Source organism: Rattus norvegicus, chromosome 8 (assembly GCF_036323735.1).
Source record: "Rattus norvegicus strain BN/NHsdMcwi chromosome 8, GRCr8, whole genome shotgun sequence".
In the NCBI taxonomy this organism is placed as follows: Eukaryota; Metazoa; Chordata; class Mammalia; order Rodentia; family Muridae; genus Rattus; species Rattus norvegicus.
This window is the reverse complement of record NC_086026.1, coordinates 75,592,569-76,169,284: the sequence shown is the minus strand read 5'-3', so window position 1 is coordinate 76,169,284 and position 576,716 is coordinate 75,592,569. Positions and strand designations below refer to the sequence as shown.

At 43.2% G+C, this 576,716-nt stretch overlaps 4 protein-coding genes and 4 long non-coding RNA genes across 34 annotated transcripts; 4 read left to right on the top strand and 4 right to left on the bottom strand.

The window, feature by feature from the left end:
- Positions 1 to 67,251: 67,251 nt before the first annotated feature.
- Positions 67,252 to 79,898, bottom strand: LOC134480068 (uncharacterized). The gene is made up of 2 exons (XR_010054207.1): positions 74,807 to 79,898; positions 67,252 to 67,764 (listed from the first exon to the last, which is right to left on the bottom strand). It is a non-coding gene; the product is annotated as an uncharacterized LOC134480068 (long non-coding RNA).
- Positions 79,899 to 102,937: 23,039 nt separating this feature from the next.
- On the bottom strand, positions 102,938 to 107,679 carry LOC120094375 (uncharacterized). Its single transcript, XR_005488716.2, has 2 exons — positions 107,180 to 107,679; positions 102,938 to 103,260 (listed from the first exon to the last, which is right to left on the bottom strand). It is a non-coding gene; the product is annotated as an uncharacterized LOC120094375 (long non-coding RNA).
- Positions 107,680 to 120,133: 12,454 nt separating this feature from the next.
- On the top strand, positions 120,134 to 196,007 carry Usp3 (ubiquitin specific peptidase 3). Of its 4 annotated transcripts, XM_063265769.1 has the most exons (16): positions 121,047 to 129,108; positions 140,956 to 141,147; positions 143,703 to 143,763; positions 148,911 to 149,042; positions 163,339 to 163,422; positions 164,997 to 165,078; positions 166,656 to 166,738; positions 168,142 to 168,255; positions 170,627 to 170,740; positions 177,571 to 177,717; positions 180,304 to 180,410; positions 180,507 to 180,587; positions 191,404 to 191,522; positions 191,764 to 191,877; positions 191,984 to 192,051; positions 193,607 to 196,007. In XM_063265769.1, exons 2-16 carry the CDS (start codon positions 141,099 to 141,101, stop codon positions 193,770 to 193,772), a joined length of 1,521 nt encoding a protein of 506 aa, XP_063121839.1. In that variant the 5' UTR covers positions 121,047 to 129,108; positions 140,956 to 141,098; the 3' UTR covers positions 193,773 to 196,007. The 4 variants fall into 4 exon arrangements, with proteins under 4 accessions (NP_001020595.2, XP_038937679.1, XP_063121839.1 ...); NM_001025424.2 differs by lacking the exons at positions 121,047 to 129,108; positions 140,956 to 141,147 and adding an exon at positions 120,134 to 120,327 and having other exon boundaries at positions 193,607 to 194,331; XM_039081751.2 differs by lacking the exons at positions 121,047 to 129,108; positions 140,956 to 141,147 and adding an exon at positions 120,334 to 121,028.
- A 1,563-nt stretch (positions 196,008 to 197,570) lies between these two features.
- Fbxl22 (F-box and leucine-rich repeat protein 22) lies at positions 197,571 to 204,258 on the top strand. Its single transcript, NM_001108769.1, has 2 exons — positions 197,571 to 197,963; positions 200,192 to 204,258. Exons 1-2 carry the CDS (start codon positions 197,629 to 197,631, stop codon positions 200,565 to 200,567), a joined length of 711 nt encoding a protein of 236 aa, NP_001102239.1. The 5' UTR covers positions 197,571 to 197,628; the 3' UTR covers positions 200,568 to 204,258.
- On the bottom strand, positions 203,938 to 372,938 carry Herc1 (HECT and RLD domain containing E3 ubiquitin protein ligase family member 1). 14 transcript variants are annotated; one of them, XM_063265523.1, is made up of 79 exons: positions 372,799 to 372,938; positions 348,745 to 349,700; positions 344,790 to 344,885; positions 336,665 to 336,859; positions 334,880 to 335,191; positions 332,244 to 332,340; positions 331,595 to 331,738; positions 329,196 to 329,323; positions 326,339 to 326,483; positions 325,958 to 326,129; positions 324,198 to 324,332; positions 323,738 to 323,903; positions 323,260 to 323,385; positions 321,880 to 322,101; positions 321,446 to 321,598; positions 321,183 to 321,315; positions 320,109 to 320,300; positions 317,856 to 318,077; positions 314,637 to 314,810; positions 310,456 to 310,570; positions 310,246 to 310,366; positions 307,938 to 308,109; positions 304,295 to 304,607; positions 303,518 to 303,638; positions 301,554 to 301,605; positions 297,412 to 297,477; positions 293,299 to 293,567; positions 286,048 to 286,263; positions 285,704 to 285,824; positions 285,251 to 285,488; positions 284,958 to 285,145; positions 279,768 to 279,923; positions 278,110 to 278,216; positions 277,496 to 277,606; positions 275,307 to 275,483; positions 274,202 to 274,441; positions 273,765 to 273,848; positions 271,226 to 271,746; positions 268,224 to 268,999; positions 266,340 to 266,538; positions 263,415 to 263,575; positions 253,725 to 253,841; positions 253,000 to 253,231; positions 250,879 to 251,003; positions 249,046 to 249,266; positions 247,881 to 248,149; positions 247,014 to 247,066; positions 246,187 to 246,387; positions 245,110 to 245,284; positions 243,965 to 244,235; positions 243,658 to 243,871; positions 242,445 to 242,701; positions 241,271 to 241,398; positions 239,727 to 239,854; positions 238,202 to 238,402; positions 236,940 to 237,070; positions 235,743 to 235,942; positions 235,452 to 235,557; positions 232,702 to 232,848; positions 232,267 to 232,368; positions 230,380 to 230,553; positions 229,301 to 229,594; positions 228,010 to 228,075; positions 227,713 to 227,838; positions 226,708 to 226,846; positions 225,242 to 225,423; positions 224,343 to 224,498; positions 223,319 to 223,441; positions 222,080 to 222,182; positions 219,883 to 220,052; positions 218,081 to 218,219; positions 215,228 to 215,397; positions 214,001 to 214,170; positions 213,599 to 213,764; positions 212,511 to 212,587; positions 210,926 to 211,178; positions 210,283 to 210,435; positions 207,850 to 208,155; positions 203,938 to 204,578 (listed from the first exon to the last, which is right to left on the bottom strand). In XM_063265523.1, the coding sequence occupies exons 2-79, from the start codon at positions 349,672 to 349,674 to the stop codon at positions 204,393 to 204,395; spliced, it is 14,697 nt and encodes a 4,898-aa protein (XP_063121593.1). In that variant the 5' UTR covers positions 349,675 to 349,700; positions 372,799 to 372,938; the 3' UTR covers positions 203,938 to 204,392. The 14 variants fall into 14 exon arrangements, with proteins under 14 accessions (XP_063121593.1, XP_063121599.1, XP_063121595.1 ...); XM_063265529.1 differs by having other exon boundaries at positions 242,445 to 242,650; XM_063265525.1 differs by having other exon boundaries at positions 249,067 to 249,266.
- LOC134480197 (uncharacterized) lies at positions 274,695 to 299,410 on the top strand. Its single transcript, XR_010054424.1, has 2 exons — positions 274,695 to 274,906; positions 299,132 to 299,410. It is a non-coding gene; the product is annotated as an uncharacterized LOC134480197 (long non-coding RNA).
- Positions 372,939 to 416,964: 44,026 nt separating the features above from the next.
- Positions 416,965 to 428,096, top strand: LOC108351731 (uncharacterized). 5 transcript variants are annotated; one of them, XR_001839425.3, is made up of 5 exons: positions 416,981 to 417,632; positions 419,233 to 419,333; positions 420,291 to 420,465; positions 420,916 to 421,077; positions 423,328 to 428,096. It is a non-coding gene; the product is annotated as an uncharacterized LOC108351731 (long non-coding RNA). The 5 variants fall into 5 exon arrangements; XR_005488265.2 differs by having other exon boundaries at positions 416,965 to 417,632; positions 420,386 to 420,465; positions 420,916 to 428,096; XR_010054422.1 differs by having other exon boundaries at positions 416,978 to 419,333; positions 420,916 to 421,054.
- Positions 428,097 to 448,665: 20,569 nt separating this feature from the next.
- Positions 448,666 to 567,664, bottom strand: Dapk2 (death-associated protein kinase 2). Of its 7 annotated transcripts, NM_001395735.1 has the most exons (12): positions 567,471 to 567,613; positions 560,285 to 560,382; positions 500,939 to 501,160; positions 489,498 to 489,636; positions 474,422 to 474,551; positions 470,746 to 470,794; positions 470,088 to 470,114; positions 466,159 to 466,311; positions 465,145 to 465,190; positions 452,117 to 452,206; positions 451,936 to 452,019; positions 448,666 to 449,278 (listed from the first exon to the last, which is right to left on the bottom strand). In NM_001395735.1, the coding sequence occupies exons 2-12, from the start codon at positions 560,359 to 560,361 to the stop codon at positions 449,198 to 449,200; spliced, it is 1,098 nt and encodes a 365-aa protein (NP_001382664.1). In that variant the 5' UTR covers positions 560,362 to 560,382; positions 567,471 to 567,613; the 3' UTR covers positions 448,666 to 449,197. The 7 variants fall into 7 exon arrangements, with proteins under 7 accessions (NP_001382664.1, NP_001013127.1, XP_063121234.1 ...); XM_063265164.1 differs by lacking the exons at positions 465,145 to 465,190; positions 466,159 to 466,311 and having other exon boundaries at positions 449,214 to 449,278; positions 567,471 to 567,629; XM_008766241.4 differs by lacking the exons at positions 448,666 to 449,278; positions 451,936 to 452,019; positions 452,117 to 452,206 and adding an exon at positions 457,743 to 463,836 and having other exon boundaries at positions 567,471 to 567,638.
- Between the last annotated feature and the right edge of the window lie 9,052 nt (positions 567,665 to 576,716).

The window sequence follows — 576,716 nt, the reverse complement described above, 5'->3', positions numbered from 1 at the left end:
GGATTGGTCCATCCTCAGTAGGAAGCTGCTGGAGAAGGTGCCTGCCCGCTCGGAAGTAGTGGTGAAAGCAAAGGATTTGTTTCATTACTGAGTGGAAAGCGTCTGAGACCAGGCTAGGTGTTGTGTGGATCAGTGGCCAAGCGGGTTCCAATGCTGGTTTACCCCCTGTGGCTAGTGCCCACTCTTCTCTCACCTCTGCCTGCTTTGTAATATGCATACTTAGGCTCTACACAAGAGCACGTTGTTCTGATCACTTTCGTGTCGAGCCCATGGGGAGCTGAGTCTTATTGGCCTCCTGCTCTGTTGTCCCCCACACTTATTTCCTATATCTTCTGTTTGTTATTCCCACCCCTGAGATGGTTTCTGCTTCCCTGGCCCCTCCATGTGTCTCTATACCACCTCAGGTGTGGGTCTGGGTTTCCTGCTCCTAGTATCCCTGTCCTCCTACTGCCTACACATATGGACAGTACATAACTTCTAAGTTTGTAACCTGGCCCATCATGCCCTCTTCTCTGGGCCAAGGCAACCAGCCCAGCCTTCCCTGTTCCCCTGTCTGTTCTGACACTTAACCTATATAGATTCAAGTTGGCCTTGGTGACCAAAGAAGACATTTGTTCACCTACAACTTGGAGAGACTGGGCAGCCGAGAACCACCAGGAAGCAGGTGCCACCTGTATTTCAAGGAGTGTTACCATTCTGTCCCTAACAGCTCGGCTATTGTATGGGTAATAAAGGGCTTGAAATCTCTTCAAGGAAGTTGTTACAATGACAATTTTGTCACAAGCATTTCCGGACCACAATAAGCTTAAGGGTGACCTTTTCTCTGAGATAAATGGCCTTGAGTGAGCTCTGGGGTATCCTAGCAGCACTATGGTTAAAAGCTGAAGTGAATGGAGAGCAGAGGCCCAGAGAGACGCCTGCATGTCAGAGGTGCAGATTCTGGGGCCAGAGAGTGGAGCCTTGACTGGTTCAAGGCCAACTGGACCATACCCGCCACTGGCCTGTGCCACTCCCACACCAGGTGTTTTTTCAGCATGTCGGAAAGTGCCCGGTTCAGCTTCTCCTCAAATGTTTGCTTTAAAAGGTTCCCTGAAGATGGAGAGAAAAAAGGAGGAAACGATGGAGTTAGTAAAACAGTAAGACCAGATCATAAACTAGGAGTCACAGAGAGAAAGCTTGTGATGTTCCTAACACGTCTCCATCGGACAGCTGGCTAATTGGTAAAGAATGTTTAACAAAAGGGACTCAAGAACATAAGCTGAAACTTGGTGTGGTGGGTTATACCCGAAGTCCCAACACATGGGAAGCCGAGGCAGGGGGATCTCTGAACTACATAGTGAAACCCTGTGTTAACAAGAAAAGGGCAGAATAATATGGGAGGAGATAAGAAAGAGATGGCTCAGAGGGTGAAGCTGCTTGCTGGGAAAACCTAGTTGCCTGAGTTGATCCTTAGATCCCACAGTAGAGTCTAAGGAAGGAGAGAACTGACTCCTTCAAGTTGTCCTCTGAACTCAACATGTATCCTGTATGCCAAAGCATGCTTGCCTCTTAGCCCCACAGTGACAATGGTGGTGGCGGTGGTGGTGGTGGTGGTGGTGGTGGTGATGGTGGTGGTGATGATGATGATGATGATGATGATGATGATGATGATGATATTTTTAAAAAGAAAGGGTCAGGATTAGTGGCACATGCCTTTAATCCTTGCGCTCATGAAGCAGGAGAAGGTGGATCTCTGTGAGTTTAAGACTAGCCTGGTCTACATAGTGAGCTCCAGACCAGCTAAAGCTATATGCTGAGACTCTGTCAAGAGAGAGAGAGAGAGAGAGAGAGAGAGAGAGAGAGAGAGGCTGAGACTGGCAGAGAGAATTGCCATAAAGAGTTAGCGTGAATCTGAGGGGAAACAATACTTGTAAAGCATCAGAAACAAGAGCAGCAAATTGAAATGGGTAGGATGAACAGACTTCACAAGCCACCCCTCACCGGTCTGCAGTCCCAACTCTGCATATCTTTTCCCTGTTTTCTGAAACGAATGTAGCTTTACAAGTGAGGAACAGCTTTGACATCATCAGGCAGGGTTGTTGCCAGCCAAAGAACAGCCCGCTACTCATCGACTTGGGGTGAAGCAATTGTGGCACCTGGCCATCAAACAGGTCCAGGGAACTGCGCTTGGTTAGGATGCTGTATCTAACCAGGCCCGAAGGTCAGGCTAGAGACTGAAGGAGCCGAGGAGAGTGGAGGAGAGGACACCAATTGGCTGTCTAGAGGTCTGGACTGAGGCAGCTATGGCCCCCGCTTCATGCCAATGGTCCTGTGTGTGAGAGGAGTAAGCCTGGGCCCCTGACAGAACCCATATACGGCTAGAAGGAGAGACAAGCCAGTGGAATGGTTTCTGCTCACCCATTCATTCATTCAGTGGAAATATTCTTGTCCATTCGTTCATTCACCTTCTGTGTGGCAGGAACTGTTAGGTAAGCATGTTCTCGGAGGGCACACAGGCAGAAGGCAAAGGCTCACATACATGACATGGACTGTAATTGGAGTGGTGCGATGGAAGGTAGGTGTGTGACCCAGAAGGCCTCATTCTGTCCTGGGTGCTGACAGCAGACATCGTCAGTGTGGAATCAGATCCCATGACTTCATGAACTTTCGGGACTAACAGCAACTGCCAGGGTCCTCTTTGCCAAGGCAGCTGCTGCTGGCATTGGCTGTTCCATGAGTCTTTCAGACAGAATTGCTAGATGTTGAGACTTCATTCCTTCCATTAAACGCGAATGTAGACGTCAGAGAGGAGGATATGAACACGTGTGCAGCCCAACGAAGTCAGAAGAGGGTGATGGAGGCCTTGGAACTGGAGCATCCCATTTGGTTGCTAGGAACGTCCTCCCCGAGAGCAGCACATGATTTTAACCACTCTCCAACCCCAAGAATTCCATTTCCTACGGTAGAGATGAGCTCCACAGGGAGTGTTGCTTAGCGGGGGAATTCACCTTTGTATGGAGCCAAAGGAAGGGCTGTGTGGAGGGAAACTAACGTTTATTGATTGTCTGCCGATTTGTGACAGCTTCGTGTGGCTCTTTAATCGCCTGCAGGGTAGGTAGCATTAGGTTTTAGGAATCTGAGGCTTGAAGATCAATCCTTTCTTAACGCAGATTTACGAGACTTTATTCTTGACCCAGATAATTCTATCTCAAGAGCAAGGCAGGCTTTTCTATGGCTATTCTTCCTTTTGGATTCCTCTGAGATGTGGATTCTCTGATTTTCTAGATGGTGTAGTTCTGTATTTTCTGATTAGAGGCAAGGTGCGTCGATTCCACCAATCCATTCTCAGCAGAGGACGAGGCTGCGTCTCCTCTCCAAGCCCCATAGGCAGAGATGGAGACAGAGTGCCTCTTGAGGAGCAAGCATCTGATGGAGTGTGACAGAAGGAACTTGAGACTCGGGCTCTGACTCCACAGTTCTCCAGCAAAGGAGGAGAACCTGAGCCCTCTGCACAGCTCCTTGTTCTGTTAATGAGCTGTGCTTCAGCCAGAAAAGAAGGGGGGAGGAAGAAGAGGGAGAGGGAGGGGGAGGGGCAGGAGGAAAGAAGAAGGAAAAGAAGACTAAGCTGTCTGTACCTGAGCCGAGGCAACCTCTGTGTGCAAAGCCATGCAGATCATTGATACAGATGTGAAAATGCAATGACTTTTACAGCGTTGTGCACAGCATGCAGCCAGGGCATGGATTCATAGCCTCTGTGTGAACTGCAACTACTCTACTCAGTTTCAGGCAGGATCAGTGAGAGGACAGTGTGACCCGGAGGAAATTGTGCCAAACTCCTGGCTCTGCCAGGAACCTGCCCTGGATCCTTCACACGCCTCTCACCCTGGGTCTGCTCCGGTTTCTGACCTCTTAGCTGGGACAAGAATGTCTAATCCCACACAGGTTTGGGCCCATATGTATGAAAATGCTTTGGAAAATAATCAAATACATTCTCTCTCTCTCTCTCTCTCTCTCTCTCTCTCTCTCTCTCTCTCTCTCTCTCTCTGTGTGTGTGTGTGTGTGTGTGTGTGTGTGTGTGTGTGTGTCTTCTCTCTGGTATTGCTCCTTAAGAGCAAGCATGAAATAAAAGGAAGTTTGTAGAATCTCAGCCTTAATTTTCTAATCTAGGAAAATGAAAACTGGATTCCGGTGTGGAAACTCTCAGCCCATTGCTGCCTCACGTTACCATGGTGAGGCTGGCTCAGTTACTTGTCCATGGACTCCTTCAGCTGCTACTCCTTGTGAATGTGGAATAATGGCTGTTAATCAGTCTTTATAAAAAAACTGCATAATTAATTTAAAAACTATAAAGTTCACAATTCTACATACAAGATGATTTATCATTTTAAGAGAACGAATCTTGATGCAATGCACCTTACCTCATTCTAGGTATGTAGGAAATCATGGTTAGCCAACATGAGGGGGGCTTGGAAGATAGAAGATAGAAGGCGTAGCTTGGATTTCTTGCAGCCACCTCTCCCTGCACACCTGCTGGCTGGATCCACCCTCCTCTAACCACAGGAGTCTCACATCCTGTTCTTGGAATCAGTCCAAAGCATGTCCTCTCTTCACAGTGCAGGGACAGCTCCCACTCATGAAGCTTGTAAGTGAAACATAAATCAAACCCAGCCAGCAGCTTCCACTGAGTCAGACAGACAGAAAGGCACAGGGGAGAAAGAGCTTGGGTCTGCATCTCCACAGCACTCCCTGTCCTACATGGCCTTGGGCAAGCAGCCTCTGTCTGAGGAGTGGGGACAGTACTCCCCGTAATGCCAGCACACAGGAGTCTGCAGCAGGAAGAGCACACGTTCACAGCGAAACACTACTTCAAAACTCAAAATGATAACAATAATTTAAAATATCAAAGATATAAGGGCTATAAAAAGTATACCCCACAGAGCCATAGAGAAGTAATATAATAAACTAGGCATGTTTAAATATGGCACAGGGGCACACTTAACACTGCATAAATGTAGCTCTCTTAAAGGGTCTTGCATGGCTGAAGGAGGAAGAAGCCAGCCCTTTTGTCCCATAATTCCATACTTGATACGGGCAACCTCACCAACTTCCATGGGCCCTCATGGATGAACAGGCAAAAACTTCCAGATACAGTTTTCCCCATGATTCTACACATTGGCTCCTCCAAAACCATATCTGACAGGCTGGAGGGATGGCTCAGCGGTTAAGAGCACTGACTGCTCTTCCAGAGGTTCTGAGTTCAACTCCCAGCAACCACATGGTGGCTCACAACCATCTGTAATGAGATCCAATGCCCTCTTCTGGTGTGTCTGAAGACAATGACAATGTACTCACATTAAATAAATAAATTAAAAAAAACCATATCTGACATCATCCATCACAAACCTAATCTCTCTACTGAAGGAAGAAACCTTCCAAACCACAGGTACTGTACCACAGGGAAAGTCTGATGTAGAGAACTCAGAGCTGCTGCCACATTGGCTCAGAAGAAGCTGGAAATTTCCTCTACACTGTAGTGTACAAGTTTCCTCTTCCTCTCTAGTTGTCTACAGCTTCAGGAGGTCATGATCTGCCCCCTCATTTCAGGCACTTCCAAAGAAAACTGACTGGTACCTGTCAGTTACTTGCACGTCAGCTTAAACCACACCTACTAGTGGGTTGGCTGAGCATGCATACGATTTTTCTTCTTCTCTTTCGACTGGAATTGATACACTAAGCTGGGCCACCTTAGACACTGCGGCCTAATAGTGCTCAGGGCTAAGAGCCTGGGGGCAGAAGTTAATGTGGCTGGCTTTGTGACATGGATAGACAAAGATGTGTAGAGTGAGCTTGTCCCTGGACCATGAAATTGAGTTGCCTCTCTGGCCAGCAGCCAGCCTTGCTGATCTACTTTCCTCCCAAGCCCTGTGTCGGCTAAAGATTTAGCTGGTGGTTGGTAGGGCATCATAGTTCTCTCCTGTGAGATGGCTTGACCAATGAACTATGACACCTCCCAAGGAGACATGCCGTACTGAGACCATTGGAACAGCTAAATGCATCATGAAGGAACTGCTTTACCCCCCTCCACTCGAAGATTTGGGGATTCTGTGGCAGTAATTAAATGACTAGAATGGAATTACTGGCTAAGCATTATGGCTTGGCCCTGTAACCTCAGTACTGAGAGATAAAGGCAGGAGAATTAGGAGTTCAAGGCCAGTATTGGCTACACAGAGAGTTTGAGTCCAACCTGGGCTCCATGGAATCCCGTCAAGACAAACAAGAAGCAGATGTCTGATTACTAATGTCTACACTGTAACAGTGATGTACAAAGTTTGTTTCTGATGTTGTATGTCTCTGCTTACTATCCAGTTTTTTGTGAGTGGCAGAAACAATGGCATGATATAGCCAGAGTTCCCAAAGACTATTAAAAGAATCAGAAATTTTGAGTCCTACCAACTTGGACTCTGAAAATTTTATTTCCTCTGGGGCCTGGGGTGTCTGACCTCAGTCACACTATCTTTATGATAGTGACTCTGCTACTCTATCTAGTGAAAACGTGTAAAAAAATCTTTTCTAATACTTACGGAGGAAGACCACCATAATTCCTAATTACAAAGTTGATTGACACCTGCAACCAGAGATTTGCTAGTGGAGGCATCAGGCATGCTTTGGAAACAAGAGTGCCTGGACCCGCCTCACCTCTGAAAACCAAATTAAACCAAATTAGCACAGCCCCGACTCAGGGAGTAAGTCAGACACAGTGAACGATGGAAATCCCATGCTGTTTTCTCCTTACTGTTTGCACACACACGAGCCTTGGGAGCATCCATTTTCTGCTTCCTGAGTACTAGATTGCAGGCATGCAGCATCGTGCCCTGCTCACAACAGTCTCATGTGACCAGTTGCCCCTCAAAGGGAACTGGTAGAGGAAGAGAGCAGAGAAGCTGTGGAAGGAGCTAGCCTCATTTGTATGTAGCCTTGTCTGAGCAAAAGAGGAGGTGTGGGCAATGGAAGGTAATTCCAGAGCCATCCACTGGAGGGGAGTGGTGAGCAACATGCTATTGGGCAAAGCCTCCTTGGGAGAGACAGGAAACAACTTCGCATGTTGACCTGCAACAATGAAATAACTCAGCCACGTGAGTTATTTACATGTAACGTTTTAAAGACCGAGAAAGTCCAATGATCCATCCTACGTGTCATTCAGTCAGTCTTCATTTTTCTACATCTTGTTCTCTTTCTTGTCCATGTCAATAAAAAAACTCTCCTGATAACTTTGGGGCAAATATGTTGTCTCACATGTAGTACATTGCTACAAGAACTAACATTGAGGAGTGGAGACATGTTTTCAGTAGTTAAGAGCATCAACTGCTCCTGCAAAGTATCCAGCTTGGTTCACCTCACCCACATGACTGTTCACAACTTCCTATAATTCCAGCTACAGGGTATCCAATGCCCTCTTCTGGCCTTCAAGGGCACTGCATGCATATGGTGTATCCATGCAGGCAAACACTCATACACATAAAAATAAAACTCACTTGGGAGGCAGGGGCAGGTAGCCAGGCTGCTCAACATAGCAAATTCCAGGTCACCCAGGGTTACACAGTGAGACCACAAAAAAAAAAAAGTCCCAAAATACATACACACACACACACACACACACACACACACACACACACACACACACTGGATTCCTTAATTTGTCTTAAGTTCATGTTTACTTATGGTGGTACTAGGAGTTAGGGACCAAACATAATTCTTCTATATAGTGAGCCAGTTCCCCTGTACTATCTATGTGGTAGCATCCCTTCCTGTTGATTTGCTACACATCAGTTGTACACACACACACACACACACACACACACACACACACATATAAATTTTTAGCACTTTCTTACCTTTGCTCTATGTAAATGTTTTATTATGTATCTGTGCTGGCTGGCCTTTCATGTCCCTCTTTCTCAACTGTATGTCTGCAGTCATCAGTATCATGGAAAAAGTGAATTCCTTACTCTTTATAGTCAGTGGGAGTGTGTATCATGGACTTACTCATGATAGCACAGACCATGGACATCCACATGGTCTCTGGTGTCAACATGGTCTCCTGTGGCAGTGCATACCATGGACATCAACATGGCCCTCTGCCACTGCACAGGCCACAGATACCATCCTACCCCTTGACAATAGCTTAGGTCAAAGATATCAACATGGCCCTCTGTGGCAGCACAGACCACAGACATCTGGACACCCAGATATCCCTCAGTGGCAATACTGGCCACAGATATCAATACAGATCCCAGCTGCAGTAGGGCTGTGCACCCAGACATGGCCCTTAGCAGTGGCATAGGCTATAGACATCAACATGGGCTATAGATATCAACATGCCTCAGATGGATACCCAAGCCACTCATGGCAGCATGGCCCTCAGCACGGTCCACAAACATCAGCACAGCCTCAGGTGGCAGCCCAGACCAACAGCATCTATATGGCCTTTAGTGGTAACTTGGATAGGGACATCAGCACCGAGCCTTGCTGCTGTAGCACCACTGACACCACATGAACCTCAGGCTTCAACATGGTGGAGGGCATCAAGCCACAGATATCAAGCGGCTTCCAGGACAGCATGGACCATAGAGGTCTTTTGAGGAGATCTGATCCAGAATATGCACCGTCTTCATATTGGACTTCTGTTGTTACTCAGAACCAGGGCAGTTGTGCATGTGGCCGGGCAGCATGTTCCGGGGCTGAGTTGGAGTGCAAGCTCCAAGCTGCTGCTCACCACTGTGTTTACCTAACTCAACAACTCCGTGTCCCCTGTACACAGCAGGCTTCTCTCACACCTAGCACTTCCACCATGTCTCCATCAAATATTCATTTCCTAGGGCACTGGGAAACTGAAATGTGTCACATGATTAGTTTGTTAGGGGTTTTTGTTTTGTTTTGTCCTTTGTCTTTTGTTTTTGTCATTTCACCCACAGTTTTGCATGCTGTGGTGGTTTGAATATGCTTGGCCCAGAAAATGGCACTGTTAGGAGGTGTGGCCTTGTTGAAGTAGGTGTGGTCACTGGAGGAAGTGTGTCACTGTGGGCTTTAAGACCCTCATCCTAGCTGCCTGGAAGCTAGTCTTCTCCTGTTTGCCTTTGGAACAAGATATTGAACTCTCAAGCTCCTCCTGCACCATGCCTGCCTGGATGCTGTCATGCTCCTGCCTTGATGAAAATGTGCTGAACTTCTGAACCTGGAAGCCAGCCTGTAGCCCAACTAAATGCTGTTCTTATAAGAGTTGCCTTGGTCATGGTGTCTGTTCACAGCAGTAAAACCCTAACTGAGACACATGCAGATATTCGAGTCATTAGTCTACTTGAAGGTTCCTGGTCTCTGAAGCACCATGAGTACTGGCCATTGCCGAGACTCATCTCAGATACTCTGCTGTTACCCAGAGTCAGGGTGATCTTGCAGTCAGGCAGGGAGTCCAGAGGAAGGTTCTGTGTGAGCTCCTGATCGTGTCACAGCTCTGCCACCCCAAGGCTTGACAGGTTCGACCCCTGTGTTCTAGGCTGCGGGCAGCTCTGCTACCCCACACTCTCCACTCTCTCTGGCTTCCAGCAGGGCCAGCCACACAGACCAGAGCTGAACTGGTTCCATGCTGGGAGCTGGCTGGTGGGTCAGGGCCAGCCTTATTCAGCAATGACATGGTTCTGCAGGGGCTCCAGGGAACTGCATACCTCCGTGTCACAGGACTCCTCAGGAGGGACTTTGGTGCTTACGGCCTGCTGACTGAGAGAGCAGAGGGCATAGCAGAGGGCTCTCTTCTGCCGTCTTTCCTTCCAGTTTTGTGAGTTCGCATTTTAAAACTATCTTCCCACAAGACTTACTCTTTTTTTCTTTAGTTGTTCCAGAGCTAATGAAAACCATGCAGACTCCTTTTCTGCCACTGTGTCATCCCTCAGAGTCTTCACACACACCCTCACACAGACAACTATAAAAATGTAACCTTCTGGGTCTGTGTTTGTTGTTTGATGGGGTTTCAGGTCTCTCAGATTCCTGCTTTTCTTTTTTCCTAGAATTTATTTATTTTTTGGTTTTTATCAAGACAGGGTTTCTCTGTGTAGCCCTGAACATTCTGCAACAGGCTGGCCTCAAATTCAGAAATCCACCTGCCTCTGCCTCCTGAGGGCTGGGATCAAAGGCATGCAATGCCACTGCCCAGTCTTTCTGGAATTTTTTTTTCTTTTTTTCGGAGCTGGGGACCGAACCCAGGGCCTTGCGCTCACTAGGCAAGTGCTCTACCACTGAGCTAAGTCCCCAACCCCTTCTTTCTGGAATTTTTAATTAAGTTGATTTTAGGTGTGTTATGGTTCTGTTGCTCATGTGAAAATTGTCTTATTTTCTGTTCTGCTTTTCTGTTAAAGATTGCTGGTAAAGAAGAATATGACTGATTTCCCCCTCCCATTTTTAGTTAAAATATAATTACATTGCTCCCATTCTTCCATTTCTCCTTCCAAACCCTCCCATGCTCCATTCTCAAACTGACAGCCTCTTTTTCTTTCATTATTATTGTCACACACACACACACACACACACACACACATGCACACACACACACAAGCACACACACACATATGCGCATACACGCACATGCATACACACACACACCTGCACATGTGCACACACACACACAAGCACACACACACACACGTACACATACACAAGCACACTCACGAAGACAGTTATATAAATAGAACCTGCTGGGTCCCTTCTGTTCTGGGCTGACCAGTTTGTGCTGGAGAACCATCAGGGGCCTCGTGCCTGGGAGAAGGTAATTCCCCTTCTCTCATCACCATCTGTGGCTCCTTCTCTAGGTTGCGGACCCCATGAGATCGTCCCTCCTCCACATAAGCATGTCTATTGATGTTGCCTTTGTCCAGGTCTTTCTTGTGCGGTCTTACAGCAGACTTCCTGCTATTCTGGCTTGTACAGTCTTTCTGCCCCTTCTTCTGTGATGTTCCTGAGCCTTCAATGTAGAAGCTGTACTACAGATGTACCCTTTGGGGCTGGCCTCCCCCAGACTCATGGGTCCTTAAGTGCCTAGTTGTAGCTTTCTGCAGTGGTCCTGCTTGTTGTGGAGAGAAGCTGTTTTGGAGATGGGTAATAGAGCTCTACTGCTTTCTGTGAGCAGAACTGTCCCTGGCACTTGCTGAACATGAATATTCAAAGATTTTCCTGTTTCTTCTGTAGTGTGTATAGTTTCTTCTGTAGTCAGTCTCAAACCCTGGACACGTGGCTAATTGAGGTGCCTCTTAACCTATCAAAGCTGGCATGTTGATAGATTATTACAGTATCCGTAAAATAAGGGCAGTTTGTCATTTCTTTTTAATTCCATATACCCATTGCCTCTTTTTTGTTGTTGTTGTTGTTTTATAACACTGCCCAGGGTCTCCAGCACATGGCTGAGTAAAATCGGTTTCCACCTCTATAGCATTCCCAAAATCACATGACCCAGCCAGTAGACCATTTTGTCCTGAGTCAGCTGTGTACTTGCCCTCTATCTCTACCATCTACATCCCCTAGTGGGGGTTCGGTCTGCTGCTGTGTATTGTAATGCTAAATTCTGTACCAAAAGGTCTGGGCCTACAGTGACGTCTCCTGTTTATAAGCTTTTGTTGTGCAAACCTTGTTCCTTGATTTGAAACTATTAGTTAAATAAAACTGGCTCCAGCCAATTACTGGAGGAATTAGAGGTAGGTGGGTTTGGAGTGACCTGGTTGGAGGAGAGAAAGGAGAAGAGGAGGAAGCCGCTATGAGGGGATTTGGATGGTGAGCACACGGCCAGGAGAAACAGCAAGTATCTGGGGTACACCAATGGGGAGGTAGCCAGGCCAGCAGTTAGAAGAGTAGATGAGGGGTGACCCCCAGTAACTGTCAAAGCCAAATAAAATAACCATAGTCTGAATCTCACTTAGGTGTAAGCTAGTTTGGGATAAACTTAGAGTGGCGTACTTTTCTTTTAAGATTTATTTTATTTTTATGTTTATGATATTTTGCTTGTTTGTATGTATGTTGTTTGTATGTATATATGTATATGTGTATGTATGTTTGTATGTATGTATGTTTGTATGTATGTATGTTTGTATGTATGTATGTTTGTATGTATATATGTATATGTGTATGTATGTTTGTATGTATATATGTATATGTGTATGTATGTTTGTATGTATGTATGTTTGTATGTATGTATGTTTGTATGTATGTATGTTTGTATGTATATATGTATATGTGTATGTATGTTTGTATGTATGTTTACCACAGGTATACCTGGTACTTCCAGAGGTTACACTAAGCATGTTAGATCCCCTGGAGCTGGAGTTTCAGATGGTCGTGAGCCATCATGTGGGTGCTGGGAAACAAACCAAGGCTTTCTGCAAGAGCAACAAAGTGCTCTTAACAGCTGAGCCATCTCCCCAGCCCCAAAGTTTCATTGTTTCAGATTTATTTTATTTTATTTAAGACAGGTTCTCAATATGTAGCCCTGATTGGCCTAGAACACTCCTTGGAAAACAGGCTGGCCTCAAACTTACAGAGATCCACCAGCCTCTGCCTTCCAAGCACTGGGATTAAAAGTGTTTGTCACCAAGCCAGGTCCCTCTATTCACCAACTCATCTTCAAGCTCCGAGCTATGATGCCTCCTCAGACTCATCCCATTAGTAAAAACTGCCTGACAGAGCCCTAATCTGTCAGGCTTCCTTATTGTCTGTTGTTAATTGTTTATCTGACCTGTTACATGGCAACCTCCAGAAGAGCGAAGACTGCTTGATTGGTATCTCTAATCTCTAATTCAGTTAGCATATAATAGTTGCTCAATAAATGTTTGATCATCACAGAAAATATTGGAGCTCACCAATTAAAAAAAAAAAACAAACAAGTTACGAATAAGGATAAATTAATCCCTGGGCTAATCCTGGTTTCAGGATGACTTGGGTGAAATTTATAAAACCGGTGTTCCAGTTAACATTTAGCAATATGCAAGCAAGAATGAGAACACACACTGTACCTCTCTAATCACTCTTATCTGATTAGGTTCTTCAGCTACCATGGCAACAACCACTTAGCCCGGGCAACACGGAGCAATATTTGCAGTAGTGCGTTCGAGGAGTCTGGCACACAGGCGTAGTTATTAGCAGTTAGCTAACAGCCAGACACGCCTGGGCCTCTAGCCTTAAATACCTTTCTTAGCTGCATCCTTAGTGTGCTCATACACAGCCCACAAAATGAACCTAGGGAAAACTGTGAAACAAATGGCCATGTCGTTTGAAATTCTTACCTTTAATTTCTTTCCCCATCTGTGTGTTGTGTGTGGAGAGACCTCGTGTGCATGTGACGACCAGAGGCCCACCCTCAGGGGTTCTTTATCCCCTTCTACTGTGTGAGTCCTGTGTATCGGGGCCTTGGCAAGTGCCTCCATCCACTAATATCCTGCAAGCCCATAAGAAGAAATTTATATATTTTGTATATTAAATCTTGTATGTTAAATCTTGCCCCCTCTTGTTGCTCTTCTGTGCCTTAAGACACCATGGTGAGGCCACTGTGTGAAACCTGCTTGAAGAATGATATGTCCCTGCACAGTTAGACCATCTCAACCAGGTCTCCACAGCCAGCCAGCAGCCAGGGCCCAGGGTCAAGAGTAAGGCCACCATCTAAACAGAGATGTGCCTCTCCAGCCTGGATCCGAATTGTTAATAACCATGCTCGCTGATTGAAGTCCCCGAGCTACAGGCTGGTTTGTTATGCAGTGAGGCCTAACTAGTATTTTCCTGCAGGAAACCTAGTCAAGTCTGACTCTAGGATCCTGGTCCCCAAGTTCTTACAGTTACTGTTACTCACCTCTTCAAAGATCAGATTTAGACATGCAAAATTTAAGGATATTATTCTGGATTTTAGATTTGATCAAGCATCACCTTCAATTTCTCAAGGGCAAAGATGTCAATAGGAATTCCTGGAGAGAAGCCAGGTAGATGAAGACTGACAGGCTGATTAGAACTGCAGGAACGTAGCAGGCTTGGAATGTTACAGATCCGGAGGCCCGTCAACCTTATCTCTGCCTAGATTAGCAGAGAATAGCCATTCCTTCCCTACCTCTGTGCCACAGCTAGTATCCTGTGGCTAATAGATTAAAAGAAAAAAGAAACGCCTTTGGAGTCTTTTAATTTAGCAGACCCCTAGCTTCTACCAACTCAAAAGCTAAGAATGTCATCAGATAGTCTAGGGGCTATAGGAGAGCTTCCCCCGTCTTCCTGTAAGTAGACGTTCCCACCGAAGTATTTTTAAATTGTCTTGATTTATGGCTTTCTTTGTCCTGCTAGTGTAAAACTTCATGAAACTTCTTCCAAGTTGAGAACATAGAACCTGGGGTAACCTGTCTCCGTATTTCCTGGTTCTTGGCCACTTAAATTTAGCTCCAGACTAAACTATCTTTTACTCCCTTGGAGGTGAGAGCTGTGTTTTGTTTTTGTTTGTTTGTTTGTTTTGTTTTTGTGTGTGCGTTGTCCAATGTCATGACTTGATTTTTCTAGCTTTCCAAGTACATTGCTTCATTTTTAGATTTATGCACAGTGGGGGTTATTTTCTGAAAAGGGCTAAAATTTAGTGTTTCTTACAAAAATAGAAGGGGAACCTACACTGTAGTCTCTGAACCTCTCAAAAAGAGAACAGGGCAAAGGTATTTCTAGTCAGAAGGTCTTAGACAAACTTTCCTTAAGAGAGAGAACAGAGCAAGGCAGGAATACAGCTCAATTGGTAGAGGGCCTGCCTAGGATGCCTGAAGCCCTGAGTCCAGCCAGCACCCCTTAAATTTGGCATGCTGGCTCATGTCAGCAATCTCCAGGCAGGGGTACATGTAGGCTAGTACAGGAGTACATAAGGCAAGTGAGCCAAGGGGAGAGGAGGAAGAGAGGAAGAGAAAGATAGAGAGGGTGGGAGGAGGGAGGAAGAGAGCAAGCAGATGGACTGTACTTTAATCTTTGGTCCCCGAGCCCAGAGCCTTGCAGAGTTAATCCGCTGCTGCGCTTGGGGGGACTTGAGCCACACAGAGGTTCATGTGATCAGTGGCCTCCTGCAGTTGTGCAATGTGTAACTCCTGCTCTGTGGGTGTGGCCAGTGCCAGGCACGTGGTAGGTAGTTAATAATGAGTGAGTGAGTGTCTGTCTCTGAACCAGCAGAGTTCCAACTGGGAACAGCATGAAGCAAATTAGACTATCTCCATTGAGTGGTCTCCCAGAGCACAAACCACCTTGTCTTCCATGAGACAAAATGAGAAAAATACCTCAAGTCGTATAGAGAGATGAACACCAACTCAGAGAGATTCTCACCACATTTTGCAAGCTAAAAGCAATTCAATTCAAATAAATAAATAAATACTCATTTTGGTTAATAGTGACACCTAGTGGTATGTAAAACTGTGGGGTTTCCTTGCCATAAATGGTTTTGTTTTACATGTTAGGCACAGGAGTGTTTTGTATCACAGCAGGATTGGCAGTTGAGGCCAGAGACCGTTTAGTCCCAGGTAGATCAGTGCCCCAGCAGGAACCTTCCAGAAGATCCCAGCATAGTACTACAGGTGGAAGACCCTCCCCGCCAGTGAGACCTGGACCAATCAAAATAGATGCTCTTGGCCATCTGCGCCCTTCAACATTGTCTCACCACACACACACACACACACACACACACACACACACACACACACACACACACACACTCCTTTCCTTCTCTTCATGTCCTCCTCCTCAGGATGCTTCCTCAGAAAACGTGGCAAGCACACAACTACAATACCCAACATGGGAATCACTATCCCCCACACAGCTAGGTAGAAGTTATAAATAATTTAAACAAATAAGATGTAAAAGTCCAGTCCCTCTGTCTCACTAGGCAGATCTCCAGTGCACGTGTAATGGCGGCATACCCACTGGAGTGCGGAGAGGATGTCTGGTGTAATGGTGGCATACCCACTGGAGTGCGGAGAGGATGTCTGGTGTAATGGCGGCATTCCCACTGGAGTGCGGAGAGGATGTCTGGCGTGCCCTCACTTTACCATCTCCTCTGGGGAAGCACCCTCTCCTGATCTCGTCCTTCACAACTCCTGTCCTCAAGTGGCCACTCTTGAGTCTGCCTGACCCCTCCACGCCTTCCTCCCTGCCTGCTTTCCCCAGTTCATTGGTTAGTTTTCTGCTTGCTGTATATTATTATGTAAACTCATTAAGGTGACCGTGCCACAGCGAGCACACACTGTATAATCATACTGGACAGTTTATCCAGGACAGTGATTCACAGAATCTTGTTTTCCAAGCATCAGAACACATCAAAATATTTTTAAACTCAACGCATCAACACAGCATTTAAAACAATTACACCACAGATGTTTTTTTCTTTTTTAATCCATAGATTTCTGCCTTTTTATCTGGCCTTGCAATAAAGTAACTTTAAGAGTGAAACAATACTCCTTTTTATTTAAAAAGAACTGAAAGTATATTATTTCACACAAGGAATAACTTTGAAATGTTACACAGAAGAACCATAAGAGATTTGGACTTCACTAGAATAGATAGTTATTTGGGTTTTGTTGAACAACTTTTATTCAGTTTGTACTGAATGTGTGTAGCTTCATTTTTTAAAGGAGATCTATTCATTTATTTATCATGTATACAGTGTTCTGTCTGCATGCATGCCTGCAGAAGAGGGCATCAGATCTCATTACAGATGGTGGTGAGCCATGTGGGTGCTGGGAATTGAACTTACGACCTCCAGAAGAGCAGCAGCCTATGCCCTCAACCTCAGAGCCATCTCTCCAGACCAAACGTGTAGCTTCTTAAATTTAAAAAATGAATTACAAACTAATTTCAAAACTAAGAGGAATACATGAAAATTAAACTCACAACTCTGAGAGGATCAAACAAAAAAATTCTAGGAATTTGGACTCTCAGGGAAAGAAGTATCGTTTTTTAAATTTGTTTTTTGTTTGTTTTGAAAGACAGGATCTCACTTATATTGCCCAGTCTAACATCCAGCTCTGGACTCAGTGAAATATCCCACTCCAACTCCAAGCACCTGTAAGTGCAGAGAAGCCTGACTGTTGTGGGAGGTGATGTATCTAAGATGTACAAGGATGTGCACTTTACCTGTGATCTGATGGCATTTGCCAAGGATGGGAAAGCCAGAAGAACCCACCTGACTCTTCGCAGGAAGTTTATTAGGAAGACAGCCTACTTGTGAGCCCCTCAGGGATGGCCCCCACTTCTGACAGGACCTCAGAAGACACCAAGAGTTCAGTGGACCTTCCCCTTGAAGGACACACAGAGTCCCTTCTCTTTGGACAAGAATTTAAGGAATGAAACTTTTCCTCAGTGCTCCAGTTATGCTTCAAGAATCTTCTGGGATCCAGGCATGAGTGGTACACACCTTTAATCCCAGCACTAGAGAGGCAGAGGTAGATGATCTCTGAGGTCAAGGAGAAAAAAAAAAAAAAGAAGAGAAAAGAAATTCAGGGATGACCAGAAAACAAACTGGAAGCTTTTGGAGTTCATTCCAGTCCAAAGGCATTTGAGCTTTTGATTTATATATTCCTGGAAGTATTTGTTAAGGGTCTGGATAGAATCATCATATAAGGGAAGTATTAGTTGTACTACTGAACTGATGAAAAAAGAAACTGAGTCAGGGAACAATAAATCCCATGTGGTCCAGCACTTACTGACAGTGTTCCTGACTTCCCGTAAGGCTGCATGGCATGAAAACCTTATAATCATATGTCCAGACCAAACTGTAGCATCTCTGTGTGGATTCATCTAAATAAAGTGTTGCCTGGACTGTGCAGGGAGTTGGCTTGTGGTTCTTCCCACCCTGGACTGCAATGGTGCCAGTCTGGCCTTGGGCGGAATCCTGCTTCTCCTCAAAGAACAAGGGTTTACACTCAGTCTCCTTGGACTACATAGGAGTCAGCTCCTAATGAAAGGCTCTTAGGAGCTCTATGTTGGGAAGGCAAACAGTAGTTCATTCCTTGGCAGGGCACCAGCCATTGTTCTTGATCCTAAGAAAGGCTGGCCATGGATGGTGGAGCAGTCAGTACTGTTAGTGTCCTAAGGGTTCTTGAAATATATGTAGCCCACACCTATGTACAGAGATATAAACTGTCAAAGATGTCCACAGGCTCACCATAGTAGATGCTTCCACTGGGAGACTGGATGCACATACTCTTCTAGCCTCAGAAGAATATGAAGAAAGCCTCACAATGTTCACTTACCAATTTGGTAATGGGTTTGCCAATGACTGTGCTGCATGTGGCTTTAAAAGCCCATCTGTGCTAAAATTGTAGCTACTAGTTGCAGGTGGCTATTGAGCTCTTGAAATAGGGCTAATTCAAATTAACCTGTGCTATAACTGTAAAATGTTCATCTAATTTTGAATGTCACCTAAAAATGTAGACTGTCACATAATAACTTTTATCTCAGTTATATATTAAATATACAAGTATATATGGATAACATTATAGACATACTTGGTTAAGAGAAGTGTATTATTAAAATGAATTTCTCTAAAGTTGGGCATGATGACACACATCAACACTCTGGAGGATGAGGCAGGAAGATCTCAAATTTGAGCCTGGATTGGGCTGTAAAGAGAATCCTTTTGTCTGTTTTGTTTTGTTTTTTTAATGTGACTACTACACCATTTGAGATGACCCATGTTGACTAACGAGTAAATCCTGCCTCCGGATTTGAAGTCTACGACATTAATGCTACACCTACTGTGCTAAAGAGAAACATCAATGAAGCCAAATCATGGGTACACGTTAAGGACGAGTTGAGGTATCAGCAGAGGAAGTGAGTTTGTGCCACCCTGGGTAAAGACACAATGGGATATAATGGCTCTGCTGTCCTTTCAGTCATCCTGACAGAGCCAAGGATGATCTGACTTCTGATCCTCCTCCCTATATCTCCTGAGTGCTAGGGTTAAGGCATGTGCCACCATGGCCCAGTTTACACTGTGCTAGGGATAGAACCCAGGGCTCCATTCATGCATGGCAAGCACTCCACCAGCAGGGTTCACTCCCAATCCAGCCCTTCTTTCTTCAGAGAGTTGAGTTCATTGTTCTTCCACCTCCGGTACAAAGAGTAAAACCTCAAAGCTCTCATATTAAATAAAGAAAGCAAATCATCAATACAGGCAATGACGCTCTTCATATCACTGTAAAACTGCACAGCTTGGTAATGAGGAACGATATCTTGGGACAGTGGTTCTCTCGGAGGAGGGAGGGGAGAACATGTGAGGTGGCTGGGGGAGGGGTACCCACAGTCCTCTTTGGCAGGGTGTGCTACTATTTGATATTCATTTGCTCTTTTGTGTACCCTGGATATGTTTCATAAGAAAAGTGATTTAGATGTATTGTGTCATACGCTGATTAGGAACCACAAGAGGCTGCCCACATCTTTGGTGTTGGCATTTTACTTGCAATTCCTAGACTGTGTTCTATTTATTTCTTATAAAAGTGGGGGTGGAAATGAATGAAGAAAGTAAGTACCTTTAAACTCTTTTTTCTTTTACATGTTCATGTGTGGGCACGAGTGACTTATCTATTCTACAAAATAGATTGTTTCACTCATCTAGTCTACAAAACAAGCCCCTTGTCACACTGGGTGTCTTACAGCACATTGATCTGTCATTTCTCCTAAGAGAGTAGCTGCCTGAGAGGTTGTCCTGTTGTTCCCCCATGGATACACCCTCTCCCGTGGGTACACCCTCCCTCCGTTGCTTTCCTCTGGAGCTCAGCTGAGCTGGAAGTTTGTGCAGAGTGTCTGCTGGACCAACTTGATTCCTGTCTTAGCCTCCCATGGGCTTCCTTCTATTTAGTCTGCAGACAGCATTCCACCTGAACAAAGTCAGGAGCAGCCATCTCATAAGGTCTAAGCTCAAGGAAGCTCAGTTCATCCATATATTATTATCATGGGTCAAAGCAAGCTGACTCTAATATAGATTCAAAGGGCAGGAAAATAGATTACACCTTTTGGTGAAATGAACTGTTAAAAACAAAACAAACATAAAACACCCATGGTCATAAAATAGTCATTTAATGTTTTAAAGTATGTACAATACATAGCAAACTCAGAAAAGGTACTCTCACGTTCTACAACTTCCCCCAAACAGGTGGAAAAAGTACTAGGTAGACAAATGGTTCAGTGTATAAAGCATCTGTATCTAGGTCTAAGGACCAGAGTTTGGAGCCGGGACCCAGAAGGTAGAGGAAAAGAACCAGTCCTCTACCACCAAACTGTTCTCTGACCTTTGTACACATATGGTGTGGTATGCTCATGCCCACACACATGTATGCAAATAGGTAAATAAATGTAATTCTTAAGAATAAATGTATCACTAACATTGATCACAAAACTATTCTCCCACCTCAGAATTTTAAATTCTATTTAAGCCTCGATAAAAAAATTTTGTGTGCAAAATAAAAGAGGGAGGAAAAAAATGTGTCAATTAGAAGGAGTGATAAAAACATGGCCTAGAAACTGAGTGTCCCCCCACCCCCACCCCAGGGAGACTCGGACACCTCTTAAAGTGTAAGCTCCAGACAAGAAAGATGTGGGATTTTGTAGTTGAAGCAGCAACTGTTTCCTAAAGGAATTGTGAATGGATGTGGAATTTATGTTTTAGGAAGGCAACTTAAAGGGCACAGAGTAAAGCTAAAAGTGACAGAAATAAGAAGAGAGACACCTACAACAGGGCAGCAGATGACAGTGTAGCTGGATGTTAATTAGATAGTATTGTCATGGAAGAAAGGGAGGGGTGTGGTTTGAATAAGAGTGGCCCCTTATGGGGTTGGGGATTTAGCTCAGTGGTAGAGCGCTTGCCTAGGAAGCGCAAGGCCCTGGGTTCGGTCCCCAGCTCCGGAAAAAAAGAACCAAAAAAAAAAAAAAAAAAAAAAGAGTGGCCCCTTATAGGATCATATATTTGAGGCAGTAGGGAGAGCTAACCCCAGGGTCATGAAAGGGCTAACCTGCCTTTCACTGGTGGTAGCATTCCAGAGAGCAGGCCGTGCAGTGCACCTCACCTGGGCAGCACAGTAGTGTTGGCACTGGTTGAGGGGGAGCTGGTGAGTCAGTTCTGAGGATAGTGCAAGGGAGAGCACTTGTCTGCTGCAAAATAGCATGGGTGAGGGGGTGATGCCCTCCTCACCTCTCTTGCCCCTCACCACCCTGGGATCATGAGAACGGGTGAGCTGGCCCTACCCTTCACTGGTTGCAGAACTTGGGAGAGCAGGCCCTGCACCTCCCCTGGTCTGATGCCAAAGGTGATCCATCCCTCAGGTGTGAGGGCAGGAGGGCTGGCCCAGCCCCTCACAGACGGCAGAATTTGGGAGAGTGGACCTGGTGCCTCGACTGGGCAGCACAGCAGAGCTGGCTCTAGAGGCATGGGTGTGGGCAAGCTCGCCCTGAGGGCTTGAGGGCAGGAAAGCTGACCCTGCCTCCTGCAACTGGTGGCAGTGGGTGACCTGGGCATGAAAACTCGCCCTAGTAGTGTGGATAAGGAAGAACCAGCGGGCTGACCAGCTCAGCTGTCACCCAGGCCCAGATCCAGGGCTCTGAATTGGTCCATCCCAAAATCTATATCATTTGCTAATGGTTGAGATGCATGGTTGAGGCCAGTCAGCCCTGCTGTTCCAAAGCTGCAGGATCTCCATGACACAGGGCAACAGCAGGATAACTGGAAGGATCTGATGAGGACCCAATATTGATGATGTCACAGAAACCAGAGATCTAAAACCAGACCAATGACTCCTTGCATGAACATTTGCAAGTGAAGATGTGTAGACAGGACATAAACTATGGGACACACCACAGCTTCCACGAGATGTTTGTGCTTTTGTTGTTGTTGTTGTTGTTGTTGTTGTTGTTGTTGTTGTTGTTGTGTATGTGTAGGGTTTTTTTGGAGGGGGGAGGCTGCAAGAGTTGAAAAGCAGACGTGAGGGACAGGGAGATGAGTGGGACTAGGGAGCATGATGTGAAACTCACAACAAATCAATAAAAAGTTAAAACAGAAAAAGTGCGGTCTGTGAAAAAGTTTCACTTCCAAGAAAAAAAATTAGCCTAGTTTTAGAAGAAATGTCTCTTTTAGTCCCCAACACAGCAATTCATGGTGCCGTGACTGAGGGAACACCACACTTTGGGCACTGTAATTGTTTTCTTATAGTTCATGAGTCTACAAATCCATGTGGTCTGGTTCACATTACATCCTCGGGGGAGGGGGGGGGAAGAAAGCAGAGCCCTCCTGCAGCAGCAGACGGACAAAGGAATCCCTGGGTCAGGCGCTTTTACACAGGGTCAACAAGAAGGAAGCCACGTCCTCACAGACTAACTGGCTGGCTAGAGCTGCAGTGGTGTGAGGAGGTTGGAATGCTGCAGGTTCAGAAGGTAATTATTTATCTCCGCCTGGTTTGAGCTCCCGATCAGCCACTCCTTGCTATCCCTGCATCTGGTAAAGAAGAAAACCTTTTAGAATTTATTAACTAGGCAGACCACTAGCTCGCACCAACCCAAAAGCTAACGATGTCATCAGAGGCATCTGAGGACTTTGTGGAGTGCTTGCCCCTTCTTGCTATAACTGCCTTTCTGATGTTCCCACCATGGTATTTTTAAATTGCCTTGATTTATGACTTTCTTTGTTCTGTTACTATAAAAACTTTCATGGAACAGCTTCCGCGTTGGAACATGGAATTTGGGACAGCCTAAATCTGTGTTCCTGGGCTAGGTCATTCCAATTTGGCTCTAGAGTAAACTGTCTCTTACTCACTTGAAGGTGAGGACTGTGTTTTCTGTGTTGTGGTGGTGGTAGTGGTGGTGGTTTGTGCGTGCGTGCGTGCATGTGTTTTGCTTTGACAAATCTCCTTCCCTGCTGCTTTGACAAAGGTCCCCTAGCCCTGCTTGCCAGTAACCTTCCTGCCTCAGTCTTTAAAGTCTATATTCGTACTCTCACGTTAGCCGTTGGCAGTGCTTGGAACCTGGAGGGGCCACATACAGACCGCCGAGATCCCAAACCTGATCCCCACAGTCGAGGAGGCCATATTCAGTTACAGAAAACACACCCTAAACTGGATCTGTACTCTGGGGTCTCAGGGATGGCTGCTGGGGAAGGAGAGGGAGTGGACATGGACTTACAGATCGTCGAATAGTCATAATGGTCCAGGCTGAAAACAAGAGGGGGACTCAAGCCAGGCAGGTGAATTTAAAGGGGGATGTTTTGTGCTGAAGAATAAAGGAGAAAAGAAAAGGAAGGACTCAAGACTTCAGCATCCTGGACCAACACCCCTGCAGGCCTCTTGACACTGAGGCCTAAGAACCCAGGGCTGCTTCGCACCCTGACCTGCCCTCACCACTGCTGGACCTTGTGAGTCACAGACTCCCCTCGAACTTTGAGTTCTCCTCTGTAAAGTGGGAGCATGAGTTCGTATGGTAAGGACTCGGTGCTAAAATCAGAGTTTAGCATTGTGTCAGGCTGCGTTATCATGGTTCTTGCCTCCTCAAATCCCTGACACTTGAGCCCATAGAAGTGCAGGCCCTGACAGAGGAAACAGCAGCTCTGGGCTGCCAGCCAGAGTGGTGGCAGCCTTCCTTCCCTCAAAGATCCAATCGGTCTGAGTGACAAACAGTAGCCTGACTTTAATTTTTTTTTAGCATTTAGCTACCTTAGAGGATAAACAAACAAACAAACCCAGGGACCTCAGTCAACTCTAAGCGGCACCTGCAGGGTACATCTGGGTTTCACTTGATGTAAAATGCCAGGTTTTTTAATGTGATTTTTAAGCCTTTATAGATCCTTTAGATATTCCTTTATATGAGTTTCTTTGCCAGGAGATAAGAGAGTGCAGACAATAATCCACTGAGTTTTATTTTTAAGTGCAACGCGATCTCAGCGGTGGCTCACTCACCCGCAGGTGAGCGCCAAATATGTCCCGAGTTCCAGGCGGATCTAAGTGCTGGGTTGAGACAAAGGAAAATAAAACATAGTCCTTGCTCTTGAAGAGGCATGGTCCAAAGGAGGCTCAAACTGATATACAAACGGTTACGAAGGGGTAATGTCACAAGGGCCATAGGCCAGGTGGGGACGAGATGAGTCAGAGAGTCAAAAGAACATACAGACACAAAAAATAAAAATCTAAAAGTAAAACACCCCAGTAAGCCATCCATTTCCTTTCTCTGGGCTTTCTCAAACAACCTGTACATTTATGTGGTTCTACGGTACCGTCACAGTAAAGCATGTGTTCTCTTAAACACTGGGTTTTAAGCAGGTGCTTCAGCTAAGTACCTCACACACTTCCCACCATCATTATTTCCATGTGCTGGTGTCATTTCTCTTAGCCCCCCAACCCCATTGTGAAGCTGCTAAGCTGTTTCTGGTCCCTTCACAGTTATGATGTAAGGGGACCCTTTATGTCTGTAACTTGGTTTGTTTGGTTTTGTTTGTTTGTTTCTTCATTTTGTTTAGCACTGCTCTGCAAAATAGAGTTGTTGAGGTCAAAGAGCACGAACGTTTCTGTTTTAAAAGAAATATATTATTCTACTCCCCACCTCCCCATTATGGTTTGCCCTGGAGTTATCTGTATTTTGATGCTAATTCCACTGTTCCAAGGACAGCTGCCTAGTCAAGTACTCTGGACTCAAGTGACTTCACCAGAACCTTCTCCCCATCGAATTTGTAAAATACAGGTGAGGGGCAGGTACAGGATAGAAGGAGGCCTGTCATTGGAGGAGAAGAAAGGATGGGTGGGAGAGAAGTTTGAAGAAAGAGGAGGAAACTGGAACAGAGAGGAAGAAGAGACAGTAGAGAGAGGGAAAAGCCGTGGCAGGACAATATGGTGGGGGGCGTTAAGGTTGTTATTAATGTTCTTAAGGGATGGATGGTACTGGGTTTGTATGTTTATGTGGGCAATTATATCTTATCAGTTGGGTCAAAGGTTATTTTGTAGTGTGTTCTTTCATGTGTAGATTTAAGTGTAGAGTGTGGGCGGGCCGGTCTGGGCCACCACGGAATTGGAATGTGTGCTTCTGTCAAGATATCCAGCAGATATCTTGGGGCCTTGAAGTGACGGACCTAGCGGGATAAAAGACAACCTTACTTTTTTATATTTTTTATATTTTTACAACAACACTCCCCCAAAAAACTGAGTCTGTGTACTATGCAGTGTTCACCACACAGACCAACAGAACATAGGCAGGTGGATAGGAAAACGCTTATCATGAGGGCCTGAGTATCTGGAGGTTAAGAATTTCTACCACCATTCATCTGCAATCTAGAGGCCCGGGGAAACTGGCTATACTTCCAGTGCAGGCCGTTCATCCGGAGTGTCTGTGGGCAGGTAATGGCCCTGCTCAAGCAGAGGGTGAATCCACCCTTCTGTTTGTCTCATCTGTGTGGGCCCAGGACAGAATGGATCATCCTCGCCTGCAGTGGTAAAGGAGTCTTTCTCACACAGGCTACCGGCTCAAATGTCATTTCTCTGGAGGGCAGAATCACCCCAAAATATAGTATATTCTCTTAGTTATCTAGGAATCTCTTGGCCATGTCAAGGTGATGCATGAAATTACCCATACTGGACCATTTAGAATGTCACCAGCCAGAAACATTCACGATCCACCAGAAGACTGAGCACAGGTTAGTGGGTTTCCTCTTACCTTGCTCTAATGTCACAGTTTGGCCATAATACCCGTTGTTGTTTGGACTCAGGGTTTCTCTACTAAGTTTCCATCCCCTTACCACTTAGGTAACTTTCCTGTTCATGAGAAATGAGTGAGAGTCCCACTGACAGAGAGTTGCCATTTTGGAGCAGCTAACGACCTTTTCTGACATAGAGATGGGTAACCTGTTAAAGGAAACAGAAGGGGATTTGGCTAGGGTGTAGGCAAAACAGCTCAATCAGTAAACTGCTTGCCCGGCAAGCATGAAGACCTGAGTCTGATCCCCAGAACCTATGTATAAACGCCAGGAGGGGTGCGACACACCTGTTATTTGTACTAGAGAGGCAGGGACGGGCTGTTCCTGGGCTCTCTGGACAGACAGCCTAACCTAAATATGGTGGGTTCTAGGCCAAGCGAGAGATCTTGTCACAACAAAGCATGATAGGTGGTAGCTGAGGAATGACTTCTGACCTCTACTCATATAGTTATACATAGGCACATGGGTGCACACACACCTACACACTTGTACACACGCGCTTGAAGAGAACTGACATCACTCATACCAAAAACGGAAATGAATGTCACTGGATGGGGAATGCCTTTTAATCCTATGGGGTGTTTTGTTGATGTTTATTTTGTTGGTTTGTTTGTTTTGCAGTATTATTACGGACAGTTAGGGTAACCTGTCTGTCTCTTTTGACTCTGATGACTTTATGAAATCAGCAATTGGGAAGAGTCAGCTGCATATGTTCTTGTCACATCTAGTCAAAGTCCTGAGCTCTCTGGCTTATTTTTCACCTGGAACCTGAGTCCCGTGGCTCCTACCCTCCTGCTCTGCCTCTTCTACCTGTCGTTGCATATCCCTGAAACCCTATTCTCAGGTGTCAGCTGACACTCGCTTTCTACTCATGTGTATTCTGCCTACCAGGGGACCTCAGGTTCCATAGTCATCAGCATCCTGTCTCTCTTGGGTCTTTATCATGAGACCTGAGAAGGAAGCTTCCGGTCTTCCTCTATCAGGAAAAACAATGAGCAGCATAAAACAGGACACAGAGGAGAGGAAGGCACTCTCTGAGATGTATCCCCCAGCTCGTGGGTCTGCTAGCCAGGTAGTCCCTGACCCACAGTGCTGATAGATTCTTTTGTAGAATCTCTCTTCTAGCTTTTCCCTAGCCAGAGCCCCATGGCTGCTGACACAGCACCTTTCCTTCCCCATGGTGAGGGCACCTGGCTCCAAGCTCTCAAAAGGTACCATGTGCTCTGGGCTGCTCCATCTACGCAGATCTATAGACCAGAGATCCTTTCAGACATCTGTGGCTCAAATGACAAGTCTCCTGCTGCCCACCCGCATGAGCAACTGCTTTTCTATGGCATGCAGAGAACAGGAAACCCCTAATTCATGGAGTGCAAACACACCACAGTCTCCCCATTAGCAGGGTCATGGTGGGAAGGGCCTCACCCAGGGGCTCAGGAGTGGAGGGGTGAGTTGGCCAGATTTAACGGCACTGTGGCTTCCTCCTGGTTAGAGGTCTTGAGTAGGGCAGCATCACTGAATTCTAACAGTCACTGATGAACTACTTCCTGACGACACAGTACTCTGCCCAAGCCACAGAGCCAATGTCGTTCTCTCTAAAGAATAGGAGTTGGGGATATGTGGAAGTGTCTCCAGGGAAGGATGGTGTGAAATCACGTCTGTGGCAGCCCTATATAAAGTGCTACCAAGCGTAAAGGCTGCTGACTGTGATTTCCAACACCAGCCACATCCCTTAGGCCTGACTGGTATGAAGGACCCCGCAGAGAGAGTGTTTTGACACAGGTAGATTGCCTGGCTCATTGAGGTGGTTTTATAACCCTTCCTTACTTTTCAGACAAGGCTTGGTTAAATCACATCCTCACACAACTGGGCCTGACATGGGCTGTGACCATGATGTCATTCAGATTCTGAGCTTGTCCACACACTGAGCTGGTACACACCCTTAAGAGAATTTTGGCAGTACCAAAAAGTGAGAAACAATTGGTTTTGACCCTGGACTATCAAGCTTGCTCTCAAATCATAAGAAAATAATTATTAACTTTGTCTTAACTTGACAGTTGAAAACATCGTAGTGTCTGGTTGCTGTTGAGTTTCTTGAATTAATTATATCACACCAGACAGTTTAGGACAAATGAAGGAAAAAATGCTTTGAAATTTAGGGACAAGCTGGTGAATACAAGGGAAAGACAATCCTGTTAGCATGTATTAAGATCTTACCTCCATTGAAGACCAAGGTTTCACATGCAATCCTCACAGTAACATAGGCGCCATTTTAAAAACAAGTGTTATGGTTATTGAGATAACCAATACATTATCTGAATTTTTAAACAAAAATAAACTAAACTTCATGCCCACGTTCTTCAGTGTGACAGTTTGGGGAACACCTACAGATCGTGTTGTTTCCCGGACTATTTCTCATCAGATTTTCCCATGGCAGATTCAGCCTTAACATCTGCAGGACTGAACTAAGAATTGTTATTTGTGTGTAGGTGTGTTTGGGCAGAGGGATACACATGTGTGTGCCAGTGTGTGTGAAGGCCCAAGGTAAACCTCAGGCATCATTTCTCAGGAGTTGCCTACCTTGTTTTTTGAGGCAAGGTCTCTCATGGTTCTCCTGTCTCTGTCTCCCCATGTTGGGATTGTAAGTGTAAGATCCCATGCCTGCCTTTTTATTACATGGGTGCTGGGGATTGAACTTGGTCCTCACGTTTGCGAGTCAAGCGCTCTCCCAACTGAGATATCTTCCCAGCCTTGTAAAGGGAGTCTTGTAAAGGAAGGCCCTGAGCTTTCCTGGCCTGAGTTGCTATCTTCTTATTTAGTCTTGTTTGCCAATACTAGCTCAGGTAATCTGAGGAGTCAAAGATAGAAAGGCTTGGTTACCTGAAGCCTAGGGAACCAGTCAACACATCCATGGGCCCAATGCAGGGCCTTAGTAGAAACTCAAACAACCTGAGTGCCTTCTCTCCCTCAAAATTCTTCCTTGAATACTGTGAAGACTCCCCATAGACTCATCTGTTTGAATACTTGGTTCCTAGTTGGTGAACCCTAGGGTTTAGGAAGGATTAAGAGGCATGGCCTTGTTGGATGAGGTGTGCCACATGGGGTGGACTTTGAGATATCAAAATCCCATGACATTCCTAGTAGCTCTCAGCTACTTTCCAGGGCAGTGTCTGCCTGCCGGCTGTCATGCTCCCCGCCATGATGGTCGTGGATTCACTGAAACTGTAAGCCCCATTGTTTGGTCCTGGTGTCCCTTCACAGCAATTAAAAAGGAAACAAAGATCACAATCTGATCTGCTCTATATCTGTTTGGGGTGGGGGGAGACTTTCCTAAAATTGAAGTGCCTCCATTTTAAGTTCACAACAATCATCTGGAAATTTTCAAAATCTCGAATTTGGAAAAATTTCACAAAAAGACAAATTGACAAGAAGAAGGATTCTACCAGCTCAGGAGCTGGGGACTCTCCCAGGAAAGTAATGCTGAGCTGGCGCAAGCCTTTAATCCTAGCACGAGGGAGGCAGAGGCAAGGGCATCTCTGTGAGTTCAAGGCCAGACCTACATAGTGATCCCTGTTTTCTAAATAAATAAATAAATAATAAATCTTCACTCAGGTAGAAGGCCCTGGAGCAGTGGTTCTCAACCTGTGTGTCATGGCCCCTTAAGGTTGAAAGACCCTTCCACAGGGGTCACATATCAGATATTTACATTACAATTCATAACCATAGCAAATTTACAGTTATGAAGTAGTAACGAAAATAATTTTATGGTTGGGGGCAGGGAGTCACACGACAGGAGGACCTGTATTAAAGGGTCACAGCATCAGGAAGGTTCAAGACCACTGTGCTAGAGCCTTAACAGTTGCCGCAGGAGACACCCCCACAGGCTTCATTCGGCACAACCAGCAATGAGGGGAAAGTCAACTTACACACGAGACAAGAGAACAAATGAAAATGATGACCACTGGACCCTGGTGCCATCCCCGAGGGTGCCATCCTGAGGTGCCATTCAGAAGGGTGACTCCTTGGAGAAAGGCCTAATCAACGGAGTTAAGGAGTCATGCAGGGTGAGGACTGCAACTTCTTCGTGCTTAAGTTACTTTGCAATTCTGAGGCTCCCTCTCCTCCTCTATAAAAGAAGAACCACAGTGACACCTAAGTATCTACAGGGGTGGGGAGGGATTGGTTCCAGGGCCCGATCCCTATATGCATACTAAAATCTAATTCAAGATATAAAATGGAACAGTATTTGCATAGGACTTTGTCACACACACACACACACACACACACACACACACACACACACACACACACACACCCTGTGTATTCAAATCCCTCCTAGGTTGCTTTAATGCCTAGAACAATGTAAGTAGCTGATAAACTGCATCTTTTGGAGAATTCTGCTAAGAATTCCATACATATTCAGAACAGGTGTTCTCTCAAATATCCTTTGGTCTGCAGGTTGTCGAACCCCCATAAAATCAAGAACAGACCGACTGCATGTGTCCAGTGTGTCCAGTGTGTCCAGTGTGTCCCCGTGAGGATATCCCGAAGCCTGCACAGAGCAGTGAGACTGAAGATGTTCTCTGCCTTAAAACGATTCACAAGGGAGGAAGAGGAGTCACAGATCCTCTTGAGATCTGCTCAAATCATTCTTTTTGTTTGTATTAGACAGGGTCTTTCTAGGTAGCCTTGGCCGACCAGGAACTGGCTGTGTAGACCAGCCTGGCCTCCAACTCACAGAAATCTGCTTGACTCTACAACTGGAACGCTGGGATTAAAGGTGCACATTCACTTTACCGTGATCAAATCTCTTTTTAAAATTAATTTTAAGAGGCTGGAAGCTGGCTCAGTGGGTCACCTGCCATCAAGTCTGATGACCTGAATTTAATCCCCATGACTCACATGGCAAGAGAAACTACAGTCACACAATGGGGAGGGGAAGGGGAGGAGTCGGCGGGAGAGACACACTATGTGACAGTAGAAGCAGTGCACGTCATGATGCCTCAAGAATGGTACCTCCAGAAAAGCAGAAAAAAATAAAGGTCTTCCCCGAGGAGCCTGTAAGGAAGCCTGGCTCCTTGAAGTAGACTTCTGGTTACTTCGTTCACTGTATTAGTTACTTTTTTGTGGCTGGACTAAGCACCAGGACCAAGTTTAAGAAAGAAATTAGCTCACAGTTTCAAAACAGGGAGTCCTTAATGGTGAGATAGCATGTCAACAGGCAGGCATGGTGACCAAAACAGGAAGCTGAGTGGTCACCTCTTAACCATAAACAGGAAACAGAGCAAGCAGAAGGGGTAAGGCTGTAAACCCTCAGAGTCCAGCCCCAGTGATGTCCTTCCTCTAGCAAGTCTGTAGTCCGAAAGGTTTGGTAATCTCCCCATTCAGTGCCAGCAACTGGGGAGCAAGTGTTTAAATACATGAGCCATGGGAGCATTTCTCGTTCAAACCACCACAGTCTTTTCTTCTGTTTTGTTTTCTTTGATTTCGTTTTCCAGCAGCTCTGGAAGTCTAACACTTTCATTTTCTCTGGCTGCAATGGGTCAGCACAATGTGCTATGCCTTAGGTTCTGTGTTTTAAGGCAGCTCAAAGCAATTTACATATAACATAAAGATGCATATGTAAGTTGTACATACATAAGCAAGCCCATAATAAACTTCAACAGTAGATGTTTTTTAAAATTCTAGTAAAAATGGTTGCTTCTGGTGGCTGTGAGACAAAAGACTTTTCTGATTTATTTTTGTACCTTTGTATAATGGATGCTATGAGTTTATCCAAGTTTTTATTTTTTTTTAATCTGAATAGGATTTTACTACTGAGCCTAAAATTTAAGATCTTTTACCTCACCGTCCCAAGTTCTAGGGGATTAGAGGCAATGCCCACCATATCTGACACTTTTATTAGCATTTTTTAAAATGGGAATTTCAGACTTTTTTTTAATTGTTGTTTTGTGGGGGTTTTTGTTTGTTTGGTTGGTTGGTTTTTTGAGACAGGATTCTTCTATGGAGCCCTAGCTGTCCTTGAAATCTCTGTGTAGATCAAGTTGGCTGGCCTCAAACTTCACAGAGATATGCTTTCCTCTGCCTTCTGAGTGTTGGGATTAAAGGTGTTAGCCATTGTACCAGAGGTTTAGTAAGGGATGTGAATATTCTAGACAATGCTAGCCTAGGCAGACCAAAGGCTAGCCCAGGTGAATTAGATTTCAGGAAATAAAAAGGGTCAGGTGTCCCATATGCCGGTGGTTCTTTAACAACCACAGCCCAGAAGAGGGCTCTTTGAGAAGACACTGTCTCAGAGGAGACCAAAATGGAACCGGCAAATGTTTTCAAGTAACTGAATGGTTTGCTTTTTTTTGTTGTTATTTTTTTTTAATCTAACCAGAGTCAAAAAGGCAGCTCAAGATGGTGCATTGAGGGGGTCCCTGCAGGTGTAGGACAGGTAAGCAAAGCTCACCAAGAGATGAGAATGGAAACTGAGTGCAGATTAGCATCACCTGGTCAGGCTTCAGGACGTCTAAAGCCAGGGATTTATTGTCAGCATATTTAAAACCCAGAGCACTCTGGGAAAAGGTTTCCAAGCAACAGTCATTCCAATTCCAGGTGTACAATAAAGTTTACAGGGTGACTACATAGAAACTCTTTTATAAAGTACATGTGACCATGAGGGTGGGTTCTATAGCTAAAAGGCCTCGAATCTAGTGTAGTTTCTGACCAACAGCATAGAGGTCAGCAGGCCATAAAGTATATCTGACATTTTTTTTTTCGGAGCTGGGGACCGAACCCAGGGCCTTGTGCTTGCTAGGCAAGTGCTCTACCACTGAGCTAAATCCCCAACCCCTATCTGACATTTCTAAGGATGGGTAATGTTCTAGGAAGGGAAGAGTCTGGGATAATTATTCTGGGGAATTAGGGTGTGGTCTGCCTCTATAGCAAAAGGTGGGTGAAGTCTCCTTCCACTGATCGCGAAGAGGTCACCAGATCATTAACACAGTCCACCCTCAGCTTTCTGATTGGAATGCAGGCATCTGATATTTATCTCCTCCCTTGGGGAGACACCCCAGTGTGATTGACATTTCTGGTTCTCTTGGTGCTTCTCTGTGAGTAGAAGGACCTCTGTGCCTACAACAGTGTTCAACAAATTATATAAAATCAGATTTTTTCAGAGAATCTCCAAGATTGTAGCCTGAGGACATCTGGTATTTGGTTTAGTCCTTCCAGCCACCCGTACAGAGTTGACATCATTCTGGTGTTGCAGATGAGAAAAACAAATATGGGGGGGGGCGGATTTGGTGATTTACTGTAGACCATATAGCTTCTAAGCATTCGATCTGGGATTAAATATAGGTGTATCTAGCCTCCAACATGTGTTCTCCTAAGGACCGACCCCACATTGCCTTGTGAACCGGTTTACTCCAGCATTTCTACAGTGGTCCACAAATCTGTCAACCAAGAAACTAATAGTTCCTCAAGACCACATCGTGCTCTCAGGCTGGAGACAGAACAGGAGGGAGCAGAACAGGAGAAATGGGAGAAACAGGGGAGAAGTGTGAACTCCCACCCTAACCCAGTTCTGTTTCCTGATTAGAAGGGCTTCTGGTCTACCTAGCTTGTTTACATTCCCTTCCACATAGTTAAATTTGTATGTATCTCCCTCTCTGCCCAAACTCCTGTTCAGAGGCATTGGATAGGACTGCTGTCCAAGCCAAACTGTCACCAGCTTCATGAGTTCAGCTGAGCCTGCTAAGAAATCATCTCAAAGCTGGACTTGTTGGCTTCTTTTTGTTATAGAAGGTGGGAGTCACAAGGCCCACACTTGAGTGAGCAGCCACTCTTCCAACTGGTTGTGTGCAATTCTGCCATAATTGTGAAGGCCTCAGGGAGGGGCTAGAGCATATAGTCCAGACAGGAGTAGGGGAGGGGCATCTGGCAGCCATGAGGAAGTGGTTGTTTCTGCTGGGTGCTGACCTTTCAGCTCGGCTTCTTGATTCAGCCACGCCCCATATGTAACCCTGAAAGGTCACCGCTTCCTCAGGATGAACTTTGATGGAATCAAACTTTGGTTTGTCACTGGGATCTCTTGAGGTATATTTTGCTTAGTTCGTCTCCGCCCTCAGGGTGAACGCTCTCACGACAGAGGTCCCGATCGGAAATGGCTTGAGAAGACAGGGAAGGGGAGAGATAACTGTAGAGAGCACTTGCCATGCCTGTGTGAGATGTGTGAGGCCCTAGATTTAGCCCCAAAAAGCATATCTGTGCACAACAGAAGTGGGAAGAGGGAGAGAAAGGGCTGGGGGATGGGGTCGTTCAGTGAAACATCTATTATTACCAGGGCGTCCAGGCGAATCATGAGAAGGGTCCCTGGATGGAACTGTTCCTGAAGGTAAAGTAGGGCGGGGCCTCAGTTACTCCTCTACTCGTGGGGTGTCAATCATTTCCTTGCAGGTCAGACTTATGCTCAGTCACTCAGCAGATCAAGAACTGGATGGAGCCAGTCTCCTCTCCATTGTAAACTGCTCTCAGCTTGACTGTAAAATCCCAAAGGGTGCTGCTCTGAGTTCTGTGAAACTCAGGAGCAGCAATGCCCTGTGGTAATGTGTGGGTTGTTTATACAAAAATAAAAAGGAGACTGAGTCTGTGGACCTGAAAATCCTTTGATTGAACTATAGTTGGTAATAGGAGAGCTCTGTGTTTACCAAACACTTGGGTTTCCTTCCAGAGTGACTGAGTTCATCTCTGCTTTTGGGCCCATCACCTGCCCCTCCAGGACAGTAAGCTCACTGCCCCTCATCCATTCCTTCTTTTCCACTAAACCTTTTGGTCTGGTTGTCTGTCTTTTTGTTCTGTCAGGTCTTGAGAGGTAGATTTTTAAATTACAAATGATAATTGTTGGGTTTTTTAAAAAAATACTTGGGTCCTCTTGACTTTCACTTCATATATCCTTAAGGCCTGTTATGACATAGAAATGACTAGGGTTATTATGTTATCGTCATGAATGGCTCCCTTGTTATTAACTTCCTCTATTGATTCCTAGAAATATTTTTTGTCCTTTGGTCAATTCCTTCGGTCAATTATTTCTTAAAGATACTTAGTTAAGGGAAACATCCCTATGTAGCTATCATTCCTTTATGTGTGAGTATGCATGTGCAGTGTATGCGCACATGTGTGTCTGTGCATATGGAGGCCAAAAGTTGATAGCTATCTTCCTCTATCACTTTCGAGCTTATGTTTTGAGCCAGTATTTCTTCACTGAACTAAAGCTTACAGGCTGACTAGACTGGTTGGCCGGCTAGCAGGCTTGAGGAACAGGCAGGTCCCCTGTCCCCTTCAGCACAGCCTTACAGATAGACACAACCACACTCAGCTACCACGTGGTTGCCAGGGACCCAAACTCAGGTCTTCATGGTTATGCAGCAGGCATTTAACCAACTCAGCCCCATGCTTCTCATTTCTTATACTTTGAAATCCACTTTTGTTCATCCTTTGAGAATTTCATATGGTATTTTTTGATTATGTTCATCCCCTCCCCCAATTCTTCCCATATCCTTCCTACCACCCTATTTCATGTTCTCTCTCTCTCTATATATATATATATATATATATATGATATATATCATATATAGATAGATAGCTATAGATATATAGATATGTAGATAGAGATAGAGATAGATAGAGATATATAAATATATAGATATCCATATCAATATCAATATAGATAGACATAATAAACCTTAAGTCCAATTTGTGTTGGCCAATTAGTCCAGGGCATGCCCTCTGATTGGTCACTCCTTTGAACTGACTTTCCCTCTTCCAGCTGAAATGCTAATAGCCCCTCAGCTAGGGGTGGGACTTCATCTCTACTCCCCCTCCTTCATCTAGAGGTTTTGTCAGGCTTAGGTGTGTGAGGGTCTTGCATATACTGTGACAGCTCTGTGGGTTTATACGTGCATCTGTCCCATGGACCTGGAAAACACTGTTTCCTTGAGGTCACCCACCACCTCTCACTCTTACAGTCTTCCCAACTCCTCTTCTGCATAGATGCCCAGAGCCTTGAAGAGAAGGGCGTGACATAGATGTCCCACTTAGGGCTGAGCATCTGGAAGTATTCTAGTCTCTACACACTGCCCGGTTGTACCCATTGTGTTAACTGCTATCCGTTGTGAGAAGAAGTTTCTCTGATAAGGGTTGAACAATGCATTGGTCTATGAATATAGCTATGGTGCTTTGAATAGGATTGGCCCCCATAGATTCATGTTGTTTAATGCGTGGCCATAAGAAGTGGCACTATAGGGGTTGGGGATTTAGCTCAGTGGTAGAGTGCTTGCCTAGCAAGCACAAGGCCCTGGGTTTAGTCCCCAGCTCCGAAAAAAAGAAAAGGAAAAAAAAAAAAAAGAAGTGGCACTATTAAGAGGTGTGGCCTTATTGGAGGAGATGAGGCCTTTTAGAGGAAGTGTGTCTCTGTGGAGGTGGGGCTTTTGAGGTCATACATGCTCAAGGCACACCATGGTAGCCCACAGTTTCCTTCTGCTGCCTGCAGATCAAGATGCAGAACTCTCAAACTCCTTCTCCCGCACCATGTCTGTTTGCATGCCACCATGCTTCCACCCATGACGATGATGGACTAAACCTTTGAAACTGTAAGCCAACCCCAATTAATGTTTTCCTTTATAAGTGTTGCCTTTGTCATGGTGTCTCTTCACAGAAGTAAAACCCTAACTAAGACAATAGCAATGGGTCATTAGGAGTCATTTTAATACTATGTCCATTTAGCAGAATAATAGTAATAAGTTTTCCCCTAGAGCCCATGACATGTCTAGTCACAGGCTCTTGTCCTCACTAGCAGGGACTCAGTGGTAAGCCCCTGACTTGCCTGGCATGGATTTGATCCCCTCACCACCCCTAACTACAAAGTAAAGTCATTCAACTGTCTTTTAACATGTTTTGCCTCTGTCCTAGCTAGTTTTTTTTTTTTTTGTCAGCCTGATATAAGCTAGAATCATCTAAAAAGAGGAACGTAAAATTGGCCTGTAGGCAAGTCTATGGAACATTTTCTTGGTTAATGATTGATGTAGAAGTGCCCAGTCATTGTGGGTGGTGTCACCCTGGGCAGATGGTCCTGGGAATATAAGGAAAATTGCTGATGGCTGTGAGTTTCAGGAGCAAGCTAGTAAGCAGCATTCCTCCATAGCTTCTGCTTTGGTTCCTGCCTCTATTTCCTGCCCTGAGTTCCTGCCCTGACTTCTCTTCATGATGGAAGTCCCTTATAAGGTAAAACAAACCCTTCCTCTCCAGGTTGCTTTGGTCATGGTTTTTTTTTTTTTCTTTTCTTTTCTATTTTTCGGAGCTGGGGACCGAACCCATAGCCTTGTGCTTGCTAGGCAAGCGCTCTACCACTGAGCTAAATCCCCAACCCCTGGTCATGGTGTTTTATCCCAGCAATAGAGAGCAAGTGGAGACAACTTCCAGTAAGAAGTCTTCCATCAGCTGGAAGAAAATGGCACACCCATGTAATCTCAGCAATTAGGAAGTTAGGGTAGAAGGATCAGGAGTTCAAGACTAGCTCAGCCACATATCTATTGACTTTGAAGTTGGCCGGGGCTACATACAACCCTGTTGGAAGGAAAGAGGGGAGGGAAGGAGGAAGGGAAGGAGAGAAAAAGAAAAGAAAATAAAAAAGAAAGGAAGAAAATTAGGGAAAGCATGGGAGAAAAGAGGAAGGAGGGAGTCCCCGCCCCCTTGGTCTTTGTTTCTCTGTGCACACCAGGTCTGTTTCCTCAGCTGCTCTTGCTTTGCTCTCTTTGGCTTCACACAGCAGATTGTGCTTGGCCTTGGTGCTGTTCACTTGGTGTTTCCATATTTGAAAGTGTTTTAGATTTTTAAATTCTGTTGGCTTATAGTTTTTGGCAGTTTTAGAGACTTTGGGCCATTATCTTTTCTCTAATATTATTCTTCTCCCAGTGGCTGAGGACCCCAGCCACAAGTTCCTCAAGCCACCGGAAGTTACCTCACCTCATTTCTCCCGTCTTCTTTCCCTTTTGATCACTTCTAACAGCATTGCTCATCCCTCCCGTCATGGAACCTTACGAGGTTCATGTCAGACACTGCAGCCGTCCCCTCTGACAGTCCCTTTAGCTCTACATGCAGTCCCTGCATGTCTACTTATTGTGTTTAGTGTCCTTTGGCTTCTTGACATGTCACATTGCTGCGTTCCTTTACACCATGGTGTCATTTCTGTTATTTCTCAGTGTTCAAGCTTTTTTGCTCACTCAACTATGTTCCCTTTCCTTTTGAGTGTCCAGTCCTTTCTTGTCTGAAACACTGTCAATTGCCCAACACTGTCAACTTTACCTTGTTGGATGTTGAAAACTTTCTTATTCATAGAAATACTCCTTATTCTATTAACTCCCGATACCTGAGAAGCATTTGATCATTTCATGTCTTTTAGATTTTGTTAGGCCAAAGATGCTTTTAACTTAGGGCTAACCTTGACTGCTTCCCCCACAGATCCCAGACAAAAATGTCTCTTGAAACTCTTCTATTCTGCAGTCTCCTGATCTGGCAGTTGGTGTCAGACATCAGTCTAGGCTCTGAACTCTGATACTATTTCCCCAAATGGTTCCTTCCATGCACAGGATGATCAATATGCCCACGAACACCCAGGGCAGACGTCTGCAGACCTTCAGAGTCTTCTCTCTGAACAGCTCTCTCCTCTCTATTACTCTACCCTGTGAACAGCAGCCTCTTGGCATCTCTGTTCACACAACACCCTGTGCCACCAAACATCTGACTGAATATTTTCTCCAGGCAATGGGCCCAGCAACAGAAAGGCTTGCTTCATTTATTTCCCATCTCATCTGTTGTTATTGTTTTCAGAAACTCGGTCCAGATTTTTAGTTGCTTCATGTGGGAAGATAAATTAAATCCTTATTGCTCCACCTTGAGTAGAAAATGGGGGCTGGGGATTTAGCTCAGTGGTAGAGCGCTTACCTAGGAAGCGCAAGGCCCTGGGTTCGGTCCCCAGCTCCGAGAAAAAGAACCTTAAAAAAAAAAAAAAAAAAAAAAAAAGAAAATGAAGTCCTTTAAACTGTTGTGTGTCTCTCTGCACTCCAGAAAATGAGTGGGCTGGACCTACCTATGGACCCATGCACAGATCCTCCAGGCATGGGCACTTTTTAGAGGCAGATGTTAGGGTACCCTCATGTTGATAACCAGACATTGTATTTGGAACAACAACCAGAGTTAAATCTAAGCTGACATTAATAAGATAACTCTGTTCTGTGTCTTTCCCCAAGATGATATGAGGAGAGACTTGGAACTGGCTGTATTCAAAGTTTGCTAATGGTTAACTCCTTGGTTCCTGGAACACAATACCCCCATACCCTCTGTTAGCAAGTAGTCAATGATAATCCTAAAGCCAGGAGTGGTGGCTTACACTTTTAATACAGCACTCAGGAAGCAGAGATAGATGAATTTGTGTGAGTGTGAGGCTAGCCTTGTCTACATAGTGAGTTCCAGGACAGCCAGAGCTACATAATAGAGAAAACCTATCTCAAACACACACATCAAGAAGAAGAAGAAGAAGAAGAAGAAGAAGAAGAAGAAGAAGAAGAAGAAGAAGAAGAAGAAGAAGAAGAAGAGGAGGAGGAGGAGGAGGAGGAGGAGGAGGAGGAGGAGGAAGAGGAGGAGGAAGAAGAGGAAGAGGAGGAAGAGGAAGAGGAAGAGGAGGAAGAGGAGGAAGAGGAAGAGGAAGAAGAGGAAGAGGAGGAAGAGGAAGAGGAAGAGGAGGAAGAGGAGGAAGATGAAGAGGAGGAAGATGAAGAGGAGGAAGATAAAGAAGAGGAAGATGAAGAGGAGGAAGATGAAGAAGAAGAAGAAGAAGAAGAAGAAGAAGAAGAAGAAGAAGAAGAAGAAGAAGAAGAAGAAGAAGAAGAAGAAGAAGAAGAAGAAGTCGTCGTCGTCGTCCTAGGTCTTTTGTCTTGATGTACTCATATTTCCTAACCAGACACCTCCAGAGTTAGAGCAGTTAAGAAACACAGTTAAAAACAAGTTAGGAAACACAGGTTCAAGTTCTACAGGACACCTGTGGGCCCATAAGCTGAAGTCTAGGCAGATCCCTTTTGTACACAATTAAGTGGAAAAGTTCTGCTCTGGAGCCTGGGTTCGGATGGTTGGGCCATGGTGGGCTCTGTCCACCATAAGTTCTCCTCCTCCTAAGGCCGCCTCTCCAGCATATCTGGACACTTGATCATAAGCCCAGTCACAGAGCCTCGTCTCAACCCCTCACTGGGGAAACCAGCCTGTGGTATCAATGGCAGAGAAGACCAGGCAGAGACAGGAAACAGGAGTAGATCTTAGCAAGGCTGGAAGTGTGTGCTGAGCAGTAACTAACCTGGTCGGATGTGGTTCTGTCCCCCAAGCCCTCTGAGGATTCTTTAGTCTGCTTTCTATGGGGCCACTGTCTTGAGACTGAGGAGACAAGGAAGAAACCAATATTTGTCACAATATGACCGAAGTGCCATCAAGCAGAGCTTCCCAGGCTTCACACCCATTCTTCTGCCACAGACCCATGTAAGTCTGGGTAGAAAGGGTTAGGAAGAGAGCTGAGCTGGCAGATGTTTGCCTTACAGGCATGAGGCTCTGAAGATTTTTCTCTCCAGAACTGGAAGGAGGCAAAAAGGGAGAAAGAAAGGAAGTGCAGAAGGACATACCCCGACGCGTGTGTCGGAATAAACTTTCTGCAAGTGAGCTGCCTGTCACATGACGCTTCCTTTGTTGTGGCTACTATGGAGTACAGTTAGCCAACAGGGAACAGTACCTGAGATACTATCTTAGTGCATGACTGCCAAGTGACAGCAGATCTGGAACCTGCCAGTCTCCACCAAAAGATAAGAGACTGGCTAACACCAGTTTCCGGTATGACATTCACACAAAGCGTGTGTATCATTCAGTAAATATTTGTGGTATGTCTATTGCCTCAGCATTAGGAGTAAAAGGCCCAGACACTGCTCTCAAGGAATTCTGTGTGTTGAGATGACAGACAATTACAGAGCGCACACACAAACACACACAGACACATGTGTGTAGTATATGTGTAGTACTGTATGTATGTGTGTGCTGGGGTGATATGTGATATATATATATATATATATAATGTGTGTGTGTATGTATATGTGTGTCTGTGTGTGTCTGTGTGTCTGTGTGTGTGTCTGTGTCTGTGTGTGTCTGTACCTGTGTATGTGAAAGGGAGATTACATGGTGCTGACAGAAGCTCCTTCCAGGGAGAAGTAATTATGGGAAAGGAGGGAGGTAGTTTTTGCCTTTCACTCTGTATTCATATTATATTTTTAAAGATGTATTTTATTATTTGTTAGTGTGTGTGTGTGTGTGTGTAAGATACAGGTACCTGCAGAGGCCACAAGAGGGTGTTAGATTACCCTGGAACTGTAGTTACAGTGATTGGAAGACACCCAATATGGATTCTGGGACCCAAACTCAGGTCCTGTGAAAGAGCAGAAAGTACTTTCAGCCACTGAGCTACCTCTCCAGGCACACACACACACACACACACACACACACACACACACACGCACACACACACGCACACACACACATGCACACACAGTATAGTACTGGCTGTTAGCCTAGAGATACTGAACTGGGCTATCCCTGGTCTGAAGACTACAGTGGGGTGGCTTGTGCTTGGGGTGTTAGTTTCCTATTGCTGCTGTAACAAACCAACACTGACTTGGTGACTTAAAACAACAACACAAATGTATTTGCTCTAAAATCAGAGTGTTTGCAAGGCTGTTCCTCTGGGACCCTGGGGAATAATGTTTCCCTTCCTTTCCTAGAGGCTGACTTGTCTCATGTTCCCAAAATTTCTCCATATTTAAGACCAGTGACATGGAAAACTCTCTCTTCCCTCCCTCCTCCCCCCCTTTGCTTCTGTCTCTCCACATCACCTTCTTTGTTCCTACAAAGACTTTTATGATCCTGTTGGTCCTCCTAGCATAATCGAGGATAACCTCCCATCTCACCTGCTTAACGTAGTCACTCGTGTGGAGTTCCTTGGGCCTTCAGGAGAACCTGTTTGCAAGACATTAAGGCACAGCCCAGCTCTGCAGAGCTGACAGATGACACAGTTGTTAGTTGTTTTCTCTCTTTCTTTTCTGATGGTTCTATTCATAAGGAATTCTTTAGAACAGCGAATGATGCCGACACCCAGAGATGCTCTTCTCCTGGGGTACACAACATCAGGGAGAGATAGCGATTCCTTCCGGCTGTGAACCTTTGAGTGCTTATACATGTCAATCACAGCAGACAGTCACTTTGGAGACTGATTTGACAACATCTGGTAAAACTGGAGACATTTGTACCCTGTAACCCAAGAACTCTGTTGTAAGTATTGGCTTTAAAAACCCCAAGAATGGGCCTAAGGAACTTGGCTTAGTGGGTGAGAATGCTTGCTGTCCAAGCATGAGGACCTGAGTTCCAATCCCTGGCACCCATATAAAGAGCCAGGTGTGGCCTCATATACACCTGTAAATACCAGCACTGTCAGGGTGGAAACAAGAGAGTCATCGGGAGCCTTCAGGCTGCCAGCCTAGCTCCATGTTCAGTGAGAGACCCTGTCTCAGGGGAATTAGGCAGAGAATGATGGATCAGAACACCTGACATCCTTCTCTGGCCTCTAGACACGTATACTTGCCTACACACACACCACAAACACATAAATGCATACAAGCACACACATATAAACACACATGCACACACACATATGCACAGAGAGACTCTACTACACCCACATACATATATGTACATGAGTACACATATATGCACACACACATGTATATATACACACATGTACACACATGCATACACACATATGTACACACAGGGAGACTCTAATACACACACATGTATATATACACACATGTACACACATGCATACACACATATGTACACACAGGGAGACTCTAATACACACACACATACACACACACACACACACACACACACACACGAAACCAGAAACCAGCCACCCATGTACTGGAAATTTCTATAAGAAGTTATACTACAGAATATTTGTAGCACAAAAACTTGGTGAAAGTCTGGGTGTCTGCTGGTGGGTGAGTAGAAAAATAAATTGAGGAAATATTTGTTGTCTTAGTTTGAGTCCCCCACATGGATACTGAGATAAAGCTTTAAATGCGCGTGTCAGCCATGAGTGTTAGGAAACCATGACAGGTGATGAAGAAGCTGAGAGACGATGTGTCCTGTGGTAGACACGCACACCCCCATTGGGCAGCAGTTGTGTGTGTGTGTGTGTGTGTGTGTGTGTGTGTGTGTGTGTGTCAGGGTCTCCAATCCTGGCTGAAGAAAGAAAGGGCAGCCTCACTTTGGGCCAGGACTGAGCTGGAGTGGTTTATTGACTCACTCTTGGGGCTACTCAGTCCTCAGCCCCTGAGGGCTGGCTAAGGCTTCCTAGACCTGGATCAAGGATTCCTAACCCTACGTCGGGAGCTTCCTCAGACCTGCTTTTCTGCTCTGCCTCTCCTTCTACCCAAGCCTTTCTCGTCCTTCCTCTGGCAAGCCATAGTTCCTAATAAATACCTTCTCAGGCAACAAGCTCAGAATCTGCTTCAAGACAAGATGACCGAGATGGTTGTCAAGGGAGTTAGCACTGTGGCGGCTCTCTGTAGGTTCTTGGAGGCAGTGAGGTGCTGTGCCTCAGTCATCCTCCCAGAGAAGGCAGCTGGGAGTTTAGTCTCCAGCTCCCCTCAGCTGCTGAGGGCTATTGAGGCATGGACCTGCCTCGTGTGGCCCTGGAAGTTCTCCAGCTGTCAATATCAACGTCAGTTCCCAGCATCCACTGTCTCATAACTGCCTGTAACTCCAGTTCTGGGGAAGAGGGATCCTTCACCCTCTCTGTCCACTTGGGGCACCTGCACTCACATGTGTATACCTACACACAGACACACGCACATACATATAATTAAAAATAATAAAAATGGCGTGGGGTTTGAGGCCAGCTTGGGCTACAAAGAAAGACTCAATGTAAGAAAAGATTGTCTTCAATCACCAGTTTTCAATCCTCACACATCACTTCTCTGTTGCTTATATCGTTCATGCTTAATACTCTGCTGTGTGTGTGTGTGTGTGTGTGTGTGTGTGTGTGTGTGTGCGTGCGTGCGTGGTGTGTTGTCCAAATGTATGTCTGCACACCATGTTTGTGCAATGCCTACAGAGGTCAAAAGAGGAGCCCCTGGAACTGGAATTACAAACAGTTGTGAGCCTCCGTGCAGGTTCTCAGAAAGGAATCCTGGTCCACTCCCAGCTAGTGCCCTACCCACTGAGCTACCTCTCCCACCCGATACTCTGGGTTTTTCTTTGTTTTTACATGCACTCACACGCATGTCCTTAAATGTTTCTCTGAGTCTCCAGAGTCCCCATAACCATCATTTTTGTGACCACCTAGTCCTCTGCACTGTTGTTCACCAACCATTTCCCTCTTTGGGACATGTATGCTGCTTCTAAACTTTAGATATTCAAATAACTTTACAGTAAATATTCGTGTGGAGGTTTTGTTTATGTTAAACACAGCCCTAGGAGACACTGCAAGGGTACAATTACAAGTTGGAGGGTATGACTATCTCTATAGCCCTCACTGTGTAACACAGAGAACTCTCCCCTTGACTCGGGCTGTTTACTTAAAGCCCCATGTCTCATGAATGCCTAGGAATCTTCATTTTAAAGTAAACCTATTTGCGGCTTGTATTTGTTTTGTTAGGTTGCCCTGAGAGTAAAGAAGACTGCTAAGAGCAGTTTGGAAAATTCCAGTTTTCCCAGTAAGATTTCTTGTCTCCTGTCCCCAAGGCACATAAAGAATTTAGGAGCCGGGCTGACGTGATTTCTGATCCTGACTTGTAGACCAGTGAACTGTGTAGCCTTAGGGACATGGCTAGCTCTCACCGACTGTTTCCCCATTCTCAGTGTGTCTTCCTCCGGGGCCTGCTCCAAGGATAAAATGGGAATATCCAGACCCAGCACCGGGTGGGACGTGCTCAGCAGACAGGAGCTTCCCTAGGTCAGCAGGAAGTTTCACAGTAAGCAGGCAGCACATGCTAGGTGAAACGTAGAGCCTCAGCCCAGGCAGGGGAAGGAAGGAAAACCCAGTGCATGCAGCTTCCAGGAGCAAAGTAGACTCTAAGATGGGAGGGGGGGCAGTAAAAATATTTGAAGAAGCCAGATATGGTGGCAGAGAGAGCTTGGGCAGAGACAAGCAGATCTCTGTGAGTCTAGGGCCATCCTGGTCTACCTAGTGAGCTCCAGGACAGCCAGGGCTATGTAGTAAGATCCTGTCTTAGAAAAACATTAAAAGAAAAGATATGAAGAAAGCAAAGGAGAGAAAGAATCGAAGGATTTCTGCTGTAGTCAGGAAACTGCTGTTCATTGGTGTGTATTAGGTCTCAGGTATGTCCCTGCTCTCACTACCTAGAGAGAATATTGGAGTTAGGATTACAGCAGAGCTACAGGAACCTCAAAGTTCATCTGAATCCCAGACCTGCCACTTACCTAGCTGGGGACCTGCTTGAAGTCTTGATCTGTAAGGTGAACAGTGGTTATCATCCTGGGAGGAATCATTCGTGTGAGTGTGCCTGGCTCAGGGCAGGGACCTCGTGTGGCAGAAGGCGGTCACGTGCATAGAACGTGGCAGAACCACTTACTTCCAAAGTCCTCTGTCCTCCCACCACATTACACTTTACGTCCATCCAAATGACAGCTGTAACACAAGCAGGTGCGAAACACATTGACAATGAACCCAGTAAAGGATTCCCTTGGGCTTTGTGTATTGTGTTCTGGTGTCTAATCATTAAGTTCGTCACTCTGGTGACTTCTGGAAGATTCCCCTTCTATGGAGGAGCAGCCTCAAAATATAGACAAGATTTGCTGCAAAGCATCCAGCTGGTAACAGAAATCCTAAAACCCCTGTCTGGAATTCTCCATTCCTTTAAAAAAATGTTTCCTATTACATTTGTCCATTTATTTATTGTCAAAATGAGAGGCACACACCAGAGCCTCTCATTGTGACATCTGTGTAGAGGTCAGAAAACAGGTTAATGGAGTTTGTTCTCTCCTTGCAGTGTGGGTCCTAGGGATTGAACTCAGGTCATCAAGCTTGGTGGCAGACACCTTTCCCCGCTGAGACATCTCAATGACCCCTGTACTCCTTGTCTGATATCCACCCCCCAACCCCCACCATGGATTGCTAGGCCTCTCTGCACACAAGGAAGTAAATTCGGGGACAAGCAAAAGTTCATTTTGGAGCTGCAGGGATGTTCATACATCATCGAACCTGTTTGGTTAACAGATAAGGAAACTGAGGCTCAGTCAGTCAGGTTGGTCGCAACTGTTCTCGCCGTCATCAATGTCTGAGACAAAATTACCAGGCGCCCTTGTGTTTCTGGTAAACAGTGTTTGAGGTTTCGTGTCAATGTGAGCAGCGTATATGAGAACATCTCTGGCTGTGCAGGTAAATTACCACCTTGCTAGAATGATCGCTGCCCGTGTGTGCTGTGGCTGAGCAGGTCAACTCCCCACCGAAGTGAGATGGCCAAGGCCCTAGAGGCACGCAAAGGTCTGACCTGGGAGAAAGTCATTCCTCTTGCCAACAGGGGAGGAACCTCACACGTCAGCTTCTTTCTGGGCCAGTCATAATAGGGGGCTTGATTCCCGTGTACCTCTTTTTGGCACCTAGAGACGGTGAAGGTCTGCCCTGCCACATTGATGACTTCCAGCCTGGTGAAGAGAGTAGGAACACTGCCAACCAGTGCCCAGCATGCTGTACTGCTCTGTTCCAAGACATTTCTTTAGCTAGACATGGGTGCAGCTGTATTTGCACACCCAATCCTGTGGCTTCTAACAAAATGTAACTCTCCAGCCTCAGTCCCTTCCCAGATTCATACATTCTGCCATCTGTTGAACCTGGCCTCAGTTCTCAGGGTGGCCACTTGCTGTGTGACATGGGGACTAGTTATTGGTTACAGGTATCTATGTCCTGTCAGGGGCTTTACTGCAATGCTTCAATTTCCAGAGCGATAACCATTCCTCACGCTATACCTAACCAATGCCTCCGATCGAACTCCTATCCATGTGCTCGGGTACAGCACTCTTCCTTCCTCCCACTCCACACTTCAGCCATCGGTTACTCCTGACAGCTTAACCTGCAAAATGCAGCTGTGTGTGTGTGTGTGTGTGTGTGTGTGTGAGAGAGAGAGAGAGAGAGAGAGAGAGAGAGAGAGAGAGAGAGAGAGAGAGAGAGAAATCACAATCCCCTACATACATGATTTCCATAGAATTGCTGGCAACTCCAGGGCTGGGGGTCTAGAACCAGTAGGCTCCTTTATCAGAATAGTGTTCTTAAGTGCATAAAATAAAATATGGAGGGACTGATCATACGGAGCCCAAAATAACATAAAAAGCAAATCTGTGGTACACAGATGGCTGTGCTTCACGGCTAGAGCATTAAATGAGATCTGGCCTAAGCTCCTGTAACTCTCAGTGATAGAGCATGTGACCACAATCACAGACACCTGCGGGCACCACATGTGATACATATCATCATACCACCTGCCTAGGCACCGTGCTGCCCGAAGTGGCCTGGGCCCTCTTGTGCTAGTTAATAATGAAGACAGTCCTCAGAGACACGTCCACAGACCAGCCTGATCAAAATGCTGACTGATCTGAGGCTCTTGTTTCAGTTGACTCTAGACTGAGTCAAATTAATGCTAACATTCCACTCACTTCAGTGAAGCATAAAATCCTCCCCACAGCCAACAAGGCCCCATGTGGTCTGAGCCCAGTCTACTGCCTGCCCTCCCTTCCACCAGGCCCTCAGTCATTGCTTCTGTTCTGTGCCACAGGACCTTTACCCAGTACTGTGGCTTTCTTCCTTCCTTGAGGCCTGAGGCCTCCCTCTGTTCAAATGTCATCACCTCAGGAAGTCTCCCCTGAGTCCCCCTCCCCCACCCATCTAACAGCCCTTCCTCAGTCACTCTCTGTCCTCAGGGCCAGCTCTGTGTCCTACCTAAAAAGCCCTCTATGCATCTGTGTCCATCCTGGTGGTGTCTTTGCCACCAGAGCCCAAAGCCTATTCACCACTATTAGACGACAACACAGAGGGGCCTCTGTACCCAGTGGCTGGGCACACCTCTGTGAGGTCTGGCCTGGTGATCCCTGAGAGCTCTGGTGAGGGAGAGGGAAGCCAGGATGGGAGGAACTGGCCTGTCAGCAAGGTCTGCCAACTCGAGTTTGTCTTGTACTATGTCTTACTCCAGAAACTCCGCTCCCCTTATCACTCCCAATCCTGCCCAAAGTCTGCCGTGAGTCCTGAAAAGAACAGGACACCAAGCAAAAGGAATACAGCAGCAGCAGCCCTAGCACCTGGAAGGGGATGTATGAACTCTCCTGTTGCCCATGGCCTGCCCGGGTGGGAAGGCGTGTGTACGGGAGCACACTGTCCTTTGCAGATCAGACCAGCAGCACTCCGCCTTACTCTGCCACGCACTTCGTGGGTTTCACACAGATTCTTGCCTCCAGATGACCACTTTCCTCTCCTGTCCTGTCCCCTGGCTAGTCTCTCTCAGTAGGACTCCAGCTGCCATCCTCTCCCTGTAGGCATTAGGGCTGCCTGGCCTGGAGCTCGTGCAGTCATCTAGTATGGGTCTTCAGCTCGCAGAAGAAACCAGCCCTCTGCTTCCATAGCCTACCACATCTCACACCTCGAGTCAGACAAAAGCAAAGGGTTAGTTTGAACTCTACCCTGATCCTTTGGGTCTGGTTTCCAGTTGGGATCCCACTACCTTCTTGGGAACCAGGACGAAGTGTCAAGACACCAAGTGTTAGCAAAACACCGTGATCTGGAGTGGCAAGTGACCATGGAGACTTCTATTAGAGCTGGGCTGAGAAACAGATACCAGGCCAGAACATCGGCTTGCCCCAGCTCAGACCACCTTAAGTGTAGATGGGGAAAGAGTACAGACAGCCAGGTGGCATCTACTTTAATATTTAAAAGTTACGTCGATGTAGCAGAATGAAAAGAATACGTTCTGTGCTCTCACGTCAGCAAATACACCTTCAGGATGCAGTGCCAGGTCTAGACTGAGAAGTGTCATAACCCCTAAAGTTCCAAGTCTGAATGTGGCAACTAGGGAGAGTCCTCAACTACGGGTGCTCCCTATGGGTGATCCTCTCTCATTTTGTCTTCACTCCCAGCTCTGTCCTGTATGTACACACACACACACACACACACACACACACACACACACACACACAAACACAAGCAGCTACCCTGGGTACCTAGGCCAAACACAGCAGCAAAGGGGTCTGGTCTTGACTAGAGAGATGGTCGGAGAGGCCATCGTAGCCTGCTAGTGAATCAGGGACTCTCTTGGCAGGGAATTGAGGAGTTTCTAGACCCCCAAATCCAGCAGGGGTGCACAACCACTTGGACCAGGAACATCTCAACCAGGGGGTCAAGGTGGGGCCGTGGGAGCAGCACAGGCCCTGGGAGGCAAAAAACCTGACAAGTGCTCCTGTTGCCCAGGTCTATGGGTGGCACCTTCACAGACCAACTTGGAGACATTGAGGAGAACCAAGGAGCTGGCCCACGGTACCAGGAGAGGGAACTGGAGCCCCTTTGAAAGGGAGCTGGAGATAGCTGGTAAGGGATCCCATCCCATTTTATCTCAAAACCTGACTTCAAAGGAAGAAGGTGGTGGTGATGGTGATGATGGTGGAAATCATCACCGACATCATCTTAGTAACTTGTGCATGCAGTGACTCTGGAGGCCAGAAGAGGACATCAGATCCCCTAGAATTGGAATCCTGGATGGTTGTGAGCTGGGATGTGACGCTGGAAACTGAATTCAAATCCTCAGAGAAGAACAGCAAGTGCTCTTAACCTTGAGTCATTTCTCCAGCCCCTCAAAGGAAGACTTTTGTTCTCGCTGAGGATCTGGGAAGAGCACTTTGCAAGTAATTCTGCTGCTTTCTGTGGTAAAAACTCAAGAAGACTGGTCAAAAAAATAAACTTAAAGGTGTCACCATCTACAAAGTATCCAGTTTTAAAACAAGAACGGGTTTACCTTTCAAGAAACAGGTAAAATAGTCAACCTGACCTGCTATTTTAAACATTTTTAAAGTTCTGACCACATTAAGGGAGAGACGTGGTGGATGTGGCTGTGAGAACTATAAGACAAAGCTATTTAGCAGTAAGTGGGTGGAGCAGACATAGAGGAAAGCAGAGAGGTCCACAGGCTGGGCATGATGGTGCACACCTTTGATCCCAGCTCTCGGGAGGCAGAGGCAGGTTGATCTTTCTGAGTTCAAAGCCAGTTTGATCTACAGAGTGAGTTCCAGGACAGCCAGCGTTACACAGAGAGACCCTGTCTCAAAAACAAAACAAAACAAAGAAAGAAAATCCAAAAACAAATATTCTCACAAACACTTTGTGCCTTAAGGATTTTGAGAGTGTGATTTTTACAACCATTGACACGGCATAGATGCCACCCATAGACACCTTCCTTTTAAGCCATGAAAACTTATGTGACACTCTTTCTAGAACCATCTGGGTTCAAACCTCCAGCCCCAGATGATGGTCACATGACAGCACAAGTGATCAGAACGAGGGCTCCGTATCTCCTGGCTGTCTTTGGTTTGACTTGCTTTGGGTTTGTTGTTGTTGTTGTTGTTGGTGGTGGTGGTGGTGGTGGTGGTGGTGGTGGTGGTGGTGGTGGTGGTGGTTTTTTGGTTGTTATTTTTTGTCTCTACATCAATCTATCAACCATAACTAATTTCATTTTCTTTTTCTCTATTTTCTTTCTTTCTTTATTCCTTAGAACTTTTTTGGTTTTGTTCATTTGTTTTTTGGGGTTTTTTTCTCTTCTTCCTCTCTCTCTCTCTCTCTCTCTCTCTCTCTCTCTCTCTCTCTCTCTCTCTCTGTCTCTCTCTCTCAGACTGGCCACTAACTCACATCCTCCTGTGTCCCCCTTTGGGAGTACTGGGATTACAGGCATGTACTACCATACCCAGCTACATAAAAGTCAAGCACTTCTGAGGTATATTATACTACTGTTCCTAGCTGGTCCCAGCCCTGTAGCCCAGGGTGCTGTTCATCCCCATATACAGACAGGGAAATAGAGGAAAAAGGATGGAGTTGCTTTCCTGGGGTCTCAGTGCAAGTCAGTTTCCCCTCACAGCAGAATAAGAACCCGGAAGGCTCGGGTCTGCTCCCTCACCTCAGGTTGCTGTGCAGTCTCTGCCTTGGCTATCCTCCCTGCCTTTGTTGATGTGTGGGGCCAGTTCCTTCTGGTCTCTTGTGCAGTCTCACATTGTACTGTAAACCTCTAATTCGATGACCAAAACTGGGCTTTGCTGCTGGCAATTTTGCCATGTGTAAAATATTCTCTGCAAGGTTCAGCATTCTTGGTGTTCTGATTCAGGCAGCGTAGGCAGCCAACAGGGAGAAGGCTTTCTGAAGGGCTCTACTGATGAGGGAAACTGATCAAGACAAGCTGTGTGCAACAGGGGAGAGACCCAAGAGGCAGCTAGAAGAGAACTTGGTTCTGAAAAACAGAAGAAGCAGGGACCACTGGGCTCTCAGCAGCTAGACACGTAGTCTCCAGGCGGGCTGCATTTGGGGACGGAATAATAACATTATGTTAAGAGACCAACATCCATGCAATGTCTGTCGACAATGGCTCAGGCTGGAAGGGAAGAGGAAACCTAAAGGACCACACAGTCACTGCCAGCCAGGGGCTGCCTGAAAACAGGTGTATTCCTAAGTAGATTAGCACAAGTAGCTCTCATAAGGGTGGCCTGGAGAGTTCAGACAAATCCACCTTGACTGGCTGGGCAGGTGGAAGGTCGGAAGGGCTGGGGCGGATTGAATGAAGGAACCAGCCATGGATCTGTGTGCACAGATAAGTGACATCTGGTTGTACTTGGCTCTCTGTGTCTGGAGCTGAGCTGCAGTTTGGGAGAGTGGAGTCTGACTCTAGCCAGACTTTTGATTATTTTTTAATTTGAAACAGACACTGAATCAGAGCAGCTAAACTCTGACATAGAAACTCACTTATCCAGTTGGTTGGAAGAGATCAAAGAGCTGGGGCATAACCCAGTGGTAGAGCATTTTCCCTGCATGTGCAAGGCCCTGGATCCAAGGTGCCAGTGCTGCAAGGAAGCCAACAGCAGCAGCAACACATCCTACAACCACATCTGAGCCTCTGCTGGCTTGTACCCTGTCCTTGACAAGCATTTAGCCATTGACGTAAGACTTAACTGGGATACGAATCTTAGAAGTGATTTTGGAGGCTGGGGAGATGACCCCAGTGGATAAAGCATTTTTTTTCACAAGTTCAAAGACCAAAATTTAGATCCTCAGATCCCATGTAAAAGCAGAGAGAGGTGTGATGGCCTCTTGAAATTCCAGCACTTGGGGACAGAGACAGGGGGTCCACAGGCAAATTGGTTCTCAGCTAGACTAGATGGAACTCCAGGTTCAGCGAGGAACCTTACCAATAGAGAGGAGTGACCAAGGCAGGTACTAAGATACTCCAGGACAACCTGTGCCCCCACACCCACATTGACACACATGCGTGCACACATGTGAGAGAGACACAGAGACAGAGAGACAGAGGGAGACAGAGAGAACAGAGAAGTACTTTCATCTCTGCAGCAAGGGGAAGGGAAGGGTCACTGGTCTCTGCTTCAGGAGTCCTAGGCTTAGTGTTCAGGTGAGGACAGTCCCTCTGAGGTGCCTTGTGGGTAAAGCTATACAGTTCTCTGCATCCCCAGGCACACTGCAGAAACCAAGTCCATGCCAGGTGGCAGGTCTGGAAAACTCTTTGCAAAGAGAAAGCAATTGGGATACCATTTGTTGGACGCTTGCCTGCTTGAGGCCAAACTCCATTCTAAATGTCTCAGGCATCTTCGTGACGGCACCGTGGATGGCCATTGGCAGTATCGGCATTTCTAGACAAGCAAACTAAATCCAGGACCTTCATCTGGGAAGAGCCTTGGTTACATGGCTCTGAGTCACCTCAGAGCCCATATGGTAAGCCCTGCGCATGCTCTTCCGAGGACAACTGCATCCACATCTTCTGATGGCAACTCAGTCAAGCTTGCCTATGGTGGGGGAGATGCTGCGGGGGTGTGGGCCTTGACCTGTCAATCAATGACACATCTTTACTGCTTGTATTTGCCTGAAACTCTTGAAAAACGTTTTTCCGCAGCTTGATTACTGCCACAGAAAAGCAAAGTGATGCTCAAGGTGACTAGGTGCTATATGAAGCCAGGACCCCTGAAACCCACACATGGATCCTGTCTCCAGGGAATTTTTCCTTACCGGTCGTTCATCTTAGAAACCAAGTTCAGACAGATGGGACAAAGTAGCAAGTGTACCCCACCACTGGGGGTCCTGCACAAAAAGCCACCATTTGGTTTCGTGTGATGGTATATGACTTTAATCCCAATACGCAGGAGGCAAAGGCTGGCAGATTCTGTGAGTCTGAGGCTAACCTGGTCTACATATCAGGCTCCGTGTCAGCCAGGGCTGCATAGTGAAATCCTGTTTTGTTTTTTGTTTGTTTGTTTGGGGTGCTCTGTTTTGTTTTGTGAGACAAGGTTTCTTTGTGTAGCCCTAGCTGTCCTGGAACTGCTCTGTTGAGTGCTGGGATTAAAGCCACTAGGCTTGGTCCTTTCTTTGGTTGGTTGGTTTTGCTTTTGCTTTTGCTTTCTAAAAGCAATCCTACAGAGAGATGGCTGGATTGGGGCAACCAGGTCAGGCCTAGAGCATGCAGCAGTCTTGGAAAGACGTGGGGACAGGGCTCAGTATTGGTGTCTGCAACAGCTGCAGGCTGCACTAGACACCACAGGCATCTGACTCTGCAATGTGTCCCCAGGCCAGCCTGGTGACTTTGAAATGAACGTGTCCCCTCTATCCATAAACCTCCACGAAGCCCTTCCCCCACGGATGCATCCTGGATGCCGGTGGCACTTGTGGTTGTACCAAGGGGACCTTGGTCTCTGGTCAACTTGGTATGATTATATGTCCCACACCTCTGTTCTGGGAAGCTAGAGACACTCGTGTCCTTGAATGGACAAGCCCACCCTTTGCGCGCTATTTAAAAACAAGATGAACAAACTAGCAAGTCACACTGCCGTACACCAGCGCTTTCCATCCCAGACCAAAAAAGGCAGGATGATGACTCCCAAGGCTCCTTTAGTTGTCCCTAAGTGGCATCCACCTCCCTCTATCTAAAGATGTCCCTCAGAATAGCTGCAGACAGAAGCCAGAAGCATTTTTGAGCAACCTGGGGGCTCAACTGAGTCACAGTTGGAGATTTTTTTAGTTCAAGACTCTTCGTCTGAATAAGGCACAAGAGAAGCTGGTGTTTTAAGTCATTACAACAAGACGAAAATAGCTCCCGCACCCCTCCTTTCTACCTGCAACACCTGACTAACAGAAGCCACAGGGCTAGTGGCCAAGTACTCGTAATTCAAACCGTGGCTCACGGAACACTGGCCAACGAGGCTGTTCTGTTAGCTTTGGACCAGCCAGCAAGTCTGGGCTCCTGGCCATGGGGCTTTGGCTTGGCCCTACGTAGCCTATATGTCTGAGATGAGATGCACAGGGGTCCAATCTCCAGCTCTCCAGGCACCAGCTGACCCAGCTAGGCCACATCTGTGGGTCTGGGGAAACTTTGATTTAGGGTCACGGGTAAAAGTTGTGCCATTTCTGGGGTCTGATACTAATAGAGAGTTATACTAGAAATCCACATCTGAGACCAGGCCTGAAAGAACAACCGCCCTGAACAAAGGGGCACATTAGAGACAGGGGTGACTCTCCCCTGGTCATATTCCACTAGACTGTGGGCCCCGTGACAGCAAGCCTGTGTGTGTGCTTCACTGTGCTTCCTAACAGCCATAACAGAGTCCACTGTCTCCCCTGAGGCCTCCAGGAAAAGTGACTGTGCTGTGTGGATTCAGCCTCTCCTTGGTCACTGGAATCAGGCTGGTCAGCTGGAGAGAGCAGATGTGTCGGACCAGTTCTGCTGGGGAGCTTCAGTCCATCATTCTTAAATCTATAAAGTAAGTATTAAGGACCGGGAAGAGGGCTCAGTGGTTAGAGCATTGCTGTCACTGGGCAGCCATACTGATCCGAGTGATCTGCGCTGTCACCTGAGACCATGGTGATGTTCAGGCCGTGCTGTCACTGAAGACCGTGTCTGGGTCAGGAGTCCTACAGCAGCCAGGGTCCATGTCAATGTCCGAGGCCTGTGTTAACTGCTGAAGGCCAGGCAGGTGTTTGTGTTCTATGCTGCAGCCTGAAGCCATGCCCACACGCCGGGGACCATATTGGTATGAGTAGACAAGACTATCAGCCAAGGCCATGTTGGTATCTGTGGTACAGCTGCTAGTGAGGAGGGCCTTGTCTGGGTCTGTGGTCCTACTACAACTGGGGGCCATGTTCATGGTCTATGCCATCACCAGAAAACATGCAGAAGCCCATGATCTGAGAGTTGCAGCTGTGTAAAGTACAAGGAAGCTACTTTGGCAGTGATATTGGTGAAGCAGAATGGAAGTCATGGAAGATATCTGTGACAACTCCTCCCCTCCCAGCACCTCCCCACAAAGTGGCCGCCTATAAAGGAAGCTGTCAAAGAGAACTCTTTTGGGGGGGTTGGGGAGATATCTGATATGATTTTTTCCTTTTTTATTGATAATTTTATTTGTTTACATTTCAAATGTTGTCCCCTTTCCAGTTTCCCCTCCACAGCCCCCCATCTCCTTCCCCTTCCCACGCACCCACACAAGGGAACTCTTAAAAGTTGTGACAAGGGTGCTGAAGTGTAGCTCCACTGTCGTTGGCTCTTGATGGGGATGCAGGTGGAGACCGACTCTGTTTTCTTTAGGCCATGGGAGTTTGACTCAGCTCTGGTGAGTATATGGCCAACACCAAGTGTGCATCTCCTGAGTTTTTTGTTGTTTTGTTGTTGGGGACAGGAGATCACAAAGGTCAGGGGGCAGACACAAAAAAAGACTGGGAAATGAATGATCAGGGTGTATGAGGTGAAATTACCAAGAATCGGTAAAAATATTATTTGGAAAAAACAAAAGAGCGCAAGCTGCTCTTCGTGAGGACCCTGGCTCAATTCCCAGCACCCACATGGGAACTGTCACTCGAATCCCAGGGGATTGGACTCTCCCTTCTGGCCTCTTTGGGCATCATGCACATGCGACGCAGAGACACACACATGCAGGCAAAACATCCACACAGAAAAACATTAAAGGAAAATCTTTGGGGTGGACATAAGCCCTTTTGTCATTTTCCTACTAAGAGCATATTTCTAAAATGGAAAATGGAAGCTGTGTGTGTGTGTGTGTGTGTGTGTGTGTGTGTGTATGAGTGTATGTGAGTGTGAGTGTGTGTGAGTGTGTGTGTATGTGTGTGTCTGTCTCTCTGTGTGTATGAGTGTTTGTGAGTGTGAGTGTGTGTGTGTATGAGTGTTTGTGAGTATGTGTGTATATGAGTGTGTTTGTGAGTGTGTGTGTGTGTGTGTGTGTGTGTGTGTGTGTGTGTTTCAGAGACAGGGTCTCATTATGAAGCTCTGGCTGTCATGGAACCGTCTTTTCTCTCTCCTTTTTGGTATGTGTCCACCACCTTTACATGGAGGCCTGAGGTTGGAACCACTGTCAGTTCCTGTCATACCTTACTCACTGAGGCAGTGTCTCTCAGCCACTCTCAGAACTCACCAACTTGGCTAGTCTCTCCAGAGAGCTTGCTCTGGAACCTCCTGTCTTCTTTTCCTGAGACTGGACTTACAGGTGAGCTGCTCCACCCACCCGGCACTTCCATGGGTTTGGGATGTTTAATCTCCAATCTGAGCTGCTGAGGTATTTTTTTTTAGTTTTATTTTTTTTTTTGGATTAATAATTTTTTTTATTAACTTGAGTATTTCTTATTTACATTTTGAGTGTTATTCCCTTTCCCGATTTATGGGCCAACATCCCCCTAATCCCTCCCTCTCCCCTTCTTTATGGGTGTTCCCCTCCCCATCCTCCCCCCATTGCCGCCCTCCCCCCAACAATCACGTTCACTGGGGGTTCAGTCTTAGCAGGACCCAGGACCCTTCCACTGGTGATCTTACTAGAATATTCAATGCTACCTATGAGGTCAGAGTCCAGGGTCAGTCCATGTATAGTCTTTAGGTAGTGGCTTAGTCCCTGGAAGCTCTGGTTGCTTGGCATTGTTGTTCATATGGAGTCTCGAGCCCCTTCAAGCTTTCCAGTTCTTTCTCTGATTCCTTCAATGGGGGTCCTGTTCTCAGTTCAGTGGTTTGCTGCTGGCATTCACCTTTGTATTTGCTGTATTCTGGCTGTGTCTCTCAGGAGAGATCTACATCCGGCTCCTGTCAGCCTGCACTTCTTTGCTTCATCCATCTTATCTAATTGGGTGGCTGTATATGTATGGGCCACATGTGGGGCAGGCTCTGAATGGGTGTTCCTTCAGTCTCTGTTTTAATCTTTGCCTCTCTATTCCCTGCCAAGGGTATTCTTGTTCCCCTTTTAAAGAAGGAGTGAAGCATTCACATTTTGATCATCCATCTTGAGTTTCATGTGTTCTAGGCATCTAGGGTAATTCAAGCATTTGGGCTAATAGCCACTTATCAATGAGTGCATACCTTGTGTGTTTTTCTGTGATTGGGTCACCTCACTCAGGATGATATTTTCCAGTTCCATCCATTTGCCTACGAATTTCATAAAGTCATCTTTTTTGATAGCTGAGTAATATTCCATTGTGTAGATGTACCACATTTTCTGTATCCATTCCTCTGTTGAAGGGCATCTGGGTTCTTTCCAGCTTCTGGCTATTATAAATAAGGCTGCTATGAACATAGTGGAGCACATGTCTTTTTTATATGTTGGGGCATCTTTTGGGTATATGCCCAAGAGAAGTATAGCTGGATCCTCAGGCAGTTCAATGTCCAATTTTCTGAGGAACCTCCAGACTGATTTCCAGAATGGTTTTACCAGTCTGCAATCCCACCAACAATGGAGGAGTGTTCCTCTTTTTCCATATCCTCGCCAGCATTTGCTGTCACCTGAGTTTTTTATCTTAGCCATTCTCACTGGTGTGAGGTAAAATCTCAGGGTTGTTTTGGTTTGAGGGCATCTGTTCTTAATAGATGGGGTCCTCTCCTCTCATTTCAATTAGAACCAATTTTAAAAGCACTCAGAGCCTAAAACTATATAAATATGGGGGCAAGGGTTGGTCATAATGGATGGTCTGGTTCTCTCTCTCTTTCTCTAGAGAATTAGTGCCAGAGCCCTATTAATACCAGAATCCACACAGTTCCAGTCCTTTGTATAAACGTAGTGTTTATATATAACCCCATGCACCTACCTGTAAGCGTCCTCTCTAGACCATGCACAGTGCCTGATACAATGTAAATGCTATGTAACTATAGTTTATAGTTTATTGTTTAGTGTGGTGTTGAGGGTGTAATGACAGGGGGAGTGGAGAGCCTATATGAGGTTAGGGCAGACACCTCCTTTCCCCATTCATTTATTTTCATGCTCTGGTTGGTTAAATCCAAGGATGCAGACCATGTAGATAGACCATCCTGAAACTGAGCTGATCTCCTTCTGCCACCTTTTTTCCTTTCCAACTTATTTTTATTTCATGTGGAGGCATTGTGTTTTGCCTACATGTATGTCTGTGTGAGGGTATGAGTAGAGACAGTTTTGAGCTGCCATGTGGGTGCTGGGAATTGAACCCAGGTCCTCTGGAAGAGCAGTCAGTGCTCTCAACCATTGAGTCATCTCTTCAGCCCCCTTTTTTTTCTTTTATGAACTGAAATGTGACCACCCTATGAGGGTGATGTTGGACCAGCATCTACTGAAGGTGTGTCTAGTTGGAATCTTTATAGTCATATGTGGGTAGCAAACAGTAAGGGGGTGGGATTTTCTCTTGTGTACATTAAAATAGCATTGCCTGCTTGACAGAGTGCTTGCATAGCATGCACAAAGCCCTGGGTTCAACCCCAGCACTACGTAACTAAGCTGGTGGTGCATGCCTTTCATTCCAGCACTTAGGAAGTGGAGTCAGAAGTAGTTGAGTCAAAACAAAGCAAATGAGACGTCTCAAAAATAAACAAAACCAGGACTGACTGCTACAGAATTCTGTTCAAAGAATCTCCCATCTTATAATTTACATTATAGTAAATGACCTGTTAAGTCAATGAAATACATCAGCAGCTGTCATTTGCAGTGTGCTTCACCCTCAGACAGGTATCAGGACCCAGACAGGTATTAGCAGAGGACAGGTTCTGGGACAGGTGTTTGTGGAGGACAAGTGCTGGAACAGGTGCTGGAACAGATGCTGGAACAGGTGCTGGAACGGGTGTTAGTGGAGGACAATGCTAGGACAGGTGCTGGAACAGGTGTTAGTGGAGGACAATGCTGGGACAGGTGCTGGAACAGATGTTAGTGGAGGACAATGCTGGGACAGGTGCTGGAACAGGTGCTGGGACAGGTGCTGGGACAGGTGCTGGGACAGGTGTTGGAGCTACTTGGTTGTATTAACTCCTTTCTTCAGTGCTCTGCAGCAAGCACCTCATGAGGCTGTGTCTGGTCTCAAGCTAGTCTAGGATCAACTGCCTGTCCTTTCCATCATGCCTACCTGTGGGGCCACAGATCCTGCCCACGTTATCTCTGGGTGAAGGGTCGTAGAAGTAAGGTTCAAAAACAAACAAACAAAACAACAACAACAACAAAAACCCCCAAAACCAAGTCCAAGAGTCAGGTATACTTTCATGTCAGGAAAGAAGTTTATGGTAGCCACCCCTTCCCTCTTTTCTTTTGTTTTTTGGTTTTTTTTTTTTTCATAACAGGGTTTCTCTGTGCAGCCCTGACTGTCCTGAACTTACTCTGTAGACCAGGCTGTACTTGAACTTGTACTTGAGATCCACCTGCCTCAGCAGTTCAGTGAGTACAAGCACATGCCACCAAGTGCCATGTGAGTCCCAGGACTCGCATGGTAGAAGGAAAGAACTGACTTCCACTAGTGGTTCCTCTGACCTCCACACGAGCACAGTGGCAAACACACACACACACACACACACACACACGCACACGCACACGCACACGCACACGCACACACGCACACACACAAAATAAATAAATAAATTTCGTTTTTTAAAAAGTGAGGGAGTCTTGAGGTCCCTTCAAGCTTTTTAATGCTGTGACAGATCTGGCTGAGCGGAAGGTGCACGACTGTAATTTCAGCTACTCAGGGAACGCAAGGTAGATGGATCACAAGTTCCAGATCAGTCTTGCCTATTCTGCAAGCCTGTTTCGAATAAAATATAAATAAATAAAATAAATAAATAAATATGTGAAATTAGACCCTGGTCAGACCCTGAGTACTGAGAGTGGAGTCAGTCAGCCTGCCTGAGGCCCACTGACTTGCTTCATAACTTTGGGCATCCTGTCTGAGTTGACCCAGCAGGCGCGAATGGTGAACATCTTGCAACTGGGGATGGTGGGACATACCTCTCACCTCAGCATTTAGGAAGCTGAGGCAGGAAGGTTATTAGCTCATGGTGAGCTAACTGAATCTGCAGAGAAAGACCTTGACTCAAAAAGCAAGCAAGCAAACAAACAAAAACAGTAACAAGATGTATACAACATTGGACAATGTATACAACATTGCACCTGGCACACAGTAGGCGGCCAGTACCGAGTACCATCTGGTTACTTGAGAATCACCCACATTGCACATGATCTGCCTCATTCCAACAGCAAGAGCAGCCGGGCATTTACCTGCAAGAAAGCAAAGGAAGGAGAGTGTCCTCACAGGTCTGCCTCTGACTTCTCCTGACACTGCAGACAAAACGGGGACACTGTTCTCCTGCTTTGGGGAAAGAGACACTAAATTACAGCCACTCCAAAAACGATCGAGCAAGTACATAACCTAGCATAATTCATGGTCATCACCATGCCCAGATTATTCAAATGCGGCCCTGCCAAGAGCCCAGGTGGACCCGGCTGCCAGAGAGTGTCCACGTGGGCTCCTGGAAGCCTCTCGCTGACAGTGCAGCTGTCCCAGGATGACAAGTCTCTGTCTAACCCCAGGTTAAATGCATAATGTGCTTATTATACATTTAAGTATATTGTGGATGTTTTGAACAGGCAGCTTCAACAACATTTCAGTACATCACTATCATTAAGGAGAGTTTTTAAAACTACGTTCCTTTGTACTTGGGAAGGGGGATGGGGAGGGAGGGAAGACTGACAAGATGCTATAATTTGACCATCTTAGCCTTCACATGATGTCACTTAACAGTTTGGACCTAAACACAATCAAGAAACAGGCAGCTTAGGAGGAATCTGAACATCTGTCTTGAAGTATCTTCCTGGCTTCTTGTTCCCAGATGCCGGAATTAATGTCATCACTAGGTACCTTGTGAGACTGGCCTGGGAGTTTTAAAAACTGTACCTGTGGGGTTGGGGATTTAGCTCAGTGGTAGAGCACTTGCCTAGCAAGCGCAAGGCCCTGGGTTCAGTCCCCAGCTCCGAAAAAAAAGAAAAAAAAACTGTACCTGTTCTCAACAACCAGCCTGCTCCCTCCCCATGCTAATACCATTGGAATGGGGGGAGAGGGGCCAGGCAGTGAGGACATTCTTTAAGTCCTCTAGTAATTCTACTAGGTTTCCAGTGTTGAAATGGCTGCTGTCAGATTCTTCACCCTAGTGTTTAACTCTTACCTCTCCCCTCACCCCTCCAGCCCTGGTTCATCCCAGAAGCCTTAACTCAGCACCTGCAAATATCATCTGTGGGCTTAGGAAGTGGTTCAGTTTCCCTAGCATGCATAAGGCCCTGGGTTCAATACCCGGTACCAGGCATAACAGCTCATGCTGCTAACATAGCACAGCTGGAAGACACAGCCTTGAAGAGTTCATCAAAGTTGCAATCCTCTTACGGCACAACTGATACCACATGCTCATGATGTAAAGGAGCCTTTATTCCTGCAGTTCTCCTGAACATTCCTCAACTAGATGTGAGAGCGGTCTGATCCAAACTAAGCAACGGGATTAAAACAGTGGCTCCGCAAGCTTCTATATGGTCAGTGTCGGTAAAGATAAGGGGAGGCTAAGGGATATTCCAGCTTAACTAAGGAACTGAGAAAAGCAGGGCCCGGGCAGAACTTACAGAACACATGCTGAGCACATATAGGCCCTGAATTAAAGCCTGAAAAATACACCAAGCAAAATGTACATGAAAAGTAAAGGAAGTGCTTTTGAATTGGACCTGTGATTACAAAACAAAGCAATGAAACAGAATATTAAGAATGTTGCTAGAACGTGCTGTGGTTGGGTTCTAACTGAATTATTATATTACTGTCAGATTCACCAGAGTTGATCACCAAATTATGGTCGTGTGAAAAAATATCCTTGGCCTTAAAATTCACATGCTAAAGTATTTCGGACTGAAAAGTCTACTCAAGGTGATTGAGTAGGGAAAAATTCTATGTGTGTGTGTATCTAAACGTGAACATATACAGGTACATTCAGACAGAACAGTATGAGATAGTGGCAGCTCGTGTCACACCAAAGCTATCTCAGCGTCTGTCACTACCTTTGTAACTGTCCTGTACACTTTAGTTAAAAGGCCTTTGTTTATTGGGGGATGGAGGACACGTGCTGCCTACCTACTGCTCCTGTGTGGAGGTCAGAGGCCAACTTGCAGGAGTCTGGTTTTTTCCTTCTACCTTGTAGGTTACAGAGATCAAACTCAGGCTTGGTAGCAAGTACCCTTGCCATTGAGCTATATCACCAGATATGCTGGGTAGTTTATATGTCAACTTGACACAAACTAAGGTCATCTGAAAGGAGGGAGTCTCAGTGGAGAGAATGCCTCCATAAGAACAGACTGTGGGCAAGCCTGTAGGACATTCTCTCTCTCTCTCTCTCTCTCTCTCTCTCTCTCTCTCTCTCTCTCTCTCCTTCCTTCTTTCTTTTTTCTTTTTTTCTTTTTTCTTTTTACTTTCTTTTAATTTGTTTTGTTTTTCAAACATACATAGCCCTAGCCATCCTGAAACTTACTTTGTAGACCAGGCTGGCCTGGAATTCACAGAGATCCATTGCCTTGGGGGATCTCTGCATCCTGAGTTCTAGGATTAAAGATGTGGACCCCACTGCCCCACTATAGAGCAACTGCTTTTCTTTTCTTTTTCTTTTGTTTTTGTTGCTGTTGTTGTTTCTTGTGTGTGTGTGTGTGTGTGTGTGTGTGTGTGTGTGTGTGTGTGTGTGTATTTTCAAGATAGGTTTTTCCCTGGCTGTCCTGGAACTCACTCTGTAGACCAGGCTGGCCACTATCTGGCTTGGAAGTTTTTAAATTTGTAGAGGAATTTTATTGTAGCAACTATTGGCTATTCTGTCAAGGGATCACATCCAATGCCCCAGGTTTGTGTAATCCAGCTGGACTATAGATGTGACCTAAATACACACCTTTAGTCCCTCAGCCTGGAACATGGACACACTCTTAGTACACACATTTAATCCCTAACAATGAAAGGTAAGGTTAGTTCGTAGAAGGACGCAGCCATGTTCGAAAGTGATATCTAACTGGAGGTCAGAGAAAGTGATGAATCAGAGAAAGATTTGACAAATGGGTCAGAGACAGGATACACCCAACTCATGCAAGAACAGCATGGGGAAGAGAAGAAAGAGCAGCAAGAGGAGAAAAGTGTGGAATATGGCCTGAGGGGTGTGTGTGTGTGTGTGTGTGTGTGTCAGTTTTACCAGGACAGTTTTACAGAGACAGCTTGCAGAGAGAACAAGCTAGACATAGATGAAGACAGAACAAGCCAAAGAATGAGAAGGGGCCAGAAGATTAGAACAGATTTTCAAAGTGAGTATGAAGCCAGGCAGAACAATTCAGTCAGAAGCAGAGAAAAGCGGGATTGAATCAGTCAGATTGGAAGATTAGATTGTACAGAGGCTAGAAGCTTCCAGGCCTAGGCCAAGAGATAGTTAGAACAGAGAAGGAAATGCTCTGGGCTCAGCCCAAACTGTGTATTCAAATAGCTCTCGTCACTTCATTTGAGGAAATAAAAGCAGCATTACAAAATTGGTGACTGACAGAGGAGGGCCCAGCCCATTGTGGGTGGTTCTATCCCTGGGCTAGTAGTCTTGGGTTCTATAAGAAAGCAGAATGAACAACCATGATAAGCAAGCCAGTAAGCAGCACCCCTCCATGGCCTCTGCATCAGCCCCTGCCTCCAGGTTCCCACCCTGCTTGAGTTCCAGTCCTGACTTCCTTCAATGATGAGCAGTGATGTGGAAGTGTAAACTGAATAAACCTTTTCCTCACTGAGTTGCTTTTGGTCATGGTGTTGTCCATCATAGCATCATAGCCTTAACTAAGACACCAGGACTAAATTTTTTTAAGTAAAAATTTAAAAGGAAAAGAAGTACAAATAGCTTTTGTTAATATCAAAAAATTCAGGGGCTGGGGATTTAGCTCAGTGGTAGAGCGCTTACCTAGGAAGCGCAAGGCCCTGGGTTCGGTCCCCAGCTCCGAAAAAAAAAAAAATCAAGAAATGTGGTTTGTGTCATGTTGTGACCCTTGAAGCCCCTTTACTTCAATACCCATTTTATTCTGAAACAAGGCCATTGCTCCTAAAAGCACAAAAGAGAAGGGGAAATAAACAGTATGCCCAGGGAATGCAGGTCCATAGCAGTAGTTACCAAAGGGAGCTGTCTAGTGGAAAGTTATTTAAAATTAAAACAAATGAATAAAAATCCAAAATGCAAAGAAATAGGAACTTGGGTTGACATAGTATATTATTCTATGACCTAGTCAATCTGCTTAAACTTTACAATTTAGCAGGATTCATAATTTAATAGAATTGCATATTCTATTCTATAAAATGCATATTCCATACCATATTACTATATTTAAACAGCTACATGCAGAAATGTATCTAGTCTTAATTATTGGTTACATAAAATGTCCCACGGGAATTTTTACTGTAGGATGTTGTCATATACTCTATAATTTCATGCACAAGTGTTAGAAGTGGAAACTTTAGAAATATGAAGTTTTTTGGAATAATCTTTATCATAAAAAGGATTAAAAAATGAGAACATTCTATTGTATTACTCTTCTGAGACTCTCAAAGGCCCAGAAAGTTAATGGAAGAAGCTCTTGCTTGCTTCTTACTGGGAAACTCACAATGGGTTGAATCCTATATCCCAGATTCTCCTCCTTCCTGTAATGTTTGTTTGTTTGTTTGTTTGGGTTTTGTTCTGTTCTGTTTTAGGCAGTGCGTGAACTCAATCCTAAGACCTTCCCCTGCTTTACCCATTGAGCCATCTCTCCAGCTCAAACCAGTTCTTTCTGACCTGCTAAGGTGGGAGGGGAGAGAAAAGCCATGCCAGCCATAATACTTTCAGCTACTAGGAATAGAAAACCAACTCAAAACAGCTTATCCAGTAAAGAGACTTATAACAATACAGACGAGGGAAGAAAGACCAGGGTGGCTGATTGGTTCAGGGCTGTGAAAATCCAATCTCCCTCCAGTCTCTGCATGGATAATTCTCTCTCAGCCCAACAGCAAAAGAGAAGAAAAATACTTCCATAATCAGGAAAACTGTTCCCCCAACAATCCAATGGTTAGATAACACCAGGGACCTAAACTAGTACCCCCCCAAAAAAAGGCCAAGCCTCACACCAGGCTTAGACCAATTACAGCTATTCCTGGAGCAGAGCATAAGAGACACAAATTAGTAGGAACAAATCAGAGCAGAACTGGAAAGACCACTCAGTGGTTGAGAGTCCTTCCTGCTGTTCCAGAGGACCTAGGTTCGAGTTCCAGTGCCCTCATGGAGACTCACAACACTCTGTGACTGGGTTCCAGGGCATCTGTTGTCCTCTTCTATCCTCTTCTGGCTTCCTCGGGCACCAGGTAAGCCAGTGGTGCACAGACACATACATGCACATAAACTAAACATTTAGGGGTGGGGGCTCAAGACAGGGTTTCTATGTAGCCCAGGCTGTCCTGGAACCTCACTCTGTAGACTAGGATGGCCTCAAACTCAAGCGATCCACCTGCCTTTGACTCCTGATTGCTGGGATTAAAGGCATGAGCCACCATGCCTGACAAGATTTTTTTTTCCTCTTAAGAACAAGGTAGAACCTAATGTTTAAAAGGAAAATGTGGAGGATGGGGAGCTGGTGACGTAGCTCAGCCTTAAGCCTTGTTTCACTCCTAGAACCCACTTGGTAGAAGGAGATATCAACTCCCACGAATCTCTTCCCACACTCTCACGTAAGTACATGTGTGGAAAGGAAAGTGGTTCCGAAGAGATGGCTGGAACAGCAGGAGGGTGTGAAGTTAGCCTTCTTCTAGGTCTTGATGCAAAGGTTAAGTAAAGTATTGTGCTGCAAACTATGTGTAAACATTGAACTCCGGATACATGCTGAGTATTGAAAATGCAGAGTATCAAGCAGGCGGAGGAATAGCTTTCGCACAGAGCCTGTTCCTCAGGGCTAACACAGCAGGTCTGCCAAATACAATTTATTTTCCTTAAGTTTGAATTTTCATTTAAAAATACTTGTTTTAAATTTGAACACAGCATGAGGTGTGTTTATATATAAAATAATTTATGTCCACTGCTTGTCTAAAATTCAAATTTAACTGGATATCCTTCAAGTAGGGGGGACGTGGAGGAGAACCAAACTGAAAGAGAACCTGTTTCTTTCCTCTGCCAAGAGCCAGGTCTGAGTGGGTTTGGGAGTGGAGGGGATGGTTGGAATCACACCGACGACTTGTTAAATTCTTCAATATCCCAAGGAATACATGGGAATAGGCAGAATCTGATGTGCAATGAGATCCAGTGGGGCTGGCGGAGTCCAGAGATGGATTCCAGCTCAGTTACTAATCAACATTTATTGGGACCTTGATGTGTGCCAGGCACTGCGCTAAGCACCCAGCTACATTACTTACATCACGCAGACCTTGTGAGGCAAAAGGGATGCCTGGGGTGAGAAGCTGAAGGAGATGCTCATGGTTTGTGTTGTGTACGTGTTCCCTCTTCAACAAGCCACTTAGCGGTGTGTTCGGGATCACTCAGCTGCAGTTCCCTCTATATATTCTAATTTAAAATGACCTCATTTTCCCCCTTCCCTTTTCTCTGTCCAATCCCATGAACCTCCCCTACATCCCTCTATCAAAAATATACCTTTTATAAAACTGTGTGTGGGGGTTGGGGATTTAGCTCAGTGGTAGAGCGCTTACATAGGAAGCGCAAGGCCCTCGGTTCGGTCCCCAGCTCCGAAAAAAAGAACCAAAAAAAAAAACAAAAAAAAACAAAAAAACAAAAAACTTGTGTGTGTGTATCTATATATCTATATATATCTGTATATATCATACAGATATATGCCTAAATACATAAATGCAACTTGTTCATTTCATTTAATGATAATTATACGGATACGATTTCAGGGCTGATGACTTGGTATTGGATAATCAATTAGGGGGCGCATCCTAGGAGAGACTGGTGCTCCCATTCTCAGCATGCACTATTGCCTGTAGTTCTTTGTGTTGGGGTGAGAAGGCATGACATATTTGCCTTCTGCATTAGCATGGCTGTTGGTGTTGTTCTTGTTCAGGTCTTCTTCTGGCAGCCATCTTGATGAGGCAGCATGGGTGTAGTTTCCCTGTCCTTTCTAAGAGACACAAGATCATAGCAGATTTCTTCCAGCTCTTAAAGTCTTTCCACTGCCCTTTTCCAGGATGTTCCCGAGCCTTTGGTGCAGGGGTCGTGTTGTAGGTGTATCACATGGGGCCGGGCACCCTACAATCATTACAATCATTTCTTCTCTGCTTTTTGACCAGATGTACTTTCCTGTAAATATCTCTGTCTCTATCACAAGGAGTTTCTTTGAGGATGGGTAAGAGCCACACTTACCTGTGGGTACAAGGATAAATATTTAGAATGAAGTCAGAAATGACACTGGTACCAATTCTTCTCTACTACCCTCAGGGAGCTGGCAAGATTCACAGTACACGGCGTGCATGCTTTTTCTCCTATTGAGTGGGCCTCAAGTCAAATTAGAGAACCGTTGGCTACCTCTAAGATTTAGTGCCACTATTATATCCGTAGAGTGATCAAGCTATGCTGGCTGTTGTGGTGCAAGGGCATTACAGATTGTTAGGACCACAGTGTAGGTTCCCTATACTGGAAGCCTGCCTAGCACTTTCTGGTACTTCAAGAGCTGACTGTCAGGCAGGAAGCTTTCAAGTCACATTCAGCATGGTCCTCCGGGCCTTCTGTCGGACATGCACGATGTCTCCAGAAATAGGACCTCACCTCCAGTGTCTGGAACTAAGGGCAATGGCAATGGCTTATCCTGTTTCAGCGGTCTCTTGGACTTCCCCCAAGCAACAACTCAAAAGGGGTTTCCTCATGTCTGGTATTGGGGGGACTTTTGCTAGATGTTCTATGGCTCTTATGGGAAGCACTGTCAGCCCACGTGATATAGCTTCATTTAAACTACACGTGCATATGTATATATATATATGTATGTATGTGGAGGTGTATGTGTATGTATATGCATATGATGTATATGTATGTGCTGTATATGTATGTGTATGTATATGTATATGATGTATATGTGCGTGTGTGTATATATATGTGCATGTGTGTATATATATGTGCATGTGTATATATATATGTATATGATATATATGTGCGTGTGTGTATAGATGTCTTTTTTTCAGATGTCCTTAGTGCTATTTTACCGCCCCCTTCTGTATTGACTTCCCTCTTCCCAAGTAAAGCATCCCCCCCCGTTTTACCCCATTTTACCATGTCCTCTTCAGTCTCTTTTACCTACTATTTCCCCATCTAGTGCCTACCCCATGTTCCTCTTTTCACTCTCCTGGTTTCTGCAGTTACTCGGGTTAGGTATCCATATCTGAGATTTGGAGCTAGGAGCCTCAGATGAGAGAGAACATGTAGCCAGTGTCTGGGTTACTCCATGTAGTACTGTCTTTCCTCCATTTACCTGCAAATCTGATAGCTTCACTTTCCTAACTACTTTCACAGTGAACGGTAGGTAGCACAACTCCATTATTCATCAACTGAAGGACACTTAGGTTGTTTTCGTGCTCCGACTGTGGCGAATAGAGCAGCACTGAGCATAACCGAGCTTCTCTGTGAAGGAGGATGGTGCGTCCTGTGGACAAAGGCCAAGGAGTGTAGCTGGTCACGTGGGGGTTTATGTATAGCTGTTTTGAGAGTTCTCCACACTGAATTTCAGAGTACTGGACCAATCTGCAATGCCACTAACATTGAGTGCAAATTCTCTCTTCCCAGGTTCCCACAAGCATCTGCTGCTGCTTATTCTGTTAAAGCACTCTGACTGGCTAAGGTGGCATCCCAGACTCATCTTCAATTGCAGCTCTCGAATTCCTAGGGACAACAATGACTTTTTTTTTTTTGAGCCATCAGCCACTTGTTATTCTCTTGAGAAGTCACTGTTCAGATCTGTTGCCCATTTTTTAAATGAATTATTTGGTGGGGTTTTGGATTCTTTTTTTAAATCCTTGATTTTGAATCGTTTTGTTTTGTTTTGTTTTGTTTTTCTAGACAGGATTTCTCTGTGTAGCCCTGGCTATCTTGTAACTCATACTGTAGACCAGGCTGGCCTTGAACTCTCAGAGATCCTCTTCACCCACCTCTGCCTCTTGAGTGATGGGACTAAAGTCATGTGCCAATGTCACCCCTTTCTTCCTTCTTTCTCTCTTTCTCCCTCTTTTCTTCTTTCTCTCTTCCTTTCTGAGTTCTTTACATATTCTGAGTACTAACTCTGTCAGATGTATACATTTTCTCCCATTCTGTGGGCTCCCTCCTCCATTGTTTCTTCTGAGGCACAAAAGCCTTTTCGTCTTATGAGGTCCCGCTTGTCAGTTGTTGGCCTTAGTCCCTGGGCATCCAGAGTCCTATTCAGAAAATCCTTTCCTACATTCCCTACCTTGTATTTGCTGCCTGTGTTTTTATGTAGCAGTTTCAGGCTTCACATTGGCGGTCCTCGGTCCCCTTGGACTTTGTTTTGAGTGAGGTGATGAGCAGAGATCTAATTTCATTCTGGCAGCCAGCTTTCTAATAACAAGAGGTGGGACCCAGGGGGCAAACTGGCCCTCCAGCCCATGTCTCACACATATGGCTTTGTCTGGGAGAGCTGGCCTTCATATGCTGTTAAATTCAAGGTGAGAATAGCTTCCATACCTGGGCAGAGTGGTTAGAAGGACCTGCCTGTGGAAGCAGGGTAGGAGATGGACTCTAGATCCTTAACCTCGGTCCAGGTTACCTCAATCCTGGCTACCCACCGGAATGCCTGGAAGGTCTTAGAAACTGCCAGCCATGCCACCCCAGTTGAGGCTGAGACCTCCAGTGCTGAAAACCGTGGACGGACAGTAGACTCACATCCAACTGACTCTAACAAGGGTTTCTTTTTCCCTCCTCTTCCCACCAGAGGCCTGAGAGTTGTCAAGGGCCTCAGTCTCATGGGACACAATATGTTGTGTGAAAGGAAGGCTGCCAGGTACTAAAGGCTAATGATCTCCCTGCTTTCTGTTTTCCTATAAATAAGAAGAACAAGAAGATAGCAAACTGCTGTTTCAATCCCAAACATGCTTGCTTGGGGGTCGGCAAGACTGATGTTTCTCAAACCTGAGTGGGGGATGGGAGGGCTGTGAAAGGGTAGAAATAGCCATGGTTTTATGTCTTGTACATCTAAGGGTACCCATTCCTGGAGTTTTCTTCCCCTTATTCAAAATGCTGCCTACAGAGGGCCAGAAGGAGGCTCTGAAGCCGAACCGAATCCTCTGATGCCATAAGGAGGTGAACACAGGCCCAGGATTGGATTCCAAGTGACCAAACATAGATGGCTACACCGTCAACTCCCTAAGTAAATTAAAGAAATATAGGAAACAACCATGCCTCTAATTTAATTTTAATGATTCGAAATAAAGTCTTTCTCTTTCTTTCTTTCTTTCTTTTCTTTTCTTTTCTTTTTTTTTTTTTTTTTTTTTAGGCTTTTCAAGACAAGGTTTCTTTGTGTAGCCCTGGCTGGCCTCGAACTCAGAGATCTGCCTGCCTCTGCTTCTTGGAGTGCTGGGATCAAAAGCATGCACTACCACTGCCTGATAAAATCAAATCTCGTAGATCGAATCATAACCCTCATAGAAGGCCACAAGTAACTTTGAGAATATGTGAAAGGGCTTTTAACATAATCTTTGGGCAGGGAAAATGGCTCATTGTGATTAAGGCAATTGCTACTAAGCCTAAGGATCTAAAGTCAGTCCTGAGACCCCCATGGTGAGTGGAGAGAACTCCCAAACGTCCCCTTCCCATGCATGCTGTGATATGCATGCACACACTATATGTAATAAAAAATCACAGCCGTTATTTCAGACCCTATCTTCACATAGCATCTTAGTTATGAAACCCATATTGTTTTAACACCACAAGCCCTAGAATGCTACCAGAGAGAGGCTTCGTTTCCAACAGCTCGGAGTCATGCCGTTCTGGGATTTCAAGGGCCGGAAGCGGCAGTCTTTCCTCTGCAGCTGTCGAGATGCAGCCTTTCCAGCTCTATCCTAGACCTGTGAATCGGAATTGCATTTCACCCTGGGGTGATGTGGTGCACAGTCTAGATTAACGAGCCTTGGCTGGGAACTGGGGAGATGGTTCAGTCTGTAAAAGAGTTTGCTGCACCAACAGGAGGACCTGAGTTCGGATCACCAGAACCCATATAAAAAGCCAGGCAGAGGTGTGTTCACATCCAGGTAAGCGACCAAGATCACTGCAGATGCACACTTGTAATCCCAGAGGCAGAGATAGGAGGAACTCCCTGGCTGTCAGTCCAGCCTGTTGGTGTGCTCCGGGTTCAGTGAGAGACCCATGCTTGTCATAAACATCAAGTGAACAGACTCTGAGAACGTGGGGAATGAGTCCATCCATGCTGATGCTCCAGGAGCACTTGATTAGGAAAGGCTCCACACCCATGTGTGAGGACACAAGCGCCCCAACATTGAAGGGGTGGCCCCCGAGATTAGGGAAGAAGTGAGACGTGGGTGGCAAAGGCAAGTGGGTGCTTCCCAGTGCCCGTGCCACCATTTGCAAGACCAGCTCTGTTGTGCCATTGTTTGGATGAGGAGACTGAGGTCACTTGACCACGTCATGTACCTGGATAGCTGAGGCTCTAAGAAGACTCTAGGTTGTGCCCAAGTAGCCACTTTGTGAGGCTGACACCTTTCCACCACTCTGCTTCCCTGAGTACAAAGCCTGCTCAGACACGTTCTCTCGGGCCCAGGAACCTTGCTGCCTTCACCCTGCAACCCTCTCGTCATCATAGCCTTCCTCCAGCTTCATCCCCCCACCTTGGGTTTTAATCAGAGACCACCTTCTGAAAAGATATAATTTACACACCTTAAAACTCACCTTTTCAAAGTATACAATTTAGCGTATTTTAGTATAGGTGCAGTTATGCAATGATTACCACTATCTAATTCCAGAACATTTCCATCGCCGAGTGAAGAAACCCTCCATCCATTACCTCCCGTCCCCCAGCCCTGCAAACCACTAATCTACTTCTGCCTTACAAATCTGCCTACTATGGACATTTCAGATAAGCAGATCATGTGATGTGTGGTCTCCGCCATGAGCATCTTGCAGTCGATATAATGTTTCTGAGACTCGTCCACATCCCAGGGCTTCGCTCCTCTCTCCTGCCAGGTGGCTTCCTGCTTGTTCAGATGTTTACCTTCTGACTACTCATTCATGAGCAGATGGGTATTTGGACTGCTCTCACCTTTCCCCGTTCTGGGGAAGGAGAACAATCCTTTACGTGGACATACACGCTCGTTTGAAATATCGATTCTGCTCGGTCGTGCAGTGACCCCACATTAAACTTGCTAGGGGAAATGCCGTGTCGTATGGTTTTTTTTTTTGTTTTTTTTTTTTTTTTTTTTTTTTAGAGAACATGCTCACCAATGTTTTTGATCTCTTCCTGAATTTGAACCAGAACACAATCTAGTCAGAGAGATCTAGGAAGCCATGAGAAAGAAGAGGAAACGGCTTCTTCCTGTGACCTTCAACCCAAACCACAGTGGCTGTCTAGGCCCGGAAAAGCAGCCAAAAGAGGAATCTGACAAGAATGCAGGGAGAGCAGTGTCTGGGGCTTCCAGCAGATGATTGCACAGAACACAGGATTCTAGAGCTGAGTTCAAATCTCTGGTAGTAACTCACTGAGTGACCTTGGGAAGAGGCTTTCTCCTTCTGGGTTCTCTGACTTCCCATCTATGGATCTACTTACACCATTATCCTTCCGCCAGCCACCCTTACTGCTCCCACAGCCCTGGCTTACGCTATTACGGTAACACGATGTGCTTTGGGAATTGCTAGAACTGCCCCAGGGAGCTGCTGGGACTACAGGTACACCTGAAGATGGGTGAGGGCAGCTCCCAGCTCTCTACTCTGTGACTAACAAGAGCCTTGCATCCTAGCAACAGGATGCTCAGCACTGTGCAGTGTCAATCAGGGTGGGGAACCCCGATCTTGGTCCCTACGCAAATGAGGGAGGAACGCTAGACAGCAGTAGCTACCCCGAGACCACAAGCTCCACGTTCAGACCTTTATCCCGAGAAGGACCATTTGCTTTACCACGGGAGGGATGAAGTTCTTCTACTCCACTGTTTCCTTTTCCCAGACAAACCAGAAAACTACCCCCTCAGTGCTTTCCGTTGAGTGGGACTGTTTGAATTCCAAATGAGAAAACAGGCAGCAGCGGTGGGGCCTTTAAAAGATCGTCAGCAAGGATCCAGCTCTGTCTCATCTCCAAGGATGGAGTCCAAGGGGGTACAGGCTGTCTCTACCTCCCGAGTGCTGGAATTACAGGCATCCACCACCGCGCCTGACATGGCTTTGTTAAGTAAACAGAGCGATCTGCACCTGAAGCATGAGTGGCCATGGAAGCCTTACGTACTATCTGGCCCTTTACAGAAGTGTCTTGCTGACCCCTGGACTAACCTATTCTGACTAGTACAGCTTCCCACAGCCCAGGGCAAGACCTAACACTCCAACCTTCAGAACGCAGCACTAATATGTGAAGCATACGTGGCAATATAAAATATTCAAAGTCGTAATCTCCAGGTGTGCTCCAGTCTCCCGGTGCTAAGCATGCTGGGAAGCAACGGTCACATTAGCATCAAGAAGAACGATGCACTAGACAGACTGCCATAAATCCTCCTGGCCCATCTACCCACCTTCCTTGACCCAGACATGGGCCCTGCTTCTTGACAAGAGTCAATCTCAGTGCTCCCAGCTTTGGTCAGGGTGAACTAAAGTAGCATTAGCATGGTTCACAGTGTCTGGAATGTGACAGAGCCAGAGCGATTCCGGAAGAGTCTTCCACTCTTCCCAAGGTCATCGCCACATTTACTGATGTCACTGGCTGCCTTGGCCTCTCCAGGGATGACATGACCCCCATCCCTCTCATTGCAGCAAGAGCCACAGAAGCACAGACACCTGAGCCAACCCTTGGCTTCCTCAGTGGGTCCCACAAGTGTCTGGCAAGAACTCAGGATTCAGAGACTCACTCAATAGGACAAACCTTGACTAAAGGAACCAAGAAGGAAGTTGAACACACGAGGTACAGGGCTCTCCTCTGCCTCAGAGCAGCCTTTCCAGAATATTCTCCATAGGCCCGGAACCTGCCACATCAGCTTAGATGTACCATCCGGGGTCTGATCACTCTTCTTCCTGCCTCTTTCCTGTTATTCTTGCTGAAGCCAGCACTCCCACCCCCGCAAAGCACTGGAGCCAACCTATCCTCAGGGTCCATTTTCTGAGAGCAAGCTAAAGTGGAAAGAAAGCTAATGTTTGCTGGTCCCTGTTATGTGCCAAGCACAGTGGACCTTGATAATGCGTTCTCATCTCATCTTACCCTTAAAAACTGCAAGGTAGTGATGTTAGTCTCACAAGAAAATGGAAGCGAGAAGCGGGGAGGCATCAAGCCGGCTGTCAGTTAACAGAGCTGGAAAGGCAAAACAAGATCAAACATGAAAGTCAACTCAGGCAGGACCTTCCTCGTGTGCCTGTACACCCTCTGTGGGTCCTGTGGCTTTGATCATTTGTGGAGCCTGGAGTCCCATCAGCTGCATGCCACAGAGAGTTGACCCGAGCCTCCAAAAATCAAGAAGGAATTGGGAGGGTTCCAAGAAAGAGACAGATGGGAAAGGGCGATTTGAAAGGGCTGGAAGCTCCATCCTCGTCAGGGGCAGACGAGAGGAGCCCTCACATTAGCCTGGACCTGCCTCTGCAGCTTGCAACGAGGCAAGGGTGCCCCCCACCAGAGCTGGGCATAGAGGAACCTGGGTGCAGAGAGCTCACGTGTGGTACAAAGGCGCCCCCTAGGGGCCAGCTGGCTGTGCAGGACCCAGGATACATGGCCCAAAATTCATTGCGCTCCTGAGACCTTTCTGCGCTGGGAGAAGGCCCGCTGGAATGGAAATAATGTAGGACTTCTAAAACCCAGGAAAGGTATGTAGGAAAGCACAGGAAACTACCGGACAGGGAAATCCTAAGAAAGACATTTGGTATTGTGACGTTTTGGGAAGAGCATCTAGAAGTTTCCTTTGGAACTTCAAAAGTTTAAAAGAAAAACTCCTAAGACGCTAAAAGTGAGAGGAAAGGGACTGAGGTGAGCAGCGCTGAGAACAAGAACTTGTAACCTACAAAACCATTCTACAGCAGACAAGAAGGCAAGCCAGAGGCTAGGCGGCGGCCAACACAGCTGCTACCATTGGTGTCTAGAATCTCCGAGCAGCCACGAATCCACGCGAGAATGGACACACGGCATTTACAATGGAGAAAGGGACGTGTTTCTTCTTAACCCAGTCTCAGTCCTTTGATTTTACCAATGAAGACTCGGAAGCCAGAGGCTGAGGTGAAGTCCTGCTAGCTCAGAGAGGCAGAGAAAACACACAGCTGATGTTCCTCCTCAGCCAGCATCTCACTGGGAATCCTCTCCCACACCGGCTCACAAAACTTCCTTCAAACTCAGTGTCCCTCCCTTCTTCCTGTATGTCATTCGTCCTCCTAACGCCCTCTTTTACTCTCTGTGTTTTTTTCTTAATAATCCTATGTTCACTTCCTGTCAACTGGTGGCTTGCTCTGAGTTCTGTAAAGCTGGACACTGCAGTACCCATGTCTGCAATTCCCAGACTTCTGTGAGACAGTAGGGCAGAGACAAGAGAATCCACAGAGTCTTGAGCAGCTAGGCTGGCCCACACATTGCCGATGAGACCTTGTGTTGAAGTGGAAGGAGGGCGTTGACGGAGGTTATACTCTGGCCTCCACACTCACTCCACAATACAGGTTTGTGCACACTCGAAGCACACCTGTAGTCGCAGCACTGAGGAGGCTGAAAAAGGAAGACTGTGGTAATAGAAGTGCGGGGATGGGGTTGGGGATTTAGCTCCGTGGTAGAGCGCTTGCCTAGGAAGCGCAAGGCCCTGGGTTCGGTCCCCAGCTCTGGAAAAAAAAGAACCAAAAAAAAAAAAAAAAAGAAGTGTGGGGACTGGAGGGAGTTCAGCAGTCAGGGCTGCTTACTGCTCCGGCAGAGAAGTCAGTTTCAGCGCCCACACCCACATGGCAACTCAGAGACCTCTATAACTTCAGTTCCAGGGAATCTGACCCCCTCGTTTGACCTCCTCCAGCACCAGGCACATGCATGTTGCACATACATATATGCATGCAAGGCTCATACACATAAAAGTAAAACTAAATCACTTTAAAATTAGGGAAAGATCAAAACAGGGATTTCAACCATGCAAAAATATAAAAGAAACACAAACCCAAGAAGATGCTCAACCCCCTTAGTAACAAGAAAAATGCAAGTGGAAGCCAAATTGAGATGCAGACCGGTAACCACCCAGTTGGCAGTAGATGGAAACAGGCAACGCCAAGCAAGAGCAGCGATGCAGAACAAGGGACGTTCATGTGCGCTGCTGGGGAGAGTGTAGCTGGTACAGCCTCTGGCAACAGCTTGGCCTTATCTGATAAAATTAAAAACATGCAGGTCGTAGGAGCAGTTTCACATCTAGATAAATACTCTTCCATGCAGCCAAAGACATGAACAACCATTATTTATAACAGCCCCAAACTGGAAGTTACCAAAACCTCCCTTCTCTGTGGGAGGAAGACGTCACAGCACAGCCCCACACTCAAATGCTCTTTTACGTGATGGGCGAACCCAGCAACAGAAGACTGGGAGATGCAAGCAAGCTGTGGGACGATGCTTAAACCCAATCCTTTTTGGTTTTTGTTTTCTGTTTGTTTGCTTAAGACAGGGCTTCTCTGTGTAGCCTTGGTTGTGGTTGTGCTTGTTCTGGAACTCACTCTGTAGACCAGGTTGGCCTGGAACTCTGAGATCCTCCTGCCTCAGCTACAACTCCATCCTCCTGATGAGAGCTCAGGGAGTGAACAACACAGGGCCTGGCAGTATTGCTGTGGTGAAGCCACTTTTAAAGAGCAGGGGGACATGGCTCGGTGGCTAAGACTGCTCACTCTGAAAACGTGAGGACCTGAGGGCCTGAGCTTGAATCCACCACACCAAGGTTAGAAGGCTTGTGTGCCTGTAATCCCAGTACTGGGCAGGCCGGACTGCTGCAGAACGCTAGTAGCTGGACAACTCCGCCAAAAAAAGGGGCAAGCCTCAGCTTCAGGTTCAGTGAGGGACTCTCACCTCTGCAAGTGTACAGGCACACGGATCTGTACAGTTCGGGCATCCAACACACACACACACACACACACACACACACACACACACGCACACACGCACACATTTAAAGAAGAACGAAAAATAGGAAATTACATGAAATCACTAAGGAGAAACAAACAGGCACTTTATAGGCACTAGGAGTATTTTAGGGGAAGGATCCACATAAAAAGTGAAGAATAAAATCATGTGTCTGCCCCCCACCCCCAGCACGGTGGGAGAGAGGAGACAGGAGGGTTGGTGGGGCTTGCCGTGCCAGCCTAATTCAGGTTCAGTAAAACACCCAACTGCAGAGAAACAAGACAGAGAATGAGAGCACAAGACACCCATCCTTCTCTGGCCTCTGAGTGCACATATTTGCACACATGTATGCACAGACCACACACACTCAGAAATTGTTTTTAAGGTTGGGGTGTAGTTGATAGAGTATTTGTCTGAAGGCACAAAGCCCTGGCTTCAATCTCCAGTACTATGTAATCTGGGTGAGGCCACACATGCCTTTAATCTCTGCACTTAGAAGATTGAAGAAGGAGGATCCTGAGTTCAAAGGTCATCTTCAGCGTCGAAGGGAGTTTATGGCCTGCCTGGGATACCTGAGACACCATCCCATCCCAAAACAATTTTTTCTGCCAGGGAGTGGTGGCACATGCTTTGAAATCTCAATGCTCAGGAAGCAAAGGCAAGCAGATCTCTGTGAATTCTAGGCCAGCCTAGTCTGCAGAGTGAGTTCTAGGACAGACAGAGGTATCCAGAGAAACCCAACCTCAAAATTGTTTTTGAAGTTTAGTATGTGGTGTTTTATTAGTATTCTGTATCTATCGGATGCCACATATGTTCTTTACAACTGAACTTCTCACCAAAATCTTTTCTTTAAAGAGCAAGATGCAGGCATTGTAACATACTCTACACTCTTGGCACTCAACAGGCTGAGAAAGGAGGGTAACAAGTCCAAAACCAGTCTAGACCATATAGGTGACCCTGTTTCAAAGAAAAAGTTTAAAAGAGAACTGAGTTTCCAAAGGGTAAGCAGACTGTAATCAGATGGTGTGTGTGTGTGTGTGTGTGTGTGTGTGTGTGTGTGTGTGTGCGCGCGCGTGCGCCTGTCTCTGTGTGTCTCTGTATACCTATCTCCATGTGTCTGTGTATGTATCTTTGTGTGTGTGAGCATCTGTCTATGTGTGCCTATGTGTGTGTCTGTGTGTGTGCCTGTCTCCGTGTCTGTAGTCTGTGTGTGCCTGTCTCTGTGTGTCTCTGTATGCTTGTCTGTGTGTCTGTATGTGTATCTGTGTGTGCACCTGTCTATATGTGCCTGTGTGCGTGCCTGTGTCTGTGTTCACGTGTGTGCAACTGAAACACACATGCGATTATCTGAGGGTAGAAGACCATTAGGAAAAGCCGGTTGGGGTGGAGGCACCAATGGGGAGGGTCTCCACTGTGCCACGTGTTAGTTTGCAGTCTTGAGGGGCAGTAAATGTTGCCTTGTCAATCAGACAGAGCCAAGCACTCACTGAGTGACTGCAATTCTGGATGCCAGTGAATTAGAACTCACTGTTGTATCTAATAACCCCTCTGTGACATTTGCCTGGCATTTCAGTTCGTAAAAACACTTTCAAGTGCCACCTCAGTCACTTCCCATAATCCTACAGAGAGGTAGCCGAAGACGGTTATTTGTGTGCCTGTTTTATCTTATTTTAAAACCAGGGCCTCGTGTATGCAGGCTGGCCTCAAACTTACTAGGTAGCTGAGGATGCCCACGAACTGCCCATCCTCCTCCAGGACCAGAGTGCTGGTATTCAAAGCATGTACCCCACCCCATATCCAGTTTCTGTGGTGCTATGTCTCTAACCCAGGGTTTTGTATATGCTAAGCAAGCGCTCTACCCACCGAGATACGTCCAAGACCCTCTGTGATTCATTTGCTTGCTAAGATTATTATTATTTATCTGATAACGTATTATGTATTCTATTACTTATTAAATTATGAATAAAATATGACATTTTATTATTTATTTAACTGCATGTGTGTATATGTGCGTTTGGGTGCTGTGCCCGTGGAGGCCAGAATAGGGCATATGATAGGATGCCCTAGGAGACCAATTCCCTGATGCTGGACTTACAGGAGCTGTGGGTACTGGGAACTGAAATTGGTCCTCAGCGAGAGTGGTTATTGCTCTTAACTGCTGATCCATCTCTCAGTCTCACCTGTATGACTCTTAAAGGAAAAGAAATCAAGCCACAGAAAGCTAATGATAGTCTCTTATTAGTCCCACCCAGCTAGTCCCTCCCCTTCTTGGAAACAAGTCAGCCTCCCCCTGGTCACACTCCTGGCAGTCCCCAACTGCCTGTTTCTCTCAGCTTGGCTTATATTCTCCTTGTCCTGATAAGCATTGACTTTCTATTTCTTCTTCCTTAAGGAATTTTCCTTGGCTTTCCCACTGTCTGCTGATAGGTGCTTGTTTTTTCTTTATTTGTCCTTTTGTTTTGTTCTGAAAGAGAACTTGCCGTGCTGCCCAGGCTATCTTTAAATTCCTGGACTCAAATCATCTTCCTGCCTCAGTATGCCAAATCAGGACAATGGGTGCATGACACCTTACCCAGCTCTATGTGGTCTTCCATTTCCAATTATGCATTGTCAGTGTCTTGACACTCATCTTGACTAGTGTCTGTGATGTGACAATGGGCTACAGAGCACACCAAAAACTGCAGCTGTTCTCAAGGGCACATAGGCATGACTAGTCTGCAACCTACCCCAGCCCCTCAGAGCCAATGGCAGAATGACATTGTAACTGTGAGAGATAACTGAGTGCTTAACTACTGTCTTTCCACGTAGTTTGGGACATTTTAAATTAGATAGTGTTTACTATATAGCATGTGTTAACTGACAGACCATTCCTCATTTCCTTTCTCATCCAGTGATCCCAGAGAGTAACAGGGAGACATTAAACCAAAGGCCTTGCTGACGTCGGAGCCATTTCACCCTCCCACAGGCTCAGTTTCAACGTTCCCAGTCGATTTCAAGAGAAAGAGTTGAAGGCTAGGAATGTGGCTTGCCTATCATACACAAAGCCATGGGTTCCATTCCAGCTACTGCATAAGCAAGAAATAGTGGTGGACACTTGTAATTCTAGCCCTTGGGCAGTAGCCACAGGAGTATGACAAGTTCAAGGTCATCCTTGGCTGTATCGCAAGTTTGAATCTAACCAGGGAAATCTGAGATTGTCACCTGTGTGCATGTGTCCACATGTGCACGAGAGAGAAAGAGAGAGAGAGAGAGAGAGAGAGAGAGAGAGAGAGAGAGAGACTGAGACTTGCATGCTAGCAAAATATTTTAGCAGTGAAAAGACACTATGTGCTATAGTACTTTGGGCTCCCCAAGAGTAAAGGCCCAGAAGTGTTGTTGCAGGGGACACAGGCAAGGGGAACTTACCCCAAGCTCTGAATTTGGTCTGTATCATCCCGACTTGGAGGAGGGTGGGGTAAGGGAAGGGGGATAGGGAGAAGAGGATGCTGGGAGATGATACCAGATTCCTTCCCATTCACACTGAGACTGATGGAGACTGAAGTTCTAGCCCTCTCCTCACTTGCTGCATGAGCTTCGGCAAACCTCTTCTCTTGGAAGGGAGGGCCTTTCATCTGAGCGGCTCAGAGATGCACTCCCTGTTCTTCACAGAGGCTTGGAAACAAATGAACTCCTCAGTCACATGATCTTCATTTGCATTTTTATAACCTAGGCTGGCATCCAACTCCTGTTCACACACACTGGGAAATCATGTCCTGTCATGTCCCGTCATGTCCTGCCCATTGTTGAGTTGAACAGGCCAAGGGTGGTTCAGGCTAAGTTTTTTCACCTAGTGGTTCTGGACAGATTCTAGATCATCATTCTTGAGAAAATTCCAGAAGGAGGTGTTAACTGAATTGGTAACAACTGCCCTTCTAACACTCTCAGTGGTAGGCAGGAAACAGTTTTCTGTTGCTCTTTTATCTACGAAGGAGATACATGTGACAAGAACTCATTGGCATTTTTAACCACAATATAGGCAGGGATCTCATTCATGAGTAAAATTGTAAACAGGTGCTAAAAAAAGAACCTACCTATGTTGCTAGTCAAAGAAAGATAGATTGAAGCAAAATTGAGAGCTCGAGTTAAGACTTAGAAATGCTTCAAAGCAACAATCTTCCACATATTGCAACAGAACAAATTCACTGATGTAATGTTGGTGGTGTTGTAAATTCTCAATGCTTCTGTTGGGAGGCAATATGACAGCACAGGAGCAGGACCATATTATGATTACTGAGAAGTAGGGCAGTATAAAATCTGCAGTAAAACATTAACATCGGCAGTAGCTATTATAGTGAAAGAAAAAATCCACAATTCCAGGCATGAGAGAATTGCTACATAGACTCCGATGATGGCCCCACATTTGTCTCCCCTGTAGCTGTCAGGGTAACTAGGGAGATTAGCAAGATGTTTGTTATGAGAAAACCATCCCAAGCTTCAGGGTAACACATGTACTCTGATGGCAGCTCTGTGCAAATGTCCATTGCAATGTCCCAGGACCAGAAGGTATTAAAATAAAATCAGCCGTAGTACTCAGAAGGCAAGATGTTCTAAATTATTCTTAATTTCTGTTTAGATGCCACTTTGTCTTCAACTAACTAGAGAAAAGAAAGCACAACAGTTTAAAAAGGAATTAATCTTCCTGTCAAATCCCCCACTAGACAATAAGAAAGGCAGCCATCTTGCTTATCTCACCTAATAATATTTGCTGGTGTGTGGCTGATGGTGTTCTATATGAGTGCCTGTGGAGTCATCACCGGGGGCTGCTAGTCTTTCTAAAGGGTTGGTGAATAACTGAGGAAGGCCTCCTGCTTTTCTAAGATGTCTTTGCCAACTCCCCTCTTGAGAGCCTAACACATTTTCTTTTACAAGCGGCTTCCAGAAAGCCAGCACCTTCCCATCTCCCACAGTTTGATTGGCAGAAGGAATTTGTGATCTCAAAAGTGATCCCCGGGGTCAGCCAGGAAGACAGGAACCTTCTCCCATTTCTCTGGCACAGAGGCCTGACCTTGAGCCAGAATGATCCACAGTCACTTGGAAACTAAGCTTCACACCAGAAGGGGGCAGTCGGTGTCCCTCCTTCCTGTACATGACCAGCACCTTCCAAAATATCTGCGAAACACTTTGATAGTAAACTGTTCAAATCCCGACACCCAGTTCATCTTCTACAGTACTGTAGGTTTGCCCTGATGTAAGAAACACCCACACCCACCCCATAACCAATATTGCAACTGGAAAAACCAATTTCAAATAGGCCAAGAGAATGTCCGTGGCCAGTTCCTCAAAGAGTAGCCCTGTCCACAAGGGCAGCTGCCAGAAGGAGCCCAGCTCACTTTGCTTGGCGCCCTCTGTGATCTTCCCACTGCCTCCAGCCGGCTGAGGTTACAGGAGTCTCTGAAAAAAGCAAGCACGATGTTTTTTTTTCCTAAACACAGAATAAAAATGCTTTTTACATCACCGTGCCAAATTACAAAATTGATCGGGCCTTGTGATCTTTGGATACACTTTAGAGGATGAAAAGCATAAAAATAGGAATTATATCTGTACGCATTTATAAATCCGGGGATGGAGCTCAGTGCTTGCCTAGCATGCATAAAGCTGTGGGTTGGATCCTCAACATACCTGTAATCCCAGTACATTTAGGAGACGGAGGCAGGAAGTCAGGATTTCAAGGTCATCATCAGCTGTCTAGCTAGGTTTAAACCAGCCTAGAATATGTGAGACCCTGAGACCCTGATAAATACAACAGAGAGAGAGAGAGAGAGAGAGAGAGAGAGAGAGAGAGAGAGAGAGAGAGAGAGAGAAAGGTGGGGAGGGGGTGTGTGTCTAAAAACAAAGATACATACAGAGATGCTCAGAGCTTACAACTGTGCTTACGGTTGCAGTTAAAGCGCGAGGCAGTCCAGACGACCTACTATGGGGCAGAAGCTGAGAAAACTGTGCTGTGGTCATACTGACACTGGACATGGTCAGCCCGAAGAACAGAGCTGGTGTCCAGCCTGTCAGATGAATAATGGAATGTTCGATGTTAAGTCAAATATTTCCTGACTTTTGGGCCAGGTTCTCTAGCTGGACAGCAGCCCTCAGGGGAAAGGGTCACTTATCAGGTGACACCACAGGTCAGGCCTACAGCACTGACTCTTTCCCATTACCCCAAGACTCAGAACAGGGTGGAGGTGGGGTAAGGGTTGGGGATGGGGGTGGGGGAGGAATGTAATTTACATAAGCCCCCAGGGAGAAGCTAACTCTTGGAAACTGAAGACAAGTCACGAAAATTTGTTATTTCCACCTGGGACCTCATCCAGGCTCCCGCATCTGTCTGTAGATCCTGCAGGTGACTCCGGAGTCCTTTGGCTAAAGAGAGTGTGACTAAGCTCTTTTTGGTATTTGTCACTAGGAAAAGTATGGAGTGCCAGCATTAAGCTGAATGAGTCCATGCCTTAGTGACAGCTTTGAAAACAAGACCAAGGAGGCTAGGAACACCAGGGACGAGACCAGGTGCACAGAACACCAAGGCACCACCCTGGAATACAACTGTCCCACACTTACATACTCGGGTGACGCTCAGGAAGGACTTCTGTTTCCTCCCATAAAAACTGAAGACAAGAATCCGCTCAACCCTCGGCACTTCAGAAAGCAAATAGGATACTTCCGCCTTGGAAATAACCACATAGTGTATAACTCGGGCATCTCTGCGTTTCTGCAAAAGGTCAAGGCCTACAAGGAACCAGGCCAGGGCCCAAGACTGTAAGCCCAGCTGCTACAAATGCTGAGACAGACAGATCTCCAATTCATGGCCTGCGGGGGCTACAGACTGAGTTCAAGGCCAACTGGGCAATTCAATACGATTTTCTATGTCAAAGTAAAACCCTAAAAGAGCTGGGCTCTGCGGTTAAACACTCACCTGACATGCACAAAGCCCTATGTTCTTTCTTTAGTGAGACACACCCACCCCCCCACCCACATGCACACATGTCTGTGCACATGTGCAACACATATGCCTGCACACAAGCACATACACGTATCTGTAAAGGATTTCTTGAACATTACCATGCCTTTTTACTTTCACCAATCAGCCACCAGAAGGGAAAAGAGTAATTAAGAATTCCTTTTCACTCTTTGCCACCAAAACATCCGTCTCATCTCAAAACCAAGTAAGTAAAAGAAACCCTTCCTGTTGGTGCTTAGGCAGGCCCGGTCCTTCCTCGGCCTCCTTTGCCTTCTCCTCAGTCCTCCAGACCGTTCCTGATCCAGCAAGGACAGCAAGTGCTGGCCGAGCAGTGACTAGAATCCCACCTGGCCGCGTATTAAATATTTTTAAGCCTCGGATTGACGAGATTCTGAAGACACATAAAAGGGGACCACATGTTGGAATGAGGCAAAAGACAAAAGGGTAGAGATTCTATGGTTTAACAGAGAAACAGGGCAGAGCTTGACGTAGTAACTAAAAGGTATGGCAATAGGAAAAGCTTATGTTTGCATAAACAAGGAGTTCCCGAGAATTCAGAGTCTAAATATTTGGTAAATCAGTGGATGGGAAATTCGACTCCATTGCCAGTGGCCCGCTCAGCCGTCATTTCTCCTGTCTCTTAAAGGCAAGCAGCATTTCAGTCACACCCCTGCTTTCGTGATAACTGGATGCTCTGGGGGAAGGTTGAGTCCTGGGTTGTCCGCTGGCCAGGGTGTGAATGCAGAGTCCTAAAACCAGGTGTGGAGTTCCCTTCTTGCCATGCAGTCACAGTATGGTATCGTCGGTGAGGTGGAAGGGGACGTCAGCTGGGAGGACCTAACAATATTCTGCTTGTTCACAGGAAGGAACAATGGTGAGGCTGAAGAGATGGTTCAGAGAGTAAGAGCACTTGCTCTTCCAGGAGACCAGGGTTCAATTCCCAGCACCCATTTGTCACGCCAATTCCAGGAGACCGATCATCTTCTGGTTTTCATGGGTACTGCATGCATATGCTACACAGTCATAGGTAAAGACCAAACATAAGATAAAAATAAAGAAGCAAGGGATAATGGCAGAAATGTCTTTGTTTTCTTTACTTTTTAATTTTTATTTTTTTCTTTGTTTTCTTTAAAGATGTCTGGTTTCAAACTAAAACAGACCCAAAGTGAAGATGGCAAATATCTTTAATTCCAGCACTGGGGAGGCAGACACAGGAAGACCCCTGAATTTGGAGCAGGTGTGGTGTACATAATGGATTACAGGCCAGCAAGAGCTATGTAGTAAGACCCTATCTCAATAAACCAAACAAACAAACAAACAAACAAACAAAAAAAACAAAGCAAACATCTTTTAGACAGAAAAAAAGTTAAGAGAATCTCAAAGAACTCAAACCTTAGTCACGGCCTCTTCAGTCATCAAACTGACCAACCTTGGATGGTGAACCTTGCCACTGGTCAGATCATCACCCCCTTCAGTAAGATCTTCTGGGATCTGCACAGTCCACCAACACAAGCTGCACCCATGGCCATGGTTCTGTAACATTGGCAAATGGCACATAGTGCTTGCAGAAGGGATGGCTGAATGGGAAACAACCTTGATGGTTCTAAGGTTTTGGGTGTTAGCATTTTCTGTAGATTTAAAAAAATAATCCAAGCAATAAATGGTGTTTTAGGTGGTATGGCTCCAGGGCACTAATGACGTGAGAAGTAGCAGTCAGACTCGGGTTTGTTTCTGGCTCTGTTACTGGCCAGGCAAGGCCCCGGAGGCAAATTACACACCTTCACTGAACATACCTGTAAAATGAGCCTATCAACCACTAAATTATAGGGTTGCCATAAAGCTTAAATGAGAAACCACAGAACCTAGCACGGGCAGGGTCCAGTCAGTGTTCAGTCCTTACCTCCTCAAACCCCTCCAGCACTGGAGTTACAGATGGTTGTGAGCTGCCCGAATAAATCTGCTGCTTGAGAGGAGTTTCCTCGGGCTGGGGGAGGACTCAGATATGTCAACAAATCAATCCAGCGTCTCGAGTTAATATCACCAGAGACAAAACATATGGGCATCAAATGCCTCCCAGTGCTGTGATGTACCAGGCGAACATAGCATCATCCTGGGACGCTCCTGCCAAATTGCTACAACATGAACTGGTTGTAAGGAAACATCAAACAAAACCCAGATGAGGCTTCCTATAAAACAACTAGCCCAGACCATTTGAGAAATGTCGGTTGTCAGGAAAAACAAGAAAATAAAGACCAAGGACCTGTTCCACATTAAAGGACATGAAACACACACGGCCGCTAACTGTGATGCATGGCCTAGGCTTTCTTTTGCCATAAAGGACTTTATTAGGACAGTTTACGAAATCTGGTAAGGTCTGTATCTAGGTGGTATCAAAGTTAATTTTCTAGTCTTAGCAGTTATCTGTAATTACATTCGAAAATATTCTTGGAGGGAGAGGAGGCTGTGAACCTAGCTTAGCCAGTAAAATGTCTGCTCTGTAAACATGGGGACTTGGATCCAAGTTTTAGAAACCTACTGCTGAGGGGACAGAGGCAAAGAGATCCCTAAGGCTTGAGAGCCAAGCAGACTAGCCAAACTTGTGAGCCCCAGTCCTCACTGAGAATGCCTGTCTCAAAAAACCAAGGAGCCATGGCTTGTGAGTCAAGAGCTCTGTTGCTCTCTCAGAGGACCTGAGTTCGATTCCTATCACCACCTGTAACTCCAGTTTCAAGAGACCCAACTCCCTCTTTTGACCTCCTCAAGTACCAGGCACACACATGTGGTTCATACACAATATGTGCAAGCACTCATACATGATAAAATAAACCTAAGTAAATCTTAAAAAATTAAGTGAATGGCTCCCGAGAAACCACACTTGAGGCTGACCCTTGTTTTCTGCACACATAAACACACAAGTTCATCTGTACATATACACATAAAGGGGGAAAAAGGAATTGTCCTTGACTTTAGAAAGCAAATACATTCAATGACTAGAGAGGAGAGTCTAGAAATCACCCATAAACAGTTCAGAAAAAAAAAAAAAACAGTTTTATCTTTAGTGATGCAGATAGATGGATACAAGGTTAAGTCAAACAAGGCAAAATGTTAACATTAGCTGGTGGAGTGGCTTGTGTTTGTAATCAAAATACTTGGGAGGCAGAGGCCAGAGGTAAAGAGTCAGAGCCCAGGCTAGACTACCTGGCCACTTACGGGCCAGGGATAGCTGTGCGGGAAGAGAATAGCTCGGAAATAGCAGCATTAATAACAACACGTAAAGAATCTGGGTGAGAGGTATCTTGGGGTTCTTCGTACGATTCTTGCCCTTTTAAATCTGAGATTATTTTAAAAGAGAAAAACTCAAAGGGGGAAGTGAAGCCAAGTCCTAAAGGAGAGCAGGAATCTGGGGTAGAAAGAATGAAGATAGGACATTCACTCCAGACGGAGAGAAGCCTTCAGGAAGCCACGCCATGCTGGCAAGCCTGGCTTTTTTTTTTTTCCTCACAGCGTACCACATTTGAGCGGGTTCTAGGCAGAGGTGTCACCATCCACCAGGCAGACAACAAAGAAGGACCCTTGGGGTGTTTGCTGGGGATGATGAAGGAGCAGGTGAGTGACAGGCAGGAGTCAAAGGAAGCCTCGGCAGGCTGTGGGCAGTAAGGATGGACACGTAGGTGGGGCCCAGTTGCAAAAGACCTTGGATACCTGCCAGGGCTGTGGGACTTTATCCTATAAGCTGAGGGTGGGGAGGATGACTTAATAAGAAATAGGTCACAAAGTGAATGGAGAACAGCTGGATGGGGGCCAGGAAGGCCCACAGGTGCTGACTACCGGCAGAGCCGGACACTGAAAGAAGCCATGAGCTTGAGTTAGTGAGTGCCTTTTGGCCAGAACGATATAGGAAGCACCCCGAGAGGCAAAGGGACAGGCCATTCTTGGTCCTCTGATTCCAATTTGCTCTGCTGGAACTGCAGAGGCCAAGGGAAAACTAGCCAATCTGAAACATAACCATAGAAGGTAGAGAAGTGGGCATGTGTAGCCAGATGCGGCGACATGTGTCTGTAATCTCTGTACTGGGGATGGTTGAGGCCAGCCTGAACTATGTGGTAAGGCCCTGTCCCTTATCGTTACGTTCAGAAAACCTACATGTTAACGATCCTGCCAATTTGGTCTCATACAGCTGCCGCTCTCCAAGCCTGATTTCCCAAATTTTGGACATGTCAGCCACATGGGGCCTATGACCAGGCCTTCAGGACTTCTTCCCCTAGTTGGGGGTGGGGGTTGCCTAAGGCCCACTCATCAGGCTGTTCGGATTACACAACAGTAGGGCATTATAAAGCAAATAGAGCCAATCCATTCATTGGACGCTCAGCAAATATTTGGCTGATGCAACTGTGTGCTTAAGAGACTTGAGTGAAAGGAAAAGAGAAGGGGGAGGGTGGGAAGCAGGGAGCTCACATCATGAGGACAGTGACTTTTCTCACTGGGGGGTGGGTCACACATTGTGCATCCAAATGACAGAGGGATGTACTTCTTGATCAATTTGGTATCTTTATGTCTTCCTAGCCTAATGAGGGCATAGCTATAGCACAGAATATCGTTCTGAGCAGCCTGTGAAATGTCCTTAAAGCAAACGATCCCTACTTGGATGGATGAGTTTCCCTCGAATGTACCCATGGGGTTCTTTCTCTAGGGTCATGGAGGTAACAGTGACAATAATGAGACGCATACCTATTTTATGTCGTCCACCCAGCCAAATGTTCTCCCCATATTCACCTCTCACCTGACCCCAACCCTGCAAGGCAGATTTCTTGTGCTCAGAGAGATTGCTGGATTGTCCATAGCCCTGCAGCCACTGAGGGGGCAGAGTCAGAATCTGAATTCAGATCTTTCTGGCTATGAAAGTTGTAGCCATGCCTGTGTGAGGTCATCTCCCGCATTTAAATCAGGAAGGAAGACCCAGTTAAGTAAGCAAAAAGCATCTGCCGTGCCAGCAAGTTCCAACAGGAAGAGTGAACAGGGCTCTCTCTCTGGAGACCTCCTCAGAACCACAGGCCACAGGCCCAGTTTCTCATTCCTTCATCAGGTGCATTCCTAGCACCCTGGATTTGGAGCTGATGCTGTGGGTCTTGGGACCTCAGGCCACAGTTGCCCATCTCTGCTCTTTCTGTTCAGTTTTGCATCTCTAAATCCCAGTTCTTCACCTCCCTGAAGAAGGAGCCGGAACAGTGGCTGCCCATCCCCAGCTTGCCTTCCTTTGGTTTTGTAGAGCCTGTGGGGAAGACTGCAGACTCCATGCTGACCCACCCCCTTCACAGAGCACTGAGGCTGCCTGGCCATCTCTTCCTGGTTCTTTACAGACTTGCCTCTCTTAGGTACTGCTGTCCCTTAGGCCGTGGGCCATCTCAAGGCTTTGAGCGTCAGTCACTAGGACTTCTGAGCCTTTCACACTTAAGTGTGGCCTGTGGACTCTGGTAGCCTTCAGACTTTGGACAGGGAAGGAAAAAGAAAGCTCTATTCCGGGGAAATGTGTGAGCAGAGATTGTCCCTGTTCCCTAGGGATCCTGGTTCCTCTCAGAAAGATAAGCTTTCTAAAGTTTGTTGACTTTTCCCCAGTTACAGTTTGACAAGGGAGCTTGTGTTTCAAAGACACGTAGGTACTAATACTTAGATGAGGTCAATGCAGAAGAAAAGGACAGGAAAGAAACAATGAGGTCACGCATGTCCACCGTGTGTGAGGCATGCACATAGAGACGTCGTCAAGCTTGTCATTAACAGGTCTTCTCTATAACTCACTGTTGTTGCTCTAGCTTAGATTCAAAGCTCAGTGGTTACAGACATGATCATATAGCTACTTAGAGGCTGAGCCAGGATTCGAACAAGTTCTGCCCATGCTCCATCCATCACAGGCCTGTCAGCTCACAGGGCTGACATTCTAGATATAAATCCAACATGCAGTTTGTTGAACTTTGGACCAAACATTAGGCCTATCCCATGACGTAATAGTACAATCTGTGGGTCATCATATGGTGGCCAGTGATGGGCATGTATAATTAGGTAACCTGGTCATGAGAATCAGGAAGAACAGAAGGAAGGAATTACCATCAAGTACTAGGTGGGCAGCTGAGAGGTGCCAGGAATCTCCTGGATTGGTGATCAGAGTTACTAAAAGCAAACCAAAGTGGAATCACAGGAGTCTCCCAGAAAAAAATACACTGTGAGACCAACGGGTCTTAACTCAGGCAAAGCCAGCCAGGACATAGTCTCAAATGGTAGCTGCTTCAGGCTCAGTCCCCTGCCTCTCATGTCTGTCTGGTGTCCACTTGGTACCCAGCATTGTGCTAGCTGTTGACACTACTCTTTTCAATTAATTAATCAATCAATTAATTAAAGCATCCTTCAGAGAACTCAAAGCTCGGGTACTAAGCAACTAAGCATTTTTTTTTAAACATGGCGCTTTGTAACTCAGAGCGCCAATTCACAGACAAACCTAGCATCCAGTGAGTATATAGACCGCCACAGGGGAGAGAGGAAGGACACAGTACTGAGGAAACCTTCCAACCCTCCACTCCTGACATGTCACAGGCCCTTGGCACAACACAGGGGAGGGGTGGGAGACTTCCTGGAGGCCCAGAGTGGTTTTCACATAGACTGTGAGAAGGGATGGCATTGCAGCTATGGCGGAGACTATCACGTTAGTCTTGTATCTCTTGGATACAAAAAGGCCAGAGTCCTTGAGACCCTTCTTACTCCTGTCTGCCAAGTACTACCTCTTACATCTATCTCCTGTGACAAATCTCTCCAGAAAAGCCAGGCTGCCCAAAGTGCTGGCCCCTTAGGGCCTGATGGGTGATAAGGACTAGATGTGCAAACAGAGATCTCCCTATGCCCTGCATTTTTGTTGTTGTTGTTGTTTTATTTTTTCAATACAGGGTTTTCCTGTGTAGCTTGGCTGTCTTGGAACTTTTCCTGTAGACCAAGCTGGCCTTGAACTCAGAGATCCACCTGCTGTTGCCTCCTGAGTGCTGGGATTTTAAAGCATGTGCCAACACTGCCTAGCTGCCTTCCAGTTTTTTTTAATTTTCTTTTTCTTAATGTGTATGTGCATTTGTGTGATGTGTGTTGGTGGTGGTAGTGGTGTGTGTGTGTGTGTGTGTGTGTCTGTTTATGTGTCTAACTGTTTGTGTGTGTCTGTGTGTATGCCATATGTATGAGGGTAGATGTAGCATCCAGAAGAAGATATTCATTTCCTTCCAGCTGGAATTACAAGTGTTTGTGAACTGCCTGATACGGGTGCTGGAAACCGACCTCAAGTCTTCTGGAAGAGCAGCAACTACTCTTAACTGCATATCTCCAGCTCCCCCCACCACCTAAATGACTATTTCCCTAGAACTTCAGTCACACAACAACCACAAGTGAAGAGGGAGCTATAAAGTACAGAGTGTGTCCTCATTGGATAGCAGAGGTGTGAGTTAGCCTGGCATCGATGAAAACTTGAGCAGGCAGCCGGAAGGAGAGAGCTCAGTGTGACTCTTAACTCCTGGTAAGTGTAGGAAGCGTGTTCTGAATTAGCAAGCAGTACGGTTTTACCCTTAGAGGACTAGGAACAGGACAGACAGGGAAGGATCCTAAAAGAAAACTTGGATGTTAGCTGGGTTATAGTGTGTTGGGGTGAGAACCTTTGGGCTGCCTGCCTGCCCCCCCCCCAACCAAACACACAATACCAACATACCTAGGCCCCTCCTAGCAGGTCCAGGACAACCCCTGCCTGAGGAAACTTGTACAATACCCACAAGGAGTCAGTCCCAACTCCAGCAGTACAGGGATGAGGCCCTGGCCAGGAGAGGGGGATAACACAGGTGGCAGAAGCTGTGAGGAGTGGCTGTGAACAAGAACGCAGCCTTCCTCTACCCTCAGTGTCATTTACGTCCCTGACATTCCTCACCCTGCTCCTGTGTACCTGAGTCACCCAACACAGGCCACTCTCTGTTGAGTAGCCAGGACAATGACATCATGGATTGTACAACAGCTGGGACTGTAGGAAGCAACAGCTCTATTCGCCTGGAAAACCCTAGAAGGAACCATGCTTAAGTTGTTAGCTGAGAGCCTGTGGGGCCAGCCAGGCCAAAAAGAGTTAACGCCACCGGGGAAATGACACTAACTTCACTTTGGCCCACAACAGCTTGATGAGTTAGACAAACCCACTAGACTGGATTAATCCACAAGACAATGTGGTGAAATTCACATAACATGGGGCCATCTGTTTTAAAACCCAGGATTTAGTGGCATTTAGAACATTCACAATTTTAACCACCATCGCTAGCAAGTTCTAGATCATTTTCACCCTCTGCTGCTGCATGCTGAATTTATGAATTTTCAGGAAAGAGAAGTGACTGATTCCAGTGCAGTGTGGTAAAACAGGACTTGAATACAGACCTTCTAATTGTTGTGAGACTGAAGAGGGACATCTGCCATCAAACTTGAGACTGCCCAGTTCTGAGGCTGACGCCTTGCCACCCCCACTCCCACCCTGGCCAGAGTATCGTGCACAGAAACAGGAGGTAGAGTAAGACTGCCAGACTCCTCTCTCTCCTCAGGCTCCAATGGGTTCTCACTGGTGTCCAAGTAAAGCCAGCTCCTGTTACGTAACACAATCAATGGTATCCTCACCGGGCAACTTGTCCTGAGCACGCAGACCACATGAAGTGCTCTTCCAACCGGCAGCAGAACTGCATCTCAGGTCACACTGTCTCTTATTTGCTACCTTACATGTCTGCAAGACATGAGGATCAGAGTTTGGTCTCCGGGCCCCATGTTAAAAAACAAAAACAAAAACAAAAACAAAACGTGGTTGGGGATTTAGCTCAGTGGTAGAGCGCTTGCCTAGGAAACGCAAGGCCCTGGGTTCGGTCCCCAGCTCCAAAAAAAAGAACCAAAAAAAAAAAAAAAACAAAAAACAAAAAAAATCAAATAAACAACAAACAAACAAACAAAAGCCCCTGGATGTGCTGGCATTCACTTGTAACCCCAGAACTGAGGAGCAGAGATAGGCAGATCCTTGAGGCTTAGCCGCTGACCAGCCAGCCAGCCTAGATTATTTGGTTAATTCCAGGCCAAAAAAAGGGGGGGGGGGCAGGGGAGTAGAACCTGAGGAACAATAGTCCAGATTGTCCTCTAGTTCCCACATGCGGGTGCACACACACACACACACACACACACACACACACACACACACACGTCTGAAAAGATACTACAAACTGAACCAGGGATGATGTGTTGATGACGGTGATTCACGGTTATGATTTGCAATGTCATCGTTCATTTTTTCCTTCTGTATGTTTGAATATATGCTAAGCTTCTTTGTATACCAACATGTCCTGTGTAAGAAAGAGAATGGTAAAGAGGGGGAATTCTTGTAGAATTTTGTTTCCCCCCACTCTACCTCAGAGTGCGACTGTGTATCTGCATGTCTGTTCTCCTCTCGCCTTAAGGACCTGTTCATTCTGCCTTCTCCATGACCTCTCCACGATGTACTCAGAAATTAATTACCCAGCAGAGTGGCCTCCGCTTCTCTCATCCTCTTCCTAGTCTAAGTCCCCGATGCCCATCCCCCTCCAACAGTTCTCAAGAGGCCAAACTGGGACTTCCCAGCCTGAGGTCCCGGGCTCTCTCCTGCCAGGCAGTGATATCAATGAGTAACTTGGGCTGGCCCCAGGCTTTCACAGATATCTAATCTGTTTCCTCCACTCACAAGGCCAGTGTCTGGGCTACAGGCCTAGAAACCTTCTTGTGGGTCTCGGCCTATGATTTCATTACTGCTAAGCAGATGTGTAATTACCAGGGCAATCAGGAGCAGAATATTACTCAGCAGCCTCCACTTGGAAGTCGGCTCTATTTTTGTTAACTGCTCGCCAGGCTCTGAGTTCACATCGCATTTGTGGCTGTAGGAATGTAAACATTCTTCAGTTCTTCTGGGTTTTTCCTCGCATCTTATTTTGCCTCTCTCTGGATGGCATGCCCAGTCTCTCCTGCAATTTTCCAGCATGTTTGTCTTATTTCTACCAGTTCACCTTGATCCTTTTCTCTGCCCTACTGTCTTTGGATGGGAATTGCTCACTGAGAATAGATGGTTATCTTTTTTTTTCAGTGTTTTAAAAAACTCACCAGGATGTCAAAATTGGAAATTTCCATTAGAGAGAATGGTTAAGAGGGCAGCTTTAACTATGTTTATTTTCCCTCCTTGATTTGTGCCTCCTCCCCCCTGCTTGATTTCCTGTTCTAGCTCCATGGCTGCACACACACACAAACACACACAACACAGGCACACATACACAGGCACACACAGGCACAAACACACACACAGGCATACACGCACAGAGGAGGGGGCCCTCCCCAACTTCCCTGTTAACAACACCCAGTGGCCCAGCCTGTCTGGTGTGACTTCTCTTTCGCCTATGACTCTCAGAGGTCTCATCATGAGGGCCAGGGCGGTGGTCCCCTCCCTCAGTACTAACCAGCACCACACAGTCCAAAGTGCCTCTCATCTCAGCCGCTGCCTTGTTGATTATTCTTTTAATCTTTCCTCGCCTGAGTACTAAGGACAGCAGCAGGTAGGGGTTTGCACATGCTAGGCAGATAATCTACTGCTGAGCTATGTCCCCAGCCCCTTAAAAATATTATACAGCATTCACTTTATTTATCTTGCATGTGTTTGTACGTCTATGGGCACACTCCTGCCATGGTGCACATGCGGAGGTCAGGGACAATTGGGTGGGTTGCTTCTCTCCTTCTGCTATGTGGGTCTCAGGAATTGAATTCAGGGCTTCAGGCTTGGCAGCAAGAGCCTTAATTCGTTGAGACAGCTCACTGGGCCTCCCTCCCGAACCCCTTTAAAACTCTGTGAGTGTACAAAATGTGCACATGCACATGTGTAAGCATGCATGTGGACCAGAAGCCAACACCGGGTGTCTTCCTCAGTTGTTCTCTGTCTTAGTGTTTGAGACAGGGTCTCTCATTGAACCTGGGACTCACAATCCAGCTATATTAACTGGGAATCAAGCCCGGGGTTCTTCCTGTCTCTGCCTCCCCAGTGCTAGAATTATAGAAGTCTGACTCGGCCCTACCTTTGTACATAGATGCCACGCACTGGGCTCAGGTCTTCATGCTAACAGACAGGCACCTCAATGATTGAACTGCCTCCGGGCTCCTCCAGCGCCTTTTGAGTTTTGATTATGAAACAAGAGTCTCATTAAGTCGTCAAGCTGGTGCTGTACTCGCTCTGTAAACCAAGATGCCCCTGAATTTCTAGTCCTGACTTCTCAGCTTCCTGAGTGCCTGGGATTACAGGCCTGTGCCGCCAGGCCTCAATCTTGCCCCAATTTAAATACCTGTTAATTGGGTTTTATTTTCGGAATTATGTTACTAAGGAAGCTGTTTTCTGGGGAATTGGCCATTAGTAGCTTAGACACACTTGCCTTACCCAGCACCTGACACTTAGATGTTAAATAAATCAAGTCTAATTGAATAGAATCAAGCCCTATCAAACAAAAGAGGGCCAAGCAGCTCTTCCAGTAAGGACCAAGGCTGCTCAATGGCAGCCCACCCAGAGGGTTCTCTGGAGCCTGAGGGGAGGGGCTCACAGTGCAGGGCCTCTGCTGGGAAACTGGGGTTTCTCTTCTTAACTCTTGACTCTTTTTGTTTTGTTTTTGAGACAGGGTTTCTCTTTGTAGCCTTGGCTGTCCTGGAACTCCCTCTGTAGATCAGGCTGGCCTCAAACTCATAGAGATCTGCCTGCCTCTGCCTCCTGAGTGCTGGGATTAAAGGAGGCACCACCACCAACCTTTCGTAACTCTTTGTTCTGGGGGCCTTTGTTGGCCTCTCACAGTCACAGTCTTGTTTATGTGTGTTAAGTACTCAGCAACTGTTCTGTTTTCTAAAAATAGGAAACCGTCTCTGCCCTCAAAATGTTCCCCATCTGCTGAGAGTGGATGATCAGGGCATTCCTCTTGCCTCTGAGCTTGGCCCAAGGAAGAAACTGATCCAGGAACCCCATAAACTTTAATGTCAGTTCATTACTCTCAAAGCCGGGTGCAAGGATGTGGAGTCCAGATGTTCTCTCCCCATTTCCTACCTAACACAGCTGTTTAATGCAAAGTAGGGAGTCCCTGGAGGACTTGCCCAGTGGTAAGCCTAAACTAATGGAGGAGAGGCAAGAGGGAAACTGCTGAAGGACACACACTGCTGAGAGCTGGGACATTCCTTCATGGGGAGTGGAGGAAAAGTCCCCTGAGTGAGGCACACCCAACTTGGCCTGCTGGGATTCAGGAGTCCCAGAACAAGATGGCGGCATACAGCACAGATTGTACTGAAGTGTGAGGGAAGGGACCTCTCCCTTCCATTCATAAATGTCCCTGTGGGTCAATGTGTGTGTGCTTCTCACATGGGTGTGTTACCCAGGTGTGAGTGTTTGGAGAGGCATCACCAGATATCCTGAGTGAGGCATTGAGGCTAAAGCATTTGCAAGGAGTTAGGACTGGCTAGGGGCATGGAGATCACTGTTTTAATGTGTTAAGGGCTGGGGAGTCTATGGTCTCCCCAACGGCAGAATTTCAGGCTACTGATACCTGAGCAGGCTCTGGGTGACTCTGGAAGGCCCTGGGATCCTGGGATCTCACCCGAGAGAACTAGGCTGAGCTGTATGACCTTCCAATGATGCTTGGGTGCTTGATTTAGGGCCAGAAACAGGAAATCACATTCTGCCGACACCTACCTGTTCTATGTATCAGGCACCTGTTCTGTACATGGCTTTCTTTATATTTAATCTTCAGAGTCCTGTGAGGTGGGCATTGTGATGTCCAATTCACACATGAGGAGCTCAATAGTCCGGAGAATAAGTTGTTACTCCAAGCTATGCTAATGTTAGGGGCTGTTGCAGCTGATATCTAGACCTCAAAGTGCTTGTCTAACAGACAGGAAGACGTGGTTTGGTCCCTGGGACTGCATAATACTGTATGTGGTAAGCACACCTGTAATCCTAGCACTCAGGAGGTGGAGCCAGGACACCCGGAAGTACAAAGGTCATCTTTGGCTACATAGTAAGGTCAGCCTAGGATATATGAGACTCCCATCACATACATACATACTCGTATACATACATACATACATACATACATACATACATACAAGATTTCCTTCAAAGTATAGTATTATGCTGACTTCTGGGCCTCAGTTTGCCCTTTTTTGAAACCGGTGTAACATCTGTGCCACAGGTCTTTAATAACTAAGCGTAGTTGACTTTTTTTGCTCCCCTCTCTGTGCCCCTGGGTGCCAATACTCATCTCACTAGGTGAGGCTGCTCTCAGGTTCCTCTCAGGACAGGGACACACACACACACACACACACACACACACACACACACACACACACACACACACAAAGAGAACTGGAGAAAATAGCTAATATAAAAATATATTCGCAATATATCTTATGAAAAGTAATTCTACTTTCTAAGTTAAGAGAAAGGAATGGCTCTGTCTTACATTTCACAAACCTCTATTGTCTGGGGCTGGAGAGGTTGTTTAATGGTTAGAGCACAAACTGCTTTTGCAGAGGACCTGAGTTCTGTTCCTAGCAAACAAGTCAGACAGCTTACAACTGCCAGTAACTCCAGTTCCAGGGAATCTTATGGCTCTGGTTTCCTCAAGCACATGTAGTCACATGTGCACACACACACACACACACACACACACACACCCCACACACACACACCACCTACAGATACAAATAAATCTTTTAATATAATCTCTATTATCTGGCTTGCTACCGTGTGATTTAGCTGGCACGCACAGGGAAGAGCTGGCTTCCCACAGGTCTGTAACTGAGGAGGATTATTTCAATAGCCCCTTCGGTAACTGGGGCTGTGTCATGCGGCCTCCACAGCACACTGACAGAGTGAGGGCGAACTATTATGAAAATAGTCTTAACCTCTCAGACTGCCTGAAAGGGCCTGGGGGACCCTGCTGGTCCCTGGATCACACTTTCAGAACTGCCACCAGGGCAAATGTATTACACATGTAAAGAATGTGCGTGATGGGAAGAGAGGAAAGCAGCCTGACGCTGGTTGTCATCGGAGGTAAGTGAGGCCGTGCACAAAACAGGTGTTAAGAAATGGATGCGCCTGCCTGAGCGCCCCCCAGGAGAGGCAAGAGTCACCCAGCTTCCTGTTGTGACTCGTGTCACATCAAACCTCCCTCCAGCTGGAGCCTTTTCATTTTCTGAAACACTTGACTTCAGCCCAAAGATTAAAAGCCTGCTTCCTGTTTTGAAGTAATGTTTATGCTGCTACAAAATACCCCACAAACGTAGGACTTGAGAAACACGGGCCTCAGAGGATCTGACAAATGGAGCGATCGTCCCCCGAGAGATTTGGAAGCACAAATCTAAAGTGTGTTTTATGTGTAAAGCTGGGCCTTTTTACTGGAATAAAAATCTTTCAGGGCAAAAATAACTAAATAAATAAATAAAATAAAAATAAAATAAAAATTATTGTCCTTCTGATCTCCAGTTACAAACTAAAAACAGTGAAGAACTTTCTAGAAGCCAAATAGGCCACTGAAATTATCCTCATCAACACATAACCCCATGGGCTATAGGGAAGTAGACCAGGAGTCCTGTGGGTGGAACTGTTTCCCTGTGGGCTCCACCCTACACTACCACCAGCCCCCACAAGCCCCCACAAGCCCCCACCAGCCCTCACCAACTCCACCCCACCCCCACATGCACACTCACAAGGCTTCTCATATGGGATCAAGTGGCCAAAGAGATCTGAACTGGAGCCTGGTGAAATGGCTCAGCAGTTAAGAGCACTAGCTACTCCTTTGGAGGTCCCTGACTCAATTCCCAGCCTCTACATGGTGGCTCACAACTGTCTGCAACTCCCATTCCAAGGAATTAGCACCCTCTCTGGCCTCCATGGCACACACACACACACACACACACACACACACACACACACACACACAGTGCATATACATACATGTAGGCAAAACACTCCTACACATAAAATAGAAATAAATAAATTTGAAGCAAAAAGTCTGAACTGAGAAGCCAGTATCAAAGGTCACACACTAGCCCTGGACTTACACACCCATACTAGTAATCAATACAGTGAGGCCTCATGGACCCAGGCTCTTTCCTGGCAAAGCCACTAGCTTCCCATCTAGATTGTTCGTGTGCTAGTTTTAAAAGCATTTTTGAGATGTTAAATAACAGGAATTTCCCTCCAGGTGTTCCTATCGTGTGATGCCCTTGTGTCTCTAGCATCATCCCCCAAACTCTTACTCTCTTCCCTAGTATAGCTTCTAAGGTCTAGGTAAGCAGATATGACCCTCCCAGGTCAGAAGAAACTCACGGAAAGGAAAGGTCTAGGGAGAGAAGGCTTGATTAGCCACCTCATATGCGGCTGAGGGACTTTTGCCCAGTTATTTGGAGCTTTTTTTTTTTTTTGAACTGGGGACCAAACCCAGGGCCTTGCACTTGCTAGGCAAGCGCTCTACCACTGAGCTAAATCCCCAACCCCTATTTGGAGCTTTTTAATCAGTAGCTCTGCATCCATTTGTTCTCCCTCTCTGTCTCTCTGTGATTTTTCCAAACAGTTTAGGGTATGGCCCTCAATCTCTAACACTGGAATATATATATATATATATATATATATATATATATATATATATATATATATATGTAAATGTGTGAATGTAAATTTGCTTGTGTATACACAACCACTCCTAGCTCAAGTATGTACTTTAGTTCTATAATAAAACTTCTGATTTCTTTTAAAGAAACTGATGATTGTTCTAAGTAAACCATAAGGATGAAAGGAAAGAGGAGCATGGGTTATTGAGGAGGTGAGGAGCAAAGTCCTTCAACAATGCCTGACCTAAACATACGTATGCACACACACATAGGTACAATAGCCTCTGAGAGGTTAAGAACAAAGCTAATATTTAGTTTTGCTTTCAGGGTGGAGACCTGGAGAAAGTGGAACATTTTGTTGTGGTAAAACTATACAAATCATAAAACGTATGCTGTTGTAACTGTTGTAAAATACGTAACTCAGTGACTTTTAGTACACTCATAACACAGCGTGACCTCTACTGCAGTCTAACTTCAGGACATTGCCTCACCTCAAAGAAGACCCCACATTCATGAGAGAACATTTCCTGTTCCCTGCTACCCCTAGCTCCTGGCTACCACTAACCTTGCTACACACCTCTATCAATTCGCTTCTTCTCCATATTTCATAGAAAAATGATATAGTGTGGCCTTTTAAGCTGGGCAGTGATGGTGCACACCTTAATCCCAGCACTATGGAGGCAGAGCCAGGAGGATCTCTGAGTTCAAGGTCAGTCTGGTCTACAAAGTGAGTTCCAGGACAGCCAGAGACACGCAGAGAACCCTGTTTTGAAGAACCAAAAACAAACAAACAAACAAACAAACAAACAAACATTTGATCTTTTATGCCTGACTTCTGTGGTGGTTTGAATAGGTATGGTCTCCATAGACTCACGTGTTTGAATGCTTGACCCATATGGAGTGGTACTATTGGGAGGTGTGGTCTTGCTGGAGGAAGTGTGTCACCGTGGGGGTGGACTTTGAGGTCTCCTATGCTCAAGCTATGCCCAGTGTAGCACAGTCTGCTCCTGCTGCCTGTGAATGAAGATGTAGAACTCTCAGCTCCTGCTCCAGCACTGTGTCTACCTGCAGGGCACCATGTTTCCTGCCATGATGATAATGGGCTAAACCTCGGAAACTGTAAGCCAGCCCCAAGTTAAATGTTTTCACATATGAAGTGTTGCCTTAGTCGTGGTGTCTTTTCACAGCAAAAAAAAAAAAAAAAAAAAAAAAAAAATCCCCTAAGACAGCTTCCTTCACTTGGCATGCCCTGAAAGCTTGTTTATATTTTAAACTGCTATCATTTCTTCATTTTTTCCTAGGGCTGAGTAGCACTGCCTTGTGTGATGGAAACAATGTTGTTTGTTATGGTAGGAGGTGGTTCTGGTGTCAGTGTGTGCAGAGGAAAATCCTCAGGAGTCAGGGGTGGGCTTGGGTGGTCAGCAAGCCCTTTTCCCTGCCTAGCCATCTCTCTGATCTGTAGAGCCACGCGTCGGTGATGACGCTTGAGCCATTCCCAACTTCAGTTATTGTGATCAGCCCTAGGAACATTGTGTATAGTCGAAAACCCTTCAGTGACGTTTCAGTCTTGGGTCATGTCGCATGTATTACCTAACAACCCGAAAGATTGTTTTAATAAAACAGCTAGAGACTTTATAACTGAGACTCGTCAGCTCTTTAAGATCATTACTGGATCTACAAATGGGTCTCCTAGGACCTAAGAGAAACCAAGGAGCCGGGAGTTTAAAATAGAATCCAATTTTAAAAATAATCCAGTGGCTTTTCAAGCTGCAACATCATTGTTCCAGAAGCCTTGCCCAGGCAAGCGTGGAGAGGGCTGTGAGAATGTGTACTTGATCCATGTTTTTCAAAAAGGGAAAGCGGTAATTAAAGTTGGCTTTACCATGTGATTATGTTGACTTGGTCTGAGGCACAGATTCTCCCAGGGAGTCGGGCCCCTGCAGCGCCACAGATGTCCTCTAGGGGGCGAGCCCAGGAGACGCCGAGTCCCCTGAGGAGCTCTGTGAGGTAGCCAGGGGTAACTGGGCCAGCGGAGCCTTTGCACAGGGAGGAGGAGAAAACACCGTGACGAAGCACCCAGTGCTGGGAGGACACTTGGGAGACGCGTTTCTCAAGCACTTTATTTTTATAAACAGAGAGATGGAGAGCCAGAATAGTTGCTGCTGTCACAAACACTGGAGGCAAGAAGTCTGGGACTGTCTGTTATGATGCAACAGGCAGCACAGCGACTTTCCATGGAAGAGTGGGGCATTTAAATGTCTCCTCCTTAGTCCTCTACCCTCCTGCTTCCGATCCCACCAGTTACATGCGTGCCCAGGGCGGGTAACTGAGTCCTTTTAGGTCATGTCAGTATCTGCTTACTGGGTGTGCTATCTCCAGACGACAGAGGTTATGACCAGAATTTCGTGTGCATCAGACCTCCTCAATGTTCTGTATGCAGTCTCAACATGTGTGTAGTTGGTGAACTACTTTAGCCCTCTCAAAAGCTATGGTTCTGTTGGATAAACGAATGAGTATTTCTCTCTCTCTCTCTCTCTCTCTCTCTCTCTCTCTCTCTCTCTCTCTCTCTCTCTCTATCTATCTCTATCTCTATCTCTATCTCTATCTCGTCTCAGTATATACCCCAGCTGGCCTGAAACCCATGAACTTCCTGCCTTAGCCTTCTAAGCACTCCACCTACCCCAATAAATCTTGAACTTTTATTTTCTGTATCATCGTCGTCATCAGTGAGGGGGTGGTTGTTCACACTTCACAGTACTGAGCCTGCAGCTATCAGATGACAACTTCAGTCAGGTCTCCTTCCATCATGTGGATTCCAGGAACCTCAGGTGATCAGCTTGTATAACAAGCTCTTTTACCTGCTGTGCTCCCAGGCTCCCAGATAAATCTTGATTGATGACAGCTTCTCATATTTAAAAGGTTTACCCTGGGTGGGGAAGAGAACAAGAGTTTTGAGTGTAAGCACCACGGTGAGGGTCAAAAGTTCCTCTGTGAAGCCCATTCTGGGTAGGCTCTGCTGTCTGCCAACCAGGCTTCCTTAGAAGCTTTCCAAGGCCAAAGGGCCACATCCTCGTGCCTCCCCGTCCCATTTGGACAGAGCTGGGTTTGGGTGTTTCAACTATCACTGATCCTCTTTACCATGGGTATCGCATGCACAGATTCGACCACCCATGTCTGGGACTGTTCTTTTGGATTTTTTATTATATCCAGAATAATTTGGAAAATGTATAACTCTGGGGTCAGAGCACACATCTGTGGTGCTAGGGTAGGAGAGCAGGGGATTCTTTTTGTTGTTGTTGTGTGAGACAAGTTCTCTCTACATAGCCCTGGCTGCCCTGGAACTCACTATGTAGACCAGGCTGGCCTCAAACTCACAGAGACCTGGCTGTCTCTGCCTCTCCATTAAAAGAATGTACCAGACACCAGCTGGGAGGGGATTCCTAAAATGTGTTCTGTCTTGACTGTCATAGCTACCCAAAGTTTGTTGTGTCAAAATTCATAAACATGTGTAAGAAGGGAGTGGAGTTTATTGTATACAGGAGACTATGGCTGGCTGGCTGAATCTTCCCATCCAGTGCAGAGCAAGCAAATGGTTAATGAATTGAAGCTTTTAAAGTTATCTTAACTAACTGTATGCTCTCTCGTATACAGATTTTACCCTCTAATTTTTTAAAAAGAATTTATCTGGGGACTGGAGAGATGGCTCAGCGGTTAAGAGCACTTACAGCTCTTGCAGAGGGTAAAGTGTCGTTCCCAGTACCCATACTGGGGAGGGCAGCTTTCCACCTCGGGTAACTCTAGCTCTGGGGTATTCCATGCTGCCTTCTGGTCTTGGTGGGCCCTTGGGACTCACATAGTACATACCTATGCTCAGGCCTTCACACATTCATGCAGTTTTTAAATTTGTTTTTATCTTACTTTTAATTATGTGTGTGCATGTGTCCAGGTGCCCACAGAAGCCAGAAACATTGGTTTCAGGAGACTGTGAGCCACCCATCATGGGTGCTGGGAATGGAACCCAGGTCCTGAGCAAGAGCACTACATGCTCTTAACTGCTGAGCTGTCTCTCTAGCCCCAGAGGTAGGGGGTTTTGTTTGATTTGGGGGCTTGTTTTAGGTCTTAGGCTTGAACCTAGTGACTCCTGTGTGCTCAGCAAACACCAGGAAGTTTCAGGCCCAGCTAATTTTTTCGGGAGTGTAGTTATGTGGGATTGAATGTGTATAAAGACCATAAAACCAGAAAGGGCCACTTTAAGGAAGAAGGGTGGGGAGGGTATTGGGTCACATGACAGAGAAGTAGAAAGATCAATCTGGGGTCAGAGAAGGCAAGCAGTTGGGGAGCAGGGAGGATTAATCAAAACAAAGTTACTTTGTATGCTGGGTTTTTGTTTGTTTGTTTGTTTGTTTTAATTATGGGGAACTGGGCCTGTTGGCTCACTTCTTAATCCCAGCACTCAGGAGGCAGAGGCAGACATATCTCTGAGAGTTTAGAGGCCATAGTTCTAGGACAGCCAAGGCTACACAGAGAAACCCTGTCCCGGAGTGGTGGGAGGAGAGGGAGACAGGGGCAGCTGTGCGAGTACATGATTTGGTTGGGTCCAGCATTAAGCTCCAGATTAGGGTGGCTTCGTCAGCAGAGCAAGGAGCCTCGTGTCTGAACTGAACGTGTGCAGGTTTTTCTCTAGTTCTGTTATTTATTCTGTAACAGCCTAGAACATAGCATTTATATCGTTTTACACCGTAAATAATTCAAGTGTCCAAGAAAACCACGTAAGTCATATGCAAATATCTCATATGCATATTCTCTGGGAGATTTGAGCCTCTGTGGATTTTTTACTGGAGGGTTTCTGTAACCAATCTCCCTCAGCCTGTGAGGGGTGACTTGCTACCAACCCCAGTGTTTAATGAGAACTGTCATCCGTGCCTAGCTAATCAACAATTATGTAGGGCTGGAGAGATGGCTCAGTGGTTAAGAGCACTGACTGCTCTTCAAGGGGTCCTGAGTTCAAATCCCAGCCACCACATGGTGGCTCACAGCCATCTGTCAGGGGATCCAATGCCCTCTTCTGGTGTGTCTGAAGAGAGTGACAGTGTACTCATAAAATAAACAAATCTTTAAAAACAAACAAACAAAAGAACCCAATTACGAAGCTTGTCAAAATAGCTGCAGAATGTGATAGTAAATTTATTTTATTTCTTTGCATTGTGAAAGTCAAGCTCTCTTCTCTAAGTCTTCATAATATATACCTAATATGTAGCAAGAGTTAAAAATTAGATTAGAAGTCTTAATTTTTGCAGGTCTCTTTTGGAAGCGGTGTTAAACCACACACTTTTTCATTATATAAATCTGTGCAGAGCTAGCAATGTGGCTGGGCAAACATGAGGACCTCAGGTCGGATTCCCCACACCTGTAAAAGCTGGCTGTGGCAATGTGCATTTGTGACTTCAGTGCTCGGGACACAGGGACAGGCAGATTCAGGGAACTCATTGGCCAGCCAATCAGACCAAAATGGTGAGTTGCAGGGATAGTGGCAGACTCTGTTTATAAATAATAAAGTGTGGGAGCCTGGAGCGATGGCTCAGTGGTTTAGAACACTCGCTGCTCTTGCAGAGGACCCAAGTTTTGCTCCCAGCACCCACACATCAGTCAGTTTACAACCACCTGTATCTCTAGTTCCAGGAGATCTAACACCCTCTTCCGGCCTCTAAGGACACCTTCGTACATGTGGTGCACAGACAGACAAGCGTGGCATGAGCATACAAACAAGCAAGTAGGTAGGAAGGAGGAGCGTGATGGAGGAAGACACCTGGGTTTTACCTGAGGCTTCCACGTGTGCCCTGCCTTGCAACTTGTACTACGAACGTACACACAAATAAACAAAACAAACCAATGTGGCTCTTAAAAAAACAAAAAACCAAACCAAACCAAACCAAAACAAAACAAAAAAACTGCTACCAGTCTACAGAATGAGGGGAAAGAAATAGAGAAAAGAATGGGAACTATATCACAATCCCATCACCCAAGGACCATTAGCGGGTTTTGGTTTGGTTTGGTTTGGTTTGGTTTGGTTTGGTTTTGGCAGACTTTAAAATATCTTAAATGTATCTTTATACAAAGTTGAGATCATGACATATCTCTTTAAAAATATGCTTTGCTGCACTATAATATTTGTTTCTCCATCCAACGTGTCTTAAGTGCTTAACACGGGCACGGAGATGAAGCAGACAGCATGTCGTGCCTTTTCACCTTCACAGTGGCTCAACTTCATCAGTGTAGAGGCAGGAGGTTGCCCTGGGCTGGCAGGTAAAGGCTGGAACTGGGCAGACCTGAGAGGAGAAGGAAGAGCAGGGAGCCTGGGGAGGTTGAGGAGTCTGGGCCAACAAGAGGAGTCAGGTAGTGTTTACCAGACAAGTGAATCTTGGCCAGCATTGTGAGCAGATAGTTTGGCCCTTAGAGTGCCTGGGTAGCTCTTGGATTTCATCTCTCCTTAATCCCTTTCTCCAATATTATTTTTAAAATCACTCTATAGATACCTTTTTTTGGTAATAGATGACCAATTTTTGAAGATGTCATTCTTTGAACTTCACTCTCCAGTTCCCTGGGAATATACCTGACTCTGAGCTTTCTTTGTGAGTCACGTGTGGGAATCCTGCACCCTTCCTTGTTTGATTTCCTCGGAGCTATTTCCTGGTACAGTTAAGTGTTCATTTTGAGATCATGTGTCTAAGTGAATGGATTTCCTCCTGGGAATTTCACCACGACCATCCCTTCCCTCCTCCCTCTTCCCTAACCTCAGTTACAGACACACTGGGCTCATGGACTCCCAGGCAGTCCCCGTGAGTTACCTTCAGGTTTCCACTCAGTCTGTTCCTTTGCCTGGCTGAGTGCCACCTCCCAAAGGTGTTTCAGTGCACACCAGGCTCCTTAGTTCTCAAAACGGCCAGTGAGCTCTGGGAAAAGAGGAAGGGGATGTCTGCTTAGCTGGACAGAACCCAAGAAAGCAGGCTGATCAAGTCAGAGCCCTTCACACCTTGGACCTGCCCCAGCTCCACCCAAAGAGACTATCAGTGTGTAAATCTGGAAACTGTTTGTACAAGTCTTCCTTCTGCCTACCCTTTTCCCCAGAAAGAAGCTACAGGCCAGGCAAGATGTGAGGGTAGAACTCCAATCTGACATTAGGGGAGCAGGGCTCACACTTTCCAGTCAAAGCTGGATTTATTTGCATAGCTGCACCTGTATCACACTACAGAAAGTGTCTTTGTGAGACCGTGACAGAGAACAGGATAAAAATCTTGGCATGGATTGAGTATATCTGGGTTGTTGGCCTCTAGACTTGAGCACTTTGGGTCTCAGTTTCCTTACTGGTAACAGAGTAGATTGAACTACATGGTCTCCAAGTGCCTCGAGTGCCAAGGTCCTCGTCCTGGATCCTGTCTCCAGGGAGAAAGCCACTACAGGGCGTTTGACTTTTCCCATGGTGACCACTCTGCCCTCAGAGTCAATCCCATAGTACTGGCCCCTCACAAAGACCTAGATTTAGGGTAGGTTGGCAGAGATGGAGTGTAGAATCAAGTGGGTCATTTTATTCAAAGGAACCGAACTCTTAGAAAAGCCTACATTCTCAATAGACTGAAAGGACTCTAGGGGCCATGTGGCGAGATGCCCTCGAGCCACAGCTACCAATGGGAGTCCATGCTATGATGCCATTGGATTTTTCCACTCCCGTTGTCCTTCCCTACCTCCAAAAATGCTGCTCCTGGAAGCTAAGGTGAGGTTGTTTGGCATGGAGAGTGTCTCACAAGAGTGCTCTCTGACCTTTATAACCCTGATCCCTAAGCCTCTATCCCCCTCATCCCCAAAGCAGAGACATTAGCCAAGTTCCTAGGGGGTGGGAGGATTCATTTCTTTGTGCTTCAAGCTTCAGGCTCTAGGTAGGCTCAGGCTCCTTCTATAGTCTGGCGGTGAGCCTAGGGAGGGCCTCTCTTACAAGTACTAATCTGTAACCTGTCTTCATGGAGATCAGAATGATTTCTTAGGCAGTATCTGACCTTTTTAGTCAGGAAGAAAATCTCCACCACTTCCAGGGCATGAAACTGCCCAACTCTTCAAAATCCTTGTAATCTTTATTATATTATGACTGTGGGGGGGGGGTGAGGGAGAACAAACCCAAGGTCTTGTGTATGCTGAGCTAGCATTCTATCACTAACTAAGCTATGCCTTGGCTACAATTTTATCTTCCGGTTTGGATATACTGGCAATCTTTTCTCCAAATGACCCATCCTAAGGAGGCTAGGTCAAAAGATAAAGTTCCAAAACAAGTGGATAAAGCTGTGGACTCATGTTTATCAGGAACCTACTGTGTGGGTGGCAACTGTTACTCGTTCTACACGAGTGGATACATTCCTTGTGTATGCATGATGGGGGATGATTGTATCCCTCTGCTTTATAGGGTTGAGATCCCAGAGGCTTGGTTAGTAAGGCCCTTATCCGAGGTCACTTTGTTAGTAGGAGGCAAAGGGACACACAGACTCAGCTCTGTCCATCCAGCTGCTATACTCAGATGTCAAACATTTACTAAGAACCTACTCCGGTGATCAATGACCAGGCCAGCATGATGTTATCTGTTGGATTCTGTTGCTGTGAGAAAACACTGACCAAAAGCAACTTAGGTGAGAAAAGGACTTATCTGGCTTCTACTTCCAGGTCACAGTCTATGACTAGGAAAGCCAGGAAAACAAGTTACAACTTGAAACAGAAACCATGGGTGAACACTGCTGCTTGGCTGGCTCCTAGACTCATTCTTAACTCCCAGGACCTCTTACCCAGTGAGTGCTACCACCCAGAGTGGGCTGGGTCCTCCCACATTAATAATCAAAACAATCCCCACAGACATGCCTACAGGCCAGTCCCTCAAGTGAGACTCTAGGAAGTGCTCCCAAAGAGATAGAAACAAGGGCTATCTCAGCCGGACAACCATGTGCTATGGAGACATGTTCTAAGAAATAGTCATTTGATGATTTCATTGCTGTACATACATCAAAGAGAGAGCTTCCACAAACCTAGATGGTACATCCTGGACCACACCTAGCTATATGGTATCGAGCCTGTTGCTCCTGGGACAATTATGAACAAAACAGGAGGTTACATTAAACACAAGAGACAATGATGCAATCCTGAGGTGGAGTAACCTCCAGATGTGTGCAAGGTTGCTGCCAGCACAAAGTATCATTCCACAATAAACATTTTTTATAAGTAGGACTATACTCTAAAACACCAATCAGAAGCCTAATAAAATAAATGCATAAACTAGCAACAGTCATTTACTATCAAGTATTTACTGAACATCGTTACATGTGTCATACTTTGGTACAGCTGTAGGTTTGTTTACATCAGCAGCACCACAAACACAGTGATGTGCTGTATTCCCCCCTTACAGACGCTACATTGTCACAAGGCAGTGGGGAATCTTTTAACTCCATTGCAGTGTTACAGGGAGACTGGGATCTGCCAGGGACTGAAGTGTAGCTAAGAATCACAACCACATAGGCAGGGTGTCATGGGAAAGTAATAAAACTTGGAAGAAGAAGGAGATGGGGGAAAGAGAATCGTGGAAGGAGTAGTAGGAAGAGGAGTAGGAAAGAAGGGAGGAAGAAAGAAAGGGAAGAGGGAGGGAGGAAGATGAAGCAAGATGGATAACAGGGCATTTTTGTGGATGATGGAACCTGTATATATGGGAGAACTTCTTCAGATTGGGGGTGGGAACGAAGAGGAATGACCTGAGCCAGAAACCAGGATGAAGACCTTTAGGGTCTGCTTGGCCATCAGACCCATGGAGGAGTGGGAGCAAGAGAGGCTGGCCTGTCAGTAGAGACCAAGTGCAAGGAAGGCCCTATGTCAGGGAGGGGCCTGAGCTTGCTTCTCAGAACAGTGGGAGCTAATGGGAACCTTTGATAGTTCACAGGCAGAAAGAAGCCATGAGTGGAAGGAGACGGGAAGCCGGGAAGCCATGATGTGCCTCTCTCCTTCTTTGGACAGCCTCAGACACCACATGAAGAGGTTTGGTCCTGGTGTTGGGAACTTCATTCTAAATATGGGCTGAGCATGAGGCCTGAGTGAGGGTCTTTCCAGTGAAGTGAGGCCTGATGGATCTATAGGAAGCACCGAGGGTCCTGTGGCAGCATCAGGGGAGGCAGTGGAGAGACAAAGGAAAGACATTGTTCTGAGTGATGAGCTCAACCAAAGAAGGATGTCCCTGGTCCCCAGGAATTCAGGCTTACTTCTAACGATGAAATTCTTGTGGGGGGAGTGAAGATGGAGGAGTGTTTCAGACAGCCTTTTACTACATAGCCCAGGTTGGCTTTGCCATCCTCCTGTCTCCACCTCCCAAGTGCTGGGATCGTAGTTGTACACAACCATGCCCAGCCCCTCCCCCCCTTTTTTTAAAGGAAATATAGACAAAAATTTTCCCTAATTGCACTAAAAGCTAGATGAACTTGTGAAACAGTTGTCAGAGACATTCAATTCTCTGTAAATTTTCTGATTCCATTATAAGAAAAAGAAACAAATGATCACAGCCAAGTTAATAGCCCCAGACTGTCAAACACCAAAGTGTCTACCATTAATAATATCATAAACATGGATGTAAACATCAGGCACTCGAGTCTGAGGTCCATTGGCAGAGCGTGGGAAATACATGCGTTTTCTCAACCCAATTTATGTTTTTTTTTTTTTTGTTTTTTTTTTTTTTTGGTTCTTTTTTTCGGAGCTGGGGACCGAACCCAGGGCCTTGTGCTTCCTAGGCCAATTTATGTTTTTAGAGGCCCCTGAAGAGCTCATATTATTCCTCAGTATATAATTTTAAAATCCTAAAAATAGTCCCGATTTATCTCTCCCTCTTGTTGCAGGGCAAATAGTGCTGTGTGAGGAATGACATTAAGTTTTAATTTGAAAATTATTTTCTGTGTGTGTGTGTGTGTGTGTGTGTGTGTGTGTGTGTGTGTGTGTGTGTGTGTGTGTGGCGGGGGGGGGGGTCAAAATGTGTGGAGGTCAGAGGGTAACCGTGAAGGTGTTGGATCTCTCCTTCCACCACAGGGATACTAGGAATTGAATTCAGATTCTCAACTTGGCAGGTTTTACCTGCTGAGTCATCTCTCCAAAACTCAAAAGAAATAAACAGGTATCTAGCGAAAAGTAACCTCCCTTCCTCTTCTCTCTCTTCCCACCAAGGCTCCCTCTGCTGAGCCAGCAGCTGTTCCATTTCTTCTGGGTCTTCAGGACCAGCTTTATGGTGAGCTTTTCAACATGGGTACACATTTATTTGCCAGAGTAATGTGATTTCCTGAGGCCCCGATGTGCCAGGCCTTTTATTCTGGGCTACCATTGCCTTCAGAGAGCTCATTGTGTTGAGCCTAGAGGCTGTGTTCTGTTATTTTCTATTAGAATTTAGCTAATAGAAATAAGCATATATTAGGCACCAACTGTATACTCTGCTGCTCATTCCACATGCTGACAGAAACCTAAGCTTTTTTCCCCCTCTTTTAAACACTGGGTATAGTTTTTATTGTTTTTTTTTTTTTTTTTCCTGGTCTAAGCAGCCATCTTGTGCTCCAGTAGAAGCAGTGTGTACATTCTGTACATAGAAAAAAGTCAGGCCAAGTGCACCAAACTCTTTAATGTGGCCCTTTGCAAAACCCAGCAAGCAAAGGCTGAGATAGCATCAGGAGCTACCAGGAGGACTCCACAGTACTGGGCCTCTGTGTGTTCCCAGACTAGTTTCTTTCTCTGAAGCTCTGGAGTCTGTGAGCTCTCTAATGGCTCTGCCCAAAGGGTGCTTAGTCATCTCCCATGAAGCCTTGCTGCTTCTGATCTCTAGCTTGAAAACTCCAATTACTCAACAGGGAACTGAGAATGGCCAAAGGGCTCTAAGGCCCCTTCCTGCTTTTCCAGCGTTGTTCTTTGGAAGGTCTGATGTTAAATAACCACTTCAGATGCTGCCAGAAAACACTGATAACCAGGCCGGTGCTGGACTGTGTTAGTGACGATGTGGTTATAAAATAAGCTTATGACAATATTTTACTTATTACCAGATAAGTAAATTATGGATGTTGACACCTTTAGAAAAAGTTTTGGCCAGAACTGTGATTCCCTGCTCTTTCTTTTCAAACATTAAGAATTTGGGGGAAGGGAGTAGAGCAAGGATGCCTTCATTTAGAAGCAGCTGTTGTTATTCCTGCCTGTAGATGGAGGCTCAAGAGAGGTGGGCCCACAGCCTACCGGACACCACCGTGTTGCTTCTCTCTCGTGCGGCAGTTCTCACTCTGTGGGCCACGATCCCCTTGGGGGTCAAATGACCCTTTTGCAGGAGTTGAGTAAGTCCATCAGAGAAAAGACAGATATTTACACTAAGGTTCCTAACTGTGACAAAATTACAGTTATGAAGTACCAACGAAAATAATTTTATGGTTGGGGGCCACCACAACATGAGGAACTGAATTAAAGGGTCGCAGCATTAGTTAGGTTGAGAATCGCTGCTCTAGTGCGCTGTGGATTGCACTGACTGGTTCAGAACTATAACATCCGTGCTCTGGGTAATTGAGAAATCCGTTTCTGGGTTAGCTGAATATTCTGATGGGTGAACTTTCGAATCAGATCAAGGCTAGGGAAGAAGATGGGGAGACAGAGATAGGGTTCTCTAAACCTAGGATTCTCTTCCTTCTCAGTGGGCTCTGAGCTCTTAGGGGTGCAAACTGCTGTGGGATCTAGCCAGTCGGGGCATGGTGCGGACGGTCCTGACCGCACTCTCAGCTCTGCTTGCTTCTGGCTACAATGCCCAATGCTTTTAACTTGCATTTCCCAGATGATTAATGCACTTGAACATCTTATAGATGCTTAATCATTGCTAGTTTCTTTCATCTTCTTACATCTATGTCCCCTACCCCAACTTACAGGACCCGGGGAAGTACCACCTAGAAAGATACCAGAGTCCCCAGGAATGTAGACTTCTCAGGACCTTCTTTCTCTATCTCCCCTGCCTCTCTGGCCAGTCTCCTAGTTCCACCATGGCGCTATCTGACTCTGGCCAGTTGGATGGACCTCAGCTTCTCTCTTCCACCTCTTGAACTTTTCGCTCTCTGCCCTGGGGTGCTAGATCCTCTCCCTTTCCTCAACTGAGCACATTTTACCTGGGTAGCTGAAGTATCAAACAGTCCAAGAGCACATACTGTTTCCTCCAGGAGGCCTCTGTTGACACGCCCCCCACCCCTCCCCACCAGTCTGGGTGAGTTGTCCCTTGTTTGTGGCTTAGCAACATCTTGCACTTCCCCTCCCAGCACTCTTATTGACTGTTGCAATTGCCTGTTTGCTGGTCTGCTGCTCTTAGGCCTCCCCTCCTGATCACAGATAGGGACTGTGGTCCTCACTTTTATAACACAAAGCTTAGGGCAACGATGATATTTGTTTAATGATCTGGTCCAGATCCCTTTAAGAGAATAATAGTTAAAGAATCTATAAACCTCTCATCCCAGCACTCTGGAGGTAGAGGTGGGAAGATCATGAACTCAAGGTCATTCTCAGCTACAGAGTGAGTTTTCATCTAGCTTGGGATACATAATACCCTGCCTCAAGAAAGGAAAACAGGACGAGACTCTCTCAGAGGCAGGGGAAATGGGGGTGCTGGAGAGGTGGCTCAGAGAGTATAGGCTGCTCTTCCAGAGGACGCAGGTTCAATTCCTAGCACCCATATGGCAGCTGCAGTCCCAGGGACTCCAACTCTTTCTGGCCTGCAAAGGCACTGCATGCATGTGCTGTATAAACATCCATGCAGGCAAAATATCCATACGGTAAAACGAAAGATAAATAAGACAAAGAGCAGAAGTAAACATCTTCTAACCTTCTCTGCTAGTTATTACTACACTAGGGATTTCAGGCCACTGCCCCCGCCTTCCACGTCAGCCCTCCTGACAAGGTCTGCAGGAAACAGACTTCTACACCACACACCGCACACCGCACACCACACAGCACGCCACACAGCACGCCATGGTCCATGTCACATCACCATGACGAGCGTAAAAGTTCTCAGCCTAGCTGGTGCTGTGAAACTCAGGGGCTCCCCTGTGCACTTAGGCAGTTAATATGTGAGTTGGGGACAGGTTGGGGAGATGAGTGACATCATCAGAGCACTTTTCATCTTTACGGTGGTAGAGTGACGTCAGAAGCCCACACAGCACTGCAGTCTGCGTCTCTTTAGTGCATGAAGGACAGCATGTGTCAGACTCATCTGTGGAAGGAGGGAACAGTTTACCTGGGAAGACAGAAAGGGCAGCATGAAAACTTAGAAGACCTAGGGTTCCTTGACCAAGGGTCCCTTTGGTATTTGTTGTCCCCTACTCCCATCTGATAGACCTCACTAGATAATAAAGTATTTGTGTCATGAGCAACTGTCCACAGTACCAGGTACAACTGGTAGCTTCCATTTCCACTTAAATTCCATAGATAAAAAAAAAAAAAAATTGGCCAGACTTCAGCATGGGGGAAAACCGGTCATTTTCTATGTGTGAATAGGGTGATAGTGAACAATTAGCACGGTTAGAGTGGACAGGGATGACCTTGCATCAAAGAGGGCCCTCAGTGGCTGTGCTATCCCAGAAGGGTGGAAGGGCAATGGGGGGTCATTCAGCTTAATTCACTGATTTTGTAAATGAAAAGACTGTCAAGAGCCTGGGTGGGGGGGGTTAATCTTGCCTTTAATCCCAGCACGTAGGGGACAGAGGCAGGTGGATCTCTGAGTTTGAGGCCAGCCTGCTCTACAGATCCTGTTCCAGGACAGCCTGGGCTACATAGAGAAACCCTGTCTCAAAAACAAACAAACAAACAAACAAACAAGAAGAAAACAAAACAAAAAACCAGAGACAAAAACAAAAAGGAAAAGGAAAAGAAAAGGAAAGACAGCTGGGCACTGGAACCCCACTGCTTTGCTTTCTCCCACAGCCCTTTTATCTGCAAAGTAGGGCTTTGATAAGAAATTTTTTTCATCTGCTTAAAAAACGGAGCTCTCAGAGATAAAGAAAAAAAGGGATAATCCAGCTTTTGGGGGGGCAGGGGGGGAAGCTGAGGCCAGAGGATCAAGAGTTCAGGGCCAGTCTTGGTTATATAGTGAGATTCTGTCTAAACAATCAAATAACAACAGAAACGGTGAGGTGGATGGTAGATAAGTATGACACTGACTCTGTGCGTGAATACTTCTCCAGCTACAGAGAAGTCCTCCATGGTGGCTTCTCATCAGAGAGAACATCAGGTTCCCCAAACAGTACTGCAAAAATCACTTAAGCAATCTTGCGTGGGAGGGGTGAGACTGCCTTCTTTGGTAATCGAGCTCTTACTGTGTAAATCCGTGCCATTATTTAACCTTTAAGTTTATCTTGAAGATAGTGGAGATGATAATGGGTACCCCAGAGGTTAAAGGAGAAATGAGAACTCTCCACATAGTCTCTGGCACTTACTTGGGACTCAATAAACGTAGGTTTCTGTTCTTAAGTGGTCCAGGTCCTCTTTCTGAGTACCTACGGGACTATTAGGTATAATTGTTGATGCAATCACTCTCAAAGGGGACACTTGTATCAACATTCCATCAGCAGATATAATCAGTTTTATATCTTGCTATTGCTAACTTGGAGCGGGAGACTCCACAGATGAAAAGAAACATACGTGCTCCCTAGGGAGATTGAAATGTGAACAGAAAATAACAGTACCATGTGACAAGCTGCATGGGGCAGAATAGGGGTGGTGGGAGTGGGGAGCACAGTTGGACATCTGCTTGGATAAGTGACAAAGTGACAGAGGGCAGCCCTGAGAAGGCTCAGGCTTCAGGTTGAGGAGGAGGTAGCAGGTGGGAAAGGATGAGCTGGGGTGGGACACTGGAGTGAAGAAACACATTTTGTATAATGAGGGGCTTTTTTGGAACTGTTGGGACAATTAAAATAAAATAAAGGAGCTTGAGGAAAAGGGAAGAGGCCAGGTGACACTGACAAACGTGAGTTGGGACTTTACTCCCTCAGTCATGGGAGCAAGTGAAGAAATTTGAGCTGAAAAGTGAAAGAGAAGGGATGAGCGGAAAGTGGGGAGAGTGACCCCATTAGTCTTGCCTAGTGGTGAAGTGGGAGTAGGCAAACTAGAGCCTCTTGGTACCCAGCCCACTCTATTTTGGGAAATGGTACACGGGACTGAACACAGGGCCATGCACATGACACAGCTACCTGGTATCAGTCTATTCCCCCACCCCCACCCCCATTCTTCCTTTAGTCAGTCATTTAACAGAGTTATGGAGGGCCTGCTGTGTACGGAGGGAGGGTCAGCTGTATTCCAAGAATTAAGAACCAGGCAACACACAAGGACTGGGCAAAGTCTGCTCTCAAGGAGGGGGAGGATGGTATGAAAGCAAGGCCATACAGATAAAGGGCCAGGAAAATGAGGCTCCATGTTTGAAGAATCCTCAGGGGCTGCCCTCCCTCAACTTAACAATGCCTACTAGTCTCCATTGGTCTAACTTTGGTTTTTCTTAAAAAAGGCTTTGGCTTCTGGAAACATTACTATGGTAAATAATTAAACCAGTATGTTGTGTATTTCCAGGGTGTCTTGCCTGAGCAGGAACAGTTAAACTTTCCCCAGGACCTAATCAATCTTGGTAATTGAGGGCCACAGAACCAACATGTTACAAATCGAATGTCTTAGAAGGGTTGCTATGACCTCAAGATGTTCTCCACACCATAGTTGCCCTGTAATGAGACCCCCCACCCACTTCCCTCCTTTCCTCCCTTCCCAATGCACAGAAAGATCATACTGGCAAAACTGTGCATGGCTCCCCTGTATAATGTGCACACTTTAAAAACAGGTCCACCTCTTCTGGTGGGGTTTAAGCTGAAACTCTGTTTCTAATGCACCTTTTCAGGCAGCTGGGCAGTATACATCCCCCTTCTCCCCGCAGCTGCCAAGCATAGCAGAGTGGGGGTGGGGTGCTGGAGGCTAGCACATCACCTTCAGGGGTGCTGGTATATAAGCCTTTGGTGTTCTTTGGTGCCAAAGGGAAGCTGGCCAAGAAGAAGAAGCGAGCATTGTATTAAAAGCAGCTGCAGAAGCCAGGGGCTTGAAAAGGCAGATTTCCCAGTGTACCCTGTGGTCTTCCCACTTTTGACACATTTACTCACTGTGGTTTTATTTTAGTTTTCTGTGATAACTTTCAAAGACATAGGAAAATTCAGTTTTAGGGTTACAAGTGAAAGCCTCTCTGACCCAGTTTCTTTGGATTACCTGTTAGAATTTGTTCTCTGAGAGACAACTGTCATCAGGGGTGACTAAATTAGGGCTCCAGCTCCAATTTCTTTTTTAAACTCTGAGAGAAAACACTAATAAAAATTGTAACATTGTTTCTTTAGCAGTTTACACCTTACAAGGTCCTTTTCACTTTCCTTTTAAAATTATCAACTCAGAACTGAATGCTAATTTACTTATCATTTCTGAGATTCTGGATATGTGCTCTACATTGATTGACCCTACTTCTTAAGCCTCTCTCTTCCTGAGTCTTGAGACCCACTCCTTACTCATTCATCCATGGAACAGATGTCTTCCAGGTTCTACATTTTTTTTTTTTTTTTTTTTTTTTTTTTTTTTTTTTTTTAGAAATAAAGCAGGAAATCAGGCAGACTTGTTTGCTACCTTATGGCCGACAGATATTAAACAAATAATTACATACATACAAAAAGAGTGTTTTTAAAAGGCCCTGTAGGGGCAATCAATGGCATGACACCCTGGGAGGTAATCTGGGGCTGGAACAGTGTCAGGAAAGACCTCTGGTAGGAGATAGAAGTGGTGTTTAAACTGAGGTCTAGGGGATTAGAAAAAGTTTCTCAGAGGTTGAAAAGAACATGGCATTACATGTTAGTATGAAAGACAGGGTGGGCCGGGGTAAGCTCCACACTGAATGAGCAGCTGTGGACAAACTGATCAGGGCCGTGTCCAGAACGACACTGAGACGGTTGCTTGAGCAAGACTTGTAAAATAAATAGGTGGACGAGACTGAATAGGGTTCAGATATTTATCTCCTCTCTCTTAGAAAGGAAGCGGTCTTCACCTACTGTTTTTTAAAAAGAGGAAAAACAAACTATCTGTTAATTACTACAGGGTAGGAATTCACACAGATAAGTATTGTTTTTCCAGTGGATAGGCGAGGAAAAAGACTCCGGGAGGACTATCTAAGGTTTGCCATTAAGTAGCTGGCAGAGCTAATCTGAATACACATTAGGCAGCTAACTTTCCACAATTTCTCACCGTCAAAACCTGTCCAAACCTTGTTTTGACAGCAATCATTTACAACTTGGGGAGGTGGCAGAACTGCTCGGAATGAGGAATCTGAAATGCCACCGTGAGCAGGGAAGCCCTAGATGGGTGGACACTATCAGGCAGAAGGCTACCAGGTGGAGCAGTGGGGTGTACGGAAGTGGCTTAAGGGGTGCTAGAGGCGTGCACTTCTGGGAGGAGTCCTGTGCTAACTAACCACTATCCGGCCCAGCCGGTTAATCATTTCCTGACCTTTCCTTTCCTGCCCCAAGGATTGCCACATCGTTCTTTCCTCTCCCCTTGCTTGCCAGGAGATGAAGGGAAGAAGCTCCTTCACCAAGTTAAACAAAACAAAGCCAAATTTTGGAGGTCAGATTTGTGGGACCTCTAGATATCCTCAAGGCGGAGACTGTAAGGTTTCAGGCTTTCTAGCTCTAGATGCTTGTCCGCTATTCTTCACCTTTTCTAGACATAGATTTGAAGCGGTGCTCCAATTTTCACAAAGCAAATTATACTCTCGGTTTCACTAGCTATAAAATAGGGGACCGTAGCAACAGCTTGAGAGGGTGTTTTGAGGATTAAACAAGGTGTGGTATGCAAAGTGCCTGGCTGGGAGCCATGTGGGCTTCTAACAAATGTTACACTGCCTCTTTTTATTACCTCGCACCCCGGACCTTACACAGCAAACTGGATGGTTATTTCATTCAACTTCAAGAGGTATAGGTATAAAAATGCCCATAATGGACAGGAGATAACAGTGAGTCATAATGGCATGGCGTGGATCGTGGATCGGGGAGAACGGGCAGTCTGGCAGTACCCTGCAGTACCCAGGTGACGCGCTCAGGCCAGAGTTTGGAACTCAGAACGGTTCCGGACCGCGCCTGCTACTGGGAGAACACGAAAGTCAGGACTGTTCTGGGCTATTTGCAGCGGGCTGGGCCATCGAGGGCCACGCCCCCAAAGTCTGTTTCTTCCTGTGCAAAATGGGGCTTCAAAGCGTGAACCTGCGAGTGGTTTTCATTTTCATCACACTTTCTGGTGTAGCTACATTTTCTACCTCGCAGTTGTAGTCAACTCATTTCAGTAGACGCAGCGGTCCTGACCGGTCTGCCCCGATGAGTATCCACACTTGTCAGGTCCCAAGAGTCGCCTGCCGCGGCCCGGGGCAGTCAGAGTTGGGAAAGTCAGTTCACATCCCCTTAGGGACCCTACGCGAGCAGCCAGCCGAGCGTGAGCGCCAAGGCCCCGCCCACCGGCTAGCGTGGGGGCGGGGCGGGGCCGGGCCTGGGGGCGTGACCAGCAAGGTGGGCGGGGCAACCCGAGAAGGCGGAAGCCTACTGTTTCTGGACCGTGGCAGAACCAGGAGTCCGGATTTCCACGTTCTCTGGAGCGGGGCGCCGGGAGGCGGCCGGTGGCAAAACCCGGCGCCCGGAAGCCCTTGCTTTCTTTGACGCAAAGGCTCGGGACCCAGCAGCCACCTTCTGCCCAGCGCCGGGTCAGAAGCGACCCCAGACGGAGCCTCCGAAGTCCCTCCGCCCCAGAGCCTCGGCCGTCCCCGCCGCCGTCCTCGTGGCCATGGAGTGTCCGCACCTCAGCTCTAGCGTCTGCATCGCCCCGGACTCAGCCAAGTTCCCCAACGGCTCCCCGTCGTCCTGGTGCTGCAGCGGTGAGTGCGGCTCTGGTGCTGGCCGGCCGCGCACCCGAGGTCCGGGCTCTGGCCCGGGCCTTGCCGTCGAAGGGCCGCGGGTGCGAGGGGCGGCGCGCGGCCTCGGGGAAGGCTGAGGGGAGCGGGCCCGGCGCGCGGGGCGAGGGGACGCGGCGCGGCGCGGCGGGCGCGGCGGCGGCTCCTTTGTTTCGCGCGGCCCGACCGTCGGGCCGGCTGAGGAGAGGCCCGCGGGGGCCTGAGGCGAGCGCGCAGCGGCGGAATGACGCGGCGGCCCGCACCCCAAGGCTCCACAAACATAAGGGCCGGCCCCGCGTGCGACCGCACGTGTGGCGGAGCCGGGCTCGCGGTCCCCCGTGGGCCGGACAGGCAAAGCGCCGCTCTGCGGACGCAGCTTTGTCTGGACTGCCGGCGCGCGAGCCCCTTTAGACTGCGTTTCCTCCAGTTCCCACAGGCTCTTGCCCCCCGCAGCCCCTAAGCGGAGTGCGCTGGGGGCGGCTCATGTCGGAGTCTTGCCTCAGCCTGTGAGGGTGAAGTTTGAAAACAGGCTGTGGGCTCCAAAAGCTCGGGAGAAGGCAACCAACAGCTGCTTTGGAGGGGTGGCTCGAGTTTTTTTTCTTTCTTTTTCTTTTTTTTCCCCCCCTTTCGAAGATTGTTTCGAGACAGTCTTTTGGGTTGGCCGGGATTTCGTTGGGAATTCCCGAGTACGTTTTAAGTCACTTTGTAGGTTTATGCTATGCTTTTGAGTCGCTTACGCGTTAACTCCTTCGGACCCCTTGGAAGTCCCGGTGCCCTCTCATTGTCTGGCCCGACTTAAGGTCGGACCGGCCACCCGGCTTTGATTACTTCCTGGTAGGGCCTGGTGCCGACGCTGGTCTTTGTTTATGAGCTTTAAGAATATCACTGGCAGGTTGGACTGTAGTGTAAAATGTGAATCGTAGTCATCAGAAATCAAGTTCATTTGCAAAGCTGGAAGACGGCGGTACGATTCTGCAGAGTGGTTTTTCATCCTCGGTTGGATTGGAGCTAGGAAGGTAGTTTAGGGACTGCTTTAATACTTTTGACATATTACTTCTTCAAAGGTGATTATATTTTTGAAGCAAAATATATGGGGTGACACAAAGAGAACTGTCCTCCGGGATAAGGAATAGAAGTAACTGCAGTTTTCTGGAGCACCAAGACTTGGTGTCTTACTTACCTTTGTAAAGTCAGGTGTCTTTTTCTGTTCTGCATGAAGCCTTTAAAAATTAATAGTTAATTGGTCTCACAGGACAGTGTTGCAGTTCCTTTGGTTTGTGAGACTGGGTCTCTATTATAGTCCAGGGTGACCTAGAATTCATAATTTTCCTGTCTCAGCCCTTGGAGTGCTGGGATTATAGGCATGTGCTACCCTGCTGGGCCAGTATTGCAGTTCTTTGTGGGAGTGCAGAACTTGTGTGTGAATGAGCCTTACCTGCAAATGCATCTTCAACAGTGAGTCTCGAGCTTGGAACATAACTACTACCAGACCAGTTCAAGTGGTCTGTTAGTTAATTAACTATAGCTGTTGGGCTATAGTTGAAATTTTTCGAGTCTCTCTCTCTCTCTCTCTCTCTCTCTCTCTCTCTCTCTCTCTCTCTCTCTCTCTCTCACACACACACACACACACACACACACACACACACACCCTCCTTCCCTCCCTCCCACTAGGAAAAGCTTACACCTCACAAGGAATGAGGGCCCTTCTTGCCCATCTGTAGTCAACTACAGGAATCAGAGGTGGGCACATCAACACAAGCCTAATTTTTTTTTCCTATGTAAAATCACATCAAACTTAGAAATGGCTTCATTGTGCACATGCATCTAAAAAAAAAGGCAGGCAAGAATTATGCAAGTGGCAGATATCCTGTTGTGAGTCAGTCTTGCCTCCATCAGTTAAGGAGTCCACTTTGACTGGGGAAGAGAGATGCAGCAAATGAAGCCTCTCTGGAGGAATTCAGCACATTAAAATGGAGCATAACTGGGAGACTTGTGCTGAAAACAAGAACAAATTAGTAATGGAAGGGCGATTTCTTTACCACGTGTAGCAAATGGTTGCCTCTGACCCTGATGGGTCTAATCACTTGCATTTGTAGGACCAATAAAGCTAGTTTCACAACTCTGTGGATGTTTTTTTCTGTCTCAGTCTCGTTTCATAATGGCCTCCCATTTAAACCTGTTGGCATCCCTTCTATGGTACAATCAAATATTGTATTAAGCTTGATCTTGTTCTTGCCTGTCTGTAGTATCAGTAATTAAATGATCGGTAAATCTGTGATCCCTAAATCTGTGATCCCTTAACTAACTCATCATCTTGGAGTGTGTTATGTATTCTGTTTTTTTTTTTCTTTTTCTTCAACACTCCAGTATTTATTTATTTATTTATTTATTAATTATTTTTTGTAAGAGATTAGAAGGGTAGCCAGTGAGTTGAAATAATGCTCTCATTGGTATTGAGTCTCATACTTCTTACTGAGGAGGGAGAAAATCCCAGTTTTGGCACCTGGACAATAAAAAGTAATGCCCCTGCCTTATTTTTCATTGGGAGTATGCAACTATACCCCAGTGAGACAGCGAGGCAGATTACAAAAAACCAACAGCACAGACTGTAGCAGGCCCCACCTCATTGGACCAGCACTCCTGTTTCCTTGAGTGTGAGTTTCATTTTGTCATCTGAAAAAAGAACAGTGCTTTGCATTTACTCCACAAGTCTCTGTTAGGATGAGCAAGATTGTGTGTGTGTGTGTAAGTTTGCTTTCTGGTGTCTTAAGTAATTTATGGTATCACAGATTAGTACATTTTTATAAATAGGACTCTGAAAATTAAATGTCTGAGCCCATTAAATGGAGCCCAAACATGTTGGCTTTATGACGAATTGTTTTACAAGGAGAGAGTAATGATATTTCAGAACTAACTAGAGCTACTTAGCCATGGAGGGTACAGTGCATTAGGTTATGTAATTGTATGCTACAGACTTCATACGACTTTTGTTTGTAAGGCCTCTTTATAATCTGAACATTTTTCAGAATCCTGGGTATTTGTGTGACTTAGGTCTATTAATACTATATTAGAAATTAAAACTAAATATTTACTTATTATGAGTAACAATAAATCTGATACTTATAAACAGAAATGATCATTTATGTGAAAAATTTTCAAAATTGAATGGGGAGAGTAGCTTTTTAAGTTTATATGGTTTTGTAACTTTTTTTTCCCAAGCCAGTGTGGCCTTGGCTGTCCTGGAACTCACTGTGTAGTCCAGGCTGGTCTTAAACTCAGAGATTCACCTGCCTCTACTTCCTGAGTTCTGGAATTAAAGGTGTTTGCCACTACCACCACCCAGGCATGTTTTTGTAAACACATTTGGATTGTCACATCTGCTTCTCATTGCAGTCTCTTCAGATATCAAACTTCACATATTATATAGAAAACCTACTTTGTGCTCTTGAGAGATCTAAAGGAAACATTCAAATAACATAGAGCTGGTGGTAGTGGCAGATGCCTTTAGTTCCCAGCACTTGGGAGGCAGAGGCAGGTAAATCTCTCTGCAATTGGAAGCTGGTCTACAGAGCAAGTTCCAGGACAGCCAGGACTACACAGTGAAACCCTTTCTTGAAAAACAGCAAAACAGAGCAACAAGCACAGAACCCAAAGTAATATAGTAATATCTTTTTCTTTCTCTCTACCTTCATATCATTCATGGACCTTCTGGATCTACTGAAAAGGGACTCCTGAAGTCTTAGGGTTAAAGATCCTACTTTGAGATCTCATAGGCAGAATGGTTAGGGGCACCTGCTCTTATCAAACTCACATTATAAAATTAGAGAAATTCATGAAGCTGGCAACAGGTAGTCATATTTGTAAGTACTTGAAGTTTGAAACACTTTAGCTGAGAAATAGATCATGGGGTCTAGTGGATCCTTACTCTCAAAAAGTAGGTCTATTCTAGTTGGAGAGCCAGGAAACTCCTGTTTAGAAGATAAATCCATATAGTAGTTTAAGGTAAATGTTGAAAATAGGGATCTCCTAATGAGGTAAAAATTTATGGCTGCCTAATTGTAGCTAAGAACATTCTAGTTTTAAGTTACAAAAGTTTAAATTAAAAAAGTTTGAAAAGTTAAATGGGCCAATCTCTCGATCCTTGTGTTCTATGCACACACCACATGTTATTTTCAGGAACTGGAGGCTTGGGCATTCCATATTTATTTTTGTGGTGGAAAGTTTAACTAGTGACAAAAGACAGGGATAAAACATGAAATGCTTAAGAACGATATACTAATCAGCTCTGTTTTTAAACTAAGGAAAGCCAGGAGTTTAGGGCTATAGTGTTGTTTGTTTGGAGCTATGCTATAGTTGGAGTCCTGAGACTTTCTCCTGATTAATTCTTCAGAAAGTTGAGGGAGCCTCTAAATTTCCAGGACACTCACGCCTAAATCACTCAGTTCAAGAAAAAGGAATGATTCGATTGATCTGCAGTTTGTGTTTGGAGGGGTTGTTGGAGGTAAACCTGTCTGTCTTACTTTTTAAAAAAATCCTTTTAGTAGGATGAGGTGCTGGCTGGTTCTTTTGTCCATGGTAATAAATTTATAATGTACTGATCAGTTTGTGATAAAGGTAAGAGGTCACCTTGATGGAGTGATGAGTTATTTTGTATCCTATTTCTCTCAGCCTACATTTAAAGACGACTAGTTTGTCCCTTGGAAGCAGTTTTTTTTTTTTTTTTTTTTTTGTTCTTTTTTTTCGGAGCTGGGGACCGAACCCAGGGCCTTGCGCTTCCTAGGCAAGCGCTCTACGACTGAGCTAAATCCCCAACCCCTAGTTTGTCCCTTGGACTAAATTTTCTAGATAGGATCAATACTTTACTGTGGTTGAATATATTAATTACTTTTCAGTAGCATTCTGTCCTGTGTTTACTAAATATCCACTGAAGTGCTGTACTCAGTGAATGCCTGCTTAATGAAGTTTTTTCACATAGATTATAAAATGATCTCTGACTTCATTTTGGGAATAAATGCAGATGAAGTGAGTTTATTCCCCCAGAATGCTTTCCCTAGCCTCCACTTCCCAGTGGGTTAGCCAGAAAGCTGGATTGTAAGAAGGTGACCATTCATGACCTTGTTAGTACAGAATATGTAGTCTTTAGGCAGTGTAGACATAGATGGGCAGATGGAAAATTAGTTGTCTAATGAGTAGGGTCATTTAAGTCAATGGTTAGATGATATTCATACTGATTTGAAGATTAGTATTTGAACTTTGTATTATGCTTGTGTACTTTCTGAAGAATTTGAACTATCTCAGAAATATTAATAAAGCCTAAGTCAGTGGAGTTGTCTTTCTAGTCATGCTGGCAGTGTTCTTCCCCAGCCCAACCCTAGTACTTTAAGCCTTAGCCTGTTCCTACAACCTCTAAGTGATTGATTGTGGATTTGAAAGCCCTGGAACTGTCCACGTGCTCTGTTTGACAAGGCACAGGGCTGAACCTGAAGGGGTGAGCCAGGGCTGTTTCTTTTGTGATCAGATGTTATTTTCCAAGCAATATACCAAGTATATAAAGAATATCCTGCATGACCTAAGCAGAAGGAAAGGTTGGGCTGAGGGAGAAATTAGGACTCTTTGTTTTCCTGGAACTCATTTACTCTCAAGAAATTTTTACATTGATACCATGAACAGTAAGATTTTATAACATTCTACTTCCCCTCATTGAAATTTATTTAATATTTTAAAGTGTGTGTGTGTGTGTGTGTGTGTGTGTGTGTGTGTATGTATGTAAGTATGTATGTGTGCCGTGTGTGTTTGAAGCACTATCAATTAGAAGATAACTTACTGTAACCGACCCCTTCCTTTTTCAGTGATCTACCACATCAGGCTTGGTGGTATGTGTCTTCGCATGCTGAACCAATTGCAGGCCTCCTTATTGGAATTTATCCAGTTTTCTTCTGAAAGATTTGCTTGTGCTCTTTTAAACTAGATGTAGAGATGCTAACAACTTTATAGTATTTTGTAGGCAGTAAGCAAAATAAAGAGTAGTTAGTACCTGAGTAATTTAAATTCCTGTCTTAAATTTTGAGTCCTCTTCTGTTGGAATAATTTACATGTGAATTTTTTCTTCATTTTTTTCTTTTTGAGCCCTTCTTGTCTAACATTATCTCTGTTGGGGGGAAAACAGTCTTTGATTAAGCTGCTTCAAACTTACTTCTATAAATGTTTTGTGTTCAGGCCAGGCTTGAGAAGGGATTTAGTAGGAAGCACTGCAGTAGAGCATGTGTGCTGTGCAGTCTGTCAGTGTTTGGTTTATTCATATCCTTTTAGCTAGAAGAGCAAATGCTCTAGGTGTTTTCATAGCGCTTTCCTGGACAGATGGCTGAGGAGGAAGTACTTTGATAGATTCTCAGTGGGGGTTGGTACTTGGAGGGTATGCTTGTGATGATTGACAGTTGAGAATGCTGAGAATAGTATCAACCTCAGTAACAGCTTGTTCATCTTACCTGGATTTGTCTTGTGCCAAGACCTCTCAAGATGCTCTGAGATTTTTATATAACAGTCTGTTTTGGGAATGTAGGTAAGAATAGATATCATTGAGGCTCAAAAGGTATTCACCAAAAAACTGTTCATTGCAGTCATATCTTGAAATCAGTGGTAACTGTTGAATGAACTTTGGCTTAGAAATTTGTAAACATAAGCCATATTTTATAACTACTATGAGTCTGCAGATGTTATTATCTGTAGTAATTCCAGATGTTTTCTCATCTGTTGTTTTACTGAGTAGGAGGAAAGCTGAGAACAATATAAAGTAACTTCAAAGCAGTTCGCTAGCATTTAATCCTAACTAATTTAATTAACCACCTATCCTTGTAGTTTCTCTTGATTTATAGATTGTGAAACTGAGATAGAGGTTAGGAGTTGCTTAAGATGTTCCGGGATATTAAAAGATAGCCCAAAGCTTAAATTCAACCACTGAGACTTTTTTAACTTGTCTTTTGAGAGTAAGGTCTTTCTTTTGTCATTTAGAAACTTAACGCTTAGTGATTTAAGGGGCTTAAAGGGCTTGGAAACATGCTTGAAATGAGTTCCTTGGAAGATTTTTGCTATGAGAATGTTTTTTAAATTCCACATCTTAAAAATCACTCATTTTAAAACTTGGTGTTTGACTTCCATCATCCAATTTATTGATTAAAGTGCTAGCACATGGGCACAAAGCATTGTCTATGTAACTGGGAAGAAAATAGCCTTGGAAGTCAGCTTCACTATGCTCAGCTCCACTTTATTTTTTGTAGACTGAAATTCACCATGCAGATGTAATGTAACAACCCGTCAGTATAGGTATAGAAACACGCAGTAGGCTTCTGGTTGTTGAAAAACATGTCCTTCAATTGAGTTCTTGTCCCCCTGCTTGCTTCATTTTGTTTCTAGTATTGGAGATTTTTGGTGGTGGGGTTTGTGTTCTGTAGAAGAGGGAGAGATTTCTGAAGCTATGGAATTTTGCTTTTGCCTCTGATAATTCAGAGGTAACCTGAAATCCACTTTTAGGTAGCATGTTTATTATATTTAGTTATATTCTAAGATTTTCCAGGTGTATTTCCTATAAAAGTGAAGTACAGTTACAGTTTTTAGATTGCAGGTCTTTTTTTCTTGGTTCTTTTTTTCGGAGCTGGGGACCGAACCCAGGGCCTTGCGCTTCCTAGGTAAGCGCTCTACTACCACTGAGCTAAATCCCCAGCCCCAGATTGCAGGTCTTAAGATATATTCCTCCCTTGTAAGTGTGTGTGTGTGTGTGTGTGTGTGTGTGTGTGTGTGTGTGTGTGTGTGTTGCTTTGAGTTCCGGGCCAGCCTGGTCTATATAGGGAGTTACAGGACAGCCAGGGCTACCTAAAGAAATTCTGTCTTAAAAAAAGAAAGGAAAAAAAGGCGGGGGGGGGGGGAGGAAATTAAACTTGGACATTACAAAATAAATTTGCACTTGCCTTTAGTTGTGTTAGTTGAATATGTCCACAATAAATTGTAACTAACTTAATTTCACAATTCTGAGAAGGCGATTAATTGGGTATTTCTTTTAAAAGATAGTATTTCAAACTGGATTTTATCTGCTTTAGGACAGAGTAGCTATATCAGTGATGTGTTTTCCATTCTTGAGTAGAAACTGGATCTTGTTTTTTTCTTTATTTTAGCTGGATTGAAGATAATCTTCCTTGTAGAAATCTGCTTGTCTTTTTTATCTTTGACCTGCTCTCAAGACTAGCTTTTAGGGACTGTTCTATTCTTCTTCTCATCTTTGAGAAGAGACTACTATATTTTTGTAGATTTAATAGAACTAGTTGTAAGGTAGTACACTGTTAGCTTCTTTAAGTCTTTGTTTGACCTTGCTGATTAACCTGAGGTTTCATTTTTGACTTACTAGGCTTTGACCTGTGGCAGTTCTCCTGCCTCAGCCTCCCAAGTAGCTAGGAATACAGGTGTGAGCCATCACACCTGGCTTGGATGTTAATGCTTTGATAAGTTTTGGAGGAGAAAAATTAATTTTTTTATGAAACAAATTTCTATGATGAATTGTTTCTCTATGGTTATACATATGCTGCAGAAATCTTCTTGTATACTAGGGAGCTGCAGAAATGGCTCAGCTGAGAACATTGGCTATTTTAAAGGATTCTGGTTTGACTCCAGCATCCACATGGCAGCTCTCAATGTCCCTTACTCTTTCAGGGAATCTGACGCCCTCTTCAGAACTACCCAGGCACCAGGCATACATATGATGCACAGATAAACAGGCAGGTAAAAACACCTATACACATGAAATAGAGATTTTAAAAAATATATTACGTGGAGACCATAGAGCAACGTTATTATTGATAAAAGAATTATAAATTTTACTTTCATGTAGTAAAGTTTGGATTTAGTTGAAATTTGATTTAATTCAAGTTAAGTCTTCATGCGGGTTATGCTAGCTGCTAACAATGAGCTACATCAGCTTTGTTGTTGATGTCTTTAGTTTTTAGTTTTTCTGTTTTTTTGAGACAGGGTTTCTTTGTGTGGCCCTTGTCCTAGAGCCTGCTCTGTAAACCAGGTTTGCTTCGAACTCAGAAATCTGCCTGCCTCTGCTTCCCAGAGGCCTGGGATTAAAGGCATGCAATAATACTGCCACTGGGCCCTATATCAGCATTTCAAAGAGAATTGTAATATATCTAACAGATCAAGCCTCACTTGTGTGCGCCATAACTACTCAAGGTCAACATTCATTATGTGAAATTAGTCCTACAGCCTAATTAATTGTTTTGATTTATTGATTTTTAGTATTTTTGTTTGATGTTTTAGAACCTCATTAAAAATCTTTTTTCAGATCTAAAAATATTCATGGTATATGTTTTGGAAGATTGTTATATTTGAAATTGTATCTTTTAAATTTAAGTTAAATTTAAAAAATAAAAAAAGTCCAACCTTTTTTTAAAAGTAATAATAGCTATTTAAAAGAAATGAAGTAGTTAATACTTGTGGAGTTTGTAGGTGACTGTTTAATAGAATTTGGGAGACTGGAGAAATTGCTTTGAGGACCCACATTTTCTTAGCCCACATCACAGGACTTAACAGCAGCCAGAATCTCCAGCTCCAGGGGATCTGATGCCCTCTTCTGGGCTCTGAAGATACCTGAATTCTCAAGAGCACAAATTCATGCAAATAATTAAAAATACAAATCTTTACCAAAAAATGGAATGTTGTCTCATATTTAAATACATGCCCAATGTGTATTTTTTCTGTTTTTTCATTGACAGTCTCATTAGTTTTAAAAGAATAAAATTTCCCATCCCAGCTAGCAGTTAGTATGGGATTTTTTTTTTCCACTCTGCTTTAGCACTAACCTTTATTACAAAAATCAAAAGAAACTAGAAAGAAATGTAAAATGTGGGTGTCAACCTAGTTGTTCTCTGAAGAAAGTTTTACACTAAGAGGTCTGTAGATCTCAGGGTCTAGATAGATGGGTCAGAGGTTAAGAGCACTTGTTCTTCTTGAGGAACTGTGTTTACTGAACCTATGTGTGACTCAACCATCCTAATTCTAGTTCCATGGGATCCAATGCGTTCTGACCTCTGGAGACACTGCATGCACATGTTGCAGAGACATATATGCAGGCAAAAATCACCTACGTACAAAATCCAAATATTTTTAAAAAGGGACTGAAAATGTAATCATTTTTTGTATACTTATAGGAGGAAGTATTTCCTTAATACATATAAATTTTTCTTAAAAATTTGAGTACTTGCTGTTGTTTTGAAAAAAATAATGCATATGCTTATATTGACTTATTTTCTTTTAAGATATCAGTACTTTTTTTTTTTTTTTTTTTTTGGTTCTTGTTTTCGGAGCTGGGGACCGAACCCAGGGCCTTGCGCTTCCTAGGTAAGCGCTCTACCATTGAGCTAAATCCCCAGCCCCAGTACTTTTTAACTGTATATTTGCTTGCTTAGATTGTTGGCAGAGGCATAGAATTTTTGCATCAGATCTTGCTATAAATACATGGAAATATGTATTCACACTAGATTTTCTTAAATGATTCATGACTTTTGTTTTCATTCTCTATATAATTGGCTTTTAAGGGAAGTTATTTTTGAAACAATATTAAATTCTTAGTAATTTGTTGCTATTTGTGTCTGGTTTCCCAGACAGGAAAGTGTCCTATTCTGATTGTGATTTAATGATCTGTTGTAGCTTGATCTTAGCCAAAAGGTCAAAAAGTGATCCTGTTGTGGCTTTAATGGTTATTGGCTTCCATGGGTAGAGACACAGTGTAGGATTTAAGTTGAAGACTGCAAAGTAGAAACAACCGAGAGATTTTTGTTTCCCAGAATAGGTCTGAACAAATCTGAGTTTGAAATAGAAGGAATAATTACAGGAATGTTTAGCATGTTACAGTTTTGAGAATGTGGTTTCATACAGTATTTTATATGATGTTGAAACTGATTTTAGATGTCCTCTTAAAACTAGAGTAAAATACTTGAACCATTTGGGCAATGAGCCTTATGTATAAGTTTGCTTTGATGTGTGGGAGTCACCAGGACCAAATGCCCTCTTTTCCAGCTCTGTAGGTATCTGGATCTGGTAACATATAGATGATAAGTTTCGTCCAGCTTTGAAATTGCATTTATTGTAGGAGAGAAGGACAAATTAGTGTAAAAGTAATAGGAATTGAGCAGGTGGCCTGGTCCAAAATGATGAACTGCTATTTAAATTTTATGCTTTGTAATAGAATTTAGTGCCCTGCCCCCATCCTCTCCCTACAGTGGTTGGGATTTGATTCAGGCTCTTGTACACACTAGAGTCCTGACAAGTTTTTTGAATTAAAATATGATTTGGGCAAGTTTGTAAGTTGATATGACTGTTTTACCCCTTAAAAATTAATTCATGGGGCTGGAGAGATGGCTCAGTGGCTAAGAGCACTGGCTGTTCTTCCAGAGGTCCTGATTTCAATTCCCAGCACCCACATGGTGGCTTATGATCATCTATCTACAAAGGGATCTGATGCCCCTTTCTGGCATGTAGGTGAACATGAAACAGAGCACTCATACATAAAGTTAAAAAAAAATCATGTTTTCAGAAAAGTAATGTGTATATACATAGTTGTTGATTAGTAAACCAAAGATCTTTGACTAGAAAAGCAATTTATTTTTCTACTGTCAGGCCTACAGTCATTTTCTAGCTCTGCTTAGTGCAGATGCTCTCATAATTACTTGAGTACTTGTCAGAACACAGTTATAAGTTTACCAATTTGAGGCTTTATTCCTTACCCACTTTCTATGCTAAATGACCATTATTTATCCTGCTGTTGCCTATCTTTACTTCCTAACATAATTAGATAATAAATTTTGATTAATGTAGTGACTAATTTTTCTTTCTTTTTAACATTTATTTTCCTTATTGTCTTAGAATTGTTTAACTTTAGACATTTTCCCCAAGTGTTCTTATAAATCAGTCAAGGGTGGTGAATGATACTGTGTTCCTGCCTCTGTAGTAGGTTAGATAATCTCCCTTTTCCTGGAGACCTTTCCAGAACTCTGTGCTCCCACTGGGGATAATTGGTTCTAGGCTCACAGGGTAGGCAGCTTTCCTGTAGTTACCTTTGTTCTCTTATGTTAGCTCTTCCACATTCTGGATCCCATACCTGCTTCTTTCTTAGTTTATTCTATTCTTTTGTGCAGTATATTACTTAGGTCCCTTCCCATGGAATGTCAGTTTTTGACTATTTACAAGTCTGGCATTTTGATTATATCTTTAAAGTGAAGGCTTGGCCGAATATGGATTATTAGAGAAGTTTCCTAGTTGAAAGACTGTTCCTTTATTTTTAGGTTCATTGTGTTGCGGTTAGGACCCTGATGCCTTCCTAGTTACCTCTTTCATGCACATGCTTTTATTTTTTGCAGTGGTATTCTTGAAAATTCAAAATGTTATCTTGGTGTGCATTTTTTTTTACATTTAAAGAGACTTAAAATTTTTTTATTATTACTGTGTGTGTGTGTGTATGATGTGGGGGAGGTGCCTGTGTGTGGAGGTCAGAGGACACTTGTGGACTCAGTTTTTTTTCTTCTACCTTTATGTAGGTTTCAGGTGTAGAACTCAGTTTTCAGGCTTGTGTAGTGAGTGCTTTCCCCTTCTGAACCATCTTAGTTCACTCTACAGGCTTTAATCTCATACCCATAAGTTAGTATATCTTTATAACATACATTCTTAAATAGGTATACGTTACCATATCATCCTTATTTAGATTTGTTAATTGTTAGGATTTTATCTCATTTCTATTTTATCACTTTTCCATAGGTACCCTCTGTTGATATAATCTACCTACCCCTGAATAATTTGTGTACATAATGTCCATTATCATAAAATAAGTACATAAAAATAAGTACAAGGACTCTCTTTGCAGTAAGCATAGGATATTGGTCAAAATTAAGACATGTAATAGTAGTATAATATACATTTCATATCCAGATTTCTTCAGTTGTCCATATGTGTGCTTCGTATCTGCCTTCCCCTTACCCTAGGTAAAATCCAGGATCATGTGTTACTTGTAGGTGTTGTAACTGTTTCTCTTTCATATGGAATAGTTCTTTTATCCATTTTTTGAAGAACTCCAGTTTACCTGTCTATAAAATACTACTAATTTTGACACTCTATCATAGATAGATATAGTAGAGATACTTGCTACTGTATCTAGCAAGTACTATGTGCTCACACTAGGCAAGTAGTATACTACTGGGATTCACCAATCTGTTTTGAAATATATATATATATATATATATATATATATATATATATATATTCACAGGTATGAGTGCATGCAAAGGACCTGTACAAGATCAAGCCTACCAAAATCCCAAAATCCCAGCATGGTAGGTGAGGGGCTCATAAAGACCAACCACTAGCAGAGGAGTTGTTCTTGGCAACTAAAGGTTGCTGGATGAGGGAACTCAATTTTCTTAAGGGATGCATCCCTGTGCTCCTATAGATAGCCTGATATCCATGGACATACTGGTAACACTAACACATGTGCACACATATGCACACATGTGTGCACACACACATTCCATTAAACATCAGAAGATTAAACCTCTTTACCCACTTGCTGGCCCTACCCCTAGTTAAATAAGTAAGTAAGTAAGTAAGTAAGTAAGTAAGTAAGTAAATAAACACAGAAAGGAAGGAAGGAAGGGAGGGACAAATGAATGAATGGTCAGGATTTTAGTCACCTAGACTGCATTTGAATTCACTCTATATGATCAGTCCTTGGTATTATGTGTGCCACATGTCTGGCTCATTAATCGTTCTTGATTTTACTTTTTATCACTAGGTATCTCAAGATGGTGGTGCTCTTTTTCTTTTTTAAATCTTTTTCTTTTTTTTTTAAAGATTTATTTATTTAATCTATGTGAGTACACTGTAGCTGTCTTCAGATACACTAGAAGAGGACATCGGATCTCATCACAGATGGTTGTGAGCCACCATGTGGTTGCTGGGAATTGAACTCAGGACCTCTGGAAGAGCAGCCAGTGCTCTTAACTGTTGAGTCATCTCTACAGCCCAAGATGGTGGTTTTCTAGCTAACGCTTCTTCCACATATGTTGGTTGGTATTCTGTAAGGAAGAGTTTTCCTTTTTCCCTTACTTGATTATGCATTTGCTTACACATTATAGCACAGGCACAGATTTTCATTTATTTGGTGATACTGTTATCATTATTTTAAAACTCAACTTGTCTTAGATTTGGCCATTGGGAGCCTTCTTAATCTGTAATTTTTTTTTTTTTTTTTTTTTTTTTTTTTTTTTTTTTTTGGAGCTGGGGACCGAACCCAGGGCCTTGAGCTTCCTGGGAAAGTGCTCTACCACTGAGCTAAATCCCCAACCCTTTAATCTGTAATTTTGATATGTTCTTTTGGGCCTTTTCTTTCTGCTACCACAAGAAGTTCCATGCATGCTTTGTACCCAGCTTACCACAACCTTGGTGTCAGTCATTTTCTAAAAGAAGCTCTCATTTGTTTTGGTTGGAAGTAATGTTTTATAAACTAAGATCTCTCAGCAGAAAGATCTAAGTAAGAAGTATGAATAGGTATGTCTACTTGGTATATATGTTTATATTTGTATGACCACGAGTTCCCATTGGCATCCATGATTCCTTTCAGCACCTTAGGTTGACCCCCATCCCTTCATATTTGCTGCATATGTTCAATACTAAGAATCTGGTTCTCTTTGCTTATAGTATGTATACTCACTCACTTAATTCTATAGTCAGAGAAGGTAGTTCTGGAATTGTTAACCCATACCATTGCAAAAGGTATTCTGGTAATTAGAGTTCGGCAGTTACTCATGATTGATTTTGTCTGTAAATGAGCAATAAATAAAGCAGTATGTTCAAAGTTGGAATTAGTCATCCCTCCCCTTCAATACACTTAATTGAAATATAGCTTGGCTCATTTGTATGTATTTGATTTTTGTTTTAGATCTTCCACCTGATCTTTGCTGCTTTTATTTCATATTTTGAATACCTAGACTATTAACATTGTTTTAAAGGTTAAAATTTTACAAAAAGCTATTCTAAATAAGAATCATCAGCGGGTGAGCCAGCAAACTATATATACTTTCTGTGTATTTTTGTTTTTAATCATTTAACATAGTATCTTATATTTCAGTCCATGTTTGTAGAAGTATTTTTTCCTTTTTCGTGTGTGTGTGTGTGTGTGTGTGTATGTATGTATGTATGTATGTATGTATATATGTATCTGTGCTTTTTTGTGTGTGGAGGCTAGAGGTCAATGTTACATGTTTTCCTCTAATACTTCCCACCTTATATTTTAATTACATTACTTATTATTTTTTCTGTAGGTGACAGAATAACTTTTGGGGGTCATTTTTCTGCTCCCCCTGTGGTTTCCAGTTGAATTTGGATAATCAGGTTAAACCCCAACAGTTTGGCAGCCTACCACCCTGATTTTTCTCAGTGAGCTCAATGATTCAGCTGGACTGGCTGGGCAGTGAGTTCCAGAGACCTCCTATTTCTGCCTCCACCTCCCCAGTGCCAAGATTTTAAGCCAACTCCATCATGCCCTGTTGCTGCTGCTTTTGTTGTTGTTGTTGTTGTTTGTTTGTTTTATCGGGACAGGTTTCTTTTTGTAGCCCTGGCTGTCCTGGAAGTAGCTCTGTAGACCAGCTGGCCTCAGACCAGAGATCACCTACCTCTGCCTCCCTGGATTTGGGATTAAAGGTGTGCACCACTACCTGGCCTTGCCTAGCTTTTTAAAATGTGGGTTCTGGTGCTAAAATTCAGATCCTCATGCTTTAGAAGAAAACATTTTTCTGGCTGAGCCATTTCCTGTGCCTCATTGTGTACCATCTTTGTCTGTTCCTCTATCATTCATCTGCTTGTCTGTCTGTCTGTTCATCTGTTTATCTGTCTATTGATCTATCACTTTCTAGTGTATTCCATTTGTGTGTATGTCACAGTAAATTGCAGCTGGTCTTCCATGTGTAAAATGTAGGTTTAGAGTATTTTTCAGCTAATAATAATAATAATAATAATAATAAACTAATAGCTTTGTATGCACAGTTGTTGTTGTTATTATTATTATTATTATTATTATTATTATTATGCACCTTAAGGGATGAATAAACGTTTAACTCTTTGTGTAAGTAGTAATGTATAAAAGATTTTATAACTATAATAATATAAAGGTTTGCATATCCTGTTTTCATTTCCTGTGGTTTTACTGAAATAAAATAGTCAAGGGTATTGAAATGAAATGCTTTGTTGAAATTATTTTTCTGACTGGAAAGCCTTGAAATCAGTTGGAAGTTGCCTTGGGAACATTCTTAGTTAAGAAATAACTACGCATATGGTTTGGGTCAAGGTTCATGTTAAGCAGTGGTCTGTTCCTAATACATATTCTTTATCAGTGCTGTTTCACCCCACTAGACCGCTAAATGTCTGCTGTTTAGTGAGACTTTTAATTTATATTAGGTTCCTCTGTTTTGCCTATTACCTGGTGCTTCTTAAGGATTACAGAGTGGCTGTAGTACAAGACAATTTGCATTGTCTAGAAATAAGGATTTCAGCTTCTAGAAATAATGCTGATCCTCAAGGGCATGGTGTCTTAGATTTTGAGAAATGCCCCAGTCCTCTGAGGTGATTGATGACTTCAGGTCTCCTGACTCAATGCAGTGAAATAGGAGGGAAACCTGCTGCATTGCTAGTTACCCATGCAAAAGATTGGTAGCATAACTTCTTACTGGAACTGACATGAGTGGGCTACATATATATGCTGAGGTAGATGATCTTGGCTAAGGGTGACTGGAGCTCCCAAAGCAGATCACCTTTGCCTCTGAGAAGTCTTCAGTTTCCATGTATGAACCACACAGTCTTAGTTTCTGTGTATGCCCTAACATGGGAATGGCTTGAAGGTGGGTCAGAACACAGTGTCAAGAATATAATGCCTCTAAGGAAGTTGCTTTTTAAAGGAGACTCAGGTGATATGGTGGATAAGGAAAAACTGGACTATCTAGGGTAGAAGTTAAAACTGCTGGGCCAGAAAAGTTGGTAACCATATCTTAAATCTGTGTGACTTGAAGTCATTCCTATTCACTTCTTTGCTAAAATTAGTTAGAAATTAAAAACATTTTGAAATGACTTATAACCCCTAATAGATGTTGAAATATAGTACAGATCACATTAAGAAGCTGGGTGTGGTAGCTCCTGCTTCCAGCTTCAGCCTGTAGGAAGGCTAATGCAGGAGGTCTGAATTAAGAGGCCTGCCGGAAGACCCTGTCTCAAACAAGAAGAAAAAATAGACTTTATCATATGTTTTAGTCTGAACTTTTGACATTTCCATTTGTTAGCATACTGATAATGGTTATTAACAGTTGCATTAAGAAGAATGGTTACCAGGCTGGAGAGATGGCTCAGAAGTTAAGGTGCCTGTCACACAATCATGAAGCTCTGAGTTCAGCACCCACATAAAAGTTGTGTGTGGCTGTGCTAATCTGAAGTTCCAGTATTGAGCTGGGGTGGGCCTGAGGCAAAGTAAGTCCATGGTGCTCGCCAGCTAACTACCTTAACCAAATTGGTTAGCTGTAGGTTCAGTGGAGACCCTGTATTAAAAAATGAGGTGAAAGGACTGGAGACATGGCTCAATGATTAAGAAAGAGTGCTTGCTGCTCTTCCAGAGAACTGGGATTTGGTTTCCAGCATTAATGTTATAGAACACTACTTACTGCCTATAACTCCAGCTTTAGGCTATTGGGTACCCTCTTCTGACCACTGTGGGTTTCCTCACACACGTGGGGTGTGTATGCTTGATGCACACATATACATTCCCACACACATCTTTAAAAAAATCATAGAGACCTACATACACAAGTGAACATGGTATACAGCCCCCTACACACACCTCACATCAAAAGCAGCATAGATACCAAGGTGTGTTTCGGTGGATTAGGTTGGTGAACCAAGATCTAGTGTCTCTTCTGCAAACCTCTAGAGTTTGCTGTATTTCAGTGTTCTGGTACTTGAGTTCCTTCAGCCCTTATGTGTTCATAGTATGAATGGTTGGTTGCCTTTATGAATGTTGTGTGCCGCATGCATGCCTGGTGCCAGAAGAAGGTGTTGGATCCCTGGTACTAGAGTTAGGGATGGTTATGAACTGCCATGTGGGTGCTGAGAACAAAACTCTGTTCTCTGCGAGAGCAGTAGCAAGTGCTCTTACCAGCTGAGCCATCTCTCCAGTCTTAGTACTTAAATGTTTTATCTGATTAGCATCTTATCAATGTGTTTAAACCTCTTTATATTATTTCTCAAAATGTGCTTCTAGATGTATTTTATTTTCCTAAAGTATTATGCTAGACATATCTGATTTTAAATATAACACTAAGGAAGTTTTAACAATTGTGCCAAATCTGGAATAAAGTATTTCATTTAATGTGGCTTTGAATATAATTTAGTTTAGGTCAGGCATAGGGAGTCTTTTGTTGGCTAGTACTTTCTATGTGTTAGAAATTTTTCTGTGAAAATATGTCTTCAGCTCCAATTTTTAAAAATTTTGTTTTCAAGACAGGGTTTCTCTCTGTGTATGTAGCCTTGGCTGTCCTGGAACTCATTTGTAGACCAGACTAGCTTCAAACTCAGAGACCCATCTGCCTCTGCCTTCTGAGTGCTGGTACTAAAGATGTGTACCTGACTACAGCTGCAATTCTTTTAAAGAGTGTAAGCTAAAGGAAAAACTTTTTCCACCCCCTATCCATGTGAGCATCTTCAGTGCAGTGCATGTAGTAGCCTCTGGCATTAACTCCTGGCAGTTGTTTTATTCTTTTTAATATATTTTTCAGGTAGAAGAAGCTGAGGCTTAAAAAAAGTTCTTTGCTGTATGATTCATGTTTCTTCTGAAGTTCTTAACAAACTCATATGAGGTAGCTGTGTCCCATCTAGTGGTGAAGAAGCAGGCTCTGGTATAACCAACTGTTGTAGGTTAAAGCACAAAGAATTAAAAGAATGGTGGATTGTGGACTCAGAAGTCCAAGTTAAATAGAAGACTCTAGCATGTTTACTTGGAGTCTACAAAGTAATAATTAAATTTCTGAGAAGGCAACCTATTTTATTCCATATACTTTATATAAAAAGGAAGGGTTCTTTTGGTAGGGTTGGGGGGTCATTAATCAAGGCTTTTCCCTTGTTCAAACAATACAAGCAGAAGTTCAGATCACTGTTTCTCCTGGTAAGGATTTTAAGAGAAAATCTAATACTTCCTTCAGAAATCTTGGGGTTCTGATTAAGATGTGGGCTCCTAATAATGGGGAAGCCTAGTATTAGGCTTTGCTGGGTGTGGTGGGAATCAAATTACAATATCAGAACTCTTGGGGTGAAGTCAGAATTAGAAACAGATGGTGTAGGTATCTTCAACTCTTAAAATTATTCAGAAGTTTCCAAGAACCTTTAGTTCAATCTGAGGTTTTTCAGAATGGTTATTACATAACATAACCTAGAGGCAAGAAGATTGAAGTATAGGCTCTGTAGCTTTCATGAGGAGAAAAGGGAGTCCTGTAAATTGCCTAAGGTGCTTTTTAAGAATCTTCACACATGGTCTGGAGAGATGGCTCAGTGGTTAAGAACACTGACTGCGGGGTTGGGGATTTAGCTCAGTGGTAGAGCGCTTGCCTAACAAGCACAAGGCCCTGGGTTCGGTCCCCAGCTCTGAAAAAAAAAAAATAGAAAAAGAAGAACACTGACTGCTCTTCCAGAGTTTCTGAGTTCAAATCCCAGCAACCACACGGTGGCTCACAACCTGTAATGAGATCTGATGCCCTCTTCTGATGTGTCTGAAGACAGCAACAGTGTACTCACATATAATAAATAAATCTTAAAAAAAACTTCACACATGACAGGGAGGGTATTCTAGAGAAGCAGTGCTTTGGAACTTTTGAAGATTTGACCTATTTGTTACTGAAGCTTTTTTGATTTTGTCTTGTTTTTTTTTTTTTTAATGTAATACAGGGAGACAATAGAAGTGATGTTTATTCTCATGAAAGAATTACTCAGACTTAAGACTGGGAGCATATAATACTCCCCAGTACAGAAAGATCCCCAGTGTAAAGCAGCCTAGTTCAAGATAGATTGCCATGACTTTGCCTTCACTGTCTTTTCTGTAGAAATGGTTGTTGAGCCATTGGACAGCTTCAATTCCTGTTAGGTGGAACCCTTATTCATTTAACTAAGAGCGCCAGTAGTGCTGGCGAGCTGCTTGGCAGATGGGAAAATGTTTCATTCTGGGTGGCTCTCTCGTCACTATATCCTAGTAGTTCAAAATAAGTGCTTTGTTTGAATTTACAATTTTGTGGGTCAGAAAGAACTTGACTAGGATTTCGTCAGGTAGCATATCTGTACCTAGAGCATCTTAACTCAGGTCTTTGTATAAATGATTCTTTTCCTGTGCTTCTATGACCTCCTATGATCCTGTGATTTCTTCAGTTTAAGCTTACAGTATGTTTCAGAGTAGTCAGACTTCTCACATGGTGGCCAAGCAAGCCTTCCGAACAGTAGGGACATGTTGAGTTTCCTAAGGCTTGAATTAGCATGTAATCACTTTTGTCATATCAGCTACCCAGGGCAGTCACAGAGTCAGAGAATGAGAAGAGGAGACTCTTAGTGGGAACAACCACAGAACAATTAAGCAGAAAGGAAAAACTGTTATGATGAATGCTTAACTGACTTCATCAACGGATAATTTACTCATCTAATGGATGATTCAAGAGAGGCTGATTGCCAGCCTGGAAAAAGAAAAGGACAGAGGTAAGAAGAGTGGAAAGGGTTTTCAAGGAGAAAACTGAGTTGTGCTTCATAACTCTCTTCCTTGCCTCCGCCTTAAACTCTTGGTTTCCTTGAGGCTTTGTCTAGCACATCTACACACTTGGACTTAGGTATTCACACGTGTGCTTCTCCGTGATTTGATCTCTGCTTAGTCCTTACAGTCTTCCCCGGCTCACCCTTCCTAAATGCTGGACATGGTGTGTGCCTAATGTTCTTCGAAGCCAGAATAGTGTGTTGTATCTCCTAGAACTGGAGTTATATGTGGTTATGAATTTCCATGTGGTTGTTGGAAACCTAATTCATATCCTCTGCAGGAGCAGCAGGTGCTCTTACCTGCTGATCCATCTCTCCAGTCCTTGTTAAAGCTTTTTAAGAACATTAGGTAGAAAGAACTGGAATTTTTTTTATATGAGGGAGGATGATGCAAGTGCTTTCCCCCCTAGTTATACCCACTCTTAGAATTTTATGATTTTAGAGGGTATGTTATTCATTACCTACTTTCCATTTTACAGTGAAGATAGGAAAGAATCATGATGACCTCACTCTGTCTCTGGTAATGATGGAGAGAGAGCCAGTGCTGGAATCTGGGCATCTAGTTCTCACTTTTTTTTTTTTTTTGAGTTTTTCAAGACAGGGTTTTGCTGTGTAGCCTTGACTGTCCTGCAACGAACTCTGTAGACTCAGAGATCTGCCTGCCTTTGCCTCAGGAATGCAGGGATTAAAGGCATGTGCTACTCACTGCCACCCAGCACCTTTCCGAATTCTAAGGAAGAAAGTTTTCTTCTAGTTTGGAAGGGCTGGGTCTGATTGATGGTACAGGCTGGAGCCCTCGTGTGCATTTGCCTTTCCTGATGTGTGTTACTGCATATAACCTCTTGAGCCTGGCTACCTCAGGAGAACAGCAAGATTCTTCATTTCAGGACACATGAGCTGTCTTACTTGAGCTCGACAGGGACAGAAAAAGGGTCTGTGGCTAAAGAGGCAGATAGTGAAAGGGGCTTCCCAGTGCTGTCCTCCCATTCAAAGTGTTGTCTAAGGGCTGGGGGAACAGCCTGTGACTCCTCCTAGGAGAAGACAAGGAAAATGGAGTGTTTTGTTGAGGTGATGGGTGGATCACTGTGATACAGTGTGATGAAGCTTTATAATCTGAGTGATACATAGGAATCTGATTTTCAGATGTCACAGGAGCCTGCTGTGTGTGAGGTGTGAGCATATAAGAAATACACTACATGGCTCTTTTGCGTTGACACCACCCCCTTGAAGTATATTATAGGAGTATTAAAGAGTTCTTGTAAGTTCTCAGCTTTAACTTTTAGAATGTTCACAACACTCTAGTTGGATATTGCTTAAAAATCCCTTTGGTCTAATATTTTTATGTTTTTCTGAATAGACTCTGATTATGTGGTGTGTGCATATGCCCCAGCTTCTTCTCATAGAAAAGTCTGGAAAAAGTTCTGGTCCTTTAAGAAATGTGTTCACCTATGGTTACACTTCTGAAACTCACCTGTCTGTAAATTGAAGCTTCCTTTCATAATAAGGTCTTGTATGAAGTAAAATTTCAGGTTATAACATGTTCTATTCTTAAAATGATTGAGAGTTAAATTTATATCATATTAGACTTTTGGGTGATTGAATGAGGAAATGACTTTATTTTTTTTAAATAAGTTGCTGAACACAGGGACTCCTAATATTTTATGTGCAAATGTCCTATCACTGACTTATAACAGCCCAACACCAAAAAGTGTAATCAACAGTTTTTAAAAGTTTCCATATCTACTCTTGCCTGGCTCAGCTGTAATCCCCCCCCCCCCCTTCGGAGCTGAGGACCGAACCCAGGGCCTTGCACTTGCTAGGCAAGCGCTCCACCACTGAGCTAAATCCCCAACCCCTTAGCTGTAATTCTTAAAATAATTGGCCTACTGACACCATCATTTAAAATTTTGTGCATTTCACATATTGTATTAGAAAAATAGGATTTGTCTTAACTGTGATTTAGGATATACCTCTAACTAAATAAAGAAAGATTTGCTATTTATAGTTGTAATTAATACCTGAATGGAAAAATTATGTAATTAAAAGATACTTGAGAAAAAACCCACCAAATGTTTTTTAATGGGAAACTAGCTTATTAACTTGTTGACTTCAAAAGAGAGTAATAGAGGGAACACTTGTACATATGTTTAATTTATGGCTAGGCTATTTGAATTAGTCAAGACATACAACACCATGGGCATGCATTTAAGTTCTTTTTGATATAGCTTTGGGTAGACAGTCATCTGTGTTAGTATTCATGTAAGCACCTGTGTAGCTGTGGAATTTATAATGGAATCACAAGCTATGATTAGAAATTGGCGGGGGGGCTGGGGATTTAGCTCAGTGATAGAGCGCTTACCTAGGAAGCTCAAGGCCCTGGGTTCGGTCCCCAGCTCCGAAAAAAAGAACCAAAAAAAAAAATAAATAAATAAATTGGCGGGGTTGGAGGCAGGGATGGGAAATAACACGATCCAAATGCTATGTTGTATTTTTCTTTTTATTAGTGTGCAGGTCCAACAAAAGCCCCTGGGTCTGTTTGACTTGTTCAAGTGTCCACTGTGGAAGGTATGTGACATATCTATTATTCATTACCTACTTGCTTTAAAAATTTGCTAGAAAATTTTATATTAAAGTATAACTAACACTTTTCCTTAATCATAGAATGTCATACTTTTGTTAATCTTCTGTTAATCATAGCATGCCTTTCTTTGTAGTGCTCTCAGGTTGAATACTTGTCTGACACAACAAGGGAAACTCTAGGGGAAATCCTTTTATGCTGCTGTGTAGAATTAACATTTGGTGTTTAAGACAACTTACTAGTAATATTTGGCTGGGAAAATGAAACAAGGAAACATTTAAATTTTGAAACAAAAGTTGAGCAACTGGCTGTTTTTAAAAATAATTTTAGAAGTGGATTTAAGTGCACTTGAGTAGAATAGTTGAATCTTGTGTTTTCATTACTTCAGCAGTATCAGTGTGAAGCGATCTTGTCTCACTTGCTATCTGCCGTATCTACTTCCTTTACTTGAATAAAAAAATGTAACTATTTATAGATAATGGAATTAACTTTGTACATTACTTCTCTGTGGAGTTATTTATTCCTGCCTGAGATATACCAAACATTTCATTATTCAATTAAAATATTGTGCCTTCTGAGTCTGGGGATGTGTTTCAGTTGGCAGAATACTTCCCTGGCATGCTTAAAACCCTGGGTTCTGTTCTCAGCACTGCACAAAACTTAGTGTGGTAGTTATGTGTGTGTTTCCAGCTCTTAGGAGGTAGAGGCAGGGCGACTGAAAGTTTAAGATCATCCTTGGTTATGATCAGCCTGGTAAGTTTTAGGCCAGCCTGGCTTATATGAGACCTTGCCTCAAATCCAAACCAAACCGAAGCAGCATATGTTTTGCTTTTCATGTAGATTTAGCAGCTCCTGTTTCAGTCCTCAGCAGTTCTTTCCAATTTTTGGCTTCAAAATGCCAATACTTAGATACATCAATAACTAATTCTAACACCAACTCAAGGACAGTTAGAAATCATCTATTGTGAGAGCTGGGCATGGTGTTTTCACACCCTTAACTCTAACATGTAACATGCAGGAGGAGGATTGCTGTGAGTTCTAGGATAGCCTGGACTAGAGAATGGTATCTCTCAAAACTATAGCAAACAAAACCCAATCAAAAAGAGGGAGAGATGATCTACTTTGAATTTCTTTTTTCTTTTTTTCAGAGCTGAGGACCAAACCCAGGGCCTTGCGCTTGCTAAGCAAGCGCTCTACCACTGAGCTAAATCCCCAACCTCTTGAATTTCTTTAAGTAGTCACACATTGGCTAAATTTAAGGGATTTAAGTTTATATTATATTTATTTAGAATATTTTCCCATTGTTACTTTAAATCCTCATTACATGAAAGAAGCATATTTGTTTTGATATTGCACATTGAGTATTGGAATTGAATATCTGTCCCATGCACACTTAAAGTACTTTTGGAAAATGCTATGTATCTTAATTATGGCTATTAGGGTTTCAAACTCTCTAGGATCTAGGGAGCTTGAGAATACTTTGCGCAGATAATTTTTGAAAAAAGACAAGTAGATGTACTTAAATTTTGCACTGAGGAGTTAGGTGCCTCTCCTAGCTTTGAGGGTGAGACTGATAATGCAGTAAGGGTTCTTTGGCTCCTCCAGATGTTACAGAGCAGTTCAGATCTAAATGTTGGAGGTCATGTGCCAGTGGAAAGCCCAGGACATTTTTGAGGAGAAGGGAAAAAAACAAAAAACAAAACCAAACTGGGGGAGAGGAATGTTTTTGACAAATAGGAAGCAACAAGAAATTCTCTGGGCTTTGGGAAAGTAAGTTGAAATTTTTTAGACTCTGAAGGTGGATTCTTTCTAATCAAGGGTAAATTCAAGTTTAGGAATTTAACAGGCTTTCAGAAAACTATGATTAGGTAGATTAAACAGATAATGGAGAGCAGCCTGATTTGATTTTGGTATTTCTTATGTAATTCTAATGGCTGTTGCCAAAAATACTGGTTTTTCAGTAACTTGAGACTATTTGTCTACAGGGAACTCTTAAATGAATATTTTTTCAATTTAGCATTTCAAAAAATGGTGTATAAGCAGATCTGAGATAAACATTCTACTGTGTTTTATAACACCATCCTACTTAGTTTTAAATTTTTGAGATTGTTATTGGGATCTCTGGCATACATGGTAGACTAGCTTGTGTAATAGTTAAAATTAGTTAAAATAGTTAAAATTGTGCAAAGTTAAAACTGAGAGATACTTATTTTTTTTTGATGTAAGCTAGCTTTATATTGTTAATTTCTGACTAGTATGTTTGGGTATTAGCAAAACATTGCTAATGTTAATGTTATTCATCAATAATTATACTTTTATCACTGACCTTTATAGGGACTTAATTTGGTTTTATCAGAATTTCAAGTTAACATATTGGGTTTTACCATGACATCTCCATACACAAGTGTCATTATCCTTTGTTCTTAGCCACACAGGAACAATCTAAATATAGAGGACATTTGGAAACTACAGTATTATAGTTGAAGATCTTCTTTGTGTTTACTGTATAAAGGTGATCAGTTTCCAAAACCCTGACGTGGTTACTCTGTTCATTATTGCTGTTGTAAAGGCATTCTTCATGCTGTGACATGGAGCTAAAAAGACAGAAGGTGAAGGCAGTTCCTGAGCGCATGTAGGTTAGTTTACCTTTTCGGTTAAACAGCAAGGATACCTAACAGCATGTTGTATAAGTGGTGCTCCAGCTGCCCACTCTCTAAGCAATTGGTTTGTTATGTGGACTTTGAATAAAATAGTAGTTAAATATACGGGGAAGATGCCAATGAAATAGCCATACACACTCGTTTTGGATTATTTAGTTTAATTGCCCAACAGTGTGGTACATGTATTGTAACCTCAATTTTCAGATGAGAAAACAGGTACAGAAATGTTAGTAACTCACTGTGCTCATACAAGGAGTTTATGAGAGGCCTGACCTTGAAAGGCTAGTTTTAAGCACATACCCTTGTTATTTTAAAACTTGGTCTACTTTGGGAGACCAAGGATCCTTGGTTTTAAAATTCATGGGAAAAAGGTAGAAGGAAAAAATGATTGAATTCTGAATTAAGGTTAAGGGTGTAAGTTTTTCTGGGATGTGGAGGCTGGACTTGAGCTAACAACATACTGCCATTCTTCCTTCCCCCAAGGTAGCTGCTGCTGCTGCTGCTGCTGCTGCTGCTGCTGCTGCTGCTGCTGCTGCTTCTTCTTCTTCTTCTTCTTCTTCTTCTTCTTCTTCTTCTTCTTCTTCTTCTTCTTCTTCTTCTTCTTCTTCTTCTTCTTCTTCTTCTTCTTCTTCTTCTTCCCCTTCTCCCCTTCTCCCCTTCTCCCCTTCTCCCCTTCTCCCCTTCTCCCCTTCTCCCCTTCTCCCCTTCTCCCCTTCTCCCCTTCTCCCCTTTCTCCCCTTTCTCCCCTTCTCCCCTTCTCCCCTTCTCCCCTTCTCCCCTTCTCCCCTTCTCCCCTTCTCCCCTTCTTCTCCCCTTCTCCCCTTCTCCCCTTCTTTCTCCCCTTCTCCCCTTCTTTCTCCCCTTCTCCCCTTCTCCCCTTCTCCCCTTCTCCCCTTCTCCCCTTCTCTTCTCCCCTTCTCTTCTCCCCTTCTCTTCTCCCCTTCTCTTCTCCCCTTCTCCCCTTCTCCCCTTCTCCCCTTCTCCCCTTCTCCCCTTCTCCTCCCCTTCTCCCCTTCTCCCCTTCTCCTCCCCTTCTCCCCTTCTCCTCCCCTTCTCCCCTTCTCCCCTTCTCCTCCCCTTCTCCCCTTCTCCCCTTCTCCTCCCCTTCTCCCCTTCTCCCCTTCTCCCCTTCTCTCCTTCTCTCCTTCTCTCCTCCTCTCCTTCTCTCCTCCTCCTCCTCCTCCTCCTCCTCCTCCTCCTCCTCCTCCTCCTCCTCCTCCTCCTCCTCTTCCTCCTCCTCCTCCTCCTCCTTTTTTTTCCTTCTGGAGCTGAGGACTGAACCCAGGGCCTTGTGCTTATTAGGCAAGAGCTCTACCACTGAATTAAATCCCCAACCCCAAAGTGCAGCTTCTTGATTAACTACTGCACCTCGAGATGAAACTTCCTGTTCTCTACGTCTGCTATTTTGATGCCAGTGAGCCAACATTTGTTTTTTTTTTTTTTTTTAACCAGTTGAGTTTTTAAGTAATTCCCACCTTTTGCACACTGGTTGTTGTAAAGGAACTGGAATGTTTTGTGTCCCAAGGGCTTTCTTAAAGAGGCCAGGGACAACATTCCATAGTCTTTAGGAAAAGTGTAGCTAAATGAGGGTACATAGATACTTACTTTGGCTTCAGTTTTCCTGCTGTAATAAAATGACTTATTAAGGCTTGCAAGATGGCTCAGCAGATAAAGGCACTTGTCACCAAGTCCGATCCTTCTGGATAGACCTATTAGGGAGGAAGGGAACTCACCCCCATGGATCATCTCCTGGCTTCTGCTTGTATTCTGTGTCATGGACAGCCTCTCACTCCCAAGCAAATAAATGTAATAAAGCATGGTTTATTAAACTCGATTGGAAAGTTATGAAATTGGTAGGAATATAGCCAGTCATTGGCTATGTTTGTTCACATGGACAAATTACAGTTTTTCTAAACTCAAGTTGATTTGTGTTTTGTTTGGATTGTTCTACACAAATGCATTTTCATGTGTGTTGGTGATGAGGCATTCAGAGGAAAAATCTGAACCCATAGCCAGGAAAACACAGATTGCCCTATTTATTGTCTGACTTTCATATCGTAGGTGCAACTTCAGCATATGGCACTGTGGAAGGAGGTTGATTAATTTATGTGCAGGGTTTTTATTTACTTATTTTTAAATAACAACTCAAGCTGGGAATTAGCAATTTGAGAAAACCCTTAAAAGAAAGAAAACATAGGAAAACATCAGCATAGAAGATAGTATAAATAACACTGAAACCAATTTGGGTAAGTAATGCCTTTCCTTGCTTGGCCCTACTCTAGGTGTAACTAAATTTGACTGTAGTATTGAGTTGCAGATGTGAGTATACTTTAAGTATTTAGCTTAATATATTGCCAGATGATTAACTTTCTTTTTTAAGAGTTCTCTTTAATTTGATTAACAATTTCACCATCTTTGACTACTTTCCAAAGCAATATTTAAATTAAAGTAATAATTTCACTTGGCTTTGTAAGGTATGTGAATGGCCATGCAAAAAAACATTATGAAGATGCACAGATACCCTTACTCAACCATAAGAGATCAGAAAAACAGGAGAAAGCTCAGCATACAGTGTGTATGGATTGCAGTAGCTACAGCACATACTGGTAAGTTAATATTTTCTGGAAATGGAATTGTTTTCACAAATGTGATGTTACAAGTTAAGCCTCTTTGTTGGAAAGATTGTTTTGATAATCTTTCTTATCTCTTTTCTACTTCCTGAGAGGTAAATGACAAGAATTTAGTATTTCCAACTCAGCATTTCAGGTTTTCCCCCTCATAAAGTATATTACGCTTTCAGAGGAGGTTGGAGATAGCCATGGCAGGTGGTATATGCTGGTATTCCTTGTATTATGCGGGCTAAGCAAGAGTCTGAGTTAGAGGTCATCCTGGGCTGCAAAGCTATATTCTATGTCCAAAAAAGTATAGGTTGTAAACTTTGTGACTCCTTGTAATATAATGTATGTATCCATCTCATATAAATGGCGGTAAAGTCCTATTTTGTGACTGTTCAGGAGAAAATTATTTAGGCTGCAAGCAGTTCGACAATTTGTTACCCATGTGGTATATGCAGAAATATTTATAGTTTTAACTTTTGTTGAAGCAAATTTCTTTCCCTGATCATAAATTATGATGAGTAATTTTTTAGTTTTACTTTCAATTCTAAGGGTTGCTGACATTGGGGGAGGGGCATTTAGAAGACCCTTTAGAATTATGTATTTTGCTAAACAATCCTTGAATTTTACATGAAGGCAGTACTGAGGAGGAATGGGCATTTAAAGTCCAAATATCCCTGCTTGTTGATTTGCTTTTGGTGTAAGGAGTTTGAGACAGGGTTTTGCTATTTGGCCCAGGCTGGCTCCTACCTCAGCCTCCTGAATGCTGGGCATGTGTTGCCATGCCTGTTTTCAGGTATCCCTGAGAACCACACTTTCTGTTGAAGGGTGTGCTATTCCTTTTTCACAGTCTGTAGGAAGATCTCCAGCAAAGGGAAGAAAATTAGACCAGTGCTTTTTCAGGTCTTTTACTGTTTTATAACATTTAACTATTGAATAAGTCAGTAAAGGGTTTAAGTCATTCAAACAAGTACTCTTTTAGTGGAAAAGATAGAAGGGAGAGAAGCTTAGAGGTAGGTGAAGATTTTAGTAAAAATCAGTGTTTTCTAAGATTTTCACACATAGGGCAGTGCTCATTTATTGTTGCTTGCTATTGTGGAGTGCTTCTTATAACAGCTAAACATTAGCTCAGTTGCTGCTGTTGCTTTAACCCTTAAATAAGCCTCTACCCCCACTTTAGCCCTCCATTAATTCCTGACCCATTAAACCAAGAATGGTACAGCTTCTTGGTTTATAGAAGCATGTGTTCTGTGTTTATAACTAGTTTTGCTCTAGAGACAGCAGAAATTCAGGTCATTCTTGACTGTCTTTTTTTCATCACTCTATCAAAGTCATAGGTCATGTCATTCTATGTGGTACAGGTGATGACAGCATTCATTCTTGATTTCTGTTAGCAGCATGCAGAGGATGTTCAAAAGGAAGCTTTTTAAATACAGTTAAGTCTGTATGCTATAACAAATTATTGTTGGTTTTCTTGTTATTGGTAAAATTCTAAGGGAATGGTAAGCCTTGGAGGAAATTTTAAGGATCAGCTTAATGGAATGAAATTATTTTCATACGTTGCTATGAGAACATCTGTTATATATTTTAGCAGCTTTGCATTTTTGTTAACTAGACATTGGAATTTAATTACATTGCTATAGTATACTAAGGTAGTAGTCATCATTTCATGGACAAGTTGATACAGGAAATCTTTTACTATACCCGGGAGTGGCAGAAGCTTCTTGGCCAATTGCCAGTCTTTTGTGTGCGGTTAAACAGAGCTGCAAGTGTGTGGACACCCAGAGCTTCTGAAATGCAGGAAGGAAGCTGCAGCTGCAGGGGTCACATTAGTGCTGCATTTGTGGGTTTGAGAATAGAATGCCAGGGAACCACCCTGCAAAATCACACTGCCATCTAAATACCCCAAAGGAATTTATGATTGTTGTGAGGTCATGAAACTTAGGTTAAAATTAGTATTTCTATTCTATCTTAACTACTACAGAGAAACAGATTTCTCTGAGTATGGGTATTGTATCATTTCCCAGTGTAGTTTAAGAATTTCTTTTTGCATCAGTTTCTGATGGCTAGACTGATTAATAGGGTTCAAAGGTAAAAAATGTTTGTATATTTGATAATGAAGCATTTTTACTTCAGCTCTTCCTCCACTTCCTCTCTCTAGTAGTAGGAATCAAACCCAATGTCTTGGACATGCTCAGCAAACACTGCTAAATTATATCCCAGACCTTTTTTACTTTTAATTTTTTAATTTGAGACAAAGTTTTGCTAAAATTTCAGGCTGGCCTTGATTTGACTCTATAGGAGCCTAGGATATAGCCTCCCAAATGCTGAAGTTACAGCTGTGAGCTGCCACACTCAACTGTGAAGCCCTCCTCACCCCTTTATGGTTTGTGCTATAAGATATTCTGAGGCTTACATTTGTTTTTGCCTCTGTGTGTTTCATGTGTGTACACATGTGTATGGAGTTCATAATTGTTTGGATATCATTGCTTAGGTACCTTGTTTTTTGAGACAGGATCTCTTGCTAGGACTTGGAATTTAGGTTAGACAAGTCTGGCTATCTAGAGAGCTCGAAGGATCCCCTACCTCCCCTGGTCTAGCTAGGGCTACACACCCGCCCCCCCTAGCTTTTTACATGGGCATTGAGGCTCACACTCAGGTCCTCAGAGTATGTAATAGGTACTTACTTTACCCAGTGCACCATCTCTCCTGCTTTGCTTACAGTTTTTGTCTTTATTTTCATTTACCAAGAGTCTTGCCCTGCCCTTTCCTTTCTTATGACTTGTCACTGGAAATTCTCTTCTCTAACTCCAGTTATGGGGAGTAATCTATGCACTTCTAGCTTCTGGGGCGTTCAGCATTTCTTGCTACACGTTAGTAATTTGTAAATCTCCTTGACAATTACAGAACCTACCCCTTAGATCTTTGTATTTTCTTCCTTGTTTTATACAGACTAGGCAGTGTACTGGCCCCTAACTAAAGTGCTTGCCAAGTATGTGGCTGTTCCTGGGTCAATCTCCAGTACTGGGGTGGAAAAGATTTTGTTAGCTATCTTTAAAAAAGGAGAAAGGTTGCACCAAGTCTGTAATATTGTGTCCTTTGATCATCATCGAGGACTGAAGCCACATGACAGAAGGCTAAATTCCTTTTCCTTTGAAGATAGGCATCCTTGTATGCAGCTCTTCTTAATTCTGAAATAAGCAGAGCCTCCAAAGAGAAAGCATATACTGTGAAAGTTGTGGGTTGGCACAGGCTCTCCCCCTGAGAAAATTCAATTAGCATGAAATAGAGATAAATAAAGTTTTCAATAAAAGTGAAAATATTCCCAGGATTTTCCTATAGAAGCTAAGTTTCTGTGTTAAGAAGTTATTGTTTGTTAAGTACTATTTCTCCCTTCCCATTCTGTTCCCTTTCCTATCAAATGGAATTACATGTGCTACATTATTGCAGTGGAAAAGAAGCACCAATTAAAATTAGGAGTTTTGTATAAGTAGACATACGAAGGTAATAGTTAAAAATACTAAACAAGTAATTCACTGATATCTGACTTAGTCAACTCTAATCTTTGTACACAGTAGCTAAATGTAGAAATGAAGAATTAGGAAAAGAATATTACTAGAATTCCTTGTTCCCAAAGCATCTTTTCAAACTATTGTGAAATATGAACTAATTCATGTCTAAAAACTGCTTATATGTCAGGTTATTTTTATTTTTATTTTATCACCCCTGGCCTGCTTTATCATTTTAAGTTATGATCAAAAATTTAAAAAATAAAAAAAAATTATCATCATATAAACTCTTTAAATATAGATTTTATCCCCACCCTCCACCCCCTTTATTTTTGTGTTTTCAATAGGGTTTCTCTGTGCAGGCTTGGCTGTCCTGGAACTCACTCTGTAGACCAGACTGGCCTCAAATTCAGAGATCCCCTTGCCTCTGCTTCGTGAGTGCTGGGAGTAAAGGGATATGCCACCACTGCCCAGCTTGCTCCTTTTTAAGATGGAATCTTGCTCTAGCCCAGGCTGGTCTCAAACTCGTGCTTTGGTCTTGAGTGTTGGTATTGATTACTTCTCCCTTCCTGCTCCTGTTTCCTTCCTTTCCCATGTTCTTTTATCATGTAATGGACAGGAGTGGAGTGGTAGGAGTCCTCACGATGTTGCCTAAGCTGTCCTGGGCTCCTACAGTCCTCGTGAGTAGCTGGGATCACAGGCATAAACACAAACTGTCTGTTTGAAAGAATGGAAAGCAGAGAGAGATTTACTTAAAAATTGTGTTTAAAAAGAAGCGTCGTAATAGAGGCAACTTCAGATCATGAAAGGCTTCTTGAATAAGCCAGTGCTTATCTGCTTTTAACAGAGGAAGGTTATTTTATCTGACTATACTCTTTTTGTATCCATAATTAGATATTTGAGGCTAAGACATCAGAATTTAATAAAAGCATTTAAATATACACTTAATTTCTAAAGATTTCAAAGGTTTTAACTGTAGTAAGTTTGAAACATAAAATCAGAATGTCAATTTGCTTTTTCTTCAGCATCTATGGTTTATAGTAAAGTGGTCAGTTATATTTACAAATACAGACATGTTAGACATTTGAATAAAGAGGAATTTAGAACTTAAGGAATCTTTCTCTTCTTTGTGAAGGTGCTTTCTGCGTCCTAGATGCTTTGGTGGTATTCTATATGCTTACTGTATGAGGAGCCTGCTCCTCCACCATTAGTTAGAGCCATTTCATTTATATGATGGTTCCTTTTTGTTTCAGATGAGTGAGGAATAGTTTCATTAGGTACATTTTCTTAGTTCATCAGTAATTTAATGTGGAGGCTGGAGCGATGGCTCAGTGGTTAAGAACACTGACTGCCCTTCCAGAGGTCCTGAGTTCAAATCCCAGCAACCACATGGTGGCTCACAACCATCTGTAATGGGATCTGAGGCCCTCTTCTGGTGTGTCTAAAGACAGCTACAGTGTACTCATATACATAAAGTAAAAATAAATCTTTTTAAAAAAGCAAAAGTAAATTTTATAAGTATTGAAAACAAACCCTCATTTTAATAAAACTAACAATGAAATACAAGAAATTGTTAGAAACAGTGCTTTACTAAACCACAGAAAGAAGTTTTATACTGTAGATGCAGAAATGCTGAGACTTCCATTAGGACAGAAGCACTTTCTGCCACCATGTGCAGCTTTGTTACTGCTATTAAACATTACCTGTCAGCTCCAGCTGTGGTGGTAAGATAATAAGTGAAATAATTAGTCATATTTTTATAATTGTGAGTTTTATAAACAAACCTTTTTATATTTTCAAGTTATAAAATGTCCAGAAAATCCTGGAGGCTCTAATAGAAAAAGCAGCTACATTAATTGAAAATTTAGGAAAGCAGATTAATGAAAACAAATAGCTTTCTTGTTATTAGCAGTAGTTATTTGAAAATTGAGTGATCAAATGAATGAAAAGATACTCAACAGGATTAACAAGCCATTAACTGTAGAAATGAAATGTGTTTAAGGAATTACACCCCAGAATGTGTGCTTAGCATGTATGTTGCTTTTATTCCAATTCTCAATGAGAATTTATTGTGTGCTGGAGATCTTGTTTTGTGGCTGGGTCTCCAAAATCATGAATGTATTTGGCAGTATGGGAGAAAAGAGAACCTTTATTAAAACATGTTTTGTGGGGCGGAAAAGTCTGTCACTTATTGAAGGCCCGTGGTCTGTAAGTTTGATGGTATATGTGGGAGCTATAGGGTTTCTGAAGCAGCTTCACATGTGGTGTACTGTCCTTATTTTTCTCCAAGGCTTTTTGCAGTGTATACCTAGTTTTATGGATTTACTGTTCCCAAATGGACTCACATTATTAAGATTTTGTAAAAACAGAAACTCTGCAAGACAATAATGCATACATTTGAATAAGAAAAAGACAAATAATCAGAGGTCACTGAACACATGATGATCATGTCAAATAAAGCAACAGGAATGAATGCAGTGAAAAAAAGATGTATGTTTTTTTTTTTTTTTTTTTTTACTAGAGCAAGCAGAATGTGGAATAGTAAGCTTCAACATTACATATTTCCTAACTCGGCTGTATAGTGGTATAAATAATTTGTACCATTTATGAAAGTTCTACTTTCCACTTGATACTTGTTTTCTCAGTATATGACAGTAAAGTCATTCAGGTATATTTTTTCTTTATGGTAATATGCATGTAATAGTATAATGTATCAGTTTTTGTTTTTTCTCTGTGTAACCCTGACTGTCCTGGAACTTGCTCTGTCCTGGAACTTGGTCTTGTTCAAGACCAGGCTGGCCTTGAACTCAGAGGTCCACTTGCCTCTGCCTCCCAATATATTATATGTCTAACTAGGATTTATTAACCGTTGACTAGGTGAAGTTTAAAACTGCTGAGGTTTTTTGTTTTCTGTTTTTCTTCGTTGCTAAGGATTGAACTTCAAATGCTGAAGCACTTTACCACAGAGCCTTAAACTAATTAAGTCTAGCTCAAGGATACATGCTCTCTTCTCTGCTTGTTTCATGGATTAGAAACGCAGATACCAGTGCTGCCCTCCATTTCCTTATCCAGTGACTTCAAATGTTACTATGCTTTCTAATTTTTAAAAAAGTTTTATTATATATATATATATATATATATATATATATATATATGAATGAATGTATGCATGCATGCCACATCTGTGTAGGTGCCTGTGGAGGCCAGAAGAGGGCTTTAAATTCCCCTGGAGCTGGAGTTATAGGTGGTTTCTGAGCCTGCCCATTGTGGATGCTAGGATTGAACTTGGGTCCTCTGAAGAGCTGTCTCTTCAGCTTCCCAAATATACTTTGTAAATTTTTTTTAATGCTCAATTTACCTAGTTTTTCTGTTTTGATTTTTTGTTTTGTTTTGTTTTTCCCCTTTTCTACAAAATAAATGAGGCTTTCTCCTTACTTAGAAAATAGTCTAAGTGGAGCTCATATTTACTTGAAAGTCACTAAAAATCACTAAATAAAAGCTCACATAAGTATAAATGTAATTGCTTAACAGTTAGTCCAGTGATGTAGTCTGTGTGAAAAGATCACGAATTCTGAATTTGCTTGCACAACAAAGACTTATCTGAATCTTGCCCAGTTTCTCCTTTCACAGTTTCTCAGTACAAGTTGCAAAGAAGCTAAGAGAGCTTTCTTCGTTTGTTTCATTTTTTTTACTTTAAAACTTTTTATTGACTGTCCTAAATTGTTTATTGGATATGAATTTTACAAATATCACGTGTATTAGGGGTAATGGTGGAGCTGAAGAAGTATTGTGCTTTCTCCAGGCTGCACAGGGAGATCCACCAATAGTGTGGTGGAACTTGTTGCCCTTTCCAAGGCCACGGCTCCTGCAGCCAGCAGTTGTCAGCTCATGCATCTCCCTGTGCTTGTGGTGATTCACTGGGTGTCAGGATTTCTTCTGATAGCTTTATGGGATGGATCAATGAGGATAACCTCAAAAAATTTCTATGTGGAATCTTCACCAACCCAGTAGGAATTCAGGACTTTCAAAGCCCCACAATGGCCCCCAGCTCTCTCCTCAGGAACGGACTGAAGGCTTTGGGTGTTACCGCTGGTTAACACCATGGTGGACAGGCTTGCCATAAGTTGTACTCTTAGGAAATGGTCATTTGGGACCACCACGGAGGACAAGAATCCTGTAAATAACATAACCTTGCTTAGCCTTGTATCCCAGCCTCCGAGCTTTATCAGGCCAGGTGGGATAGGGAGCCCTGTGCAGCGCAGAGAGCTGGTGATATTGCCAGCAGCGGACCCTCAGAAGAAAGCGCATCACATCGGACTGCTTCTTGCTCCACAGCTCCTGGGTGTACTTGTATGCACCCATCTTGGCTCACCTGATGGCTGCCACTAGGGGAAAGGAAGAAGCCTTTTTCCACTTTAAAACGTTGATTGGATTTGTTTTTTTTTTTTTTTTTTTTTGAGCTGGGGACTGAACCCAGGGCCTTGCGCATGCTAGGCAAGCGCTCTACCACTGAGCTAAATCCCCAACCCTGATTGGATTTTTTAATTTACATTTGAAATGCTGTGAGAGCTTTCTAATGTACCTTTCAGCTGGACTTTGTGGAGCACTTATTTTCATGTGCTAGGGCTTGCTTGTAGCTGTTAAGTCAATGATAACCACAGAGTTGAGGCACAGAGTGAGAGACTAGGGTGGACAGCTAGATCTCCCCTAAAAAAGGGAAATAGAATAGATAGTTATGAATGGATGGGGGTGGGGCCTAGAATAGGAGGTCAAGTGGAGAGTGGGAGGAAAGAGCAGATGAGGGAGACTATGTGGAGAGACTTCTATGATAAGAGCCATTAAAGGGGTAATATGGAACTCTAATACAGTAGACTTCATAAAATGTACACATATATGAAGGGAATCTAAATGAAATTGCCAAATAGTGTGGGAAATACAACAGACCATATTTTATCATCAAATCGAGCTTTCAGTACCAGGATTGGCTTACATCTAATTAAGTTGTCAAAATGGAAGAGTTCCATGGGAACTCCCAAATAACCCAGGCTGTTGCCAAGACTACAGGTTGTTCTTCAGAAACTGATTCAAAGCCCCATTGCTGAAGAACAATACCTACAGAACACATGGAACATGTGGAAGTCAAGCTTGTATAGCCATACATAGTCTTCACCCCATACATGCTAGTAGTGTCTTTAGTACAGGAAAGTACTCTGCACACCGCCAAAGGAGAAATGTAAACATCAACCCAGCCACAGACTCTCTGAGCTGCAATGTGTCCTGTCTGTAAGACATGCTAGCGCAATGGTGGCACAAAGCATGGAGAGGGAATCCATACCTGACATCATTTGGGTGACTAAGAATGTGAGAGTAGATAGCCCAGGGACTTAGGATAAGACCAAATAATAAATACTACTGCTAAATACATGAAAAAGTGGCAATGAAATGACTCCCAATGACATCCCACTACACTTGTAGATCGGTGCCTTGCTCAGCCATCAGAAAAGTTTCCTCCTGAAACAGATGAGAACAGATACAGAGACCACAGGCAGACCTTATATAGAGAGTAAGAGACCTTGAAATACTCAACCCTGAAAGGGACATTTCCATCAAATCCCTCCCCCAGGGCTCAGAATCCTTCAGAAGATGAGGCAAAAAAATGTCAGAGCCAGGAGGGGTGGAAGGTACCAAGCCCTCTAAATCAGCAGGATCTACACACAAGTCACACAGACTGAAGCAGCATGCACAGGACCACACAGGTCTACATCAGATGGGCCTTAGAACTAAAAGGAGAAGTGGACACATGCCCTGGTCCCTAACGCAGAAGCAATCTTCCAAATGAAAATTTAGTTTTTTTGCCAAGGGAGCCTCACTGGGGAAACCAAATACTCTTACGAGTGCATGCCCACAGTAGGTAGCCAACAGAACACTAACCCAGTGGCATCTTCGGAGGATCCTTCCTTGTCTCACCACAGTGTCATGTCAGATCTTTTTGTCTTCCATATATATATGGAATCTTTCATTTAGCCCTCTCCTCTCCTCCATATGTCCTTTGCCTATATATCATAACTTCCAGTTTAGTGTTTTTGTGGGATTCCTGAGTATATGAGAGATGGGTCTCTGTTTTTTGTGCATGCTCGTGGGCTCGTTTCCTTCTGTTTGTTTTGCTCAATTCTGATGTTTTTATTTTATTATTTTCCTGCAGAAGCCTGAACAAGTTGTGTTTATATAATAATGAATACACATGTGCATATATATATATATATATATATATAAACAATTAAAGTAAGAAGGTCATGAGTTTGAGAGAGCAAAGGGGCTGCATGGGAGGGGTTGGAGGGAGGGAAGGAAAGTGGAAATGAGAAGAGTATAGTTTCAAAAAATTTATTATTAAATAAAAATGGTAGGAGATAAATGAGTTTAATGACCAGATATTTATTTATATTCTGATTATGTTTCCCCTCTCTCTACTCCCAGTTCTTCCCTACCTCCTGTCTTATCAGATTCACTCCTTTTCTGTCTCTCATTAGAAAACAAGCAGGTTTCTGAGATCCCAGAGGCATTTCTTTGTAGAATTGCACATCATTTGAGACACAGCATATCTGAATTATCATTGGGCAATGTCTCTTACCTTTTTAATATTTATTTATTTATTTATGAAATTTTTTATTTACATTTCAAATATTCCCTTTCTCTATTTTCCCATCCATAAACCCCCTATGCCATCCCTCCTCCCCCTGCTTCTATGAGGGTGTTCCCCCACCCACTAACCCATTTTAGTATTTATTTGTTTTTTATTTTTGACTATAAAGTTCTGGCTGACCTGAAACTCAATATATAGGCCAGACTGGGATCCAATCTGCCTGCTTCTGTCTCCCAGATGATGGGGTTAAAGATATATACCACCACACCCAGTCTTAGTATCTCTTACCACTTTTTAATAGCAGCTTTAATTTTTAAAATTATACTCCTATAATTTCCCCTATTTCTGTTTCTTCCCTCCAACCCCTCCCGTGCATCACCTTCATTCTCTTTCAAATTCATGGCCGTTTTCTTTGTTATTGTGTGTGTGTGCGTGCACACACACACACACACACACACACACACACACACGTATATATATTCCTAAATACATAAATACAACTTGCTTAGTGTGTATAGGATCTCAGGGCTTATCACTTGGTATTGGATTCATGCTCTAGGCCCTCTGAAAATCTGCTACTTTCTGATGTTTCCGTTTGTGCCCAATTCAGTTATTTTTTTATTGAAAAGGGAACTTTTTATGTTAAAATACATTTTTGAAATATTCTCTTTATGTGCTTTATTATCTAAAAAAGTTTTTTACACAGTCTTTTAAATTTTCCATGTCAACTTGTAATTACTATTTTTAAAAATTTTTATTTACATACCAATATCAGTCCCACTTCTCCTCCTAATATCCCCTTATGCAGATCCTTCCCCTATTTCACCCTCCTCACCCCCTACTACCCACCCCTACCCACCCACCCGCACTTACCCCATCCCTTACCCCACCCTGGCACATCAAGTCACTGCCTTACTAGGTGCATCCTTTCCCACTGAGGCCAGACAAGGCAGCCCAGTTAGGGGAACAGGATCCACAGGCAGGTAACAGATTCAGGGACAGCCCCCCAACCCCGCTGTAGTTGTTGGGGGACCTGCATGAAGATGAAGCTGTGCTTCTGCTAGAAATGTGCAGGGGCTCTAGGTCTAGCCCTTGCTTGCTTTTTGGTTGGTGGTTCACTCTCTGGGAGCACCTGAGGGTCCTTGTTAGTTGATTCTGTTGGTCTTACTGTGGAGTCCAACATTTGTGATAAACCTCCTTTAAAGTTATTTATTTTTCTTCTAATCTATACTTTATTTCTGTCTCAATAGTATATTTTTTTTGTTGTGTTTTGTTTTGTTTTTTTTTTTTGTTTTTTTTTTTTTTTTTTTTTTGAGCTGGGGACTGAACCCAGCCAGGGCCTTGTGCTTGCTAGGCAAGCGCTCTACCACTGAGCTAAATCCCCAACCCCTCAATAGTATATGTTTATCTGAATATTAGAATTTCTCCCCATTCTGGAAAAAAAAAAGGCCAGGCATGGTGGCACATATCTTTAAATCAGTACTTGGGAGGCAGAGGCAGACAGATATCTGAATTCAAAGTCATATTGGTCTACAGAGCCAATACCAGGACAGCCAGAGCTATACACAGAAACCCTTTTTCCAAAAAATAATTTTCTCTCTATTCTTGTATGTATGATATATACATGCATGTAGATAGATAGATAGATAGATAGATAGATAGATAGATAGATAGCATTGAACTTGCCCGTGTATGCATCTAGAGGACAGAGGTAAGTATTAGGAGTCTTCCTCTATTATTCTATATTTTCTTCTTTTGAACCTGGAGCTTGCTGTACCTAGGTTGGCAACTAGCAAGCCCTCAGTATTTCTTGTCTCTGTCTACCCCTCCCACTCCCCAGTATTAGGTTATGCTTATGTGCTGTTTTTACACGATCATACTGCCATGCCATTTTTTTGTGGATGCTAGGTTTGTACTTAGGGTTTCATACTTGTACAGCAAATCTCCACAGCACCTCCATTCTTAATTTTCATCTTGAAAATGGTTATAATTAAGTAATAATATTTCAGTTTGCTTATCAGTCAGTTTATTTACTTAGGTCTTCCTGTAACTGGTGCTGTTTGCATAAGCTGATATAAACATACTACATCTCTCCATTGTTTCGTAGGAATGCCATTAGACTCTGTTGATATATGATTGGTGATGTTCTGTGTAAGGCTAGAAATGATGCAAGCACCTGGCTTGTACATCACCACATCTTACATCAGAAAGATGAAAATACAGGCTGAAATTGTGGCTAATAGAGGAAGGTTTGACATTACATTAGTTGTAGGGTAAGCACATTAATGAAACTTTCTACAAGTTCAGTTGTGTTTGTGTTTAGCCATCTCGGCACATTTCTACAATTTAGTAATGAAGACAAAGTGACTCATTTGGAGAGAGGAAATGACTTGCTTGAGCCAGGCTCAGTACAGGACAAGGTTACACATAAATCTACATATTTCAATATATAAAAATATTACTTTAGCCAATGTTATTTTATATCCTAGGCTGAATCCATGGCATACCAAAAGCTATACTTTAAGAAGGAAATCAGTTACTTATTTTGAAATCTTTTTTTCTTTAAACAAAAGAACCATCTTCGGGGAGCAGCTAGAGGTTTACTCCTCGTGTGTGGTGGCACCTTACAATCTGAAGTTGCTTACATTGCATCTCCTAGTGTGGCAATTGGAGTGGTTCTGGTTTGAACACCTGGGTACTATTTTATCAAAATGATGTACATTGATTTATGGAAACAGAATAAAAAGGTAATTTGTTCTTTAAGGAATGCTTAATGTTCTTTGAGGTACCACGTACCTGAAACCCAGATTTTCAAAGATAAAGTAGCCTTACCCCTTATTATTTATGCTGAGAGGGGAAATAATTAAACCTATGTTCTTATAGGCATCTTGATTCTAGAAAGAATAGTAGTTCTGGGGTGTGAAGGTTTGCCCTGGATGTTTGTGGGAAAGCTTGGAGTTAATCATGGGAGCTTGAAGACTGTCCTAGAGAAGTCCTGATTGACGTGTATGTTCACTAACCATACAGGTGACATTCTAAAGCCTCCAAACACATCATTTGTTTAAATTTTCACTGCCATAATTTTGTGTGTAATTGTTTTCTTAAATTACTTTCTCCTGTCAAGCAATTTCATATACGAGACACCTTTTTGAATTGTGCTCCAGGTGACCAACCAACTTATTACTAATTGCTATGCTTTCAAAGTTTTGTTTTCTCAGAATGTTATTTTTATTTTTGGGTGCTTAATAAACAATGGTTTTATACAAAGCTGCATATTAAAAACCAAACCAAACCTTTAAGTAGTTTTTGTTAAAACTGACCTTCCAGGAAAAAAATTGAATGCTAATGCAAAAAATCGAAGTTTGGGGCTGGGTAAGATTTAGCTCAGTGGTAGAGCGCTTGCCTAACAAGCACAAGGCCCTGGGTTCGGTCCCCAGCTCCGAAAAAAAGAAAAGAAAAAAAAATCAAAGTTTATTTTGTGCAAGTCCTTGTATTATTTATTTACTTACTGACTTAATACCACATAAACTACCGATTTTTTTAAAACCACTGTGAACATTTTTTTTCTCAAATTTTCATCATTGTACTGAAAAGATACAGCCTAGGCCTGGAAGATATTCCCTACTCATCAGAATTCTTTTTTATTAATTAAATGTTTACTGTACATTTTTTTAGTTTTTTTATGGGTTTTCCTACAGGTTAATTACATTTTCTCTACTTTTCACTTTAGGTTTTCCTCCTCCAAACTTCCTACTAATTTCGGTTGAGAATTATCACTGTAAGGTGTGAGGCTTACTGCTTCTGGGAAAGAACGGGCGCCTTTGTTTCCTTTTCTGTATATTATGTTCCACTAAAAAAAATGTAGCTCATGGAGCAGCTTATTTCATTTTCAAAAGAAGAACTGAAGAGCTTTTATATAAAAATGTGAAAAGACTAGTGTTCATTGCCTACGTGGCTTTAAGAAAAGGTTGTTAAAAACATTCCATTGTGGAATCCAAATCCTCCTGAAGCTCAGCCCAGCACAGTGGCTGTAGAGCCAGCCCTGTGAGTCTGTCGCAGCAGCCCGGCTCTCAGTGCTGCACTGATGATGCATTTTTCCCAGGCTCTTTATACACACTGATTAGGATTTTCTTTGCAGTTACCGCTGTGATGATTTTGTGGTCAATGACACCAAGCTGGGCCTGGTACAGAAAGTGAGAGAACACTTACAGAACTTGGAAAAGTGAGTAGTGGAGTCACCAGGTGGTGTTTTCTGTTTGTTTGTTTGTTTGTTTGTTTGTTATTTTGGTTTTTGTTTTTTGGAGAGCTTTATAACCAGCAAGATACGAATGCAGTTGAAATGTAGATAAAAAAGCCTTGGAGTTAGATAGCTAAACTCTGCCCATATTTCATTCAGTATTTATTGTAAACTATATCCAAGGCCCAAGAGCTTGTTTTTAAATTACTACTACCCACAAAGTTACGAGCTAATTTCAGTTCACTCACAAGGAAGAATTTGGTGGTTGCAAGGAAGCATCATAACAGAACATTAAGATAATTATAGAAGTATTTGGCATTAGAAATTTTCTGCTGAATTGAAGATCTGCTTTGGAAGACAATTTCTGTATTATTTTAAGAGAAGTTAGTTTCAAGTGTCTTGGTGTGTACTTTGCAAATAAACCACAACATAGGACCTCAGTCTATTCTTCTCTTTGGTAAAGAAGTCCATAGAACTTGAAATTACAAGGAGTTGGGGATGATTTGTGACCAGAAAGAAATTGAAGAATTGATGTGAAGACTTGTTTTAATATAGTTAAATTGCTTGTTCAGATAAAACTCCCTAGCTGAAATGGTAAATAGAAACCCACATAGCCTTTGAAGCTGCGTGGCCCCATAATGCAAGTTGCCTCAAGTGAAGTTTGTTGAGTTCATTACAGATCACCTACAATTTATTTTGGCAATTGGTTTGGTGTATTGAAAGTATTGTGAAAACATGCCATCTAGAGTGTCTTTTGATGTCTTCAGTGTAAATTAGTAGAATATTCCAAAATAATAGAGAGGAAATATATCTTCATTTCAACACTGTATGATGTCTGTTGAACTAAAGGTTTTTATGCACTTCCCACTGCCTGAATAGATTATAACACTGAAAGGGAAGAGCCATGAGTCTAGGTACTTGTGTCATCCTTTGGCTACTTACTTTTTCAAAGTGCTTTTAGTTCCTTCATGTCTGGTGGGAGGCAGAGGTACTGAAGAGCCTCTAAGTCACTGAGAAACTGCTGTTCAGTTTTAATTAAGTCTACGTGTAGACAGCTGCTACACATAACGAGGATGCTGCCACCTTTCATATAGCTAGGAAGAAGCTCAGGGATGCTGTTGAAAAAGTACAAAGGTACAGATCTTTCTGGATGTCCACAAGCTTGGAAACTAGTACACACATTAGCACAAGCTAGAAAAACAAACAGTAATTTTTTGCAGCTTTAAAAAAAATAGCAATGCTGCAAATAACTCCAATACGTACTTACATACCATTAAGAAATAAGCAGAGGTAGCATGGGCATATTGGTGTCATGACCCCAACTATAAAATCATTTTTGTTGATACCTCATACTGTAAATTTGCTCCTGTTATGAATCATAATATCTGTTATGAGACTCCTGTGAAAGGGTTGTTCAACCCCCACAAAAGGTCACAACCCATAGGTTGAGGACCATTGGTCTAGAGGATTCCACTATTTTGAGAATAACTGAGAATAAAATATGACTTCTATTTTAAAAAAACAAACATCTTTTAAACTGTCTCCTTATGTTTTAATAGCTCAGCTTTTACAGCTGACAGGCACAGAAAAAGAAAATTATTGGAAAACTCATCACTGAATAGCAAGTTATTAAAAGTAAATGTAAGTATTTAAAATTTATTCTTATGTCTAATTACTCTTTGTCACAGCTCTAACAAGTGCCCTTACCTATTACAAACTTTTATTAAGTGTGCCTTGATTTGAAGTGTTTCGCCCTCCCAACTCCTTTTTGGAGACAATTTATGTAGCTCCTGGCTATCTTAGAATTCTTTATGTAGACAGGGCTGGCCTCAAACTCAGAGATCTGCCTGCCTCTGCCCTCTGCCCTCTGCCCTCTGCCCTTTGCCCTCTGCCCCCTGCCCCCAGCCCCCCCCCCTGCGGGCTGGGACTGAAGGTCTGGCCCACCACACCCTGCACACTCAGTCAAGCACATGGCTCTGAGTGCTACTTAGGCACTTCTGTGGCCCTCTGAGAGAGCCTTCACTCTTGTTAGGATTGTTACTGCTTTCATGAAGTGCTGTGACCAAAGAAACTTGCAGAGGAAAGTTTTTGTTTGGCTTACACCTCTACAATACAATTCATCATTAAAGGCAGTCAGGACAGGAACTGAAACAGGGCAGGAACCAGGAGGCAGGAGCTGATGTCTGTAGAGGCCAAGGAGTGGTGCTGCTTACAGGTTTGCTTACATGGCTTGCTCAGCTTGCTCACAGAACCCAGGATCAGGGGCCTCATCCACAGTGGGCAAGGCCCTCCCTCATCAACCACTAATTAGGGATATTCCCTACATGATTGCCTACAGCCTGGTTGTAAGGAAGTCATTTTCTTAATTAAGGTTCCCTAGTCTCAGATAACTATAGCTTGTGTCAAGCTGACATAAAACTGTCCCACACAGTTCCCCAGATTCAATTGGTCTGAGCTTTTGGTTTTTTGTTTTTTGTTTTTTTGTTGTTGTTTTGTTTTGCCTCAGGGCTTCATTAGTGTAATTTCACCATGAAGTATTCATCCTCATTTTGGAAACCACTCATAAATTAACAGAATTTTAAAGTCACTACATATTTTTAAATGACTCGGCAGTATTTTTGCCTTGTGTTTAACTCTTTGCTGTCACTATGTGGATAAAGTCAAGGATTTTTTAGAAGAAATAGCTAAGGTGCTGTCTTAGCCATCTGAATTATAGACAGTGAACTTTTGGGTTGGACTGCAGAATTTGCCTCTTGGTGTATTATTCAGATGTCTTGGGGCATTTGTTGAACTAATCAGAAAACCAAGCCTCTTGTATTTAAGAAGTTCAGGTAGTGTTTTACGGTTCATGCCTCACTTTTAGGAAAATATCTTTCACTTGAGTATGCTTTTCAGTTAAAAGTTGAGGTTTACATGTTTTGATTTTTCAATTTATATTTTTAGTAGAATCTTGAAACTGTATTACCTTAAAATGTATTTCTCTTTTGTTTTGCATCCATGGTACTTATTGATGCTTATTTTCTGAGACAGATGCTAAAATATTTGTGCCCTCATATAGCCTAGAAAATTTGTCTGAAATAGTCACTAGGCAGAAAAGGGAAAAGGAATACTTCCAGATAGGCATGGTGCTGGAGTTTCAAACAGAGTGGCTTAACTTAGATGTTTGAGGTAGCTAGCCGTCCTTGCCGGCACTGATGGCCTCTTCCTCCGTGTTACAGGGAAGTACGGCTGCCATTTGTGCCACAGGCCTTCGGAATTTGGGCAACACGTGCTTCATGAATGCTATCCTTCAGTCACTCAGGTAACAAATGCTGTAGTCTGGAGCTTGGGACACACAGCCCATTGTTCAGAGCCTGTTCTGTCTCTGACTCTAGTTTCTGTGCTTTTTTCTCATCAGTAAAATTGAGAGAATAACTCCTACTTCATAGAGGAGGGAGAATAAATAATGCAGTTTGTCTAAACTCCTTCAGGCATCTTTTGTTAGAAAATTACAGCTAGCTCTTGTTTCTCATTGCTTCTTGAATGGCCACAGGACGGTCAGGACACCTTCTCTGTGATGGTGAGATAGTAAACATTTTAGGCCAAGTACATGTTTCTCTCCTATTTTATCCAGATCTCAGCTACTCAGGAAGCTAGGGCAGGAAGATGGGCAGCTTAAACCCAGCTTGGGCAACATAGCCAAACTCAGTTAGAAGGAAAAGATACTTTTTTTTGAAAAAAACCAAACATACAGCCCTTCATAGAAAACATGAAAGTTCCCTGGTTGGGGGACGTGTCTAGCCCATGGCTTTGGTCTGTAGACCCCTGGGCTACTGGGTTTAGAACTGATTTCAGCCACTGTTGTGAGAGCCTTAGATGTCACAGAGTGTTGAAAAAAGAGTGGCCAATAGGGCTGACCTCAATAGAAGAAACTATTTTGAAAGTTTTATACTTTCAGACTTTAATGAGGCATCAAAAGCTGGAGTTAGTTATCTTCCTGAGCCACACTCCGGATAGAGCTGAGCCACACTGAATCTGCCATAAAGGTTTTGCCTTTTTGCTCACCTGTTCTTCCTCAGAGAAATTCTAGTTCATTTGTCCCTGTGATCTTATATAGCATGTCTGAAAAATATGGTTGGTTTCATGGTTTGTTTTATTTGAGGAAATTATTTTATTGAATACCTGGGAGCAAGTACCCTAAAAGAGGGAAGTAAAAGCAGGTGTGTAGCTCAGTTGTTGGGGAGCACTTCAAGTACACATCAGACCCTAGTGTGTGATCCTCAGCACACATAAGCTAGGAACTGTCTACATAGGTAGACCAGGCTAGCCTTGATGCCTGATTATGTGTGCTGATGCATGCCTGTAACATCAGTATTTGGGAAGTAGGGTAGTAGAGTAGAAGTCTAAGGTACCACACAGGAAGTTCAAGGCAAGAGGGGGCGGCTGGGAAGAAGGTAAGGAGGTAAGGAGTGAAGAGAAAGGGGAGGGAAGGACGAAGAGACAGGATAACCTGTGATGGAAGGAAATCCCCTCAAAATTGTATTTCTGTGCTATTTCTAGAGTGAAGGAATAGCAGTGAAACACAACTGTAATGTGTACTGTGTGAGGAAGCAAGTGACATGTCACATTTTGAAAATTCTTGTGTAGATTTTGTAGAGCCTTTTTTACTGTTCTTTAAATTCTTTTCTTTAAAAAAATAATTTTCTTCACTTCCTTTTAAAATAGTAACATCGAGCAGTTTTGCTGTTATTTCAAAGAGCTGCCTGCTGTGGAGTTAAGGAATGGGAAAACAGCAGGGAGGCGGACATACCACACCAGGAGCCAAGGGGACAGCAACGTGTGAGTTATCAGAAATGTCCTTGCTGGCTTTGAGCTGCAAAATAAATGAACCTCTCTGCTGACTTTTGTATTCGAGCTAATAAGTAGATTTTATAAAGCTCTTCTTAAATTATGTTTATCTAGCTTCTAATCTTAATAATTGTTTTTTTTAAATTCCTGCTAATATAATGGGAAGGCTATTTTAGCACTGCACCTGAGTCTTTGCAGGCATCTGCATATATGCACAGACTTTCAGGTGTGGACATCTATAAGTATCACTAGTTTATTTAGTCTATTGGTCTGATAGTGTTAGGGAAAGCCCATTTGGATAATAACATTAATAGTCCATTTTAGTTAATATGGAGTGGTTACAAACAGAGGTGGTTGTTATTGAGGATCAGTTTATATTCAGACTCTGCAGCTTTGCCCTTCTGGGGTTCAGAAGGTCTGCTTTGTTACAATAGAAGCTTAGTGCATCTTTCCCTTTACCCTCAGGAAGCACAGCTATGGCTTACCCGTCTGTTATATATGTAATGTTTTTTCTGCCTGCCTGCTTCACTCCCCCACACAGTCCTTTCTCACTAATTATGAAAAGCCGATTTGTAAGATACTGCCCTGCCTCAGTGACTAAGAGAGGGAGAAGAGGGAGAGGGAGTAGGAAAGAACGTGTTTGAATATTGGCTAATGCAGCTAGAGCCCCAATAGGAGAAGGGGTCATTTGGTGTGTAAAGGGAGTTTTGTTTTGTGGGAGCCTATAGAATGAATGGGAAAGTACCTGTGTTTAATGGAGCTTCCATTATGTCAGAGTCAGCAGTGAAATAAAGAGGAGAAAATACATATGTGCGATAGATAAGAATAGCATTTGGTGTTTTGGTGATACTTGAAATTTAGTTATAGCCTACAGAAATTACTTCTGGCTGATTTGGCCAAAATTAATTTACTGAAAAACAGTTGGTGAGTCTGCATTACTGGATGTGTTGAAAGCGAAACAGAACCAACACCATAGCTACAGGCATGCAGGACTGTCTTCCAGGGACACTGCCACCTCTGCTGTGGTGCTTGTTATCTCATCTACCTCCAAAGAGCATTTGGTGCTGTGTCTGCCTTCTTTTTAGTGTTAGTTAACCTCTGCTGCCTCAGACATGCACATTGCTTCAGCTGCAAGGAAAGCTAAGCAAGCCCCTTGTGGCCACTCCAGCATCTGCTGGGAGGCACCTACTAGATGACAGGGTTGAGAAAGAAGCTTCGGCTGTCTAAAGTAACCTGCAGTCAGGTATCCAAGAGTGGTTGCTTGTACTGATAGATGTAGGGACTGAATTCAAAGTATCGGTTTAGCTACGTGCACAGAAAATCATAATTAACTAAAATATCCATGGTTTTATTTTCTCATGTAAAATTAGAGGTGATCTGTTCAGGACTATTTTGCAAAGTCATTAGGTTCCTTGTTGCTCATCTTTTATTTACTTAGTCCTAGATAGTGGGTTGCCACTATTAGTAATGTGCCCTACTTCTGGGAAAAAGAAGGGATTGATAAGGATTACTTTTTTCCTGAGGAAATTCCCCCAGAAGGTGGCACACTCCCAGGTTTTTATTCTAGGAGTTTATGTGATTGATGAAAGAGGTAAAGTATAGCTGGGGGTGGGGCAGGGAGAGCATGGAATAGTAGAAACTGGAGAAGCTTTGCACATAATGAATTTGACGTGACCAAGAAGATGTGCAGTAGGAAGTTACCGTCAAAAGTAGAACAAAACCAAGTAAAAGCAGTCCTGAAGGCCTGACATGGTGGACACACCTTTAATTCCAGTAGAAACAGAGGAGTTTGAGTCTGAGGCAGCCTGATCTGTTTAGCAAGTTCCAAGATAGCTAGGTGTACTGTCACAAAACACTAAAAATCATCAAGAGAAAGTTTCTTCTAGGTTTTGGTTTAAGGATCACCATGTAGTGTTAAGCCTAGAAGCAGCCTTGTGAGCCTTACACTGAGGCAGAGATGAACAGATAAGGCTGGAAGTGCCTTATGGGGCAAAGAAAGAAACATGCGGGAGAAGGGGGAGGGATGTTCTATTGTTTATTGACATTTTTTAAATGAACATGCTTAAGTGCTTTGCCTGTACATGATCTACTGCTTTACTGCTTTATGTGTTTTCTTTAAATTCTGTAAACAAAATGATACTACCTTGACGCACTCAAAGATAACTATATAGGTAAAAATTAGTTTTGCCAGTAGTGCTGCTGTTTATATGGGTATTTGAAATGCTCTTACATAGCTATCAGACACAGAGCAGAAGACAAAGCCTTTTCATTTTCTATTGTGTATTTTAGACAGTTGAGCTGTATGTATTGAACTGGTGGCCTTTTGAAGATGTTAAGGCTGCCATCTTTTCCTCTATTCCAGGTCTTTGGTAGAAGAGTTTAGAAAGACACTGTGCGCTTTGTGGCAAGGCAGCCAGACTGCATTTAGTCCTGAGTCCTTGTTTTATGTTGTTTGGAAGATCATGCCTAACTTTAGGTGAGTATTGAAGAAAGGCACTGAAGAAGTCTGTGTTTTTCTACTGCTTCTCAGTGCTTACAAAGCTGGTAGTCCTACGGGTGTTCTAAGTAGAGCTTTTGTTAGATGAGCAGAGGGACTGAGTAAACACTGGCCTATTTAAAATCCCCTAGGAATATGTAACGGACAATTCAAGTTTCTTGATTATTTCTAGTCTTTTTAACTTTATTTTATGTGCATTAGTTCTTTGCCTACATGCATGCATCTCTGTGTGAGGATTTCATTAGCCCTGGAACTAAAGTCTCACATGGTCTGAGCTGACACATGAGTGCTGGGAATTGAACTGGGGTCCTCTGAAAGAGTAGCCAGTGTTCTGCTATGGCTGAGCCATTTTTCCAACCCTGATTCGTCCAAGTCTTACAGAGAAATAATTGTCACCGTGTACTATCTTATTATTCCAACCTTAAGAGTGAAGTGAGAGCTAGGCTCAGTGGTAGAGTATTGGCCTGCTATGTATGAGCTCACAGGTTCAATCCATAATAACCACACACAAAGAAGTGAAATAAAACCAACAGAAATCTACAGTGTCAGGCACTGTGCTGTCCAGCTCTACAGCTCTAGAATGATGAATCCATGTTCACTAGAATCATGGGAGGGTCAGTCCTGTTTAGTTACCTGTCCTTTCTCTGTGGTAGCTTTTTCTACCTCTCTTGGATGCCATCCCTGTGAGAATTCAGGTCATTACAAATGTATGGTACTGCCAGTGTTTGCCATATTTGGCTGATTCTGTTCTTTCATTGAGGCAAGTTATAGCTCTTAAGAGTCATGATTTGTCACCTTGCATTTATCCTTCCTTTATTTAAAAAACACATTATAGCGTAACTTAACAATATATTTTGTACTTTTTAACATAAAAAATATGTTTAAAAGGTTAAAAAAAGGGGTTGGGGATTTAGCTCAGTGGTAGAGCGCTTACCTAGCAAGCGTAAGGCCCTGGGTTCGGTCCTCAGCTCTGAAAAAAAAAAAAAAAAAAAAAAAAAAAAAAGGTAAAAAAAAAAGTCAGTCTTAAAATTTCCAACCTTTGACTTAACCATTGCTAACCCTGTTTTCAAGGAAGCTTAAATATCATTCTCTTTAAATCTCCTCTCAGAAGAGACTCCTAAGAATTTTAGAATGTCCTGATTCTAAGTAGGAAAAGCAGAAGTGAGGGTTCAGATGTACTCACTAGGCTTGAACTTGACATATAATAATAGTTTCCATTCATTGACTGTCTACCATGTGGCAAGCCCTACGTACTTTATCCTTTCTGAAAACCAAGCAACAAAGCATTTTGGCCAAGGCTAACTCCTAAGCTTAGAGAAGTCAAAACAGAAACTTCTTGTTCAGTCTACACATCTCCTTGGAGACTACCAAGGTCAGATCAGACCAAAATTAGAAGTGTTTAGGAGTTGTTCACAGCAGATGTGCCTTGAGTGAAGCCATAGTGCAGCTTCCTTGGTGCCCAGGGTGATCATAGTCCTTTCATCTTGAATGTCTGACACATCCCCATACTTTTGTTTTATTATTTTATTCACTTTACATTCCTATATCATCCTATCCTCCCAGTACCCCTTCACACAGATCTTAGCCCCCATTTCCCTCTCCCATTCTCCCACTTCGATAGTTCGTGCCCCCTATGGTACATCAAGTCACTGCAGAAGTAGGCGCATCCTCTCTCACTGAAGCCAGGCAAGGTGGCCTAGTTAGGGGTACTGGATCCATAGGTAGGCAACATTCAGGGATGGCCCCTGCTCCAGTTGTTGAGGCACCTGCATGAAGATCAAGCTGCACATCTATACCTATGCAGGAGCTCTAGGTCCAGCCTGCACTTGCTCTTTGGTTGGTGGTAGTTCAGTCTCTGGGAGCCCCCAGGGTCTGGGTTAGTTGACCCTGTTGGTCTTCCTGTGGTGTTTCTGTCCTCTTTGGGTCTGCCGACCTTTCCCCCAACTCTTCCACAAGATTCCCTGAGCTCCATCTAATATTTGGCTGTGGGTCTCTGTTTCTGTTTCTATTAGCTGCTGTGTAGAGCCTCTTGGAGGAACTCCTGTCTGCAAGCAAAGCAGAGGATCATTAATAGTGTCAGGGATTAGTTCTTGCCCATGGAATGTGTCTCTATTTAGGCCAGTCATTGGTTGGCCATTTACTCCATCTCTGTTCTACCTTTGTCCCTGCACATCTTATAGGCAGGACAACAAGCTCCCATAATCTCTTCAGAAAGACCTATCAATAGCAGCTAAATTGCTGATGGAAATCACCAAGCAGGAGTCACCAAAACCCTAAAGGCTCCTTCCTGGGGTCCTAGTTGGCTGGGAAAATCAACCTTCTACTCAAGAATTAGCAAGTAAACCTCTTTCTGTGGGTGACATACTCCAAAGGCTTTTGGGTACCACTGGTCAAGCATTGAGCAGGCTCAGCCAGTTGTAGCACACTCCCCTATTTTAATATAGTACAATCTGCCTTTCTCCAAACTCACCATGTCACTGCCCTTCCTGTAGCCTGTCTGCGAACATGATTTAGTTAATGGCTGAATTTACTAATTTTATTATTTCCACTGATAAATGAAAGAACTTAGAAGAGATAGCCATATTGAGAAGTTGGGTGATTTCTGATCCGTATGAGTTTTGATGTCTCCTTAATTACTGCTGAGCATCAGCCAAACTTTCTTCTTGTTTTGCAGTAATTGATATTGTTCTCCATTTTCATGTAATCAAAGAATTTTCCTTTGTTGAAAAATGCAGGTCTTATGACTATCACCACACAGCACCCAGGTGTAAGCTGGGAGGTAGGGCTTTCACGACGGTTCTGTGAGGATGCTGATGGTAGTGCCACTGAGCTCTGGTGGGGCTTTCCTATCATAGCCCTCACCTATAAGTGTGATTCTTAAACCATGGTCGTGTGGAAGCACAGTTAGTCTTGGATTATGCTCCTATAGTATTTATTTATAACCTCAAACCATTTTCATGTTTTAAAGCCTGCTTTTCTTGTTTAATGCAAGACAAGGCCTGGGAAACTAACTTTCTGGGGTGAACATTTGATGGTTCAGAAACACAGACATGCACCTTTTACCTCTGAAGTGAGCATGGCCAAAAAACCGTGAATGTAACCAGCAGCTTTTTTGTACACATCAAGGCTAGTAGCATGGAAATTTCTTCATGTTTTGACCTTTTCCAGTGTGCATACACTTACTGACTGTATGTATACTTTCCTTGAATTCCCTGCCTCGTCTCCTGTCTGTCTTTTTTTTTTTTTTTTTTTTTAAAGAAAATACATTTTAGTTTATTTTGGTAGACAAAATAGACACAGTTCAAATTTAAAAGATTAAGATTAGGATAGGCAGTGAATGTTTTCTTTCACTCTAGTTCCTCACTATCCTTCTGTTTTCTGGAAACAACAAGTTACTAGATCTCCATGTATGCATTCGGTGATAATCTTTTACATGTTCAGGTGTTGCTGTTCCTAACAGTGCTGAGATGAACAGCCTTATGTACACATACATGTATGGTTTCCTGAAAGTGGATCAAAGTGTTTGTGCTAGCCTCTATTACTCTCGCTTGCTTCCATCAACATGAGTAGCCTTGTGGTCTTGGTGTCTGTGCCAACTGCTTCTGTCCACTGTATTTGCCTTGTGATCCTGAACTCTTTCTTTAGGATCCAGCTTTACATGTTTACTTCAGAGAAGCCGCTTTAGAAATCAAAATGGGGGAGGGGGACGCTGTAGGCTGGAGAGATGGCTCAGTGGTTGCTTTTCCAAAGAACAGTATGGGTTCAATTCCCAGCACCCACATGATAGCTCACAATTGTCTGTTCCCCTGTTCCAGAGGATCTCATACCCTCACACAGACATACATGTAGGCAAAACATCAATGCACTTAAAATAAAAATGAATAAATCATAGAATCAAATCAGGTTATGGTATTTACTTGCATTCTGTATCTACTTGCCATTTTTGCTTCCATGTACAACCTGATATGCCTTGAGTTCCTAAAACGTGTAACTTTCTGAGTTAAAAGCTATTTTAAATGTGAATAGAACTTAAAATTCTACCAGGCATGCAAACAGTATAATAATAAGTCATTTAGTCAAGAGCCATTAATGGGCCAGGAGTGATGACACACATCCTAGCCCTCAGGACTGAGTCAGGAGGATTGCAGGTTTGAGGTGGGTAGCACACACAGTAAGACCTTGTTCTACCCCCCATACTCAAAAGAAAAAGAAAACTCTAATATATTTTAAATATCTATGTTCTCGCACATATTAGGCACATGATCTACCACTGAGCTATCCTCAGTCCTTTTTAGTTTGAGACAGAGTCTTGTTAGGTTGCCCAGGTTGGCCTTGAACTTTTGATTCTCCCACCTCTGTCTTCAAAGTAGCTCAGTGGAACACTTGTGTGAAATAATTTTGATTTTTTTTTTTTATTTTATTTTCCCTTTGAGATGAGGTCATACTCAGTTGTGTAGGCAGGTCTGGAACTTAGTGCTCTTCTTGCCTCTGCCTGATGAGTGCTAGGATTAACAGGCATCCACACCACACCCAACAGTGCTTGTAGTGTAACTCTACATTGGTCTTAGCCATCTTGTTTAGGCAGTACCAGTACATAGTATCATACAGGTATGCCAATCATGATGTTCATTATTCAGAATGTGTGCTTTCACACCTGGCCAGGTGGCAATCGATAACCACTGTTGGGTTATTCTTTATCAAAGCAGGGACTGTCATTGAGATGTGCACCACAAGTTATAAAGAGACCCTTGTTCTACTGTACTGTGCTCCATCAGTATGTTTCTTTCCTGGCCTTCCATTTAGGAAGGACACTTCCAGGTCCTTTAGGTGTTATGTATTTGCAGTGTGGTTTCTCATATCATCATTTTGACAGATTTTCAGTTAGTCTTTCTGTAGGCATCAAAGAAGAGGATAATCTTAGGTCTAACAATTAATTGTAAAGAACCCTGTTACCATTGAGAACGCTGTTATTTCTTTTTTCTGGTCTGTAACAGACTGCATTTGGGTTTTCATAACCTATTTCCTCATTAGTTGACAGTAATCACTACAATACCTTTAAAACCTACAGTGTCGTTTATGCCGATTACAAAGGGAGAGAAACCCAGGCAGCTGTAGAGGATTCTGAAGCCTGGATTATATAACTGGGAAACAATTGAAACTACAAAATACTGAGTAATACTTCTGAAAGTCTTTAGAATGAATTAGTTATAGGGTGCTGGAGAGATGGCGCATCGATTGAGGTAGCTTTTAGTTCTTATAGAGGAGCTGGGTTTGATTCCCAGCATCCACATGGTGGCACACATAGTTGGTAAGTTCAGTTCCAGGGGATCCATCAACTAATGCCTTCCAATAGGCATCAGGCATTTACATGGTATACAGATATGCATGTGAATATTGATATACACAAGATAAAGTCTTTTTACTTATTTTTACTTCTTTGAGATGGGTCTTTCTGTGTAGCCCTGGCTGACCAGAACTTGAAATGTAGACCAGGCTGGCCTTGAACTCACATAGTTTTGCCTGCCTCTGTCTCCCTAGTGATTAGATTAAAGATGGGCATCACTACACCTAGCCAAAATGAAATCTTTAAAAAAATTATAAGGAATACATTATATTTTATTGAAGTGCAGTTAATTCTAAAATTAAAAAGTCAAATAAGATGAATCAATCTATATATCTATATAAACCACCCCCCTTTCTTTTTAGGTTTGAGACAGGGTATCACTATGTGGCCATGGCTTAGAACTCACTATGTAGAAAGACTGTCTTTCTGAACCCCCAGTGAACATGATTGTTGGGGGGAGGGTGGTAACGGAGGGGAGGCTGGGGAGGGGAACACCCATAGAGAGGGGAGGGGGAAAGGTTAGGGGGATGTTGGCCCAGAAACTGGGAAGGGAAATAACAATCGAAATGTAAATAAGAAATACTCAAGTTAATAAAGATGGGAAAAAAAAAAGAAAGACTGTCTTTGAACTCAAAAGAGATCTTCCTGCCTCTGCCTCCCAATTGCTGGGATGTTTAAGACTATGCATTTTGACAGGTTTCTGTTTGTTTGTTTGTTTGGTTTTTTTTTTTTTTTACTGTTTTTTTTAAGACAGGGTTTCTCTGTGCAGCCCTGGCTGCCCTAGAACTTACTGTGTATATCAAACATCTTTGAATTCAGAGAGATTTGCCTGTCTTCCGAGTGCTGGGATCAGAGGCATGCACCATCACCTCCCAGCTGTACTCGATAGCTATGTTCTTACTAACTTTAGAAATATTTGAACATATGTTGATAGTTGCTAATTCTATATTTTATATTTAAGACAACCTAGACTGAATAAAGCGATTTCTGCATTTTTAACTAAAATATTATTTATTATTGCGATTTTTTATATATAGTGCTCTAAATTTATTTTAGTATAGGCTTAGACATAGTTTTCAGGTTAGGGTAAGTTGTAAAATTTAAAGTTTTAGGTCTTTTCTAGAGAGGAGCTATGGAGAGTGGGAAATTTCAGGGTCTGTTTAAAAGGTGCAGATTTGTATCCTACTCCATGACTCTTTTATGATTTTAGGTAAATCACATGCTACCACCTCATTTGTTCCTCAGTTTATCTCTAAAGTGGAGAGATCAGTGAAAGTTACAACACATCCAATTAGCTCTAATATTCCATGGTTTTTGAAGTTAGGAGAAATAGGTATCACATATGGAAGTTGTGAGGCAGAGGCCGGGGTGCTGGAGGTGTGCTTGTGAGCATGGGGCTGCAGTCCTTCATGATGATTAGTGAGCAGGCAGAACATCCTCTCACACTGTGTCTGTTGACTTGAAGGGGTTATCAGCAGCAGGATGCCCATGAATTCATGCGTTACCTTTTGGATCATCTGCACTTGGAACTTCAGGGTGGCTTCAACGGTGTTTCCCGCTCAGCAATTCTACAGGAGAATTCTACACTGTCTGCAAATAACAAATGCTGCATGTAAGACTTAGCTTATGTTTACTTTTAGAACCCTCAGAAATGACTGCTGGTATTGCCATGTGTAATTTTTTTTTCTTGTCCCTTACTATGACACGTACTCTGATATATGAGTATTTGTTTTGCTGAGAAAGAAATTATTATTTCAGTCTGGATTCTAGTCATTTACTTTTTTTTTTTTTAATGACAGCTTTATTGTCCAGCCCTTGGCTAGCCTGGAACTCACAGAGTATGCCTGCCATGTTAGCTTGTGCATGCTCAGCCTTTTTCTGTTGCCAGTATTATCTATGTAGGATTCTTTAACTAGGATTTATAAGACACATTCCCCAAAGAAAGAAAGGAGTGACTAGTACTTTCTGGTAGTTGGCACTCACCTTCAAATCCTGCAGCATCACAGAAACGTAACTGGGTTGAATTGCCAGCTTCCTCAGGAACATAAGTTCCAGTCAGAGTTTAGTATAGAAAGGGAAGACTTAAGATCCAGTTGAGCTGTTTTTCCTTCTAGCATCAATTTAAAACTAGTGTTAAATAAAAATGTAAGTTTATATATTATCATGGCATATTCATATATAAAAAATACTATCAAAGTTAGCCTGTCTGAAATGAGGAGTATCATTATTTTATGATGCCATGGGCCTTCCAGTGAACTGCACTGTGTAGTCTTCACAGGATATGCTTTAGCACCAGCTTCAGTATTCTTTATTTAAAGCCTGGTACTTTCAGCCAGGCGGTGTTGGTGCATGCCTTCAATCCCAGCACTCACAAGGCAGAGGCAGGCAAGTCTCTGAGCTCGAGGCCAGCCTGGTCTACAGAGTGAGTTCCAGGACAGCCAGCGAAAAAAATTGAAATACTAAAACCAAGCTTTCCTTTTATTTCCTTCATTTCACGGGAGGAGGTATTTGTTAAAAGCATTTCTTACAGGAAGGAATTGGTGGTAATGAGATAGAAACGCTAATACAACAGAACAGCAAGCACTTTGGAAATTATTTATGAATTTTTTTTTTTGGTTCTTTTTTTCGGAGCTGGGGACCGTTATTTATGAATCTTAATGCCATACCCATCATGTGGCTGCAACTTGATTTCTTCCAGGAAGGGACTGTGGGATGAGTTTAATGTGCTGCTTTAATGAAGCAGTTTCCATCTCAGTTCAAGGCAAGCGTGCATCTGCACACTGGCACAAAAGGGTCAGTTGTTGCCCTTCATGTTCAGTGCATTTCATGTGTTCTTGTTATGACATGGATATAAAGGAAACCCTGAGATGGTTATGTCCTGTAATTCCTGATGTCCTTTTATCCTTTTAAATCCATTTCTTTTGTATGCAGTGGAGAAGTTGCTTGCATAGGTTTTTGTCTGCATCATCAAAGGAGCTTTAACTTCATGTGGTGCAGAAGGTGCTGTTCAATCTAAGAGAACCTAGTTGTTACAGGCAAAATATGGCTTATTTTCTGGTTCAATTAATTGCTTATAGTCTCACAGGGCTCATGTACAAGCATTTGTTATATTATCATTACTATTATTATTAGAGACAGGGTCACACTGTGCACTCACTGTACTCGCTATGTAAATCAGGCTGCTCTTAAACTCTGCTTTAAGATCTGCCTGCCACAGCCTCCTGAGTGCAAGTATTAAAAATATATCAGGCCTGACACTTGGCCATCATAGCACTATTAATGAGAGCAGACACCGAGCCACCAACCTCACTATCCATTGATAATGTCTTGGTTAAATAAAGGGCTGAGTGTGAAGAATAGCTACATGACCTGCGTTCTGACTCTCCACTGACAAGCAGGAATAGCAGAATATACACAGTTAGGAGTGCTCACTTCACAAGCAGCGTGGACGCTCAGACTGACACTCCTATTCTGGGACATTCACTATTCCAGGTGCTCTGTCCTGATCCTGAGCCTCCTGTGGGTAAGATTCCAGCAAGAGGAGATGTTGCCTGACTTTTTTTTTCTTTTTGTAGAATTATTTATTTTATGTATATTGAGTACACTGTAGTGTCTTCAGAAAGAGGGCATTGGATCCTATCACAGATGGTTGTGAGCCACCATGTGGTTGCTGGGAATTGAACTCAGTACCTCTGGAAGAACAATTGGTTCTTTTAACCTCTGAGCCATCTCTCCAGCCCCAGTTACCTTACTTTTTACAGATAAAATAATGGTGAGCACTCGAACTGCTGCTGGGTATGAGCATTTCCTCTCTAGCAAGCTTTGCGTCAGGTGTTCTTCCTTCTGCTTTCCTCGTTCTGTTAGTGGAGCTGGAGCAGAGACGTAACTATTATTGGAGCATTAGGGTGGTTAAGTTTTTCTTTGTTTCATAAGGAACTGTTTTACTTAATCTGCATTAAATGTCTTTACTTCTTTAAGTAAATAGTTTGTAGCATTCTGTATCCTCAGCAAGGCCTTGCATAAGTGAAAGATTAACATGTAAGGCAGTTGCTTCTTTTTTGAGGGGTATATTAGGGATGATGAAGCTGTCATCTGGTTCCGTATTCAGTCATATTGGAGATCTGTTTGCCCAGTGTTAATGTTTTAAGGATCAAAAGAGCATTTTACCAAGCTGTTTTCCATGTGGTGTTGTCTTTAGAAATGGAGCATCAACTGTTGTCACAACAATATTTGGAGGAATTCTCCAGAATGAGGTCAACTGCCTCATATGTGGGACAGAGTCGAGGAAGTTTGATCCATTCCTAGGTAAGACCTACTGGCCAGGGTATCTGCTGCTGTGTTCTTTGGTGAACCTGTGGTAAAGTCACATGCCTTTAACAACTCTGGTTATCTCCTTCTAAGATCTCTCCTTAGATATTCCAAGTCAGTTCAGAAGCAAGCGCTCTAAGAATCAGGAAAATGGGCCTGTTTGCTCCTTACGAGGTAAGTGTATTTAATGTTGGGTGTTCCTGTCAGAGCTCATAGTTTGTTCAGCATTTTTTTCTGCGTGTGGTTCACATCTGTGCTGCTCTTACTCCCCAGACCCCATTTCATAAGGGTAAAATATTTAGATCTATCTTTTTAATATTGGCTTTTTTTTCTAGCCAAATGAAACAGGATTTAGTTTATCCCACAAATATCTTCAAACAAAGGAAAGAATATTTACTGGAGTTTCATCAGTTACAACAATAATTTCAGAAATAAGTGACATAATGTCTAGGTAGGTCCCAAGACTGGCTTTTAATGGCAAGACCCTTAAAATTCTCCTATACTGTGAGAAATTTTGAATTCATTTTTTCCTTAATGAGTATTAGGTAATCAAAGAAAAAGACCTGATTGAAAATTTATGGGGAAAGATTCCAGATGGCTGTATGGAAGTGCTTTGTATGCCATTAGGCACAGAAGAAAACTGCAGCTCCAGATGCCCTGAAACTGTCTGTGTAGACCAGACTGCACCTTCAACTCAACACCCACAAGACATATGTCCCCACACTCACTGAAGAAATGTGTATCTTGAGAAGTGATGCTTTAAAAAAAAAACAAACCTTTTTTTAAAATACACACACACACACACACACACACACACACACACACACACACACACACACACACACTGTAGCTGTCTTCAGACACACCAGAAGAGGGCATCAGATCCCATTGTAGATGGTTGTGAGCCACCATGTGGTTGCTGGGAATTGAACTCAAGGACCTTTAGAAGAGCAGCCATAGCTTTTAACCGCTGAGCCATCTCTCCAGCCCAGGAAGTGATGGTTTGAGGGAATAGGGGAACTTTATAAATCAGTATGGGGAGTCAAAAAGGCATCAGAAACTAGGACAAAGCAAATTGCAGGACTCTAACAGTCCTAGCCAGTGGCTCCTCCACGGCAACGAACAGGGTAGGCAATAAAACGCCAGCAGTTCCACCTGCAGCAGACACAGGGCCTAACCACAGGCCTCCACAGCCCACTAGCCTGAGATTCTTTGTGGGAGGAGCTGCTTCAAGAGCAATTCACTGTGCTACCCTAGAGCCCAAGCTGCTTAGCAACCACTGATAGACCACATCCCACCTTAGGGGATACAGTGTACCAGAAAGGAGGAGGAAGTTCTTCTGAGTCCCACTCATACCTGCTTGTGCCAAAACACCAGTGTTATTACTGCTGTCCCCTTGCTGAGGGAGTTGGAACTACTTATCCAGAAACACAGCTAAGATGGCTACGCTTGGCATCAGTTGGATTTAGCACGTAGGAACTAGAGACCTTCTCACCTACAGTTAGCACCACAGATACAGAAAAGCTCTAGTGTTAGCCAGAATTGCCCTTGAGATAGTCGGATGGAACAATAGTTGTCCATGTCCGTAAGTTCCAGAACTGCAGGCAAAGCCACATGCTCTGGTACTAACCATGTTTGAACTGCTACAGTATGGGCGAATATAGAACAAAAACTGTGAGAGTTATAGGGCACATGAAGTGAGTAAAGGACTTCCTCCACATAGTAAAGGCAAGGTGAAGGACACTGAAAACTTTTCAAATCTTCAGAGAAACTGGATGCCCACACATACTAGAAGCTCAGAGCACCACATTCAACAGAAAATAGACTGTCACCAAAGATGTGTTATAGTGAACATGTCAGAAGTACAAAATAATTCTGAAGACAGCAAGAGAAAAGCAACTTGGAGAATAGTCATTGTATTTATAGTAGTTCTTACAGCAGAAACCTAATAGGCCAAAATGGGGTTAAATTATGTATTCAGTCAACAGCCTGGGAGCTGTTATCATGAAAAATACATGAATGTACTGTACTCAGGAAGAGTGAAGCATTTGCATGACAGGAAACTACCAAATTAAAAAAAGGGAGATAAAACAAAAAATACACAAAACCACCAGATAAATGAAGAAAACACTATCAGTAGTAATCTTAAATGTAAGCAGTTTAAGTTAGCCAGCCCAGAGACAACATGCAAAGTAGTTTAAAACAACTCACAAAGCTGTCACACAGCTATTTTAAGCAAGCCACTCAAACACTTGCTCAGTTTCCAATCCTCTCCATTTCAGTAAACTTCTGTATAGTTAGAACGTCCACTCTGAACCCATGGAGCTTCCCTGAGAGGTTTAAACTGCCACTGTCAATTACATTACTTACTTATTTTTTAGTGGTTTTGACATCCAGGAATTTAAAGTCGTATATCTACTATGAATAAGAAATAAAAACAAACCTACAAACTATGACACAGTTGAAATGTGTGTGGGGGCTTTGTAGCCTCCTTATGACTAATAAGTCGTCTTGTCTACTACTTTGCAATGCAGAATTTTTAAAGTTCTACCCTTGCTGCGTACAAGTTGTACATTTCACTGGTAAAGATGCGCCTAGATCCAAAGTCTAAAGGATTGGAAAGAGATACAAGTCCATTATGTATTAAGAAATGGCTCAAGTCAGAAGATTTAACACTATACCTCACATGGAACCATCCAAATACAAAGCAAACATTATTTCTGTACACTAGACAATCATCCTCTACAACTAGGTGTGTTGGATTGTATTGTGTAGAGATGGAAATGCATGATTAATCTGTAACCTTGTACATGCTTCAAATCTGCTGCAGAGCTGGACCTGGACATTGTCCTAGGACGTCCCTTTGAGTCTTTACTAGAGCCTTGAATCTTGTGCTCTATTCAAGCCCTCTCCTTTCAAATGAATTTGTATGTTTATGCCCTGGAGACCTCACTGGGTGAAGTCTTGCTCTCAGGTTACCAATTCTGTTGTCTCAACAGAATACATTTAAATGGTATTACAGTTGTGTAGGTAGAGATCTGAGGACAGCTTGGAAGAGTCTGTTCTCCTTCTACCTCATGGGTCCTAGGGATCAGATTTGGCTGCAGATGCCTTTACCCACTAAGCCATCTGTCTCAATGGCTCTAGATTGTAAGATACACCTTTTAACAATACTAATCATTTTAACCACATAGCTTCGTTCAAGCCACTTCATCCAGTTTCAACTGCTCACACCTCCCTCCAAAACTACACATGTTCTTAATGTTTTCTCTACTTCTGTGTAAATATGGAAAAGTAGTGAGCTGTAACCATGATACAATCTGTATATTATACTGTCTTAAAATTTTCTCCACCAAATAAACTAGTCCATGACATAATTCAGCTTCACTCAGGGTAGCAGGACACAGACAGATATTGCAGACTGTAGCCTGTATGCCAATTCCCAGTAGAGTCCTTCAACCTCAGGAGATCACTCTACTGTCTGCATTTCTATTGGGGTTCTGATCTTTTTACACTCCTTCCAGAAAAGCTTTTAAGCTCTGCTGACATAATTCTAGGGCATCTCTACCTTGTTGCTCTAAACTTTTATATATTCTTTCTACAAGCCCACAGAGATCTTAAAGTCAAATTTATGACAACACAGATTCCATTTCTTGATACCACTTCTCTGTGTTACTTTTCTAACACAAGAGAACACAGAGATAGCAACATCGAGGAGAAAGGGTTTATTTTGGCTCATGGTGTAAGAGGTCAATAGTCCACCATGATGGGAAGGGCATGAAGACAGGGTTCTCTCTGTGGCTATGGCAGTGGGAGCTTGTGGTATAACTTAGCATGTTATAGACTGGAAAGCACAGAGCTCACTCACAGCAGATCCAAATCTCTGGTATCACTGCAAGGGTTATTCCTTAGTGGCCTACCTCCTTTAGCCAGGCTCCACTTCTTAAGATTACACAGCCTGCCCAGACAACACATGGTTCAAATACATGTACTTATGGCAGGGAATTCCACCTTTAAACCATGACAAGCTGGGAGCCCTGCTACTGAGTGTGTTCACTTCACCCTCTTCTGGAGGAAGAGGCCAATAGGCAAAATGAATAAACGACAGAAGAGGAAGGAGCAAACTGTCAGCATTTGCAGATGGATTGATTACATACCTAAAACATTTTATCAGTCTGTCTCCCTCCCTCCCCTTCCTCTCATACAGAACCAAGTGCCTTACACATGCTAAGTGTGCACTTGACCACTGAGCTACATCCTGAGCTCACTCAGCTTCACTGAACCCAGGGCCTCAGGCATGCATGTTAGGCAAGCTCTCTCCCACTGAACTATATACATCCTCAGCCCCACTCATTCTTCACTTTATAAAAAATCAAGGTACACAAGTAGTACTTTAATTAACTAATTCTAAACACAGAAAAGCTGAGTGAGTGGGTCGCACAGGAAATAGAAAAAGGCTCTGATAGAGATGGTCCAGAATTAAAAGCACTGTCTGCTCTTCCAGAGGACCTGGGTTCAATCCCAGGAACACACATGTAGCTCACAGCTATAAGCCATTCAATGCCTTCTTCTGGCTTCTTGGGGTATTGTAAAGACATGATGTAGGAACATACATGTAGACAAACAGCTACATACACAAAATACAATAAAAATTAAAAACAAGAAAATAGAGGAAAAACAATTCATTTTGGACACAGCAAAAGACTATCCTAGTAGCAGCAAAAACTCACAAGTATTCAATAATATACTTTAAAATATGCAAGACCACTGAGCATGGTAGAGAACTCCTGATAATCCCAGCACTTGTAGCCAGAACAGGAGGATTTTGAGTTTGAGGGTAGCCTGGGCTACATAGGGCTACATAAAAGAAACAAATAACCTAGAAGAAGAAAGTAATAAATAAAAACCTCAACCATGATGTGTGTGTGAAGACTCAGCATGGTAGCCCCACACTTTGCTTCAAAATTCCTCCCTAAATTTGTTCAGCAGTTTCTCTGTAGGCAGATGTTGTTTACCAGACACTAAAGAAGCCAAGTGGAGATGGGATGGAAACTGGGTAGGGATGTTCTAAAAGGCTGAAACAGTAGTTGTTGATACAAAAACATGTGCATATTACAAAGAAAAATTTCAAACCTGGAGCAAGGCCAAATCAAACCACAGTGGACATATTTCTAGTAGCATCATTGACCTAGAGCACAGCCCTGGTTTTGGCCTGGGAGTTGCTGGGCTCTAGAGTTGCTAGAGCAGTTCCTTCACATCCAGGGCTGTGATTTCCAATCAGGTGACAATTCTAACCTCACGCACAGGTGGGAGGTAGTTCTTGAGAAGGCCTGCCCAGTTTGCCTTGGTAGGTGTTCTGCCAGTATTTTTCTGTGAGAGCACCGCTTACTGCCAGAGACTGGAATCAAAACTGGCATAGATTCAACCCTCCAGTGACCTCCAGTGACCTCCAGTGACCTCCAGTGACCTCCAGTGACCTCCAGTGACCTCCAGTAGGTCAGGGTGGAATAGATTTTGTTTTGTGATTAGAAAGATAACATGAATAGCTGCACCAAAGGAACAGTCACAAAATATTGTAAAGTCGCTTGTGAGTGAGTGAATATATAAATACAATACATTAACATATAGAAGTATGTAAGAGACTAATGATGAAATTTAGGCAAGATAAAAAATGGGTGCCTTTGTTTTTCATGAGTGGACTCTGTTGAACCCAGGCTCACCTAGAAGCTTGCACACAGGTCGGCAGGCACACTGCTGAGCTGTGTGCAAAGCCTTCGACATCTTTTATTTGGGGACAGGGTCTTTTAAGTACCCACTTCGTCTGTAAGCTCACTCCGTAGCCCAAGAAGACCTAAGCTTGTAACCCTCCTGCCTTAGTCTCCTAAGCAGCTAGGGTAAAGCCTGCACCATTAGGCACAGTTCATGTGCATTGCAATTCTTTTTTTTTTTTTTTTTTTTTGTTAAGGTTAGGGAGGGTAATTCTCCCAGAATTTCTTTTATTTTTGAGTATAATTTTTTTAATCTTTATTAACTTGAGTATTTCTTATTTACATTTCGATTGTTATTCCCCTTCCCGGTTTCTGGGCCAACATCCCCCTGACCCCTCCTCCTCCCCTTCTATATGGGCTTCCCCTCCCCATCCTCCCCCCATTACCACCCTCCCCCCAACAATCACCCTCAGTAGGTGTTCAGTCTTGGCAGGACCAAGGGCTTCCCCTTCCACTGGTGCTCTTACTAGGCTATTCATTGTTACCTATGAGGTTGGAGCTCAGGGTCAGTCCATGTATAGTCTTTGGGTAGTGGCTTAGTCCCTGGAAGCTCTGGTTGGTTGGCACTGTTGTTCATATGGGGTCTCGAGCCCCTTCAAGCTCTTCCAGTCCTTTCTGATAACTTCAACGGGGGTCCCGTCCTCAGTTCAGTGGTTTGCGTGCATTGCAACTCTTAAGAACACTTCTGATGAAGGTGTGATCCAGGAGAACTGTACCTAATGTTTTTCTGACTTTTTTTATAAATGGAACATTTATAATTATATAGTTTTAAAGGCAATAAAGTATGTATCCTGTATACTTTCCAACTATGGGTTCACAAAGTTATTCTTTGCAGAGTTCAAAAGATGATCTAATGACTAAAACAAACTGGTTTTACCTCTTTCTTTCCATGGAGATGCTATTTGGACAGTTTCTTTCATGTGGAAAACTGCCAGTTGTGAAACAGAGGCCCTCAAATGTGAGAATCTTGAGTTTCAAAAAGTGGTGTCATTTCTCCCTAGAAATGGAATAATGTACTGTCAGCACCCCTTACCCATACCCTCAACAATAGATGAGCAGAGATCAATGAAGCTTTGGCAAGGTGAGGGTGCTCATAGTGGACTTCATAAGCCATGCAGTTTGCTTTCAGATATGGGCATCAACAGAACAACACACCGGTGCATTCTGGGCCCACTCTGACAGTGCTCACTTCTGTGGACATTAAAGATACGCTGTCTCTGGGTAGGCATTCTTAAAAAAAAAAAAAAAAAAAAAAGCAGTGTCTGCGTGTGCGTATATATGTTTACAAATGGCCTTCCTTAGAGTAGAAAAGCATTTTCTAGTTGGCAAAGGACAAGGCTATGGAGTACTTGTTTCAGAGGTAGAAATGCCAGGCAGGCTGTGGTCTCTACAATGGGGAGGAAGACAGAGGAGGGTCTCTTGAACTTGGTGGCCGGTCAGTCTAGTTATCGAGCTCCAGGGCAAAGAGTAAACTTTCTCCAGGGAGGCGAGTGACATGCCTGAGAATGACACACGTGTACACACACACACACACACACACACACACACACACACACACACCCCTTTTTGTTTTTTGCAAGAAACCTGGTAAGTCTAGAATTTGGGGAAAACTGGCCAAGTAACAAAACCCAGAAGAGCACAGCATCTTTTAGCATGTTGCCAGATTATACCATGGCTCTTTAACATTGTGACTTGAAAGTTGTTTATAGATTAGGTGTGGTAAGTATACAGCTGGACCCTGACATTTAAAAAGTGGAGGCAGGAGAATCCTCCTGAATTCTGGCCCAGCCTAGGCTACACAGTGAGACCCTGTCTTAAGAAGGCAAAGCAGAGCAACTCAAAACATCAAAGTTTGCAGTTTTTAAATGGAACAGGCACACTGGGCTTGTTTTCTGTTTTGCCATGAGATAAAGTACTAGGGTTCCTGGAGCACTAAGAGAAGAGAGCTTTTGGAAATCCCAGAGTGGAGGCTGCTTCAGTGGGCAGATCCCTGTAAACCCAGCCAGGTTCCACTGTTGTCCCTTTACTCAGTTTCCTGGGAGGCTCCCTTGGAGCATTCTGACCTAATGCAGCTTCGGTGATATTACGGTTACATCTGTCCTGGCAGGTGTAGAGCTCCAGAGCCAGCTGAAGAGGAGGGAGATGGAGAAGCACTGAATGGAGTTCTTAAAGCAGTTAGAGCTACCCAATTTAAAACCAATCTAGCATCTGCCACTCACGGTCATCACTGTACCTACTCTGTTTATACCTTCTGGTGCATTTTGGTTTTTCCTATGACCTCATCTTGATCTTCTTGCCTGTAATTTAGGTGAGGAAAAATACTGGGGAGTCACTGAAAGCATCTCAAGAGGGCAGGAAGGGTGAGGAGACACTGGGACACGGTGCAGAGAACAGACGAGCACTGAGGAGCACTTACACTAGGCTTTCCCGAGGGAGGAGGTTACGGCAGGGTGCTGGTGTGCAGTGTATAGACCAGCCATGCCATTGCCTGTGTGAAGTGTGCTGGAGCCCCATCCTGCCCACATGGCTGACGAGGTGTAGTAGGCATGGACATGGTGGATGGCAGACCAGCTAGTATCCTCTGCATTTTGTTTTGGTTTCAAGAGTTGCAGATGAGTTGCTCTGAATGGTCAGATATCCACTCGTTAAATGTCAGTGCCTACTTCTACAGCAGTTCTCACCCTGTGGGTTGAGACCCCCGTGGGCCTTGGGATCACCTAAGACCTTTGGAAAACACACACACACACACATACACACACACACTCTCTCTCTCTCTCTCTCTCTCTCTCTCTCTCTCTCAACATGAGCAAATTCACAGTTCTGAGGTAGTAAAGAAAATAATTTTACTGTTGGGGGTCACCACAACATGAGGAACCATATGAAAGTGTCACAGCAGTAGGGAGGTTGAGAACCATTGGTCTAAGACATGAACTTCTTGAAAGCAACAATTTCCATTACCAAAAGAGACTGGCAGAGCCGTCTAGTGACTCCTCAGTCACCCTCTAAGTAACAGTGCTTTCCATCCTGAAACCATCCACACCCAGGGGGAGTATTCTCATGTTTGTTTTCAATCAGTACTTCACAGTTTTCATCTGCAAGTCTTTTGCTGCTTTAACATGTTCCTGAGTGTTTTATATTTTTATGCTACTCCAGATAGAATTGTCTCATGTCCTTTATGGCTGGTGCATTGGTTTTTGTTTTTTTTTTTTGTTTTTTTGTTTTTTGGTGCATTGTTAATGTATGGAAGTGCACTCGTGTTTGTGAGTGACTTGGCATCTTGTCTTTTCAATTCTAACAGTATCTTTTGCATACTGTCTACTTTGTAAGTGCTTTCCTGGGCCCTGCTTTGGTATTGCAGCCACTGCCGTATAAGTAGCTATCTAAACTGTTTACTGCCGTCTTTGAAGAGTTCATCTTTTACTATTCGAGTTGTTTTGTGAGAGGTGCAATGCCATCGAGGTGATGACTTTGGCACATGGCTATCTGCATGTGTCAGTACTGCTTCCCCCAGAGCTTCCCTGTCTGTGCTCTTTGTCAAGTGTCAACTACTTATGGGGGCTGTTCCTGGTCTTTGACTGATTCCTCACCATATGTTGACTCGTTTCATAGGGCAGTTGGGTGGGGTCAGCTTTCCTCTTGCTGATGCGCTGGATGCTGTGAGCCGTCATTGAAGCTTCTCAAAGGCCCCTTGCTGGGAACTCAGTTGGAACTGCATTGACTCTTAAGTTTTAGATTTTTCCTCATTTCATGGCCCCTTCCTTTAAACCCTGAAACAATTAGCTTTTTACATGATGCAGCTATACTGGCTGGTGAAAACACCCATGGTTAGTTTCAGAACTTGAGAGTACCATAGTGACTGTCTAAAGGGAGTCATAGTGCCAGCCAGTGTGCATTGTAGCCAGTGGTCTCTGTGGTTACAGACATGTGGATACAGTGTCCTATATATTACTTACAAAATTGGGTTTAGTAGCTGAGGCTTGCTCTAGGAAGGGTAAGGCTGAAGCACTATGTCTGGAGGACACTAGGATAAATAGGATCCATCCAGACCAAGCTGAGGAAAACAGGGAAAGCTGAGAAAGGTTTAAGGGAGGAAGTGAAGGGAGCTGAGAGGGAGCCTGTATGTGGCCCAAAGGTATTGGTATCATGGAGCAATAGCACAGTGACAAATGCATGGGCCTCATGATCCATGGTGGCCCATCCACATACCAGGGTGCACCTAAGCTTTGCTAGACCTTGCCCTGATTCTCCCTAAGGGGCTTGTTCTGGCACTAGAGCAGGGAGGCCAAGGCTGACTGACCTGAAACTTCTGAGAACAGTGGCATCATTGCTTTTCCTTGCCCTGCCAGGTTCTGCTTGCTGCCCAACTTACCAAGCAAATCCACTGTTTTAAGAATACACAATTTATAAAAATAAGCAAAGAGATTAACACAACATCCAGAGGCCACAATCAGGGAGAAGCTGAGGAAGTGAATAACCTGGATCTGACAAACATCTGCACAGGGTTTCACTCTGCGGCTCTCTCAGACATGGTGTGCTCTCAGGCCTCTCAAGTATTAGAGCCTGTTTCTTGTTCGAGAGTTGGGTACAGAGACATTTGTATTTTTCCATACAGGATACATGTCTTTCACAGACAAATTCTAAGTTACTAACTGTGGCAGGAGTTCAGAAACATTTCCTGTACAGGCCCAGTGAGCAGAGGCCTTTCGTTTTCTCTTGCGGTGTAAAGGCAGCCAGACCATCCATTTATGAACAGAGCCTCATCTACAGAGCCGGCAGCTGGCCAGTTTACAAACTCCAGATCAGTTAAAATCTCTAAAAGAATACAGCAGCTCTGCCTTCTCTGGGGGATTGAACTAGGACAGAGGGTTTAGATTAGCTCTTCACTCTGTGTTCATTTTAAATAAGACTGAAATGTTTGATCTAAATTTTACCTTTTTAAATGTGCTTGGGTCACACATTGAGAGTAAATAGCTATTGAGATGTTGATTTAATTGGGAATCCATCTTTACTTGCATTTATTTAAAAAACATAAAAGCTAGGTGTTTTAAACACGTGCTTTCTTCCCTGCAAACATTGCTGGTCTTCAGCGTGCTCTGAGGGTGGCTGACTTTTAAAGTTACAAAGCTGAAAACACAAGCTAGGAACTTGGTCATTTGACCACAGGGTGCTCCCCTATAAAAGCCACCTCATTATAACGCTATCAAACGCCAATCTTTTCACAGATTGTCTTCGCAGCTTCACTGACCTAGAGGAACTTGATGAGACGGAGTTGTATATGTGCCATAAGTGCAAAAAGAAACAAAAGTCCACAAAAAAGTTTTGGATTCAAAAACTTCCCAAGGTCAGTGACGCGGTTCCTTCGGTTAGGGTCTGTCTTCATGTGAGCAGTCAGTTCTGATTGGTCTGTAAGGTCTGCAGCCAACGCTGAAACCTTTGATAATGTATAAGGCACACAGGAAGAGAGCAGTGTCAGCATCAAGAAAAACTGGGGCACCCAATATACTGAGCCTGTAGTCTCGTAGATACTGAAAGGTGAGTTAAGTTGGAGTTGGTTCTCAGTCTCCACCCTGCTTTGTTACCAGGCGCTGTGCTTGCACCTGAAAAGGTTTCACTGGACAGCATATTTACGAAACAAAGTAGATACATACGTTCAGTTCCCACTGAGAGGCCTGGACATGAAGTGCTACCTACTAGAGGTAAGGCAGCGGGGGGAGGAAGTCTTCACAGAGAAGTAGGTACTGGGCTGCCCTTGATAACTGCTCCTAACCAAGCCCTTGGGGTACCCTCTCTTTTTTTCTGTAGCCAGAGAACAGTGGCCCCGACAGTTGCCTGTATGACCTCGCTGCCGTGGTTGTTCACCATGGCTCTGGGTGAGTCGTCAGCTTGTCAGAGTTGGAAGTACTTGGTAGCTACACAAAATGGCATGCAGTTTCCAGTTACTCACCAGTTGTCCCAGTACTCCCTAAACATGAATGTGGAGTCATGATAGGGTACAGGATGTTCCTCTGTGGAGCACTGCTGAGGAGGATGTGAAGCATGAGGAGCGTTCCATCTATTACTCTGCACCACTACATCCTGCTTCCTTATGCCAGTTCAAATTTAGAAATGGTAATATTTGAAATAATGTACCATGTCATCTACTTTTAAAAATTAATTTTTAGTTTTGTTGAATAACATCCATTATTTTTTCATCCTGGAAGTTTGGGTTGTACTTTGGGTGTATCTTTTTCATTTCTAGTCTGATAAAGAAGTTATTTTACTTCCAAACTTGGACCAGTATACTTGGGCCAGCCATCACCCATATCAGCGTTCTTCTCTCACTGCAGACATGGTTCGATCAGCTTGTTATAGCTGTGAGTAGGGCAGGACGCTGAGCCCTGCTGATTTATAAGCATCCTGCTTCTAAGTTTGTAGGATTTTCATAGACATAAGAAAAATCAGGTGTATTTCACATTAGTAGTTAACAGGGACACTCTGAGTGTCTTTACTGATGGAAATATTTTTATATTCTATCTTGATTTTTATTCCTGGAATCCTTACTAAAGATAATTTGCTGAGTTGTCTCCCAATTTGTCTGATCCTTCCTGCCAGTCTACTGGCAACTTTGTATTTGGCAATAATTATCCTTTTTCCCCCTAACATCCTACTTGTTTTATGGTTGGGGTGTTGCCCTGTCTTCCTATCAGTGTTGGCACTGGACAGTTTTGTGTCCTCTCTGAATTTCTGCATGGATTCTATGGTGACTGCCTTTACCCCCCACATATCTCTAATGCTGTTTTCTTTCCTCAGTAAGAGGGAGGCGGAGACTGGGCTAAGGATCTTTGTAGCAGTTATAGAGGTCTCCACCTGCTGCTGTCTGACCAGGCAGTGCTGACAGGCAGTCCTTCGTGACCAAGCCACTGAGCAGTTTTCTTGAGGGCAGACAGATTCTCTGGCATCAGCTTTCCTTGGGTCTAGAGGCTTCCGCTTATGCATACAAGGCTGTTACAGCTCTCTAGCTTCTGGGCTGGCTCCGTGCCATCTCTTTTGTTCTAGAAATTCATTTTTGTGGTCAGTGTATTATTTGTTTCCCAGTTTCAATACAATCCTTGTCTGTGGATTTAGAGGAAGGTAAACATAAGAGCTCTCAAACGAGATCTCTGGGATTTATTCTCTAATTACTGTGCTTATTAAGATCAGTGACCTTTCACACCACTCAGCTCCAAAGATCCTTTTGTGACTTCTGTAGCCTTTCTCATCATTTGAGACAGGGTCTCACTATGTAGCCCTAGAACTTACTATATAAACTCAGAGATACCCATCTGTCTCTGTCTCCCAAGTGCTGGGGTTAAAGGTGTGCAAGACCCAGCCCTTTTTATATTTACTATTTTACTTCTATAGTCTTTTCTTTTTTTTTTTTTTAAACTTTTTGCCTTTTCTTTACAGGGTTGGTTCTGGGCATTACACAGCATATGCAGTTCACGAAGGCCGCTGGTTCCATTTCAATGACAGCACTGTGACAGTGACTGATGAGGAGACCGTTGGGAAGGCGAAGGCCTACATTCTGTTTTATGTAGAGCGTCAGGCCAGAGCTGGAGCAGATAAACTGTGATACCTCCTGACCATGATTCATCTACTATACCGGACAACATTTCCATTCTCCATAAATACTTGATCCAAGATTTAATTTCAGTATGCACTTTTCAATTTCCAGTTTGGGGTTTTAGTTTGGTCAGTGGTAGTAACTTACCCAATATGGGCACCAACTAATTTTTGTTGTTCTACCAGAAAACCTCAGCAGGCATTTTGATTGGCTGCTTTAGTTGTAATAATTCAATTTTTATAAGTAGTTTCCAGAACTTAGTTCTGTTTGACTTTTTATATTAATGTTTTCAGTTCTCACGGAGGCACATTTTATTGCTCTGTACTCACATGCTGAGAGCCACCCTGCCTGCTGTCTGCATAGCAGGCAGGTCAGCGACTCCGTTGTGAGGGTCGTGTGTGCAGGTCTGTGACCCGCCGGTTTCACAGTGACTGCTCAGGAATCCCTTCTGACTGTAGGCCGTAGTAGCTGAAGGTCAGGAGACCAGGCCATCACCACTGCCTGTGCCTCAGGGTTGCTGTTTCTCAGCATTAAATAAATTTGTCAGTTCCGTTGCGTCTGTGCTCAAGTTCCAGAATCGCTCTATTTCTTGTTTCTGTTCTTCTGTTAATATTTTCTTGGGGGCAGGCAGACAGGCAGGCTAGGAACTCTGACAAGTGCAAATATGTGTTTAAAAGCCCTGTGATTCAGCTGCATGACAGAGGTGTGTCCTGTGTGTGGATTCTGTCTGACCATCAGAGGTCAGGTCTCCTCCAGACTTGACTTCCAGGCAGAAGTGGATCATTGACACTCTGGGTCTTAACCCACTCCCTGCCTAAAGCAGAACCAGGTATTAAGTATTTGTCTCTGAACAAGAATAGTTTCTATTAAACCCAGTAGCTTAAAAAATACTGTTCACAAAAATAGGGTAGAAGCACTATTTGGATTCAACCCAAATTAAAATTGGTTCATTTAAAGAAGGCAGCAGCTAGTAGCAAGTGTGGAGGCCAGTGATCGAGTTTGCAGGTATTTGTAACCTGCAAGTCAGAGTGTAGAACTCCAGCATGGCCTGTACCATAGTCACTTCCTTGAGGGACAAAAATGTACTTCATGCAGACTTTTTAGTAATCTCATTTTTTTCTATTAAAAGTTAGTGTAGTAGTTTTCTTAGGTCACTGTGAGGTTGATGAGGACACATGACCTAATTCCATTTTAATATTAACTAGAGAAATCTTGCATTCCCTCAGAGCAGAAATTACACACTGCATCAGCACCTTATTAAAACACTAACTTGAATCCATACAATGACTACATGTGGTTAAGTTGAAAACTCATTCATTCCTCAGTCACACTAGTTAGGTCAGGGATGGACACAGGAAGGTCTAGTACATTTCCATAGGGCATGAGGTCTCTCACACAACACTGGTCTAAGCACTACAGCTTAGATTTAGTGCAGGGAGAAATTGAGGAACTGTGCTACGTTACATGAGGTAGAGGCTTATGCACTTCTATTAGTCTACTGGTTTGACCCACAGATCGAGGGTCGCATGATTTGCTCTAATATGTCAGGACCTTGATACCATCACAGCTAAGCCTGAATGTAAGTCTCATCTAACTTTGCACACAGCTCCTGCTAATCCAGGCTCCTCTGGCATTTGTGTCTTGGCCTCTGAATAGGCACTTGTAATGACTTACACAATACTCAGACAGAGCTGACACTGTCACACCAGGTGGGACAGCAGCAGCAGACTGGGCTGCCATGTTGGGGAGATTGGTCATTAGACAGGCAACACTGTTGACACAAAAGGGAATGAATGTCTCTGGGAATTTTTGTAGCAGCTTTATTGCTTGATTTTGCTTAAGCAACAATGGCCGAGTGGCACCATGAAGACTCTGAGGAAGTGACTGCCCATTGGCTGTGCCCACGAACACCCATGATGTCCATGTGCCTATTTGTTTGTAATCTGTGTAGCCTTACTGCACCTGTTACAAGCGTATCTCTGTACTGTCTAGGGCTGGCTTTCCCCATGTGTGCTAACCGGCATGCAACTTCTTGCTCAGAGCTTATGCTGAGGCAGGGCCTCATGCATGCCCTGTCCCATCAGCCCCTGGCAACAGGAAACTCCAAGTCTTCCCACACAGGTGGGGATAGAAACTGTGGCAACATAAGTCTCTCTCCATGGTGGAGAATCCTATGCTTATCCACTGTATTCTACTCAGTGTGTAGTGACAGATGATGTAATTAAACCAGTCACATGTGCTGGCGCTGGGTGAGTGTCATGTCTCACATCTGTGGTACCTGCTCAGAAGTATTTCACTTTGGTTTATTGTACATGTTTAACCCACTGTAACCTCCCCAGTCCCTTAAACTCTCATGTTAATCTGACTGCTGGAGTCACCTCTTGCCCAGGCTTTGGAAAGGCTCAGGTAAGAACTGTTTCCAGAGCATGGGTCCTCTGTGGCTGGGGACAGCCCTGAGAAGATGCCACAGCACAGGAAAGAGGAGGCACGTGTTTGTGACTGTTAGCACTGGGCAGTAGCCGTCAAGTGAGGGGTGGCTGTGCCAAGATCACTGGCCACTAGAACTTAGTTGTCCATATGATGCCAAGAGGACGTCATTGTGAACGTGACTCACTCATTCGTGCTGCAATCACATCCTAGTCCTGCCTCACCAGCTGGGCTTTTCTGTGGAAAGTGGCATTAAAGGTCTGTCTGCTTTCCCATGTTACTCCTGGGTTGTTTCCAGTGGAGTTAGACATGGCAGAGCTACAGGCAGCAGGGGGTGGTCCTGTAGCTTACATGAGCAGGAGGAAAGGGGAGTGGTCATTAAGGGATTCTGTGGAGTCCTTTCAGGGGAAGCTGTAGTTGTCTTATGTTTCTATCATGTCATATGTACTAAGAGCAGCTTCATACTTCCAGGTCCGCAGCACAGCAGTGCCTACCCTCAACTGTGCTGGAACACTTCTCACCACAGGTACACATACTGCTCCTAAAAAGCAGGGCAGCGGAGGGCAGCCTGTGAGCATCTAAACCCATCAGACTTCCAATTCACTTCCCGTCATTTACAGTCAGTTAAGTGTTCAAAAATAGAAACTGAAAAAGGGCTGCCTCTGCCCAACCTCACATTTTGGGAAATACTATCTAGGACAGATAATGAAACTATGCAAATTACCCCCAAGAACACTTGCACATGTCAGCTTCTCTCTCTCTCTCTCTCTCTCACACACACACACACACACACACACACACACTTTTAAAACATTTCAGATGAATCTTATGACAGTTCAGGGTAAAAATGGAGCCATTGGGGTTTGAAGATAGCTCATCCTTGCCTGGTAGCCATCGATGTCCTGAGCTAAAGTAACAGGCATGATCCTCACATTCCACTCACAGTTTAGGGCATGTCACCTCCCTTAGCTCAGCAGATAGGACTCCCCCCGCCCCCAGCAAGGGTGAGCAGGGGAGCCCCACTGACACACGCTATAACAGCGAATACTGTCATCCTGCTAGGGAGAAAGGCTGCGACCAGGAAGAGCTGTTGTAGCTAATTATCTCCAATGAAAACACCTTGGGAAGAGCCAAGAGCCCTGTGCTCAACACTATCAGCTCAGAGGAAAAGAAATCCCTTTTAAGGAGAACTTGTAACTTCAATGGGCTGCTCTTTTGCCAGGACTTTCAGACCCTCTGAACATAAGCCTAACCACAGATGGCTTCGAGTAAGTCTGGATCCTGACACCCGCCCTCCCCTCCCTGGGCTTCAGCACCAGTTGTTGGCCAAAAATAAACACCATTCCTCAACCATATATGTCCACCAGTCCTGATCTGGGGAGGAAGCAGGAGGCAGGTCAGACCCTTGCTGGGCACTCACGTGAGGCCACCACTCACCATGCACATAACCCAGCTCAATCGGGAGTGTCTGCTGCGCCTCTTCTCCTTCCTGGACAAGGACAGTCGGAAGAGTCTCTCCAGGACTTGCTCCCAGCTCCGAGATGTGTTTGAGGACCCCACCCTCTGGTCCCTGCTGCACTTCCATTCCCTCACAGAGCTCAAGAAAGACAACTTCCGGCTGAGCCCTGCACTGCGCAGCCTGTCCATCTGTTGGCATTCCAGCCGTGTGCAAGTGTGTAGCATCGAGGACTGGCTCAAGAGCGCCTTCCAGAGGAGCATCTGCAGCCAGCACGAGAACCTGGTTAATGATTTCCTCCTGCAGGTGTGCAACAGGTAGGCCACCTTGCCCCTGAGCAGTGTGGCTTTGCTGGCCTTGGCTCCAGGGGGACTGGGAAGCACACATTCCAAGAGCAAAATGGCTCTAATTGAGACCAAGGCAGACAACCAGTTCTAAGAGTTGGGTTAAATCGGCTTGCTCTCAGCTCCTGAAGATGCTTCTGTGGCAAAGGAAGTTCTGAGTTCAGCTAGCCCTGTCCTTGGAGCAGCTGTCTTCACTGGCAGCCATTAAGGCCTGGTTAGGTTCAGCTGAGCCTGAATTTTCAAGGTCAGGCCCCAGGAAAAGGCTCCCAGAGGCATCAGGTGGTGCAGGCCTCTAATTTGGCCAAAAATATACACCATTTCTCAACTAGGCCTGAGAGCTGCCGATGAGGAAGGAGAGCCAGGGTGCTCAGGTGAGCTGAACCAAAGCCTATTGCAGAGTAGCAGTGAGCATCTCCTCTGAGGGACACACTCATCTGGCATATTACCCATGGAGTATTTCAATAATACCCATGGAGTATTTCAATTGTCGGGGGCAAAAGGGATGCTCTGAGACATAGTGTGGTGCGCCCAGTTTAGGACTTCCAGATTTTAGCAGGTAAGACACACACCACCCAGTTAAATTTGAATTCGAGATAAAAAATTTTTAACTTAAGAATGCCCTGAAAACATCCCCTATTTGACCTTTTGGCCACCATCCTCATCCCCCTATCCCTTGCACAGGCTGAGCCACAAAATTGGTTGGTCTACCTTCCTGGGCAGGGCAGCTATAGCCAACATGGCTGTGCCAGGTGCTGAGGAGAAAGAGCTCTCTGCTAGCTAAGATGCTTGGGTGGTTGCCAGCTACTGCCATCTAGGGTTAGTAGTTAGGGTTGGCTGACCTCACCACAGGAAGAGGAGGTAATTACAGTGGCCTGCCTTTCACTTGTTCTCTTCTCAAGGTGGATTTGGGCTTGGCTCTGACTACACCAGGCCAGGCCATTTTGATGGGTTTCACTAGGCTCAAAATAATCAGACTGCAAGGTGATGGGTGGAGGAGAGGGAGCATCACAATCCCATATTGGTTGTAACCAATTCTTGATGGGAGGTAACCAGGTTTAATCCCTGAAACCAGCAAGATTTGATTTAAGATTACATCTGCTAAGCACCAGTCCCCAGCATCAGAGAAGGTGCAAAGGGCATTGGGTTTTCAGTTCTGATATTGTACAACTCACCCCAGACCAAATGCTTCAACACCCACCTCATACCTTTCTCTGGAAAATGAGAAAATGTATATCACAAAGTGAGATGAAGTGACAGTAATTTGAGAAAGGTAAAGTGAGCTGGGGAATGTAAGCGAGTCAGCTGTTCTGGATTCTTCTGCCTTAGTCGTTTTCAGGCCAGATCAGGCAATACGCTGAGGGCTTAAAAGCACCTTCATATTCATCTGAGTAACTGTACATGGCCCACAAAGTATCTTCTTGCCAAGTCACTTGAGCCACTGTGTGCCAGTCTCCTCATTTACAAAACCGGGACAGTAGGTGTAGTGTGTATGAGGGAGGCATGGGCTCGGCGTGTGAAATGGTACCAAGCACAGCACATTTTAATTACTTTTATTTTCCCAGGCAAAAGGGAGATGAGCTGCCCCAGCTAGGTGTAGGCAAGACACTAAGGGGAGGGTGCTGTGGAAAGGAACCTGACTCTCCAATCCAGATTCAGTTACTTGACCACAGGGTCCAGGCCCACTGGAGGCTCCTCCCAGGGAGGAAGCCACGTGGCCATTCTGGGCTCTAGGCTGTCTGTAGTTGGCTCTGTTCACCCAAACCTCAATCCTCACAAGTGCATGGCTACACACTGCCCCACTCTTCTACCACACAGAAGTAAACTTTGGTTCAGTGATAGTCGGGTCACATTGCAAATAAGTCTTAGACTGTACCAACTTCAGGGCATGGCTCTAGGGGCCCTGGGTTTCAGGCTGCTGACCCAAAAGCTGAAGAAACCGAGATGAAAGTATGACCCAACACTGGTTTTCAGTCACTAGCCATTACTCCTAGAGAACTTTCCGCCCAAAGTTTGTCACTAACGGACCCCAGCCTCGGGGAGGATCAAAGCCACACAGTTGTCCCTTTCAGAGACCAATAATGGATCCCAGAAGAAGGGACCGGGGCCCTGGCTGCAACCCTAGCCTCGGTCTCGCTGCAGTCTCCTGTAAAGGAGTTCTGTCTGCTGCGCCTCGGCCCCGTGTCAACGCGCTCTCCTCGCAGGTGCCCCAACCTGGCGTCCGTCACGCTTTCGGGCTGCGGCCACGTCACGGATGACTGCTTAGCGCGACTGCTGCTCGGCTGCCCGCGCCTGCGCGCGCTGCGCCTCGAGAACTGCGCGCGCGTTACCAACCGCACGCTGGCGGCGGTGGCCGCGCACGGGCGCGCGCTGCAGACATTTCACGTGGACTTCTGCCGCAACGTGAGCGCCGCCGGCCTGCTCCGCCTACGCGCCGCCTGTCCGAACCTGATCCTGAGCGCGGAACACAGCGCGGCCATGATACCGGATCAGCCGCCGCGTGCGCGCGCAAGCCCTGCCTCGGTTTTCTCGCCTGCACCGGGGAGACAAAGCGCACCTCATCCCACGGGTTTCTATTGAGAATGTGCGCACTATTAAACGAGCGGATGCCAGTAAAGCGTTCTGTGGTTCTCTTTAAACGTCTGTCCCACCCCCGCGGCTCCTGTAGGGCGCGTTCTTACTCGCCCTAGCGGCAGGGCTGTGTACTAGGTTGGCGAGGAGCCTCCGAATGGCCGGAGGAAGAACTCAAAATGAGGGCTTCCCTCGCTGCTCTTTGCCAGACCCTGCAAGATGCACAAGCCATTCTAGCAAACTCACTCCCGTCCCTGCATGGCTGATAGTTACCAATATTTCTCCTGTTTCTCACAGGGGGGGAAAATGCATCACTTTTTAAAAAGACAGCATTTAAAGATAAAAGTAGTAGCCCTAGTTAAAAGTACTTAGATATGAAACTATTATTAGTTGATGCAAAATTTCTGGACTTCTAGGTCAACTTCACTTTAGTCGTCGAGTCCCCGTGGCCAGGACCCTCTCAGTTCACACAGCGTCCCTCTCTAGGCAATGGACGGGCAAGCAGGCTAAATGAACGCAACCAGGGGGTGCTTCTCTGGCTGCCAGCAATAATCAAGACTCCTTCATTTATCTGCAATCAGGCCTTTTCAGTTTTCTGAGAAGTGGTTTTCCAATCTCTATCCACAGGTTTCTTAACATATTGCCCAAATGGAAAACAAGAAAAATTCTGTTCTGTTCGCACGGAGCCTCTGTTCTTGTGGAGACAGTAATTAGTACAAAAGGAGGCTCTTGGGGTGGATGGAGATGACTCCGAGATTGATGGCAACCCTGGGGGTGGGGAGGCACTCAGAAGGGGTTAACCAAACTAAATCTCATGGAGAAGGTGACATTTGAGCCATGAAACAAGACAGGAAGCCGAGCAAGCCATATGGAAAGTGTTACAGTCCAAGAAACTGTAGGGCACCAAGACTAGGAGCATGCCATACCAGGGCTGTGCAACAGACATGAGATCAGCATGGCCGAAGCAGGGAGAGGAGTGGAGAACAGGATGGAAGGAACTGTGAAGGACAGATTATGTGGAGGATAAAATGAGCCCTTGGAGGTAACCTCATGCCAGCAGGAGCCAGACCACCAAGCACAAGGAAAGCCTGTGAAGTTCCACTGAACAACATCCGGGCACAGCCTCCAAGGGCTTCCCCGGGGACTGCAGAGAGGCTTTCCTGCCGCTGCCAGGCTCTGAGTTGCAGCGGCGCCTAGCAGGTCCTGGTCTAGTATAATGTCTTCTAATCTTTGGGAAGGCCAGTGGATCGCCCAGTGGAGTGTTCCAACTGTGATGCCTACATTCCCATTGGCAGGCAGAGCTCAGCAAACCCATGACACCCTCAGGGAAGGTGGGTAAGCCACTAAGCCTGTACTGACAGCAAAACCAGAAAACTGGGCTCTAATTTCCCATCTGTCTCTGAATGAATGAACCCTTCAATGTAGTTCCCTGCTTGCTCATACCAGGAAACTTGAGTGCACAGCCTCTGCACAAGTCAGGCCTCTTTCTTGGCTGGAAACTGCCCTAAGATTACCATATCAAGCTGGAGGCTGGAGTCGACAGAGACCAGGGCCAGGAGTGCTTAGATGGTGGGCTCCAGAGTCCCTGGGAAAGTCTGAGGTGGGACACAGGGGGCATGCACCAGTGTCTGCACTAGCTGAGCCTCCTGGATTCTACTATGGTAGTGCTGACCTGACATGTAGCACTTTTCCCAGATCTGTAAAGGGAAGACCAGATGGCCCCTAAAACCCCTCTTGCCTGCTGCTCTCCCAATCAATGTCTAACTCATGCTTTTTGCTAAATACTGAGCTTCCAGACACAGACAGCTTCCTCTGGCAAAGGTCACACTCTGAGAGAACTGGAACTAACTCACTTGTTCATGGACATCTGGGAAAAGCTTGAGTTTTTGAAGGTAGAGGGGCTTATGTTTTCTTGAGGTTGATTAAGGGCATAAATCTGCAAGTCTTTGTTAACTGAAAGAGGCCAGCAATCACAGAAACACACAAGTCACTACAGGAGGGAATGTTAACCCGGCAAACCAAATCCCTGCCCTGAGGCCCAATGGTTGCTCTACAGATAAGGGACTTCAAGAATCAAGAGGAGGAAAACAAACACAAACAAAAAAACCAGAAAGCAAACAGGCAGGTTTCTAGCCAAGAGGCAGCATGGTGTAAAAGTCCATCTGCATCTCTGCAGACCTGAGACAGAGGTTAGGTTCATCTTGCACCATCCTGCTAGAGGCTCCCACACTCTCCAGGCAGAACAAATTTGGTGTCAAAGGCCGGAATCCATAGGTTTAAGGCATTATTTTCAGTTATAATAAACTGAGACCCACAGAAGCTACACTCTCAGCTCAGTAAGAGGGAAAGCAGAGCCTAGAGGAGTCAAAGGGACCACAACCTCATTCACATGGAGCCTTATTCTCTGAGTGAAACTCCCTGGCCCAGAGGCCCAAGAAGGGCCTTTCTATTTCAAGCCCAGACTTGAAAGCATGTCTTTATCTCGAAGCCCCGGCATCCCCCAGGAACTTGAATCTTTCTTTAGTGTCCAATTCCATACAAAAACTTCAATAAAATGATGCCTGAATTCGTTATCAGGGATTTTCACTCAGATTCCAAAAGACAAACACCTGCCTTTCCACTGATAAATTCTAGCACTTGCCTTCCTGTTTCTCTGCCTGCTACCTTATTTGAGCATGCTGTCAGCAATAGCCTTTCCCTTGAGTCCACAGGAAGCATCCTGTGACACAGATTAGGTGGGAGGGAAAGACAAGCTGCCCACTAATCTCCAACTTTCTGGTACCCTGCAGCAGGAGCCTCACATCCAGTGGGCTCCTCTCCCCGCAGCATCCTCTGCTGACGTTCTTGCACAGATGAGCAACTCCCAATGACCACAAGGGCTGGGTTTCCAAATGGGGCTCTTTCTCAGGCCCTCATCCACACACTAACCCTTACATGAATGTACATAGTCAGCCCCTCATCCACAGCCACTTACTGATGTGTGCTGAATCCCTGCACAGCAGTCCCTCTGGACCACTGTCCCTTTCGCTGCTCTTTGGTGCCATCATGGCTCACTGTCTTCTTTACCACATGGCACTGGCACAGAGGTGCTGCCTCACACTAGGTGCGCTGAGGCTTTGCAGGAGGAGGGGGGACGGCCAAAAGGCTCTGCTCTAGGGCGAGAGAACAAATTGAGAGAATCAGGATGCCAGAACAAAGGGAAGGAGGCACAGGAGCCCTGGCTTCTCCACATGGTCCTGTGGTCCTTGGTAGGTTTCTTTTAGATGAACTATGTCCCCAGTTCTTGAATGGCCCAAAGAGCAAAGGGACACTGGCAGACAGGGCACATGTCTGCTTCAGCTCCCAGCCTGAGGCTCGCCTGGATCAACAGCAGCCCCCATTCTGATTCCTGAATCTGCTTTATTTCTCTGCATAAGGAACCCTGCACAGGCGAATCAAACTAAAACAAAATAAATATATGAATATCCATGTAAAACTGTCCTTTCTAATGAACAATTATACACAATGTACAATTTCATTTTCACTGGGTGGGCTTACAAAAATGTATCATTCTCAACTAAAAATGCACCAAAATGGCTCCATGCAAACTTACCCAAAGTGACCAAAAATACAGAGGAAAACCTGACTGAGCAGTTTGTTTCTGCTTTTTGTTTTGTACAATCACAGAAAAATAAAACCATCTAATTTCTTTGTTTCATTTGAAGTAACTAAACGTGGCCACTGCTTATGTCAGCTTATGTTCCTAAAGCATCTATGGAGTTACCACAAAAGTATATCAACATCAAATCAGAGGTGAGCATTATTGAGGAAGGTGGGTGGCAGCACCCTCATCAGTCAGTAGTCGGTGTCAGAGCCCTCCGCATTGTCCACGTTTCTTGAGAGCATGTAGTTGTCCATGTCAATGGAACGGCAGTTGTTAATGGCGTATCGCAGGCGCTCAGCCATGACCAGCTGGCTGGAATAGGGGGGCAGCCGCAGCTGGAAGAAGCAGGTCTGTGAGGTAGGCAGACTGTCATAAGGCTGTGGAGAGATAGACCGTGACCATTACCAAGTGCACTGCCATCCCAGGGGGTATAGGGCTACTCACTGCCCGCACCCCCCACGCCCCCAGACACTGAGAGTCTCCTTCTGTCTTCTGGCTGACTTGCAAGGAAGCAGAGTGGGTCTTGGCAGAAAGTACACAGGGCCCACTGCCCTGGCCCCAGATACTTTTAGTGGGGTTCCATTCTCCTTCCCACTCCCTTCAATGGCCTATAATGGAAGGTGGCTAGCCCTGACCACTTGGGAGAACACTGCACAGACCTGGTGGAGAGTAAGAGTATGGTGAGAGCTCCCTCTTGTCCACCAAGGGGGCAAACCTGAAGTCATGCTGGAAATCCTGGCAATGAAAAGGAAAGGGGCTAGGGTGCTGTCCCCTCTCTATTGCAGTGTGGTCTGAAGCCCCTCACTGTTGCTTACAGCTGGTGAGGAAAAGCAGTGAAACCCAGGGTGTGCACGTAACCAGTCATCACTAGGAATGTGTTTAGAAAGCTGAGTTTTCGGGGTTTTTTGTTTTTGGGGTCCCCCCCTTTGTTTTTTATCCAGACAGAGTTTCTCTGAATAGCTCTGGCTGTCCTGGAATTTGCTCTGTAGACCAGAATGGCCTCAAACTCACAGAGATCCACCTTCCTCTGGTCTCCTGAGTGCTGAGATTAAAGGTGTATCCCAGAACTGCTTGGCTTGGAAAGATGGTTTTTAAAAATTTAATTCTAAAAAAGCCCCACCCCCTTTAAACACAGGGTCTCACTATATAACTCTGGAAGGCTTGGTATGCAGAACTATAAAGATGTATCTGCATCTGCCTCCTAAGTACTGAGAATATGCTACCATGCTTGGCTTTAAAGAAGAATTTTAAAAGTACACAATTGAAAATGGCTTCTGTTAGAGGGCAGTTATGTATATTTTCTCTGATCCTTCCTGCTGACAACCATTTTACAAATTGTGTGCAAGGACAGTAACGATATTATGCTTAATTTTTTAGACAGTGTGGTGGTTTCAAGATGCTTGGCCCAGGGAGAGGGGTGTGGCCTTGTTGGAGTGGGTGTGTCACTGTGGGTGTGAGTAGTGGGGTACGGCCTTGTTGGAGTGGGTGTGTCACTGCGGGTGTGAGTAGTGAGAGTCTTCTAACCACGTGGGAGCCAGCATTCTGCAAGCAGCCTTCAGATGAAGATGTAGAACTCCCAGCTCCTCCTGTACCATGTCCGCCTGGATGCTGCCATGTTCCTGCCTTGATGATGATGGACTGAGCCTCTGAACCTGTGAGCCAGCCCCTATTAAATGTCATCCTTAGAAGAGTTGCCTTGGTTGTGGTGTCTGTTCACAGCAGCAACACCCCAACTAAGACAGATGGGGTCTGTTATGTAGCTCAGGCTGGCCCTAACTTGAACTCTTCTTAGGTATTAGGATCACAGTGTGTACCACAGCTGGCTACATAGCATTTAATAGTAAAGGTCTCTCTTTGCAGTGTTGGGCTGCGAGTGTCAGGGAAGCATTCCTTACTGGTACATTCTAAGTCCCACCTTCCCCACCTAGCTTGGCTTTCTTTGAAGCAGAGCTCTTCCTCAGCTTCCTGAAAACCGCGCTGCATTTCAGTGGTGGCACCTGTATCAGGCTCCATGTGTGAAAGAGATGATGACAGATGGGCAGCAAAGCTGAGGACATCAGATTGCTCAGATGACCTAAATGTGCACCCTAAAGAAGTGATCTAAGAGCCATAAAGGAAGACACCCACAGTGGTCAGTTTACTGAGGCAGGAGATTAGTAGGAGATTAACTCCTGGGGTGACTGGGCAGCTTGGGGCACATTCAAGGCAAGGGTCATTTCCAGGACTAAACAGAAGGGAACTATCACCCCCTTCCCACCTCACTGTGCAACAATAAAGCAGACTGACAGCTTATAGTCTCTGGCTAGTCATGCAGCAAATGTATGGAAAGGCTCTATTCATAGCGTCCCAGAGCACAACAGTCCCAGTGAATCAAGGCCCTAGCCAGCCAAGAGCAGGGCTTCAGCTGGGGGCTGCAGGAGGCAAAGCTCTGCCTACAGGAGCAGTTCTCACCCTGTGAGTCTCCACCCCTTCTGGATCAAATGACCTTTTCACAGGGTTAGCATATCAAATATCCAGCATATAGATATTTACATTAGGATTCATAATGGTAGCAAAATCACAGTTATAAGGTAGTGACGAAATAATTTTATGGTCTGTGGTCACCATGAAGAGCTGTGTTAAAGGGTGGCAGCGTTAGGAGAGTTGAGAAGCACTGGTTTACAGCAACTTCCAGGGGCAGCAAGAGACGGAAGAACACAGGGCAGACATTGAAACCGAGGAAAGTGCTGGCTGCAGTATCTCACTTTCCTTACCATTTCCTCATCAAGCACCATGCACCTGCTAGGAGGAGCGCCCACACGAGGAAGGGGAGGGGCTGTGGCTGAGTAAAGAGGACAGGGATACTCCAAAGTGTTGTGTCAGAGTGCAGAGGCCCAGAGGAAATCAGGCAGAAAGCATAGGAAAGAACCCCAGAGGACTTCCTGTAAGAGACAACACTGGCGCTGTTCTTCAAGGGCGATGCTTGCGAGGCACAGATGGAAAGAGCATGAAGGAGACTCACTGTGGCTCCAAAGCAAAACAACAGGTAGGTAGCTGGAGAGACAGGCAGAAGCCCATTATGACCAGAGCACAGAGGTGGGGGTGAAGCCTGACTGTGGAGAGGGCTAGCAGCTGTCCAGGATCCCTGAAAGGTCTGTAAGGATAGAGGCACAGCTAGAAAGATGGCTCTGACTGCAATGTGTGCTTCAGATTCTAAGCGTGTTTATTCCTGGGGCTCTGCAGCTAAGGCCTCTACCCGGTGCACTCCTCCTATGGCGGCAGACGCCTGCTCCCCACATCTCCAGGTTCCTGTACACCACGTGTGCACCAAACAAGATTGGACCGTGGCACACAAGTACACATGGAAAAGGCACAGGGCCTGAGAGGGAGGGGAAGCATGAGGCTCCCTTGCACTCAGACCTAACACCAGGCGAGGGGAGGGAAGGGTGCTGGTGGCAACACGCTTTCCACATCCACTCAGGCTCTTTTCTCTCCACAGCTAAGGGAAATTCAAGTTTTATGCTTTTTAGATTTGGACAATCTAAAAGCTAAGATCCGAATGGGCAGACCTTCTGGAGGTCTAAATTTTGGTTTCCCTAGCAGGCAAGCAACAGAGAAGGAAAAAAAAAAAAGTAAATTTTAACTAAGGAAGAAAAAGTGCCTACTTACCCTATCAACCTTCATGATTTGAAACCTCTGGGAAATGTCGGCGGTGTTGGCTGGCAGTCGGGAGCGCCCAGACACGAAGCGCATGAAGAGCACCCTCTCCTCGTTGGAGAACTCTTCCAGCGTGCGCCAGAGCCACTGCACCAGCTGGTGCTGCTCGTCCACCTCCCGGTAGCGCACCACCTTCTTCAGGACATCCACACAGATCTCGGGCATCCCACACACCATCTGCTCCAGCTGTTTGGCCGTGAGGAGGGACAGCAATGGCACAGGGACAATCCAGGACATCCCTTCTCGAACTGCAGCCACCTGTGCCCATTAAAGATTGTTTGCTTTAACACATATGTGGTGTAGTAGACAGACACTCAACATGACCACAGGTTGTCCATTCTAGGCCTGAGGTCACATCCAGGGCCACCCTTGTCTGAGTCCTACCCTGCTCTGGGACTCTTACACTCCTAGTCTCAATTCAAAGTCAATATAGGAACCTTTCTTCTCTCCGCACAGAGTTTTTGTGCCTGGGCCTCTTCAGTGGCCGCCCCCTCACGTTTCTAGCACATATAGCTGTGTGCTGTTAGAAGTGTGCCGTGTGGTTGGTCCATTTCCTCATCCACACTAGCAGCTCTTGAGGACTGGTATGGTATGGATGGCTATTCTTGTCAAAACTGTACCTATTGCAAAACAATTTTTGAAAAGCACAAAGAATGTACAATAGAAAGTCAATAAAGGTAAAAAAAAATTAGTCAGAACATCTAGGACTCACCACTTACAATCAATTTAATTTTCTTGCATGAAAAATGAGGTAACTATTGTTCACCATGAGTAACGACAAGATGATCTGGGTGAGCCATATCACCCTGCTTCTCTTCCAAAGCACAGCAGAGGTGGGTAGCTGCAGAATGGAGGAAGCAGCTCCAGCCTCTGCCTCTGTGGTACAGGAGGGCAAGCCTATTTCAAACACTTCTCTCTAGGCCGACTTAAACCATCCCTGATAAGGAAAACTACAAGTCAGAGAACAGAAGCAGCACCCTAGGAAGGGCCCTAGTGCCCTGCTCTGATAAATGAGTGTAACTGGTGCTCTGGTACTATGGCTGGGCCGAGGGACTGCCCATAGCATCCCTAAGGTGCTAAGGGGCATGTCCATGCCTCAGAGTGTCAAAACCAACCCGCCAAAGCCAGGAAAATAGAAAACAAAAGCTGTTTGGAAGCAGTATGATGGGCTGCCTTGAAGTAGCAAGAGGTGACTGGGGACAGTCACAGGAAGAACACTCAATTCTGTAAGATGAGGTGGAAGTGACAGCAAAGGGACAATTCACCCAGAGAGGGACAAGGACAGTGGACAGTCAGAGCTCAGAGGAATGGTCAGCAGAACCAGCCTGCAGTGAAGCTGGCTCTGGATCTTGGCCCTTTGGTAGGTACATTCGTATTTCTCTACGTCCTGTGCTTCTGTGAGTGGCTGACAATAACCCTTATTTGCCAGAGCACCCGAGGGAAAAAACTGCACAGAGTGAGGCCCAGCTCTTAGCAGAACCACCACACTTTGAAGATTATCGACACTCATCAGAGTGAGGATGGGTAGCTCAGCGGTATGACGCGTCTTGCAGGGCACAACCTTAATCTTCGGCATCTTTCTCCTCTCTCCTCCTTCCATTGTGAACTGGAGACAAACAAACCCTGAACCTTGGCCCTGGAAACACTGTCACTGACTGAACCTACCTTTGCCAAACTAAAGAAAACAATTTAATAACTGAACTTAGATATCCTCAAAGCCTGGATTCAAGTTAAAAAGGACCCAATGTGATCTAAAAATAAAACACTGAAACTATTATTGATTTTATGGAAAGAACCAACTTTGGACTCATCAGTCCCTAGGGTCACGTACTCTCCCCCATCATTAATTCATGCTTATTCGTGCTTCAGCACAGACCAAGGAGAACACAAATGAAAATGAAGATTCTCCTTAAGTGGATCCGAAGACACTGACCTAAATGTCCCTAGGCCACCACATCCACAATTATGAGACAAGGGAGTGACTTCAGAGTGCAGCGGGAGGGAAGGAGGGATGTACACTCCTGGCTGTGCCTGCGGGTCCACATCAGGAGCAGGAAAGGATCCTGGGAGGCTGTAAGACCGTGTTTAGGGCTCAGTGACCCAGCTGCTGTGGGCACTGTGTGGGGAAGCAGTTAGGAGATGTGGGCCAGTCAGATATGTGAGGAGTGAGGAGACAGCCCCATACAACAACAGTCACTTGGAGCTGACTTAAGGATGTGGGTGGTAGGCGTGGCCTAAGAAGTCTCTAACAAGGTCTGAAACAGAGATGCAAGTGAATCTATGCATGGACGGCAAACAATGCCCAGACCTGGAAGTGATGCATGTGTTCTTATCTGGACAGATTAAAGCATCTAGGCCACCAGGCACCATGGTATTTTGTCTTACCTGCCGGTCCATCTCATGAAGTCGATACTCAATGGCCCTCTCCACATACTCCTTCCTATTGGAAAATGTGAGTGGGATACTATTTCCTCCAGGGATTATGGGAACCATTTTACCATCGGCACTCTGGCCAACAAAAGAATCAAGAGGAATCATCTAAGTAAAGAAAAAGAAGAAATTTTATTACACGGTAAAGAGGATAACCAAAGGCACGCATGTCTCATATACAAAACAATGAAGTCAAGGCTTTAGTTCTATAAACAAGGCAGGCCAGGCAGGTCTGACTGCTCAAGACCACGCTGACCCATTTGCTACAGGTAAAAAGAGGCATATTTTTGTCCCAAACCAGGTCTGCTGTGTTCTGGCTTCCTAGGCTTCCCTGTCCACTTGGTGCCCTGGTTGTCCACTGATGGGCAGAGAAGTTGTTCAAGTATAGGAAGCGGAAGTGGGGGCTGGGCTGGAGCTAGTGCTACACATCAGCAGCTTCCTGGGTCCCTAAGACTGAGGTGCCAGGGCAGCCTGGCCAGGCATGCCAGGGTCAGGCCAACAGAAAGAGGGAGACAACATCTGGCTCTACACAGAAAACTTCTGATCGGAGAACACAGGAAGTCAGCAGTTACAGAAGCCTCCATGTGCCAGGGTTTACCTCATGGAAACTCTCTTCAGTAATGCCACTGTCTTCAATGTGAAGGATGCTGTTGAGGGTCTGCACATAAAGCAGATCCACTTCCTCCAGGTCCTCCAGGGTAAGTGGGACACAGCACAGCTGTTTCCACACCAGAGGGGCCAGGTGAAGGTCCAGAGGCTTCTTTGTACGAATGGCAACCCCCATTAAAATTCCTAAGAACTTAAACTGCATTAAATGTTCATCAAGACAGGCAGAGGGACTGAAGAGGAATCTGTGAAAGAGAAGCACATCTTTCAGCTAAAGGCTCCTCCATTAGAAACAATCCCCACAGCTAGAGCATCAGAGCAGATCTGCCCCTCTTTGGTTCATGGGCTGGAACTGTAAGCTGTACTGGCAGAACAAGCTCAAGTTCAGCCCATTAGTTACTCTAATCACACTTGAGAGTTCCCCAAACTACACATGACTATCCTTTTGAACAGCACAGGGACAGCATTCTGAATCAACACGCCCCCCATATGTCTGTGTTTATACGAGTAAGATGGAGATCAAGAGCATGTGCATAGGTGTGCGTGAGAGAGAAAACACGTGTGTGTGTGTGTGTGTGTGTGTGTGTGCGCGCGTGCGCGTGTTTACTATGTGGTAGTTGATGAGTATGTAAAGGCCAGAGGAGGACGGTGAGTATCCTCCTCTACTGCTCTCCACCTTATATTCCTGAGACAAGTCTCACTATTATTGCTGGTTGAGCTGAAACTATGTAAGCAAACCTGACTTCAGACTCACAGAGGTCAGCCTGCCTCTGCCTCCTGAGTGCTATGATTGAAGGTATGAGGCACAACACCTGTCTTCTCCCTTATTTTTTGAGACTAAATCATTAAATATGAAGCTTGCCTGGTTTGGGCTAGGTTAGCCAGTGAGCTCTCAGAATCTGCCTATCTCAGTTCCAGGCACAAACAGCCATACCCAGGTTTTCTGTGCTGGGGATTAGAACTCAGGTCCTCTTGTTTTCAGGTGCTCTTACTGAGTCATCTCTGCAGCTTGTATTTTGTTCCTGTTTGTTAAGATAGAGCCTACAAAGCCACGCTAACATCAGATTCATGATCCTCTTATCTCTACTTCTCAGATGCTGGGGTTATGGGCATGTGCTCACACACCCAGCTATACTTTGAAAACAGTAAGAGCAAGTAAATGGCTGACTGGCCTCCTGCTCAAGAATGCCCCACATTCTGAAATCATTTCACTTATAATTTCTAAGTCTTTAGAGCAAGATGAAAAAAAATTTAATTGCAAATACAAGGGCATGGGTGGATGGTGAACAACTAGTTTCCTGACATGGCATTCAGCGCAGCACCCTAATGAATCATGGTACAAGGAAGATCCAAAGTCTGGAGAAACATAAGGCAGCCAAGGCTCATTAGCAACTCTGGGTTTCCTCTCCACTCGGGATTATCATCAATCTGTCCCTCAGTACTGAGTGAGGATGGCAATGGCCGTCTCTCCATGACAGGGCTGGTGGGCTGGTTAAAGTAATTTAGTAGGGACCAAGGTATGAAGCACTGAGAACAGGAGACACTCATAAGGCGTTAGAGAAACATGCCTGTCTTACCTGTCTCTATTGTAACCGACTTCTGCAGTAGCATTGGGGGAGGGTATGAGAAGGTCAACTATACCAGTCTCAAGTTCCTGCAGAAAAAGTGTTTTGTTGAGAGGTGACAATCAAATGCATCAAGAGAACAAACTACATTAAAAATAATACTGGGAAGGGGATATCTTTAAGAATTTAGAATGCGGGGTTGGGGATTTAGCTCAGTGGTAGAGCGCTTGTCGGTCCCCAGCTCTGAAAAAAAGAAAAGAAAAAAAAAAAAAGAATTTAGAACGCTATACTTCAGTGACTTCTACGTGTAGTTATTTTTGTGATTTCAGGTTAAAGTGAAGTATGAAGTCCTGCGTCCGTGTATGAAACCTGAAGCATGAAGAGCCAGAGGCGAGGACACTAGTGAGCGGCTGGGCAGCTCTGTACAGGGTGGAGGCTATGTACAGGGTGTGCTCAAACTCCACACTGACTCAGCAGTGTTTATCAGACAAAGCAGAAGGAACAAAACCAATCTCCAAGCATCTGCCAGTGTGGCTTCTAAAATCAGAAACAGTCCAAACTTTTTAAAAAAAGCTTTAATTTCAAAAAATTTATTGACTTGTATGGGTATTCTGTCTGCAGTTTGTCTGTGCACTGCATATGAGCAGTATACTTGAAAACCAGATGAGGGCATAGAATCCTCTGAGCTGAGAGTAGGTGCTGAGAAGCTAATCTGGGTACTCTGGGAGAGCACCAAGTGCTTCTAATCAGTGCGGTATCTCTCCAGCCCAGTTCAAACTCTTCAACACTCATTTTTCTATTCTTCTGGAGCCTGGTGGATCCACTGTGCTCTAGAGTACACAGTGGTCCTTCATCTATCTCCTCTATGAGTGTGTTCATGTTTCTTCTAGTGCAGCATAATTAACAACAATCAGTGCCACCTAAGTCGCCGATCTTGATGTGCTAAGCTACCTCCACAGAACACTTCCCACACTCACTGCGATTCACTCCATACACTAGTAGAGTAACTGCAAGACTCAGAGATGTCCCATGCTATACAGACAAGGACTGGCAGCAGTCAACACCATTCAGAGCTCAGCAGGGACCCCACATGCAGGTACCTGGCACATCTCTGTGATAGTGTCATCAAACACTCCTCCAGCATCATCAGCTCCTTCTCCAACCAGTTTAACCTTCCATGCTCGCGAGGGTAGACGGAGGTCTGATGCATTTAGCTTTACCACTTGTCTTGCTATTTGAACAAAGATGGGTTTACACTTCCGTCCTCTAAAAAAAGGAAAAAGGAAAACTACCACCACCAACAAAAAACATGAGGAGTAGTATAACACAGCTCTTCATCTCCACAGATCACCATAAAGATCCTTGGTGACATTTTCCTATCAGTGAACAGACATGGGGACCAGTGTGAGTGCTGTCACTACCATTTATAAGGGTTCACAGAAATGGGGTAGCAGTAATATTCTAAACAATCCTAGCTAGTTAGTGAAACACACATGACCTACCTGGTTGATATTCTCTTCACGGTAATCTGAGGTCCATAATTTTTGCCTTGAACCATGGTTTTCCCTATGGAGCGCACCATGGGGAGTGTGTAGACTCTTGGAGCTAACAGAGGCCGAAGCTGTCCCTGTACAATGCCCCATGTTCCAGCATTGTAATGAGATGTGCTGTTCTGTAGACAACATAAGGGGATCAAAGATGGCATAATACAAGATTTAAAAGAAATAGGATTTTAAGATATAATTTCTTTCTGAATCATCCTTTAAAAGCATAGAACTGAATATCAGTTGCAATTAGTTAACTTAAAAATACTGATAAAATGTGGTTACCATTTTTTTAAGTCCTAGAAAATATAGAAAAAGGAGAAATACAGACATGGCATCCCACCAACCATAATCCACCCACACAGAGATAGTCCCTCCAATAGCATTCGTGCTTTTCAGTTTGGTTGTGCACACACAAATTCTCAACACTGGGAAAATGAACTATTTAGATACTTCTCAGCTACTTTTCTCACATGGCTTTGTATCAGACATTTCTCAATTAATTAGAGCCAGCTTACTGACAGTCTAGCACAACAGAGCATTCCCCTGCCTGTCTGATACCCGCTTCTAAAAGAGATGTCAAATCTATTTCTACCTGTCATAAATGGTGATCCAAAGGTTCTGACAGAGAGTTTTATAAACGGGTACACATTTTGGCAGCCATGCTTACTTATCCAATAACCACTTTCTTCTTAAATGTGGGACTGTTCTATAAAAGCAGACAAAACAGCTCGATTTCCTTCATCTCCCAGGCTTCCCTTTACTAGATTGAGAATGCTGCTTTGTGGGGAGAAAGATGTCTCTTAAATGTCTCAGCTGACTTGATTCTTTAGCACCCTATGACATCACTGGCACTGTGAACTTAGTTTCCCCCTTCCTTTTTCCAGGACTAGGGATGGGCTCCAGGTGCCTTGTGTAGGCTGGGAAACTCCTTTCCATCTGGCCACATGCCATCCACTTAACATCATGTATCACACTGGGCAGGAGCTAGGACATGCTTCCTCCAGTTCTGAACAAAGCAAAACGCTTTCTGTTCACATGTTCCCAAATCAGCAATAAAATGGAATTACAACTGGTGGCCTCTCCTTAACACAAAGAGCATAACACATTAGCCGTGAGAGAATGTTTTAAAAGCTCTGGGACCTGGCAGGTACGTCACGGGTACACTGAAGGCCAGCACTGTACCTGGTTGTTGGGGCTGAGATTCAGCAGCCGCCACGATGAGTACATGAGGTCAGAGAAGTGGTAAAGCAGCCGGAGCCTGGCTCGCACAGTGTGAATGCTCACTTCTCTCAGTGCCCCATATTGTGGGGGCACGGCGTCAGGCAGGCCCAACTGGAGAGGCACTGACACACCTGCCCAAAGCACAGAAGCACTTGTCAAGGGAAATGCAATGCTTCAATTCTGAGTATTTGAAAACTTTAACAGAGAACTTTAAGATAGCAATCAATGGATACCCAATCCAACTACTTACAGTTCATACCTTTTTTAAAGTTAATTTATTTTATATATGTGAATACACTGTCAGATACGTCAGAAGAGGGCATTGAATCCCATTACAGATGGTTGTGAGCCACCATGTGGTTGCTGGGAATTGAACTCAGGACCTTTGGAAGAGCAGTCAGTGCTCTTAAATGCTGAGCCATCACTCTAGTCCCTACGGTTTATACTTAATATTTTGCTATACACACTATTCTATATAGATACATATCTCTCTACCCATTAATTCATCTTTTTGTTTTTATTTTTTGGATGATTTAGTACTTGTGATAGTTTGAATGAGAAAGACCCCAAAAGGCTCACAGATTTGAATATTTGGTCACCAGGGAGTGGCACTATTTGAAAGGGTTAGTAGGTATGGTCTTGTTGGCTTTGAGGTTTTACAAAGCCCATTCCAAGCACAGAGTTTCTCTCTCTGCTGCCTGTGGATCCAGATGTAGAACTCTCATCTACTCCCTCCAATACCATGTCTGCCTGTGTGCTACTACTATAATGAATTAAACCTCTGAAATTATAAGTCAGCCACAATTAAATGTTCTCTTTTATAAAAGGTGCCATGATCATGGTATCTCTTCATATCAATAAAATACCAACTAGTTTCTACATAGAGTACTACTCTTTAAAAGAGTGAATATCATAAGCCTAGCAATGGTACTGTAGGCCTGTAATTCCTGCAGAAGTTCAAGACCATCCTCAGCTACATGTTAAGTTAACGGCTAGCCTGGATTACATGTTAAGTTAATGGCTAGCCTGGATTACATGAGACCATCCTAAAAATCCAAAACAATGAAACAAAACAAATACAGACAAAATTAAAACAAAACAGCACCCCCAAACAAACAAACAAACACAACCCCCCAGGAAACCTGGTCTTTCCTCCTTTAATATTTCTGTTTGAATAAAGAGACAAAAACAGTTAGGGCAGGGGCCAGATTCTTCCTTTCCTATCTAATAATTGTCAATCCATATTAATGCATGATGTAGATGAGACCAGGTATTCATCTCCTTCATGACAATCAGTCCTTAAGAAAAAATATCTCTGAGGAGTCTTCTTCAAGGACTTGCTGTGAAGTAGGGAGGTAAGAAAAATGGAAGGGACCTCTAAGCACTCGGTCACACATGGCTTCAGAAATTCTAGGACCTTAGACCCCAAAGGCTAGCAAGTAGAAGAGGGCTTGGACAAGCAGTAACACAAACACGGGAATGCTACGACTAAGGGAAACGAAAGACAGAGCCAATCACAGGACCTCACTAAAGGAGACAATTATGCACACGTGTATGTATGCATGTATGTGTGAGAGGTCAGGCCTCAGGATGACCATCCACCTTGTTTGTGGAGACAAGGTCTTCTTCCATTGGCCTGGAGCTTGTTCATCAGGCCAGGCTGGCTGGCCAGTGAGCCCAGGGTTTGCCTGTCTGCTTCCTCAGCACTGGGATTACAAATGTGTGCAACACTATTGGCTTTTTTGTGGATGTTTGGACTCAAATACTGGTCCTTATGCTTGTGTGGTAAGTATTTTGCTGGCTAAGCTCTCTTGTCAGCCCTGCCTTATATTTTCAAGTCTTTTTTTTTTTTTTAATGACTTTAATGATTTTGTAATATTTAAAAAAATTTAAAACTAGAAAGGGCTGGAGAGATGGCTCAGCGGTTAAGAGCACCCGACTGCTCTTCCAAAGGTCATGAGTTCAATTCCCAGCAACCACATGGTGGCTCAAAACTAGAAGCAGCCACTATTTATATTCTATAATGGAATAAAATGGCAGTAACTAGACTTGTACTGAGTCACTGAATAAACATTTGTTTTAAATGGCTACTGGAGTGAGGAATATGACACCTCAGAGCTTTTATTTTATTTCATTAGTTTTTCAACATAGGGTTTTCCTGTGTAGCCATGGCTGAACTGGAACTTGCTCTGTAGACCTTGGCTCTGCCTCCTGAGTGCTGGGATTACAGATGTGAAGCACCTCACCCAGCACTCCTCAGTATCTCTACAGTAGTAAGCCTTATAAAGCAACTGTCACCTTTTTGTTGGTGGTTTTTGAGACAGGGTTTTCCTACCAGCACCAGCTGTCTTGGAACTTTCTATGTAGATGAGGCTGGGCTGGAATTCAGATAGATACCTTTGCCTCTGCCTCCTAAGTGCTGGGATTAAAGGTGGCCCACCATGGCCAGTTTGATTTGTTACCTTTTTATCTATACAAGTATATTTATACTTATCTATATAAGTATATGTACACTTAGTAGATGATCTAACTTTTAATTTTTAATTTTAATTTTTGTTTGTCTAAAAAACATGCTGATTTCTTTGGGGACTGGAGAGAGAGAAAGAGAGCGGGCATGAAGCTTGGCTACACACTGAGTACTGCAGAAGAAATGTCTGATATGAAATATTTATGGTGCTTGTAGCAGAAAGAGTATTCCAGAAGTCTTGACGGTTTTTAGACATTCTGGATACAGTCAGAACCGCAGGCAGACAGTGCATCACGGTACTGAAGGCAGAAGAGCATCTGGAAGAGTACAAATGGTCTGTCCCCCACCTGGTGCTCTTGGTGGGACAGGTGGGGCTGTCCACGCAGCACTGTGGCAACGGCCAGCTGAAATCTGACGGATGTTCTTCCCCTGTAGAACTGTTACCAGGGTTGGTTCTCGAACGTGGTTGGTGTGGCCTAGGCCAAGCTAAGAATAAAAAAGAAAATGCACAGAGATTGAAGAAGCAGAAGGCAAGCCAATAAAATCTATTAACATTTGTGTCATGCACCAACATCAATAATGAATAAATTCTGATTTCTCTATCACAGTAGTCCTTGTAAGTTTATACTGTCTCCTGAAAGAAAAGGGCAACAGGATTAATCTTAACTACTGGTCAAACTCTTATATTTTTGGTTGTGAGCCTAACCTTTAACAGCTGAGCCATCTCTCCCCAAAAGCTCAAATTACCCAAGATACAATCCTCAGATCACATGAAGCTCAAGAAGAAGGACAACCAAAGTGCAGATGCTTCAGTCTTTCTTAGAAGAGGGAACAAAAATATTCATAGGAGGAAATATGGAGACAAAGTTTGGAGCAGAAACTAAAGGAAAGGCCATTCAGAGACTGCCTACCTGGGGATCAGCCCATATACAGCTACCAAACTCAGACAATATTGCTGATGCCAAGAAGTGCATGCTGACAGGATCCTGATATAGCTGTCTCCTGAGAGGCTCTGCCAGAGCATGACAAATACAGAGGCAGATGCTCCCAAACAACCATTGGATTGAGAACAGGTCCTTATTGGAGGAGTTAGAGAAAGGACTGAAGGAGTTGAGGGGTTTGCAACCCTGTAAGAACAACAATACCAACCAACCAGAGTTCCCAGGGACTAAACCACCGTCCAAAGAGTACACATGGACAGACCCGTGGCTCCAGCTGCATATGTAGCAGAGGATGGCCTTGTTGGGTACCAATGGGAGGAGAAGCCCTTGGTCCTGCCAAGGCTCAATGCCCCAGTGTAGGGGAATGTCAGGGTGGGGAGGCAGGAAGGGGTGCGTGAATAGGTGGGGGAACACCCTTATAGAAGCAGGGGGAGGGGGATTGGGTAGGGGGTTTATGGACAGGAAACTGGTAAAGGGGATAACATTTGAAATGTAAATAAAAAAATCCAATAAAAAAAAACTGGTCACACTCTTGGATTCTTGGAAGGAGTATTTTGGGAAGGGTAGGAGTTCTTATTAAGTGGGAAAAAAATAAAAGGGCTCTCCAGAGCTCTTACTTAAAACACACTGGTTTCTGATAACAACAGACAGATATAAAATATACATGGACTCCAATTCTCTGTTCTTAGCAGCAGCAGCAAGGTGTTCAACATCAAGGAAGATCTTGTTAAAACCTAACCTGGAATTCCCCAAGCTTCTTCGCCATTAATTCTCCTTTCATCAAAATTACTGCAACCACAACTTCCTGGTCTGCTAATGCAGTTATGAGGAGACTGTAAGTGCTCACTAAGGCTACTGTGAATAATAGGCCTTGAGCAACAGGATCTCTGATTCTATGGGCAATCAGATTAGAGATTATGGGAGGAGGCGAGGATGGCTCTGCTTGTGGTTGAAAACCACTGTAGAAGCATCAATCTCAGGCATCTCCTACCAAAGTCTCTCTTCACACACAGATAGACAGAAGGACTAAGTGCATCAACCTGATGTCTTTTCACATTCTCTTTCCCTTCATTCCTGCCCTTACTTCTGTGACTCCAGGAGATGACAATATTTCTTGCACAAGCAAAGGAATTATAAAATACAAAGATATTCTTACAAATAAACGTCAGATTTCTAGAGTATGCAAAAGCAGCAAATATGACATTTACCTGCCCTTCTGAATTGCTACCCCAGGCATAAACATCTCCAGTTGATGCCAAAGCAAGTGTGTGTTCAGCTCCAACTGCCACATCTTCAATGACCACGCCAGCCAGGACAGGGATTTGCTGGGGTCGATTGTGATTACGAGCACGACCCTCAGGCAAGCCTATCAACCGGTCTGAAGGACAGCAAGGGGAAGTGTTATGAAGTTTGTGTTTTGTAAGAGACCATTAACTTTTTGCATTAGAATGACAATCATGTATATAGCGTGGTGCAAAAACTGCTATCCCAGCAAAATACACCAAGTTTTAGGTAACAAGTCTGAGGCTATTCCTGTATGAAATGTTAATCTTTTTATTTATAGAGAAAATTAAAACTAAAGTCTGTAAGCCAAGCCACGAGGCTTTTCAATATGCTCATACTGAAAGGACTGATACACGTTCAACAAGGCCTTCAAAGTTTCTTGTGTTCTTAAAAAAATGGCATTCAACCTATCAGCCTCAAATTTCTACCCCACCTCTCTCTTTATCCCTGCTGCTCAATAACCTCCAGGCCCATTAGGCACGGCATCTGCCACCTGGCTTCCACTTTTACAGCTGCCCTAAAGCTTCTCCTTAAAACCGTGAGTTGACTCCTGCCTGGTTGCTGCGGTGGTCTTTCAGATTCTGGCCACTGGGAATGACACATAATCATCTGGTAATATGACCTGAGCTTCCCCAGTTCCCTGGAGACTCTTCACTATTCTTGCCAATATTCTATTCAAAATCTTCTGCCCCAACAGTCCCTAGAATTCTACTCTATTTTTCACTCTACAGGTTCTTTGGGATTCTTAAATCAATGAGTAAGTTCATCTGTTACCACCAGGTAAGTCACCGAATCCCCTCTGGAGTCCCAGATACAAACCCCAATAGCCTGCTGGATATCTCCATACAGAGAAGTCTAGAACAGAAGTCCCTATATGGCGGCTATGATTTGGACATAAAGCTTATGTGTTAACGCTATAGACCCAAACTGACAGTGCTACTGAGAGGATGCTACCTTCATCAATAGATCCTTCCGCAGCTCAGTGGTTACTAAGAGGTGGGACCTGGTCAGAAGAAGTAGCAATTGGGAGGCATATCGTTCTTTTCTAATATTTGTTTATTCATTTAAAATATTAATTTTCATTTTATGTACATGTTTGAGTGCCTGCACCCAATATGCCTAGTGCCCATGGAGACTAGAGGCATGTGTTGAATCCCCTGGAATCAGAGTTAGAGATGGTGGTGAACCACATGGTGTGCATGCTTGGAACCAAAGCCAAGCCATCTGTAAAAGCACCACGTGCTAGTAACCACTGAATCATCTTTCCAGCCCTTTATTTATTTGTTGCTGCCTCGTCTTCTCCCCCTTCTCTTCTTATGTGTGCACACATATAAGCCATACTACATATGTTTAAGGTTAGAATTTTTCCTTTTTCAACATGTGAATTCTGCAATGGAACTCACAGGTCTCATGCTTGGCAGCAAGTGTCTTTATACATGAAGCCATCTTGCCAGCCTGGAGGCATGTGTTTGAAGGTTCTACCTTGTCTCCAACCCTTTCCCCTTTCTTTACTTCATATCTACCACGAGGTGACTAGCTTTGTTCAGACATTCTCTTCTCACAAGAGAATCTGTTTCTTCATAAACCCAGGAGCAATGGACCATAAAACTACACATTGCCCCTTCTGCATCCATGAAACAACTACACACACAGATCTTTCTGCATCCATGGAACAGAACCTTTCTTCCATTATGCCAGCAATTTTTCTTTGCTAAAGAAAAAGCAAACTCACACAATGATTACACCAAGCTCCTTCTCTCGTGAGCCAGCTCATTTCTTACTGGGAGGACTTAGTGCTCTCCCAAGGTAGAAACTCTAGTCACCGTTTACTTCATCTCTCACACCACCCTCACACAACTCTCAGTCTCTACAGCCTGACAGCAGCAGAAAGGAGGAGGCAGAGTTCTTGTGATTGTTTCTTTGAGCAAGTGTGAAGGCTCTCACTTGGGATTTAATGGAGGGGAGCTTGTCCTTGAAAACAAACTCATCAAATAGGAGCAGAGAGTAGCAATGAACAAGGGAACACTGTTGACACCACTCAGAACTCTCTATGAACCTAGAAGGCAAACAGTTTCATAATACACATGTATAAAAAGTAATATAGGCTAGAAGATATCTTACCTTGACCAAAAGTATACACATGGCCATCTTTAGTCAAAGCCACAGAAAACTGAGTTCCACAAGCCACTTTTTTAATTCCAATTCCACAAAGGACATCAACTTTCTGTGAAATAAAAGTATAAAGTATGTGTTTGGAAGGAAAAAACAAATAAACATGCAAAAACCTCTTAAAGTTTCCTACTGACATTTATAACATCAAATCCTGTCTTCAATAAAAAGGCCAACTGTTACCCAATATGACTTGTTTTACCCAAATCACATTCCTAGAGATTATTCTCTCCTACTGCTCTGGGCGGTTGTGTTCCAGAGACTGCAGAGGCTCAGGACCTCTGGCTCACGTCCTCGGGAATTTGTGAAGTGGAAGCATTCTACTGAGCAACAGAAACCAAAGAAAACCATAACCTTTAAAACAATATTTCGCGTTCTTGTGAGACCCCAGGCAGCTTCCTGTCAGCTTGCTTTCCTTTCAGCTTTCCCAGGCGGTAACAGCTACCTGCCTTCTACACTCCCCACAAATGAAGTTGTCTGCTTTTCTGCATCCCTACTGAATATTCATCAAAGCAACTGTTAACATGTCACTAACTATACATGATAGCAAACTGAAGTGGAAACAAAGTTATAAATCATGTCACGCTATTTAAATATGGAAGGAAAGCCGATGTAGCAAAGCTGCACAGGCGGTCTACCGACCCAAGAAACCTAAAATGTGAGTAACAGGGCCCCGTTAATTTTATAAGCACTCATTTCTTTTCTTTGTTTTTGAAAGATGCACAATTCAATGGTAATATGCTGAAACAGCAGCTGTAGGCAGAGTTGTAAAACTCTGTCCTCCATAAGGACAGGGAGGTGCCTCTTTACATGGGATATAGTCGTACAGCACTTAGCTCATCTGCAGAGACGGAAGCTTATTCTTGTGGGATGTTTACATCCACTTCACCTTTCTAAAAGTCAAGATCTAGAATGCTGGATATTTGAGAGTAAGCAACTGAAGGCCTTAAACCTTCATTATGAATTATAAAAATGTTTTAGCCAAAGTACTTCCAATGTAAAAGAGGTACTTTTATAAGCAAAACCTAATTTCTGTTGTATAAAAACTAAGAGTAGGGGCTGGGGATTTAGCTCAGTGGTAGAGCGCTTACCTAGGAAACGCAAAGCCCTGGTTCGGTCCCCAGCTCTGAAAAAAAGAACCCCCCCCCCAAAAAAAAAAAAACAAAAAAAACAAAACTAAGAGTAACTGACCTGAGGAGAAGACTTTGCAGTTGAGTTTCCTAGGCCCAGTTTACCATAGTCTCCGTCTCCAAATGCCCACACCATGGAGCCATCTGCTGACACTGCCAAGGTGTGGTTCAGCCCACAGGCCACCTGTAGAAACACGGGTACTTAGTGAGCAGATCATCTGACCTGAGCACAAATTCTGTTTCCAGAACTCTTCCTTCTTCTCGACTGAAAAATTTCATGTGTTGTTTCCCAAGATCCTTATTGGTTTTGGTAACTGCTTCAAAAGTTAACCCAAACACATCAACTAGAATTCCCAAGACCCCTAAATAATTCTTTTCTTCAAAGTAAAATTCTTCAAGCATCTGTAGCTAAAAAAAGTAGAAAAGGCAGGAATATTCATTTACTACAGAGGCTGTCTCAGCGATGACATAGGGAAAGTCAAGAGATCTTACCCATTATTGAGAAACACTTTCAGTGTCTTTATGCAGATGGAAAAATCCAGCTATCCAACTTAACACTGACACACAGGAGCAACAAAAAGTTGCTGTGTAAAGGCAGTCCTGTGCTGCTGTGCTGTGTAAAGGCAGTCCTGTGCTGCTGTGCTGTGTAAAGGCAGTTTTGTGCTGCTGCTGCTACTGCTGCTGCTGCTGCTGCTGGCTTGCTTGCTTGAGATGCGGTGCTGATAAATCACCTGGGCTAAGCCTGAACTCTAGATCTGCCTGCTTTGGCCTTTCAAATGCTGGGATTACAGGTGTGTGCTACCACACCCAGATTTTATAAAGACTTTATATAGCAAGTTGTTGGTAGTACTTTACGGGTGGTATTTTTTAAATAGTCACATGTAAAAAATTAGGGGCCAAAAATGTGAATTTTTTTTCACATTGGGAAAAAGTCACGAAATTGTAAAGTATGCCAAACAAAAGATACAGAGGTTACATGCAACTAGCAATCCTGGTCTTTCTGATTGATAGAAGAATATCTAAGTGGAAACAGAAAAGGTAAGAAATTACTATCAACTCAAACATTATATTGACTTATGCCATGCCTGTCCAATCTGATATCCCTCCAGTGCAGTCACTCTCTCTGGAAGTTTTTTGTTAGAGGTGTTTCCAAGACCCAGACGACCATAGTCACCATTCCCAAAGGTAAAGAGTTTGCCATCTGATGTTACCACTGCTGAATGCTTGAAGCCACAAGACATCTAGGGCAGAATCAAGGAGAAAAAAAGTTTATAAGAAGACAGACTAGGAAAGAAGTCACTCACTTTTGATTATGAATCAGCTGACAAGGGAAGAGCAGCCAGTCCCCCTGCTCACACAGCCTCCTAACCTGCCTAGCAGGCTCAGAAAAGCCAAGTAGACACTGGAATAACTGCCATCACTCTTTTGGCTGTGTCCACTGATGCAGACTGAAGGAAATAAATGAGTGGAAAATTTATAGTGAACTCTGCAGTGCTATGTGATTTTACAATATGACCTTAGATCACTAGCTGATCTAACAGACATGCACATCCCTTTGCAACAGAAAGGAAAAGGTTAAATGAAAACTTCCCCATTACCTACCAAGAACCTAGTCCTATGGAGTTTTTCCCAAGAATATGCAGCATCCTATCCTGGACCAAGTCTGCTGGCTTGGAAAAGTTAAGTCCATTCTATGTTTTTTTTTTTTTTTTTTTTTTGGAGATGAGGACCGAACCCAGGGCTTTGCGCTTGCTAGGCAAGCGCTCTACCACTGAGCTAAATCCTCAACCCCAAGTCCATTCTAGTATTAAAATCTATTTAATTTCTGAAAAGCTCAGTAATGAGCCTACATAACCAAAAGTCGCGGATCTCTTATTCTGCCCATGCGGTCTGTCTTTATACTACTCCTTCTGGCTAAACTTCAGAGTGCTACTAATGACACTGTATGTAGATCAAAGGCAAACTTAGGAACGCTGCGTCTGACCTGCACCACTTCTTCTCCTTGTAAGGCCTCAATCTGCCTTGGCCGCCGCTGTCTGTCACTGTTGCCATGGCCAAGTTTGCCATAGTCCCCATCTCCCCAGCTAAAGACTTCACCACTTTCTGTCAGGGCCATTGAGTGTCCATCTGAGCCACAGGAAGTCACTAGCTGGGTCACCACAAAACCTAGAAGATAGCAGAAACACAAGGTCTCAAATGGTAAACTCTCATTCTTGCAGCTGCTAGAGTATGGCCTAAAATTTGAAAAAACATCAAAATGATACTGTAGAATATCAAACTTTTTAAAATTTTAAATAAAATTTATAGTCATAAACTTGCATATTTGAGAACAATCATGCAAAATGATGAAGACAAGGGAGGACATGAACAGCCATCACAGCTACCAAGACTGATATTCTAGCCACTCCTATAAATGCTTACTTAGGATGTCTCATTTTTCCTTTCACAGAGGTCTACTGGCAGACATTCCCATTTTCTACAGCAGCAGAGACTAAGTTGGAAAGTGGTGTAGTGGTCGTGCAAGGTTCCAGAGCTGGGACTGAGAGAACAGGAGACCTCGTCTGAGTTCCCCCTTACACTGCAGCATGCTCCGACCCAGTTCTGCACCGATCTCCTGGGAACTTACTGGTAAGCCTTAGTAGAAGCATTTTCCTTCTATATTCTTCATGAACAAGCATGCTCGCCTTACAGCCTGTAGGCCAAATACATCTGGATATGTATGATAGAGAGCTATGGATAATGCCATTCCACAGTGTTCAAAAGTGGGATATCCCTTATTGTGAGTTTTGGGATCCAAGAGATCCCATAGCAGTTTTTATTGCTTTCTCAAGTGACACAGAATTCTGTCAGATGCCCTTTAAACTCATTAGCACAGCTGGAGATTTTCATGTGAACTATTTTTTTAAAGATATTTGTTTATTTATTTTATGTCTAAGTACACTATAGCTGTCTTCTGACACTCATTACAGATGGTTGTGAGCCACCATGTGGTTGCTGGGATTTGAACTCAGGACCTCAGGAAGAGCAGTCAGTGCTCTTAACCTCAGAGCCATCTCTCCAGCCTCGTGAACTATTTTTTATGTTAGTGAAATGCCATTCACTAATATACACACACATGCGCGCACACACACACACACACACACACACACACACACACACACACACACACCCTACTACCTAATTAGAGTTTAACAATTTTTTAAAAATATGTTTATAATTTTAAAACATTTGGTTTTCATTCGATCTCAAATACATATATGCTGCTGGATTCTAGCCTCCTACTTGTGAAATAGCTTAAAATGTGAAAATTAAGGATATATACATTATGTAACTAGAACCCTTGCATAAGCAAACTCCATGGATTCTCTGAGTTGGGAAATGTTCCAGTGAATGCACACATTCCTACAGTCAGGTCAGTTTCTAACCTTTCTAAATTCAGGGCAGTCTCACCTTGTAGGGCTGAAATAACAGTCAGCACATGAAGGTCATCTGAATTTCCTTGCCCTAATCTGCCATAACTTCCTTCCCCACAGGCCAACACCGTGCCATTGGCCTGGATGACAAAGGTACAGTTCTGACCACATATAACCTAGTAGAAAACACAAAATTAAAAACATTATCCTTATTTGAGTCAGACATAATCAAGATATACTATGTTTATGTGTAAAATTATTTAAGACTAAACAAAAACATTACCACCTCATTACTCTTACTGTGTATCTCTAACATACAGACATTTTAGGTGATCCCATGCACCCGAGGATATCTCTACTCATTCTTTTTTTCCTTTGTACCAAAGCAGAAAAACTGGCCTACCTGAGGCTTCCCTATAACCTTTGATTACTATATTCTGATTACAATTAAGGAACATGAGTCCCATCTGACTGAAATAATTCAGAACCACAAGATTTCAGCTACCTGTGCACAGTTAAACAACAACATAGATAAGAGAAGAAAGGAAAGGATACAGAAACTAGTAAAGTCTGGTGGAGAAAGAGGCAGATGTCGGAGGGGACACACACAGGGAAGAACAGTGAACTCTGGGACAACTTTAGGTAGAAGAGAACACAAGTGAAATGAGTGGTTTCAAGGACAGTTTGGGAATTCAATACCACAACTATTGGACAAAGGGAGGGTATTAATAAAGTCTGGCTCGAGATCATGGTTCCCCAAGAGCACAGAGATTAAGATTAGCTCAGCTTCCATAAATATACACTCATTGCCCTAATATACTGTGACAATACTTAGAAACAAGAAAATTTTAGAAACTTATTAATAAAATGTCAAGTACAATAAAACCTTAGTAAGGTCTTATTTGGAGGCCACATCTAAAATGAAGTTCTTTAATGACTGACCACAATAGACTACTAAACTGACAAGACTCAACTCCAAATAAGTTACTGACAGCAATCTGAATTCTCACACTTCTTCTCTGCTCTTCACTCTGCTAGTTACCTGTTGGGCTTGTGAGAATGAAGGCGCTGTCGCTGGTACCATTACATTTCTCCCAGCTTCTGCCAGCTGTCCGTGCCTGCCAGCACCCCATAAGTAGACATCACATTTACCTCCCAGGTGCCAGTCCTGAAAAACCCACAGCACCTCAAGTTAGGTTCGTCTAGTAGCTCAAACAAATACACACTGAGTACAAGTGTGTGACAACCTCTACAGAAGACAGAAGGACACAGAAACACACACATTTACAATCAAAAGACTGACTGAAACCTACCACAGAGTAAACTTATCCTTACTGACCTCAGGTCTGGAAGTTGCCCAGGACATAATTTGTTCATCCATGCCATTGATCCACTTGCTGTTATCCTGTAAGACAGAGCACACATCAGAAACAATGATGCTTTGTCAGAACTTGTCTGCTCTTTGGTGATTACATTTCCTTTCTAAAGAATATGGTGATATTATGACAAGTCAGGAGGAGTTGCTCTTACTTTCTTTTTTGTTTTAAAAAGACAGGGTCTTGCTATGATGTTTACATCAGCCGCCTTCAAATTCTTGGGGTCAAAATTCTCTTGCCTTTTCCTTCTAGGAAGGTGGAGTTAGAGGCATGTGCCACCCCACCCAGCAAGTTCAGTATGATCATAATTTCAAACTTGCTTTTTGCATTCTAATATTTACTTTTTATACACACTTTCATTATTACTGTAGTCTAAGTTCAAAGCTAACTGTTCCTGTTTACTGAGCAACAATATTAAGCACCAAGGAGTTCAAGGCAAGGTACAAATTCTTTGTCTAGTTTAGTGGGAAGGTTTTGTCATTGTTTTGAGCTTCAATTTCCATATCTATAAGATGATATTAAATCCAAGTGGGGTTCAAAAAGAGCTGATATACTCTGTTCTATTTATGTTACCGATCTCCTCTCTATTCCATTATCCGTCTATGGTGCTGGTGCTGGGGACCAAACTCAGGGCCCTATGCATGTCAAGCAGGTATGCTGAATATAACATTCACAATACTATGGAAGACATTTCTTGATTAAAAATTACGTATTCAGATGATTTTCTTTAATTCATTTATCTGTTTTATGTTGTACTTACATTTTTATGTTGAAATATATAAACCTGAACTAAAGTTAGGTCAGGTACTGGCTCATGCTCCTTACTTTGGCATTTTATGGTCAACACCATTTCTATAGCTAAACACTATTAGCTACAGTGAAAAAGAAGCGACACACCGAATGCTCTTCTGTACTCTCACCTGACGCTGATTACTAATGTTTTAAGTGGCATCATTTGTTTCTATGTGGCATCAATCTCACAAAATGATCAGAGGAAAACTAAAAATGTGTATGATTAAGTACTTAACAAGCACTTACAGATGAAGAAAACAGAAAAATATGGAACTATATATGGAGTCAGCACATTCAGAAAGGCTCTGTCACCAGAGCCTTGAACAGCCATCCGACAGAAACATATATTCAGTTTACCTAAGGGCATGTCACTAGTTAGTCGAGCCAGCAAAGATCTGTGGCACACCAAGCAGCCATGATGCAATCTCCACCACGAACGGCAGCAGCTCACGCTGCACTTACCATGAGCAGCACTAGCTCGTCCTCCGGAACGGGCTCTAGATCTGGGACAGTAAATGACTCTGGGAACTGTGCTCCATTGGTCAGGGCTTCTGCAGCCTTGATGGTGGTTGAGAAGCATTCTAACCAGGCCCACTCATTGGGATTCCAGGATGCAGGGTCAGGGGGGCAGTTCTGATGGTGGGGTGGCACTGGAGGGCTACACAACAGCTGATCCAGATGAAGTCCCACAGCAAGGGAAGCCAGACATTGCATGTAGGGGCTGTGAACAAGCTGGTCACCACAAACTACATGAGGCTAAGATAAAAAAACAAAAGAATGCCACGTTGAGGAGGAGCTTGTGTCAGATATTCTGAATAAACTTACGTTGTGAAAGCTTATGGGACTAGTAAAGAGAATTGAGCATATTCTTTACACATTTTCTCTAACATCATATATATATATACTATAATATATATGTACACATATATATAGAATATATATATAATCTTATATAATCATATTGCACTGATAAGAACTAAGAAACGTATTCTTAGCTAAACTAGCCAAGAAACATTAGCTAACTAGAGCTTTATTTGGTCTTACCGCTGTTATCCTTTTTCGTTCCAGGATCCAATATGGGATCATATTAGACTGTGTCATGTGCATTTTTTTCTTGACTATAAACAAGGTAACTAACAGCTAAATCACAAAGACCTTACTCCTTTCACATTTCTTCTTTACCAAGAAAACCTTGGTAGTCATCAAAGGTAAATCCCTTTTATAGCAGTCTTTCATCATGGCAAAGCAAATCTATCACAGACCATGGACATTAAATCCAGGCATATTGTCCAGTTAAATTAACTGGATATAGAGTGAATAAATCATATGAAAAGGAATGTATCAACACTAAAAATTCTGGAGTTACAGTGTCATTTTACTCGAGTGAAAATAAGGAATGGACTTAAGACTACTGAACGACCACTTAGATATACTGGCTTCATTTCTGTACAGATAGCTGCACTTCATGTCCTTGGGTGGTTTGTGCAGGAGATCCAAATTCCAAACCACTAAGCACTATGGGAGATAGGGCCAGGAGTTACCTTTTCATAGGCATATTGTTCTTGAAGCATCATGGGTAGTCGTTCCAGAAACGCTCTCATGCAGGGAGCCATGTTCAAGCCCAGAACGCCCTGTTGTTTCAGGGCTGTCCTACAGGTTGCTAAAATGTGATTGGCAGAAGCCCATTCTGCTGTGCAGTTCACAACCAAAACATCCTAGTGGAAAATAAATCATGCCAAATAATTAATTTGTTTATTATATAAAAGATTAAAAACCATGCCATCACCACTGAACTAGAGACATTCCCTCCAGTAATTGGATTAAATACTTTGCTTTTTTTAAAAATTTTATTTTTTATCTTTATTAACTTGAGTATTTCTTATATACATTTCGAATGTTATTCCCTTTCCCAGTTTCCGGGCCAACATCCCCCTAACCCCTCCCCTGCCTTCTATATGGGTATTCCCCTCCCCATCCTTCCCCCATTACCACCCTCCCCCTAACAATCACATTCACTGGGGGGTTCAGTCTTGGCAGGACCAAGGGCTTCCCCTTCCACTGGTGCTCTTACTAGGCTATTCATTGCTACCTATGAGGTTGGAGCCCAGGGTCAGTCCATGTATAGTCTTTGGGTAGTGGCTTAGTCCCTGGAAGCTCTGGTTGGTTGGCATTGTTGTTCATATGGGGTCTCGAGCCCCTTCAAGCTCTTCCAGTCCTTTCTCTGATTCCTTCAACGGGGGTCCTGTTCTCAGTTCCGTGGTTTGCTGCTGGCATTCGCCTATATATTTGCTGTATTCTGGCTGTGTCTCTCAGGAGAGATCTACATCCGGTTCCTGTCAGCTAGCACTTCTTTCCATGCCTACATTTAATTTTTTTTCTTTTTTTCTTTATTAACTTGAGTATCTCTTATTTACATTTCGATTGTTATTCCCTTTCCTGGTTTCCGGGCCAACATCCCCCTAATCCCTCCCCCCCTTCTATATGGGTGTTCCCCACCCCATCCTCCCCCCATTACCGCCCTCCTCCCAACAACCACGTTCACTGGGGGTTCAGGACCAAGGGCTTCCCCTTCCACTGGTACTTGCCTTTTTACATATTAAAAAATGTCTACAGAAATTTTAAAACATTCTAATTTCTATCTAGGTAAAATGAGTGAATAAAAAATAATTTAAAAAGTGTGAACTACCTTAATGAATTTTCTTTAAAAACAGTATCAATTATCTGTTAGTTCATAGAACTTATAAGACGAGGCATGAAACATACCTCACAAGTCTGACACAAATGTAAGGATACTAGCAGAAACAAAAATAGTTGTTTCCTAAGAAACAATGCAAAGGTTTCAGAACTGCCCTGCTCTATGCAATAGGCTTGATGGCTATTTGTACTGCTTAGGGTGCTACACACTAGGTACACTGCCAATCTTAAAGAGAACCTAGGATTGGTTAGTTTTTATTTTTACTTTTAGGACTATTCACATATGATTATAGCTTCTTTTAACACTATGTAAGTATATAAAATATAAATCAAATAGCACACTGATCTTGATATTTAAATATCACAGCAAGCTGGCTAGTATTTTAAAGCCAGACATATTTTGGATGTCTTAATGTCTTTGAATTTTTCCCCATAGAATATCCTTTTGAGATAGTTTAATGCTATCAAAAATCATGTGAGAAAATCAGAATCTACTTGTGTCTTCCAAGGGAAATAAAAAATCAAGCACTTTCAGCAAAGCCCAGGTATAGCAAAAAGTAAGAAATGAGCATCCCTGGTTTCTAACTCCCTTCTATTATTAAATAGTTGCATTATCTTGAACAAATACTAATCTTTCAGATAGAAGTCATTCCTCTGTAAGGGGGGGAGGTGGACTGCAATTTCTAAACTTCTCTAGGCTCACATTCTACAGTTTGGTGTGTTTGTAATGGTACCTTTGATCTATTTGAGCAGGCAGCTACCCCAACTTCTGGAATCCATACTGTGGTCTGAATAGCTCCAGAGCCTATCACAACAGTTTGCAAGACAGAGCCATCCTAAAATGAAAAATATTTATTAAAACTCATTTCTTGACTTTAGGCATTGTTGCCGCAATATCTGTTACCTTATATCCACAAAATATACATTAAAAATTATAACTGAGCTGGATTCAACAGCATTCAATTGATAACCTGCTCCCTGCTTTTCACTTTAAATATACTCATCAGAAAGAAATCCAGCGGAGAGAAGACTGGTTCGTTTGTAGTGGACTACTCTACATAAGCATCTTTATTATCCAATGACATTCTTAGGGTTGGTTAACTTTTATTATATATGATCCAAACTAATGTAAAAATATATTTTAAATAAAAAACAACCTGTGTCCTTACCCTTAAAGACCAAATGTTCATAAGCCCTCCGAGTCCACCAGACACCAAGGCCAAGCCATCGGAACTGAAGGCCACAGTCCGAACCGGTGTGATGTGTCCCCGAAGCTGATAGACACACTTGGCTCCTGCCGATTTCTTAAAGCCATCCTGTAAGTCATTGTTTTGATATGTATTAGTTTAAAAATAATTTACAGGCTCAAGATTCACAGCTCACTCTTGGAAATTTTACATTTGAATAGTATGAAACTGGAGATCTAGGTAGAGACACCTTCTCCCATAAAGTTCCCTAACTTAATAAGTAACAATAAACAGCAACCTGGCTCTGTTTTGATACTTTTTAAAACTAACTTTCTGTTCTTTAAATAAGCAGAAATTACTGTATTTCAAAGTTCCAATATCTAAAACCAAAAAAAAAAAAAAAAACAAAACTGAAAAAACCCAAAAAAAATCCATGACTTTTGCTTGTGAACAATAGCTTTTATTTACAAAATTTAACTCCATGTAAATTTTATTTTCTTACCTAACACTTATGAACTGCATGTGTTTACTCTATACAAATAGGTTTCCCTATTGTGGGCTGACAGTTCTGTCTGGTAACACCATGCCTGTTGGTCCAAGAATGGAGTTGTGAAAAGGAAATTCTGAGTGCTTGTAAGAAAACTCCACAAAAACAAGACAGAGTCTTGTTACCTCAGTTTCTTCTAAAAACAAAATTGTTCTTGGATTGTGTTTTCATGTTCCCTCCCAGGTGTAGCAGATGGGAGTGAGTTTACTTCAAATTATTCATTACAACTGGCTATTGTTATTTATATGCTTCAGTGGGAAAACATTTCTGCCATGTGTGGCTTACACAAATATACTCGGGTGATTCTTCTTAACCTCTGGAGCACACGCTATCTGGTTCTCTGAATAAAACTAGCTATTGCATAAGCCTTTAGTCTGTCTCATTTAGGCTCCATCCTTCCAGGTCCCACCACCATTAGAGCAGTTAAACAATGTCCAGTCAACCTATTTGCTCTGCCAGGTTTTGAAGTGAGGAAGCTAAAGCCAGTCAGTGCACAGGGCAACTCACTTGGACAAGGAGTAAGCCATGTTTATCTTTACTGATCTCATTTCTATGTCTGTGGTACCTTCCTATCACAGCTGACTACTCCTTCCCTTAAGACACTCATCTCCCCAAAGGCCACTAAAGAGAACTTCTTCAAGGGGCATTTGTATCAAAGACAAATGGGACCTGCAAACTGGTTCAGATATTCAGTTTAATCAGATACTCAGTTTGTTTTTTAAGAACTGTAAAATGTTAATATTAGTATCTAATTATTTGGAGGTTTTACTTAAAATAGTATGTGGTTTGGCTTGTATTAAAAACAATTAGCTACTTTGTTACGAATAGGCTTAATTCTAGGGAGGTGACAATCAGCCTTGGCAGCAGCTGAGCACTTTATATCAACACTTAGTAAATGGGGTTAGTAACTGAACTCTGAGGCTCTGAAATATCTGGCAACATGAAGCACATAGTGATGCAAGGTGTCTCTGGTGACAATTGCATTTGCATCTCATGACCTTACTACAGCCTTGGTTCTGACCTGATACTGTGCATGTTGTCACACTGTGCAACACTTTTGAGGGTTTTATGAAACATTTTGGTTAAAATTTGAAATTACATATTATGAATTGTAGCGATTATTACACACAAAGTGTTCTATACTTACAGAAATGCAATGGTTTAAGTATGAAAAAAAGTCTTTTTGTATTTTCCTATTGCTGTTCCTGGCAAATATCAAACTAGTATATCTTTGGGTTGTAACCTGTTTGAATATGTGGTTTTAAAATTTTCTGTTTAAGCCACTGAGAAAATTTTCATTAAAAAAATCTTTTGGCTAAGAATTAGGACATAATTTCCAAAAATTTTAAAATGGTTTTAAATAGTTGTAAATATATTTATGCAAAAGTATTCTTAGTATTGACAATTATAAAGTTGGAAACTGATCACCTCTAAAAATCCACTGAAGATGCTCTGTGTCCCTATCAAACACTCAGCTGAGACCTAATTCTTTAATGTAAAAAGTACACGTATCCATAAGTATGTAAATTTGCTTTCCTCTTTAATAGATGAAAGTATCAAATGTATATCAAAGAATCTTTCTAAAATAAATTTCATTATGATTTTTTAATCAATGAATGGTTGCTATTCTCGCCTACTTTATGGACCCACACCAGGCTATGTAACAGTTCCTTAGAGGAAGAGGTTGAGAGTGGGAAGTTGGAGAAGTCTGGCTTGAGATGGTATGTGTGCTTCATGGCTGGTTTCTGTCTACGTTTTTTCTACTCCATACTTCCTGACTCCCAGATTCATGAGTTTATATATCTTGTCTAGATGCTTTTGTAAGTATCAAGCTTGTGATTTTTCACTCAAAATAACCTTCTATGCAGGTAACAGAGACAAACATAACATAGTGGTCTAACACTGATAGCAGACACTCTGGATGGGATTCCCAGTGTCACACCACTGTACCAGACTCACTCAGGATCAGTAAGCACATCCACAACATCCATTTTATTCATCGTCAACATGATCACCACTTAAACACCTCACTGTAACCAAAATTACATGAACTTAGAAAGCATACAATTACAACAATTATTTACATTTCCCTGATGGATCATGACCTTCAGGTATAGGACAAATGCTTCAGTGAGGAGTTCGTGTACTATGGTTTCAGGTAAAGTCTTCAACAGCCACATATTACCTGACAATTTGATTCCTGGTCCCACCATCCTTCTGAGCTGGTCATACTGGTCTGTGTGGTATCTTGAGGAATACACCAGACACACACTAAGCCATTTTGACAGCCACTTAAAAGAAAAATCACAAAAAAAGAACATACCAAATGAAAATCTAAAAATCCTTTATTTCCCTTAAGTAATTTTATGGCATTATACATTATAAAACTAGTAATAGACACTAAATCGAGATTACTGGAAAGTCATACAATCTACACTACCATAAAGATCAACACACACACAAATTTATAACATACGTGGCCATCAGTAACTGCATCTTGGATCCTTTCCCTGGAAGGCTGCACCAGGCGATGCCGTTTACAGTGGATGGATGGCAGAGTGAGTGCAGACAGCGCCAGCATCCTGAAACAGGCCCCCAGAGTTTCACATTTTCTTCTTTGGCACATGTCATAAGAATATGGCCTGTTGGGTCCCATTTCATACTAACAAGAGTTTCCTTAAAATTATAGGGAAAAAATCAGAGTGATACTCGCTTCACAGTGCGTACTTTATATTCATTAGTTTGTGGATGGTGCTTCTATAACTCAACTGCATTAAAATTAAGATTTTTAGATGAGTAAGATCGTTTCATATCATTCCTGATCTTAATCAAATCGACCTTAAATACAGTCTACATTACAATAAAGCTAAATAAATGTTAAGTTATATAAATTATGAAAATATAGCTCTGAAAAGATATAGTACCTTTCTTTTGTATGTGTACGTATGGAATCATTTTATTGACTACATCACAATGTGAAAAGATGGAAACCAAACAGGGGGAAAAGGGTCCCTCACCCCAAATTGGTGAAAATGCTTAGGAGGATCTAGGGCATGTTTATGTCTACATGTTTTAATAGCTGTACTTTTCCGCTTTTAATTTCTTATAATTTTAATTTATGTGTATGAGTGTTTTGCCTGCACTCACGTCTGTGCACTATGGGCATGCCTGGTGCCTGTAGAGGCCACAAAAGGGCACAAGAACCCTTGGAACTGTAGTTACAGATGGCTGTGAACTTCCATATTAAATACTGGGAATTGAACCTGCAGCCTAACGGAGCCTAGCCAGTGCTCTTAAACTATAAACCATCTGTCTAAACCTCTGTGGGTTTTTTATAGTCCTCCTCCTACATCTTCCCAAGTCCTGGTTATGTGCATTTGTGTCACTGGCCTGGATGGCCCTGTAAAAACCTATGAGGAAGCATGAAATCAGTGGAAGTTCTGGCATTAATGGGGACACAGGGCACTCCTATCTCACTCTTTTGGTTTCAGTTCTAAGGTAGCTTTGTTTGTTTTTTTCTCATATGAAAACATGGCCAAAATATTTTGTGTAGTGATAGAATACTAAATCATAAGCAATGCAAAATATTGTTGAAGATACTACTTCCAAACCACAATTTAAAAAAACACAAAAAACAAACAAGAAAAGCAATCATAGAGAAGATGGCCTTTACCTTATGCGCATCAATAAGAACAATGCCTCCTTTCTCAAGTGGTTCTTTTGTTCCCATTAACAATTTTCCATCAAAATATCCTACTGCAAATGGTCTGTCTTCACTGAACCAAGCAATGCAGGTGACAGATACTACCATGATAAAAACACAAGAAAAAATGGATTTGTCACTATCTAGACATCTAAATAGATGCTTTGAAGAAAAAAAATCTGTGCTTTGACCACCGCGGCAAGAAAACTTTTACACAGCTAACCAATTTGAGCCTGTAGCATAGAACCGGTGTAACCCACTTTGAGAATGTTAGTTATGAGTGAAAGAAATTACCTCACTTCTGACATTTCATTCTTTCCCAGGAAGTTATTAAAAAAAAAAAAAGAAAGACAGTAACAATTTGGTTGGCATTAAGACACAACACTATGTTCTTCTTTTGAGACAGAATCTATGATGAAACTGAGAAGTGAAGTAGCATAAGGCATAGAAAATCATCTTGTTGTATCCTTCTGATACAACAGTCAGAGTTCCTAGGCTCTCAAGATGTCTAATCCTAGTATCTAATCACCACTGCTTTTCTGTATACTGAAAAGCTGAGCAGGAGAAAATGGTACCTTAAGGGCAGGATGGGGGGAGGGTGAGCAGATGGGAAGATTTTCCTTCCAAGTCTTTTAAAATTTTCTAACCTTTGAACCCTCTGAAGTTACCAGATTTCTAAAAGTGGATTGTAAAAAACCCAAACCCAAAACATGGCAAACAATTCTCCTGTCAAATAGAGTACCATACAAATCAGCACCGTGACCTCGAAATTACTTGATTCCCCCAAATAACTAATAAAAACTTGCTAATAAGACATGCATTGACTCAAACGTACTCAGTAAGAAAAACCAGAGGCAAACTTTGTGTCATCTGCTGGTCCAGGGACCTTCCTTCTCTACCCTCCCCCCATTTCCTTAATTTACTCAGGTGTTAACTTGTTTCTACCAATGATTCTTCCTATTCCATAGCTCTAACTTTTAAGGGATATTTACATTCGGTTATAAAGGTTCAATCATTCACACAAAGGATGAATGACTAATATGATATAACAAAGTGAAATTTCTCTTTGGCAGAGAGACAAAGGGAGAGAAACAAGTTTCAATAACTAATTAAAATCAAATATCTAGTGGAAATATTAGAAAGCAAACCCAAAGTAACACTCACTCAGTGTTAATATTCAACCAAAACCCTTTTGTCTACTGGTCTACTCTCTTGACTAGTAAATGTCTCACCATCCTTTCGATAGCAGTGTTCCAGTTCTCGGCGGTGCATAGTGGACACATCAACAACTTCAATCAGTCCTAGAGATCCATCCATCCGTCCCACCAGCAATAATTCTGGAGACTCTCCTGACCAGGCTGTAGCTGGACCTTCTTCTGGCCAAGCCAGGGCAGACACCCAGTGAGGCTGAATATCTACTAATCCTTTTCCTCCTACAGAGGGAGAAATGTTAATGAATTTTACTCTTAAAAAAGGAACACATGCCAGGCATAGTGGCACACATTTTTAATTCCAGCAATCAAAAACCAGAGGCAGGTGGATCTTTGTAAGTTCAAAGCCACTCTAGTCTATATATGACAAATAGATAAAGATGACAGATCACAATCCCTAGTTGGCATGGGATAGATAAATCTCTTCAAAATTAAGAATAGAAATTTCAAAAAAGAACAAGAAAAATATTATTAGCTAGTAGTTAATGCACTCTGCAATTCACAATAGCCTATGAATTTAAAGGTCTGTGAAAACAAGATCTTATTCATGTCTTGCATATCATTTAAGCCAACAGTCTATAACTACTTACAGAACAAAGAACTTCCAAGGATGTCAGAATAAAGGAATAAACTTAGTAGCAAATGGCGAACACTTAAGTGCTTTCCTATTGCTGGCAAATCGGCATGTATCTTTCCCAGGACACTGGGAAAAGGCTGACGGCACCATCACTAAGGCACTTCTGCTTTTAGTTTACTTGTTTTTGACACAAGCAACATAATGTAGTCCAGGCTGACCTCCAACTTCCAGCAATCCTCCTGCCTCCACTCTCCAAGTACTGAAATTCCATGGGCCTTTATGCTCAATGACTCATAATAACTATTGAAAACCCACTTGATAAGAATAATTTACCTACAACTAAGACTAGCTAGCTACTCCTCTACTATTGTGAATGGCAACAGTCATTTCTTAAATATATAAAAATAAACAAATACTAGTAAGTCTACAATTACAACAGTATTTTTTATGCCCTAGAGAGATACAATAAAAATTAAAAAAGGGAGACTGAGGTGGCTTTGTGGGTAAAGGCACTTGCAGCTAAGTCTAATGATCTAAGTTCAATCCCTAGGATCCACATGGTGGAAGGAGAAAACAAATGTCAAGCTGTTCTCCAACTTCCATACATGCACCCTGGCAGATGTATACAGATGGATGGATGGATGGATGGATGGATGGATGGATGGATGGATGGATAAATAGAAAGAATAAAGTGTGAAACCTAATAAAAAATTTTATCTCTGAAAGAAACATAAGTGATAGAGCTACTTCAAATGACTGAAAATTACATAGCTTTAAAAAAGCTGACTTAATGCTGCATGAAAAGAACTTTTGGTTTACACAAGTAGGAATGAAGCTTCCAGGAGGTACATCATATGCAGTGTTTTCACAGAATCATCCATGGACTTCTAGGTAAGGAGAAGCTGGTGCTTCCGAGACGTAAGCGACAGGGAGGCTAAGCGGCACTCACTGCAGCTGCAGGACTCTTACCATTAACTTGCCAGATGTTCACCATCTTCTCCAAAGCCCCAGCAAGGTATTTGCCACTGATACTCCAGGAAACAGGTGAGAAGCTTGGGTCGCTGGGTGACCCAAGGCTTTCCTCAGCGTCCCCTTCCCTAAAATGAAACATATGAGTATGCAACTTCCATCCCCACTTCTAAATTTAGTAAGCTATATTTCAAACCTTGAAGCAAGGGGTGCATACAGACTATTGTCATAGAGTATTCTTAGTCAACAGTATTTGCCACTATAGAAAATATCAACTGAGAAAGAATGATGCTTTGACTATTTCTCATAATTAGGACAGAATCTGTCAGCAAAAACCATTGGAATTGATATGGGTTGTAAACAGAGTTACTACTCAGAGTATTTCTGTATGCCAAATTTATTTCTCCGCTCCTTAGAAAAGGAGGTGGTGATGTAAATTAATCTCCCTCTGTGGAAATTACTTTGGAGAATTCTCAAAAATTAAAAGATATCTATTATATGGCCCATACACTGAGCATATACACTGAGAACTCCATACTATACTACTAGGATATCTATACTCACATATTTACAGCTTTCTTTCTTTTTTTTTTTTTTTTTTACTGTAACAAAGAATTGGAAACAACCGAGTTATTATCAACAAATGAACGGGTAATAAAAAATCTGGTATATATATATATAGAATGGAATAATATTCCGTTCCAAATAAAAATATATAATAAAATTTGTAAGAAAATGGATGGACTTAGAATGTATAATATCAAGTGAGGTCAAACAATCTCATAAAGGAAAAAACACATGATTTTCCTCATATGTAGAATCTAGTCAATAATATATGCAAACAAATGTGTGTGTGGGTATAGTGTAATCTGCAGAAAAGCGAACAAAAGGATTAGGTATTATGAGATGAGGAAGGACTAAATGTGGGTAACGACATAAGTTATACAGGAAGATACAAAGCCAATTATGATTTAGTTCTAACTCTGCTATGGAGTTTCCATCTTTTTGGGTTGATAAGCACATAAAAATATATTCAGTAGTATTAGTGTAAAATCTAGTGTGAAACATCACAGCTGCTGTTCTATGTGGCTGTCTGATTGTACAGAAGTTCAATGAGATGCACAGGCTTTAGGCTTGGCTAATTGCAATGTGTGATTTTTTTATTTGAAAGTTTTTATAATAAAATTTATTAAATCATTTTTTAAAAAAAAATACCTACAGCTAGCTACAGTACTATAAAGATGCAACATGTTGACACAGAAGCAACTACTCTAATTCCCAAATAACCACTGAAGACCAATGGAAATGAGTATACTAATTGATATGACTAAACATGTATTTACTAGTAAGCTCTGTTCTAAATAGAATTTTAAGTTTTATTTCCTGAATTACTACCATGGAAAGTTAAATATACATTCTGGAGATTTAGAAATATTATTCTAAAAGAAAAACCTTTAAAGTTTTAATGAGAATGGACTACATTAACATAACCCAGTGAGGCATGCTAAAGATTGCCCCAGTGTTAACCGAGAACCAGCACTCACAGCCTATTGAACACGCAGGTCTGCTGTAGGGAGTATTGCTTCTTGGTAACATTCCACACCCGAATAGTGCCATCATTGCCACTGGTAGCCAAGAGGCCTTTTTTATTACACCAAACACATGTCATTACCTAGAAAAATTAAGAGAAATAAGCCAAGCCAATTTTTGATTTAAAGAACTTCATCATTTGAAGTTCTATAACAAAATAAAATCCATGTTACTCTATATATGTGGTTTCATTTCAATGCCTTGTAAAATACTCGTTTGAAGTACAGTGTTAGAGTACTATGCTCAATCTCTCTCAAATTACTTAAGACATACTAAAGTCTTTTTTATAAACTTTTATTTTCATCTCTATAGGGGAGAACACACATGCCACAGTGAGCATGTAGTCACAATTGAGTGGGTCGGCTCTCTCCTTTATTAGGGGCTCCCCTTGGGTCATATCAGGCTTGGTGGTAAGCACTTTTACCCCATGAACCACCTTATCTGGCTCCCTAGTAAAATTCTGTCTAAATATTTAATTCAGTAAAGATAAACATTCAAACATACTGAGAACAAATGACTCCAAGAGGCAGAGTCCAGCTGCCACACACATTCTCACACCCTTCCAGATGACACACAGTCAGTGTGTGGATTTCCTAAGGGGCTGAAGATGGCTCAGTGGCCACATGCAGGCCCATTATTGCCTTGCAGAGGACCCAAGTTTGGTTCCCAGCACCCACACTGGACAATTCACAATCTCCTGAACTCCAGCTCTGGGGCATCTGGTAACTCTAGCCTCCATGGGCTCTGCACTTATAGTCACAAACCCTTTCTCCTACACACATTAAATTTCTTTTTAAAAAAATTTAAATAACTATTCTAAAAGTAATATAGCTTATGTAAGTGACTTTAAATTGATTAATTCATTTACTTGCTTCCTAAAAATTCAGGGCCTACTAGATTAATCAGCTACAATTTATCAGGTACTTGTTGCATAGATAAGTCTTTATCTTTTAGGAACTGATTTCTTTCTGTTAACCCACACACAAAGAAACTAGAATTAGCAACTACTAGGCAAATCTTGGCAATCCTGTATATGTGTGTGAGAAAAAGACACACAGAGAGATATGGAGACCTACACTCTGAACAGTCAGACAGGTTAATTAACACACTTGATTTCAAATTACATACTCTGTTCTGATGAGCCTCCAACTTGATGAAAGAGCATTTTCTGAGGTCTCCTCCCATATCAGCGAGTGTTTGTGGAGCCGTTTGGTTGTCACGGTCATGTGCAGCAAGAGTACGCACAAGTTGTTGAGCAGCCCATTGCCTATGCTGTGAGGACAGCCTAGAGGAGAGGCAGCAGGCTGCCAGGGCATTAGCCAGCTCCAGAGGGCCTACAGCAGAAGGATCATAGGAAGGATGGGCATACAATTGGGCAATAAAACCTGCTTAAACAAAACAATGAAATGATGCCCAGGTGAGAGTTGGTGGTGATAACAAACAAAAATGGGTTAACCCATTTCTTTTATAAATTAGTTCTTTTGTAAGCAATCATTTTACTAAGATATGAATATAAGATATAAAATATTTCACATCAAACTCTATAATAGATCTGATTCATTGCAAACTAATATTTTATTATACATCAATAAACAGTCCTTGCTCTAAGGACTTAGACTGGAAATATATCAGACATAATCTTCTGGCCCATGCAAAGGCAATGGGCCCTTAAGAATAAACAACCTAGTGTCTGCTGCTTAAAAAACAGCTTACCAGGGACATTACCAGGGTTACAACTCAGTGACAGAGCACATGCTCAGAACGTGCTAGACCCTGGGTTCCAATACTTAGCCAATACCAAAGACATAAATAAATAGTTTTAAAAACTGAATTTTAACAGCTAGTAAAGGAATTAGATCAATCAATCCCAAAGCCCACCAATCTCACTTAAAATGTGCTTCACTGGAGTAAAGGTTAAATTACTATCTAAGTAGTCCTTTCAAAGTGTTATCTTCAAAATAGTACCCTTATTATTTTAACTAGGGTTAAAGAACCCTACCATGTATGTTGATTCAAGTCATTATCTGGAACTCCATTAATTGGTACATTTTCTAATATTTATTTCAATGTATGTGCAAGCTTGTAATCCCAGCACACAAGAGGCACAGGACGACTGCTGGCGTGAGGCTAACCTGGGACTACACAATTATACCCTGTCTCAAAAACAAACAAACAAACAAACAAACACAACAAACACAAAAACCCCAAAGCTATCTCTCTAAGTTTTTTATATTCCAAACTTAAAAAATGTCCTTTATTACACACAACAATGCAAAAGTCACACCTCTGAAGACATGGTTTAAATCTATGGAAGACTGTACTTGAACAGTGTGAAGCCTACCTTTCTTTTCTATTTCTGTCTTATCATAGTTAGGTCTCAGTTTGGCCCCTTTGTCTGCCAATAGTGCCACAAGGGCTTGAGTTACAACAAAGTTTGGGGAGGTTACAAGCTTATTTTCTTCAGCAATTCCACGGAGAAAGCTGGGTAGAAATTTCCGTTGAATTGGATCATCGACTGTGGTGAGATTGACACCTGTTGCAGCAGAAATCAAGTTCTGAAGAGGCAAGTAGGATAAATGGTTTAATTTTTATATGTTTTTGGAACAAAAGATTTAATTTCAAAGCAGGAATTCCCACAGCTTTCTTACCTGTGTACACAGCTGCACCAGCAGCTTTGCAGCACTTGGAGTGTTTGAGGCCAGGCACCCCACTGCTGTGCTCAGGTAGGCCAGGCAAGAAATGGGCTTGCTGGCCTTGCTGTGTCCACCTCGTGAACGTTCTGAGGTACTGGCTATGGCAGAAGGGCTAGTAGAAAGGCCAGCTCGCCCTGCTGCAGCTAAGCACATTAACCGAACCAGTGTACGGATATCTGTTAACCCCAGAGACTCAAGACCAGCAGCCAGGCTACAACTGGAACCACTGTCAGGAAAAGACAGCACTTCAGATAGACAAAACAGGTTTCTTTTCTTTTTTTCCAAAACAGGTTTGTTTCTTTTCTTTTCTTTTTTTTTCTTTTCTATTTTTCGGAGCTGGGGACCGAACCCAGGGCTTGTGCTTGCTAGGCAAGCGCTCTACCACTGAGCTAAATCCCCAACCCCACAAAACAGGTTTCTTAAGGGGCAGTTTTGAATCCCACATACATAACCATCCTCATCATCAAAAACCCAAATCAAACAAAGGCTATACCAGTATATATGTCCTGAAAGCAAAACATGATGCAAAACTGAAATGATCGTCTACCCTTTTTTCCTTCATGACTCTTGTATGCACTAGGAGTTATCACTAAGTCACTGGAATATGGTATTAGCAATGTTTATAGAACATAAAACCTTCATCCTGGAAATCCCCAAATAGCCACCTTCTGTCAAGAAACAGAACTCTAGCAGCACCTCAGAAGCTTGCTAAGGGCTCTTCACAGCCACTGTGACTTCAGAAGTAACCACTGTCTATTGTCTAAAGCTGAAAATGAGTTTTATCTATTTTTATTCTTTATATCAGTTCTGCAGAAACACTAGATAACTCTTTAATTTCTACCTCGTACCTACAGAAACGGCTTAATTTCCAGTTTCTGGAACAACAAAAAAATATATGCAGCTGACTTACTAAATTGGCACTATTTCAACTCTAAAAAAAGCCAAATATTAACTAAATACCAATAATGACTAAGACCAACCTAAATTTATTCAACAATATATTTTCAAGGTTTAAAAACTCTCTCATATCCCCTATCAGACTCCTGTGTATTGAGAAGTGATGAGAAGTCAACTGCATCACTTGACACAATGATACTTACCTGACTGAGAGCAGAGACAGTGCTCGCATGACCATGGTTCTGGCCAGAAGGACTTGAGCTGCAGCAGTCACCCTCCTTAAAGCCACCACTCGATCATGAGGATTTGCAAGGGCTGCTGCCTGTTCTCCTAATGTTACTCTGCCAGAGGAACTCTTTTCCACAGACCCATGGCAACCTGAAAGCAGAATTTGTTTCAGTTTTCAAAAAAGTAAGCTAAAGCATCTGGACTACTGAATTTTTCTCCCTTGTTTTATGTAGATCTAGTCTGCAAAGAAATACAGCAAAACAATGTTTGCTCACGTAGAACTAGTAGAAAATTCCTTAAGGTATTAAACTTAAGAGATTTCTGAGTTAATAGAAGAGATCTTCTATTAAATACATGTTTGTTTTTCTTCATTCTTTTTATGTGTCACCTCTGAATTAAGAGATATAGGCATAGTTTTTAAAAATATTATATACATACATATACATATATATACATATATATATATCCTACACGTATATATGTGCACTATATGTGAACAGTGCCAAAGAAAGACAGAAGAGGACAACAAATCCCTTAGAACTGGAGTTACAGACATTATAAGCAACGCTGTAGTGTAGAAGCTGGGAACAGAAACCAGGATTTTCTTACAAGAGCAGCAATGCTCTTAGCCATTGATCGAGCTCTCCAGCACCAGGAAAGATAGAAATAAAATATGCCTTGAATACAAATAAAGAACTAAGTCACTGATAGTGCCAATTTTTAAATTTTGGTGTGTGTGTGTGTGTGTGTGTGTGTGTGTGTTGCACATGTGAACTTGGTCAGTCTAACTAAATCAATATGCTCCAATTGGGTTCAGTGAAAGACCCTGTCTCAAAAAATAAGGTGGAAAAGAATAGAGTTTAAAAAAAAAAAAGAAAGAAAAAGAAAAACCTCATGTCAAACCTCTGACATATATTCAGTATTCCTCCCCAACCAAATGGTCAAAGAGACTTGCTGGTATGAGGTGGGACTAAATCATTACTTTTACTATTTACGTAAGAAAAGTATTAAAACAAACAATAAAATTAATGATAATCAGCCTTTCAGCTTACCAATTTGCATCAGAGTCTCTTCCATACTGTTGGTAGCTGTGACCATTGCTACTGATGCTCCCAGTGGGTCACTGTCAGGGAACTGAACTGGTTCTGGCACGATTCGCCGGTCATTTAAACCAAGTGGTCCAGCAAGCAATTCAAATTCTTCTTCACCTGTTAGTTTTTCATCTTCATCAACATCTAACATGTCCCAGTCTTCTGGAATTTAAATAAATATATGGCATGTGAATATAAACATGGCATAGTTCTGGTAAGAGCGATTATGTTAAGATAAATCTAAAATCATCTTAAATATTCAAGGATGCCCAAAAAATGAACACAATGCCATCTCCTGGAGACCTGAGCAAGCTGCATTCCTGAGGTATGTGAGATTGACTACTAGAGAGGGGAGTGGAATAAAGTCCACTCGAAGAAACAGCAAATGTTACAATTATTCAAAAAGGGCTCAGATAATATATATTCAAGCAAATGAATGCTCTAGAAAACAAATTGTACTCATCTTAATTTTTTTTTTTGCACAATTAGGATAGAAAAACTTTAAAATGTTAGTTTTTTTCCTATTCTGGAAAAAAAAAAAAACACCTCCAAACAAATCAGCACTTTGTAGTAAAGCTGACGTTTGAGCTTGGGTTCTTTCTTCCTCCTATTCCTCTCAGGTGTGGAATGCTGTTATCAAGCAACCTCAGACCCACTTAGGAAGAGCTCTAGTTAATATGTACATAAACACAAATGCACATGAGGGTAAAATTTAGTAGCAGATGTTAAGCAGGAAGTATTCACAAAAATACGTATGAAATAAGGAAGCTCTGGAAACAAACAACTACCTTCATACACACTGTCCTGCTTGCCAATTAGATCTGGAGCTTGTCCCTTGTACCTGCACCAAACATGAAGAATATCGTGTTTTATATAACAGTTAGTACCCAAATGCAAATTAAGTCATTAGAATATTATAAGAGTTCATTAATAAAGCAGCAAAAAATAAAATTGTCTCGTGTTATAGGACAAATGCAGTAAAAACTATCGTTTGTACACATGTTTACAGATAATGGCTGTTTTATCAAAAAAAAAAAAAAAAAAAAAGAAAAAGAAAAAAGGAAAAAGAGAAAAAACCCTAGGGACATTTCTGGTCACCTTCAATAACTCTTTTAACCAAACTCTGTCCTATGAAGCACCAAAGACTTAACAGTTGTACACTAGAGGTTAAGTATATAAAGAAAGCCTCTACCCTCCACCCCCAACAGAAGCTCATTTGAACAAAACTATTTTTCTTTTGTGAAGAAAAACATCCTAGTAAGGTAATAGAAATATGGTGAAAAATATTCATTTGAAAATTTGATTTTATACCTCTGAGAATTAAAATGGGGACTCTGATCACAACCTGTCAAGACACTAATGGTTAACAGAGTCAAACTGTCGTGAAGGACCTGCTGCCATGCCACTATGCCTAGGGAACCAAAACAAAAATGGCTTCCAAATCTCCTGGGAATGAAATTCTTTGACCTTCACATGCTCTGCCCCCAATTCAGCCAAAATTAATTCCTTACATGAGAGACAGAGAGACAGAGAGACAGAGAGACAGAGAGAGGGGGGGGGGGAGAGAGAGCACGAGCGCAGTCAGTTTTTATGTTTTAACAGAGTGGAATGTTCTCATGCAAGGAAGCTGATATATATAACACTATTTCAAGTACCTTTCAGAATTTGTAGTCTTGGTCTTGGTCTTGAGGGCTAAGTACTTCTCCCTGCAGCTGCCACACAGCAGGTAGTATGGATTTCCACTCCCACATTCACCACCAAACCAGCCATCCACATAGGAGCCATTGCTGCGATACCCCTGGCGGTTTGCACTGCGCCCACAGCCAGGGTGATTTCTCTTCATGTGCTGGTTGAAACTGACAACGTTGCATTCACAAAGTTCACAAACGACCACTTCTTCCCTGTCTTCAGACTCACAAACATGCTGTACGAAATGATTTTATACCAAATTATAGTCATTTAGGGTAAGAGGGAGATTATTTGTGATTAAAACTAGCTACTTTTAATATCCTATAGTATTTCAACAATGGTCATTAGTGTTACATAATTTTCTTTCAAATCAGAATTCAGACCACATAATCTGAAGGTGCTCTTGCTGTTTTCTATTTGCTTAAGTTATAAATTAAGATTATACTGCTGAAAAAAATTAAATTCAGTAATTTAAATCTATCTCAAACCATTAAAAAACTTCTCTAGTGAAAACACTTTTTACCTGGCCATAAAATAAGACCTATTTTCTGAATTTCTAAGATGTCATTTTGATTCATTTATGTTATTAATCTAACCAAGTAGATAAAAAGTTCACATCGATGAGCTTTAAAGTTCCACTATAAAAATGTAATGCTGGATAGTATATACACATAAAGCTACATGAACTCTGTCCCTGGATGAGGGGTATTATAAAACCTGGGTAGGCATTGGTTTCCACATGAGCCTTACACTAACTAAATAGAAACTATGAAGGACAAGAGCATGCACTCAGACAGGAATGTGATTAAAGCAATCATGCTATACAGCCCAGCACTGTACTAGGGCCTAATGTCAAGTTTTGGCATTTTTCTTCAACATCACAATGAAGCACGCCACAGTATGGCTCTAGTCATTGGTGGTGGGAGAGAAGACATAAACCACAGAGAAAGCAACAATAGAGACATTCTTATCAGTTTGTAAGTATTAACACAATGCTCAAGCATCAAATCCCCAAACCTCAGGATGAGATGTAAGGCTCTTTCAACTCTAGGCAAGGTTGCTGTTAGCAAGCTGTATGAACAGGAGGGCAGGAAAATAAGTCAGAGCAGCCCCCGCTGCAGTCACACACACCCAGGTAGGCCAATCCAGTACCTCTGGGATCCACATTCCCAGAATATCATTGTCACTGGTCAGGTCTTGTCCAAACATAGCTTCCATTGCTTCATCATCAAGATCAATTTCCAATTCCTCATCTAAATTAAAGTCATACAACGCCCCTGGGTCTTGCTGCAAAGATATTCCTTCTCTCCGACTTTGATTCCTGTGAGCCTGCACAGAGCGGTATAACCCCGCTCAGAACAAAACAAAAAAGGCATTTTATTTGCATGAATAAAATAATTCTATTTTATCAGTTCTTAATTGCCACACATGTAGAAGAGAACCTACCTAAGCTACTTCTTTGGATTCCAAACCATAAATCTCAAATTACAACTATCATATAAGGTATACTATCTCTCAGACTACTGATAAGTTTAAATAAGTTACTACATACAAAAAATTTAAGATGTTATCTTTTTATTTAAGTTATAAATATTATTTGTTATAAACATTACTTATTATTACTCTTCCAGATTCAATTTTTTAAATTCACCTCTCTTCATTTTATGGTAATGTCTGGCCTATATTTTTTAAGCAAGTCTCAAATTTCTTTCTCATGGTTCCCATAAATGACTGTATCATCACTTATGTTTGATATTTTAATAATTAAATTCTTTTTAACAATGAATGGGCAATATAGTTTCCAGTCTGGGAAATATATTTCCTTGTGGCTAGGATATAGCTTAGTGTAGAATACTTGCCTAGTATGCATAAGGCCCTGGGTGTAGTCCCTAGCATGATGGTGGTGGTGGTGGTGGTGATGGTGGTAATGGTGATGGTGGTGGTGATGGTGGTGGTGGTGATGATGGTGGCAGTGGTGGTGGTGGTGATGATGTGATGGTGATGATGGTGGTGGTGGTGGTGATGATGGTGGTGGTGGTGATGATGGTGGCAGTGGTGGTGGTGGTGATGATGGTGGTAATGGTGGTGGTGGTGGTGGTGATGATGGTGGTGGTGGTGATGGTGGCAGTGGTGGTGGTGGTGATGATGTGATGGTGATGATGTGATGGTGATGATGGTGGTGATGGTGGTGGTGGTGATGATGATGATGGTGATGGTGGTGGTGATGATGTGATGGTGATGATGGTGGTGGTGGTGGTGATGGTGGTGGTGGTAAAATAATAGAATACAGATACACCTCTGTGAAGTGTTTACTTAGAATGTGCAAGGCTCTGGTTCCAATTGCCAGGATAATAAAAACCACCAAACAAAAAGAAAATATATTCCCATGTTCTCAAGTCAATCCTGAAATTTACTAATGTATTAAGAGAATTTATTCTTGCTTCCCTAGGGCCTAGTGGTAAGGATCTAAATCTAGAGTACAGCAGAAAAAACAGTGCCTACTTTTGTGTGGTATAGTGTCCCTCCTAGAACCTTCTGATCACTGAAGCTAAACATTAAAAGTCACTTCTCAAATTATGACTATAAAGGCAGCTACAAAATCTTTCAAAATCTGCAAGTGGCTACCATAGCCTCTGATGCCTAGAGGTAATCCTATGAATGCATGCTGCGATTAGTGAAATTATACAGAGTACAAAATTATATGCAAACTGCTGTTCCACTAAATAACAGCATCACTAGTTCACTTAATTCTTTACTTTGTATCTTCTTCTGTACTTTGTATCTTTGTCCTGCTTCTGGACAAAGTTTTTAAAAGAGATCTTTCGGGTTGGGGATTTAGCTCAGTGGTAGAGCGCTTGCCTAGGAAGTGCAAGGCCCTGGGTTCGGTCCCCAGCTCCGAAAAAAAGAACCAAAAAAAAAAAAAAAGAGAGATCTTTCACCGAGAGGCATGTGAAAAATAATTACCTGCTCTTGCAAGCAGTGTGCGAGCTGCTAAGTCAAATTTGTGCCTTCTTGTTACTGTTGAGCGACCTCTAGTTGGTGGTCCACTTCCAGAAGCTGCATTCTCTGTATGATCCAGATTATCAGGGCTACAAAAGCAAGTGTGACGGCAACAAAAAAAATGTTAAAGCTCTCATGAAAGGAAAGCAGAAGTACAAGCTTGTTTGTGGTATAACCCTTTTCTCCAAATTTCACTGAGAATAAAATAGTTTGTGTATGCTCCTGCATGTGTCTCTGTGTGTTGTGTGAATGCTCATGTATGTGTGAGTGCAGGAGAATGTGTATGGAGGCTGGCAGGATAATCTGGTGTTGTTCCATAGCTACTGTTTTTGGCTTTTCTCCCCCTGAGATGGGGTCTCTTACTGCCTTGGAACTAACAAAGGAGGCTAGATGGCTGGCTGCCTGGAAATTCACTCATCTCTACCTATCCAGGTGGTGGTGGTGGCGTGTGTGTATTTGTGTATGTGTTTTGGAACAGGGCCTACCTATGTAGTTAGCTCTGGCTAGCCTAGAAATCATGATACGTAGATCAGGCTAGCCTTAAACTCATAGCGATCCACCTCCATCTTTGGGGATTAAAGGTGTGTACCACTACACCCAGCCATGCCTAGGTTTTGAAAAAAGGATTCTGGGAATTAAACTCAGGCTGCAAGTACTTTACAAACTGAGCTATTACGCCTTAAACAGGTTTTTAAGACTTAAAACTTTTTTAAATAAAAATTAAGACATTTTATAGAATACCATGATAACATATTTAGAACTGTTTTTCTTGTTTGTTTGCTTTGACATTCTCAGTGTCTTTAGCTATAAAATCATCTCTTTTCTAAAAAAAATGAGGAAAGAGGAAATGGACATGATTTGCATAAAGCATTTTTGGTGAAGAAGAGTTGCTGACGATTAAACCCAGGGTCTCGCTAGCATACCAGAAGCATCTACCACTGAGCTATCTATCCCCTTAGATCATGACAAAACTTTCATTTTCCATCCCTTGTGAAACTCTCTATTTTAGGTATGCCGAATGCTGCATCTTGGGTGCTAATTTTATCTGATTTTCAATTCTTTCAACAGTAAAATGATGACTATTTCATCTCCAAAATCAAACAGGATCAGAAGTGATTAAGTGGCTTGTAGAGAGCTTTGCCTAGAGAGAAAAGCCTGGAGTATCATCCAAATCCCACAGCAAAAAAAAAAAAAACAAAAAAACAAAAACTTCAAACTAAACCCTAGATAATTAAATACTTAATACCTGAAATGATAGAGAATCTGTGCTGAGGAGAAACAGATATTTCAAATTAAATTTCATGGAACTTTTAAAAAGTTTTCATGTTGCATAAAACTTAAGCCTTGATAACCTACCCAGTTCTGGTTTCTACAGGCAACAGCCAAGAAGGTGGTGCATAAACACACATGAAGGCCATGAAGGCAAAATACTTATACATGTAAAAAATTAAAAGAAAATAGTCATAAAAATTGTAAAATGAAAGTGATCTTAAGAGAAATTTTAGGATATTTTATTATATCTCATTATAGGGTACATATACTCCAGAACTCTTTTCACAACTTAAAAAAAAAAAAAAAGGAACATGTAATACTAGATAGTAAAAACAACAGGATTTGGAAATATATCTCTATATCTCAGTGTTATACTTGCCTAGCATGTATAACTTGGTAGTTGATACCCAACACTGAAGAAAACTTTAAAATAAATGGACATATGAATTTAAAATGGGACAGAAAAAAATCTATTCTTATCAAATTCACTAATTATATCAGTTCGGTTTTTGTGGGTTTTTTTAGCAGTGCTAAGGACTGAACTCAAGACCTTAGACAGGGTTTCTTTGTGTAGCTTTGGCTGTCCTGGAACTTGTTCTGTTGACCAGGCTGGCCTCAAACTCTCAGAGATCCACCTGTCTCTGTCTCCAAAGTGCTGGGACTAAAGGTTTGCACCGCCAGCACCTGGCTCACTCTTTTCTTATTTTTATTAAATTTATAAAGCAGTAGAAGCATTTATGATGGGAAAGAAATGGAGTTTTAGCGGCAATAGTTAGGACACAAGTGACAGAAATAAAGAAACTAGAATTTTACCTTTCACTAAAACCTTCCTCCATTTCAGCAGCATCAGCTGACGGTATGTCTCCAGGTGACTGCAAATAACAAGGGTCATTTGATTTCCCACCACTTCCCAGAACTGCTGTTCCATGTCTGGAGTCTGCTGTGCTGCTTGACTGGGGCTCCTCCTCATCCTCATGCCCAGGGTGCTCTATCATCCACATAGCAAGAACAGTGATATTCTGGGCATCAGCCTCTCCTCGAGCACCTACACAAGTAGAAATGTTGTCTGACACTGAATTTGGATAAAATAATCAATGTCTTATGTTATTAGTTTATGAGTGTTTGTTCTGATGATTTTATAATAGATCTGCTGTTTGAAATCTTGAGAGGCTCAGAAATGACTCAGCAGTTAAGAGCACTTGCTGCTATTCTAGAGATACAAGTTCCATTACCAGTACCCTGCCATTCCAAATACCCATGTCAGGCATCTCACAGCCAACTCTAACCCCAGGTCCAGGGTGACCTAATGTCTTCTTCTGGCCTCCACAGGCATCTGCACTCTCTCTCTCTCTCTCTCTCTCTCTTTCTCTCACACACACACACCACTCTCTCTCTCTCTCTCTCTCTCTCTCTCTCTCAAATAAAAATGTCTTTTAAAAGATCTTAACAAGATTTATGACCTCTTTAAAGAATTCTTCCTTCAATAACATTTAGGACTTCTTGAATCTATAAATACTGCAGTATAAAACATATCTTACCTGTAGCTTCCATGGCTTTGGCAATCTGTCGGAGAGAGAAGCCCATTTCCAGTAAGGGAACTGCAATTGCTGGGGGAGGTGGGGACGTCGAAAGTCTGCTGCTTGGGTCTGACAAGGCTGAAGCAGAAGGAAGAACAAAATAGGTTTAAATACTAGACACCACAAGCAAAGAATAGACATGGCAACTATGATACTTCAATTTCCTAAAATTATTCAAACTCAATACAAATTTACTGTTAAAATGTGATTAACAAAACTGGGTATGGAGTTAACATGTCAGGAATCCTAGAACTCAGGGGCCTGAGGAAGAAAGATGATTCTGAGGCAAGTCCAATCGAGAGGATTGACTATTTGAATTGATTGCTTGTTTGTTTAAAACCATAAATGAAGCCAAACTTCTCATAGCAATATAGGGCTGTTGTACAGTTAAGTAAATCTGTTCATTATAAAAATTACAATATACAAAAATTTGCAAGATGAGCACAAAGAAAAGTTTTTCTTCTGAACTACTGTAGAGGTAAAAGCAAACCAGGTACTTTACTTCTCTGAATGTCAATAGGCAATTTATAAAAATACAGCCAGAATTTGGAGATTAACAATATCATCATTTAACCCAGTTCTCAGTCTAGTTTCGCCACATATACTGGTAAATGCTTTTTATAGCAAGGGACCTAGGATCATCTGTGAATTTTACCTGGTTACTAAGTATCTTTGGTCTCCTTAAGCTCCTTGGTTTGACTCTGCTAGTACTAGAGATTGAACTCAGGGGCTTAAACATACTAGGCAAGCACTCTCCCAGTTTATTTGTTACTTCTTATTTTGAGGCAAGGCCTCATTAAGTTTTTCAGGATGATCTAGAACTTGTGATCCTTCTGCCTCACATTCCTGAGTTGCTGGCCAACCACTGTGATATGTGACGAATCACGGTCTAGTTATTTTGTATAAAGCCCCTCGATTTGGGTTTCCACTGATGTTTCCTTTTGATGCAATTGTGTCGGTTATGACTAAAACTACACTTAGAAAAGACATTTTTAGCACTGAACATTGGCTTATTAAGAAAGGGAGGGCATGTGATTGATAGACATGTTACTCCTCTCCAAATGGGTATAATTTAATCTACAATTCAAAACACAGAAAGGGCTCAGTTTAAAAATATAGTTCTCATGGTCCACAGCTTCCTGCTCCCAAACCCCATGGGAGAGAGCTCATCGTACAGACGTGGGGGCATGCCTGAGAGTGCAGGGCAGGAGAAACCACCACTTCTGCCCACCTTTGCCCCTCATCCTTGGCCAGAGGAAACTGTATAGGGCCTCTGGGAACAGAAAGATAGGGGCACGCAAGCTGCAGGAGCCCTGTGGTCCAGATTGCGCCCAGATCTGAAGGGACCCAGTCAAACAGCTCCCTGCACCCAAATACCTTCGGAGGGAGAGCTAGACCTTCAGAGGGGCAGACACGTCTGAGAAACCAAAGGAGATTACTCTCTGCCCACATTTCTGACTCTAGAGGAAAACACCTAGCACCATCAGGGTCCCCTGCGCATAAGGACCCCGAAGTAGGGACAGGCCCTTCTGGTTGCTGCCCTCACAGAGAGCTGAAACCCAGCCCCAAGGAGCGACTTCAGGCCTGAGACGAGAGGTAAGACCAACTTTTCTGCTCCAAGTGACCTGCCTGGTGGACTCAGGGACACACGCCCACAGGAAAAGCTGAAAGCCAGTAGACAGGAATGACTACACGTCTCAAAGCAGAACACTCTGTTCCCATAACTGGCTGAAAAAAACAGGAAAACAGGTCTACAGCACTCCTGACACACAGGCCTATAGGACGGTCAAGCCACTGCCAGAAATAGCAGAACAAGGTAACACCAGAGACAACCTGATGGCGAGAGGCAAATGCAGGAACCCAAGCAACAGACTACATGGCATCATCAGAGGCCAATTTTCCCACCAAAGCAAACACTGAATATCCAAACACACCAGAAAAGCAAGATCTAGATGTAAAATCACATTTCATCATGATGATAGAGGACTTTAAGAAAGATGTAAAGAACTCCCTTAGAGAAGTGAAGGAAAACACAAGTAAACAAGTAGAAGACTACAAAGAAAAAAGACAAAAATCCCTGAAAGAATAAGAGGAAAACACAATCAAACAGGTGAAGGAATTGAAAACGGAAATAGAAACAATAAAGAAATCACAAAGGGAGACAATCCTGGATATAGAAAACCAAAGTAAGAGACAAGGAGCAATAGATACAAGCATCACCAACAGAATACAAGAGATAGAAGAGAGAATCTCAGGAGCAGAAGATTCCATAGAAATCATCGACACAACTGTCAAAGATAATGTAAAACAGAAAAAGCTACTGGCCCAAAACACACAGGAAATTCAGGACACAATGAGAAGATCAAACCTAAGGATAATAGGTATGGAAGAGAGTGAAGACTCCCAACAAAATCATAGAAGAAAACTTCCCTAACCTAAAGAAAGAGATGCCCATAAACATACAAGAAGCCTACAGAACTCGAAATAGATTGAACCAGAAAAGAAACTCCTCCCGTCACATAATACTCAAAACATCAAATGCACAAAACAAAGAAAGGATATTAAAAGCAGTAAGGGGAAAAGGCCAAATAACATACAAAGGCAGACCTATCAGAATCACACCAGACTTCTCACCAGAGACTATGAAAGCCAGAACATCCTGGACAGATGTCATACAGACCCTAAGAGAACACAAATACCAGCCCAGGTTACTGTATCCAGCAAAACTCTCAATTAACATAGATGGAGAAACCAAGATATTCCATGACAAAAACAAGTTTACAAAATACCTTTCTACAAATCCAGCCCTACAAAGGATAATAAATGGTAAAGCCCTACACAAGGAGGCAAGCTACACCCTAGCAAAAGCAAGAAACTAATCGTCTTGGCAACAAAACAAAAAGACAAGCACACAAACACAATCTCACATCCAAATACGAATATAACAGGAAGCAACCATCACTATTCCTTAATAACTCTCAACATCAATGGATTCAATTCCCCAATAAAAAAAGAGATTAACAAACTGGATACATAACGAGGACCCAGCATTTTGCTGCCTACAGGAAACACACCTCAGAGACAAAGACAGACACTACCACAGAGTAAAAGGCTGGAAAACAACATTCCAAGCAAATGGTCTGAAGAAGCAAGTTGGAGTAGCCATTCTAATATAGAATAAAATCGATTTTGAACCAAAAGTCATCAAAAAAGATAAGGAAGGACACTTCATATTCATCAAAGGAAAAATCCACCAAGATGAACTCTCAATCCTAAACATCTATGCTCCAAATTCAAGGGCACCTACATACATAAAAGAAACCTTACTAAAGCTCAAAGCACACATTGCACCTCATACAATAAGAGTAGGAGATTTCAACACCCACTCTCATCAATGGACAGATCACGGAAACAGAAATTAAACAGAGACATAGACAGACTAACGGATGTCATGAACCAAATGGACTTAACAGATACTTATAGAACATTCTATCCTAAAACAAAAGGATATGCCCTCTTCTCACCACCTCATGGTACTTTCTCCAAAATTGACCATATAATCGGTCACAAAACAGGCCTAAACAGATACAGAAAGACAGAAATAATCCCATGCGTCCTATCAGACCACCACAGGCTAAAGCTGGTCTTCAATAACAATAAGGGAAGAATGCCCACATATACGTGGAAATTGAACAATGCTCTACTCAATGATAACCTGGTCAAGGAAGAAATGAAGAAAGAAATTAAAGACTTCTTAGAATTTAATGAAAATGAAGATACAACATACCCAAACTTATGGGACACAATGAAAGCTGTGCTAAGAGGAAAACTCATAGCGCTGAATGCCTGCAGAAAGAAACAGGAAAGAGCATATGTCAGCAGCTTGACAGCACACCTAAAAGCTCTAGAACAAAAAGAAGCAAATACACCTGGGAGGAGTAGAAGGCAGGAAATAATCAAACTCAGAGCTGAAATCAACCAAGTAGAAACAAAAAAGACCATACAAAGAATCAACAGAACCAAAAGTTGGTTCTTTGAGAAAATCAACAAGATAGATAAACCCTTAGCCAGACTAACCAGAGGACACAGTGTGTCCAAATTAACAAAATCAGAAATGAAAAGGAAGACATAACAACAGAATCACAGGAAGTTCAAAAAATCATCAGATCCTACTACAAAAGCCTATATTCAACAAAACTTGAAAATCTGGAGGAAACGAACAATTTCCTAGACAGATACGAGGTACAGAAGTTAAATCAGGAAGAGATAAACCATTTAAACAACCCCATAACTCCTAAAGAAACAGAAGCAGTCATTAAAAGTCTCCCAATCAAAAAGAGCCCAGGTCCAGATGGGTTCAGTACAGAATTCTATCAGACCTTCATAGAAGACCTCATACCAATACTATCCTAACTATTCCACAAAGCTGAAACAGACGGAGTGCTACCGAATTCCTTCTATGAAGCCACAATTACTCTTACACCTAAACCACACAAAGATCCAACAAAGAAAGAGAACTTCAGACCAGTTTCCCTTATGAATATCTACACAAAAATACTCAATAAAATTCTTCCAAACCGAATCCAAAAACACATCAAAACAATCATCCATTATGATCAAGTAGGCTTCATCCCAGGTATGCAGGGATGGTTTAATATTCAGAAAACCATCAACGTGATCCACTATATAAACAAACTGAAAGATAAAAACCACACGATCATTTCATTAGATGCTGAGAAAGCATTTGACAAAATTCAACACCCCTTCATGATAAAAGTCCTGGAAAGAACAGGAATTCAAGGCCCACACCTAAACATAGTAAAAGCCACATACAGCAAACCAGTAGCTAACATTAAAAAACTAAATGGAGAGAAACTTGAAGCAATCCTACTAAAATCAGGGACTAGACAAGGCTGCCTATTTACTCAATATAGTTCTCGAAGTCCTAGCCAGAGCAATCAGACAACAAAAAGAGATCCAAGGGATACAGATTGGAAAGGAAGAAGTCAAAATACCACTATTTGCAGATGATATGATAGTGTATTTAGCTGATCCCAAAAGTTCCACCAGAGAACTACTAAACCTGATAAACACCTTCAGCAAAGTGGCTGGCTACAAAATTAACTCAAATAAATCAGTAGCCTACCTCTATACAAAGGAGAAACAAGCTAAGAAAGAAATTAGGGAAATGACACCCTTCATAATAGTCCCAAATAATATAAAATACCTTGGTGTGACTTTAACCAAGCAAGTGAAAGATCTGTACAATAAGAACTTCAAGCCTCTGAAGAAAGAAATTGAAGAAGATCTCAGAAGATGGAAAGATCTCCCATGCTCATGGATTGGCAGGATTAATATAGTAAAAATGGCAATTTTACCAAAAGCGATCTACAGATTCAATGCAATCCCCATTAAAATTCCAATCCAATTCTTCATAGAGTTATACAGAAAAATTTGCAAATTCATCTGGAATAACAAAAAACCCAGGATAGCTAAAACTATCCTCAACAATAAAAGGACTTCCGGGGGAATCACTCTCCCTGAACTCAAGCAGTATTACAGAGCAATAGTGATAAAAACTGCAGGGTATTGGTACAGAGACAGACAGATAGACCAATGGAATAGAATTGAAGACCAAGAAATGAACCCACATACCTATGGTCACTTGATCTTTGACAAAGGAACCAAAACCATCCAATGGAAAAAAGATAGCATTTTCAGCGAATGGTGTTGGTTCAACTGGAGGTCAGGATGTAAAAGAATGCAGATCGATCCATTCTTATCACCCTGTACAAAGCTTAAGTCCAAGTGGATCAAGGAACTCCACATCAAACCAGATACACTCAAACTAATAGAAGAAAAAGTGTGAAGAATCTTGAACCCACAGGCACTGGAGAAAATTTCCTGAACAAAAAACAATAGCTTATGCTCTAAGATCAACAATAGACAAATGGGATCTCATAAAACTGCAAAGCTTCTGTAAGGCAAAGGACACTGTTCTTAGGACAAAACAGCAACCAAAAGATTGGGAAAAGATCTTTACCAATCCTACAACTGATAGAGGGCTTATATCCAAAATATACAAAGTACTTGTGAAGTGAGACTGCAGGGAGACAAATAACACTATTAAAAAATGGGGTTCAGAGCTAAACAAAGAATTCACAGCTAAGGAATGTCGAATGGCTGAGAAACACCTAAAGAAATGTTCAAATCTTTAGTCATAAGGGAAATGCAAATCAAAACAACCCTGAGATTTCACCTCACACCTGTCAGAATGGCTAAGATCAAAAACTCAGGTGATAGCAAATGCTGGCGAGGATGTGGAGGAAGAGGAACACTCCTCCATTGTTGGTGGGACTGCAGACTGGTACAACCATTCTGGAAATCAGTCTGGAGGTTCCTCAGAAAATTGGACATTGAACTACCTGAGGACCCAGCTATATCTCTCTTGGGCATATTCCCAAAAGATGCCCCAACATATAACAAAGACACATGCTCCACTATGTTCATAGCAGCCTTATTTAGAATAGCCAGAAGCTGGAAAGAACCCAGTTACCCTTCAACAGAGGAATGGATACAGAAAATGTGGTACATCTACACAATGGAATATTACTCAGCTATCAAAAACAATGACTTTGTGAAATTGGTAGGCAAATGGAGGGAACTGGAAAATATCATCCTGAGTGAGGTAACCCAATCACAGAAAAACACACATGGTATGCACTCATTGATAAGTGTACATTAGCCCAAATGCTTGAATTATCCTAGATGCACAGAACACATGAAACTCAAGACGGATGATCAAAATGCGAATGCTTCACTCCTTCTTTAAAAGGGGAACAGGAATACCCTTGGCAGGGAAAGGGAGGCAAAGATTAAAACAGAGGCAGAAGGAACACCCATTCAGAGCCTGCCCCACATGTGGCCCATACATATATAACCACCCAATTAGACAAGATGGATGAAGCAAAGAAGTGCAGGCCGACAGGAACCGGATGTAGATCTCTCCTGAGAGACACAGCCAGAATACAGCAAATACATAGACGAATGCCAGCAGCAAACCACTGAACTGAGAACGGGACCCCTGTTGAAGGAATCAGAGAAAGGACTGGAAGAGGTTGAAGGGACTTGAGACCCCATATGAACAACAATGCCAACCAACCAGAGCTTCCAGGGGCTAAGTCACTACCCAAAGACTATACATGGACTGACCCTGGACTCTAACCTCATAGGTAGCAATGAATATCCTAGTAAGAGCACCAGTGGAAGGGGAAGCCCTTGGTCCTGCTAAGACTGAACCCCCAGTGAACGTGATTGTTGGGGGGAGGGCTGTAATAGGGGGAGGATGGGGAGGGGAACATCCATATAGAAGGGGAGGGGGAGGGGCTAGGGGGATGTTGGCCTGGAAACTGGGAAAGGGAATAACAATTGAAATGTAAGTAAGAAATACTCAAGTTAATAAAGAAAAAAAGGAAAAAAAGGAACAGTTATATATACCTAATAATTTCTATTACTAAATAAATTGTAGAGAAATGGTTCTGAAATTGTCATATAAAGTAAAACATTGGAGTGTTCACACTGTCCTTGACCATGCCAAAATTTGTGTTAGCTTTTCCTATAACTTTGGATTTTGTGAGAGTAAAATTAAAATTGCACCAACATAAAATGTCTTTACGTTTCAGTGGACAATACTCACAGTTTGTATGGACAATAGATGTTAGGTATTTTACTAGCTATTGGTTGTATCATATAATTCTGAATTTCTATAAAAACAGGAGTAAGGAATCCATCATGGGTTATAACAGTTTTTATGTTATATATTTTTATATATATTTTTAGAGATCTGAATATATTTAATATCTTTGGCATTTATGAAATCAGAAATGTAAATGTTACATGTTTAAAATAACAGTCAAATGTGTAATATAAACACATTTACATATTAAAATTCACAAGATTTTTATAAATATGTCATTAAACAATCTAACAGGGAGATATTATTATAGTCAAAGGACTAGTTATCAGAGCCACTTGGTCATTAGTACTTGGCTGACATGAATTTACCTTACTTATAATGGTCTACAAGCTAGTTACATGTAATATTTATATTTTATATATGGTGAAATAAAGCTTAAGACAGTTAAAAAAAAAAAAGAATTCACAGCTGAGGAATAGCGAATGGCTGAGAAGCACCTAAAGAAATGTTCAACATCTTTAGTCATAAGGGAAATGCAAATCAAAACAACCCTGAGATTCTACCTCACACCAGTCAGAATGGCTAAGATCAAAAACTCAGGCGACAGCAGATGCTGGCGAGGATGTGGAGAAAGAGGAACACTCCTCCATTGTTAGTGGGACTGCAGACTGGTACAACCATTCTGGAAATCAGTCTGGAGGTTCCTCAGAAAGTTGGACATTGCACTACCTGAGGACCCAGCTATACCTCTCTTGGGCATATACCCAAAAGATGCTCCAACAAATAACAAAGACACATGCTCCACTATGTTCATAGCAGCCTTATTTATAATAGCCAGAAGCTGGAAAGATCCCAGATGCCCTTCAACAGAGGAATGGATACAGAAAATGTGGTACATCTACACAATGGAATATTACTCAGCTATCAAAAACAATGACTTTATGAAATTCATAGGCAAATGGAGGGAACTGGAAAATACCATCCTGAGTGAGGTAACCCAATCACAGAAAAACACACATGGTTTGCATTCACTAATAAGTGTACGTTAGCCCAAATGCTTGAATTACCCTAGATGCACAGAACATATGAAACTCAAGAAGGATGACCAAAATGCGGATGCTTCACTCCTTCTTTAAAAGGGGAACAAGAATACCCTTGGCAGGGAATAGGGAGGCAAAGTGTAGAACAGAGGCTGAAAGAACGCCCATTCAGAGACTGTCCCACATGTGGCCCATACATATAAAGCCACAAACTAGATAAGATGGATGAAGCAAAGAAGTGCAGGCTGACAGCAACCGGATGTAGATCTTTCCTGAGAGACACAGCCAGAATACAGCAAATACATAAGCCAACGCCAGCAGCAAACCACAGAACTGAGAATGGGACCCCCGTTGAAGGAATCAGAGAAAGGACTGAAAGAGCTGAAGGGGCTTAAGACCCCATATGAACAACAATGCCAACCAAGCACAGCTTCCAGGGACTATGCCACTACCCAAAGACTATACATGGATTTACCCTGGGCTCCAACCTCATAGGTAGCAATGAATATCCTAGTAAGAGCACCAGTGGAAGGGGAAGCCTTTGGTCCTGCCAAGGTTGGACTCACAGCGAATGGAATTCTTGGGGAGAGGGCAGTAATGGGGGGAGGATAAGGAGGGGAACACCCATATAGAATGGGAGGGGGAGAGGTTAGAGGGATGCTGGCATGGAAACTGGGAAAGGGAATAACATTTGAAACGTACATAGGAAATACCCAATTTTATAACGATAGGGGAAAAAACGAAAAAGAAGAAAATATAGTTTTCTTTCATTAAGTACCTCTTTAATTTTCAATTAAGACACAATGATTAAAAAACAATAAACCATGCCAGTGTCTTAAAAAAAAAAAAACAAAGTCCATATATCTAGAATGCAAAAAGAGCTTTGGGCACTAGACTTCATGAGAGCAAGTTTACCTGTACGGTTAGCTGGCCTTGTAGACTGGGAATCAGGAGAGGTCAAACTCTGCCTCCTTCCTACTTCATCAGAAGGAGAGGCTGGTAATGATGATATTGGAGGAGTCTGTGCACGACGTGTCGGAAGTACAGTGGTAGTTGGATAGCTAGAAAACATTTGCCTTTAAGAAAATAAAAATGATTAGAAAAAATCCCAACTGGGAAAGAACAGACATTAGAAATATTTCTTTGTTTGTTTGTTTGTTTGTTTGTTTGTTTGTTTAATGCATGTGAGTGCATTGTCGCTCTCTTCAGACACCCCAGAAGAAGGCATTGGATCCCATTACAGATGGTTGTGAGCCACCATGTGGTTGCTGGCAACTGAACTCAGGACCTCTGGAAGAGCAGTGTTCTTAACTGCTGAGCCATCTCTCCAGCCCCCATTACAAATCTTCTTACCTAACAAATTAAAACCTGGAAGTCAGCACAAGTTAGCTATAATTTAATACAAAGTGATGAGAGATCCTTGGGTATTAAAACTAATTATATCAAAGGTTATTCTTAACTATAAAAGTTTAATTTCAAAAATATAGCAGCAACATATTGGGGAGTAATACAGAAATTACAAAAACACATGAACAACCTTTGCCTTTATGGAGTTTTTCTTCTAGTATAATATCAAGGTGACAAGGGTATTTTGCTATAAATATAGTAGTCAAGAAACTAAAGAAGAATTTTAAGTACAAGAAACTTGGACTGGAGATGTGGCTTAGATGGTAGCAGTATTTGCTTAGCAAGCACAAAATCCTGGGTTCAATCTCCAGTTTGTATACAACTTAGGGTGGTAGCATATACTATAATCCCAGCAATTGGGAGGTAGGGGCAGGAGCTCAAGGTCATCTCTGGCCTTTTATGGAGTTCAAGGATAGCCTAGGACACATGAGACCCTGTCTCAAAAACATAAACAAATAGGAAACTTTATTTTAAATATGAAATCCATCAGCTATAAAATTAACATTGATGTCAAGTATTAACTTATAGGAAAATTAAAGAAAAAAATAAGTGTATAGTTACTCAGCACAATTCAAAAATAGTATGCTATGTATGATATATCAGAGGGAGTTAACATGTACTTGCTTTGGTGGGGTGAACAGTACATGAACGAGAGGCACAGAGAGGAGAGGCACTCCCTCTCACACTAAGGAGGACACTGATGCAAAAGCAAGTCTAGATCTGTCCCCTCACACTAGGAGCCTTTTCTTTTCTGTAAGGCTGGGGATTGAACATAGAGCCACTTGCATATGCTAGGCAAGTGTTCTACTATGACCAAGCTTTAGTCTTAGCAATCAAAGAGGTTTCTAGCTTCAGAAGAGCACTTTACCCAATAAACCATGGCACACAGAGGGAGCAATAGGCTCACCTCCAATCAATTCCAAGCCAGTAGTAGAGAAACAAAGTTTAAGAAGAAAGAAAGAAGTCTAGGGGAGTATGATTCAGTTTCTACTACTAAAGAAAGAAACAGAAGAAGCATTTATGTGCACCTATGGCAACAAAGGGGCATGATTCTATCCTTGAATCCTACGCCCACTCTAGTCAGAGATTCAAAGGAGACAAGAGGTCATAGATTCTCTGTGAACATTTTAAATTCTCAAACTGCAGGAGGCATTAAAAAGTAAAATGTTCTATTAGCATCTCCAAGAATTATGACTCAAATGAGAGAGCTAATAAACAAGTAAGCATCAGTCCATCTCCACCCAAGCAGACACTGGTCATGTTTAAAATGTGAGTTGAAAACCAGTATTTAAAAAAATCACTAGGACAACTGAAATGCAAACAATGGGCTCTATTGGTCCCCTAAATCTAACTTATTGGGGCATGTGGGCCCTATACACCTTCTAAAATCTAACTTACTGCGGCATGCACTCACAGAACTTTCAAACAGCTCCTATGCTGTGCTGGGAAGACTGTGCACACCAAAACTTGAGATTACTAAGGGCAGACATGAGCTCCCCTTCTACTGTCTAGTTCAGTAAGGATGATCTATCTAAGAGAAAACAGAGAAAGAGGGGAAAGGAAGCCAGTTTGATTCCCTCCCTTCGCTTAAGCCACAGTGAAGAGAGCTCAACAGTCTTTCCATGAAGATCTCCTTAAAGCCTCACCAGTGTGTATGTAAGTTGCAAACTAAGCAAAACAGAACTTAAATAAGTAAACATTGTATAGAATTCACAAACTTACTACACACAGATGGCAGAAGAAGCACCTTAAACACATTCTTCTCATTTGAAAAGTAGATCATAGCGTAAAAATGAAAGTACAGAGCTATCGAGATGGCTCACAAGTGAGCGAGCTTACCACAAAAGCATGAAACGGAGTTCAATCCCTACAACCTATGCAAGGTGGAAAGAACCAACTCCCCAAGCTGTCCTCTGACCCCCACAAGTGTACTGTAACGTGTACTCTCATTGTTCATAAATCTTTAAAGGAAAATGTTCAAAAGAACCTGAGAAAAAAATTATTTCATGCAGATAATTTTTTTCTCTTTAGATTGCAGTACTTAAAACTCAAGTACTAGGCTAGGGATATGGCTAAGCAGTGGAACATCGTCTAGCAGATTTGATCTTCAGTAAAAGCACTAACCCTACCCTCCTGCACCCACCATGGTTACCCTCCCCCTCCCCCCAAAAAACCCTCAGCAATTTGCTTTCTGAAAAGAACAAGTCTTTAAAAGCTTAGCCAAACCAAGTATGGTGGAGCACACTCACACTCTCCCTACTCAGAAGCCAAGTATGCTGTTGCATATTTACACTCTCACTAAGACAGGTTTTTACTAAGGTAGGTTCTTTCCAGCTCTAGAAAACCTGGGTTTAACTTGGCACACTCTGTGTTATGTGCTTTAAGAAGCACAGGCATCAGTGTATGACAGACACTAAAGGCCAACTTGTCTACCTGAGAAGACTAAGTGGCATCACTCCTGGGGACTCAGACGCAGGTACTGTTTCTGTGTCAGTGACAGGAGTGGTGGCAGTTGTGGTGTCCTCAAGGGAGCTGCTCATAAAGGAAGTCGTGCTCGATGCTGACGGGCTCGTGGTGACTGGTGTCTGTGCTTGCTGTGCTTGGTCACTTTCTTCAGCCTGTTGATCAATCTCTGTAAATTAAAGGTTTAAAAAATAGTAAGGATGGGCCTTTCTTAAAAAGCATCAATAAAAAAATGGAAAAGTTTAATTTTAAGTTTCTAAAGGTAGGTTTGGCTATATATACTTGTAATCCCAGCACTTGGGAGGGCTGAAGTAAGATTCTTTTGAAAGCAAAGATACTCTGGGCTACATAGCAAGGCCAGTCAAGACTGCATAGTAAAACCTTCCTCCAAAAAAAAAAAAAAAAAACAAAAACAAAAACAAAAAAAACAAGTTTCTAAACATATTTTCTAAAGGAATTCAAAAAACATTCTTACACTTACACGCGTGTGCACACACACACACACACACACAACATTCTACTTTCAATATCTTATTATTCTAGATTCTATAGATCCTTGCAATTAGTTCTGATTTTAGAGAATTCTCTTTTGTTTTGTTTTATTACTACAAAAACAGCTAACTCCAGAGCTGAGCATGAGATGGCTCAGTAGTTAAGAGAACTGTCTTCCAGACTCTTGAATTCACAGCACTCACATGGCTGTTCATAACCATCTGTAACTCTAGTTACAATGCTGCCTTCTGGCCTCTGCAGGGACCAAGCACACAAGTAATGTGCAGACACACATGCAAGGCAAAACACCCATACACATAATATAAAAATAAAAGCATAGATGATACTATTATAGGTTTATGAAATGGCCACTGACTTAATAACTTAAACATGCCTACTTACAGGTACCATGTACCTCTCTTCCCTATATACTATCTAAACTAAGATCGAAGAAGCATGAAGGCAAAGGAGAAGCAGAAGTTACAAAGACCCAGCCCTCTTTTTCCTTTCTCTTCCCTTTCTTTATTTTCTTCCTCTTTCTCGTCTAGGAGTCCCTTTAGGTAAGGTCTCATGTAGCTAAGCCAGGCCTCAAAACTGAATGATTTGTAGCCAAAAATGACCTTGAACTACTGATTCTCTTGTCTCTCCTTTCGAAATGCTGGGGTTCCAGACCTATGCCATCTCTCCCAGTATAGCACAAGCTTCCTGGGGCAAGGGACACTATTTCTAGGTTCTAGGGAACTTTTCTAGGTTCTAGAGAGGTAGCATTAGGCATTTAACAAATATCTTCTGAATGAACCTCACTTTTATTCAAAAACTCATACTGTCCCCCAAAGTGAGAATAAAGATAAACAGTCAGGGTCTTTTTACATACAACACATTGTCTATGAAACAGCACATAGTAAAACATCTCAGAAGTTTTAAGAAAATATTTCAAATCAGATCAGTAAGCAGTTGGATACCTTTTGAAGAATGAATTAAATGTCAACTGTTTTTGTCTGTTTCTTTTCTTTTTTTCTAAGACAGTCTCAGTATTTAACTTTAGTAGTCTTAGAATTCACTATGTAGCTCAGGCTGACCTGGAACCCTCTATCTTCTTAGTGCTGAAATTAAAAGTGTGCACTACCAGACCTGTTTTAATTCAGCTTCCCATTATCAAATTCTAATGTTTATGTAGATTTAAAGTAGAAAACTACAGGCAGACAATGATTACCAAGATCTAAGTAATAAAAAAATTCCATTCATCTTACAAAGAAAAAACACTGTGCAAATTTCTTTGACCAAAAAAAAACATACTTTCACAAATCACTAGACTTATATTACTTTTGACAGTTATGAGTATAATTTTATCAGATAACATACCTTGCTTAATTTTGCCCCCAAACTGGTCTTCCAAAAGCCCATGGACCACCAGTTTGTAAATCATAGCTTGAGCCCGTTCCAGATCAGCTAACCCCAATGCTCGCTTTATGGGTGATCGCATGACTGCTCGCTTCACCATATGCCGCATCAGGAACTGTAGAGCAGCACGCATCTCCACATCCTCGTGAACAACTGGGGAACTTGCACAGTCTGAGTTGTGGCCATTTTCAGCGAGAACTTTTGGAATCAGCAAGAGCTCAGCATATTTACTACAGCCAAGAAGAGCACTAAGTGACTTCATAGCACCGAGGTAGAGATATGAAAGCTGGACTGCTCTGATTTCTGACTGGGCTATGTCATGGGTTTTAGATATGTGTTCGTGATTTTTTCTCTTTCCTTCTGTTATTTGATGTTGGGATTCCACACCTGGCAGTGTTGATTCTAAAGAAAATGAAGCTATTTCATTTTCTGATTTGGAGCTTGTGGTACCCTGACTTTTAACATCATCAGATATTAACCCTGTTCGCACATCTAAAATGGATTCACTCTCAGGTTTCTGCTCAATGTCCCCCTTTTCCTCAGACTCATGACGGTGTTTCTTTTCATGTCGCTTGATGCTCTGTTTCCCAATATCTTCATGAATGCCTGTCAGATATGTTAGGTCCAGCAGCACAGAAGCTGTCAGGCCTCGGAATCGCGCCACATCAAACAGCAGTGGTTCACAGGGTTCCAGGTTATACAATGGAGTATCACTAGGCGACCAAAAAGTTGGGAAGCTTTAATAAAGATCAGAATGACACAGGAAAAAGCAAGTGAGGGAAAGACGGGAGGAAGGTACAGAAAAATAATGTAGACAAAACAAGACACATCATGAACACAATGTTGAGAATAATTTATACGAACTGACATCATTACAGAATGAAAAAATGGTATTATGAGGAACTAGAGATATGATGCTAAATACAACAATAATGAAATGCACCTAAGTGTTCAAATGAGAATATTTACCACTATGCACTGCAAAGTAGAGTGAGCAAATGTCCCATAAGACTTAGGTCTGAATCTGAACATCTTAGAATTGTGGGGACATGAAGGCTCTGTTGCTATCACTCAACGCTTCCAGTTACTACCAAAGCAACCACTGACACACTAAGCAAGGAATATGATTATGTGACTTCACTTACAATAGAGGAGGTAAGGCAGATGTAGTTTCATATAAGTTAGCTGGGAAATTTAGATTATAATCTAGTTTACTGAATATGTAGTAATCATTGTAACCTCCTTCATAGAAAACTTTGCCTCACTAAAAATTTTACTTTGCAGTCTTCAACTGATACTCATAACTTTATAAGCAACAATATGACTACATATCGCTGACATATGGCATAAAATTCCTTAAGTTTAAGAGTCACATTAATTAAAAAATATGATAAAAAGCCCCTCAAGTATCTAACATTTTACTGTAATCACCCATTTCTTGGTTCTGTCTATCTTCCTAGTCTTATTTTCCCTTTGCCACGTTTTTCTTTTTCATGTATTAATTTGCATATTTTACTATACTGCATACATGTTAGCAGATACTGAACATTCTCTGAAGCAAAGAAAGAATAAAAGTAAATGTGGACACATTTATATGACTTTGTAAAGCCATCACTGAAGAGGAGTGTATACAATAAAGTTCATTAATACCTGCAATTATCTATAAATGCTACATATATGTGCTTTCAACTAAGAAAGTCAATCACATTTGTTTAGTTCTAAAATAGTACTGCTTTCATTAACACTATGGATCATTCTTTTTTAGATGTCATATAAATATATGAGAATTGCATGAGGTAATATAGTCAATAGTTACATTATTATCAATAAATTCTTATTTCCAAATGATAAAATTATATACCCAGATAGGTGAGGTCCTTTAAGAATGGAAATATTTAATATTATTTTGAATATATGAAATTTATGAAGTTTATATATATATATATATACTTAAATGCTTTCAAACATCTTGCTTGTGTCAAATAAATGTAATTCTCATAACTACTCAAAATGATGTGCATTGAGAGACTAGAATATTTGTGTTTTAAAAGGTAAGGCTGGGGGTGATGGCATACATCTGTGCTTCCAGCACTTGGGAGGCTAATACAAGGTGAGCATGAATTTACTTGGGCTACATAGTGTGTTCCAGGCCAGTTTAAGCTACAACATTTGGTCATAAAAAAGGGTGGGGGAAGCCCATCACGGAACTAAAGGATGACTCAGTCAGTGGTTAAGAGCACTAGATGTTCTTGCAGGGGTTCAGGGTTCAGTTTCCAGCCCACACATGTTGGCTCACAGCTGTCTGTAACTCCAGTTCCAGGGTCTGCAATATCCTCTTCTGACCTCTACAGGCATAAGGCACGCAGAAGGTGCACAGATACATATGCAGGCAAAACACCCACACACATAAAAAATAAAATTTTAATTAAAAAAAAAAGAGGCAAATCTTGTATACTCATTAGTCACTTAGATGTTCCTACCACAGGCTTTCTGAACTTTAAATCTGATCAATAGATTAGCCAGTTGGCTTTTAAATATTTAAGTATATAAGGGATATTATCAATAGGCAGGAAACAGGTGGGGCATAGTTCAGTGATAGATCATTTTTCTAGCATGCAGAAGTCCAAGTGTGATCTCTGATCTCTGGTACATATACCACCCTGCACCAAGAAGCAGGAACTAGTGAACTTATCAATTCATTATCAAACAAATTAAAAACTTATCACTAGCTTATCAATTAAGCTAGTGAACTTATCAATTCATTATCAAACAAATTAAAAACTTGTTTTACAAATCACTTGCATTTAGTAGATCAAAAATAGTAATATCTAGCCACATAAAAATCATTTTAAAAAGTTAAGCAGCAGTTCACCTACAATACATTATTACTCACTGTCCCTGGGCAATCACCCATTTCACCATCAAATACTTATCTGCTAAAAGCATAACTCAATACATCATACCTGATGGTAATTTCTGCTTCATCCCACTGGACCTTGGCAGATGTGCTGCCTTCTTTGACCACTCCCAGCAGCGTGGCATGGCGCCCAGTTTGCTTGTGAACACACCGACCTCCAACTCTAAGACCAGCATCAACTCCTCCTATCACTGCTAGCACGGGCCACACCTCTATGCAAAGAGTCCTCAGCTGCGGTTCTGAGAGGTCAGCAAGACCATGCCTATTATGTTTACCTTTTTCTTCTTCTTTGTTCTCTTTCTCCTCTCTCATTTCATTTTCCTCTCGGCTCTGAACCGAGCGGCTTTTCTTTAGCTTCTGACCTGACTCTCTAATACATATCTTAATTTTATGTAGCCTTTCCATCATCTTTTTATTAATACAGTAAGTCCAACGGTCTGTTCGGTGAAGGATACGGATAAGTTGAATAGTGGCCTCAGCTAGTACTGCTGCTACTGGACTACAAATAGGGTCTCCTGGAAGTAAATCCCGTGGTGTGCCACGCATCTGCATATCACAAATTTTCACCTGTATAAAAGAAAAGAAAGTAGGCTATGTATGATATTAGGTCTCCTTAACAACTTGTCAATATATGTTCTAGCAAATGGAATTATACTGAACTAGTACCAGTATATTATATCAAGTGACACCCCAGTAGGCAAGAAATGTTAAGAGACCCACTAAAGTGATTAGCAATATGGCCCTTTAAAATGTGCTGACATTTGAATATCTTATATCCTACAAGTTCCAAAGCAGTTACAACTGCTCAAAGGAAGGATATGAGCAAGGTATGTGTGGCTAACTCAATTTAGTTCTGATAAATGTCTGAAAGAAAGAGTAAGTATCATCCTCAAATCTTGAATATTGGATTTGAGGATAATACTGAATCTTGAAATTATGTAATGTTGTTCCACTATTTTATGTTGTTCCAAGGGCATGAATGTAAAACTGTAAAACTGTACAACTGGGATAACCCCACTATGACCATACACTACAAGAAGTGGGATACAGAGTGAAGAAAGGAAGCTAGTGTGGTAGCACATGCCTGTGGTCCTAGCATCTAGAAGACCTTGAGTTCAAAGCCATTCTTTCCCTGATGGTATACTTGGACCTTGGCAATATCTTGTAGTATAAAGTAGGTTCTGATGTAATCTGCTCCAAATCATGGTTTGGCACTTTCCAACATCTGTAGACCTCGGAGAATTTACCCAGCCTTAGGATTCTAACCATAAATATGCTTACTCTGTCTGTGAGACTTATGATAAACTTCAGAATCCCTGTGAGTTCGAGATAAATCTGGGCTATATAAAAAACCCTGTCTCCTCTCCCCTATCCCTTAAAGATGTTAACAAAACAAAACAAGGAGTGAAACCTGGGTTTAAATCTTAATTGTATATGATATTAGGAAGTAATATAAGTAAGTCTTGGCTTTTTCATCTAAAAAAATAAAAGACACTAATGTGAGCACTCATCTCCTACAGGTATTTTAAAAATAAATAAGTGATTAAACAAAGTAGACAAAGTGCTTAATTGTATATATAATTAATATAATTAATTTATATATTATACATATATAACTGATTTATAAAAATTATATATAAAGCTTATATAAATTCATTAATTATATGTAAATACATATTTTATTTACCTTCAGAATTAGTATCTACTAAGTCTAACATGTACATTATAAGAAAACTATATTATGACTTAACTTAAAATTTTTCAATATAAAATTCCACTAGAAATTCTTGACAACAGACCTAATTACATTATACCCTCCAGTGAAAAGCTAGGAAAGAAGAAAAAAAAAGCAAACCACCACTAGCCACTAACACAGAGAGATAAAGAGAAGCTTATTTCTGCGTTTTTTTTAGATAAAGAGAACAAAAAGGGTTTCAGTGAAAGTGTATGCCCTTAATATATTTAAATCTGTAGCATCTACAAAGTCTGAGACCTCTCACACATGAGCAAAAGGTAGTGTCCCCACCATAACTTTCACTATTCAGCTAATAGTATTTTACTCTACTTGAGTATTTCTAGATTTCTTCCTCTATCTGTAACTACGAATGAACCATATTACTGCTAATATAGTTCCTGTTAACTCTGACAGTGCCACTGTTTGCAAGTTGGCTTGCTATAGTGCCTTAATATGGAGTAAAAAAAAAAATTCCTAAAACTATCTACCCTTCTAGAAGAATAACTTCCATGGGTCAAGTATATTTTTTATTAAATTTTTTTATTTACATTTCAAATGTTATCCCCTTTCCCGGTTTCCTGTCCATAAACCTCTTCTCCCATCCCCCTCCCACTTCTTCTATGAGGGTGCCCCCCCCAACCACACCCCCCTTCCTACCTCCCCACCCTGACATTCCCCTACACTGTGGGGTCAAGTCTTGGCAGGACCAAGGGTTTCTCCTCCCATTGGGAGCCAAGTACTTTTAATGGTAGAGCTATCTGACTATTTTACGACCTCTGTATCACACTAACATAAGGCTAATTTAAATAAACAGTATCCCTTATGCCTAAGTACAGGTTGGGATTGTTACCTTCTCACCCGGGTTGCTGCTATAGAACATCACACATGGGTACAACTCTGCTGCATCCACATCTTCAAAGGCTAATTTGGGTTCCTAGAGGGTGACAGAGAAGAAGCAAAGGAAACTAAAGTTGCTTTTAAAATTGATACTATGTAGCCACATTGAAATTAACAGGTTCTGAGATAGAACAAAAGATACTAGGGCCATACATACATCAACTGCCTTCTATCCAAGGCACCGGTACATAGAATATACAATCCTAAACTGTTTGCTTGGTATAAAAATATTACTTGATCTTACCACTTTTCTATAAGGTTGGCACTGATAAAGAATTTTAAGAGGAAAATAAATAATATATACACTAAATAACCAATACTTGATAATTTGAGTGGAATTTAAATTTGGGGAAGAAAAAAATTATAATGTTTGCGAACAGTTTTCAGTACCTCTCCATTTTTCCCAAAGGAAATGGTCCTGGCTTCCATGTCTAACACACAGGTAATGAAATCTCCTTGAGTAAAGCTGGACAGCGTCAGAGTCTGTTCTCCATTGTGATAGAGGTTACCACTGTAAGCTCTATAGAGCCACATGTCTGAGGTAGTGCGGTGATTAAAATCATGTACTGGCCAGCGTGAGACTCCAACACATGTACCCTCATTACCTCTATTTTCCTTCACAATATAAAACTAAAAACAGAAAAAGAAAAACATAATTCATAATGTTCATTAGTACTGAAATAAACTGTGCTATTACTACTTGAGACTTGGAAATATGTTTATAAATAACATTTACACATTTATGGAAACATATTAACTTTCTTTTCAAAGAAGAACAAAAATGAAATAATTTCATCAGTTTGTAAATATTTTATAAGGCAAATTTATTCTTCTTATAAATATAAATAATAACCCTTGGTACCTATAACATTTAAAGTAAACAATTTTAGCTTACAATTTAATTATGGTGCTGTGGTAATATTTTAGAAAATTACTCAGTCTTTTAATACATAGACTTTGTGACTACTCTTTTTGTACACTTTATTCAAAAGGGATGGAAACTACAGGGGCTATCACCTTCCCTCCACTCTCTAAAGGACTGACTCAACCTCCTACCTAGGATGCTTGCCTCTGACCTGTGTTCATTCACTTTAGGTATGATCAGCTTAATTCTATAACCCTGGCCTTTCTCCTGATACATAAGACATTTCCAAAAAATTGGTATTTCCAAGGCTCTCTGTGTGTGTGTGTGTGTGTTGTGTGTGTGTGTGTGTGTGTGTGTGTGTACCTAAATATAAATATACCCTATTTAGTCTGTATAATGTTACTTCTATGCAAGTTGTCAGGGCTGACTGTTTGGTATTATTGGTCATAATCAATAACTAATTGGTGTGCTCTCCCCTGGAGAAGACTACTTCTCTTTTATTCAGCATTTCTTAGTTGATTCACCATTTCTGTAGTTGTTTGTCTAGGGTTAAGGCCTTGTGAGCTTTCCCCATTAACAACCTTCTTTAAAAACTAAAAGTACAAAACAATTACTAAGAACTCTCCTTACCTTCCACTGATAGCACCCAGAAGTTACTCCAGTTGATGCTAATCCATATCCTTTTCCTCCACTGCCATGAGTTAAAATCTGTCCATTTTCCACAATGCAACACTGAGCCTTCTCTGGATCAAAAGAGACTTCTTGTATGGGGAGATTTTCATCCTCTTCCTCCAACTCTCCTTGCTTCTACCAGAAAGGCAAGTGGGTGAATATTTGAGAGTAAACAGATCTCTAATACATTCCTTGCTGTTACTTCACAACTATCACATATCTACTGGTTTTTAGTTTCTGTGCAAGACAGTAGGAAACAGTGCCTACAAAAAGCTTATTATTCATTTAGGGTACCTGGAGACTAATCAAGTCAGTTACATAGTGAGACAGAAATCCAGGGTCGTAATTCCAAGGTTTTTGTCTTCAGTAACAACTAAGGTGGGGAAGGAACAGAGTGTGATGGCACTAAGGATGTTATGTTTAACATTCTAAGTATAAGCTGTCTATTAGGATATCATTCAAGTGGTAAATTAATGGAAGATAGCATTTAAAATTTAAGTATCAATGGCACAGAGAATAAGGTTTCTTTAAATATGGAAAAGGGAAAAGGTGTGATAGTTGGGGAATGAGAATGGGGATTATGACTACTAGGTCACACAATAACCCAACACTTAAATAGAGAAAGAAAAACATAGAAGAATTAAAGATCATTTTCTAAGGTAGAAGGAAAATTAGAAAAACTGTGAAATCAGAAAAAAAAAAGCTAGAGGTGTATATGTATGAAGTAGAATCCACTTTGGAAGATAATTCAGTGGAGCCTCATGGCCACAAGGATGGGTACACAAGAGAACAAGAATAAGAGATGGACAAAAATGCAAGCAGTGGATCCTCTATATCCCAGGTTCTACATCAATTCAACAAACCACAGATTGGAAATAATTTTTTTTTTAAAAACCAGCTGAATTGGTACTATACATGCGTGGACTCTTCTCATTAAATAGAAAATAAGGTATCTATTTTCTCTTTACAAGAATTTGCACTGTAGGATGTATTGAAAAACCTAGAAATGATTCAAAGTTTACAGAAGAATTGCATGAGTCATATATAAACAACATACCATTTTATATATGAGACTTGAACATAACTGATCTGGGCAAGCATCGATAGTCCTAGAACCAATTCCCATCGATACTGAAGACCTACAAATGCACTGCCATTACTTTATGGGTTCTGGCATCTTGCTGGATGATAAGCAACTGGACTGAAGAGATGGAAAGAAGTAGCTGAGGAGCAGGTTACTGTAGGGTGTGTAGGACCACTACTGCACAGGCATAAGAACTGCTAAGGCTGAGTGCGCTCAAACCCCAAGAATCTTAAAATCGAGAACAGCAGAAGTGAAACCATTTCCTACCTGCTTCTGTACCTAATCTGGAACATGTAACCATGACACATGACTAAAGACCATGGGCATTCAGTCAAGAAGCATAACATGTGGAGTTCTTCTCCAAGCTAGTGAAGTATATAAAAAGGCTTGAGGCTTCAGCCAATGACCTTCCCTTTCTGCAAGAGGTATATAATCTCTGGTTCACCCTGATAAAGTGTATGCATTCACATCCACCATCAAATAAAGCAATAGGAACAAGTAAGGATCCTCTCAGAAAGCTGCTTCATTAAGGACTATCATGGGAAAAGCCTTCGCCTTAAAGAGCAGAGTGTAAAACTCCAGAGAAAGGCTTTCTCTCTTGCAGCCCCTCTAATAGCCTCAGCCCTAACTCCCACTCAGACCCAAATACTGCTCTTCCTGGACTCTACCTCCCCTTCTCTGCCTGGTATACAGCTGCTAAGGGGAAAGGTGGACCTCAGACCTCCAGTTCTTGACTCTCTCTGGCAGTACATCTGCTGTGCCTGGGTACCCAGAAAGTCTGTTCCAGACTTTGCCCAGAAGAGAGGCAGAATGTTATACAACAATTTACTCCTTTGAGAAGTGCAGTAGCAAGGACAAGAGGGACAATCAAGAAGGCTTCATAGAAAAAATATGATTTGAGAGACGAGGATGAGAAAAGAGCAAAAAAGGACACAAAGAGAATGTGGAGCAACTTCTACAGCAAGGCCCCTCATAGTAGGACCTTACAACCAGAGACAGAGACAGGCACTATGGTATCTACTTCTAAGGCCTAAAAACACCTTTTGAGGGAAGAATCAATTACCTGCAATTTTATTTCTTGTTCTTTTTCCTTTATTTGAATAGCATGTTTGGCCTGAGCAATGGGAGTCTCCCACATACAATCCGACAGAAGGGAAAATAAGCGTTCAACAACCTGGTGTTTTAAAGGGAAAGAATGATAAAATTTATAAAGAGAAATGTTATACATGTTTGAGATATCACATACTGTAATATTCAATGGGACAAGAAGATTGATTGTACTAATATACAAAAGCTATGTCTGGTAGTTTTATGTGAAATACTTGTAAAAAATCGTCAGCTCATTACAAAATGACTTGGTTTTCTATCTCCTTTCTAGATACAGACATTTTTCAGTTTTACTGTCTCACACATTTCTCTCTCTAAAGGCCCAATCTAAGAAACTGTAGACTCTCCTTTTGACTTTAATGTATACTCTACTCCTCTACTTCTTACACCTAACAACTTATTTTCTTCCCCTTCCTTAAAAATGAAGGATAAAGAAAACAACCTGAGAAGTAGAGACTATGCTATTGAAAACAGACACAATTACAACTCGAGACTTTAGTAACTGTCACTTTTGGGTGAATCATACTACAGATGTAAAAAGTATTTTCCAGCAACTTAAAAACTACAAACCTGGGCCATTTGGTCATCCTCTACACCAGATTCACAAGCAGGTAGCACAGCCTCAAGGACATGAAGAGCAAGGAGCCTCGTTCTTAAGTTACCAACCAGAGGAATGCCTGGGGACACAGCAGATATGTCTTTCTGGTATCAATGTGACAGGCATCCAGAGTTAAGATTAACTTCAGATAAAATTCTTCTAAGATTACAAAGCAGTTTATAAAAGAAACAGATCTGTATTTTAAACCTATTGTCACAGTCTGGACCCAGTCTATGCCTATTAATATATATATATATATATATATATATATATATATATATATATATATATATATATATACACTTCATGGACAGATTCAATGCACTACAACACTGAGTCAAAAGTACAGTATACATTTCATATATATCAATCCTAAATTCAGAGTCTGAATTATAACTGAGTTTAATGAGCCAAGAGAGGCTCAAATAATTTAATAATTTGACCAAAACTCCATACATCAGTAGAAGTCAAATTTTTAAAATGTCTGTGAGACTCTAAAGCCCAAGCATATGTTTTCATTCCCTTGCTCTAGTTCACCTGCCATTTTACAGCTTAGTAGGTGTCTGGGTTTTTTAAGTGTGTGTGTGTGTGCCTGTGTGTGTCTGTGTGTATCTGTGTGTGTCTTTGTGTGTGTGTGTCCGTCTGTGTCTGTATGTTTGTGTGTCTGTGTCTGTATGTGTGTGTGTGTGTGTGTGTGTGTGTGTGTGTGTGTGTGTGTGATAGTACCCTTTACAATGTGCAGGAAGCAGTTTGTATTTTTCTTATGTTAGAAAAGGTAGTGTGTAAGTATGTATTCTTCTTATAGACATACCTTATAGATTAGGTGAAAATAAATGTCTTTTATGCTTTAAAAACATGATATAAAGTTCATGTCATTAAAGAAAGCTGTAAGTTATACTAGTTAATAAACATTGATAGAGTATATTAATAACATTAACATATAATAACCCTAACATGGAATACTATGTTATAATTCTACAAGTTTTAAACACATTAGATAGGGATAATGAAAACATTCTGGAAATGGATGGAAAGGATACAACACTATGACTATGCTTAATGCACTGAATTGTATACTTAAATGGTCACATTTTAGTTTTTGTTATCTACATTTTTAATCAAAACTATGTGTAGCAAAATACTATCAGTAACCTTTAGAAGAATACCAGACTTTTAGGCTGGAAAAAGGATTGAGATTATTATGCAGAGCTGCCATAGCCACCACACAGATACAAGTCACAATCAAGGCAGCTGGAATCATGTCATGCTAGAGGAAACATACAAATTCAGATCTGACTTGACGACAATCTAAAATGTGAGGTCAGGCTCAGTAAATTATATACTATGCACATCTTTTCTAACTTTTAGTACATGTATATAAATCTGAACGAACAGGGCAAAATTCTCTAGATGAAATCATAATTTCTCCAGCACAACTTGGCATTATTACTTCTTTACCAATTGCTATCTCAAAAACTGGCATTTTAAAATTGGCACCAAATAAATATATAATCAAAAATCAAAGAAGAAAAATTCTTGAAATCAAGATCAAGCATCCAGTGTTCTTAAAATTACCTTAATAAATGCATGCAATACACAAAAATACTCTAAACAAAAGCAGCAGACATACCTGAAGAACACTTCTGAGATGCTATATTTAGAAGCACTTCTGTCCATTTGGGGGAAGCCATCTTTGATTGAATTGCTTTTGAAGACACAACTCTGCGAAGAAAAACTAAAAAATCCCCTAGATGGAGTTCAGCTGCATGTTGTTTCCTAAGAGCAGCTGAAAAGTGAAGAGATAAGTTTACATTTTAATTGGAAGGCATCAGGCTAAGGTTTATCTTACCCAGCTCACACTTTCATTACATTAAGTACAAATCTAATTCCCAATCTAGGTTTTCAATAGGTTACCAACTTTTGAAAACCAGAAAATGGGAACAAGTCAAAATTTAAATGAACCTGGAATGAAACATCTTTATATGTATGGATGAGAAGCATAAGCATGCTAGATAGAAAAAACACAAACACACATCCTTTGCTATAAATCCCTTTCACATTTACTTCTCCCAGGACAGTCCCAAGGAGAGGAGAACTAGAAGCATGCTAGTGAGGCAACTAGATAGAACAGAATGCCAGTCCTGAGGAAGAACATATGAGCATCTACAATAATCTGGAGACAAGTATCTACAGTGCTACTTACAGAGAGATTCTGGAATCTCCACTAAGGAATACAGTGAAAACTCTGTGAAAGGGAAGAGTCCTCTGGAAAGGGACATGCTACACTGACAATAGACGGCCAGTAATCAAGCCTCACAGGAAGCTGCATCCAGCAGAGCAGATTTCTGTCTGCTGTGATGTGTGAACAAGACTATGACAGAACTAAACTGCTGGGGAGAACTAGAGAGGAAATAAGAACTACTTTACATCTCCTCCAAACAGTACCTTGTCTCCTTATTTAATACAAAGCTTTTTTTATAATATTAATCTGAAGAACATACAGAATTATCAGCCTCTCCTATATATCTCTGTCTCTCACTCCAACTTGTCCCTGTACATTTTTTCAAGAATCCAATTTTCTGAGGAACCTCCAGACTGATTTCCAGAATGGTTGTACCAGTCTGCAATCCCACCAACAATGGAGGAGTGTTCCTCTTTCTCCACATCCTCGCCAGCATCTGCTGTCACCTGAGTTTTTGATCTTAGCCATTCTCACTGGTGTGAGGTGAAATCTCAGGGTTGTTTTAATTTGCATTTCCCTGATGACTAAAGATGTTGAACATTTCTTTAGGTGCTTCTCAGCCATTCGATATTCCTCAGCTGTGAATGAATGCTTTGTTTAGCTCTGTACCCCATTTCTTAATAGGGTTATTTGGCTGTCTGGAGTCTAACTTCTTGAGTTCTTTGTATATCTTGGATATCAGTTGTAGGATTGGTAAAGATCTTTTCCCAATCTGTTGGTTGCCGTTTTGTCCTGATGACAGTGTCTTTTACTTTACAAAAGCTTTGCAGTTTTATGAGGTCCCATTTATCGATTCTTGATCTGAGAGCATGAGCCATTGGTGTTTTGTTCAGGAAATTTTCGCCAGTGCCCATGTGTTCAAGACTTTTCCTCACTTTTTCTTCTATTAGTTTGAGTGTATCTGGTTTGATGTGGTGGTCCTTGATCCACTAGGACTTAAGCTTTGTACATGGTGATAAGAATGGATCGATCTGCATTCTTCTACATGCTGACCTCCAGTTGAACCAGCACCATTTGCTGAAAATGCTATCTTTCTTCCATTGGATGGTTTTAGCTCCTTTGTCAAATATCAAAAAGTGACCATAGTGGGTTGGGGATTTAGCTCAGTGGTAGAGCGCTTGCCTAGGAAGCACAAGGCCCTGGGTTCGGTCCCCAGCTCCGAAAAAAAGAACCAAAAAAAAAAAAAAAAAAAAAAAAGAAGTGACTATAGGTGTGTGGGTTCATTTCTGGGTCTTCAATTCTGTTCCACTGATCTATCTGCCTGTCTCTGTACCAATACCATACAGTTTTTATGACTATTGCTCTGTAATACTGCTTGAAGTCAGGGATGGTGATTCCCCAGAAGTTCTTTTATTGTTGAGTATAGTTTTCGCTATCCTGGGTTTTTTGTTATTCCAAATGAATTTGCAAATTGCTCTTTCTATCTCTATAAAGAATTGAGTAGGAATTTTGATGGGGATTACATTGAATCTGTAGATTGCTTTTGGCAAAATGGCCATCTTTACTATATTAATCCTGTCAATCCATGAGCATGGAAGATCCTTCCATCTTCTGAGATCTTCCTCAATTTCTTTCTTCAGAGAATTGTAGTTCTTGTCATACAGATCTTTCACTTGCTCGGTTAAAGTCACACCAAAATATTTTATATTATTTGGGACTATTGTGAAGGGTGTCATCTTCTTAATTTCTTTCTCAGCCTGTTTATCCTTTGAGAAGAGGAAGGCTACTGACTTGTTTGAGTTCATTTTATACCCCGACACTTTGCTGAAGTTGTTTATCAGGTTAAATAGTTCTCTGGTGGAACTTTTGGGGTCCCTTAACTACACTATCATATCATCTACAAATAGTGATATTTTTATTTCTTCCCTTCCAATTTGTATCCCCTTGACCTCCTTTTGTTGTCTGATTGCTCTGGCTAGGACTTCAAGTACTATATTGAATAAGAAGGGAGAGAGTGGGCAGTCTTGTCTAGTCCCTGATTTTAGTGGGATTGCTTCAAGTTTCTCTCCATTTAGTTTGCTGTTAGCTACTGGTTTGCTGTATATTGCTTTTACTGTGTTTAGATATGGGCCTTGAATTCCTGATCTTTCCAGAACTTTTGTCATGAAGGGGTGTTGAATTTTGTCAAATGCTTTCTCAGCATCTAATGAAATGATCGTGTGGTTTTTATCTTTCAGTTTGTTTATAAAGTGGATTACAGTTCCTCTTCTAGGAAGCCTTCTTTTCTCCCTTGCATAATATCTACATCAAGTAGTTCTAGAATAAATTAGAGCCATATGGAGGTGCATATCTGTACTCCTGGCATTCAGGAGAAAAAGAGTGAAGGATGATCATAAATTCAAGGACACTTTGGGCCTGGAGACCCCTAATATAAAGCAGGTTGATACAATCCTTTGAAATAAAGATTACACCTTCTTTTTAATTATGTATTTTAGAAGGATCAGAGGTTCTTTATATGTAAACAGCCTGATTCTGAATGACTAGCCATTGATGATTTTAGTCTCCTTCCTAGTCATTTTCCAAACTGGGACCTCTCCCTAGGACAACTAGAAGGGAACAGACATGTGCTTGATCTGTTGTCATACATGCTAAGACCTAGTCATGGAAAAACTGTGCCTTTTTTTAGTAAATATTGAAGGATCCCAACTTTTGTTGTTTTCTTAAATAGGGTACTGTTGGCCTGTAATTCATGTTTTTCTCTGACCTAACCTCTCTGGTGGGAATTCTAGGTATGGGCCAGCACATCCAGCTAAGGATACAATTATCTTGGGGCTTTGTAGGCTAAAAAGTAACTTTATAACTTGTTATATAGAATAGCCAATGAAATGTTGACTTTGATTTGGCATAGTCTCATAGGAAGAGAGATAAAACCAACTTATATTAAGTAGCTGTTTTTCTGTCTGATACATTTAAATCTAATTGTCACTGGAATATCATTGACAAAAACAATTTAGAGTATTTTATTAGGAAAATTAAAAGGAAGATAATTTTCCCCCAAATGTCCATAAATCTTGGAATGCATAAGAGTTAATAATTAGTTGTTTTTTTTATGTGATTTTTTTTCTTTAAAAAAATACTTCTAAAACAGTATTATAGAATTCCAGAAACACTGTTCTCTGTATGTGTAGAAGCACAGACTGGCAAGAACCTGGTACTTTAATAGCTTTTTATACCCCAGTGGATCTCAGAAAAGGAAGAGACAGAGACACTTTGCTTTTATTAACCATTTCGTGAGTCTGCCTAAGCTCTCTGAGTAAAGATAATTCCATACACAACTAAGGGAGGAAAAAAATCATACCACTAGCTTAGGCTAGGAAACTAAAACGCTAGTTCTTAATCAGTACCATACTCCTACATTCTGACATTCAGATAATTCTTCTGAGTCTCTTGTACTGTACCATATCTGCTCACACGTTTGCCTCTACCATGACCCTATGTCAATAACAACAAAGACAATGCTTTATCATTTTGCATCTGTTCAGTATATTCTATTTCCCCCACATAAGTCAGAAATATTAATAATGGTCTAAATACCAGTTAATTATGAAAATATTAAATATTAACAATCACCAAATTTTCACTAAATTATGTGCCAGATAATGTTCTGGGCTTACATGTATCAAGTTATTTAGTCCTCAAAACAATCTTCACAAAGTTGGCTCTGATTTTATAAATGACAGAACTGGGGCAAAGAAAATGAAGTAGCTTAGTCTTTTCCATCTGTCCATCTAACCAGAAGGGACTTTTAAAGGGCATTGTGAGAATGACACATGGTAACTCACAATCCTTTTGAAATAATGACCAATTTTAGACCATCATCCTCATAATTACATAGAAGACACAGGCAGTAGTTCTACTGCTTCATACAGAAATTCTACTGGAAACAACTGCCTTAGTTGTATTTCTTAGGGCTGTGATAAGACCCTGACAAAAGTGGAAGCCAGTGCTCTCTGTTCTTGAAGTTCTTGTTGCTGTGACTTCTTGGATCTCATGGACTCGACCTGGAATAGTGAGCCAAATAAAACCTTTCTCCTCTAGGTTGCTTTTGTCAAGATATTTTACTGCAACTGGAAATGCGGCTAAAAAGCCATGTTTACTATACAACAAACAAGGTACACAGTAACCAAACATTATATTGGCCACGGGTAAGGAAGAATTCTGTTAGTTCAGTTCTCCTGATTATAATCCAGTTCCCAATTCCCAAAGCCCTACTCTCAAGGAACCAGTCAGGTCAGGATTATGGTTAGAGGTTTGTTAGAATTAAATAACTCAAAGGACATCTTAGTCTTTCCCTAGATGGCCTGGAGAAACTGGTCACTCAAAATCTAGGTCCTTATAGTCAAGGCAGCAAAGAGGCTGAACCTTGTAAGGAGCAGGAATAACCCTAAGCAGCATCAGAATGAGTAGAGCACAGGAGGCTCAGTCAGATGCTCATATGTATATATAGAGAAAGGAGGTTGCAAACAATCAAGAATCCTTTCATATCACAACAGAAAGAAGCCAATATTCTTACCATATGCACACGATGGAGACACAAGTATCTACACATAATGAAAAAACAAAAAGAGCTCATACTACCTCTGAAATCTCTCTTCTCAGCTTCTCCACTGGAGTCAACTTTTTTGTCTTCTTCTTCACCCTCTTCCCCTTCTCCAAAAGAGGCCATAAATAGTACACCAGTTTGGGACAATAAATTCTTCAGCTGACTACAGAGTAGATCCAACAAGGACTGAACTACTTTGGGGCTCAGTTTATCAGCATAAGTTCTATGTGAAATAAAAGGAAAAATTAAGAATAAGAATATAAAAAAGGATAAATACTGTAGAAAAACAGGCCCCACCTCATTCTCTCAAGACCTTTCTAATATTTACCCAGTGGTGATGGCTAGAATCTGGAGCAATCTTGTACTGGCCACTTTCAAAGCTGTGCTAAGCTGGGAAACTCCGGTCTTTGGCAACAACTGCAGGGGCTGACCTAACATGGTGTCTGTCCCACATAACTGTGACAATACATTCAGCAGACCAGTGGAAATTGCCAAAGAAACATCGACTGGCTGATAATGAACGCTGAGGGCAAAAACTGTAACCAAAAGAAGACGTTGCTGGGCTTCTAAAAAAAAAGAAAAGAAAGACAGTTGAGATTTCTTCTAAACTAAATATTACTAAAATAAGCTTCTCCAAACTATAAATAGTAAAAAGTCATATTCAATTTTCAAGTATTATATTGGTCTATTACTATTAAACATAAAATAAAGACGATTCTCTACCATACCGTCAGTCCAAAATGTACACTCTTCATCTTTATTTGCAGAAATATTTACTCACCAATGTGATGCTTATTTGCTTGAAGGGCTCTCTCCAAAGTAGCAGACAATTGCTGATAAATCTTATGAACAGCCACCTGGATTTCAACCTGAATATTTCTTTTTGCTGCTCTGATCCCATCCTAAATTACAGAGTTACTTTTAAAATCAGCACAATGATACAATCAATCACTCATCTAATCCCAACTGTATGATTCACAAACTTGAACAATGATAGATCTTTTCAAGTAATTTAAAAACTTTCAGAATTTTAACCTCAGTCATATATATCACCAAGCTCCAGACCGTCCACCCAGCTCTGTAAAAAGATAAAGAACTGCATACAATGTCACTCATACCACTTACTTGATAGTGATGCAATCGGCCACTCTCTCCTTTGGCTCCTGTGTATCCAACAGTGCCTAAACCGAAACACCCTGCCAGAAACTGCAGTCTCACAGACGTGAGCAGGGTGGATGACTGGAAGCCTGAACTTGACCTGCTTCCTGTCAGCAAGATGTTACCCTTTTCCTCCATGCCAGACAATAGAGTGAGGATCTGGTGAAGTGCCTCCAAACGAAGCTTGAAGGAAAAACATTTGAGACTCTGTCACTAAACTCAAAACATAAAGAATTCTGTATGCCACAGCTAATATGTTATCTAGAACAAAGAAACAAAGAACAAAGAAAGTCTAACATTTTCTAAGAATGAAGCATTTTATTATTACTGTTTATTAAAACAAAATGCATCTAAAGCCTCCTTGAGGATATTTTAATATAAAAGAAGCCACATATACATTGGGAAGAGTAGATTTGGGTTGGTTGGTACTGAGGGCTGAACTCAGGATTTAAAGTGCTCTACTGCTAAATAATATACCCCAAGTTCCTAAAGAAGTAACTGTAGGGCTTGGGAATTTAGCTCAGTGGTAGAGCGCTTGCCTAGCAAGCGCAAGGTCCTGGGTTCGGTCCTCAGCTCCGGGTGGGGGGGGGGGGGTGAGTAACTGTATTTATTCTAGATGAATCTGAGAATTCACTTTCTATCTCTGTGAAAAATTGAGTTGGAATTTTGATGGTGATTGGATTGAATCTGTAGATTTTGGTAGGATGGCCATTTTTACTATGTTAATCCTGCCAATCCATGAGCATGGAAGACCTTTCCATCTTCCAAGGTCTTTGATTTCTTCAGAAACTTGAAGTTCTTGTCATACAAATCTTTCTCTTGCTTGGCTAGAGAGTCACATCAAGATATTTTATATTATTTGTGCCTATTGTGAAGGGTCTTGTACCCCTAATTTCTTGCTCAGCCCATTTATCCTTTGTGTAGAGAAAGGCTACAAATTTGTTTGAGTAAACGTAATATCCAGTCACTTTGTAGAAGTTGTTTATGAGCTACAGGAGCTCTCTGGTAGACTGTTGGGCATCACTTATGTATACTATCATATCATCCACAAATAGTGACATCTGGACTTCTTCCTTTCCTATTTATACCCCTTTGACCTCCTTTTGTTGTCTAGTTGCTCTGGCTATATTGAATAAGTAGGAAGAGAGTGAGCAGCCTTTCTTGTCCCCGATACTAGTGGGATTGTTTCAAGATTCGCTCCATTTAACTTGATGTTGGCTACTGGTTTGCACTATGTTGCTTTTAATATGTTTAGGTATGGGCCTTGAATTCCTGATCTTTCCAAGACTTTTAACATGAAGGGGTGTTGTATTTTGCCAAAGGCATTTTCAGCATCTAAATGAGATGATCATGTGGTTTTTTTTACTTTGAATTTGTTCATATAGTGGATTACGTTGATGGATTTCCATATATTGAATCATTCCTACATTCCTGGGTTGAAGCCTACTTGATCATGGTGAATGATTGTTTTGATGTGTTCTTGGATTTGGTTTGCGAGAATTTTATTAAGTGTTTATTAAGGGAAATTGGTCTGAAGTTCCCAAATTCATCTGGAATAACAAAAAACTGAGGAGAGTGAAAAAAAGTCTCAACAATAAAGGAACTTCTGGGAGAATCACCATCCCTGACCTCAAGCTCTAATACTGAGCATTAGTGGAAAAAAAACAGCATGGTATTAATACAGAGACAGACAGGTAGATCAATGGAATAGATTTGAAGACCCATACACCTATGGTCACTTTATCTTTGACAAAGAAGCCAAATCCATCCAGTGGAAAAAATAAAGCATTTTCAACAAATGGTGCTGGTCTAACTGGCCGTCTGCATGTAGAAGAATGCAAACCGATCCACTTTTATCTCATTGTACAAAGCTCAAGTCAAGTGGATCAAGGGCCTCCACATAAAACCAGATACAAACTAATAGAAGAGAAAGAGGGGAAGAGCTCCGAACACATCAGCACAGGAGAAAATTTCCTGAACCATTGGCTCAGGCCCTTAGATTAACAATTGACAAATGGGACCACATAAAATTGCAAAGCTTCTGTAAGGCAAAGGACACTGTCATTAGGACAAAATGGCAACCAACAGATTGGGAAAAGATCTTTACCAATCCTACATCCAATAGAGGGCTAATATCCAAAATACACAAAGAACTCAAGAAGTTAGACTCTAGAGAACCAAATGACCTTATTAAAAAAATGAGGTACAGAGCTAAACGAAGAATTCTCAACTCAGGAATCTTGAATAGCACCCTAAAGAAATGTTCAACATCCTTAGTCACTAGGGAAATGCAAATCAAAATGACCCTGAGAGTCTACCTCACACCAGTCAGACTGGCTAAGATAAAAAAAACTCAGGCAACAGCAGATGCTGGCAAGGATGTGGAGAAAGAAGAACACTCCTCCATTGCTGGTGAGATTGAAAGCTGGTAAAACCACTTTGGAAAACAATTGGACACTTCCTCAGAAAGTTGGACACAGCACTACCTGAGGACCCAGCTATACCACTCTTGGGCATATACCCAAAAGACATTCCAATATGTAATAAGGACACATGCTCCACTATGTTCATAGCAGCCATATTTATAATAGCCAGAAGCTAGACCAACCTAGATGTACCTCAATGGAAGGATAGAGACAGAAAATGTGGTACATCTACACAATGGAGTACTACTCAGCTATTTAAAACGATGACTTCATGAAACTTGCAGGCAAATGGATGGAACTAGAAAATACCATTCTGAATGAGGTAACCCAGGCACAAAAGGACATGCATGGCATGTACTCACTGATAAGTGGATATTAGCCTGCAGTAGATAGGCACAGCCCTCAGTTAAGGGATGGGGTCACCCACCCACCTCAAAAATTTTAACCCAGAATTGTTCCTGCCTAAAGGAAACACAGGAACAAAAAATAGAACAGAGACTGAAGGAAAAGCCATCCAGAGACTACCCCACCTTGGAAATCATCCCATCTGCAGGCACCAAATCCAGACACTATGGCTGATGCCAAGAAGTGCTTGCTGACAGGACCTCTGAGAGGCTCTGCCAGCACCTGACTTATACAGATGCAGTTACTCACAGCCAACCATTAGCCTGAGCCTGGGACCCTAATGGAAGAGTTAGGGAAGGACTGAAGGAGCTGAAGGGGATCACAACCCCATAGGAAGAACAACAATATCAACTAACTAGAGCCCCTAGAGCTCCCAGGGACTAAACCACCAATCAAATAGTATAAAGGATGGGTCCATGGCTCCAGCTACATAGGTAGCAGAGGATTGACTGCCTTATCTGACATCAGTGGGAGGGGAGGTCCTTGGTCCTATGGAAGCTTGATGCCCCAGCATAGGGGGATGCGAGAAGGGTGAGGCAGGAGTGGGTATGTGGGTGGGGGAGCACCCTCTTAGAGGTAAATGGGAGGTGACTGGGAAGGGGGACAACATTTGAAATATAAATAAATAAAATAACCAATAAAAATGTAAAGTTTGGAGATTAGATGTCAAGGTCACACTCTTCTGCATGTTGGGCATTCTTAGGAAAGTTAATGAACTTATGAGTCCCAGTTTCCTCAAATGTGAATGAGACTAATAGTTCTGCATCTAACCTACTCAAAGAGCTACTATGAAGCATTCAAGATTCATGTGAAGAGTTCAAATCTACATAGCTTTATAAGTACAAGTAGTAAGATTACGTAGAATAAATATTTTTTAGCTCCAGAACCAGAAATACTTCTCCATGGTCTGTCCAAGGCTCACTTGTGTTACTGCCTCTATCTTCTTTACCCACTATTGGACTACCCATCACTACAGTGGCTCAGCCTACCCTTCTTTGAAAAATAAAAAAAAAAAAAAAAAAAAAAATGAGCTGCCGCTGCAGAGAGCCCCTGGGCAGCACCCCACGAGCGAACTTGAGCCTCGGGACCACAGGTAAGACCAAATTTTCTGCTGCAAGAAAGCTGCCTGGTGAGCTTGGGACACGGAAGCAGAATTTCTCTAGAACCGGGCACGTTCTGTGTTTACCGGAAGTCCCACACCCGCGGATCCCGGCCCGCAGCAGCTCTCTGCTCCCAGACCCGGTGAGAGAGAGACCCAACCGCCTGGTCAGGTGGGCACTCCTGAGGCTGCAGAGCGGAAGAGACCACCAACACTGCTCACCCCTGCCCACATCCCTGGCCCAAGAGGAAACTGTATAAGGCCTCTGGGCTCCCGTGGGGGAGGGCCCAGGAGCGGCAGGAACCCTGCCGGAGACACCGCCGGACCCTGAAGGAAACAGACCGGATAAACAGTTCTCTGCACCCAAATCCCGTGGGAGGGAGAGCTAAACCTTCAGAGAGGCAGACAGGCCTGGGAAACCAGAAGAGACTGCTCCCTGCACACTGATCTCGGACGCCAGAGGAAAAAGCCAAAGACCATCTGGAACCCTGGTGCACTGAAGCTCCCGGAAGGGGCGGCACAGGTCTTCCTGGTTGCTGCCGCTGCAGAGAGCCCCTGGACAGCACCCCACGAGCAAAAAAAAAAATGAATTTCTACTTTAAAAGTTTAGATTTACAGAAAGTTGTAAATCATTTTTATGTGAAGCAGTGATCTCAACAGTAATGACCATGATCACAAAATCGCAGCACTGATCATTAGCTCTGAAAAACACGTAGAGGATGCTCTACATGCAGCAATACCAACTACTCAGTCAAGATTCCATGTTTAACTGAGTTTTAAGACTTACTTTGCTTTACATATATGTGTGTATGCCTGAGTGTATGTATGTGGACCTTGTACACGCAGGTACCCATACAGTCCACAAGAGGGCATCTGATTCCTTGAATTGGAGTTATAGGAACCACCTAAGGAGGGCACTGGCAACAGAACATGGGTCCTCTACAGTATACACCCTTAATCACTAAGTCATCTCTCATCTCTCTAGCTCCAAATTAGATCAGGCCAGCCTGAGCTATATAGGGAGACTCTTTCTCAAGAGAAAATAGGGAGGAGTGAAAATGGAGAGAAAAAACAACAGATTAGATCTCAATTTAGATTCGATTCCCACAGTAATTATTACTACAATAAAGATGAGCAAAATTTAGACTAAAAAAATCAACCTCAGGATTAGGAAAATGGTCTGGGGGGCAAGAGTGTTTGCTCTGCAAGCATGATGGGATGAGCTTTAATCCCCAGCACTCATGTAAAAAGCAGGCCTTGCTGTGTGAATCTGTAACCCTAACATTGGGAAGTCAGGAACAGGTGAATCCGAAGAGCTCACTGTCCAGCTAGCCTAGGCAGCTCAATGGGCAATAAAGCAGAGAGCAACAGACAACAACACCTGACATCTTTCTCTGGTCTCTACATATGCACGACTGGGCTCACATACACACAGACCCATCTCACTAGTATACATATTTTCTTCCTTCTTTAACAAGTGATACAAAAAAAAAACTGTTCTAAAAGAAATCTCTTTAGCATTTCTCAGTAAATGATTTGTATATCTATTTTTATATAGCTATATAACTGAGGATTGAATAAAAGTTTTCCAGGCTAAAAGGTATCATGAATGGAAATTGCTCAAGAAGCCCTGAGATAGGACTGCATTAGTCTGTAATAGCACATAGTCTTCATTTTTCATGACCATGACATGTTGGAAGTAGTCTTTGTTCCTTACAAGGAAGTAACTTATAGGAAGTTCCTAAATTTGAATTTGCTCCTCCATCCCCTTCTCATAAATCGTAGAGTAGAGCTAGAGATTTGGAGATGACGGCTCCAGAGTTCAGTATTGTTGTATGTCAAGAATACATCATCTCCACATGACTTATTAATAGTAATATTCATCATGATTGCTTAAAGTTCTATCTGCCAGATTTCTAACATCATTCTGTTTTTCTCCTTCTCATATCCTATTAAAAGCAAGTTACTTGTTCAACCCACTAACAAGGGTGAAAGATTTCTACTAGAGGAAGGAATATCAAAGGATCTGTGGACAGGTTAAAACAGTCACTAATATTAGGGGCTTATTCTGTGACTATGCAAACCTCCTGGGTACCCTACATTTCTCATGGACATCTCTTCATCACTGGGTCTTTACTGCAGCAATCATTATTATGGGTATTTAATCACAAGTAGTTCCTGCCTTTTTCTCTTTTCCTTGCTTTTGTGATAGGGTTTTTCTCCTATGCAGCTCTAGCTGTCCTGGCATTGATTATATACCCTAGACTAACCTCAAACTCACTGCAATCCCTGTGGCGTCCTTCTAATGCAGAGATAAACGGTACAGAATGGAGGTTATGAGGGAAACCAATTTCAACCTTGCTTCTAGCAGAGGGAGGAATGTTATTTTGTTCTAAGAGACAAAAACTTTAAAACGTATTTTTATCTGGTTCAAATACGGCTGTGCTGCTTTCATTAAGAAAAGGATGTCAAGGTGGGTGCACACCTTCAGTTCCAGCACTCGGGGAGGCAGAGGCAGGTAAATCTCTGAGTTTAAGGCTCAGAGTCTACAGAGTGAGTTCCAGGACAGCCAGGGCTACACAAAGAAGACCCCCATCTCTAAAAAACAAAACCAACCAACCAAACATAAACCCAAAGAAATAAAGAAAAGAATGTTAGAAGCTCAAGTAGGGGCTAAAGAGACAGCCCAGCAAGCAAAATACTTATAGCATAAGCACAAAGACCTGAGTTTGGATTCCCAGTACCCATATAAAAGCTACACCTAGCAGCATATCTGTAACCCCAGTGCTAGGGTGGAAGTGAGGTACTGAGTCTACCCAGAACCCCAACTCAGAAGGTATCTTGCCTCAAAAAAACAAAAACAAAAACAAAAACAAAAACCAACAGCAAAGTTGGACCAACAAGATGGTTCAGTAGTTAAAGGTATTTGCTGCTGAGACTGAAAGCCAGAGTTCAGTCACTAAAACCCATTTGGTAGAAGGTGGGAACTGACTCCTACAAGTTGTCCTCAGAACTCTGTGGCAGATGTACTGTAAAGGACACCCAATTTAACCTCTAGACTCCACACATCTACACGCATTGTATAGCATCATTGTCTCTCTCTCTCTCTCTCTCTCTCTCTCTCTCTCTCTCTCTGACACACACACACACACACACACACACACAGAGAGACAGAGACATAGAGAGGGGGTATCAAAGAGAAGGGCAAAGCTTTTTATAGAATTATACATTCAGTGGTCACTTTTGGTCTCCAGAGTTGCTTATGAAGAGTAAATACCCACAGCTTACCTCTGCCCTTAGCTGTTGCTGCTCCATTGCAATGATGGAGGCCTGGGGACTTGTAGACATACTTTCTTCAGGCTCCTTGAAACCTGGAGCATTCCCTACATCTCCACTCACAAAACTTACAACATTTTCAATCAATGTGTGAACTCCCAAAGACTTGGTAAGGTCAAAATCAGACTCAAAGGAGTAAGAAGAATTGTAGAACCAATCTCTGGTATGTTTCAGGCGAGTCCAAGAGTCACTCAGAGATTCTAATTGACTATGCATAGGACCTACATGAAAATAGGGGTAAAAAAAATTGTACATCAACAGCAATCAAGCAGAGAAGAGAACACATTCTCAGACTTCATGGAGGCTAAGCCAACTGGTGAGAAATGGGTATTCATGTTTGAACACATGCATGCATTAAGTGAATCTGGGCAAAATGCTTCAGTAAAAAAAACAAAACAAAACAAATGAACAAAAATAAACAAAGGTTAAAAGCAATGTAAGAAACTAAAGAGTAAGCCTTGTTGATGTATCAGTGTCCATGTAAGTGCTTTAGCAACACACTGCCACAAGAAAAAAAAAAAAAAAGGCAGAAGCTGCTCTCTAAACGCTTAATCAAAAATTCTCTCAAGTATCACAACACATCATTGCTCACAAGCAACAACAAATTGGCACTATTGGTAAAACTCAATCAAAAAGGAATTTCACCTGACTTAACATTATCACTGCAAAGGGAAGCCACAACTGCACAAAATGTCTATACATCTTCAATGAAACATTAGCAAAAATGAATATACAAGGGCAAGCAGACTTACAAAAAGGAAACATAAATACCACTTTTGGGTTTCACTAACATAAGGAACTCTCTCACTACTTATCATGTGCATATTTACCTCAGGTTGTTAAGCTCCTACATAAAGGAAGGAAAGTTTTGCAAACAAGTAGTGTCTATTGTAAAATAGTAATGGTGTTATCTGCAGTTTGTACTAGCAGCTGTAATAGCTAAGATTATTTGCTTACTGATGAGTATTTTTTAGGTTAAACCTTCAAACACCAAATGTTACCATGTTAGAATACTAAAATAGCTTTCTAAGTTACATGCCAAGTTTAGCTTTAAATAAGACATATCCATATCCAATTCATATACTTTGTCTTTAAACATCCTTAAGTTTGCTTTATTATACTTTTGGTTCATAATAAACCCTCTCATCATTGTTCTATGTTTGGCCTGCTTTTGTATTTATATATTTATATTATTATTGAATATAAATATAAAACTGACAAAAACTTGTATCAATTTGTTTTCTACCTAAATTTTTACTAATCTGAAGCTTAGGCTTATTATTCTCTTCCTTTTACTGCTATTGAATTTTGTCTTACACTTACTCTAAAGACAGATAATGTTTAACTGTGGCTATTATTTTGCATAGGCATGTATTGTGCATTTTTGTGGGGATATAAATACCTGTTTGTTTCTAGATGCTCATAAATGTTTATGCACCTGAATAAAGCTTGACGTAGGGTGTCTTCCTGGATTATTCTCTATTAACATGTTGCTGAAGGGTCTTGCAATGAGCCTACCACTCACTGTTTTGGCTAGGTAGCTATCTAGCTTGCTCTGAGGATTCCCCTATCTCTGCCTCCCTTGTGATGGGGTTATAGGTGAGCTACTAAGCCCAGCTGGTCTTCAGGTAGTTCTGGAGTTCTAAACTCCAGTCCTTACACTTGCATAGCAAGAACTCTGATTCAACCACACAGCCCCAGTTTTAGCTATTTTTTTTTTACATTCTAAAGAAAGTATTATTTATATAATCACTTTAGACATATTCTTTTTATATAATATAATACTGCCAACATAAATCAAAATTACTATGTGTAGCCAGGATTCATTTCTTTGGTTGCTATATGATATCCTATTACAAAAACATACCAACTTTTGTATGAGGAATTAATTTTAAGGTATTCAACAAAAATACTTATGAAAAGAACTGTACTTGTTAAGTTATATCGGACAGAAAAGTTTGGAAAGATTACTACTTATATACTAGTGGATGCAGAGGAAGAAACTCTACTACAATATTGAGCATATAGTCTTCCTTTTTTTACTACTACACTGGTGCCAGTTAAATCTCAGGGCTTTAAAATCAGACATGGAAATTCTTAATATGGAACTAATATTATAAACTAATCCTAATCCTTATCCTTATCATGGTAAAAATCCTTATTAACATGGAAAAAATAATTCATATACCAAAGAATATATGATTTAAGTACCTTTTATATTTTAATGAAATATTCTCTTCTCAAAAGCTTCTGAGGGTAGTGGTGTGTGTGTGTGTGTGTGTGTGTGTGTGTGTGTGTGTATGTGTCTGGCTGGCTGGCTGTGTTGGGGGGATAGTAATGGATATGTGGTGTATATGGAGGAATGAGTGCAGGCTAGGACCATCTTGAATGTCTATCCCTTGCCTTCAACTTTGTTTGAGATAGAGCATCTTGGTTTTTGCTGCTGTGTATACCAGACTAGCTGGCACATAAGCTTCGAGCTATTCCCATCTTCCCTTCCTTCTTGCCATAAAGTGCTGGGAATATAAGCATACAGATACTTCAGCTTTATGTGGGTTCTCAGGACCTGACCACAGATCTTCATAAGTACATTATCCACTGAGTCATTTCCAAAGCCACAAGAATTCTTTTTAATAGAAGCTCCAGGACTGGAGATAAAGTTCCACATTAGAAAGCTTGCCTAGTATGCACATAAAATTCTGAACTCCATCTCTAATACAGAAGAGAACAATCTTTAGTTTTCAGCTTTATGGAGACGAAAGATATGAAAAAATTCCAACTTGTATGTATAGCTTTCATATAATATAGAAAAAAAGTAGTATCTATGGGTATATATTATATTAAAATATTTTTTAAATAAGGAAAAAATTTAAACAAAGACACCCATTTCTCATTTTCTTAAGCTGTCCAAGTTGAAGGGCTGTACATGACTTAACCACTGCACTAAGCTTATTTTAGTTAATACAACATTTCAGAATACAGCAGTTTGTTCTTTTAACACATACAAGCTACTTTTCAGAATAAGTCCCTAATATCCACTGTCCAATGTTAGAACCACAGAAATGAAAGAAACCTGAAGGACTATCTATGTCAGTTTCCTCAACTAAGACAGATGAATTTCCCAAGTAGCAACATTGGTTGGTTCCTTAATTCTAAGTGAAATAGGTTCATAGATTCCTGTGATTTAATAACTCAAAGCTCACAAATCCATGGAAATTCCAATTGCTTGGTTACTTATATAAAGGCTCAGTCACTAATCTACCCATAGTGAACCGCCTTTATATACAGAGAAATATTCCATGGAATTATTGGACATGCCCAAACTGAATCCCTTCTGAAAGCAGGAGTCAGCAAACTTTTCTGTCATATGTCACATAGTAAACAGTCCAATGGTCCATAAGGTCTCAGCCACAATTGTTCAATGCTGCTATTGTAATAAGAAACAGATAAACAAATGAGCACAGCTTTATTTCAATTTACCAAAATAGTGAGAGGTCAGACCTAGCCTACTAGATGTGATTTGAAAAACCTTAAAGGATAAAATTATTGGGTACATGATTCAAATAAACTCCTTATGAATAAAACATAAAATCAGGAAAAAAGAAAAGGCATGATGCACACCTTTAATCCCAGCAATCAGGAAGCAGAGAAAAGAAGATCTCTGTCAGTTCATGGTCTGCCTGGTCTACATGTATCCCAGGCTAGCCACATGGTAAGAGTACTCTCAAACACAACACAACAAAACAATGGAGGCCAAAAACTTAAAGATAGGGAAATGAGACACAGAATTTTACTTAAGACAAAAACTATTAACTTTAGATTGTTCTGTGTTGTTTAATCTCAAAATAAGTAAGCAAGCTAAAAGGGGAAGGCTTCTACACCTCAGCTGAGATGAAGGTCAATGCTGACTACTTATTAACTCAGAGGTGACTTTGAGACTGTTTACTTGTCCTTACAAACTTGGCTCTTAAATGGAATCTTCAAAATGAACATGGCTGAGCTGCAATACATACTTTATAAACCATAAAATATGTAGGCAAGCTAAAGGGAAAAAGTTAAACATGCCATCATGTACTTGCTTGAAGCTCTTCTTTTTTCTGGGGCTCAACTGGCCAAAAAGGAGTAAATACCCTACCACATGAGAATCAGAGACAAAGGGAGAAATTTGATACAGAAGATAACATTTACATTCTTTATGCAACTTGAAATGCACAGATAAAATAGCATTTCTCCTAATTTGCTACACCATGAAACACACATAGATAAATGTATCCAGCATTACTTCAGCAATAAAATGCTAACAACACTGACAAAGGCCTGAGGGATGGGACTCAGCTACACTTAACCAGAAGGTTTGCCTAGTGAGGCCTCTGCGACTGCTTCTTAAGTTGTTGAGAGTCTACCCCTTTCACCATAACAGCTCATCTTACAAAGGAAGCAGCAAGCACTGGGAAAAGGTATTATCTTTCTGTAAATAATTAGTTCAATCTGCACAATCACAGCAAATCTTTTAAGTATGTGTCAAATACCAAAATATCAACAGTTTTTGCTTTGTTGAGAATTTGATAAACTTATGAATAAATGAGTTCATATCTGTGAAGTACTTATAAATAATGCTTAGTAACGATGAGCAGTTTATAAACTTCTGAATATAAATTTCACTTTGTCCCTAAGGAACTTGCTTCATCTATTTCTTTTTAATAAAATGTACAGGTTGTTTTTAATTCTAGAATTTTTTTGTTTGGTCTTGCTATGTTGTCTGTAACTCTTGGAGTCAATTGACCCTTTTCTGCACCACCACCACCCCTCCAGTCCCCACCATACAGCTGTTACAATAGAAACTTCTAGCATAGAATTTAACATTAACATCTCTGAAGATGAACACGGTGATCTGGCAAAAGGTTATATGCTCCCATTGCTTTGCACTTTCCACATTTGCTTAGATGACAGTGAAATATTAGCCAGAATTAAGGGTTTTCAAAAGAACAATCATGTTTAATTAGCATAAATTTTAATGTCCCTATTGTCAAATAATGAGTGAAGTACAGGTGATAAACCTTTCAAGATTTAAAAAAAAAAAAAAATTGAAGGGGTTGGGGATTTAGCTCAGTGGTAGAGCGCTTGCCTAGGAAGCGCAAGGCCCTGGGTTCGGTCCCCAGCTCCAAAAAAAAGAACCAGAAAAAAAAAAATTGAATATACACTGATCATTAATTATCATTTATTCACACATCCAATTTTAATAAACAAAGTATAATTAAAGCTATTGTTTCTCTTGTTCCTCTTAACTGACTTTCAGAAAGTGAGGATCACTAAGACCAACAAATAGAAAAGCTATTTAAGAAAAAAAATCTTGTATTTCCTCCTCAACTACTTGAAATGAGTAAATATGCATGTAAAAGAATCCTCTTTGGCTAGATATTTATTTGTTCTCCAAAGTACAGGTCACAGTTGCACAACAGTTTGGTGAAAACAGTTCTCATACTTAACTGTCCTAGACAAGATATGCATTTTAAAGCTTATGGAATCTGATTTAGTTTGACAAGTGAATAAGAATAAAAAATACTAAGCTACCATTTAAAAGCAAAACAAAATACACACTTCCTCTAGTGTGTGGTCCAAGGCTAATCATTAAATATTTAAGATTTGTAAAAATTTAGAACATGTATCAATGTTTTTAAATTTTTTAATTAAAGATTTATTTCAAAGTGTTTATGGGGTTGGGGGGAATCTGTGCACATGAATACCAGTGATTTTTCTGTTGTTGTTGTTGTCTGTTTTGAAACAGAGTCTGTCTACACAGCTTCACTCCTGAAACCAGTGACCTATGAGGGCATGCGATCCTGTGGACCTTGAGTTAGAGGTTGTGAGCAACCTGATAGGATGACAGGAACCAAACGGTAGTCTTCTCCAAGAGCGGTATATGCCTAAACCATGGAGTGATCTCTCCAGACCCTCCTACACTGTACTTTCAGTGTTTTTGAAGAAAGGTTTCTATTATAGTGAGTAAAATCTATAAAGTATGTATTTTTATTATTATTAAAGTCTAGGATTCTGAGACAAAAAAGTAACTTTTTTGGATTACATTCCTAAAATAGTAACTCTTTAACTTTCTAGTTACTTTATTGTCATCCCTAGGAATAAAATAAAGGGTAAACTTACTCCCTGGGAACATTAAAACAGAAAAATTGACATGATAAATTGGTACCACATTAAGTGATTTGATAAAATTTCAAATAATCACTTTGCCTCCATATTATAATTTCCCAAATGAGTAGCTATTTAAAAAATTCCATAAGGGTCTTCTTTATATGCTTTTCTGATTTAAAAACAACAACAAAAAAGATAAATTCCAACAAGAAAATAGTGAGGTGCTAGTACTATCTTGAGATTTTTAAGGAAGATTGTTTGTCCATACATCAAGTTAAGATTAATGACTTGAATAATTTATATCTATTTAGAGCTAATGTTATAGGTGAATTACACATAGCTTTAGGATAAAAGCTTTGAAAAACTGTCAATAGGCAACAATTCTAGGTTATAATTTTAATACATTGTTTCACAATTAAAGTATGAGCTACTCCATACCATTCAAAGATAAACTCCTTTCCTTTATTTAAAAGATACTTCTTTCACACTGGCATAATTAGGGATTAAATATCAAATGTATACTTCAAGAGCAATATAAAAGTTCTAAAAGAAAAAGTAATAACTACAGCCAATGGACCACCACTAACAAACACAGCTATAATAGAATATTTCATTAGCAAGGTCTCAAAGTATAGGTTAGCTCCCTTCTGCTCCTCAGTAAGTCTACAGCTGTTCATTCCCTGGAATCAATAATCCTGCAATGCTCTAGCACTCTTACTACCACTCCTGAGTCCCAGGACAACAGGCAAGTACCATCATGCTCAGATTCAACATGGAACATCTAACAATATTCACCTTACCTAAACCAGCTAGAAAAGTAAGTTATGTTCCAAAAAATTGATTGAATTTTCAATTTCCGAAGTATTTTAAATAGAATGTATACTGTACATTACATTAATATTTTAATAATTTTATCTTATAACAATTTTATAATAAACATAAATCATAAATATAAACTTAGAATATTATAACAAATACTTTTATAATAATAAATTTTCTTTTATATCATAAATAACTTGGTTTTATTTTTGTTTTGTTTTTAAGAAACCCAGAACCTTCGATACATAATAATTTCAGGATCTTTCAATAAAGAAAGTATCAGTTCTAGGCTTTAATAGTCCCAATATTGCAGTAAATTTTATTCTACAGAAGTAGAAATGTTTCTTCTTCTAAGTGTGTGTGTGTGTGGGGGGGGTGTATTTATTTTAAGTATATACTTAGAAAGTATATATATTAGAAAAATTATATATATAATTTTTTAAAATCAAATAGCCTATGATGATTCTTTCCCACATTCCTAATCTTCTCTACTTTGTAGGGTTTTGTTTGACTTTGGTTCTTTTTACATATGGGGAGAAGCTTAAAAACACTGAGAAAGGGTTTCATGTTGAAGAATAGAAGTTTGATATCACAGAAACAAATTTTCTTCACAAACTTTTAGAAAACAGCCACTAGTGACAATTCTTAACATTTTATATTTTTAAAAAACTATTATACACATGGTTTTAAATCAAAGTATTAGTTAATAAGAGACTATTAATATTTAAGTGTTTTCAGTTACCCTTGGATTTCTATTATCTAAAGTCACTGCTCTTTTCCCCTTTGTCAAGTGTTAATTGATACCCATTAAGACAGAGCTACTAAGAAAAGACTCCAGGTAATCCTATAAAACTGCATGCTATATAGTAAAAGAACAAACAGGGAAGGCAATGTAGAAACTTTTACTTGAAGGTGTAGGTATGTGTGTATTAGGCAACTTCATTAGTGAGCCAGAGAGTGGAAAACTACACACATAAACTTTCAAAAAGGGCAGGCAACATTTCTGGAATTCTATATTTAAAGGTGCCTTTTAAATAAAACACATAAAAAAAAAACAGAACTAATCATTAACTCATATGCATTCCTAGATTTTAAATATATGTGCATTTTAGAGAAAATTACCTTCCTTTTAATTTTTCTAATAAAATACTCTCAATTGCTTTTGGCAACAATATTCCAGTGACGATTAGATTCAAATGTATCAGACAGTAAAACAGCTACTTAATTTAAGCTTATTTTACCTCTCTTCCTATGAGATGATACCAAATCCAAGTCAACATTTCGTCGGCCACTCTATAAACAAGTTAAAAAAATTTTTTAGGTGTTAAGAGATTTTTTATTAACACTTAAAAAAGCATTAAAATAACCCATGTAGTTATAGTAATGTCCTATTTTTTCAGCAATAAAGTCAGGCCAACAAAACACACACACTGAAAACAACTATAAAAGTGCACACGCACACAACCTCACAGATCCTAACTCAAGCAAAAACATGCACTAATTACCACAATGAAAGAGCAGTTGGTTGTATTTGCTGCTGCTAATTTTCTCTTGTCTTTATATTAATCTTCCAGTTAGAGCATGACTATAATATTTTAAATACCTAAAACCACTATAATAATGTCCTAGTTCCAAAAATTACTTCTTTTTCTGTCTTTATTTTCTTCTTTTCAAACTTTGCACTAGCCTTGACTTGGAATTTAGAGATTATCTGACAAATATTCTAACAAAGAAGGTTGCACAGTTCTAAGACTCTACTGACATTCCAAAATACTTTTTATTAAATCTGTTAAAAGTTTTTATTAAAGCTGCTAAAATAGAGAAAGCCCAACTGCTGAGACTGCAGATAGCTCAATAGAGTAAATGCTTTCCTGGAAAAAGAGAAGTTTATTCTCTCTGTTCCAGGTGGAGGGTATAAACTGTCTACTCTCAACTGTCCATATGAACTACCCATTGTACATAGACCATACTAAGTTAACTTAAGTTCATGTATTTAACATGATGACCATTTCTATTGTACTTTGACAGTGTTTCACACAAACAAAAGGTATGTGACAAATAAGACTATGGAAGAGGATCGTTTGATAAATACTGTAGAAAGCCTTCACCTATTTGCACATATAAAATATACAAATGTGCCCGTGTGTAGGTAAATATATGTGGTCTTATCTGTCTACACAGACACAGCAACCGAAAGTGCTAAGTCTCAGGCCGTTTTATGCTGACTGAACAAAACCATCCAACTAATCTCCTAAAGACTGTGTTGTGAGATGTCTTCGTCACATGTACCTTTGCATAAAAAGAAATTAATCCCCCCTCAAACCTAGAAATAGCTATTTCTCTTTAACTGAGTTTTCTTTATCTTTTAGACACTCTGAATTGTATAAGACATTTTTCTGTGTGGTGGCTCCAGTCTACTTAGAAAATTCTTAGTAATGCATAAATCTTACTTGGGGCTTTATCTTTTTGTCTAGTCTTTTTTCTGTATTCATTCATTCATTCATTCATTCATGTAGATTATCCTTTTGTAAAGTATTTGCTATATGCTAATAATAGTTCTGAAGATGTTAGGTAATAGCATTAAGAGTATACCACAAAATGTTGATAAGACTGACAGTCGGAATTCAAATGATTCAATGAATGTCAATCAAATAGGGTTCAGTATTTTTGGTTCACTAAGACAGAGTAGATAATAATTCATTATAAAATACATGTTACAAAAGAAGGCTCAAACAAAGATTTATCATTGAACTAGGTACCTTTGTTTATTTGAAAAAATCTTATATTTCATTCACTTAACCACCTAGTGACACTACTAGACATATAAGAATAATAGGTTACTACCTAATAAAACAGAGTACAAGAGAAAAAGGTTATGAGAAAGAAGAAACCACTATTGTACAATCTAAGATTGGGGCAGACTAACTCATCCAGTAGTCTAGGCAAGAGTCAAATCTATGAATCAGGACCTCAAGAATAAATCAGGACTAAACATCAAAACCACTGACAAGTATAATATAGCTATATTATTTCTATTATAAATCTTTCAAGTTTGTATATACCTAAAACAAGTATAAACAAATCTACCCAAAAGCTTTTTTATATATGTAAACATATATATATATATATATATATATATATATATATATATATATATATATATATATAGCTTGAAAGCAAAGAGTCCTTCTTTAGATATACCTACCAGTGCATAACCCTCTTCATCTGATTCAGGCTGAGACAAATCAGATTCACTCCTTGATTTGATCAGTCTGTAACTTGGACTTGCATGAACTAGGCGGTTCTCAGCAGTGAGACTTTCACTCCTGTCTCACATACACAAAGAAAAGGTTTTGATTGGGGACTGTTAGTGAACATAAAACTGAATGGAACTAGCAACACAAAGATAAAGCACAGTGAAATCATTATGTCTGCCCATAGAAAGCTTGGCTCAGGTAATAAGTAAAATAAAACGCTTTGGAATTACATCAAATATTCTTATACTGTTACATTACAGAAAGATATGAGTAACTTTGGATGTTTGTTATCTGTGACTGTTTATATGCATGGAAAACTTCCTCCTCATGGAACCAGAAATTCACATTCCAGGTTGAGCCTGCACTACTGTTCATTGTCAATTCATCCTAGTCGACTTGTATTTCTTCTTCTGTCTTTGACGCTGCTGAACAGAAACTCACTGTAAGGAGTACCACAGAGAAGTACCACAGAGAAGAGAAGTATCACAGAGAAGAGAAGTATCACAGAGAAGAGAAGTACCACAGAGAAGAGAAGTACCACAGAGAAGAGAAGTACCACAGAGAAGAGAAGTACCACAGAGAAGAGAAGTATCACAGAGAAGAGAAGTACCACAGAGAAGAGAAGTATCACAGAGAAGAGAAGTACCACAGAGAAGAGAAGTATCACAGAGAAGAGAAGTACCACAGAGAAGAGAAGCGCATTTTCAGTTCCTAGTCAGGCCCACCTGGTCATGAGTCCAGTGCCTTCAGAGGCACTCACAGACGGCTGCTGCAACTGCCCTTCTTCCCTTCGCTTCTGAAGCTCATCAATCACAGGACTCACTCCTAGTATTAGGAGTGCACAACGGTGGATCACAGAGTTGCAGGCAGCAGTGTACACGTCCTGCCCCTCGGGAAGGTCTGTGCTGACCCGTCGCTCTTGCTGAGGCTGTGGAGGAGGGTCATCAGCTCGGACCCCAGGCCCTGCCCCACTGCTCATTCTATCTCGGTCTCGGCTACGAGCTACTTCTCGGGCTGAGAGGAAACACTGAAAGATTTCTGTAACATGCAACACAAAAACAAGGTCTTAACACATGGGGAGAGAAAAGCAAAGAAAGTAAAATAGTCAAAAAAGTTGAACTAAAACTTATTGAAACCGGGAAAAATCAGTTTTTAGACAAGAAATACAGCATAGTAAGAAAGTTACAGCAAATGTCATACTTTTTATAAAAACTGCAACAGGAAACACGTATGTGCATCAGAGAATTTGGATTTGGATAGTTCCACTTTGAAAGAGTTAAAGCTGTGCCATCTTAAGACATGTCAAATTAGAAAACTGACTGCTTAGGTGTAATCACATGAGATCTGTGACTTTGGAAAGGGCCTGCCTTCATCCATGAAGGAAGTCATGTGGACTCTTTTGAGAGGAGACATCCTTTGAAGATCAAGGCTAGAAAGCACCCTCAATCACCAAAGACTGCTAATAGGACTGTCAAGTCAGTCTAAGCAAACTCTCCAACGTGACCACCTACCCTGCTTCCCAAATTTCCTTATTAACATCCTTGGAATTTTCCCCTATTCTAGGTCCTGTCCTGTCATTTCTTAAATTAATTGTTCATTATTGACAAATTATAAAAACATCAAGTTTTAGTTGTTTCTTTTCAAAGATTCACAAAAAATCATTTTGTGAGGATCTCCATGTACATACGCATGTGCATATGAAAACTATGTGCAATTTGTTAATCAGCTTTTGTATTAGTGTGATTCCTTTATCTAGTAAAAAAGGTCACATAAGAATTAAAGAATGACAGAGTGGGTCCCCTTCTCCAGGATTTCAAATCTTCCTAGTGAGTTAGGCCAGTTTTCCAAAGTGTAGTCTCAGACCAGCAGCAGCTACAGTATTTGTGCAACTGTGCAAATGCAAATATTAGGCCACCCAAACTTTCTAAATCAGAAGCTCTACTAATAGAGCCCAGCAATGTTTTAACAAATCCTGCAACTGGTTCTAAAGACCAATATAAAGCTCGAGGTCAGTGGTTCTCACCCTCCTGATGCTGTGACACAACAGGTCCTCATGCTGTGGAGACCCCAACCACAAAATTATTTTCATTGCCACTCTATAGCTTTCATTGCTACTGTAATTTTGCTACTGTCACAAATCATAATGTAAATACCTAATGTGTAGGATGGTTTTAGAAGACCCCCTTGGAAAGCCGTTTGATACGCCCCAAAAGGAACTACAATACATAGGCTGAGAACCGCTGTTCTCTAGGTTACATTTCAAAAACAAAAAACTTGCTTATTTCTGAAATGTTAATACTTTTGTATGGAAAAAATGTCAGGTTACAAGGAAAACAGACAAATTTTAGTTTATGAATATTGAAAAGCTTCTTCCTACCTATCAGAGTTTATATAATTTCTAACAACTGAACTTGACTGTATCTTAAACACATTAAAAAAAAGTAACCACCTTAGCGTTTGCTAAAACTGAAACTGTTTATGATGGGCAAGATTGCCTCCACAGGTAAGACCTCATCATCACGAAGGTCCATTTGACACAGCCCATGTTGCTCACAAGTATACAATGCTACAGAGTCAGCAAGGTTTTGAGGCTGCTATTATAATAGTGAATATTTTACAATAGCTAAAGGATTTTTACTCAAATTTGGAGGACAAGTGGTATTCTTAATTGGAAATTCTGGCAAAAAGTTGGCAAAACATTAGATTCATCCATTAATATGGAAATTACTATTTAAAAGTGTACGACTTTGTTTCTTTACAATTATTTTATTTATGTATTGGGGGAGGCAGACATATATGGAGATCAGAAACCACTGGCAGGAGTTGGTTCTCTCCTTCCATCATGTGGATTTTAGGGATCAAACTCAGGTTGCCAGGCTTGGCAGAATGACCTTTTACCCACTGAGCCATTCTGTCCTTTAAATTCACATTGGACCTTTACATTTAGAGAATACAATTTTTCATTATGCTGTAAAACGTTCCTCACTTCTGGAACATTAAAGCAACAAACCCTCAAGAATCCAGAGGCAGAAGGCAGTAAAAGTTATCTACCCACCAGATACTACAATTTCCAGAACTGGTTTTCATTCAAGCTGTTACTAACTGTGGCTTTAGATACATAATTCTGTCTCTTTTTTTTTTTTTTTCTTTTCTTTTTTTTTTTTTTTTTTTTTTTTCGGAGCTGGGGACCGAACCCATGGCCTTGCGCTTGCTAGGCAAGCGCTCTACCACTGAGCTAAATCCCCAACCCTATAATTCTGTCTCTTTAAGCCTCAATTTACCCATCTTTACAATCAAACATTATTAGAATTTGAAGACGACTATAAGAACTATGAATCACTCTATTTGAAACCATGGACACCATGCTCAATGCATCACAGATGCTCACATGTCATAGCAAATTTATACATTACTATTCCCCAAATGTCTATTATGTTTTGTTTTATTGAAAAAGAAAGTCAATACTGTGTTACTATGTTGTCCTCTCTGACCTCTTTTTCAGCTTTTGAAAGATTTTTTTATTTAGCTATGAAAATTCTCAGTTTAGCTTGCAAATTTCTACTAATCAACCTCCCTATCTGAGAATTCCTTTATTCCACCTTATCTTTTTATGGTTGTGTAAATTCTTTTTAGTTTTCTTTGAGACACTCAAAATAATTTTTAGAAATACAAAGAAAGCAGTTAAATGTATAATAAAACTATGGCACATATATCAATGGTACGGTGCTTGCCTTATTTTTAAGGCCTAAATTTAATCCCAGTGCCACCTTCTTGTAAGTTGAAAATATACACAAATAATGTCAAAACCAAATGCATAGCTGGCAATGAGGCTGTAGGCTACAAATTAAGTGCGCATGTCAATGTAAAATACCCAAACCACTTAAGAAACTGATAAAGACTTCAAAAGCTTTGATAATGCTCTTTAAACATATAAATAACTATTTTTGAAAAATTATCCCGAGGTTTAGAATATAGAGTATAAAAAGTGTCAACTACCCACCCAAAGTTATTCTCATATCATTGTTCTACCATTGCTTTTATCTCTTATACATACTGAAATAATGTGTAGTTTCAAAATTTACAATTTTGAAAGTTCTACATATAAAACATAATTTGGGGTTCTTTTCCCACAAAGAGGTCTCCAGCTTGATGAAAACTGACATGCTTTGAGGGCTTTTCAAACCAGAACATGCAATACAAAAGCATCAGAGTGACACTACCTGGTTTCGAAAGCCCCCCATAATGTTGGCTAAGGCAAACTTCCATCTCTGGTACAGTGTCAGGTGCTTTTAGAAACACTACATAGACACTCTTTCCCCGTTTCCCTGCAGGTGACCTTCACAGCTCAAGTAAGAAGAATGTACTCACTGCCAGCAGTCAGTACTTCATGCTCCCGTTCCTCTTCCTCATCTTCTGCCTCTGGGTGGCCATCCTCCCTGTCTCTCTCTGCCAGCTCTTCCATTTCAGCTTCTTCATCAATGGTCCGGGTAAAGGAATGCTCTTGAGGATCAACATCTGCAGAGTCTTGGTTGTCTGAGATCTTAAAGAAATGATAAGGAAACTACACTGACTAAATCTGTGACACCATATGCAAAGGCAAAACTTGCTTCCCATAATTCACCACCATACTGTCACCATAAGAACAGGGGATCATCACAGTGGCATAACTAAAATCCAAGTGTGTGCCTATTTGAAGTTCCGCACAATCTCTGCTTTGTGCACATCACATAAAGCAATGCTAGCATTTAATTTCACATAATAAGCTGGGTAGAAAAGTACATATGCATTCTACCATCCTGAAAGTGGCTATCCCCCTTTCCTGTCATTTATATATTTAAAATAAACTTCTGGTGTTGAGAATGGGGAAAAAAGTTTTCAAGAAACCTAAATTTTTATGTTAATAAAATATAATGTGTTTATATTAATATCAGAAAATACTTCTGATATTAATAATAACTCATAAGCTTTACAAATGATACACTGGTTATTTGCAAAGATTACACAGACTATATGCACATATATACAAACAGACATATGTTCTTTCTTGCCTGGTATTTCCATTGAAATGTCATGCTATAGAATGATTGATATTTACTTTGTGTTTGGCTATAAACTACAAAGCTACAATGTAAGTTACAACATTATACAAACACAAAAGGTGATTTTTGTTATTTGGTTTTGGGTTTTTTGTTATCATTTGTTAAGTTAGTTGGTTTGAGATAGGGTCTCTCTGTTCAGCCCCAGCTATGCTGGAACTCACTATGTATGCCAGGGTAGTCGTTAACTCAGAGAACCACTTGTTTCTGCCTCCGAGTGTTAGAATTAAAGGCGTGTGCCATTATGGCCAGCAAAAGGTGATTATTTGACCCTATTGTTCCTTTAAAGTTCTCTATGTTATTACTCTATACAAATAAATGCTTGTGGGAACAGTACGAGGGTTCAAACTCAAAGCCTTACGCATGCTTAATAAGTACTCTACCATGTAACTTTAAGTCCAGATCATCAATAATTCTAAATTTAAGATAGCACTTTTTAAAATTTAACTTTGCCCTCCTTCCTACCCATAAAAATCCTAAAGTTCAAGATCTAGTAAGAACAGTTAATGTAGTTTCCCATGGTGGCCATGCTACCCAACAATTATCTAGACTTAGAAAAGTCTACAATATAACTAAATAATTCATCTCATAAATTTCAATACAAAGAACAAATGAAAGCTTTCAATTACAATCATAATAAAGGATGTCTGTGATTCATGACCAGTAAATTTAGAGGTGTTACAATATACAAACACTTAGAAATTTCACAATATACAAATATTTAACAGTGAGGTCCATATGTCACACATATTCACTTTCATATACATGAGTTTCAAATTGGAGCTTTGAAAATTAATAAATTAATATTTCTTCTGAACATTTAAGGTCACTCTCAAATATCCATACTCATAAAATACTAAGCCTTGCTGAATACTAGTACATAAATACTAAGACATGCTGAAGTCTTGTCTGTTGTTTATGCTTAGGAACTAAATCACAAAGAGCAAAGGCTCTGATGCTTCCCAGTTTTAAAGGAAGCACTGGGAAGAGGATGTTCTTGGGTTTGTTTCTATTATTACAGGGTTGTGCTATCAGAATCACCAAGCCCTTTCAAAATCATCTATTTGTTCCCATATTTATTCCTTGATCATCCTCCATCTTCACTTTCAGAATGTTCAACTATAACTATAGGACTGCTACATTGTTTATAACCTTGATCTTTTTTTACCTTTCTCTACACAGAATATGTAATCATTTTCAGTTCTTGTATGACTGTTGCATTTTTTAATCAATCTGAGGTATATGGTAATATCTCTGATAATTTCTGGCATCACAAGTTAAACAGGGTAATTCCAATGTAACTCAATCAATAAAAAAAGGAGACTATTTATTACCCACGATATGACTAAGCCAGTTTGTAATGATCATCTATGCAGGCTATTACCTAGCAGCCCTATTGGGTTTGATAAAAATGAGGTATATAAACCCCAACACTTTTATTCTTCCAATACGTTTCACTAGAAAACATGCTAGCATGTTTTGAACATTCGCACCAATCAAGGCATGTTTTTCATAAATTGTGGGGCCACCTCCGACAAGCTTGCAGGAAAACATAGAAATTAATTGATTTCCAACTTTACCCATCTGTCTCGTGATGATGACCTGGTTTGAATAAGTTCAAGGTTCTTGCAAGCAAGTAAACGACTTCGAACTTTGTATACACAACGATACACTTCTGATAAGCTTTTACCAGGTTGGTATCTAAATAAAGAACCAAAATAGAAAAGTTACCTAATTTCTAACATCATGAGAGCAAATATTTGTCTGAGGATAGTTTTTAAGTTACTTGCCGGCTTTCTCCACATGCTTGACTAAGTAAGTTTGTATGTTTGAGGAGGGCTGCAAGAACAAATCTAGACACAGTATCCAAGAGTGACTCATTACTTAAAGTTGCGCTGTCCCAATCTGAAAATAAATGACATTTAAAAGGACTCAGCATACAGTTCTGAGGTAATATTAATAGCTTTTGTTCCCCAACACCTCAATTTCACTGACATTTTGTGCAACTACTTGACAAATGCACAAATACTGATTCAGGTGCTGTAGATACAGTTTTGAACTATGACTCTGATCTCACAGAATGTGAATCTTGGTATGGGGTATGGAGATGCAAAAGACAGTAAATGAATACAACAGGCAAGGGCTAAGGAGAGAAAAAAAAGAAAGAGCCTGGGAACTGTGCTGTATAATTTCTATTTCATTCAGGTGCTCTGATCAGCTTTCTGATTTGAAAAGAGATCTAAGTGAAGCAAGGAAAGAAACCTCATGGGTACAGAACATCACTAGGATAACCATGTGATAAGAACATAGTTTGAGGATTCAAGAGGTCAGAATTGCTGGAGCAAAGGTCCATGTATAAGAGTGGTAGTAGACGACATTAGAGAGCTGGTAGTGAATTTGATTATAACTTATCTTGCAAACCAGTGCAAAGCCTTTACATATGACTTTGAAAATGGGAAACAGTATACAGATCTTTGAACACAGAAATGGCATGATCTGGCTCATATTTTAAAAGGCTCTACCTCTTGGATGGAGAACTTACTATTATTATACATGTAGTAAAAGCAGGATTCATAAATGCAATAAGCAATAATGGTGATCAAACCAGGGTAGAAACAATTCAAGTAGTGAGAAGTTGTCAGAGTTCACATAAATTCTGAAAGTATTGTCAAAATTTGAAGTCAAAAAAATTTAAATGTATCAGAATATAGAGGGAATGGAAAAGCACACATGTTTTGTGGGAACGGAACTGGAATCAAAGTCTAGATCTGAACACATTAAGCAGTCTAAAAACTGAATGCACTATTGAATTAGGCATACATATATAAAATTATGTATATATGTATATGGTATGTATATATTATTTTAAGCCATAAAAGTAGATCCTGCAAGAGTATAAGAACATCTGGGCAATTAAAAATATCTGGACAGAAATGAATATATATAATTGAAAACTCAAACCACAGCATTAGATAAAGAAAATTAGTCAGATGGTCCCCCGCCCCCATTCTTTAATTCTATGTTGGCAGACCATGGAGCACATTATACTAGATAGAGCATATATTCTTAAAATAAAGAAAATTCAGCAGATTCAATTGGGGGGGAGGGTCCTCCCTATTCCCAGAGTGATGTCTACTCATCTGACAGATTACCAAATAATAATTGTACTTCAAAGCAAAACCAAACAAAAAGTATCCTTGGAAAATATTAAGCCCCAATTTAGTTTTACTTGTTCTTAACTCCTTTCCCAAAAGATAAAATGCTATACATTAATTTTTCACTTTATTTCCATGTGTAGGTTAAAAATATAAATCCAGACTTAACTACTCTATAGGTGAAAAAACTGACAATGCAAATATGCCTAACTTTATATAAAACTTAATAGTCCACAGAGACTTTTGTAACAACCATGTGTACTGTATACGTGCATTCAGAATTTATCCACATCAGATTCTCAAGGAGTTACCTGTTCCAGAGACCTGGTTACCATCCGAAAACTGTTATGACATAATTAAACAGAACTCTAGTTTAAGGATGCTAATTTTCAACTTACAGAACAAAATACAGTAATACTCTGTGCTGTTTCAAATCTAGCATGCATTATCCTGCTTTTAAGTTTTTAAAGTAATGAGTTCATAAATAAGTCATTGAAGCTATATTAATTAATATCAAACATCACAGAATGTTTATTAATTTTTACAATTAAACATGAAGTCCACACTAAACTATCAAGAATATAGCATATTGTATTTACCTTAAGTGTTTATGTTGGTTTTAAAAGTTCTCATTCCAATATAACAAATGATATTATGATATAAAGTTAATTATGGGCTGGTAAAATGGTTCAGCAGGAAAAGTACTTGCTGTCTAAGGTTAATAACTTGAGTTCAACCTTCCAAACCCAAGGAGGGAGGAGAGAACTGACTCCCCGAAAGTTACTTTCTCAACTCCAAGCGTGCACCATGGCACAGCAGACCTGCACCCACTAATACACACACAATAAACTTTTCAAAAAGAAATTTAAACCTAACTAGATAATGACACAGAATATTTGAATATCAAAAATGATATTAGATGAGTAAAATTTTTCTTATTACTTTACCTTTCATCTCTGGATAGGAATCAACATAACAGAATAAATGGTCAAAAATAATCAAAATGAATGATCTACAGCTACTTTATTTGTGTGCTTTTTTAAGAACCCTTTTCATCACATTTATTTATCTATCTGTGTGGACAGGGGCCAATGCTATAGTATACATGTGTGTGGACCAGAGAACAATTTGCATCATATAGGTCTTTAAGATTAAAATCAAGTTGTCAGGCTTAGTAGCAAGTCTCACTGTCTCTGTTTGCTTGTTTTTAAGATGGAGGTCTCCCTATGTTGCCCAGGCTGGTCCTGAACTCATGGACTAAAACAGTCACTCTGTCTTATTCTTCCAAGTAGTTGGAAATAGAGGTGTTACTACCATGCCTGGATGAGACAAAATTTTCAATGGTACTATTTCTTTCTTTTAAAATTACATTGCTTGAGAGAAAGGGAAGAGGGGAGATGAGAGGGGAAAGGGGAGAGGAAAGGGGAGAAGGAAAGGTTAAAGAGAGAAGGGAGAGGGGAGAGGGGAGAGGGGAGAGGGGAGAGGGGGGAGGGGAGAGGGGAGAGGGGAGAGGGGAGAGGGGAGAGGGGAGAGGGGAGAGGGGAGAGGGGAGAGGGGAGAGGGGAGAGGGGAGAGGGGAGAGGGGAGAGGGGAGAGGGGAGAGGGGAGAGGGGAGAGGGGAGGGGATGGGAAAGGGGAGGATAGAGTATACTCTGGAGTATGAGTGCCATGATAGGTATAAAGGGCAAACAGTAGACTGCAGTGCTCATGTGGGTCCCTGGGACTGAACTCAGGACATCAGGTTTTGCACAACTGACCATGAGCCATATCACTAGCTATCAAGCTATCTTTCCACTTGTGTTTAAATGTCTAAATAACTGATCTAGGAATGATAGCACATTTGGTAATTTCAGTACTCAGGAAGCTAAGGCAAGAAGACTAAGAGATTTGATGGCAGACTTGAGCTTAAGATTCTGTCTTTAAAAGAAAGAGATGTACATAATATACCTCAGTTCATTCTATTTATAAAAGATTAAAGCCAAAGAAAAGTGAAGACATATTTACTCTAACCATCTTTTAAACCTGAGAATTCCAAGATACAGAAGAAAACTAAGGATAGAATAAGAAAAAAAAAAACATGGAAAAAAATAGAGACTATATATGTGACTCTCAACAATATGGGTGACCGAGTTTGTCTGGTTGGGGTACTTATTTTGAGAGAGGGTTTCATGTAACCCAGATTAGCTTCAAACTCACTATGTATAGTAGAAGCTGATCTGAAACTGGCCTTCCTGCTTCCCATCCAAAGTGCTGGAATTACAGGTATGCGCTACTATGTCCAGCTTTAATATGGAGTCACTGTCAAACAGGGGAGCTAAGAATTAAACAAGGACATTGTCTGAAATTTACACATAAAATTAATTCTACTGAATAAAAAATATTGAAATGGAAATATTACCATATACTTGTATACTATTTCACTATTACATTTAATAGCATATATTATCTCAAATGGGTATTAACACTCTGAATAGGCAAAAATTTTTATATAAAGAAATATTCAGTAGGCTTACAGCCTAGCCATCTAAATATACATCCACTAACATAATGCCTCATTGAATACTTTCATAAAATGGTTTTTTACAGAGTCCAACTTTAACACAATCTACTTTCTTCAAATGGGATATATGTAAATGTGACAAATAACCCAACCCACTTTCCACAAGCAGAAAATAACTATTTCAAACTGTTACTTATATGAAATCATTTTCCTCAGAAAAAGCAACTGGCGGGCTATTATATTTTATCTCTACAAACACCGGAACTAGTGAGGTAAGTTAGCTATATATCTATCCACTTCCTCCTCTTTATCTTACCTTTACTGACAGCATAGTCCTGCATGCTGATCCAAAGGCTTCTGGCAGGCTCTTTAGAGCAACCCAATGCCAAGTCTACGTAGACAGCAATTTCAGGCCGCAATTTGTAATCAAAAGGCTTCTGTTCTTCATTTCCTGAAAGAGCTACTTCTAACAGGCAGCTCATACATTTATCTATTAAAAAAAATTTTAATTAATAATTCTATTTACTTATTTCTCTTTCCCCATCATCCCTGTGCATGCACGCATGCATGTTTGTGTGTGTGTGTGTGTGTGTGTGTGTGTGTGTGTGTGTGTGTGTACTACAGCATTTGTGGTGGTCAGAAGACAACTTGTTGGAGTCACTTTTCTCCTTCCACCAAGTAGGTCCTAGTGATCAAGCTCAGTTATCAGTCCTAGCAGCAAACACTTTATATCTTGACCCATCAGTCCTCAAGTTCTCTTTGGTGTTAATGATTTGAGACAGGGTTTCTCCATGTAGCCCTGCCAGTCCTGGAACTCACTCTGTAGACTAGCCTGACCTCAAATTCAAGAGATCTTCCTGCCTTTGCCTCCCAGCTGCTGGGATTAAAGGTGTGTGCCACTTCCAATTTTAAACTTCATAAATTTTGTAACTGCAAATAAGATCTTATATACTCAAAACATGAAATTATGTACTTGGGGCTAAGGTAGACACTACTAAAATGAAGACCTTTGATTTTTTTTTTAGTTGGAAGCAGTATCACCTCTCTAACTCCCTTTAAAAAAGAAAGAAAGGGACATTTTGGCAAGAGAGCCAGGGATGCAAAATGTCCTACACATGAAGCACAACTTGAAAACCATTGTAGTAAAATTACATGGTATCTTTTTGAAAAAAGTAGAATCACAGGAAAAGATGATAAAATGTTTTTTTCTTTAATAGACTTAAAGGAAAACAATCAGTTAAGGAAAAGATGATAAAATGTTTTTTTCTTTAATAGACTTAAAGGAAAACAATCAGTTAAGATTGATACAAAAAGGATCAGAGATGCCATGAACAAAACCCCCATTTTTACAGGATCTTTAGCATTCAGAATTATTATTATATTTTTGGAAACATATTTTTGGGTGTTGCTCTACTGTCTGGGCTGATCCTCTTTCTCCCAAGTACTACAATGTTAAGTATGTGCACACCTACAGCTAAATCACTTCACTTTTTTTCTTCCACTATTCTAAAATGATTGTCAGAGTTTTGACAAGTACCAAAAGGCAATTCAACCCATAATATAATAAAAATATTATACATTCAGTTTTACAGAGGCAAATATCTCTTTTTTTTTTCTTTTTTCGGGGCTGGGGACTGCAAATATCTTTTCTTAAGTTACACAATTTTATTTCTTAAAAACTAAAAAAATATTAAAATTGAAGTTTATTTTATTCATACTTAAGTCCAGTTAAAAGGTATTTATGGATCAACAGACACCTTTCTTACTCCAGGGATTACTAGGACTACTACAGGCATGAGTGCTGAAAATGCTGGGATCTTACCCTGCTAATTGTTGCCTGAATATCCCACAAATTAACTTCCTCTGCTTCACAAGGATCAATCAGTCTAGCACTCATTAGTCACAGTCAAAATCAATTTCTAGTCAAAAGTGAAGCAATGGGTACTTGCTCTATTTGAATGGGAACTGTTCTCCTTGCTCTTAGTCACCATATGTGCCTGCCCAAAGCAAAGCTTTTCTTTTTCTTTCTACCCTCCCTTTCTCCCTGTCCACCCCAGCCCTTTCTACCCTGTGGGCTCCCTCTTACTTCCTCTCTTCCCCCACTCTCTCTTGACTTTGTGTATGTCTGAGTATTTTTCTTACTAGAAAAAATATCAAAAATTAGGCTTAATATAGGTTAGCTAATCCTATTCAGTACTTCAAAGAATCAAATTTAGAGACCAAGAGATATTGAGACACCAATCCTAGATAAAACTACTAGATCATACTGGGACACTGAATAAATCTGGTGTTCAGTCTAAGAGCCAACAAAGAAGAGATGGGAGATATGGAAGGAAAGGTAATTCCCAAAGGAAACTACAAAGGGAGGAATAAAACCTGCCATTCAAACCTATGGGTAGTGGCTGTGCTGGCTAGTTTTATGTCAACTTGACACAAGCTAAAGTCATCTAAGAAGAGAGAACCTCAACTGAGAAACTGCCTTCAAAAGACTGGACTACAGGCAAGCCTGTAGTGTATTTTCTTAGCGATTAATATGGTGGGACCCAGTCCATCGTGGGAGGGTTTGCCCCAGGGCTGATTGCCTGATTTCTATGAGAAAGCAGGCTGAGTAAGTCATGGGGAGTAAGCCGTCAAGTAAGCAGCACTCCTCCTGGCTCCAAAGTCCTGTCATCCTCTGACTTCTTGGGTGATGAACAATGGTTTAGAAGTATATGCCAAGTAAGCCCTTTCCTCTCCAGAGTGCTTTGGGTCATGCTGCTCCATCGCAGCAATTGTGACCCTGTCTAAGACAACATTGCTCAGTCCTGATAGGTACTCTTCCAGTGCATTCTAGTCCGGGAAGTGGTTTCCAACTCCAAGCTTTAGAACACAAATATCTTTTCCTATGACTTGATCAAAATGAGTGAAAAGTATAACAGAATAGGACCAGACCTGTATTTCTGGCTTTTTTGAATGAGGGTCTCTCATTGTAGCCCAACTGAGCCTGGAACTTATATAGCTTGGACCAGATCTTGTAGCATTTCCCCTGACTCAGCCTCTCACGTACTGGGATTACAGGGCTAAGCTACCAAAGTTGGCTGGAGACCAGTGGTTTGCAACCTATAGGTCACAACCCCCTTGGGGATGACATATCAAATATCCTGAATATCAGATATTTACATTATGGTTCATAACAGTAGAAAAAATTACATTTATGAAGTAGAAATGAAATAATTTTATGGCTGGGTCACTACATCATGAAAAACTCTATTAAAAGGGTTGCAGCATTCCAAAGGTTGAGAACTAGTGCTCAACATTTTTCTAGATCCACATATACACTACACTAGTAGTTCACAACCTTCACAAGTTGAGACCCAATTCCCTACACCATGCTGCAGAACTTAACTATTGTTCTGTGAACTGTGTATTACAATTTGAGATCCTCTTTTAAACTAATGTGGAAAATGCATGAGTTCTGTATTCAACACTCAGGTAAGAGATCTCCAAGAAGAAACAAAGAAGTACGTGTTTCACGTGCTTCAGAGAAGCATATTACCCAACTGAGGGGTGTCCATTTCCACACCATCACTGAAAAGTGGTGTTTTCATCCAATATGCAGTATCCTGTTCCTCTGGAGACACAGGGGAGCCTTGAAGCATGCCACCAAGACATCGCCCAATGAGGAGAGCAATTGTTCTTTCCAGATCCACAAGCCATACCCAAGATTGAGCTGGCTGAGGTAATGGCACCCCAGCTGGGTCAATTACTTCTGGCCCCCCTAAAGAGAAAATCAGTGGTAATTGTGTCTTTATCTGTTATTTTTATACTTTAAAAGCTTTCTCATTGTCTCTAACCTATGAAACTATAACATATTGAAGAAAATATTTTCTTAAGGAAAACACAGTATTTTCTATATACAAATTACCTGATCTATTAGACTAATTTAAAATGTACACAGACATGTAAAGCTATCAAATAATTTTTCCTTTGTAAAGTTACTAATTTTAAGAAAAATACTAAATCAGCGCATGCAAACTTATCTTAATGGATTCTATTATACTACCTAGAGTAAATTTTATCATTTTTAGTCAGTCTTTGGGACTGTTTCTCCAAAACCAAACAAGAATTCATTAATAAAAGTGACACTATTGGCTAATGCTCTTCTGGTTTGAACTCAGAACTGTCTCATACAAATCCAGACCCAAGTTTTCTTACTGGATGTTTGTTTCTAAAAGTTCTTCACATGCACAAGACACTATAACTGTGAAGGTAACAGAAATCAAAAATCACTGGTGCGAAAAAAAGCATTCCAAAAGGTGGATATTTGAAAAAAATTAATAAATAAGTCTAGTAAAACTAATAAAGAAAAACAGACTCCATATATTTTAAAAATAGATATAAAAAGAAATATAACAATGCTTACATAGGAAATTTCTTAAACCACAAATGAATGCAATCACTTTTACACCGATGAACTTGAAAGCCAACAAAATAACATATTCTGGAAAAATTACAATTTCTAAAATGGATTAGAAAGAAAAGAATCCCACAATCCATGCACATACACAGTAAAAAAACCACAAAAGCCACATAATTTCATAGAAAAATTCCTCTAGCACTTCAATAAAAGATAATCTTTACCTTACAAAAATTATTTCAGAAAATAGGAAAAAAAGAATTAAGATTCCAAATTCATACTATATAAATATAGTACTAATTTGGCAAACTAGGCAAGAACAGCTTCAAAAAGAAAAACTTTAAAAAAGTTCATGAACCAACCCAAAGAAATTCAGAATAGGATAGTTAGCTCATCCAACACAAGAAAGTTCTAAGACACTTTAAAGCAAAAATAACCCTGAAACTATCCACATCAAGCCAAATCACTACACTAATATCAGCAGTCATGAATTTGATATTTTGACCATTTCAATGCAATGGTCAACAGAACTGACCACTATTCCAGCAAGAGAGCTTCAACGTTATCCTGTCAGAGTCCAATGCTTTCCAGTTAAAAAAAAGAAAGAAAGAAAGGAAGGAAGGAAGGAAGGAAGAAAGGAGAAAAGAAAGAAAGAAAAGAAAACAAACACTCTATGCACTGAACAAGTGGCTTTCTTACAGTTACACAAGAAGTTACTAGCAGAGATTTAAAAGAAAAGACAATTCACTAGTTTTGAAAGATGTAATGTTCTAATGTTGACTGCCTTAACACAAATACTCCAATAGGTAACAATAATATTTTGCAAATCTAAGTATTGTCAACTGTTTAGAACAACAGCATTATATAAATCAAGAATGAATTAAAATGCCATGTTTAAAATCAAATGCACTAAAAAGATACTTTCTCAATCTCCATTTTAAAATTCAACCAGTTATTTATATATCCAACAAAAATAAGAAATGTTACTGTCAAATATATATTTAAATTTATAATTTTTTATATTTACGACATAAAATGCTTAAATCAAATATAATGATCCACTGATTATAAATGAATTATTTTCAATACATCAAAGGAAAAAAGTAATGCTGACTACAGTATGACACAATTCTGCTACTGTTGTACGACACATCTTATTTTCAGTCATTCATACTCTGAAGAACAAAAGCCTTAGAACCACTGACCATAAAGATGCTTGCTGTGATGTCTATAACCAGCTTTCTTAGCTACTGCATGTCAATGGCCCACTTTAGACTGTTTACTCTTAGAAGATATCGTATCTTTTTGATCACAGTATTGTTTTACTTGAGAAATGAAAGAAGGACAACCTTTCTCAAGAACACTATTTAACTTTTTATTGCCTCTACTTACCATGAAGAGGCCACTGTAATTCTTGGTCTTCTAAAAGAGCAGCAGCTGGCAGGAGTCTGTTAAGGCAATCAAGAGGTGGCAAGAGGTCGAGGAGGTAACTCAATAAAGGACGAGCCACTGACACGGGGAGCAACAGTAGGGAGTTGATAATCTGACAGAGCATACTGCCTGCAGCTGACACATAGATCACATCTATGAACAACAAGAATGCAACGTAAATCAATTACCTCAAACAATCTTAAAAAAAAAAACTAAATACTTCTTCAGTTTAGAAAGAGAGTAGACAAATTCATTAACTCTTTGTTCAAATCATAAGGCAAGCTTTTTATATTTTTTTAAATTAAAATAATTTTAAAATTAAGATCATAAAATATCTGTCCTTTCACTATGGGAATCACTTTTCAATCGGATTTGTTCCATTACTGCACTGTACTCAGGGAAAGGAAGAACATTTAGAAGTGAGCGCAGTCTGAATGAACAATAAATTTATATTGCATACATAACAGTCAAACCAGACTAGTAAATAATAGTCTTGGTTTCTCAGCTGATTTCTTTCTTTTCTTCTTCTTCTATTTTTTTTGGGGGGGGTAGGGGTGGGAAAAGAAAAACTTCAGAGATCAACAACCAAGAAAATATTCAGTAGGCAACAAGAGAGGCTCTGGTGCCAAGGAAAGTCCTCAGCTATGTGGAAGTCAGAAGAATTGCTTTGAAATTAAGAACAGCATATTACTACAGCAGAAGACCCTGTCTTGAAAAAAAGGAAGGGAGGTAGAATACTGCCCAAATATGCAATAGATAAAAATGTTACTTTATATCATAAATTAACTGTTTGAGTTTATATCACTTAATGCCTTTAAATTTTTATCTATTGAGATAAATAGAATCCTTTAAGATCAATCACTGTTAAGTCACCCCTGAACCAAGATGAAAACAAACAATGAATAAATGCGAACCAAACTCAGGATCATTTCTCCTCTACACAGAGATTATCAGGCCCTCTTGAAGGTTTGGGAAAGTTCAATCACTCTTACTTTATAACCACTGGTTAAATGTGAAATCCAACACCAAACTCACCTCTTAATTTTTCTCCAACACTGCCATTCCAAGGACTTTCTTTAAGCAAATTCGCAGAACGTGAGTAGATGTCTGTGGCATGAGGCAGCAGGAGCTGAAGATGTTTATGAAGCAATGCCACACTGCTTGAGTTCTGCAAACAAACAAACAAAATGCCTAAATCACCACTCTGGAAGAGCCAAAGTACAAAAACATTATGACATCCCCAACTATCTGAGTTGTATGTTCCTAGTAGAGCATCATGTAAAGCACAGAATCCATACCTCAGTAATGTTATTAATGTGGCAAAAAGCAAGCAGTTGTTTCTGTAATGAACACAGTAGCTCATGAAGATGAGCAGGCTGACTGTTCTCTGAAGATGATGTTCCAAGAAGATATTTATCACTATTCTTTTCTAGCTCTCCAAATGCTTGATCCTAAAATAACATATAATAAAGATTATATTTTAAGTATGTTTGGAAAACTATTTTTATGTTTATTCTTTTTTATTGCATGAGAAACACTTGATAAAACTTTAACATGTCATTTTATAATTTTAGGTTAGATATTACTTGGACACCACAGTATTTCAGATCTGACATCTTTGGAGAAGGGAATCTAAAATTTTAATTTATATTGTTTAAGTGTTATAATACTTTGGCCCAAAAAGATCCTTACCCCTTTATTCTTTTCTTAATATATTGAAAAAGCAAGGTACCGTATAAAACCCTAAATTTCTTAAGAGAGTCTTCATTAAAATTTCGGCCAGATGAGTGTCTGGATGGCAGGTCTGAGGACCATATGGCTGATCTGACAGGTTTCCATATCCCATGCACACAGTCGAAAGGTCAGCAGCATCAGAAGGTGAGCTATAGCCAAGAAGGGAGGCTACGTGTGTATGATCCTGTAAACTTGTCAGAATTATATCCAGTTGCATTCTCTAAACAATAAAAAAGAAACATATAACTCAGATAACATGTACTAGAAGAGAAAAAAAATTTTAGAAATTAGAATTTTTATACTAGCAAAGCTAATTTATCTACTTGCTTGATAAACAATGTTCAAGAAGTATATAATTATAGGAAAAATTATTCAGTTAATACCATTTTGGAAAATGTAACAGGTTTTTAATCTCATCTTTTAGGATGAACAGCTAAAATTCTAGCTAAAATAATGTACATAATAATTTAAGCACTATACGTAGACATCAATAGAAAACTCCAATAGATAAATTTTACTTACGTTATTCTACAAAAATTACTGATGAGAATTGCTTATTCTAATGTTTGAAAGAATCACTTGTAATCTAAACTATGCAAAATATTTACTGGGAAGCATCTGTGGACATTATATTGCCAGTAAATACCATGTTTCCCTTCAAATCTATAGCTTTACAATTAACTCTTCTACTTAACTCAGCAAAGCATTTCTTTTTTTTTTTTTAAGATTTATTCATTTATTATATATAAGTACACTATAGTTGTCTTCAGATACACCAGAAGTGGGCATGAGATTCCATTACAGATGGTTGTGAGCCACCATGTGGTTGCTGGGAATTGAACTCAGGACCTCTAGAAGAGCAGTCAGTGCTCTTAACCTCTGAGCCATCTCTCCAGCCCAGCATTTATCTTCAAGTTGTTTCATTAAACATTAAACAATAATATTAATTAAACAATAATAATTAAGCATTATTGTTTCATTAAAACAATAAAAATTAAAAATAAGCATACTCACACCTCAAATGCTTTTGCTAATGACCTTTTCTTTTTCAGATAAGCACCTCTAGGCATGGGACTAACAGCAGTAACCTAAGACAGATTTCAACTCCGCATTTAAAATAAAATAAGGGGATCTGGCTTGACACCATCAACACTAGAAAAATGAATCATAACTCTAAGAACAGACTCCAAGTAACTTAGTAAATCGTTGTGTGCATCATTTGTGTCCAACAACAGATGTCCAACAATTCCACTAACATACAACATCAAATAACTAGGATGCACCACAACTATCAAGCCTTTGGCACTTGATTTGCTTTATTTTCTTCTCAGTCCTATTTCCTGTGCTGTAAATGGTTTATTTACATGCAAAGGCTTACCTGTCCTTTGGATAAGCTTTCCCATCTATCAGGTCCTTGGGGTAAAAGAGAATGAAGTAATTCCATCCGTTCTCGTAATGGAGGTAACAGCATGGTTGCTCCCACAGAGAGTGTTTCAATTACCACCTAATATCCAAAAGCAAAACAAAAACAAAAAAACAGACAAAAGGGAAAAGATCAGCCCAGATCTTCTCTTTCTAATAGCAATATATGAAAAGTCTAAAAGTACCATGTGAGAACTGAAAGCATGTAACTCTACTTTTACTTCAGAGGGTTTGAGAACATGATGACTCACACCTTTAATCCAGCACTTAGTAGGCAGAAGCAGCTGGGTCTTGAGTTCAAGGTCAGCCTAGTCTACAGAGTTCCAGGACAGACAAGAGCTACACAGGGAAAGCCTACAATTGCTAGTATACAGTGCACTGCTGAATATATCTATCATCTAGCTATGGCTTCAGGCCACAGACTCTCTTCTCACCTCTTGGATTTCATCTGGGACAGTTGAGTCCATCAGCCTGAAGAGCAAATTTCGAAGTGGTCCTGCCTGTCTCCCAAGAATACTGGTAGCTACCCCTCCCGCAAGGGCCAGAGCAAGGTGATTTGAAAGCAACTTCAGGCACAGCTTAAGAAAATTATGGTGTTCCCTGAAAGAAAAAACAAGCTGGTATGAATTTTTGAAGCATAAAAGTAAATATATATACAGTTTAAGGAACATGTTTTTCTCTTTAAAAATTGTCAAGTGATGACCAATGATAAATTTTAAGACATCATTTAAGAAATTATATATAACCTTTAAAAACTACAAAGTTATTAATAAGCTTGGTTCTTTTCTAGCTTTCAAAGAAGACTCATGTAATTTGGAGAAAAACAAAAAAGAATAAATAAAAGTTTGAAAAGAGTAATTAATATATATGCATGCATAGGTATCTACAACTTACCTAGATGATGGGAAAGGAAGTGGGGGGATTTCACTGTTTATTTTATCACAGTATCTCTCAAGAAAAGACCGCAGATGTGAGAAGGTACTCTCTTCAAGATCTACACAATAAGGTCTGTGCCATGCAACAACTTGTCTAGAAGGAAGCATAAGAAAAGCATCCAACAGCCTTATAATGAAATTTCTATACATAATCAAAAACAAAAAACAAGACCTAGTTGGGAAGAACAAAACAAAACAGCTTCCTTGATTTAAAAGTATAGCAACTGGGTTTCCAGGGTCTTTTGTTTTGTTTTGTTTTTCACGTTGTTTTGTTATTTGTGAGTAATTTGCTTTATTTTAGAAAGAAATCCAACCAAACGAAGAGCAATGAAGCTAAACAAATGTTTTAATTCAATAAAGTCTAGTTCTGAGTTTAGTTCATTTCCTCTTGATATGAAGACATTAAACTGTGTATTTGATATTATTCATGTGTTCATGTGTGTGCATGTGGGGGTGTGGGTCTACGTGTGTGTGGAAAGCAGAGGTTGATGACCAGGGTCTTCCTCAGTTGCTTTCTTTTTTTTTTTTTTTTTTTTTTTTTTTTGGAGACAAGGTCCTTCACTGAATCTAGAGTTCACTAATTTGGCAAAATAGGCCAATGAACTCCCGAGATCCATTGATGCCCCCTACCGCAACCTCAACACCAAGATTAAAGACATGTACTGCAGCACCTGGCTTTTACATGGGACTAGAGATCTGATCTCAGGGCCTCATACTTGCCAGGTAAACAATTTACTGATTCAGCCATATCCTCAGCTTGGTACTTAACTTTTAAATCATTCTCTAAAGATAGAGAATTCAAAATGAGAAGATGATTAAGAAAAGTATCTTAAATACAGCTAATTCATTTTGAAATATATGTAATCTCAATGTACATAAAAAGACATCTAAATGTTATTTCTATGATAACAGAGTCAATACTAGAAATTATATATACTTTAAATAGCATATATATTAATCTTAAAAATCACATTAAATTTTATTCTAAATTTAGTAATACTACTGTTATGTTCTTGGAGGGTAGCATATGAACTGTTCTGCACAAAGACTCTTGCGTTGAAGGCTTGGTCTAAGCTAGTAAATACAATATTGAAATGAGGTGGGCTGTTTCTGCTGTGCCACAATGTTTTGACTGACCAGGCCAAGGCAATGGAGCCAGAAAATGATGGACTGATACACGTAAACCAAAGTAAATCCTTTTCCCTTTTACAGTATTTAATTTGTTATAGTAGGCAAAGATATTAACATAATTACCTATATAAAATATTGTTTTTGATACAACTCTAAATGACTTTAAATTGACTCGAGTATGTACAAATGACAACTCGGCCTGTGAGAGCCACTGTTCACTTTTCACATGTACAATTTTACAAAAGAAAGAAACCTTAAGCTAAAACCAATATCCACTCCCAAACACCATGACACAGACATGGTGTTATCATGAACATCAGTAGAGTAGTATGTACCTTACTCTTATTGTAGAGATTGGAATGTGCTATTATTCTGTTAAACATGAGACCAATATACTTATCAAAATCTGTACGATTTAGAAATTAATTTTAATATAGTATTATTATTACTACTAGCATTAAGTTTAATTATTTACCTTCTGAAGTACATTGTGTAATACTGACCCGATTTTATGACATTCATAGTTCTAAAATAAATGTAGGAAAATTAAAAAAAAATCACAAGCATGTTTAAGTATATAGCACTTACCTGTCCCTAGGGAGAGCAGTCCATGCCAAACTATGTGATGTTCCAGCTGAGATCTGCTGAATAGCTATGCCATCCAAGCCACTCACTTTCTTTGGTTTAGTAATAGGACCTGTTGAATTTCCCTGGCCACACTGTCCCATGGAGTTATTGCCCCAGGCATAAACTTCATTATCTAAAAATAAGACATAAAGTATAAAAATTAAATTTAAATGTAACACATTTTTTTAAAAAGAGTAATTGATAATATTTTTTTAAAACTAATGACTTAGAACACTTATAATCCCTGCACTAAGGAGGTAAGACAGGAGGATTTAAAGTTTGTGCTTAGGCTATAAAGATGCTACTTAAAATACTAAAACAAACAAATAAACATGACTTTACCATGAGAGAGAGACAAACAATGACTATCTCCAATAGAAATATCAACTATTCTTGTGGCAGCCAATTCTTCAATGAGCTTGGGTCTCAAAGCAGTAGCTTCTGAAGAGCCACAACCTAGACAAGCCCCACAGCCCCAAGCATAAACCTGAAAAGACAGAAATACAGAACACATAAATTCCTAAAATAAATAGACTATTAACTAAAATTATCAAGTTGAAGTTCCTTTCTGATATTAAAATAAAGTTTAGTGTTTTAATCATTTTAAAGATGGTCATTGTACCCTCAGGAGACTGGTCAACAAGATAGCTGAAAAGCAAACATAGCAGCCTTTAGTTGCCTCATGTGATTATCCCTGCCCCTTCTTTCCAATTATCTCTAAAATACACAGGCATAAAAAATAGAAATATAAAGGCATTAGCACACCCAAGGAAATTAACAGTAATTACTTCTTAGCAAATTATCTGCACCATGTTTCATTTAAAAAAAAATTAGGTAGGCTATGGTTGTACACATCTTTAATGCCAGTACAGAGAAGGCAGAGGAAAGCAGTTCTCTGTAAATTTAGGCCAGTCTGGTCTACAGAGTTCCAAACCATGTCTGGAACATTCCCCCCAGCTCCCCCAAAAAGGAACAAGGTCACTATCATTTATTGTACTGTTTTTAAACACCCAGTGAGTGTATAAACAGATGAGCAGCTGGGATGAAAATAAACTGGTCACAGTTAGAAGGAAAGAAAGACAGGGGAGCCTCTGCTTAAGTTACCACTAACTGGTTTGCATTTGACAAAAACTGTCCAATCTAAGCAATTATGGAAATATTACCTAAAACTTCTAGTTAATTGCCAGATGGTGGTGGCACAGGCCTTCAATCCCAGTACTCGGGAGGCATAAGAAGGCAGATCTCTGAGTCTGAGGCCAGCACGGTCAACAGAGTGAGTTCTAGGATACCCAGGACTACACAGAGAAACCTTATCTCAAAAGAAACAAAAACAAACAACAAAACTTCCATTTACATGTTTCTTACATGGTAGACTAGAGCAAGTAATGATAAATTAAAATTGATAACATGAATCACAAAACTGATCTTAATTATCACATACAAGAATATATGAATCAGAAGTCAAGACAGCTCCCCTGAACATCTTTATTTGTTACTAATAACAAAGTGACTAGTGGTTGACTTAGCTGTCCAGGATGCATGCAGAAGTGAGGGAGATGAAAGGAGGAATCAGGCAACCAGCTGAACAAACAGCAAACCAAACAACTTCTTTCCATTGGCTTTGAAAAAATCATATTCGCTCTTTTCTTTATGCCATAAAGGCTTCTTATGGCTATTATTTTATCTCCAAATTGTTTTAGGTAAGACTAGGTTAAACGTTTTCATCAAAAGAGAAAACCATATATTTATACCAATTATCAGAAAACAAACAAGTAAAGTGTGGAACAGTCTCCTCCTGCTGCCTTTGGACCAAGATGTAGAACCTTCAGCTTCTTCTCTAGCACCATATCTGCCTAGAGCTACTATGCTTCTCCCACCATGATGATAATGGACTAAATAAACCTCTGAAACTGTAAGTCAGTCCCAATTAAATGTTTTCTTTTATATGAGTTTCCTTGGTCATGGTGTCTCTTCACAGCACTGGAAATCCAAACTAAGACAGACTCAAAGTCCAATACAGTACTAGTGTTCAGGAGGGCCCTCTGGGTTTTCTTTCAAATGTTCTTTTAGCTGAGCACCTAGATTAAGAACATTGGTAGCTCAGTTGGTGCAGAACCTGCTTAGCAGAGACAACATCCCAGATTTGATCCCCAGAAACTATAACATACACAAAAAAATTACTCATCTTGCATTTTAGGTATTATATCATGCTATATAAGAATACATTACCTTCATTTAAACCTAAGAGTTACATTTAGAAGAAAATTAGCACTCAGTAGGTCTGAAGGAAGCTACTGAAGGACAAACAGAAAGTTCCACAGGTATAATAGTAAGCAGAATGGCTCATCAAAGTATTTCTTCTACTTTATTTCTGTCAACATACACACTGGACTTCACATAACATAATATGGTCATGATACACAATTTCCTTTGGAATATAACAGATTTACTGTTTATTATCTACCAACACTTAAACATAAAAACTTTAAATTTAAATAATTATCTTATACAACCATCTGGTACGCAAAGCAAAAATTATTTCCTTTCATAAAATGAGAGCATATGACACTGAAGGGAGGTCTGAGATTTGCTTGTGGATATAAATCAAGTGAGCACTTGGATTTCAATCCATGGATTCTTACTCCATAACCTACTAGGAGGAACACATGAAAAATCATGTATTTATACCAGAGTACTATAGTATGCAACTGAGTCTACAATAAAATAAAATGAATAGTTTGTTTTAAATGTTTCAGCATATGGAATACTCGAGTCTTTCAAAAAATAACTAAATTAAATGTGAATTTCAGCTTTGCTGGTTGTCTGTCTACGTTGGCCTAGCATACAGTGGGCTCCTACATTCAAGCCATTTTATCAACTTACTTCAAAGAGCAGAGTACTAAAAGAAAATGTATCCAGATCACATGTTCAGGTAAGAAAACCTGGCTCGTTTTCATCTATTATATTTGAAACAAAATTAAGCAGTTTTTCTCAATATGTGTTTTAAAATCTTGTTCTTAGCTAGGCAGTAGTGGCACACACTTTTATAACAGACCCTAGGAAGCAAAGGCAGTAGATCTCCGTGAGTTCCAGGCCAGACTGGTCTATAGAGTGGGTTCCGAGACAGTCAAGACTAAAACGTTTTATTTTTACCTAGTCCATTGAAATACTCTTATGTATGTTTATTCCTTAGTCTTACCTGCCCTGTTGATGTCAAAGCAAGTGAAGACTGGCTCCCAGCACAAACTTTGCGAATAAACATTCCTTGTAAAGCTTCAATAACTTTAGGTTTATATACTCTGTTGGTATCACCATGGCCAAGTTTACCTACAAACGTTAAAAAAAAAAAATTTCAAGTAAGGCAACTTAAGTCCATTCTTAATAAAGTACCTTAATTTTTATAGCAATGACCTGACAGACTTAGAAACCTGTAAGTTCCTGATAGAAGAAGACATTAACAAATGAACATGTCTGTTTCAAGAAAGTTAACAATCAATAACTAATAGCCTTTTGTGTTTTATTCTCATTCAATAAAAGCTATTTTAAAGAGACACAAAACAATTTTCTTTGTCCCCCTTTAAGCCATATTTCTAACTTTTTCCTTTTTTAGAATTAAAAAACATTTTAAAGATTGTATGTGTGCGTGCGTGCATGCGTGCGTGCGTGTGTGCGTGTGTGTGTGTGAATTTCCAGAGAGTACAGATGAGGGTGAGGGTGTGGGATCCATGACAGGTGGTTGTGAGTTGCCTGATGTGAGTGCTAGGAACCAAACGTCAATTCACTAAAAGAGCAGCAAATGCTCTAATACATTGAGCCATCTCACCAGTGTCTGTATTTCTACCTTTAAACGGTTTGACAAAATAACCAGGAATTGTAACACGGGCTTATAATTCTACTGCTGAAAAGCAGAGTCAGAAGAAGAGCTCAAGTCTAATGTCACACAGCTAGACCCTATCCTGGAAGGAAAGAAGGAAGGAAGAAAGAAAGGGAGGGAGGGAGGGAGGGAGGGAGGGAGGGAGGGAGGGAGGGAGGGAGGGAGGGAGGGAGGGAGGGAAGCAAGCCAGCCAGCCAGCCAGCCAGCCAGCCAGCCAGCCAGCCAGCCAGCCAGCCAGCCACTATAATCCCAGAATTTTGTGGGGGTAAAAGAGTTTGAAGCCAAGCCAGTAGTGGTACATGCCTTTAATCCCAGCATCTGGGAAGTAGAGGCAGGCAGATCTCTGTGAGTTCTAGGCCAGCCTGGTCTGCACACAGAGTCCTTGTCTATAGACAGACAGACTGACAGGTAGGTAGGTAGATAGATAGATAATCAATAGATAGAGATATGCAAAAGTTTAAGGACAGCAAGGTCTACATAGAAAGGGATACATAATAAGACCTTGATTTGAAAAAGGAAACGGGGCTGACAGTTCACATAATTTTTAAGAAGTTAAAGATTCAATAGTTCACAAAACAAAAAAATGTGGAAAATTATTGAAAGAGAAGGAAAATGGATAAAATATCAATGTAACCCCACTAAAATCATTAAAATGTAATTTAAATTATATTACTTTCATTACATGAATTATTTCTTGAGTTATCATTTTTTGTTTGGTTTAGTGTTTCTTTTTTGAGACAAGTCCCTGATACCCTGTAACTTTCAAACCCTCTAGCCTCAGCCTTGGAAATCTAGGAAGAGCAAGAGAGCACTATCACACCTGGCTAAAATTATTTTATTTTTAATACCTAGCATTGTTTTTTTTAAGAATTATTTTGGGGCTGGGGATTTAGCTCAGTGGTAGAGCGCTTGCCTAGCAAGCACAAGGCCCTGGGTTCAGTCCCCAGCTCCGAAAAAAAAAAAAAAAAAAAAAGAATTATTTTATTTATATGAGTACACTGTCACTGTCTTCAGACACACCAGAAGAAAGCATCAGATCCCATCACAGATAGTTGTGAGCCATGTGGTTGCTGGGATTTGAACTCAGGACCTCTGGAACAGAGTCAGTGCCCCTACCCTCTGAGCCATCTCTCCAGACCAATACCTAGTATTGCTGCTCTCTATGCACAAGTAAACATTCACAATGCTGACAGAGTAACAATTAAATTGGGCAAAAATCTGCTCATTCATGGGGTGTTTCTTTTGCTTCATCTTCCTTACTGACAGCCTTATTGTTTTCCCACATGGTTGGGGGAGAAAAAACTGATTTTAACATTGGGAAAAAACAAAAACTAGGGGGCATCTTGTTACTCAACAATGAGAAACTTATTACTTTATAAATTATCCTACAGATGAATATAATAGTACTCTAGGCCTTTTTAAAGCAATATAGTGACGTGTTTACTGATATTCATAAAATATTGCTATATTATAGCCAACAAACTATAAAAATAATACATATGAGCTATTCAGGCCTACTTTGGTTTTTAAAAAAGACATGCATAAAGTGATCTGTCTACCAATGTGTTAACAATGGTTAAAACAATTTATTTGTTTTTATGTCTGTTTCTCTATATTTGAGTTTTTCTATACTAAGTATACATACTTGAAAAAGATTTTTTTCTTCAATCTTTAAGAAAAAAAGAGCAAAGCTACCCATAGGTTTTGTTTGTTCGTGTACATACCGTTGTCTCCTCCTCCAAAAGACCACACAGTTCTTCCATCTTTGGACAAAGCGATCGTATGTGAACTTCCACAGGAAACCTCTCCGACATTGCTAATGTCTTTTACTAACGTTGGAATGTTACGGCTGTTACTGTCACCATGACCTTAGACAGATCACAGAAATAATGTTAACTCCTTTTCTCTAGGTCATAATTTCACAAAAGTAATATGCTACCAGTTATTTTTAAATGCAATTAAATACAAAAAAGTGAATCATCTCTACCTGCTATACCAGTCTCCTAGGCTGCTCCCAACCTGGGAGCAAATTACAGGCAAATTAACGACTTAGAACATTCTAGGTTCCTATCATAACAGCACTTACCTTAATGTGTCTAATACCCCATCCAGGTCAACTTGTTTTCACTGATCAATACATTCAAGTTCATAATGCTATGTTTCTTATCTCTGAAACTCTACAGAGCCTGGTTATAATTCTTGGTTACATCTTAGATAATGCAACAAAATCTAGACAAAATTATCTATAGAAATACATCTGACTTTGAGTTTAAAACTAATAAAAATAAATCACCTATGAACTTCATGCTCACTGGGTCTTAGTAACAGATCATTTTTGCTCTGTGGGGTAATTCCAAATTTTAAAACTCTTACCTAATCTTCCAAAATCTCCTTCACCCCATGTATATAATTCACCATCCTCTGTGACAGCAGCACTATGTCTGTATCCAGCTGATACGCAGACAACTACCTGAAATGCACACAAGTAAATCCGACAAGCATGCCAATGCTAAAACACATGCACACTGGAACTTCAGAGGCATTACTACTCATAACTCAGAGAGGCTGTCGAGAGGACCAAGGGTACTGACTAAGCAATCACTTAAGTCCATGTTCTGCTTCCTGAGCCCTGAACCCTGGCTTTGACACAAAGAAGAGAACAAGTTTTCTCAATCCAAAAAGAGATATTGTAATTTCTAGCAAAGACAACAGTTTGATCAGAATGCTACAGCATCAATCAAATCTTTACTGAACGAGTTGGAGAGAGTATAACAAGGACAATGGCAACTTTTTAAAATCTAAGATTAACATAAAAATCTCTGGTCTTTACTGACCAAGGAAAGCTCATTTCCCTAGTAAGTAACTCAAAAAATACTGGCTATTACTAATATAAGTGGAATATAAACTCACATTAAACTTTTCACAGACATTTTGTCATCAAGAAATTATCTTTGATTAGTACAGTGTTTCTCAACCTTCCTAATGCTTGAACTCTTTAATACAATTTCTCATGTTGTGGTGACCTCAACCATAAAATTACTTTCATTGCTATTTCATAACTAATTTTGCTACTGTTATGAATCATAATGTAAATGCATGTGTTTTTCCAATGGTCTTAGGCAACCCCTATGAAAGGATCATGATAACCCAACAAAGGGGTTGCTACCCACAGTTGAGAATCACTGGGTTAGCAGAATCAAAGCAGTAAGGACATATTACGGTACCTTAGGGACCACTTATACCTTCTAATACTGATCAATAGTATCAGCTACTTTTACAAAAGCATACAGAAAAAGTCAGCACTAATAACTCCCTCTCTTTTGAACCTCCAGAAATGAGAATTCAGAGAAATTTAAATGTAAGACTCCATTTTTAAAATCTGAACACCTAATATATTCTAAACACTGAAAAATTCTATGATTTTCATTTGTAAATTAATTTAAAATATTCTGTTATTTTTCCACTGTGATATTTACATTATATTGTTATAGAAAGGGGATATTAAGAAGAATATAAGTAAAGCAGTGGAATTAGAGTTCCATATTCAATATCTTTTCAGTTACTGAGGCATGGCCTTCATCTATGCTCATTGCCCTCTAACTAGCAATCCTAACTATCTTTACCTGGAATTACAGATGTGTGCTACTATACCCAACACACTCTGTACCTTATCAAATATTTGCTGGTGTTTATGAAGTGGCATGTTACAAAACCCATTGCTTTGGGTACTATAACTTTAATGAGTAAGTTAGATTCTACAAGTCAACGCTGTATGGGATTTGTTTGATAGCCATTTGGAAAAATGTCTCATGGTAGAAAAATTATTTATTAGGTATTCCGTTATAAATTGTTCAATCTTAAAACATAGAAACTCATATAAAAGTCTTACTTCTGTAAAGAAAAATCAAACAAAAATAAAAAAACAAGTTCTGTTCCTAATGGCACCAATTGTTTAAATAAGACCCTTGACAATCACTTAACCACTCTAAATTCCTCATCATTCAAGGACTAGAGAGATGACTCAGTCTATAAAGTGTGTGTATGCACACATGAGAACCAAAGTTCAGTCACCAAAACTTCATGTAAAAAGCCAGAAGTGCAGATGTTTATAATGTTATGACTAGAACTGCAGAGACAAGATGATCCTGAGGCTCAATGGGCAGCCAACTTAGCTTAATAAGTGAGATCCTGTCTCAACAACAACAACAAAAAAAAAGTAGAAGGACTGGAGAGAGGGCTGGGATGTAGTTTTCTGCTCTTGCAGAGGGCGTGGTTTGTTTTCTAACACCTGCATGGTTCCAAGAGATCTGACCTCTTCTAGCCTCCTCGGGCATCAGGCGTGCATGCACATGCACACACATGAATGCACACTCACACACAGTACACAAACATGCATGCAGACATAACACTCGCATGCATAAAATAAATCTTTTTTTTTTTTTTTTAAGACAAGGTATCTCAGTGGCCCTGGCTGTCCTGGAACCCACTGTATAGACCAGGCTGGCCTCGAACTAAGAGACATGCCTGCCTCTGCCTCCGAAGTTTTAGGATTAAAGGCGAGCACTACGTCACCCAACAAAATAATAAAAATAGATTTTCCTTTATTTAATGGGGTGTGTGTGTGCGTGTAGGTGCCTATGGAGGCCAGAGACACTGACCCCCTTGGAGCTGGTGTTACAGGGCAGTTGCTGAGAACGAACATGGGTCTTCTAAAGAACAGTATGCATGTTTAGTACTGTGCTATCTCTCGATTCCCCCAAAAAATTTATCTTAAAAAGTGGAATACTGTCCTAGAAACAACACAGAAGGCTGACCTCACATGTCCCCACACATTTAGGCCGAAATAAAAAGAACTAAAATTAAATAATGCATGTAAAAATAAAATATACACAAAAAGGTAAGATAAAGAGTAGCAGGCAAGAGGTAATTCAGAAAAGACTATATCAAAACCTGACAGATATTGCCTATTACTACACCACTGTAATTATTTTTAAACCCAAAATACATACCTTTCCCTGTAGTGGGCCCTGGATAAGCTTGGGGTATTTCTGGGTTGAACTATTCCCATGTCCTAGTTTCCCATAGTCGCCATCTCCCCAGCTGAAGACTTCACCTTCTGTGGTAAAAGCTAAAGTGTGACCATCAGAGCCTTTAGATGATGAAACTTTCTTAATGGACCGGTGAGGCTCAAAAGTCAACTTTTTTAAGGTAGACTGATTATTGGAATCTCCGAGGCCCAGTCTCCCATAGCTGCCTTTACCACAAGCTCTGACCGAGCCATCTGTAGAAATGACAAAAGTGCAATACTGTCCAGCTTCAATCTATAAAAGAACACCAGAATCTTAAGTTAGAAAATGCTTTGAGAGAGTCAAAAAATAAAACTTAAGGTCAGGTTCATCAAAAAGGCAGGAAGGAAATCATTAGGAGCAGAAAATGGCATGATCCTCTCTAGGGAGCAGTAAGCTGAAAACATCAATGACATTTCCTTTGGTTTTTTATTGGATATTTTATTTATTTACATTTCAAATGTAATCGCCTTTCCTGGTTTCCCCTCTGGAAACCTCCTATCCCATACTCCCTCTGCCTGTTTCTGTGAGGGTGCTTCTCCACCCACCCACCCACCCACTCCTGCCTCCCAGCCCTGGCATTCCCCTGCACTGGGGCATCAAGCCATCCCAGGATCAAAGGTCTCTCCTCCCATCATCAATGGCATTTTCATAGTAACCCTATGCCCAGTGTAAATTCATGCATCCTTTAAGGTTATCTACCAAAGCATGACAAAAATGAAACAATGGAGCTGGAGAGATGGCTCAGGGGTTAAGAGCCCTGGCTGCTCTTCCAGAGGACCTGGGTTTGATTCCCAACACCCACATAGGCGCTCACAATGGTCTTTAACCTCAGCTCCAAGGAATCCAACATCCTCTTTTGACTTCCACAGGCACTGTACTTACATGATACACAAACACTTGTATATGCAGGTAAAACATCCCATACACATAAAATTAAATAAATAAAATCTCAAAAAAAAATCTAAAAAAAAATAAAACAAGTGTCCTCATAATTGGAGAAGGAAAACCATTCCTATAAATTCCTTAGGTCCATTAAAGCAGGAATCATTCAGATAAATATATATATATATATGTATACATATATACATATACATACACACACACATATATATATACACACACACATTTCATACTCATGAGAAAAAAAATGCAATTTAATGAAAATAAAATATAAAGCTTTACTGTGAACTACAAATATAAAAATAGGGGGAAAAAAACTTGATCATAAGAAAATGAAATGCCACTCTGAAAAAAGGGAAAAGTCCCTTTTATTAAGTATTACTTGTGTGGAATACAAAAATAAAAACTGCTACCATTCATTAGGATTTTTACATTTTTATCTATATATTTTCAGTTTTTGGTATTTTGAAACAGGGTCTCATTTTGTAGTGCTGGTTGGCCTAGAACTCGTTATAGAGATCAGGCCTCTGCCTCCTGAGTACTGGCATTAAAGATGTTTACCATTATACGCTGCTTCATTAGGCTTTTTAAAAATCTAGATCCCAATTTAATATTTTGAATATAGAAATGGTATCGAAGTTATGACAGATCAAAAATGCATTTTCTGTTAAAATGAAGAACTGATGTGATATAAAAATATCATAGATAAGAAATGCTCAATCAAGAATTTTTACTCTTTGAAAAATATACTCAACATAACTTATGACACAAAAGTATATATATACCTCATTATCTACCAGTTCACAAAGAATATAGAGAACTTACGGTCTGAGCATCAGAAAAACTAGGAGCCAGTTTGGGTTGTAGTATTTTCTCCTGTGTGCCTTCTACCAACTGATGGCTGCTGTTGCTGCCCCAAACATAGACCTCACAGGTTTCAGAAACAATGGGAGCATCACCAGTCTGGATGCTATCTGGGCTAGCACATGTTCTTGAGTAGTCAGAAGCCATTCTACAAACCTATTAAAAATGTAAATACACACACACAATAATCATTTAGTCTAGCTTTATATATTCTCTGATATTACTGTCTTAACTTCTTTTTTTTTTTTTTTTTTTTTTTTTTTTTTTTGGTTCTTTTTTTCGGAGCTGGGGACCGAACCCAGGGCCTTGCGCTTCCTAGGCAAGCGCTCTACCACTGAGCTAAATCCCCAGCCCCTGTCTTAACTTCTAACATGCTAAGCTACACACATCGAACTTTAAAAACAGATAGCTGAAATATTTATTCACTCAGAATAAATAACTAAAATGGGAAGGACATACATAATCAAGCCTCTTTAAATAAAAATGTTTTCACATATGAACTTTACAGAAAATCCAAGTTCATAAAGACAGAGTAGAAAGAAAACATCACTAATCATCTTGTCACTTTTACATAAGTGCTACCTTCTTCATATGCACATTCTTTAACACAGCCATTAAGAATGACAAATGACACAAGGCAATAATGCAAAATTGTCTGCCTACTCTTCATGCTTAAATAGACAGTATTCCATGTAATGTTAAAATCACAATTAACTACTTTTTTTCTAATGGACATTTAAATCCTATGTATTTGTTATATAGACCATTTACTGACCAGGCATGGTGGTGTAGCCCTTTAATCCCAGCACTTGGGAGTCAGAAGTCAGCGGTCTACATAATGAGTTCCAGGACAGCCAGGGTTACACATTGAGATCTTGTCTCAAAAAAAAGATGTGTGTGTGTGTGTGTGTGTGTGTGTGTGTGTGTGTGTGTGTATGTATGTATGTATGTATGTATGTATGTAACTATATTTTGTCCCAAAGCATAGGAACCAAGGTAACTCTCTGACTGCTTGAACCAAGGAATGGGTCTATATCAGAGTATCAGTGTCACGGCAAACACACTAACACTGAATATTAAGGTTTAAAGTATTCAAATCGATGTCCTAGGAAAGAAGAATGCTATTTTACCTTCACATCTTCTATCAGTAGAGCTAAAATTAATTTGCTTTCCATATTTTCTGATATCAACTTACTTTTGCCCTTTTTTATTAACGCACATAAACTCAACACAATCAACCTTTAAAAACTATGACTGTAATTTTGTCAATTTGTTGTTCAAAGTTTTTTAAATAAGTAAAACAGAAAAATCCTACAGAGCTAATTTGTTTTTATCAGCACATTAAATGGGAAGGATTAGAAGAGTTTTACTCAGAACCTTTAGCTATAATGCAAAGTAACAGAGTATGCATGTCTGACAAGGCTTTCCTAGTGAACATACATACAATACATACATAATACCTTGGAAGAGTTCTGTCCTTTCCCACAACAGACAAGACCAAGGGCTCCAGGACAATAAATGTTTTAAATGTAGTGGGTTATCTAATTCCTTTAATTTAAAAAAAAAAACCAAAACCAAACAAACAAACAAAAAACAGCCAGGATTTCCTCCCAGGAAGGAGCTCAATGCAGAGAACAAACTACTAGAGTAGATACAAAAATACATGGGATAGGAACAGTGGAGAGAAAAGACAGAAAAGATAAAAGTGAGAAGAAAAAAGTCTGGGGAACCACCATTGTTTCAAATATCAGACAAGAATAGTAGAAAAGAAATCTAAAAGGAAAAAATAAAAAAGAACCATACAACATGCCACCTTGAAACCTAATCCATTCTGAAGTTCGGAAAAACTAATTTCATAGAAAAGTTAGTAAGAAAGTACTGGTTATCTTAAATACTTGGTCATAATGATGCCTGACTAATTCCAATGCTCAAGACGCAGAGGCAGGAAGATAATGAGGGTAAAGTCAGCCTAAGCGATAGACCATTAAAAAAAAAAAAAAAGAAAAGAAAAGAAAGAAACAAGGGGTGAGAAGAGTGGGAGAAGAAAGAGGAGAGAACATGGGGAAAAGGTGGAGGGGAGACAGGAAGAAATGGGGATGGGGAGAACAAAGATGGGACAAAGGAGGAAAGAAGGAATACTATCTCTATAATAAAAAAATGATGGAAAAATCCACCCCCCATGACAAATTGTGATCTACTTCAAGCCAAAAAGGGTTAAGAAAAATCAAACAATATGTGAAAGAAAAGCACAAATTTGTATCAAAAACGTTAGTTAGCTCTAAATGGAGCTAACATATCACACCTCTCCAGTCACTGGGTTTTCTCACTGCAGAGGAGAAAGGAAGAATGTAAGGACCAGAGGTGCTGGATAACTTCAAGGAAAAGTGTTTTATGGGCAAGAGAGGGCACTTACACATATGAACTCACAGGGATTATGACAACATGCATAAGACCTGCCCAACACAAGCCAGACAAAGATTCCAGCGTGGAAGGTAGGCATGAAATTCCACCTCTAGCTGAGGAGCTAATGGCATCTGCTAACTACTGAAAGAGGAAGTCAGTTTTCTTTAATGGTGTCAACTGTTAAATAGGTCAATCAAACTCCAAAGCAAGCCCCACTTCCAACAGTAGTCCGGCAACACAAACTAGACATTGTGGACTAAAATAAAGAGAAAACTCAAAAGGTTGGTCAGGGAAATGAGAGTGAAGAGGGAGGAGTTAGGATGGAGGGAAATATCAAAAGACACTGAGTGATACTCTCAAGGAATTAAAATGTTTTAATTTTTTTAAAGGAATAAAGTAGAAATTTTAAACATGAAATGTTTAAATGAAGACCAAAGTAAAAGAAATACAAGAGTAGATAAAATAGTATGGGACTAGAGGAATGCTTGGTAGTTCAGAGTACTTTCTGACCTTCTAGAGCACCAAAGTTTAGTTTAGTTTCCAGTGTGCACATTGGACCACCTATAACTGTAGCTCCAGGGGATCAGATGCACTCCTCTGGCCTCTACAGGTACCACATATATGGCATATGTTCACACAACACATACATACATAAATGAATAAAAATAGGTCTTTTTAAAGTTAACAAACAATGCCCTATGAGTAACAAAAAATACATTGTAGAAATGAAAAACTAAACTAAAAATATTGTTTAATTTCAATAAAAGATGATAATGCAAGGCAAAAAGCTAACATAAAATAAGAGTTCCTCCCCCAAAGAACCAAATACATGGGCAGTGGTGGCACGTGCCTTTGATCCCAGCACTTGAGAGGCAGAGGCAGGTAGATCTCTCTGAGTTCCAGTCCAGCCTAGTGTACAGAGCTAGTTTTAGGACAGCCAAAACTACACAAAGAAACCCTGTCTCAAAAAAACAAATAGAAAGGAAGAAAGAGAGGGAAGGAGAAAGAGAGGGAGGGAAGGATGGAATAAAGATAGTATAAAAATCTATAATTTAGGAGTATTTTTCTGAAATAAAAAAGATATCTAAAACCACATGTTGAATTCTAAGATTATTATCCCAGAAAAAAATGACATCATAATGTATTCTAGTAAAATTACTGATCCTTAAAGGGAAAAACTCTTTCATTTGCTTCTCATCAAAACAAGCATGTGACTCATACCTTAAAAAGTGATTTCAGACTTTGGCAATGTTTATGCCAAAAGACAACCCGAGTAGCAGATTTAAGATTCACAAGAAAAAAATGTGAACCAATGATTGGATCAAAATCAGTTTTAAAGAATAAAAAGCACAGTAATTATCAGCATGCAAGAACTCAAGAAGAGAATCATCTTATTCCTCTGTGTTGTCATTGAGAATCTAGACAATAGGCTTCAAAGTCAAAAAGAATAGCGGCTCATGAAACTATTAGTAAATGAGGGTTAAAAGGCAGAGACTTAGGAATGGCTCAACTACAAAAGTGAGTTAAATTAAAGAGTGATTTTTAATAACCACATAGTAGCTGTTTTAGTTTAAACTTGTTCTGTGTGTGCTCACACATATGTGTGTGACATGTGTAACATGGTTAAGACAAAAAAAGAATATTCTACTTCTCTGATCTCTATAATCTTGAGAATGAGCAGACTACAACTGAAGGGAAAAAAAGACATAACGTAATGTAGGAGAGATTAGGTAAACAGTCAGTAGCTCAGAAGGCATGTGACTTTAAATCAATGTGTCAATCACCCTCTCTCATACGTACATATGCACCCACTCTACTCTCTGTAGCTATATCCACTACAAAGTGCCTAGAAAGATCAAATTCCTAGTGGGTAAGCATCTCCAACACCCGAATTGTGGCTGTGAAATCAACTTTTTCAATAAAAGAAACCAGCGAATTTGGGGAGAGACAGTTAGTTAATTGTCTAGTGCAAGAAGTCTATGAACATAAGCCAGAAACAACAAATCAGACAGTAAGAAAGCTACCAAAGATTAGCAGCCTCATGTCAGAAGAATCCTGACCAACCCTAAAGAGTCTACCGCTTTGAAGCAATATGGCATAGAAGAACTTCACAGACTGAAATCAAACAAGTTCAAACCTAAATTTTTAAATGAAGTTAATTGGTCAAATTTGGAGGATTTTAAAGTAGTAATTCATTCAACTAAAAACTAGTCAATAAACAGTAAATGGGGAGCCTGGCATGGTGGCACATGCCTTTAATCCCAGTGCTTGGAGGTAGAGGCAGGTGGATCTCTGAGTTCCAGGCATCCTGTGCTACAAAGTGAGCTCCAGGACATCCAGAGCTGTTACACAGAGAAACCCTGCCTGGAAACCCCCTCCACCACCACCTCCTCCCCCCCGCCAAAAAAACATGAACAGGGAGAATGAAGCAGTTATTTGACCTTTCCCATATAAACTAGCAGAATAATCAGCTCATAAAAGAAACAATTCTCTAAAAAGTATTCCAACTAATAAATGGAGAAAAATAACAGAATTAGAATATTATAAAACTACCACCAACCCAAAGAAGGGAATATGAACACATAGATTAAGAGATTTTTGTTGTATGTTGGAGCATCTTTTGAGTATATACCCAGGAGTGAGACAGTTGGGTCCTCAGGTAGAACTATTTCCAATTTACTGAGGAACAGTCAGACTGATTTCCAAAGTAGTTGTACCAACTTGCAATGCCAACAGCATTGGAGGAATGTTCCTCTTTCTTCACATCCTTGCCAGCATCTGCCTTAACCTGAGTGTTTGATCTTAGCCATTCTGACTAATGTGAGGTAGAATCCTAGGGTCATTTTGATCTGCATTCCCCTGATGACTAAGGATGTTGAACATTTCTTTAAGTGCTTCTCAGCCATTTGAGATTCCTAGGTTGAAGTTTAGCTCTGTACCCCATTTTTTAATTGGGTGATTTGGTTCTCTGAAGTCTCCACTATGTTCATAGCAGCCTTATTTATAATAGTCAGAAGCTGAAAATAACCCAGCTGTCCCTCAACAGAGGAATGGATACAGAAAATGTGGTACAATGGAGTACTACTCAGCTATTAAAAACAACGACTTCATGAAATTCACAGACAAATGGATGGAACTATAAAGTATCATCCCAAATGAGGTAACCCAGTTACAAAGGAACACGCCTGGTATGTACTCACTGATGAGTGGATATTAGGTCTCCAAAAACAGCTCAGAATACCACAATACAACCCACAGACTATATGAAACCCAAGGAGAAGGAAGACCAAAGTGTGGATACTTCAGTGCTACTCAGAAGGGGAAAGAATATAATCACAGGAGGTAGAGGGAAGGAGGGCTGTGGGAGGGAGAGAGGAGGGGGAAGGAAAAGGCGGGCAGGATCAGGTAGGTGTGGGAGGAAACGGGAGAAGTATGGAGGGTCAGGAATTTGAACAGAGGTATGTAGCAGTGAGGTAGAGGGAACTGAGGGAAAACACTAAAAAGTCCCAGATGCCAGGGACCCAAGAGTCTCCCAAGACCCAACAGAGATGACATTAGCCAAAATACCCAACAAAGGGAAGAGAGAATCTATAGAGACCATATCCAGTTGTGGATGGAGCTATGCATCGAGAACTGCTCCTGTCAAAAGGAAATGGAGGGACAAAAGAGTGGAACAGAGACCGAAGGAAAAGCCATCCAGAGATGTCCCACCTTGGGAACCATCCCATCTGCAGACACCAAAACCAGACACTACTGCTGATGCTAATTAAGAAGGGCTTGCTGACAGGAGCCTGGTATAGCTGTCCTCTGAGAGGCTAGGCTGTGCCAGAGCCTGTAAAATACATATATGATGCACACAGTCAACAATCGGGACTGAGCCCAGGGACCCCAATGGAGGAGTTAGGGGAAGGACTGAGGAGCTGAAGGATTTGTAACCTCACAGGAAGAACAACAATAGCAACCAACCAGACCCCTCCCATCACCCAAGTAAACCACCAACCAGAGTACACATGGAGTAACCCATGGCTCCAGCTGCATATGTAGCAGAGCATTGCCTTATCTAGCATCAGTGGGATGGGGATCCCTAGGTGTTGTGGTTTGCCCTGAAGTTATCTGTATTTTGATACTAATTCCACTGCCCCTAGGACAGCTGCCTAGTCACATACTCAGGAATCAGGTGACTTGATCAGAACCTTTTCCCCATTGAATTTGTAAAGTACAGATGAGGGCAGGTACAGGATAGAAGGAGGCCTGTCATTGGAGGAGAAGGAAGGATGGGCGGGAGAGAAGTTTGAAGGAAGAGAAGAGAGGAGAGAGGAGAGGGAGAGAGGGGCTGAGAAGCCATGGCAGGACAAGATGGCAGGTGATGTTAAGATTCTGCTCTGTGTATTTACAGGTTGTTATTAATGTTCTCAAGGGATGGAGAGTACCGGGCTTTGTATGTTTAAGTGGGCAATTATATCTTACCAATTGGATCTAAGATTATTGTGTTGTGTGTTCTTTTATGTGAGGGTTTGAGTGCAGGAAATTGTGGGGCTGGGCTGTGTTTCCACCAAGATATCTAGCAGATATCTTGGGGCACCGAGGTGTAGACCCAGCAGGGTAAAAGACAACTATACTTTTTTTAATTTTTATATTTTTACAACAACACCTTGATTCTGTGGAAGCTCAATGACCCAGCATAGGGGAATGCCAGGGCACTGAGGCATAAGTGGGTGGGTAGGTGGGTGGGGGAGAACCCTCATAGAAGCAGGGTGGACAGAGAGGGGAAACTGGGAAGGGGGATATATGAAATATTTGAAATATTTTAAAACATTTTGAAATAAAATAACCAATAAAAAGATTTTAAAAACATTTTTTAAGTGGGGAAAAAACTGAACTAGAGTCCAGCCACACTCATGTGAGCGACACAACTAAAAATGGCAAGGAAGTTAGTTTAAAAGTCAAGACAGTGGTTCTGTTGTAGGGGAGAAAAAAAGTAATGGCCAGAATGTGAAAGGATGGCAAATTCGTTTGTGTGTGTGTGAGAGTATACGTGTGTGTGAGTGAGTGAGTGAGTGAGTGAGTGTGTGTGTGTGTGTGTGTGTGTGTGTGTGTGTGAGAGAGAGAGAGAGAGAGAGAGAGAGAGAGAGAGAGAGAGAGAGAATGTGTGCAAGCATGCGCTCATCCCAGGTGTGGTAACTACTAACCTAGGGGACTGCACAGAGAGGGTGGCTAAAGGGAGACAGCTGGGAGAGGGCAACTTGCAGACAGCATGGTAGAGTAGCAGTCGGAGTGAGTGGATTCAGCTTGCAGGAACTGATAGAAAACTTTTTTTTTTTTTTAATTTAATCATACTACAACAGTACCTGGCAATTATAATCAAGTTTTCAGGTTTGATGGCAATCTTTTTTTTAACAACAATTTGTTAAGGTATACAACTATCTATACATCTTTCTGAGTTTGTTTTACTCAGTAACTTTTTCAACAAAAGTTGCCAATACATGATCCAAAAGTTAAAATAACTGAAAAGAGATACACTGAAAAGTATTTCTTTCTAACCCCTGGCAACTAAACACTGAGTTCCAATCTCCAGAGGCAACCATTGCTACCATTTTCTTTTCGAGACTTTCTATAGATAAATATATGCTATAACATTTTACAGCAAAGTCATTTTTAATGCAAAGCTATGAAGATTACATACCTCTTCAAAAAGACATAAAGCTGCCTCGTAGAGTGAACATAAGCCTTCAGATGTTCTAGTTGGTTCTCTCCACTGACTCCGATCAGCAGATGAACCCTGTAATTAAATATTGTGGAGTACAATATGAAAAAGACATATAAGTTTAAAATAATCTACTTTAAAAACTGTTTATAAGATTAGGTGTACTACCAAATCCTATTATTAGGACATGAAACCAACTAAAAGTGTTAGAAAATCTATTGAGTGAAATGACCAATTAAGCACCAATTTCTTTATAACTGCCTCATTAAATAGTGAGAGAGCCATACTAAATAAATACAAGACTTCCTCGAAGCAAACAGAATCTTGAAGACAGCAGTCTATGTTTCAGTGTATCTTTGACTCACTAGGAAGGACCTATGACAGGGTATATGGCTTTGGATGGAGGAAGAGTGATTTCTGACTAGGTACACCTGGTATTTGTCCAGGAATGACAGGACAAATAGATAGAAACTAGAAAGCCAGCAATAAAATTATTCTGTTACATTTTACAGCTACTATAAGAAAGTCATTTGTGGAAAAATTAACCAATTTAACAGAAGTAAACTGTATATAATGTAATCAGAAAAATATGGATTTCAAATGTAAACTCAAGGTTATAAGAATTACTTTACACAGTATGTGACCCAGGAGTCTGTGTTATATTATGATACTCAATAGATGTATAAATTCAGATTTAACACAGTTGCTTCACACTTTTAAGATCAACATAAATATTATCTTACCTCACAAATTATGAAATTACCTCACATGATAATTGAAAAACTATGCAAAGCACCTGATAGAAAACAGGCACTAAAATTAGTTTATTTTTTTCCTCACTCCAAATAGTGAGGAGCAGTGAATCAAAGAAGCTGAAAAGGCAGGGGGGTAGAATATTATTAAATAAAGAATAAAACACATTATATACAAAGTTTCATATACTATAAGGATCTCTTGAGCTTAAATATCAAGTCAATTTGTGACTATAAAAGCAAACTTATGCTAGAAGATGATAAAATGCTATAAGATAGATGGGGATGTAGAGTGCTTGCCCAGCACATTAGATCCTAGAGTAATCCTAAGCACAGGGTGTGGAGGAGGAAGGATAAGGCAATCAAAAGCAACAGTGTCATTAGATTATAAATCCTCTAGCTGCTTCTCTCTTCCCCATAACAAGCAAGCTCTCCTGAAGCCTCTTTCCAGGGCCTGGTAGTTCTATGCCTCCCATTTGCAGCTTTAAGCAAGATTAATCCCCTCTACACATACACACACACCTAAATATGCAAGAAAACATATGGTCCCACATAGTATCTGACTCCTTGGCTTACAGACTAAGCCAGACTAAATCATGTGGTGTGGAACTTCCCCCTTGCCTACTAGAAATTTACAAGTTAGAAATCCATGTTATGCAATCTCAAGGCATTCTCATATATATTCTCTCTCTCCTACTCTCATCAGCTTCTTTCCTGAGCCTGCTGTATCTGACATGCATTTCTGTGGAAATCATTCAAGGAAAGGGTACTCCTTTCCTTCTAAGGGAAAGGTGAAGAAGCCTCTTACTAATTTTGTTCTAGAAGGAAATAGCCATGGTAAACATATAGTCATGGTGTCTCTTTCCTCTCTTTGGTAACAAAAGCAATATAAAATGCATAGCTAATAGAAGGAATTGACTGACTTTTACAGGAATATTAGCTTGAGTAGATACACACAGCATTTCAAATTTGACAGGAGCAAAATCTGAAAGTATGAAAGAAGCAAAAAAATATGAGAAAAAAAAAGATGTTCAAGTAACATTACTTTTTAAATAAAATTCTAAAAAAGAAAATTAGCCAGGCAGTTGTGGTATACACCTTTAGTGCAAGCACTCAGAGTTTGGAGGATCTCTATGAGTTCAAGGCCAGCCTGGTCTACAGAGCTAGTTCCAGGATAACTGGGACTACATGGAGAAAAACACACATAGAAAGAAAGAAAAGAAAGGAAAGAAAGGAAGGAAGGAGAGAACGTTAATGATAAAGTGACCAAATATTTATAGTTCAGTTAACAAATACAAAACATATACCAGATAAAAAGTTAAATGCTTCTGCTCTGAAAGTGAATGTTTAAATGAAATATTTTTATTAATCAAAAGTGTTGCATTTTACTTGGTGATAGAGGGAGAGTTTAAAATATGTAAATGTAACAAGTGGCATTTCGGTGATTTTAAAATACATTTGTGGGTTGGGAATTTAGCTCAGTGGTAGAGCGCTTGCCTAGCAAGCTCAAGGCCCTGGGTTCAGTCCTCAGCTCCGAAAAAAAAAATTATTAGGTTATATTGAGCAATAAAAGGTACATGAACTCACTCTCCCCCCTTCTCCCACAGACACACACACACACACACACACACACACACACACACACACACACACCTGGAAATACATGATGGTGGCACATACCTTTAATCTCAGAGGCAGAGGCAAGTGGATCTCTGTGAATTCAAGGCCAGCCTGGCCAATACAGGGAGTTCCAAGATAGCCAGGAATACACAGTGAGACCATTTAAAACACACACACACACACACACACACACACACACACACACACACACACACACACAGCAAAAACAAACAACAAAAACCTGATCAATTTAACTTAACTGAACTTAAACCTAAGTCAGTATAAGTATTTGAGCCTTAATATTTTAAAATTCAAATTTTTATTCTGGGATTTCAAAGTTATTACAGTTCAGTCTTGCAAATTCTTAAAATTTATCATATATGTTTATCCTTTAATATAATATTCAAGGTTATGATGGTGAAAAGATTCACTTCAACCAACAACAAACTCTTTACAGACTTCTGCTTAACTCACTACTTCTGTTTATTCAAGTCTCTGTTCAAATGCCACAACTCAGAGTTCCAACCTGACCACATTAACTAAAACAACATTCCTTTAAACTCTCAAACTATCATTCTCTCCTTACCTCTTAAAAAGTCTCACCTGAAATTATGATTTTTTATGACTTATTTCTATGTGTACAGGTATTTTGCCTACATGTTTATTGGTGCACCATGTGCATGTTGTAACCACAGAGACCAAAAGAGGGTGTCAGATCTCATAGAACTAAACTTACATATGGTTGTAAGCCACCATGTGAATTCTAGGACCTAAACCTGGGTCTTCTCCAAGAGCAACAAGCTCTTAACTGCTGAGCCATTTCTTTAGTCCCCTAAATTTATGAATTTCTTTCCTGGTCATACTAGCGAGATGTGAACTTTGTAAGAGCAAAAACTGTATCTCTAGAGATGCATCCTCAGGTCCTAAAATAATACCTGAAACACAGTACATAATTTTTAAAAACTAGAAAAAAGCCTGCTATGCTGATGCACACCTGTAATTGCAGCACTTGGGAGGTGGAAGCAGAAGGATCAGAAATGCAAGGCCAGTCACAGCTACATAGCAAGTTTTAGGTCAGACTGCAAAAAAATGGGAAGGATGAAATTGGAGATACTTTTAAAAAAAAAAATGCCGGGGCTGGGGATTTAGCTCAGTGGTAGAGTGCTTACCTAGGAAGCACAAGGCCCTGGGTTCGGTCCCCAGCTCCGAAAAAAAGAACCAAAAAAAAAAAAAAAAAAAAAGCCATACTCACTAGCGAAGGCCTCTCATTTTACACATGAATTTACAAAAAGGTTAGGTTAATTCTCCAAATCCACTAAAATAAATTAACACTTAACCTAAAAACTCAGCTTCTTATCTAGGGGCTTTCACTGTAATGACTGTCCTATCCTTATAGAGATCAGTATGTGTAAGTTTCTCCCCATAGAGCACAAAAAATATTTAACCAATTTAACATACCAGAAGAACTCCCAAATCTCTTACAGGAGCCACAACATTATTAAAAGCAGGGTTGACTAGCTAGCACTTTTTCAAAGTTGACGCTTGGGGTACATGGTACATACCAAAGAACGCCTCATCTGCATTAATATAGCCATAAAGCAGTCAAAGCTGATCATTCCTTCCTGGCTTGATAGTAGTTTGTTTTTCTCCATAGTATATACAACTGCTGAAGCCCCCAAAGCCATTTCTATCCATTCAAGAAGATATCTCAAAGAGCCTCTCTGAGCTGCTAAGCCAAGCAGCAACTCAGAAGCTAATCGACGACCTAAAGTGTCTGCCCCAGAATTGGGAATAGTTACTCCTTTAAGAAATGTTGTGACTTGTGATAAGCAGTCCAAGCCCATAGGAGGAATCTTGCTTTCGTTTGCTAAAGACAATGGAGGCAAAGAGCTCACGACTTCAATTGCAGTATGAATAACGTCGTTGCAGAGACTGAGACCAGGTCCCGAAACAGGCATCATCCAACTCTGTCTCAGAAGTGCAAATAATAAACTTAGACCAGTTCGGACACCCATCTCTATAAGTGCATCAGTGCTTGATCGGGGACGTTCACTGACAGAATGGACATCTGCTGAACCAGAGCTGCTCTCTGGAGAATGCTGCTGCTGCTTCACTTTGCCTTTGTCATGGTACTTATTAGAAAGTGCATAAAAGACACGCTGGAGTACAAGCAGTCGTTTTCGTAGTGCCCCCGCAAACGGAGAATCTGAACATACCATCTTTGCTAGTGCTAGCTGGCTGCTAAGAAGGGCATCCAAATAATGGTCCTGTTCATCACTTGAAAGAGACTCACGTTCAAAGTCAGGCAACTGTGGTCCTTTGAGGCATAAAACCTGTTGAGGCAAAGGTACTACTTCCTTATTGCTGACCAGTTTAGAATACAAAACAGTAACTCCCTCTCTTGTAGCAATAGATTCGCTGTCCTCTGTGATCCAGGAGCTATTCAGGTGTTCGAGCCATTTCAGTTTCACTGGTGGAACCATAGTCGCCATGTTGATTTACTCTTCAGCCATTAGTTCTACAGAGAAAGAAGAGGAGACAGTGAAAAAACTAAAACAGATGACTCCTAAAATGTTTCTGAACTTCCATCTAATACTACATTCAGTGATTTCAAAACTAGTAAAATGTAAATGAAGCCTAAGGTTTAGCTCATGGTATATGCCATGGTTATATTTCAGGTTTGATAAAAGTATCATGGTAATATAAGACAGAAATGGGTAAAGAGTCTATGGAACTAAAACTTGCAAAATTTTAAAAAGTTAGTTTAGAAAATGGTATTCGTTCTTTCATTTTAAAAACAGAACTGAAGGATATGTTCAATGGCAGAGTAGTTACCTACTGTAATATGAAGTCTGGAAGGAAAAAGCCTGTACAAACAAAATTTGACATTTGTTAAATGATGATTAAAAGAAAAGAAATGTAAGAAGTTTTCTAATGTTCTATATCTCTCATCATCCTTACATTTGTTTCAAGAAAATGAAAAGTACTTTCAAAAATTAAGTGCAAACTGTTGGGTGTAGTAGAAAATCCTTTAATCTCAGGCAGAAATAGGTGGATCTACTGTGACTTTGGGCACAGTCTGGTCTACATAGCAAGTTCAGACCAGTCAAGGCTACAAGTGGGACCCTGTCTCAAAAGAAAAAAGAAAAAAAGAAGTAAGCAGATTTTAATATATCTCCAAGTTCAGAAACCAGTACTATTTCATTGTCTCATATCATTCCCTGGGAAAAAAATGAATTCTAAATGCTGTCTATATGAGGAAGGATCAAGTGATAGAGCTTACCAAAATATAAATGCCCACACTCCACCGAAGCACTTCTTTGAAAGTGTGCCAGTTCCTGCCTCTGATTCCTCTCCCTACAACTCTTTCTTTAAGGTGACGATCCATCTTTACTGCCTAGTATAGCTTATATATTAAATTCCTAGACCACAGAGTTTCCTCATCTCCAACTCATTCTCCAACTCAGTACAAATACAATCTGGAGTTTATATGTTCAAAGCCTCAATTGGCTGATCTGAAGTTCAACAACTAACTTCTTACAATCAGAAATCAAAGATCCCCCACTTGTCTTCCTCCCTCCCTTCCTCATTTACTCTATTCATATCTGAAAGTTTTTAATAATGGTCCTTTCAAAAAGACCTTAAGAAAACTGCTTCTAATATCTTTTTTTATTAGATATATTTCTTTACTTACATTTCAAATGTTATTCTCTTCCCTGTTTCCTGTCCATAAGCCCCTCCATCCCTTCACCTCCCTCTCCCCCATACAGGTGTTTCCCCCCTCAATCCCCCTTAACTCTCCCCTCCCCACATTCTCCTGCACACTGGGGGTCCAACCTTGGCAGGACCAAGGGCTTCCCCTTCCACTGGTGCCCCAACAAGGCTATTCTCTGCTACATATGCAGTTGGAGCCCTGGGTCAGTCCATGTATAGTCTTTGGGTAGTTGTTCAGTCCCTGGAAGCTCTGGTTGGTTGGCATTGTTGTTCTTATGGGATGGCAAGCTCCTTCAGCAATTTCAATCCATCCTCTAATTCCTGTTCTCAGTTCAGTGGTTTGCTGCTAGCATTGACATGCTAGTATTGGACATGCTCTGAATGTGTCTCTCAGGAGAGATCTATATCCAGTCCCTTTCAGCATGCACTTTTTAGCTTCATCAATCTTATCTAGTTTTGGTGGCTGTATATATATGGGCCACATGTGGGGCAGGCTCTGAACGGCAGTTCCTTCAGTCGCTGCTCTAAACATTGCTTCCATATCTCCTCCTATAGATATTTTTTCCCCTTTTAAGAAGGAGTAGGAGCATCTACATTTTGGTCATCCTTCTTCTTGAGCTTCCTGTGGTCTGTGGATTGCATCTTGGGTAATTCAAGCTTTTGGGCTACTATCCACTTATCAAGGAGTGCATACCAAGTGTGTTTTTCTGTGACTGGGTCACCTCACTCAGGATGATATTTTCTAGTTCATTCCATTTGCCTATGAATAAAATCCTTTCTATTCTTTCTTCAATTTTTACTTCAAAAATTGTATAGGGCCTTTCAGAATTAGTGCATTCTTATTTTCTTTTTTTTTTTTTTTCCTTTCTTTCTTTTTTTCAGAGCTGGGGACAGATCCCAGGGCCTTGCGCTTGCTAGGCAAGTGCTCTACCACTGAGCTAAATCCCCAACCCCCGCATTCTTACTTTCTAACAAAATGCCTCAACATATACTTTAAACTATAGTTATGAAGGATTTTTAAATCACCTAATAGGTAACATAGACCTCAACATCAAAACCCTGTTTCACTCAATTTTAACTCCCTAGCATGCAACCTAAATCATCACCACAAGGTTTGCTAAATTACTAATTAATTGCAATTACTTTCCTTAATTAAATCATTCGGGTAACCAAAGGGGTACATGATAGGGTTATTACAGTCAGTTTCTCTAAACCTTAACTAACCATTTAGTGGTTAGGTACTATTTCTTATTTCATTAAAAAGTATAAATAAAACATTTTGCCACCAGACTTTGGGAGGGAAGTCCAATTCCAAATTTAAGGAAGGGGTCACAAATAGCTGAGCATAGTGACATGGAGCTGTAATCTCAGAAGCAGGAGAACCATATGTTTGAGGCTACCTTGGACTATATACAACCTTCCAGACCAGTCTAAACTAGATAGGGAGAACTTGTCTCAAAAAAAGTTATCTGATCCAAGTAGAGATGGTATACACTTATAGTCCTGGCACTCGGGAGGCAGAGGCAGGTGGATCTCTGCGAGTTTGAGAGTAGTCCGGTCTACAGAATGAGTTCCTACACAGAAAAATCTTGTCCCATTAAAAGAAGATGAGACGAGATGAGAAGAGGGTATCTGAATGAACTGGCTGGTAAAATCTATGTGACATGGAATAACAATTTTTAAAAACTTAGAATCTGGACTCTCTCAAGAACTCAAGAAGCCTGCACCCATGTCTTGCCTGTATGCTAGCCTTTCTTTGGCATCTTTCTCTCCCTTAGTGCCTGTGTTTCTTAACAAATTCTAAGTTTGTTTCATGAAGAATAAAATAGAAGTTTTTAACAATTTACTACAGAAAACAAATTCTATGGTGAAAGCGGCCAAGAACTGATCTCTCCCCTGGCTCTCTCTTCCATGGCTACACCTGAGATACTTTGATCCCTTTCTATTTCATTTGCATATGCTGTTCCTTCTACTTGCCTTCACCCAGTCAACATCTAGTGCAAGATCTCAGTTTAAATAGCTCAACACCGAGAACTTAGTACTCTGGACTCAGTAAGTCAACTTAATCATAAATTAATTATCGTTTCCTCAGGGAAATCTATCCTTAACTGTACCCATATGAGAGTATGTCCATCTTTTAAAATACACAGCAACCACTACTTTAAATCCCTAACACCTTTCACAGTTTGTAATTATACACTATTTCTGTAGTTATCTGTTTAATGTGTATTTTTAACAAAGTGAAAAGCATACTGTTTAGTTTTTGTCCCTGGTTCCTGATTGTTTCTAAGACTCTAGCAATATCTTAAGTGATGGGGGAATTTTTTTGATATTCACAAGCAAGCTCCATTCTAATATATCTGAATGTATGCTCAGGTGAATGGTCGGTGAGTTCCATTCTGAAGGAAATGGGTATCAAAGTAACCAAACAAGTGAGTAAAGGATTAGAGCTTCCATGCCTACCTCCAGACTTTCAGAGAGTAAAAGGAGGGCTGCTACTGAGTAGACCTTTATCAAAGCTATTCACTTCTCCAAGCTCAGGAAGAGAGCCCATTTCCAAAGTTCTGCAGTTTTATTTCCAACATGTGCTGCAGTGCAGTTGACTGCACTCACAACCCCAGGCACCTGCTGATTTGTTTGGGTACTTTTACTCAAATAAATTGTTAAACAAAACTGTAGAAGAGGAGACAGACTCGGACTGAGCACCTGCATAAAGTTTTACAGACCAAACCATATGAGAGTACCCATCAATAAGTTATCATTAAGCCATTATCTCATCTACCAAAAGAGCAGGGAGACAGTCACATCCCAAAAGAGCCGGTCTTAGGCATATGACAAAAACCTTTTGCTTTATCCTACACAAGCAAAGCAGATTTAAAGGACCAGTCTAATCTGTTCCTTATTTCTGCTTACTTCAGCCCTTTCCTGTCTATAAAGCTCATCTTCTCTGCTCAGTTCACTGGATCACTTATTCGAGTTACAGAATGAGGACCAGATTTAGAATTCAAAAAAAAAAAAAAAATCTGTAACTCGATTTCTTCTCATTTTGTCTTTTGATAAAAGTCATCAATGTTTAATTGCACAAAATCAGCACTTAATGTTTGTGATTACCAGTATTTAAAAGGAAATACCCACAAAGGGAAAAGACTCACTGCATTTGCTACAAATTGTTTTTGCTACATCAGTAAGAACTAGTCAACAAAGCAAAAAGCCAATGTGCTTATTCAGCACATAAAAACTGTAGACGACTATAGACAAAAGGGACAAACTAATTCTATTCTAGAACCACTAATTCGAAATACTGATGAAACGGCTAACTCGTGGCAAACTGCTGTTATTTTGTTTTTAAATCTATAATGATGATTTATCCACTAAAAGTTCATTTGTCTTTGTCTTTCTTCCTGATACAATGCACAAATCCAAAATTATCAAATCCAACTAGTGGTTAAAAATAGTAACACTATCAATATTTTCCTGAAACCACCAAAAAAAAAAAAAAAAAAAAAAAAAAAAAGACTAAAAGACTCGTGCAAAGGGCTCCTACAAGGAAGTCATTAAAATAGTTCCTCCAAGTGAATTTGCCAAATTCTAAAGCTTTTACGCACTCTCCACATGAACAGAGCAATGACAGCTGTTAACATCTATTGAACACTTTCTACAAGGCAGGAACTATTACTGGATGGTAAAGATAGCTCTATGGAGCAGGTGCTCAGATTACCCCCACTCACCAGCAAAGGAAACAGAAGCACAGAGAGGTTAAACAGTTTGCCAAGGGCACAGTGCATTCTTACTACAGCTGAATAAGAATTCAAAGACAGGAGCCGGATGTAGATCGCTCCTGAGAGACACAGCCAGAATACAGCAAATACAGAGGCGAATGCCAGCAGCAAACCACTGAACTGAGAATAGGTCCCCCGTTGAAGGAATCAGAGAAAGAACTGGAAGAGCTTGAAGGGGCTCGAGACCCCAAAAGTACAACAATGTCAAGCAATCAGAGCTTCCAGGGACTAAGCCACTACCTAAAGACTATACATGGACTGACCCTGGACTCTGACCCCATAGGTAGCAATGAATATCCTAGTAAGAGCACCAGTGGAAGGGGAAGCCCTGGGTCCTGCTAAGACTGAACCCCCAGTGAACTAGACTATGGGGGGAGGGCGGCAATGGGGGGAGGATTGGGAGGGGAACACCCATAAGGAAGGGGAGGGGGGAGGGGGATGTTTGCCCGGAAACCGGGAAAGGGAATAACACTTGAAATGTATATAAGAAATACTCAAGTTAATAAAAAAAAAAAAAAGAATTCAAAGACAGCAGCTTGACACATGACCTTTCAAGGAGTAAGTCACACTGCTTCTGAACATCAATCATATCAGAGGTAATTTAACAGGTTCTATATCACTCTAAATTTTTTAATTAAAAACCTCAAAATGTTTCAAAGAATCAAATGTCAATTCAGCTCATTCTAAAAGGTCTATTGTTATGATTTAAAATATGTTCTTCCTAATAACAAACTCAAGATTATTAAGAGATTTCAGGGCTAAAAGAGAGGTGGGGCAGTATCAAATCAGACCATAACCAAAGACTTTTTCCAGTCCTATTCTGAATTTTGCAGGAGAGACATGCAAAGACTTGGGAGGCCAAGACAAGAAGATCCTTGAGCTCAGGAGTATAAGGCCAAGGGCTTGGATAACAGCAAGATCACATTTCCCAAAAAATGAAGATGACAAAGTAAAAGAGAAGAGAAGGAAGAGAAAGAGGGGTAGAAAAAGGAAGAAAGAGAAGAGAATAGAAATGAGGGGTCAGAACAAAGTTGGGAGGGGGAGATAGCTCAGTCAGTACAGTGCTTGAGTGCTTGCTACACACACATAAGGACCTGAGTTCAGAGGCCCAACACCCAAGTAAAAATAGGAACCCATGTCGTACCTCTGTAACGTCAGTACTGGGAAGACAGAGAAAGGAAGCCCCATAGAGGCTTGCTGTCTAGCCAATCTAGTCAATCAGTAAGCTTCAGTCAGTCCAAAAAGAAAGTAGAAAGCCACCAAGGAAGACCTCTGACTTTTTTTTTTTTTTTTTTTTTTTTTGGTTCTTTTTTTTCGGAGCTGGGGACCGAACCCAGGGCCTTGCGCTTCCTAGGTAAGCGCTCTACCACTGAGCTAAATCCCCAGCCCCGACCTCTGACTTCTACACAAGCATAGACACACACACATACATATAGAGGTGTATAAATTTACCCCCCAACGCACATGTGCACACACACACACACACACACACACACACACACACTAAACAAAACTAAAAAAATCAAATTTATTGAATTAGAGATTATAAAGCTAATATAAACAAGGCTTGTGATACTGGCATCAAGTTAAATCAACAGAACTTAACTGAGAATACATAAGGAGACCCAAGTAACTATATAGCCAACTGTTTTTTAACTAACATACTAAGGCAGTTTCCTTTCTTTTTTAACAAAAGGTGCTTGAACAACTGATTTATACATATAGAGGTAAAATGAAGTTTATCTTAACTTCACGCCATACACAAAGTCAACTCAAATTTGTTTAATGAACCAAAATGTTAGAGCTAAACCTAAAAATCTGTAAAAGAAAAATAAAGGCTAGACATAGTGATTGTATACTTCAATCCCAGCACTTAAGAGTTTAGTCAAGAAGATGCCAGATGTGAGACTAGTTTCGGCTTGGGCCATGTAATAAGAAAGGGAAAAAAAAAAAAAAAAGACAAACTTAGCAGAGTTGGTTAAGATAAGAAAAATCATAACTTGGGACAATCCAAACTTAAAACTTTCCAATGTAATTATTAAAACAATATATAGGTTGCAAAGATGGCTCGGCAGTTAAGAGCATTCACTACTCTTGCAAAAGACCTAGGTTCTGTTCATCACACCCACATAGAGGCTTACAACTATAACCCCAGTTCTAAGAAATCCAATACCCTCTTCTGTCCACCACAGGCACCAAGCAAGCATGTACTACACAGACATACGCATATGCAAAACACTCATATACATAAACTAAAATAAAACTATCTTTTTAAGACAAAGGAAAACAAACAAAAAAAAAGAAAATTAAGAGTCAGGTCAGCAGGAGAGCTAGGCAGGTAAAACCAAAGCATTTGCTGGGCAAGTCTGACAAACCAAGTTCCAATTCCCAAATCACATGGTGAAAGGAAAGAACCAACTTTTTAAAATTGTCCTCTGACTTCTACACACATCAAGTGGCATGCACACACCCACATTCACACATGCATACACACACACAGACAGACAGACAGACAGACACACAGACACACAGACACACACACACACACGGAAACACACACACAATATCAATAAATTTTTGAAATCAGAAAATTGTCAAGCCAAACTGAAAAAAAAAACTATTTGCAAACCATGTATCCAATAAAGGATTTATAACAAGAATATATTTTGCCAGGTGTGGTGGCACACATCTTTAATCCCAGCACTCAAATGGTGAGTTCCATCCAGGACAGCCTGATCTACAAAGCAAGTTCCATGCCTGCCTAAACTATTACACAGAGATACCCTGTCTCAAAATATGTGAAAAAAAAAAAAAAAAAAGAATCGAGAAGACAGACAGGATGGCACACAGCTATAGTCATAAGTACTCAGGAGGCTAGGGAAAGAGGATCATTGAATTCAAGAGTTGAAGATTAATGTGGGCAACATAGTAAGACCCCCCATCTCAAAAACAAATACAGCAAATACAGAGGCGGATGCCAGCAGCAAACCACTGAACTGAGAACGGGACCCCCGTTGAAGGAATCAGAGAAAGGACTGGAAGAGCTTGAAGGGGCTCGAGACCCCATATGAACAACAATGCCAACCAACCAGAGCTTCCAGGGACTAAGCCACTACCCAAAGACTATACATGGACTGACCCTGGACTCTGACCTCATAGGTAGCAATGAGCATCAGTGGAAGGGGAAGCCCTTGGTCCTGCTAAGACTGAACCCCCAGTGAACGTGACTGTTGGGGGGAGGGCTGTAATGGGGGGAGAATGGGGAGGGGAACATCCATATAGAAAGGGAGGGGAGGGGTTAGGGGGATGTTGGCCCAGAAACCGGGAAAGGGAATAACATTCGAAATGTAAATAAGAAATACTCAAGTTAATAAAAAAAAAAAATATTCTGCATGCTCACTAAAACATGAAAACATTTATTTTTCATCCTATATTTATTTTATCTTATGTAAATATATATTTATTTTATATATTTTATTTATACTATTTACTTTATTATATGCTTATTTTATATATAAATATATACAAATATATTTATAATAAACATAATAATGCATATTTTATATAATTTTACTTACATAAATATAAAAGTATATATTTTCATATATATAATTATACATTTATGTTTCAAATACTAATTAAAATATACATTTATATATTCAGCAAAAAAAAGAAATGGAAGATGGAAAAACTATTTGACAATTAAGTATAAAGTTCATTAAAAACATACACTGTACTTTCATGATTCACAAAAATCTATTCCTTAGGTATTTACTATATATTTACACATGACCTCACAGCAGCATCATTCATGACAGCTAAAATCTGGAAGCTCGAAAGTCCATCTGTAGAAGAATGTGCATTGAAGAGAAGGCATAGTAGCTAAGAAAATGCACTGCTCTTCCTTTAGCTCTAAGTTCAATTCCCAGCACCCACATCAGGTAATCACAACTGCCTGTACCTTCAACTCCAAGAAATCTGATCTTTAACCTCTGAAAACACTAGTGAGCACATACCCACATGTATGCACATAATTATAAATTATAAGAATAAATCTTTTAAAAATAAATAAAACCTTTTAAAGAGATGGATGTAAGTTACAGTCTATATACAATAGCATACTACTCGGTAACTGTTTAAAAAGTAAACTTATAAAAACAACCTGAATGAATCTAACAGCATTATGTTGAATAAAATAAGCAAGGCATCAAAGACTAACTTTAGGAAGCAGTGTTAGAAACATCACAAAGTTGAGGCCAACCTGAGCTACATAACAAAATCTGTCTCATAAAAGAAAAACACAGCATAACTAACTTCCCATATGTATGTATGTATGTATTATGTATGTATGTATGTATTTATGTATGTATATATTATGTATGTATGTATTTATGTATTAAATTCTAGACAATATAAAACCAATGTGATAAAAAAGTAGACCACTGCTTACCAATGTGATAAAAAAGTAGACCACTGCTTACCACTGCCTAGGAAACAGATAAAGAACAGTTAACAGCAAATGGTACAAGGAAACTTTTGAGGGATGAAATGGGCAGAGTGTGACAGTTAAATCATTTTAAATATTTGTCAAATCTTGTCAAATAGTTAAAATAATAAATTTTCCTGTACCTTAAGTTTGCCTCAAAAGTAACCAAAAATAAAGGAACCAATTGCCTCATTGTCCATTTGAGGCTGCTAGTTCCAAAATTCCTTCCCTGATCAGCATCTCTGCAGAACAGCAGTCTTATATTTCAAAATGTCACTGTTTCTTATCCCCATTTCACTATATCTAAAATTAGTCCCAGCATCTCTTCCAGCTTCTCCACCTCCCTATACTCTCTTATAAAAACAGACCCTTTGGTCATATCACCCTTATGGTAACCCAGGGTCAAAACCACAGAGCCTTTAACTTCTCTTTTTTTATATAGCATGGCAACCTCTCAGATAATCCCACTGGCCCAGCCCTACAATACCTTTCATAACCTGCTCTGGAAAGTGCCTGAAGTGTCCTAATATATTCTATCCTACTTCTGCCAAATTAATCTGAAGTTCTTTTGTTTGTTTGTTTGTATTTCCAGACAGCGTTTCTATGTAGCTGTGACTGTCCTTGCACTCCCTTTGTAGACCAAGCTGGCCTCAGACAACTCAGAGGCTGCCTGCCTCTGTCTCCCAAGTGCTGGGATTAAAGGCATGTACCACCATCCCAGCTCTAAAGCTCATTTCTAACATTTAACTCTATCACTGCCCAGATATTAAAGACAAAGCGAAAGCAGCTCTGTTTCCTACTAAGCCATTATTGTGGAGTTAAGTCTATTCAGAAGCAGGCTGGTTCATTCCTACAAGTCCAGTGCAATTAACTGTACCCCTAATCTATTATTTTATTTATTTAATTTTGAACGTCTGAATGTTTTCTCTGCATGGTACCATGTGCCTTCCTGGTGCCTGGAAGCCAGAACAGAATGTCAGATCCCCTGGAATTAAGAGTTAGGGGGATTCTAAGATATCATGTGGGTTCTGGGAACCAAACCCAGGTCTCTACAAGACCAAGTGTTTTTAACTACTAAGCCCTTTGCCTTAACCTTTAACAAACCAAATGCTCCATTCTTGTGCCTTTGCGCACATTACTCTGTATGATTAAGGGTCCCCCTCACTTACCTATCAAAATTCATACTTCAAAGGCCTATTGAGAAAGATCTCTCTTCAAAAGCCTCTGCACTGTAATTACCCCATGTTCACTGATAGAGACTGGTTCAGATCTTCCTTCTCATGTTATTTTCGTTCAGACAGATGAGATTTATCCTATTCTACCTGTCTTTTTGCTCTTATGTGCTTGTTTTTATTACTCTGGCCCTCTTTATTCCACAACTAGACATGATTTTCAAGACTGGTACTCTCCTAATTTTTTTTGTCCTGCCAGCCACTGGCATCCAATTCCCTAAGGAACTCTGTAGAGGATGTGAAATAATTCTGGTCTCATAATTAATCTAAAATGAAATAATAAAACTAGCCACATTGAGACTATTAAAAATAAATCAGGTAATAGACTGCCTTCATCCTTTGTGTTGTAAGTTAGAATAGTGTACCAGATGTTGTGTTGCATTTTTCTATGAAGATGCAAAATATTTTAAAGCAAGTCTTTCCCTCAAGCATTTTCGTTATAACACTCCCCTATCTTTTACTGTTGTGGTTATTTTGGTTTTTGTTTTTCAAGAGGTTTCTCTTGTGTAGCTTTGGCTGTCCTAGAGTCCACTCTGTAGAACAGGCAGGTCTCAAACTCAGAGATCGCCTACCTCTAGCTCTAAAGTGGTAGAATTTAAAGGGAAGAGCCACCATCATCCAGCAATCTCCTACCTTTTTAACTTCTTGTTACATTAGAACAAAGAAGGGCACTGGTAAGGTGGGAGAATGAGATGAAAATGAAATTACAACCTTTATTTCTCAAGTCCTTCCCACCTCACTGAACTTTTTCCTCTAAAGCCACCAGTCTTAACCAATACACTGGCATCCATTTGTCCAGTTCTGGTTCCAAGGTCTTCATGCTTTCTCAAGTTTACAGGTTTGATAGGTTCTCAACAGTGCTGTCTTAGGAATGTCACAATCCTGTTCCTTTTCTTTAGCCAAAATATCAACGACTTATCCTTTTGTTTCCTGCCAGGACTGCAACTGATGAAGTTTCATACCAAAATCGCTCACTATACAACCTTCCACAGTCTACCAAATATTAACCATGCCATGTACTTGTGCCATCTCTGCTCTAGTTAGGCAGTCATTCCCGTCAATCATTATTATCACTCAGTTGAGATGCATTCGCTGCCGCCGCTTGGCCTATTGAAGTATCTAACCCTTTGACCTAACTCCTATACTTCCTTCAGGTCTAATAAATTCAGAGCCCACCACCCACCCACCCACCCATGTATCTTTTACATAGAACCATGAAAATTAACATTAAGTGTTGCTTTCTATGTTCCCTACTTGTTAGACATATAGCTAATAAAGAGAGTAACAAAAGCTATTTTAAGTTCCCTGTGTATTCTTTCATATAACATGTGAAATTTAGGAAACAAGTGGCCCTCTTGGTGAAGTAGGCAGCCAGCAGTTTCATAATCTGAGATATAGTATTTTTTTATACTTTAACAATAAATCATATATTTATTTTTAACTGTCTTTTGCTATACATAATAACCTCATCACTTATTAAAGACAAAAGCAACTTTACACAGTAAAAAGGTGGCTATTCTTGTTTTTAAATAATGAATTAAATCTTGGCTGAATATTTGATACAGCAGGAAATAAAGCATGCTCAATATTTCTCAGATTCGATCAGTGTGGAGTTTTTTCCAACATTTTTTTAAAACTCTGTATTTATATCAGTATCTGTGTAGGTGTCTGAGTGCACATATATGCAACATATGTGAACCTGATGTCCATGGAGGTCAGAAGAGGGCATGAGATTCCCTTGAACTGCTGTTACACAGACAGCTGTAAGCTGTCATATGGATGCTGGCAACTGAACTCAAGTTCTCTCAAAGAGCAGCAGTAAGTGCTAGTAACTGTTTAGAATTGCTTCTAATTTAACCATGGCAAAGAAGCAAGCAGAAGTAGAAAGCACTAAATTAAATATGATTCAAACCAAAGAGAGAAAATAAATTTAATTCTTGTTGACAAAAGGTCAAAGCAAAAATATAGTGACAGGGTTGGGGATTTGGCTCAGTGGTAGAGCGCTTGCCTAGGAAGCAAAAGGCCCTGGGTTCGGTCCCCAGCTCCGAAAAAAAAAAAAAAGAACCAAAAACAAAAAATATAGTGACAACGTTTTAGGACTAAGTTATGGCATACATCTATTTTTAATCCTACTGTTTTGGGACAGCAGGGTGGCTCAGTGGTTTAAGGAACTGGCTACCAACCCTGATGATCTGAGTTCAATTCCCAAGATCCATGATATGGCAGAAAGAGAACTGACTCCTACAAATTGTCCTCTGACCTCATACACACCTTGGTACAAGGACATATATCACACATATATGCATAATAAAGATAATTTAAATTTTTCAAATAAATAATAAAATATTTCTATTTTTAACAATTTTTTAGTGTAATGATTCCAAACAATGGCTGCAATCAGAAATGTAAATTTTCTAGACTATCAACACACGTTGAGGTTTTTGTTGGGCTATTTTGTTTTGCCTTGCCTTGTGAAAGACATCATTTTATTAATTTTTAGTTGAATGAACAGATTCTGGAAGCCAGCCACATTTGCTGGGCTATAGAATAACTGTCAGTACACTTTTAATGAAAGAATCTAAATTACGCATGTCAAGTTAAACAATCTGTTACTCTAACAGGTGCAATTAATCCAAAATGCAAACAAACTGTCAACACGTGCAGTTCACCTTAATTTGAAGTTGAGCTTTGGCCAGAACCCACAGGCTAGACTACAACAAAAGTAGATTGCCTAAAACTGTGACTCTGGACCCCATGAATTCGCATAATTGAATAAGCAGGTTTCTGGCTTCCAACATTTATTTCAAAATCAAACACATAATGGATCCAAGGTGTCTACGGCAGTACTCACTCATGCTGTATCACATGACCTCACTGCAGCCTTGGTTGTGAACACACAATGTGTGTGCTTTACAATGTGCACAGTCATGACACACAACATCAACCAAAGCTGCCTGAAATGCCTGCTCAGATTCCAGACTGTTACAATTGCAATGCTATTTATTGAACATATAAAGTTTTCTGCTCTGTAAAAACATAATAGTTTAATTACAGGGGGAAAAAAGGATTTTATGAGTCCCCTAAATGTAGCATATAAGTATAAAAGTAGTGGGATTATATTATACTAGAATTATTTCATTTTAAAAATTGTTTAAGTTTCTGACTTGAGTTTCACAAATAATGAATTAATTTTAGTTTGAGATTAGGATAGAATTTCGCACAATTTCTGAAAGAGCCTTAAAAATATTTCTGCCATTTTGAACATGTTAATGTGAAGATAAATGTTGAAGATATTCTATACCTTCAATACTATTCAGCCAAGTTTTATATCTACCTTATAGCACACAAACTTATTTTCGTTTTTAATAGTATACCAAAGAACTGTTTTATAACATTTATGACCTTTTTTATCAGTAAATGATCTGTATGTTTTATATAGCCATATATCTGGGATCATGTAAAAATTTCTCAGGAGGGCTAGTAAGATGACTTAATAGGTAAAGGCCTGACCACTTTTATTTTTATTTACTTACTGAAACAACATTCACAGAAAAGACAATATAGATTTGCAAACAATATTGCAATAATTGTTACTTTCTAGTAGTATGGGCTTCTGGAATTTATCAGCAGCAGGTTTATAAGTAAGCACTCTAGTACATTTAGCTCCTAAGCAGGATTAATTTTATCTTGTGTACCAAAAAACAAAAAACAAAAACAAAAAAACAAAACAAACAAACAAAAAAAAACCAAGTTCTGCCTAATCACTCTGAAATAAGGAACCAAAAGATGGCAAAGAAAAGGGAGATGGTGATTAGAACGTAGCAAAAAATAAATAAATAACTTTGAAAGAAGAGAAAGACATCTTAAATAATAGTTTAAGAATGCAAAATACTCAGTTAAAATTTTGGAAAACAAAGTAACAACTTGTTGGTAACCAAATACTTTAAAGCTAAGTGATTCTGTGCAATTCCCAGCTCACTTTATTTCTCTATTTTGCATACCTTCTTACTATCTCAGAACAATCTTAATGTAGCCAAAACAATTGAAATTGTTTTCAAAATGATCAAGGGAAACAGAGTACACCAACATTTATGACATGTCACTACTGCTGTACCTTACATCTGACCACTCAGAAGCTACTAGACTGTCTTTTCCAAACTTCCAAACAGGCAGGAAAGTAAGGTATCAGAGAGGGGAAAAGGAAAGGAAAAAAGAATGCAGTAAAGAAAGCAAATTTGGACAGATGGCTTACTCCTATAACCAAGCATTCAGGAGCCTGAGACAGATTTTTTTGGCTTGCCCAAGTTACAGTGAAACTGTCTCAAAAAGATGAACCAAGGAGATACCTCAACCAGTGCAAGTGCTTGTAACACATACTTGACAACATGAAGTTACATGTGTAACCATGTAAAAAGCCCAATGCCATAGCACACATCTCTAAGACCAGAACTACTAAGAGAGATGGAGACAGGAGAATTGCCAGAAAGTTCCCAGACCACTTAGCCTGAGGTATACTGTGCCACTGTAGAATTAAGAGACAATGCCTCAAAGGAAAGCAAATGGCAAGAAACAACTCCTGAAAGTTGTCATCTAGCCTATGTACACATACACACAACACACCCGGGCGCATACACACACACACACACACACACACACACACACACACACACACACACACACACTTTAAGGTAACTATGTGAGATAGGTGTTTTAAAATTGTTTATCTAATATCATTTCACTTAAAGAATACAGTATACCTTAAATTTATACAATAAACCTGAAATGAGAGAGTGAGAATGAGAACTGAGGATGTAGTTCCAAGGTATTTACATAGCCTGCACAAGGCCTTGGATTCAATCCATGTACAGCAAATTGATTAATTAACTGATTAAGAGACCACAAATTGGTAACCATGTTCAATCACCAGAAATCAAGTGTTACCTGAGGTCTGTATCAGCATCAAAGACATTTTAAGACTGCACACACCTCTACTGGTTCTATTCACAATCAAGCACCTAGCAGGTTTTCCTTGGAAACATTAATTATTCATACAGCCACTAAAATGTAATCTCCTTAAATGCAGGAATATATCAGCTTGTTTGTCAGTACTGGGGATCACATCCAGTACCTAGCATATGCTAGACAAGGATTGAATTATATCCTTGACCCTGAGTTTTAATTAGTGTGTTCCTAGAACCTGTGGAGGTGATATACCATATACTTCTAATAATAAAAAATAGATATACACATGGTCACTTACAGAAACATCGTTTATAACTGCAAAATACAAAAAACAATCTAAATGCCATACACAGATGTAGCTATATCTATGCAACTGTTTTTTAAAAAAAAATGAAGAAAAAAATGAAGGCAGAAGTAGGCAGATTTCTGTGATTTAAGGCCAGGCTGATCAACACAGTGAGTTCCAGGCCACCACAGCCTAAAAAGTAAGACCCTGTTTAAAAAAAAAATTGAAGATGCATGCACGTGTAAATACATACACATACACATACACACACACAGACACACACACACACACACACACACAGGGGGGGGGCACATGCGCACCAAGAGGTAATAGGAAAGCAGGTAGAAGTTCCTCAAAACAGTAAACATAAGATGGCAAACTCCAGTACCAACACCAAAAAGAAAAAAAAGTTTTACCTGGAATAATCGTATGACCCAGGAATTGCCTTCTAGGCGTAAACTTTAGATAGAAAAAAAAAAAAAAACCCACACACACACACACACATATATGCCCATACAAACAAACACATACATGGTACATGGATGTTCATAGTAACATTATTCTCAGTAGCTAAGAGGTTAAAAAAAAAAAACAATGTCCGTCAATGGATACATAGATGAATAAAATATGTTATATAGATATCAGGCAGGCAGGCAAGGATAAAAAATCTGGAGTACTCATACATGCTGCAGCATAAATGAACTCTGAACAAATTACATTAGCCTAAAGAAATCAGGAACAAAAGACCACATATTATACAATTCCATCTACACAAAATACTTAGAATAGAATAAGCAAACCCACATAGAAAGTAGAACACAGACAAGGGAAATGACTGCTAATGATCACAAGGTTTCTTTGGAGAGTAATGTTCTAGAATTAGACAGAGGTGAGAAGTGGTACAACATTGTGAATATACTTTTAAATTTAAATATACATATATATCATATCATATATATATATATATATCATATCATATATATATATATATATCAGCAAAGTTCTGTAATCCTGAACTTAGAAGGAGCCAAAAGAACCTCAAGTTTGAGGTAGAGGGGAAAATAAAGAAAGCAAACCATCAAACCTGGCTTGTACACTTTAAAGGGAGAGTTTTGATAGGTCAAGGTGGCACATGCCTGTAGTCCCAACTACTCAGGAGGATAGAGGTAGTTGAGTCACTTGAGGCCAGGAATCTGATAAGCAACATATTAAGATTCTGTCTCAAAAATTAAGTAAAGAAATAAAAGGTGAGTTTTATGTTATGTGGTTTGTGTGTCAATTAAAAATTTATATGAGAAAAAATAATAGAAAATGTAGGGGCTGGTGAGATGGCTCACCAGGTAAAGGTGCTTATCACTAAGCCTGATGACACAAATCATGTAAGCAAAAAACCAACTCCAAGTTGTCCTCTGACCTCCATATTTGTTCCAATGGATGCAAACACGGGTTTAATGTTTTTAAATGCATATACTCTGTTCATTTTGGTGAAATAATTGAGGAAGAGATAAATCTGAAACTAAATTTAAACTCCTGATTCCTTAACAAACATAGGAGAGAGGTAGCAACAGAGGAAAGCAACAGCAGGATAGACGGACACTTCTGAATCATCATTTTAAATAGTAAAGACGAAAGCAGGGGCATTGAGTAACTGTACAGTTTCACAAACCAAAACTAACAATAATGCCACACACAATGATATAAGTTTATAGTCCCAACACTTAGGTTGAAGCAGGAGAATACCAAGTTTGAGCCCAGTGTGAGATACTTGGGAGATCTTACCTGAAGCCACCATCATCATCATCTATAACAATAATCAGTTAACATCAACCCGGACTGAGAGCAATCAAAAGAGAAAACAAAGAAGCAACAAAGGAACTGAACTACCCTGCACAAAAGTAACACAGTCACACTAAAGAGAACAGAGAATAAAACAGCTAACCTAAATAGCTAAAGATAAAGATTAAAAAGTGCACACATATAATCTTGTGAATACTTTTCATAACTTAGCAAGTAACTATCTAATAGATACTCCAAAGGTTAACAAATATATGTTACCATACTGAGATCCAGGCTTCTGTCAAAGAAAGAAAATACAAATAAGGAATGACAGAAGGTCAGAATCCCCTTGTAGTGTTGGAGGAAAAGGTAGTGATATAAACTCATGGTCATTAACACATAGAGGAATAAATACAGTTGTCCTTCAGTACCTTCAGGGGATAGGTTCCAGAGTCCCCACCCCTAGCAGGTAACAAAATCTATTGTTCTCTGGGGCCCTTATAGTCCAATTCTTAAACTGTGGGCAGTGATCATATCATGTAACTAAATTCAAGGGTGGCCAAAAATTTAGCTACAGCAAAAGGTTTCCGAACACAAGAACGAATCCAAGGTGTCTCTGGCACACTCATCCATGCTGCACCTGTGATAAAGCTAAAGTGTGTATGCTTTGTACTGTGCATGCCATGGCACTGTGCAATGCCAAGAAGCAATGCTGGAAATACCATGGCTCAGACTGAGACTACTGTAAATTATGGATTGCAGTATTTTTACCATACAAACAAAGTGTTGTGCTTTTATAGAAATACAATAGTTTAATTACAAAAAAAAGCTTCTAATATTTTTATTATCAATCCTCATCACACAAGCATCAAAATTAATATATCTCTGAATTATTTTATGTTCGAACATTTGATTTTTAAAGTTGGCTTGACTTTCACATAAAAATCATTAAATATCTTTGATTCGGAATTAGGACAAACTTTCCCACAATTTCTGAAATATACTCCTGCTATTTTGTACTATGAATTTATGAGAAGCAGCAATCTCAATGCCAGTGATTAGAAAACCATACAAAACCAAAATATCAATCAACTCTAAAAATGCTGCAAGATGCTCTATGTCCTGTAGGAGCAAACATTCAGTCGAGATTTAATTTCTTTTATAAAAGAAATAAACAGACCCATTTTCAGTATTCAAATTTGTTTTCATATTTAGTAAATCCATATACACATAAAAACAGCTATTTTAAAATAAGTTTATCAGTAATTATCTCATTTGTATACTTATTTTATATAACTACTTATTCAGGGTCACATTAAAAACTTTGCAAAAGGAAATCATGAGTAGAAAAGCATTAAAAAAAATCCTGCATTGTATTTGCTTATAACCTACCCATAACATAACAGCTTATGTCTAATATTTAATATACCATAAACAATTATTCTATTGGAGTAGGTGGGATGGTCAGTAGCTAAGGATGCTTGTCATCAAGACTTTCAATCTGAGTTGGGTCCTCAAGATCAATCCACATGGTGGAAGAAGAGAATCAACTCCTACAAGTTGTCCTTTAATCACCACACACACACACACACACACACACACACACACACACACACACACACACCACACCACACCACACCATACACACACACACACACACACACACACACACACACACACACACACAGTGGCCAAAGCTGAAACAATGTGAACAGCATAATATCATCATATCAGACAACAGTCTGTAGAATCAACTGAATACCCACACTACCATAGTGATATAAATAACTGAATTAACAAATGTCCTTTGAGAGATGAAGTCCAATTCCTATAAGAATAAAGGAATTACAACCGTGCATGCTAACATACAAACAAGGGGAGAAAGTTTGAGGGAAAAATCTATAGTTTTTAAGAACCTCCTACAAGATATATATTAATATATCAAAGAGAATACAAAAGGAAAAAATAGCACCCTTACCCAGAACAAATGATCAAGGTTAAAATATCATTAGTATTCAATGATATAATAGTATACATAATGACCCCAAAAATTCTACCTGAGAACCGTTATAGATGATAAATACCTTCAGTAACATGGCTGGAAATAAAACTAAAAGAAAATTCAGTAGTCCTCCTTTATATAAACAATAAACAGGCTAAGATATAAGTTAGGGAAATATGCTTCACAGTAGCCAAAATTATATAAAATATCTTGGTGCAACTCTAACCAAGCAAATAAAAGACCTGTATGAGAAGAAATTCTAGTCTCTAGAGAAAAAAAAAAGAAGAAGAAGAAGAAATGTCTTGCTTCTGGATTGGTAGAGGTAATATAGTGAAAACAGCCATCCTATCAAAAGCAATCTACAGATTTTCCCATCAAAATTCCAACACAATTCTTTAGAGACCTTTTCATATGGAACAATTCTCAGTTTCATATGGAAAAACAAAACAAAGAAAAAATATATCATTAGTAACCAAACACATCAAAACCATGGGCCAATCTTATAATCAAAACATGCAAAATTTCAATCATGAGAAAAATATCAAATGAGCCAAAAACCAGAGTATTTCTACAAAAAATAAAAACAAACAAACAAACAATACTCAAAAAGTCATGAGAAACTTAGAAATTGGCCAGGAGTAATGACTCCCAGCTCTCTGACCCAGAGACAGATCTCTACGAGTTCAAGACAAGTCTGAACAACAAAGTAAGGCACCATCTCCAAAACTGGAACAGAACAAGCCAGTGTGGCATTTGAGTGCCTGTATTCTCAGGATTCTCAGGACTTAGAGAGAAGCGCAGGAGGATCGGGAGCTCATGACCAGTCTCAGCTACAGTCAGAATCAACCTAAGCTGCACAAACTCCTGTATCAAAAAGAAAAACATAAAACTAAACCTCACCATCATCTGATTCAGGCATCATATTTTTTTGCTGGTAGATCTCCTCTGGAATTTAATATTCCCATTCATTTATAAGAGCCAGTAGAAAAAAAAAATAAAATAATCAGAAGGGCATCTATTAAGTATCTATTTTGTGCTCCTTTAGTTTAAAAAAAATAGTTTTAGTGACTTTGCTGACTTTACAATCTCCTTTTTAGATGACTCAGCCAATATTTTCTGTTCAAAATCTTGATAATATTTAGAAGGTATCCCTAACAACCTGTTTTGTGGGTACATTAAGGCAAAGTTTTATATACGATAAAGAATAATTCTGTTCAATTACTTGTTTCTTTTATGGTTGTTTACCTACAAAATTTTCAAGGGCTGTTCACTGTTTTTTGAGACAGTATCTCCCACATAGTCAAGACTGCCCTGAAAATCTTGATCATTCTGCCTCTACCTAAAACTCAAATTTTGTTTCACAAGTATGCTAACACAATTTTCTACCTTATCCCAAATACAGTATCAACATTATCACTTACATTCTAAAAGTCCACTTTAAAATCAGCTGCCCACTGAAGCCAGGCATTTTGTTCCCACCACTAAGACTTTTCACTATTTATTACATGCATCTTCTACTAACCAGTCCGACTCAAAAATCAGCACATTCTCTTTAAATGTGCTGTCCATTTAAATAAAATGGTATATTCACATATATTTACATTGAGAAGACTAAGTGATACATTTGCATTTGCCTTCTCCCAGCACAACTGCACAGAGAAAATACATGACCAGCAAATCAATGGATCCGTGGCAAGACCAGAAATTTAAGAAGCAAAGTGATAAGAACATTAGGGGAAGCAAAATTCATAAAAGTTGCTGATTCCAAGAGGCCTTAAAAGGCCATCCATTTCAATGACTACTGATAATTTATCCTACTCTTCAAAGATGCCAAGTTTCCAACCTTCCTAGATATCTTCCGGGAAAAATATTATACTTAACTGTTTTTTGTCCTACCTTATGCTGTTTTTTCTCAAATAACATGACAAAATACTTTAGCTTATTTCTAAAATATGCAGGTGCAGAGGACAAATATGCATCACATAAGTGCATTTATGCACAATACAGACACGCAGTACTTTCACTTTTGCTTGTATAAACACACAGGTAGGTAAACATATAATCAAAGGTACATCGCCATCAATTTTTTTAAAACTTGAAGCTTATTTTTTCTCATCGTAATTAGCTTTGCTTTATATAAAAACACTGGCCCAATTTAGAGGTTCATCACAAACAGACCTATAAAAATATTCGGTTATTATGTTCAAAAAAAAACAATGTTAAAGTTTGATTTTTAAAGCTATTTGAGCAACAATTATTTTGGAAGAAGGAGCAATGAAATACAGTGATGGCGGGGAACAGCCAGTGATAATGAACATATAACCGGGTTTAAACAAGTGGGCCAAAGGAATGACTCAAATAAAACAAATCATTTTGGGAACATCCATAAGGAGGTACCATTCAAGCACAAGCCAAGTACTACTAAAAAACAAAGGGTCTGTTAGAAATATACCAAAATATTATCAGTGAAATGCTACCTCTGGAGACAGGTTATTAATTCGTTGGAATTTCATCACTCTTATTTTATTACCTATATACACCTTCAAAGTATTACACGCGTTTTTAAAACTAACGCAAATAGAGATTCTGTCCCTGTGCTCCACAGCTAACATACGCATTCATGCATGCATGCATGCATGCATTCATATATGCATACATACATGCATACATATATACATTCATGCATACATACATACATCGCATCTTTATATAACCTCCTGAGAGAGGTAAGTACTAAGCTCCTGTCCTCGTGTCTCCCGGGAACCTGCCACCCATCACGGTTCCCAGGGTTAGCTCCTGTCATCATCACCATCCACCTCTTACCCTGGAGACAACACAACTGTCGCCTCGTCTCCGCTCCAGGTAGCAAGGGCTTTAGAAATTGTTATTTTATCCGATGGGAGATTTAGAGGAAGGTTTACAGAAAGGATGAGCTGCCCCCACCCAAAAACACAGACAACGAGAAAAGACACATGGTCTTAACCTCCACACCTCCGAAGTCGGCCGGCGACTGGAAGCACCGGAGTCGCGACTCTCCCCAAGATAAAGAGCGCGGAGAGCCGCTCCCAGCCCCAGTCCCAGCTGAGGGAGCAGCGCTCGTTAGCGGATAAAGGGGAGAAGGTCACAGACGCGACCCCTGAGGAGCGGAGGGGCGCAGACTGCAAGCTTATTCAGGGGCGGGCCCCTCGGCCCTCAGACGGGTGGCACGGCTTCTAAAAGGCTTCCCAGGGACCAGGGGTTCCTCAGGCCTCCGCCTGCCATCCACTGGGAGCCGGCAGCCCCACTCGGCAGGCGGCCCCGGAACGGCCCCGAGCGGCTCGGTCGGGTCAGCCAAGCACACTCGGGAGGTGGAGATGGCGAAAGAGGAAGTGTTACCTACCGTGAGCAGATCGGGAGCTGGCGGCGGTGGGGTGCGGCTCCAGCACCCGGCACCCGGCTGGCCAGCGGCTGCGCTAGCCGCGTCCTTTATATTTTTGCTGCAGCGGCGGCGACTTGTCAAAGGGAAAGACGTAAGAGGCGGCGGCGGCAGCGGCAGGCGAGTCTCGCGGGACTTGTGGGGAACTCTCGCGAGATCAGGAGCGCTGGTCCTGCCTACTCCAGGCCTCGCGCAGGTGGGGGGAGGCAACCTGCGAGGAAAAGGGAGAGAAGATGACAGCTTAGGCACTAATGGGAAAGCGATGAGAACTTTGGGGGCTGGGAAACCTCCCCGTGAGGATTCTAGGGACACTCTACCGCCCCATCTATCTTACCTCTGAGTCCTCGCGGAGTCACGTGTGCCCTAGAGGACTAACAACTAGGGACATTTCACAAAGGGCGCTGAAGGATCCAGCAAGAATGGATGTACCCAGGATGAGCACGGGACAGTCCGCATGAGGATCCGAGGACCGAGGGCTGCCGAGGCCTCGGGGCTGCCGAAGACCGTGAGGAAAAGGTGGGGCCCGGCCACACCCCTTTATCTCGGCTGTGCGACGGTAGCTCTACTCCCTTTATCTCCCATTACCGTCTGCCCTTAACCTTCTGACTGGTTAAGTTTACACCCAAGCAAGTGTTTAACTTGACCAACTTCTGCCCTGTCTGAGGAACACCGAAGGATTGACCTTAAGTATAAATCATGACCCTGACCTATACAGTGTTGCACTTTGAAGACACGGACTAGCTTGGTCATCTATCTATCCCAACGTCTGACATAGATGTAGGTGCTCAAATTGTTTAATGCCTCTGTACTTAGGATTCCCAATCTCACCGTTGTAGCTACCTTCAGCAAAAGGTTTTCCTGGAGAGAGATCTCACTTCTCAGCACCCAAGGCAGAATGTCCACAACCACTTGTGAATTCACTTCTGAACTCTGCAGGAACCTGCACTCGTGCATTTACCTACACATAAATTAGTGGAACTCTCTGAAGACCAGGCTGGCCTTGAACTCCGAGGTTTTGCCTGATTCTGCTCCAGTGTGCTGGGACTAAAGACATTGGGGGTTGGAGGGTGTCTAAATAAAATTTTTTTAAAAAAAAAAATGTTTTGCTGAACCCATACACATATACGTGGTATAAGCAGCTGGGTGAGGTGGCAATCTCTGTGAATTTATGGCAGTTTGGTCCACATACTGAGTGCAGACCAGCCAGGACTGCATAGTGATACCCTGTCTCAAAAAGAAAAAGAAAAATACATATCTATATGGCATAGGCAGGAGACAACATACACTCCTTTGGTTCAATTGGAGATGTGTATCATACAAATTTAGCCCAAGACAAAAGCTTGGACTCTAAACTTTATATGTGGCTTTGAATGACTTACTTGGTTTCCCCCCACCTCAGTTCCTAATCTGTTCATTTAGAATATTAATTATTACAAGGTTCCTCTAGGGAGTAAAAAAAAAAAAATGCAACGTTTCAGATAGATATGAGATAACCCATAAGTGGAACATCTAATGGTGCATAATCTGTGTATAAGATGTGTATTCTAGTCAAGATATGAGAAGCAGATTAGCATGAAGTGAGGTCATTGTTGCTAGTTCTTTTTATGGTTCCAGATATTTGGTTTTGGACCTGGGGACAAGGGACTGAGGTGCATGTTTTTCATATCAAAGCAAACCTGGCCTCCAGGTTCTCCAGCATCCCTCAGTTCCTACCTGTCATCCCCTGCCCCCAAACATGAACTTTCCAGCCCAAGGGCTGGGTTGCCCTTCCTCCAGAGGCTACTCCCTATATAATCCAGACATCTTATGCTCTCATTCTCTCTATATGTCTCCCCCTCTCTCCCCCTCTCCCTCTCCCCCTCTCCTTTCTCTCCTTCTCTCTACCCCCTCCCCCCCTTACCTACCCTCTCCTTTCCCTCCCTCTCTCCCACTCACTGACTTGCAGACCTGAGTTCTGTTCCCAGCACCTATATCAGGAGGCTCCCAACTGTCCAGCTCCAGAGAGATCTGACACCTCCGGCCTTAGCAAGCAGCTGCATTTACATGTGCATACCCACATACAGATATGCACACATATACATAGGTATAATTAAAAACAAATAATAAAATTTTTAAAGGAATTTCTTCCTTTGCCCTTCATTTAGCTTCCTCCCTAGGAGACATATGCAAAGAACTAAATATGACTGAGTCTAACGGCAAACAATTACTTCTTAAAATTCTCACTTATTTTTATTTTTTGTGTATGTGTTTTGCCTGTATACATGTCTGCATGTCACCTGCATGCAGTGTCCACAATGACTAAAAGATGGCACTAGATCCCCTGGGGACTGGTATTACCCACCACTGTGTGGGCTACAAGGTAGGTGCTGGGAATCAAACCTGGGTCCTGTAAAAGAACAGCCTGTGCTCTAACAGCTGAGCCATTTCTCCATCCCACATACAATTAGGAATTAATGTCGGCAAGGAAACTCTACTTTTCACCATTACTTTGGCCATGACACTTTTTCCAAACACAAGTGCTCAACTCACTTGTGAAAGCCTGATCAACATCAGCCTCCCTCCTCTACCACCTCATTTCACATAGATCTTCCCTAGAAAAATGGAAATGTGTCCTCAGGGCCAAGGCCTCACTATCATAATGGATCCTTGTCCTGTTAGCACTCTGAGCCATACACAATGGCCCCACCAGAGAGGCAACTCACCCCCCGACCCCGATGCCCACCCCCACCCCCACCCGCACATGGCATCATTGCCATCTCATGGCACATTCTGTACTTCATCAGTCAGGAACTGGAAAGTCAGAAGAATATGCCGTTTCATCTTGCATCTGCCTATAGGATATGCTTAGCTCTTAAACGAAAACTATAGCTAAGTTGGAAGCAAAATGAGAAGAATAAAAATGGGGGAAAGGGAAAAGCTAAAAGGATTCTAAGAATGTGTTGGACCATGACTCTGAAAACAGAAACATACCAATGCAGGAGTCCACAGACAGGAGTCCTCAAGAAATGCAACCTACCCTCCCCTCTCCACAGCCTGTGAGTAAATGGGCTTTCTCCTTACTCAAGAGTATGAGAGTCAAAAAGCCAGGTGTGCTGGTACACAGAACTCAAGAAGCAGAGGCAGGCATGTTTCTGTGAGTTCAAGGCCAGCCTGGTCTATAGAGAGAACCCCAGGCCAGCAAAAGGGACAGCAAGACTCTGTGTCAAAAAAAAAAAGTCAAAGAATATAAGAAATCATCTGAGACATCTTTCTTCGTTCACTTAGCACATCTCCACTGAGGGAGTATGATTGGGCAGACACTGTGTGAGGCTCTAAACAGACGGCTGACTACCCTCAAGGAGGTTCTGGTCTAAGGGGGAACTGGAAGAAGAGATCATAACAACACCCAGCAGGGGTGGTACAAAGAAGAAAGGGACAGGGGAAGAGCTGGGGAGAGAAAAGGCTGACAAAGGATGATCTGTAAGTCAGCTCCAGAATGGCTTCAGCAAATCGCTCTGTTGTGGGTTGTGAATTCTGCTTTGTCCTAATAAAATGCATAGCCTCTAAACCATTAGAAAAGGGTCTTTGATGTGAGCTATTATATACACTTATTAGTTTTGAAGGAAGATAGGATTAATGGAGGAGAAAATCATAATTAAAAACATTTTGTTTTTACAGCTTGTATTTAAACACATAAAGAGAGAACACATGCCACTACCCATGCTTGGTCCCTTAGGCCAGTCTTCCTAATCCAGGTAATACTGCAACAGAGAGCCCAAGAGACATTTTTTAGTTTCTGGCTTATTTATACTTACTTATAGATGCCTTTGGTTCTTGTTTTGTTTTTTGTTTGTGTTTTGTTTGGTTTTGGACAGAATTTGGTTGTGTGTCTTAGACTGGCCTCAAACTTGGAATCCTGCCTCAGATCGCCAGGTGCTGGGATTACAGGTGAGTGCCACCATATCCAGCTGTTTTGTTGTGTTGTTTGTGGTGTCTGTGCTCTAACTCAGAGTTCTTGCCTCTACTCAGCAAGGTGATGAATAGGAGGAGGAACTGAATAGGTTTGCCTTACTGTGTTGGCTGACTTACTTTTACAGTGTTCGGGATGGTTCCAAGGCCTCATGGACAGAGAGCAAGCACTCTGCAACTGAGCTGCTTCCCCAACTCAAGACCACTGTTAGCACCTGGTTTGGAATGATAGCTCCACAAAATAGGAAAAACCTCTAAGAATAATTATTCATTGCACCTATCAAGCATTTATTATTAGTCATGTGTTATGCTAGAACAGTAGGGGTTCAAATCATATACATGAAAAAAGTAAACAAACAGTCAAGAATTGTGTTTCCTATCCCCATAATGGAGTCTATCTCTCTATGTGCATTATAAGTTGTCACTACAGAGACAGAGGCAGGAGGATCTGCTGCAGGTTTGAGGCCAGGCTGGTCTGCATCATTTCTGGCTAATCAGGGCTACAGCAAGATCCTATATTTAAAAAAAGAAAAAGAAAAAGGAAGGAAGGAAGGAAGGGGAAGGGGAGGGAAGGGAAAGGAAAAGAAAGGGAAGGAAAGGAAAGACGAAAGAAAAGAAAAGAAAAAAAGCTGAACTGTGGAGCAGAGACTGAAGGAAAGGCCATCCAGTATCTGTCCCACTTGGGGATCCACACCATATACAGCCACCAAACCCAGACAATATTGCTGATGCCAAGAAGTGCATGCTGACAGGAGCCTGATATAGTTGTCTCCTGAGAGGCTCTGCCAGAGCATGACAAATACAGAGGTGGATGCTCACAGCCAACCATTGACCTGAGAACGGGGTTCCCAATGGAGGAGTTAGAGAAAGGATTGAAAGAGTAGAAGGGGTTTGCAATCCCATAGGAAGACCAACAATATCAACCAACCAGACCACCCAGAGCTCCCAGGGACTAAATCACCATCCTAAGAGTACACAGGGATGGACCTATGGCCCAGCTGCATATGTAGCAGAGGATGACTTTGTTGGGCATCAATGGGAGGAGAGGCCCTTGATCCTGTCAAGGCTCAATGCCGCAGTGTTAGGGCATGTCAGGGCAGGAAGGTGGGAGGAATTGAGTGGGTGGGTGGGGGAACACCCTCACAGAAGCAGGGGGAGATACCGTGTTTCTGGAGAGGAAAAGAAAAGAAAAGCTGAACTGCAAGGGTAGGTGCCTAACTGAAACTTGTTGACACTACAGTATTGCCTCTCCAGGGAAAAAGGATGTCTGCAAGGGCAGGGTGTTTATTGGACCTTGATATGTATAGATATTTAATAGCTAACTTAATAGGTTCTTTCCAATGTGCCCATCACTATGTTCTCTTGGGATAAGTAAAATTTGGAATTGACTAATTCTACAGGCCACTTAAAACTAATTTTAAAAAGGCAGAGTGTAGCAGAACACGCCCCTGATCTCAGCACTTGCAACGTGAAAGTAGAGAGGGATGAGGGTTGTCCTCAGCTGTAATATCAAGGTCAAGACCATATCAATTTAGTATGTATTTTTAGGAGCCCAAGACCTGCATGGAGAATAGTCATCATGACAAAGCAACACAATACAACCTGGAAGACAGTGAGGGGTGAGCAACACTCTCAGAACATAGAAAGGAGATGTGCTGAGCACAGAGAACTTTGTCTGGGTGCTAGAGCTAGAGAAGAGATCTCTCAGCTAAATATAAAAGTTACACATTCTCATAATAACTTATTCTCAAAAAAAATCTCCAAACCAAAAAGTTTCCTAGAATTTTTTGTTAAATACGTCTCCATATGAGAACACACTCATTACCTGTGTTTTTCACTAACAGGTAGTTGATCTACCAAAGAAGTTTAAAAGGAAGTGGAGATACAAAAATAGGATCCAAGATTGGCAAGTACTTCTCTTAGAAATAAAATTCCTTCTGCTGCGTGCAAAACATACAGAGTTCCTGCTTGAACTCTGTATCCTCAGCACAATATCACTTGTGTCAGGACTTAAACAGTATTAGAAACTTCCTTTACAAGACATTACCTAAGTCTGGAATACAACAGTCATTCCTATATTTCGATTTATAAAAAACAATTTTGTTGTTTCTTTTGGCTTTGGGAGAAGGGCAAGGTTTCCTAGCCCAGACTAGCTTTGAACTTGCTACATAACTGAGGCTGGCCTTGAACTCCTGATCTCTTTGTCCCTACTTCCAAAGTACTTGGATTATAGATGAGTGCTACCACTTTTGCTTAAGGATATTACTGTTTTTAAGATAGGATCCTCTTAGCCATTCTAGCTGGCCTAAATTCACACTAACTTCAAACTTTTTATCTTTCTACCCCAGCCTCCTGCGAGGTAGGATTATAAATATGACCATCATACTCGATAATAATAATTTTATGATTTTTTAATTAAGTGTATGTATGTGTCTGCACATGTACATAAGTGCAGGGAGTGAAGTCCTACATAAATGTGTATTGTTGAAACACGTCATGGAACCCAAGGTCTCAGCCCCATGGGAGTGGCAATGTCTTCGCCAGGTGATGCTAAGAAGGATAGATAGCAAAGCCTTCCTTGGGTCTGAGTGTGAATGTTAATACTGTGTATGGAAATGTCCACAGTAACTTCTCCATTATCTGAAGATCACTCCCCTACAGAGACTGCTCCTACAGAGACCAAGATAAGCTAAACGTGTCCCAGTTCAGCTGTATGACGTAACCCTACTTCCCTGTTCAGCTGTGTGCTAATAACCCTGCCTCCCTGTTCAAATAGATTTTTAAAACACCAAGCTTCCAAGACTGTGTTTCTCCAGTTGAGAGCCCACACCATACAATCCCAGCTTCTCTACGTGTGTCTTTGTCCTTTCTTCATTCCCCTATCATCTGAATCAGGGTCCAGGACAAACTGTTCAAGGATTCTGCATATGCTCATATGAATGCAGGTGTCCGTGAGGGCCAGAGACCTCTAGAGCTAGAGTTACAGTTTCAAGCCACCTGTTGTGGATCCTAGGAATTGAACTCAGTTCCTCTAGAAGAACAACAAATGCTCTTAACTGCTGAACCATCTCTGAACCCAAGAGTTGGAGATTTAGCTCAGTGGTAGAATATGTGCCTTATAAGTACTAATCCCCAGCACCAGAAGGAAGGAAGGAAGGAAGGAAGGAAGGAAGGAAGGAAGGAAGGAAGGAAGGAAGGAGAGAGAGAGAGAGAGAGAGAGAGAACAACTGGGTGAGGGTGGCAAGCAGCACAGGTGATCAATTCCTCAATCCACAGCAGGGAATGGAAAATTGATGCTAAGGAAGGAAAATAAGAAAGCGCAGAGGGAAATTTGGTGACTCAGGGGCATGGGGAGAAGGATTTATAGAATTTATAGACACTGGGACAGTACACTAAGTGGATAAACAAGGCAAGCCTTTGCTCTAGAGGCTATCTACACAGAGCCATAGCACACGGGAGAAATACCTGGCCACACAAAGAAAGCCACTCCTTTTCTACTCTTTAAGAGGACTAGAAGGCTTAAGAGGGATGGCTGAATCCTAGCAGGTAGGATCAGGGCCTTTAATGAGAAGTGGAGACTTGAAGACTAAGCAGTTAGTCTGCACCTGTGAGAACAGGGAACATTCCAGATACAAGAAACAACACAAGCCAAGTCTGCTCAGGATCCACAGTCGGATTTAGTTGTAGCTCTCTGGTGCCAACATTATCCAGGCCTAGGCTTCTAAGTAGCAAGCGACAGAAACTCAAACAGAGCTTGCCTTTGCTAACAGTGGAGGATAGTTAGTACGAGGGATCCTGACAGCTGGGGCTTGAACCTGTGGTCTCTTGTATGTCTGAGCCTCTCTAGACATTTTCCAAACATTTCATTTAAAAATCAAAATAAGCATATACAACTCCATAAATCTGAGATAATCCCTGCTTACAGGGTTATTGTAAAGATTAAAGAATCCACGTCTGATTCATAGCCTCATTGCTTGGCCCACAGCCAACACTCAGTAGGTCATTATTTTTAATTATCTGTTGCATGAAGAAGGAAAGGCCTTTCATTTCATGATTGCCTGTGGCACCAGATACTTTGAGAAAGCAAAACAACAACAAAAGGAAGGGACCTTTATATCTGATGACACCATGACCCATATCTCTGACATAGAAGCGATAATTGGGGTACAGTTTAGAAGTTACTAAAATAAGTCGAGAGAAGAAGTGAGTGGTGTGATTGAAGAATGTAAAAGGAAAGGCAAGTCTCATGGCTCTGATGTGAAATGTCCTCCTAAAGGGCTCATGTGCAGAAGGTTTGGTCCCCTGCTGGAGGAGTCAATGATTGGTTCCTGAACTCTGATTTAATTGATGGCTGGATCTCTTGATGAATTCACAATACAGTATTATTAAGAGTTGGGACCTAGTTGGAGAAAATGGGTAACCAGGGGTCTGAAAGATTTAACCTTCTCCCTGGCGTCATCATCTTTTTTTTGCTTCTTGGAGAGGCTCTGCTCCCAACCCTGCCATGGCCCAGGAACATCGGGGAGAGTTAATATGGATGGAGAGCTCTGAACTGTGAGCTAGAATCGATCTTTCCTCTCTGCAGTTGATTGTCTGGCCCTTCTTTGAGTATCATATAATGTAAATAAAAGTTTCCCCTGTTAATCTGTCTTAATCCAACTTAATTTTGAGCCTAACTAAAGAACCTAGAAAGTATTGTGAAATGAAATTCTAAAAACAAACCAACAACCACGCCTCCAGTGAACATTTTATAAGGCTGCTTGACAGATGAGAACTTCATTCTAGAGAGCTGGAAGGCCACGGATTGGAGCCTAACTGTCTTGTACTAGCTTTACTCTGTTTAGGGACAATTTACTTCCACTCTGCGTATATTACCTGATATCCTTATAACGAGCAGATAAACCGTGATGTGCCCCTTATCCTCTGCAAACCTTAAAGGCCGGGATGCCATAGGGAGCATCAGAGGACTGGGCTATGCCCCAGTGTGTACGGTGTTTGTTTGTCTTTTTAAGACCCTAGCTTGAAACTTCAGCACTGTTGAAACGGGAAGCTTGTAGTTAAGGTTTCCTAGATCTGCTGTAGGTAGGTAACCTAATGCCTGCATCAGTACCTTGGGTAAACATGTTGATTTATGATCTTCTTTAGGAAATAAGAAAATAGTTTATTCTGAGCCAGATACAAATAATCATGGGCCAAGAACAAGCCCGATTTTTAGATTCCTGAAAGCTGAGACTAAGCCAGTCCTACTCATTCAGAACTCAAGAAATGTGTGAGGAAGGAGGAATGACATATGAAACTCACAGCTGTCCCATTCATTCTTCCTGAGCCCTAGACAAACCCACCAAATAAGATTTTTATCTGTCTCTATCAAAATGCAAAACACACCTGCTATTCCCAAGCTTAATGAACGCTGCAGAATTCCTACAATAAGATCAGAAAGAGACAAGCTCAGTGAACAACACTAAACATACATTCTCTCTCCCTCCTTCTCTCCCTTTCCTTCTTCCTCCTCCCCCCTCCTCCCTTTCTCCCTTCCTTTTTCTCCCCTCTCCCTCTTCTCCCTCTTCTCTCTCTTCTCCCTCCTCTGTTTTAGGAATAAAACTTTCAAGGCCACTACAAAAACAAAGTTGAACAGGTTTGCTCGTGTGGCGTAGTGATGCACTAATTACAGACAGTGAAGGATGACCAAACTTTGAGCAGAGCCAGCAGTCCACTGAGAACTACTCACCTGCCTCTTGACCTCCAGATATGGGAACAGGCTCTTTGATTTACAAACCAAAGCCATTAAGAAACTTTAATGCTTCATGTAACTAAATATTCCATGTCTGTATCAAGCTTCAGAGATAGACAGAGAGAGTCTCATACTGTAAGGAGGTGTCTTCCTCTAAGAAGGCTTCATGCCCAAGCAGCTCTCTACATATAGAAGGAGTCCTCCCATGAAGAAGCCCCAAGCATACATGGTTCTTTTGTGTTTATCTATTTAAAAACAATGTCCCACTCTGAACTCCAGGCTCACCTTAAACTCCCAATCCTTAAATATCAGTTTTCTGAATATGATTACTGGTGGGTACCACCATGCTCAGCTTAAAATGTGTTGGGAATCAAACTCAGAACTTGGATCTTGTCAGACAAGTGTTCCATCAATGAGCTATTGCCTCCAAACCCTTTTTACTTTTTGAAATACAGGCTCAAAGGCTTGTCCAAGTTGGCCTTCATTTCCCCCTGTTGCCCAAGCAGGCCTTGAATTTTTTTGATCCTCTTTCCTCTATCTCCCAAGTAGAGGGATTGCAGGCCTCTGCCATTTTACCTGGCTTAAAACTTTTTTTTAATATTGCAAAGTAACAAATTGGGCAGAGAGGCGCACACTTGTAATCCCAGAATCCAGGAGCGAGGCAGACTGATTGCCTTGAGCTCAAGGCTACCATAGGAAGACTTCATCTCAAGAAACAAACAAAAAACCTAGTAACTAAAAACTTACAAGACAAAACACAACTATTTTAAACACCACACACCCAAATACATATCTCAACTTAAGGTGGACAAAAAGGCATTGAACTAACATAGTCTTTAATCCCAGCACTCAGGAAGCATTGACAAGTACTGCGAGTCATGAGGAGGGTATTGTTTTGTGTTATCTTTATTTTAGAAAAGATCGCATTATATAGCAGCCCTTGAACTTGTGGCCCTCCTCCGTAGTCTTCTAAGTGCTGGGATTGCAGACATGCCCACACCAAGCCTGGGTATTACTGCTTTTGTTTTGTTTTGTTTTTTGTTTTGTTTTTTATTAACCTGAAGGGTGGAAGGGGCTATATTGCTGTTCTAGCATACATTTTTCTTCCCAGAAGTGTTTGCATTTAAACTGTGCACATGTGTATTGTTTCTTCTTTGGGTTTATTTTTGATGAGGGTGTCATGTTTTGAGGCAGGGTCTCACTGTACAAAGTTGGGAGAGTTCTATTTCTTGATTGCTGGATTTCATGGTGTGCCTTACCAGTTTTCTATATTTTTTATTTGTGCTTTGGTGGTGGCTAAGGGACATGCCCATTTGTAGTAACCTTCAGCTGGTGTCATTTTGCAAGTCCTGACAATGCAGTTCCTTCTTCCCTCGGCGACTGCACTGTGCCCAGTGTACTAACAGAGCCCTTCTAAAAACAATTTGCAGAATGAGTCACCGTTCTCACCTTTAGCCCAGTAAACCCTCTTCTGGAATCCACCTTACAGAAAGAATCTAAACTATAGAAGGGTTGGAAATCCATTTTACAGAAATAATCTACAGAGATTAGAAGTCCACCTTATAGGAAGAATCTAAACTATAGAGAAAACTGTACACAAAGGGGCAAAGTAAAATTTCCTCTTTTCTCCCAAAGATTTATTGGAATGAACATTTCAATTGTTTTTTTAATTAGTTTATTTCATCTATTTGTTAAGATAGGGTCTCATGTGTTTCAATCCAGCCTTGAATTTACTGTGTAGCCCAATCCTCCTGCCCCCACTCCCTATGTACTGAGATTACAAGAGAATACCACCATATCCTGCTTTACTATGTTTAACAAGGTTTAGTCAAGTCATTTATGATGCAGTCCTGAAGCCGTTAAAATTGTAGTTATGAGGAGTAAAGAGAAATACAGGTTACTCACATATAACCTCGATATATGAGGTAATGTGGTGGGGCTCAGCTCCATGGGGATTAGGTCCCAAAGAGGATGTGTGGAGTCAGCAAGGGAAGGAGACTGGCATGCTCTGAGGGTGAATCAGGATAGCTGTGTGGATTGAAGAAAAGGCCACAGCCTCTATACTGTATGTTTGCATAGTGGCTTAATCATAGGCAATGCAGAAAGCAGACTTAATGATTCCAAGATTGTGTGATCATTTCACAGATAGTTTGTATCCTATTTAGCCCTAAACAATATCCAGATGAGAGAAGTAATCAACTTTATTAAAGTATTTTTCTTTGAAGCAAAAGCAGTAAGTTCAGTGAGCATCGAACTCCTTACTGTTTTCTAAGTTTAAGCAGCCACACCAGGTGCCCCTTACCATTCCCTTCTGCATGCTCGAAGCCTTGTGGTCAGCCTTCGTGGTCAGCCTTGTGGTCAGGAAGTGCCAGGCATTGAGTCCTGAGAAATAAATCCATAAGGGCAGTTTTCATTCCTCAAGGGACAGAAGCGTTTGCACCAGGTAGCATGATAAGCTTTGATCTGCTTCCTAACTGCATTCTTATGTGCTAAGTCTTAAATTATGGGCCTGCTCTCCTCATATGCTTCTCAAAGGAAGGTCCTGATATCTTACTCTTTTCCCAGTATGCCATACCATCCTAGTTCCCTCAGTGCCTACTCCTGTATATGACATAAGGGGATTAGCCAGTATAACTTCATAACTGAATCTGCTTTTTGTCGGGCATACCACCGAAACCTATTCATCCTGTAAGTCGTGTACCCAAGGGAATCAGTGTACCCAGGGAATCAATCCCGGGCACTATTCTAAACTTATTAACTGAACTCTTGCCCTCAACTGCCAAGGACAAGTATGCTAACCCAGCTCTAGGTCTGGGTCCACTGTCACTCTCGACTGTGGGCTTTCATCCTTGCAACCATGTGTGTCTAAGAGTCCCTGGAACCATTAACAAATCTTTAACTTCTCTATTCTTGGTGCAAACAGGGGCGTAATGAGGATTCTTGAGTAGGAGTAGACAGAGTTATCATGTTATATGGTTTCACAATGGAGGAGACTTTTTCCAAAGAACTATTTTGTTTAGAGACTGACATTGTAATATTCACTTAATCTACCAAAGCCCACACAAAGTTCCCCAAAGGGAAAAAAAAAACATAAGGAAACTCCCATAATGCATAGTGAAATTCATCAAAGATGAAAGCAAAAGGGTCCTGGAGAACTGTGGTCTGAGTGGTCGATATGCTGGAATTCTGTCAAGCAGCAGTGAGTGGTCAGTCGCCTTGAGGTCCAGGCCAGTAATGCATATGCTAATTTAGCTATTCAATAACACATTTCAAAATATCATACTGTACAGAATAAATACATATTATTTTCATATCATCTTTCTAGATTCCATTGTGTCAAAATAATGGTTTCATTGTGACATTCTCATACATGCATATAATTTTATATCTAAAATATCATTTTTGAAAAAATATGGATAGGTGCTGGTTTCTATTTTTGCCTGATCTACACCCACTTTAAAGGCACAGCAACTTCTCTGGCTGTCATTAGTCATACTGTCCCATCCAATGCTTGCCTGTGCATGACACAGGACTGGGCAATAATGCTACCTTTATCTACGATTCAATACTTGTTTATCTCACAGTGGACATGTGACTCATAGATGGCCGAGGACAAAGTATACATAATATTCGACATCAGTTGCTTTGCCTCTGGCATTGGGTGTTATAAGAGGCACAGGAGTCCCACCAAACCATTGTCCATTCATCCTCCCACATGGACAAACCAAATAATGAAGCCATATAGAGGGAAGGAGAGCCAAGACATGGAGAGACGTATGGCCTTAGCAATATTTTACATATATCATTTGAATCCAGTCACTCTAAAAGCTAGTGTATTTTACTAGTTATTAAACTAGCCCTTTTTTTTTTTTTTTGGTGTCTTCAGATTTTTTTTCCTTTTTTTCTTTATTAACTTGAGTATTTCTTATTTACCTTTTGAATGTTACTCCCTTTCCCGGTTTCCAGGCCAACATCCCCCTAACCTCTCCTCCTCCCCTTCTATATGGGTGTTTCCCTCCCCATCCTCCCCCCATTGCCGCCCTCCCCCCAACAATCACGTTCACTGGGGGTTCAGTCTTAGCAGGACCCAGGGCTTCCCCTTCCACTGGTGCTCTTACTAGGCAATTCATTGCTACCTATGAGGTTGGAGCCCAGGGTCAGTCCATGTCTAGTCTTTGGGTAGTGGCTTAGTCCCTGGAAGCTATGGTTGGTTGGCATTGTTGTTCATATGGGGTCTCGAGCCCCTTCAAGCTCTTCCAGTCCTTTCTCTGATTCCTTCAACGGGGATCCTATTCTCAGTTCAGTGGTTTGCTGCTGAAACTAGCCCATTTTTAAGTTATGCTACTTTGAAGTCAGATTTTGGCTATTTACAATGAAAAGTCCTAATCAACAAAAAATTTATTTTAAAAAAACTCACAGTGCGTAATAGTGAATGTCTGTGACTCCAGAGCACGGAAGGCTATGATCATGGGAGTTTGAGGCCAGCCTGGGCTACATAGCAAGACTGTCTCAAAAAGAAAAAAAGACAGAGAGACAGAGACAGAGACAGAAGACAGTCAGAGACAGAGACAGAGACAGAAAGGAGATCAGAAAGGTAAAAGATGGGAAGGGAAGGGAAGGGCAGGGCTCAGGTATGGTGATATACACATGTAATCCCAACACTTGGGAGGCAGAGGACAAGAGGATCAATTTCCATTCAGTAAGGGCATCCTCAACAGCACAGCAAGTTCAAGACCAACCTGGGCTACATAAGAACTTGTTTTAAAATCTCAAAACACGGGGTTGGGGATTTAGCTCAGTGGTAGAGCACTTGCCTAGCAAGCGCAAGGCCCTGGGTTCAGTCCCCAGCTCTGAAAAAAAGAAAAAAAAATCTCAAAACACAGCAGACAAACAAAAAATGGAAAGCAGTGTAGAAAAGAACTGCTATGTAGAGGTAAAGAAATTGTGGAAATTTCTCTCTCTTTTTTAAAATTCTGCTTATAATGTCAGCTTTATGGTTTCAGAAAAATTGACTTAAAGAAGAAAAATGGTCCATACCAAAACCCAAATGACTCCATTTCAGGGCTTATATGTATGTAGATCTGGAGATTGGAGATTTTATAGATAGCAAACAACTATGGGACTGAATTACAAATTCAGATCTGCCTCCTCTAAACTCAGTGATACAAAGCTTCCTCATTAAAGGAAAAATGCCTTGATTTTAAGTGTAAATTTCTTATGTGTTGTCACTTAATGTTAATCCTATTTGGTTTGAGAATTACTTTGAACTTTTTATTTCTGTTTTCATTTCTTTGAAGACTTTAAAATTATATTTATTAAAAAGTAACATTTTTTATTAAAAAATGTATAATCAACCTGTGTGTTTTAGTTTTAACCCATAGGAACAGCCTCTAGGGATCAGGCTGGGGGATCTTTGGGGGTTATTAGTCTACTAAACTACAAAGTTCACAGCTCAGAACAAAACCAAGGAGGCGTCTCAACAAGAGGCTTTCGGCCAAGCCTAGTGACCTAAACTCCATCCCTGGGACCCACATAATGGAAAAGGACTGACTCCTGCATACTGTCCCCTGACCTCACACATACATGGTAGACCATGTATAGATATACACATTTACACACATATATATATATATAAGTAAACAAATGTAATAAAACTCAAAACATGTACCAAAACGTTACCCACAATTCCTGTCACTCCAATACACTCACTAACATGTCTTAACTTTAGCTCTTCATGTAACTATTAAATATCAATATTTCCTAGTTTTTTTCTCCTCACAGTTTGTCATATATCTAAAATTACGCCATTTTGTATCTAACTGTTTACTCTTTATATTCAGAACACCTTCCTCGAGCTGCCACACAGCTGTGGCACACAGTGTGTGACTGTGTAATATTCCACTAGTAGGTTTGTTATTGTTGATTTAATTAGCTTCCTGTTGGCAGGCCTTTGGGTTGTCATTGGGAAAGTTTCACATTTATACATTTAGGTAATCAATGAGCATATGCCAACAGTGCTTTCTAAATTGAAATTATTTCCTCAGGGATAGATTCTCAGAGGTGGGATTACAGAGCTGAAAGAGATACTTTGGTTTGGACAAGCAAACAATGACTTGAGTATCACATGTGGTGACAGAGAGTGCGGAGTGCCCTACAGCCACCAATTATTGTCCCTCCGGGTGGGGAGCACTCGAAGACTTCGCCAAATGTCATCTGACTCATTCTCCACATCTTGTTTCTGTCTGCAGAATCTTTTTGGCTTTTTAATAATATGCCTTAACCCAAGAGCCCTTTGCATCCTAAGCATGTGTCCACCATCAAATTTCACCTAGCACTCCTACTCCATACTCTGGGAAATCTTACATTTAGTTGCCATGTTTGAAATAACCCTGAACTGTCATGATTTCTCAGATGTATGCTGATCAGTCATAACTGAGTTGGCCAATTGACAAATTCAATGTTTTTGCTCAAAGTTATATAAAGTTAGAAATCAACTTTCTAGAGATGACTTTTCTTTTTCCTTATATTTAAGGGTTAATTATTTAATTAATTTGTGTGTGTGTGTGTGTGTGTGTGTGTGTGTGTGTGTGCCAGCATGATTTTATGTGCACCACAAGGCATGCAAATACCCATAGAGGCTAAAAGAGGTTGCCTGATCCCTGGAACTGAAGTTACAAGTGGTTCTGAGCTACCTAATGTCTATGCTGGGAACTAAACTTGTGTCCTCTGCAAAAGCAGTAAGGACTGTTAACTTCTATGGCATCTTTCCAACTCCTTCTTTCCTTCTTATCAGACAGGGTCCGATGAAACCCAGGCTTCCACCTTACTAAGTGACTGAAGATGGCCTTGAACACCTGATCTGACTCGAAAGTGCTGGGAATGAGGGTGTGTGCCTCTATACCTGGTTTAATTTTGAATGTTATTATTTGTACAGTTTTGTGGGACAGAGAGCCCCAACACTGTAACAACTACCGTGGAATACTTCTGAAACATCTAAGTACGTCTTCCTTGTTAATTGCAGCCATGGTTAACTGAACCTACCAAGAAGATGCTAAAACTGTCCACTGCCATGATCTCTGGAGAAAAAGGGACTGACTTTTTCTCCAGAAAAGGCCTTATCAACTAAGCAATCTGTGGCTGCTGTGACTACAAAGAGAGGCAAAGCCAAGCTGTTATCTCGAGACTTGTGACTGTGTCTGGTCCTAAGCGAAATCTAGTTCTAAAAAAAAAAATAAATAAATAAAAGCTGACATCACAATGATGCCACACTAGTTACCTTTGCGTCTCTGTGCTGTAATAGCTGTGATATAACAGCTTAAGGATATATTTGTCTTGGCTCATGGTCTCAGTAGCATTCTTTCATCAGGGTGGGAAGAGGTGGGCAAAGAACGGAAGTTCTTATGGCATCCAGAAGCAGAGTTAAAAGGAATATAGGAAGAGACCAGGGCAAGATCCATCCTTGGGACACATCCCTGTGATCCTCCACCTTCTTTCAGTCACAGCCCATCTCCCAACTTTCTAGAAATTCCCTCAAAGAGCACCATCAGCTGGAGTCCCAGACTTAAACACTTGAGCTCATTAAGGGGTGTTTCATATTCAAACCATAAGAGAACCAGGGACGATAGTAACTAACACCAAGTAACTGCTCAGGTTCAGGCAGTGAGCTGTGGGCTACTACAGATCATCTCATTCTCCTCAGAGGGACCCTAAGAAGTATCTGTGTGTGTGTGTGTGTGTGTGTGTGTGTGTGTGTGTGTGTGTGTGTGTGCGGTGAAGGTCAGAGGACACCTTGTGGAAATCCATTCATTCCACCACTGAGATCCTGGGGATTAAAATCAGATCCTTAGTCTTGGCAGCAGGCATACTCATCTGTGCTTAGCCGCCTCTCTGACCCTAAAACCATTTTTAAAGTAAAGAAATGGAGCCAGCTACAGTGGTGCATGTCTTTAATTCTAGCACATGAGAGGCAGAAGCAAAGCATGTCTCTGTGAGTACAAGACCAGCCTTGTTTATACAGCAAGTTCCAGAACTTCAAGGGTCATGTAGTGAGATCATGCTTTTTTTGTTGTTGTTGGTTTGTTAGTTTCTATTTTTGTTTTTTGAGTTAGGGTTTCTCTGTATATCCCTGGCCATCTTCCAACTTTCTCTGTAGACCAGACTGGGCTCCAACTCACTGGGATCCCCCTGCCTCTGCCTCCCAAATACTGGGATTAAAGACATGTGCCACTATGCCTAGCAAAACCATATCTTTTTTTCTTTTCTATTTTCTCTTTTTCGGAGCTGGGGACTGAACCCAGGGCCTTGTGCTTGCTAGGCAGGTGCTCTACCACTGAGCTAAATCCCCAACCCGCAAGACCATATCTTAAAAATAGATATATAAGTAAATAGAAATGGATTGAGATTCTTAACCACCTTGTCCAAGGCCATGCAACTAAAAGAAGCAAACCCAGACTGGGTACCCAGTGTGATGACAAATGCCTCTAATACCTGTACTTGAAGGGCTGAGATGGGAATGCTAGAGTACAGCTACATAAGTGAGCTATACCGCAAAGTAAGACCCTGTCTGAAATAAACTCAGATGGAATGCTAGAATCTGACTCCAGATGAGGATTCTGTTGGGGATTCCCCATCCCCCAGTGCTGAGAATTAAACCCATGACCTCCGGGGGGAGCAATGAAATGGCTCAACAGGTAAAGGCCACTAACACTAACCTAAGCAAGAAAATCTTAGTTCCATGCCAGGCCCCACATGGTAAAGAGAACTGACTCTGGCAAATTACAGATGGCACCATGCAGATGCCTATGTGTATCCTCCCACACCTGTTGGGGGATGGTTTTGTGTACCGTATGGTCAGATACTGATTTCTATGCTCAGATATCTGGTTGCATTTGGACAATCTCTCCAGTTTCTGTGTTATGTAAAAAAGTATTTTCCATGACCTCTGATTGGTTGTTAAAGAGTTGATCAGCCAATCATCTGGGTAGGAGAGAATAGGGCAGGACTTCCGATCCCAGTCAAGGGGTCCCGAGAGATGAGAGTAGAGAAGAAGAGGGAGAAGAGGTGAAGAGACTATGTAGAGAGACCAGAAGGATTCACCATGAGATCTCATGGGAAAAGAGACATGAACCAGAGCAAGCCAAGGCAGCTTGTTAATAAAAATAATAGGTCTCTGTGTCTTAATTCGGGAGCTAAAATGGGTGTTGAAATGCCCAGCAGTTATTTGGGAGCAAAGGGAGCATAGAAACCCTAAAGGATTAGATTTACACACATACTCCCACACACATGTAAATGTATGTGGACATATACTCACCCTCCTACCCATCACCCATAGAGGATAAAAATAACCTTGTGAATGTGAGGAAGAATTCTACTATTGAGCTATATCACCATATCTACAGCAATCTTGTTGTTATTTCTTTCTTTTAATCTTGAGACATGATCTGACTAAACTGCCCAGCCTGGCCTTGAACTTGTGATCCTCCTGCTTCATTATCCTAGTAGCTGAGATGACAAGCTGGTACCACCAGGCCTGGCTCAGAGGATGACTCATAACCACCATATTAAGTGGTAGTTCATGCTAAAAATACCTAAAACATATTGTCTTGGTGTGTTACTCATCGAAGCTCAGTGTTTTAGGGAAAAGCAATCTGGTGCCTTTTTATACATTTGAAGAAAAGGAGGCTCCTGAACAATAATGGGGCCTTGGGAGAGAATAAGAGAAAGGAGGTGTTTGTACCTTGCCCACACATTCTTCTGCTGTGCAGTTTGCTTTCTCAACTGGAAAATGCCACGAGAAAATGGCTGTAATTAGACTCTGGGTCCAGGTCTATGCCCCAGAGTACAGGACCAGCACCTTGAATTCTGGGCTCTTGCCATGTCTCTACATTTGCTTAGTAATGCCCTAGCTGGAATCCAGGTCTGGCCCAGTGGAACAGAAGAAGCACAGATGGAGCCCTTGGCTGAGGATTTGGCATTAACCTGTCATCCAGGAGGCTACAGTACCAGCCACAGGCACTCTAGTAGAGATGCGGGCAGGTAAATGCAGAAGCTAGTTTTCTCTACCTCTGGGGTTTTCAGGTTGAGAGGTAATAGCTGGTAGGTGTTGTAACTTCCACTTTTGCCCCTTTCTGATGCTGTCTTCCCTCATTGCCAGGGCTGTTTCTGTGGATCCTTCCCAGGCTATGCACTCAGCCTATGATGCTGTGGTGTAGCGGTGAGAGCAGCAGTAGCCATAGTAGGAATAAGAGTGGGAGGGGCAGTGAGAGTGATAGCAATAAAAATAACTATGTGATGATCTGTAGAGCCCTTCCTATTTTTCAGGTGCTGTATCTAGGTTCTAGACTGCTGGATTTGCTTTTCTTTCCTTACTGTGGTGCTGGGACTCAAACCATAGATGTGTACCACAGAGCTAAACCCTCGACCCTTCCCTGAATTGCCTTAATCTTCACAATCTCCTGGGGCAAGGTAGGTATTACACTTCCATACCTCCAGAGATCAGGGAATGAAGTTCAGATGGGATTTGGATCAGGTCTGTTTATCTTCAAGGCCCATGATGGTTTTGTTTTTTAATTACATTTACTTATGTTTTTATTATTTATTTATTTCACGAATAGTTGGGGGTCAAACAACTTATATGTCTCAGTTCTTTCTCCATTGTGCGGGTCCCTGGGGTCAAACTCAGGCCATAAGTTTCAGCAGCGAGAGCCTTTAGCTGCAGAGCCATCCCATCAGCCCAGGGCGCATGCGCTGAACTGCTCTCTTCACTTGCTCCACAGGAGACTTTTTTCTTCTTTCCAATTACCAGGTTGTTGGTTGTCTTAGGAACTGATTGTAAGTCTCCCTATTTGTTCTTTATTTTGATGACAAATTACCATGACTTGAATTGGCTTAAAATAACACAAATTTGTCATGAATCTTGGAATCAGAATCATGATTTTTGTTACCTTGTGGGGTTTTTGTTTCCCACCCTTTATCTCCCTGTCCCCGTTTCAACCTCGCCCCTCCCCACCCAATAACTAGCTAGGAAAGAAAGAAGGATAGAGGGGAGAGAGATAGCCCTGCATCTAAAGTCTTTCCTTTTGTTTCTTCTTTGAACATGACTATTAATAAACTGCAAACCTCCCTGAACAACCAACAACCAAGAACCAAACCAGGGCTCTAGCATTTATACATCCATTGTAAACTTTCCAGAATTCCAAACATCATATAATCCCAGAAGCTATCTGCAGCTGGCAAAACCATGCCTCTGCTAGACAGAGCATGAGTCAAATCATAGCTACTGCAAAGCAGACTCATATCCCCACACACTCTTAAAATATTTCCGTGGTTGTTTTTTAAGTAGACAAAGATTTCAGAATTCTCACCACATATACACACACAAACAAATACAGACATACTCACGTGTCTCCTTAATGCACCTCTTCTAATAATGTCACACCTTCTAATCCTTCCCAAACAGTTGCACCACTGGAATTCAGATGTTCGAATATATGAGCCTATGGGAGCCAATTTCATTCAAACAACCACAGTTTCCATCACAACCAAAGGCATCTTAAAGGCAGTGCCCTGGAGGAGCGGCAAGTAGCAAAACTGGTTCAACCTTAAAACAGGAGGACAGAAAAGATTTGGGATCCTAGCCAGAAGCCCCAAGTTCCTCTATGTATAATAGCTGTTAGAATTCAGAGATTAAAACCAGTGATTTTAAAAATGTATCTTGGAATCAGGTGGTGGTGGCACATGCCTTTAATTCCAGCACTCAGGCAGGTAGTCTGAATTCCAGGATAGCCTGGTCTACAGAGTGAGTTCCAGAACAGCCACAGCTACATGAAGACACACTGTCTTGAAAAAACAAAATGACATCCCTTCCAGCCGGCAACGTCTGCCAGGGCAGACTGCCAGCTACTCTGCTTCCCTGAAGACACTACAGCTTAAAGTCCCAGGAGTTCCTCTGCACACAAGGCAAATGCGCAACCAACACCACAGTCTGAAAACCTCCCAGGGACTCCACAACATGTAGGGCAACTGACCCAACAGACTGAAATCCTCCCTGGATTTCTGCTGCACACAAGGAAACAGAAACCACAGTCCATGACCCCCTACCCCACTCCTCCACCCTCCACCCCGCCCCACTCCCCACACCTGGAGAACAGCTACCAGAGAACAACAGCTTGACTGCTCCTCTGAAGACCCTACAGTCTGAAGCCTCCCAGGAGACCTGCTGCAACCACAGAAACAGATCAGCAGCTTCTCTACCCAGATGAAGACTCTCCAGTTTGAAGGCCCCAGAGGAGGTCTGCTACAGCTAGGGCTGCAGGCCTACCAGGAGACCTGAAGCAACCCAGGGACAAAAGAGGCAGACTCCAGACAGAGTCACCCAGATCAGCAAACACTAGGGATAAACAGGTGGTGAGAGGCAAGTATGAGACCATAAATAATAGAAACCAATATATGTGGGCATCATCAGAACCCAGTGTTCCCACCACAGCAAGCCCTGAATACACCAGCACACCTGAAAATCAGGAAACTGACCTAAAATCCTATCTCATGAAGATAGTAGAATCCTTTAAGGAGGATATAAATAACTCACTGAAAGAAATATAGGAAAATACAGGTGAACAAGTAGAAGCTCTTAAAGAGGAAACAAAAAAATCCCTTAAAGAAATATAAGAAAGCACAAACAGGTGAAGGAATTGAATAAGGTGATTTAGGACCTAAAATTGGAAGTAAAAGCAATAAAGAAAACTCAAATGGAGGCAAACTTGGAGATGGAAAACCTAGGAAAGAGGTCAGGAATTACAGATGTAAACATCACCAACAGAATACAAGAGATAGAAGACAGAATCTCGGGTATAGAAGATACCTTAGAAGAGATTGATACAACTGTCAAAGAAAATTCAAACCATAAGGAATCCCTGACCCAAGGTTGGGGATTTAGCTCAGTGGTAGAGTGCTTGCCTAGCAAGCACAAGGCCCTGGGTTCGGTCCCCAGCTCCGAAAAAAAAAAAAAAAAAAAAAAAGGAATCCCTAACCCAAAACATCCAGAAAATCCAAGACACAATAAAAAAGACCAAACCTAAGGATAATTGGAATAGAGAACAAAGTTTCCCAGTTCAAAGGACCTGAAAACGTCTTCAACAAAATCATAGAAGAAAACTTCTCCAACCTAAAGAAAGAGATGACAATAAATGTACAAGAAGCCTATAGAACACCAAATAAATGGGACCAAAAAAGAAAATCCTCTCGTCACATAATAGTCAAAACACTAAACACACAGAACAAAGAAAGAATGTTAAAAGCTGCAAGGGAAAAGGGTCAAGTAACGTATGAAGGCAGACCTATCAGACACCAGACTTCTCAACAGAGACACTAAAAGCCAGAAGAGCCTGGTCAGAGGTCATGTAGACTCTAAGAGAACACAAATGCCAGCCTAGGCTACTATACCCAGCAAAACTCTCAATCAACATAGGTGGAGAAACCAACATATTCCAGGATAAAACCAAATTCAAACAGTATCTATCTACCAATCCAGCCCTACAGAAGGTTCTAGAAGGAAAACTCCAACACAAGGAGGGTACCTACACCAAAAAAAGACAAGGTATTAATCATATCACAACAAAGCCCAAAGGAGAGAACCACATACACATAATGCCACCTTAAAAAGACCAACTACAACAGGAATCAACAGTCATCTGTCTTTAATATTTCTCAATATTAATGGACTCAACTCACCTATAGAAAGACATAAGCCAACAGACTGGATCCAAGAACAGGATCCAGGATTTTGCTGCATACAAGAAACACACCTCAGTAACAAAGACAGAAACTAACTCAGAGTAAAAGGCTGGAAAACAATTTTCCAAGCAAATGGTCCCAAGAAACAAGCTGGAGTTGCCATCCTAATATCTAACAAAATAGACTTTGAACCAAAAGTTATCAAAAAGGATAAGGAAGGGTTGGGGATTTAGCGCAGTGGTAGAGCGCTTGCCTAGCAAGCACAGGCCCTGGGTTCGGTCCCCAGCTCCGGAAAAAAAGAAAAGAAAAAAAAAGATAAGGAAGTACACTTCATATTTGTCATAGGAAAACTCCACCAAGAGAAATATCAATTTTGAACATGTATGCCCCAAATGCGAGGGCACTACATTCATAAAAGAAACTTTACTAAAGCTCAAAACATACATTGAACCCCACACAATAATAGTGGGAAACTTCAACATCCCACTCTCACTAATGGGTAGATCAGGGAAACAAAAACTAAACAGAGGCACAGTGAAACTAATAGAAGTTATGAACCAAATAGATTTAACATTTATGTACAGAACATTTCACCCTAAAACAAAAGAGTACACGTTCTCCGCACCTTATGCTACCTTCTCCAAAATTGAACATATAATTGGCTACCAAACAAGCCTCAACAGATACAAGAAGATTGAAATAATCCCACGCATCCCATCAGGTCACCATGGCCTAAGGCTGGTCTTCAACAACAACAAAAAAAACAACAGAAAGCCCACATACAGGTGGAAACTGAGCAACTCTCTACTCAATGATAACTTGGTCAGGGAAGAAATAAAGAAAGAAATTAAAGACTTCCCGAAATTCAAAGAAAATTATGACACAACATACCCAAACTTAGTGGACACAATGAAAACAGTGCTAAGGGGAAAATTCATAGCACTAAGTGCCCTGGTAAAGCAATTGGAGAGCTCTTACACTGGCAACTTAACAGCACACCTGAGAGCTCTAGAACAAAAAGAAGCAAACACTCTCAAGAGGAGTAGAAGGCAGGAAATAGTCAAACTCAGGGATGAAATCAGCCAAATAGAAACAAAGAGAATGATACAAAAAAAATCAATAAAACCAAAAGCTGGTTCTTTGAGAAAACCAACAAGATAAACCCCATAGGCAAACTAACTAAAGGGCTCAGAGGCAGTATCCAAATTAACAAATCAGAAATGAAAAGGGAGACATAACAACAAAACGGAGGAAATTAAAAAAAATCATCATATCCTACTACAGAAGCCTATGCTCAAAAACACTGGAAAGTCTAGATGAAATGGATGGTTTTCTAGAGATACCACATACCAAAGTTAAGTCAAGACCAGGTAAACTATCTAAACATGCCCATATCCCCTAAGGAAATAGAACAAGTCATTAAAAACTTCCCACCCAAAAAGAAGCCCAGAGCCAGATAGCTTTAGTGCAGAATTCTACCAGACCTACAAAGAAGACCTAATAACAATATTCCTCAAACTATTCCATAAAATAAAAATAGAAGGGACACTACCTAATTTATTTTATGAAGCCACAATTACTCTGATACCTAAAGCACACAAAAATGCAACAAAAAAGAGAACTTCAGACCAGTTTTGCTTATGAATATTGATGCAAAAATACTCAATCAAATTCTTGCAAATGGACCCTAAGAACACATCAAAATCATCATTCACCACAATCAAGTAGGCTTCATCCCAGGGATGCAAGTTTGATTTAATATATGAAAATCCACTAACATAATTTAGTATATAAACAAACTCAAAGAAAAAAAACGCATGGTCATCTCCTTAGATGCAGGAAAAAAAAACATTTGACAAAATACAACACCCCTTCATGTTAAAAGTATTGGAAAGATAAGGAATTCAAGCAATTTACTGCAAACCAACAGCCAATATCAAATTAAATGGAGAGATACTTGAAGCAATCCCACTAAAATCAGGGACAAGACAAGGATGCCCAATCTCCCCATATCTGTTCAATACAGTACTCAAAGAGCTAGCTAGAACAATAAGACAACAAAAGGAGTTCAAGGGGATACAAATTGGCAAAGAAGAATTAAAGGTATCTTTATTTGCAGATGATTTGATAGGATACATAAGGGACCCCAAAAATTCTACCAGAGAACTTCTACAGGTGATAAACTACTTCAGCAAAGTGGCTGGATATAAAATTAACTCAAATAAATCAATAGCCTTCCTTTATACAAATGATAAACAGGCTGACAAAGAAACTAAGGAAACAACTCCCTTCACAATACCCACAAATAATATAAAATATCTTGAGGTAACTCTAACCAAACAAATGAAAGATCTGTGTGACAATAACTTCAAGTCTCTCAAGGAAGAAACTGAAGATCTCAGAAAATGGAGAGATCTCCCCTGCTCATGGTTTGGCAGAATTAACACAGTAAAAATGGCCATCCCACCAAAGGCAATCTACAAATTTAATGCAATCCCCATCAAAATCCCAACACAATTCTTCAAAGACATGGAAAGAGCAATACTCAAATTCATCTGGAAAAGCCAAAAAAAAAAGCAAAAAACAAACAAACAAACAAACAAACAAAAAAACCCAGAAGAGCAAAAACATTCTTAACAATAAAAGAACTTCTGAAAGACTCACCATCCTTGACCTCAAGCTATACTACAGAGCAATACTGATAAAAACTGCATGGTATTAGTACAGAGACAGACACATTGATCAATGGAATAGAATTGTAAACCCAGAAATAAAACCACACACTTGCGGACACTTGATCTTAGACAAAGAAGCCAAAAATATGCAATAGAAAAAAGAAAGCATCTTCAATAAATGGTGCTGGTCTGTCTGTCTATATGTAGAAAAATGAAATTAGATCCATATTTGTCACCTTGCACAAAGCTCAAGTCCAAGTGGATCAAGGACCTCAACATAAAACCAGGTACACTGAATCTAATAGAAGAGAAAGTGGGAAAGAGCCTTGAACTCATTGGCACAGGAGGAAATTTCCTAAACAGAACTCAAATGGCTCACACTCTAAGATCAAGAATTGATAAATGGGACCTCATGAAACTAGAAATCTTCTGTACGGTAAAGGACATAGTCAATAGGACAAAGAAGCAATCTGCAGATTGGTTAAAAAAAAAATTCACTAACCCCACACATTCAATGGAGGGTTAATATCCAAAATATATAAAGAATTCGAGAAGCTAACCACCAAAAAAACTAAACAATCCAACCCCAAAAATGGGGTATAGAACAGAGAATTCACAACAGAGGAATCTCGTATGGCTGAGAAGCACTTGGCTCAGCAGTTAAGAGCACTGACTGCTCTTCCCGAGGTCCTGAGTTCAGTTCCCAGCAACCACATGGTGGCTCACAACCATCCATAATGGGATCTGATACCCTCTTCTGGTGTGTCTGAAGACAGCTACAGTGTACTCACATATATAACATAAATAAAAATCTTTTTTTAAAAAAAGTTCGAAGTCCTTAGTCATCAGGGAAATTCAAATTAAAATGACCCTGAGATTCTACCTTACACCAATCAGAATGACTAAGATCAAAACCTCAGTTGACAGCACATGTTGGTGAGGATGTGAAGAAGAACACTCCTCCATTGCTGGTGGGTTTGCAAACTGGTAACCACTCTGGAAATCAACCTGGAGATTCCTCAGAAAATTGGAAATAGATCTACCTGAAGATCCAGCTACACCACTCTTGGGCATATACCCAAAAGATGCCCCACCATGCCACAGGGGCACATGTTCCACTATCTTCATAGCAGCCTTGCTTGTGATAGCCAGAAGCTGGAAACAACCCAGATGTTCCACAACAGAAAAATGGGTACAGAAAATGTAGTCCATTTACACGATGGAATACTACTCAGCTATTAAGAATGAGGACATCATGAGTTTTGGAACTAGAAAATATCCTCCTAAGTGAGGTAACTCAGACCCCAAAGGACATGCATGGTATGTACTCACTAATAAGTGGGTATTAGTCCAAAAAGTACAGAATACCCAGGATACAGTCCTCAGAACTCAAAAAGGTCAACAAGCCGAAGGGTCTAAGTGAAGATGCCTCAATCAAACTTGGGAGGGAGAAGAAAGCAATCACAGGAGGGGGGAGGGAAGGACTTGGGTGGGAAAGGAGACAGAGAGGGGAAGAGGGGAATATGATCAGCTATTGGGTGGAGGGAAAGGACTGAAACCCTGAGAGCCAGCAAAAAGAATGGAAACAGGCAACTTTAGCAGGTAGGAGGTGGGGGAACCCTCCAGAATGTACCAGAGACCTGGGAGGTGAGAGACTCAGGGCTGAAAGGGAGGGACTTTAGATGAAATGCCCTACAGTGGGGAGAGGGAACTTATAGAACTCAGCTCCAGCAGAACAACAGGGCATCAAGTGAGGGATGGGCTTGCTCCCACAGTCAAAAACTCTGACCCATAATTGTTCCTGTCTGAAAGAACTGCAGGGACAAAAATGGAGAACAGCCTGAGGAAAGGAGGTCCAGGGTCAGGCCCAAAGTCGGATCAAGCTCAAGGGGAGGACCTAAGGCCTGGCACTATTCCTGAGGCTATGGAGTAATCACAAAAAAAGGGGCCTATCATGACTGCCCTCTGAAAGACCGAACAAACAGCTGAAAGAATCAAGTGCAGATATTTACACCCAACCAATGGACAGAAGCTGCTGACCTCTGTGGTTGAATTAGGAAAAAACTGGAAGAAGCTGAGGAGGAGGGCGACCCTGTAGGAGGACCAGCAGTCTTAACTAACCTGGACCCCCGAGATCTCTCAGACACTGGATCACCAACCAGGCAGCATACGCCAGCTGATATGACGCCCCCAACAAATATACAGCAAAGAACTGCCAGATCTGGGATCAGTCAGAGACTATGCACCTAACCCTCAAGAGACGAGAGGCTCTGGAGAGTGGTGAGGTGTGGTGGGGTGGGAGAACTGGGGGTAGGGACATCCTCATGGAGACAGAGCAGGGAGGGAGGAGGTATGGGATGTGGAACAGTCAGAGAGGGTGGACCAGGAGAGGGGATAAAATCTGGCCAGTAAAAAAAATTAAACAATTTTTTTTAAAAATCGAAAAACAAAATGACAACAACAAAAGAGTACCTTGGAGCTGAAAGTAATGATGTATAATTTTAATTCCTAGCACTTAGGAAGCAGGAGGAGTTCAAGACCTCCCTTGTATGTACAAAGGACTTCCAGGACAACCAAGGCTTCATAGTAAGACCCTGTCCTTACTATGAGGCTGGTAAGGTGGATCAATCAGATAAAAGTACTTAGCACATAGCGCTTAGAACTCACATAAAAAAGGCAGGTTCAGGGATGGAAGGATGAGTCAGTGGTTAAAAGCATTGGTTGGACCCAGAACCCACATGGTGGAAAGAGAACTGGTCCCAACCAGGTGTCTGACTTCCACTTGGACACTGTGGCACAATAGCAAATCAAAAATCAATTTTAAAAAAATGCACAACTTACCAGGCAGTGGTGATGCACACCTTTAATCCCAGCACTCAAGAGGCAGAGGCAGGCAGATCTCTTTAAGCCAACCTGGACTACAGAGTGAGTTTCAGGACAGCCAAGGCTACACAGAGAACCCTTGTCTCAAAAAACAAAACAAACAACAAACAAACAAGTGCACCTTAGTGCCCGTGCCCTAGTAACCTTCCCTCAGACACTCTAAAGACGGAAATGTCCCTACTTCTATAGCAAGTCTCTGAGTTGCCTCACACTTCCCAGTGGTGGTTGTCCACCTCTCTGCTTTAAATACTCAAAGTGATATTTGCTTTTAGCACAGACATCACCTATTGTTTGTTAGCTGTCATGTTAGTCCCATAGTGCTGTTCAAGAAGCCCTGTTCTTCATTAGACTCAGCCTCCATTTTCTCCATCTAGAATCCTTAGTAACTCATTTACAACATCCCCTTCCTTCCTCCCTCCCTCTCTTCCTTCCTTCCTTCCTTCCTTCCTTCCTTCCTTCCTCCCTTCCTTCCTTCCTTCCCTCCTTCCTTCCCTCCTTCCTTCCCTCCTTCTTTTCCTCTTTCTCTTTTTTCTAGTCCTAAGTCCTCCTCTGCTTAGAACCTTCAAAGATATATAGCTTTCTGTGATCCACAAAGGTTAAGAATCAGGTCCATGGTTGACAAGATGGTTCAGGGGGTAAAGGTGGTTGCACCAAACCTGATGACTCCATGTGGTAGAAAGAGAGACCTAATTCACCTGACCTACAGAGAGAGAGCGAGAGAGCGAGAGAGCAAGAGAGCGAGAGAGCGAGAGAGAGAGCGAGAGAGAAAGCGAGAGAGAGAGCGAGAGAGAGAGAGAGAGAGAGAGAGAGAGAGAGAGAGAGAGAGAGAGAGGTAGAAACTACTGGCTGACTGAGCACTGCTCTTTTCCAGGTGTTGATGTAGGAGCAGGGGATACAGCATGAACAAGACAGAGCCTTTGCCTTCCCGGAGTTTGTGATCTGGGTAAACACACAAACAATGAACCCATAAGAAACACATACTTCTATAGTATATCAGGTCCTGGTGAGAGCTGCAAAGAAAGTGCAGAGCAGGGAAAGACAGTAATGCTCATGAAGTCGTCGATTGTTTATATTATACAAAGACAGTCCCTAAGGTGGGGCAATGTAAGAGCAGGGACCTCTGACACGTGGACAGCTGGGAGGAATGATTCCAGAGAGGGAATAGGAAATACAGATTGGGTCCTGAGGTGAAGTAATTGTAATATATTTGAAACAGCAAGAAGAGAGGGGTGGCTAGAGAGAACATGGGACTGAGTGCGGTAGGATTAGGAAAGACATAGGAGAGTGGAAAGAAGTGACATGGGACACTGTAGGTTAATGTCAAAGACTCTCAAGTATGACTGTTGGGTTTTGAATAAATGAACCTGAACTGGCTCACAGATATAAAAGACCATACTGGCTACTGGGTTATCAGTAGAGGGGTTGAAGGCTTTGCCTGAGCCACAGAGCACAGCACTGGTAAAACTGAAGCAAAGTTGCTCACACAAACAATCCACAAGGCTAGAGAACTAGCCCAAGGATACCTCAGGATGCCTTGGACCAGACTGGACATGGTAGAGTGGTCATCAGAGATTGGATACCAAACATCTTTCAGGAAGAATTAGCAGACCTGCTGATAAGAAAGAAGATGGTGTGTGCTATTAAATTTGGGGACCTAGAAGAATGTAATTGCTTTATTTCTCTGGAAAAGACTGTAGAGAGGGACTTAGAGGGAGAAGGACACAACTCTGGTTTGGGGAACTGTGGGAATGAACATGCTTGTCAACCAATTATATGGTTGTATCAAATAGACAGACAGGAGTTTTCTGGAACAGGAGGAGAGATCTGAGCTAAAGATGTAAGTAAAGATGAGAGTTTTCAGAGAACAGACAATATTAAAGTCATGAGACTGAATGAGGTCATCTAGGTAACAGGTAGAAAAAAAAAGAGAAAATATCTAAGGGCTTGTATCCTTGTATTAAAGATCCAGAAAAAAGGAGCTGGAGGGGTGGCTCAGGGGTTAAAAGCACTGGCTGCTCTTCCAGAGATCCTGAGTTCAATTCCCAGCAACCACATGTTGACTCACAACCATCTGTAATGGGATCTGATCCCCTCTTCTGGTGTGTCTGAAGACAGACAGCTACAGTGTACTTATAATAAATAAATAAATGAGTTTTTTAAAAGATCCTGGAAAAAAGCGCTCGCTCTCTCTCTCTCTCTCTCTCTCTCTCTCTCTGTGTGTGTGTGTGTGTGTGTGTGTGTGTGTGTGTGTGTATGTGTGTGTGTGTGTGTACATGCAGAAAGTGGGGAGAAAATGTGAGCGACCTTGTTTGTGAATGACTGCAGTCTGTGTTCTCCATCTTTCTGTATGTCCTATAACTGTGAGTGTAGCCAAAGGAAGCCACATGGGCTTGAATGTACAATCAAAGTTCTAGGTGTGTGTGGTAGTTTAAATATGGTTGGGCCAGGGATTTGCACTATTAGGAGTTGTGGCCTTGCTGGAGTGGGTGTGGCCTTGTTGGAGGACTTTAAGACCCTCATCCTAACTGCTTAGACTCTAGTCTTGTAGCTACCTTCAGAACAAGAGGTGAAATTCAAAGCTCTTCCAGCCCCATGTCTGCCTGAACATTCCTATGCTCCTGCCTTGATCACAATAGACTGAACCCCTGAATCTGCAAGCCAGCCCCAATTAAATGTTGTTCTTTATAAGAGTTGCCCTGGTCATGGTGTCTGTTCATATCAGTAAAACACACACACACACACACACACACACACACACACACACACACACACACACACAAAGACAGCATGCAATAACAGTTCAGTGACACCCCCAAGAAGTGTCCCTAAATTGAGTTCATTGTTTCTGTGAGAAGCCCTGGTGACTTGAGTTCAGTGTTATCTCCACAAATATCCAGTTGGGTCTAAGTTTAGCAGCCTCACTGGACATTCCCACAATCAGTAAAAACATCTCCCAAAAAGTCCCTTTGCCTGAATTCAGTGAATCCTGTAGGAGCCTTTATAGCCTAAATTTAGCCCATTTCCCCAAAGGATCCCTTGGTTTCAGTTCAGCAACATTATTGAACTCAACTTCACAGTTCAAGATGTCACTGAAGCTGGCTTCTGAACATTTCTCAAGGGCCCTGCAACCTGAGTTCAAAGTCTTCCAGGAAGAACCTCTGCCTGCATTCCCTTTACGCTGTCCTTAGGAGACCTCTGTGCCCCATTTTCATCACTCCAGGCTCTAGATTTTCAAGCCCACTGAGACAGTGGAAGCTAAGTCTTCTCCCTCTCCCTCTTTGAAATCAGGTAGCTGAGTCTCTTGCCCTTGTACCCGGAAGAAGTGCTCTGTCCCTTGCTGGAAGCCTAGAGCATTCCATTAGAAGACGGTCAGTAGTGGCCACAGGCAGAGCATGGTGGGGACTCAGGACGCTAGGAAAGAGGGATACCAAGGAAAAGGCCTTAAGTTCCTTGGCAGTTTCGTCTCCCTCCTACTCTTTTCTCCACAAGCTCTGTAGAACATCTGGGAGCTACACCCAGTCCTTGCTCCCTGATGAGCTCCAGAGTGAGTGGGAGGAACAAGCAGAGAAGGAACAGGAGGCCAGGACAGCACTAACCAGCCAGCATCCTTGAAGAGAGTTGGCAGAACATCTGAGGTTAGAGAATTCCACATCATCTCCTAAGTAGTCTCTGGGTTACAGTGGCCCCCAATACCATTCTCCAGGAGAAAATTCTGGGCCTGGGTGGGCCAAGCAGTCTGGTCTTCAGTTGCCTTCAGTGGTCAGAGAAGCATTTATTAAAAATGAAGCCAGGTGTGCTGGCACACAACTACAAGCCCAGCACTCTGGAGGCCAAGTCAGCTTACTCTATGCTCTGGGCCAAATCTAGGCTGAATAGCAAGACCCTGTCAGGGATGGGGGTGGGGATGAGAATAGGGGGTGGAACCTACACTAATAATAATGGTAGTGAAGAAAAGAAAAACCTACACTAGGCTGAGGATGTATCTCATTGGTAGAATGCTTGCCTAGCATACTCAAGGTCCTGGGGTTAATCCCCAGCACTGAAACACAATAAACACAAACAAACAACAAACCTGTATCCTCTATTTCCCTCGATACCAGGAAGTATTTCCTGATAGCACCAGGGACTCTTTGAGGGGTGTCTTAGTCAGTTAAAGGAGAGGCCATATGGAGGTTTTAAAACAGAATCTCTGGCTAGTGTTCTAGAGAAGAAGAGACAAGAGGCAGAGAGAGCAGGAAGGGGGAGGTTGCCCTTGTCCAGGCAGAAGATGAGTCAGACGAAGGAAGCAGTGAGCTCATGGAGGTGGGATGCATGCGAGGGAATGTCTTAAGAGAAGAATGGAGAGGTCTTAGAGTTGGTTTTAGTACATAGGGAAAGAGCAGGGACTCATCAGATTCTCATTACAGTGGTACCTTCTTATAGGATCAGTCAGTGTTGTGGATGCCTGGGATAGACAAACACAAACAAATGAGTCTAGGAGGGTGACACCCAAGACCCGACCTTAGTCACTGAGATAGGGAAGAAAATCTGGTTTGAAAAGGGAGACACTGAATCCTACTAGCTAGGTTTGAAGTACCTGTGTGATGACCAGGAAGGGTAGCCAGGTGGATTGAGGTGGAACTAAAATGAGAGTCTGGCCTGACAGGAGGGAGAGAGCTGGGCTTTGTGTGTTTTGACTCCAAGGGTGGTAGAGAGGCTATCGTGGGCAAGGGAGCCCAACACAAAGACAGCCTGAACTCTGAAGAAACCAAGTCCATAATGGCAGTGAGAGGGTTTCCGTGTGGTCAGGATTAAGAGGAGGAAGTCTGTTGATGATTTCAAGGGAGAACAGGTAACAGAGAGAGGGAAGCACAAAGAGCTGTGGAGGCCCAAAGAGGGTGTTAGGCAGTTGTGAGTGATGGCAACTGAACCCTGGTTCTCTGCAAGAGTAAAACGTGCTTCTGACCACTGAGCCATCCCTCCACACCCCCACTGCACCACCGTGTGTGGGTGTGTGGGGGGGGAGTGTATGTATTTTAAAGTCAAAAGAAGTGGGAAAGCAAGAACCCCCAACACATAAACAAAATAAGCATATTGCTTAAAACAGCCATTGTTAGTGAAATGTTGTTTAAAAGTTATACCAACTTACTTCCAAAGTTGTGGATATGGGACTGGGATTAAGCCAGGGCCTTGCTGTGCTAGATAAGTACTCTTCCAAAAGCTCTCTCTGTTTGTGTGTTGTTTTGAGATGGACTCACTGTTGCCCAGGCTGGTTGTGAACTTCAGATATTCCTCTCAGCCTCTGAAAAAAAAAAATCATGCCTGATCAGATTTATTTATTATTTTATTTACTTACTTACTTACTTGTTTATTTGAGACACACCTCATTATATACCCTAGGTTAGCCTCAGACTCATGAAAGTCCTCCTCTGCCTCAGTTTCCCAAGTGTTTAAATTCCTAGTATGTGCTGCCAAATACCTAGCTGCTGCCAAATTATGTGCGGGTACGTGCTAACTTTTGTTCACGAGGTTCATACTTCAGTTCTCACTATTAAGCATTGTGAATTTTTCGGGGCTGGATATTGAGCTGGGCCTTGTGGGTGCTAGGCAAGCACCTACCACTGAACTCCACAGCCAGCCCTGAGCGTTTGTGAGCACAGTGAGTGGAACCAAGATCTCTAGGCTCTTTCAGGCAGAGCTCCAAACAGCGCCTTGCTGGAGTTTCTTAGATCCCTGAGTTCAGTCCTCATCTTCACAATTGCAAATCCATCTGCGAAGCTTGCTGTGGTTAGCTGAGTTCTGGGAAGCCAGGCCCCAGTGCAGACTCTTAGGAGACTCCTAAGAGATAAACAGGAAGCTCAGCTGATTCCTTTACCAAAAGGGACACACTAGGCAATCCTGGGGCAGGGCCCTCCCTGTCCCTGGGCACCTGGCAAGCAGAGTGGAAGAACACAGGGTGCTCAGTGCTCTTCGACTGCCTCTTCCTGACAAAACAATGACTTTGCCTTTCATTGGCCTCAACCAGTTTTATTATGAAATAAAATTCAATACCTCAGAATAGAACATAAATGAGGAACATTAAAAAAATAATAAATCAGGCATGTTGGATCATAGATCTTTTTTTTCTTCCAGAGTTCAATTATCCTAAAAGCTGCTAGGAAAAACAAGGCAGAGCCGCCAACCACTTTAAGTTCCTCTCTCCCTCTCCCTCTCCCTCTCCCTCTCCCTCTCCCTCTCCCTCTCCCTCTCCCTCTCCCTCTCCCTCTCCCTCTCCCTCTCCCTCTCCCTCTCCCTCTCCCTCTCCCTCTCCTTCTCCCTCTCCCTCCCCCTCCCTTTCCCCCTTCCCCTCTCCCTTCCCCTCTCCCCCTCCCTTTCCCACTTCCCCTCTCCCTTCCCCTCTCCCTCTCTCTTTCCCTCCCTCTCTCTTTCTCTTCCTCCTTCCCTCCCTCTCCCTTTTTGGTTAGAAAACAAATTATTAAAATCCTTCCTGAGATTCCCCCAACTCCAGGCTGCTCTAGTTAAAAACATAAGCCCTGTATTTACTCCTATAACCTGCATATTATTTGTGTTTTTATCATGCACAGATTACAAAACCCACCCATCTACTTTATACTTCTCTCTCTTTTAAAACTCTTTTAAATCCTGTTTTTATTTTTAGTCAGAGTCCCATTGTATCCCGAAATAGTCCCAAATTAGATACATAGCCAAGGCTGATCTTGAACTCCTGCATTTTCCTATCTCCTGCTCCCAAATGCTGGGATGCCGGATGTGCAGCACACGCCCAGTTTTTAGCATTATTTTAAAACTAAAAACAAAAGACTATTTCTTACTGGGGTAGCAACATTTAGTACTTGGGCATTTTCTGAACATCAAGTTCAGTGGCACCTTTGCACTGATGTACCCCAGGCCCCAGCTTTGACCTTCTTCAACATCTCCACTGAAATTGCCCTCATTAACTGTTAACACTTCATTGTTCTCCTCCGGCTTTCTCTGTGACTTTGATTATTCTAGATGCTTCATGTGAGTGGAGTCAAACGACATCTGTCCATCTGCATCTGGCTTATTCCCTTTACATAGTTGGAGTTATCCATGTTGCAGCATGCCCTGGGAACTTAACCCTCTATTTCATGACATGAAGATACATTGTATATATCCACTCAGCCTGGGCTGCACACAATTGTTTTCACCTTTTGGTGCCTGTGAACGGCACTACTATGAACATAGGTGTGCAGATGTCCATTTGAGCCTCTCCTTACAATTCCTTCGGGGATATATCTAGAAATGGACTTCTGGCTTATTATTTAGGATTTGTTGCTTTTTATCCCTAATCATAATGAAAGAGATAAGGCATGTGTTAGGGTAACTGTTTACATAAATGAGATAGGATTCTTTGTAGATTGCTTAAAGCTTGTTTGGAGGTTGGAGCAAGGATCTGAACCTGGGTCATCTGGCTCTAAGCAACTTCTTTTTCACCAACTCCCTTTTTGCACTGGCCTTTTTGGCCCACAGCACCTGATTAAGGCTATTAAAGAGATATTCATTTTCCTCCAGAGCATGTAGAGGAATCTTCATTTGTACAGGTCACCAATGTCTGTTTGCACTCATCATTGGCATTTGTAATTGTCACATGACTGACCTATTACAATTCTCAAATCAGACCTCATAACACTTCCATTTAACTAACTTCACGATGCAATGTGAAGTCTCACTTCTTCCCATCTGTCTTTCTTAGGCATTCTCCTACAAGACCAGTTACCTTCTACCAAGACCCTACATCTTCATATTATTATTATCATTATCATTATTAATTTTTGTGACTATGTGTACACTACAAGCATGCAGGGGGCCAAAATAAAAGGCATCATATCCCCTGGACCTGGAGTTACACGCGGGTGTGAGCCGTCATGTGGGTGCTAGGAACCAAGCCCTGGTCCTCTCCAACGATGCTATTAACTGTGAGCCATCTTGCCGGCACCTGGTTCCCAGTTTTGGTGGCTGACTTTGGTTTTGTTTTGAGACAAGAAAGATACTTACACCGCCCAGGTTTCCTGGGACTTGCCATCTAGCTGAGTATGATCTCGAAATCTGGCCCTCCTACCTCCATCTTCCAAGTGCTAGGAATATAAGCTTACGCCACCAAATCCTGTTTATGTGGCCTTGGGGATTAAATCCATGCTTTGTGCATGCTAGGCAAGCACTGTCAGATGAGCTACACCCCAGACCCCCGGGCCCTGGATATTTCTACTTAAACAAATTCCTTCTTCAGTGTAGGAGTGGTGAGGTATTGGGTGCCCATAGATCTTGATATAAAAGGTGACCATGATCTGTATGTCTCTGAGGTAAAATCAAGCAAATAACTCTGTTTAGCCAGTTCTCATCATTTTATGTTACACTAATGAATGAAAAATAACTGAACATTCTACCTGGACAGATGAATCTCCCCTTCCGAATCACATCACTGCAGTGTTCTGTGCTTCAGAACAGTAGGAATAAGTCTGATATGGTGGCCCATGCTTGGAATTCTGGCAGAGGCAGGAGGATCACAGCAACTTCAATGCCTATTTAGTTTACACTGGGTTTCAGGTCATCCAGGAAAACATAGTGAGACCGTGTGACAAACAAACCAAAACCAGCATGGAGACAAAAGCCAGCGATGAGAAGGCCTATGGGGCAGCTAGAGAGGTGACAGTAATCCAGTCTGATGTTGCCAAAAACTTAATGTTGCCTTGTAATTCAAGATCAGAGTAACATGCTCCTGGCTGTGGGTACAATGAGACTAGCTGCCTGTATTCCTATCACAACTTCCCAGAAATGATAGACAGAGACTTGGAATTGTAGGGCGAATAAAGTCCTTTCTCCTCTATGTTGCTTTTTGTCAGGGTTTTTTTTTTTTATCACAGTCACAGAAATGAAGCTAGAAAATACCGAATAAAAAGAAGGTTAAGGCACCAAACAGAAACCCTACATTAATCACTTTCTTTGAGACCTTGGGAATGACGCTTAACCTCTCTAAGTCATATTTTTATCATCTTTGAAAAGGGAATTATAATCCCTGCCTCACGGAGGGCGGTTAGGGGGTTTCGTGGTATGAAGTCCAAGTACAGAGTTCATTTCACCAGAGACACTGAACACTGACGGACGAGCAAATGAAACAATAACCCATCAAAATCTGCAGCTTAGAATCTGTTTAGAGAAATAAAATTTTACCATTTCCGTGCATTTTCTGTTATCTTTTACAGACATACGTGGTGCCAGGAATAGGAAACAAAGTATGTCAATGAACAAGTCTGAGTCATGGTGGAAATGTCTAAGAATCGGTTCTCACTGGTTCTAACAGCAAAGAAACAGTGAAAGATGTAAAAATATCCCACAGCCTAGGACGTGCTGGGCGGGATCGAATTCTTAACTGATAATGAGATTCTGAACATTCACAGTAGAAACGAAGCAAAATAAAACAGAAGAACTTCCCATAGGATCAAGGGACGCCAGGCATAACGTCCTACATCCGGAATCCCAGACCTCGGGAGGTAGAGGCAGGAGGATAACGCAAGGTCATCTCTGGCTATATAGTGAGTTTGAAGCCAGCCTTGACTACGCAAGACCCTGAATCAACACAAAGAGCAAAACTGAGCGACAAATAAAGCATCAGGAGAGAAGCCTGCTACATCCTACATCCAGATTAGGTATGATCTAAGTGATTAGATCAGGGCCCTAAGCGTTGGAGGCTGACACCAAAAGCGCTCATGCTAAGGTACCAGAGCCTAACTAGATGTTCCCCTGACATTTGGAGGTTCTCGATGCCGTTGAGGCCAACCTCTGCAGGTAGGTGCTTGTCTTGCTCCACCATCTTGGAGCTTGCAGGTCAAGCCCACTAGTCTGCCAGTCCTCTGCCGCCTCTGCCTGGGGTGCTGTCCAGATGCTGAGAGTCGGTAGCCTGCAGGCTGTTGAACCTGAGTAGGAGCTGTCCAGCCTCGGAAGCCTGCCACCGGAGTGGAGAGTGAGGACCTGGAAAGCTCAGCTGATGCTGCAAAGAGTCTAAGACTCAGAGCCTCTGAGTCAAGCCAGCTTAGCCAGCAGGGCCCTCAGAGGCCATGCCCTACTGTACAAAGGAAACAGTGGAAGCACAGATAGGACAAGGATTGGGTGAGAACATGTCGGATCTATGGTTTCTCACATGTCTGTGTAACTGTGGACTCCTACTACATAGAATTAAACACTTGTTCGATTGGAGCTGCAGGGATACCAAGATCATGACACCTCTCATATAGTCCTTTTATCACGATATTGCCTAATTTTAATCACTACGTGGTGATTAACTACAGTAGCACTATTATCAGTATGGACCCTCTTTTTTCCAGATATAAGACACAGGGACACATGATATGACAAGCCTAAGGGACTGGAACTGGGAGTGAGAGGAAGGTCCCTAGGGAGGGTATATCTAAGATGAACAGGGGAAAAGGCATTCACTAGGAGGGAGAGTTGGGGAGAGGAGCCAGAGGACTCAGCATAGCAGGTACCTGTGGCTCATGGACAGCAGCAGAAGGTTGGATGGAAACAGTGAGTAAAGTAGGGTGGTCCAACTCAGCCCAAGAATGTAGAAACAGAGCTTGAATGAGAGTCCTCCCTAAGAAGACTCCCAAGGGGCATGGCCCAGCTCTCCAACTGTGCTGTAGTTTCTTTCCAAGTGAGAGTGCTGGCCATCTCTTCCCATCTCAGCACCCCACGGCTTTATATAAGAGACTATCACAAAGACTCACTCACCGGTTGCCAAGACATAAAATTTCCAGGCATGACCACTGGAGTGCTCTTACCTGCCTCCTTATATATTTGGTTGAGGGTTGGGAGGAAGTATAGGTTAGAGAGGGCTGAGGTGAGAGTCAGCCTGTGCAGAACTTGCCTCAGGATGGAGCTGACAAGGATGTAAACAGAATTTGCATTCAACATCTTGCTGAGTAAACAGACTCTATTTTGTATGTGGTATTGTCTGGTTTTAAAGATAAGAATCTCAAAGCAATCCTCCTGTCTCAGATTGCTAAGGGCTAGGATGACAGGAGTGAGTCACCACCCTGGACGATACATGTGCTAGCTTATCCAATCTTCCTAACAACCTTCAAGTTACAGTTGTGGAAACTGAGGCTCAGATGAATGAAATAAACTGACATTCTTCCACAGGTTGTTCCTAGCGGGGACACTAGAGCGGACAGGAACTCGGGGAAATCAGGAACTTTTCCTTCCTCCCATGGCCTTGCCTGCCTTTCTCAGAATAGCATAAGAAACTACCGTCTAACCTTCCTTCCCTCTGTCTCTTAGGCGGGGGCAGACCTACAAGGAGGTCTGAGATCTTCCTAGCTCTCCCTGCAACACACACACTTTTGCTTGCAGGCATTTGCCTAATAGCCCTCTCCTTCTGGTTCAGTGGAAGACCTGGGCTGGCACAGCCTCACAGCCGGGGGTGGCTGGCACAGACCACCCACTACTCGCTCCTCCAAGTGGCTCGCCATCCTCCATGGCACAGTTGGACGTTCCTGGAGATCATCCTGGAGCGCCTGCCTGGATTTTCTTCAGCTTACACTTGACAAGCTCTTAGCTTTCTTCCCTTCGGCAGCTCACGCCTCCTTGCAGAAGGAGTAGCTGGCTGGCTCTGGAACTGCAAAGAACTCCCTGTACCTATCGGTTCTCGCTTCTCCCCTGGACTTCAGATGGAGGAAGGCAATCTGCGTGGGTGTGTTTCCCCTTTAGAATGGGTCTTCACGCCTGTTTTACATCTGCCTTTCAGTTTCGGTTTTTTATTGTGCCTCGGGGGCTGAACAATTCCCTCTACAGTGATAATGTTCAAAATCTGCTGAGCTCCCACAGTCCCTATAACCTGAAAACAAATAGAACAGGAAGTAATCCTACAGATGGTGCAGACGCCCCCAGATGGGGAGGAGGGCTTTGTTCCTAAAAGGCTGCATAAACAGACTCTCTCTGCAAATGACAGCAAGCTTAGAAATACAACTCTGAACACACAGCTTAATGTTCCTTTTGTTTGCTAGACACAGTACCAGACAAATATTTTCAGTGTGAGAAAATGATTATCTTCAATGGAGTCATTTTGTGAGTTCAGAGTTCCTCATGATTGGTTTCTGGGAAGCCAAATATATTATTAGCCATAAAATTGGTATTTAAAAAAAATGATGTTACTCCCCTCACTTTCTCAAGTCACTGAGTTCATACCTTGAAAGTAATGACTTCCAAATAGCCATGGCTGTTCCAGGCAGAGGGGCTGACTGTGACCATTTTAAGATTCACGAGGGAGATGGGAAGTCACCTGAGTTTAAAATGTGCTGTTCAGCTCTGAAGAGGTAGCCATATTAGTAGAACATATGCAGTGCATGCTTGAAGACCCAGCTGCTTCTGAAATCTTAGCACACACACAAAAATACAGGTGTGGTAGCACACTACTGTAACCTCAGGGCTGTGTAGGGTGGAAATGGGTGGACCTCTGGAGCTCACTGTTCCACCAGTCTGGCTAAGTCCATGGGCTCAAGGCTCAGTAAAAGGTTCTGTCTCAAAAAACTAAGGAGGAGAGTGTCGAAGACAGACACCTGACATGCACACACATGAATATACATATACATGCACACACATACTACCTTAGTACATCCTGATACCAACCACCACAGTTTATATGTCCTGGTCTAGCCAGTGATCACAAGCACTTCTCCACAGGGCTGTCCACAATGGCCTCAGCCAGACTGAGTCAGGCCCAGATAGGCAAACAATGAGCTGTCAAGAAAGCCAGCCGTACCTCAAAAGAAGCAGGCATCATGGAGCAACTGGCTATAACAAGAATGGCCAGAAAGAAAGGATACTAGAGGCACAAATGTCCCCCAACTCCAGAAAGCAAGGCTCTTGAAAAGATGTATAAAGTCACCGCACATTGAACCAGACATCATAAAAAGAAGGCTAAACCTATGATTTATCCCCAATTTATCCCTAGACCCAGATAATATACACCGAGGACTGGGTAAATGTCTTTCCTGTGAAAGACTGACTAATGGGGTCATAAGCTCAGATTTTATATGGCTGGTTTCTGAGGAGCAGAAAACACTTTGGAAACAGCCTAAGTGATACAGACTTGGACAAGAGACTGGAACGCTATCACAAACACCTAAGGCCCAGGCCATGGTCTCTCCTCCCAAATGTTCTTTTTGCTTACTTTTTCCTAACCAGGGTCCACTAGCAACCCGCTACCTATTGTTTTCTTAAATTAGTATTTGTAGTTTTATTGACAGTAAACGATAAAATCTCTTCTGTAATCCAACTACTCCTGCACCAAAGAAAGCAGTCACAGACTACAGCAGCAACCATCCTTGTCCCTGGAACCTACCTCCTTCCTTAAACAATGCAGCCAACCTCAGATACGACCAAACCAGTATATTCCAGCTTGAACCTCAGGGAGTCAGTCCTTTCCTTCTACCAGGTGGATCCTGATAACACACTTGGGTCACTGGACTTGGTGGCAATCACTTTTGCACACCGAGCCATCTCACAGATAAAGGCATATCAAAGGAGGGTTGAAGAGGTGACTCAGTGGTTAAGATCAATAGCTGCTCTTCTAGAAGACCCAGTTCAATTCCCAGATTCTCAATTCCTACATAGTGGCTCATACTCATCTGTGACTCTATTTCCAAGGGTTCCAATACCCTCTTCTAGCCTCTGTAAGTATCAGACATGCATGTGGTACACCAATACACATAAAATAAATCATGCTTTAAAAACTTATCAAGGCTAAGTGAGGTAGATAAGTTGGTAAGGTGCTTGCTGTGCAGGCATGAAGACTGGAGTGGAATTCTCAGAATCCAATTAAAATTCTTGTCTAATCCCTGAGTACACAACACGTCTGCTGAAACAGAAACCATAGCAAGCAACTCCAGAAGATCAGTGTATGCCTGGAGAGATGAGCGCATATCAGAAACCAGGTAAGTCTTACAAATGCTCAGCTCACCACCAGGAAGGAGCAGGATTAGCCAAAGTGCTAATTCTATAATTAATCTTCTTAAGGACATCATGTGAAACACATACCTCTACAAGATCAAGTTCCCTTACTGAATTTTTAAATAGTTGAGAGGCTATACACCATATCATATGTGAACAGGACTGAGATATGTGAAGTCCGCCTGACCTAGAGAGCTCATTGTTATTAAGATTTCAGTCATCTGGTGGCAATTTCTAAACCAGCAAGTTTGAATGAGATGAAGTTTTAAATTTCATACTTCTGCCTTAAGATAGTTATCCTCGTCCACATGTAGCTTGTTAAAGAACAGATAAGAAACATCCTTGGGGTAATATACTTGTCCCAGGGTCTTATAAAGTATTTAAGGGAAGGATGTATACTATCAGCTAATGATGAGTCCCAGAAGATTCAAATGATCAAAGACTGAGTTGATAGTTAACCAAGAAGCATGCAGACGAAATACACCCTCTTGTATCTCATGTCGAATTTTTAGTCAGCCAGTATTAAACTGACGGAACCACCACCCTCCATGGCAGATTAAAATGAACCAGGACTCCAGGTGCTTAGGAGTTCTGACTTCTGGTATGATGTAACCAACTGAACCCATGTGTGTTTGCTGGTCACCATATTAACAGCTGAGCCATTTATGACAGAGACTAGTTCAGCTGATTATATGGTATTCAACAAGAGAGTCTCACTTCATTGTCTTGGGAGGTCAACTACTTCCCCAGTAAAACCCAGTCACTGGATCTTAGGGGACCATCAGTAAACAGCCGCTAGAAATGAATAGCATCGCCTCTGTGTTTCTGGAGTGTAATGTTTAGTGGTTACTTGTAACCCTTTTCCCTGTACTGATTGGATTACAAAACCTAGTCAATCTTTGATTGTCTTGTCTCCCTGGGAAGGTGGTTGAGGAGAAAGTGTATCTCTTCTGATACAGGGTCTTGCAAATGAAGTATCACATGAAGGAGAGTCTAAAGTAGTATTACCAGATGAGTATCACTATTCTTCCTAACCCAATATCCCCAGGACCAGAGTGTCTACAACCGTGCCAGCTTCCCTGACCTCATAAGTTCTGCTATTCACCTCTTGAAAGACAAAAGAGCTTCCCATCCACCAAGGTGTTAACCAACCTGGAAACATTCCTGTTGAGTCTACTATGATGTAACTGTTTACCAAAGAGTTCTAATGTCCACAACCATTTATCTTCTTTGGTGGTTGTTGGGGCTTCAGTGAGAAATTTCTTCCATAGGCTCACATAGTTGATCATTTGGTCCTGGCTGCTGAGGGCGTTGTTTGGGGAGACTACAGAACCTTTAGGAAGTAGGAAGATGTATGTCACAGTGGGTGGACTTTGAGAGTTTATAACCTTGCCCTGCTTCCTGCTCACTCACTCATGTCCCACACCCACCCTGTGTGCTAACAAAACCAATCAACCAGCTTCCTGTTCCTACTAACAAGCCTTTCCTACCATTATGGACTTCAGCCTTCTGGTAGTATAAGGCAAAATCAACTATTTCCTCCTTAGATTGTTTTTGGTTGTGGTGTTTTATCACAGCCACAGAAAAGTAACAACAATCTGCTAGGAAAGGCATTGTTGAGGTCACAATAGCTTCTCCAGGCACATGTCACTGAAGTCATCATAGGACGAGTGCTGGGCTAAACCCAACATTTCAGGACGTTCATGGTAACTATATGAACCAGACAACCAGAGTTGATGAGGACTGCTGGCCCTTATCCAGGTTTTGATGGGTGTCCCTTGATGAATTCAAATTGGACTAAGAAGACATTGAGAAGTTTTTCCATGAGTTTCAAGTGCTGGTGGTGATTTGACATCAGTCTGCATCTTGTGAGACATTTCTGTCCTTCTGACTAGTGTCTATTTGAGAGAAGCACTGTGAAGTTTGTACCACAATTGGTCTTGGTGCAGGGTGCCTCACTGGCCTGGAACATCACCAAGTAGGCTAAGCTAGGTGACCAGCAAGCCTCCAGGGACCCAGCTGTCTCCACCTCCCATCTCACTGCTGCTGGGATTTGAACTGCATCGCCACACCTGGCTTTTTACATAGGTTCTGGAGACTCCAAGGCCTTGTCAACTGAACCATTTCTTCAGCCATACTTGTTTTTGTTTTTTCGTTTTGTTTTGTTTTGTTTTGTTTTGGTTTGGTTTTTTGGGGTTTTTTTCCTTTTCTTTTTTTCGGAGCTGGGGACCAAACCCAGGGCCTTGCACTTGCTAGGCAAGCGCTCTACCACTGAGCTAAATCTCCAACCCCTCGTTTTGTTTTGTTTGGAGATGGGGTCTAGCTATGTCGCCTAGGCTGGTCTCAAAGCCACAACCTTCTGTCCCCCAAGTGCTTGCTTGTTCCACTAATGGCTAGTTTTACTGAGTTATCACTGGTGTGTGTGTGTGTGTGTGTGTGTGTGTGTGTGTGTGTGTAGTGTGTGTATATGTGTGTGTGATATACTCATATATATGAGTATATATGTGTGTGAATGTGTGTGAGTGTGTGAGTGTATATGTGTGTGTGATATACTCATATATATGAGTATATATGTGTGTGAATGTGTGTGAGTGTGTGAGTGTATATATGTGTGTGATATACTCATATATATGAGTATATATGTGTGTGAATGTGTGTGAGTGTGTGAGTGTATATATGTGTGTCTACGTGTGTGAGTATGAGTATATTTGTATGTGTGTATGTGTGTGTGAGTGTGTATGTGGTATGTATGTGTGTGTAGTATGTATGTGTGTGAGGTATGTGTGTGTAGTATGTATTTATGTGTGTATATGTGTGTATGTATGTGTATGTGGTATGTATGTGCATATATGTATGTGTGTGTATGTGTGTATAGTGTGTGTAGTATGTGTGTATATGTGTGTGTGAGTATACGTATGTGAATGTGTGAGTGTGTGAATGTACATGTGTGTATCTACGTGTGTGAGTGTGTGAGTATGTGTGTATGTGAGTGTGTTTGTGGTATGTCTGTGTGTGAGTGTGTGTGTGGTATGTATGTGTGTGGGAGTGTGTGTGGTATGTGTGTGGTATGTGTGTATGGTATGTATGTGTGTGGGAGTGTGTGTGTGGTATGTGTGTGTGTAGTATGTATGTGTGTATAGTATGTATTTATATGTGTGTATGTGTGTATGTGTTTGTATGTGTATGTGGTACGTATGTGTGTGGGTATATGTTGGTATGTGTGTTTGTGTGTATATGTGTGTATGTGTGTGCATGTGTGTGTAGTATGTATGTGTATATATGTGTGTATATGCATGTATGTATATATGTGTGTATATGTGTGGGTATGTATGTGTGCATGTGTTTGTATGTGTGTGTGTATGTATGAGCTTGTTGTATTCATATACAGGCGCACTAGCCTATTCATGCCCATGGTAGAGACTAAAAGGTGTCTTCCTCTACCCCTTTCCACCTTATCTTTTTCACAAGGTCTTTTGCTAAACTAGAGCTCACAGTGTTAGACACACTGACCAGTCTCTCTCCAGAGCCCACTGTGCTTCGATGAATGTGCTGCCATCTCCAGCTTTCATGTAAGTGCTGGGATCTGAACTTGGGTCCTCACGCTTGCTCTGTACTCATTGGCCATCTCCCTAGCCACTCTGTTGAGTCTTTGAGATGGTTAGTTATACAGTTATATGTTAATAATTAATAATAATGGGATATACGCTTAGCAGTAGACAAAATAAAAACTACAGGTGTTGTGTTTTATAAAAAGAGGCCAGGATATGTTTTGTAAAGCATGGTATGGTGGATGGGAGGGGAGCCTCCTCAGGCCCATTCTAAGCTCCCCCCACCCCCTCCCCTGCCCAATGCCCTGTTATGGTATAGAATAGAGTTTATTTATGGCATGGGAAGGGGAGTTGAGAAAGGAGGAGAGAGAGAGAGAGAGAGAGAGAGAGAGAGAGAGAGAGAGGAGGAGAGGAGAGGAGAGGAGAGGAGAGGAGAGGAGAGGAGAGGAGAGGAGAGGAGAGGAGAGAGAAGAGAGAAAGGCTGGCCAGGAACAAAGGAGAAGGAGAAAAGGGTCCAAGAGAGAAGAGGCAAAGAGAACAAAAAAGTAAGAGTAAGAGAGAGAGAGGAGGGGCCAAGCAGCCCCTTTTATAGGAAGCCAGGCCTACTTGGCTGTTGCCAGGTAGCTGTTGGGGGAAGCCTAACAGGAGTGCTCACAACAGGTTTTCAAAAGAGAAAAAATATAAAACAAATGAACACCCATCACCCAGAATAAGCACTGTGGTATACGACTCCAGGCTGTTTTTATATCCATGGTAAAGGGGTCTATTATTACATAGACCTTCTAGAATTTTATTTTCATACCAACACACTGTAAAAGCACCTTTCTAAGCCTGTGAGTATTTTCAGCATTGCCTTCTCACCCCTCCTGACAACCCCACAAAGCAGGTTCAGAGAGGCAGCCTGATTAGATCAAGGTCACACCTCTGGGGACCCACAGAGTCCTGTGTGACTCTGAGCTTAGCACTCTTTCCACACAGCCGGTTCTCTCCAGGGCCTCATTAGCATTCTCGTCATCTGCCAAAGTCGGCTCTTCCTTGGCAAGAACAAAGCAGAACCTTCATCTTATCTGCAGGAGAACACCAGGGTTCAGTTTCCTCTGTTCACTTGATGCTGAGAAGAGCCTCAGTCCAGGGCACTGTGCCAGCTTGTGCTGTAAGTGACAGGCGATCTGGCTTCTGGCTGGAGTGGAGGGAGTTAGGAGATAAACAGCTTCCCAACACTCTGTCTCTCTGTCTGTCTCTCTGTCTCTGTGTTCTCTTTGTCTCTGTATCTCTCCTGCCTTCTCTTTCCCCTCCCCTCCCACTTCTCTCTGGTTTCTCTGTATGTGCTTCTTTCTTCCCTCAGTCTTTCTCCAAGTCTATGTATCTTTCTCTCCTCCCTCCTTAACCTTCTTCCTCTCTCTCTCTTCTGGTCCTCCTCTTTCTCCTCCTCTTCCTCCCCTGTCTTTGCCTCCTCTCCCCATCACCCCTGATGTGGACTGCTTGTTAGGCAAGTGCTCTACTCCAGCCCGAGATGTATTTTCTGAATCCAGATGTTCCCAGAGCTGTCAGTGCACATCCTTGTCATCAGGAATGGATCACAGAGTAATTTCCATTCCTGCAGAAAAACCAGCCTAGGAGCTTCGAGCAGCAACCTGAGCGGCCTGTGGAGCCAGGCTGCATTCCCAGCTGCAAACAGCCCTGCAAAATGACTCCGAGGAGGAGGTTGGAGAAAGGAGTGCACCGTGACCAGATTAGCAACTGTGGGTATTCACCTGAGCAAAAGGTCAGGATTCAAAGATGGAGGACCTCTGCCTTCTAGTAGTCAGAACACTGTGTTTTTCTCATCTGTAGGGTGGGAAGCCCATTAAGCTCTCTCTTTTCTCACAACACAGGGCTGTTGTGAGGATGGTGATGAAGTAAACAGGTAAGGCCTGCAGAGTGAGGAAAGGTTGATGTGTTTTATAGCAGCATGATACAGCAAGATGGCGTGCCTCAGTGGACCCATTCTGAGGCACACACCCCCTCCCCACCACCGCCCTGAGGTGTCAGCCATGTGATGGGTCTGGTATAAAATATAAAATGAAGTTTATCTGGTACCTGGAAAGGGGATCAGAGAAAGAAAGGGGTCAGAAAAAGACAGAGAGAAGAGAGAGAACAAGGAAAGAGGCTGACCAGGAACATGTTGGGAGAGAGAGATGATGGAGGGAGAGTGAGAAAGTGAGAGAGATAACATGGAGGGTCCTTTTACATGTCAATCAGGCTCAATGTGGCTGTTGCTAGGTAACTGTTGGGCAGAACCTAGAGGAAATGCTAACACAAGTGACTCCCACAATCCCTGCAAGCTGTATCTTCTTAGACAAGCTGAGGAGCCAGGACATGCTAGTCCTCATTTGACAAGCCAAAAGGTAGCAATGAAGTGAAGTAGCCCGGCAGTGGAAAGCACACGATGGGGAAAAACTGACTCTGGAGGGTGCCTGAAAGTCTGCAGAGACTAGCTCCAGACACAGAGGAGCTCAAGAAGTTCCCTAGGCCATCCAAGGTCAAACAAATGGAATGCAGTATGGGCCTCTTTTGCTTCAAAGGTACTCTCTCTGCCTTCCACAGCCTCTGTTTCTGGATTGCCTTCCTCTTCCTCTGCCTGTAGAGAGGCTGGACATGATACAAGAATGAGTTAGGAAGGCAACCCTTCTTCTAGACAAGCCAAACTGCATCCTAACACATACAAGACTTATTGTCTCCACCTTCAGTGCCTAAGAGGCCTATACTGAATGTCCAGTTGCATGATCTTGGGGAGTTTAAGACTTCTCTGGTTCTTCATTGTTTTCTCAGTGAGAAGGGTACTTTTCAAAAAGCTTGTGGGGACTGGGGAGATAGCGCAACATGAGGACTTGAGATCAAAACCCAGAACCCACATAAAAAGCCAGGTGTGATAACACATGCTTGTCATCCCAGCAGTGGGGAGGCAGGGAAGTTTGCTAGCCAGCTAAGGTAGTCAAGTCAGCAAGCTTCAAGGCTATGAAAGTCCTGTCTCATAAAACAAGGTAAATAGCACTAAGAAAGGAAATCTCAGGTTGACCTCTGATTTCTGACACCCCCCACACACACACACACACTCATAAAAGTGAAGATGTTTGCAGACAGTAGAGAACAAGTATCACCAAGTTGGCCCCAGAATTAGTGACCCATTTCTCCGGATTCTACAACCAGCCCCACACTTCTAATGTTCTCATTGGAACCATGAAGTGGTTGGTGACTTAACTCACTGAGGACAGCCACAGGTTGAATCTATGGGGATCTTCCAGGCACAGCCTCCTTCCCTTAGGGTTCCAGTTGCCAAGGCTGCTTCTCACTGACACCAGAAGAGAGTAGGTCTGTTCTTCCCCTGGGCTGGAAGCAGTGTTCTGCTGACAAGAATGGCCCTTGGAGCTAACACTCCCACCAGGCACACAGGAGAGCCATGGGGAATATACCACTCAAAGCCTGGCCTAGAAACTGCTCCCCAACCCTAGGGACCTAGAGCTCTCCAGTTCCACCCCTGGAGTCAGCAGAGAAGAAGGGTCTTCAGCGAGCTTCCCAGAGAGGCTGAGCCCTTCACAGCTAACCAGGGAACTCCAAGCATCAACAGAATTTGAGAGGACATTGAAGGACCCAAGTCAGAGCCTGGGAGGATCTACCCTACAGTGAAAGCTCATCTTAGCTTTTATCTACCTGCACATAAAGCCTTTATCTCCAAACACCATGCACAGAGATACGACCATTTCCTATTTCATCTCCCAGCTCAATCATGATCTCTTCAACACAGTCACCAGTACCTGGCAGAGAGCCAGGCATTTAGTAAACATGCTTTGAGTTCAGAGAGAAGGAGCTCAGCTGGATTCTCTGGGTGTTGTCAACTGTACTTGAGAGTTCTGTGTCAGACTTTTCAATGCTGTTACAAATACCCAATCAACATATTGTAAAAGGAGCAAACATTTGTTTCGTTTCACAGTTTCCCAGGTTTCCACTCATGGTCTGCTTGGTCCATTGCTTTCAGGGCTGTGGTAAGCAGAGCATCCTGAAGTAGAGACATGTATGCCTCACCTTGAGCCAGCTGAGAAGCAGAGAAGGGAAAACAGGAAGGGACCAGGCCAAGATGTAAGGCCACGCCCCCACGGGCCTGCTTCCTCTTATCAGCCCTCACTTCCTGCCTTTTGCGGTCACCGAATACTGCTGCCACATTGTGACTCCATAAGGAGTGAAATAGCGTCTCGTCTCGGCCTTTTAGCTAAGATCATGTGTAACATCAGGAGTGAATCCATTGATTGGGTCAGGATCCCCAGGATCCGGTCACTTCCCCAAAGTCCCTAGTCATTTTTCTATTGCTGTAATAAAACGCCCTAACCAAAGAAGACGTTTAATTTTTCTTAGTTCCAGAGAATGAGAGAGGCTACAGTGAGGGAGCAGAAGAGCTGAGAATTCAAATCTCGATCCACAAGCAGGAGGCAGAAAGTGCACTGGAGCGTCAAAGCCCTCGGCAGCAGCACTTTCCCAACAAACCCGTACCTCTTTTTTTTTTTTTTTTTTTTTTGGTTCTTTTTTTCGGAGTTGGGGATCGAACCCAGGGCCTTGCGCTTCCTAGGCAAGCGCTCTACCACTGAGCTAAATCCCCAACCCCCAAACCCGTACCTCTTGATCCTTCCCAAACTGCTCCACCAGGGAAGGATTCCAAGGATTCAAACATGTGTCCATGATGGCCATTCTCATTCAAGCCACCACAGCCCCTCATCTTGAAGCTAGGTTCTAGAACATAAACCTGGGGGAGACATTTTACATTGAAACGGTAACAAGTTCACAGGAGCAACACAAGCAAGGGAAGGTTAGGAGATATTTGAACCGTTGTCCTGTGATCCACCTGCCAATACAAGGTATAGTACTTTAAACACAGTCTGTGCTGGCATTGTAGCTCACTTGGTAAAATGCCCGCTCAGCATGCGTGAGGCCTGGGTTCTATTCCCAGCCCCACATTAACAGGGCATTGGGGTGCATAAGCCTTAGTTGTCTTTACTGGCTGAGCCATCTCACCGGCCAGACCTCCAGTGTTTTAGATAAGGAATATTCTGTCTGCATATATGTATTATGTGTTTTCTATTGAATCATAACACATGTCATGTAATCATTTGTAAAATATAAACTATTACATAGAATCTAAATTATATAATATAAACTGTATAAGTTACACACACACACACACACACACACACACACACACACACGAAATCAGTGCTGGATATTGAACCAAGGTCCCTATACCATGTCATACCTCATGCCATGGGCTATACCCTCAGTTGGAAATGACATCTCTCAGGCATCCTAGCACTTTTATTAACATCATGGCTACTAAACACCATGGTATTTGAGATCCAAGACCTTTAGGATGCAAACCTTAGAGGCTAGATAGGCTTGTGGATTGGATTAGAGCTCAGTGAGTGTTAACTTACAAAAGTGGGAGAAAGGGCATTCCGAGCTAGTTAGCATCTGTTCTGCACTCGTCATTAGCTCTCTCTCTCTCTCTCTCTCTCTCTCTCTCTCTCTGTGTGTGTGTGTGTGTGTGTGTGTGTGTGTGTGTGTGTGTGTGTGTGTGTGTGTGTGTCGTCTTCTCAGCCCAAACTCCTGGCACTGAACTCTCTCTGCACACTGTGCTCTGAGAAGACACTGGCAACTCTTGAAGTTGCCACCCCTTCCAGTTGATTGGCTCTTTCAGTACTCAGAACTGGTCTGGTTTTTAAGGCCATGTACCTATTTTACAATTTAGAAGCCCGGACTCAGAGAGATGAAGTTATGTCCCTCGAAGCACTGGACGAAAAAGCCAGGATTCATTCCCAGTCTATCAGAATCCAAAACCTAAATTTCTTCTCTCTCCTTAAGCCTGGAGCCCATGAAAGAGATTCTGAGTCTATTGCGAGAGTCCTAGAAGCTCCCTAGTACTTCATTTATTTTACTCTATTGAGACAAGGCTCCATGTAATTCCAGACTGGCTGTGTCCCAGAGTCAACATGTAGGAGAAGACAGCTTACCTTTACTAGGTTATGGGTGTGTGCACGTAGTGCTAGGGATCCAGCACAAGGCCCTAGCACACTAGATAAGCACTGTTTGAGTTGGGCATGTGAGGGAGGGAGGACATCTAAGTCCCAATACTGTGCTGCCCTGGCGTTGACCTCTAGCTGGGCCTAGAGCCAACCAGGAGGGAGCATAGGGAAGTAGGCTCCTAGGAATTTTCCAGTGGCTTAAAGGGAAGAGCCTAACCTTTAGGAGAAATTTCCAAAAAAAATAGTTCAATAATAATTTTTCCTATGGCATGGGTCACCCCAGGACATCCCAGGTCAACTCAGGCTGTGTGTGAAACAGGAAGAAGTCAGACTTGAACCCACATCTTGGAGAATTTTAACTTCTATCATTTAATTTGAACTCGTGTGAAAGAGTTACCCTGTGCATTTTTTTAAAAAAGTTCTTAAAAGTCATTTTATTTATGTGTGTGGGAGTTTTTCCTGCATGTATATCTGTGAGCCACTTGCCCACCTGGTGCCTACGGAGGCCAGAAGAGGACACTGGATCCCCTGGGACTTATGAGCCACCACGTGCTATGTGTTATTACTCATGTACTATAAATCAAACCTTAGTCCTCTAGAATACCAGCCAATACTCATAACCTCTGAGACATCTCTCCAAGATCCCCTCTGTGCAGTTTTTCTAGAAGCTAAAATAGGATTTTAAAGGTCTAAGAACTTGGGCCAACAAGTAGGTGTGAATCTGGGAGGCTGAGACATCAGGGAGATTCAAGGCCAGATTTTCTTACAAGTGAGCTGAGTGACTGACTGAACCTTAGTTTCATTATCCCCAAGGTGGGGAACAATAAATCCAAGTCAGTAAGACGATGGGTAGAGATGCTCAGTATGGATTGAATGCCTTGTCACTGACTGAGGGGACACACTAGGTACCACCCCTATAGCAGAACAGAAAAGCAAAGCACTGTGAACTCATTGCAAGTTTCATGTGACACCAGAGTCATCGTAAAAGAAGACTCAAAGACCTGGAAGAACGCTCCATTTTTCTCCTTAGGCTCAATGGAGAATGGGCTAGCGTGTAGAAATGGAATTGAACAGAACTGCCAAACCTTAATGGTAACAAACAAGATATCCATCAAAGCCTGCTTGTTTAAATTGTTTACTTTATATTTTATGTGAGTGCGCTGCAGCTGTCTTTAGACACCAGAAGAGCGCATCGGAATCCATAACAGATGGTTGTTGAGAATTGAACTCAGAACCTCTGGAAAAGCAGTCCAAGCTCTTAACCACTTTACCATCTCTCCAGCCCATGTGCTCAGACTGTTGCCTTCCCTCTGCACCATTCCCTCCCATTCATGTAGGTCAGACACTTGCCATCTCCTCATTTCTTCTTTGGGGAAGAAAGGTAAATGTGGCCTTTCTAGGTTTCTCTCTCTCTCTCTCTCTCTCTCTCTCTCTCTCTCTCTCTCTCTCTCTCTTCCTTCCTTTTTTCTTTTCTTTCTTCCTTCCTTTTCCCCCTTTTCTCCTTTTTCCTTTCTTTTTTCAGTTTTCCTTTATTTATTTGTTTTTCAAGACAGTTTCTCTGTATAGCCCTGGCTGTCCTAGAACTTGCTCTATAGACCAGGCTGGTCTCAAGCTCACAGAGATCTACCTGCCTCAGTGTCCCAAATACTGAGATTAAAAGTGTGTGCCACCACCACCCAGTGGTCTTTCTACATTTTACAGCTTGCTTATTTCAAAGATTTTCTGGGGATAAATGAAGAAAAGAGAAAGATGGGGAACACTTCCAATATCTCTCACTTACAGTACTTAGCATGTCAAAGCGGAGTACCAGGGGTGTTGTATTCCACTACCCATGCTTCACTTGCCTCCACCATGGTGGTCGGCTGTCTAGGGACAGGGCATGGCTTAAATGATCAGCAGCTATGATTATCATAGGAGACTTATGCAAGACTGGATTCATTAATTCTCTATCACTGGGAGAAGGTACCATGGGCCTGGCCTTATCCCAAGGATTATAGACAGTTAACAGTTACCAGGGAGAGAAATGATTTTTTCTTCAATGGTGTGTTTGTCCATATTCTCATAAGTAAGCCCAATTAAACTCACTGGCTCACCAAGCTACACAGGGATAAAAATCATGTCTTGTTTGTGTCATCGAAGCCCTATCTGCATTGAGTAGATGTTTGGTTACTATGTAGATGATGACTCCCCCACCCCCTTCCTTCTGTGAGGGAACAACAATGGCCTGATCTTCAGAGTCTCTTGAGGTGTCACAATGGCTTGGGTTCTATGGCAATGACCATTATGCATTCTGCATTGTGACCAAAAGCTTACACAGAACTCTTCCTGGCTCTCTCTCTCTCCCTTAGCCCTTTTATCATGGCGGGTGCTGTTCTTGTCAGAGCTGGCCCACTGCAAGGCCTGAGCAGCAGCCTCAGGGTACCTAGAGACCTAGGCAGCATTCTGGGTGCCTCAACCAAGACCAGAGCTGGAGCCTGGGTCAGAGTAGCCACTGGCTTTTCTGGAACTGACTTGAGCAAATGATGGCATCGTTTTAACCATCTTTGCCAAATGAAGCCTGAACTTGAGGTCAGTGACCTGAAATAGATGGATAGAGGTCTTCACTTGGCAGCTAGCACTCTGCTCTGGGCCCTGCTTTGTAGCTCAAGCAATATTCCTTCTTCAGGAAGGTAGAGAGATCAATAGTGGGAAAGCCCACGAGGCTCAGTGCGTATAAATGCAACCTTGTCGAGCACCATGGTGTTGCTTTAACTTTTTTAAAAATAGATTTCTTAAATTTAGTTTCAGTTGTGTGTATGAGGAAGAGAGTGTGTGTATTCTGCATGTGTGTGCCAGTGCCTGGTCAGAAGAGGGGGATGGATCCCTCGGAGTTGGAATTATAAGCATTTGTGAGCTCCTGGCCTAGGTGTTAGGATTTGAACTCTGAGCTTCATGATTAAATACTAAGTGTTCTTAACTTCTTAGCTGTCTCTCTAACCCTGTTGGGGCTATGTGAATGAATATATGCTCCTTCCAGATAGGATACAAGTGACAGACCAAAGTGACCATTCTAGCAAGGTTGAGCCTGGTGAACCTGAGTTTGTCGGGCTTCCTTTTGGGAGCATGGGTGAGGAGTTACAGAAGTGTAAGTGATCTCAAAGCCACCAGCCACAGCACTGAAAAGACTCAGTCCATCATGGATGGTGATTCCCACAGCTGGAGAGATGGAGTCCCTGCTTCACATAGCCTTCCACATTTTATAAACTCAAGCATTTCCAGGAACCATGAGACCATGTGCTTTTGGGAAGAGTTGAATACAGCTGGCAGGGAGGTGTGTGTGGCTGAAGTGATCCTGTGGTGACATTCCCCTTCCCTTCCACTTCCCTTCCTTCTGTGAGGGAAAAGCAACAGTCTTGATCTTGAGAGTCTCTTTAGTCTCTTGAGTGTCACAACTCTTCAGATCACACAGCAATGGCCATTACGTATTCTACGAAGCAGGGCTGGGAAGGCAGGACTGTGTGTCATCATCGTCCAGTTCCCCTGTCCACTTGTTGTCCCCTATGGGGCAAGTGGAACCATGTGTCACCAGACAGAAGAGCTGGTACGGTTGAGCAGATTGAGGAACCATAGCAATTCTCATAATTGAGAACGGTAGGCATTTGAATCTACTCCTGACCAGGTTCATGTCCTGGAGCACATGTCCACAACACTCCACTAATGGGACCATGACAACTGGTCACGTAGCATAGAAACCCAGAGTTCTCCATAATAATGATGTATCTAGATAGGCCATGAGGGTTTAGCCAATAAGCTTCTCTTCCCAGGAATTCCTTCCTGAAGAAAGTATTTAATCACTGGTTCATTCTGAGTAAGTGATATGTATCCTTTTCCTCCATGAATAAACAGTTTGGACATGCAAGGACTGTCTCATTAAGGACCACTGTTGGGGAGCCCTTCTTCCTATAGAGCCTCCCCTAAGTCTCCTGCAGAAGGCCTTTCTGCACTCCTGGCACTCACGCTGAGCTAAGCTGAATTCGTCTTTCCCCAGGCTCTTCTCAGGCCTCATTCTCAACTCTTCAAGGTTCCCAGCAGCATCTGCATGCCCAGGAGTTTGAGAACCACAGTCTCTGTCCCAGCCCTCACCATTCCTCACCTGGAGAAACATAGGCTGCGACCCCTGTCTTAGGCTGTGTTTCATCTCCCTTGAGTGTCTTGTTGGCATCCCACTAGCCAGCACCCTGGTGGCAGCAAGGAAGGAACTTAGCCTAGCACCTCTATGTTTCACCTCCCCAGTGACCCCCAGTGGTGAGGCGAAACACAGAACCACAGTCCCCCTTCCCCTGACTCCCGTTCCCCCATTACTGGTCAATAGAGGCAACTACTTATGCTGGGGACTGGAATGTAGTAGACAGCACTAAAAAGAAATGAGAAATGGGGGAGTGGGAGGGGTGTGAGATAGATCGTCAATAAGAAACTACTAACATCTCTTTTACTCAGAGCTTTCCCAGCCAGGTGGAACGGTGACTATCCAAATGCATAAAGGGGCAAAGTATAAATGAGCAACTCCGAAAAGAACTTTTACATTCCACCAAACATCTAAACACACCCTCAGTCTCGCTAAAAAATCACATTAGTGAAAATTATAGCGAGGTTTGCCATTATACATTAGGCTCATTTTGTAGACACTAATGTATTTTTGTACTTTAAAATATATAAACTCTAAACTTTTTTAAACAGTTAAGTGTGAGTAGTGAGATTATGAGAACTTGGAAGATGTATTTATTTTTCTCCTTTTCCCCATATTTTCTTTACCAAATGACGTTGACTCTCCCCGATCCATGGCCAATCAACTTTTGACCAAAACTTGGCAAGCACACAGTGATAATGCTCACCTGGTACACACCAAGCCCTGAGCTCAATCCTAAATCTCTTTGAAGCCACATACAGTGGCCCATGCCTGGACTTCCGGTACTTGGAAGGCTAAGGTCGGAAGACAACATGAACCCGAGAACTTGAGACCAATCTAGGCAACACAGTGATAACCTGTCCATCTAAAAGATTGAAAACGTAAAGTCCATCTTCAGTGAACCTGTGTGGATTCTGTGTGCATGTGTATGTGCATGTACATGTGTATTTGTGTGAGTGCACATATGTGGGTACAGGCCAGAGGTCACCCTCAAGTACTATTCCTCAGGAGCCATCCACTGTGTCTCTTAAGGTAGGGTCTGTCAGTGACTTGAAGCTCACCAAGTAGACCAGGCTGGCCAGCCAGCCAGCCCTAGGAGTCCCTTTCCCCACTGCCTTAGCCCTTGGGTTTGTAATGTGCTATCATACCTGGATTTTTTTCATAAAATCTGGGGATTAGACTCATATCCTCAGCAAGCACTTCACCTCTTCCGCCCCACATTTTTTTTAAATCGTATCATTATTCTCTTTAAACAAATGATGTAATGACTGCATAACCTTTGCATCATATTAGGCATTATAAGTAATCTAGAGTCGCTGGGAGTACCCAGAAGGATGTGCACAGGCTACATGCAAATGTTGCACCATGAAGAGCCTTGCATATCTGAGAAGCTTAGAAAGCCCTTTCTGTGTCTTATGTCCCATCCTAGCTCCTCTGGGTGCTTCATGGGTACATGTTCTTCCCCTTGTGCTACCGAGGCTTGTTCTTGGGAACGGGTCATCCTAAATGTATTCCCATCTTACTCCCTGAAACTGAGACGATTTTTCTTAGCATTTAAAGAACTATCAAAGAGGATCATTGCTAATTCAGAGTACAGATGTCACCCAACAGGAGCAAAGCTGCTTAGGACGGGTGGCACTATGCCTGTGAAGCATTGCACACTTCACGGTGTCAAGGCAAGAGGCCTAAGCAGAAGAGTAAATCATGCACTGTAAGGAGACCCTTTATCAACAACACACACACACACACACACACACACACACACACACACACACACACACACACACATACACACTCCCACAAGTAATTTGGCTTTGAACAAACGGTGCCAACATGCCAGCTTTAAATCCAGCTGTTCAAATTTGAGCCAGAAAAACTTTGGCCAGCACTCTAGAGACAGGTAGACAGACAACCCACAGAAGTGACAGGATTGGCTTGCCCTCCCTCATGGTCCAGCACTTATGCCTGTGTCTCTGCCTGCATTATAGTTTCCTCTGAATGAAGCTGCTGTGATCTCCCTGTGTCTGATGTAGTTAAGAAGGGCCCTGCATGACTGCCGTCCCTCCCCTCTTCACACTTTGCATGCCACCTAGCCGCATTCCCTACTCAGAACAAGTCACCTCAATCCTGGCAGAACAGACATCTATTGTCTTTGGACTTCTTTATTTTAATTAACTAACTAATTGTTGAGACAGTCTAACCTAGCCCAGGCTGGCTTTAAATCGTACAACTGAGACTAGCACATCGAGGACCGAGAGACGGCAGGCATGTACCAGCATGGCTGACTTATGCGGTGCTGAGGATGAAACTGGGGGTTTTGTGTCTGCTAAGCAAACACCCTCTGACTGAGCTACATCCCCAGACATCCCTTCATCCCTTCTCTCCCATCTCACTGCCCTCCCCAACTCCATGCTGTACTGGGTTTGAACCCAGGACCTCATGCATGCTATGTGCTCAACCACTGACCTACAACCTCCAGTTCTAAAGTCTGTTTTTAAAAAGACTTTTTCCTTTTAAAATAAAAACTAAAATCTTGGGGTTGGGGATTTGGCTCAGTGGTAGAGCCCTTACCTAGGAAGCGCAAGGTCCTGGGTTCGGTCCCCAGCCCCGGGAAAAAAAAAGAAAAAAAAAAAAAAAAACTAAAATCTTCATTGGAAAGCAAACAGTCACTTCTGTAGTAAGACAACCGCAGGGGATGGTTTGTAACTCACGGACAATTCCATGCGGTTGGTTCATGCCATGCTTGGTTCTCCCTCGCCTGCTAGAGTAAACTTCTCAAGGGCCAGGAGTGAGGCCAGCTTGACACCGATCTTTCCTAGGGCTTGCTCCCAACAGTGGCCAAGTAATGTTTGTTGAATTGAAATAGAAATGAAGTTCTAGAAGGCTGCTAAGGAGCCCCATCACATGCTACAAAAGGAAAGTGTCTTAGGCTCCAATAAAATGAAAGGTGTGCCAATTTACATGAGAGTGTTGATGGCAAGCTCAGTACGTAAAACTCATTGAGAGAGCGATTTGGCAATACCTAGGAGAGCTGAAGACATTTTTACTTCAGCCTTAAACTCTACTTCTTGAGGAACTTTCACACTTGGGCAGGATGGTGATGTTTATAACAAAAAAGTATCCATCAGCAGGGAGGGGAACAGACTGTAGTTCAGTTATCAGAACACAGACACACAGAGACACACACAGACACACACACACACAGACACACACATGCACACACACACATATATACACACACACACATAGACACACACAGAGACACACACATTCACATATGCACACAAAAATCAACAAACTAGAGCCATGTGTATCAATAGTATTTTGGTTCAAGATTATAGGGGCTGGAGAGATGGCTCAGTGGTTAAGAGCACTGGCTGCTCTTCTAGACATCCTGAGTTCAAATCCCAGCAACCACATGGTGGCTCACGACCATCTGTAATGGGATGCCCTCTTCTGGTGTGTTCGAAGATAGCTACAGTGTACTTATATATAATAAATAAAAAAATCTTTTAAAAAAGATTATAATATTAGTGAAAAATTACATATCATGAAGCACAAATAAAGGTTAAAAACAAAGGTTGCAAAAGGACGCCATGTCATCTTCATGGATATAAAAGCATGTAAGCAATGGTGCAAACTATCTATGGTAAACACTAAGCTCATAGAATTGGTTCCTGTTAAGAGGGTGGGAGAGTGAGGAATGAGCTGTTGTTGGAGCCATAAAAGGTCTTAACTAAACCTGAGCTTTTCCTTTTGCTGTGTTTATTTATTAAAATTAACATTTTTATTTATTTTACTTCATGTATTTGGGTTTTTTGCTTGTATGTATGTATGTATGTATGTATGTATGTATGTATGTATGCATGCATGTATACTGAGAACATGATTAGTACCTGAGGAGGCCAGAAAAAGGCATCAGATCCTTTAGAAGTGAAGTTGCAAGTGGCCTTGAGCCATTGTATGTGTGCAGAGAATTGAACCTGGGTCTTCTAGAAAAGCAGCAAGTACTCAACCACTGAGCTATCTCTCTAGCCCCTGATTTTTTTAAAAAAAGGAATTATGCATTAGTATGTCTATTGCTGTATAATCAAGCATGTGGGTACGGGTGCCTGCTGAAGTTACCAGCAGTTGTGAACCACTCGGCAAGGGTTTGGGGAACTGAATTAGGGTCTTTTACAAGGCAATACTCAGGCCTCTGTGAATCTGGAGGAAGTATGATATCCAAGGTGGGGAGGCTGGCTCAGTCTGTAACATGGTTCATACATGAGTCTTACTCTAGATTCCCAGCACCCACTTAAAAGACCGATTAGGGGTAAGTACTCTTGTACTCCTGTGGCCAGGAAATCTGAGATCGGAGGGTGTTAGGAGCTTGCTGGCTAGCCTGTTCAGCCACACTGGTCAGCTTCAGATGCAGTGAGCTACTACATCTCAAAACAATGAAGGACAATAGATGTCACCTGACACTGACCTCTGACCTGCACACACACACACACACACACACACACACACACACACACACACACACACACAGAGAGAGAGAGAGAGAGAGAGAGAGAGAGAGAGAGAGAGAGAGAGAGAGTCAGGTGTACTGTTACCTCTAATTCCAGAACTCTGGAGGTTAAGGCAAGTGGACTATGAGTCTCAGGCCAACCTAGGAAAGACCCTGTCTCAAAACACAAACAAGCAAACCCCAAAACACTATATCTCTGTAATAGAACAACATATGGTATGATGAAGAATGAGGTTGAAGTCATGGTCTTGGAGGAGAATCAACAATGACCACTCCACAGTTTGTTCTCAACTCTCATAAGGAAATTTCTCTCTACAACAGACAGAGACCATTACAGAAAACCACAACCAATCTAAATGCAGAGTTGTGGAGCCCGGGCCCAACTGATAGACCTACAGCACAGCTCCTGCACTTATAGCTCAGAGACCATTGTGGAAGAGAGAGCGGAAAGACTGTAAGAACCAGAAAAAAAAACAAGTTTGCTGTGGGATGTGACTCCTAGAAAAGTCAGAAGCTTCACCCATGAAGTTTCCTCAACATGGCTACCCAAACATGACTTGAGCAAGGGCGAACTAAGGGTCATGCTAACGTGGACGGCGACATCCTGCAAGGCCTCAGCTCTGGACAAAGAACTACAGGCTGCTAAGGGATGCCGAGAGGATGGATAAGAGTCTTCCATAGAGAAGAGCATGGAAATTCGTTATTCAGTACCAAGTAGTCAGCCTTAAAAATATACCCAAATGCCTGACAGTGGTGGTGCATGCCTTTAATCCCAGATTTCCTGAAACAGAGGCACACAGGTCTTTGTGAGTTCAAGGCTAGACTGGTCTACAGAGTGAGTTCCAAAACAACCAGGGCTACACAGAGAAATCCTGTCTCAGAAAAAACAAACAAACAAACAAATGATAAAAACATCTACACGCAAGTAATCTTATATGAACTGAAATGACCGGGTTGTATTTATGTATTTAGGAATATTTGAACACACACACACACACACACACACACACACACACACTTTTCAAAATTATGACCTCTTTTTCTTTGTTATTGGCATTGGTTGTGTGTGTGTGTGTGTGTGTGTGTGTGTGAGAGAGAGAGAGAGAGAGAGAGAGAGAGAGAGAAAGAGAGAGAAAGGAGAAATGAAGGTGAAGAGGAAAATAATATAATTGTGTTATAATCCCCAAAAGAATGAGGCTTTTACAAACTGACAAAAATGTCTATATTGTTCAGTGAAAAAACAAGTTGTGACCCAGTATGTATACTATGTAACAGGATTATCCTACCCCATGGCAAATAGGCCTTTGAGTTAAGGCCTGCAGGTCACCATGGCTGGGGAACAGTAGCTGTTACGCCTGCCTCCCCAGGGGATTAGAAAATGTGCAGCTGCAGTTGGGCATCATCAGATAACAGGAGGCTGTGGCTCTGTTCCCAAAGTCCACTAAAGGCCAAAGTGCTGAGAAACCTCTGGAAAGAATCCACAGTAATTATCACAAACATCGTGCAATTGTAATTTCTGAAAAGTCACATGGGCAGCGCCACTTGAAAGCTGATCGGGGACAGCATAATGACTGAAGGTTTCCGACACTCTGTGCAAACAAGAATCAAGAATACCAATCTGAAAGCTTACCGAAAACACTGACAGATGACAAGCTCAGAGAGCCAATGACACAGAGTATAAAACATCTCCAAAGCCACAATCTGAGATTAGCCAATTAAAAAAATCAAGCAGCTGCTCAGCAGGTGCACATCTGATGTCCTGAGTTCAGGTTCCAGAGCCAGCAGTAGGAGAAAAGAGCTGACTCCCAAAAGGTGTCCTTTGATACCCATTGTCCCCCACCCTGCATTACACACACACACACACACACACACACACACACACACACTAATAATAATAATAATAATAATAATAATAATATAATTCAAAACTATAAGGCAAGCAAGCTGGAAATTAAGCCCAGTTGGTAGAGTGCTTGCCCAGCATACACAGAGCCCTGGATTTGATCCCCAGCGCCCTGTAACCTGGATGCAGTGGCACCACCTTTTACACTCAACACGTGAGAGCTGGAGACAGGAAGATCCAAGATCAGCCTTGGTACATATGAGTTCAAAGCCAGCCTGCACTACGTGAAACCCTGTCTTAAAAAACAAAAACAAATCAATTGAATTATAAAAGGATTACAGCTGAGGGTACAGTTCTACATAAAACCAGCCTCTGTTGCCTGTTAACACTTTTACTTGTTTCACCTTGGTTTTTGCTGGAAAACAAAGATGTATGAATTGGGCCTGTTTTACTTTAAAATATGTTTGCTTTCTGTCTTTTTTAATGTCTACATCTCTCATCCTGCTTGCAAATTACCAAAGTATGGCTACCGTCACTAACTTTTCTTCTTTAAATGGTAGGGAGTCTTGAATAGAAGACTATGGTGGATCTTCTTCTCCCTAAAAGGAAAGGACACACACATGCACACTCATATGTCATAGTTGCTATTTCAGTCTGTTGCTGTTTTTGAGTCAGGGTCTCACTATGTGGCCTTGGTTGGCCTGTAACGCACTCTCCTGAGTGATAGAATTAAAGGCAGGCACCGTCATGCCTGGCTGGCGTCCCTGCATCATTTGGATCTGGAGATGGAACTTGGGTCATCAGACTTGGAAGCAAGTATCTTTTTCCTATGAGCCATTTTAATAGTCTCCCAAAAAGCAAGTTTTTTTAAGCAACCATCTGTTTTAAAAGAAGGAATATATATATATATATATATATATATGAATTTATATATACACATTGCTATGTAAAATATATATTCATATGTAATCTTATACAGAGATGAGTTTATATTATGTTTACATGTGTAATATTTAGAAGGATTCACAAATAACTAATAGCAGTAAATATTTTGAAGAGTTGATTTTTCCCACATACTTTTTATACAGTGTGTGTGTGTGTGTGTGTGTGTGTGTGTGTGTGTGTGTGTGTGTGTACTGGAGACTGAACCCAGAGCTGTGTGCATACAAAGAAGGTACTCTAGCACTAAGCTACAACCCCAGCTCCTGTTTTATACTCGAAAATTCCTGAATTACATAGATGACATTTAACTGACTCTGAAAATTAAAGCATTAAGAAAAAAAATCTTGGCAGATTTCCGCAAAGTCTATGTAAAACATTAAACCAGATTCTGAAGGGTTTGGCCTGTGGTTGGTTGGTTTGCTCGTTTCCTTTGAACCTCTGTTTTAGGAACCCGGTATATCTTGCTGGCTCTCAGATCTAGGAATAAAAGATGTCAGCCCTTGCAGTGCCACCTGGTGGCCATGGTCTTGTAAGGTTCCAAGCTTTTCTCTGAATAATCTTTGGGCGTGCCTATGAGCTCGACAATGGGCAACATGGCACCGTGCCCATAAACTGGCTGAGGTTGGTCTCGGTAGACACTAATGAATGCCCAGGACTGTCTTGTGTGGGTAGGATGCCACACAACTCCTGAAGTTTCATGAACTCTGTCACCAAGGAGCCCCTCAAAGGCAGCCTACAGTAACAGCGCATGGACTTCCAAGTCCAGAGCCAAACCCTGGTCCACTATCTACTAGCCATGTCTGATACAGCATAACTTCCAAGGCCTTCCACTTCCTCCTCTGCAAAGGTGGTAGGAACAAGTCAGGGAACGTACATATAAAGTTAGAACAATGCCTTTGTATAACAGGGTCTTGCTAAACATGAGTTCTCTTCCTAGAATTACCAACTGATCACTTAGCTCTCCCCTGACACTAGAGAAGGCAGCTTGGTTGCTATGCAGGTTCAAGCCTTGGAAATGTTGAGGAAGAAGAAATTTATTTAGTGTGTGTGTATGTGTGCACTCGTGTGTCCATGTGTGCACGTGTGCATGTTACAGCAGATGTGTGGAGGTCCGAGGGCAATTTGCAAAAGTTATTTCTGTCCTTCCACCATTTGGATCCTGGGGATGAGACTAAGTACATCCAGGTTGGCCGCAGGCGCTTTTGCCCAGTAACGCCCTCACTGCCCTCTCCCCGTGTATTTTCTTCAGCTGCCAAGGAATAAAAGAAAAACCTGGCAATGGAGAAGAAGGAGCTCCAAAGCAGCTGCAGCCCCACAAGGAGGGTCAGGTATCCCTAGTGCTGCCCAGGGGTGCTCCATCAAGCAAGACTGCCCCTGGAAAGCAGACTTCAGTCCCTGTTCTTCCCATCCCCCACTCCCTGAATGAGAACCAAATAGATAAGAAATTACAGGGATAGGCCAGAAGTTGGGGGCACTCAGAAAAACAAATGATCAAGTTGGCCATATGCCCTTGAAAGAGGATGACTGGGAGCCTATTGGTCTCTCACCCCTAGCATCAGAGTCATCTCTTCCCTTTTAAATCTTCTCAAGGGTGCAGAACCTGGGTTGGAAAGATGGCTCAGTGGTTAATGGAACTGACTGTCCTTCCAGAGGACAAGGGTTCTTCCAGCATCCTTGGAGTATGCACTACTGTCAGTAAGTCCAGGTGATCTGATGCCCTCTTCTGGCTTCTGTGGGAACTGCATGCACATGGTGCACACTTATTTGCAGGCAAAACACCCATATACATTGGAGACAGGGGGGTGGAGATGCAGATGTGTTAGTTTTCTTTTGTTTTAAAACAGAGTAATATAGCTCAGGCTAGCCTAAACTCACTATGTAGCAAAAGATAACCTTGAATTCCTGGTCCTCTTGCTTCTGGCTGCAGAGTGCCAGGATTGCAAGCATGTATCAGCATGTATGGTTTATGCAGTGCTGGAGCCTACAAAAGTCCTCAGACTACCAACTTCTCATTGCTGTGACAGAAGCCTAAGATAATCAACAGAAAAGGAAGAAGGGGTCATTTGGGCTCACAGTTTGGGAAGTTTAGGTCCATAGTTTCCTGCCTCTGATGTCTTGGGGTCTTTGTGAGACCTCACATCATGACAGAAGCTGCTCACTATATGACATCTAGGAAGCAAAAAAGACAGAAGTGTGTGGGCATGGTACACACCTAGGATCCCAGCTCAGGGGAGGCCAAGGCAGGAGGGTTGCAAGTTCAAGGCCAGCCTAGGCTATGGTAGTGAGCACTTGTCTCGGAATGCAAACAAAACAAATGCTTTCCCCCCTCGAAGCCTTAGTTTCCTGAACCATAAGATAAAGCTTTCTCGGGATTGCTGTGAGAACTAAAGGCAATAAAGACCTGGTGCGAGGCTAGAACACAATCTGTGGGGTGGGGTTTGGGGAGGCACAGGCAGGCAGGTGAGAAGACAGCAGTCGCTGCTGCTCTCTAGCAAAACTCCTTTGCATCGGGCCGTAGGCAGCTGAAGGGGCCAGACAGGTGGAAAGCGAAGGCGTTTTGCAACTGGGCAGTGAGGTTTCCTAATCAACCACGGCTCACAGAATGTTCAGGATGTGGGCCAGCCAGCCCCCAGCATGCACTGGGGAAAACCAAAGGACATAAGCAAGAGGTATGTCACGCCAAGGGTCTTGCTCATCATACATTAGCAGTCACCAGAGTGGTTGGCAGAGGCAGCAACACTATGGGAACCCCACCCCCTTCTTCCATTTGCACCAGTTTACTCACTAATAAAATTATGTCTTATGGCCATCCTTAAAGCACAGTTGTTAGGACAGAAGCCACTTTCTGAGTGCAATACACTAAGTCCCGGCATGCATTAGCTAATACAATTGAATAGAGTCATAGAAGCCCTGTGAGGAAGACATTGTCATGCCCCCATCATATAAGTGGAAAAACTGAGGCCCAATGCCTTGGTTTAAGAAAAAAATAACCCAACCAAGAAGATGCCATACCTGTCATTCAAACTCTGAGACCTAGCCTGACTCTCAGGCCAGGGTTTCAGATCAATACTGCAAGCCTAGACTAGAAGACTGTTTTTTTTCTTTTCTTGAAAACAGGTGTCTCTATGTAACCCTTTCCAGAACATACTATATAGACCAGGTTGATCTTGAACTCACAGAGATGCACCTGCCTCTGCCCCCTAAGTGTTGACATTAAAGACACAGTAAGCACAATCTGCCAGAAGACACTTCCTAGAGAACAGAGGTAGGTACCTACAGGCTTTGCAGGAGCAGAAAAGCCCACCTCTTGGGCATGTGTCCAGTGAGGAAGGAGAAGAGACATTGCCTACCATCACCTATAGCAAGCATGGAGGGAGGTGCCACACACCTCTGTCAACATCCTTTCTCTCAGCAAAGACCTCAGCTTCCTCCTAGCAGTTTTGGGGAAAACCAATTGTGCCTTAGGCACTAAGGCGCCAGGCCTTAGGTCTAAATAATCACAATTTATCCTGGCCCGTCTGTTCTTGATCTAGGGATGTGCATGTAGAGCAAGAAAGGCTTTGCCATGGTTTCATTGTCTGTGCTCACTTCCTGTAAAGGCATATGCAAATTACTTTTCTCATGGTTGTGACCTAGCACCTGACCAGAAGCAACTTAAAGCAAGGCATGGTGGCTCGCACCTGGAAACAGGCAGATCTCTGTGAGTTTGGGGTCAGCTTGGTCTACATTGTGAACTAATTCCAGACCTGCCTGCCAAGGCTACCTAGTGAGACCCTGTCTCAAAAGAATAAAGGAGGAGGAGGAAAAGGAAGAGGAGGAGGAGGGGGAGAGGGAAGAGGAGGAAGAGGAAGAGGAGGGGGAGGAGGGGGAAGAAGAGGGGGAAAGGGAGGAGGGGGAGGGGGAGGGGGAGGAGGAGGAATGTTTATTTTGACTTACAGTTGGAAGGGATACAGTCCATCATAGCAAAGGCATACAAGCAGGTGTGTGAAGTGTCTGGTCACATTGTGTCTGCTGTGTGGAAGCAGAGACAGACAGATACTGGGGTTCGACTAGATCTCTGTTTGCTATGTAGTCCACAACCCTAGCCCCATGAATAGCATCCACAGCTTCGGTGGGATTTTCTACCTTAGCTAACTTATACTCGGATCTCCCTCACGGACACGCCTGGAGGTGATTCTGGATCCTGTCAACCTGGCAACTTTAACTATCCCAGTATCTATGGGTCACCTTTCTGTCTGACGCTCTCAGTTGAGTAAACAATAAAGTCTTTTGCTGCACACCCCTCCCGCTCCCCGGGCATGTATTGGGATAAAGAACAAAAAGCCTGTTTAATATACTGGTCTGTTTAATATACTCAGCCTGTTGGGGAGGTGAGAGGTGCGGGCCCTGCCATTCCCCCAAAGAAGCCTGGGATGAAATACCGAGAGCCCTGTGGAGACATCACAGCTACTCCTGGCCCAGAGGAGCCACCCAGGCGTCAGGCCAGTGCCCTGGGTATTTTCAGCTTCCAGCAGCATCAGCAAGGTCTGAGAGCCATGAGCCTTATTGTATTTCTGGTGACCTAGGCACCCGGCCAGCAGCATGGCCAGGGAGGGGGTGCTGTCTTTATGCCCTTGTCTGTCCCTTTCTTCTCTCTGCCAATCTGCATAACCAGGCCATGAGAAGGGTTGTATAAAAAGCATCTGCTAAGCTCGAAATGGATGGTAAGACAGACAGGCAACTAAAATGCTTGAGAAGCAACTTGGGACCCCTCAAGAACTCCATCTTTCACCCGGTCCTCCATAAACACCCTACCAAATACTTCTTTCTGAACAGCACGTCACGGGGTAAGGTGACCAGATGTCCAGTCATATACTGGACATTCCTAGATTTGCCACTCTCGAAAGCAATTCTCCTCTAGGGAATGTAAACATTCCTTCCCTCTTCATCAGGCGCAAGGCAGGCCATGCCACAGTGCCATCCGTGTTCACCCTGGTGAGTTTATTGGGCTTCCTTACAGAGCACAGCTGAGGGTTGCTGGAAGAACAGAGGGTGATCTTGAAGCACATACACTGCAAAGTCTTCACCAAGCTTAGATGATGGCTTCCCATAGTCACCTCAACGGAACATTGTTCCATCAATCTTCCTTGGCTTATATGCTATGGAGAATTTCAGGCCTTGTGCAGTTAGGTAGAGTTGCAGACAACTGACTGGGAGGTGTGGCTGGTATTCAGATGAAGGTCCAATGAGCCTGCCTATCTTCTCCTATGAGGTAACATCAACAATCAACAAGCCTGGTCTTGGGCGACAGGAGATACTGGTCTTCCTCCAAGTGCAGCTGATCCAATGAAGTTGACCATGGTTTTGCTTGGAGGGCCATCTTCTACAACAGCTCTGTCCCATGAAACCTGTCAGGTTCAGGCAAATGTGGACAGCTGGGCACTCTACTTGAGAGCACTGCTGGTGACATCTCCAACTGGTCCTTACATCCATCCTCCAGCCCTGATTCTTTTTTTTTTTTTTTTTTTTGACTAGAGCCAAAAAGACTGGCAATTGCAACCCAGCTGTCTCATCCATGTCTGTGTAGCTAATAGTTGAAGTAACAGAGGAAACCAAACCTGTCTGGTTCCTCCTGCTCCCTCTCTAGGTCAGGTTTTTGCTCATCCCATTTAGATTATCCCAGTAGTCTGAATTTGTCTTCTCCACAAGCTGCCCTGCCCAATCCAATGTGTGTAGGTACGTCTTTGTCTGGAGATCAACCTTCAGGGTTGTTCCTCGAAAGCCTTTTTCTGTGTTTTTTGAGACGGGGTCTCTCACTAGACCTGGGGCTTACCACTTAGGCTAAGCTGGTTGGCCAGTGAGCCCCAGGGATCCTCGTGTTTCTGCCTTCCCAGTGCTGGGATTAATGCATACATATTGCCTCATCTGTCTCTTTGCATGGACTCTAGAGGTTGAACTTGGGCTCTCATACTCCTATGGCAAGCACTTTGCAAACTGAGCCGTCGTCCCCCTAGCCCCTCAGGGTGGTTTTTCTAAAGCATCATTGAAGAATATTCTAAGCAACTTGTTTAGCACCCCACCCCCCAGAGCTTCTAATACAGGAAAGGTGGAGTCGGGTAGAGAATGTGTGCTTCTGATGAGTTTCCGGTTGCTGGCCAGAGACCACACTAAGAGATGCTAATCTAAACCACAGCCCTAAAGAATATTCACCTCTCCCCATCACCCAGGAGGCTCAAGCCTACATTCAAAGCCATTTTCTTGCCCAGTGCCATCAGCTCCACCATTCTTTCTTCCTGAGTGTACGCTACCAGGCACCCACATCCTCAAGACATGTAAGTTCTTCCCACCTCCAGGTCTCTGCTCAGGTGAGCCCTGTACTGCAGACTCTGTAGACCCATTGCAAACACAAGGCTTTCTGTCCTTAAGGCACATCTCAGAAGCTCACTGGGGCCTTATCTGTCAGAAAGAAGGCTCCTTCCTCAGCTCCTGGCTTAGCTCCTATTTCACCCTGCCGTTAAACTGTAGGTTCTGCAGGACCTGTCATGTTCTCTCTCTCTCTCTCTCTCTCTCTCTCTCTCTCTCTCTCTCTCTCTCTCTCGTCTACACATTTGTTAAATGCATGTGACTGTAGAAGACAGAACAGGAGCGATGGGTGGATCTTCTAGGAAATAGCTTTGGGCCCAACCAGAGAAAGAGCCTGTCAAACATGAATAATTTTTTATTATAGCTTTTTTTTTTCAAGTCAGAGTTTTTCTCAGTAAAAGTCCTGACTGTCCTGGAACCATCTCTGTAGACCAGGCTGGCCTCGAACTTTCAGAGATCCACTTGCCTCTGCCCTCTGGGATTAAAGACATCACACCATCACACCCGGCTTGATACCAGCTATTGAGGGAGGTCTTGTCACTTGCAGGACCTTTAGTAGCACATCACAAATCAGACAAGCTTGCAAGACTCGCTTGATTACATTGTGGCTAAGCAGACCCTGTGCAATGTTATTTGTTGCCTGACTGAGGAGAGGAGGGAGAATTTTCCAGAATATGATCTCTTACAGCTTGGTGGGGCTTTCCAGGGTTAACACTGAGTGAAGGCGTTTGATGAGGTCTGCAGTTTATACCGTTCAGCAAAGTCTGCCCTGTTTCCTCCCCAACTAGGAAATGCACACCCCCCCCCAGGTCCAAAGCCCACAGTTTGGCTATTGAAAAGGTCTGAGAAAGTCATGCTCCAGGACCCAGCTGGGGAGCTCCAGGGTCTCAGTTTAACCTCTGTCAGCCTGTAGGTCTCAGGAGCTTTCCTGTTTCCGCTCCTTCCCTGGTTAACTAAGGTCACAACCTTCTGGAAGAATGCAGGATCAGCCAGCCCTTCTGCATTTCCTCTCCCTGTGTGTGAAAGGAGATATGTCCAACTGTGACTGCAGAGAGCCCTCATCCTTGTGACTCAGCAGACTGGACTGTCCTCAGTCCCATCCCCTGGAATGACACACAGACAGACAACTGCAGGAGTTGGATGTGGTTGCCACAGATGCTGAGCAGAGCCTGGACTCAGGTATCTTTCCCTGAGTCTCTCGAGTCCATCATACCTGCAACTATCTCTACCAGGACTGGGAACCGAACCCAGGGCTTTGCACATGTGAAAAGAGCACTGTGCCACTGAGTTATGTCCCTAACCCAAGTTGAAGGAATTTTATGGACTGAATTAATTGTTTACTTCCTCCTAAACCCACTTATGGAACTTTACAAGTTATATTTATACAAGTTATATTTTACAAGTTATATTTAAAGACAGGGCCTTTTATAGGGATAAATAGATAAGAGGAAGATATATTATGGGCACTAATCCAGCATGACTAGAGACCTTGGTGTTTGTTTGTTTGTTTTAAAGACATCTAAAGAGAGAAGACCAGGACATGACAAACTAAGGAAAGATGCCTCAGACTGAGACAATGCTACAGACACCTTGCAGTCTCTAAAGCTGAAAAAGTAAATTTCTAGTACATAAGTCACCCAGACCCGACATTTTGTTATGAGATTTTTCACTAATGCAATACTACCAGTAAAAACAAGGAGACAGAGTAGAGGAATTCACCAAGCCTGGCTGCAGGGCTAGGGCTGTGGCTCAGTGGCTGGATGCCTGTCTGGCACATTCAAGGGCCTGGGTTTAATCTTCAGTACCACAAAACCAAAACCAAAGAAGCAGAACCCTGAATGCCAGCCACTGCCCACCCTGCCTCCCTGGTGTAGCTGCCCTGGAGTGAGCTGGGATTTCTACTGAAGTCCTCTCTGCTTCTAAAACACGATGTTATTATGTACAGATTTTTCGTTTTGAAATAGAAAGAATTGTACTTCATGCGATTCTCCAAGATTCTCTTTTTTCTTTTCCTTTTTTTTCTTCTTCTTTTTTATTATTATTATTTTTTTTTTTTTACTTTTTTCCCCCTAGGAAACGTAGAATGTGAATCCAGGGCAGGCAAATCTGGGCTGGAATCCAGATCCCAAGAGCTCCAGCTGGGAGAAGGCAGGCACAGTTCTTTGTTGAGGCTGGCTTCATCATCGTTAAAAATGGAACTCATTTCCCTTACAAGGTTGTGCACAGGGCTGCAGAGAATGCCTCACTGACACACAGGTCCCTCCAAATCACCGCCTCCCTCATTTCTGTTGTTATTTTCTTTAACTTGAGGGCTGATGGAAGAGCTTACAATATCGTGTTGTCCCTAGATAACATAATCGACTGTTTTCTAGACTAAGAGCTAGGGCTGTGGATTCTACTCAGTGAGGAAAGGAAAATCTGTGTTTAGTTACCCTTTATGAATTGCTGCTGATGGAGGGCACCCGTGGGAGGGAGGGACAATCAAGCAGAGGAAAACTTGAAGGAAGTTCACCAACTGGGCTGGTTGCCTTTGAGACAGCAATTAGCCACCGTTGGAAGCTTTTCTTCTGTGAGAGTCCCTAGGCCTGTGAAGGTTTGCTGAGAAAGGGACCTTCTCAGCAGACGCCAAGAGCGATATTTTGGGGGTTGCAGCAACTGTGAATAGAACAGTATGGGGCTGACATCAAACTGGGAGCGGAGGGGGTGGGGCCCGATGGAAAGAAAGTTCTCTAAGCCTGTGATGGTTGCTGGTCCTTTCAACAGCCCGGTTTTCACATGTGATTACCCATGGAGCCCAGGGCTTGGAGTTTCTTTCTAGAGAGCTCATGGTTCATTTGCTTATTTAAATGTGACCTTCTTCTGCTTTCAAACTATGCTGGGAGTTTTTGTTTGCTTTGTTTTATTGGCAAATAAATGTATGAATGGAAAAGACAAGTGGATTCCAAGGTCTGGAATCAAGATTGTGAGTTGAAGATTGCAACACAGTGTGTGCTAAAATATTTATATGTGTGTTTATGGAATATTAATGTGGCATCCAGCAAGCACACAGGTAGACACTTGGGACAGCAGCTACCTCAGAGCTCTTCAAAGAACTTCTCTCACAGAATGTGGTTTTCATCTCTGGTCTTTCACTTTCTTCAAAGACTGCTGTGACCTCTCTCAGCCTTGAGGTGTCAGCTTGTCAACACCTCCTCCTCAGAGCCAACAGAACACACCTGTCTCCGCTGGGCTTGTTATTCTACTCCTGCATCCATCTGCCAGTAGGGAGAGGCCACAGGGACTCGGCGGTGTGTGGGAGTAGTGTGGCCTCCACTTGCTGTGAGCTTTTCTGGAACCAGAGCCTTTCAGTTCTTTGGGGACTGTTCTGCTCTAGATCCATCTATAGCACAAAGGAAGCTTGGCTGACTCACACAGTGTGACTGAGACTTACTGTTCACCTCGACTATGACGGTGCACACTTGTACTGCCAGCATTCGGGAGATAGGGATAGGAGGATCAAGAGTTCAAGGGCAGCCTGGGCTTTATGAGATCCTGTTTCAAAACAAAACAAGGACTGGCTAGAGGGCTCAGCAGATAAGGGTGCCCGCTGCCAAGCCTGCCGGACAACTTGAGATCACCTGAAATCAATCCCCAGGATTCATATAGTAGAAGAGAATTGATTTTTGCAAGTTGTCCTCTGAGCTCCTCATGCATTCCATAGAGCATGTGTGCCCCCATACACACAATCATCAATCATTCGGTGTAAAAAAAATTATACAAACAACAAAAGCCCTGTTAACTAAAAGGAATTAATGCCATACTCACTCACCTCTGTGCTTTCCTTCTCTCTCTCTCTCTCTCTCTCTCTCTCTCTCTCTCTCTCTCTATCTCTCTCTTTCTCTCTCTCTCTCTCCCTCTCTCTCTTTCAGAGTACCTGGTATTTTAGAAACAGACTAGCTAAGGAGTCCTATTCCTGTGATATAGTCAGGAAACAAAAACAAAGTGTTCTATACATGTATATATCACTACATTACACACACACACACACACACACACACACACACACACACACACACACACACACACACCCTTGCCCTTAGCGTGGGTTTGTACGCAGTAGAAATTTCCTTACTGGCCTCACTGATCGTTCTCTTCCTATTTCTCCCTGTGGGTGCTTCTTTGCCCTCCTCCATCTAGATTGTTAAGAATTCCCGTTTGCTAGCACTGCCACAGACTAAAGAGCTTAAACAACAGAAATTTAATTTCTCACAATGGAGACCCGCCATCTGAGATTCAGCATGGGTTGATTACTGGACCCCCAACCCCACTCACCCTTTGGCTTTCTGAGATAGGGTCTTGCTACATAGCCCTGGCTAGCCTGGAACTCAATGTGTAAACCAGGGTGGCCTCAGATTTGTAGCATGATCCTCCTGTCTCTGCCTCCCAAGTGTTGGGATTACAGGCACCCAGCACAGCACCTAGCACAGCACCTAGCACAGCACCTAGCACAGCACTCAGCATAGCACCCAGCACAGGACCTAGCACAGCACCCAGCACAGAACCTAGCACAGCACTCAGCAGCTGGCTTTTTTTTTTTTGAGGTCTTTCTCCCTAGTTTATAGAGGCCAATAGAGATGCAGTGTCCTCGTGTGCTTTTTTTTTTAATCTTAATTTCCTCCTCCTGTTCCTCTTCCTGTTCCTCCTGCTTCTCCTCTTCCTCTTCTCTTTCTCAGTTTCTTCCTCCTCCTGTTCCTCCTGCTTCTCCTTGTTGCCCAGGCTGTTCTTAACTCCTGGGCTCAAGTTATCCTTCTACCTCAATGTCCTAAGGAGTTAGGACTTAGAGGTGTAAAGCTCCACAGGTGGTAAATCTCCCCCATATACCAGTCTGGACTTGAACTCATGGCAATCCCCCTGCCTTAGCCTTCTGAGTGCTAGGATTACAGAGATGAGCTACCATACCCAGAGGAAATCTCCTTTTGTTATTATTTGTAATTTTATGTATACACATGTGTCTGCATACATGTACAAGCACCATGTGCCTGGTGCCCCTTGTGGGTGCTGACACTGAAAACCGGGTCCTCTGAAAAAGCAGAAATTGCTCTTAACCAATAAACCATCTCTCCAGCCCCAATTCTTCCCCTTTTTATAAGGATATTAATCATATCATAGTAGGGTTTACCTTGATGGCCCCACTTTAATGAGCCACTTATCACTTTATCTCTAGTGATAGACACTGAGGACTAGGACTTCAACTTATGAAGTTGGGGAGTTACAAGTCATCCCCTAACAGGAGGGCTGACAGCAGCGGTGGTGGGTGGATCACAGCCTTCTGTGATGGGGCAGTGGAGGGGGACACTTTCAAGGGAGGATGCAGCAGGACCACATCTTATCGCCTTCTCAGAAGACTGCTCAGATCACCTCTTGAGGTTCTGTCCACTTAGCAGCCAATCCTAGTGTTCCCCATGCTGCAGGTCTTAGGCTACAGGGAATCAGATGGAGAAAGCTCCTCAAACAGCCAAGCATTAGATAAACAAGAAGTTTAATAATAAAAATGAGAAAAAAAACAACACAGTGAGCTGGCAAGAGGCTGGCAGACACAGTCTGACATGAGACAGCCTGACTCCTTATGGATTCTTGTAAAGTCACAGGATTGGTCCCTCACTCTAGAGAGTCTTTACTCTGATAGGGTAGGCTTGTCTTCCTGGTATGGCTGCTACACCAGTTGGTTCTGTACTCTGTCACCTTGTGAGGAAAGCTGCCTAAATCTGACCTTTAACCTGTGGTAAAAACAACAACAACAACAACAACCACGATATTCCTTGAGATCCATTTCCTCAGTCCACACCCATTCCCAGCTTCTGAGGTTAGCAGACAGATGAAAGCCAGTTTTCTGGAGAACTAAGAGCTTGAGGAATGCTGGAGGCTCCCCACCAGGAGATAGCCACAACTCCCAGGGTCTCCTGAAAGTTCTGAGTCCTGCAGACTCCTCTCTCTTGCAAAGTGCTCAGGAACACAAAATGTCTGGATCCTGGTGACAAGCAGGTGCCGGATCAGTTAGGAGGTACTGCTCCTCCTCCGGGGGTGAAGGGCTTTCCTCCTGGCAATGTTCTCCTCCGTGTCACTCTCGCAGTTCCTCTGGGGAGGAGAAAGAGAGGCCCAGGGCAGGGCATTAACAACCACACTGAGCAGCCCAAGTTCATATACGTCAAGCAAGGAGCCTATAAGCTGAGGAAGTGGGGTGATGTCAAAGGAAGCCCTTAGCTCCATCCAGAGACCTCTGTCATACAGGAATAGGAAGGGGACTTGAAATGGGGCCAAACTAGCTGCCTTGAGGCCTCCTTCTTGGAGCATCCCTGTGGAAACAGAGGCAGGGGGGCACAGTTATAACAGTGAAAATGCTATCTGGTACCATTTGTGTCTGTCAATAGTCAAGGCCTCTTGGAAAGGTAGTCCATGGGACTCTGGGTCCCCTGAGCTCAGTCTATGGGGAAGAGGTTAATTTTTCCATAAGGTCGGCTGGCCATCATCTCAGGCTCTTGGCCTCAGCTGGTCTCCACCAAGCCTTCAGCAAGCTTCACCTCAGAGCCGTCTGAAGGAAAAGACTTCTGATTTCCACCTTCACGAAAGTGTTAAACGAGGTGTTAAAATCGCTATTATTATTGGAAGGTGTTTTGTTCTTATAAGGTTTTGTTTTATTTTGTCTGCCTAAGCGAATGTATGTGTATATACACATATACATATATACATGTATACACATGTATGCACATATAAGCACATATAACATATATACATACAGTATGCATGCAGATGCCCAGGGAGGCCAGAAGAGGGAGTCAGATTCCCTGGGACTGGAGTTACAGGTGGCTGCCAGTCACCATGTAGGTGCTGGGAACCAAACCTGGGTCCTCGGCAAGAGGAGGAAGCACTCTTAACTACTGAGCCATTCCCTAGCCGCAGTTAATCCAAACTATCAAAAGAATAATTTGGATTTAAGTAAGTCTAAAAATGTTTAATTTCTATGCTTTTCTAAACAGAAGGTCCGGTCATCTTTCTAAAAAAATTAAAGAAGTTTCAATAGGAAAAAAATCATACAACATGTGACTGAGTAAAACAATGAAAAACAAAAACAAAAAAAAACTGTTTTATACCAGGAAAAAGTTAGAAATTTAAATTCTTTTCCATCCCTTTCTGCAACTATATCACATCAAGGCAAAAGGTCCAAGACTTGGTCCATGCCTGCTGCCTGTCATACACCCCCTCCAAGCAGGCCTGGGCCAGTAGGAAATCTGAGGTCAAGATCAACTTAGCCAACACATCCTGGACCAACTCTGACTAGGACAACGAAAATAACTCAAGCTTTGCTGAACAGCAACTTTTTAGTGTGAGTCAGAGGCAAACAATGAAAGAGTGAGGCGGGTAAACGCAACGGTGACAAACAGGGATTCTCAGAGCCAGCCAAGTCAGTTCCCTTCACAGTGCATGAGGCTGGTGGCCAGAAGAGGGACTCAGCCACAAAGGCCTCTAGAGCTACCAAAGTCCTGGCAAGAGCAGGAATAAACAAGAGCTCAGTCTATGGAAAAAGACCCCTGAGGACGTGTTGGGGCCACAGGGAGTGCAGGGATAGGCAGGGAGCTGGGGTGCAGGCCCAGTGTTAAGCATCTTCAGTTTCCACAGGGCAACTGCCAGGCGGCTACTTTACAGCCCGTTACTGAGCAAGGAATATATGAACTAATTTATACCTCTGGACACTCCTGCTCTTTCCACTCAATCAGGAGGGAGAGTCTATCCCAGGGAACCCCCACCAACTGAAATGTTAACACCAACAGGAGAATTTTAAGCAGGATTAATGAATCCTAATACACACTGAGCCCATACCCACCAGGCATTAGGAACAGGTCTTCATTTACATTTAACCACTACCCAGCAAGGTAACAAGTATTATTACTCCCGTTTTACAAATAATGACACTTTGGAACAGAGAAATCAAGTAACCTTGTCATGGTCACACAGCAGGGAAATAGCTGATTTGAATTCTGGAAGACTGGCTCTAGAGGCCACCCTCTTATATTTTTGGTTGTGAACCTAGCCTTTAATGGTTGAGGCATCTCTCCAGCCCGAGGCCACCACCCTCTTGATGAGTACATTCCATTACAAGTCTCTTGTTTTAAGCATACACTAAAGGGCCAGGGTGTAGCTCAATGGTGTAGCATTTGCCTAGCATAATAAAGGCCCTGGGTTCAACCCTTAGTATTATAAATATTAAATAAACAAACAAAAACTATAACAAGTATACCATCTCAAATGTTATTGATACAGGCAGTCTAAAACAAAGCAGGGACAGTTGGAAAGAGTGTAGCCAAGCACCCATTGTACAGAGGAGCTGGGATTGTCAGAAAAGGACTTTTTGAGGTAGAGTGGTTTGCAATAGGGTCTCATGAACTTGCCTGTACCCTCTGCCTTCACCTCCTAAGTCCTGGGATTATAGGTGTACCCTATTATACTTGGCCAGAGTAAATTTTGGATGGTCTATGGGGCCCATTTCCACAGTTCTCAGGGGACTGCTGGTTCTCAGGTAGGGGTGGGAAGGGTAGGGTGGAGTTGCAGCTGTTAGGGACCCCGTACGGAAGGGTTCCTAATGGTCCCTCAAACATATCCCTCTGCTGGTCACACTTCAGCCTTCAGGGCAGAAGAGGACAGGGCCTGCAGAACAGGCAAGAAATAGTTAATATCCTCCCCCTCCACGCCTACAGTCCAGGAGCTGTGCCCAAGCAAAGGGCTCTACATGGACTTACCAGGTCCTCACTTGTCCTCAAGTGCACCTTCTTCATCAGGGAGCGAGTGAGGTGGTTGCACAGGGAGACGATGCTGAAGGACAGCTGAGGAAATCAAAAAGAGGACGGCTGGCTGAAAGGGAGATCTGGAGAAGCAGGGAACCCCACCGGCCCCTGCCCCTCACCCCAGGCCCTGGCGCACCTTCCACCGCCTGCGGACATACTGCTTCTTAAAGTTCTCCAGGTTGACCACAGACTCTCTGCGCACCATGGCTTGCTGGTTGTCCACTGGCTGAGAGATACGACAGCATGACGGTGTCAACTGGGATTCAATGGCAGCTTCCCACCTCCCCACAGAATCCTGGACTACACATTGTCCTCAGCCTGCCGCTGACCTTCTCCAGCAAGGCTTGCAGTGGGGATGTCTCACTGCCCAGAAGGTATCCTGAGTGTCCCTGAGCTATTATACATATAACAGTTACTATAATGTAGTACATGCATACACAGAGAGAGAGAGGGAGGGAGGGAGGGAAGGAGGGAGGGTAGGTGAGAAGGAGGGGGAGAGAGGGGACGAAAGAGGGAGGGAGGGAGGGACAAACATGCAGACATTCACGTACACACAGAGACTTACAGAGAGAGAGAGGGAGAGAGAGAGGAGGGGAGGGAGGGAGGGGGAGAGGGAGAGGAAGGGGAAGGGGGAGAGGGAGAGAGAGAAACACTAGCATGACTACCATCTCTAACTGAGAAAAGCAGTAGTCATCAGTATCGCTTTGGGGAGGGGGTCATTTTATGGCACTGGGCTGACTGGCTTTGGTGAAATGCATGCCTATTGGCAGGTGTGGCGCTGATACTCCTCTGGTATTAGAAATGGAAGAAAATAGGGGTCTCGATGGGGCAGGGGTTGGGTGGAAGACAGAGACACAGTTGACATTCACTGCCTGGCAGTCTTGGACTGCAAAAAGCCTACCATGACTTCTCTGTGCCTTGGCTGTCTCACCTATAATATCGAGACAGCGCTGGTGAGACTGAATGAACCCACGGATACGGACATACCTAATCCAGGATCACCAAGCAAACAGCAATAAAATGATTGTTATCAGCCCTCTCTGTTTCCCTTTAACTGTCCCCTTTTTTTTTTTGTAAAATAGTAAAATAGGGTTTCCTAAATGAAGAGACAGGTTTAGGGGATTCTGTGGATATCCTAAAATGGTGTATATTTGAGTGCAACTTGTATGTGAATGGTCAGAGTAGCCCCGCTCTTTCATTCCATGGCATTATTTGTTTATCAGTGGGAGAAGGGCAGATGTGTACGGAGGTCAGAGGGTAACTTATAGGAGCTGGTTCTTCCCTTCCACCATGTAGGTCTGAGGAAGTGAACTCAGGTAGTCAGCTTGGCACCTGCTGAGCCATCTCTCCAGCTCCAGCTCCAGCTCCAGTACCATCCCTGAATGTCTTGGAAAGTTCTAGCAGAGGAGCAGAAATGCTCATATACCTTTGACAGGAGAACCCGTTCTCCCTTCAGGGAAAGCCATCTTTAACCAAGCCTTTGGGAGACATGCACCTAGAGTACTGAGGGAGGAGAGGGGTCCCTGCCCAATCAGCCAGACCAGCCTCAATGGAGTGACAGACATCGCAGATCGCCCTATGCCCAGGGTAGCCTTATTCTTACAATCCAAAAAAAGTGGAAACAACCCAAAAGCATATCTGTCGATGTGTAGAGAAACGAAACGTGGCATATTCATGCAATGGGGTGCTAACTAGCAATGGTAAATACAGAAACAAGTGAAGTGCTGGTACATTACACAACATGAATAAAGCCTGGGAGTGTGGTAAGAGGAAGAGGCCAGACACAAAGGGCCAACTGTGTGTGATTCCAGTGATATGATGTGGCCAGAAGAGATAAAAATACGGAGACAGGAAGCAGATTAGGTAGGTTTCGAGCTGGGCCCAGGAGAGAATGTGGAGTGCCTAAGAAAGAATGTCTCCTGGGGCTGGGGAGATGGCTTAGCAGTTACGAGTGAATATGGTTCTGGCAAATCTCTGACTTCAGTTCCCAGCACCCAGGGTCAGCAGCTCACAAGCACCTGTAACTCCAGCCACAACACTTCTGGCCACCTTGGGTACCTGATTCACATGTGCCTTCCCTCCCCCACATACACATAATTAAGAATAAAATAAAGAGCAAGGAGGAATGACTAGGTAGTTAAGAGTACCTACTGCTCTTCCAAAGGACCTGCGTTTGGTTCTCAGCACCCATTGCTTGTAACTGGAGCTTCGGGGGGAGCCAGTGACCTAGGTGGGTTCTTGGACTAGGACTCAGGAAGAGCTGCAAGTACTATTAACTGTCGAGTTCCTCTCCAGCCCCGAGAATGTTTCCCTTCTGGGTTAATGAAAATGTTCCTGGATTAGAAAGTGACAGTGACCATACTATTTTGTAAAAATACTAAGGACCACTGAATTGAACAGTTTCTGATATAGTAATTATGGAAGTAAAATTGTGTGTGTGTGTGTGTGTGTGTGTGTGTGTGTGTGTGTGTGTGTATGTGTGTTCAGGCAAGCGATGGTTCCAAGGACAGTTGATAGCTTCTGTGGATTCTCAAAGGACCCTGTGACCCAAGAACAACTATCCAGGATGATCCCTCAGGTCTCTGCAGCCTTTCTGCTCTGTTTTACAGCCTGTGATGCTGTCATAGGTAAGAAGCTAAGGGAGGCAACCCATAGGCTCTTCAGAGCTGGTTCTACCTAACCACACCCAGAGCCCAGCTCACTCTCGTTTCCCTCATGGTACCGGGCACCAGAAGGAGGCCATGTATACCACCATCCACACTGCCAGGAGGCCCATGCCAGGGATACCTCACCCATGCTCCCAAATATCCTAATTTATATATCATTCTAGAAATATTGCTGATTCTGATATCACTAGAGCCTCGAATGTTCCTTTGCTGTGTGTGGAGACTGGATGTCAGCTTGGCCTCCCGCAGCTGGGAAAAACCTGTGGACACTGGAACTTGTCCTTTTCTATACCAGCAGGCCATTCTTCCCTCCTCCCACAGCCAATAATGCTCCTGTTTACTCATGGTAGGGTTGAAGTGAGTCCCTGAACTACCGACAAGACCAACTAAAATGGAATCCCAAGACCTGGGCCAACAGAATGGCTCAGTGGGTAAAGGTGCTTGCTGCCAAGTCTGATGACCAGAGTTCAGTCCTAGGTTCCACATGACAAAAACCACCGTCTGATCTCTACACATGTGGCACTTGTATGCACATGTACACACACACACACACACACACACACACACACACACACACACACACACACACACACTGTAAACCTGGACCTGCTCACACCCATCAATAAGAGGCCCAGGGTACTTTGATCAGCAATCACAATACCATTTGGAGGTGCAATTCACTCAGCCATAAATGACCTTTGAACCTAGTTCTGGCATAATGTAATTGTTTTTCATAAGGAAATCTGAAGCAGTAGACTAAGGGAGAGGAAGGACTTATTCTTAAGCACTTACTGATGGGTAAGATTCCCAACCCCCCTAGCTGGAGAGACCACATGTAGAAAAAGGAAATCCTATTAAGGAAAACACCACTTCCTTCTGGTTTAACAGTGTCATTCACATTGCAGAGAGGCCCCAATGAAATGTCACATGGAGCTGTGCCCAGGGACATGAACACGAGGTGACAATTACTTCTAGTGTCTCTCTATATGCTACACATATCCACATGAGTCCAAGGAAAAGGCCACCGAACCTATGAACCTGTCAAGCTGGCCTTTCCTCATTAATGGGCTCCTTGGTTGCTAAGAGTCTCTCAAAAGACTGATGCAGTCATCTCAGCCTGGAAAGCCAGAAGGAGAGAGATTCTGCCGTGAGACCTATGCCCAGAAGGAATGTGGCATTGTTTTGGTTGAACGGACTGTGTCGGCTTCCTGCCCTTCCCTCTTCAGAAAGACAGTGAGTGTCCATCTTCCAGTCTATGGTCTATCTCTGATATCAGGGAGCCCAGGTAGCTCTGATGGGGCTCCCAGGGATGATTGGCATCTTGAAAAAAATGTCGAAAAGGGAGGTAAGAAAACAGAAAGCTGTGGCTGCAGTCAGATTTTTTTCTACACGGATGCGAATGTCTCTGAAACTGCCCAGGGGGGTGTGAAGTGGCGCCACAGAGCAAGGAGAGGAAGCAGCTGTAGCAGCCACCCTCAAGATTCGAGAAGAGAACCGTGGGCTTCAGAGGCGCCACCCCCTCCAGTGATTTTCTCTCTATACCAGGCTTTCCACAGGAGCTGCAAATAGACTGTAGCTTTCAAGCCTCCATCCGGGCCACCCCACAGCCTCATACTCCACAGAATGCCAGGAACACCCGCTTCTCTCCCCTGCCACTCTGGGCCTGGTAGACGTCCCTTCTCTCAGTTAAGTCTTCCTCCAAGAGGTACCTCTTCCCTTCCTTTTGCTGGCTGGGCCTCGGCCCCTGTTGGCAAACACCTATTTTCCCAGGAAGATGCAGGTGAAAATTTTGTGAGTTCATCTGTCTCCTCCAGCCTGGGTGCTCAGGAGCTGACCCTGCAGCCACTGGGAGAAGGTGAAAATGTTCCTCTCCGTGCTTGGCTTAGTCTCATTTTTCTGGTAGGTTTTGGGACAGATCATCGATATTGTTTTAATCCTCTTTACCAGGTCTTTGTGTTTTCTAAGCAATTTTTGTCTCTAAGGAAAACTTCCCAAAACTCTCCCTCCTGTACCCTTAAGAGTATGTAAAGGTTTCAACTAAATACCACGTGGGAACTGTGGTTGGGTCCTGATATGAACAAACCACATGGATGTAACAACACCCTTGCCACATGAGGGTGGATTAGGTTCATGAAGGAGACAAAGGAATCGCTGATTTCCTTAGGCATAATGATGTCACAATGCTTACACAACAAAAGACGACTCAGTTGGTGAAGTGCTTGCCTCACAAGCATGAGGATTGGAGTTTAACCCAGAGCCCATGGAAAATTATGGGCACAGTGTACGCATTTGTAATTATAGTCACAGAGACAAGGGAGGAAGAGGCAGGTGGATCCCTGGGAAACTCAACGGGCTAGCCTGGCTTTCTTGATGAGTATCCAGGAGAAGGGAGACTATCTCAAACAAAAAAGCAGAAGGCACCAGAGAAAGATCCTGCAGGCTTGGGGGGCACACACCCACAATCACAGCACTTGGTGGCTACAGCAGGAGAATTGGGAAGCTGAGGTCAGGCTGGACCATATAGCAAGGTGTCTCGAAAGTGCGGGGGCTGGGGTATGAGCTGAATACACTTAAAGCTTGCCTTGAAGTATATTCAATACTTCAGAAGAAGCTAGAGCAGGAGATAAAGGAGGTGACAGCCATGGACTGGATCCCTGCTGAAGCAGGGGGTGACACATGGAACTCACCATTCCATACCTCTACATACGTCTTGAGAATTTTCCCTTTAAAAAGTTACAGACTAATTTTAATCTCTGTAACCTTCCTTTTCCACCTATCACTCAGTTCCAAGCTTTTGGCCCAATCTGGGCACAGACCTCCAGATTCTACCCAGTGTCTTCCGTAAGGACACAGGAGGAGGCAGCTGCCTCAGATCTCCACAGACTCTGCTGTCCTTCATGCACTGCCTCAACCAGGAAACACCTCTACTGTGTTATTACTCTCACTCAACCGTTCTTCACCTGTGGGTCGGGATCCCTTTGGGGGTCAAATGACCTTTCCTCGGAGCTGCTTAAGACCATTGGAAAATACAGATACTTATGATTCATAACAGTCACAAAGTTACAGTTTTTAAGTAGCAACAAAAATAATTTTACAGCTGGGGGGTTACAACATGAGGAACTGGATTAAAGAGCTACAGCATTAGGAAGGTTGAGAACCACTGGTCTAACTGATAACTTACCAAGCCTCTCCTACCTCCTGCTTGATTGGATCCCATTGGCCTGATACTGAATCTTTTTTCCACTCTGAGGTAAATTTTTAAATATTTTTATTAGCATACATTATTTGTAGTAAAGGATTTCATTATGACATTTTCAGACATGAACATAATGTATTTCCAATCACATTCACACACACATACACACCCCATTAATCCTTCTCCACTCTTTTACTAATCCCCTTCCACTTTCTAACTAGAGCCCCTCGTGTGTGTGTGTGTGTGTGTGTGTGTGTGTGTGTGTGTGTGTGAGTGTGTGAGCGTGAGTGTGTGTGTGTCCCAGTGAGACGCATGAGGCTGTTCACATGAGCCTGGATAGGTTTACCAGTGACTACATCATTAAAGAAAATATCTCTCCCTATCAACCTCTCATTCAGGGTTTTCATGACCTCATCTGTCACCTCCCCCTAGAACCAGAACACAATGGGTGTTTGTTCAACTGAACCGGCCCCTTTGCAACTCCAACATGCCCACCACTAGTTTTAGTCTCCAGGGCAAGAACCGTCCCCACAGGCCAAGAAGTTCACAAAGGAGAAAAGCCATTCAGCTCCACAGACATTTCTAGAAGATTTGACAGTGATGAAACGGTTATATCCGGGCACACAGCAACCTCTGACTGGGCTGTGAGAAGGGAAGCTACCCCTGTCATCGTCGCCTCAGGAGGAGAAGCAGAGGAGGAGTCTCTGCTCTTCACACTGTGATCATTCCCTCTGCTCTGCTCCAACTCTTTCTCATGAGTCTTCAGAATCTGCACAACCATCCACTGCCGAGTGTGGCTGCCCTTCCCGACACACACAGGGCAGCCATAGTTGTATCTGCTTCAGGCTAGGACAGCTTCCTGCCCAAGGACCTGCCTCCCAACTTCCTTAGGAACTGATTTTCGGGGATATGTTATACACTTTCCCTGCCCTCCTGACAGCCTAAATGATGTTTGAACTGAGCACGAAGCCAAGCTTTAATTTAAAGTCTGGTAAATTAAAAATCTTTCGTGAGGGTCTGGGGGATATCTTAGCCAGCAAAGCGCTGATTGCACTAACATGAGGACCTGCGATTGATCCCCAGGTAAAAGGCCAGGCTCAGTGGTGTGCACTTGTATCCCCAGTGCCTTGGAGGTCAAATGAAGCAGATCCCTAGGGCTCAGTGGCCAGCCAGCCTGGTCTATGTGGTCCCTATGAGGTCTCAAAAAGCAAGGTGGCTAAGCTGGGAGTGGTGGCACATGACTTGGATCCTAACACAGAGGGGTAGATCTCTACTGGAGGCCAACCTGGTCTGCATCATGAGTCTCAGGTCTGCCAGGGCTACACAGCCAGAGACTCTCTCTTGAAAATAAGCCACGGAAGATAGCTCCAGAGAAATGACAATCAAGGTTGACCACTGGCTTCCACAGGCATATACATATGTATAAAATGTACCTATACACATATTTGTACCCCCGTATGTAAGTATCCCAGGGTGACAGAGACTCAAATCAGTGAGCTGCTCCCTGTTCCCAGCTCCCTTCCTCTAGGTCCTGGTGAAGCACTCCACTCCCTATCCCCCATCCTGCCGTGACAGCCCTGTGCTCTAGGTGGCTATTAAAATGCCATCCGTGTGCCCATAAGGAGCAAGCAGGTTCACTGACTGCACTCCTTTCCCGGGTCTCCTCAGTTACCCCGGCGCATCAGGTTGTGATACCTTAGGAGAAAGGAGTTTGTGTGTCGTGACATAGGAAGGTCACAGTCTCCTCTAAGTTCCCTGAAAGTCTCTGGGCTCTTTTCGTAGTTAACTTTGTCTTTGTCCAGTTAAGACTCCGGTTATGAAACAGGTAAGGAGGGTTGGGGATTTAGCTCAGTGGTAGAGCGCTTGCCTAGCAAACGCAAGGCCCTGGGTTCGGTCCCCAGCTCCGAAAAAAAGAAAAAAAAAAAAAAAAAAAGAAACAGGTAAGGAGGCACTGTACTTATGACCAGCCCTGAACACAGAGGAAAATTTCACTGCAAGGAAGGAAACCACTATGGCTCTGAGCCAGGCCAGAGGCTGACCAGCTGTGTGACCTTGGATAAGTGCCATCCCACAAACTGCTGTACAGGGAGAGTTCTGGGGAGCTCCCCTCCGAGGACCCTTTCAGCATGAACAGAGTAGTAGATTCCACAAACCCAAGAAAACCAGCTCTCTCTCTCCCTTCCCATCCTCCCTAATCAAATCATGGCCATCACTTAAATCTTCTTGCATTTACTTTGGCCTTCAGAGAAGGTTCATCCAGCATCTTGCACCCATGGCCGTTCTCTTTTTAGGAAACCCAATGTAAATGTCAGGGTCTGTTGATACACCCAAAAGGACCTTTAATATCCATGGTGTCTTGTACCAAACACGTATGTGAACAGGGCACATGGGACTTGGAAGCATCTGTGGAGTCATTTGTCTTTAGCGTCAGGCACAGGGTTCTGCAGCCTTTCCTTCATCCCTGGATGTGCAACGTCAAACCACAGCCATCATCGTCAAACTCCCAGTCAACACGGCATCTCAGCACTGTGGGCCTGAAGTGAGGCAGGTCATTGGGAGAGTGGACTGCACAGCCTCAGTGAGTCAGGTGGGGTCACCCAGCCTTCGACTGTGGGCCACAGCAGTCCATGCTTGAAGTTCTTCTGGTTCACACCAATGTGGCCCAAACCCAGAGAGCAATGTTGCAAATGTAGCCAGGCCTCCTCCTCCACGTTTTACTGTCTCTACCTAGGGTCAAAGTTGAGCCGGGTGTGTTTGCACCCTCTTCTGCGTGGTGGTGCTGTCTCTTGTTTGCCCTCTCCCTGTGCATCTCCTACAAGACTGCCCATGATAGGATGCTTTTCTTCCTTAATTGTCCGTGAAATAACCATGCATCTTAAAATTGTGGTTTCTTATACTTGATTAAAATAGTTTCTATTTCAGTTATTATATGTGATACCTTAAATGATCCAGCTTGCTAATTTTAAAAAAGGATTCTAGAGAATGAGTTTATTAGATCAAAATCTAGTCTGTGCTGCCTGCTGAGAATTTCTACTTCAACACTAGCCCAGGACCTGTTAATGGCTTCTGGTGACCCTGGGAGCAAAGGTAGAACTCAACAGGCCTTGCTGGTTCTGCTCTTCCTCAGCTCGCTCTACAGTATATATACCTGCTCTCTACAGTGTACACACCTGCCCTCTACAGTGTACACACCTGCTCTCTACAGTGTACACACCTGCTCTGTACAGTGTACACACCTGCTCTCTACAGTGTACACACCTGCTCTCTACAGTGTACACACCTGCTCTCTACAGTGTACATACCTGCTCTCTACAGTGTACACACCTGCTCTCTACAGTGTACATACCTGCTCTCTACAGTGTACACACCTGCTCTCTACAGTGTACACACCTGCTCTCTACAGTGTACATACCTGCTCTCTACAGTGTACATACCTGCTCTCTACAGTGTACACACCTGCTCTCTACAGTGTACACACCTGGTCTCTACAGTGTACATACCATTCTCTCTATTTTGATTTTCCTTTCATTCCCTTCTCATCATCACAGTCTACATGGCATGACAGTCTACAGGGGACAGCTCTCTCCCAGGTTTGCTTAGTTGGCCACAGCCCATGTCCTCCATACATAGTTGCCTAAGCAGATCAACCCAATTATCTAGCTATCATGTATCTATCTCTACACCCCTCCCTTCCTCCCTCCATCTCTCTCTCCAGGCCTTACAATGTTGCCCCCTTCTCTTTCACAGCATAGGAACCAGCTGGAGTTCTTCATTTGTATAATTCTTGAGTAATGCTAGAATCTATCATTTAACTGAGAACTCCAAGGAAAACTGACTTGATGTTACATAACATCACATCCCCAGACTCGAGTCAACTTTTTTGAAACTGGCAGGTGCCTGCTAACTATGTCTGAATGGATGGATGAGCTTGGGTCCCATCCACTTCCTCAAGCACAGAATCAATTCCTAAAGTCCACGTAGTTAAGGAAATCAGGAAGAGTGACAGACTCACCAGAAGGCTCCCATTGTTATCACTAATGTGACACAGGACAAGTCACATTCTTTCTTGGTTTCCTCCCTAACCTGGGGATAATATCTCTGGGTATTTTGTGAGGCTATGGAGGTACTTGAAGTGATGCAGTTGGCCCCTAGTCCCAAGCTTTTAGTTCCATGTGGGGTCCAAGGTCCATAGTCTATGTGCTGTCTGCATGGATGCATTGGCCTTCCTCCTAGGAAGGGGAGATGACATCACGCTATGAAGTTTGGGAGCTAGAAGAGACCAATGAGCCCCGTGCTTCTCAAAGCTCTCTGGGGTTTGCCAGGCTTCAAGGCCCACTGGCCTACTATACAGGAATAAATACATCCTTGTTGTATGTCTCTTGTCTTCATCCTCAATATAAAGTCAGACCCTTAGCCTCTGGGATCTGAACTCTAATATCAAGATGGATATTTACAGCTAAACCTCACTAAACTTCTTCCTCCATATCGCACCTCAAAGATGAACACCCTGGGAAGGCAACTGGCTGTGAACGCTCCTATGCCAATTCTCCATCTCTGTGTCAACTTCTTCATCAGTTATGGGAAATGAACAGTAATAATACTGTCCTTATTCTCCGCTCACAGAGCCCTGACCCACCCCAAGACAGGGTGTCATATAGCCTAGGCTGGCCTTTAACTCAAACTCAATATATAGTCAGAGATGACTCTGAACTCTCGATCCTTCTGACTCCTCTTAAATCCCAGGAATAGAAGTATGTATCACCGAGCCTACTTCATGCTATGCAGGGCATCAAACCCAGGGCTCTGTGGATGCTGGGCAAGCACTCTAGAAACTGACCTATATCCCAGCCCCTTAGAGTTCCTTAAGCATCCAGTAAGGTCACAGTCATAAAACCCAATGAGTGAGAAGACAACTCAAAAGGAACTTAACATTTTCTGTGTACTATAAGGCCCTGACTCTGTAACAGGAAGGTACTGCTGAGCAAGTTATGCTAGCTATGTCCATCCAAGATCTTCGCTCAGACACCATGCATGTGGAATGTGAGAGATGAGCCAATCCGTCATCATTACCCAGTTATACAGCATTTCCTGGGGCCCGGAAGATACCCCCAGAGAAGGGCATGCTGAGGGGATAGGTTTTCTCATCGTTTCCACAGCTCAGCTGCTTTGCCAGCACTCTCTCAGAAAACTAGGCTGGTGAGGGAGGTGCGGAGTAGGTCCACTAACTAACTAAGACCCCAGTGGCTGGGGAACTCTAGAGGCAGTGAAGGCTGCAAACACACACCCTGCACGACACTTCCAGCTAGATGCACCAGCAGAGGGGAAGACAGCATGCTTCTACAAAACCCTGGGAATGCACTACTGACTAGATCCTGGTGCTCAGAGATTCAAGCCGGCCAGGATCCCCTCCGTGTGTGATCTGTTGAGCAGCTCTGGTAGGGACTCACTGGTGTCCCGGTGGAACACGGAGCCCAAGGCGTGGCCGTCAGTGTTCCCACTCTCCAGCTGGAGTATGCCCGCCATTTCCTGCATCCACTGAATGTCTGCTGACAGCTGCTGCCTCAGAGTCTCAAACTGCACCTGCAGATGGTCTAGCTTCCTGGCCACACCTCCAAGGCTGGCCCCTGCGGCCTGGATGTCTTCTCTCAGAAGCTTCTTCAGGGACTCCACCTTGCGGAACTCATACTTGAGCTGGGACAGGTTATGACGGGCATTCTCGTTCTCCTCTCGGTACCAAGCCTCCTTCTCATTGTAGATGGAGACCAAAGACTCCACATCATCCTGCAGGGTATCATGGGCTCCTGCGAGGGCATGGCATCCCTCGTCTACCCGAGCCACATCCTCTACTACGTGAGCAAAACGTTCAAAGTTGACATAAGTGTTGTTGGGGGGCATGCTGGAGTGGCATTTGAGGGTATACTCTCTTAGGCGTTTGGTCTTCAGCTGGGCAGGTTGTGTCTTCCACTGCTCAGGGACGCTGGCTTCTCCTTTTGACTAGTAGGTGTTCAGACAGAAGAACCAGAATATTAACATACTATGTGTTCCACAGGGCAGTCCGAGTTGCAGGCAGAAGGCACACACACGGCCTCTTTGGCATTCACTGCTCGTTTCAAGACATGGTAGGAAGAGCCAGGGTGAGGCTAGCACTGCCTCCCACACACAGCAAGAGACACTGAGGGACGTAGGAGTACTGCCTGCATGCTCACTTCAGGTCAGAGAGCTCTATGACCATTAGAGAGGGTCTACGCACATAGAATTTAATAGCAGCTCACATAGACAAGCAGAGGCTCTGCAAACATCCACTCAAGGGCTGAAACATGCAGGCTATGGTGGGCAGAGGAAGGCTGAGGATATCAGCATGCTCAGTAGAAAAGAGCCCAAGGGGCTCTCTAGCTTTGGGCCATAAGCACATCCCAACCTGGAAGATTATTGCCCTTCCCTATCCTCCAAGGAGTAAATGAACTTGAACTATTATCTATAGGCCTCTACCCTTCTCATCCACACTGAGATCATTCCAATGGGCCTTCCCAGTGAATAATATTAATGGAGTCCAGAGAGTGTTCAGCTTATCAGCCCACAGAACCAGGGCTGGGCCTTGCTCCAGTACCCGCCATTTCCAGTACCCTCTTCACACCAACGTCAAGACTGAAAACCAGTGGGCCCCCACTACAAGCAGAGTTAGACAGGAATTCACTTTCTGCCCTGACCCTCCAACAGGGGACAGAATTGTCCTAACAGAGTTTCGGGTTCCCTTCCATATCAGATCTCTGTCTCAGGACCAAATTCCCGAAGCCACACAGCACCTATAAAAGTGATTGGCTTTCATTTCATCCTGTAGTGAGAGCCTGGTAGTCAGAAAAAGAAATCCACCTGATTACAAAGTTCTAGTGGCCTGAGATCTGTCTACAACCGGACTTCTGTGTAAAAAGGGACAGCGAGATGACTCCCAGTAAACTACATTTGATTTAAAAAAAAGCATCTCAAGTGACATCTGCGGTGCTGCACTGGCTCTCTGAACCCACAAAATGCAAGCTTCAGATGGCATAACCCTAATTTACTCACTTTTGTCTGTTTTTGTGGTGCTCTTGATGGACTGCACAGCCTCATGCGTGTGAGGCAAGCGCTCTAGTACGGAGCCAGCATAACGCCATTTGAACAAGCCCAGGCCCTCTGAGGACCCTTGACGAGTACCCGAGATCAAGCAAAGGCCTCCTAACAGCTGTTTGTATCTGCCTGCCACAGCCAGCCCTGGTGGCAGAAGAGGGACCTCCTGCTCACTGGAGCTCAATACCATGCCCTTACCATGATCCAGGGATGCCTGAGAGCCTCTTGGATGGTAAGCCGTTTCCTGCAATGAGAACGAGGAAACAGAAATGACCCCTGAGGACACTTCCAGGAGCAGCACTCAGTGTCCCACCTCTTTGACATCCTTTGGCTGCACCATCAAAGCAGGACAGGCACAGAGGTGGCTGAAAACAGACTGCATTTCCAATACTCTTGGGGAAAGGATCCAGACAGAACCCTTACTACCCAGGCCCTCAACTTCAGTTTCCACACTGGAGGATCTAATCGCCACCCTCTACTGAGCTTCCAGACCCCCCTGAAAGCCAGCTCTCCAGGGCCAAGTCTCTGGTGTCCATTGTGATGTTTTCCTCCCAGCTCTCTCCTCTGTCCTCTACTGCTCAACATTCAGGTAGGTTGAGCCCCAACCCTTCTGCATGCCACAGGACCCCGCTCTGATTCTCTCTGAAGTCTGTGAAAGTCAGAGGACATAGCCCTGGCCTGAGGACCTGTCCCCTGTCCATCCAGGCCCCTTCTCTGATGCTCACACAGATAATCATAGCTCACCGATTCTTGCCCATCCCCCTTCTTTGGCCTTACAGCTTCCTGGCTCAACAGGGCCGCTGAAGGAGAGGTAGGATTTGTATGTCTCATCTCTCCCACTATTCTGACCTCTCTGGGCCTGCTCTGCCTCCACTCTCAGCTTGAATACGCTTCAAAATGTTCATAGTCTACCTTTCAAATCAGAATCCTGCATATGTTTAGGGAAGACGCTACACTGATATCCAAATACACACGCGTGCAAGCATATAAGCGTGCGTGCTCGTGCAGACAGGGTCATCTGCACTCTGGCAGAAGATGAAGGCACAAAACCAAGATGTCAGGATGCGCACCTAGTCACGGCCAGGGACACATCTCGGCACCTGACCAGACTGGACTACATGACCCAGACGGCAGAGCGAGGGCGGGCTGGCACGCCTTTGAAAGGCCACGGGAAAGAATGTGCACCTGAGAAACCAGACTGTATCCGCTTACCGGGTCTCCTTCACAAGAAGCTTCCGAATGAAGTCCTTGGCCAGCTCACTGGTCTGGCTGAAGAATTCCTCGTCAAAGTCGTAACTCACAGCAGTGATGTTTGCCAGGGTTTCTTGCTTTGTGTCTCCCAGGAAGGGGGATGCTCCACTTAGACTGAGGACAACAGAGAAGGAACCGTGGAACTGAGGGAAAGGCCCAGCCCGTTCTCTCCAGGCAACCAAACAGTTGATTTCTCAGTGCTGTCTAAGCCAACTCACTTTCTGAACCTCCCACTGAGTACCTGACTCAGGGAGACTGTGTTTAAGGGACTCTCAAGCTAAAAGAAGAGAAACAGCCCTTGGTAGAACAAAGTAAAGTGCAGTAAGGAGCCAAACAAAGAACCCGGGGAGCTCAGGGAGGTAGGGGCGTTGCAGCTTTCACGGGGTGGCTGATCTTAAAGAATGAATAGGCTGTCAGCAGTTAGAATGGCTCCAGGAAGAACTTTCAGACTGAGGGAACAAAGCTTGAGAAGGCGTGAAAACATTTCGTCCCCATGGGGCTGGATGAGGCCATGCCATACAATGACCTCCTGAAGCACCAACTCTTGATTCGAATTCCCCTTGAGCACTGGGTACCTCTACGCAGATACGCCCTTAAGATGCACGCACCCCATCCATGCACCACCCACCTTGATTAACCACGTCATCTTACCAATTAGCTGTGCTGGGAGTCACTTCGGATTTCATTTCTGCTCCCTTAACACATTCTCTCACTCGGCTGAAAGTCTGTTTCTATCTAGCAGACAGCTCGTGGTAGTCATTCCCGTCCCTGTCACTGCTTTCTTAGCACTGGGGAACAGCAAGGTGCACTGGGAAACTCTGACGCTCTGAGTTTAAATCCACTTCTGCCACTCATTAACTGTAAACTGAGCAAAGTCCTCTACCTTTCCAAGACGCTGGCTCCTCATTTAAAATGAAGACAGAAACAGCCCCCACCCATGCTGCACATGATTGACTTGAAGAACTAATGTGTGCAAAACACACCGGGCAGGGAGCTGTGGCAGTGAATGCCTGTTATCCCAGCGCTTGGCAGACAGAGGCAGGAGGAAGAGACTTTAAGGCCAGCCTGAGCTACTTAGAGTCTATATCTTAAAAGATCAAAGGAAGACTGGGCGGAATGGTGCACACTCTTAATCCCAGCACTCACTTAGAAAGCAGAGGCAGGGGAAGAATCTGTATGAATTTAAAGCTAGTGTGGTATACATAGAGAGTTCTAGGCTAGCCAGAACTGCATAGTGAGACCCCATCTCAAGAACGAACAAACAAACAGTCCGTGAATATGGATGTATTTCATGGGTAGAGCACTTGCCTAGCATGTATAAAGTCTTTGGGACCAGTCCAGAGCACCATAAGAAATAGATAAGATGCTTTGTATAACTCTGATCCATACTAGTGGTTCTAGATAGAAATAAATCATTATTTATGGCATGGATAAAACATAATAACCCTCTATGAGTCCTAAGTCTCCCGTTTCCATAAGGCCAGAAATTGGTCTATGCCACATGTGCTGTGTCCTCCCTCATCTCTTCTCTCCTACCTGGGGGAATCCAGTCCATTCTATAGCTACTGATGTGTTTATAAAAAGATAAAGAGGGGGGATTATGTTCTATGGAGGTGTGGTAAAGTATGAGGAAAGGGGGTGCCTCCGCGGGTCCATGATGAGACATCCCTTCCCCCTGAAGGTCCAGCCACATGACAGTATAGTATAGAATAGAGTTTATTCAGTGCATGGGGAGGGGAGTTAAGAGGGTAGTAAGGCAAAGAAAGGCAGAGAGAGAGAGAGAGAGAGAGAGAGAGAGAGAGAGAGAGAGAGAGAGAGAGAAATAGAGGAGTAGAGGCCGGCCATGAGCTTGTGGAGAGAAGGGGGGGAAGGGAATGGGGAGAGAAGGGACAAAGAGGGAAGAGAGCAAGAGCAAGAGAGAGAGGACGGGCAAGCAGCCCCTTTTATAGTGTCAGGCATACCTGGCTGTTGCCAGGTAACTGTGGGAGTGGAGCTTAGAATGCTAACAGCTACTAGTTCAAATACATCTACCTAGACAGGTAGATCTGTTCATCTCCTTCTCTGTTCCACAGAAATGTGTTCAAAACTCCAGTGTAACCATGCTCCCACAGGGTCATATCTCCCACAGACACAGAGCCCAGGACAAGCAAATCCAACTCTCATCCATGTCAGTATCCTGAGTGCTTGCACAGAGTACTTCTGACAGAACAAGTTTCCTTTCTTTTTGTTTTGTTTTTGTTTTGTTTTTAGAGACAGGGCTTCTCTGCATAGCCCTGGCTGTCCTGGAACTCACTCTGTAGACCAGGCTGGCCTTGAACTCACAGAGATCTACCTGCCTCTGCCTCCTGAGTACTGGGAATAAAGGCGTGTGCCACCACTGTCTAGGCAATAGACACGAGGTCTATAATCCCAGCTTGTGGGGAAAACTGAGGCAGGAATATCACAAGCCCAAGGCTAGCCTGTGCAATCGAGTGTGTCTCTGTCACAGAACATAATAACCCTCTATGAGTCCCAAGTCTCTAAAAAAAAAAGAAAAGAAAAGAAAAGGAAAAGGAAGAGTAAGAATAAGATTAAAGAATAAGAATAAGAAGAGAAGAAGGGGAAGGGGAAGGAGAGAAGGGGAAGGGGAAGAAGAAGAAATAATTAAGGAATTCCAGGGATATAATTCAGCAGTAGTACATTTGCCTGGCTTACGTCCAATTACTCTAGTTTCAAACTCCTCGTACCACAAAAATAAATAATCAAAGGGCTACACAGTAAAACAAAACAAAGAAAAGTAACACAAAATAAAATAAGTCTCATCAAGGTCAAGGAGTCATAAGAACACTGTGTGTGCCGTAGAATTCCTTAATAGTTCAATATGAAAACTAGAATTCTAAAGAAACCCAAGATTTAAGAAAAAAAAAATAGGCAACAAGCTCCCTGGCTCTGTGAGTACAGAGAAATGGCTGTTCACTTTGCGTCCGATCCAGCTAGGTGGTTAAAAAGGCACTGAGGCCATGGCCCTACCCTAGTGATTCTGACTTAATGGATGTGGGTGGGGTCTGGGCCAGGGTAGGTATTAAAAGGCTTGCAGAGTTGAGGGCCTCAGCTGTACTGCAGGAGTCACGGTGTAGTTCCCAGCCTACACTGCTGGGAACAATCCCTGGCGGTGGAACACTGGCCCTGGCCAAGGGCTGACTTTCACCTCCCCAAAAATGCCATGAAAATGGCATTCTCCATGTGAGCTACCAAGGGCAACCTCTTGGAAGCACTGGGGACTGAGTATCTACCAGCTTGCCCTGTGTGCCAAAACCGAACCTAGGAAATGTGTCCACGGTGGCTGTTCCCACCCTACTTCCTATGGCAGAGAGTCTGTAGTTCCTATTTTTTCTGATAAGAAAAACAGGTCCAAAGGTTAAATACCTGTCCACGGCCACAGAGACAGAAAGAGACAGCACTGGTATCCTGCCCCACGTGACGTCCACAAAACAAACAAAACCCTACACAGGAAATCTTGGCTTAAGCCACTGGATACAAGGGGGCAAGAAAGGGGGAAAAAGGGGGGGAGGAAAGTGTGAGAGGGAGGGAAAGTGACCTAGAGATGAGAAGAGAGGAGAGAGGGCACATGCAGGCATCCTCGGGGCTGTCACAAGGCTTCTGGTGAAGTAAAGATCTCAGCCAAAGGCTGAGCAGAGCGGCCAGAGCTTACCGCCAAGAAATTTAGACGTGACCTGTGTAGGAGGGTGGGCAGCTCTCTCACACTAACCCTGCTCAAGTGCAGGAAGTGGAGCTCAGAGCGCTTGGCCTCAGAAGCTGTGTGGATGTAACACATCTATCGATGCCCCCCTGCCCCCTCTCCCTCTTCCTAAAGCTGAGCAGGGCTTCAGCCCTAAGCTGGAAATACTCACAGGATGTAGGTGATGACTCCGATGCTCCTGTAAAGAAGAGTGGCTGGGTCAGGCCCTCCAGGGGGTCACTCGCTTCCCCCAGGTGGCCTCTGAATGCCATCTCAAGTCCTGCCCCTCCCTACCCCACTCTGCAACAGACAGAACGCATTTAGGATCCTCACTCTCTGCACACTGAGTCAAGGACCCAAAGTCAGGGTCTGACTTCTGAATTTGCAGACGCAGTCCTCGAGGCGTGTCCCTTAACCACTGAGCCCCCTTTCCTTATATACTGAGGACACTCAAGAATAAGAAACAACCTCACAGGACCGAGGGCGGGGTCAGGAGCCGCACCAACTGTAAAGCAGTGGTCAAACAAAACAAGTAAAGAATTTATCACAGCAGAATTACTAGGCCAGCACAGGCCTAGGACATAGAATGCTCTCGTGGAACGGCTGATGGATGGACCAATGGAGCTAACTTAACTGCTTTTGAGACCCCAGTTGAGGCTGACCCAGGATAAGCCTGCATTTGCCCCAGCCCCTCTCCCGCTGACACTGCCTTCGGGCTGGCTGCACAGCTACTGCTCCCGGAGACTAAGGGTTTAAACACTGAAGGGCATGCCATCTAAAACAGGGGCTGGGGCCTTCTGCCCCTGGAAGGATCCCGGGCCACCACTTACCACATGTCTGCCTCCAGTCCCAGTGGCTCATAGTTCACGATTTCTGGAGCTGAAAGAAGTCATGTTTAAGCGTCAAGAGGGAATAGAGATGAGAGGAGATGGTTCTAGGGAATTCTACAGTGTTTGGTGCCTATCGTCTCCATCCTGAGTCTCCAATAGTGAGAAAGGAATATTAGAACAGTGGGTGGGAATAATCTGGATGTAAGAATGCTGAGGAAACAGGTTGCTAAGGACTGTGGGAGTTTCTACAGGAAGTCTATGTTGAAATCTAACTCTTGGGCAATGAAAAAAAGAAAACCAACAATAACAACAGGGCCTTACAGTAGATTAGTTCAGGATAGTAAACCTTCCAGAATAAAGTGAGGCCTTCATAAAGGCTCCAGAGAGCATGTTCCCACATGAGAATAGAGGAAGACAATGGTATCTGTGACAAGGTCCCTCACCAGACACCAGGCCCACTGGCACCATCATGTGGGACTCACTACCACCGGATCTTTGGTCAATAGGTTTTAGATGTTTGGTTGCAGTAGCCCAGACAGGGTAAGACATGAGTTTCTTGCTAAGCTGGGAGAACCTCTCATGAACAAGCCATGATGAGGAAGGAAAAGGAAGGTACAAAGGAAGAGGAAGTAGGAAAACGTGGCAGTAGGAACTGAGCCAAAGATACAGTGAGCGACCAAGAGACAGTATAGAGTGTGAGAGAAGATTCCGCCAAAGAGACAAGAGGACCGTGAGATGCCCCGAGAGCACAGAGGCCCCAGAAAGCCAACCTTCGGTTTCATGCTCACTCTGACTGTGACTTGTAAGCACGTGGTAATGGAGACATTATAAAGGCGGTACCTCATGAGAGAAGAAGGGAGCCTTGATAACTGCTAAGGCAAGAAGGGGAGCACGGGATAGATGAGCTCTACACCCAGAATAATGTCTAAATCACAGCATCTACAGGCTGTCTGCTGTCCTCTCCCCTACATCTCCTTCAACACGCAGACGCCCCATACTGGCTTTGACTTTTTTCCCTGGCTATTTTTAAATGGTGCCAGGATGTACTGTATCTCTTGATTGCTTCTGCTTGCTTCCTGCATGGACTTCTGTTTTCTCCACTGTGTATTAGCCCATGTGCTGAGCTGTTGTATGTCTGCACCCAGTCCCTCTCAGAGAGGCTTGAATGGTTTCTGCTTCTTACCACTGCTACTTTCTTTTCTTTTCCATTTTTTCCGATAAGACACATGAAAGTGTGTTCTTTTTTTTTTAAATGATATTCAAATTAGGTGTGGACCTCAAGTAATCTATGGACTAGTCCAATAAGAGAGGTGCAGAATTTGAATATATATTTAAAGAATGTTTTGGGGTGTGTGTGTAGCGGGGGGGGGTGTTGAGATAGGGTTTCTCTGTGTAGCCTCAGCTGTCCTCCTGAAACTCGATCTGTAGAACAGGCTGGCCTTGAACCCAGAATGCCTGCCTCTGCCTCCTAAGTGCTGAGATTAAAGGTGTGAGCCACCACCATCCAGCCAAGAATCTTTTTTTTTTTTCAAGTTGGAGAGCCAAGATCTGACTATGCAGCCCATGCTGGCCTCCGTCTCAAATTCCTGAGTTAGAGACGTCTCTTTGTTTTTCAGACAAGATTTATGCAGTACAGGCTGAACTCAAATTCCCAGTGTAGCTTATCATAGCCTTGAACTCCAGATCCTCCTGCCTCTACCTCCCGATTACTGGGATTACAAGGTGTAGACCAGCATGCCCAGCTCCAAGTCATTCTCACATGGCAACCTGACACCACTCTGACAACCAAACTATGATCATTTCTCTAGGAATTCATCTCTCTCTCTCCCCTCCCTCTCCTTCACCCCCACCCCGTCTCTCTCTCTGTCTCTCTGTCTCTCTCTCTGTCTCTCTGTCTCTCTCTCTCTGTCTCTCTCTGTCTCTCTGTCCCCCCTCTCTCTCTCTGTCTGCACCTCTCTCTCTCTCTCTCTCTCTCTGTCTCTTTCTGTCTCTCTCTGTCTCTCTGCCTCTCTCTGTCTGCACTTCTCTCCCTCCCTCTCTCTCTCTCTCTCTCTCTCTCTCTCTCTCTCTCTCTCTCTCTCTCTCTCTCTGTGCATCTCATGTTCACCCTATGTATACCAGGCTTGGCCCATTACATCCTGAGGACTCTCCTGTCTGCTTTTTATCTTGCTGTAAACTCTGAGATTGCAGACACACAGTACCACACCTGGCTCTCATGGGTTCTGGGGATTCAAACTGAGATCACACAGGCATGGCAAGTACTTTACTCAATGCTGTCTCCTCAGCCCTAGGAAATTAATTTCATTGCGTCTTACTAAAATGATGACTGCCATACATGACTACACACTGATTTTTTTTAATAGTTTCAAAACAGATGTGTGCGTCTATGTGTGGGTAAGTGTGCACGTGTGAGCACAGGTGCCCACAAAAGGCAGAAGAGGGTTTTGGACACTCTGGAGCTGGAGTTACAGATGATCATGAGTCATCTACCATGGGTGCTAGGATCTGAATTGGGGTCTTCTGAAAGAGTATGGACTTTTAGCCACTGAGCCACATCTACAGCCCTAAAGTTCTCATATTTTGTCTGTTGTTGGGGGTGGATGTTGGGTTTTTTTTTTTTTTTTGACACAGGGTCTGGCCTAGAACAAGGTACTTGGTGGAGAAAATAACTCAAGCTGCCTTTTGAGGAGACCACACCCTCCATTTCTGAAACACTCCAAGTCCCATACAAGATAAATGATGGTTTGATTCTCAACTCTTGTTCCTTTCTTCTCTGCAGAGGTATTTTCTAATGAGCCCCAAACCTCTGGACCAGTTCCCTGGGGAGTATCTAGTGTGTAGGACAGGAAAGGTTAGGGCAAAGGGTGGGAGGAAGAGGAAAGGAATCAAGGCCAGAGCTCAGCCGGAGCTGACTGCTGCAGTGTGTGAGTGAAGGCCAGGCTCTCCCTCGGGAGAGGCAGGTGGGGATCTAGCACCTGGCAGATGACCCCCTCTTTCCTTTTCAAGAAATCAAAAGCTGCTCCAGACAGAGGAGTCATGTGAGGAACCAAGACCCAGGAAGTGTTTTTTAAATCTGCACAAGGAACTCTTCCAAGAGTAAAAGGTGAAGCCAGGTCTGGGAATGTTTAACTCTACAAAGGCTTCTAGCCCCACCTGGCTACTCTCTGTCCCACTGGGCAGTCAAAGCCAAGCCCACGCCTTTCTCTTCACCCAGGGCCTACCAAGAGGATTCCTTCTCAACTCCAGTTTCTTGCAAGTGTCCCAAAGCACATTCCTCAGCCCAGGATTGTTCCTAAGATTTCTGTCCCTCCTTCTCTCTGTCTCTCTGTCTTTCTCTACCCCCCCCCTCTGTGTGTGTGTGTGTGTGTGTGTGTGTGTGTGTGTGTGTGTGTGTGTGTGCCTGCAGGCCACAGGACAACCTTGGCTATTGCTCCTTCAATACAATCCGCCTTAGTTTTTGAGACAGTGCCTTTCATCGGCCTGGAACCTGTCAAGTAGGCAGGCTCAGCTGGCTGGCCACTGAGACCAGTCTCTACCTGTCTGTGCCTCTCTAGCTCTGGGATTACAACTACCCTTGGCTTCCTTACACAGATTCTGGGCCTTGAACTCAGGTCTGAACTCCCTCCCCAGTTTCAATTGGCATTCAGAAGGAGAGAAAAACAATCCCCAAACTCACCAACAAATTCAGGTGTCCCAAAAATGTTTTTAAATTCAACTCCATCTTCTATTTCGTGAGCCAAGCCAAAGTCAATCAGCTTGATGTGTGGAATGGGGATATTCTTGTCTAACAACATAATGTTTTCTGGCTGCAGAACAAAACAGAAAGAAGGCAAGATAGTAATTAAAGTGTTATTTTGTGTTTTCCTGTGGGGTTAGGGTGGGGTTCCTGCTCTCTTAGCAAGGGGCCAGAGAGGGAATAAAACAGTAGAGTTCTTGTTTTTGTGTCCTAAGTCTTCTGTGAGCTTTGACCGAGGGTCAAAGACCAGTTTCCACTAACCCTGTACTGACAGCAAAACTAGAGAATGGGGCTCCAATTTCCCATCTGTCTCTGAATGGAAGAATCCTTCAGTGAGGTTCCCTGCTTGCTCATCTGTCAGATGAGACCAATCCTGCATGTAGCCTTTCCTATAAGCAAAGCCACCTCCCTGTGATGTGAGAGGGCACACAGCTTCCCCTGAGTTTATACAGGACTCGTTAGCCTTGACTGACTCTCTGACCTCCCTCTTGTCCTCTGGCCAGTCAGCTTCCTGTTGACTTTCTCTGAGACTGACCAACTTCTCTCTGTGTGTTTAACTAATTTTGGCTTTTGGCAGGACACAGGAAAAATGCACCTGATTTCCAGGGAAAATACCAGCTGCCCAACCTATTTCCGGCCCTGAAACAGCTGCTGGCCTGACCCAACAATGGCAGGCTTGGCGGAAAGGAGACTGACTAGACCCTCACAGTCCACCCTGCCATCCCTCTCCCAGCTTCCAGGGTATCTGGACAGGATCATGAGGTCTGCCTTCTTCATTCCCATCCAAGCTCTGAGAAGAGACAGGGAACGGACAGATCTATCCGCTTAGCCATCTTTCCATCACCCCACAAGGACTGTCTTATATTCCATTTAAGTTGGATTGTCCTGAAAACTTCAACCATACAAAAATCTTTATGTAACATTCCTAGCAGTATCACAAGAGCCAGAAAGCAGAAAATGCCCATAAACTGATAAAAAGATACACAAAGTGATTCATATACATACCGTATATGATATTCACATAGGAAAGCCTACTTTTTTCCAGGCTGGGAACTGAACCAAGGATTTTACTTGTGTGAAATAGTACCCTTATTGGCACTAAGAATACTATTTGATGATAAAGAGGAATGAAACAAATGAAAAGGTAAAAGGGAATTAACTATTGATCTCTGTTACAATGTAGATAAGCCTTGAAAATGTTACACTAAGCAGGTGTCAGGTTGCTTGCCTGAAACTCTAGTGCCTGGGATGATAAAGAGGAAGAGTGAAGTGCATTTGAGGTCAGCTCCGGCTACTCTTAAGTCTCTTCCAACAGAAGGAGGAAGACTAGGAGGACGAGGATGAGGAGGAAGAAAGGAAGAGGAGAAAGAGGAAGAAACATACACAAAAGCGTACATAATACAGGATTCTGTTTGTAAGAAACACACACAGAGTCTAGGCAAATACATATGGACAGAAAGAAGATTAATAGTTGAGTAAGACTTGGGGAATAGGGCCAGTGAGGTGGCCCAGCATGGAAAACAGTGGTTCTCGACCTTCCTAATGCTGCAACCCTTTAATTCAGCTCCTCCTGCTGTAGTGACACCAACCATAAAATTATTTCATTGTTACTTTATAACTGCAAATTTTGCTACTGTTGCAAATCGTAAAGTAAACATCTGATATACAGGATATCTGATATGTGACACCCCCCCAAGGGGTTGAGACCCACAGATTGAGAATCACTGATGTAATTTGCTGCCAAGCCTGATGGTATGAGTTCAATCCTTGGGACCCGCATGGTAGAAAGGAGAGGTGTAACTGCAGCAAGCTCATCCCTGACCTCCAGATGTGCACTGTTGCATGTTCATGTGAGCAAACACACACATGAAAATGTAATAAATTAAAAAAAATATTGGGGAGCCAAGCAGTGGTGCCAAATGTCTTTTAATCGCAGCACTCAGGAGGCAGAGGCAGGCGGATCTCTGTGAATTCCAGGGCAGCCTGGTCTACAGATCGACTTCTAGGACAGCCAGGGCTGCATAGAGAAACCCTGTCTTACAACACCAAGACTGGGGAATATATAGGGACTGCTAATAAATGTGTGGCTCCTTTAGGAGCCGATAAAAAATATCCTAAAATTAATTCTAAAACTGCCCTGGGAATGGTTGTACTTTTGGTTATAAAATCTATCATTTACACACAGCAAGTGGTGGATTGTGTCATATGTGGAGTAAAGTCTAGGAAGGCTGTTAACCAAGCAAACACATTTGAGAGGATCAGAAGCCACCATTCTCAAAGAACTGAGGAAGAATTCCCACCTTATGCCTTTGCTTACACCCCTGTTGGCACCCAGAAGACTTCCGGTCCACCTACTCCCACCATACTCCTGGTTGGGTTTACAAGGCTTGCTCAAACTCTCTCTCCCTAGAAGACATTTCCAATAGCCCTAGCCAGGCCCTACCTGGTTGTAAGGAGACCTTGGTCACCCCTAGGCCTCTGCTTGTTCAGATCTTTTTGTTAGGACATCTGGCCGCTATCTCCAGTCCAGCAGCCTCTGTTATCCTTCCGGACTCTCTGGCATGAAGCTATTCTGGACCAGAGGGAGAACTGGGGCCTTGCAATGCCCTCCTACCCCATGCGCTGTGTGGGTCCTTCATTGTGACACACTGAACTGGACCCTAACTTGTAGCTAAACTCACACTTAATCTGGTCTGGTTACCACCCAACAAATACACCAGGTGTTTCTGTTTCCATGAAATCTCTAAGACCTCCGGTTGATGCAGCCAGAGACTTTTACTCCGGGGAACTGAGGCCCTCCCTCAGATTTTTTCCTTTTTCTTTATTGGTTTGTTTAAACAACACGTTTTCTTTTGCATTTTTAAGGCTTGTTTATTTTTCTTGCCCCCTGGAGATTACTCTCAGCTTTATTTTGAAAATGTGTCAAAGTCCTTTCCCAAGGCAGATCAGATTTTTTAGCCTCTGCTGAAGGGAGTGCGAGGGCAGAGGAGGTCAGGAGACAAGATCTGGGCAGGCGGCCCCATTCCAGTGTCCCTGGCCCAGCACTCTGGTGGCTGCCACAGGAATACTGTTGCTATTCCCTGCACCGAGATACATCCTCCCCACTTTTCACTACTTCCCTGCCAGGCCACGTCTCTTCTTCTCTACCCACATCATTGGCCACCTTGTTAGGAACTTCTCTAGGAACGAGGCCCTGAGACCAGGCCCTACCCTATCTTGACCACCTCGGCTCAGAACCCAACTCAAAACAATGAATGCAATGGAAGCCACGAGCCACAGAGACGGACACCCCCACCCCTGGATGGTCAGGATTACAGAGCAGCAGAGACCCAACATCAAAGAACTGAGGCTGACATCTCCAGGGAAGCGACACCCTGAGAGAAGAGACAGCCTTTTATCTACTCACGTCTGTAGCTCACAGGTGGAAATGGCCTCTCCACTGGCTTGGAGGGATGGCAGACTACATTTTCTTACCAGAGACCCATTTTCCAGCTGCTTAGAGCATTTCCCCTACCCTGCCCCCTCCCCAAAGCTGGTGCTGCCCATTCACATTTCAGCCAAGATAGCCAATCTCCTCCAAAAGGTCTTTCCTGATGGCCCCTCCCTTCCCAGCTCCAAACACCCTGCCCTTCCTCATTATAGCACTTCCTCTGGTCCAGAGCTCAAGTTCCTCTGCTTACTTATCAATCTCCCTCCAATGGGCTTCAAGCTCCCTAAGTGATTTGTTCTATCCTCTCCCCAGAGCTTAAGATAGAGCCTGACAGCCACCAAGCTCAGTAGGTGTTCCCCGAGAGAAGTCAAGTATCATTTATTAAGCCAATGAAATATGCAGGACCTGGCACCAACCAAATTCGTGGTCTAAGTTTACACCTCACTCAACTGCCTGAACAGAGGGTGTTATCATTCCTTTCTTGCTGACAAAGAAGCCAAGACATCAGCCAAGGAACCCAGAGATTTAAGCATCTATCTGTCATACCCAAAGCTCTTGTCCCCACCCTCTAAATTAATGATCCCTATCCCTGAGCTGGGGAACCTATGCAGCTTAGTGTCTGGAGCAGGCAGCATCTGCCTGCCGCCACAGGATGGCTTCTCTTCTGTGGATGCTTTCATGTAAATGAGCATACTCCAAACCATGCCCCTAGCCTAGCGTTCAGGCCTTGTCGAACTCTTAAGCTAGCTGCTCTTATCTCAGACAAGAAAACTGAACAGTGGGGAAGAGTGCTCAGACAGCTTAAGAGCATCCGGAGGACTGGAGTTGAAATCTGAGAGTCCACATCAAGGTGGTCACAATACCCTGTGACTACAGCTCCCAGGGATCAGACGCCCTCCTCAGGCTTCCAAAGACACTTGCATATATGTGCCATTATACACATGGGCATATACATAAATAAAAATAGAAAATGAGGTTATGGGGGCTGGAGAGGAGGCTCAGTGGTTAAGAGCACTGACTGCTCTTCCAGAGGTCCTGAGTTCAAATCCCAGCAACCACATGGTGGCTCACAACCATTCGTAACGAGATCTGATGCCCTCTTCTGGTGTATCTGAAGGTAGCTACAGTACTTATAAATAATAAATGAATCTTAAAAACAAAAACAGAAAATGGGGAGTTTTAGGAGGGGAGGACCCAAGTTGGTTATATCTAAAGAAGTGTGGCCCAAGGCACTCAGCCGGGGAGATGGCCTTGTGGCCGCAGGAATACTCTGCCAAGGATGAGGACTGGGCTACTTGTCCCCACCATCACCAGTAGGCTACTTGAATTTTTAGTTGGCCCTCTATACTCTGACTGGGTGCAGACAGGCCATGGGCTCCCTGCCACCAAATGATATTGCTACTTCCAGGTCACTAAGGGGATTCTAGGCTAGCCAGAGAACATGGTTCCCCTTATCTGCAGTTTTCATAAGGCTTCCTTCTACCATTCCAGCCTCCAGTAACAGCCTGACCATCTCCAGGGACCAGAGATTCATTCCCATGCTCCATGCGATCCTGGCAGCCTCCCTGAGAGGTAGGTGCTCCCACTGTTACCATTTCACAGATGCAGGAAACTGAGGCCCAGGGAACGAAAAGACTTGCTCCGGGCCCACCAGCTCATGATGGGAGGAGAGTTTCCCTGGCAGTCCAGCACCTAATCTTACCCCCTCAAGCAGTCTTGTTAAATATCCCAGAAGTCCCAGTGACCATCAAAAAGCTCATTCTGAGGACTGAGGCACTCAGATCCCTGGACCAGCTCCAGCCACAACCCCAGTTACCTTCCCAGCCTTGCAGTGGGTCTCACATCTGGACCTGCTTTTCATTCCCCACCATCTCAGACACCTCGGATCACCCTGGATAAAGCTCTATACTTTTTCACTATTTTATTTCGTATTGATACATGCATATATTGTTTTAGTCAAATTCTTCCCCCACCCCCACCTGTCTCTATTGAATCCATTTAGTGCTCGTGCACGGGGTGGACCATCTACTGGAGCACGAGCAGTCTCCCCAGGTCTACATCCCTAGAGTAAACACTGTCCCCAGCTGTAGCTTCTCTTCTCGCCTGAAAACCTCTGCTATTCTTCTCCACGTATTTCCAAGCCATGCCTCATGACCATGTTCCTGCCACTCCCTTATTTTCAAGGCTCCAGTCCTCCAGAGCCAACCGTGCTTACTGATAGTCCCAACTGTAGGCTGTCTCTCATCCGTAATGATGCTTGCCTAGGTGGATGGCCTTTTCCCCAGGTAATTCAGTTCCAGTCAAGGTTCCTGGTGTCGCCTCTGCTATCTTGCCTGCTACACATTAACATTCATGTAAATGCAGTGAAAGATCTCCAGCGAGGGTTTCCTCCTTCTCTGCCTGGTTGGTTATACGCCACCACCAGGAGTGTCAGAGATCCCTCCTGACCCGAGAGCCGTTCATAGGGCTGAAAGGTAGCCGAGACCCAGCAAGCTGGCAGTTCCCCAGGTTGTGGTCTCTCATTCCACCCTCCTGAAGAGATAAAGAGCCAAAGCTCTTATCTGTGGCCGGGAAAAAGTTTCAGGTCTGTGCGCAAAGGTGTAGAGCTAATAAACAGACCACTTCCTTTCTCTGGCTCCGGTTCACCACTCAGCAGATGTCATCCAAAGTTCCTTTAGCAGTTTTGATGTGACACATAATTCTGGCTGGACAAACGTCTGCCTCTCTGAGCCCCAAGGCTAGACATGGAAAGGATCCTGTGCCTCTGCCTCAGGTCGGAAGGAAGACTAGGTAGCCACAAGAGGCTGGGCCCCAGCCAGACTGCCCTCTGGGAGCACAATCCTATCCATCCTCCTTGCCCGTCGGCCTCGTCCAGTGGTACTCACTGCAGCCAGGTACTTAGCCCACGCAGCTGACATCACCTGCAAAGCATGGCTGGGGGAGGCACTGCATTCTTTAACCCAGGACAGAAAGCTGCCACCGGGGGATGGGGTGGGGTGGAATTGCCCCACCTGTCAAAACAAACATGCCTCACTTGGCCTGCCAGTCAGGCAGGCACTCTGAGAAAAGCCAACATGTTTGTTAGAGGTGCCTGCTGTGGTACCAACTGGTTCCATGGGACCAGCACAGCATGTCCAAGAGTTGGAATATGAGGAACGCAACCTCAGGACAATGTGCTCAAGGGCAAAAGACAAGGGCTTGGCAGCAGGAAGGTCTGAGTTTGCCTCTCAGCTCTGCCACTGAAAATATGAGATGGGCAAAGTCATTGGGCTTCTTGGGGCCTCTCCCTCCTACCTATAAAGTGGGGACATGCCTGGTAGGTTGTACACTGTTCTGAGGAATCAGAGAGATGGTTCATGCATGAAAGGGAGTATGGACCCCAAGAGAGGCTGTAGCACACTGGCTAAGCTGTCCATAGTAGCTCAGAGTCCTCTCTGGGAGTGGTCCTTGACACCTGAGATCATGGAGAACATGCCCTTGCACGAATCATCTTTCCCACGCTCCCACTTCCTGTTTCCCTTCCCCATACTGTTTTATTCTTCAGTCTCACAGTGCTGGGGCCACGAGGGATCTCAGAGGTCAGTCAGTCATGTTTTAGGGGAAGCCTAGAGAAGTCGAGAAACTGCAGAAGAGGCAGAGCTCAAGTGTACTGAGCCACAAGTGTCTCATGTGGCCTGCCTGCTGCTAGGTGAGTCCAAGGCCCAGATGGGCTTGTGCTATGAGGACAAGAAAACTTCATGGGCAATCCAAGCCCTAACCCAGATTGGTCAGGTACCTCTGGGCAACCTGAGAGAGCAAAACAGATTGATCATAAACAACCCTGACCCACAAGCCTCCAGTGTAGCCAGTGCCCAGTGCCCCACTATGTCTGCCATTCACAGACGTCCTGGCCCCTCGGCAGCCCCTACTGCCAGCTCAGTACCTACTTCCCCTCCACTACCTCCACCACCACCGCCCCAACCAGCAGTTTATTCTGCCAGATAACCCCATCCTCACAGTTCCTCTCCTGCCTCACTGCACAAACTCAACACCCACACAGGAATGTCTGTGGCCCATCCCTCCAACACACTAATGCTTCCTACCTCAGGGCCTCTGTCATCACTACACAGCCTCCAGCAGAACACCACCAGTGTGATAATCACTCCCTTATGTGCCCTGCCCACATCACCCCAGGAGGAAGTCAGGGTCCCTGCCTCTTACTGTTATCTCTAAGCACCCCAGAGCATCCAGCCTTGTGCTGACTGTTCAACGACTGGTTACAAGCAAGCAAAGGAGCAAACCAACACAGTCCCACACGTGCTTCTCACACATCCTGTTTTCACGGGGAAACCTGGTATGCATAATGGTTAACAGCACAGGCCCTGGACCCTGGGCTCATCCTCCATGCTGCTATGAATAGCCGTCTGACAGTGGGCAAGCTCCTAACTTCTCCCGCCTGCAAATAAGGGATAACAATAAAAGCTCCCCCTAGAGCAATGGCCCTCAAGCTTCCTAATGCTGCAGCCCTTTAAGGCAGTTCCTCGTGTTGTGGTGACACCCCCCCCCAGCCATGGAATGGTTTTTGTTGCTAGTTCATAATTGCAATGTTGCTACCATTGTGAATCGTAATGTAAATATCTGTGTTTTCTGATGGTCTTAGGTGACCCCTGTGAAAGGGTCAAGGAGTCATGACCAACTGCCCTAGATGCTTACCAGGAAGATCAAACATAGCATACGAAAAGGATCACACACATCAGCCTCAACACTGACTATGCTGTTGAGTCTCTCCCTCTCAGAAAGAGGATCTGGTCATCTGCAGTCCTTTCAGGCACCTCCCAAATCCTGTCTCTCCCAGGAGCTACCAGCTGCATGTGCAGCCCAGCCTTTCTCCTTCCCCGGCATCTCCGAGAACTATCTCCACCTATAAGGCCACTGCACCCAAGCATTCTGGGAGTAAGTCTTCTCTTGTTATTTGGTTTTGTTTTTAGCACAGGCTAGCCTAGAACACGCGGTGATCCAGCCTCAGCCTGCTGAGCACTCGGAATGACAGGGATGAGCTGATATGTTTGGATTTCTGGAAATGAGTCTTGCTTTCCCTACTGTATTAATAAAAAAATAATAATAATACCCCTTTCCTACGTTCCTCACAGCATCTAGCTAACAAGTCGTGTAGAATGTACAGAAAAGCTTGTAGCACTTAACATTTTATAAGGTCCTCATCTCTTTTGATCTCTACTGTGTGAGGCCGGTCCTGTCAGGATTCAGGCCACACAGATGAAACCAAGGCAAGCTCTTAGTCAAGCATTCTCGAAGGTGTCTCAGCCAAAAAGAGTAGGGACTTGAGCTGAGCCTACATCCCATGTGATTCCTACTCAGATGCCTCTGATTGATGCAGCCATGTCCTTGGAATCACCCAGCCTGCCCACAGTAGGCATTTTTGGGGTCACCCAGCCTGCCCACAGTAGGCATTTCACCATGGCTCTGCACCTCAGTCAGTATGCCAGCCCAGCTCCCTGCTTTTCCCAGAAGAACCACAGCTGTGGCTTAGGGAAGGGCCCAACTCAGCTGCCCTTAGACTTGTCAAACCACAGCCTCTACCCAGTCACCAGCAGAGGGACCACTGTGTGGCTCTGACCTCTTGCCCCTGTAGGGAAAAACAGGATAGGAAATCATGGCCTGTTCTTTCTCTGCTCTGCTGGGAAGAGAAGTGAAGACACACTCTTTGTTAGTTGTGTGTTTTTTAGAGAAGGTCTCACTGGGTAGTTTTGGCCAGAGCCTAGAATCTTCGATGCAGACCATGCTGGTAGTCCTCTGGCTAACTGGTGTGCCACCATACCTGACTGTAAAACTTCACAGTCAGGGCTGTGCTAGGACTGCTGGTCTCAGGGGGGGATCAACCAGCAAGCACACAGGCTTCACAGTCTGTGCCGCACGTCCAACAATCCTTGCGACAGGCTCTTGTCCGTTCGTATATGTTCCTCATCCGATCTAGGGAGCTACTACTACCCCTGTCTAAGCTATGAGGACTCTGACCTGGATACTAATATTCTGAGTTCCATGATGGTTTGGGGTCTCCAATGATCACAGGACCAGTTGCTTCTTAGAATCCCCTGGAATTAAAATTAATTAAGGCCAGCTCCAGGGGTGGGCTCACAGTTGGTGTTGTAAAGCAAGAGCTGTGAAGAACCACAGTGCTCAGCATTCGTTGCCAAGGCCGACTGGCATCAGAAAGACATGAGTCTGTGTCTGTTTCTAGCCTGTGCTAACTGTGGGACCCTAGCAGATCACTTCTTTCTCTGAGTCCTGGCGATCCATCTGTCAAATGGGAACATGAATATTGCTTGGTTAGGTCGTTTTGTTTTGTTTTGTTTTAGGTTTTCTTCATGACAGGGTTTCTCCATGTAGTCCTGGCTATCCTGAAACTTGCTCTGTAGACCAGGCTGGCCTTGAACTCAGAGATCTGTCTGCCTCTGCCTCCTAAATGCTGGGATTAAAGGCCATGCACCACCACACCCTGCACCCTTTGTGGTAGTTAAGGGGGCACAGTGATGTCCCAGGAGCCTCGTATGACGTCTTTTCTACATCGTAACCTCAGCGCTTCTACCTCAGCACTGCTGCATGAGCAGCACAAGTGATACACTCAGAGGAGAGAGCCTTCATACAGACCCCTCAGGGTGCCACCATCTCCCTCAAACCTGGGAACTCATGCACGTGTCCCCCCGTAAGCTTCATATTTCAGTCGTATGGTCTGCCACAGCCCTTTTTATTTTACCTTTTGCCTTCAGATAGTAAGTGTTCCACGGATGCCAACCGCCATTGTTACTCACCACTGCGGCCACCATAGATAGCATTGAATTAGCACTGTCTTGCTCACAAGTACCTTTGCACACTGCATCTCAGAGAACCAGGAAGTAACTGGTTCTTGGGAGGGGATTATCAACTTGATAAGAATTCTGTGAGCGTTTAACAGGGCTATTTATCAAAAAAAAAAAAAACAAAAAAACAAAAAAAACTCCTTTCCTATTGAGATCTATTGCTTTGTTAGGGCTCCTGGTGTGCTGCGATGAAACTTCAAAGAAACCATTGAACACTACTTCAGTCAGGAGAAGTTCGGCTCAGGTAGAGAAGGAAGCACACAGCTGGGGGCAGCCAGACACCTCAGAGGCCCCTAACATGAAATGCCAGGAAATATTAGGAAAGGAAATGCTCACAGAAGGAGAGGGGACAGTGTAGCAAGAATTTTGGTTTCTTTGTAAAACACAGAAATATTCTAAGAATGTGCTTTCATATTAATCCCAGGTGTGAGATATGGGGCTACTTCAGATGGTCCCCAGCAGCTGACTATGATTTGCCTGGTGCTCTAGCAGGGGTGTGATTTTGTCAGCTGCAGACAGATCTGTGATCACTGATGTTTGGAATTCTGGGGACTTTTCTGAGGACCCCAAGAAGCAGTGTGGGTTGTTGGTTGTTGTTCATCATAGTCTGTCATTGTTAAGTAATTGTGTGCAAAAAAGAAAGAAGAAGAAGAAGAAGAAGAAGAAGAAGAAGAAGAAGAAGAAGAAGAAGAAGAAGAAGAAGAGGAGGAGGAGGAGGAGGAGGAGGAGGAGGAGGAGGAGGAAGAGGAGAAAGAAGGAGGAGGAGGAAGAGGAGAAGGAGGAGGAGGAAGAGGAAGAGAAGGAGGAGGAGGAGAAGGAGGAGGAGAAGGAGGAGGAAGAGAAGGAGGAGGAGAGAGGGGGGAGGAAGAGAAGGAGGAGGAGGAGAGAGGGGGGAGGAGGAGGGGGGGAGAAGAAGAAGGAGGAGGAGGGGGGGGAGAAGAAGAAGAAGAAGAAGAAGAAGAAGAAGAAGAAGAAGAAGAAGAAGAAGAAGAAGAAGAAGAAGAAGAAGAAGAAGAAGAAGAAGAATTAGATATCCTGACAAGTTTGCCCCAAGGAACTCGAAGCCTCTAATCAGAAGGAAGTATCTAATGATAATGTTGATACCTTCCCCCTCCACCCTTTTTTCTCCCCTATCTAGTGTTAGGGGGTTGAAAGGATGAGAGAAAAGGGGTAAAGAAGAGTGGACGAAAGAAGAACCCACAAAGTAGCCAAAGACAGGACAGCATTTTTTGGTTTAGTTTGCTCAACCAAAACAATGGAGAACATATTGGCCCAAAGAAGAAAAGAAAGAGAGAAAGAAAGAGAAAAGAAGAGAAAAGAAAAGAAAAGAAAAGAAAAGCAAGGGGCTAGAAACCAGGCACATGCTTATCACTCCGGAGGCATAAGCAGGAGGATCAGGTGTCCACAGTCATCTTTGGTTATATGGCAAGAAAACCAAAACAAAATGTATAGCCCAGCCCAGACTTGGATTAGCAGCATGAATAACAAGTGCTGAGTTGTCACCTGATACTTGTGTGATCTTGAGCGTGTTACTTAATCTCTCTGAATCCCAAGTATCTGGTTTGTAAAAATATGACATCATCTTCTGCTGCCATGAGGATCAAATGAGGAAGAAGAGGGTGTAAGCTGGATTCTAGAGTGTACTGTGTCGTTAAAGCCTTACCACGACCACTCTTGTGAAAGCTGGCCCAGCAGTCCCTATCACACCATGACCATAGGTCAGCACTGAGGGGATTCTGCTCACAAAGGAACTCAGAAGCTTGGGTTTTGGGGGATTCCTTGCTCTGGAATTTACCCTCTTGCTAGTGTCCATAAAAACCAAAAGCCTCCTCGAAATTTTGAGCTTCCGGATTACATATAATTTTAATCATTTCTTGTGATTTATTATTTTTGCTTTAATATGCCATCTGTCCTGGGGACCACTTTCTTCTATTTCAGAGTTCTTGGGCTAGATTTGGTTGGTACAGAGAGGATAGGATACATCCCGACTCAGAGGAGAAATTCTAAAATAAATTAAGTATACCCAGGTAGATGTCTCCTAGCCATAAGGAAAAGCCATTTGTGGTCCTGCTGCTCAACATTTCCCAGAGTTGCCTGTCTGCACCTAGGCCATGAAACCCATGGAAGGGAGGCTCAGAAAGCTCAGCGTCTATATACCCAGAGGCCGTGGATGGGCTTAGCAGCATCATTGCCCTACTTGTATCTACTTGTACTCAAACTATCTCTGGGTCGTGGAAAATGGCCAGAATGCGTCTGAGAGTTAGAAATAGCCCCATCAGCCACCCTACCACACAGCAAGTCTCAGCTCTGCATACTGGAGTTTGTTTTCCTAGTCTACCAGAGCCCAAAACACTGTAATAAGAGTTGTGTTTTCTTTTCCACTCTTCTGGGAAGGGAGGTAACAATAACAGCACACAACACGTACTCTGTATGCGCCACTGAGCGCTGCTTCCCTCTAACGTCAACTCTGCCAGGTAGGTGGTGGTAGCTACAACAGGGCTGAAAAACCAAGGTTCAGGTGTCTTCAGGGATAGGACAGAATCAAGCATAAAGCCCAACACGGCTGACTCCATCCAGGCCCCTTCATCAGGGCAAACCCTTCCATTTCTATCAGCCACTAGAGAAAAGACAAAAGGAGGCAGTCTCCAGCAGCCAGTAAAGACCCAGGAAAATAAGTTAATTGCCTCAGTGTTATTAGGAAGGAGACACAGAGACACAGAGGAGACACAGTTAGACTATTACCTACCTGGCGTATCACTATCCCACTGTCCAAAAGCTTGGCCAGGCCCACCCTCCACTGGGACCCCCAACTTTTATTTTGTGACGCTTGAGAGGACTCTGTAAGCTGTCTTCAGTAGAAATCATTAAAAAGGCCTGTGATAACTGGCATCAGGAAGGGGACCATGCTGGAATAAGAGCTAGGACAGGGATTCACGCATGGGAACTGAGCCCACACTTCTGGTGTGGGTGCTGTGAGACTGTGGGCATGTCATGTTTTCTCTGGATCAGTCCCTCAAACAAAATATGGAGTCATTGTAGATGTTACTCCTCCTTTCCGTCACATGAAACTAAGCCCCTAAGCAATTCTGAGTTTGACCTCTGTCCCTTACCGTCCCTTACCTAGATTACTACTTTTGGCTGGGCTCCCAGATGCCCGGCTGTCTCCTTACCATCCATCTTCCCAGACAGAGGGATCAAGCTGGCCCCTTTTCTCTCAGGGTAAAGGGCCTCCTTGGCTTAGCCTTAGCGGCTCTCAATTGCTTCCAGTCTCTTCTCCAGTCATGTACACCTATCCTTTCTCTATACTTCATTGAATGCTTGTGTGGTTACTGCGATTCTATACACAGTATATAAGTCTTCCTTCCTCAGATGGTCCTCTCCCTCTGCAAACCCCTGTCAATTCTTTAGAAAAATCAAATGCCAGCTTTTCCAAGCAGCTCCCCACCCCCACTCTCTAGTGCTCCCCTCTGACATGACTCTTAGAATGGCTGATGTTTCTTTTCTGTCTCCTGCACAAATCTCTTTAGAAAAATGAAACTAGCCACGTGGGTGGAGGGGCACACCTTTAATCCCCAGCACTCTGAAGGCAGAGAGTTTGGGGCCAACCTGGTCTACAGAGGGAGTTCCAGGACATTCAGAGCTGCACAAAGAAACCCTGTCTCCAAATACAAACAAAAAGAGAGGGGGGGGGGAGGAAGGAAGGAAGGAAGAGAGAGAGAGAGAGAGAGAGAGAGAGAGAGAGAGAGAGAGAGAGAGAGAGAGAGAGAAGAGCTAAGCCTAGAAAGAATGCTCAGCACAGTACACAACCCAGCACGGGAGTTTCTGCAGAGAAGACTGGACAGCCACCCTGGTGTGGCAGTGCACACCTGTGAGCCCCGCCTGTGGGAAGCAGAGGCAGGAGAATCAAGAATTCAAGGCCAACAAGTTTGAGGTCAGTCTGAGGTACATAGGATCATGACTCAAAAGCAAAATAAAGAAGCAAATGCAAGAAATGGTGTGTGGGCATCCTCCTACAAACAGGAATCTACTCGTGAGGTGAAGGGACCTCAGTGAGTCAGCTCTGCAACCCCCACCCCCCCAGTCTCCGAGCCTAAGAGAGTCTTCAGCTACTAAGAGAGCCAATCCTTCTGCCTTGACCACAGCTATACATGCAGTTAAACACGGTCACGATGAACTTTCTCAACCCTGAACACCAGTTACCACAAATGATCAGTGGGCCCTGGAAGCAGCCTTGCGGCTCCAGTTTGGGGTGAGGGAGGAGCAGGCAGCCAATGGTCCTTGGGCTCCAAGGTCTAGCATCTCCAGTGAGGAGACACAGAAGGCCATGGTGTGCTGGGTCTAGGGTATCAGCCGACCTCAGCAATCCTGCAAATCCTGCTAGTTCTGCCGCCTTGCGACTTAGCTCTTAGTTTCCTCTTGGGAAATGAGTTTTGCTTCAAGTTTCTTGTTGTTGCTTTTTTAAAAAACTTTTTAAAGTATGCCTCACCTACTCCGTGGAAGAGATAAAGTGTTTAAAGAGCTTCTTGTAGCCAGCCCTGTGTGCACAAGGCCTGAGAGTGATCATAGTGAAACTGAGGTGGTGACAGGCAACAGGCCAATCCCTGCCCTGGGGTTGGGTTTGGGGTTAAAGGTGCTCAGAGTGGGCCTATGGGCACCAGACCCTTCTTATCTATGACAAGGGGACAAGGTCCCTTCTTCCTAAACACCCGTGCCCTTTACTCCCTTTACTGACCTTGAGATCAAAGTGAGCAATTTTCTTTGTATGAAGGTAATTCACCCCATCCAGGATCTGCTTAATGAAGCTGGTGGCTTCCTCCTCACTTAACGACTCCTTCTGGGCCAAGAAATCGAACAGTTCTCCTCCGGAAACTCTGGAAGACACCGGTGGGGAGGGCCAGGCCCAGTTAATTTTGTACGTCGTGAGGCCTGGCTCCTGCGTGCAGGTCCTACACCCGACTCTCAGCTTGTCTGGAAAGTAGGATCTCCCTTGCCCTGTCTGGAGCTTAGTCTAACCGGTACCTAGTACTATATTCCTTCTGTTGGAGCTCTGAGTAAAAAGTCACTCCTAGGGTGTTCCCAGAAAGGTCAGGTCCCTTGCTATCGTGAATATTACCCTTTTTCTGTAAAGAGGAAGCTGTGCCCCATTGAGAATTACATTTCGGGTAGAACAGCAGTATGGACGCTAAGGTACAATGACCTGGCATCCTGCTGGTTAGTCAGTTGATGACAAGGGGCACACATGCCCATGGCACACAGGCAGAAGTCAGAAGACAACTTCCTGGAGTTCATTCTCTCCTTCCAATCAGGTTTGTTTCAGGGATTGAACTCAGGTTTCAGGCTTGGGGCAGCAAGCACCATTAGCTGTTAAGTCATATCCCCAGTCCCTGACTTGCTATCTTGCTTGTACAAATGAACAAGTACCATCTGTCCCCTACTTCCAGAAGGCAAAGAATGATAAGTGAATTATTTACATTAATAAAAAATTATCTCCTGAGAATTCATCGCAGCCACCAGACCAATGAATAACAACAATCCTCTCACACACGATTCATGAAAGGAGAAACCACAGACTACAGGGAGACACACCAGTCCATCGCTGTCATGGACACCCTCCAATATGTGTTTGCCATGTAGATCACTAGGTGGCAAATTCCTAACTGTCCTGGACCCAACTAAGAATGATTTTCCCTATTCTTGGTACTGCCCACTTGGAAGCTCTCCAGACCCAATATCTGGTCCCAGGAAGAATTCTGCAGTTGTACTGACCCTCTGCGTGTGTATTCATTTGTGCACACATGCATGTAGAAGCAAGAGATCAATGTCAAAGTCTGTCTCTAGTGCTCTGTGCCTTATGTTTTAAGACAAGATCTCTCACTGAACCTAGAACTCTGGATTCAGTTAAACTGGATGCCTGCAAGCTCTTCCTGTCCCCTTTTCCCTAGTGCAGAAATCAGAGATGCACAGCTTCAGAGTGAGAGCTAGGGACCTGGACCTCCGTCTTCCTGCTTATGCAGTGAGCACTTTGCCAACTGAGGCGTCAATCCAGGCTTGGTGGTACATGCTTTTAAACCCAGAAATTAGGAGATGGACATCTTAGCGAGTTCCAAGACAGAGCTACACAGAAGGATCCTATATACACCTACGCATACACTTGGCTTCTTTAGCTTTGCGTAGCTCTTCTGTAACTCACAAATAACTGTATGAAGTATGGTGTGTATAAAATTAAAATTACACAAGCATAGTCTCAAGCACTTGTGGGACAAAAGCAAAAGGATTGTCACAAATTCGAGGCCAGCCCAGTCCATCCAGCCACTTCCAGGCCATCCTGAGATTAAAAAGTTAAGACCCAAACTCAAACAGGACAAAAACCAAAGTGAAACCAAAGTAAGTTGGGATGAAATAAAGAACTTGCTATTGCTGATGTCATAACCGGTATGCTTGGGCTACCAGCCACTCAGCCTCTCCCTGTCTCTACCTTCACAGCTGCTGTAAAAGAAATAGCAGGTGCCTGTCATGGCTGGCTATGAGCTAGAATCCTCGCCTCCCCAAGGGAAGCTTTATAAGCACCTTAAGCAACCAGGAGCTTCAGGCGGCACACCAAGTATGATAAATACACATATTAACTAAAGGGCCAACTCTTTCCCCTTCCCCTACCACCAGAGAATCAGAGACAGCCAGATTCCAAGCATGTACTATGGGCTGCTCGTCAATCACATAGCATGGGACCACTCTATCCCCTCTGAAACCTACAAAAGAGATTACTTAGCCCTTATGGGTCTAAACTCTCTTTAAAACTCTTGCAATATCTATTTTTATGTTTATCTATGGCTCTAATAATTCCTCTAATAAGTTTCTTACCCAAAAAAGACAATCTGCCTCTGTGTTCTGGCGAACTCCAAACAGAAACCTTCCCATTATAAGGAAGACAACTATCTCTGAAGCAAGTTCCCCCAAGACAAGTCTCCTGATGCCTTGATCTTAAGTTTCCCAGCCTTGAGAGTGTAAGAAATAAATATCGGTTTGTGGTATTTTGTTCTATAGCTGCTTGAAGAACCCAACATAGGATGTTTGTATTGAGTGGGGTGATGCTGTGACCAAAAAAACCCAACAAACAGAAAGCTAGAACCATGGGCGTGGCTTCAGAAGTAGGTAAGGCGCTGATGGGGCAGATGAGTTGTGAAATGCATGCTGGGATTAGGTTTCGATGTCAAAAGTGAGCCACAGAGAACGGTTCTAGGGAAGGGAGTCTCAACACCCGGAAAGTATCTAAGTGGCTCTGAATAGAATTCGGGTAGAAATACAGATGGCAACCTGACATTCTGGTGAGGTTTGCAGATAGAACCGAGGAACATAGCATCAGTCAGTGAAGTATTTTATTACCATTCTTGTAACAAAATAGCAGAGAAATGTTGCTGAATTTTGCTCATGTGCTAGTATCTTACAAAAGGTCAAACTTGTGAGTGATGAGACTGGGTATCTGGCTCAGAAAATGTCTAAGCACAACGCTGGTGAAGGAGTCTGTTCCTCTTGACCCAGTAAAAATATAGATGTGTGTGTGTGTGTCTGTCTGTCTGTCTGTCTGTCTCCCTCTCTGTGTGTCTCTCTCTGTGTGTGTCTCTCTCTGTCTCTGTCTGTGTGTGTGTCTGTCTGTCTGTCTGTTTCTCTCTCTCTCTGTCTCTCTCTCTGTGTATGTGTGTGTGTGTGTGTGTGTGTGTGTGTGTACCTGTACAGACAACTTGCAGGAGTCGGTTCTCTCCTTCCACCATATGGGTTCCAGAGATCAAACTCAGGTCTCCAGGCACTTTTACTCACCAAGCAATTTCACTGGCCCAAAGAGGAATATTTTAAAATAAAATATTTATTTATTCTACAAAATAAAGAATATGTAAACGTTTTCAGGCTTTTCAGCCTATTCCTGCTGGGAAGAAAACCATGAGAACCTCTGTGGCTGAGAGAACACAGGTGGGGCTGAGCTCTGCCTGATAAGGAGATTTACAAGGATCAGCTAGTCCAAGGAAGGCAAGATATTATTCATCCAAACAATGGAGATTAGTCAACTGTATAAAGGGCCTATTGTCCAAGACAATGAGATAAAGGTTTCAAGTCATCTCAGACTTCATAGTAGGGAAAGAGCTCCACTCCTGTCACAGGACCACGTTGAAGCCTGGAGGACAGAACCCTATCAAAGGAAGAGCCCCGCACTGCCCAGCAGTGGTTCAGGACCATCCTGAGGAACAGAATGCTATCAAAAGAAAAGCCCCCACTCCCACTGCCCAGCGCTGATTCAGGGCCACACTGAGGGCCTGGAGGACAGAACCTATCAAGGGAAGAGCCCCCCACTGCCCAGCGCTGATTCATGTGGAGGCCTTTGCTTCCTGAACTCCAGCACCACATCAGTCACCCCAGGTGTGGCTCCACTGGTTCCCGAAGTGACTGCTCTGTGCCAAGCAAAGCAGTGTGGGTGTGGCTACTCCCACCTGGATTTCAAAGGATGCCTCAGAGCTTGGTGGCCCCTGGAAAGAGAACTGTGTGGGGATGGAAGCCAATGCACAGAGCGCCCCCTGCAGCAGGCAATCAGGTTGCCTGAAGACGCCAGACCAGTGGACCGCCAGGTGTACATCCATTCTTGTCTGGAAGAGCCGCAGCCAGACCACTCCAACCTGTAAGGTGTGGACTACTCAGAGCAAAGACAAGAGGGCAAGGTTACCCAAAGCTGTTATGCAGGATCTGTGCCCTGGAGGGCCTGAAGGGCAAAATATTGAGCCCAAAGTCAGCCTAAGACTGACTCAAGACCTGTCACTCACTTCTTCTTTCCCAGTTTGCTCCTTTGGAATAGAAAGGGCTACACTACTCCTACCACACATGGGACTTTAAAACCACAGTGCTTGTTGGTTGCTCCCATTTACCTGAAGCGTAGTTTGCTCAGAATGGATCCCCTTGACTCTGACTCATAACGGGCCTGGCTGTGCTCCCTAAGACGCTGGCTTCCGTGTGTTTTGTTTCTTAAGACAGGGTCTTCGTTTGTAGCTCTGGCTGGCCTAGGACTTGCTCTGTAGACCAGGCTGGTTTCAAACTCACAGAACTTTGCCTGCTTCTGCCTCCCAAGCGCTGGGAATAAAGGCTTGGGAGCTGCCAGGCCCTGCTTGTCAATGTGTTAAACTCTGAAGCTGAAATCAGTTAACTTTTCAAGCCTCTTAGGGTTCAATGGATCTATTTTACATGAGGAGCTGACATGAATTTTGGGGGGGGGGGTGCCATAGTCAGAATGGACTGAGACAGACCACAAAGAGGAACAAATGCTAGACCCGACTGCCTGTGACGTGGTGACTCATTTCCCTGCTCTAGGAAAGCTGTGGTTTTCACACCTGAAAAATAGCAGATTGGGCAAGATGGCCCCTAGAGCTTCCTCTCCTTAGTTTTATAAAAAATGGCCTCTTCATGGACTCAGGATCATCTAAGCATGGTCCCTAACTTACACACAAATCTTCATAAAATAATCTCTAGACAGGATCTCCCCCTTTCCAACATTTTCTGCACCTCCATAATGGTGCACATGAATGTCCTGGCCTGTGTGCAAACACCTCTGTTTGCTGAAGCCCTCTCTGTCTAGTCTGTTCGACAATATTTAGCCAGTAAACATGTGTGGTTACTGAGCACTTGAAACATGGCCAATGGGACAAAGGAACTGAATTTTTAAATTTAACCTAATTTTAAATACAAAAACTAATGAATTACTTCATTAAGCACAAGTTTACTGTTTAAATAGAACTGCTGCTCACTTTAACCATGGCAATCCCATAAGCAGGTATGTGCTGAGTGTCAAACTGACATTAGTTACACAGACTTAGAATATACATGTGTAAAAAAAAAATAAAAAAAAATAAAAAAAAAAAAAAAAAAAAAGAATATACATGTGTGTGTGTGTGTGTATAATGCTCATTAATAACCTCATATTGCCTATATAATAAAGTCAGTATGTGGACTGGAGAGATGGCCCAGTGGTTGAGAGCACTGACTGCTCTTCCAGAGGTCCCGAGTTCAAATCCCACCAACCACACGGTTGTCTGTAATGAGATCTGATGCCCTCTTCTGGTGTGTCTGAAGACAGCTACAGTGTACTTATATATAATAAATAAATAAATCTTTAAAAAAATAGTATGTGTTGGAGTCAATAAAATTATCATTAACATCCGGTCACCTATTACTTTTCACCTATTTAACATGGCCACTAGAAAATTTCGAATTATATTTGGTCAATATTCAATTTTATTGGACTGAATAAAGAGAGAATGTGAGCTATGCATTAGCAATCGTCATCTCTGGTTTGTGACTGTGGGTGCCATGTGGCCAGCAGCCTTTCCTGCTGTGATGGATGGCACCCTCGCAGGGTGAGTCAAAGTAAGCCCCTCCTTCCTCAAGTTGTCTTTGTCAGGACATACTTTTTTTTCTTTTCTTTTTTTCGGAGCTGGGGACCGAACCCAGGGCCTTGGGCTTGCTAGGCAAGCGCTCTACCACTGAGCTAAATCCCCAACCCCCAGGACATATTTAATCTCAGCAACAAGGCTAGTGCTTATGTTCCTCTCGGGGAGGGAGGACACGGGTGCACACCAGAGCAAACCTCCTGTCTGTTACATCTCAAACTGGGACAGACAGCTGAGATACCTCTTTAACATATCAAAATGGACCTGGCCTCCAGGTTCTCCCGGCTTTCCTCAGTCCCTACCTGTTAAAAGGTGTGGCTGGTATACCACACCTTCTGCCCTGAATGTTCCTGCCCAAGGGCTGGTTGCCTTTCCTCCAGAGGCTCTTCCCTATATAATCCAGACATTTTGGTTCCCCGCCTCTCTGTACCTTTGGCCTCCTGGCTGCTGTACTTGGTTCCCCTCTCCCTCTCCTCGCATGGTCCAGGAACCTGACCATTCTGGACTCTCCCAGATGTGTCTGCTCTGACTATGCTCTCCCGCATATCTAGAATAAACATTTTCCTCCATACCCAGGAGCAGCCATGTCCTTTCCTTTCCTTTTATTTCTTTTGTTCACTCGCTGTCCATGCTGCAGGACCTCTCAGCTCGGAGTGAGCTGGGTGTGACCCGTAGCAACTGAACAAATGCTAGCGATCAGTCTACCACAGCATTTTCTGTGTCTCATGGTGACATCATCCAGCATCCTGTCCCCACCCTGACTTAAGGCAGGTCCTGGAACCCCACAGTTAGTGCAAGGGATACCTTGAGTCTGTCCCAGGAAGAGTTAGGATGGAAGTCTGGTCCTTCCACGACCTTAACCTCAGGATGGTCTGTGTAAAAGCTTTTCTTCTTGAAACAAGAGTGAGACTTCTCCTGGCCACCTTCAGGCTGGAAGGAATCCTGACACAAGGATGACTCAGCACTGGGAGGCCTTGATAAGCCTTGAAGTGAACACTAGGTACAGTGTCACTGCAGGGGTGCAGTGCTGGGGACGTTCAGATAATTTAATTATCTAATTTAAGTTCACCATTCCTACAATATGCCTTCCTGAATATTCTCTCACTTGACCCTCACATACATCTGGAGGAATGCAGGTTTCTTCTCTCTCCCCATTTAGGATGAAACTGAGGACCAAGGAGGGCAAGTGGCTCCCCCCCTCCATCCCCAACACAAGCTAATGAGCGACTGAGCGCCCCAACACACACAGCTAATGAGTGACCAAGCCACGTCACCTGAGTGCAATCCACCCTGTGCTCCTTTCTTCCTGCCCTCATCCACATCATGCGGCCTAAGTGTCTGGAAATGAGGACACCCCAAAGCCACCCAGACACTGTCCCTGACACACCTGTGCAGACAGACAGACGCCGTCATATCAGGCTACACCATGTCTCACTCCACATAGACTAGTTTGCTTCGGAAATACGTTGTATGCGAAAGCCACTCAATACAAGTTCGGTGACTCAGGGAGCGCGATGCTCGCCTGGCATGCAGGAAGCGTAGGTTTGATCCTGTGTTTCGTAAACTTAGTGTGGTGGCACACATCTGTACTTCCAGGACTCGGCAGGTAGAGATAGGAAGTTAAGTAGATCGTGGCCAACCTTGTCTACAAGGACAGTTCAAGAGCTGCCCAGGCTACAAGACACCCTGACTGAAAACAAAACAAACAAACAAACAAAAACATTTTTAAATGGAAGTAAACTAAATCATCAATGGGAGCTGGAGAGATGGCTTGACATTTTTAAAAAAAATAAAACCTGGCTGGCTGTTCTTTCCAAGGATGTGAGCTTGCCTCCCTGGCTTCCCATGGCCACTCACAACTCTCTATGCCTCCAGTTCCCAGAGATCTGAAGCCTTCTTCCAGCCTCTGCGGGCACTGCATGCATGTGGTAGATTTTTAGCCACACACATAAAATAAAAACAAAACAAATAAAACAGAAGCATTGGGCCGAGCGTAGAACTCAAAGGCAGTGCTGTCTCTGCAAGCCTCTCAGTTCAGCCTCTCAGTTCTGAGACCTTTGTCCTGGGTCATTTTCCATCTCCTCCCAGGCTTCCTTCTGCTCACAGCTCAAACCAAACCCCTCCAGCAAAGGCTAAGTAAGAGTCTAGTCTCTTCTCTCTGTAATAGAACTCTCAGGGGCAACTCCTTCTCCCTTGCAGGTTGGTATGCCTGGTGAAGTGCTTTCCAGAGTTCTTCTGGTAGTGTGTATATAAATGACTGGCACAGGCAAGGATGGACCAATAGTATTGCCACAGCTGCTGGGTCTCAGAAACATCAGCATCACCTAGGAGCCCCTGCCAGGGTAGCACTGGCTACAAACCTGGAGTCCAGGAGGCCCCCAGGGCATTTAGAGCTACAAAGGGGCATTCTCCACACATGACATGAGCTCAGCTATTGAGATTTCGAATACAGTCTTAGAGCTGTATGGAAATCAACTGACACAGAGAGCAAAGTTTTTCCTAATCCTCCCTTCAATCACCATGACCAGAAACAGGTGCTCCTAAGAAGGCCAGAAATGGGATAAAGACAGCTGAAAGGAACAGGAGTCCGGGCATGGTATGTCTTCTGGTACTGGCCTCTTCAGCAGAAACTAAAGGAAGCACCAATCCAGACAACAGCTGCTAAAGACACTGGGACCAGAGTCAATTCACCCACCAAAACTGCAAGTGAGGGGCCGGGGAGATAGCGCAGTGGGTAAGAGCAATTGCTCTGTAAACCCGAGTTCAAATCCTCAGCACCCATGTGAAAAGCTGTGTGTTGCCATGTACACCAGTAAGCCTAGCACTGAGGGAGACAGGAAGGGAAGAACCAGTGGGGTCTACTGATTGCTGGTCCAGCTCCAGATTCAGGGAGGGACCCCATCTCAAGGAAACAAGACAGAGAATAGTATTACAGGACACTGGATGTCTTCCTCTGGCCTCCACACACACATGTGCATATACTGAACACATACATGTGCATGCACACATTATATACATGTGGTGACACACATCTATAAACTTATACATCTGTCATCCCATAGGCTGAGCTGGGAGTGTCACGCAGTCTAGAGCAGCCTGGACTACATCAGTGAAATGCAAAAAATACCTACAAATAAACAGGTAAATTCTGAAAATGAATGAGTGGGCACTAACACTTATGTCTAACCACTGGGCAAACCTGCTGCCCAGAGAGGACCCAAATGCCAAGAACTTCTGATGAGTTCAACAAGAACCACCAAGTCCAAGAAAAACCTTCTGAATTCTTCCCTTAGGATCCTCCCCAGGAAGTCCTTCTCCCATTGGAAGTCCTCCTCTCCAACCCCGCAGAAGTCCTCCTCTCGTGGGAAGTCTTCTTACCCCCCCCCAAGAAGTCCTCTGAGAAGTCCTCCCCTGAGAAGTCCTCCTATTCCCCAAGAAGTCCTCCTTCCCTGGAAAGTCCTTCTTAGAGCCCAGCAAGCATGGTCTGAGAGTGGTCTTTACAAACTTGTTTTTTTTTTTAATTTCATAAACCCTTAGTATTCCTCAGCCAGACATCCCAAGCACAATGAGGCAACCAGGAATTAAAGGAGACAGAAAATGTGGGCAGCTAGAGCTCAACAAGCAGAGCAAGTCCTGGGAGCACCTGTGTGGGGACTGATGTTACCCATGGTGCACCTGCACTCACAAGATGACAGCATATAAGTACAGGCTGGTCATGAGCCCTGCCCGAAGAACTGGAGACAAAGCAGAAGCATCTCAGACCCCAAATTCTAGGGTTCCACAAACAGGGGGAAATGGATCATTTTCCCAGAAGTTTAAGAAATGTCAATTAAAAATACAAGATACTGATTTGCAACTATAAAGATGAATAAAGAAAGACACGTGTTTTAAAACAGATGTCCCACAGATGCCGAGGCTGAAGGCAAACAGAAACACTGTGCTGTCCCTGCATCCTTTGGAAGCAAAGTCACCAAGAACCTGTACCTGCCCACCTTTAACTTAATCCTCCACTCCTGGAGATTCAGCTGGAATAACTGATTCAAAAGAAAAGGGGCAGACCATTGGGAAGAAGGAGTTTTATCAGTAAAGTCTGGAAAAGATAAGAGCTGGAAAATTGTAAGCCAATGTCCAGCAACAGAGAAACACTGATGTATAATTTAATGAAAGATGATATGGTTATTTAAATGGAAAAAGGGCTATACGTGGAATTTTGTTAGTTGGAGAAAAAGTGGAACAGGAAATTGTAAAATTATATACGAAGTAATGAAGATGGCGAGGAACCACAGAGAAACACAAGTAGCTGTGTTTGGGCTGGAGGGTTATAAATACCTTTCCTTGTGAGTTTGGGGGTTTTGTTTGTTTGGTTGGTTGGTTGGTTGAGGGTTTTTTGGTGAGGGAGGGGGATGATAATAGCCATTTAAAGAGGTGACTCTGGACTTCCCAGGAAGATGGGCTTGTCACTGTCTGCTGGGAATCAGGATGCTAACTAATGACCCTTAGCCTTAGAGCATGCCAGGAGGAGTGCACACATGACTGATCATCCCTAGGGAAGGAGAGGAAGGCCTTTATCAGAGTCCTCTCTGGGTCAGGGAGACACACAGTAACTAGTTCATTTTGCACAGAGTCCACAAATGAGACACGAGGACATTGGGCCCTAGAGAAGGGGGGAGCATTGGCAATTCTATATAGTTAAACACAGAGGTCGATAAAGCAAGAATCAAATGCGAGAGGAAGCAAATTCTCTAAATTAACTAGTTATATCTTGCCAAGGTACAGAGACATCTCGAATGTCAGGTGGTCCACTCAATCTGGAGGCAGGTGACTGGCCCACAGTCACAAAATCAAGAAGTACTGAGACAAACACCCCACTCCTCTGTGGATTGGCAGGTGTTTACTAGACGCTCATGAGGCTCTGAACACTCTTGTCCTGGGATCTTGCTGATTAGCTGGCTGGCTGGCTGAGGCTATTGTGACTTGTGCCACAGCCTGACTCAGGCCCTACTACCCACCAGGCTCCACTAGCTCAGGGACATCGGAGTGTCCAACCAAGTCTTGGTGTTACTAAACTAAATTCCACCAACCACTGCCAAGTCCTCCTCGGCCATCCCAAGGTTGCACCTCATGCATGTGGCGTGTACATGGCAGTCTCAGCCTTGCTATTTCTCAGCTATGGGATGTTGACCTTCTTGGTGCTCTGATCTATAAAATGGGTATGCTAAGAGTCTCTGTGACAGTATCACTATGAAGGTGAAATGACGCTCTTTAAACAGTAGCTATGGACCGGTGAGATGGTTACATGGGTAATAGCTATCACTGTAACAACACAAATATTAAACATAGTGCCAAGGTAATGGATTTTCCCCAGGAGGACTAAAAAGGGGTTGTGTAGAGTTGGAAGGATGGGTATTCTTCCTTTCTTCAAGACAGATCCCTCTCTGACAACCTCTGTTACCCATGGTACCCTCTGCTCCTACTCTCCCTCATGAATGCTGTTCAGGCTGAGAAATAAGCCAGAACCACTGGTGTCTTCTATTTGATCCCCAAAGTCTAGTGAAAGCAAGAGTTAGGCCATTATTCACTCTCCTTGCTACTCAGCAGGCTCACACTCTCCTTTGGCTCCATTTAGACGGAGGATGAGGACAAGGGTGGCAGAAAGGAACCGTCTACAGCTAACTGCATCTTGTCTGGGCCGAGCTTCAGTCTAGTCGCCCACCCCACTTCCCCACATCACAGGACCCAGTGCCCCACTCACAGCTCAAGGATGAGCACCACATCGGTGCGGTTCTCATAGACGTCGTGCAGCGTGATGATGTTGGGGTGCAGCACCTGCCGCAGGATGCTCACCTCCCGCTCGATTTCCTCCCGGCACACGCCCCGACGGCTGGCCCGGCTCTGCCTCTTCTTGATGAATTTGGCTGCGTACTCTAGCCCCGTGCTCTGCTCCCGGCACTTCCTCACGATGGCGAACTGGCCACTGTAGGGACGCAGACACAAACAAGTAAGGAGGAGAAGCGATCCCCATGGTTAGCTGCCAAGACAATCAGGAGGTCACTTTACCAAGACGGAAAGGTGTGTCACTGGCCAGTGGCCCTGCCAGGCTGACATGCAGTGAGTGACTCGGTTAGAATACGGACTGAATTCCCTTCCACTCCCAGATCTTCCCATTTGACTAAGAGGAATGTTAATGTTGTTCCTACCATGCAAAGGTGAACACCGAGGCCCTGGGAAGCATTACCTTGGTTAGGGTGACATGGCCTTGTCCTGGCAAAGCCTCAGCTAGAACCCAGGTCTATACTACCAGTTAAAGTCACAACATCCATTAAAAACAGGCTGGGTTGGTGAGGATCTTGATTGGGATGGAGGGTGGGGTAAAGGCCACTTGGCGAGGTTAATCATCATCATAATGTGAGCAAGGAGTTGTAAAATTTGGAAACTAGGGCATAAGGAGAGGTTAAGTGACTCATAACAGAATTAACGACAGAACTGGACATCAAAGCCAGCTGCCCACAAAGTTTCTCAGGTAGTTACCGGAGACATGACCCAGCTCAGACTCCTGAGACAAGGAATGAAATGGAGACCATACCAGAGATCCAAGCAGCCCTGAGCCAGTTTCCCTAAGCGCTCTGAGGGCAGCCTGTGCCTCTCCATCTCAATTCAGCCCATGAGCTGGGACAGACCTAAATCCCTGGTGACTGCTAGTGTCCCCTCCTTACCCTCCAAGGTCCTCCCTCTCAGCCTCCATTTTGTCCCATGTTGTTCCACTCCCCCCTCCCCAAATACCCACTGCCCAAGTAGCTCAGAAAGATTTATTAGTCTGATAATGGCTTAATAAGGGGCCCAATGAATCAAGAGCCCCGATGCACTTTCTTAGTGGATCTAGTGTAAAAGATACAGTTGCGAGAAACTCTGGGCATTTGTCCCAACCTCGGGAAAATGGCATTGCATTTAAAGCATCCTATTTTTAGAATACTCTTCAAAGAGATGATCTTCTAAGTGAACCGGCTGACACGAATAAAATGAAGCTGAGCAAGGAAGCGGATAGCCAACAGCCAAACAGCCTGTCCCTGCAAGCACTTGAGAGATGTCACCAAAAGCAAACTCATTCATCTCTCCACCTTTGCCCTTCACTCAACGCTGTCTGAACATGTACCCTGCGCTGGCTGGTAAACAACAGGGGACAAAGGCAGGGACAACAGGTGCAGAGGGAGCCCCCACTCCCAGGGCGGGAAGTCCCTAGGAGCTAGGCTTGGGGTCAAGTTTATACTACGTGGCCCACGAAAGTTTCAGCTACCCAGGCTCTACGAGCTGGCTCTGAGCTGTCCACACACTAGGGGCTGACACAGGTGGAGGAAGGCCAGTGTGATCTCTAACACAGATGGCCACTTGGAGCCACTCTAAGTCTTGGGGACATAAGGTCCCTGAAAGGGTGCCAGCAAACACTGGACAAAGCTTTTGGCCTCAGGTGGCCTGAGTCTTAGCTTTAGGGCCGCATATTCCTTTCCTTCTGGTACCTCAAAGGCTGCTGGCAGGCCTGACATTGCTGGTTCTGGTAGCTGTCCCCTCACGATCCTGAATAAGTTGACAGATGCAGAAAGTGAAGCTCAAGGCCTTTACACTGTATACATGCAGGTGGTGTCGGCGGGAGTAGGTTTGACACCCAAATCCCCCAGCACCCAGCTTCAAGCTGTGCTATTCGATGACGTGAGAACACAAAGTCTCAAAGCAGAGCTAAAAGTTTCAGGTCACCTTGACATCGCATCTCCTTGGCCCTCTGAGGGAAATGGAGACACCTTTCTGTCATGTGATTGAAAAATCCCTTAAGCTCTCAGAAAGCGAGTGTGTGCTTTTGCCTCTTGGTTTCTCCAGGAGAAGAGGGTGCAAATGAGATGGGAGTAAGGCGGGCCTACTCTTCTTCCCTCCAAAAAGAGGCCCTTCAAAAGTGGGGGACTAGGATGGAGCCAAACACCAGGCAACAGCAGTCATCTCGGGGCCTTTCTTCTCTCCTGAACGGTTTTCAGCTCAGGCTTTGAGGGTAGCTGGAAGGAGAGCCACAGCTTCTGGCTACCTTTCCCGTGCCCATGATGCAATGAATGGGGTCTGGACAACTGGGACAAGTTTCAAGGTTAGACAGACCTGCTTCAGGGACTTCTTATTCGGTCATGCAGGTCAGGCCACTACCTGCTCTGAACATCCTTTTTCCTGACCTATGAAATGGGAGTCATGATTCACTGGTAGACAGTTGTAAAGCAAACACTTGCACCGTTGGCTCACCGTCAGTAGGAACAGCTGGCATAGATGAGGGCTGAGTAAGAGATACCTAGGGCCGGAAGTCACTGCTTCGAATGGTCTGGAATGTACAGCCAGGGAATCAGTGTCATTTTAAAAGCATCCTTTCCCCTGATGCCAGCGCCCACCCAGATGTGGGAATACTCTAAGTCTTAGTTGACTTTTTAAATTCCAGAGCAGTAGGTCTCAACCTTGGCAGCATTCTAGAGCCCCCTGGGAAATGTTTAAATGAAGGAGGTCTAGATTTCAAGTCCAGAGATTCTGAGTTAGGTCTGGGCTATGGTCAGGAGACGAGGGTATTTAACATTTTATCTTATTCTGGTTTTGTTTTTCGATATAGAGCCTTACTATGTAGCTCAGGCAGGTCTTAAACTCATGATCCCTGTGCCCTAGCTTCCCAAGCACATGCACCCCTGTGCTCAGCCCCATGGTGACTCTCTTAGATAGCTGGGCTGGGAACCATGACTTAGAACAGCTCTTCTTTATAGGTGAAGAACCCCATTAGGGTCATGTTATCTGTGGCCTTCTCAGTGTACTGCTCAGGAAGCCTTCTTGAATCTGGTTTTACTTAAGAAGACTAGAGGAATCAGGTGGGAAAGGAGGCTTTCCTACCCTCAGGTTCTGCTTGAGGGGATAGAACTGCTCTGATAGTATCTACTATCAAAACAGAGACGTGTGTTTTCCAGGAGCCCCTGTGAAAGCCTGATTCTACTGCCTTTATCGGTATCAGCAGCCAAGCTACTGCCCTTGCTTTAGTTTGGTTTTGGTCTGTTTTTGTTTTGGAGACAGAGTTTCTCTGTGTGGCTCTGGCTGCCCTGGAACTTACTCTGTAGACCTGGTTGGTCTCAAACTCAGAGAAGGGCCTGCCTTTGTCCCCTCAGTGCTTGGATTAAAGGTGTAGGCCACCCCCCAGCCTGGGTAAAGAGTGGAGATGGTGGGGATTTCACCCAGGTACTCATACATGCGAAGCATGCACTCGATCATTCACCTATGTTCTATGGCGTGTGTGTGTGTGTGTGTGTGTGTGTGTGTGTGTGTGTGTGTGTGTGTGTAGAGGGGGGAATCGGGAGAGAAAATTACTCTAGGCTTTGGCAATTCCCATGCATAGTCATTCCATGGTGACTACACAAAAGCAGAATCTGAGGTAATCTTACTATGCCCATAAAGCCTGCTCCACCCAACTTGGAGGGCTATTTGGGAAATCATAATGTCTGTGACAGGACTTGACTGACCGGGCGAGAAGGAACGAGGTGTTGGCAGGTGGAACTTGGTGCCTGAAGCTGGTACCGGTCTTATAGAAGAGTTTATCAAGGGACAGTAAATCCACAAGACACAGAAGCTGTCATTCTTGTTCTGCCAACACGCTCTCCTGCCATTGTGTCAGGAACACAACGCTCTTCTCAGGCGGAGGGCTCAGCTCCCCAAACACTCCACACCCGTTAGGGCAGGTCACCAGCAGACAGGCCTGGTTCTAGAACTTTGCTGGGCCTCGTTGCACCTCACAAGGGCTCCCTGTTATCTGCCTAGGAACCCCATTAAAAGGAGTGTATTTTTAGATAGATAGAGTCTCGGGTTTGGGAATGTCCCAACCCAATACCCAACACCTCACGAAAAAGCCTAACTCAACCCTCTCAGATTCTGCACTGCCAAGAGAGAATAATCCCCAAATGACCCAGATATCACACCATGAGATAGATTCATAAAGCTCCATGGATACTGTTACACATGCCGCTGTTCTCTCTCTCTCTCTTTTTTTAAGATTTATTTATTTATTATATATAAGTACACTCTAGCTATCTCCACACACACCAGAAGAGGACATCAGATCTCATCATAGATGGTTGTGAGCCACCATGTGGTTGCTGGGATTTGAACTCAGGACCTCTGGAAGAGCAGTCAGTGCTGCTCTTAACCACTGAGCCATCTCTCCAGCCCACAGCTGTTCTCTTTAAAGACTAATTGTATTATTAGCCTTTAAAGATAATTTAATTATTACTTAATTTAATTATTTATTATTATTTTACTTAATATTATTCTTTTTTTTAATATTTGAAGACACAATCTTGGTTCCATTTTCTAGACCAAAATATTGGGGGAGCTGGAAAGGTGGTCCAATGGATAAAGTGCTTCCTGTGCAGACTGTTTGCTTTGTGATTGGATCCCTGGAACCCCGGAACCCAAAGACATGTGGGAGAAGAGAAATGACTCAACAGTGTGTCATCTGACTTCTATACTTCGATTTGTCTAACACTGCCAGCAGAGATTATAAAAGGCAGAGTGACTTTTTTTTTTTAACTAAGTTTTATTGCTGACGTTAAAGTCTCAAATGACAACTCAACCCTGAAGTCATGCCTGCATCAAGGGTACCTGCTTCCTCCACCCACCGCTCCCTCCTCTCTGCTAAGCCATGGTCAGCCAGACTTGTTCCGTCATCTCTCAGGAGCCAGGTACTGCAAGTTTTGAATAGTGGGGCTAACTCATTCCCCTTCTCAATCAACTCTTGGGTGTCCATGAAGTGAGTGTCCCAGAGCCCCCAGTTTATCTGGTGGAGAAGAGGCAAAGCAGCAGAGAAGGTAGGGACCGGAGGCAGAGAGAGAGGATGAAGAATATTAAGATCTTAAGAATCTCTCCAAGGCAGAGGGCTCTTCCTCCTGCTTCCCCACAGTCATTACTGTAGTTCCTTTTCCCACCCAGCAGAACAATGGGCCACAGTTCCTCTGGAATTACCCAGCAGACATTCGGGGCCATAGGGCAAAAGTAGTGCTTTGAAACTTCCACTCAACGAGACACCAGGTGCAGCCCAACAGAGGGAATAGGACCTTCAGCCGATGAGAATCAAAGACAGGGGCAGGTCAACTTACAGCCCCCAGGAACTGGATCAGCCAAATTCTAAGGGGTGCACAGCCACTGTGGAAATGACATCTCTGGGGCCTTTCTGCTCTACTTGGCTAGTTTCCAAGGCTGGCCTCTGGGACTGCCCCACGCTGTCACCGATACCCTTTTTTATCTCCCATAACCGTCCTCCAGCCAAGCTACTCCCATGAACTCTCTTGGCTGAGGCTATGGGTCAGTGGTAGAGTATTTGTCTAGCATGCACAAGGCTCAGGGTTCAATGACCAGTATGGAAAAGCATTATGTGGTTGTGTGGTTGTGTGTGTGTGTGTGTGTGTGTGTGTGTGTTTCCACATTGCTGTAGCCACCAACCTGTTTCTAATCTCACATATGTGAGTCCATAAACTACAATCACAGAAGTGCAGAATTTAGAGACCAGTTTTGCTGTGTTTAGCCAATCGTGTAAGTCTCGACCTCAGTTTCTTTGTACCTAACACAGAGAGGAATACTGCAGTTTTACCACATCGTAATGTGAATGAAAGGAATCTGTAAGACAAGCTTCTGTGGGTGCAAATCACCATCTCCTCAAAGTCACTAGGTCACCACAGCTCCATTTCCCAATCACAGTGAGTTCAGGAACTCGACTTAATCCTGATGAACTCCAACCTCAGCTTCAGAGTAAACGGTGCTGTAAGGACTTTGGCCACCGAAAAGCAGGGTTCCCCTGGTGGGACAGACACCAAGGGAGACCGAGAATACTTCGGGACACTGGTATCTAAGTCAGGGCAGGCAGGAGACCGTATAGTCAAGAAGCCAAATAAAAAACACAATGTCGTGAGAAGCAGAGCTGGGAGCAGGTGAGAGACAGAGGAGGCAGCAGAGCTTTGCCCATAGCCGGGTGGGTGAGTCAGGAACAGGACATTGAGGATGCAGCGCCCACCTACAGCAGGTGGGGATATCAGGGACAACAGAGACAGCAGACAGCAGCCAAGAAGAAACTGGTAAATAGAAGCAGGCCTACAGCCATTCAAACGGTCTTTTCTGCTGTCTGAGGAATGCTTCCCTGTCCCGGGCCACATGGCTTGGACATTTCTAGGCTCCTGACAATGGCTTCCACAGTTATTTGGGGGTGAAGATGCCTCTCCCAGGCAAATACTTCATAGAAGTAAAACAGATAAGAGGCCATGTTTCTTTGGTGGGAGAAACATGAGCCCAATTCCGAGTATGGGCTACCAATGTTGGGGTTGAAATCTCTGCTGGAGTCCAGACAGACCCTACCAAGCCAACATGGTTCCATGTGTAGAGGTATAATGAGAGAAGAGTAGAAGAAGAGAGGAAAGGCCAGCCACGAGCACGTGGAGGAAAGGGAGTAGGGGAATGGGGAGAGAAGGGACAGAAGGGAAGAGGTCAAGCGAGCAGAGAAGAGAGTGAGGAGGGGGCAAACAGCCCCTTATATAGTGTCAGGCACAGCTGGCTGTTGCCAGGTAACTGAGGGGCGGAGCATACCTGACTGTTACCAGGTAACTATGGGGGATGGAGTTTAGACAGAATACAACACCACCATCTACCACCCCCACACTTATGAAGCCTCCTCTTTAGAGGCTTTATGGAACCCCGAAAGCTCCTGGGAAACCCAGTTTGAGAAGTACTTCTTAAAATATGGAAGTATGAATTTAGATGATCCCAGGGGAATTTCGAGAGGCAAATGAAAACAAAGAAGAAGTAGCATACACCGGGGCGGCGCTTCCTCTTCCTGTAAGCGGCCAGAGGTGACCTGTGAAGATGGTTTGCTACTCCCAGAAAACCCCACAAAATCATGCAAATCAAGAGGTTCAAACCTTCGTGTTCACTTTAAGAACACCCGGGAAACTGCCCAGGCCATCAAGGGCATGCATATCCGCAAAGCCACCAAGTATCAGAAGGCTGTCACTTTAAAGAAGCAGTGTGTGCCATTCCGGCGGTAAAATGGTGGAGTCGGTAGGTGCGCCCAGGCCAAACAGTGGGGCTGGACACAGGGACAGTGGCCAAAAAAAGAGTGCTGAATTTTTGCTGCACATGCTTAAAAATGCAGAGAGTAATGCTGAACTTAAGGATTTGGATGTAGATTCTCTGTCACTGAACACATCCAGGTGAACACGGCACCTAAGATGAGCCGATCAACCTACAGAGCTCATGGGCGGATTAATCCATACATGAGCTCCCCCTGCCACATCGAGATGATCCTCACTGAGAAGGAACAGATTGTTCCAAAGCCAGAAGGGGAGGTTGCACAGAAGAAAAAGATATCCCAGAAGAAACTGAAGAAACAAAAACTCATGGCACGGGAATAAATTCAGCCTAAAAAAATGCAGATAAAGTAAAAAGAAGAAGAAGAAGAAGAAGAAGAAGAAGAAGAAGAAGAAGAAGAAGAAGAAGAAGAAGAAGAAGAAGAAGAAGAAGAAGAAGAAGAAGAAGAAGAAGAAGAAGAAGAAGACGACGACGACACCGGGCCTTTCCGAATCACCTGGCCTTTTAAGAAGCTTGCTCACCAAGGCAAACTCAGGGCCAAGATAAGAAACATGGGGCTGGAGAGATGGCTTAGCTTAGCAGTTGAAAGGAGTACCGCTCTCCCAGTGGACCCAAGTTTGGTTCCTACCACCTCCCCTGCACAGCTCTCAACTGCCTGTAACTTGAGCTCCAAGGGGTGGGGGGCACTGATACCCTCTTCTGTTCTCTATAGGCACCTACACACACATGCACATACACGTAAATAAATACTAAAATAAATCTTGTATTTTTAAAGGGGTAAGATAAGGATCAGGAATTAGAAATCTCCAGGGAGCCTGACCTACAAATGTCCCCAGTCCCCAGTCCCCAGTCACAGATGCTGTTCTGTCTGTACAGGCCTGTGGCAGCAGCTTTCATTGGTTAGCTCATTTAATTCTCTGGCCCTTACAGATGAGTTTCCTTCCTCTGTCTTTTTTTTTTTTCATTTTTCCTGTCAGAAAAAAAATTCCTAAAGCACAAAAAAGGAAGGAATTGTTGAGCAGAGCCAAGTGTCTCTGGGGGATAGTTACCAATTTTGAACCATAAGCACATTTTCACGATGCTGTGAAATGAAGGTGGGGGGGGGTGATGACACTGACGCAAGTCCTAAAATAAAAGAGGCCCAGTCCACATTAGGCTTGACTATATGGGGAGTGTTTTCATGGAAAACTGAGCTCATCCCTCACTCAAACTTCCCTTAGAGTTTGGAGACAGTCCATACAGAACAGATCCTTAAACACGAGCTAGGGCTGTCGAGCAAGGAAAGGACTGCTGTGAAGGAGCTGACTCTGTGAAAGCACCAAGCATGGCAACCTGAGTTCAAACCCCAGAATCCCCTGGTTGGAAGGAGGAGAACCAACTGCTGCACACTTGTCTACTGACACCCACGTATGTGCGATGGCGTGTAGCCCATCCCATAAACAACAGCAGAAGCAGCAGCAGCAACAACAACAACAGAGTCAAAGAAACCAAAAGACGTCAAAGAAAAGATGGATCCAGGATGCTTTGCCCGTTGCCTCATTAAATGCTAACACCACACAGTTTAACTTCTTGAATACCTCCGTCCCAACCTTCGGACCCTCCCCTCTCATGCAGGCTCTCTGGAAAACGCTTCGTTGCTTCCACTGTTCATAGAAACTAAACAGGAGGCCCCAAACAGTTAACCTTCTCTGAGTAACATCTTCACATTTTAATGACTTTTAAAAAAATTAGTAACAAGGTTAGGCAAGCATCGGGCAAGTAAAGAAACTACTTAGAGACAAATGGTTCTACCTTCCCAAAACTCACACTGGGTAGACGTGACTCTGTGTGTGTGTGTGTGTGTGTGTGTGTGTGTGTGCCAGTGTGCTCAAATCACAACCCACTTTCTTCAGCCTGGATACACTGAATGCTAACGCTACCTACAACTTGCCATTCTCTCTCCTCCACTTCCCTTATGGGTTATGGCTAAGAAATTCTGGTTGGAACTCAACTGTTAGCAACCTAAGGGTAGGTGCTATTTCCCAGAATTTCTCTGAACTTTCTATTCACAGTTTCCTTCCACACCCATCATTTGGCAGTCACCTCTTCTCAAAGCCAAGCACTGTGAATGGCGAAGGCCAAATGTGAACAAAAGACTGGGTTAGGCATCTTGGCTCTAACACAAAATTCTAAGCTGCTTTATCTCTTGGGGCTTTAGATCTGTCGTCAGAAAATAACATGCTGGACCAGATATCTTTTTTGAGTCCCTATCCCCATCCCAATTTAGCCTGCTAAGATTCTGATTCAAGTCACTACATCCTATGTATATATCAGTAAGAAACAACGCAAAGACGCCCAAGCTGCTTCTAGGTTTCAATCATGGGCAGAGACTTCTGAGTCTGATCATGTTAGCCAACTCAGTTTGAAGAGGCAGACGACCAGAGCTTCAGGCCAGCAAAGCAGATCTCAGGCACTCTGAGATGTCCATGTGCCACCTATGAAGATGAGCCCAGGAAAACATGGAACATTCTAATTACAGCACATAACCCGGACATTCCTCCTAGCCCTCAACTCTCAGCAAGCCCTGAGGAGCCAAGAGACTAAGGACTGCCATTTCACAGGGTCCATCCCAGCCCAGGGTGCAAGATGGGTATGCGGCCGGCAAGTTTAGAAATGCCTGCTAGAAACTAAAGAGGCAGGCGGTGTGGTTGAGGGCCTTGCTCCGCACGGCCAGCCCATGATGCTACACAGCACCTCGCTATTAGGCTTCCGTAAAAGAAGAAAACGTGCTTGATTTTTCAAGTCCATAAAAGTTCATTATCTCTAAAATCAAATTATGCTCATTAGTGTGTCTCTGTGTATGTGGAACTCAGAAGCCAGTTGGCAGCAGTCAGCTCTCTCCCTGTGGGCTCCTGGGATCAAACTTAAGTCACCAGCCTTGGTAGCAAGTGTCTGCTGAGCCCGCTTGCTGGCCCACATGTTCGTTATTTTAAAGAGGCAGAGGAGGGAGACAAGGTAGAAGAGAGGAAGGATGGAAAGGAGAAGGGAGAGAAAGAGGAGGAGGGAGATGTAGAGGAGGGAAGAAGGGAGGAGGAAGAACAGGAGGGGGAGAGGAGGGAGAGGAGGAGGAGGAAGCTAAATATTTCCCTCATCTTATCTTCCTGAGATGAGATGCTTTCATTTGGGGATCTGCTCTGTTGGAATTTCTGTTTTCAGTGAATACCCTCTAGTCCTCCCCCTCTTCCTCCTTCTCCCCCTCCTCCCTCCCCTTCCTCACCTCTTCTTCCTCCTCCTTCTCCCTCTTTCTTGATACTGAGAGTTGAAGTTAGGGTCTCACATGTGTTAGGGAAGCCCTTTACTGAGCTATGTCCCCAGCCAGCCCTTTTCCCTCTTTTTATCTCGAGATGGTCTCATAAACTCCCTAGGCAGGTTTTATGCGTTCAATCCCCTCCTGAGAAGCTAGAACTGCAGGCTTGCCCCACCAAGCTAGCTCTTGGTAGAAAGAAGATGATGCTGTATATACATCACAGACTTTTTTAGTGTGTGTGTGTGTGTGTGTGTGTGTGTGTGTGTGTGTGTGTGTGTGTGCGTGCGCGCGTGTTGTTGGCAATAGGAACTGACTATTCAGCCAAGGCTGGCTGAGATTCTAGGTGTGTGCCATCACACTCAGCCTTATTGTCTATTAACAATAGACAGTGAGGGGCTGGAGAGATGGCTCAGTGGTTAGGAGCACTGACTGCTCTTCCAGAGGTCATGAGTTCAATTCCCAGCAACCACATGGTGGCTCACAACCATCTGTAATGGGACCCGATGCCCTCTTCCGGTGTGTCTGAAGACAGCTACAGTGTACTCATACATAAAATAAACCTTTAAAAAGAAAACAATAGGGGCTGGGGATTTAGCTCAGTGGTAGAGCGCTTACCTAGGAAGCACAAGGCCCTGGGTTCGGTCCCCAGCTCCGAAAAAAAGAACCAAAAAAAAAGAAAGAAAAAGAAAACAATAGATGGTGGACATTCCTCTAGTTGTTCTATTGGACTCCTTGCATTTTTCTTATTATTTGTAAAAAGCCCTTTACATGTTTGTGATATTAGGCCTAACAAGTACGGTCAAATATTTCCCTGACTTCCTATGGCAGAATCAGTCCAGGCTTAACATCTGTAAGGGGGCAGTAGGTCTTTGGGGCACTCACACCGAGTCCCTTCCTCAAGGCCACTGCTCCTGCCTCTCATAGTGGCCAAACGAAAGCAGAACTGGCATCTGCACATGGCAGGTCTTCTGCAAAGCCCAGTGGCCCAAGACCAACCTGACTCTTTTCGGATATGAAGCAGTTCCATCCCTGGATTCCATATCGGACGTGCAGTGTCCTTTGGGGTTGTTTGTTTGTTTCTTTGTTTATACTGGTTCTACTTTTATTTCTTTAACAGGGTCATGCCGTATAGCCCAGGCTAGTCTCAAAGCCACAGAAATCTTTCTGCCTCAGCCTCCGCTGGTTTTCCAGGTGTGTGCCACCACACTTGACTTATAACATTTATTTGAAAGGGGACGGGAGGTTCTTAAGCACAAAAAGGTTTTAAGGTGGTTGCAGGATTGCCAGCCCTCCAGCTGTGCCTGGAAAGGCTTGGTCTGTCATCTAGCCTATGGCAAGACCTAGACTCGGCTCCCTCTTGCTCAGAGAATCCCTGAGCTGCAGAGGAAGGGGATTTTGACTTAAGTACTTTGATTTTTTTTTTTTTTTTTTTTTTTTTTTTTTTTTTAGGTATCTGTGATCCATGGGAAAATTCCTTCCGAAGCAGACATTAGCCTCAGAGTGATGGGGTGGGTGTCTGGCAGAGCATCAAGACCACGCTCCTGGGCTGAGCTTCCTGTGTATGGTGTGCTGTGTGCCTAGAGTAGGAAGAAGTTTTACACAGCTGCCCTGTCCTCAAGGAGCGTTAGGACAAAGTGTAAGTTCAGCAAAGGGAGGTTTTCTGAGGGAAGGGGCAGGTAGATTCCCTCTTCCAATATTTAGTGGTTCCCTGTGGATAAGGGAGAGGCCTTTGTCCATCATTGTGCCCCATACTCAGAGCCGTGCAGCCGAAATCCAGCAGGCATTACAGATGCTGAGGTACAAGAGCCACACTGGCCATTTGGGATTTGACAGCCATAGCAGGAGCATGCAGGTCCTCAGAATGTTCCTGAACGGCAAGAGCTGCTATAGGGTGGACACGGCACTTCTGGATGGGCTTCCAAGAAATGCCCCCTGGGTCTCCACTGAGGCAGGACCTGAGGCAGAGCCATCCATCACCCAGGCAGAACCCTGCTTGATCTTAGAGCAAGGCCAGGCAGGCCTAGCCTCTGGCAGAAACTCTGAATTGGAGAAAACAGCGGTAGCAGATGGCCCAAGGGAGACAGTCTGTCCTTTGGCTGTCCTGCGTCCAGACATGTTGAGACGAAGCCTGGCTCCTCCCTCTGCTCCTGAGGGAAGCCTAGACCTGCTAATGCTCAAGATAAGGCTGGAATGTTCCTGTCTGGCCAGCCTGGGCTTGTGTGACAGCCAGGAACTGACTGTGCTTGGGTCTTTCTCACTGAGGGTCGGGGGATATTCCTGGCATATTGACGGGTGGGAAAGGGCAGACTCCAATCATGATAGGAACGTCTGCTCTGAGCCATGAAACTCATTGTGTGATTAATTTATCTTCATTGATCAGAAACCATTCCCCGAGCCCCATAGGTCCAGACCCAGGACTGACGTGCGCATGTGTTTAAATGTCTAGTTTCTTACATGATCCCTCTGAGGATTGCAATTTTTTTTTAATTGAGACAGTAACCTGGGCATCACATAGCCCAGGTTAGCCTCAAACTTACCCATGTATCTGAGGATAACCTTGATCTCCTGACTCGCCAGCTCCCAAGTGCTGGGGTTACAGGCATGAGCTGCTGTGCCCTACTTTATACTCATAAAATTCTAGTATTAAATTACCTCTACGAGGTAAGTGCATTATTTTCATTACATAGGGAAAGAAATTGAAGCCGGAGGTGTTTATGTCTCTAAATGCTTCCTTGTGTCAGGGGCTGCCCTGGGCATTCACAGAGATCAACACATTTAATCTTCATTACAGCCTTTGAGGAGGTTATCATCCCCACCAAAGGACCAAGAAATTCATCCAGCACCTCACTCCCAGCTAAGAAATAGAACCGTGGCGTAGTTTTCCTGGGGTCCGTTCCATATCTGAGCCCTCCAGTCTGGGGGCACTGCTTATTAACCTCTGTGACACCAACACGGGCCACCTCAGCTATCTGAAAGCAACTGTGTCAAAGCGGGGAGTTGGGGTGGGGGTAGGGGTGAGGCTCACCAGGCAGGAGAGGAAAGGCAACAGTAAAAGTCAGGGCCCACTTAGGTCTCAGTTTGGGTAGAGAGGGAAAACGCTGTTGGGTGTGACATGTACCCATCCCGTGCCCGGACAGTTAGGCTTGAAGGCAGTGCCAAAGCTCCAGACGACTCAGAGCCAGGAGGAGTGGCAGCCCCAGAGGCGCCCAGGAGCCGCTAATTGGCCATGGTGATGACAGAGGAGATGGCACAGTCTCTTTGAGCTGCCTGCCTAGTAGAGGATCTCACTGCTGCTGGCAATCGGGACAATCAGGGCTGTGTGGGTGGGGAGTGTGGAGAGAAATTTGTAGGCTTCTGAGAGGACTGGGGCCAGGTCCTTCTACCTCTGCCTTGCCCTCTAGGCTTATGGGCATGGGGTGTCTGGGTGTGGATCTACACAGTCAAATCCTTGTAAGGGTGGGGTTGAGGGAAAAGCCTGGGAGAAGAAGTAAGGTGAGTCCACTGAATTCCTGTGAGAAATGTCCTCTATTCTGCAGCCAGTCAGCATGGCCACTGGGGTAACTGTAATGGATTGGATCATGTTGCTGTCATTCCGAGAGATGCGATCTCATGTAGACCAGGCTAGCCTCCAATGTGCTACATACTTGAGAAGGACCTGGCACTTCTGATCGCCCTGCTCCCACCTCTCAAATGCTGGGACTCCAGGCATGGGTCACCCTGCCCGGTTTATTCCGTAGTCGGTATCTAACGCAGACTTCGTTCATGCCAGGCAAGTATTCTACCAGCTAAACTGCATCGCCGGCCCGTGTTTCAGTGGCCTTTAGTACTCCAGGGCTGACTTTAGCCATGTGTACAGTTCACTGTCTCTCCCCATGCTTGCTTCTTGAATGGGTTGACCCCACATAGATGGCAGCCTAAGTCCTCCTTAAAGTTCCTCCTGGTCATGGGTGCTCAGGATATAGAACAAACACAACAGGAAGCACATAGTCAAATTCAAACTGGAACAGAAAAATAAAGATTAAAAACAGAAGCTAGGTATGATGGCATCTGCCTGCATTCCTGTCACTCGGGAGGCTGACGCAGGATAACTTTAACTTCTAGGCAAGCCTGGGCTACATAATGAGACCATACACATTTAAAAACAAAAACAAAAAACTGTAAGCCCTGTAAAGACTACAATTTGGCAAACTGTGATAAGGCCTGGACACCTGAATATTAACGCATTCCTCAGGTAAGCCTGAAAAACAACAGTGTGGAAGGAGTAGGAAACAGAACCAAGATCTAAGCCACCAAGACAACAAAGGGAACTAAAGAGAAGGAAGGGCGCCAGCTTTTCCAAGCAGGCAATCATGTCATAGTCATAATTTCTGAAAGAAAGTCATTACAGGTGCATACTGCAGGCTGGGCATGGTGGCACATGCCTATAATCCCAGCTCTCAGGAGGGAAATGTAGCAAGACCAAAAGTTAAAACCGAACTTTGTCTATTTGGTGAGTTCAAAGCCAGCCTGTGTTCTATGAGACCCCTGCAAACATGCAAGCAAGCAAATAAGGCCTGTTCCACATGAAACATGGAAGATTAATACGAATTTGAACTCATCTTTAGTTACATAGTAAGACCCTATCTAAATATACATACATACATACATACATACATACATACATACATACATACATACATACATTTGCAAATAAATAAATGCCAGACATGGTAGTATATGCCTAGCATCCCAAAACTTGGAGCCCAAAGCAGAATATATAAAATAGGTCGACGTAAAGATGCTTTGGTTGAAAGGGAAAAACACAAGCAGTTATTGACCACTATGTGCATACACACGCACACAGCTATACACATGTGCATACACATGCATCCACACACGTACACAGCTACATACCCTAAATCTATATACTACAGGGCATCCTTTATATCATGGCCTCCTGTTTGCAGTGGACCCCTATGATAGATGGGAAGGAATCTCTTCCCCAATCCCCGGACAAACACACCTGCTGCAGGTGGACCTACCTAGCACTGACCCCAAAGGTTTCCCTACACCCTCTGGGGCATCATCTACAAAGTGAGACTTCTAGAAAGCCTCAGAGGTTCCCTAAGGGGCAGGTTCTGAACTAGGGGGACCAAAGGAGAGGAGGATCCATGTGTTAAAACTCATAAAACCACAAACAACTAACAGTTGGGTTAGTAGTTATGTAGCCATTAATATCAATTAATTGTATTTATTCCTACCAATAGGCAGAACTCAGTTAAGCTAGGGAACTAAAGTGTGTGGTGTGTGTGTGTGTGTGTGTGTGTGTGTGTGTGTGTGTGTGTGTGTGTGAGAGAGAGAGAGAGAGAGAGAATGTATGTGTGAGTGAGTGTGTGTGACTGTGAGTGTATGTGTGTGTGATGTCTGTGTGTGGTGTCTGTGTGTTGGGGGTAAGGGTTGTCCCACTTTGTAAATGGCTAACCTGGAACTTGCTATATAGACTAGGCTGGCCTTAACTTCACAGTGACCACCTGCCTCAGTCTTCCAGGGACTGAAATTAAAGGCATGTTCCTAATTTGTTAAAGGAATTTTTAGGTGGTAGAAAGGAGTACTAATGGTGGTGGTAGGAGAAAATATGGTACAGAGGAGAGGAAAGGCCCTGAAAGCCTCCCAGTAGTGGGAATACAGGTGCTTTGTGGTTTTCCCTTTCAGCCAAAGCATCTTGGCTTTGACCTACTTTATTTTGCTGCTTTAGGCTCTGAGATCTAGGATGACAGGCATGCACCACCATGCCTCACTTTTCGTTATTGTTATTATCCAAATACAGTCCCACTCTGTAGCCCAGGATGGGTTCAAATTCATAGTAATCACACATGCTCTATGTGGGCCCTTAGATGCTAAAGAGCAGCACATGGGTATCCAGAAACCAGCAAGCTGGACATAGATGAGACAAAACATATTGGAAGAATATAGCAAGAACGAGCTGAGTTTATAGCCTCTCTGAAGAAGATAATGTGTCTTCTTCAAAAGTTATAAGTCAACACACCTCACTTCCACCCTCTGAAAACAGCAAACAAAACTACACCCAAACCCCAAAACTGTCCAGTCTGTGTTCTGCTGCCCCGCATGAACAGATACTAACAGGAGGAACTGACCTGTTCTGTTATCTCTAGGTCACTGAGCAACCCTGGGGAAATGCAGTATGCCTCTCAAGAGGACAGTCACCATATTGATGGTGCAACCTCCTTCCTTCCTCCTCCCAACCCCAGATATGTCTCAAACACAATGTGTATCAGCACCATCAAAATTCAGAGCAAACGCCCAGGCTGGGGAGACAGCAGCCTTTCCCCACCAGATGTGTCTGGGGGCCTGGACCTTTCAGAAAAGCTCATGGTGGGGCTTGAATAGGTTGGTGTTATGTGTGGTCCTGCGTTGCAGTTCCTCTCCTCCCTCAGCTCCGAACTTTAGCACCCTGAGAACACTGCTCTCCTCCGTCATGTAGCAGTGTTCACCTGGGAGCTTCTCAGAAAGGCAGAGTCTGAGTCCTCACCCACCCCTGTTGAATTAGAATCTGCACAGACTTTTACGGTCTGCATGCACATTAAATCATGAGAAGCAGTTCTGACCAACAGGGAGGCCTGAACCCACTGCCTAGTAGAAACCCGGGTACCCTCAGATTTACTCCAAACCCCTTCAGTTTAGACCCTCTTGCTGAAAAAACCTGCTCTCCTGCCCTGGTAAAACCAGTATCATGAGCAAACAAATTAATACATAGGTGTTGAATGACTCCTGTGAGTGAGGAAGACTTTGACAGGAACCATCATCCAGTGGCTTCCCCTGAGCTCTCTCACTGCACACCTGGAAGCCCTGGGAGGCCGCTGAGGACAGGGCTGCTGACAGGACAGGGGAGCCAAGGTCGTGAGCCTTAGAGTATCCCAGTCAGCCTGGACATGGTAATTTCATGTCACATAGTAGAAATATCACAGCTCAACTGGGGCTAGCTGCTGTTTACAGGAAAGGATGGGAAGGGCTTAATGTTTTCTAGTAGCAAAGGTCATCAACAATGCCCTTGATTGGGCTTCCTTGGAAACGGGAGTCAGCGCGTTCAAGGGAGTAATTAATGTCTTATACATGTGCTTTGACTAAACGCTGAAGGTGGCAGGTCTTGAAGGGTCTTACTGTGTCTCCTCAACCATGATGTCTTCCACAGCAATTTTCACACCGTGTAATCAGTAAATGTTTTTAATTAATTAATTAATTAATTAATTAATGGATGAACAGATAGATAACCAATGGGAAAGGTGATTAGAACATATCCTAAGCTCCCAGCCTCAGTTTCCTCTTTTATAAAATGAGGGTGAGTCTGATGTGAAGCCAGCATGATAGCAAAAAAGAGGTCATTTTAATAAAAGACCCCACATAGAATGGCATGCATAGACACACAGCTAACTGGAAGAGTGCCAGCAAGATGGCTCAGTGGGTAAAGAGGTTTGCTGCCAAGCCTCATGACTTAAACTCAGTCTCTAGGATCCAAATGGTATAAGAAAAGAACAGACTCCAACAAATTGTCCTCTGGCCTCTACATGTGACAAACGTCTGTTCCTCAAAACAAAGCCATCCCTGTCATTTCATCTCTAAGGTATCATCCCTGTGGGGAATGATGACATACAGCTCTAGTGCCAACACTCAGGAGGCAGGAGAGGGCAGATCTCTGTGAGTTCAAGCCCAGCCTGGTCTACACAGAGAGTTTCAGGCCACCCATGGCTATATGTGAGTCCCTATGTCAAAAGTAAATAAATAAAGTTAGTGAACAAATAAATAACTAGGAAAGTAAGTGTCCTCCCTGCTGGGTGTAGTACACACTTACACTCCCACCACTCAGAAGCTGGAGGCAGGAGGCTCAGAAATGTAAGACTGCACTCAGCTTCATGGGGAGTACGACGAGACCCTGCCTCAAAATGAAGATGATTTTTTTTAAAAATTCAAATGCCATTCCTTACAGTCTATGATTATTTTTCTTCTACAGAGAATTACCTACTGCATGAAACTGGGAGACACACACACACACACACACACACACACACAGAGAGAGAGAGAGAGAGAGAGAGAGAGAGAGAGAGAGAGAGAGAGAGAGAAAGAGAAAGAGAGACAGAGACAGACAGACAGAATTGTAGGTGGAACTGAATCATAAAAGAGTTCTTCATTAACTCCTCACAACAGGAATTAGCAAGAGTGGGATCTGGAGGCTGGGCAGGGCAGGGCAGGGCAGGGTGGGAATGATAAGAAGTGGGGAAGGGGCCACCCCCAGAAGAGAGATTGTCAGATGAGAAGATTAAGGCCCTGTTCCCCAGACTCTGCTCTTTTACTCCTAAAGCCAGCTCAGGTCTAGGGCACATCTTGGACTCTGACTCTGTCCAGTGGCTGAGCAAAGCCAGCAACACTCCAAAGGGTGTGAAATGAATCTCCATCTCCAGGAAGGTTTATTAGCAATGTGCGCCAACACAGTCACTGTGCAGTCTTGGAGAGGCCTTTGGAGACTGCAAGATACGGTCCTATGAGGTGTCTGGCGTTCCCAGATCACTGGCCTATGCCTGCTTCCATGCTGATAGAGAACGGAGTCTAAACCCTGGATTTAGCCTGCTGAGAAAGCAAGAGCCAATCAACCATATTCTCCAGGACTTAGTTTCCTTTGTTTAATGATGATGAGGGCTTGGAGAGATGACTCAGTCAGTGAAGTGCGCACGCATGAGAACTTGAGTTTGGATCCCTACCCCAAACCTAAACTGGAAAAATAGAGACACTGTTTTTCACTAGATCACTAGGGTTTGATGGGCACTCACTCTAGTAGAGTCAGCAAGTTCCAGGTTCAATGAGAGAACTCATCTCAAAAAAATAAGACAGTGACTGACATCTGATGGGTGGACAGATGGCCCTGAGGTAAAGAATACATGCTGTTCTTCAGAGGGCCCAAGTTCTGTTCCTCACACCATGTCAGTTGGCTCGTAGCCACCTATAGCACCAGCTCCAAGGGATCTAACACCCTCCTTCTGGCCCCTAAGGGCACCCAAAAACATATGTGCATAATCCTACACAGATATACACATAAACAAAAATAAAATAAAATAAAATAAAATATAAAAGACACCCAACATCAACTTCCTCTGGCCACCACATAAATGTGCACACACACACACACACACACACAAAGAAGATGATGAGACTAAACTACATTCATAGACATTAAACTTCTTAATTAGAAAAGGCTAACATTTAACCAGATAAAAACAGAATTCAGAATATGAAAGCCAGTTGGCCCATTTCCTGTCACCTTTATTTGTATTATAATTTAGGAGATCCTTGATTCTAGAAAAACATGGCGTGAAAATCAATTTCTCTACCCTTTGGGGTTTGATTGGTACCAGCAACTACTAAAGAACGCTGAAGTGGGGCAGGCAAATGGTACCCACCTTTGATTCCAGCAGAGGTGGAAGTGGACAGATTTGTGCAAATTCAAGGTCAGCCTGGTCTACATGGCAAGTTTTAGGCCACCCAAGCCTAAGTAGTAAGACTCTGTCTTAAAAAACAAACAAAGAAAATGCCAGGGTGAATCAGAGACAAAGTGACAAAATAATTTTTATTGGCAAGTCAAGGGACCAAGTGTAGAGTTGGAGATTCACAAGGTCAGAGTGACACAGCTTATTGTGGCCTATGGAGAATGCATGACTTAATGCAGTTTGTTGAACTGTGCCTCAGTTTCCCCATCTTGTAAATGATGTTTCAGAAATCTTTTTTAGAGGAAAAATCTCAGATACAAGCACGGAGCTTGGTTTCCTGCCCTTCAAAGGGCTTTCTTGTCTAATGGAGCATGGAAAAGGAAAACAGTAACTTTCCGGTGGGGAGACGGAGTCGATACCACCTTAACCACCCAGTGAAGGTCAGCATGGCAGAGATGGGTCACAGAGACTCGTCAGCCCTTCCCTCTGCACACTGTTCACCAAAATCTATCACCCAAGATAATCAGACAAAACGTGGGCAGCCCACAGAACACATGGCCAGTGACCCTCCGACTCCAGAAGCCCCTGAAGACCAACACCACGGAGAGGCAGCCTGACCTCAGTGAAGGGACTGTTTGGTTTTGGGTGTGTGTCCATGCCAAGTATGTGCTGATGCCCGTGGAGATTAGAAGAGGGCATTGGATGCCCCGGAACTAGAGTTACAGGCCATTTTGAGCCACCCGATGTGAGTGCTAGGCACTGGACAGGTTTTCTGGAAGAGCAGGACTCTTGGCCACCGAGCCATCTTTCCGGCCCCACAAATGGATTCTTAATTTTGACAATTTTTTTTCAACAAGGTCTAACTATGTAGTACTCAATCTGGCTGGCCTCAAACTTTTACTGCCTCAGTCTCCCAAGAGAAGGGATTACAGGTGTGAACCACCCTCCTTGACTAGTTTTGACAAATACGCCACTATTATGTAAGATGTTAACATTAAGGGAAGTTCTAGGCCAGCCTGGGCTACAAGACCTTGCCTCAAACAAAGTAAGAAAAGCAAAACAAAACAAACCTCTCCCCATTAGAAACAGCTTTTTGGCTTAGTTTAGTTTCTTATAATATGATTTCATTTTTGAAGCAAGGTCTTGCCATTATTAGCCCAGGCTGGCCTTGAACTTTTAATCCATCTGCCCCAAGTGCTAGGATTATAAGCATGTGCTATTGCACCTTGATTTAAAAATGTTTTTTCTTTAAATGTGTTGTTGTTGTTTTAATTTTGAAACAGGGTCTCTCTATGTAGCTCTAGCTGTTCTGGAACTCACTTTGTAGATAGGCTGACCTTGACCTCAGAGATCCCCTGCCCCTACTTCTTCAGTATAATGTCACTGTCTCTCTGATACTAGCAGGTCTATATTCATTAATCCAAAGAGAGTTAGTAATCTCAATATATCATCATGCTAGTTGAAAATCTGCCTCACGATATCTTTGCTGGGATGGGACAGCTCTGCTTTCTGAGCCGGGTGGTGGTGGTGTTCGCCTTTGATCCAACACTTGGGAGGTGGAGGCAGGTGGATCTCTGAGTTTGAGGCCAGCCTGGTCTGCAGAGTGAGTTCCAGGACAGCCAGGGCTATGCAGAGAAACCATCTGGGGGAAAAGTGGGGCCTGGGGTGGTGAAAGGGAGAAGGACAAGAGTTTAGGCTCCTAATGGAATTCAGATGTCCAAAGATCGCCCCCCCCCATTTGCAACAGGTGGAGGCGGGGGTCTCTGCTGGCCTCCACAGACTCTGATGGCGGGCCGGGGGCGGGCCAGGGGTGGTTCTTTCATAACATCTACCTGCTGGGCCCTTTGTATTGGAGGCTCTGAGAAACACACACAAGCACCTGGGCACGTGCAGACCCGCAAGCAGCACTTAGGACACAGTCCAAGGAAGGATCTAGTGACTCTGGAAGCCTCGCCCTCCCTTTCAGCAGCCAGGGTTTGTTCTTTGACCTCAGATCTTGGCTTCAGTGCCAAAAGCAATGTGTGCCTGCCTTTCTTCTCTTTAAAGCATTAACTTCTACTGCTAGATCGCCTTTGAGGTGAGAATTTGCAGAAGCTTTCAACGTGCTCTTACACAGTCCTCCTAGCACTCAAGCAAGGAAGGCGGCTGGGAGAGAAGCCCTCATTCCCAAACAGGGAAACTGACCCCAAACCTTCAGCCGTTCTTCATGCTGCATCACTCTGGCCTAAAATCCGTCCTTGGGAGTACGAGACTATGTTTCTGACAGAAAGGGGCATGCTGGCATGTAACCCAGAATCCATCCTATAGGGGTGGTTTGCAGTATGGGCTCAGGAAAGCCAAGCTCTCCTCAGGAGGGATACACCATCCTCTCATGGCAAACCATCCCAGCTGACTTCAGGCTCAAGGGGTAAAGACACGTGTTTCAGACAGGGAAGTAAAGAGCCACTAGAAAGCAGGGCACACACTTATCCTTCCTTGACCTAAATCCCACATGCTAGCCCAGGAATAAGTACTGTTGTGTCTTATAAAAAGAACCAGGATGTGTTTGATAGAGCCAGGTATGATGAGGTGGGAGGGATGCCTCAGTGGACCCGTGCTTCCCCATGAGGTGCCAGCCACACACAGGCACAGTATAAATAGAGTTTATTTAGGGCATGGAAGGATTGTTGAGAGGGTAGTAGACACAGAAAAAGACAGACGACAGACAGACAGACAGACACACACACACACACACACACACACACACACACACACGGGGTGGGGGTGGGGGAGGCTGGAACACGTGGAGAGAGGAAGACGTCGGGGAAGGAGGGAGAAAGGGATCAAGGAGAGAAGGGGCAGAGAGAGCAAGGAGGGGCCAAACATTCCCTTTTATAGCAAGCCAGGCCTACCTGGCTATTGCCAGGTAACTGTTGGGTGGGCCCTAGGAGGAATGCTAACAACTACAGCTACTGGAGAAGGAGTGGAAAGGGATGCCTAAAGCAACTCAAACGGAAAGAGGATGGTCATGTGACCTTCCAAGATAGGAACTAGGCTGTAACAATCTGCCCAGAGTCCCTCCTGCCAGAGGCCAACAGCAAACGGCAAACACGGAGAGACAGATGGTCGGGTTGGAGTTGGAGGGGAAAACTGAGAAACTCTCTGGCCCACAGGGGGAGAGAAATGAAATGTTAGCATTTGATCCAGGAGTGGAAAGCAAAGGCAGGCTGATCTTTGTGAGTTCAAGACCATCCAGGTCTACAGAGTCAGTTCGAGGCTATCCAGAGATAGATCCCGAGGCTTTGTCTCAAAAACAAAACAAAGCAAAAACAAAACCCCCCTGAGGTGTGGGTAGAACCAGCCTGCTGCAATGGCTCTCCCTGCACCAGCTCCTAGTACTCCCGAGGTTTTAGGTATCAGTGTGCTACTCGAATGTACACCAGGCCACCACAGCAGCACCTGCCACTGACTATGTACCCATGCCAGGTCTGCCACACACAACTTTTGTCAGTTTATCAAAAAGTTGGCAAGGAAGATGGCTCATCTCTTAAGAGCACCCTTGCTGCTCTTCCAGAGGACTGGGGTTTGATTCCCACCATCCATATTAGACAGCCCACAACCACCTGAAACTCCAGCTCCAAGAGATCAAATCCCCTCTCTGGCCTCTGTGGGTTTCTGTTCACATGCCTACATATACTCATATACATACACATAAATACATTTTTTAAAGTCAGGAACCAAAGAATCAGCACCAACCATTGGGTCTGCAGGCTTCCAAACAGACCAAATTGAAACCAGAAGCCAACATGGCCTCTTCCTCCTTATATCATGACCTGGTCTATACAGTATATCCCAGCTCTTGGCAACTCATATAGTTTGAATGAACCATCTCCACCAGACTTAGGAGTTGGCAGCTTGGTCCTTGCATGGTGGATCCAGTCACTAAGAGGTTACTGGATCATGGTGGCTCTGACCTAATCACAGCTTCCACCCATTGACTGATTCATAATTTGGTGGCAATAGTGAAGGTGATAGAAGCTTACAGAAACAAGGCTCTGCTGCCACAAATAGGCTGCTAGGGATGTGTTACTGAGGATGGTATCTTGCTCCAGCCCTTCCCTGTCTTCCTAGTTGCTATGATGTGAGCAGCTCCTCTGCCATGTGCCCCTGATCTCATGCTCAAATCTCTCCCCGTTCACATTGTTTCTCTTATGCATTTGTCTCAGCCAAGAAGAGCTAACATCTGTTTCTAGCTGAGGAAGACAGCCTCAGAATTTTCATTAGGATCCTCATAGAGGGGCTGGAGAGATGACTGGTTAAGAGCACTAGCTACTCTTCCAGAGGACCCAGATTCAATTCCCAGCACTCACATAACAGCTCACAAGTGTCTGTAATTCCAGTTCCAAGGAATCCAACACTTTCATACAGACATATAAGAAGACTAAACACCAATGCACATGAAAAGAAAAAGCCTCTAGAAAAGCAATCAACCCAGCTCGTGTCTACAGAGCATGGCAGAGCCAACCAAGAGCTGTCATCTGAGAGCCCCCAAACACAGGGCTTAGTAAACCACAGAAATAAAGGGAAATTTTCAACATCACCTTCCATTCACAGCTGGGGAAACTGAGGTGTGGACAAAGGGAAACACTTGCCTCTTGCCCAGGCAGTGGCAGATCCAGGACTTAGAAGCCCTCCCACCCCACTCCCCATCCCTGCTAGGCAGTCTAGTTCATGTTCCTTCCCACCCGGCTTCATGTTTCATACAACTCTGACTTGGCGTCTACATGGGGAAGGGCTGGCAGCTACAAGAGGAGAAGGCCAAGTACACATTACATCATTGAAAGCAGGAAGCCAAGAAGGAAGTGGAGACTATTCTTCCCTCCCACCCACAGGTAGCCCAGTTCCAGGAAACCAAATGAATAGAAAGAAGGCCCAAATCCCACTCAAATAAAATCACCTACCAACTACATGGGCAAGGACGCTACAACAGAGGAGGCCATCTTTACTTCATCATGCTTGGCACCACCTTTGCTGGCTTCTATCTAGATGACTGGAGGGTAGATATTGTACAATTTCTATCTCTAACTGCATAGTCAGCATCTCCAGCATTGCACAGACTGAAACCCTAAGGCTTAAAGAATTATATCGTCACATTTGGAATCAAAATTAGGTTATTTAAGTGCACCGTTCTTCAGAAATTTAGCCTGTGGAGAGAAGACAGGAGAACCCAGCTCCGTAGACAATGGAGATCTGGAAGTGAGCCAGCCATCCTTTAGTAAGAACCAGACAATTAGATGGTCTGGATGCAATGGATGATTATGTGGACATTCAAATGATGAACACCAAGAAGGGCATATTTGTGCTGGTGAGATAGCTTAACAGCTAAAGGCTTCCCACCAAACCTGATGACCTAAGTTTGATCCCTAGGACCTGGCAGGAAAAGAGATCTGACTCCCACAAGTTGTCCTCTGACATCCACATGTGCCAGCATGCGCACACACACACACACACACACACACACACACACACACACACACACACACAGAGAGAGAGAGAGAGAGAGAGAGAGAGAGAGAGAGAGAGAGAGAGAAATGTAATTTTTTTTGTTTTTTTCGAGACAGGGTTTCTCTGTGTAGCCTTGACTGTCCTGGAACTCACTCTGTAGATCAGGCTGGTCTTAAACTCACAGAAATAATCACCTGCCCCTGCCTCCTGAGTGCTGGGATTAAAGGCATGTACCACCATGCCCAGCAATGTAATGCTTTTTGACATAGAGAGATGGCTCAGTGGATAAGCATACTTGCTGCTCTTGTATAGGCCCTGGGTCTGGTTCCCAGGACTCACATGGCTACTCTCACAACCATCAGTAACTCAAGTCCATGGGATCTTCCCTTCTTCCAATCTCTGAGGGCACCAGACACACAGGTGTACATACTGGCAAGCAAAATACTCATACACATAAAAAATAATTAAAATAAACTTAAAGGGGACATGTTTAGAAAATAATAATAATCACTTACAAGTAATATATATATGAATTGATTCAATTTTTTTAAAATATACTCATATAGCAAAAAAAAAAAAAGTCACCATAAGATACAGTAGCAAAAGAATGTAAAGATGATGAACAACATAATGAAACTTTCACATCTCATTTTAAAATCCCCCATTCTGTCAATCATGGGTCAGGGAGGGGCTCATAGGCCCCACCCCTCCTTGCTGAACTATTGGCTATTAATGTATCTGGGGGAGGGACAGTCATTGCCTTCAGTTGAATACCAAACCATGAGCCCACCAGACTCCAGTGGACAGCGCAAAACCTATGGGCACAAAGATGGCTCTGGTTAGAACCAGGGCATCATGAAACAAAAAGACATGCATGTGGGAAAGGAACTCATGGGGAGGTGGAGATAACAAGGTGGTCAAGTGATGAGAGAGGCTTATGGACTGAGAGCAATTGGGATGCATTATACACACGTCTGAAATGGTCGAAGAACAAACTTTATAGATCTTTTTTTAAAAAAAAAGAAAAAGATACCAAACAAAATGAAATTTCCTGCGTTGTCTTGGCAGTGAGGAAATGAGAAAGGGAACAGTTGCATAGTCACATCCCCTAACAAACAAACTCCCAATATCCAGTCAAGGGTGAACTGGAGGACAGGACACTGTGCTACAGAGTCACCCAGGGCCTCGCTGTGGACAGAGAAGGGCCAGCCCCGCTTCCGTCTACAAACGTCTTCTTCATTTACAGGAAGTTGGGTAGCGTTGTTCAGTCACCACTGAGCCGCCTCTCAAAATATTCGTTGTGTTTCTGACACGAAGTTCTTCTTTCACATTCACCTCCCCTGGACACCACCATGGGGTGCTCTATTTACTCAAGTTCTCTGGTGCCATACAGCATTCCTCTACTTACTTGACTTTGAGCACCTTGGACAGAGTCCATAAATGCCACTCCTTGTAACAGTATTTGGGGCATAGTATATTAGTAGTTTGTATTTTTTTTAATTGAACTAGTTATTTATTTTGTGTGTGTGTGTGTGTGTGTGTGTCTGTCTGTCTGTCTGTCTGTTTATGTGCAGGTTCTCATAGAGTCTAGAGAGGGCATAGGATGCCTGGAACTGGAGTTTCATGCAGTTGTAAACTGCCTAATATAGGTGCTGGGAACATCTCAGGGTACTCTGCAAGAGCAATACGTGCTCCAAACCGCTGGGCTCTCTATCCCCAATGTGTGTTGTTTTCTGATGGAACTATGCTAGAGTCTCTTCATCTCAGGCCTCACCAATGCACTTGGCACAACCTCCTGGATCAGCATTCCTATCCCCCAACCCCAGCCCAGCCCACTGCTACATTTCCCAGTCCACTTTCCTAGAACACTGACAACATCGTGTCTTCTCAATGACCCACTCCCTTTCCCATGAAGCCTGAGCTCCTTGGCTGGGCCCCAGCAGCCTCTCATCCCCTGGCCCCAATCCACTTGCCCAAGAGCACTCTGGCTTCTCACAAGGCACAGCACAGCACACTCATTTCCACCTCGGGGCTTGTGCTAGTCCTGATTACCTATCCTGGGAGAACCTCTGCTTACCCAAGCCCTCCTCTTGCTTGCTTAAAGTTCAAGTTTCAACTCCTCCTGAAAGCCCTTCTCGCCATGCCAATTCCTGGGGATCGTCACCTCTGCAAACGTATCGGCTCCTACAATGGAGTACACCTAATCATCTTTTCACGCCTTTTGCTTTTTTGTGTACTTTGCTGATTATCTGTCCCTCACCCCCAAACTAGATTAATCTACTTAAGGGAAGGGCAATGTCTAACACCTCATCTGTGATCTACCACACCCGACTTAAGAAGGCATTTGGAAAAACTCAAGACTTAGCAATGGTTAGGACCGAAAACTATTCGAAACAGTTATGGTGAGAAACGGCAAAAGTCAGGGCCGGAGGGATGGCTCGGTGGTTAAGAACATACACTGTTCTTGCAGAGAAACAGTCTTCAGTTTCCAGCTCCCATTGGCCCAAAACACCAGCTCTGGAGGATCTGACACCCTCTTCTGGCCTTCAAGGGTACCTGCACTCATGTGTGTATACATACACTCATATACACATTTTATACACACACCTACACACATACATACACGCAATTACAAATTAAAAATAAATCTTAGAAAGACATGCCGAAGTGTCTTCTCGGGGGGCAGAGGCAGCCAGCACATGGGGACATAAATAGCAAGGTTTGGAAGGGGCACAGAATGTCAAGGCTATGGCAGTGGGACCTGAAATGAGTTCTCCCTCCCTAGTACCAAATGGCAGAAATCAGTGGCTCTCAAAGTGTGGTCCCCAGACCAGGACCATCAGCACCAGCGTATGTTAGATATAAAAGGCATTGACCCACTGAGTCAGAAGCTTAAGTGCCCACACAAGTGTGAGGATCAGGACTCTCTTAGGACGGTGACGAAGTTTCTTCAACTTCGGACTGTGGACTGCCTGTGGGTGCGATTTCTTTTTCTTTTTTTTTTTTTTTTTTTTTTTTTTTTGGTTCTTTTTTTCGGAGCTGGGGACCAAACCCAGGGCCTTGCGCTTCCTAGGTAAGCGCTCTACCACTGAGCTAAATCCCCAGCCCCTATGGGTGCGATTTCTAACTCATGTCTTTCTGTTTTCCACAATTCCCAAAGATGAGGAAACGGTAATAATCACAAGTTACTGATGACCCAGTGCAGTGCTCTGCCAATTTTCCTAATGAGTTTGCAAGAACACGGACTTTCTCGGTCCTTTCAGCGTGGGGAGGCTCCCTGTTTGTCTCAGCCCCGGATGAAGCTCATCACTTGCTGGCCCCAAAAGAGTGAATCTGCTCTCGATTTTCAGCGTTCACACTTTAAGTGCTAAGTCTTCATGGTGAGCTTACGTCTCTGGTTTGTCTATCTACCTCCACTTATAAAAACACCGTGCCAGTCTGCCAGCCTCTCCTTCCTCAGGACCTGTCCCAGGTCTGCCAACTGCCAAGGGGGGTGGGTCGCATGCAGAGTGACAGCTCAGCTTCCCGTAATCTCACAGGTAAATTGTTGGTACATGTCCTGACTGCATGAGGGAAGGGTTCAGAGAGAGCAAGGTCTGTGGTCCCCGGGGAGAATCTGGGGCACAGCAGCCTCGTGTGGAGGTGAACCGCTCACACTTTGACCTCTTGATCTTGGGTTATGAAGGCCTAAAGCCACTGACAGAAGATCCTGCTCGTCATGGGGTGCTGAGTCTAACACCGTCTAGATGAGGCAGTAGGCAGGGTAACAGATACCACCGTGGATAAGCATTCTCAGGGCAAACAAGGCAGATGCCGTGGAGAAAACACAGGCAGAGGGCTGGCTTTAACTGGGACTTTGCACTCCCACCCTGCCTGTGAGCCTCATGTCCCCAAAAATTACAGAGTAAAGATGACCTGCTAAGCTGGGCATGGTGGCACATGCCTATAATCCCAGTGTGTGGGAGGACACCGTGAGTTTGAGGCCCGCCTGGGCTACATAGAAAGACCCTGATTCAAAAGGCAAGAGAAAGCAAAACAAAAGTTAAAACATAAACATTGTCATGTTCAAGAAAAAACAAAACAATTCTATAGCCCTGAAGACACTCCAGTTGATCCTGTGGATGGAAGCCCTCTGCCCAAGGCAGCAACAACCAGTCGCCAATTCTACTGCACACTTGAAATGGAGGCAGCATGAACCAAGAACTAGCCTACCTTTCAATGATTTTAATCATTCTACCATTAACTTTAAACCTCCATAAGCAGTCTTGACTACCACACTTCAGAGCATAGTTCTAAATGAATTCATGAATGACTAATAAGAAGTCTTTGAGAACTCTCTGTTCATACAGCAAGTGACAAAGACAAGTGAACTGCCCATCCCATCGGACGACGCTTTAACCTGTACAGCACCATCATTGAGGGCTTTTTGAGTAAGTCCCAGAAACGAGAGCCCTGTTGGTTGGGTTCTCAGCCTAGCTCTTCTGTCAACCACATATGTGAGGAACTAGGAGTCCATTCTCTCTAGCCACAATGACTTTGACCTCTTGATGATCCAGTTCCTTTTATAAACTGCAAGCCAACCAATGTGACTTCTTCACATACACAGCCGCGTGGACAGACTGCAAAGCTGTCCTGTGAGGAACTCCATAAGCACTTGCAAACACACATCACTGTGGGAGCCATCTGTCCCAAACCTCTGCACTTTAACCACTGGACAGTAGCTGTAGCCAGGGCCAACAGAAGGAGAGAAAACTCCAAACATCCACTTATCAATCATACACGCAGGTAAATATTGTAGGTCCGTTTTGTGTCTCATCATTCAACAGATGAAACAAATGACTCGGCTGACAATTTCACTCTCCAGGATTTAATCGGCAGGTACACTGGTAAGAGGGTAACAGGGGGTTTGCCTTGGTTACCCTGGAATCCTCACCATCTAGAACCATACTTGGTAGATAACAGGTGAGGTGCACGGCATATGTACAGAGTTGTTCATTTCTGTAACAATCTAAGATCTTTCAACAGATGCCTTACACGGCTGCTAAAAAAAAATACGATAACACACATACATATACAAATGCATACAGACCTTGAAGAATGTATATTCAAAAAAAAAGTCAAAGCTATGAAAGTGTAGCAAAGCCAGGCATGGCAGCCAAAGCAGGAAGCTCAGTGTGAGTGTGACACTAATCTGGAATACAGAATGAGACCCTGCGTCAAAAACAGGAGTTAAAGGTGACCATGTCAGAACTTCTCTCTGTGACACTGCATAATAATAATGTTTATAGAGGAAATGACAGGGAAAATATTTACACTCTAACTAGGAAAAATGGATATAAATCTGTTGTCAATATGATCACAATGTCTGACAAAAGAAACTACAGAAGCAGAACTAGAAATGAGGAATAGGGCTCTGCAGCTAAGGTGTTTGCAATCTGAGCACGAAGACCTTGGTTCAGATCCCCAGCTGCCACATAAAGAGCCACGCATGGTGGCCCCTTCTGTAACCCCAGCAGGCAGAGACAGGAGGGTCCGGGGCTCACTAGCCAGCCAGTCTGTCCAGTTGGTGAGCTCCAGGTCCAATGAGAGACCCTGTCTCGAAAGAAAGAAAGAAAGAAAGAAAGAAAGAAAGAAAGAAAGAAAGAAAGAAAGAAAGAAAGAAAAGAAAGAAAGAAAGAAAGACAACAGACAGACAGACAGACAGACAGACAGAAAGAAGGAGGAGGAGGAGGGAAGGGAGGAGGGAGGAAGGAAGGAAGGAAGGAAGGAAGGAAAAGCGGAAGATAATTCAATGTCAACCTCATGCCTTTGAACATGCACACATAGGCATAAGCACCTCCACACATATCAACACACGCAAACACACATACATACACATAACAGGAAGAGAGGGAGAGGAAGAGGGGAAGAAGGAGAAGAAAAGGGAGAGAGGGAGAGAGAATGAGTTTGTCCCTGTCAGTGTGGTCCCCATAAGGAGGCTGAGATCCCTACTACACACCTGGGCCCCAGACAATCCACAAGGTGGCAACCAAGTCATTAAGAGCAGATTCACAGGGGCTGGGGATTTAGCTCAGTGGTAGAGCGCTTGCCTAGGAAGCGCAAGGCCCTGGGTTCGGTCCCCAGCTCCGGAAAAAAAAGAACCAAAAAAAAAAAAAAAAAGAGCAGATTCACCCTGCAGCCAGAGTGCAACAGCAGTCACAATAACATTTCACTGCAAAGTGAGCTGGCTCTAACTCTCTCCTCCTGCTGGGATGAGGGGGAGGGGGACCTGCCAATACCCTTACAGTAGGGATAAGACTTTGCCCTTTGCTGCTGATATTTGAGGCTGGGAGACTGAGAGTCATGAGGCATTAAGTGAATCTGCCTTATCTGAAGAGCCCAAGAGCTGGCCACTTGAGCTACACAAGGCACCTTTAAGATTTAGTGGCTGGGCAGAAAAGTGAAACCAGCCGAAAGGCTTCCAAGCAGCTGAGATGTTTCTGATTATATCTAGACCATCCTATGGAAGCAAAAGCCGCAAGAAAACAGGAGGGCTAAATGCCTCCCAATAAGAAAGGAGGGGTGAGGAGATGCTACTGGGTAAAGCGTTTGTCGTGCAAGCATAATGACCTGGTTTGAATCCTGAGGATCCACAAAAAACCTAGGCACAGTGCCATTCATCTGTAACACTAGCATGGGGGTTAGGGGAACAGAGACAGGCAGATTAATCAGTCTAGCCAATACAGCAAGCTCCGGTTCAGTAAGGCACCTTGTCTCAAAACTAAAACAAAGGGTCTGGGGAGATGGCTCGGTGGTTAAGAGAACTTACTGCTCTTGCAGAGAACTTGGGTCTGGTTCCCAGCATCCACATGGTAACTCCAGTGCCAGTAGCCCCGATGCCCTCTGCTGGACTCTGCAGGCATGTGGTACCCACACATTCAAGCAAAATATCCATTCATACAAAATGAAAGCAAATCTCTCTTTAAAATAAAGTGATAGAAGAAGACACCCGACTTTGACTGGTAGCTCCATACACATGTACATATGTGCACACACACACACACACACACACACACACACACACACACACACACGACTATGTACATAGTCACATGCCACGTACACAAATAAATAATGGTGATTAAAGGTGAGAAGCCTGGAAATGTAGCTCAGCGGTGAAGAACTTATCTTGCATTCACAAGGACCTAGGTTCAACCCTCAGTATTATAATATACTGAAACGGGGAAGAGCTGGGTGAATGTAAGAAAAAAACCCACCCAAAAGTGGAGAACCCTAAGGAGGGCCTGTTCAATCATGCCAAGTACTAGAAACCCAGAGCTATCAAGGTCTGGACCTTAGACTATAACCTCCCTCTGCCACCATACTAGCCAAGCCGAATTCCTACTGCGTTCTAAGACTTATCCCTGCACCCACAGGTAAAAGCCGTTCTCGCTCTGTATAAAAGCTTTCTATCTTGGCAAATGAAGGCCATCACAGAAACCACAAAAGTCATATCACAGAGGTCCACTGACTGTGGGAGGCCCAGCCCTGATGGATACATCTACAATAAAATTTATTGGCAAAGACTAAAAGAAGCTAAGAGCTAGAAAATCCTGGGGCGGCATCTAGCCCAACTCTCACACTGCCAGAGAAAGCACGGAGGCCCAGATAAGAACATATTTCTTCTAAAATGACCATGGACCCAAGAAAAAAGGGTGCTATTAAGTGACCAGAGTTATAGGTTTCCTGGTAACTGGGAAAGCCAGCTTGATTTAAGAAATCATGGATTCTGGGAAATCACAGCTGGCTGCATATCAGAAGGAAGCCACAGGAAACAATCCTTCAAAGTGGTCCAGCCTCGCTGAGTAAGTCATGACGGCATTGTGAGCAGACTGATATCTTCTTCTTCAGGACAAATTAGAGAGTTCACTGAGCAAATGAGGGAGACTGGGACCTTCTTTGGGTGTGGCTGAGAGGCCAGGTCTAGGAGGCATGCTGTGCAGTTCCTGCAGAGGCTACACCAATTCAAGTGGGTTTGTTTTTGTTTGTTTGTTTGTTTGTTTGTTTTGACTGGCTTTTTTTTTTCTAACCAGCCTTCAAGATGGCCTTAATGTGCCCCAGAGAACCTGGTCCATGGGAGGTGAGGCTGGCCTGAAGACTGCTCTATCAGAAGAATGGGATCCTTCCTGAAGTTTGTTTTATAGGAATACTACTTATTATTATTATTAGGGCCAGTCTTTGTTAGGGTTTCTATTGCTGTGATAAAAACCATGATTAAAAGCAACTTCAGGAGGAAAAGGTTTATTTCACTTACACTTCTATATAGGAGTTCATCATCAAAAGCATTGAGGGCAGGACTCAAACAGAGCCGGAACCTGGAGTCAGGAGCTGCTGCAGACACTGACCGTGGAAGAGGCTGCTTACTGGCTTCCTACTCATGCCTGCTCAGCCTGCTTTTGTACAGATCCCAGAACCACCAGCCCAGGGATGGTGCTACCCACTTGGCCTGGGCCCTCCCATACTATCACTAATTAAGAAAAGGCCCTACAGGCTTACCTACAGATTGATATTATAGAGACATTTTCTCAATCCAGCTGCCCTCCCGTCAGATAACTAGAGCTTCTTTTGAGTTGACATGAAACTAGCCACCCAAGACCAGAGTTGGGGAACCACTATTAGTGACCCTCCTGTGGTCATGGGAATAACATTCACACTGGCCAAGGCCCTGCCATTCTCTGACATGAGCCTTTGGATAAAGGCTGTTAGGATAATCACAGAATGATCAGGCTAAAGGGAGGTCTTCAAGAACATCTCACCACCAATGCTCTGGCTTCTCTAAGAAAGAAATAGAAGCTAAGGAAATGTCTGACAAAGTCACCTGAAAATTTAGGAACAGAAATGGAGTGAGATAAAATATCCTCCTTAGGCAAACAAATAAGCCGGTGTGTTGGCCTTCCACTTTAGCATTTGGGAGGCAAAGGCAGGCAGGCCTCTGTGAGTTCAAGGTCAACCTGGTCTACACAGCAAGTCTAGGCCAGTCAGAGCTACATAGTGAGACCTTGTTTCACATATAAACATACATATATACATACATGCACACATACATACATATACACATGCATAAGTACATATATACTTACATAGGCACACATATACATACATATTTTTTAAAGTGGAAGAAGGACTAGGTGGGAGGAGGAAGGGGATCAGAAGACGTGAAGGGGAACAGGAGAGGAGGAATATTTTACAAATGCATTATATATTTGTAAAATATATACTAACATGTACTAATGAAAATACTAATAAGTAGATAGACACTTTTCTATGACAGATTAGCACCCAGGAGGCAACTGCTATTTCTCAAAAGCTACATCCAAGATGTCACAGGGAAGCTTACTTCTCAGCAGAGAAACAGGGACTGTGCTCTTAGGTAAGCTAATACCATTAAATAAAAATAACACATGACCCAGTTCAGGGAAGAGAAATAAATTGCCAGGTACAAATTGCTGGGAACCAAGAAGCACACAGTAAGTCTCATCCCTAAGAGGATAGGATCAGGGACCTGACGGAAAAACAGATTTTTGCAGAGTGACCCATAGGTAAAACAGTAGGATTGGACCAACTTGTGGTCAGAGATCTGTGCCAGTGTCAATCTGGCAGGACAAACTGCCCGGCTGACCTGGAGCTCTGCCCAGGCCAATCATACTCGCTTGCCTGCCACTACCACACAAGATAAAGGCAACATAGTCAAGGTAGGAGTCACCACCTTGAAACACAAGAACAGCTCATCCCAGGGCTCTGTGGGCCCTTTCTACAAGGCCTATCCATTGGTGAGTAACAAGGAACCAAGACCTATGTCACTATCAGACCTGGGAGGGTACAGGGCCAGAGCAGCTGATATGAGGATGAGGTGAGTACACTAACTCCAAAGAAACGATGAGGACATAGGAGTGGACAGCGACCCCTGGGAGATCTGTCCAATGACTTACCCCTAGAAAATGTGACTGTGGACATATTTGTTAAGTCTTCCTAGACGTAATCAACTTGAGGGTCTTGAGAGGAGAACAATACTAAATTATGTAGGCAAGTCCTAAACCTAATGTCAGTGAAGCAGGGGAGGGTAGGGGAGGCAGGGCTCTCAGACGCACAGGGAGAAAGTGGTGTAAGGAACATTGAAGACTATTGTCAGGCTCTGTGAGTCAGGAAGACATGGAAAGGGGCTCCCACTGAGGGAGAACCAGCGCTGGCAACACCTTGATTCCAGATTTCTGCCTCTCTAACTAGAAGGGGTAGATTTCTGAGGCTTTAAGCCACCCACTTGATGATCGTTTGATATGGCAGCCCTGGGAAACTAATACGGCACAGGAAAGAGGCTCAGGGATTCGTCAGGGTTCGCAGTGCCCAGGGAATCTGGCTGATGGACATTAGACCAACTAGACAAAGAGATAACGTGATGACCCTCCCCCCACCCCACCCACATACACCCTCCTCTCTCTCAGGCATTTGCTGCCAGCTGGCAGAGAATAAAATCCTCTCACAGATTCTCTGCCAGAGCCACGGTCCAATCCACGTACTGAGCACTGTCATACCTGACCCTTTTTCACTAGGAGCATCCAGAAGATGCTGGGATCATCCATCCTTCTCTATCGGGTTCCTCAAAGCTCATCATCAAAGAGAGGTGATGAGGTTCAGCAAAAACTGTTCTGGATCTGTCGCCCATACCCAACTTTAACCCCAAGGTGACTTAGAACATGAGTTGCAGCTCTTCTGTCAAATAAGGCCAACAACTGTTGCCTCACAGGGTTATGTGACAATAGACATGGCACATGTAAAACATCTAGCCTATGTCTTCTATACAGCAGACCCATAACAAGTGCCGGCAATTATTACTGTCATTATTTACATCATATCAAAAGAATCCTGCAGCAATGGCCCGAGTCTTCTTAGTCTCCATGCTACGGTGAACAGAGTTACAGAGCATGGCTCATCTCCAGGAACCTCACGCAGCAGACATTGGACCCTGTTCTAATTTACTTTCTCTTGCTGGGATAAACACCATGACCAACAGTAACTTGGGTGAGGAAAGGGTTTATTTCCTCTTACACTTCCAGGTCACAGTCCTTCATCGAGAGCAGTCGGGGCAGAACTTCAAGGCCAGAACCCGAAGCAGAAACCATGGAGGGAGGCTGCTTACTGCATGCTCACTGGCTCGTGCCCATCTAGTTTTCTCATACGACTGAGATCCCCCTGCCTAGGAATGGTGCTGCCTGCGGTGGACTGGACTTTCCCATGTCAATCATCAAGACAGTCTCTTGCAGACATGGCCACAGGCCAATCTGATCTAGCAATTCCTCAAACCAGGCTCCTTCTTCCCAGGTGGTTCTAGGAGGTGTCAAGTTGACAATAAAAATGAAGCAGCTTCTGTACCTACTGTGTTCCCTCTTGTTTGCCTTCAAATCTCTTCTGCCCCAGTCGCTAGCTGTGACCTCAGACCCCACTCGTGCCTCCTAGGTGTCCAATACATATTTGTTTTGTGAATAACAAGTGCATAATGAGTCACTCCAAGGCACTATCTTCCTTCTCTGTAAAATGGAGCTAATACTTTTCTCTCCACCTCACCGCTTCACGGAACAAGTGAAAACCACCACCACCAGCAGCAGCAGCAGCAGCAGCAGCAGCAGCAGCAGCAGCAGACTCAAAAAGGTCTTGGAGGGCAAAGCACCACACTGGCCCCAAACTGTCAGTCCTGCTGAGCCCAGCCCAGTTATCACACCTGCCTGTGTGCAGAAGGACTCACATCCCACTACCTGAGCCAATACCTTAAAATGAATGCAAAGCTTACTTCCGATCCAGACAGAAAGCCTGGCTCAACTGTGACATCGCTCTTCTAGGGGTGTGTGACTATGACCTTACCCTCTCTGAGCCTTTCTAGCAATGCAGAAGAAAGATCTGACTCAGAGCACTTGTGTACCTGGTTCCACAGGCAGGCTCCTTCCATCTGGTAAAAAGCCAGAACCCAGGCGAGTGGCTTCAGAGAGAACGCAAACACCACAGCTCCTTTTCGTTTTTGCAACTTTAAAACCTTCCCAACATGAAATTACAAACTTCTACGTGGCTTTGCCTGAAAACCAAAAATATTCCAGCCACAGCTCAAAATAGCCTGACCATGGAATAAGCCGTTTTTATGAGTGCTGGTGGGTTCTAATCAACTCGGCCGCTTAGGCTAAAACAAACAACAAACATGCCACCTCTCCACACACACACAAATCCTTCCTCCTAAGAAAATGAGCTAAGTGGAAACTGACTTTGTGTGATAAGAGCAGACTCCGAGGCACTCTGGGAAGACAGGCTCTTATCTGGTGACAAGCACTTTCTGCTTACAGTGTGCAGACAGGAGATTTCTCAGGGTGAGTGCCCCGCTCTGAGACAGATCCTGTGGAACCAGAGTCAATGACTTCCTCAGACTCAGACACTCTAAAACACCTGAAAAGCTGAACAGCCTTAAGACCCCTTTGGTGGTTTAGTCAACCAGGTACAAGGAAAGCCAACAGACCAACTTCTCCTCACCTCAGAGCCTCCCTACAATCCAGCCCCCATCCTCACCAAGGGCCTTCCCCATACAAACAGTCAGCAAATGGAAGGACCTCCAGGCTGACCAAAAGATACCTCAAAGGAGGCCATCTGTCCCATGATTCTTAAAGCCCCACAGTTTAGGCCAACTGGCCTACTTGGGTTGTCCCACTGCTGAGGGCTGACACACCCAGCTCTGGGTTCAGCTGCCACATCTCTGCAGCCCACCCATGTCTTACAGTTGGGCTGCCTCTCCCTCCGCTGGTCCTCAACCCAGATAGGGACACTACGTACTCATTTGGTAGACTCTTTAGTGCAGAACTGTGAGCCACGAGAGGCAGCCTGGCCTGACAGAAGGGGCAAATGTTATGTAGTCTGCTGACCAGCTCTACGGCCTTGGAGAACTGACTGCCCTGGCCCAGGTACCCTGTTCCCTAGAAGGTAGCTGGAGCCTATTCTATCAAATTTTGGGGGGGTTAGTACCAGCACAGAAGGTCCTGCAACAATGCTAGCACGAAATCAGTGGTAATTATTCTGATGCTACTCCCGGCTCTAACCCTCACCCTAGTTCTCCAGTTTCCACGACCTGGGCCCTCCTCCATATCTGGCTCCTCCTACCTCTAGGTCTCAAGTAACCACTGCCCAGTGTGCTCAGTCCCCAACCCTGTGTCCTGATGGAGGGCAGGCCTGACAACCAGGAAGTACTCAAAGCTACTGAGTGACTATTGACAGAGAAAGCGCAATCCTGAAATCTGACAGGACTGAAATTCTTTTTCCTACCACATTCCACTTTCATGGTTACAGACCGGCAGGTAAACACCATGAAATTGGGTTCTGTTACACAGATTTTGTTTTTGGTGTCACAGTGCAAAACACAAAGATACCTGGATGATTCTGAAAGATCCTTCAGACTCTTTGGAAGAAATTTCATTTCCAATTATAAAAGATACTACATAAACCAGGCATGGTGGTGCACACCTTTAATCCCAGCAGCCCTCGGGAGGCAGAGGCAGGCAGATCTCTGTGAGTTCGAGGCCAACCTGGTCTATAGAGTGAGTTCCAGGACACTCTATCTCAAAAAATAAAAAATAAAAAACAAACAAAAACGAATAAAAGATATGCTGTGATCGTTATAGACAGCATAAAGTCCTGGAAAAATGGCTGGTGAACAGCTCTGCCAACCAAGGTGCTTGTGGGTAAAAGTGCTTCGGACAAGCCTGAGGATTGAGTTCGATCCCAAGGATAGACAAGGTGAAGGAAGAGAACTGACTCCTACAAGTTGTCCTCTGACCTCCACATGCACTATGGCAAGTATATGTGTGCAAATAAATAAGTGGAATTTTAAAAAAGCAAATTAGAAAAGCATATTTTCCCCCTTTATGCTTGTGTATTATTTCTCTGTGTGACATTCATTTTTTAAACTAACAAATGAATCAGAGAGCCAGCCGGCCACTGACCAGACATGGAAGGCTTTCTCATTCTCTTCTACTCTCTCCACTCCTAAACAACATGTTGGTTGGGGAGAGGAAACTCCCAATTGCATAACTCCATCTCATGTTATCAGGGGTGGGTGAACTTCTCCCCTCTGAATGAGTTAATGCAGTCATCTCTCCTGTCCACGTTCACACCACAGAGTCAATATTTACCACGTTGCTAAAACAGGCACTGGTCACAGACATGGTGCCAAGTCACCTTGTCTAATCACAGCGGCTGCAGCAGTCTCGGTGGCACCCACAGGCTTTACTGTACCACAGGCCACAGCACCAGGGGAGTGGATCTGGACTCTCTAACAGGTGGCTGCTGGCCAGTGAGGATGCCTCACATAAGCTTGACAGGATGGAGTGCTGGGGAGCGCTTCACAAATAGAGGAGCTAACTGAGTCTGATGTGTGCTCAAGAGGCAGGGGCAGGTGGTCTGTATGAGTTCAAGGCCACTCTGGTCTACAGAGCGAGATAGGGAGAGGGGAGGGGACGACTGCTCAGAGGGAAAGGGCCTGCCTAAGCACATGCAGTCCAGAACTAAAGCCAGGACTCTTCTGCTCCTATGTTAACAAGTTAACACCGTCTTGTCTTGTCTCATGGAGTCCATCAACATGAAGGATTAGTTGGGAAGGCAACAGAATATAACTAACTGGAGCTAAAACTTGGGCCAAGGTTTTTGAGAGGATTCATTTCTCACAAGGGTCTTCCCAGAGTGGCCCAGTCTCTTGAAATAATGATTAAGTGATACTATGACACCCTCAGTCCTCCAGCTGGCATTAAATAGTAGTTTGTTAGGTTTTCTTCTTTTTTTAATGTGTGTTATTTAATTATTGGGTATGGTTTTGCACACGTCACAGCATACGTGTCGAAGTCAGAGGATAACTTTCAGGCGTTGTTTCTCTCCTTCCACCACATGGGTCCCGAGGACTGAACTCAGGTCTTCAGGATCAATGGTAAGTGATTATTCAAAGTGACATCTAGCTGGCCCCTCACTCATATCTGCATTATGCACCAATGATGACAAGATGCCTCCCCAAGGCAACATCTCTCCTGGAAGACTGTCAAGAAATATATCCATTGGGTAATCTAAAGTCTAAGACCTAAAGGAAATACTGACAGAAAGGAAAAACAGGGGGATCATGGTTTGGGGGAGACCTCCAACAACAGGGCTCTGGAATAAGGTCCTTTTCTCAAGGGCATCTAGGGAAGCAAAAGAAACATGTTAAAAGGAAAGGTGACTTTTTGTGGCACCAAATATGCAAAACGTTTCTATAAAGAAGTGGAAACATGGGATTGGGGATTTAGCTCAGTGGTAGAGCGCTTGCCTAGCAAGCGCAAGGCCCTGGGTTTGGTCCCCAGCTCTGAAAAAAAAAGAAAAGAAAAGAAAAAAAAAAGAAGTGGAAACACTAAGGAACCTCGAGTGAGACTTGTCCTCATGTCCTGTCTCTGCCACTGACATGACATAGGACCCAAAGGGACAGCACCACATCAAGGACACACAGCATATTGTTTGGTAAACTGGTATCTGAATCAAGTTCTTCATTCCAAGGCTATGGCAGATGATCTAGAGAGCACAGCTGAGTCTTTTATTCTTCTAATCCTTGGAAAGCCCAAGAAAGCCCCAACTCTGATCTGGAGTTTCCATAGCAACAGGATTCTTCCTCTTCTTCCTACTCAGATGGGAGCAGGCCCTGCCTACAAAAACAGCCCTCACCAGGACCACACCTTCCTGAGAGAGGGTGTTTCTCTCTGGGTCCAAAGAACCTGGCTCCACCGAGGGTTGAAGAAACAAGTCAGGACAAGGGTCACCAGGCCCACACCAGTGCAAAAAGATGTTGCGATGCAGGATGATCCTGGGACACTGCAAAGTGCACAAGTAAATATTCTAAATAGCCAAAGAATATCAAATAGTTCCACATGCTTGTCCCTTGGCTCTGTCTTACCCTGACAAGAAAACAATAAAGGTCATGGAGCAGGGCCTTGACGAAATGCCACCCAGGATTTCATCTCTACCTTCTCCTTGGTACAGACACAAATTCATAGCCCTCGGGGGCTCAGCAATGGCTGGACACAGCCTGTGACTGCGACAACCCATGTGTATTGAACACCTAATGTAAATAAATCCAGCTACCTACCAGAAGTACCCAGGACACCATGACTGACGCTTGGGCCCATCTTCAAAGGGTCCACAGTCTAGCTTGGAATGCAGCCTGAACCCTAGAAAGCACGCTGCTTAAGACAGGGATCTACAAAACAAACGCTAGGGGCGATGAATTGGATGGGGCTGGGAAGAGGAATCCATGTGAAGGTCTCGGAAGGAAAGGAGGTATTTATAAAGTATGAGGGCTGAGAGAAGTTAGGAAGAAGACAAGTGAGGAACAAAAGCAGAGGATCCGCAGAAAAAGAACGGTTCACTAAGAGTCTCCAGCGGAGCAGCTGCAGTGAGAACTCTTCCACAGTGAATGGGTGGACGGTGGGCTAGTCGAGCTATCTCCTTCAGTCTAGCAGTCACTTTCTCCCGACACCGTTTGAGATGTTGTGCAGGAGGACATGGCTGAGTCCCCTGCCCTGAAAAGAGCAAACTGAAGTAGCAACTGAAAGAAGTACATGCGTCTGAGGCACGTAAAGCGGTTTTTACAAGGGTAACTATCAACGCGCCAGTCAAAATCAACAAGGGCCAGCAAGCCTCGATAGTGCTACGCATAGCAATCTTACAGAGACAATGGAGGAGCTGCCCTGCAATTGTGTACAACTAGATAGTCAACATTCTTCCTCTGGTCAATGGTTATTTTCCTCAAAGCATTAGGTTAGGCTAGGGAAAATGGCTCACTGCGTAAAAGCACTTGCCAGCCAAGGCGAGACCTGAGCTCAGATCACCAAAACCCACACAGTAGGACATGTCTCCAACCCCAGCATTCCTATAGCTAGATAGGGAGTAGAAACGGGAGACTCCCCAGAGGCTCATGCGACAGCTAGACTGGTGTGCACAGTGGCAGATGCCACCTCTTTTGAGGGTAAAAACCAACATTAGAGGTTGTCCTCTGACCTCCAACATGTATGCATGCACACACGCACAAATATACACATATGTACAAATCCATATGCACATGTTCATGCACACACATTTACATATATATATACACACATGCACATATGCATACACACATATACTCATGAACACATACATATATATACATGTGTGCATGCACATAAATACACACACACATACACACACATACACACACATACACACACACACACACACACACACACACACACACACAGAGTGGAAAAGAACAGAGCCCAGAAGGCATCCATTGTAAGTAAATTAACATAGCCAAGACAAAGCCAAAATGACAAAGAAACTTCTTTAATGAAGGAAAGAAAAGAATAAACCAATATCCCAGAGAGCCTACTGTGTGTCTCAAGGATCATCTGAAGAACTGACTTTGTATAATTGTGTAATTCTACACAGAAGCAAGCACTATCCCAGACTTCTAAATCTAAACTCTTGCATGCATGTTTGTTTGAAATCCGTGGTTCATGTGTGGCCACACATGACAATCGTCATGCTTCAAGTCTCAGCCATAACCTCATAAAGTCCTCAGGAGAGGGCTGGGTTCAAATCTTGACCTGATAAAGTACACAGTACACATCACCTTTCTCATCCACACATGAAGAAAACCAAGGGTCTGAGAGTTGAAACAACTTTCCCAGTCTCACACAGGCCACCAGCAGTAATGCACACCCAAGTTTGACCTTTGACCTTAAAGGACCAGTTCTTGACCGCATGCTAGAGATGGAAGTTTAGCTGCCCCACAGATATAGCCTAGCAAACTAACTTCCCAGAGGGAAGGGACACTGGGAACTGTGGAAGAGAGAGGAAGATCCAAAGCCTCTAACCTAGTGCCTGGGGACCTTCCTAACCAGTAGGAAGTCTTATAGGGAGGGACATGCACAGACTCCAGGAGAACCCCAAATCAGAGGTTACATGAGATGTCAGTCACGACTCCAAACTCAAAAATTACTGTAGATATCCTGCTTTAAGATGACTTTTAAATATATATTTATTTTTATGTTATGTGTGTGAGCATATACATATGTACCACCTGTAGAATCTGCTTGGAATCAGATCCTAGAACTGGAGTTACAGATAGTTGTGGGCTACCAGGTGAGTACTAGGAATCAAACCCAGGTCCATTCGCTGTAAGAACAGGAAGATAGGCTTTTAAACCTCTTCCTCTCAGGAGTCATTTCAAGGATGATGCGTTGATGCCTTATCTCCACTCATCTGTCTTCTCTGTTCTCCAGGGCAGAGACTGGGCCTTTGTACTTTTGTTTTCTTATCTGTAAGATGGGCACAATGGCTTTCTACTGTCTGTTCTGTTTGGATCGCTATTGTTGTGGTGATAGTGGTGGTGGTGGTATGTGCGTGCAAGCGTGCGTGCGTGCATGCGTGTGTGTGTCTGTGTGTGTGTCTGTGTGTGTGTGTGTGCAGGCCAGACACCAATACTGAGTCCTGCTCCTCGAGGGCCATCCACCTTTGCATGACAAGCACTTTATTGACAACCATCTGAGAACTGGCTTTGTTTGGGGGGAAAATTTCAACACACCTTTGAATCTACAAAAGAAGTCAATGGCTATGGTGGCACATGCCTGTAATCGCAGTAGGTAGAAAACAGAGGCAAGAGAATCATGAATTTAAGGCCAGTCAGGACTACACTGTGAAACCCTGACTCAAAAATAAAAGACAAACCAGAAACAGAAAACAAAAAAGGAAAAGATTCAATGTTCACCCAGGGAGAGGCTATCTAAACACAGTCCAACTGCCCAACTGTGGAAGGATGGACTACCTCTCTTGGGCGGTAAGTACAAGAAAAGCCAATGGCAGCATGGCAGAGTGCACAAGCCACGTGATCAGAGATGTCTGTCACCCCACTGGGAGACACGGTCTTCTCTGTGCAGAATTTCCTCTCAGCACCTCTGATGATAGCATGGAACTCAGTTGACCCTGCAGTCCTCTCAGAGATGAGGGGCAGATACAGATTGGGCCCTTGGTCCCTGCTGGGTTAGGCCACAGAGAAAGGGTGGCCTTGTTTACAGCAAGGTGGTCCCCCAGCTCTGAGAGCCTGGCTGTGGAGGAGGAAGCACTCTCTGGGGGCCTTGGAAGGGTTAGGTCAGGTAATCGGATTTCCTGGTAGTCTGGAACAGAATGTTCTTTAAAGGGAAAAAAAAGTTATTTTTATTTTATGTGTATGTATAAATGCCTGTGTTCACATGTGTGTACCATGTGCATGCCTGATGCACGTGGAAGCCAAAAGAAGGTGTCTGATCCCCTGGAACTGGAGTTAAAGGCCCACTGTCTGGGCACTGGGAACCAAACTCAGGTTCTCTGCAAGCCTACAAGGACTCAACTGCTGAGCCACCTCTCCAAATGCCACCCCCCCCACACACACACACACACATCACATTGGCCACCATCACCTAGGCCACCATCATCACCGCCAATGCTGCTGCTGCCACCACTATTTATGAGACAGGGACTCACTATGTAGCCCTGACTGGCTTGAAACTCACTGTGATGACCAAGCTGGCCTCAAACTCAGAGAGCTGCCTGCCTCTGCCTCCCAAGTGCTGGGATTAAAGGTGTGTGCTACCAGGCCAGGAATATTCATTTTTATTTGGACATTGAATCTTAAAGGGTGGAGATCCCAAAAAGACAGAAAACACAGAGGACTCATATTGTACAGGTGGGGTTTTTTTTAATGTATTTATTATATATAAGTACTCTGTAGCTGTCTTCAGACAGACCAGAAGAGGACCTCAGATTTCATTACAGATGGTTGTGAGCCACCATGTGGTTGCTGGGATTTGAACTCAGGACCTATGGAAGCACAGTCAGTGATCTTAACCACTGAGCCATCTCCCCAGCCCACGGGTGGGGTTTTGACAGCTCTGTGAGTCAGTGGCCGTTTCAGGACAAATAAACACAGCCTATGAGAAGAGAGTCAAACATTTCACAACACCTGAGCCAGGATCTTATGTGCACTTGGTGACTCCAGAGTTCAAGACTTGTGCTGCTAGGATGGACCCTTTGGGGTCTGGCCCTGGGCTGTCCCCTGAAGTGGGTCTCAGTTGCTCTCACCCCCTTGTTTGTCTCTCAGCACAGACACCTCCGAAGCACAGACTGGTTAGAATGTCACGCTAACCAGAAAGAACCACAGCAACCATGGTCTCCTCTCTGCTTGTAGTTTCACCCTGAAGTGCTAAGCATAAGTGACCTAGAGACAGAGGTCATTTTGTCACACTCCAGGCCCTGTGACCAGCCAACTATAGTCCAGCAGCTCAGGACTCAAGATTAGAGTATCAGAGCCTCAGGTTAGATGCTGTCATAGAGGTATGACGGGAAGACATCCCAGCCATGAAATGGACAAGGGGACTCTCAGCAGATGTCCAGTAAACTGCCAGAGGCACTGGTGAATCTTACTTCCTGCTCTTTAGAGGGACCTGGGGGTCACAGGCAGAAAGAAAATCCTAGGCAACTTGGTACTTTAAAGGGAACACTGGATCAGAGTCATGCATCATCAGCAAATCCCAGCTCCAACTCATGCTGGCTGGTTGGTTAAGTTCTCTAAGCCTCTACTTCTCAACTGTAAAAAAGGCAAACTTTGGGGCTGGAGAGATGGCTCAATGGTTAAGAGTACTGACTGCTCTTCCAGAGGACCATTGTTCAATTCCCAGCAACCACATGGTACCAGCACCCACATGGCATCTCACAACTGCCTGTAACTCCAAGATCTGACAACCTCACACAGACCTACATGTAAGCAAAAACATAGCAATGTGCATAAAATAAAAATAAATAAATAATTTTAAAAAGTAAGAATTCGGGCTGGGGATTTAGCTCAGTGGTAGAGCGCTTACCTAGGAAGCGCAAGGCCCTGGGTTCGGTCCCCAGCTCCGAAAAAAAGAACCAAAAAAAAAAAAAAAAAAAAAGTAAGAATTCATAGCATCCCAATTGGCTGCAAGGATTAAGCCAGGTCATTAGCCCTGTGCCTAGTGCAGAACGGGGTCCAGAGAGGACAGTCCCTGGTACTCCAGTCTCAGTTCCTTCTTATTGCCTCAGCCCCTCTCTGAAAATGGCAGGATTCACCTGGGTGCCCCACGGTTCTGAAAAGAAGAGGCTTCCTTGAGCCCTGAGTGTCTAGGGGCCTGTATGGGTTGGTGAGGGGGGGCAAGGGAGCAGGGGGTCTGGGGGCCTAGGAGCCCGGGGGCCTCTTCCCCTTTCACTAAGACCTATTTATACCCTGGTTCCTTCTCCTCCTTGAGAGTCCACTTTAAGGAGTTCTACTGTGTAAACAGTCAGCTCTCCTGAAGAGGAACAGAAGCAGGCACATTTTTCTCAGCAAAGGGCCAAATGGTAAATATTTGAGGGACTGGAGACCAAAAAACAAGATCCACATGATTATCTGGGTATTATATAACATGGGAAAAAGCAAAATTTCTGCATGTTTTGAAGTGTTGTAATTCAACATATACTAAATAACTGAAGATTTTTAATGTTGATCCTCAAACAGATATGGGAGTACAGACACCATTTTGCTTGCTTAGGGTTCTAAGCTGGAGTTCCCTACTATCAAATACACTAGGAAAGTTCACTTGTAAAACCTATCCTAGCTGGGCATAGCAGCCCATACCTTTGACCCCAAGCTCACAAGAGGCAGTAAAAGGCTTTATCACACACACACACACACACACACACACACACACACACACACACACACGATTTTGTTTTTATTTTTATTTTAAAAACCAAAACAAAACAACCAATCCTAACGCCTTAGTCAGGGTTTCTGTTGCTGTGAACACCGTGACCAAAAAGCAACTTGGGAGGGAGACATAACAACAGAATCAGAGGAAATTCAAAAATCATCAGATCCTACTACAAAAGCCTATATTCAACAAAACTTGAAAATCTGGAGGAAATGGACAATTTCCTAGACAAATACCAGGTACCGAAGTTAAATCAGGAAGAGATAAACCATTTAAACAACCCCATGACTCCTAAAGAAATAGAAGCAGTCATTAAAAGTCTCCCAACCGGGGTTGGGGATTTAGCTCAGTGGTAGAGCGCTTGCCTAGCAAGCACAAGGCCCTGGGTTCGGTCCCCAGCTCCAAAAAAAAAAACGAAAAAAGAAAAAAGAAAGTCTCCCAACCAAAAAGAGCCCAGGTCCAGATGGGTTCAGTGCAGAATTCTATGAAACCTTCATAGAAGACCTCATACCAATACTATCCAAACTATTCCACAAAATTGAAACAGATGGAGCACTACCGAATTTCTTCTATGGAGCCACAATTACTCTTATACCTAAACCACACAAAGACCCAACAAAGAAAGAGAACTTCAGACCAATTTCCCTTATGAATATCGACAAAAATACTCAATAAAATTCTGGCAAACCGAATCCAAGAGCACATCAAAACAATCATCCACCATGATCAAGTAGGCTTCATCCCAGGCATGCAGGGATGGTTTAATATACGGAAAACCATCAACGTAATCCATTATATAAACAATCTGAAAGATAAAAACCACACGATCATTTCATTAGATGCTGAGAAAGCATTTGACAAAATTCAACACCCCTTCATGATAAAAGTCCTGGGAAGACCAGGAATTCAAGACCCATACATAAACATAGTAAAAGCCATATACAGCAAACCAGTCCCTAACATTAAACTAAATGGAGAGAAACTTGAAGCAATCCCACTAAAATCAGGGACTAGACAAGGCTGCCCACTCTCTCCCTACTTATTCAAAATAGTTCTCGAAGTCCTAGCCAGAGCAATCAGACAACAAAAAGAGATCAAAGGGATACAGATTGGAAAGCAAGAAGGCAAAATATCACTATTTGCAGATGACATGATAGTATATTTAAGTGATCCCAAAAGTTCCACCAGAGAACTACTAAACCTGATAAACACCTTCAGCAAAGTGGCTGGGTATAAAATTAACTCAAATAAATCAGTAGCCTTCCTCTACACAAAAGGGAAACAAGCTGAGAAAGAAATTAGGGAAACGATACCCTTCATAATAGTCCCAAATAATATAAAACACCTTGGTGTGACTTTAACCAAGCATGTGAAAGATCTGTATGATAAGAACTTCAAGCCTCTGAAGAAAGAAATTGAAGAAGATCTCAGAAGATGGAAAGATCTCCCATGCTCATGGATTGGCAGGATTAATATAGTAAAAATGGCCATTTTACCAAAAGTGATCTACAGATTCAATGCAATCCCCATCAAAATTCCAATCCAATTCTTCAGAGAGTTAGAGAGAACAATTTGCAAATTCATCTGGAATAACAAAAAACCCAGGATAGCTAAAACTATCCTCAACAATAAAAGGACTTCCGGGGAATCACTCTCTCTGAATTTAAGCAGTATTACAGAGCAATAGTCATAAAAACTGTATGGTATTGGTACAGAGACAGGCAGATAGACCAGTGGAATAGAATTGAAGACCCAGAAATGAACCCACACACCTATGGTCACTTGATCTTTGACAAAGGAGCCAAAACCATCCAATGGCAAAAAGATAGCATTTTCAGCAAATGGTGCTAGTTCAACTGGAGGTCAGCATATAGAAGAATTCAGGTCGATCCATGCTTATCACCCTGTACAAAGCTTAAGTCCAAGTGGATCAAGGACCTCCACATCAAACCAGATACACTCAAACTAATAGAAGAAAAAGTGGGGAAGAATCTCGAACACATGGGCACTGGAGAAAATTTCCTTAACAAAACACCAATGGCTTATGCTCTAAGATCAAGAATCAACAAATGAGATCTCATAAAACTGCAAAGCCTCTGTAAGGCAAAGGACACTGTTGTTAGGACAAAACAGCAACCAACAAATTGGGAAAAGATCTTAACCAATCCTACAACTGATAGAAGGCTTATATCCAAAATATACAAAGAACTCAAGAAGTTAGACTGAAGGGAGAAAAATAACCCTATTAAAAATGGGGTTCAGAGCTAAACAAAGAATTCACAGCTGGGGAAAATCGAATGGCTGAGAAGCACCTAAAAAATGTTCAACATCTTTAGTCATAAGGGAAATGCAAATCAAAACACCCTGAGATTTCACCTCACACCAGTGAAAATGGCTAAGATCAAAAACTCAGGTGACAACAAATGCTGGCGAGGATGTGGAGAAAGAGGAACACTCCTCCATTGTTGGTGGGATTGCAGACTGGTACAACCATTCTGGAAATCAGTCTGGAGGTTCCTCAGAAAGTTGGACATTGAACTGCCTGAGGATCCAGCTATACCTCTCTTGGGCATATACCCAAAAGATGCTCCCAACATATAAAAAAGACACGTGCTCCACTATGTTCATAGCAGCCTTATTTATAATAGCCAGAGGCTGGAAAGAACCCAGATGCCCTTCAACAGAGGAATGGATACAGAAAATGTGGTACATCTACACAATGGAATACTACTCAGCTATCAAAAACAATAACTTTATGAAATTCATAGGCAAATGGATGGAACTAGAAAATATCATCCTGAGTGAGGTAACCCAATCACAGAAAAACACACATGGTATGCACTCATTGATAAGTGGCTCTTAGCCCAAATGCTCGAATTACCCTAGATGCACAGAACACAGGAAACTCAAGAAGGATGATCAAAATGCGGATGCTTCACTCCTTCTTTAAAAGGGGAACAAGAATACCCTTGGGAAGGAATAGGGAGGCAAAGTTTAGAACAGAGACTGAAGGAACGGCCATTCAGAGCCTGCCCCACATGTGGCCCATATATATACAGCCACCAAACTAGATAAGATGGATGAAGCAAAGAAGTGCAGGCCAACAGGAACCGGATGTAGATCTCTCCTGAGAGACACAGCCAGAATATAGCAAACACAGAGGCGAATGCCAGCAGCAAACCACTGAACTGAGAACGGGACCCCCGTTGAAGGAATCAGAGAAAGAACTGGAAGAGCTTGAAGGGGCTCGAGACCCCATATGAACAACAATGCCAAGCAACCAGAGCTTCCAGGGACTAAGCCACTACCTAAAGACTATACATGGACTGACCCTGGACTCTGACCTCATAGGTAGCAATGAATATCCTAGTAAGAGCACCAGTGGAAGGGGAAGCCCTGGGTCCTGCTAAGACTGAACCCCCAGTGAACTAGTCTATGGGGGGAGGGCGGCAATGGGGGGAGGATGGGGAGGGGAACACACATAAGGAAGGGAAGGGGGAGAGGTTAGGGGGATGTTGGCCCGGAAACCGGGAAAGGGAATAACACTCAAAATGTAAATAAGAAATACTTAAGTTAATAAAAAAAAAGATATTACCAAAAAAAAAAAAAGAAAGAAAAAAAAAGAAATGTAAATAAGAAATACCCAAGTTAGGGGTTGGGGATTTAGCTCAGTGGTAGAGTGCTTGCCTAGTAAGCGCAAGGCCGTGGGTTTGGTCCTCAACTCCAAAAAAAAAAAGAAAAAAGAAAAAAGAAAAAAAAAGAAAAAGAAATACCCAAGTTAATAAAGATAGAAAAGAAAAAGAAAAAAAAAGCAAGTTGGGGAGGAAAGTGGTTAATTCAGCTTACACTTCCACATTGACATTCCTCACCAGAAGTCAGGACAGAAACTCAAGCAGGGCAGGAACCTGGAGGCAGGAGCTGGTGCAGAGACCATGGAGGTGCTGCTGACTGGCTTGTTTCCCCTGGCCTGCTCTGCCTGCTTTCTTATAGAACCCAGGACCACCAGCCCAAGGATGGCACTACCCACAGCGGGCTGGGCCCTCCCCCAAAGATCCCAGGCTAGCCTTGAACTTGCTATTATAGCAAATAATAGGATGAGAAAATGCCTTACAGCGGGATCTCAGGGAGGCATTCCCTCAACCGAGACTCCTTCCTTTCTGATGACTCTAGCTTGTGTCACACTGACACACAAAACCAGCCTGTCCACCTGATAAGCTCCAGGGTCTGTCTCTCACAGGTCAACTCAGATTTTTCATGCAGTTTTCTGTCCCCTGGACTAGGCAATGTGGAATAAAGTCCTTAGGTTCGAAGGTCTACACTGAGACTGGGCAATGTGACAAGGCTGTGGCTGTGGCTGTGGCTGCCCCTCATGGGACACCCTAGGTGTCAAGCCTGGCAGCAGAACTCAGTACACTGCAGAGGAGTCCTGGGTGCTCTAGTCCAGATGAGGTGATGGGGAGGCCCAGAGCCCCAGCTCTGGTTTCCCTAGCAACAGGGAGAATGAGAGCTCGCTCCTGTTTCCTTTTGAAAGCACCCCTATCTCAAACACCCACTCTCCCAACGGCTGTCTTCATGCTTCCAAGCAGAACCCTGGGACTAGCATTCTGGGTGCCCCAGAACTATGCATCCTTTCTACAACTGGAAGAGGGAGCACCACCCATCTGTGCCAAGATCTGCCCCTCGGCCCCGCTAGCCTGGGTCAGTGGAGTGCCTTGTTCTCATCATATTGTGAAACGGAGCATATTGTGTGTGCCCTACCTTCCTGCTGTGGCTAGAACTTCACTTTATCCATGAAATGAGACAGAAATACTATAGACGGAAAAGTAAAGAAACAAAGACAATAAAGGCTAAGGTTAAGGGGAAAGTAAATGAGGTTTTTACTACTCGAAATTCCCAATGAAAAAATCTTAACATACCACACAAACACACACACACACACACACACACACACACACACACACACACACACACACCAATACCAAGGAGTGAGTGTTGGCAAGGCCACAAGGAATGCACACTTGCTGGAGACGCACTGCTTAGTATTTCTCCATTCAACACTTAAGCAAATCAGCCATAACTCTCGCCTCCGTATGCCACCTCTGGGAACACACCCAACAGAAATAATGCCAAGAGAGGACTCTGAACAAGTGAATTCACAGAAGCACTCTTATTAGCACTTTTTTTAAAAACCCAGAAGTGTTAATTGATAATGTTTAAGGAGGAGAACAGGATGAAGTTAACCGATCTATACTTCCTTTTTAAAAGGCCTTTTTTTTAAAAATACCATTATCACACAGGACACCATTCAAGATTAAAGATGGCTACAGAGCGGTGACAACGGAATACTACACCACACAATCCTGCACTGGGTAAAGTAGGGAGAAAAACCTACAAGGAACACTAGTGGCAGTGTCAGGGCTCCATGTGTAGGGTGCTTACCTAACATACACAGAGCTGCAGGCTCCATCCCAGCACCACAGAAACCAGGCACGCACTGCTAACCTACCGCTTAGGAAGGAATGAATGCAGAAGGATTGCAAAGTCAAGGTCATCCTCAGCTGTAATAGCAAGCTCAAGGCTAGCCTGGGATATATGAGATCCTGTCTCAAGGGGGGGAAACAAAACAAACAAAAAAATCCCAGAATGCTAAAGGCTAGGAGAGTCAGGCATGACATGTACCTGTAACCCCAGCACCAGGAGACAGAAGCAGGAGTGCCAGTTGGAGACCAACCTGAGTTATACAGCAAATTTGCAGCAAACCTGGGCTACATAGTGATATAGTCTATCAACATCCTTACAAAACAACACACACACACACACACACACACACACACACACACATGTTGATATACTTAGAATAAAAGTGACTGCTTATAGTGTTAAATGTCCTGGTGATGAAAGAGAAGGTCTGTGTCGTTAGGAAATACATAATAAAGTATCATGAGATGAAGAGGCATTGTGTCTGCAACCACTTTCAAATGGCTCAGAGATAATAATGGACAGAAACACCCACAGCCTCGGGGGATAAAAAGAAAGAAGACAGACAGAGAAGGAAGAAAGGGGATAAAAAGATGCTAAATGCTGGGATATCTAGGGCCAGCAAGATGATTCAGGCAGTAAAGGGACTTATCCCCAAGCCTGATGGCCTGAGCTCAATCCCTGAGACCCACCATTTGGAAGGAGAGAGTCTCCTTCCACAAGTTGTCCTCTGACTTCCATACATAGACACTCTGTGGCCTGGCACACCCTCCATCCCACACTCACATGCACAGATAAAGGAAGGAAGGAAGGAAGGAAGGAAGGAAGGAAGGAAGGAAGGAAGGAAGGGAGGAAGGAAGGGAGGGAGGGAGGGAGGGAGGAAGGAATGCTAGAGAGATGGCTCAGTGGTTAAGAGCACTTGCTGTTCTTGCAGAGACCAGAGAGTTTGGTTCCCAGCACCTACAATGGACAGCTAGCACACAACTGCCTATAACTCCAATTCCAGGAGATCGATCTGATGCCCCCTTCAGTCTCCATAGGTACACACATACACATACACACGCACACACGCACACACATCTACATGCTGGCAAGAAACGAATAGCAAATAAAGGACATCTATAAATCCTGGGGAGATGATGGCATCAATGACCCCTAAGAGAGTCTCTCAACCCTTAGGTACTCACAGTGCAAACTGAGCTCCACAGGACCCACCCATCAATCAGAACAATTTGCATGTATGCTAAGCTTCCCACTGACTGAAGCAGGCTCCATGCTGCCACTTTGTTTGAGTGGCTTTGTGCTTTGTTTTCCTTACAATGGGTGACGAACAGACCCCCTCCCTCATCCAGGACCTCTGTCATCCAGGGCTCTCTGCAGGCAGCTGGGGTTTTTCACCCTTGTCTGCTCTTTCACCCAAGCCCAGGCCTACCACTCCTGAGTCCTGACACAATCTCACTTTAAGGATCCCTCATCACCAGCTCTGGGACTCAATCATGAGAACGCACCCCTCCCAAAGAGGTAGGTTCCTCATCTGAACTCCTGGTACACATCTTCAGGGTTCATTTCACTTGCTTTTCAGAGTATTCCTGGGCCCAAGTTGAGCTTCAAGCTCAACAAGAACTGACCCCTAACTCCCCTGTGCTGTGACAATGTCCAATAGACAATAGGTACCTGAGACATAGCCTAAAGCACACATGGGAACCCAAACATCTACATGCACACACGGATACACACACACACATACACACACACACACACACACACACACACACACACATGCGCACACACGTGAACACACACATACACATGCACCTTATAGAAGCCACTGGCTTATAGTCTAGGGCACATCTACATGCACACACAAACACACACAAACACACACACACACACACACACACACACACACACACACATGCTCACCTAATAAAAGCTGCCGGCTTATAGTCTAGGGCACAACTATAGCCTAGAAGGCTTCCTTGAGGCCAACACCAAGCATGTCTACACTGAGCTGGTGAACTCATGTGTACACTCATACACAAAAGGTAAAACAAATGAATCTAAAAAGAACATGACCTTCCCAAAAGTGACAGGCCTAGAATTGAGTCCTGGTTGTCCTCATCAGACTGCATGACCATAAATATATATCTTTACTTCTCTTGTTTGCCCCAGCTGTCAAATGAGAACACTGAGTCCCCTTGTATTGAGCCTTGACATGAGCCAGTCACTTCACATTCTCAGAGGCAGGAAATACCAGCGCAAAAGTCCCAGATCAGGGTGAGGAACAGGGCTCTGCCTAGAGAAAGTCCCTGGTTTTCAGCCTGGACTTTCTCTGAGGTTTGTCGTCTTCACTTCATGGTCTGTTCCCTGAGGTAGCTACTCAGTGCTTCAGGGCTGAGCTTCCTCATGTGCTGGACTGGAACCGTCTCTGCATCGCATGGTGGTATGAGAATTAAACACAGGGCCGCCAAGATGGCTCAGTGCAGAAAGCTGCCTGCCCCCTAGCCTGACGATCCGAGTTCAGTCTCCAGGCCCCCATGATGAAGGAGAGTATCAACTCCCACATACCCAGAAAAAATGTAATTAACTAATTAAAGGAATTAAATGCAGTCGGACTGGAGAGATGGCTTCAGGTTGAGATTGTGTACTGATATTGCAGAAGACCTGAGTTCAGTACCCAGTACTGACAAGCTCACACACTCTTGTAACTCCAGCTGTAGGGATCTGGTGCTTCTGGTCTCCATAGCATCTGCATGCAAGTACACATACACACGATCTCACACACACACAAATAAACAAACAGGTAAATCTTTTTTAACAAAGAGTCTGTGATGAGTACTCCGTGGAGGGAGGTGATTTGTGTCCTGTGTTCCCTTCTATCTCAATTCCAGGGCTTATGAGAGCAGGGTGTGACAGAGGCCATCCACTTCACATTTAACTCAAAGCACCTTCCAGATAGCTCTGCGTTTAATTATAGGTGTCAGTGGGTGCTGAGAACTCACCAAGTGTAAAAGGACAGGGACGAACACCACAGTGGGCTTGGAGACCCATGGCTGAAGTCCCAGAAGCCCAGGGGGTGTTAGAAAAAAAGCTAATTAATTCTTTAGGAAGGGTATGGGAAGTGGTGGGATGGAGGGGGTTATAGTAAGCTATTGAGAGGATAGCAACTAATTTGGATCTCAATTAAAAAGTATAATTTTTTCAATGTGTGGGTGTTTTGCACGCATGTGTGTTTGTGTATCATAGGCACGCCTAGTGCCGTGGAGACCAGAAGATAGCAGATTCCCTGGAATCTGATTACAGACATAGTGAGCTACCTTATGGTGCTGGGAATTGAACTCAGGTCTTTTAAAAGAACAGCCAGTACTCTTAACCTCTGAGCCATCTCTCCAGCCCCCTAAAAGTAACATTTTTAACAATGGGGGAATGGCAAGGGCAGAAACAAGCCACAGAAGGTGCGTGGCCTTAGTTTCAGTGTGGTCTGATGCCTAAGATAGGAAACTAGATGTTACCTGACATCAAAGAGCCCAGCACAAACTCGTGGTAGGCCTAATCTCACGCCTGGCCTCTCCCTGAGCCGCCGGCCCCTCTTTGCTGTTTGGGCCTCCTTAGCTCTTGGAGGAATGTGAACACCGTGCACAAGCAGACACAAAAGGGGAGGGGTGTGTACAAGAGTGAGAAACACCCTTGGCAAGTTAGAAGAAAGGCTCAGAAAGAAAACTAGCTGATGATTTAATATGGCTGTGCTGCTGTTGTTGTGGGGTTTTTTCTTTTGTTTGTCTGTTTGTTTGTCTGTTTGTTTGTTTGTTTGTTTTAAGACAGGGTCTTACCAGGTAGCTGTGGTTTCCAACACACAGATCCCCCTTCTGCTACTTCTCAAGCATGGAGACTAGGGTGTATGTCATACACCTGGCTGTTTGTTTTGAGACACAGAGGTTTATTATGTTGCTTTGGTCCCAAACACCTACTCTCAAAGCCAAACAGAAAAGGGAAAAGAAACCAACTCCCCTACTTGACATTCTCTCCCGCTCCCTAGAAGCATTCAAATAAAGGAAAATGATTTTGGGTTTGTGGGTCTTTGATCACTAACCCCTACCTCATTCCATCACACATGTACTTTGTGACGTAGGACAAGCCACCAGTCTTCGCTTCATATAAAACTACGGGTTAAATGAGATTCTCTTTGTGAGCCTGGCTCCAGTCAGTATCCTCCTGTTCTTCCCCACTGGTAGTTAGGAAGGCCAAACTAGCATTTCTCTAAACACTCTAGAAACAGTAGACAACCTCCAGCATTGTGAGCAGGCCGGAGCCAAAGTGTGTACAGCCAAGAACCTACACTCAGCATGGACGCCAGAGCTCAGAGCAGCCCACCTTAAATATATCTCCCATTCTTCATCCTCAAAGCACCCTGTCCTTTCCCTTCATATCTGACCTGACCATGACTCATTCTCTGTAAATCCTCTGGTTTGGTGCCTCTCTGCATCAATAAATCAGACTGCAAGAAGACAGGACACCTGTTTTACTTACTACCGCTTTCAGCCATGCCTGGGACACAGTAGGTCCTCACATCAGAATCCTGGGCTGGGTCCCCCCAGCACCTCCTACCTTACCAAAAAACTATGTGGCTGTCCTCAAAGTAGCTCTAATTCCAATCCGTTCTTTAGCCCCCTGCAGGACCCTTCTCAACCCTGAACCTCAGTTACAACTGTCAAATAAGGATCCCAGAAGGGAGGATTTGTGATGGCCTTTCTAGCTCATGAACCTCTTCTGGCCAAGTCCTAGCATGTTTGACCACTCCACAGATCCCAGCCTCTGTCAACTCTACCAATCTTTGAGGATAGAGGACCCTAGACTGTGAGACACATGCAGCCTCTACACCTGCAACAAGGGAGGGCCTGAGGCTCTATTGTCTCCCATTTGTAACAGCTCATGTCCAAAGTGAGGAACATCCTTTGGATCCTTCTCCAGGGCCCTTGACCAGCCAACTTCTCAGTTTCTCTGCCCCTCAGACATCAGTCCAGTCCCACTCTTGCCTTGTTGCCTCTGCCAGGCTGGAGTTCCAGGAGGGACACATGCACAGTCCCTTGCACATCACTGTACCCGTGGCACAGAACACAGGCAAAGGCAAGAACACCAACTCAAACACCTTTGGCAGTTCCCTGCCAGGAGACACTGTTTCCTGTGCTGGAGGGGGGAGGGGCAGAAGGGCCTGCAGCAAAGAGACCCCGCTTTTTCATTCAGAGGCAGGCTCCAGAAGAGCACCCCAAGCCTCTACCCTCTATCCTCCTTGCATCCCTTTTCTAGGTCCAAGATCAACAACAGAAAGCTGAGGGACCCTCAAAGCCTGCCGACATTTGCTCCCCACTTAACCAGCCTGCTAGGTGGGTTACTCCCTAACCCATGCCCCCCACTGCCTCTCATCTTGGAATCAGGCTCCCTGAGGCCTTATTCTGTTTGGCTTTAAAACAAGGGATATAAGAATTAGTGCTAGTTCAACAGTTCTAAAGAAGACGAAACACTTCCTGTTTTACCTGACCTGTCTCACACGCACCCTAAACAACCTGTGGTTTTGCTCGGCTCGGGGTGTGAAGGGCTGACGAGACGGCGTGCCCCGAGAAACACATATGAGTGTACAAGAACCCTGCTCACACGAGAAAGCAGGACGGGTGTGCAGGGACAGACAGACAGGACAGGTCCTTCAGTAACTTAGAGGAACCCCTTTAAACCCTGGTCTACTGTCTCCCACCTGTAAGACCAGAGTGAAAATAACTTCCATCCCCCACATGGTTTTGAGACCAGAACTTCAGGATTGGTGTCTCGTAACCACTAAATTACCATCTAAATATCAACCATTCTTAGAAACGGAAGTCCAGAGGGAAGCTTCAGAAAAATCCAGTCTCTCCCTTTACAAAATAGTGACTTTGAGAGGACGAGGGTTAGTTAGCACAGCCCTGCTCTGGGCTGAGCGAACATAACTCAGATCCCAGAAACTTCCCCGACGAGGCGAGGCTGGCGTGGCCATTACTCAATACAAATCCCTTTTCCCAGGGGATTACTTCACCTCCCATTCAGGCTCCTAAAAAGAAACTCCTGGGAAACCATGGAGGATCCCAACGGGAGACCAAGAACAAAAGCAACAGGTCAGATGTCCGGCCAGCCTGGAGAGGGGGCTTTGTGGGGGGGTAAAGTGTCAGATACACGAAGATATCCCTTAGAGGTCAGTTAGAGTATAGAGAAAGCAGCCCCCAGCCGTGCACCTCTGCTGCTGTTGTGACGCTATTTCCAGAGACACAAGGTCTGCAGAGTCACCCGTGAGGATGAATAAACCTCAGGCCTGTTTTGCAAGCCTCCCAACGGCCCTGTGACAAGCCCGGCTTTACAACACCAATCAGCCAAGAGAAGAGTGTGTCTGGCCATCTACGCCCTCCACCTTTCACACAATCTCTTACCTGCCCAGCTCCTCTCCGATGTCATAGAAGTCCTCCACCTTCTGCTGTTTGAATGTCTCCATATTTGGACTCCTCATTGAGGCCTGGACCACGCAATCCTGAAATGGAAAGAAACCTAAGCTTAGGGTAGCCACACAAACGAACACAAACCTAAGAGTCTGAGTCTGGAAAGAAAGGAACTGACTGCAAAGCAGCAAACAGTCTAAGTTGCCCACAACCTTGGTTCCTTAAGAATGGGTCTGTCTGAGCTTCTCACTGGCTGATAAGGTATACCAGTGGTTCTCAACCTGTGGGTCCCGACCCCTTTGGGAGTCACATAGACACTTACATTATGATTCATAACAGTAGCAGAATTACAGTTATGAAGGAGAAACACATGAGGAATTGTATTAAAGGCTCATGGCACTAGGAAAGGTTGAGAACCACTGATATATAGTGTCCTGGCTAGTTTTCAACTTGACACAAGCTCAAGTCATATGAAAAGAGGGAACCTCAATTGGGAAAAATGCCTCCATACAACAAGGCATTTTTCTAGTTAGTGATCCACAGCGGAGGGTCCAGCTCATTGTGGGTGGAGTCATCCCTGGCTTGGTGATCCTGGATTCTACAAGAAAGCAGGCTGAGCAAGCCGTGATGAGCAATTCAGTAAGCAGCACTCCTCCATGGCCTCTGCCTCAGCTGCTGTCTTCAGGATCCTGCCCTGTTCTTGTCCTGACTTCCTTCAGTGATGAACAGCAATGTGGACGTGAAAGACAACTAAACCCTTTCCTCTCTAAGTTTCTTTGGTCATGGTGTTTCAACAATAGTAACTGTAAGACATATAGGTTTTATTTCTCTCTTAAATTTTATTTTATTAACATTTAGATGTATGTGTTGGTTTATGGATATGAGCACACCAGTGCAGGTTCCAAGCAGGCCAGGAAAGATTATGAGATGCCCAGGAGCTGGAGTAACAGGCAGTTGTAAACCACCTCCTATGTGTTTTGCAAACTCACCCCGGGTCCTCCAGAAGGGTGAGAACTCCTAATTGCTGAGCCACCTCCCCAAATCTCTTATTTGATTCCTCTTTTAAAAAATTAATTTTTTTTGACACGGAGTCTTGTTATGATCCTCTGCTGGTCTACAATTCATTGGCTGGCCTCAAATTTGCAGTAACTCTCCTGCCTCAGCGTCCCCCGTGCTGACATCACAAGCATGTACCACCACACCTGTCTCCTATTTCTGAAGGAAACAGAAAAAGAACCCTTTCTGCTTTTCCAGATTTGTCTGAAGCAGTTCACAGAGAAACAAAATCATGGGAACCTTAGCTGCTTGTTCTCACTAATTCAGTTTTACTGGGACAAGAGGTGTCTGCAGCCAGGGATCTATGACACCAGAGGTGTTTGCAGCCAGGGATCTATGACCCCAGAGGTGTCTGCAGCCAGGGATCTATGACCCCACAGGTGTCTGCAGATGGGAATCTATGACCTCATAACTGAGTGCAAGGGGAATCAGGGATTCAAGGCCAGCCTAAACAGTGAAATCCTGTCTCAAAAAAAAAAAAAAAATCAAGAGCTGGGCTGGAGAGATGGCTCAGTGGTTATGAGCACTTGCTGCTCTTCCGGCGGACCCAGGTTCTATTCCCAGCACCCACACAGTGGGTCACAATCACACGTAACTCCTGTTCCAGGGGATCTGATGCCCTCTTCTGGCCTCAGCTAGCAGCATGCACCTGTGATATGCAGACACGCATGCCAGCAAAACACCTCTACACATAAAATAATATTTTTAAAGCCAAAATATGGTGATGCAGCTCAGAGGTAGAACATTTGGAACATGTAAGGCCCAGTTTTGCTTGGGTAAATCATTTCAGTTACCAGACACTTAGCTTTCCCATCTATAAAATGGGGCCAGTGCTGTAAAAACCTATTTCAAATCATGAAATTGTTTCGTGAATGATTAGGCGCTGTGGAAAGACAAGGGATTATCATGACCTCAGCTTCCTTGGGAGCTGTGCCACCCGACAGCGAGTCTGAACGGATTGGTAAATGTTCACTCAACCTCATAGGGAACATGGGTGGGAATGTTGTGACAAAGTAAAACAGCACCAGGAGTCAGGAGCCTCAGGTGCTGGTTCCAGCGCTACCCACATCTAGCGCTGTTACCTCATCACTTGGCAAAGGAACCCTGTTTCTTCATCTATGGAACACGGCTATCTCTGCCTGCACTGGGCAACTCAGCAAAAGACACTGGGCCATTTATGCCACAGAGAACCCTCACCGTGGGCATTGTAACTTCCCCTGTGATCTCTTTCCCAAAGGAGCTCACCTGAGAACAGCACCCTGCGGGCAGGGCCCCATTACAGACTTAGGACCAGTTGTTTATGGACGTGTCACTCAAGGATCCTTAGCAAAGACCTATTTGGGGTAGCATGGGCAGCCTTTCTTCTGCCTGCCAACTGCACTCAGTCTGTGACCCTGAAAGACTCTCCTCTCTAGGTTTAGAGGGACCATCACATAGAACAGGTCTCACCAACATCAAGAGATTGGGGCTGTTGCAGATGTTAATGGATGTATATGTGTCTCCTTCTCACAAACTAGTGTCCCATTACCAAAATACTCCCTCCTTCAATCCTTCTGCCAAAGCACAAAGATCCTTGAGACCCTTAGACAGAGCCGGCCTAGCTCCCAGATCTCTTTCAGGGTCACCTGTGCTGTGGATACCCATGACCCTTCATGTATCCTCCTTCTTCTTCATGTCCACTGTATATTCAAGGAAAGCCTGAGTGTGCAGATACCAAAATGAGCCTAGACACAGGACTGGGTTGATTCGGATTATCCCTGTAACCCACAGCAGGCTGGTGCCCTTTCTCATCCACATCTATAAACAGAGACGCCCTATAATCCCTAACATCTACTTCATACACCAGTATGAGGGGATCCACTGGGTGGAGGGTGGGGAGAGATGTAAGCTACCATACAAGTAAGGAGGACGGTGGTTTTACTGTCATAGCCCAGGACACTGTGTCTCTGCTTCTTGTGGCCATGGAGACATACATGCTCCCCCTCAGGAAAAGGTTTTAGCATCCCCTTCGCAAGGTTGACTCAACCAGGATCAGAAGCTGAACCTGTCTTCATTCTCAATATCCCCCACGGGGCTGGAGAGATGGCTCAGTGGTTAGGAGCACTGACTGCTCTTCCAGAGGTCCTGAGTTCAATTCCCAGCAACCACATGGTGGTTCACAACCGTCTGTAATGGAGATCCGATGCCCTCTTCTGGTGTGTCTGAAAACAGCTACAGTGTACTTATATAAATTAAATAAATCTTCAATGTCCCCCGCAAGCCTCCTGAAACCAACACTCATTCCAAGCAAACCATTCATCAGCTCCCAGGGGAGGGCACCAATCGCCACTGATAGACAAAAGCAGAAAAACCCTCAAAATTGTGTTGGCAGGGACATGAAGCATGGTCCCACAAGAGCTATGAGCTTCCCTTTGGTGAGAGACCAGCTCCATTTGCCAGTCAGAGCTAAGCTGGATTCAAAGAAGCTCCCGTTTCCCCCAGAAACATGGCTGGGGTGGTGTGGAGGGCGAGAGAACTCAGCCACAGATCAACGCCCTATTCCACATAGCATACATCACAGCTACAGAGGGCCTTTCCTGCTGCCTGGTTCACCCTGCCGGGTCTCACCTCTGGGAAGGCTCTTTCCATGAGGAGCCCACTGGACAGCTGCTCCATGCCCTTAGGGTCTAGGAGCCCAAGTGCCTCCTTCTCTGTGAGGCTCCCTGACCCTGTGCGTCCCTCTTCAAATCCTAGAAAGATCCTCTTAACAGGATTAGGTTATAAATTTTTCATCCTGGCTCATAATTTGTGCCTGTCTCAAAAAGTAAAGGCAAAGACACTGCAGAGGTGGCTCAGCGGTTAAGAGCACCAACTGCTCTTGCAGAGGTCCTGGGTTCAATTCCCAGCACCCACATGGTGGCTCACAACCATCTGAAGTTGTGATTTCAGGGGAACTGGAGCCCTCTTCTGGGCACACATGTGGTACACAGACATACATGCAGGCAAAACACTCATACACAGAAAATGAAAATAAATTTTGAAAAAAAAAAGAGAATACAGGCTTGAATTGAAATCCCAGTTCTGTTACTTATAATCACATTGCCCTTGGCTGAGCACAAGCTTCTAACAAACATCCATGGAGAACGGCCCCATTTATCACCATGCTGTGGGTGAGTGTGTAAAGCAACCAGGACACCCACACATTACCAGGGGGTACACACTTCGAGAATCACTCCGAATACCATGGAACCATCTCTGTGAACGCACTGTGAGAAACACGTGCAGCTGTGTTCCAGAATGGTCCATGCAGCATCAACTAAAGTAGTAGCAACAACTAAAAATTGAAACCCACCAAACGCCCATCAGCAGGAGAAGGGAGTCACTGTATAAAAGTGTAAAGCACGAAGCATGAAGAACAAAAGAAACCAGGTTCCACAAAAGGATCCTATGCTGTGCGAGTCCATCTGGAGAAGACTTATCCACAGGGCTGAGGAGACTTCCCAGTTATCAGGGTCTATAGAAAGGCCTGGCTTCTGTCCCCAGTGCCAAATACAATTTTTTCAGGCCAGTGTGAGCTATGAGGTAAAACCCTGTCTCCAAGAAGAAAAAGAAATGAAAAAATAAAATGTTGGGCATACAGCCCAGTGTGTAGAGGGCTTGCCTAGCAGACACCGGACCATAGCTTCAGTCCTCAGCACTCCCTAACCAGGCACGCACCAACCATCTCAACACTCCAGAGATGGAGGCAGGGAAAACAGAAGTTCGAGGTCATCCTCTGCTACCTAATGAGTGCAAGGCCAGCCTTGGATATATGAGATCCTGGGGTGAGTGTCACGGAGTAAACCAATACCTACTTTATTTTTTTTTAAACTATTTTTGTAGAGTTAGTCCTCTGTATGTGTGTGGTTGTTTTGCCCGCATGGATGTCTACGCACCACATGTCTTCAGTGCCCAAAGAGGCCAGAAGAGGGCATCAGATCCTCTGAACTGAAGTTACAGACGATTGTGAACCACCGTGTGGGTGCTGGACATTGAACCCAGGTCCTCTGGAAGAGCAGCCAGTGCTCTTAACTACTGGGCCATCTCTCCAACGCCCTAACAAATATCTATTTTATAAGTAAGATGGCGTATCGGAAATGCTTTTGGAGGCCCATGAAGGCAAAGGGTGTAGCATTCTCACCTCTGTCCCCTAGGTAATAGCTAATACAAGCAGGTATTATACAGTAACCATCTTAAGACGGTGGGTGGCTTGCAGCTAGTACCCCGGCCTTTGTTTTCATGGCCACAGCTCAGATTCTCCATTATCAAATCAAACACATGTGGTCGCTCACCACCCTTCCATCACGCCTCCACAAGATCAATTTTCATTTTAAAAATGATAAATTCTCAACTCTAAGGTAGAATTCTAAGCCCCAACTTTGAAAGCCTGAAAACAGCACCCCAGAGGCAAGGCGCATGACTACACCTTTTAACCAGAGGTTCAGGCTACCAGCTCCAGACCTTCCAAAGATGACACCCATCTGGACGTCCACATTTCTCCCAAGGAGGCCCTGGGAATCCTACCCATAGCCTTAATACCAAGCAACACTCTAGGAGGTAGCAACTCCCTGGGACCCCACAGAAAGGGGCCTCACAGACACCTTTCCAGTTTAATCTCTTCCTCGGAAGTCAGCAGGCGGAGGAGGTGAGCCAGAGTACTCCCACGGTATCCTTGCTGGGGACTGGGGTTTGAGGCAAAAACTTAACTTGAAACAAAAAGTCTGAACCCACTGGCATCCAGTCTAAGTCACTCATTTGACAAAAGGAGAAATTTGAGGTCCAGAGAGGGATAAGGACTTCTCAACCATGGCAGAGTTAGGCCATCAAACTTCCCAGGGCTTCTCTTGCTTTCCACCCAACTCCTCCAAGAGTGGCTCAAGACTGGAGAGTCAGTGGCTTCTAGAAAGACAACTCCAAGGAGAAGGTGCTCAGGTCTGGAACATCCCCTCACACTCCCTGAGTTTCCTCTCCTGGTCAGTGCTCATTTTGCAGTGCTAACCCTCTGAGCTTCTCACCCACCTCACCCAATTCCAGTATGAGAAGCCAGGCTATGGCAGGGGTAGGCAGTGGTTTGGAGCACACACGTCCATATGCACATGCGCACACATGCACAGACACACACACAAACACAAGCACACCCCTATATAGAATCCTCAGACACAGGCTCTGGGGAAGCTGCCAGCAGAAGGGAGGGGACTCTAGCATCACAGAACCCCTTTGGGCGATGCCTGATAAGGAAGCTGGGGCTCAAAGAAGGTCAACCACCTCCCTAAGCTGACATGAGAAAAACTTCGTCTTTTGATAAAAGGTTCGGTTTCTTTGAGCAGCGGGATTGTTTGCCCTCACATCTAACAGAATGGAAGGCTCTAGAAAAGTGGTCAGGGTTGGCTGGTTTTTATTCCCACTAGCAGGTAGTTTGTTGTCCCGGGGCAGTAAATACTCACTCATTCCTGACACGTACTCAAGCCTCCGAAGACAGCTACTGGGCTATCAATACCATCACTTTAGATGCCCAAAACTTAAAAAGCGGACGGGTGGGGATAAAACAGGGTTTTGAACTCAACTCTGAAACAGTCAATGTACCAGCCCCTTTTAGTCAACAAAATTCCCCTAGGATGCCAAGACACTTAGTTGGGAACTAATATTCCCAAAAAAGAGCTGCCGCTAGCTGCCTTCAGATTCTAGATGATAGGGAACCTGGGAGTGTCCCTCTACCTGCCTACAGCTGTTAGGCCACACTGGAGGTTCATTTCGCAGGAAGCAACCTCCAGGGCTGACACCGGGAGGAGGAGGAGGAGGTGCGAGCCCACAGAGGTTGGGCTTGTCTCTCTCCTACCGAGGACTAGTCCCCCTTTTGAGGGGGCCAAACTTGATGCATGGTTGTTTTCATTCTCCTGCCCAGATGTCAGGCCTCTGTCCGTCTCCCCACCTCGTCTCTGGGACCAGAGTGCCAAGCTTAGGAGGCACCCCGAGGTAGCAGCGTGCAGACTGGCCTCCGGGTGCCGCCACAGCGCACAAACCACAGAAGGGCCATATCCTAGACAGGCAATGCCCGGCTACCCCAGCCCCTGCTGCCGTCGAGTCCCACAGCCCGGGCGCTACTCACGGCGAGAGGCTGCGCTGCATGTGCGGAGGGCAGGACGTGCGCCGGGGCGCGGCGGGGTGCGCGGCGATCCTCTCAGCTCTGCTCCCTGAGCCCGGCGTCCGCCCGCAGAGCCACCGAGGAGCCCAGGGGGCGGAGCGGCCAGCCCCGTCCCAGGCGCCGGCTGGAGGCGCGCCCGGACACTCGGCCCGGAGCTCGGGGCGCCCCCTGCTGGAACCCCCGCGGGACCGCCCCGAGGTGAGGGCCTGGATGCTCAGGCGACCAACAGGTTCCCTCGTCCTATCCCGCCCTGTCTCTCACATGCTGTGCCACCTGATGCGAATCAACCTGAGTAAGCTAATGATCGACGCACTTCACAGCCCAGCACAACTGCCGGAAAACAGTATTTCTCTGCCCTTCGCCCCCACCCACGTACACCCTGAGGGAGTCCCACTACTCCAACTCCGGACTCCCTGACTGCACAGATCCTCTAGGGACCTCGCCTCCTTTGTCTCACACAAGGGTAGGAAGCCGTCATGTCCCCCACTCATCCCAGACCCAGCTTGAGGATTGGCCGCGTTTGCCCTTTTCCCAGGCCAAGCCTGGCACCATTCTTGAGTGTAGTCGTGTGTCACCATTAAGCCTGTCTTAATGAAGGACCTAGGAGTTGATTCTTTTTCTCTTCCTTTTGCCAGAAAATATCAGAGGAGAAAAGAAGTCGTGTGGTAGTGTTGGTGGCTGAAAACAAAACTGAAGTTCAACGGTCTCCATTCAAGACCAGAGGCCTTTCAAGTACTGTCACCTAGAGCCTCCAGCCCTAAGTCACTGTGACGGCTAATACTGTCAATGTGGCTGAATTTACAATCAATCATGCAGGAGGTCAACCCCTGGGCATGCCTATAGAAATTTCTAGATTGTGTTTGTAGAGCTTTGGGAAGACCCACCCTAGAGGTGCACAGCAATAGGCCATGGGCTGGAGTCCAGGACTTAAAAAAAAAAAATCGGGGAGAAGAAACAGTGGCAAGTGAGAGCTGCTCTTCTCTGACCATTGCTGCAGTATCAGGGGCAGCCTCCAGGAAGATCCCAGACCTTCAAGTGTGACCTTTCAGGTTTGTACAGGTTAGAGGGCTCTCAGTGACCAGAGAAGCAAGATTCACCTCATATCTCTGTGTCTCTCTCCCTCCCTCTGTCTGTCTGTCTCTGTGTGTGTGTCTCTGTCTGTCTCTCTGTTCTCTCTCTCTCTCTCTCTCTCTCTCTCTCTCTCTCTCTCTCTCTCTCCACTCCCCTCCTGATTCCTGACATGGTGCACAATGTAGCCAGCTGCCTCACACTCCTGCTGCCATGATGGACTATGTACACTCTAACTGTGAGGCAAAATAAGCCCTTTTTTGAGTTGCTTCCCCCCACCCCTTGGGTACTTTCTAAAAGCAACAAGAAAAGTAACACAGAATGCAGTCACCCATAGGGATCCTCTCTAGAGCTGAGGAAGTGAGATTCTGAGTCCTGGGTCCTGCTCTACCATCCATGTGTGGTCACCAGAAAGTGGGAGCACCAACCCTTCTGGTAGCTTCCAGTGAAGTCACCAGTAGAGCTGGCGAAGGGGTAACATGTGAAAAGTGTCCGAGGAGCACATTTTTCCTCAGCCCTTCAACCATGGACACAGACGATGCCACTGAGCCCCACCCAACCCTCATTGCCTCGGTGTCTTCAACAGTCTCAGGGAAGACCCCAGACCTTCACGCTTGACCTTTCAGGTCTGTGCAGGTTCTGAGGTTCTCCATGCTATAGAGAAATAGCCACCATCTGATGGCTTCAAAAGTCAGTGAGCAGAGGGAAGGATACCACCCCAGTGCTCACCACAATAGGGAGGTTCCCTCCTCCTGCAACCTCCTCCCCCATTGTTAGTTCTGTTGCTGTGTGACAAACCATCCTAGCCTTGCTGATACAAAACAAGAATTTTATTATGTTCCTGCATTCCTGGAGTCTGCCCTCTGAAAGCCAGTCTATTTGGAACTCTGACACCTCCATTCAATTCTTGTCATTTCCCTGACCATGTCGTTACTATGATTAATGTCTACTTTCTTTTTTCATTTTTTTTTTTTCGGAGCTGGGGACCGAACCCAGGGCCTTGCGCTTGCTAGGCAAGCACTCTACCACTGAGCTAAATCTCCAACCCCTAATGTCCACTTTCAGCAAAAGCAAAACAGCGTCTTGTCCATTTTGAACTCCATAGATTGCATGCTATCCCAAACCTAATGAAAGGCATGTTGAGCAGAGAGGTTAATAGCACAAAAAAAGGAACCACAGCTGTCTTCTATCACTCCCTGTAGTACTTTTCTGCAACAGAACAGATAACAAAAGCCACTTAAAAGGAAGTTCTATTGGTTCACAGTTCAAGGGTATCGTCCGTGGCGGCAGCAGGACATTGGCAGCAGGGGCGTGAGGCAGCTGCTCACATTGGATCCCCAGTCAGGAAGCAGAGAGAGGTGGATGCTTGCTCAGCTCTCTCTTTTTATTCAGTCTAGAACCTCAGCCCCTTGGAATGGTACCACTCACATGGAGAGTGGGTCTTCCCCTCACTTAACCCAGTCTAGAAACTCTCCTCTCGGTGTGTGTCCTAGATGATTCTGTGCTACCAAAGTGACAATGAGCATCAGTTACACAACCCCAAGAGAAGATTCTAGAAACGCTGGTAGCCTGCCAGGGTGACAGGCAGCTACAATCACAGCACCCAGGAGACTCTAGGCACCAGAGCAAGAACTCATCTTTAAAAAAAAGAAATGGAGCTGGAGAGATGGCTCAGAGGTTAAGATCACTGACTGCTCTTCCAGAGGTCCTGAGTTCAATTCCCAGCAACCACATGGTGGCTCACAACCATCTGTAATGGGATCTGATGCCCTCTTCTGGTGTGTCTGAAGACAGCTACAGTGTACTTATATATAAAGTAAACTAAATCTTGTTTTAATCCAGAGGGGCTAGAAAGCTGGCTCAGCAATTGAGGCCATAATGTTCTTTCAGTGGGTTAGCCCTTGGACTCCAGCACCCATGTTGGACAGCTCACAAGCTGTCTCTGGGACCTCTGTCCCCGTGGGCTTCTGTTGTCATCCTACTGAACTTTCGGGCTCCTCCGACACTCCCATTACAGCCCCTTAAATCATCTAGCACAGAGCCAAGGCCCAGTTGTGCTTACAGTTCGGTAGACTTGTGGACGATGCAGTCATTTCTCCATGTCTCTGAAACATGAGTAAAGCGGTCCTCAGCCTGTGCTGTGAAAGGACCCTAGACTTAACAACTCCTGATGTACAGAACCCATTTACAGATCCCAATGTAAAGGATGTGGGGTGGGGTCAGGGCATGGGGACTTTTTGTCATTTCAGCTCTAGAGAACTGATGTCCTCTTCTGGCCTCTGAGGGCATCTGCTCTCACATGTGTACATACCAGCACAGACATATACACATAAAATCACATTTAAGTAAGCCACTTAAGTAAGGAAGTTCTTTTGGTTCACAGTAAAAATACAACAAATCTTTTTAAACAATTAACCATTGGCTAGACAAACGTGTCACGAATGTTAACAACTACTGTACACTTTACACATCTTCTAACGTGTACTTTCTCAGGCCTTTACTTGGGTCGCTCTACTTCAAGGCGGATTATTCTCCCATTTTACAGATAAGATAACTGAGACCTGTGGAGGTTAATCTGCCCAAACTCACCCAGGAAGTGGTGAAGAAGCAGTGATATGACTCTTGCCTGCCCATCTCCACAGCACAAGCAGCTTTTCCTGCTTCTCTCAATGTCTGCCTTCAACTGAAACTTCCAACATTTCATTTTTGGTTTTGCTGTTATTTTAAGACAGGATTTCTCTGCATAGCCCTGACTATCCTGGAACTCTCTCAGTAGACCAGGTTTATCTTAAACTCAGAGATCAACCTGGGTTTGCCTCCCAAGTGCTGCGATTAAAGGCATATGCCACCACTGCCCACCTATCTATCTATCTATCTATCTATCTATCTATCTATCTATCTATCTATCTATCTACCTATCTATTTGAGACAAGGTCTTACTGTGTAACCTTAGTTGGCCTGGAACTTGCTATGTAGACCAGCTTGGCCTTGAACTCAGAGACCCGCGTTTATCTGCCTCTCAAGTGCTGGGATCAAAACCATGCACCACCATGCCTCACCCAGCATCTCTAAAATAGGATTGCTTCAGACCACATGTTCAAAAAGTCCCCATGCCCTGACCCCACCCCACATCCTTTACATTGGGATCTGTAAATGGGTTCTGTACATCAGGAGTTGTTAAGTCTAGGGTCCTTTCACAGCACAGGCTGAGGACCGCTTTACTCATGTTTCAGAGACATGGAGAAATGACTGCATCGTCCACAAGTCTACCGAACTGTAAGCACAACTGGGCCTTGGCTCTGTGCTAGATGATTTAAGGGGCTGTAATGGGAGTGTCGGAGGAGCTCGAAGGTTCAGTAGGATGACAACAGAAGCCCACGGGGAAAGAGGTCCCAGAGGCAGGCAGCAAAGGGCTATCACAATGGGGTGATGCCAAACACACTTGGTGCCCAATGAGTTGGCAGAAACTAATGACCTCCTGACACATCCACAGGGTAGGGATGAAGCTGGTATATGTGCTGGCCATGTTAGATGACACTGGGGTCGGCGTATATCATGAGGGCTAAGTGAAGAGCTATGGAAGTGTGGATCCAAGCTGAAGTTTATTTATTGTGTGGCCTCAGGCAGGTGACTTGATTTCTCTGTTCCTCATCCTCAGGCACCAAATGGGTATCATGTTTGCTTAGTTTTCAACATCTTTGAAAGTCTTAGACCAGGGCCTTGCCCTCCACTAAGGGGTCAGTGAGTATTAGCTACTTCTGTTATTCTGCAAGTGTCCGGGTGTGAGCTCCCTTGGGGGAGAAAGTACATCTTATTCACCTTTGTACCTACCCCACCCTGCCCCTGCCCAGAGCAGTTCTTAGGAAGTACCAAATAAAGTCTGCAGTGTAGACCGTCTTGACAACGGCTCCAGGGTTGACACCTCTCCTAGACCAGGTCAGGTGGTTCTTCCACAGCTGGTCCTTTGGTGGAGTAGCCAGACACAGGAAGTCTCCTCTTCCGAAAGGTGGCCTGGTGACATAGCTTTCCAGGCCTGCCTGCCCCACCCTGCCCTCTGCTCTTCTATACCCGATCATGCAGGATTTGGGTGGATGGGGGTTTCCTGGGTTTGCTCATGCGCTGATTCACTTTGTGAGCATTGCACAGGGCAGGGTACTGACTGGGAGAAAACTGGACGCCCAGAACCTAAGAGTCAGCGCTATCCTGTGAGGGGCCTGGAGAGAAAGGGAAACCTGGAGTCAAGCTTGAAAGAAGAGCTAGCTGTGTTGACAGGAAGGACCAGAAGAGAACATGGGGGTGTGGAAAAAACGGGAACCTCTATGTGCGTATAAAGGGCTGTGGGTGTGAAACCACCTGCCAAGACCTGCCCAGACTTCCTGACCAGCAGAAGGGCCATAGGGAGGGATCTTGACCCAAGCGTTGGCCTTCTGCTTAGGGCAGAGGCTAGTGATACAGTACTTGGCCAAGGCCCCAACCTATGGCTACTGACTGAGGAGTTTGGGTTGAGGAGTAACGCAGGCCTATTTCTGTTCTACCACTTCCCTTCCTTGAGATGTGGTTGCCTCATCTGTGAAAAGAGAATACCCACACCTTCAGGGCTGATGTTAGGAGCAGCCGCTTCCCCTCCTCCTCTCCCTCCCCTTCCCCCTCCCCCTCCCTCCCTCACCCTCCCCTACACACACACACACACACACACACACACACACACACACACACACACACACGAGAAAGTAATAATACAAGCACCAGCATCCCTTCCCTGACCCTAGGCCCCCACCTTGAGATAGTCTGTCCCATGCATCTATCCAGACTGGGCTTGAGTCTCTTGGGCCCACCGCAGGTACCCTGAGCTGCTCCCATAGAGAAATGAGGCACTAACTCTGAAACAAGCAGAGGAGCTAAACTAGGAAACATTCAAGAATTCTGCATTCTAGGCCAGACCAGGGTCTGGGCAGAGCCCAAGAGGAGGTCAGAGATGAGAGGAAAGGGTGTTGAGTACCTGGGAAGGAACAGTGTAGGGAGGCTCCCCCAAGGACAGGAACTCTTCCCCGAGTTCACAGTCCTATCTGCAGAGCTGAAGAGAGGATCTCACCTTCCTGTATTTGCGAACAGGTCCTTGACTCCTGTCACTCTCCCACACACTGTGCCAACCACGCCGTGGAAGCCACCCAAGGCCTTTGGAGATGCACACCAGAAGGCCACAAAGGGAAGCTTTTCCTTCCCAGCCTTCCCTAATGAGGGCTGGACCTGGTGACATTAGGGTGGCTCCCTCCACACCCTTGGCTGAGTCTTGACCACTGTGTGTCCTGGCTTTCCCGCTCAGAGCCCCTGTCCTGCCCTCCTGAGTCTGCATGGTGACTCCATCACTCCTGCCCGTGTCCTGACCCCATGGTGTACAGCTGCATCCTGGAAAATTGTGTCCACCCATTTACAGTGGCCTCGGCTCTGTCCCCTTCAGACCTTCCTCTCAGCTGAAGACTCAGGCCCCCACAGCCCTTCCCTTCCATGGGAGCTGCCTGATTCCTCAGCCTAGGTGCCCATCCTTCCACCCAGGTTTTCATCCTCTGACCCGGCTTCCAGTTATCCCCTTTAATGCCCACACTGAATACTTTTTAGAATAAAATTTTTATATTTTCTATATTCTCAGAAATAAAGAATCGAAGATGTAGCAAATATCCTCATTTATTAGAACCATCCAACTTCTAATCCCCCTTCCTATTTTGGTGTGTTCCAGGCCAGCTAGGACTATGAGACTCTATGATGGAGAGAGAAGAAGGAGGAGGGAGAAAGGGAGGGAGAGAGGGAGGGAGAGAGGGAGGGAAGGAGGGAAGGAGGGAAGGAAGGAGGGAGGGAAAGAGAGGGAGGGAAAGAGAGGGAGGGAAAGAGAGGGAGGAAGGGAAGGAGGAAGGGAGGGAAAGAGAGAGAGGGAGGGAGGGAAAGAGAGGGAGGGAGAGAGGGGGAGGGAGGGAGGGAGAGAGAGAGGGAGGGAGGAAGACAGAGAGAGAGAGAGAGAGAGAGAGAGAGAGAGAGAGAGAGAGAGAGAGAGATCCACCAAGTGACATTGCTATGAAGCATTAGAACCTTAGGGAGAAAACATATAAAAGAGTTAAGAAGGAAAGGGTATTTCATTGCAACGATACAAACCATACCACCGGCAACTATTTGTTTTGTTTTAACTTTTTATTGGTCCTTTGTGAATTTTACATCATACACCCCAATCCCACCTTCCTGCCCCCACTTTTGCAGCAATCTTCCCACCCTCTAACAGAGGGAAAAAATCTCATTTTGGAAGCTGTAGTGAGTGTCACACTTTGCCCCACAGTACAGACCCTTTTGCTTGCAAATATTCATTGCGATAACTCATTGGTTTGGTACAAGACCTCTGGCTTCTGCTACTCTATCTACACTGGAACTTTACTGGGACACCTCTCAGATATCCTGTGGTTGCCCTGTCATGGAGATCCTATAGTTTTGGATCTGAAGGACTGACTCCTTCAAGGACTCCAGCAGTTCATCACTGGGGTCATGTTGAGGTGCACTAACTCAAAGCCTGAGAGGTATCTGAGCTGTTCAGCCCACCAGCAATTCTGCTGTCATGTCCTTAGGACTGGCTCACCAGAAACCCCTTCAACCATGGCCAGCTCTACTCTGCTGCTGCAGCTGGTGAGGAATATGGCCAGTTCTCCCACTCTCATGACCCTGGAGCCAGCTCCCCCACCTGCCATAGATGGTGAAGGATGAGGGAAAGCGGAGAACATCTCTCCCTCATCTGCACTACTGCCCAGCTGACAAGAGGCAGGTTGGGCTCTCCTGTGCAGCCCTTGTGGCTGACTCAACTGCAACCCCCACATCCAGGGCTAGCTCTACTGAGCTGGCTGCCAGGAGAGGTGCAGGGCCTGCTCGCCTGAGTGTTGGAGCAGGTGAGGGGCAGGGCCCACTCTCCTACTGTCATGACCCCAGGTGAGCCCAGCTCTCTCCTCTGCTGCTACTGGTAGTGAGGGCAAAAGGGAGGGGAGGGAATCTCTCCATTGCCATGTTCCTGCTCAGCAGACAAGAGGCAGAGCCCCAGCAGCAACTTTTAATTCTTAGAATCAACCTACAGATAAGTTATTAAATGGTTTAACCATAGGTGCAGGTCAGAATGTCATAATGGGGTTTCATGTAGACTATGCTAGCCTCACACCTGGTAGTCCTAGGATCAGCTTGAACACCTGGTCCTTCTGCCCCCATCTCCAGAGCAGTAGGATTGCAGATGCACCATCGTGCCCACTTTATAAGGTGCTGGAGCTCAAAACCAAGGCTTTGTGAATGCTAGGCAAGCATCCTATCAACTGAGTCATCTCCCCAGCCCGATGTGCCACAGTGAAAACCTTAACAATTAAAAAATAACACAAAAATGCATGAAACCCTAAGTTCAATCCTCTACACATAAACCAGACATGATGGCACAGCTCTAATCCCCCCGCTCTGGAAGTGGAGGCAGGAGGACCAGAAGTTCAAGCTGATGAAGTCTGAAGACATCTTGGTCTGCGTGAGACATTGTATGAAAAAGAAAAGAAAAAACAAACAAACAAAATCTAGGTTAATTCTCAGAACATCTCTGCAAGCTTAAAATTTTTCAAAGAGTTAAGAAAATCAAATTTAGGGGGGTTGGGGATTTAGCTCAGTGGTAGAGCCCTTGCCTAGGAAGCGCAAGGCCCTGGGTTCGGTCCCCAGCTCCAAAAAAAAAAAAAAAAAGAAAATCAAATTTAGGAACTACAAGGATGCTGAAGGTGGTTGCTTTTGGAAGTGTCTTGGTCTGTTTGGATTGCTCTAACAAATGCCATATCTAAGTAGCTTCTTTTTTTTAAAGATTTATTCATTTGTTATATATGAGTATACTGTAGCTGTCTTCAAACACACCAGAAGAGGGCATCAGATCTCTTTACAGATGGTTGTGAGTCACCATGTGGTTGCTGGGAATTGAACTCAGAATCTCTGAAAGAGCAGTCAGGGCTCTTAACCACTGAGCCATCTCTCCAGTCCCAGCTAAGTAGCTTCTAAACAATAGAAATGTTGCCACCTACAGCTCGGGAGATGGGCAACTCTAAGCTGAGGGCCTGGCAGATTTTGTATCTGTGGAGAGCTCATTTTTTGTTTGTT

What these genes read in the sequence shown, in the direction of transcription:
- Dapk2 (XM_008766241.4), bottom strand. Translation starts at nt 560,361, where the DNA reads ATGAGGAGTCCAAATATGGAGACATTCAAACAGCAGAAGGTGGAGGAC. An exon ending in GTGGTGCTCATCCTTGAGCT is followed by an intron (nt 489,637 to 500,938) that starts GTGAGTGGGGCA and finishes GGTGTCTTCCAG; the next exon opens with AGTTTCCGGAGGAGAACTGT. An exon ending in TGGGACACCTGAATTTGTTG is followed by an intron (nt 470,795 to 474,421) that starts GTGAGTTTGGGG and finishes GACTTCTTTCAG; the next exon opens with CTCCAGAAATCGTGAACTAT.
- Usp3 (NM_001025424.2), top strand. Translation starts at nt 120,237, where the DNA reads ATGGAGTGTCCGCACCTCAGCTCTAGCGTCTGCATCGCCCCGGACTCA. An exon ending in AGCCAAGGGGACAGCAACGT is followed by an intron (nt 168,256 to 170,626) that starts GTGAGTTATCAG and finishes CCTCTATTCCAG; the next exon opens with GTCTTTGGTAGAAGAGTTTA. An exon ending in AAGATCATGCCTAACTTTAG is followed by an intron (nt 170,741 to 177,570) that starts GTGAGTATTGAA and finishes GTTGACTTGAAG; the next exon opens with GGGTTATCAGCAGCAGGATG.
- Herc1 (XM_063265523.1), bottom strand. Translation starts at nt 349,674, where the DNA reads ATGGCGACTATGGTTCCACCAGTGAAACTGAAATGGCTCGAACACCTG. An exon ending in GCAGCAACCCGGGTGAGAAG is followed by an intron (nt 271,747 to 273,764) that starts GTAACAATCCCA and finishes TCTTTTATACAG; the next exon opens with GTGAAAATTTGTGATATGCA. An exon ending in CAAAGCCATGGAAGCTACAG is followed by an intron (nt 253,232 to 253,724) that starts GTAAGATATGTT and finishes CTACTTGTGTAG; the next exon opens with GTGCTCGAGGAGAGGCTGAT.
- Fbxl22 (NM_001108769.1), top strand. Translation starts at nt 197,629, where the DNA reads ATGCACATAACCCAGCTCAATCGGGAGTGTCTGCTGCGCCTCTTCTCC. An exon ending in CTCCTGCAGGTGTGCAACAG is followed by an intron (nt 197,964 to 200,191) that starts GTAGGCCACCTT and finishes CTCTCCTCGCAG; the next exon opens with GTGCCCCAACCTGGCGTCCG.